At 47.8% G+C, this 553566-nt stretch overlaps 143 protein-coding genes and 4 non-coding genes across 147 annotated transcripts; 67 read left to right on the plus strand and 80 right to left on the minus strand.

The window, feature by feature from the left end:
* Positions 1–15075: 15075 nt before the first annotated feature.
* LRP88_14504 (uncharacterized protein) lies at positions 15076–16095 on the plus strand (the record flags this gene model as incomplete). The annotated part of the gene is made up of 1 exon (XM_083250846.1): positions 15076–16095. One exon carries the CDS (start codon positions 15076–15078, stop codon positions 16093–16095), a length of 1020 nt encoding a protein of 339 aa, XP_083093246.1.
* A 1002-nt stretch (positions 16096–17097) lies between these two features.
* On the minus strand, positions 17098–17806 carry LRP88_14505 (uncharacterized protein; the record flags this gene model as incomplete). Its single annotated transcript, XM_083250847.1, has 2 exons — positions 17098–17277; positions 17339–17806. 2 exons carry the CDS (start codon positions 17804–17806, stop codon positions 17098–17100), a joined length of 648 nt encoding a protein of 215 aa, XP_083093247.1.
* Positions 17807–18435: 629 nt separating this feature from the next.
* Positions 18436–18551, plus strand: LRP88_14506. Its single transcript, XR_014475210.1, has one exon. It is a non-coding gene; the product is annotated as a 5S ribosomal RNA (ribosomal RNA).
* A 1170-nt stretch (positions 18552–19721) lies between these two features.
* Positions 19722–21710, plus strand: LRP88_14507 (uncharacterized protein; the record flags this gene model as incomplete). Its single annotated transcript, XM_083250848.1, has 1 exon — positions 19722–21710. One exon carries the CDS (start codon positions 19722–19724, stop codon positions 21708–21710), a length of 1989 nt encoding a protein of 662 aa, XP_083093248.1.
* Positions 21711–22340: 630 nt separating this feature from the next.
* Positions 22341–24761, minus strand: LRP88_14508 (uncharacterized protein; the record flags this gene model as incomplete). Its single annotated transcript, XM_083250849.1, has 7 exons — positions 22341–23033; positions 23083–23239; positions 23296–23513; positions 23561–23633; positions 23682–24444; positions 24494–24692; positions 24747–24761. The coding sequence occupies 7 exons, from the start codon at positions 24759–24761 to the stop codon at positions 22341–22343; spliced, it is 2118 nt and encodes a 705-aa protein (XP_083093249.1).
* Positions 24762–25306: 545 nt separating this feature from the next.
* Positions 25307–26768, plus strand: LRP88_14509 (NAD(P)-dependent alcohol dehydrogenase; the record flags this gene model as incomplete). The annotated part of the gene is made up of 7 exons (XM_083250850.1): positions 25307–25526; positions 25582–25916; positions 25975–26070; positions 26124–26423; positions 26474–26524; positions 26573–26644; positions 26697–26768. 7 exons carry the CDS (start codon positions 25307–25309, stop codon positions 26766–26768), a joined length of 1146 nt encoding a protein of 381 aa, XP_083093250.1.
* Positions 26769–28382: 1614 nt separating this feature from the next.
* LRP88_14510 (uncharacterized protein) lies at positions 28383–29449 on the plus strand (the record flags this gene model as incomplete). The annotated part of the gene is made up of 5 exons (XM_083250851.1): positions 28383–28567; positions 28622–28711; positions 28762–28988; positions 29040–29224; positions 29282–29449. The coding sequence occupies 5 exons, from the start codon at positions 28383–28385 to the stop codon at positions 29447–29449; spliced, it is 855 nt and encodes a 284-aa protein (XP_083093251.1).
* Positions 29450–29842: 393 nt separating this feature from the next.
* On the minus strand, positions 29843–31869 carry LRP88_14511 (fungal specific transcription factor domain-containing protein; the record flags this gene model as incomplete). Its single annotated transcript, XM_083250852.1, has 5 exons — positions 29843–30079; positions 30141–31395; positions 31457–31606; positions 31671–31747; positions 31816–31869. The coding sequence occupies 5 exons, from the start codon at positions 31867–31869 to the stop codon at positions 29843–29845; spliced, it is 1773 nt and encodes a 590-aa protein (XP_083093252.1).
* Positions 31870–33461: 1592 nt separating this feature from the next.
* LRP88_14512 (heavy metal translocating P-type ATPase) lies at positions 33462–36167 on the plus strand (the record flags this gene model as incomplete). Its single annotated transcript, XM_083250853.1, has 5 exons — positions 33462–34334; positions 34383–34878; positions 34934–35508; positions 35759–36021; positions 36074–36167. 5 exons carry the CDS (start codon positions 33462–33464, stop codon positions 36165–36167), a joined length of 2301 nt encoding a protein of 766 aa, XP_083093253.1.
* A 448-nt stretch (positions 36168–36615) lies between these two features.
* LRP88_14513 (uncharacterized protein) lies at positions 36616–37086 on the minus strand (the record flags this gene model as incomplete). The annotated part of the gene is made up of 2 exons (XM_083250854.1): positions 36616–36907; positions 36959–37086. The coding sequence occupies 2 exons, from the start codon at positions 37084–37086 to the stop codon at positions 36616–36618; spliced, it is 420 nt and encodes a 139-aa protein (XP_083093254.1).
* A 3035-nt stretch (positions 37087–40121) lies between these two features.
* LRP88_14514 (carotenoid oxygenase family protein) lies at positions 40122–41756 on the plus strand (the record flags this gene model as incomplete). Its single annotated transcript, XM_083250855.1, has 1 exon — positions 40122–41756. The coding sequence occupies one exon, from the start codon at positions 40122–40124 to the stop codon at positions 41754–41756; it is 1635 nt and encodes a 544-aa protein (XP_083093255.1).
* A 276-nt stretch (positions 41757–42032) lies between these two features.
* LRP88_14515 (Six-hairpin glycosidase-like protein) lies at positions 42033–43561 on the minus strand (the record flags this gene model as incomplete). Its single annotated transcript, XM_083250856.1, has 2 exons — positions 42033–43310; positions 43361–43561. 2 exons carry the CDS (start codon positions 43559–43561, stop codon positions 42033–42035), a joined length of 1479 nt encoding a protein of 492 aa, XP_083093256.1.
* Positions 43562–44204: 643 nt separating this feature from the next.
* Positions 44205–45894, plus strand: LRP88_14516 (general substrate transporter; the record flags this gene model as incomplete). The annotated part of the gene is made up of 3 exons (XM_083250857.1): positions 44205–44391; positions 44454–45800; positions 45851–45894. 3 exons carry the CDS (start codon positions 44205–44207, stop codon positions 45892–45894), a joined length of 1578 nt encoding a protein of 525 aa, XP_083093257.1.
* A 218-nt stretch (positions 45895–46112) lies between these two features.
* LRP88_14517 (general substrate transporter) lies at positions 46113–47846 on the minus strand (the record flags this gene model as incomplete). Its single annotated transcript, XM_083250858.1, has 5 exons — positions 46113–46641; positions 46696–47069; positions 47118–47252; positions 47306–47412; positions 47465–47846. The coding sequence occupies 5 exons, from the start codon at positions 47844–47846 to the stop codon at positions 46113–46115; spliced, it is 1527 nt and encodes a 508-aa protein (XP_083093258.1).
* A 2874-nt stretch (positions 47847–50720) lies between these two features.
* Positions 50721–53403, minus strand: LRP88_14518 (glycoside hydrolase superfamily; the record flags this gene model as incomplete). Its single annotated transcript, XM_083250859.1, has 5 exons — positions 50721–50761; positions 50810–51108; positions 51162–52601; positions 52659–53265; positions 53319–53403. 5 exons carry the CDS (start codon positions 53401–53403, stop codon positions 50721–50723), a joined length of 2472 nt encoding a protein of 823 aa, XP_083093259.1.
* Positions 53404–54022: 619 nt separating this feature from the next.
* LRP88_14519 lies at positions 54023–54113 on the plus strand. The gene has a single exon. It is a non-coding gene; the product is annotated as a tRNA-Glu (tRNA).
* Positions 54114–57935: 3822 nt separating this feature from the next.
* On the minus strand, positions 57936–59021 carry LRP88_14520 (zinc-binding alcohol dehydrogenase family protein; the record flags this gene model as incomplete). Its single annotated transcript, XM_083250860.1, has 1 exon — positions 57936–59021. One exon carries the CDS (start codon positions 59019–59021, stop codon positions 57936–57938), a length of 1086 nt encoding a protein of 361 aa, XP_083093260.1.
* A 358-nt stretch (positions 59022–59379) lies between these two features.
* Positions 59380–60390, plus strand: LRP88_14521 (uncharacterized protein; the record flags this gene model as incomplete). The annotated part of the gene is made up of 3 exons (XM_083250861.1): positions 59380–59417; positions 59478–59707; positions 59765–60390. 3 exons carry the CDS (start codon positions 59380–59382, stop codon positions 60388–60390), a joined length of 894 nt encoding a protein of 297 aa, XP_083093261.1.
* Positions 60391–62220: 1830 nt separating this feature from the next.
* On the plus strand, positions 62221–62985 carry LRP88_14522 (SDR family oxidoreductase; the record flags this gene model as incomplete). The annotated part of the gene is made up of 1 exon (XM_083250862.1): positions 62221–62985. The coding sequence occupies one exon, from the start codon at positions 62221–62223 to the stop codon at positions 62983–62985; it is 765 nt and encodes a 254-aa protein (XP_083093262.1).
* A 340-nt stretch (positions 62986–63325) lies between these two features.
* Positions 63326–64783, minus strand: LRP88_14523 (uncharacterized protein; the record flags this gene model as incomplete). Its single annotated transcript, XM_083250863.1, has 1 exon — positions 63326–64783. The coding sequence occupies one exon, from the start codon at positions 64781–64783 to the stop codon at positions 63326–63328; it is 1458 nt and encodes a 485-aa protein (XP_083093263.1).
* A 424-nt stretch (positions 64784–65207) lies between these two features.
* Positions 65208–66911, minus strand: LRP88_14524 (uncharacterized protein; the record flags this gene model as incomplete). Its single annotated transcript, XM_083250864.1, has 1 exon — positions 65208–66911. The coding sequence occupies one exon, from the start codon at positions 66909–66911 to the stop codon at positions 65208–65210; it is 1704 nt and encodes a 567-aa protein (XP_083093264.1).
* Positions 66912–70945: 4034 nt separating this feature from the next.
* On the plus strand, positions 70946–71518 carry LRP88_14525 (uncharacterized protein; the record flags this gene model as incomplete). Its single annotated transcript, XM_083250865.1, has 3 exons — positions 70946–71140; positions 71197–71294; positions 71347–71518. The coding sequence occupies 3 exons, from the start codon at positions 70946–70948 to the stop codon at positions 71516–71518; spliced, it is 465 nt and encodes a 154-aa protein (XP_083093265.1).
* A 5315-nt stretch (positions 71519–76833) lies between these two features.
* Positions 76834–77532, plus strand: LRP88_14526 (uncharacterized protein; the record flags this gene model as incomplete). The annotated part of the gene is made up of 1 exon (XM_083250866.1): positions 76834–77532. The coding sequence occupies one exon, from the start codon at positions 76834–76836 to the stop codon at positions 77530–77532; it is 699 nt and encodes a 232-aa protein (XP_083093266.1).
* Positions 77533–78699: 1167 nt separating this feature from the next.
* LRP88_14527 (class I SAM-dependent methyltransferase) lies at positions 78700–80227 on the minus strand (the record flags this gene model as incomplete). Its single annotated transcript, XM_083250867.1, has 9 exons — positions 78700–78936; positions 79007–79361; positions 79412–79468; positions 79527–79684; positions 79758–79802; positions 79857–79863; positions 79917–79970; positions 80026–80054; positions 80105–80227. 9 exons carry the CDS (start codon positions 80225–80227, stop codon positions 78700–78702), a joined length of 1065 nt encoding a protein of 354 aa, XP_083093267.1.
* Positions 80228–80684: 457 nt separating this feature from the next.
* On the minus strand, positions 80685–83421 carry LRP88_14528 (beta-glucosidase; the record flags this gene model as incomplete). The annotated part of the gene is made up of 4 exons (XM_083250868.1): positions 80685–82199; positions 82254–82569; positions 82654–83260; positions 83319–83421. 4 exons carry the CDS (start codon positions 83419–83421, stop codon positions 80685–80687), a joined length of 2541 nt encoding a protein of 846 aa, XP_083093268.1.
* A 425-nt stretch (positions 83422–83846) lies between these two features.
* On the plus strand, positions 83847–85820 carry LRP88_14529 (uncharacterized protein; the record flags this gene model as incomplete). Its single annotated transcript, XM_083250869.1, has 5 exons — positions 83847–84034; positions 84123–84588; positions 84646–84989; positions 85055–85306; positions 85361–85820. 5 exons carry the CDS (start codon positions 83847–83849, stop codon positions 85818–85820), a joined length of 1710 nt encoding a protein of 569 aa, XP_083093269.1.
* A 449-nt stretch (positions 85821–86269) lies between these two features.
* LRP88_14530 (Six-hairpin glycosidase-like protein) lies at positions 86270–88750 on the plus strand (the record flags this gene model as incomplete). The annotated part of the gene is made up of 1 exon (XM_083250870.1): positions 86270–88750. The coding sequence occupies one exon, from the start codon at positions 86270–86272 to the stop codon at positions 88748–88750; it is 2481 nt and encodes an 826-aa protein (XP_083093270.1).
* Positions 88751–89681: 931 nt separating this feature from the next.
* Positions 89682–91307, plus strand: LRP88_14531 (general substrate transporter; the record flags this gene model as incomplete). The annotated part of the gene is made up of 2 exons (XM_083250871.1): positions 89682–89818; positions 89906–91307. 2 exons carry the CDS (start codon positions 89682–89684, stop codon positions 91305–91307), a joined length of 1539 nt encoding a protein of 512 aa, XP_083093271.1.
* Positions 91308–91780: 473 nt separating this feature from the next.
* LRP88_14532 (glycoside hydrolase superfamily) lies at positions 91781–92806 on the minus strand (the record flags this gene model as incomplete). The annotated part of the gene is made up of 3 exons (XM_083250872.1): positions 91781–92215; positions 92275–92531; positions 92590–92806. The coding sequence occupies 3 exons, from the start codon at positions 92804–92806 to the stop codon at positions 91781–91783; spliced, it is 909 nt and encodes a 302-aa protein (XP_083093272.1).
* A 1975-nt stretch (positions 92807–94781) lies between these two features.
* On the plus strand, positions 94782–96446 carry LRP88_14533 (uncharacterized protein; the record flags this gene model as incomplete). Its single annotated transcript, XM_083250873.1, has 1 exon — positions 94782–96446. The coding sequence occupies one exon, from the start codon at positions 94782–94784 to the stop codon at positions 96444–96446; it is 1665 nt and encodes a 554-aa protein (XP_083093273.1).
* A 636-nt stretch (positions 96447–97082) lies between these two features.
* On the minus strand, positions 97083–99938 carry LRP88_14534 (glycosyltransferase; the record flags this gene model as incomplete). Its single annotated transcript, XM_083250874.1, has 6 exons — positions 97083–97875; positions 97933–98283; positions 98345–98708; positions 98768–98925; positions 98982–99678; positions 99731–99938. 6 exons carry the CDS (start codon positions 99936–99938, stop codon positions 97083–97085), a joined length of 2571 nt encoding a protein of 856 aa, XP_083093274.1.
* A 303-nt stretch (positions 99939–100241) lies between these two features.
* Positions 100242–100943, minus strand: LRP88_14535 (uncharacterized protein; the record flags this gene model as incomplete). Its single annotated transcript, XM_083250875.1, has 1 exon — positions 100242–100943. The coding sequence occupies one exon, from the start codon at positions 100941–100943 to the stop codon at positions 100242–100244; it is 702 nt and encodes a 233-aa protein (XP_083093275.1).
* A 1544-nt stretch (positions 100944–102487) lies between these two features.
* Positions 102488–103500, minus strand: LRP88_14536 (RTA1 domain-containing protein; the record flags this gene model as incomplete). Its single annotated transcript, XM_083250876.1, has 3 exons — positions 102488–102936; positions 103000–103248; positions 103311–103500. 3 exons carry the CDS (start codon positions 103498–103500, stop codon positions 102488–102490), a joined length of 888 nt encoding a protein of 295 aa, XP_083093276.1.
* A 763-nt stretch (positions 103501–104263) lies between these two features.
* LRP88_14537 (RTA1 domain-containing protein) lies at positions 104264–105198 on the plus strand (the record flags this gene model as incomplete). The annotated part of the gene is made up of 2 exons (XM_083250877.1): positions 104264–104447; positions 104501–105198. 2 exons carry the CDS (start codon positions 104264–104266, stop codon positions 105196–105198), a joined length of 882 nt encoding a protein of 293 aa, XP_083093277.1.
* A 3987-nt stretch (positions 105199–109185) lies between these two features.
* LRP88_14538 (pectin lyase fold/virulence factor) lies at positions 109186–110459 on the plus strand (the record flags this gene model as incomplete). The annotated part of the gene is made up of 4 exons (XM_083250878.1): positions 109186–109648; positions 109702–109790; positions 109858–110005; positions 110056–110459. The coding sequence occupies 4 exons, from the start codon at positions 109186–109188 to the stop codon at positions 110457–110459; spliced, it is 1104 nt and encodes a 367-aa protein (XP_083093278.1).
* Positions 110460–110814: 355 nt separating this feature from the next.
* Positions 110815–114475, minus strand: LRP88_14539 (uncharacterized protein; the record flags this gene model as incomplete). Its single annotated transcript, XM_083250879.1, has 5 exons — positions 110815–111207; positions 111289–112451; positions 112509–113654; positions 113707–114022; positions 114074–114475. 5 exons carry the CDS (start codon positions 114473–114475, stop codon positions 110815–110817), a joined length of 3420 nt encoding a protein of 1139 aa, XP_083093279.1.
* A 1534-nt stretch (positions 114476–116009) lies between these two features.
* Positions 116010–118072, plus strand: LRP88_14540 (uncharacterized protein; the record flags this gene model as incomplete). Its single annotated transcript, XM_083250880.1, has 7 exons — positions 116010–116376; positions 116430–116540; positions 116589–116762; positions 116822–117190; positions 117394–117514; positions 117562–117910; positions 117965–118072. 7 exons carry the CDS (start codon positions 116010–116012, stop codon positions 118070–118072), a joined length of 1599 nt encoding a protein of 532 aa, XP_083093280.1.
* Positions 118073–118465: 393 nt separating this feature from the next.
* Positions 118466–118764, minus strand: LRP88_14541 (uncharacterized protein; the record flags this gene model as incomplete). Its single annotated transcript, XM_083250881.1, has 2 exons — positions 118466–118519; positions 118573–118764. The coding sequence occupies 2 exons, from the start codon at positions 118762–118764 to the stop codon at positions 118466–118468; spliced, it is 246 nt and encodes an 81-aa protein (XP_083093281.1).
* A 1825-nt stretch (positions 118765–120589) lies between these two features.
* LRP88_14542 (MBL fold metallo-hydrolase) lies at positions 120590–121558 on the plus strand (the record flags this gene model as incomplete). The annotated part of the gene is made up of 1 exon (XM_083250882.1): positions 120590–121558. The coding sequence occupies one exon, from the start codon at positions 120590–120592 to the stop codon at positions 121556–121558; it is 969 nt and encodes a 322-aa protein (XP_083093282.1).
* Positions 121559–125060: 3502 nt separating this feature from the next.
* Positions 125061–126567, minus strand: LRP88_14543 (class I SAM-dependent methyltransferase; the record flags this gene model as incomplete). The annotated part of the gene is made up of 9 exons (XM_083250883.1): positions 125061–125318; positions 125396–125738; positions 125797–125886; positions 125942–125954; positions 126016–126043; positions 126091–126160; positions 126210–126251; positions 126304–126443; positions 126499–126567. 9 exons carry the CDS (start codon positions 126565–126567, stop codon positions 125061–125063), a joined length of 1053 nt encoding a protein of 350 aa, XP_083093283.1.
* Positions 126568–130218: 3651 nt separating this feature from the next.
* On the plus strand, positions 130219–131097 carry LRP88_14544 (uncharacterized protein; the record flags this gene model as incomplete). Its single annotated transcript, XM_083250884.1, has 1 exon — positions 130219–131097. One exon carries the CDS (start codon positions 130219–130221, stop codon positions 131095–131097), a length of 879 nt encoding a protein of 292 aa, XP_083093284.1.
* Positions 131098–131733: 636 nt separating this feature from the next.
* On the plus strand, positions 131734–133134 carry LRP88_14545 (aspartate aminotransferase family protein; the record flags this gene model as incomplete). The annotated part of the gene is made up of 3 exons (XM_083250885.1): positions 131734–131736; positions 131785–132001; positions 132101–133134. The coding sequence occupies 3 exons, from the start codon at positions 131734–131736 to the stop codon at positions 133132–133134; spliced, it is 1254 nt and encodes a 417-aa protein (XP_083093285.1).
* A 370-nt stretch (positions 133135–133504) lies between these two features.
* LRP88_14546 (uncharacterized protein) lies at positions 133505–138020 on the minus strand (the record flags this gene model as incomplete). Its single annotated transcript, XM_083250886.1, has 3 exons — positions 133505–134894; positions 134949–135142; positions 135192–138020. The coding sequence occupies 3 exons, from the start codon at positions 138018–138020 to the stop codon at positions 133505–133507; spliced, it is 4413 nt and encodes a 1470-aa protein (XP_083093286.1).
* Positions 138021–142282: 4262 nt separating this feature from the next.
* LRP88_14547 (uncharacterized protein) lies at positions 142283–142753 on the minus strand (the record flags this gene model as incomplete). Its single annotated transcript, XM_083250887.1, has 1 exon — positions 142283–142753. One exon carries the CDS (start codon positions 142751–142753, stop codon positions 142283–142285), a length of 471 nt encoding a protein of 156 aa, XP_083093287.1.
* Positions 142754–148227: 5474 nt separating this feature from the next.
* LRP88_14548 (uncharacterized protein) lies at positions 148228–150239 on the plus strand (the record flags this gene model as incomplete). The annotated part of the gene is made up of 2 exons (XM_083250888.1): positions 148228–148577; positions 148754–150239. 2 exons carry the CDS (start codon positions 148228–148230, stop codon positions 150237–150239), a joined length of 1836 nt encoding a protein of 611 aa, XP_083093288.1.
* Positions 150240–153139: 2900 nt separating this feature from the next.
* On the minus strand, positions 153140–155036 carry LRP88_14549 (uncharacterized protein; the record flags this gene model as incomplete). The annotated part of the gene is made up of 6 exons (XM_083250889.1): positions 153140–153201; positions 153257–153427; positions 153476–153914; positions 153985–154410; positions 154463–154762; positions 154821–155036. The coding sequence occupies 6 exons, from the start codon at positions 155034–155036 to the stop codon at positions 153140–153142; spliced, it is 1614 nt and encodes a 537-aa protein (XP_083093289.1).
* Positions 155037–158163: 3127 nt separating this feature from the next.
* LRP88_14550 (glycoside hydrolase family 127 protein) lies at positions 158164–160101 on the plus strand (the record flags this gene model as incomplete). The annotated part of the gene is made up of 1 exon (XM_083250890.1): positions 158164–160101. One exon carries the CDS (start codon positions 158164–158166, stop codon positions 160099–160101), a length of 1938 nt encoding a protein of 645 aa, XP_083093290.1.
* A 339-nt stretch (positions 160102–160440) lies between these two features.
* On the minus strand, positions 160441–162075 carry LRP88_14551 (uncharacterized protein; the record flags this gene model as incomplete). The annotated part of the gene is made up of 1 exon (XM_083250891.1): positions 160441–162075. The coding sequence occupies one exon, from the start codon at positions 162073–162075 to the stop codon at positions 160441–160443; it is 1635 nt and encodes a 544-aa protein (XP_083093291.1).
* A 675-nt stretch (positions 162076–162750) lies between these two features.
* On the plus strand, positions 162751–164533 carry LRP88_14552 (uncharacterized protein; the record flags this gene model as incomplete). Its single annotated transcript, XM_083250892.1, has 5 exons — positions 162751–162863; positions 162915–163227; positions 163287–163479; positions 163657–163953; positions 164016–164533. 5 exons carry the CDS (start codon positions 162751–162753, stop codon positions 164531–164533), a joined length of 1434 nt encoding a protein of 477 aa, XP_083093292.1.
* A 642-nt stretch (positions 164534–165175) lies between these two features.
* LRP88_14553 (uncharacterized protein) lies at positions 165176–167533 on the plus strand (the record flags this gene model as incomplete). The annotated part of the gene is made up of 2 exons (XM_083250893.1): positions 165176–165717; positions 165769–167533. 2 exons carry the CDS (start codon positions 165176–165178, stop codon positions 167531–167533), a joined length of 2307 nt encoding a protein of 768 aa, XP_083093293.1.
* A 526-nt stretch (positions 167534–168059) lies between these two features.
* On the minus strand, positions 168060–169346 carry LRP88_14554 (uncharacterized protein; the record flags this gene model as incomplete). Its single annotated transcript, XM_083250894.1, has 1 exon — positions 168060–169346. One exon carries the CDS (start codon positions 169344–169346, stop codon positions 168060–168062), a length of 1287 nt encoding a protein of 428 aa, XP_083093294.1.
* A 918-nt stretch (positions 169347–170264) lies between these two features.
* On the plus strand, positions 170265–171297 carry LRP88_14555 (uncharacterized protein; the record flags this gene model as incomplete). Its single annotated transcript, XM_083250895.1, has 2 exons — positions 170265–170768; positions 170824–171297. 2 exons carry the CDS (start codon positions 170265–170267, stop codon positions 171295–171297), a joined length of 978 nt encoding a protein of 325 aa, XP_083093295.1.
* A 705-nt stretch (positions 171298–172002) lies between these two features.
* On the minus strand, positions 172003–173526 carry LRP88_14556 (uncharacterized protein; the record flags this gene model as incomplete). The annotated part of the gene is made up of 1 exon (XM_083250896.1): positions 172003–173526. The coding sequence occupies one exon, from the start codon at positions 173524–173526 to the stop codon at positions 172003–172005; it is 1524 nt and encodes a 507-aa protein (XP_083093296.1).
* A 212-nt stretch (positions 173527–173738) lies between these two features.
* Positions 173739–174737, minus strand: LRP88_14557 (uncharacterized protein; the record flags this gene model as incomplete). Its single annotated transcript, XM_083250897.1, has 2 exons — positions 173739–174160; positions 174218–174737. 2 exons carry the CDS (start codon positions 174735–174737, stop codon positions 173739–173741), a joined length of 942 nt encoding a protein of 313 aa, XP_083093297.1.
* A 933-nt stretch (positions 174738–175670) lies between these two features.
* Positions 175671–177118, minus strand: LRP88_14558 (aldehyde dehydrogenase domain-containing protein; the record flags this gene model as incomplete). The annotated part of the gene is made up of 4 exons (XM_083250898.1): positions 175671–176240; positions 176333–176653; positions 176710–177002; positions 177064–177118. The coding sequence occupies 4 exons, from the start codon at positions 177116–177118 to the stop codon at positions 175671–175673; spliced, it is 1239 nt and encodes a 412-aa protein (XP_083093298.1).
* Positions 177119–180036: 2918 nt separating this feature from the next.
* LRP88_14559 (RmlC-like cupin domain-containing protein) lies at positions 180037–181184 on the minus strand (the record flags this gene model as incomplete). The annotated part of the gene is made up of 3 exons (XM_083250899.1): positions 180037–180338; positions 180392–180841; positions 180893–181184. The coding sequence occupies 3 exons, from the start codon at positions 181182–181184 to the stop codon at positions 180037–180039; spliced, it is 1044 nt and encodes a 347-aa protein (XP_083093299.1).
* A 365-nt stretch (positions 181185–181549) lies between these two features.
* On the plus strand, positions 181550–183175 carry LRP88_14560 (uncharacterized protein; the record flags this gene model as incomplete). The annotated part of the gene is made up of 5 exons (XM_083250900.1): positions 181550–181585; positions 181638–181844; positions 181897–182408; positions 182463–182618; positions 182668–183175. 5 exons carry the CDS (start codon positions 181550–181552, stop codon positions 183173–183175), a joined length of 1419 nt encoding a protein of 472 aa, XP_083093300.1.
* Positions 183176–183438: 263 nt separating this feature from the next.
* LRP88_14561 (uncharacterized protein) lies at positions 183439–185034 on the minus strand (the record flags this gene model as incomplete). Its single annotated transcript, XM_083250901.1, has 5 exons — positions 183439–184114; positions 184182–184314; positions 184474–184665; positions 184729–184837; positions 184891–185034. 5 exons carry the CDS (start codon positions 185032–185034, stop codon positions 183439–183441), a joined length of 1254 nt encoding a protein of 417 aa, XP_083093301.1.
* A 2654-nt stretch (positions 185035–187688) lies between these two features.
* On the minus strand, positions 187689–189190 carry LRP88_14562 (Aldehyde/histidinol dehydrogenase; the record flags this gene model as incomplete). The annotated part of the gene is made up of 2 exons (XM_083250902.1): positions 187689–188661; positions 188709–189190. 2 exons carry the CDS (start codon positions 189188–189190, stop codon positions 187689–187691), a joined length of 1455 nt encoding a protein of 484 aa, XP_083093302.1.
* A 942-nt stretch (positions 189191–190132) lies between these two features.
* Positions 190133–191845, plus strand: LRP88_14563 (uncharacterized protein; the record flags this gene model as incomplete). Its single annotated transcript, XM_083250903.1, has 4 exons — positions 190133–190733; positions 190782–191109; positions 191179–191687; positions 191739–191845. The coding sequence occupies 4 exons, from the start codon at positions 190133–190135 to the stop codon at positions 191843–191845; spliced, it is 1545 nt and encodes a 514-aa protein (XP_083093303.1).
* A 1432-nt stretch (positions 191846–193277) lies between these two features.
* On the minus strand, positions 193278–194345 carry LRP88_14564 (fumarylacetoacetate hydrolase family protein; the record flags this gene model as incomplete). The annotated part of the gene is made up of 4 exons (XM_083250904.1): positions 193278–193384; positions 193442–193811; positions 193859–193995; positions 194069–194345. The coding sequence occupies 4 exons, from the start codon at positions 194343–194345 to the stop codon at positions 193278–193280; spliced, it is 891 nt and encodes a 296-aa protein (XP_083093304.1).
* A 3862-nt stretch (positions 194346–198207) lies between these two features.
* On the plus strand, positions 198208–199191 carry LRP88_14565 (uncharacterized protein; the record flags this gene model as incomplete). Its single annotated transcript, XM_083250905.1, has 1 exon — positions 198208–199191. The coding sequence occupies one exon, from the start codon at positions 198208–198210 to the stop codon at positions 199189–199191; it is 984 nt and encodes a 327-aa protein (XP_083093305.1).
* A 4290-nt stretch (positions 199192–203481) lies between these two features.
* LRP88_14566 (glycosyl hydrolase family 71-domain-containing protein) lies at positions 203482–205415 on the minus strand (the record flags this gene model as incomplete). The annotated part of the gene is made up of 4 exons (XM_083250906.1): positions 203482–204537; positions 204593–204645; positions 204696–205224; positions 205278–205415. The coding sequence occupies 4 exons, from the start codon at positions 205413–205415 to the stop codon at positions 203482–203484; spliced, it is 1776 nt and encodes a 591-aa protein (XP_083093306.1).
* A 2417-nt stretch (positions 205416–207832) lies between these two features.
* On the minus strand, positions 207833–208299 carry LRP88_14567 (Cerato-platanin; the record flags this gene model as incomplete). The annotated part of the gene is made up of 2 exons (XM_083250907.1): positions 207833–208191; positions 208239–208299. 2 exons carry the CDS (start codon positions 208297–208299, stop codon positions 207833–207835), a joined length of 420 nt encoding a protein of 139 aa, XP_083093307.1.
* A 943-nt stretch (positions 208300–209242) lies between these two features.
* LRP88_14568 (uncharacterized protein) lies at positions 209243–209578 on the minus strand (the record flags this gene model as incomplete). Its single annotated transcript, XM_083250908.1, has 1 exon — positions 209243–209578. One exon carries the CDS (start codon positions 209576–209578, stop codon positions 209243–209245), a length of 336 nt encoding a protein of 111 aa, XP_083093308.1.
* Positions 209579–210684: 1106 nt separating this feature from the next.
* On the plus strand, positions 210685–213161 carry LRP88_14569 (uncharacterized protein; the record flags this gene model as incomplete). The annotated part of the gene is made up of 5 exons (XM_083250909.1): positions 210685–211271; positions 211348–211698; positions 211749–212366; positions 212420–212863; positions 212918–213161. 5 exons carry the CDS (start codon positions 210685–210687, stop codon positions 213159–213161), a joined length of 2244 nt encoding a protein of 747 aa, XP_083093309.1.
* A 520-nt stretch (positions 213162–213681) lies between these two features.
* Positions 213682–213763, minus strand: LRP88_14570. Its single transcript has one exon. It is a non-coding gene; the product is annotated as a tRNA-Ser (tRNA).
* A 5449-nt stretch (positions 213764–219212) lies between these two features.
* On the minus strand, positions 219213–221527 carry LRP88_14571 (uncharacterized protein; the record flags this gene model as incomplete). The annotated part of the gene is made up of 8 exons (XM_083250910.1): positions 219213–219566; positions 219665–220296; positions 220356–220430; positions 220487–220807; positions 220885–221057; positions 221136–221236; positions 221295–221318; positions 221375–221527. The coding sequence occupies 8 exons, from the start codon at positions 221525–221527 to the stop codon at positions 219213–219215; spliced, it is 1833 nt and encodes a 610-aa protein (XP_083093310.1).
* A 2404-nt stretch (positions 221528–223931) lies between these two features.
* On the minus strand, positions 223932–225294 carry LRP88_14572 (fungal specific transcription factor domain-containing protein; the record flags this gene model as incomplete). The annotated part of the gene is made up of 5 exons (XM_083250911.1): positions 223932–223952; positions 224072–224492; positions 224546–224609; positions 224699–225212; positions 225265–225294. The coding sequence occupies 5 exons, from the start codon at positions 225292–225294 to the stop codon at positions 223932–223934; spliced, it is 1050 nt and encodes a 349-aa protein (XP_083093311.1).
* Positions 225295–226027: 733 nt separating this feature from the next.
* Positions 226028–226876, plus strand: LRP88_14573 (SDR family oxidoreductase; the record flags this gene model as incomplete). Its single annotated transcript, XM_083250912.1, has 1 exon — positions 226028–226876. One exon carries the CDS (start codon positions 226028–226030, stop codon positions 226874–226876), a length of 849 nt encoding a protein of 282 aa, XP_083093312.1.
* A 225-nt stretch (positions 226877–227101) lies between these two features.
* Positions 227102–229216, minus strand: LRP88_14574 (HET domain-containing protein; the record flags this gene model as incomplete). Its single annotated transcript, XM_083250913.1, has 1 exon — positions 227102–229216. One exon carries the CDS (start codon positions 229214–229216, stop codon positions 227102–227104), a length of 2115 nt encoding a protein of 704 aa, XP_083093313.1.
* A 2575-nt stretch (positions 229217–231791) lies between these two features.
* On the minus strand, positions 231792–233255 carry LRP88_14575 (uncharacterized protein; the record flags this gene model as incomplete). The annotated part of the gene is made up of 1 exon (XM_083250914.1): positions 231792–233255. One exon carries the CDS (start codon positions 233253–233255, stop codon positions 231792–231794), a length of 1464 nt encoding a protein of 487 aa, XP_083093314.1.
* Positions 233256–240152: 6897 nt separating this feature from the next.
* LRP88_14576 (uncharacterized protein) lies at positions 240153–240863 on the plus strand (the record flags this gene model as incomplete). The annotated part of the gene is made up of 1 exon (XM_083250915.1): positions 240153–240863. The coding sequence occupies one exon, from the start codon at positions 240153–240155 to the stop codon at positions 240861–240863; it is 711 nt and encodes a 236-aa protein (XP_083093315.1).
* A 598-nt stretch (positions 240864–241461) lies between these two features.
* On the minus strand, positions 241462–243252 carry LRP88_14577 (uncharacterized protein; the record flags this gene model as incomplete). The annotated part of the gene is made up of 1 exon (XM_083250916.1): positions 241462–243252. The coding sequence occupies one exon, from the start codon at positions 243250–243252 to the stop codon at positions 241462–241464; it is 1791 nt and encodes a 596-aa protein (XP_083093316.1).
* A 1686-nt stretch (positions 243253–244938) lies between these two features.
* On the minus strand, positions 244939–248693 carry LRP88_14578 (allophanate hydrolase subunit 2-domain-containing protein; the record flags this gene model as incomplete). Its single annotated transcript, XM_083250917.1, has 2 exons — positions 244939–248443; positions 248500–248693. The coding sequence occupies 2 exons, from the start codon at positions 248691–248693 to the stop codon at positions 244939–244941; spliced, it is 3699 nt and encodes a 1232-aa protein (XP_083093317.1).
* An 814-nt stretch (positions 248694–249507) lies between these two features.
* On the minus strand, positions 249508–251222 carry LRP88_14579 (uncharacterized protein; the record flags this gene model as incomplete). The annotated part of the gene is made up of 2 exons (XM_083250918.1): positions 249508–249704; positions 249752–251222. 2 exons carry the CDS (start codon positions 251220–251222, stop codon positions 249508–249510), a joined length of 1668 nt encoding a protein of 555 aa, XP_083093318.1.
* Positions 251223–251904: 682 nt separating this feature from the next.
* LRP88_14580 (LamB/YcsF family protein) lies at positions 251905–252748 on the minus strand (the record flags this gene model as incomplete). Its single annotated transcript, XM_083250919.1, has 2 exons — positions 251905–252618; positions 252677–252748. 2 exons carry the CDS (start codon positions 252746–252748, stop codon positions 251905–251907), a joined length of 786 nt encoding a protein of 261 aa, XP_083093319.1.
* A 1008-nt stretch (positions 252749–253756) lies between these two features.
* Positions 253757–255369, minus strand: LRP88_14581 (NADH:flavin oxidoreductase/NADH oxidase; the record flags this gene model as incomplete). Its single annotated transcript, XM_083250920.1, has 5 exons — positions 253757–253866; positions 253948–254080; positions 254135–254503; positions 254592–254978; positions 255043–255369. The coding sequence occupies 5 exons, from the start codon at positions 255367–255369 to the stop codon at positions 253757–253759; spliced, it is 1326 nt and encodes a 441-aa protein (XP_083093320.1).
* A 2900-nt stretch (positions 255370–258269) lies between these two features.
* LRP88_14582 (major facilitator superfamily domain-containing protein) lies at positions 258270–260136 on the minus strand (the record flags this gene model as incomplete). The annotated part of the gene is made up of 6 exons (XM_083250921.1): positions 258270–258453; positions 258503–259361; positions 259456–259565; positions 259625–259641; positions 259694–259901; positions 259955–260136. The coding sequence occupies 6 exons, from the start codon at positions 260134–260136 to the stop codon at positions 258270–258272; spliced, it is 1560 nt and encodes a 519-aa protein (XP_083093321.1).
* Positions 260137–260799: 663 nt separating this feature from the next.
* LRP88_14583 (uncharacterized protein) lies at positions 260800–262572 on the plus strand (the record flags this gene model as incomplete). The annotated part of the gene is made up of 1 exon (XM_083250922.1): positions 260800–262572. The coding sequence occupies one exon, from the start codon at positions 260800–260802 to the stop codon at positions 262570–262572; it is 1773 nt and encodes a 590-aa protein (XP_083093322.1).
* Positions 262573–263140: 568 nt separating this feature from the next.
* LRP88_14584 (aromatic alcohol reductase) lies at positions 263141–264083 on the minus strand (the record flags this gene model as incomplete). The annotated part of the gene is made up of 2 exons (XM_083250923.1): positions 263141–264001; positions 264051–264083. The coding sequence occupies 2 exons, from the start codon at positions 264081–264083 to the stop codon at positions 263141–263143; spliced, it is 894 nt and encodes a 297-aa protein (XP_083093323.1).
* Positions 264084–264678: 595 nt separating this feature from the next.
* Positions 264679–266267, plus strand: LRP88_14585 (fungal specific transcription factor domain-containing protein; the record flags this gene model as incomplete). The annotated part of the gene is made up of 3 exons (XM_083250924.1): positions 264679–264732; positions 264798–265752; positions 266173–266267. The coding sequence occupies 3 exons, from the start codon at positions 264679–264681 to the stop codon at positions 266265–266267; spliced, it is 1104 nt and encodes a 367-aa protein (XP_083093324.1).
* A 3744-nt stretch (positions 266268–270011) lies between these two features.
* On the plus strand, positions 270012–270776 carry LRP88_14586 (SDR family oxidoreductase; the record flags this gene model as incomplete). Its single annotated transcript, XM_083250925.1, has 1 exon — positions 270012–270776. One exon carries the CDS (start codon positions 270012–270014, stop codon positions 270774–270776), a length of 765 nt encoding a protein of 254 aa, XP_083093325.1.
* Positions 270777–272583: 1807 nt separating this feature from the next.
* Positions 272584–273805, plus strand: LRP88_14587 (uncharacterized protein; the record flags this gene model as incomplete). The annotated part of the gene is made up of 3 exons (XM_083250926.1): positions 272584–272786; positions 272845–272988; positions 273043–273805. 3 exons carry the CDS (start codon positions 272584–272586, stop codon positions 273803–273805), a joined length of 1110 nt encoding a protein of 369 aa, XP_083093326.1.
* Positions 273806–274523: 718 nt separating this feature from the next.
* On the minus strand, positions 274524–275546 carry LRP88_14588 (alpha/beta fold hydrolase; the record flags this gene model as incomplete). The annotated part of the gene is made up of 1 exon (XM_083250927.1): positions 274524–275546. The coding sequence occupies one exon, from the start codon at positions 275544–275546 to the stop codon at positions 274524–274526; it is 1023 nt and encodes a 340-aa protein (XP_083093327.1).
* Positions 275547–276228: 682 nt separating this feature from the next.
* Positions 276229–277365, plus strand: LRP88_14589 (uncharacterized protein; the record flags this gene model as incomplete). The annotated part of the gene is made up of 1 exon (XM_083250928.1): positions 276229–277365. One exon carries the CDS (start codon positions 276229–276231, stop codon positions 277363–277365), a length of 1137 nt encoding a protein of 378 aa, XP_083093328.1.
* A 1749-nt stretch (positions 277366–279114) lies between these two features.
* On the plus strand, positions 279115–280536 carry LRP88_14590 (chondroitin AC/alginate lyase; the record flags this gene model as incomplete). The annotated part of the gene is made up of 3 exons (XM_083250929.1): positions 279115–279983; positions 280051–280263; positions 280401–280536. 3 exons carry the CDS (start codon positions 279115–279117, stop codon positions 280534–280536), a joined length of 1218 nt encoding a protein of 405 aa, XP_083093329.1.
* Positions 280537–285106: 4570 nt separating this feature from the next.
* LRP88_14591 (uncharacterized protein) lies at positions 285107–286246 on the minus strand (the record flags this gene model as incomplete). Its single annotated transcript, XM_083250930.1, has 1 exon — positions 285107–286246. The coding sequence occupies one exon, from the start codon at positions 286244–286246 to the stop codon at positions 285107–285109; it is 1140 nt and encodes a 379-aa protein (XP_083093330.1).
* Positions 286247–289385: 3139 nt separating this feature from the next.
* LRP88_14592 (uncharacterized protein) lies at positions 289386–290822 on the minus strand (the record flags this gene model as incomplete). The annotated part of the gene is made up of 3 exons (XM_083250931.1): positions 289386–290245; positions 290340–290398; positions 290452–290822. The coding sequence occupies 3 exons, from the start codon at positions 290820–290822 to the stop codon at positions 289386–289388; spliced, it is 1290 nt and encodes a 429-aa protein (XP_083093331.1).
* Positions 290823–291462: 640 nt separating this feature from the next.
* On the minus strand, positions 291463–293650 carry LRP88_14593 (uncharacterized protein; the record flags this gene model as incomplete). The annotated part of the gene is made up of 3 exons (XM_083250932.1): positions 291463–292267; positions 292319–292701; positions 292787–293650. The coding sequence occupies 3 exons, from the start codon at positions 293648–293650 to the stop codon at positions 291463–291465; spliced, it is 2052 nt and encodes a 683-aa protein (XP_083093332.1).
* Positions 293651–294342: 692 nt separating this feature from the next.
* LRP88_14594 (uncharacterized protein) lies at positions 294343–295986 on the plus strand (the record flags this gene model as incomplete). The annotated part of the gene is made up of 2 exons (XM_083250933.1): positions 294343–294858; positions 294940–295986. The coding sequence occupies 2 exons, from the start codon at positions 294343–294345 to the stop codon at positions 295984–295986; spliced, it is 1563 nt and encodes a 520-aa protein (XP_083093333.1).
* A 1585-nt stretch (positions 295987–297571) lies between these two features.
* On the minus strand, positions 297572–298498 carry LRP88_14595 (uncharacterized protein; the record flags this gene model as incomplete). The annotated part of the gene is made up of 1 exon (XM_083250934.1): positions 297572–298498. One exon carries the CDS (start codon positions 298496–298498, stop codon positions 297572–297574), a length of 927 nt encoding a protein of 308 aa, XP_083093334.1.
* Positions 298499–300858: 2360 nt separating this feature from the next.
* Positions 300859–303526, minus strand: LRP88_14596 (glycoside hydrolase family 95 protein; the record flags this gene model as incomplete). Its single annotated transcript, XM_083250935.1, has 5 exons — positions 300859–301841; positions 301898–302983; positions 303058–303142; positions 303212–303294; positions 303364–303526. The coding sequence occupies 5 exons, from the start codon at positions 303524–303526 to the stop codon at positions 300859–300861; spliced, it is 2400 nt and encodes a 799-aa protein (XP_083093335.1).
* A 992-nt stretch (positions 303527–304518) lies between these two features.
* On the plus strand, positions 304519–306076 carry LRP88_14597 (uncharacterized protein; the record flags this gene model as incomplete). The annotated part of the gene is made up of 4 exons (XM_083250936.1): positions 304519–304751; positions 304805–305022; positions 305075–305299; positions 305361–306076. The coding sequence occupies 4 exons, from the start codon at positions 304519–304521 to the stop codon at positions 306074–306076; spliced, it is 1392 nt and encodes a 463-aa protein (XP_083093336.1).
* A 261-nt stretch (positions 306077–306337) lies between these two features.
* On the minus strand, positions 306338–307822 carry LRP88_14598 (aspartic peptidase domain-containing protein; the record flags this gene model as incomplete). Its single annotated transcript, XM_083250937.1, has 4 exons — positions 306338–306480; positions 306541–306741; positions 307128–307523; positions 307573–307822. 4 exons carry the CDS (start codon positions 307820–307822, stop codon positions 306338–306340), a joined length of 990 nt encoding a protein of 329 aa, XP_083093337.1.
* A 3187-nt stretch (positions 307823–311009) lies between these two features.
* LRP88_14599 (uncharacterized protein) lies at positions 311010–312656 on the plus strand (the record flags this gene model as incomplete). Its single annotated transcript, XM_083250938.1, has 1 exon — positions 311010–312656. The coding sequence occupies one exon, from the start codon at positions 311010–311012 to the stop codon at positions 312654–312656; it is 1647 nt and encodes a 548-aa protein (XP_083093338.1).
* A 1556-nt stretch (positions 312657–314212) lies between these two features.
* On the plus strand, positions 314213–314594 carry LRP88_14600 (uncharacterized protein; the record flags this gene model as incomplete). The annotated part of the gene is made up of 2 exons (XM_083250939.1): positions 314213–314420; positions 314506–314594. The coding sequence occupies 2 exons, from the start codon at positions 314213–314215 to the stop codon at positions 314592–314594; spliced, it is 297 nt and encodes a 98-aa protein (XP_083093339.1).
* Positions 314595–316289: 1695 nt separating this feature from the next.
* On the minus strand, positions 316290–317279 carry LRP88_14601 (chaperonin 10-like protein; the record flags this gene model as incomplete). Its single annotated transcript, XM_083250940.1, has 1 exon — positions 316290–317279. The coding sequence occupies one exon, from the start codon at positions 317277–317279 to the stop codon at positions 316290–316292; it is 990 nt and encodes a 329-aa protein (XP_083093340.1).
* A 704-nt stretch (positions 317280–317983) lies between these two features.
* On the plus strand, positions 317984–318850 carry LRP88_14602 (Alpha/Beta hydrolase protein; the record flags this gene model as incomplete). Its single annotated transcript, XM_083250941.1, has 1 exon — positions 317984–318850. The coding sequence occupies one exon, from the start codon at positions 317984–317986 to the stop codon at positions 318848–318850; it is 867 nt and encodes a 288-aa protein (XP_083093341.1).
* Positions 318851–322175: 3325 nt separating this feature from the next.
* Positions 322176–323582, minus strand: LRP88_14603 (uncharacterized protein; the record flags this gene model as incomplete). Its single annotated transcript, XM_083250942.1, has 1 exon — positions 322176–323582. One exon carries the CDS (start codon positions 323580–323582, stop codon positions 322176–322178), a length of 1407 nt encoding a protein of 468 aa, XP_083093342.1.
* Positions 323583–327902: 4320 nt separating this feature from the next.
* Positions 327903–329812, plus strand: LRP88_14604 (uncharacterized protein; the record flags this gene model as incomplete). The annotated part of the gene is made up of 6 exons (XM_083250943.1): positions 327903–328193; positions 328245–328367; positions 328422–328574; positions 328633–329451; positions 329528–329594; positions 329658–329812. 6 exons carry the CDS (start codon positions 327903–327905, stop codon positions 329810–329812), a joined length of 1608 nt encoding a protein of 535 aa, XP_083093343.1.
* Positions 329813–331493: 1681 nt separating this feature from the next.
* Positions 331494–332585, plus strand: LRP88_14605 (uncharacterized protein; the record flags this gene model as incomplete). Its single annotated transcript, XM_083250944.1, has 1 exon — positions 331494–332585. The coding sequence occupies one exon, from the start codon at positions 331494–331496 to the stop codon at positions 332583–332585; it is 1092 nt and encodes a 363-aa protein (XP_083093344.1).
* Positions 332586–334714: 2129 nt separating this feature from the next.
* Positions 334715–335671, minus strand: LRP88_14606 (ribokinase; the record flags this gene model as incomplete). Its single annotated transcript, XM_083250945.1, has 1 exon — positions 334715–335671. One exon carries the CDS (start codon positions 335669–335671, stop codon positions 334715–334717), a length of 957 nt encoding a protein of 318 aa, XP_083093345.1.
* Positions 335672–336091: 420 nt separating this feature from the next.
* LRP88_14607 (transcription factor domain-containing protein) lies at positions 336092–337435 on the minus strand (the record flags this gene model as incomplete). The annotated part of the gene is made up of 1 exon (XM_083250946.1): positions 336092–337435. The coding sequence occupies one exon, from the start codon at positions 337433–337435 to the stop codon at positions 336092–336094; it is 1344 nt and encodes a 447-aa protein (XP_083093346.1).
* Positions 337436–338679: 1244 nt separating this feature from the next.
* LRP88_14608 (general substrate transporter) lies at positions 338680–340407 on the minus strand (the record flags this gene model as incomplete). Its single annotated transcript, XM_083250947.1, has 3 exons — positions 338680–339249; positions 339299–339414; positions 339465–340407. 3 exons carry the CDS (start codon positions 340405–340407, stop codon positions 338680–338682), a joined length of 1629 nt encoding a protein of 542 aa, XP_083093347.1.
* A 5191-nt stretch (positions 340408–345598) lies between these two features.
* LRP88_14609 (uncharacterized protein) lies at positions 345599–348074 on the minus strand (the record flags this gene model as incomplete). The annotated part of the gene is made up of 8 exons (XM_083250948.1): positions 345599–345996; positions 346053–346341; positions 346810–346830; positions 346883–346983; positions 347072–347097; positions 347155–347244; positions 347296–347578; positions 347639–348074. The coding sequence occupies 8 exons, from the start codon at positions 348072–348074 to the stop codon at positions 345599–345601; spliced, it is 1644 nt and encodes a 547-aa protein (XP_083093348.1).
* Positions 348075–348598: 524 nt separating this feature from the next.
* On the plus strand, positions 348599–350991 carry LRP88_14610 (FAD-dependent oxidoreductase; the record flags this gene model as incomplete). The annotated part of the gene is made up of 7 exons (XM_083250949.1): positions 348599–348682; positions 348747–348873; positions 348938–349063; positions 349125–349353; positions 349418–349558; positions 349761–349862; positions 350082–350991. The coding sequence occupies 7 exons, from the start codon at positions 348599–348601 to the stop codon at positions 350989–350991; spliced, it is 1719 nt and encodes a 572-aa protein (XP_083093349.1).
* A 197-nt stretch (positions 350992–351188) lies between these two features.
* LRP88_14611 (fungal specific transcription factor domain-containing protein) lies at positions 351189–352942 on the minus strand (the record flags this gene model as incomplete). Its single annotated transcript, XM_083250950.1, has 4 exons — positions 351189–351538; positions 351682–351989; positions 352043–352474; positions 352542–352942. The coding sequence occupies 4 exons, from the start codon at positions 352940–352942 to the stop codon at positions 351189–351191; spliced, it is 1491 nt and encodes a 496-aa protein (XP_083093350.1).
* Positions 352943–354329: 1387 nt separating this feature from the next.
* LRP88_14612 (cytochrome P450) lies at positions 354330–356146 on the minus strand (the record flags this gene model as incomplete). Its single annotated transcript, XM_083250951.1, has 6 exons — positions 354330–354527; positions 354595–354844; positions 354901–355068; positions 355118–355263; positions 355355–355768; positions 355847–356146. The coding sequence occupies 6 exons, from the start codon at positions 356144–356146 to the stop codon at positions 354330–354332; spliced, it is 1476 nt and encodes a 491-aa protein (XP_083093351.1).
* A 525-nt stretch (positions 356147–356671) lies between these two features.
* LRP88_14613 (Glyoxalase/Bleomycin resistance protein/Dihydroxybiphenyl dioxygenase) lies at positions 356672–357755 on the plus strand (the record flags this gene model as incomplete). The annotated part of the gene is made up of 2 exons (XM_083250952.1): positions 356672–357146; positions 357208–357755. 2 exons carry the CDS (start codon positions 356672–356674, stop codon positions 357753–357755), a joined length of 1023 nt encoding a protein of 340 aa, XP_083093352.1.
* A 1035-nt stretch (positions 357756–358790) lies between these two features.
* LRP88_14614 (2-hydroxyhepta-2,4-diene-1,7-dioate isomerase) lies at positions 358791–359392 on the plus strand (the record flags this gene model as incomplete). The annotated part of the gene is made up of 3 exons (XM_083250953.1): positions 358791–358877; positions 358944–359272; positions 359320–359392. The coding sequence occupies 3 exons, from the start codon at positions 358791–358793 to the stop codon at positions 359390–359392; spliced, it is 489 nt and encodes a 162-aa protein (XP_083093353.1).
* A 52970-nt stretch (positions 359393–412362) lies between these two features.
* On the plus strand, positions 412363–414766 carry LRP88_14615 (sodium:solute symporter family protein; the record flags this gene model as incomplete). The annotated part of the gene is made up of 8 exons (XM_083250954.1): positions 412363–412496; positions 412545–412707; positions 412762–412873; positions 412926–413097; positions 413150–413177; positions 413233–413467; positions 413516–413849; positions 413902–414766. The coding sequence occupies 8 exons, from the start codon at positions 412363–412365 to the stop codon at positions 414764–414766; spliced, it is 2043 nt and encodes a 680-aa protein (XP_083093354.1).
* A 5077-nt stretch (positions 414767–419843) lies between these two features.
* On the minus strand, positions 419844–420608 carry LRP88_14616 (pectate lyase-domain-containing protein; the record flags this gene model as incomplete). Its single annotated transcript, XM_083250955.1, has 1 exon — positions 419844–420608. The coding sequence occupies one exon, from the start codon at positions 420606–420608 to the stop codon at positions 419844–419846; it is 765 nt and encodes a 254-aa protein (XP_083093355.1).
* Positions 420609–426978: 6370 nt separating this feature from the next.
* On the plus strand, positions 426979–427662 carry LRP88_14617 (uncharacterized protein; the record flags this gene model as incomplete). Its single annotated transcript, XM_083250956.1, has 1 exon — positions 426979–427662. One exon carries the CDS (start codon positions 426979–426981, stop codon positions 427660–427662), a length of 684 nt encoding a protein of 227 aa, XP_083093356.1.
* A 1655-nt stretch (positions 427663–429317) lies between these two features.
* LRP88_14618 (S-adenosyl-L-methionine-dependent methyltransferase) lies at positions 429318–429989 on the plus strand (the record flags this gene model as incomplete). Its single annotated transcript, XM_083250957.1, has 1 exon — positions 429318–429989. One exon carries the CDS (start codon positions 429318–429320, stop codon positions 429987–429989), a length of 672 nt encoding a protein of 223 aa, XP_083093357.1.
* Positions 429990–435674: 5685 nt separating this feature from the next.
* On the minus strand, positions 435675–435776 carry LRP88_14619. The gene has a single exon. It is a non-coding gene; the product is annotated as a tRNA-Leu (tRNA).
* Positions 435777–436974: 1198 nt separating this feature from the next.
* On the minus strand, positions 436975–437970 carry LRP88_14620 (uncharacterized protein; the record flags this gene model as incomplete). Its single annotated transcript, XM_083250958.1, has 3 exons — positions 436975–437259; positions 437330–437577; positions 437664–437970. The coding sequence occupies 3 exons, from the start codon at positions 437968–437970 to the stop codon at positions 436975–436977; spliced, it is 840 nt and encodes a 279-aa protein (XP_083093358.1).
* Positions 437971–454582: 16612 nt separating this feature from the next.
* LRP88_14621 (sugar porter family MFS transporter) lies at positions 454583–456192 on the minus strand (the record flags this gene model as incomplete). Its single annotated transcript, XM_083250959.1, has 2 exons — positions 454583–455982; positions 456033–456192. 2 exons carry the CDS (start codon positions 456190–456192, stop codon positions 454583–454585), a joined length of 1560 nt encoding a protein of 519 aa, XP_083093359.1.
* A 693-nt stretch (positions 456193–456885) lies between these two features.
* On the minus strand, positions 456886–457768 carry LRP88_14622 (uncharacterized protein; the record flags this gene model as incomplete). Its single annotated transcript, XM_083250960.1, has 2 exons — positions 456886–457545; positions 457595–457768. The coding sequence occupies 2 exons, from the start codon at positions 457766–457768 to the stop codon at positions 456886–456888; spliced, it is 834 nt and encodes a 277-aa protein (XP_083093360.1).
* A 331-nt stretch (positions 457769–458099) lies between these two features.
* LRP88_14623 (uncharacterized protein) lies at positions 458100–458783 on the minus strand (the record flags this gene model as incomplete). Its single annotated transcript, XM_083250961.1, has 1 exon — positions 458100–458783. The coding sequence occupies one exon, from the start codon at positions 458781–458783 to the stop codon at positions 458100–458102; it is 684 nt and encodes a 227-aa protein (XP_083093361.1).
* Positions 458784–459040: 257 nt separating this feature from the next.
* LRP88_14624 (NAD(P)-dependent alcohol dehydrogenase) lies at positions 459041–460187 on the plus strand (the record flags this gene model as incomplete). Its single annotated transcript, XM_083250962.1, has 2 exons — positions 459041–459052; positions 459105–460187. 2 exons carry the CDS (start codon positions 459041–459043, stop codon positions 460185–460187), a joined length of 1095 nt encoding a protein of 364 aa, XP_083093362.1.
* A 772-nt stretch (positions 460188–460959) lies between these two features.
* On the plus strand, positions 460960–461875 carry LRP88_14625 (uncharacterized protein; the record flags this gene model as incomplete). The annotated part of the gene is made up of 3 exons (XM_083250963.1): positions 460960–461577; positions 461631–461781; positions 461835–461875. 3 exons carry the CDS (start codon positions 460960–460962, stop codon positions 461873–461875), a joined length of 810 nt encoding a protein of 269 aa, XP_083093363.1.
* A 3558-nt stretch (positions 461876–465433) lies between these two features.
* LRP88_14626 (uncharacterized protein) lies at positions 465434–467140 on the minus strand (the record flags this gene model as incomplete). The annotated part of the gene is made up of 2 exons (XM_083250964.1): positions 465434–466831; positions 466895–467140. The coding sequence occupies 2 exons, from the start codon at positions 467138–467140 to the stop codon at positions 465434–465436; spliced, it is 1644 nt and encodes a 547-aa protein (XP_083093364.1).
* Positions 467141–467727: 587 nt separating this feature from the next.
* LRP88_14627 (uncharacterized protein) lies at positions 467728–469668 on the plus strand (the record flags this gene model as incomplete). The annotated part of the gene is made up of 1 exon (XM_083250965.1): positions 467728–469668. The coding sequence occupies one exon, from the start codon at positions 467728–467730 to the stop codon at positions 469666–469668; it is 1941 nt and encodes a 646-aa protein (XP_083093365.1).
* Positions 469669–470030: 362 nt separating this feature from the next.
* On the minus strand, positions 470031–471554 carry LRP88_14628 (fungal specific transcription factor domain-containing protein; the record flags this gene model as incomplete). Its single annotated transcript, XM_083250966.1, has 1 exon — positions 470031–471554. The coding sequence occupies one exon, from the start codon at positions 471552–471554 to the stop codon at positions 470031–470033; it is 1524 nt and encodes a 507-aa protein (XP_083093366.1).
* Positions 471555–473992: 2438 nt separating this feature from the next.
* Positions 473993–475579, minus strand: LRP88_14629 (uncharacterized protein; the record flags this gene model as incomplete). Its single annotated transcript, XM_083250967.1, has 5 exons — positions 473993–474088; positions 474165–474266; positions 474334–474780; positions 474852–474914; positions 474983–475579. The coding sequence occupies 5 exons, from the start codon at positions 475577–475579 to the stop codon at positions 473993–473995; spliced, it is 1305 nt and encodes a 434-aa protein (XP_083093367.1).
* Positions 475580–476718: 1139 nt separating this feature from the next.
* Positions 476719–478065, minus strand: LRP88_14630 (pectin lyase fold/virulence factor; the record flags this gene model as incomplete). The annotated part of the gene is made up of 6 exons (XM_083250968.1): positions 476719–476869; positions 476933–477081; positions 477157–477248; positions 477330–477377; positions 477435–477488; positions 477573–478065. The coding sequence occupies 6 exons, from the start codon at positions 478063–478065 to the stop codon at positions 476719–476721; spliced, it is 987 nt and encodes a 328-aa protein (XP_083093368.1).
* Positions 478066–479217: 1152 nt separating this feature from the next.
* Positions 479218–480520, plus strand: LRP88_14631 (uncharacterized protein; the record flags this gene model as incomplete). The annotated part of the gene is made up of 2 exons (XM_083250969.1): positions 479218–479632; positions 479709–480520. The coding sequence occupies 2 exons, from the start codon at positions 479218–479220 to the stop codon at positions 480518–480520; spliced, it is 1227 nt and encodes a 408-aa protein (XP_083093369.1).
* Positions 480521–481498: 978 nt separating this feature from the next.
* LRP88_14632 (uncharacterized protein) lies at positions 481499–483451 on the plus strand (the record flags this gene model as incomplete). The annotated part of the gene is made up of 4 exons (XM_083250970.1): positions 481499–481837; positions 481891–482012; positions 482293–483092; positions 483144–483451. The coding sequence occupies 4 exons, from the start codon at positions 481499–481501 to the stop codon at positions 483449–483451; spliced, it is 1569 nt and encodes a 522-aa protein (XP_083093370.1).
* Positions 483452–489781: 6330 nt separating this feature from the next.
* Positions 489782–490870, minus strand: LRP88_14633 (uncharacterized protein; the record flags this gene model as incomplete). The annotated part of the gene is made up of 3 exons (XM_083250971.1): positions 489782–490215; positions 490337–490598; positions 490649–490870. 3 exons carry the CDS (start codon positions 490868–490870, stop codon positions 489782–489784), a joined length of 918 nt encoding a protein of 305 aa, XP_083093371.1.
* Positions 490871–492362: 1492 nt separating this feature from the next.
* Positions 492363–493795, plus strand: LRP88_14634 (acyl-CoA desaturase; the record flags this gene model as incomplete). Its single annotated transcript, XM_083250972.1, has 3 exons — positions 492363–492636; positions 492687–493006; positions 493274–493795. The coding sequence occupies 3 exons, from the start codon at positions 492363–492365 to the stop codon at positions 493793–493795; spliced, it is 1116 nt and encodes a 371-aa protein (XP_083093372.1).
* Positions 493796–494753: 958 nt separating this feature from the next.
* LRP88_14635 (uncharacterized protein) lies at positions 494754–496535 on the plus strand (the record flags this gene model as incomplete). The annotated part of the gene is made up of 3 exons (XM_083250973.1): positions 494754–495277; positions 495327–496467; positions 496521–496535. The coding sequence occupies 3 exons, from the start codon at positions 494754–494756 to the stop codon at positions 496533–496535; spliced, it is 1680 nt and encodes a 559-aa protein (XP_083093373.1).
* A 122-nt stretch (positions 496536–496657) lies between these two features.
* On the minus strand, positions 496658–498455 carry LRP88_14636 (flavin-containing monooxygenase; the record flags this gene model as incomplete). The annotated part of the gene is made up of 2 exons (XM_083250974.1): positions 496658–498345; positions 498401–498455. The coding sequence occupies 2 exons, from the start codon at positions 498453–498455 to the stop codon at positions 496658–496660; spliced, it is 1743 nt and encodes a 580-aa protein (XP_083093374.1).
* A 1018-nt stretch (positions 498456–499473) lies between these two features.
* Positions 499474–500711, plus strand: LRP88_14637 (uncharacterized protein; the record flags this gene model as incomplete). Its single annotated transcript, XM_083250975.1, has 5 exons — positions 499474–499807; positions 499864–500288; positions 500347–500516; positions 500578–500632; positions 500691–500711. 5 exons carry the CDS (start codon positions 499474–499476, stop codon positions 500709–500711), a joined length of 1005 nt encoding a protein of 334 aa, XP_083093375.1.
* A 733-nt stretch (positions 500712–501444) lies between these two features.
* Positions 501445–503849, plus strand: LRP88_14638 (Zn(II)2Cys6 transcription factor; the record flags this gene model as incomplete). The annotated part of the gene is made up of 4 exons (XM_083250976.1): positions 501445–501725; positions 501776–502559; positions 502617–502868; positions 502920–503849. The coding sequence occupies 4 exons, from the start codon at positions 501445–501447 to the stop codon at positions 503847–503849; spliced, it is 2247 nt and encodes a 748-aa protein (XP_083093376.1).
* An 858-nt stretch (positions 503850–504707) lies between these two features.
* On the minus strand, positions 504708–505589 carry LRP88_14639 (uncharacterized protein; the record flags this gene model as incomplete). The annotated part of the gene is made up of 2 exons (XM_083250977.1): positions 504708–505166; positions 505215–505589. The coding sequence occupies 2 exons, from the start codon at positions 505587–505589 to the stop codon at positions 504708–504710; spliced, it is 834 nt and encodes a 277-aa protein (XP_083093377.1).
* A 374-nt stretch (positions 505590–505963) lies between these two features.
* LRP88_14640 (dienelactone hydrolase) lies at positions 505964–506801 on the plus strand (the record flags this gene model as incomplete). Its single annotated transcript, XM_083250978.1, has 4 exons — positions 505964–506013; positions 506073–506451; positions 506507–506716; positions 506778–506801. 4 exons carry the CDS (start codon positions 505964–505966, stop codon positions 506799–506801), a joined length of 663 nt encoding a protein of 220 aa, XP_083093378.1.
* Positions 506802–510646: 3845 nt separating this feature from the next.
* LRP88_14641 (LysM peptidoglycan-binding domain-containing protein) lies at positions 510647–511668 on the minus strand (the record flags this gene model as incomplete). The annotated part of the gene is made up of 2 exons (XM_083250979.1): positions 510647–510748; positions 510820–511668. 2 exons carry the CDS (start codon positions 511666–511668, stop codon positions 510647–510649), a joined length of 951 nt encoding a protein of 316 aa, XP_083093379.1.
* A 1294-nt stretch (positions 511669–512962) lies between these two features.
* Positions 512963–514132, plus strand: LRP88_14642 (uncharacterized protein; the record flags this gene model as incomplete). Its single annotated transcript, XM_083250980.1, has 3 exons — positions 512963–513182; positions 513233–513427; positions 513507–514132. The coding sequence occupies 3 exons, from the start codon at positions 512963–512965 to the stop codon at positions 514130–514132; spliced, it is 1041 nt and encodes a 346-aa protein (XP_083093380.1).
* Positions 514133–514714: 582 nt separating this feature from the next.
* Positions 514715–516286, minus strand: LRP88_14643 (uncharacterized protein; the record flags this gene model as incomplete). The annotated part of the gene is made up of 2 exons (XM_083250981.1): positions 514715–515340; positions 515713–516286. The coding sequence occupies 2 exons, from the start codon at positions 516284–516286 to the stop codon at positions 514715–514717; spliced, it is 1200 nt and encodes a 399-aa protein (XP_083093381.1).
* An 855-nt stretch (positions 516287–517141) lies between these two features.
* LRP88_14644 (uncharacterized protein) lies at positions 517142–520363 on the minus strand (the record flags this gene model as incomplete). The annotated part of the gene is made up of 4 exons (XM_083250982.1): positions 517142–518199; positions 519135–519529; positions 519583–520082; positions 520136–520363. The coding sequence occupies 4 exons, from the start codon at positions 520361–520363 to the stop codon at positions 517142–517144; spliced, it is 2181 nt and encodes a 726-aa protein (XP_083093382.1).
* An 8031-nt stretch (positions 520364–528394) lies between these two features.
* On the minus strand, positions 528395–530232 carry LRP88_14645 (uncharacterized protein; the record flags this gene model as incomplete). Its single annotated transcript, XM_083250983.1, has 6 exons — positions 528395–528710; positions 528771–528937; positions 529009–529517; positions 529616–529773; positions 529821–529942; positions 530008–530232. The coding sequence occupies 6 exons, from the start codon at positions 530230–530232 to the stop codon at positions 528395–528397; spliced, it is 1497 nt and encodes a 498-aa protein (XP_083093383.1).
* A 1223-nt stretch (positions 530233–531455) lies between these two features.
* LRP88_14646 (flavin-containing monooxygenase) lies at positions 531456–533431 on the plus strand (the record flags this gene model as incomplete). The annotated part of the gene is made up of 5 exons (XM_083250984.1): positions 531456–531578; positions 531644–531685; positions 531745–531750; positions 531801–531864; positions 531918–533431. 5 exons carry the CDS (start codon positions 531456–531458, stop codon positions 533429–533431), a joined length of 1749 nt encoding a protein of 582 aa, XP_083093384.1.
* A 716-nt stretch (positions 533432–534147) lies between these two features.
* On the plus strand, positions 534148–535998 carry LRP88_14647 (uncharacterized protein; the record flags this gene model as incomplete). The annotated part of the gene is made up of 6 exons (XM_083250985.1): positions 534148–534320; positions 534382–534494; positions 534589–534695; positions 534747–534881; positions 534946–535062; positions 535114–535998. 6 exons carry the CDS (start codon positions 534148–534150, stop codon positions 535996–535998), a joined length of 1530 nt encoding a protein of 509 aa, XP_083093385.1.
* A 1771-nt stretch (positions 535999–537769) lies between these two features.
* Positions 537770–539786, plus strand: LRP88_14648 (glycoside hydrolase family 11 protein; the record flags this gene model as incomplete). The annotated part of the gene is made up of 4 exons (XM_083250986.1): positions 537770–537891; positions 537945–538079; positions 538135–538519; positions 538710–539786. The coding sequence occupies 4 exons, from the start codon at positions 537770–537772 to the stop codon at positions 539784–539786; spliced, it is 1719 nt and encodes a 572-aa protein (XP_083093386.1).
* Positions 539787–546625: 6839 nt separating this feature from the next.
* LRP88_14649 (major facilitator superfamily domain-containing protein) lies at positions 546626–548207 on the minus strand (the record flags this gene model as incomplete). Its single annotated transcript, XM_083250987.1, has 2 exons — positions 546626–547655; positions 547711–548207. 2 exons carry the CDS (start codon positions 548205–548207, stop codon positions 546626–546628), a joined length of 1527 nt encoding a protein of 508 aa, XP_083093387.1.
* Positions 548208–550602: 2395 nt separating this feature from the next.
* On the minus strand, positions 550603–551248 carry LRP88_14650 (uncharacterized protein; the record flags this gene model as incomplete). The annotated part of the gene is made up of 2 exons (XM_083250988.1): positions 550603–550649; positions 550759–551248. The coding sequence occupies 2 exons, from the start codon at positions 551246–551248 to the stop codon at positions 550603–550605; spliced, it is 537 nt and encodes a 178-aa protein (XP_083093388.1).
* Between the last annotated feature and the right edge of the window lie 2318 nt (positions 551249–553566).

A 553566-nucleotide genomic window follows, 5' to 3' on the forward strand; every position in this document is an offset into this window, starting at 1 on the left:
ATTTTTTGTATTATTAGAGAAGAATTTCTTTATTTTTATATTATTAAGATTATTCTCTATTTCTACTTTAAATTATTTAAATTTATTTAAAGCTTCTAATTTATTCTTAATTAAATAGGCTTTTAAATATTTAATAGCTTTATCTATAAAGGTTATAAAATAAGTAAATTTATTATAAGTAAGGACCTTAAAAGGACCCCATATATCACTAATTATTTTATCTAAAAATTATATTTTTTAATATTAATTAACATATATAATAAGCGAGTGCACTAGACAAGTAAGTATATTAAAAATCTCTACCTTAAAGATAGAAATCGCTATAAAAACACTATAAACTATTTAATTAATTAAAACTACTTACTATATTTTTCCCCTAATATCTTAATTACTACCTAATAGGTCCTTATATTATGGCCGGGCTTACCGCAGATACCATAACGCCAAACACCCAATCGCGCCGACCTCCCTTAACTACTACTTCGACGATTTAGCCATTACCTACGCATTAATATCCATCTGATTAATTACTTACCTTCCTTCCTTTACTATTATTACCCCTCTTTTCTATAGTCGGGTTCTTTTTGCCCTCCGGCGCCGGCTTAGTATCTTATTTGCCTCTCAAAGGTCTTTATTCTCAGCGGTCAATAAGGCTACCCAATGCATAACTACCTTTGTCCCCTTTGCAAGAGACTATAGAGCTTCTAAAATTGACTCTGGGGAGCTGCTCTGATGCCTTCTAATTCGTCTTTCGAGGTATTTAGACTAAGATCTAGCCTTAAGCACGGTCTTTGGGGTCCTTGAGGCCCAAGGGGTCGACGGTTCAGCTGCCTCCTCAACCGGCGTTGGTATACGTAGCTGCATATTAAGCTTTGAGATCACATTTTCCGCATTAAGAGGAATAAGCCCAGCTCCTCTGAAAGCCCCCTTAATATTTCGTTCTATCATAGTGGCTTAAAATGCGGCGTAGAAGGCCGGAAAGAACTTAGTCTTTGAAACGTGGGTTATAGAGCATCTAATTAGACGCTCTATTTCTTAACTATAAGCACTCTTAAGCACGCTAAAGCACCCAATATCAAGGGGCTAAAGTAGATAAAAGGAATAAGGTAGCATATAAAGCCTAATAATCTTATTCTCCTTATAATATCTCTTAAATTCAATAGAGTAGTAACTTTCATAGCCATCAAGGATTAAGAGACAATAGATACTAATTAATCAATTAGTTATGCACCGGTTAAAGTGCTTAAGCCACTCGAGACCGGTCTCGTTATCGGTCCAGCCATTTTGGGTCGTCGCAATAGCCCAATCGCCCGGGAGGTTGCTTTCTCGGTACCAGTTAGCGAGATAATATTGGCCCGCACCGATGATAAACGGCGGGATCGGCCAGCCTTCCGCATTGATCGCCTGAATGACCGTAATCCATTCTCGGTTTCCAGGCTGCACTACTTTTGGCTTTTCACGCCTTTCTGTGCCTATGACGACCATTCCGCTTGCAATCATGCCCATAAGAAAGCCAGTCTCGTCAACGTTATAGATATTATCTGATTAGATGCCGTACTTCGCGATTATATTCGCCATAAGCTGAAACCAATCGCGGATAATGGTTAGATCTTCGCACTTAGCTCTCTAGTAGTCGTATTTGCGAAAAAACGCGTCTTAAGGTCTAGGTGTCGCTTAATAAAGTTTGAAGCCCAGCGCACGCTAACTAGTGACGCATCGCGGTCGGCAAGCAATTAATCAGCCATTTCTTTTATACTACGTAGCCAGGGGGGAAATCCTCGCGAATCTAAGTTAAGAATAAACTAAATAATGATCTATTCCTCTAGATCTAATAGTTTGCGTGATTTCGGGATAGTATCGCGTTAAGATTATATGCTATTATGCCGACGACGTAAGGCATAGTAGTTAACCTAGTAGAGCCTTATAGTTTATTGTAGTTTTAAATCTAGGTTATTTTAAAGGGCCTAAAGTGTAAGAAGTAATCTAGCTTTTTTATTTAATTAAGATATCTCTAGTTATAAGGAATTAATTAATTAAATAGTAATAATATTAGATAAGGGATTTTTAGTGCACTCGCTTGTCTAGTATACTCGCTTATTATATATATTAGCTTATTTATCTTATTAGTTAACCTAGATTTTATGCAATTTTCGCAGTTTTTTATTTTATATATATCTTCTTTATTATAAGAATATTCCTTATTTCTATATAAGAAATTTATAAGATTATTATAATTAAGATGCCTAAGCCTTAAATATAAAGAATATAAATCTATATTTTTTTTATTATTATTATTTATAGTATAATTTATAGACTCTTTTATTTTATTTTTAATAAAAATAAGTATAAAATATAAGCTATTTTCTTCTTTTCTTATACTAATTATTTCCTCTTTATTATTAAAAAGGTATAAAACCTTATTATTTATAAGAGAAGTAGTATTTTTTAAAGAAGATTAACTTAATAAATTTATACCTAGTTCTGGAATAAAATAGCAATTCTTAAGAATATAATTCTTATTATTATCTAGAAACCTAATAACTAGATCACTTATTCCTTTAATATTTATATAACTAGCTTTTCCCTAGGTTACCCTGCGGTTAACTAGCTTATAATTAATAAGAAAATTCTTATTAGATATTATATGCCTAGTATAATGATTATGTGTTTCCCAAGGGATAAACCGGTTATGCAGGGTTTATATTAGCAGAGAGTGCTAGGCATAGTCTAAGCAATAAGTTATAAGTCACGTCTAGTAATACACTTAATAGTATTAAGTATAACTAAGTTATATTAATAGCTAAGGTAGCTAGTATATAAGAAACTATAATAAGTATATTTTATATACTTATAATTAATTTTTAGACTAATATTCCCTAGGTTTAATCTATTAATAAGATTAATACTTTTAATATTTAGTCCTAAGACTAATAGGAGCGATATTTAGCTTTCTTAGTCCTACTTAGTTAGAGTATTTTCTGCTATACTTCCCGCCTAGCTTATATTATAGCTATAATATAAGGTTCTCTCCTTATTAGTTTTATCTTTAAGACTAATTTTAGCGATTAAGTAATATTAGTAGGTAATTCTAACTTATAAAAATTTCCTTTTATTAATATAATATTAGGCCGAGTTTCTAAGTATACTTCTTTGTGAAAGCTTTCTAAAGCATAAGGTCTTTCTACTTATATTAAGGCTTTTAGTTCTAAAATTATACCTTATACTTATTATTTCTATTAGGGCCTATCCTATAAGGTAATTTTTAATTATTCTAATTATTACTTTAATTATATTAATGCGAAGGTTATATACGATAGGGCTAATATAGCTTTTTTTTATAAGTAGGTATTAATATTTTTTTATAGTAGTTTTAGCTAATCTCTTATAGTTATAAAAAATATCTAAGAGTATAAATGCCTAGAGGGTAAAGAGGCTAAAGTAAAGGCTACTTTAGAGGAGGCAATAGCTAAGCTTGCCCGTATTTAGAAGCAGAAGAGGTTACTTAAAGCGCGTAGTAATAAGGCTTTTAAGCGTAGCTTATATGCCTTAGAGGAATTAGGTGAGCTCTATGAGGAGTTATCTATTATTATAGAGGCGTATTCTTTTAGGGCTATTAACTTAATTAATTAGAATGCTATTGGTCTTAATGAGCCTATGCTTAGCGTTATTAGTAGAAGTCTTTTAAAAGGTATTATATACTAGTGAGGTATTCTAAGGGTTTTTATATATTTTCTGAGTTAAGGTAATCCTTTTATTTAATGAAATATATTATTTTATTATTAATTTTATTTATATTAAAGATAGCTTTTATAATATATTTTTTTAGTTTATTAATTTTTATATTTAGTTCTTTATTTATTTTTACCTAGATAGTATTTTATATTAACTTAAGTAATAAAATATAAAAGATTAGATAGAGCTTAACCTTAGGTAGTAAGTCTAGTTTATAGTTATATTTTAAAATTTTTTACTTAATCTTATATAGTCTAATATATTTATAGTTAAGTTTTTTATTTTATTATTTTATTTTAATATTTTTTATTACGAGGTAGATTATATCTCCTCTAAGAGGATTAGTCCCTTGATTTTTTTCTTATTAGCGTATGTTATTATCTTATTTTTAATAAATTTAAGTTTTATTTTTATTTCTTTATATAGGTTTTATAGCTAATTATTAGTAAGGATTGCTTTAAGGTTAATAATAGCGTCTTAGGATTATTAGTAAATATTTAGTATAAATCTGAAATTAGTATATACTAGTATGACTTTAGTGCTTTTATTAATTGCTATGTTATAGGCTAGCTAAGCGGCTAGTAGCTTTTTAACCTAATTAGTTTATTTATAGTTAATATAATAATAAAGGTATTATTTTAGTATTTAGTTTATATATTCTATTTATCTATTTATCTCCTTATAATATATAATAGAGAGTTTATAATTAATTCCTAAGTATCCTATAAGGCTCTACTAGAATTTTAATGCGAATAATAGTCCTTAGTCTATAATAATCTCGAGTGGTAGTTTATATATTTTAGTAATATAAAAATAGAAGAGATAGGCGAATTCTTCTGCTATTATTAATTCTCTATAGGGTATAAAATAAGAAAATTTCGTGAGTTTATTTATAATAATAAGAATATTATTATAAAAGTTTCTAGTAGCTAGTTTTTCTAATAGGGGTAGTTTAGTAATGAAATCTATAGTAATTAAGTTTTATAGTTATTATATAACTAGGAGTAGTTATAGTTTTTTATATAGTTTATAGCGTTATGCCTTGGTTTTTACATAAAGGTTATATTAGTTAGTAATAGTTAAAATAATTTTCTTTATATTAAGAAAAGTAAATATTATTTTAACTTATTCTAGGGTTTTATTAATTCCTTAGTATCTATATAGTAAATAGCTATAGATTTTATATATAAGGTTATATTATAATTCCTTAGGTACTTATTATTTATTTATTTTTTTATTATTTAAGAGGTATTAATTATATTCTAGGATTTTTATAAATAGTAGATTGCCTTATTTTATTATATAGGTTATCGCGATAATTTATTATATAAGGTATTTTTCCTATGTAAACTATAAGAGTTGTTCCTTTATCTTAGTTCTCCTTATATCTAGGTCAGGGCGTCGGCTAATAGCATTAGCTCTGCTATTCTCTATTCCTTTGACATAAATAATAATATAATTAAATTCTAAGAGGTATTTAGCGTATTAGAGTTATTATTTACTAAGTTCTTATATTTTCGCGAAGTAAGTAATATTCTTATAGTCTATATATACCTTAATCTAGTATTAGCTTCTTAGGAGATAGTGCCTAAATTCTTTAAAGGTATTAATAATTGCGAGGAATTCTTTATTATAGATAGGGTAGTTTAGTTTTACTTTATATAGCTTATGGGAGTAGAATATAATTAGGTATAAGAGTCCTTTGTCGTCCCGTTGCCTAATCTGTGCGCCTAGGGCGAAGTCTAAGGCATTAGTTTTAAGTTTAATTAGTTAAGATAGGTTAAATATCTTAAGTACTAGTTCGCTTAGGATAAGTTCTTTGATTTTATTAAAGGTATTCTTAGCTTTATTTCTAAATATAAAGGTTTTATTCTTTTTATAAGTTCTATTAATAATATAGCTATTTATTTAAAGGCTTTAAGGAATTTGTGGTAGTAATTAGTAAATCTAAGGAAGGCTTATACTTCCTTAATATTTATTAGTTCTTCTTATTCCTTAACCGCTAAGACCTTCTTAGGGTCTATTTATATCTCGTTATAAGAGATAATATATCTAAGGAATTTTACTTTTAAGGTATAGAATTTGCTTTTCTTAGGTTTTATTAATAACTTAGCGTCTTATAGTATTTATAGTACCTTATAGATATATTCTATATATTCTTCCTCTATTTTAGAGAAAATAAGGATATTATCTAAGTAATATATAATAAATATATCTAGATATTCTTATAGTATATTATTAATTATTTATTAAAATATAATAGGTATATTAATAAGTCTAAAGGGCATAATAAGGTACTTAAATAATCTATACTTAGTATAAAAAGCGGTTTTCTATTTATATCCTTCTTTAATCTAAATAAGGTTATAGGCTCCTTTAAGGTTAAGTATTATAAAATACTTTATGCTAAAAAGCCAATCCTTTAATTCGCTAATGAGAGGTAGCGGTATATAATCCTTAACTATAATAGCATTAAGCATCCTAAAGTTAATATAAAGCTAGAGCTTTCCGTTTTTCTTTAGAATAAATATAATAAGGTATCTAATAAATAACTTACTTTCCCTAATATATCCTTTTTATATTATATCTTTAATATATTCCTTTAATACTAGTAGTTATACTTTATTAAGTAGGTAGAGTTTACTAAAGCTAGGTTACTTCTTATTAATAAACTTAATTTCTAGGTCATAGTATATATGCTTAGGTAGGCCTATTTTAAGTTCTTCCGCGAAGAGTTTCTTATAGGTATAATATTATTATAAAATATTCTTAAATTACTCTTTTTTTCTAAGTTATCTTATGGTTTTTTTATAGAGCTAGGTCCTTTTTAAGTTTATAAAACTATTATATAACTTATATAATTATCCTTTATTGCTATTATTTTTATCCTTTTTAATATTTATATCTTATCCCTATAGGTAGAGAGGTATCTTATATTTGCCTCTGCCTAGTTTCTTTAATTCCTTTAATAAAAGTTTAAGATCTTATATTATATTTTAAGTTATTATTTATTATAAAAGGTATCTTATTATTAAAAGAAAGCACTTAGCTAGTCTTCTAGTTAAAATATAGGTTAAATTATTATAACTATAGGTACCTAAGTATAAGATTATATTACTTATTTAATATAATATTAAATAAAATACCTTAGTTTTTTCCTTTAATAAAAACTTTAAGGTAATTAATCTCGCTATTAATAATATTATTATTATAATCAAAAGGGGTTCTTTCTAGGTTAATAACTAAGTAAGGCGTCTATTTATACCTCTATAGTAGCCTAAGTCTATTTACTATTATTAGGTTAAAGTAGTTTTACTTAGCTCTGCTATCTACTAAAGTATTTAATTATTCTCCTCTAACTTATATTTTTAGTTCTAGGCATTATCGCTTATATACTCTAGTAATAGAGTAAAGGGCCTTCTAGGGTAATATATTCTCTTATTTATTTACCCGTCGCCCTATATCAGATAGGGTATCTAGTTTTTTAATATTACTAGAGCATAGTTTATGTGGTCGAATTTATACTCGCTATTTACATAGGCGTCGTAGTTATATATATTATCCTAGCTATGTAGCTAATCCTAGTATTATTATTCTTATTTAGCTCTTAGGTCTTTTTTATTTTCTTAGCTAATTATTTTCTACTAGTCCTTAATCTTATAAGTGATTTATTTCTTCTCCTAAGTGGCGTAGTAGAGTTTTAAAGAATATCGCGTATTTATAATGCTAATAGATTTATATTAGTATATTACTTTATACCCTTCTATTTTATATTATAGATAGGGTTTATTATTTAATTAATAAAGTAGTAAGATAGGGAAGTAATTTTATTCTTATTTCTCCTCTTAATAGGTTTTATATTAATAATATTAATATAATATCTAAGAGATACTAATATGCTCTTAGTATATTAGGTATATCCTTATATTATCTCATAGATTAAAAGGTACTTCTAGATATTAAGGGTCTTTAGCTAGTTCCTAGTAGTAGGCTTAAATATAGATTTCTTACTTATTTAATATTTTTATATATTCTTATATAGTCTAGATATACCTTTCCCTTAGGCTATTTTAATACTTATTATTATTTTTATTATATAGTTAGGGGTAGTTTTTCTCTTCTTATAATTCTTTATTACTCTTTTAGGGCTTCCTAGAGTGCTCTTAGCATAGTTCTTTCTATAGTTTTTAGGCCTTATACTTAAACTTAGTTTAATTAATATTACTACTACTAGTTTTAGTAATCTAATTATTATGCGGTAATCTATTATATTAGTTTATTTTTTATTATTTATAGATTTTATTATATTCTTATAATACCTTAATCTAGTATTAAGGGCATAAGGTATAGTTATACTATATGGGGTTATCTTACTAGTAATCCCTTTAATAGACTATAGCAGGCACTAAAAGTTATTTCTTCTCTTTATATTTTATAATTTATTTCTTATAATTAAATCCTTTTGCGGCGGCTTCTTAGAAGTTAGCTTATTTATTTAAGGGTTATTATACTAAAGAGGATATTATAGGTTCCTTAGTTTTAGGTTTAGCGCGTTTAGTCATAGCGATAATATACTATAGCATTAGGTTACTTAGTTATTATCTTTCCTTATTAGGCTCTAGGAGTAGTTTTTATCCTATATGTTTTATAATATACGAGCGGTTGGTTTTTTAGGGTTTAATTAGTTTATAGAGTTATTCCTTCGTGATATTATTAATTATATAATTACCTTCTACTTATTCTTCTAAGAGGTATACTTAGCTATATAGTATATCTAGCTTATTTAATTAGATACTAGTTTTATTATATCCTTATTAAGCTATTTTAAGTATTTTAATAATATAGATAGCTATCTAGGGTTTAATATCTACCTAGGTAGATCTTACTTATTTCTTACCTTCTAGGAGGGGCTATTATAGCTTTAATTAATAGCGCCCTTCCTCTATATCTCACTGCTTCTTTTAGTATTTATTAGCCTTATAGCCCTTCTTATAGCAGTAATAGCATTTAATATCCTTACTATCTCTCTAGGCTATTCTAAGTTCTATAGGTCCCAAGTGTAGGTTCTATAAGAGGTATTACCCTTAATTTATTCTTACCTTTAAGATTAATTAGTATTATTCTTATTATCTTAAATTTATCTTTTATTAAATTTCTCTATTTATTATTTAAATTATTAGTTATTAATCTTAATAGTTATATTAATATAGTCCTAGAGGTTATTAGGTTTTTCTGCTTTATAGAGCTTATCCTTAATCTTATCTTTAAGTCCTTTATAGAAAGTAATCTAAAGGGCACTTATTCCCTAATTAAGAAATAAGGTAATTTATATAAACTTAGCTATATAGGTTAAGGCGGCCTTTATTTATTATAGGTTCTTAAGTTTCTATATAGCCTATTATTTTTTATTAATAATTCTAAAGTTATATCTAATTGCTTTTTTAAAGTTTTTATATTTAGCGAAAAGGAGTTATATTTCCTCGGTGGGTTTATTCCCGAGAAAGTCATATAGCTTAGGTTTAAACTAAGTGAGTATATTACCTATAAGGCATTTACTAGCATATAAGACCTTACTTTTAGCACTAGTTATTCTAGTGGGAAAGTACTATTAGTATACTCTAAGGGATATAAGGAATATCCTAATATATATAGCCTATTTATTAAATAGTTCTAAGTCCTTAGGTTTAATAATCTCGCTAATATCTTTATGGGTAATATTAGCGGTAGTATATTTAAACGTTAGGTTACCGAGATTATAGACCTACTATTATGCTAGGTTATTTTACTGAGCTTAGAGCGTAGTAAGTTAGTCGATCTAGTTCTATTATTTATTAATTATCTACTAGTATTACTGCTATTATTATTCTATGGCTTGGCGGAAGCGTTCCTATATATTATTCATAAATGCCTCTATGCTAGCTAATCGTTCTTAAGTGATCCTGGCGTTATTGCGTGCGCCGTCTAGGAGGTTATTATGCTAGATGCTTAGGTGGTTATACTTATTTCTGAGTTTGCGGACCTTATCCTCGTGTGAGGCCAGGACGATATGTTCTTCGCTATCGTTATTAGTATCCATTGGGATGTTAGGTTCCTCTGGTTTGGTCGCGGGCTATCCCTATTAGGGGGTAATAGGTAGCTTACTGCGAGGGGTAGAAGGAGATCCAGTATTAGGTGCTATAGTAATAGTATTACTTAGAGTATATAATATATTACTAAATAAGAGCTATTAATATATAATAATTATATGTTTCTTAAGAGATAAACTAATCATATAGGGTTTATATTAGTAGAGAGTGCTAGGCATAGTCTAAGTAATAGGTTATAAGTTATATCTAGTAATATACTTAATAGTATTAAGTATAACTAAGTTATATTAATAGCTAAGGTAGCTAGTATATAGGAAATTATAATAAGTGTGTTTTATATACTTATGATTAATCTTTAGACTAATATTCCCTGGGTTTAGTCTATTGGTAGGACCGACGCTTTTAATGTTTAATCCTAGGACCGATAGGAGCGATATTTAGCTTTCTCGGTCCTACTTAGTTAGAGTGTTTTCTGCTATACTTCCCCGCCTGGCCCACGTCATGGCCGTGACACCTAGTAGCTCCTGTATTATATATAAAGTTAGTTATATTTTTATTATTATAGTTAAAGTTATAGTTTTTTACCTCTTTTAATCCCTTTAATAGGGTTTTTAAAGCTGGTATATAACTAGTTATAGGTCCTAATATATTATTAGTCTTTTTTTTATTTAAAGAAGATATAGATAAATATAAAGGAGGGTTATATACCTTAAAAGGGGATTTTTCATTATTAGAGGGACTTTCTATATCAAGGTCTATATCAGATCCTTCCTCTAGGGTAGGAGAAAATTCAGTTTTAGTTATAAATAACTTTTCCTGTTTTTCTTCTCTTTCTTCCCTTTTAGACTTAGAATTATTATTAGGATTTTTATTAGGTTTAGTAACCTTATTATTATCCTTAATTTTAAAATTCTTAGGAGCCTTATTAGGGTAAAGGAAATAGCAGTCTTTATCTAAATGTCCCTTTATTTTGCAATAAGAGCATTTATTAGCTATTTTCTTCTTTTTCCATAGTTTTTTAGTAGCTAAATAAACCGGGTTTTCCTTATTATCTAACCTTTTAGATTCATCTATAAGGCTAGAAGATAAAGATTCTAAGTTATAAGCATTAGGGTTATTTCTTAAAGATTGAGAAATATTAGTTATATAGCTACTATAGCTTTTATCTAGATTATTTAAAATCCAAGCTATAATTACTTTTTAGGTATAGCTATTTCCCTAGCTTCTAATTCATCAGTTACTTCTTTAATTTTATTTAAATAATCCTCTATAGTAGAGTAATTAGATAAAGATAAATTAAAGAATTCCTTTATAAGTAGGAATTTAGAAGTAAATCTAGAAGAATTATATAGGTTTTTTAAGGCTTCCCAGGCCTTATAAGCAGTATTTATATACTTAATTTATAATAGTGGGCTATCTTCTAAGTAAAGACGTATTATAGCTAAAGCTTCTTGACTTTTAGCTATAGGGCTATCTTCTATAGAAATAGAAGTATATAGCTTTTCTTTAGTAAGAAGAGCTTCTAGCCTTAAAGCCCAAGTTATATAATTTTCACTCCCTTTAAGAGAGGAAATATTATACTTATTATTAGCTATTTTATATAGCTAATTTTCTAAGAATTTTCTTATTATAAGAAAAGACTTAAATTTATAGTCTTTTTAAGACTTAATAAAGAGAACCTAAAAGTGGTTTTTCTTTATTATAGCTAGTAGCTAACCTTTACTAGATTTTACTAGTTTTATTAGGTAGTTATAGCTAATATATAATCCTTATTAAGAAAGTCTCTAATAGAAGGGTATTCTTCTAAGAGGAGCTTTTCTTTATATAAGAAATTATATAAAGTCATAAAAAGAATATCCCTATTAAATAGAGAAATAAAGGGGTATAGGGTAATAGAAACCCTTGATTTTCCTTTAATAGTAGGGAGATAGATAGTTAAAGAAGAATATTCTTTAATATCTAAAGGCTTATTATAGTCAATTATACAAGCTGAGCAACCGGGCTCATAACCTGTAAAAGACTGAAAAATAGAGGAAATATAGTCTTCAAAGACTATAGGGTAGGTAATAGAGATAGGAGGTGAATAGGCAGTGGAATCAGTCCTTATATAAAGCTAATTGGCTAGGTAAGGAATCATAGAGTAATAAGAGTGGGGCAAATAGAAGATAGGGTTAAAATAGAGAAGACTAGCTTCTAATTAGTGTTCTTATTGTCTGAATTGATTGAAGATCTTAGGAGCTATTTCTAAGAGAGGGTTTATAGCTTATATAGTAAATGGCTCGGAATCTATTAGCCCGATTCGGATAGAAGTTATACCGTCGGATAGCCCTAATTCCGGGCTTTAAAACCCTATTAGTTTTGCTAGTAACGGATGACTAGAAGCCGAGTTATAGCATAATAGAAGTTAAAACCTATCGGGTTTTAAACTAGGATATTTAAAACCGGATAGGAAATACCCTATAGAAGGAGACGGGTTTAACGGCGTTATCGGGCTTATAATAAAGCCCTAAGTCTGAGATTACATGACCTTCCTAAAAGGGTAATAAAATCCTAGGCTTATATCCTATAAGCTTATTTTTCTAGAATTTTATTTATAAAAGACCTTCTTATAAATAAGGTATTTTACACTAACTAGTACTAAAAAAGTAACCTCCTAGGCGATTAGGCTATTATAATAACTTAAAATAACTAGATTAATAATAAGACTAGTCTTAAGTGGCTTAAGCGCTTTGATTAATATATAATTAATTAATTAATTAGTTTTTATTATTTCTTAATCCTTAATAGCTATAAAAGTTATTATTTTATTAAATTTAAGAGATATTATGAGGAAAAGAAAATTATCTAACTTTATATACTACCTTATTCCTCCTATCTGCTCTAGCCCCTTAATATTAAGTACTTTAGCGTGCTAAAAAAGGCTTATGGTTAAGAAATAAAGTATCTAATTAGATGCTTTATTACCTATATTTCTAAGACTAAGTTCTTTTTAGCCTTTTATGCCGCATATAAGGCTATTATAATAGAAAGAAATATTAGGAGGGCTTTTAAAGGAGCTAGGCTTATTTCTCTTAACCCTAAAAATATAATCTTAAAGCTTAATGTGTAGCTATAGACTCTAACGCCGGTTGAGGAGGTAGTTAGCCCCTTAACCCCTTGGGTCTCAAAGACCCTAAAGACTATGCTTAAGGCTAGATCTTAGTTTAAATACCTTGAGAGACGAATTAGAAGATATAAAAGTAGCTCCCTAGAGTTAATTCTAGGAGCTTTAAAGTCTCTTGCAAAGGGAATAAAGGCAATAATATATAAGAATGCCTTATTGAGATCTGAGGTCTAAGACCTTTGAGAGGCGAATAAGATACTAAGCCGGCGCTGGAGGGTAAAAAGAACCTGACTATAAAGAAGAGGGGTAATAACTATAGAAGAAGTAAGGCAGGTAATTAATTAAATGGATATAGATGCTTAGGTGGCGGCGGAATTATTAAGGAGTGGTGGTCAAGGGCGGTCAGCGCGATCGGGGGTTCAGCATTATAGTATCTGCGGTAAGCCTGGTTATAATGCAAGGACCTATTAGGTAGTGATTGAGATATCTGGGGAAGAGTATAGTAAGTAGTTTTTATTAATTAAATAGTTTATAGTGTTTTTATTGCGTTCTAAGGAAAAGAGGTTAGAATTTTTGATCTACTTGCTTGTCTGATCCACTTGCTTATCATGTACGTTACATTAAAATACTTAATAATACTTAATATAATATGCCATTCCGTATCTACCGCCAATTCTCGCTATGTTGATTGCAAGTTGTATCGGCCGCAGCTCTCACCGGCCAGTCCAATATTGGTCGCCTCACGCGCCGACCCTCTGATTCCACCCTGACCTAATTGCTTGGCTCGCGGAGTCGGCCTTCGGCTGATTGTACCGCTTGCACCACGTGAAAGGGGTGCCGTAGTATTTTAGAGTTCCAGTCGAGAAACATGAAGTGTTCCAGCCTTCCAGGACAGCTTTGTCTGACACTCTCTTTCACTCTTTCCACTAGCCGAGCTGAGGAGACAGGCCGAGACTCGAAAGTCTCGATTCGACTATGCATCAGGATCGTAAGAGCCCAGGCCTTCTGCCCATGCTTTCACAAGACATGTGACACTGGTCTCGGATTCGTGGCTGGCTGAGAAGATTTGGGAATTGAACTGGCAAGGCTGGATGTTGTTTGACAGTTCTGTCTACCACGTGTCGAGTTGATGGCGAAATACGCTATTGCCAATAGAACATGCCAGCCCGCGCTGTGACTTCTACCTACAGGTTAGTTGATTGGATGCATTGGAGTTTTCGTAGCGAGCTGAAGAAGCGGTCAACTAACAGAGGCTGAGACAAGCGACAGCGGGGAATCAATAGCGGCTACGAAAATCACGCCTCAGATTCAGCGGGCTCAGAGCACAATAGCCGCAAAAATAATCGCCTGCATCAACGACGATTGTTATCGGCTTTCAGTAGCCGGCCTGTCGATGTGCTGGTACAGGGGATATGATCATAACTTCGGGAATGGATGGAATTCTCCAGTTGGACAAGAAACAACACTTTTTGGGGCTGGCATCAGCGGATGCTACATGCCCCGCTAGTAAATATAGTTCTTTCTAAATCTCAGACATGCAGCAAACTATTGGTCGATTCTGTGTCTAGACTTATTAATCTTGTGTATTCACAGCCATAGCCTTTGCGCTTACTGGATTCAAAGCTGTAAGTATCTCAGTATCTTTATTTGTGACCAGCGATACTCTCTTCAGCCTGCGTAGTGGTCATAAGGTTATAGGTTATCCACACAAATTCACAAATGGACATCATATTCCAATGCCCTCAAAGGAGCCTAATTTTCGACCTACCCCGCTGTGGCATTCTAGTACAGGGAATGGCGCATAGGACCGGTCGAGGCTATCCTCTGAATCAACTCGCGTATGCACGCAAAAAAGTGGCAAAGACGTGGCGAGCTGAGTGAGAAATAGGCTGTCAATCGGAATGCAAAAGGATTTTATGGATTTGAGAAAGAACTCCGACAACAAGACCGCACGAGTGCCAGATGCAGGCCATTCACGGATGGGGCAGAAAGATATAAGAGGGACTGCACCGATAGCTGCTGGAAGACCATACTCACTTTCAGTATCTCACTCAGTCTTCTCAATCGCTTACCCTCTTTCTAATCGCTGTCCCAACCAGGTGACAATCTACATCAAACCACCCAACCGAACATCTGCTCATCCACATCTTCGTCATGGCTACCGCAATGGGTGCTCAGACTGCCAATGGCTCTTGGGGACGATCATACCTAGCGCAATTCCCATTCTCAATCGGTGGAAAGGAGTTCTTGTACGGCCAATGTCAATCGGACCAGTACTGGTTTATCCAGGAGCTTCTTCCTGGTGGCAAAATGGGTTCTGTAACAGATTCAGGCACCTGGGACTATTCATACGCGGTTCAGTTTCCCTTCACGATCAACAATCGGGTCTTTTTCTGCGGTCACAAGTTAAGCACTAATTACTGGTTCATTCAAGAACTTCTCACGGGCGGGAGAATGGGAGCCCAGACCGATTCCGGTCATTGGAACAACGCCTATCACGTGCTGTACTCCTTCTCAATTGGCAATCAGCACTACTTCTTTGGCCACAACCTCGACACCAAGTATTGGTTTATCCAGGAACTTCTTCCCGGAGGCGAGATGGGCAGCGAGACTGATCAAGGCCATTGGGCAACTCGATACGCGGTCCAGTTTCCGTTTAACATTGGCGGCACTCAGTACATCTATGGCCAAGATGTGGGCAACCCTTACGCAGGCGGAAGAAGCAGCCCAGGCGGGATCTTCAGTGGAATTGAGGCCGTCGGAAAAACAATAGGAGATGTGCTTGAAAAGACCACCTGGGATCCGTTGCAAACTGCCGCCAATTTATCAAAACCGGCCCATCCTTCACAACCAACACGTCGCTGGTTTATTCAAAAAGTCCTCCCTGGTGGTAAATTGGGCGACGAAACCGACAGTGGTCACTGGAATGGGACTTACCATGTGCAATTTCCCTATGCTATTGATGGCAAACAATATTTCTACGGCCAGGATCTGGGTACAAAGAAATGGATTATCAAGTGTCTCAATGATGGTGGCAAGATGGGAAGTGAGCCACAGAATGGCATATGGAATGATGCTCGGCAGGTGCAGGTCCCTTTTTCCGTGGGAGGAAAGCAATACTTCTACGGGCAAGATATGTCCTCGCGTGGCTGGTTTATCCAGCACTTGAAATAGCGACGTCTGTCTTGAATGAGGATGGCCTGATATGTCGCGCCTCAGAAACAGATAGGCTGGTTCAAATATGGGAGTTGTTTCAGAATTCAAGGTATTTTTGATTGTCAGTTGTAGTTTCCGCTCTCTTTCATGCTTCATACTACTATGGATATCTTTTCGCTCGTAATCTTCAGTAGGATATTCCAATGTCATGTTTAACTGGTATTAAGGCAACGCCTCTTCCACCGCTTGAACAAGATTGTGTACTCTCCGTGTAAGTAGAACAATGCCAGAGTCACTTGAAGAAAGTCTTAGAGGTTCTGGGCTTCCAGAGTGCGTCTCACGGTTGTTTGGTCTGTCGCGTTGGGCAGTGACCCAGAGGGGAACAAAAGTCATTGGCTGGATTTTCAAGCTTGGCGGCTGCTGTTTTTTGAAGCATCTATATTATTGGGGGGTATTTCTTTCTATTATATCTTACATTTTCGATGAACGCAAAAATGGTGTGATAGCCTCGACGTAGAAATAAACATTGTGCGCTGGATTTCCAAGCTCGTCAGCTGCTATCTAATAAAGCAGATATACTATTCAAAGCATCTGCCTCGTTGTGGGGTATTTCCCTTTATTATATTTTGCAGTTTCGATGAACGCACAAATCACTCGCCACATACATTTACCGACACTATTGCTCGGACTCAGGAAAGGATCATTGCGTGCAATAGCTGAACTGTATTCCACATCGTGCTGGCTGTACTGAGAAACCTTGAGAAGCCCTTGCGCTTTGCATACTTCTTCAGAAGATCAGGTGAGGTGATTTCAGGCCTTGACATAGAATCAATAAGCATATTCTTTAATCGGGCGCGCGTTACAATCCTGTGAAAAGCTAATCACTCAGTGAATCAATCCCATGACCTCCTTATTGTTCATTCCTCCCTCAGCCAGCTCCTGGTCAAGGAGTCAATAGCCACTGGTCATTCCGTTCGCTGGTGCAGTGGTGGTAGCGACACCAATAAAGGTACCTCAGCCTCAAATTCCCGCAGATCTATCTTGCTCCTTTTGGTACTCCAGGAAGAGTGTCTCTCCCGCATCAGCCATTGCCTTGATGAGGTTGCTGTACGACACGTTCATGGGTGGGTGGACCTTGGAGAGCCACTTCCACTTGTTCTGGAGCAATTCGAGCACGGTAAGAAAATAGGGCCAAATTTTCTAGACAAAACATGTCAGCGGTTGAAATCTATACGGCTTAGCATAGCCTTGCAGGACTCACATCTTTAAAACCACGAACCGTGGTCACTATGTTGGACGTGCCGTCGTCATTTTCGATTGGCAAGTCAGGGACGGAGACGGGCTCAATGAGGCTGCTCTCATTGTTGAACCGGCCGGTGCTAAGGAGCGAGGCGACATTAGCGTAAATTTCGTTAGAGAGACGGCCGATGCTTTGGTTGTATGCATTCAAAAAGGTCGAGAAGGCCTTCCGGATAGCTTGACCAGCCTTTTCACTCAATGATGTGTACACTCGCTGTAGTAACTTGGTGAAGACCGTGAAGATTTGCGTAACCTTGGCACCGGAGCGGTAGCAATCTCCAAGGTTGATTGTAGGATCATGTGGAAACCCCTGGCGGTCTAGCCATTGGAGCTTGTCTTTGTTGGACCAGGAAGCGTAATCCGCTGGCACGGGGTCGGAGGGGTATGTTTTCTTTTCATTGGTGACTGGGGTTGATGGATTATCAGACATGTTGGCTATTTGCGGTTCAAACACTTGAAGACACCACTAGGTCGAGGGATATCGGAGAAAGACTGATATTTATCTCGATCCCTCAGGTGTGCATGTCGCATGGTTCAGTGACGGTCTAGATTCATCGTACCCTGGTCTCATGGATCAACAATTGGCCAATCGGATCTCAGAGGCAAAGCTGATCCATTGTGCCTGGCCAGTCAAATGGAGTTTCTCGTCTTGGGTGCGTGGCCCATGGTCGAGACTGGGAACAAACGTTGCGTGGCAATCGATAATCTCAAATAGCTCCGCCTCTAGCCCATGGATAGCTGAATTTTGGCCAGAGGTTCGTATCTGGCCTCTGTGACTAAGAACATGAAAGACAGAAGACGACCATAACGAAATGGTTTTCTCTTCTGCACTGTTCTAGCTGATCCAGAATACCCCCCGAGTCCAGCATCCAAGGCCAGAACTGGCCGATTTAGTTAGTTGCCAGGTCAAAGCCGAGCCGGAAACTATTAGATAAGGCGGCACAAAGGCAGATAAGTGTCAGTAGATGGTTAACAGTCTAGTATTAGGGAACCTGACAGGCGATGTGATTCAATGCGAGAACTCAGCCCATAGGCTTGCTAGCACCACAAATCTCTCACATACGACCATACCCACCGGAGAACTCGGGATCCCGTCCGCTCTCCCATAGATAAGCCGGTGAGGGGCGGATTAGTAGTTGGGTCGGTGACGACCAGCGAATCCCCGCTGTTGTATGTTTTTTTTGGCTGTCAAGCAAGCTTGCTGGCTCCTTTTTTGTTTCTCTTTTGACGGAGCAACTTCTTCTTGGTTGTCACTGTATTAATGGTCTTTTCAGGCTCTTGCATTGTGGCGGCAATAACGAGAATTACGTTGAAAAGACTTAGCCGTCGTTACTTCGCAAGCTGATAGACGCTCTTGCAGGACTCCACTCAAAGCACTGTCACATTCTCTCCTGACTATTTTGTTTATGTACTCAACAACATCTCGAACCGAACGGAAACTTCAAGCAATAGTTACGAACCATGATGGACATAAGGAACCCACTGGGTAGGCGGTGACCTCTCTATTGTGCTTGGGCGTTTAAGCCTCATAAACATCGCGTTTCTCTTGTCCCGACACTCCACTCCACTCCTGGTTCCAACATTCTTCTCTCGGCTCTGACGGCCGCTGATGAGCGACTTGACAGAAATCGCCCACGAAGAGATTGCCCTGTCGAGAGCCGTCCTTGGACTAGAGTCTCGATGATATTCAGCGGCGTGGATGGGGAATCTGGCAAGTGGCCCGGTTGGAACCTACCAAATCCGAGGCCATCAACCACAACAACATAGAACACAGTAACTAATCATATCATGAATGAGTCCTTGTACGAGGTCGAGGACCCGGCCCATCCAAAGCCTTGATATGCACGCGAAGCATGGAGCGCACTCAGGGTCTAAAGTCTCGCCAAAGCTTCCGTGGCAGGTCTGTCTCCCCCCTTTGTCATGCACGCTTCGTCCGCATCAGCGCCATTCACCCTGGAATACCTGATTGTGGCCCAGGTAGTTTCAAATCGCCTTGGCACCCTTGAGTTCTTGCAGATACGAGGACGCCACGTGGATACGCCATTTGTTTGTTGTTGAAGGAGGCCAGACACGGTATGGCCTCAAACCACAAAAGTGAGGCGTATTGGTTGATTTGAGGCCCCCTACACCCTTCAAAACTTGCACTCGAAGCATGGCGATAAATTTGCCGTGTTGTCGCCTAGCATCGTGAAAGAGCGCTGAGACATTTCATATCAGGTGGTCGATACAAGTCAGCCCGGCCCAGACTCGACTTGCTGTTTGCTGGCGTTGTCAATTTCTTTTTCTGCAGTATTTCTTGTCACGGCATTATTCTAGTGGTTCGTGTTACTTTCAAGCTCAACATAATGCCACCAACACGGCCGCAAACCGATGCGACCCATTGGGCTGTCCTCATTGGCGTCAATTTCTACGCCAATACCCAAGACAACACACTCCAGGGCGCCGTTAACGATGTTGAGACTATGGGAGAATTCTTTACTCAGTGGCCTCACGTCAAGGTCTCAAAGCTCACAGCCTCCAAGAGACCAGCTGGACAATGCCAAGACATGCCCGCCGAGGACCCCCAAGATCAAGCAACGATAGAGAATGTCTCGGCTATCCTGAGAGAAGTCATAGATGCAGGCACTCTCAAAACGATCAAAAATGTCTACATCCACTTTTCGGGTCATGGAAAGAAGAACAGCGAGAGGGAATTGCGTCTTGGTCTTTATCGGCCAAACCCCAGTCTCAGCCCCGACTATACGACCAGCATGCTCAGGGAAGACATCGATAAGATGATCAATCAAGGTATGAAAGTCACTGTGATGCTGGATTGCTGCTTCTCTGCGGGCGTCAAGCGAACCGGCCACTTTGCCTTGGGAGAAGTCCGCTTCCTTGAGGGTGAACTGGGCACGGAGGAGGACGAAGAACCCACGTTCGACACTCTTTCTCCCCAAGATACATCGAAACAATTGCGAAGCGCAAGATTTCCAGTTGACCGTCTGCTTGATGCTCGAGGTTACACCATCATTACTGCCTGTGGCCAAGACGAACAAACAAGGGAAATCGAGGTGGGAAATGAGCGAAGAGGTGCTCTCAGTCATTTACTTCTCCGTTCCTTGCAGCTCCTAAAAAGCGAAGGCTCTCAAGTCACCCTCAATACCTGGCATGAGAACCTCCAGAATCAGTTTCGATCTCTCGGTCTTAACCACGTTCCTCGTCGTTACGGCAGCAGCAATATTTGCTTCTTCGAGAGTCTACTATCTGGGCCCGACGCCGTCTTTACTTCTGTCTTTTTTGATGACAACACGAAAGAGCACATTCTCAATGCTGGTCAGGCCCATGGGGTATGTGTTGGCGACAAGTACGAAGTGGCGGCATGGTGGACATTGGAGGATGTCAAATCTCGATCAAATGAGCAGCCCGACGAGTTTGTAGTTGAGACGACACGAAGTCTCACTTCAGTCATCAAACTCATTGGATCTTCCAAAGAAGGCGATCCAAAGTTGCGTTCTTGGAAGGCCAAGCCTGTCAGCTTCTCTTCGCATCAAAATATTACTGTGCACATAACGGATTCCTTACCCCAGGCTGACCGAGAGCAGCTACGACAAAGCCTGTCAGAGAATCCAGTCCTCGAGGTCTCCATCACAGAGAAACCTCTAGATTTGCCAACTTTCAATGTTGAGCTAGACGCTGAAAATGCATTCCGGGTGCTGGATGGCACAGCTGCACCGATACCCAACGTGCCGTGCATCGAGAGGAGCGCAGAACACTCCATGGATTCTCTGGCTCAAACCTTGGAACATCTGGCCAAGTTCAAATTTCTTCAGGGATTCAAGAATCTATCTCCAGACGCCGAGTTTGAGAGATTATTTTCCATGACTTGCGCCGATGAGCCTGGGGACGATGGCCGGTACCATATAACAGATGGCCAGACTTGGAGGCTTGATTTCGAAAACTTGGGACATGAGCCCCTCTTTGTGCACATTTTCAACATGTGTTCTTCTTGGAGCGTCAAAGATATTATCCGGGATGAAGGCGAGGACCCTGACGGGTTTGAAATCGCTCCAGGGTCTAAATTTCCCCTTTGCTTGGAGATGGAAATTCCCGAGCAGCATCTACCTCGCACTGAAGACGTGTTGAAGTTCATTGTCACGAGCAAACCAACTCGATTTCCCCTTCTCAGTCTCCCTGAAATTGGCGACAGTGGAGCCACTCGTGGATCTGATGGATTTAGCGAGTTTCACGATTTTGTCTTCTCAGATCTGGGGGCAATGAGAAATAACCCAGATGCGAAATGGTCAACCAAGACCTTTACTATTGTAATCAGCAGCCAAGAAGCCCCGGGTGCTTAAACATGAGATCAGATAGGCCTCACACATTGTTTTCTTTCTCTTCTTTCCTTCTGTACATATTATAAAGGGCAAGCCCTCTTGCAATCAGTCAAATCATTTCTCTGCGGTCAGCTGTCCCCTTGACAGTGGTTCCGGAAATATCGCACAGGAGATATTTTGCACCCTCACATTTTTCAACACAGAATGAACTTCCAGAAGGCAGGCCGGGTGCCTCGAGGACTACGGCGGCGGTGGCGAGAACATTTAGAAGAGAGCGAGAGAGCGTGTGAGTCGTCATGGTTATTGAATCACTATAATAAGTTACCAGAGGCTTTTGCATAGGAGCTCGATATGACAATTTCCAACACCTCCTCACCTCATTTGCCAATTAACAACCGCTTGACCCGAGTCTCTTCAAGGTCAGTCAATACTCACGCATCAAGTCACTGTCCAATAATTTAGCAGCCGCTTCTTCAACGCATTTTGTATTCAAGCCCAGAAACCAAGCCCTATGATAATGAGTGGCTACCACTGGAATAAATCTGTGTGCTTGCACAAGAAAAAGATGACACAAGGAAAGCTTTCTGTAGAGACTCTTCAACACTATCGTTCCAATCTATTCCGCCCTTGTCACCATAGCCATGAACCCATCTAAGCAGCAGGCTGGAGGATGATCTGAGTGCGACCGTTAATCTTGATCTCGGCCCAAGCCTTACCGGCGGAGTTGGCAGTGACAGAGCCTCCAGTGCTGAGTGAGTACTGCTTGCCAGGGACCAGTCGCTCGAAACCAAGCTTGAAAGAACCAGGCTCCTTTCCGTTGTAGAGAACAAGGTCGAGCTTCTTGCCGTCCTCGCTATAAGCCTTGGCAACGAGGACCTCAGGGAAGGGAGCATCCTCGAGAAGAGGGCCGCTCAGAGCCTCGTCAGAAGGACCGTGAAGGGTAGCATTAGCAAGATCACGCTGCTTGACGAGACGAGCCATGAGGGCAATGACCTGGCTAGTAGCAGAGAGACCCTTGTTTCGCAGAGATCCAGTCTTGGTGGCTTCAACAGGGAAGTAGACGTTGTCGAGTTGATCAAGAGCCTCCTCGCGGACCTTTTCGTCACCAAACTCGGCAGCAGTGGCAGCGATGAAAGCACGGAGGGGACCCTCGCCAGCTCGGTAGTTGCCGGGGTCCATCTTGTCAGCACCCTTGAGGTCACGGACGACAAGCTGGTCCTTCTCGTCGTACTTGATGAACTCCTTGCGGATCATGGCCCAGTTGCGGTGAGCGAGGTGAGGGAGGTAAGCAGTCAGGAGCATGGCGTTGATACAGTCGGTGAGAGTTCCACAGAGGCCAGGGAGCTTGGGACAAGTTAGCGTGGTAGTGAGCCAAGGGAAGGGTTATACTGACAGTAAGACCGGTGAACTCGCTGCGGATGGGAAGGATTCGGCCATCGCACTCGGTGAACTCCTCCTCAAGAGATCGCTCAAATCGGTTCCTGAGTCTAGCACCAAGATCACGGCCAAGGATGCGGTCAGAGATGACAAGACCAGCCATGCCAGTAAGGCTTCATACATGTTAGCCACCACTCAGATATTTCCTCACAGAAAATGGTCAACTTACTTGCACAGAGAATAAGTCCAGTTAGGCTCGCAGGGATACAGGCAGTAAGGGTTGTTGTCCATGTTCTCATGAAGAGCGTCGGCCAGACCTTCGTAGTTGGTCTTGTAGTGCTTTCCATCATCGATAACAAACTCGAGGGCGTTCTTCTGGTGGTACTGGCGATCTCCGGAAGCTTGCTCGTACAGACCGATAGCAGAGCTCAAGTAGCCGGTAACCATCTAGATGATGTCAATATTGACTCAAGAAGCAATCAGGGTTAACTCACGATGTTGTCCTTCTTGATGGGGTCCCAGTCGCTGAGGGTGAACCTGCCAAAGATGGACTCCCACTTCCAGTAACTAAATTGGTGAGCATTCGATCAAGGGTTGATGGCGCTTCGTACTCACGACATGATGCGCTTCTGCAAGCTCTTCTCAATGCAGTTCTGTGAGGCCTTGGAGAGGTAACCGTGGAATCCGGGGGCATAGTGGCACTGGTACAGGCTCAGAACATCAACGACACCATACAGCTGATATCGAACGGCACCAGTCTGGAACTGATCAATGACATCGTGGAAGCTAAAGTCGTCACGGGGACTAAGTCCGCGCTCAAGCATGTGCTGGACGTGTCGAAGAGTCTCGAGGGACAGCTCTCGTGAGCCGGGGGCGGGAGCGGGGGTGGCATTCTCCATCTGTTCCTGGACAGCCTGGACAAGATACTTGTTTCGCTCCTGAGCCTTGGAGTAGCCTGCAGCGTTGAGAGAGCGGGCGTTGCTCATGAGCCAGAAGATACCGGTGTAGCAGAGGGCGGCCCAGAGGAGAGCAGAGGGTTCGAAAAGAGTGTCGGTGGCCATGTAGCCGGCAGCGATGCTGGAGCCAACCCACAAGGCGATGGGGAAGAAGATACCGCCCATGGCGAACCAGATGAAGATGGTGACGGGAATCAGGGCCACAGTGAGCAAGAATGCAGCGGCCGAAGTGAAGGTGGCGACAGCAGTAAAGCCGGCTCCAGGGAAGAGAAAGCCGAGAGCTGCAGCACGATAGGCCGTGTTGCTGAGGTTCTTGAAGGCCCAAAGTCCAGTGAGCGACAAAGCTCCATACTGGTATAGAGTTCGTCGCTGGTGGTACTTCTTGACCAATCCTCGGCCAGCATTGGCAGGAATCAAGACATCTATCTCATCATTAGAAAGTGATTCTGCCAGGTCGTCACAAGCTCTTACCTTGGATTGTCCAAGGTCCCCAGCCAAAGTCGCCAACAGGCTCATCCTGACGGAAGGCCTTTTCGGGCTGGCTCTCGCTCTGCAAAGTGATGTGCCCATTTCCATTCATCTTATGATCCTTGATCTTTGCTGGATGAGAGGGCAGCTCTGACGCATGATCATCATGGACGCCATTGGTAGCGGGGATGATCTTGGAGAGCTGCAACCACAAAGTTAGCAAGATGCTGTCGAATTGAAGTGGGAAGTCAATTACCGTAATTGTTGACATTGTGCTTTTCCTTGTCGCTTTTCTTAGAGAGTGTTAAATGAAAAGACAAGCTTGTTGAGTTTCGAATCATCATCTTTGGCCACGAGTCGCGTCTTTTATCAATCGTTTCCTCAATCATCATCTGAGGGGCGGTCCGGTCTCCGAAACTGAACCGCCCCAGATAGCAAATGCCGGATCCTGGGAGATCAGCACATCAACTGAATCGCGGGGCAACATGCGTGCGGGGAAACCGGAGAAGCGGAGAGAAGCATCTCCCCATGGGGATAGTGATACAGTAGCTTAGCATCTGGGGAAGATGGTGCGAACCCCGTTTCCGGGGTCTAAGGGCCAAGGACGGGGAGGTCGGAAAGTTAGATGGGCGGGGGATACGGAGACGCCCGACTTGACGGCAGGCGGACCGTCACTAGCCCTGCTCCCAATTGACTTATCATGCACTTCAGTCCTTATCTCTGGCATGCAGTGCATTTTTCTGCATCTACTCTCCATCCTTTCACGTCATAGTTTTCCTCCACATTTGTTGCGTCAAAACCCCATCTCGTTTCATCATGAAGGCCAATGTCCAGACCACCCAGGCCATCGTCTCCCACGCCCCAGAGGATGGAAAGAGACGATGGATCCTTGAGGATGTTCAAGTGAGCGAGCCAGGCGAGTATGAGGCTATCGTGGAAATGGTTGCTTCCGGAGTCTGCCATACAGATCTTGGGTGTGGAACAGCTCCAGATGGAACTCCTGGTTTCCCTGTTCCCCCATACCCCCGCGTTCTAGGTCATGAAGGTATGCGACACAAACCCATAAACACATCATTCACTTACAAAATCAGGCGCTGGATTCGTTCGAGCCGTCGGTTCTAAGATTACAAAAGTCAAGCCAGGCGATGCTGTCCTCCTCTCCTTCGCCTTTTGCACCCAGTGCCACAACTGCAAGTTTGGAGCTCCCGGCTACTGCCATGAATTTTCGGCCCTGAACTTTGCCGGCACCAAAAAGGCATTCCAGTACCCAACCGGCACGGGACCGGACGTTGGAGGGTCCTTCTTTGGCCAGTCGAGCTTTTCCAAGCTCAGTCGGGTTCAGGAGACGTCGCTCGTCAACGTCAGTCAGTTGGTCCGCAACAAGAATGACTTGAAGCTTCTGGCGCCTCTTGGCTGTGGTATCCAGGTAAGCAATAATTATTCCCATTCTTAAATATGACATCACCCACTAACCTTGCGTTCAGACTGGTGCGGGTACAGTGACTGAACTGGCTGCCGCAAAGCCAAGTGACAAGGTTGCCATCATTGGTCTTGGAGGTGTAGGACTTGCGGCCATCATGGTAAGTGATATCGGTTTGGGTGCCTAGATCGATCAACTAACCTCTTGGCACAGGCCGCAAAGCTCAAAGGCTGCCGAACCATCATCGGAATCGACCGAGTCCCCGCGAGAATAGAAATGGCCAAGAAACTCGGCGCAACTCACGGAATCGACACCTCGACCATTTCCAACCTAGTAGACGAAGTTCGCAAGGTCACCGAAGGCTCGGGAAGTACAATCACAGTCGACGCTACCGGTGTACTTCCGTTGATTCAGCAGGGCTTGGAGTTTACTGCAAACCAGGGCAAGATGATTCTTCTTGGTGTTGCCCCGATGGATGCTGGGCTGGAAATTGCGGTTGTCCCCTACATGGTGGTGAGTATCAAGGTATTCTTGGGAGATGATAATAGCTGACAGCTTGGCAGACGGGCAAGCAAATTATGGGCAGTATGGAGGGTGGTGTTTACCCCGAAGATGTTAGTACTTGATTCCTTGCCCAACAGAAATCTGCTAACTTTGGCTAGTACATTCCAAAGATGATTCGATGGTACCAGAATGGGGAGTTCCCCGTTGACGAATTGATCAAGTTCTATCCTGTAAGCTCGTCCCCGTCCTGTTACAACACCTCTCTGACCAGCATTCCCTCAGGTACAAGACTATCAAAAGGCAATTAGAGACATGGAGGATGGATCCACGATCAAGCCCGTGTTGATTTGGTAGCAGCTTTGGATCAGCAAGCTTGGTTTGAATCTGGGCTGCAGGCGTTAATAGGTGCGAGGTTGAGGGCAAGCTGAGGAGCGAGAATGTGCATATGGTAGTCTTACGAGGGGAATAGAAAAGATCGTTGATAAAAGGCACGAGATGCTTAGACATGATGCCTTGCCTTGAATAGTGCTTTCAATTCTGCTATGATTATCTATGATGATTTTCTTCACAGGCTTTGATACCTAATTCGCCTAATTATTTTAACACCAATTGGATGAATAAAACTGAAATTGATTATCGAGACTCTCTCGGCTCCTAGGATTTCAACCCTCAAGAAGCTTCTCGCTCCCTCTTGCTTGGACACACCCTCCACCGCAGTGTTTCACAAGATCGCATGTAGGGTAGATTCGGTGTTTGATTACGCTGGGTTTGAATGCCGCCATCCATGTATTACTGACAATATCCACACTCCTATGAGTCAATGTCTTGTTGAACATATGCTTTTATTACAAGTAATCTCCGTGAGTCCAGGGTAGCTCAACGGACACACAAGAACAACACCAAGCTTCAAGATTCAACTCTGGTTATTCTCGACCCACGGCTTGCCATCACACTGTACATAAAAATATGAACAATAAATAAGTATCCTTACATATAGTAACTCTTAATTTCTCTTTCATGTTTAAACCTGGGTGCAAGCCATCTCACAGCCACCCTGAATATTCGATCCCAACTCTAGAAGCTGACAGTCAATCTCGGAACCAAATAAGTAACATCCCATTCAGCCTCTCCATGACTGGCTTGCACATCTCTCGAGTCAGACTGTTGCCTCAAATCACACCCTCATTTACCAACATCAAGCATCACTTCCCCCCCACGTTGCAAAGCAACTCTGCAATTAGACTAACTCTCCATGTCGCATGTAACGAGGCGTTGCCCAATCTAGAAAGGATCGCATCGCTCGGTCCGCTGGCGGCCGGCACTTGATTGGATTGGCGGCCTTCCGAGCCATGCATGAGACAGCCAAGAGTTTCTCACTTGGGGGATAGCGTCGACTGCTAGTTCCGGGCGTCGTGGGCCGCTCTCCGCGTTCTTACCCCAGGAATAGGGGATTGTCTAGATTTCGGCAGTCGAACGATATGCAGATCAGCTTGATAGGTATGCAAAGCGGTCCGAGAGGCTTCTTTGGTATCCGTATACGGGATGCGAGTGTTTCTGGTATGGGGATATACGGAAATACATGACAATGGTTCACACATTTACTCCATCGCAGGCTGGGCTGCGAACGACTCCCGTTCTCGCAACCCCTATCTACCGGTAGGTCGCCGCATCAGCTTCACGGATCACTATCGGATACCATACCGCCCCGTGCCCCGACGTGGCATCCGGGGTGCATATGCTAAAGTCCCAGTAGCTGCAACGGTCCGAATAAGGCGGGGGATTCTGGGGTAGAGCAGCGTGCATGCCTGCTCCTAAACCCTACCTGACTCGGCAGATGATAAGTCACAGTACTGAGTCAGTTAATCTGAGTCCAGTACCGACTATAAGTCCTCTCTGTCCAGCTGTACTTGCCGCGGTGATCTCAGCAATCCAATCCTGTCTTCTCTTCTTTACGAGTATCTCCTTATTATGACAACCCCCAAGTCTCAGAGCGGAAGCAGTGACGTCGATATGGGTCATGTAGAGAACCTCGAGAATGTGCGCTCTGCCGCCAGCATCTCCATGAGCCCAGAGATGTTTGAGAAGCTCTACCTTTCCCCTCCGAATGCCGTCAAGGGAGATCTTAGGAAGACATTTGGCAACCCAACTCCCATGTTCGCCTGCCCATTACCTCCACTCATGAAGATCATGATCTAATGATAAGATAGGGCACTTGCAGGGTTTCTGCTGGCTTTGATGCCTTTGACGGCTGCACTGATGGGTTGGCGTGGAGCCAGCAAGTTTGCATCGTCCAACATGTATGTTTCTCTTGCCCTGCCTCGCATAAGCACTCTAACACGTTTCTTAGTCCGGCCTACTTCTTCTTAGGAGGAGTTCTCATGCTGATCAGCGGCATCTTGGAATGGATTCTGGGAAACACTTACCCTGCCACTGTCTTCAGCAGCTTTGGCGGTTTTTATCTGACTTTTGGGGGCATCCTCAACCCATCTTTTGCTGCATTCTCTTCATATGCGCCCCCAGATGCCAAGTCTGCGGCCGAAGGCATGACTACTGAAGGGTTCAATGCCAGCCTAGGTACGAAAGAGTCCCGTCCATACATTGCACATGCTAATCACGATTCATCAGGCTTCTTCTTGTTGGCAATGGCTATCCTATCCATCATCTACCTCATCTGTTCCCTAAGAACCAACGTCGCCTTCGTCATCATCTTCTTGACACTGGTTCCAGCTCTGTTCCTGCTCGTCGGGGCATTTTGGGTTTGGGCTGAAGACTATACGGCCAACACAGCCCTCGCGCAGAAGCTTTGTCAGGTGAGTTGATCCCGTTTGCTCTAGTATTGCGTCCTTGCTAATGGTATTGCTTCATAGGCTGCTGGGGCGTTGCTTTTCGTCACCTGCTTGTCCGGCTGGTACATCCTTCTCGCCATCTTGCTCGCCGTTGTCGACTTTCCGATCCAGATTCCTGTGGGCGATTTGACGAACGTGGTCAAGAGCAAGAGTTCTAAGCCGTCCTATGGTGGCGATGGAGAGGCATAAGGGGGTTGACGAGTTTCTTCCTATGTTGGAAGTGGGATTATGCAGACAAGTTGAATCGGTCCGACGCACGGACGAGTGTGGCTTAAAATGGGGTATCTCCTACCCAGGAGGGCGATTGTCACCAGACTTATGCCCGGCAGGCTTTGTGAGGTGTTACTATGGTAGCTACAACCTCGATAGAAACCGCAAATACTTGTTCAAAATTGAATACATTATCTCAATCCTATGCTGCCCTTGTTGCCTTTCAGTAAGAAACTAGTCATGACAAAAAACTAACCTAGATGCTAACAATGCACTCTCGTAACCTTCCATAGCCTCATGCGCTGTCCCCATCTACCAGAGACACTTCATGCGGTGAACTGTACACCCGACAGTTATTCAGTGCCAGCCATGTCAAAAGTATTGCTCGCTGTGAAAATCTACGTCAAAGTTGAGAAACGACGGTGACTGCAAGTTTACAGGCAGTTGGCCTTCAGGACTTGTGGATCTCGAGCTCCCACACATGGCGCCGTAGTCTACCATGGACCATAGAAGTGCTTCCAATTCCGGCTCAATCTCGAAAGAGGCATGTGGATCAATCAGTCTTTGGAAGGCTTGGGCATGAGCGTCAAAGTTGACGAGTTGCGTGTGCTGTTTACAAGTTAGCTGCTTCAGTGCTTGTAACCACGATTCAATACTTGGTTTTGCTTACCATCTTTGAAGCATGATCCCAGAATGCACCCATATCTTTCAGAATGCTAAGACATTGCTGTCCAGGTTCAAGAAGCTCATGAGGCCCTTGCGATTTGCTCGAGGCGCCATGAATAAACAGCGAGAGCACACTGCCTGCAAGACATGTCGAATAGGCGTAGAACGACGCCTCAACATGACATCCGGCTTTCTGCGCCTGATCCAGCAGAGCCGGTATCTTGCAGGCATGCTCACTGCACGTTTGGAAACTTCGAGACAAGAAACTCGAAGGGGCCTTTGACTTAAGCTTTTGCAGTCGAAGAGCCAAGAGGAACGGGTGGTTGAGGAGGCAGTGGCATAGGTGGAAGACGACACGTGCAAATATGGCGTGACCAACTGTTTGATGATCTAGCGAGCCATCGGGTAATGTGTTATTGGCGATTATGTCGTTGACTGAGAGGTCTTCCACATGGAGGTGCTGTTCCGTCAGGAGGAGAAAGGAGTTGATTGCTGCAAACTCGGAACGCGAGTCCCATGGCAACACATCATCCGTCTCTCGCTCATGAAGCACGTAACGCGCACAACGACCCAGAGCAGAAGCCACGAGGATAGCAAGGGTGAAATGGCCACGAATTTCGCCAAGATCCGCGTTCCAGTTCAAGAGCTGGTGGAGAGTAGCAGTTTGCTTCCAAGTGCCGGTTCGAAAAACCTCTTCCTCGCAGGGTAGCTGAACATGGCAGTCCTCGTCGGCAATAGCTGGAGGTCTGGCTTTTCCGCAGGATACCAACTTGTCAAGAAGATACACGGACCAGAAAACTCGTCTCCGCTCTTCTTGTTCGACAATGGGGAGCATTGGACTGGGCTCCTTCATGAGTTGCAGATCCTGGGCAATCCTGACTGCGAGGCCGATCTTGAGCCATCCGGAGCTTGTTCGACCAGCTGTGAAGTCGACAATGGCCAGGAGGTTTGTTGTTTGCGCGACATGCAAATTTGGACAGTTTTCAACCGTCAAATGCTCATTCAAGACGCTCAACCAGGCTTGTCGTGCATAGCTCTCCATTGCCTCGTGTGTTCGTCCTTGGAAGTAGTCGTGGTTTGAGAATCTCACCGAAGATGCCAGAACTGCAAAGATGAGGCATCTTGGTAGAATCATGAGACCGAGCAACTGTCGGAAATGCTCTTCTTGGAAATACGCATACGGTTGGTTGTGGGCGTGGATGAAGTAGGTGTCGACGAGATGCTGGACGATTTCATCGGGTGGCATGGTGCTGAAGGGTCTGGATAATAGTTAGCCGGGAAAGGTGGGGTAGGTCGCGTGAAGTGCTTGTGAGGCCTTACTGTGTGTTTGAGTCAGACTGAGTCAATGGCGAGGGCATGGAAAAGGATAATCGTTGCTGGCTTTCGAAGCCATATTCTTGCGAAGGAATTGACTGTCGAGATGGGGAAGCAGCATCTTCCAGTGACGGATCGGAGAACTTGCGACTGGCGCTTCACGAGATGTCAGCGTGTGTCGACAATTGCGCGATTGCTTCACGACATTGCGCCCACTTACCTTGCTTCTTGGGCTCCTTGTTCACTCAATCGAGCCAGCTGAGCTTCAATTGTGCTGAGTCTCCTCAGTAGATCCGGCTATTATGATGCACATTAGCCACGATATCTCCCACAGCGCGCAATTGCTATCCGATCGGAGGTCATACGTCGCCAAAGCCAGGAGGGAACGCAGCAAGCGGATTGGCAGCCATGGCGGCCATGGTCGCAGAGTAGGACTCGTAATGGCACGAGCGATTGACGCGCCGACAGTTCATGCATCGTGGGCGGTCTCCAGAGCATTTCGTCTTTCGCTGTCTAGAATCAATGTCAGCATTGGCATCCACTGTTGACAGGTCATGCCGCAAATGCGCATCCTGGCGATTGAATCGCGGCGCATCGGAAAGGAACGCGGAGCTCATACCGACAGCTGGTGCACGCCTGTCGAATGCGCCGGATGCCTCCGGACCCCGAAGAAGGCGGCGCCTGGGGCCTGGTCGACTCTTGCCAGGCGGCAGAAGAAGTTGTTGTGGTGGACATGGCTCTAGATAGGACTCGCAGTCATGGGGTGGTTTGACGGTCCGGGAGAGGGAGGTCGAGATAACGTCAAAGTAACGATTTGTGGGCTTGTTGCGATTCATGGGGAAGCGTCGTCATTGCTCGGGAAGCACGAGTTTGGTGAGAGACCGGACCCAGGAGTTGACCCATGGCCGAGAGCGGGGTAACCCTCCCTTCGTCCTGGGGCAAAAGTGACAAGGGAAAGGGAAACGCAAAGACACCTTTGGTTTGCGGCCTGAGGAGCGAGTTGAGTTGATCCCCTGGGTCGAAGCTACGACGCAAGAGGGTAGCTTGCGGGGGTGGAAATCCGGGGGCATGCGGGGATGGTACGGTCCATCTTTGCTTTTTTGGGAAAGATGGGCTCACGAGCTGCCCTTGAATGTGTTTGTGGTCTCCGGTCCGACTGGGAACAGCTCAAGGTGAGGGTTGAACATCTCGGTGGTCGACCGAGACTCTCAGCTGCCGTGTTCACACTGACGGGGGGGATTGGGGCTATCGACGTGCTTGATTCAACTCATTACTCATTCTATATCATCTCTGTCCATCGCCATCTTCTGCAAGCATAAGCTCTACTGTGGCCCCGCCGCCAATGACTCGGTTAAGCGTTGCAAGGGGGACGCTTGCTCACACACCCACGTGCCGCACTTCAACCAAGCCCTGATTCAACCCGATTTTGGGTCACCTCGTGGCGTCGGTAGTTCGCTCGCTAACAGGCAAGAGTCTGCTCCTGCCTCGAAGTGTGACTTTGTCGATGTGATTGGTTGTCTTTGAACAAGTGCTCCATAGCAGTGACGGAAATTCTGGGGCTGTGTTGCCCCGCGTTATCCAAGCTCCAGAGCCCAGATCTTGACAAGATTACCGATAACTCTGCAAACAATTGTGGGAGTTGTGGGGAGAGCACGAGAGAGGCAGCTGGAACAGAGATTCCTCTGTCTCAAGCTATTCTAGACCAGATACGGCATAGCTCTCGCGCTGTGACCTCCGTCCGGATGCCGTCGGAGGTCGGACCGCTCAGTGCGGAGACTGTCCCGCAATATATCCTGGCAGCTCCCCGGCTCCTCCGCACCAATGCAAACAGCCCTGGTTGGCCTTACCAGCGACGATATTATTATTGATGATCATGACAATTTTCTTAAAAAGAAGTCATCAATCACAATAATGAAAAATACAATCTTCAACCCATGACGACATTGAAACCCAATGCCGTGAGACACCGTGTTTTTTCGACGACACTACTCGGCCCAGTACGTCCACCACCATGGCTTGCTGCTACATAGCTGCCTTTTGCATCAGCCAACTGGTCAACGTCTGCCAGTTTCTAGACCTCGACAACTCGATTCGATACAATGAGGACAAATCCGAGTTGCAGTATCCCGAGAAGCCTAGAGCAGCCAACAACCAGAAAGTCGAGAGCAACTCGATTATTCTGTCGCTTTCAGGCATGACGTGCTCTGCCTGCTCGAGTTCTGTCGAGTCCGCTCTCAATAGTCTTCCCGATGTGGATAGGGCGAGGGTATCTCTGGCGCTTCAGCAAGCCACTGTCATCGGGAAGACTCCGGATTTCGACCAAGAAGCGATCAAGAATACGGTGGTTGATCTTGGATATGGGGTAGATATTGGACCTCGATCACCGAAGGAGGTAATAGACGTTCTACGGTCAAAAGAAGAGATTGCCCGGCTCAAGTCGAGTTTCTCTCAACTTGCTCGATGCGCCACTGTTACCCAGCTGGTCAGCCTACTCCTGTCGAAATTTGGACGAGATCGACTACCCTCGTTTATTTTATTCTTTACACATCTGTTTTGCGCGTCCCTTGTCTTATTTGCACAACATCAATACATCGCATGGATACACATAGACGGCTGGAAATGGGTTCGCGGTGGACAACCGAACATGAACACGCTCATCTCCTCATCCGTCTCCCTCGGAACAGCCTTTTCATTCCTTGACCTTCTGGTTCGAGGCCCTGTCAAAGCCACACCATATTATAGTTCAGTCATTGGACTTGCTCTTGTGGTGGTTTCTGGGAGATATCTCGAAACCATGTCTCGCCGGTCTGCGGCCGAACACTTGATTAGGGTCTATCAGCCGCTTCTGGAGGACCAATATGTCAAGATGTACTCGACGGGACAGGTACCCTTGCCTTCACACTCAAAGAAGAATATCGCTAACCATTAATAGCCCGTCCCCCAAAGCTTCCTTCGACCCGGAGACGAAATCGTCATCGAATCATTTTCCACCATTCCGTGCGATTGCTACATCACTCTTGGCTCGGCTTCAATCAACCAAGCCATCGTAACCGGCGAGTCCATGCCGGTTAAGAAGGGTGTCGGTGACTTCCTTCTTGGCGGCACTCGAAATATGGGCGAACAGCTTGTCTGCGTCGTGCACAAAGAACAGGGCAGCTCGTTCTACGCTCAGCTGGTGCAGAGCGCTGTTGAAGCTTCTGGATCCAGGTCGGACGATTTCCAGTTTTTAGACCTTATGATGAATTACTTTGTCATCATTGTCATGTCTCTGGCCGTTTTGGTCCCGCTGAAAGACATTTACTGGTCTGCCAATTCGTTGAACTACACGTTTCTTCGCTTGGCCATCATGCGTTGCATGACAATATTGACCTGCGCGTGTCCATGTGCATTGGGACTGGCAATACCTTCAGCGGTCGTAGCAGCGGCTAGTAAGTGAAGTCCCCAGCGAATTCGATAAAGACTGCAAAACTGATGCGATACCAGATGTCGCGAGCCAGAAGGGCATAGTTCTTACCAAAGGGTTCGCCACGATCCAAAAGCTCCGTGACACTCAAACAGTCGTGTTCGACAAAACTGGGACCCTCACTAAAGCCACATTGGATGTCTCAAGCTTCCAGACGTCCAAGACATGGGCTCATCATACGATAGACTTTTGGACCTACATCTGTGCAGTCGAGGAGCACACCATGTCGACTCATCCCCTTGGGCGAGCCATCTTCTCCGCCGGAGTCGCACATCTCAACAATCCCTGGGTCGAGGCTAAGATGGACCTTTGCACTGAAGGTATAACGGTCGAGCCAGGCATGGGGATCTCGGGGGATGTGTCGATAGCGAGTCAAGCATGGCAGCATGTCACCATCGGGAGTCTGCGATACCTGCAATCCTGCGGCATACTCGATCTTCCAGAAACGCCCGAGGAGTCCGATCATGGAGTGATAGCTGTTCACATAGGAGTAGACTACGCGTATGCCGGAACCCTGTTAATCACTGATGCCGTGAGGGAAGACGCCAAAGCTACGATCAGACGACTCGATCTCATGGGTTGTGAGACCAAATTGGTGCGTGACTAGCGAAAAGAGGCGATGATCCTATCATGGTTACTGATGGCTGAACAGCTTACTGGAGATGTGTCTCGCTCGGCTCAGCGAGTTTCTCGAGAGCTCGAGATTCCCGTCCTGGCATCTGAAGCCAAACCTCAAGACAAACTGGACATGATCAGGCGTCTCCAAAGCGATGGGGAAATAGTAACCATGGCAAGTACACACAAGAGCAAACTGTAACTGAACTCTTCTCTAAATCACTTCCAAGGTTGGAGATGGGTTGAACGATGCCCCAAGCTTATCTGCCGCTGACGTCGGTATCGCCCTTTACCACGAAGCCGCAACGCCTACAGTAGGCGCATCCGTCGTGATTCTCAACTCACGCCTGGATTCGATCCCCCTACTCCTCAAGATTTCCAAGCACACTGTCAATCAGATCAGATACAACCTAGCTTGGGTTTTGGGTTATAACTGTCTCGCACTCAGCATGGCTGCCGGATTCATCAGTCCTTTCGGCGTTGTTTTGACACCGTGAGTGGTTTCTTCCTCCACATGCCTTGATGAAACTGACTAATCTGACCAGACCTCTTGCGGCGGCGTTCATGTCGGCTTCTTCGATATTGATTACTTTGAATGGGCTTTGGCTACGCAGCAGGTTGGCTGCTCTAGATACCTAGTGCTCATTGTTGCTTGGCATTGAAGAAACGCAGTAGAGTGAGATTTATCTCTCATCTGTACAGTTCTTGCTCGCAGGATCTAAATGATTCTAGCCTCACATGTATTCCTCACATGTCAACAAGGCTGCATTTCCACGTGTCCACCTTGTTTCCCAGAGGGCTTTTATTCGCACGCTTGACCCCAGAGCTCTGATGCACGCATGTGCACGTATCACCACCGTTCATGTCCAAAGGCGCCCTTCACGAAGCTAATAGTCTATTCATAAAGTAAGATTGTGTTTTGCGGTATGTACGTTCTCCCTCTCCCCCACGCAAAAAATGCTTCAAAAAAAAAAGAGACGGTTTATGTACAATTGTTCAGGCCAGTATGCTGCTCATCTGATGGTTTCCTGGGCTCGCCTCACTTAGAAATTAACATGCCCCAAGACCCTCGATGCGCAAAGCGCAATCAGCATCGTCTGGAACCCTCCGTGAATCCAGTGCATGGGTTGGAGACGTAGTTGAAGGTCAACTCGCCCTGGGCGACGTCGTTGCTACCAGGAAAGCCAGTGGGAACACTACCGCAGGCAAGACATCCATGCTCGGTAATGTAGTGAGTGAGCTCTTTAGCCTTCTGTCCCTGCCAGCCACCCGTGTTCTGGAAGAAGGCGCAGATGGCACCAGCATCGTTCTGCCTGGTGACACAAGCGATCTGCTGCCCATTGTTGTACCAGCGGTTTGGGTCGACGCCATTGAGGAGGCTGATGATTGTTAGCTATGAGAAAGTCAAACTGTGGTTCTATAGGGCTTACTTGACCATGTCCTTGGACACGTTGGGACCGTACAGCATACAGTTGGCGGAGCCACGGCAGTTGATTCCGAGTGCGTCGACGCCGACGGCGACAGTGGCGAGGGGAAGAAGGATGGATTCGAAACGCATTGTGAAGGTTAGAAGAAATTGGCCGAGATTTCGAGTGGATGGATCGATTGATGCTGAGGAGAGTCTGGTTGAGGTTGGAATACTGAACTCAAGAGTGGCGACAACCCCAATGCTATTTATCTTTCAGTTGATACCCATGGAAGCAAGTCAGACATGTCTGTAGAGATTAAATCTCATGCTTCGTGCCTGTTTGCAACCTCCACCCAATGATTCCACAGCTTGATCATCACAACCTTGACGGTGTACATTACATTATAGTATTCTCTCCACTCCTTAACTCGGTGAGCCCCGAGACAAGGCCACCAGTCGGAGAACTTTGTGTCTAGGCCTTGGTCAGAGACAGTCCGTTCATCACATCTCTGGCCATGCGGTGAGAGGAAGCCAGAAACTGGGCAACTTTGGCCGAAAGAGCATGAATCAACTAATACAAGGGTCGGCCGGCAGTCGCTCTCCCCACTTGTGATCCAACGCATGTGGGCATTGGCACTTGCTAATATTCAGATGTCATTTATCGCTAGGCCGTGGTTTGTTCATGTCCATTGTCTGGATAATCACAGTGCTGTGACTAAAAATGCCCCCTGGTTCTCAAGTCCGCGCCCACTCCACATGATCTGCAATTGCGTGTGGAATCAATGTCGAATGGGTCTTGTACTGGGCCATAGGGCTGGCAGACTCATTCAGATTATCACAATGATACTGGTAACACTGGGCAGTGCTGGTAGATGGAATTTGTTTCGGTCGCTTGCCGGATGGCTTACTGAAAGCTGGGAAATGCCAACTCTACTGCAGTCCCTTGTTCCCAGACGCTGAACATCCTCGTTGATGGCCTGACCCGGTAGCTTAGGTGGGCTCTCAGCCTAATGGTTGAATGCCCTCCCTGCCTTTGTATCACGCGTCTCATGTGAGATCCGATTGGCTGCCACGATATGACCTGAGACCCAAAGTCCCATATAAGCCTACTGATTTCGGCCATTTGCGCATTCAAAACAAGGAGTGTGCTTGGATCAAGGGCCTCGAGGATGAGGCTAAGGCGGCCACACCATCACTGTCACGTCCAAATCGGCGGATTACCTCGAGACTTCCGCCGATTTGGACGTGAATATCCATCTATATAACTGAGCCAATAGATATCACGTGCAAATCGTCGGAAGTCTCAAGGTACTTCGCCGATGATGGCCGATGGGGATGCCCATAATTACTGCCTTATGGTTCATTTCAGGACCTTTACCGTTGCTTCCCTTTAGAGAATACGTTGGCGATGTAACTTAGAAAGAGGAGTCCCTTGTTCCGTCTGCCGAAACACCTGCTAGACATCGTCATGCTGCCGTACGGTCCTTTATATGGCCCCGTTTGGAGAGGTCCACGAAGGAGAGGTTCTCTCTCGTCAAGTCTCAATTGTAACCCATGTAATTATATGATTATTAAACGAGAGCTGATGCATTGTAAAATCTATACCAGGAAGTGAATTTCCATCTCTAGCCCCCAGAACGCAACAGTTACTAGTCTATGGATTCACTTTACCAACCCACTACACACAGAGCCGAGATTACGCAGCGCCCCCTGCGTAAGAAGAATGGAAATGCAAAGTCCACCCAGTGAATCCATCCACACTGCCCCAATGCCAGTAGTACTGAGGATGACAGTTGCAATGGTAACAAAGCTCATGAGCCCGTCTAGACGGTGGTGCATGGCTGTTGATTTCAACAAGCTGGAACACTGATCCTTTGCGACCTTGAGTGCTTTATCATTGTCAGCACATAGCTATTATCTTTAAAGATGCGCACTTACTTCTGCGATACAGCCACTCTTTCACAACGACAGTGATAAGGGCTATCCACACCGCATGGAAATTTGTGCTGGAGGGATTAAGCGAATGCTCCGAGGTCACATCCAGAAGAGTGCCAAGGCCAAGTGACGCAGTGAAAAACTGCAGTTGAAGACTTTTCATGTTTTCCCGTGCCATCTGTAGACCCAGAGCAATGAGGGCACTTGAAGAAACGAGAGACGACGTCTCCTCCAAAAGTCTGGCTGCCGACATGTCTTTCCTGGTTGTGCGTAGATGTTGACACGCACACACAACAACGAGCGCAACAAAGTCAGTTGCCATGTCGCCAGCGCTGTGCCAGCCGTCTGCAGAGAGAGAACTGGATTGAAATGCCCACCCTCCGGTTAACTTGAGGGCTGTGAGACACACGTCGGCGATTACGCCAGCCTGTACGGCTCGGACACCAGAGTCGGCTCCGCTAGATTCCTCGTGATGGTGGTTTGTCATTGTTCCGTTTATGGCGAAAATAGATGATGAATATTTGGGCTCTATCTCTGGACTGACAGTCGAGATTTATAGAAGATGACGCGTATACAATGGTCGCACTTTATGAATACAGCGACTTGCACATAAACATCGTCATGAGCAGGGCAAATGCATACTCAGCTCGACCCCCGTGAAACAAGCCCAAGGTTATGCTGTGGTGTGAATGCGAGTGCTGAATATTAATCCAATGATCCAACTCCTACGGGATCCGTTAATGGACCAATATGACGCCTTCATCCTTCCCGCAATCTACGATCGGGTCCCGAGATCCCCAGTCCGCGCCCACAGGGCTGTGTTTCATTATTAATTGACCCTCAAAGAAATGCTGACGGGACGACGAAGAGCTGAGCCACCTGTCGATCTCTCGGCACGGGGCCCGGCAATTCCTGGTCAGCACTAATAAGACGATGCCTCATTCGTCCGAACGGAGATCCGATGGCTCCTCGGGTTACGCCACTGACTTTAGAGGATGGTCATTGGCTGAATTGATCGCACTCGCACTCGCAACTGGCAGTTGTTAGTTGAGGATAGAGGATACACAAATTGATACATGACGAGAACAGCAATTCGGTATAGTTACGCTGAATATGAGACATCACCATAGCAAGCAGAACTATATAATTCAGAGTCGGCGCATCTGAAATGAAAAAGCAACAACACCGCTTCAACTCATACACAATTCACCTTCTTCCTATAGCACAGATCACAGCACCACGGGACCATCATGCAACGCTTTTGGTATCTTCTTCCACTTGCCCTAAATGGCTTCAGAACTGCTAAAGCCTCTGAGTTGCCTGCCGCAATTGGACCACCCCCCGACGCCAACCCTTTGGCCCTAGGACTTTACGCCACACACGAGATTCAAGAGCCTACCGCACTCGAAATAGAGGGTACAATTCCGTCATGGCTCATTGGCTCTCTCTATCGTGGCGGCGCAGGTACCTGGGACGTTGGCAACTTTACAGCCGAGCACTGGTTCGACGGTTTCAGTCGTAACCACAAGTTCGAGATTGCCAATGGCGCCGTTACCTACCGAAGCCGTAACTCGACCGACGAGCTGATCCACTTTGTCCGAGAGACAGGTCTTTATCCATCGGGATCGTTCGGAACGGATCCTTGCAAGATCATATACGGTGCCATGGAGACTACGTTCAGGGATGGAAACAACACTCACGGCGACAGGGATAACAACAATGTCGGGGTAGCTTTCATTCCCAACTTTGCCGGCCTGGATCGTAATACCAGCAGCGTCGGATCGCCTTTCGACACCTTGGTCGTCACGACCGATGCGAATTCCCTACAGCAGATCGATCCCGTCACTCTAAAACCCATTGAGCTCTTCACCTACCGAGCTGCAAATCCACTGTTGAGCAACGACGGCCGAACCGCCGCTCACCCATTCTTTGGAACGGACGGGTCCATCTACAACTATCTCCTCGACATGTCTCTTAAGACTCCTACCTATCGCGTCTTCGGTATCCAACCTCCAAGTGGCGAAGCCAAGATCCTTGCCAACATCACCGACGCGCCACCCGCCTATCTCCATTCCCTTTTCGGCACGGAGAACCACCTCATCCTTATTGTCTGGCAGGCTGATCTCGTAAAGCCCGGAAGGACCGTCATGGAGAGCATTGGTTCTTGGAACCCTGAGCGAAAGTCACTTTTCTACGTCATTGATCGTGTCAACGGCGGTGTCGTCGCCAAGTACGAGTCGGAGGATGCATTCTTTGCGTTCCACCAGATCAACTCTTTCGAGAGTGAAAATGGAGACATCTACGTCGATCTGCCAACTAAGCCGGATGCGAGCTTTTTGAGCGCAGCTGAGGTGCCCAACTTGAGAGCCAACATCGGCACTTCGCATGGCTCGTCTAAGAACGATATTGCCGGTACCTTTACTAGCTACCGTCTCCCATTCCTTGGCGACAATGCTCGTGCCTCGAATGGATCCCTTATCACACACACAGCCGAGGTCGACTTCACTTTGCCCTATGCTGAGGCCAACATTGAGCTTCCGCGTATCAACGAAAAATTTTATGCACGCCCTTACAGGTATACCTACGGTGTCCATGTCAATCAAAAGGGTTACTTCAGCGACTCCATCATCAAGATCGACACTCAAACCAAGGAGGTGAAGACTTGGACCCCATCTGTCAAGCACCTCCCGTCTGAGCCAATCTTTGTGCCCACTCCTGGTGGTGAGTGTGAGGATGATGGTGTTCTACTGACGGTCGCCATGGATACCACGAAGCGAGCTAGTTCTTTGGTGGTTATCAATGCGACGACTATGGAGGAGATTGGACGAGCTCGGATGCCGGTTGTCATGGGATATGGGTTTCATGGTGTATGGGGCTCTGTTTAAGATCTTGCTCGGGATAGGGCAGCTAGGGCAATGTCACCAGGAGATGATGATATGATACATCCCATCAATGAGTCGACTTGCGGCGAGAATAGCAACGCATCATCTAAGATGGACACATTCATCATCTCAGTCTGATCATGCGATTAGCTGAGAAGAAGTTAAAATATCATCTATTGATCTTGTATACACACTATCCTGCCCTAATCCAAAAGAGTGTCAGCCGCGGAGCAAAGAACACAATTCTCAAGCCATACTGTAAGCACATATAGTCTACCTCTAAAGCAAGCCCATCCTGAGTAACCGGTTTCCAAACTCAATTAGATAATAATCCCCATAAACCAGTCCGTGGTCCCAGTAGCGCTTATGATCCTTGGCGTTGTAGTTGGCCGTCGCATTTCGAAGAATAGCGTCAAAGCGACTTCCTGCTTCCACCTCTTCAGTTGAAACAGCTCCATCAGCGTATACAGTTTTCGTCTTTTGCTGAGACAGCGAAAAGTCAAGTGTATCCTTGATGATGGTGATGGCCATGTCCTGGAACCGCTTGCTTTCCTCGAAGCGACGTAGGCCTGCCAACGCCTGAGAAAGGATGAGCATGCCATTTGCCGCAATGACACCGGCTGAAGAGTCTCGTAGCGGGTTGCTCTCATCGAGAATAGGCGCATCAAAGTCCCATAGAGGAACGTAACGGCCTCTCTTGCGATTCTCTCCAGGGACCGAAATCTCCACCACCGACGGCGACATCTCTAGACGCATGATGAAATACTCAGCCATGGCAATCGAAGTCTCCAAGAACTCGATATCCGTCGTCCAAAGGTATGTCTGAGCATACCCCATGATACCCCAAGCCTGACCACGAGCCCACGTGGAGTTTGCTTCGTATCCTTGTCCAGTGCGACGGTCCTTAATGTCTCCTGACCGGGGATCAAAGTTGATGACGTGAAAGTGACTGAGGAGTTTTTTGTTGCCACGAGGGTCCTTCTCTGGGCGCAGATGCGAGCGGATGAGAGTCTTGGCGTGTGCTGTAGCAGCCTCTGCCAGATGCGTCTCCCCAGTTTGCGCCGCTGCGTAGTAGAGGAGATCCAGGTTGCACATTGAATCGATGATGACGAGGAAATCCTCTGTTGCGCTGGAGATGTCCACGCCCTTTTGATCAAGAACATCCCAAGATCGCATAGCGTTAACAGTCTTGTTATTACGCGTATAAAGCGACCTCGCCGCCGTAAGAATCGCGTCCAATGCGCGCTGGTCATGCAAAACTTCCCATCGCACGCGCATGGACGGCTGGATCATGAAAGACATGTCATGAGTGTCGGTCCGACGAGCCATGGCGTGGATAGGCTCAGCCCAAGTATCGCCGAGAGTGAGCAGCTTCTGGAGGAGCTGTTGCTTTTGCTGACCAGGCACAGTCTGTGGGTACTTGACGAGACGTTCTACTAGAGAGTAGATGCTGCCTGGGAAGAAGCCGCATGTCCAGAAGGAGGCTTCCCGAAGGTGGTATTCGCCTGCTTCTGGGCCACTCTGGAGAACATACTCAGGGTAGGCTGCTGGGGGATTCTAATGCTAGTCAGTACGTGAAACGACATGTCCATTTGGTTGGTACCCACGTTATTGACAAGGCCATTGACCGCTGTCTTGATGATCTTTGCTGCAATATTGTCCTCGTAAAGCTCTGATAACTGACTTCTTAGAGGCAGAGTCGACTCCAAGCGCGACGGCTCAGAATCAGCGATCTGAGATTTGATGCCGTTTCTCAGCGCAGTGTCGGCCTCGACATCGCCAGAAGCTCGGTCTGCATGAGGTGCCATAATGATAATCTCGGTTGAAAGGAATGTTGTTGGTTAGTCTGGGTTGCATGAGGAGAGCCTCTTTTCTTCCTCTTCTTGTCTGGTGGAAACCGGGTGCCCGGGGTAAGTCATGCCCGACGGTTAGGCCGACGGTTATGCCGCGGTTCACAACATGCGGGGATCTCCAAGTGGTGGCATGATGATCTTCACGGGGTAAGTTGGGGTGCCCTGCCGCCGGCTCCGTCTTCCCCGAGCTCGGCTACCGGAGGAACCAGTTTAACAGGTTTATGACCTGAGCTTCACGCTGTTGGCGTGGGAGTGAATCTGGGGTAGATCCGGGGTAAGGATACAACCTCGAGTCAGGATGCATCGGGCATCGGGCTAAGAGACCCCCGGGCCTTGGTGGCGCACCAATAATACCTCGACGCTCAGACGGCAGTTCGTCCGGGCCCAAAACAAGGTTCTCCTCTTTCGTGTGCCCATGGGGAATGGGCGTCGGTCCATGTGCCGGCAGGCGGTGACCGAGTACAAGCTTCTCCAGCTTCAACCCCAGAACCTCGTAGATTTAAAGACGGTTTGATGCACCTTGTGGATCTGGATCATCACCACTTCATCAACTGGCACGACAAGCCATACCAATTGGCAAGCCAAACAATCTTTGACAATGGCAAAGTCTCCAAACGAAGAAGCTCACCTGCCTGGTGTCGACGGCGATGACTTTCAGGGCCTCGTCCTTGCTGATGTCATTCCACGCGATCGCAAGCCGTGGTACTCTGACTGGACCCTCTGGAAGCTGAACCTGCTTCTGCTCAGTGGTCTTTTGACCCAAACGGCGACAGGTTTCGATGCGAGTACGTGAACCGAGTTCTTTATTACTACGGCCATGGAACTGTCATACTAATTAACAATGCAGGTATGCTCAACGGTATGCAGTCTCTGCCTCAATGGCAAGAGTTCTTTGGCGAACCCAAGGGAACGCGTCTTGGAGCCATGACCTTTGGCCCCAATGGTGGCGTCCTCATCTCGATCCTTGTCTCGTCTCAGCTTTGCGATTGGCTCGGTCGAAGAAAGCCCATCTTTGGAGGATCCATCCTTATTATTGTTGGATCCATCATACAGACCTGGAGCCGCAACTATGGCATGTTTGTTGCTTCTCGCTTCATCATTGGCTTTGGCCTGGGAATTGTTTCCACCGCTGCTCCGCCGCTGCTCTCCGAGGTCACGTACCCGACGCATCGTGGACAGGTTGTCTCCTTCATGATGTGCTCGTGGCCTCTTGGTGCCTTGATTGCTGCTTGGGTCACGTACGGCACCTTTCAGATCCAGGGATCCTGGGCCTGGCGTCTCCCCAGCATTCTTCAGGCCACCTTCTCCGTCGCCCAAGCTTCCCTGGTACTGTTTGCCCCTGAGTCTCCCCGATGGCTGATCTACAAGGGCCGTTACAAGGAGGCTATGGATATCCTGGTCAAGTGGCATGGTTACGGCGACCCCAACTCCAGACTTGCGCGATTCGAGATGGCCGAGATCACAGCTACTCTTGAGGTCGAAAAGGTCCAGAAGAGGTCACGATGGGCTGAATGGATCTCGACCCGTGGAAACTGGCACCGTTTCTTCCTCGCCCTGTACATCCCCGCCATGCTTCAGTGGTCTGGCAACGCCCTCACCTCTTACTACCTCGCCAAGGTTCTTAACTCGATCAACATCACCGACCACAAGACTCAGCTGCTTCTCAACGCCGGTCTTCAAATTTGGGGATTCCTTTCAGCTGTTCTCTTCGCTATGCTCGTCGACAAGTTTGGTCGACGAAGGCTCTTCCTCGTCGGCATGACTGGTATGGGTTGTTCCTACGTTATTTGGACCATCTGCTCTGCCCTTAATCAGGAGACAGGCTTCAAGCACATTGGCTACGCCGGCGCGGTTCTCGCCATGATCTTTGTCTTTTCCCTCTGGTACCACGCCTGTTCTCCCATTGGTGCAACATATATCATGGAGGTCACGCCCTACTCGCTGCGTGCCAAGGCCTCCATGTTGTACCAGTTGACCGGTAACTTGGCCGGTATCTACAATGCCTTTGCCAACCCCGTCGCCATGGAAGCCATTGCATGGAAGTACTACATCGTCTGGTGTGTCGCCATCGCCGTTCACTTGACTCTTATCTATTTCTTCTTCCCCGAGACCAAGGGACGATCGCTCGAGGAGGTGGCCGAGATCTTTGACGGTCCTGATGCCGCGGTTGGCACCAACGCCATGAAGCAGATGGGTCTGGACACGAATGCTGATGGTGCTGTTGGCTTTGAGAAGGATGGTCAGGGATTGGAGTCGTCGGCCAAGGCTGCTGTTGTGCAGGTCGATAGGAAGTAAAGGTTGGGATGGAGATTTGAAGTCTTGAACAGAGGGGATATTGAGCTCACGTATGATAGGCTTTTCTTTGCAAGATCCTGGTGGGCTGTATGACGAAAGGAAACCATCACCCAGAATAATAAGAATAGCTTCTACCAATGCTTGTCCTTAGTCTAGGCGATCGTCTTCGTGGCTTGACTGTACCATTCTGCAAACGAAAGGTTTCCATGGCCTACTCCTTATGGCTCGTAACCGCCACACCAACTCCTTTCTCAGCCCCATCAGCCGAATCTGTTGCAAGTTCCTCTGCCTTGTACTTGCCAAACTTTCTCAGGCTCACGTTCTGGTTAAAGAGGCGATCAACCTGCTCGAGGGACTTGCCCTTGCACTCGGGAACGCAAAAGTACACAAAAACGATGGCCAACGCGAGAATCCCTGCAAAGACGAACCCGAGCTTGGATCCGAGCCCTGCATACTGGTCGTACAGCAGATAAGGGATGCTGAAGCTGACCACGAAATTCGTGGCGACGTTGACAATGGAGGCGGTTCGTTGTGAGGCATCTCGGAGACGCAGAGCTGGGATCTCGGTAGTGACGACGTAGTTGAGAGGGGCAAACGCAAAGGTAAACCCGGAGCCGAACAGGGTGAGCATCGCTACGATGCCTGACTTGATACCGAAGGAGGGATTGGCAACTGTCCCTAGGGCGCCCATGGTGACAATCGCCGAGAACATCCACCCTGCGCTCGTGAATAGAAGGGGACTGAAAACAGTCAGTCAAGTTCAGGCCCAGGGGTCGGTCTTCTCTGAGACTCACCGACGGCCTAGCCGATCAACGAAATACAGGCCGGTAAAGGCAACGGTAAGGTTGACGATCGAATTGATGATGCTCATGGTGAAGGGGTTGATGGTTCCGATATCGCGAATGAAGATAGTACCATAGCTGGAAGCAAATGCCTGGCCAGTGGCTTGTTGGAAGAAGTTCATGGCAACAACAATACCAGTTCGCTTGAGGTTTTTGCCCTGGAAGAGTTCAACGTATCGTCCCTGCTCAGGTTCCTTCTCCAACGCGTATTGGAGAGCTGCAAACTGTTCATCGATCTCGGCTTCGGTCTGTTTTCCCTCGCGCAGCTTTCCGAGAGCTGTTCGTGCTTCTTCGGTTCTATCCTTAGTCAGGAGCCATCGAGGGGACTGTTAAAGTGAGTTTGGTACATCTAAAGAAGTTGACAAGTGGCTCACCTCTGGGATAAAGAAGATCAAGATCATGACGATGACGGGGATGATGAAGAAGAGGCCAAAAGGGATTCTGAAAGACAAGTTTCCAGACAAGGAACTCGTGCCTCTGCAGACGCAGCTGACAATGAGGGTGCCCGTCTAATAAGGTCAGAGAACTGTGACGATGTGGCTTGAGGAAGAGGTAACTGTACCATCAAGCTGAACTGGTACGAGCCGACTGCGAAGCCTCGAATTTCTTTGGGCATGATTTCAGATTGGTAGACGGGGACGACAGAAAGCTCCATGCCAATATAGATGTCTATATTTGTTAGCGGGACCCGGGCCCAGAGGGATATGATGACAAGACCTACAGTTCAGGATTCTCGTCGCCATCATCTGATGCTTGCTAACCGAAGTAACGGCCATAATGGCTGGAACAAGCGCCCAAGCACTCATCCCAAACATGCACCATCGCCGTCCCCAGCGCTCACTGACCAAGCTACCGATGATGACTCCGGCGCCGAAGCCGATATAGTTCAAGCTGTTGAAGAGCGATAGCCAGGACGGCGAGATCTTGTATGTGTCCGCGGCCTCGTTCCAGTCTCCAAACTGCCGCTGGAAAGCGTCCATGGCCTGGGTGTTGTTGTACGCGGCGTTGTCGAAGCCATAGTTGAAGGTTGACACGGCGATGACGCTGAAGGCGAGGGCTAGATGGCGGTTGAAGTGCTGGAGGATCCTGTTGTTGGACAGCATGGTGCCGTAGATGGAAAATGTTGACTGCTTAGCTGCGCAGGCTCTACCAGGGGACCTGACGAGACGAGGTGACGATCTTCTTATAATGACAACCTTTAGAGGGGCAGCTTTGAAAGGAGTCAGCCACCAGTCTGAAGGTCGTTCGAGACTCTACAACTCCTGCTCCTCTCCCCGGTCTCAACATCCCGCAAAAGCTCGCTTCCCCATGGGCGCAGACAAAGTTGGATAATTAGCTCCGGGGAAAGCGGAGATGGGTGGGGACGATTCGGATGTCGGGCGGAGGACATGGCATCTGAGGGGTTCCGAAAGGTGACCCTGATCTTCCTCCGCCCGACTTCCTTAACTTGATCCGACCTACTCCTTTGGAGTTTTGTATTGATCACCCTGGTGTCGAGCTGCTGGAACTCCTTTGCCATGGTGGATAACTCAGGACGAGACCGATCCCGAGCGCGGATCCGGAAGACATCCGAGATTTGTGCCCAGTGCCGCAACCGCAAGGTGAGTCAAGATTTTCCCGCCAAATTCATCGCCGAGTTAAGTGTAATAACAATAGGTCCGATGCGACGGAGATCCCCGAGGGTGCTGTAACTGCAAAAGACTCCGATTCGAGTGCTCTCTGGTCGCCTCGCCCACCGACAAGGATGGTCTGCCAGAGCTACTCGAAAGGCGACGAGTTTGGAGGGCGTGCATACGTTGCCGAGATCGCAAGCTGAAGTGTTCCGGGGGATTACCAGCATGTTCGCGGTGCCTTGAGCGAGGCATTGCATGCCAATATCCCAGCTCTGCGACGGTGGTTAACATCGATGCTCAAGGTGCTATCCAACCCGCCTCTTCCAATGCACATAGTTCAACATCGCAGCAATTGCAACGTCAGGCAAGCCCACCACCAGGCCTGACGCAAACTACAGCTGATGTACAGTCGGGGGCGTCAACGTTGTCGCTGTGAGTTGCGCTCAGTCCAGCTTGTGACGTAGCTAACGTTGAGCAAGGGAGTTAGGGATTGACAGACTTGTCGTCAAGCAACATATAGATGCCTTTTTCGAATTCATCTACCCAATTCCCTGCTATGGGTTCCTTCATCGAGCGAGTCTCCTCCAAGCCTGGTCCAGGGGCCATCTCAGCCCGCTGGTCCTACGTGCCATCTTCGGCCTCACCACGCGCTTCATCCACCCGAACGACGCAAATCAAGCAAACCTTGCGCGTAAATGGATTCAAGAGACCGAGTCTGAGCTCTTATCTCGGCTTTCTCAGCCAAGAGTGTCGGACGTTGAAGCCTGGCTGCTTGTCACGTTTGGCCAGTACCTCTCGCGACAGTTCAGCAAGATGCTCGTCTCCATGTCGTTGACCTCTCGGTTGGCTTACATCCTCCGCCTCAACCACGAGAATGATCGACCATCATTCCTTTTACAAGAAAGGCGCCGGAGGTTGATGTGGTCTATCTTCACTACAGATACGCTATATTCAAGTGGCAAGACAGAATTCACATCCTGTACCACCGAGACCCTTCACATTCGGCTACCCTGCAACGAAAAGTCTTTTTCAATGGACATTGATGTTTCAACAGGGCTTTTGAACAGCGAGACTGGTGCCCCCGGGGAGTCAAACATTGGTCTCCTGGGCTATTGCCTACGCGTGCTGGACATTCGCGACCGTTGTCAGAGGTAACGAGTCCTCATTTATTAGTCTTTGTTGTTTGCTCAGATCTGACACTTACAGACTCACGCTGAAGATCAGCAATCATCGGAAACTCTCGCAAGACTCCCTCGCCGCCGTCCAGTCCATCGAGAATGAGCTTCAGCGCTTTAGCTCTTCCCTCCCTGAGCGCTACAGATTCGATGCCAAGTCCTTCTCTTTACGAGCCTTTTCCCCATCACGAACTCCGTTTCTAATGCTCCACGCTTGGTGGCATCAGACACACTGCGACCTCTTCCGCTTTGCTATTCCCGGCTTTCGAGAAGGTCTCCCCATAGCCGAAATCTCCCAACTATCGCCCGAATTCACAGCTTCTTGTCGCGATAAATGTCTTTCTCACGCCTTGTCCGTATCAAGAGTCCTGGAAACACCCAAGTTGGTTGGCGGGGCAGACTTAATCAGTGATCCGTCCCTCGCCGTGTGCGCCTTTCACTCAGCGAGGATCATCTCGAGACTGGGACAGCATCCGATGGGAAACTTGCCACAAGATGAGCTTGTTTCGAGACTATGCTCGTGCGCCGATGCGCTGGAAGATCAAGCCGCGATTTATCCCACATCTGCCATCTTGAGGAAGGGCATCATGGATCTAGTCAGTGATGCTCAAAGGGATCGGGATGGACAATTTGCGTGCCCGTCTATCTGGGAAGAGGAAGAGCGCGAGACTAATCTTCCAGGGAGCTCTTCTATACAAAGCGGGGGAGCTAGAAGGCATGAGATTTACTCAAAACACAGTGTCAGTGAGGCGGTTCAGAACCTGCATTTCGAACCTGGAGACGGTGACGAAGACAACGCAAATGCTCCAGAGACGACGGTGGGGAATGACTCAGACTCGGCGTATCTCGGAAACCACCCTGGTCTTATGAATGTCGAGCCGACTGAGGTTCAACAGCAAGCGACTATGCCGGAACTCTTTGATATGTCGATGCACGATTTTGACGGCTATCTGGGAGGTTCTTCGGGGTATACCGAGGAGTCTTCAGTTCTTGGAGCAGATCCTCGATATAACACTGGACAGCCTGATCTATTCATGGACGCGTTCTGGCCTTTGATGGAGGGAGACTGGATGCCTGGGCAGATGTAGGAGAGAATAGCGAATACCCAACTTACTGGAGCAGGCACACCAGACAGCAGTGACGAATGAAAAGGAATCCTGTTAATTTGCGCCTATATTTCTATTATTCCTCAAGGTCCGTTCCAATAAATATCCTTCTCTTCAACAAAATCTGCTTCCAAGCACCCACTAGAGTTCACAACAGAAGTCGTGTACGTACCCACTTCACGACACCAGCTGTCACTCTTGACATCCCAGACAGCCATGCTATGCTTGTCCAGAGACATGGCCACAGTCTTGCTTTCCGAAGGCTCTAGAAAAGCTTTTTGGAAGCTTGCCAGCGTCCGTAGTGGCCGTAAGAATCTCGACCTCCGGCCAGACTTTGTCGTGTTGAAGGCGACGTATAGTCTCAACACTTCAGCGCCCGTCACATCCCCAGTATTTCTAACATCTACCAGTACATTAGTGCCTTCCATTCTCATGTTGGATATCGCAAACGTAGTGTAGCTTAAGCCGTGCCTAGTGCCGATTAGCAAACCGTATACATCCGTGTAGATAGGGAGACATCTTACCCAAAAGGAAAGGCAACTCCAATGTCACGAGCCTCAAACCAGCGATGTCCAACAAATACATCCTCCCCATAGTATATCCGGCCGTTATCGCTCCCAAAGTTCATGAACGTAGGCCCATCCTCAAGTCGGTTAGGAAAGGTCATTGGCAGCTTCCCGCTGGGATTTGTCTTGCCAAAGATAACGTCGGCAACGGCGTTTCCGGCCTCATTGCCCCCATACCAGCTGTGAAGAATTGTCTTGGTCTTGTGGCGCCATGGCATAGCCACTGGATTGCCAGCCTGGGTAATCACTATGGCGTTCGGTTGAGCCTCCAGCACAGCTGAAACAAGGTCGTCGACGTGAGGTGGAAGTGCCATGGAATCTCTGTCCATGCCCTCCTTCTCCAGGTCTGAGTTGAAGCCGGCAACTACAAAGACCTGCTGACATCGCTTTGCCAGAGAAACAGCTCGGCTAATTCCCTCGAGTGGATCAAGCTTCGGACACCCGCCCAGCCGACAGGCACCTCCTGGTAGAGGTAACATTGAACCCGCACCCCCAGTCACCCTGGATGTCAGCGCACTCCCCGCTTCGACACGCAAGCGATAGGTGCGACTTGACGACATCTCAAAAGTGCCACGCTTCTCTGATGAACCGTGACCAAAAAACATGCCGCCATGAGATTGCTCTGTCTCGTTGTCAATGACGAGATGGTCGTCGATGTAAAGCCTTGAAACACCGTAGCTTGCCAGGCCGAATTCGTAGAGACCATCGACATCTGGTTTGTAGTCTGCCTGCATTGATATATAGAATACGTCTTTCTTCTCTGGATGGCTGTAGTCCATAAGCTGGTAGGTGGTATCTGGAACGTTCTGACAGTCAAATGGTTTTCTATCCAGGACCGAATCAGGCTCATTGAAGAATGCGACAGACACCCCGGGCCGCCCAAACTTGTCGACGACGTGTTCGCTTGTCAAGTAGGGGAGAAGAATATGCCCGAATACGCCAGGCTCAGAATGAACGCGTGCCGTGGAAGGTAATTGATCGCGAATACCTTGGAAGACAGAGCTCGTGTAGTATGGTCGCAAATTGGCACTTCCGCCTCCACAGGCAGCAGGAAGCTTGGCGTTCGGGCCGATAATGGCAACGTCTTGACAGTCTTTGGGTCGAAGGGGAAGAATATTCTCCGAGTTCTTGAGAAGGACAATACTCTCTTGGGCAAGACGCCGATTGAAGGCCTTATCCTCTGGCAAATCACGGGTTGTCTCTTTTGGTGAGACCCGTGCTGTCGCGGTGTTGTTGACAAACTCGAGTACTTTTCTTGCTCTTTCATCGATCGTGTCCACAGAGGCCTTGCCCGAAGTGACGGCCACGATGGCTTTATCAGCTCGGTGCCTCGATGGGCCGGGCATCTCAATGTCTACACCGGCGTTCAAGGAGCCACTGCATCCATAGGTGCCGAACCTGTTGCTATTAGTAGTGAATCAATCAAGGCATTCATCTTGACAAGCAAAGTCTCACCAATCACTCATGATGAGGCCATCAAAGCCCCACTCCCGCCTTAGTATTTGGTCTAGAAGCTTCTGACTTTCCGAAACGTGGGTACCGTTGACCTTGTTATATGACGACATTACAACCTTTGGCTTACCGTCTCTGACTGCCATCTGGAAAGGCTTCAGGTATACCTCTCGTAAGGCTCGCTCAGACATACAGATGTCAGTCGACATCTTGTCAGTCTCTTGATCATTGGCCACAAAGTGCTTCAGAGCAGCGAGCGTTCCTCGACTCTGCACTCCGCAGATGATGGCTGTAGCCAGCACACCGCTCAGGTAAGGATCCTCAGAGAAGCTCTCAAAGCCGCGTCCGTTGAGAGGACCGCGGACCAGGTTGACCGTAGGGCCTAGCCATACATGGGCTCCCTTGGCCTCACACTCTCGCGAGAGAAGCTGGCCTGCGGCGTAAAGCAGGTCGGGATTCCAGGTGGCACCCAAGCCTGTTCCACAGGGAATGCAGAGTCCGGGGACGGGGTTGAAGAAGCGACCGCCTCTGGCGCCGTTGGGCCCATCGGTGCATTTCACCGAGGGGATGTTGTGGGCTGGGAGGGCCACGGTGTGCCAGAAGTCGGTGCCTATGGGGTGTGAGTTGATACTGGGGTACCAAAAGGGGAGTCAACATACGAACCTGAAAGAAGAGAAATCTTTTCAGATAACGTCAGCAACGCGAGTGTTGCCTCAACATCTATTGGGGCACGCTGATGGATATGCATGGTTGGTACTGGTGTTGTAAGGGCAAACTGAGTAAAAGCCTGGAAAGAATACTGTCCCTGCAAACATTTAAGGCCACTCAGAGCTAAGAAGAAAAGGAGGTAAAATTTAGCTACCAGACTAACCTTGGAATAACGGAACACTGTCTCCTCGATTTCTCGACCATCTTGCCTCTCATCCAGGGGCTCGGAAGCTGTGTCGGATGTCGGGCGGAGAGGAGTGGGGCCATCACCCAAGACTTCGAAGCAATATTGGAACTACCTACTCTGCACGACCTGATCTATTAGCTAACGCATGGAAATCCTTGTAACAGCGGTCACACGGCCAAAAGACCTTTTACAAGAGGGGGCCGGGTCTGATGCGAGTTGACAGTACTATCGCCCATCACCTCTCGTTTCGCCAGACATCAATGAGTGAGTGCTTTCCAATGGTCGAGGGGGACATACAAGGGATCCAGGTATATTTTATGTTGAACAACTACCTTGTCTTAATCCCCACCCGCTGGCTAACGCCCGAGCTCGTAACTACGCTGCCTGAACTAACATGACTGTCACGGAGTCGAGAGTTGTTGGCGCTGTCGTTGCCAACATCTTGACGGACAAGAGTGTCAACCATCACCAATCCGGTATGGTGTAGTGGCTAACATTTCGCGCTCTCATAACCTGAGGGAATAAGTACCGCGGAGCCCAGGGTTCGATTCCCTGTACCGGAGAGTTTCCTCTTCCATAAAATTTTTTTTTCTGGTCGCAACCGCGACCATCTTTTTGGGGCAAGTTTGGTTCTCAGAATCTCTAACATCATCTCCATCCACATTAAGAACGGTCGGAGTGCTAAGAAATCGGCATAGCATCATAGGGAAGTCCTAGTAATATTACTCTTTGTTATTGCGGCTGATGACTCTTTCTCATCCGTTATCAGGTCAAGGGTAACTAACAATCAGTCTTGCGGGCTCGGAATATGGACAAACCGATCAAGTCTATTACCTCCTGAGCATTGTTTTAAAGAGCTCATATCATCATCCTTCTAGGGATTTCTTAGAAGAGAAAGGGCACTCCTCATTGTATTACTTAAGTTTCATACTTGCCAATTGAAAATTCTTCTGAAAGCCCACCCATCCACCTCAAACCCCCCTTGCGCCATGTCGAGCACAAGCTGAACATGTCGGCCCTTGGCACATCATACCAAATTAGTGACTCGGCCATAGCCAGCTGGCATTTGTGTCACAGCGATAACTCATTGGTTCACGACAAGTGGGCCACCGACTCTTGTGAATGGCCATAACGTCAGGTTGTAGCTTGGCATCGACAACCAAAAACGCCTAACATCCGAAACAGGCCACGCCACTACAAGCCATCTTCCTGCCTTGGCCAAACCGTGCTGCCCATCTGGTTGCCTTGTTGCATATTTTCTGGATTCACCATGCCCATCCCTTCACTTCCCCGCTGCTCTCACTTTCTTCGTCTCCTAAAGTGACATACACCACGCCCTGCCGCTCACAATGGAGAATGATCATCTCATTCAACAATGGGAACTTGAAGTCAAAGACATGAGCGACAAGTTTACGTGTCATCCCAGCCAACAGAGGTGGTCTACTGACGAGAGGTGGGAACGCCTAGAGATGCTAGGTAGAGGAGGCTTTGGAGAGGTCTGGCTTCAAAAATGCACTACAGGTCCACGAGTCGGGGATCTTCGAGCCGTCAAAGAAATTTCCAAGGACTTTGGAAAATCTTCAGAGCACGAAAATATCAAGATTCGTGATCAGGAGCTCTCAGCCCTAATCAAGTTCTCACACCAACGAGTACGATCTAGCTGGCCTGGTCCAATGCATTTGCTGATGGTTTATAGTATCGCGACCACTTTGTATCCTCTTTTGGGTGGTTTCAGACGACGAGGTCTTTGTTTATTACCATGCAATATTTTCCTCATGGTGATCTACAGTCCCATATTGCCCAACCACTCTCTGATGGAGAAGCATCTGCTATCACTCGGCAAATTCTCCAAGGCCTCTCATTTATGCATCAAAACAAGTTTGCACATCGCGACTTGAAACCAGCAGTAGGTTCTGACTTATCTATTTCCCTAAATCACATCTCCTTCCCCTTTCCCTAGCTTAGCTTCCCTCTCTCCCCTCCTACCACCTCTTCAGCACAATCCCCTCTGACGTTTTATCTAACGCCTTTGATACCAGAACATCCTCGTTCAAGAAAAGGGCCCCAACTGGTGGGTTAAGCTGTCCGATTTTGGTTGTAGCAAGGAAGCTGCAACTCTTCGAACTACTGTTGGCACGCCACCATACTGGGCACCCGAACTATGCAACATCTTTACTCATGCCGACGAAGCATCTTGTGGTTGCATAGCAGATCGGACCTACTCGTTTGAAGTTGATATCTGGGCCATTGGCGTCATCGCCTTTCGTTCAACCACGGGAGCTCTACCATTCGGAGATAGTCCATACTCCAAGCTCTATCGTTATGTTCGGCAAGGCGCCCCGTTCCCAGCCAGTCTGTTATTGACTGGTGAGTCCAAGCTGTTTATTGAGTGGCTTATGAGTCGGTCCCCGGGTGACCGCCCCACGGCGACACAGGCCTTGGCCCATTCCTGGGTTTTATCATCCCACCATAATCGTTCGACTTCAAGCGCTACGGATGGAGAGACATCTGGACCAAGAATCAGTGGCCCATCAAGAAACAGACAAGCCTCGGGGCGCTGGACAACGGCTACACCACAGTCTCCTGATCCGAAAAAGGTCCAGCCAAGTGACACTGACACGACATCCGGAGCCCAAAGCATGGGGCTACCAGGCGAGGGACAAAGATCAGCAAACTACTCGAGTGCTGATCTAGCATCTCCCACTCCTACAAAGGACCATTCCTTCGACTTGGATCATTTTGGTCACCCCAAGGTTGGGTTCTGGCGTCGCTCGCTCTCTTTCATCAACAACTTGCGCAAGCCTGCTGATGAAACAACCGACAACCAGCTTATACCAGAGGACTCTCCTGGATTGTCTGTGATTCCAGATCATAATTACATTATCTACAGCCGCACACAGAATACTCAAGGCGATTCGACACCCACAAGAGGGCCACAAACCACTCCACCACCGTCCGAGGCTCGACCCATCATCACAACCAGAGTCGAAACCGCGATAGCTGTGACAATAGACGCAGATGACAGCCCTATACAACCTGCGAAATTCAGCTACCTGGGGTCTGTTACGTGCCTTGCTTTCTCACCAGACGGAAAATGGTTTGCGTCTATTTATGGGCAAGAATACTCGACAAGACTTCAACTCTGGAGCATCGACGAACAAGGGCTTTTCCGTAAAAGCCACTGCCTTAAAACGGCATGGTCCCGCTTACCGACCTCGATCTCTTTCTCTTCTGACGGCACCCGTTTGGTACTATTCTTAGGACAGGACTGGTCAGGGGAAACGAACGAGCAATTAATTGCTGTGACTTGTACGCTTGGTGGGCGAGGCTATTTTGAACCCGTCATGAGTCATTACGTCTCTAAAAATAATACCATCAGGAGGGATAAGATAGCGAAGGATGGACGACGAATAATCATCGCTTGGGTTGAGCCAAAGTCTGGAAAGCAAAGGATCACCATCTGGGACGCCAACTCACAAGGGGGATATGAGATATTCCAAGAACACTACGATGCCAATCGCGGCCTTTTTTGGTCAGAAGATGGTGAGCAGTATGTAGGGGTTCGGTTCAGGAGGGCCAACGGCAATCATTTCTTCAAGTCCCAGGCCCCTGGCGGGATGCTGGTTCGTCACCCCTTACCGCCAGCGTACCAGCTCGCTGCTGTGGCGGGCTTTTCTTCGGATTGTCGGTGGTTTGCGGCCCAATCATTCTTCGGTTCAGGTTTTGTTGTCTTTGAAATAATGCCAGGGGGGAGTTGGAAGTTGAGTTCTTCGTTGGGTGCTCCCAGCACCGTGCGGGCTGTCGCGTTCTCGCCAGATTCCCGAACACTCGTCGCGAGCTGCAAGACGAACAGACTCATTGTATGGGATCTGGATGACTCCGGCACATTTCAATTAAGGCGGCAGTATATTCGCGACGAAGTCACGGAACTTGCCTTTTCACCAGATGGTCAACTATTGGCACTGGGAGACGGTGACGGGATTTCTGGCATGATAGAGTTCTAGTAGTTATTGTGCTATGGTAGAGAAGTCAGACGTGGATTGTTTTCTTGCCCACTGAACATGAATCACAGTATGCATTAAACGGCATGGGCGTATTCATCCCGGAGTCTGCATACGTGCGCCTTGACTCCTATCCGACAAGTTAATTTCACGACGCGGTGGAGAGCACCAATATATCCTAGCCAAGAGCACTCCCCGTCAGCCAAAACATGTTCCTCACTCGATTTTTTTTGTCGATACGGATGATTGCCTGTTTCAAAAACTAAGTAGTGATTAATCGCAGCCTAAAGTACATCAAATTACAGATTATTACATATGACCCCCTGTACTCAAGCAGAGCAGTATTCCTGAGCTCAAGAGTTGCAAGCCACGGCTACGCTTCCATCACTTCTCCCCAAATCTGACCACCAGCTTGCCTCCCGAAACCTTGCCCCCTCGGAGTTTGTCCAGACCCTCGAGTATTCCATCAAAGCCAGCCTTCTCTTCAATAGTAGGGATCGGCTTCACAATGTGCAATGATTGCGGCAGAGCAGAGTAGAAACGGACCAAGCCTTCTCTGTCTGCCGGCTGAACCTCAAACTTGGGGCCGATGGGTGGCAGCCACTGGAAAGGGTGGCCAAGAGCCGTGTATGCCATCACCAGGTCGTAGGTGACGTTTGGAAACTTGGACTTTCCGTTGGGCAGAAGGGTGATGACCTTGCCGCCCTTTTTCTTGATGACCTCGGCACAGACCGTCGTCGACTTTCCCTCAGAGAAGCAATCGACAGCTTTTGACATGTCGGGATAATCCTTGACGATCTCTTCGACCACTGTGGGTGATCTGTAGTTGTATACAGCATCAGCGCCGTACTTCTTGACCAGGTCGAAGGAATGCGGCGAGGCCGTCGTCACGACAGTACATCCAGCCGCCTTTGCGAGCTGAATGTGGTACAGGCCGGCACTGGTTGATCCGGCGTAGATAAAGATGGTTTCGTTTCTCGGAGCTGCAGCCTTTCCGTCGATGAAGGGGAGCCCGTGGCGCACGTTCAAATTGAGCATCGCTGTCACGGCTGAGACGCCATAGGTGGCTGCGTCGGTATCACTGACGTTATCTGGGACCTTCCAGGCGAGGTCGGACTCGACCTTGAGGTAGTCGGCAAATGCTCCCTTGTCGGGGAAGAGGCCGCCGTGGACTGCGCCGGCAACACGGTCTCCAACCTTCCATGTCGCCCCGGCTGCGTCGCCAACTTTGTCAACCACACCCGCGTAATCGCAGCCAATGGTCGATCCGGGAGGTGAAATAATGTCGAGATGCTTGAAGTCGGTGGGGTTCAGGGCGACGGCCTTGACCTTGACGAGGATCTCGTTGCTTGTGATGGTGGGAACAGGCACGTTGTCCTGGACCCGGCCACCCATGCCACAGTGGCTCTTGTTGGTGGCGGCATTGAGGAGTCGCGTGACAATGCTTCTGTTGGACTTTAGAGCCTTCATGATGTGTAACTTGTGTGAGAGGATAGAGAGGGTGAGAGAGATGGAACGAGGGGAGAGATGGAGCAAGGGGAAAAGATAATAAGAACCTGCTGAAGTCAATTCCACCAGATCTATATAACTGCTTTGTATGACGTCGTCACTGTCGGGGCAACTATCATTCCGACGGAGTGCTTAGACTTTTTTTTTAGCTGTCGCGCCACCAAACGGAGTTATTTGTCACGGCTAGCTTGATAACTAATTAGCCCGAGTGCCAGTGAACGGGCCTGAGACATTACAGTGAATCAGGAACTATTAAGAAGAAGCTGCCTTCCATCATGGATCATTATCAACTCGAACCACTTACTACTCTATCATTACAATGGCGAACCAACAAAAGCGATCTGTCCTCATAACTGGGTACGTACGCACTGATGCCACTCCCCTGTCTACAACCACCTAACCATCATTGATCAACAGAGCCTCCCAGGGCGGTGCTGGAAATGCACTGGCTTTGGAGTTTGCGGCCAGGGGATACCGCGTCTTTGCTACCGCTCGCTCTCAGAAGACCCTGAGCAACTTGCGGGAAAAGGGGATTGAAACTCTTGTTCTCGATGTTACAGACTCCGACAGTATTCGGGCCCTCGCCGTTGAGATTGCGAGTCGCACTCAAGGACGCCTAGACATGTTGTTTAACAACGCTGGAACACGTAATTAGCACGGTCACCTTGAACGTCACAATCCCGGTACTAATCATCAACTAACAGTGTACGAAGCGCCAGCCGTCGAAGCCGATCCGTCTCGCGTACGTCAACTCTTTGCCACGAACGTCTTTGGCCTTATGGAGATGGTTACTGCCTTCACGCCTCTCCTCCTGGCCTCCGTTACTCCAAACTACACGCCGACCATTGTCAACGTCGCCTCCATTCTGGCGCGCCTCCCAGGCCTTTTCTCGTCCGCCTACAACGCGAGCAAAGCAGCTGTCGTGTCCTACTCGGATACACTCCGACTCGAAGTCCAACCTCTCGGTCTGAGGGTGGTGACATTATACATGGGCGAGGTTTCAACGCCGTTGATGGCGACCGAAAACATCAACTTTGGCCCCGACAGCATTTACCGTGACGTGGAGGACTCTGTCAAGGCGAGAACGACGACCCATCTCGAGAAGACAATGCCCCCGGCTGAGTTTGCTCGCCAAGTCGTGGGCGCGTTGATCAATGGCAAGGATTCATTCCTATGGAAGGGTACCAATGCGTTCGTCGTGTGGCTTTTGAACGCAGTCGGTCCGAGAACCGTGTTTGATGGCATCATGAAAAAGTCGGGTGGCTTGGACAAGGCCGAGGTCAGGGGGAGCGTCTTCAAGCTGGGTCAAGAACGAGCCAAGAGTGGCTAAATGGGATAGGGCTTGGGTTCGGTAGGGAGTAAGGGGGGTCGGTATACTGATTGATTGGCGTTTCCTAGAGTTTGCAATTCTGCCTGCTTTGTGTACCTATAGAAATATTTTTAGATGATGTCTGTATCCTATTAATTACTCCAGAACACCTCTTTTGTTTAACTCGACAGTGATGGGTATTTGGTGATCCGCTTTATTGCATCGGGGGATCCACCATGCTTCTGGCAGTAGAAAAGCCAAATGCCGAAAATGGCTTCCATCCGCTCGCTCTGTGGAGAATAAACATCCAAGATCCAGTACTTTCGCGATTCCGTACGGATCTAGTTGACTAGAGACGGGCCGTCGATCAACAGTGTAGTCACCCGGTTCCCAGTTCGGTCAAACAGCACGCGATGTTCAAGCTTTGCAGTGACCAGGCTATCCTCATTTGTACCATTGCCTGTGTATCTATCGGATCTCTCGCATTGAATATCGCCTAACTACTCTAACGGGGTATGCGGCAGACATGACAAGGTCCCGCCTCAAGGGCCGTGGGGTATTTCTCTCCATAGAAGTGACGAGTCACCCAAGCGACGAACGATTACTGAGCACGTCAACAATCGTTCTTCCTTCACCGACAGTCTTTCCGGCGACGACGAAATTGACTGCAACTGTGTTTTTAGCTTTTGCTTTGTAACTGAGACTGTGTCATCACAAGAGAAGGATCTGGATCAACAGAGAAACTGCTGTGCCCTGCTCGGCCGAGCCTCGTCCGGAACTCTCAGGGTAGATCTGCTTGGGCCGGATGTGGATCGTGATTTGGCCGAGTCAAGCGGTAGTAGCGGTAGTTGTCTCCAACGCACCTGAACCAACCAACCGCCGGGGCCTGTTCAAATGACGTGCGCCCGCTTAGGAATCTAGTGTGATTGTAACCGTGTCGAATTCACGATATCTTGCACAGTCTCGGGAAGCATTGGCGGCGAGTGATGAAGCTTGGGGGCGTCTTGAGGAGACATCCCTTGAGAACGCACTATTCTATGCACTGCAGTTTCCCGATCTCTGCAGCTCCTTTGAGCCAAGTCCGTTAGTGTCGAGACATTCTTGTGGCTTCCACTGAGCGTAGGGTAGCGACCATGTCGGCAATGGATGGCTACCGCGCGCGGCCTTATAAGGACAATTACTAAGCGGCTTCTGGCCTGTTGGTGGATGAAGACTAATCCATTGTGGTGGACAAGGCATGAAGACGTCACGAATTAAAGTTTTGCTGCTTCATCCTCGTGCCAATGATGTGATAAAGAGAGTCAGTCTAGCCCCTTTCTGAACTCAATCCCTTGCTAGCGTTTTGTCCCCTGTCATTCTATACGCGTATAATTTGAAAGTGATGCCTTCCATTGGATCGGAGGAATCCGAATAGCATTCAGGGGGTGCCCTGGACCTGGCAAGTGTTTTGGTCCGGCTCCACTCGATGCCTCGGTTCAATCTGCTGGCGTGATGAGTGATCAGAATATTCACTTGTCAGGGCTCCGGACAACACTCACTTGCGTCGAGATAGCTTCATATTGCTAATCAAGACTCGGGGAGTTGGATTCGCCCGGAAAACACTCTGACTGGTCGGCTCGACCGCCAAACCCTGCTCAATATGGCGGAGAGTTGGCGGTTCACTATGCCCCTGGTTCGTCCGGCGCATCGGTGTAGTTGAACAGCGAAAGCCCGAACGTATATCGAAGAGCCCTGTTACTACCTAGGAGGAAACTCGATAAATATCGCTCAAATTCCACGCTTCAAGCTAGTACTCACACTTCAGCTCAACTCATTCTACACATATCTACCAATAACAACACTTTATCTATCATGTCTTCGACTGTCCTCATCACCGGCGCCAACCGCGGTATCGGCCGGGGTTTCGCTAAGACCTTCCTCGCTAGGCCCTCTACCACTGTTGTGGTTGCCGTGAGAGATCCAGAGCATCCCACTTCCAAGGCCCTCCAGGATCTGCCCAAGGCGGATGGATCTAAGCTGGTCACCGTCCAGCTCGACTCGACAAAGCCGGAGCAGGCTGCAACTGCTGTGGAAAAGCTTAAGAGCGAGCACGGCATTTCCTCCCTGGATATCGTCATTGCAAACGCCGGCATCGCTCAGAACGGTGGTCGTGTCCGCGAGATTAGCATCGACAACATCAACCTTCACCACCAGGTCAACGCGGTTGCCCCCGTCGCCCTCTTCCAGGCTTCCATCGACCTCCTCAAGGCCAGCAAGACTGGAAACCCCATCTTTGTCGCAATCTCCACCTTGATTGGTTCTATCGGATCCATGGAGGCCCTGACCGGGTTCCCCGCCACGCACAGTCCTTACGGCGGCAGCAAGGCCGAACTGAACTACTTCGTCCGCCGCCTTCACTTTGAAGAGGAGTGGCTGACCAGCTTCGTCTTCCACCCTGGCCTGGTCGAGACTGATCTTGCCCAGGGGGCCGTTGCAGGAGCTGGCCTCAAGCTTTCTGATATCGGCGCAATTTCTGTCGACACGAGTGTGGCTGGCATGGTTGGCACCATTGACAAGGCCACGAGGGAGACTAGCGGCACGTTCCGGAACTATGACGGAACTACACTGCCTTGGTAGAGAAGATCAAAGCCTGTATCCATAGCCAAGTATACAGTTGGTCTTGTGCGTATTGAAACTCACTGGCAATGTTTATTTTGAGCAGACAAGGGATAAATCTCTAGATTGTACAGTGAGAGGATTCCTCTGCTGCTGGGATGTTAGATGTTAGATAGACTACCTGTATTACAAAGCAATAGATGTCCATACTACTTAAGAACAAAATGCCTATTTTGGTCAGGTTGGACATGGAATATCCGAAACGGATCTATATGCTGCCGACTTCTACCACGTTTCCCTCCCATCGATGGACTTGCTTATATAACCCTAGCCCACCCAGTGTTGTGATACCCAATGTGCTTCAGTACACGTCTGGTAGCCAATATCGGTGTTCGTGCATTTCTAGCTCCAGAGGTGTACTGGCAACCAAGTCTTGGAACGCTTGACCCTTGGCGCGAACCGCTTCCTGACAGTCTCTGTATGTAGCTGTGCTACCCATTCGCCATACAGTGTGGACGATTATCTTCTTGAGTTTGGGAAACATGGAAGAAGAAGCTGAAACCAGTTCCTCCAAGTCGGGCCAAAGGCAAGAGTCGTCGTACAATCTCACGGCCAGTACCTTGAGAGTCGGTGGGATAAGATCTGTTAAACAGGTATTCGCAGTCCTGCGTGGAGCATCTGGGCCATCGATGTAATGTCGACAGAAGGCATTTTCATCCAGCCTTAGGTCCTCTAGCTTTTCAAACTTGGCCAGGCTTCTTCCAGTGATGAGACGGCCTTGGTCGTCATCCAAGTGGTCAGTGAGGTCGATGTCGATAGACTTGAGCGTGTCTGACAAGGGCCTGAGGCATTTGATTATCTCTCTAGGCGTGAGATGAGTCCCCAATCCCTCTCCAAAGTAGGGTGCTTGTGAACGATAGGAGAAATGCTCAAGTTTCGGAGCATGCCTTGTGAGCAAGTCCAGGAAAGATATCGATAGGGGGTCGTTGGAAAGAGCGCAGTGATCGAGTCGAAGGGCGCAAAGAGACTGAGTCAGTCCAGAAAACATAGCACCAAGATTACTATGCGCCACGTCCATACTCTCAAAGCCCTTGTTGTGTCGAATAATTAGTTCGTCCAGGTTCGGTGCCACCTGATGAAGCACCCCAACAGCCGGGATGGAAAAGAAGAAACCCCAGTTCTCCTCGGTGTCGAGGATGACTCGTCGGAGATGTTTCAAGGTGCCATCGGAGCCGAGCTTATTGAGTCGCCGTTGCAAGTAAGTGTATGTTGTCTGCTCGTAATTGCCTTGGTCCTCAAACATGAGATACAGTGTCTCAAGATTCGGCAGCAAAGCTATGAGAAGTTCCATGCAAAACTTACCGGCAGATAGATCTTCCTCCTCGGCACTTTCAAAGTTTGCATCATCTTCATCTCCCATGCCGAGACGATCCGCAGCAGCTTTGAGCATGTTGAAGTCCTTCTGGGTGGACCAACCACCAACCTCATAGCAGTGCTGACATAGCTCCTTTACCTGTGCAGCGAGATCAGGTCGATCAATGAGCGTTCGAGCAAACTTGACAAAGGCATTTGTGGACCAATTCGTCGGGATCTGTTGAAATCTGTGGAATGCGATGGGTTGGGCAAGACGGTGAAAGGTGCGCGATGTTTGACTCAGGGCAAGCAGCGCCCGTTGATTCTCATCGCCGTCAGCCCATCGGTCAAACTTGTTGGTATCCTCGGAACAATGGACACAGAGCTGGGTGCAAATCTGGAGCTGAATCTCACAAGGCAAACCGTCTAGGCCTCGTTTCGGCGGTGAGTGACTGGTTTCGGACATTTCGAGAAGATGTTGATCTCGAGTGTCGAGGATGATTCTTGTAAGATTGAAGTGAGAAAATGAGCATCGAGAGGCTGCTGCCTAGTTGAGCGTGCGTAGCGTGGTGGAATGGAATCCCTGTTCAGACTCGCCAGCCAAGCAAGCTCATCTTGGCCTACCCTGTACAGCCAAGGAGAACTTCGAGGCCGCCAATCTAACACATCTTTTCCCACGTTATTTACTCTTAGGATGAGTGATTCCTAAAACTAATCATTGACCTAATTTTACAGCAATTTTCGAGCTTCTGCCCGTGTTTGGGCCTTTAACCGGGCGCTGCCTACCCAGTTGAGGACAGCGGATGCAATATCCATAGAATGCATGGCTGGCAACTACAGGAACAAAATTCAAATCGAGTTGCTCTAGCCTCACAAATAAGGGTGTCTGGTTATAATTTACACACAAGGTAGAAAAGAACAAGAGGGGCAAAAATCTCTACCACACGGCGATACCGTGGCATCTCTTGTGCAAGCGTCACCACATACACATCATGACCCTCAAGGCGACCTCTGCCAATGTCAACCTCCAAGGTATAAAGTTGCTCGGATATGCCGGTCAGCGATGAAGCCTGGCCTCGCTTAAGGAGCGTGAGTGTCTGCGGGAGTTGCTCGTGTCCCCATAGTTCCTTGTGCTCCATCTCCTTCTGCTTGTGTTCCTTCCACAGATCGAGCCCTAGGGTTTCGACAGTCTTGAGATCTCCTTTTAACGCTGCATCCAACAGCTCTGCACTTTTTGATGCGTGTTGCCATGAATCAGCTCCGAGCGCAAACCATGCTGTTTGGTCTTCACCTACACCAAAAGCGAGCACAAAGCGATTATCACGCCTAGAATTATCCCAGCCAGCTCGAAAAAGGTAAAAGGCAACAAATGGTCGTCCATAGTCTCGCAGATAAGCCATCCTGTCCTGATCCCACCATGCACTGGAAGTGGTGGATAGATGCTGATAGTATCGGCTATAAAAGTCTCCTCGAAAGACGATCGCATTGTCCATAGCCGAGTCGATGGCTTGTGCCATGTTCGACGATATGTGCTTGCTGAGATACCTGCGGGAGGGGGTTCCAAACATACCCTCGGACACAACAACGAGGGTGTGTGGACGCGCCCTTGCGTAGGCTCCGTTTTTGTGCTTCTTCAGCCAGACGCCAAGGACCTCATCTGTAGTTGAGTCTTCATTGACGTGGTTGAGACTCAGTGCAAAGATACCCTGGTTATTATCTGCAATGCTAACCTTGATCTTGACGCCCTTGTTCGTCATAGTGAACTGCGGACTGTCCATGCCGGCGACCCCAGCTCTAAGGCGAGAAGCACAAGCAAACTCTGATGGCTCCTCAGCTAATATACCGCGATACTTTGGACCGGGAGCTGACCGCCATAGAAAGATGCTGAGATCGTTGTCGTTCTTCATGATCTCCTCCTGGAGCCGTATAAAGGCCTTCCGTCCTTCCCCATATATCAATGGCATGTTGACGTCGAATATCCCCATCAGGCAATAAGCCATATCCTCTGGCCGTGTTGTCTGGCGATTCGCCGCCCATGACATCCTTCGTCCAACTGGAATGATGCGTAATGACGCCCGATCTCTAAGAACAGCTTTGTGAATGTTGGTGATCTGCAGAAGCTGGTCGGCGAACTCCATCTTTGAACCGCGCAAATTCCATTCCTTGTCATAAAATCGTAGCGTACTCGATGCGATGAGCTCTTGAAGGGTCCAACCTCTTGTGAACCATCTGCACAAGGCCATGGCGTCTGACGAAGCATCGCTCTCTAGGTCGGCAAGGTAGACATAGCAGATGTCGGCTGATGCGTACCATTGAAACATGGAGTTAATGGACTCCGTCAACTCGCTGCTGCTAGTCTTGTCGATGCAGCAGGTGTCGGCCCAAGCGAAAGAGAAGCCATCTTGTCGTGCCAGCCTGCAGAAATCTCTAACCTTTCGACATCCTGCGTTTGAACTTGTTCCCAAAAGGCCGCCTTGAGCGTCTGCCAAGGTTGGCTCATCATTAGCCCATGTATGAGAGAGGATGGCATATTTAGGCAACTCAGGGCCAGGGAAACTTTCGATGTGTAGAGTTTCAGTGTTGATCAGCCGCATCTTGGTAGAGGTTGCATGTTGCAGCAAGACAAGCTGACAAATTCTCACTCAGAGCGGGGTTCGTGGGATTTGGCGTTGGCATAACTAGCCACAGGCTCTGTTCAGCTCGTTTTCAGCTGGCAGGGAACCCCTGATGATGTATTGGTCTTTTCATTGGTGGATGTTATGATGGACCCTCTCGAAGATGATAGAGGTACTCCCCAATCACGACCTGGTCTGCTCATTCATTGAGCTGTGTCTCCAGAATGAAGGGACACTTCCAGTGGCCGGCTTGTCAAAGACCCGTGTGAGGTGTCCTTCATTGTTCTCCATTATCACCTCCTCTTCTTCTTCTTCCTCCTCCTGTACGTACAGCGGGTTATCTAGACTTCGTCCCAAGTAGTAATCTTGCCACTTTTGTGATCTTCTTCGGGTTCGCTCGTAATTCGGACCCAGCCTATTGTTGGCGATCTGGTCTTGCTTATCAAGATCTTCCATTGTCGGAAAATGTGATCTTGCGTCGGGGAAAAGCCTCACGTCGTCGAAGAAAACCCAGGCTCGCTGACGATATATCTGGAGCTGCAACTCATGTATCCCGAGTAGGCGCACCCTCTGTTCCCACCTGCTCCAAGGTTCGTATCCCGACCAGTGCTGGAAAATCGGCCTGGGCATGAAGCGACGATGTGGTGAATCTGGGCTAAGGCCGCAATGTTAAATGTTGGGATCGAAGGTTGCGGCTTGTTCGTGACGCTTGGCGAAGTGCTGATTAGAGATCCAAGGACTATCGGGCCGTTCGAGATCGTTTGAAAGGGTATTGAACCACCTCCTGAGGTATCTTTTGTAGCCCTCCTGCTCGTGCAGAGACGCTAGGATATGAACCAGTAGATCCAAACCAAGGCAAGGTAGAATCCTCGACAGATTTCTACTCTGGATATTCATATCCAAGAAAAAATCACTGGCGTTGAAATAAACTGTATCTGGGTCCAGTAACCCATGCTTAGAATCAGGATATGGCTGACTGTCAGAAGAGCACGAGACCGGTCGATCTGGTAACCAAGAGTCCCCGCAGTGCGCAAAGATGGCACCGTATACGCCTTTGAAATACTCATAAGCGCAGTAGAGTTCCTTGTACTCCACGGGCCACAGCTTTTCATGCATGAACTTGACCTGGTTGGCACAGCTGTCTGCTCAATCCCAGGCCACACTCGGGGGTGATAAATCTTGCAAAGTAGCTCGTATCGAAGAAATGCTCGTAGAAGGCGGGCCTTTCCTGTACGAGCCAAAGTTATGAACTTGACGGCTTTGGCGTCGATTATCTTGCCTTTGAACCGTGGGCCAGGAGAAGTAATGCCAGGGACGGCCATGTATGCGCGTGGGGGAAACGGGTCGGTTGCTTTCGAGAGGTAGTCTTCAATAAACAAGATCAGACGTGAGAAGAGGCGATGGAGGCTCTGAATCGTTGCTTGGTCGGATTGTTGGAAGGGGTTGTTGAATTCTTGGGCTGCCCACTTTTCGATATGACGTTGGATCGAGAGTATCACATCAATGCAAGGGAAATTGAGGATTGCGAGAGCGTCTTGGACAATTCCTCCATCGCTTTCGCTAATAAGAAGTCTCGTGAGCATTCGCTGCTGGATACTTGTCTTACTCGTAAGAAATAGTGAGCCCATTGCTGGGGATGCCTGGATTAGCGGCATGATGCTTGCCACGGAGTCGACATGAACCAAAAGTTCCACCTGGACGATTGGCGGCAACTTGGAAAATGGATCCATTTTGCAGGTGTCGGTTAATGCAGCTGTCCGCGCAGGCGAGATAGAGAATGGAAATGTGCGTTTGAGATGTGAAACTGCCAGGGAAACGCGGAAGGTTAACGAAAGTGATGAACAATTGACCAAGCCCTTTTTAATAGTCAGAAGAGCTCAACAAAAGAGCTTTGTGAGCACAGCCTCAGCCTCACGGTAGATGCTCAACAATCCCGATAAAGTATGCAGAGCTGCATGACCCTAATATCACCACCCTGAGACAGACATCTGGCGACTACAACGAAGTTCTTTATGCTTCGATGGCTAGTAAGCCGAGCTACCTCCTCTCAACAATATAAATGAGCTATTTACTTGATGAACTACTCGTTTACCTATTTCTTGTTCTTATTGTTAGTCATTGTAAGGGTAGTACCTAAAATAACAAACAAGACATTGCAGAATACTTACATACCGGCCTTCAAACCTACGACCATAAAACGCCGTGACCTAAACATTACAACCTTGACGGCGAACTTTGTCTACCGTAAAGGTCAGGAAACTTCCAAAGGGCAGTTATCCGGACAGTGTTTAACATCTTGTTGTTAGTATCGTTGTTAGGGTCAATAACATCCCAGCCGTGTACAGTACCAAAGAGCACCATACTAAACACATGACAGCATCAAAAGCCAATGTAATGAAGCGTCCCAACTGAAATATCCATATCGTTAGGGTTTTTTCAGTGCCGCTACGCTCCTGGATGGATGAAATGGCTTTTGTTATTAGCCGTTGACATTGGCCCTAACACCAAAAGGCCACCGGGGGGCTTTCGTTAGGCTTGCGTGTACCAAGCGCCCCACGCACTTACAGACGACAGAAAGACTAGCTCTAGAGCCTTTCTCGAACAGTTGGGGCCTGCTTGATGGCCTGCAAGCCGAGATTGCGTTGCGTTGGCGAGTGGGTATGCCAGCCAACCCCTTGATTCCCTATTACTCCATAAAGTCGAATATTCTACGCGCTTGGTTATGCGGACAGCGGAAGCTCATGCAGGCCCCATTACTACAGTTCTTTCTGAGATTGGGTCTTGGTGATTCCAGGCGACTTCCATGGCTAGAGAAATGTTTCAGCAAAGAAGCGTTGCACGTATTACCCCGCGGAGTCAGTCCCCTTTAGCACAAGAAGCCTAGGCTTTTGAAGCGAAGAAGGCATGAAAGATACTCCTTTAATCTTGCCGAGGAAGCGAATGCCTTGTCTTGTTCGTATTTGGGTTTCTGTAACCAGCACTCATGTTTACGCGTTGGAATAATAGTGAATAAAGCGGAAACAGTGCATGCCTGGGTCAGAGGCACATCTTCTATTAATGCGCCACGGAACCGACAACGGCCTAGCGACTCCAGGCGGGTTCTATGCTTCGTAATAGTCCGCCCCATCTTTCAGCTCAGCAAGATGATAACTTGCTATTTTTAATCTTTGCAAATGCGCTATAGGATATCACTGGTTACTTTCAGGTCCCGGCTGTTTCCCACGCATATTATGCTTCCCTAGCTTCGGCAATGGCGAAATAGCATGGAACTAGGAAGAGGCTATTGATAGCTCCCGGCTGAAGCCGCAAAGTTAACTGGGCCCGTATTGATGTTACCAGGGGAGCTCGCAAAGTCAATTAGACATAATTCTCCGTTCAATAACAGGCAGATTATAGGCAAGGACATCGAAACTGGTATCGGGTGGTGGGGGAGAAGTTGGGAAGCTGTCACGGGAAGAGAGAGCAAGGGGATCAATACGAGCTTTCCGTATTAGCCCTGCATATCCCAATTTCGTCTGGACTTTGTAAACTATTCAATTTTCTAACCGTAACTAGACCGCCCGAGCCATGTGATCAGGTAATCGGCAGGGGAGCAAGTCAGCCAAAAAAAATCAGCACTAAAGAGTCTCGCCTCTCTATGCATGAAGCAATGCACGGGTGGTCGGTCAGGCGGACAACGGGCAATCGGCAGATGCCCTCGGCACACGATTGGAAAGGATCACCGCCCGTTCCGCATTCGGCATGGCAGCTTGGCCGGGGCTGATCTCTCACCCCGCAAATGGCCTGACATGATGGAGCTTCTCCAGAATACGAACCGATCATCCTCGTATAGATCATGAATAGCGCGAGTGTCGATGTCATAGTGGATCGCCGTAGAATATGGAAAAGTTCCATGCAGAGCTCGTATGCTTAAATGCAGCTGTCTCCCAACAGCATCTATCTTCTTCACCAAGCTACTCATTCACTCACTAGACCTTCTCAAGCTTAACTCATCAATAATTAAATCAGTCACCATGAAGTTCGCCATCTTCACCACTCTTACTGCCCTCCTCGGTAGCGCTGCTGCTGCCAACCAGGCCATTGTCATCAACGACTGCTCTACCGACATCTATGTCCAGTCTTACCCCTACAATGGCGGTGCTCCTGGTCCCTTGACCACTGTCAAGCCCGGAAAGCGATTCTCTGAGAACCTTCGCTCTACTGGCTCCGTACGTTGATTTCATTTACTTGTTCACACGGATTGTGACTAACTAGTATGAAATAGACCGTCAAGATTGCCAAGACCCGAACCTTGACCAGCCCCCTCTTCTTCGGTTACTCGTCCACCTCCAAGCCCGACTATGTCTACTATGAGTTCAGCACGTAAGTAAAGATTCTTACTACCTAACAGCCAACGATGCTAACTTAATACCAGTGAGTGGGGAAACCCTTTCGCCAATGAGCGCAACATCCTCAGCCCCGGTGCTGGCTGTGAGAAGTTTGACTGCGCTCCCAACGATGCCAGCTGCTACAGCACTCCTAGCATGAAGAAGGTCTATGGTTGCCCCAGCCCTGTTAATGTCTATGCCCGCGTCTGCGCCAAGTAAAGGACGAATCTTGTAATGTAATTCCATGCACGATGAGATAAGTCATCGTGTTTGTGCCACCCACGTAGGAACTACCCTGAATACCTGCATATAGCCTACGTATAATAATACAAAACGTGGAAAAAAGCTTCTTCATTTAGTTGATGTGAACGCGGTGCTAGAGCCAGAGTCTTGAGTGACAGCCACATGTGACAACAGAAAACATCGAACCAATTCACGCGTCAGATGTTGATGTAGCCAAAGTATTAACGTTGATATTTTCGCTCTGATGTGTTGAAATGTGCAAAACAGACCCTTGAATGGGGGTACCTACTTCATGATTGACACAGAGAACTTTGACTGAAGCGAACGGGATGGAATAGGGTAGAAAGGAATTGAGCAGCATAAATGAACGAATTGCCGCGGTACTTGTGTATCTTTCACTTTTGCCTTTGGTATAGTGGTCTATTGTGTTCCATATAAGCCAATAGGAGAGTATGAAGTCATGAATATATTGGAAATCTCCGTATGGAACGGGCAAAATCATTGCGAGTTGAATCATAGCTTACAAGTGGAGCATGTATTAGACGGAGGGTGAGGGGAGAGTGAGTTCTCTCTCTTTCTCTCCAAAACACGAAATACTATAATTAATCTTGGCGATTCACTTCCACCACTAGTTTCTTTGGCTAATCACGGCGGTGCGTGATATGAAGGATGCTGTTGTGGTGGTCTTTCGTTGTGTTACGGCTGTTTTATTTCTGTTGAGTTGCTCCGAGGCCTTTGACTAAATGTTGTGATAGTCTCTACTTTCGGGTGGAGTCTATTCGATCATTTTGGCTAGTACTGGAGGATGGGGCAGGCAAAGTGTGGTGTGCCAAAGGTTTACCTATGTCATCGAACAGAGGGTTGGGGGCTATTCTTTCATCCCATGAAGTCATCATTAGCTGCCTGATGTTATTCCCGAGGGAGGCCGAGATGATGACAGCCAAGCCAAGGGTGGGCCGACGAAGCGGAGCAAATGACGTTGAAAGGATCAAAGCTGATCAGGACGACTTGTAGCTCTTGTACCTTGTCAAAAATGGCTAATGACAGTTCCTGGTCAGCTGGAGCAGAGAACAGCGATGATCATTCCATATCTGCATGGGGCTGCATTCTGTCGGAAATCCAGAACATGGATTGTGGGGATCATCGGTACCGTGATGGGCTGCATATTAGGGCAGAGCCATGAGTTGAAAGCATGACTCGTTTATGTAGAGCATGCATCCCTGCTTGCAGGTGTCATTACAATTGCATTCTGCCTTACGCCCAGCATACCTGTCAGACAAATCCTTCAGGATGCTCAGACCGCCTCACAATGACAAGGCAGCATTCCCCTCGTTTACTGTCCCACAGTTCCTGGATGGCGCTTTTAACAAATCTTTGTTAACGAATGTTCGCCTACATGTGCCGAGCTGGAGGTTCCGGAGCTGGTCTGTGAATAAATCAAATAGGATGACCGATAGAATCGTCCCAATAGACGCCTATCGTTGAGTATCGACGACTCCCAAGAGAGCATCGACTACAATAGCCAAGAACATAATCATGGATATCCATGGATAGTAAAACGCGCGACGTGCATGAGTGGTGACTAATTCCCACGACTTCGCCTCAACCAACGATCTTGCTGTTGGTTGAGTGCTGACGTGCAAAAAGGACATAGGTGGATGGGAAAGATACCCCAGTTGCTGCCTACTTGGCCACCATAGTCCTATGTTTCAAAGCATTTTACCTGCCTAATGAATGCTGACATCCTCTTCATTATTAACAAGCGAATCGTCTTGATTTGTGCGACGAAACAGTCGAAAAGCCCAACCATTTTGACAATGCTCGGTTGAAATAATGAAAATCATCTGGTTCCTTGTCGTTTATATAGGGTTCTGGACCACTGGAAGTCAAGGTGCGTGATATCATCTCCAATTTGTAGATTGCTAGTGCCTCTAATACTCAGCCCTAGCTCTCCCTGGACATTTCAGTTTATTGCAAGACTACACACGGGTCGAAAGTCATGAGGTTATCCCGGAAGCAGAGAATGCACAAGTCCCGTCGGAGATGCGACTTGAGTTGAAATTGGAAGGAATCAAACACAATATCCGGCTCGTCTTGACGCCCAACGATGAACTAACTGCCTCACTCACCTCCGTCACCATTCTTGGCCCGAGGGGAGAATCACGAGTATCCAGGCCAGAGCATGGCAGTCGAGCTTTCAAAGGATCATCGCATATTTCAGAGCACGGACGTCCTGGTTGGAGAAGAACTGGATGGGCAAGGGTCATGCAGCCTGATAGGAACAGCGATATTTTCCAAGGCGCTTTCCAGGTCGATGGCGACATCTATCATATTGAGGTGGACCCTGCTCATATTGTGACACGAGACATCATGGATCCAAAAAGAGCCCGTTTGGTTGTACGAAAAAGCACCGACAGTCCTGAGCATACCAACAGCGGTGAACTATCTGGACGAGCAGCATTGTGTTCTACTGGCGGCTTGGGGTTCGGGCATTCGAATGAAAGGCAGCCTCTCTCGAGTCGACATCAACATACACAACACTATGATCCACGGGACACTGTCAACGAGGCGGAGGAAACAGAGGGCTGCCCAAAACAAAGAAAAGTTGCCATGCTTGGCATCGCTACTGACTGTTCCTACACCGCCGAGTTCAACAGCCTGGCCGGTGTCCAGTCCAACATCTTGAATCAGATCAACACAGTATCCCAAGTATACGAGGACACCTTCAATATCGCGCTCAGGGTCATGAATCTTACAATCAGCGACCGACACTGCCCCGTTGAAGCTCCTGACTCCGCCCCCTGGAATCTGGGCTGCACTTCGAAAGAGAATGTTGCTGATCGTTTGAGTCTATTCTCCAAATGGAGAGCAAGATTCAACCATGGCATCGACGATATACGGCCCGCCGTTTGGACTCTTCTGACAGCTTGCAACAGCGAATCGACTGTGGGGATGTCGTGGGAAGGCCAGGTCTGTGAGCTTCGCTACTCTAAGAACGAAGACGGGAGGATAGTGGCTGCGACTAACATCGTCGTTCGGACACAATACGAGTGGAAAGTTATAGCCCACGAGATTGCTCACAGCTTCGGTGCTGTACATGATTGTACTAGCAGCATGTGCAAGGCGGATGGATGGTACGACGATGAGCCATGCTGCCAGCTCAGCAGCAAGATGTGTGACGCCGGAGCCCAATATCTAATGAACCCATCACCCAAGTCGGACATGAAAGCTTTCTCGCCCTGCACGATAACACAGATCTGCTCAAAGATGGGTCAAGGATCCGTTGACACCGACTGTCTCCTCAGTGAGGATGATGTTCCAGCCACCTCGAATAGCACAGCACAATGTGGGAACGGGATCCTGGAAGAAGGTGAGGACTGCGATTGCGGCGGCACATCCAGCTGCGAATCTGTGGAAGACTCCTGCTGCGACCCCGAGACTTGTCGATTTGTCGAAAAGGCTGTCTGCGACCCGTTGCACCACGACTGCTGCACAGATCAATGCCAGCCTGCGTCAAGAGGCTTGGTTTGCCGGGGAAGTAATGGAGCCTGCGATCCCGAGGAGTTATGCGATGGCAACTCGACCACGTGCCCACTCGATGTCATACGACCAGACGGGGAAGCTTGTGAGGAGAATCGTGTTGCAAATTTGGCATGCGCTTCAGGGGTATGCACCTCTCGCGACCTACAATGCCAGCAACGGTTCTCCGGCGACAACGATACCATGAAACACTGCGATAGCAACAATTGCAAATTAAATTGCCGTCCTGTCGAAGAAATCAATGATCACGAGTGCCCATCAGAGATGGAGGAGCTGCTCCTGGATGGTACGTCTTGCGGGGACGGACGTCGATGTTTCAACGGCAAGTGTGAGAAGCCAAAGTCAGAGCGACAAGAGGACTCGGGCACGTGGTTCACAAAGAAGAGAATCATCATTGTTGTTTGTTCAGTTGTCGGAGGATTCCTTGTTTTTGCGGTTATGGCATGTGCCTTCAATCGTATCCGACATCAAAAGACAGGAGGGCCGATGAAACAGGTGAGAATGACATCCACGGACGATTCTCACTGAGCTACAAGTCGGCAGTGATTTATAAGTTGCGGCAACTTGCGCGAGGACTCTATAGCTATTTGGGAATTTAAGGATGGTGGCGCACGATCTAGGACTCTGGTTATGCAGTATACATGGATGACAGTGCGTGTATCTGGCCTGATATCTCGAGTTCTTACTATTATATCCCCGAGTGTCCACGGGGTGTATTATCGGGATTTTTAATCCATAGCATATCATTACCTGAGGGGGCGAGTTACGCATGAATCTTGAGGGCGGTCTTTAAATATGAAATTTGGACTATGATTGTCCGCCTCGAGAGAACTATATAAACCACACCGTAGTAGAAATCCAGCCAAATTCGAATGAAAAAGAAGTTCGTCTGGCCACAGCAATCAGTTAACCTTCCAGCCAATACTAGCTTCTGCAGAAGAAACTCAAGAGTCAACAATGGTCTTGTGGAGCAGACTCAGAAAGGACCATGTCCGCTGGGGACGTCGGTACAAGGCTACAACCTTGCTTGGGCTTGGTTGTTTGCATATTGTCCGAGGCTTACAAACCATTGTATTCCCTCCTCCCCAATGGGATGCGAGGAATAACTTGGGATATATCCGTCAACGCCCAGGCATTACAATTAACTTGCCGGGTAAACGGCTATCAAGTTCATCCTAGGATTAGTGGTTAGTGCCGAAGGAGGATGGTCAATAGCACACCGTTGTCAAATATATCCGATAGGTGTCGGATCTTGTATTGATGTGGGGTGACAAGTTCGAAGTAATTTGCCGATTGACCGTCGCTGTTCGGATCCGACGACAAGTATCGTATGACTTTAATCCCACTTGCGGTAGCTGGGTAATATAAAGACAATAAGGAGTGGAGTGATATAGCTACGAATGTGACAAATAAAAGTATGAAAGGAAAGGGACGGAAATTCTAGTCCAATAGATTATGCAAGTGTGAAATAACTCTTCCTTTTCTCCGCATCAAGGTCCACCTTTTGAGGCCTTTTTTCCGTCTCGTGCTGGTAAGCAACTTGGGCCAAGTGTGTTTATATCCGACTACCTTCGGAATTTAAGTCCATATGAAAGAATTCTGTCCCGTTGATCCGGAGTTAATGATTACTGAATAAGATGAAAAGCTAGATTTCTCTCCTGGTCAGTACTCGGGAGTCTGCCCAAAATAATCCAGCGTCGTACTTCCACCTCTTTGAAGACATTGTCCAACTCCCAAAATTTCTTTTCACAATGGTGTACCCTAAAATAACAAAGCTGCTCTTGCTTCTGCTGGCTCTGTCGTTTGGGCCAGCTCAGGCTGCAACCACCGCAAAAAACAGCCTTTCCTACCGCCATACTGTGCCTCGACGAACGATTGCTGGTATCAAAGTTGTCGACACTCCAATCGTGCGCGACGCCCATGACTACGCCCTCAAACACAGCAGTGACTTTACTTACAAGCATATCATGCGGAGTTGGCTATTTGGTGCCATTGTCATCGAACACAACGAGACCCTTCGCAACACCGTCGACTTGGAGGTGCATGCTGTGGCTGCTCTTCTTCACGACTTGGGTTGGGACCAAACTCCCGGCTCGCCATTTGTGAGCCATGATAAGAGATTCGAGGTGGATGGTGCAATTGCCGCCAGGGAATTCATCCAGAATAACAAACATGGTAAAAAGTGGGATAAGCGAAGAGTACAGCTTGTTTGGGACGCCATTGCTCTTCATACCCAACCTAGTATCTTCAACTACAAAGAACTCGAGGTTGTAACTACAGGCAACGGAATTTTGTCCGATTTCCAGGGCCCCTTTCTCGGCATCACCACGGAAGAGTATTCTGCTGTGCTCTCAGAGTTTCCCAGCAACGGCATGAGGGATGGTCTGAACAATACTATCATTTGGCTTTGTCAGTCGAAGCCAGCTACGACATACGGTGGGTTAACATGACATGAAACCAGAGAATATTTACTGACGAACTTGCAGACACGTGGATGCAGCCTTGGGGAGACAATTATGTCTCAAGCTACCAGTCTGAGGGAAACAGGCTTTTTGATGACTTGTTCTTGAATCTCCCTTAATATCAGACGAATAGGCCTGATAGGAAAACTCAGCTCTGCATAGGCCCGGATCCGTACCATAGTTCCAATCAAACCTAGATAGAGGCTTGAAACCTAGATCAATCTCAACAACCTAGATCGTCGGCTTCCAATGGCATCGTCGGTCCACGGGCTCCCGGATCAGCCGGATCCCTGGGGATAAATAGCTATCTTTCCTCCCTACTATACTTAAAGGCATTAGAAAGCACAGCGACCACAACGAACGCCATTAGGTCATATTGTTATGGAAAGTTCAAGAGAGTTATCATGCCAGAAATTCACAACATCAGTAGATCGCATTACCATCAGCTATGTAGCAGGGAAGTGGATGAAGTGGTTGAAACTTCCTCCGTCTAAAAAGCCTTGTTTTGACCAGAGCTCTGGAAACGGCGTTACTCAAGTCGCACAATCAACCAACCCTTGAACCTGCTAGTTTTACACGTAGTCCAACTCCGTGGCAGTTGCCACCTATTAATATGAAGTTTGACGAGTATATTGGCCAACTCACAGGTCAGCAGCTTGTCTGTCTACTGCTAGTACTCGAGAACCACATGATCGCAGACGGCGGATTTACGCTTCATGGATTAATCGTGGCCGACCGAAGTAGTGGAATATATGATAGGGTTGGATACTTTAACTGTTGGTGGGGAGCAGATAACATCTCTGATCTTCATTGGTATTTGGACCGCCTCGGACCGGCAAATGACCATGATGCGGGTAACTTCTACGACCTTGTTGTATTGATTTAGTTTATTCTCTGATCTCTTGGCAACCTGCCTATATGTCATATGGGCTCTGAGACTAAGCACGTCACTGGGCGTGAAGGTGACAAACGCAAGGCCGCGTACTTGAGAATGGGGAAAACAGTGAATGTCAGGTGGGCAATAGAAATCCGCTTCGTAATGTTTATATTTTCGAGGATTGGGTTTTAAGGTCGACATGTGTTGATATCTATGTCCTTCGGTATTGTGGCAGAGGCCTCTTTCAGAGACGTTATTAATGACAAGAAGGAGGCTACTCAAGCCTCCGGCTTCTTACCCCAGATCAAATAACAGGGTACATAGAGGTGGATGGCCGGGTTCTTGAGGTCGTTCTTGACCTTGGCGATGAGTACTTGGATCTCTTTCTCATCCCATCCAAGCACACGGGAAAAAATGCCAGGCGTATACGAGTCAATGACCTGCTGCTCTTGAATGAGTGCATGCCTACCGATCTCCTTGAGTTTTGTATCTTTCGCCCAACCGCCCATGGGAAACTAAGCATTGTTATTGAGTATTCAGGTTTTAGCGTAGACGCCGCTCGTGTGCGTAGATTAGGGGACCAACCTTGCGGATCTCCTGCTTGACATCGACGAATCCAGCGGCCTTCATCTTCTCCAGCCATCCGGGCGCTGAGTCGAGGGGCTTACCGAACTTGACGGCACCCTCGCAGATGTTCTTCATCCAAAACTGGGCGTCCTTTGCCTGTCCGGCCGTGCCATCATCAGATAGGAAGCGAGGGTAAACAGCTTGCATCTCAAAGTAGCCGCCGGGGGCAAGATGCTCAAAGGCTTGGCGGAAAAGCTTCTCATCATCGGCAACACACCCTCCCAGCTCACGGGCGTGGATATAGTCAAACTTGTTGTGATAGACCCAATTCTGCTCTAAATCATCGACCTCGAACGTACAGTTGGGCGGCGTCCTATTTCAAGTCAGCCTTGAACCAAGTAGCAGAGCCTAGGAACGCCATACCACCTGGGCTGGATGGGGCTCAAGTCGGTGCCGAGGACCTCTGCGGAGGGGTGCTGGCTATTCGTCAATTATCAGTAGCTATTTCACCTTCAAGGGACGTTTAAAGGGGCTCAACTCTGCAAAGTCCATGGCCCAGATGCCAGTGCCGGTGCCCAGGTCAAGGACGCGCTGCGGGTTTTTCCCGATAGGGGCGCGATAAAGTTCTCCTCCAAGGAGCAGACTATAAATGTGGTGTCCCAAGTCCATGCGGTCCTGCTCTTCATCGTCATTGGGCTATCAATTTGTACCAACTCAGGTTAGCAACCAGATGACATTTCAGGAATGCAGGCAGATTCTAAAAGCTTACCACTAGATATGCACCCTCCCTGAACGCATGATAACGACGGCCGTTCTATTATTCGTGTAAGAGTGCTGGCAGCGTCATGTTCTGTTATCTGACACAAACCTCGTACCTGTAAAAGTCACTAACCACGATTTAAAAATACTGTTGGACTGCGAGACCTACTTGTAGTGGAAAACACTCGAGTTGAGCGAGGAGAGAACGCTAGCAGATGCCTCACTTGGAAATTGGTTATACACCCACTCATCACTCAAGTATTTCGGGGCCGACTCACGAGGCAGCATAGCCGTCATCTTCAACGTCCTAGAAATGACGCGTCAGACCATAAAACTCTAATTTAAAGAGCCACTCACGTTTCCGACCTGTAGAGGCTCCTGTCCTGCAAGGTCCGGCAGCTGCGGGTCAGCCTGCGTCGAGGGTGGCTGGGGTTGGGCCTGAGCCGGCGACTCCGGAGCGGTGGTTTCTTCTTGAGCCATGTTTTCGTGGGTAGCAACGTGCAAAAAGAGGGGGAGAAGCAGATGCAAAACTCATCATGGACGATAGTCAACGTCTATTCTTATAGCAGCACCTAATCGCCGAGGACCAGTCACAACATGTGCTTCCGTTTCGACAACGTGGAGATCACGCCACTTTGCGCACTGAAAACGAGCGGGGTTGACGTGGGCGGGCGGCGCATATGCTGGGATACTGGGGGCTCAGACAGTTGTGGTTGGTTGGCAACCCCTGGTCTGTTGGTTGAAGACTTGTTGGTTCTGACAACTCAATGTTAAGTGAGGGGATTGAAGGAGAAAGCTCCGATACCCCGGACCATGTAGTACTTCAGGGGTCATTGGCCAAGTACTACCATAAAAAATGACTTGCTATGACTGGGATGATAGCAGTAGGCCGTGTTTAGACCGGGTCTCTTATCTCTTCCTTCAAGTAACATCTTCCTTACAGGCCAGACCACCAGGTTGTATCCGAAACCTCAAAATGAGCCTTCAGTTGAATGTTTGAGCTGGAATCTCCCACTAGGACATCATATGTCCCCGCCTCCTCCACCCATTGATGTCTCGTCTCGTCCCAGGTGCTCGTGGCATATTTCCTCTCGATAAAAATCTTGGCAGCCGCTGTCTCACCAGCTTTGACAAAGACCTTTGAGAATCCCTTAAGCTCCTTCACCGGACGCTTGATCGACGAGGACCGGGCGGCAACGTAGACCTGGACCACTTGGGCGCCATCGACCGGGCCGGTGTTCTTCACACCAACGTCAACAAGGAAGAGCTCACGTCCATCCCTTTGCTCTTTCTGAATGGAAAGATCCAGCAAGTCGAAAGTAGTGTATGACAGTCCAGAACCAAATGGCCACAGAGCAGGTCGCTTCGTTGTCTCGTAGAATCGGTAACCGACGTAAATATCCTCTCCGTAAAGAACCCGTCCATGCTCCGAGCGATAGTTCAAGAAAGCGGGGTTATCCTCGACATGAATGGGGAAGGACAGTGGCAGCTTCCCTGAGGGGTTGACGTCGCCAAATAGAATATCCGCAATGGCATTTCCGGTCTCGTTACCGCCATACCACGCTTGTACTACCGCGGCAACCGAGTCAGCCCAAGGCATGGTAACAGGTGATCCGGACTGAACAACCACGACTGTCTCCGGATTGACCGCTGCCACCGCCGACACGAGCTCGTCAGTACGTCCAGGGAGGTCCATGTGAGGACGGTCGTGGCCCTCTTGCTCAAAGTCAGAGTTGAGGCCGACAAACAAGACGACCTGATCAGCCGTCTTGGCTAGCTCCACGGCCTTGGCAATCTCGTCTTCCGGATCAATCACTCTGGCCCCTCCAATCCTCAGACCACCGCTTCCATACGAGACGACACCCTCGGCATCGCCAAGTTTTGACGCGGCACCGCTGGCAAAAACAACTCTGATCCTGTATGTTTGCCCAGCGGTTAGGTGTCTCACCCCGGTCTCCTCAACGGTGCCAACGTTGAAAAAGGTTCCTCCGGGGCGTTGCGTGGTCTCGTTATCGACGACAAGCTCGTCGTCGACATAGAGCCTGGCAGTTCCGAATACAGTGAGCCCAAACATGAAGTCGCCAGTCTCTTCAGCCTCAAAAACAGCCTCGATCTCTCCCCACCAGAGGTTCTCGGTGATTTCAGGGTGATAGTAGTCGGCGAAGTACATGTCTGTGGTATCCAGATGGAGGGTATCAACGGGGACTCGGTCCTTGACCGTGTCGGGGGAAGTGAAAGCTTTAAACGTGACGCCGTTTCGACCATCGTCGGTTCGAAGTTGTGACCCGAGAAGTGGTAACATCTTGTGGGAGTAACAGCCGATCGAGTATGAGAGATTGTCGGTCTTTTTGGAAATCCCCTCGAAGGGAGAGATGGCATAGTAGGGGCGTAGAGTAGCGGATCCGCCGCCACAGTAGACAGCTGTCTTGGCATTAGGGCCAATGACAACGACCTAGACAACATGTGTCAATATCCGCAATTTTGACAGGACTCATCTATGTCTCACCTTCTTATCCTTCTTGAAAGGAAGTGCGCTGTTCTCATTCTTCAGAAGGACGATAGCCTCGCTCGCAATCGTTCTCAACAGGGACGCCGTCTCTGGAGTATCTCGAGCCTGCTCAGGTGCATTTTCAGGAATACCTGTCTGCACGGCTCGGTGTACAAGCTTCAGTACCTGCCTAGCTCGCTCGTTGATGACCTCCATATCAATCTTCCTCGACATGAGTGCGTGGAGGAGCATCTGTCCACGCCAACGGGTCGGGCCTGGCATTTCGATGTCCAGTCCGGCCTCGAGTGATTCGACTGTTGAGTATGTGCCGTACCTGTCCAGTGTTAGCTTAGTTCCAACATTGCATAGCGGTTCCGGTAAATGATGAACCAGTCTTGGCTGCTTCTTCGTAACTCACCAATCGCTCGTCACCAGGCCCTGCCATCCCCATTCTTTTCGGACAATCTTCTCGATCATGTCCCGGTTCTCACTCACGTGCACTCCATTGACCTTATTATAAGATGTCATAAAGGATCCAGGATTCGAGTCCCTCACAGCGATCTGAAAGGGGAGGGCATAGATCTCTCGCAGAGCCCGTTCCGTAACAAGCGAGTCGACAGCCATACGCTCATGTTCTTGGTCATTGGCCACAAAATGCTTGATCGATGCCACCACTCCAGTACTCTGTATGCCGTTTATGATAGCTGACGCGCAGTCCCCAGACAGTACAGGGTCCTCGGAGAAGGATTCGAAAGCTCGGCCTCCAAGAGGACTTCTCTGCATATTGACTGTGGGACCTAGGAGCACGTGAGCGCCTTTTGCCCTCGCCTCAGTGCCCATTAGGTGCCCAGCTTTGCGAAGAAGGTCTGTATTCCAAGTCGCTGCAAGGCCGGTACCGCATGGGAAGCAGGCTGCGGGCACACCGTTGAAGAACCTGGTACCTCGGACCCCATTGGGGCCATCTGACATTCGGATCGAGGGAACATTGAGTCGAGGAACCGCCTTGGTGTGCCAAAAGTCGACACCTGGAGGTAGACCTGTATTAGCAAATGGAAGATTGGTATTTCCTGTGGTGGTACTTACCTGCTAGGAGATCAATCTTTTCAAGAGTTGTCAGCTCCTTCAGTACTTGTTCAACATCGAATAACGACTTATCCTCAGATAAGAAGCTAGAAATGTCTCCCATGATGACGATGTTGGGGGAATACCACGACCGTATTCCGATTGCGTGGTGGGAATGGCACTTGGTCGGCTGAATGGGAATGACCAGTACCTCCCTTGACGGGATATAAGTCACCTCATCTTGACTGCTGACTAAATGAAGCCAAGTCCCCTATTATAGCGCCGTTGCAGAGTTGATGACGTGACAGGCTCTTGGTATAGTCTCAATAGCCTCTTGTGCTAGCGCAAATCGAGCATAACTCGGTCCCTCTCCGAAAAACCTGTCCCACTTTTCCAGTGACAGGATGTATTCTTACCCGGCTTTCCGCGGACCTCACTTCAGCGCCCTTGGCCGTCCTCATCCGTCTTTCCGCTGTCTTAATCAGCCTCCAGCTCTCCCTCACTTCCTGCTCTCCGCGTCCCTTCATCTCCACTGTTCCCGCCATTGCAATGTCAACAGGGTCATCCAAGCGACCTCCACCAGACGCCAGCCGTCCAACCTATCCTCGCAAGCGCGCTGCTCAGGCTTGTGGAACCTGTCGGAGGCGGCGTGTCAAGTGTGACAACGAGCAGCCATCATGCACTTCATGCTCCAAACTAGGCGTCCAATGCGTGTATCAGGAGGGCGACAAGTCAAGGTACGCCCGGGATACCATTACCCTGAGAACAATCTACTTCGAGATCAGCCCAGCAGTGGCCCACCTCTAACAATTTCATTCTGTATAGTTTCGACCCTGCGAGCTTAGCGATCCTGCAGCGCCTCGATGAGTTAGAGAGTCTCGTTCGCGTCGCTATCCCTGAGACCACGACCCCTCAGGACGTTGACCATTCATCCTCAGGCAAAGCCTTCCGGCCCCAGGAAGGCTTCTGCCAGAGAGACTCACTGTCATCTCAAGAACCTTTTATCAATGTCGAAGCAGTTCTGGAGTGGCCAATACTACGTTCTTTCGTCGACACCCAGCCTCTTTCGCTCGCCAACATACTCCAAGCTGGATCTGCAGAGACTGATGTCGGTTGGAATCGCCTCTTGCAGGCTCCGGACTTTGACGAGGATGCTACAAGCCGGTTGTTGCAAAACTTTATCGACAACTTTCATATCTACAATCCAGTGATCGAGCTCACACATCTTCAAGAGGATATCCGAACGTCCTTGTATAATGGCCTTGGCTGGGACGCCCCGGCCTGCATCTCAGTGCGCTCTGCGATACACTGCTAAAATTACAAAGGAGCTGACGTCTTGAATCGATAGTTGCTGGTCTTTGCTCTCGGGACGATCGATTGCGATCACGATGGCTTGGTGACAACGTCCATGATGTCGCGAAACTCGAAACAATTCCAACAAGCAGAGTCCTTCTTCGTCGCAGCCCAGCGGCGCATGGGACAGCTTCTGTGCCGGAGCGGGCCAGTAGAGGCTCAAATATTCTTTCTCTCGGGTGTCTACCTAATGACGACAATGAGACCGTTTGAAGCTTGGAGAATGTTTCTTCAGGCCCTTGCCTGTTGCCAAGGATTCGTGTCTTCATCCGGCGTCGCGCAAGACAAGGCCTCCGAGCTACACGATAGCATCTACTGGACTGCGTTCAAGTCCGAGCTGTAAGTCAACATTGTCAAGCTATCTACCATCGACTAATCCAGCTGGCTGATTCTTCGTGATGCAGGGAACTGCGATTAGAGATGAGCATAACTGAAAACAGTGCTTGGAACTTGCGCTATCCTCAATTCTTCCCATCACCCCCAAGAGGTCTCCAGTCAGAAGGCGAGGCTGGCTGGTACTTTTACTTGGCCGAGATTGCTCTACGCCGTCTTAGCAACCGCATCTTGGCCCATTCGACAAACGTAGCATCGAGGGAGGCCAGTCTTGCCGAAAAATTGTCAAGTATCGTCGAGTTTGAACAGCAAGCACAGAGCTGGCAAGTTTCCTGAGCCCTTTCAAGGTTGTTTCTCACTAATGGGTTTTGTTTCAGGGTTGACTCGTTGCCTGCAAGCTTGAAGCTTGACCAACCGATCGATCACGATACTCAAAGCGCACGTTTACGTTTCATTCTGAGCGGTCATCTTATAGACTGCTACGAGATGATATACTGGCCACTGGTAGTCGACGCAGTCCATGGGAGGCTACATGAAGATGCCGAAGCCACCAGGCTAGCTCGCAAGGGGCTGGAAGTAAACGTACAGCGTATCAAGGACAATGAACCAGGCTTCCGTCGTCGTCATCACGGGACTTGGCTGATGCTACGTTCCTGCACGCGCAGTGCCTTTGTTTTGGTGGCTTCCGGTCGAGCAGGCCTTCATAGTCTACTGCCTCTTGGGTGGAAGGCTTCCATTAACAAGGTGGTGGATCTTTTGCGATTCTGGAAGGATGAAGCCAGGGATGCCAAGGTCCGCCTTGAGCTTCTTGAAGCTTTCATGTCATCTGCCTTGTAATTATGCATGATGTATTATATCTATGTAAAAAACGCTGTCTACAATCGCTCTTTGAAGAAGTTACCAGTGCCCGTGCTATGTGTAGCTGTCTTCTTGTTGAGCAGCAAGAGCTGGAAACTGGGAATTGACTCCTCTTGTGCACTGGAAGTCTTGACACTCCAGAAGAGGCACAGTGTGTCAATCTTGGGTTGTGGCAAAGCGTATGGTCAACTTTTATACTCAAACGCGTATTACCCGTGGAGAGCCTCGGAGTCACTATCACCTGCACCCATTCTATCTTTAAATAAAGCCAATATCCACTCGATTGATACCGTATTCGATGATGGGAATGTCAGCCCAGGTACGCCTACAAACAGACCCCGCACCAGGTGCTAATCTATAAATACAGGCCAGTCCCCCCGCCAAACGCCAGGGCTACCTCTCTCCAACAATTCTTCACGACAAACATTATGGATAAACCACCCATCGACTCAAAATGGACATGGCACCCAGAATGGGTCGACAGCGCAAAAGACTCAGCGGGAGGCTTTGTCCATTTTCGCAAAGAACTCACCCTCGACCGCGTCCCTAGCGAGCCTGTCATTGTCCAGATCACAGCGGACACAAAGTATCAACTTTACATCAACGGACGTCTCGCCATCTTCGGCCCTGTCAAGGGAGACGAGCACATATGGTTCTACGACGAACTTGACATTGGTCCATACCTAAAGCTGGGTCTCAATATCCTCTCCGTTCAGGTGCTCCGTCTGTACCACGGTACTCCATACGGAACAAGCTTCCCCAGGATGCCATTTCCCGGACTGCTGGTGCGAAGAGCGGGTGAAGCAGGACGTGATGAGATTCAGCTCGACACAGATGACACATGGCTTGTCGCCACTGACGCTTCTCGGAAGCTTCGTATCGACCAAAAGGAAGACGACTTTCTACACGTTTACGAAGATGCTGCGAGTATTCCTAGGCATGATCTCGATTGGGTAGCCTCCCAGGTTCTCGATCTCCCCAAGTCTCATGGTCTCGGCCCTCCTTGGATGCTGCATCCCCGGATGATTCCCTTGCCGCGTATCACTCCGGTAGGCTTCAAGAAGGTGCATAACCTGAACAGTTCACTATCCCAGCAGGAATGGGAAGAGTTGCTCTTGAATCCTCAGGCTGGCGTTCCAACTCTCCGTCTACCAGCAGGCACAACGCATCACATTGAGCTCGAGGCAGATCACCACCTGACGGCGTATATTGAGTTTTGCTTTGAACGTCCCACGTCATCCGGCAGTGAGCTTCGAATCACCTATGCTGAATGCTATGAGGACGAACCGGAGATGGTGCCCTACATCCGTCGCAAAGGCGAACGCCTTGACACGACCAAGAAGCTCTACGGGCCACAGGATCGGTACGTCTTTGCGGGCGAGCAAGGCTGCGAGTCAGCTCAGAGCCTACAGTATACCAAGAGCCCGGAAACTGAAGAGAATTTCCGGCCGTTTCACTTTCGAACTTTCCGTATCCTGACCCTGGATATCCAGGTTAATCCTGAAAGCGACCTCGTCATGGCTGAAATACACGTCAACAGAACACATTATCCACTGGATGTCACCGGAGAGGTCGAAATTCCCGGTACAGTTTATGAGCAGCTTTGGTCCACCAGCGTCCGCACCCTCACCAACTGCATGCACGATTGCTACGAGGATTGTCCCTTATACGAGCAGTTGCAGTATGCCATGGACGTACGAAGCTCGTGTCTCTTTACGTACTACATTTCTGGAGATGACCGAATGGCTCGTCAGGCCATTCTTCAACTACACAGCTCATACCGCGCTCATCTGGGATTGCTGGCAAGCCGTAGTCCGGCGTCGCAGCTCCAGATAATTCCACACTTCTCACTTTTCTGGATTCTTACCCTTGTGGATCACTTTGAACACTTTGGTGACATTGGATTTACCCGCAAGCTGATCCCTGTTTGTGATGGAATCCTCGAATCCTTTGCGAGGCGTGTCGATCCTGAGCTGGGCCTCGTATCTTCAGAGACTCCATTCTGGGACTTTGTGGACTGGACTCCCGAGTGGAAGCCGATGGGTATTCCCCCAGCAGCCGCACGAACAGGGTACCAGACCTTCACAAACTCACTCTATGCCCATACCATGCAAAGACTGGTGCCCGTAGTCAAGGCCATCGGTAGACAAGGCCTTGCTGTGGAACTCGGGACTCGGTCAGATGCCATCGTCAGGGCCCTCAGGCAACACTGCCGGCTTGATGAGGTATTTACTGATGGACTCGCCTCTTCGGCTGATGTCAGCCGAGACTTTAGTCAACACAATCAGATATGGGCCGTTTTATGCGGAGCCGCGACAGGAGACTATGCACGCAGGTTGCTAGGACAGTCTCTGCCAATGGCACAGTCCAAGTCCTCTTCCACAGAGGACTTGCAGGCCCCGGTACATGCTACCGAGTTTACCAAACCATCACAGGCCATGTCGTTCTACCTGCTTCGTGCTCTCTCAGCGGCAGGTTCCACCTTGTACGATGACGTCTTCCACGACATGTGGCAGCCATGGCTAGACCAGCTATCCCTCAACTTGACGACATGGTGCGAAGATGAGGTGACACTGCGATCCGACTGTCACGCATGGAGCTGTGTACCTCTGTACGAACTCATGGCTGAAGTTGCAGGCATCCGACCAGCCGAGCCAGGCTGGAGCTCGGTGTCGTTCCGACCGAGGATGGGGCTCTTCCCCTCCTTCAAGGCCAAGGTCCCGCTGGGTGGCAAGTTGGCGCCTGGGACGGCGCACGTTGCTTGGAAACGGTCCGAAGGTTGGGACAAGGCGTTGGTGTCGTTGCGTCTTGAGACGGGGGCTCCCGTTGATGGAGTTCCTATCCATGTGACGTATCCGGATGGACGTCAGGAGATCAAGGTTGGACTGGAGCTGACGTTTACCCTGTAAACTATTCAAAATAGTGACATAGCCAAGTCTACAGTAGCAAGTGCACATGACGGGGCCAGCAAATTGCTTCAGCTTGAACTTAGGGACTCGGTCATGGTAGTGAGACAATTAAATCCTTGAACGACTGATATTACTCTTACTAAAAACTTGCCTACATCTTAGTACATGATGGTGTTGCGCTGGATCGTGAAAGCTGGGGTAAATGTTCAAGCCCGAAATTAAGCTTCTCCAAACCACCGATCAACCACCTCGACCTTGGCGATCAGGATCGAATGGCACAGCTCTCAGGCACCGGATGCCATGAGCTAAAGAGCCTAAGCAAAAAAAAACGAGAGGCAAGACCGGAGAAGACCGAGCGAGTCATGAAGGATGGCACGGTTCTCCCTCGAAGCCGAGGCCCCGTCTTTCCGCGTATTCAACAATTAGTCTACCCGGCTTTCCGCACCTAGTCCCATCTACCATACCCGGCTTTCCGCGGGGGAGACTAGAGTCAAGTGCTAGCAACAAAGTTAGCTCTGTAAGCAACGCACCACACCTCCAACTCGTTCTTCTCCACGAACTCCCAGAACCCCAGACCCCAAACCCCAGACTTTGATCACCTTACCAAAGAGTGGTCTTACCTCCGATCGTGACAAACGTTTTTTTTTTTTGTTTTTTTTGTTTTTTTTGTTTTTTTTTGTTTTTTTTTTCAGAAGTAGGCTATTCCTTTTCTGGTCAGTAGTTCGTTCTGGACCCCAGGTCTGGGATTTGAGGGTGGTCTCATGAGTCTTGGTTCAATTTTTTCAAGGCAACTTGCGAAAGGATAAAAGAACAGTCAACTCCTCTTGAATCAGAAGTCCCATCACTTCTCGGCAGTCACATCGAAAGCTATTTACACCTTGGATCAACTTGTCTCTCGTACCCTATCACCACCATCACCACCATCACCAACATGTCGGCTCCCGTGGTAGAGGTCCGGACATTGATGCCGGAGAGCAGCGTCGACACGACGAAATGGTGGAACTCTCGGAACCTACGCACTCTCAACTTGTTGCTGATCGTTCCAATGCTCTCCATCTTTACCCAAGGGTGAGTGTCTTACCCCATGCTGTCCACCCCCCTGGACCCCCCAATTGCAACCACACAACTAACCTCGAGGTTGATAAACAAATTCAGGTTTGACGGGTCTATGATGAATGGGTTACAATCAGTCGAGAATTGGCGAGATTACTTTGGTGAACCCAAAGGCTCGACATTGGGGCTGTTCAATGCCGCATACCCCATGGGCGGCCTCTGTGCCATCCCCTTCCTATCCGTCGTCAGCGATACCTTTGGAAGACGATCAGCTATGGGCCTCGGAGCTACCGTTTGTACCATTGGAGCTACACTTCAGGCAGCCGCCCAGAACCTCCCCATGTTTGTCGTTTCCAGGGGCATCTTGGGTTTCGGCGCTGTCTTCATCGGCGCCTCGGGTGCTCCTTTGATCACCGAGTTGGCACACCCAGCGCACAGGGCTACTGCAACTGCTCTCTTTAACACGTCCTACTCTCTTGGTTCTATTGTTGCCGCGTGGGTGACCTTTGGTACCTTTCGAATCGCTTCATCCGCCTCTTGGCGTATCCCTTCTGCAATCCAGGGCTTGCCTTCAGTCATTCAGCTTCTCGGCCTATGGTTCGTTCCTGAAAGCCCACGTTGGCTCATCTCCAAGGACAGAAATGACGAAGCCCTTGAGATCCTCGCAAAATATCATGCCGAAGGGAACAAGGAAGATGCCCTCGTACAGTTCGAGTATAGCGAGATCACGAATGCTCTCGCCTACGAGAGGAGCATTGATCGCAACAACTGGATCCAGAACTACCTCGAATTCGTCCGGACGAAGGGCAACCAGAAGCGTCTCTTTATCCTTCTCTGGTGCGCCTGTATCAGCCAGATGTCTGGCAACGCGTTTATCTCATACTACCTGGCACCGGTTCTGACATCCGTTGGACTTACTACCAGTCTTGAACAGACTCTTATCAACGCGACGCAGCAGGTCCTCTCGTGGTTTTCTGCCCTCTACTTTGCAACCCTTCCTCAGAAGCTCGGCCGACGCACTCTTTTCCTTTGCTCCCTTGCAGCCATCTTTGTTTGCCTTGTTAGCATCACAGCTGGCAGCGCCGTCTTCGCCAACGACCCGAGCAACAAGGTGGCTGGTGGAGCAGTAGTTGCATTCCTGTACCTATTCTCGCCCTCGTATAACCTTGGCCTTAACGGAAACTTGGGCTTGTACATCACCGAGATCCTCCCGTTCAACCTCCGCATGAGAGGCCAAGCACTCTATCAGTTGTTCGCCACGTGCTTCACGCTCCTCTCGACGTACGCTATCCCTGTCGGACTGGACGATATCGCTTGGAAGTTGTACACCGTTTTCATTCCATGGGTTCTGATTGAGTGGCTCGTTATTTACTTCGTCTACCCTGAAACCAAGGGTCCTTCGCTGGAGGAAATTGCTATTATTTTCGATGGACCTGATACCGCGGCGTCGACCCTTAGCAAGGCGGTGGACATTGAGCGCGCCGAGGTTGAGCATAAGAACTAGGGGATTGGCAACCAAGGCGGGTGTCCAAAGGCTGGGGTATCTTCGTTTTCTTACAAGGCCGGGGTCAGTTTGGTTTGGCGCAATACCGGCTGGCCTCTCGATCAGCATGTTTCGCGTCTTTGTAGTCTCTGTATGGAGTGAAGGAGAGGCTCAATGTTTATGCACCGAGTCGATAGGGAGTGTCCTCACAGTATATATGAGAAAGCGTTCCACATACTTCTATCTCTGACTGAAGAACAATACAAGACCACTTAAGTAGTGCGAATGCCTCTCTTGCTCTTCAGCTTTACGTTCATGATGTCTGTTCACGCACCACCTGCACCCCACGCCACGCTGGCCCAATTTCCTTGCTTCTCGCCCCTGTGCTTCGACTTGAGAATAATAAATCTTGTCTTATTACTAATACTGTTCTTTAAAATATAATATGCAAGTATTCTATAAACCTCTCCAAGATGCTTTTCTGTTATCCAGGTTTAGCAAGTCAAGCCAAACTTCAACTTGCGGTTCGAGTCAGCAATACCAAAGTGCTTCTCAACCTCGGGGCTGGCCGTGGGCGAATCGAAAGCCGTGAACCAGAAGGCGCTGGCGCTGGTCTGTTTCCAGAGCCAGCAACCAACGTTGTTGTAGTAGCTCTGCAGAGCGGCGGTCGTCGCGGCGGCACCCTTGTAGTTGGCGCCCTTGGTGGGCCAGCCAGTCTCGCCCACCCAGATCTCGATCTTGGGATGGACCTGGTTGACGCGGCGCTTGACATCCCAGTACGAGTTCTGGAAGGTCTTGAGGCGGAGGGCGTCCTTGATGTTGACTCCCTGCCAGTAGGGGAAGCCGTTGGTGATGGCAATGTCGCAGGCCTTGGTGACAACATCATTGGCGCCGTCGACCCAAGCAGTCCAGGTATCAGTGTGGCCAACCTGTGATTTCAGAGTCAGATAAAAATGCCGATCTGCGATGCATGATATGAATGACATACCCTTAGGTTCTTGTTGAACTGTCTAACCATGCCACGGACGTCGTAGATCTGTTGGGCCAGCTTCTGGGGAGAAATGTCCTTTCGGTAAAGATCCTCAGAGCCGACACTGATAGCAGCAATCCAGTCGGTGCCGTGAGCCTTGATGGCACTGAGAAGAGCAGCCTTCTCTCGTCCAAAGTGGGCATCGTCAGTAGCCCAGACGCCGACAAGGATCTTGATGCCAGTAGCCTTGGCAGCGGGAACAGCCTTGCCAAGAGCTGTGACGCGAATTTGTCAGTAACAAAGAAAAAGCAGGAATAAAAAGAAACTCCTTACTGTTGCAATCACTGCAGGCGTAAAGGCGAACAGCGTTGAAGCCCTTGTTCCAACTCTTGATAGTCTGGAAGTCCTTCTTCCAGTCCGCAGTGTACTTGCAGGCTCCATCAGCTCGGTTGGCTCCAAGACTGAAGCCCTTGTACGTGAGTGCCGAGGCCTGCGCCGTGAGGAGCAGCAGGCCCGCCGCGAGTTTACCCAAAGAGCCAAGAAGCTTCATGTTGGTTCGTCTCGAATTTGTCGATTTGAGATGGTGGAGATGCCAAGATGGGAAGAGTTTTGGAGGATGCAGTTTTTTTATAGAACTGGGAAATTACGAGGCCCCCTTTTTCGTGCATGCCTGTCCCGTTCTAGAACGTATCCGCATGAGCCCGTGACACTAACGAGAGAAACCACCCCACTCTGTCATCTATTAATAGAGGCGATCATCGCAATTGCTCGTATTGAACTGTGGTTTAAAGAAACATTCCTTTGCTGCATATCAAGAGCGAAACAAGTCATCTTTATCATAGGGGACGGCGTCATATCGTTGGTTTGAGCTTATGCCGAATAAACTTTTGTTTGATTGACTTGACGGCTGTCCAGCATCTCCTCCGTTAGTGCCTGTTAGTGCTTTTCGGGACCAAGGGCAGAGTGTGGAGCGCGAGATGGAAATTTCCAATGCTGACGCGTTCACAAGTAAAAGTTGCTCAGGTTTCTTCCAATATCGAAGAGAATAATATGGCCCTGCCCTGTGGCTCGCTTCATGGGTATGTGAAATGTTGTCGATTTACTCATAGCTCTCTATTAATGGCCAATGACGACGACCTTGGAGATGACGATGCTGCTGAGTCCGAGCGAGAGGCTGCTGCGCTGGAGTATGACGTCACGCGATTGACGACGACGACGACGACGACGACGACGAAGTACAGCTTGAATAAATCATTAAGAGCTGATTGCTTAGATATTAACGAAAAAAAAAAAAACACTAGACATGAAACAGGTTCGGGAAATTCGTCACCTGCACCTACGTGCATACACGAGAAAACATCGAAAACTTGCCATGTGCTCACGTGGATGAGAACGACCCACAGGCAAAGTCTGTAGCCGAGAAAATCGCTATTGTAGGCTGCATACGGAGTAAACACATTTGAATTGAGCTAGACATAAAGTTATAATCAGATGTCACGCATGTCAAATCTGCAAGCAAGATTACCCCGGTTTCAGATCCCGACGGTCCACCAGCCTTTCTCCGGACCGGCAAAGGAAGCCGGCATCCGCTCCCGCGCCCGCCGCGGTAAGAGTGGGGCTGATTTGGTTCAAAAACACAGAGTGCTACCCTAGGCTCCGGTAGCAGTGCAAAGGAACGGATCATAACGGGCGCGGTTTGGGCAAATAGTAGCAAAGACTTATTGGCATGAGAAATGGAGAGACAAAAGACTGCCTTGGCAAGTTTGAAAGAATATTTAAGGATGTTGTTAAGTCCTGGAGTCTACGTGTGAAAGCACAGCCTGCTTTCTTTCCGGGCATCCCGGCATGAGTGGCTGCATTGAAGGGAGCTTTAAAATTAACGAAGACAAAAAACCAACAGAAAAAAAAAACCGCTCAATCACTTGCTCTTGGATGTATCAAATGCATTAAGACACGGCATCTTGATAAACCTTCCCTGTGCCAACTACCTGAGAGTGTAATGGGATGTAGAGACACGAGACACGTGACCACGCATCACCACTTTCCCGTCTTTCACCGGCTTAACCTCGGTTCAGCGATGCAACATTCCACATCGCGTAGTCCCCCCATCAACCCGCATTAGCGCGCGTTAAATAAACAGAACGCGTTGCACAGTCGCAATAAGTCAAATCGATGTTTAAATGACTTGCTTTTCTACAAGTGATTGAAATGAATTGTTTCAATTGACGAATGAGAGACCCCTATTACGGGTCAATGATTGACCAATCGGGTCCAAGCGGACAAGTTAATCCGATGTTCCTGGCCTATCAAATCGAGCTTCTGCCCCACCGCCCGTGATCACCCGGACGCGGTCACTTGTTCTCATTTCCGGGCCCTCAACCTCCAGAAGCGAATCTTCAAGGGCGTAAACACGAACTGAGCCCCTTGACCGCTCAAACACGGCACTCAGCGTCTCTCTCTTTGGTTACCGGGGAGAGACTCCATCCAAAGTCTCTAGACTATCGACGCACGTCAGGGCCAGGGAAATGGCTCAGCGAGGCGGTGAAGGTGTCGCGACGGCCGATCCGGTTGTCCGTGACGTGTCGGATTGGGAGATTTTCTCAGACGATTCTTCTGATAGCGATACTTCTGAAAACACTGTTGACTGCCTTTCACCTACCGTTCCGGCCGCACAGGCCCGACCTGCGACCGCGGGCGCAGACCCCCTTGATCCTGGGCGCACAGAAGTACGTCCTGGCAGCGACGAACGCCGGCCCACCTGGTGGCGACGCTTCACAAAAGAGCACATTGGGCAAAAACCAGAGCAAAAACCAGACGAGGGAAAGCCTCGTAAATGGAGGCCTAGCCGTCATGAGCACAGGGAGGAGACAAGGGAGGAGCGAGATGCGCGAAGGGCCGAGCGGCGCCGACGCGAACACCATGATGATCCCAGGCGTTCAGATAGGGAAGATCGCCAAAGCCGACACAAGCGACACCGACGACGTGAAGGGGAGGATGAGGATCGAGAGGCTCGACGGGCAGCACGACGACTTGCCCGACGGCTTGAGGAAGAAGAGCGACAAGCAGAGGAAGAGCGCAGGGCTCGGAGAGAACGTCGGAGTGTGCAAAAGGACCGAAAAACCAGGCACCGCGACTCGGATCACTCAGACAGAGAAAGACGCCGCACCCGAGGGGAAAGCGAGAGACGGCATCGAGGGGAGGGTGAGAGACGGGAGGGTGAGAGGCGGGAGAGGCGGGAGAGTGAGAGGCGGCAGCGAGGGGAGAGTGAAAGGCGACATCACAGGAGCAGCAGAGAGCCCTCACGAGCTTCGCGAAGGCATTCCCGTGTGTACTCTGAGGATGAAAGAAGGCTAGCAGAGGAGCGAGAAGCTCGGAGAGCATCACGGAGGTCTTCTCGTGTATACCTCTCTGAGGACGAAAGAAGGCATGCAGAGGAGCGAGAAGCTCGGAGAGCGTCACGTCGGAGTCTCCACAAGGAGCGAAGGGGTACTCCTGCTCCAGCAAAAGACTCTGTTCCTCCCCCAAAGAGCCCTGCTCCAGTCAAGAGCCCCTTTCCCAGAAAGAGCCCTCCTATTCCCACAAAGAGTCCTCCTATTCCTGTCAAGAGTCCTGTCCCCCCAAAGAGTCCTGCTCTCGCAAAGACTCCCGTTCCGGTGAAGAGTCCCGCTCCGGTGAAGATTCCCGCGCCGGTAAAGAGTCCTGCTCCTGTGAAGAGTCCTGTTCCCGTAAAGAACGGTGATTCGAAGCGTGCAGACAAGGAAAAACGCCAGAGCGCAGATAAAATCCAACTAGAAGAGGAGGCTAAGAAGCAGAAAGAGGAGAAGAAGCAACGAGAGAAAGAGGCTGCACGAGCGGCACAGAAGGCTCAGCAGGCCAAGGAAGAGAAGAAGAAACCAAACAAGCTGATGGAAGCGCTGCGAGGTGCACGAAAGACTCCTAAACCACAAGCCGAAAAGCAGGATAAGAAGGAGGAGCGTGGGCGTTCACGCAAAGAGAAAGACAACGCTACCGCTACCGCCAACCAGCCAGACGCAGCCCCCCCTACTCACACCCTCCCACCAATGCTGAGACAGCAGAGACTGGCACCAACCCTCGGAACGCATAGACTTGCGCCTACACTCGGCCAGAGACTGCCTCCAACGCCAGAGAATGACAGAATGCCACCCACAGACGAAGGTGGCGTCGACTAGAACAGTAACAACGGACTGTCTGACTTTTTGAGTTTTGCTATGGAGTTGGGGAGTTGGGAGACAAACAGAACCAATATGCCGGAACATAATCGCACTGTTTAGTACCTATTTTAGTTGACCTAGCTCGATGGGCCTTGATGGCCTGACACATCACATCTCCACTATACCAGCACGTTAATACATATACTCGTCACTCATGACTATACCAAATTTGGTTGATTGCCAAGGACACACACAACAGACGGTGACGGTGCAACATGAAGATGACGTGCCGCTGGTCTTAACGACCGGAGATTTATTATGACAGGAGCCATGGTTTTACTTTGGGTAGGGGGACTGCGGCTTTGCTTAAGCAAGTCTTTTCTTGCAGTGCTCATAGCCGGTGGAAGGATATATGGACTTCTATCACATTCTGGAAACACTTTTCTTTGGATATAAACGTCATAGTCTGGTTGAATATAGATACATCAAAACCTCATAAAATTCAAGCCCCCGTATGAGTAGTGCCATTTCACAAGAACAGATAATGTAGATAAAGCGTTAGAAAAATGGTTGTTGGCTCTCATGATAATATCTCGTTGAATATTGATCTCGCTGTTAATGTGTCCTAAAAGGTATAACTCTATAATGCTAAGGCTAAGTACTTGACATACTCTTAAACTTATTCACCAACACAATCACGTCTACCCCGTCTCTTCTCGTGTTGTTTGTCATCCACTTCCCTTCTTCATGGAGTGCCTGGGTAATAGCTTTACGTGTCGAGCTGTGCATCGCCGTCCGCAAGCTCTTGGTGATGCCGGCACTAGGATAGGCTAACACACCAAACATGCCAGCGCCGCTCTTGGTCACTAGATTCATGGCACCTTTTCCAATACCCTTGACAGCTCCCAACGCGCCCTCTTTCTTGACACCTCTGTATGGCTCCATCACGACGTCACTGATGCCGTCGATGAAGCCCCAGGCGAGTGTCTTCCCCCCTACGACCATTCCACTCTTGGCATCTGTCACGGGGCCGTGGTCACGGACATCGCTGCCGTAAAGGTGTGGCAGGGTTCTCATGCCTTCAGTGAGAGCCATGGGAATATCCACCGCCATGCCTTTCAAAGCAGTGGACCCGACTTTCCCGAAGCTCTTGGCTGAAGCTCCTGCCATTCGGCCAGCTAGCGAGCCTGAGTGCTCAGTACTTGGTCGACCTGAGTCGGCAGACGATCTTTCTGAAGGGCCAGCTTTCTCATCTTCGATGGCTGAAACCCCAGACCTAGACCTCAAAGAGCGTCGCTTGTGCTCGTCTCTGTACTCTTCAACTGGCTTGGCGACGATGCCCGCGATTGAACCGGCCATACCAGTTGCTGTCCCTATGACCGCTGAGGCACCCCCAGAGATGGGATCCCATCGTGTAGTTTGGATCAAGATGGGGTTAGTTTGATACCTGTGACGACCAAGTTAGCGTAGTGAATCACTAAGCGATCAAGAACCAGATACTTACAGTTTCAAGTGCTTGGAATCGATCGACTTGTTCGACAGGAGAATATCTGCCGCGACATTAGAAAGCTTTATGGAATGCTTCGAAGCAGTATACAGCCATACAGCTGGTTCTCTTGGAATTAGGTCGCACGGGATACTCTCCAGAGGCAAGTGCCTGTGAAATGACTGCACAGCTGTACGGACGCCCACCTCGGACGCCATCTTGGCAGCGATGGACGCGGCTGCAGCTGAAGCCTCAGGCGAGAGACAATACGTAATGGCTCCAGAAAGATTTTCCGTCGTGAGTTCTGCATGTGGTATCGGGTTGGGGCCTGCGCCTGCGTTGGCCACCATCTGGCCCCAAAAAGGCTGACTGTGAGTGAGGGTTAGTCTCTCTTCCCACGACTGATAGAACTACTGAAGTAGTAACTCACTCTCCGAAAAATGGAACGATGGTAGTGGGCTTTCCGTTCCTCAGTCCGCAAGCTGTTGTTCCCGCACCTCCATGGTGAACTACCGCAGCAACGTGCTGGAAGAGCCACTCGTGGGGGCAATCTCCTATCCAGTAAATATCCTCACTCTCTGAGCCTGCGAGGTTAGACCAGCCCTTGGAGATGATGGCGCGGGCATTGGCAACGCGGACAGCTTCGAGTATAATGCTGATCATCTTTTCTGGGTTGTCTAGCACGATGCTCCCGAAACCGATGTAGACTGGCGGCGGACCGGCCTCGAGAAACCGAACGAGATCTTCTGGTGGGGAGTATTGAGGAGCGTCGCGAAAGAAGAATCCACAAACGTCTGCATGTAGTTGTCAGTGGTAGTCAGAGGCATGAGAGTGTTGCTTGAAGTTATCTGACCGATATGTGAAGCCCAGTCAGCTGGCTTTGGCACAAGAGCTGGTGACCAGCAGTATGTAAAGGGTATTTTCAGTGTTTGGGCGAGCATGGGAGCATCAAACATGTCCACTTCTTCTAGATCTATTGATTTTCGCCACTTATTGATGAGATAACCCAGCCTTGTGGTCCAACATGTTAGTAGATGGTTCTCCAAGTGAGGAAGAGGTCGGCTTACCCTTGCCACGTCAGCCATTCCACCACGCTGTAGGAGATGTAGTTTCCAAGTTGGGGGTCGCTGCCGGCGTTCTTTAGATTGGCGAGGGGATGCGGGAAAGCTCTCGTGCTGCTCCAAGGCATGGTGAACATTAAATGAACCGGTATACCGAGAGCCTGTGCGCAGTGAATGTGTGCAAAGCTCGGGGGATTGGCAATGATGGCATTAGCTACAAAAGGCTGGCCAGTCAGAGTATTAGGTCTCAAGCATGAGTACCAAAGCTTCTCAAGCATCTCTTCGACCATGTCGCGCTTCTTCTGAATTTCACCAGCCTTGAGACTCTTCATGCTGGGGATTAGACCTGGGTTCTTGACCATATATGCCATCAACTCGGCTGGGTCGCCACCGATGGGATAAAACTCAAGGCCAGAGCCTCGCACAAAGTTTTCGAAAGTGTCATGAGTTGCCAGACGGACGCGGTGGCCGTGCCGTTGAAGCTCATTGCCGAGAGCGATAAAGGGCTGTACGTCTCCTCGACTCCCCACAACTTGAATGACAATGTTCAACTTTGTGGCCCATGTTTGAATCTTTGGTGGCGCTTCAGAGTACTCTGGAGACGGCGTCTTTGGTTCATCATGCTTTTCAGAGGACGCGTGGTAGAGGCGGGTGAGGCTGCGAACTAGCTTTGAATCGAAATCGACGTCGACTCGGGCATCGTCTTTGAAGCTAGTGAGTTAAGGGATAGAGAGAAAGGGAGGGAGAGAGCACACCTCGGATTTTGACGTCGTTGGCGCCGAAACCGCCAAATATAGAAGACGAGGCCGGTGATACAGGTTCGGAGGGCATTTCTGCGGCGTTTGCCAGATCACTTGTGCCGACTGCTTTCCTCGGGATAGAATAAGGTGGCGCAGGGCTCAGATGTGGTGTTTCATCGCCAGCGAGCTCATATCGGATAGTGTCTCGTTTCTTGTCGGCCATTGTTGTCGATATTCGTTGCCCAGTGGCTAACTGGATGTGAAGTTGATGCGATGGCGGGGATATTAAAGAGGGAGAGCAAGCATAAAGCAAGGACCCTGAACCTGGTCCGGTAGAAGCCGAGTACGTACGTGGCGGAGTCAACAATAGCTTTGAATTGACCAACTCGTACCTAGTCTCGTACCTCGTTCATGAACTGACGCCACCAAAGGGGCTTGGCTGGTACGGCTGAGTCATAGATGTGCCGAGGCACAACAGCTGGGGCTGGAAATTACCCTTCATTACTCGTGCGAAACAGTGCTTGGGTCATGCATCAATGCCTACAAAAGATCTTGGCCACGTCATCCACTGACTCCAGTATTCTCCCAGAAGCTCATCAGCCACATCTACCATGTTCCGCCCCCAACCATCCATGAACCAGTAATCGTTTAAGCTATGGAACAAAGCGCCAAGGTACGCAAAGATTAGCAAGGCAGGGGGCTGACGTTGTTGCAGCAGCTCAAAATACTCGTCTGGACTAGAGTGCAGCCAGATAAAGGGTCCAGACCAGGCCTGGTTATATCCCCATTCCGCCAAAACTTGTGGACTCAATGACTTGAACTGCTTCATATAGGCATTGCATTTCCGGAGATGGTACAATGCGTTGTCGTAGACTTCTGCGTCGTGGCTCTGAGCCCATACCTCCTGAATACTGCGAAAGTGGCTGTCTTCAGCTACTGGGAGGTCGTTTGGATCCAACTCACTCCAGTTACCGAGACCAAGCATTGGACTCAAGGGTCCATACCGCACTCGTTCATATACCGGCTTCAGTACGGCCCCGACGCCCCGGATCATGGGGATCCACTCGGCTCCTAGGATCCGGGATTTGCGGCCGGCGGCAGGGCCGTCGTAGAGCGGCCCAAACATGCCAAAGACGTGGAGAATATTCACCGAAGCGCATACGAATAGAGCATCGCTGTTATCGTCGGTCATGTGACTTATGTTCTCCTGAAACCCTTGCAGGGCCATGTTGTGATGGTGGGCGGCAATCAAGAGAAGCCGTTCTCGCTCGGCACATTGCCTATATGCGAGATGCAAGGCTGCCAAACCAAGAATGCCGTGCATAACAAAGGCATGCCTAAATGCAATCTGGGGGAATATCTTTTGCCAATACTCGTCTCCGCCAGAAGACTTGACAATATCCAGGCTTGTTGACAGGGTGTAATGGTGTAACAAGGCCAGATCATCAAGGACAAAGGTCGGCGACGATGGAAAGGGTGTCTGATCCTTCTGGGCGAGGCGGGGTACCGAAAGAGAAGATGTCAATGATGCCTCACTATCCAAAGATCGGGCAGTAGGGTGGTCGGTGGCCGGTGTGGGACAGGGGGTGGCTTGTTGTGCAGACGGGTAGACGCATGGATGATCGTGTCGAAGACAGGCCGCGCAAGCAGGTCTCTCTTCACCACACTGCAGCATGAATTAGACTGTGTAGCTAATCGAAGTAGGATGTGGCAAAGCGACACGCACCTTGATTCGTCGCCTCCGACACTCAAAGCATCCCGTTCTCGACTTCCTGTGTGGCCTTCGCTTGCCTGTCGTCTGCTGCTGCGTCATTTCCATCTCCAATGAGGACAGTATTCGCACAAAGAGGGTGAGAACTATGGGAAAGAACGAAAAGCTGAGCGGGAACCGAGTCTCTAAGAGGGAACGAAATAAGAGAAACGAGCGAGACAAGAAGAACGAGATACGAGGGGAACGAAGAACGAGACCATCAACGCACCAATCGTTGTCTAGAGTGGGCAGTTAGGTAATGCAAAGAGTGGGTAGGGCCGAGCTAAGTTTGCTTTGTGGCTTGATTAGCTCAATCAATCCTCGTCATCATGCGGCATCCCGGCCCCTTGCAGTCCCCTGCATATCATGGGTCCTGTGGTCTTGGAATGCGTGTCAATGAGGAGACGAGACACCAGCAGAAAAGCTTATCATACCCTAAAGGTAGTCTATTCTGAAATTCACTAGGATAATCCTTAACTTGCGGCATCGTGCATAAGCTTCCTTGAAACACAACGATAGAGTTGAGTAGGGAAACCATGGATCTCACTCAGTGGGGACAGGCGTTGACTTGTTTCACCCGTTGATATCTTGTACACATGACTTACGATTCTTCTATCCAGGTAGCGCATTTGAATGTGCTACAAAGTCCTATCTTCTGTTTTGTGCCCGGAGCTTGACTTGAGTATTGGCCTCTGAGTCTGGTGTTTCGGGCAAGTTGTAGTTTTCGAGCGTATAGATGTGAACAAATGACGGCATTGGAATCTGACTCGAAACTCCGTAGTCTGAAAAGTCCATCATTCTTTCGTATGGTATACTAAGAAGAGGTTTGCATCGAGGAATTGGTCAAAAAACATGGTCTCGGATGCGAATTGTTGATACAATATTCTATTATGGAAGGGAGCGCCTTGATACCCACGATTCGTCATAAACCCATCCTTCTACTCTATCTCTATTCCCGGACTCCAGACAGTGGCACTGAATACTCCATAAAACCATGTTTCCAACTCAAAAGCGGGCGAGTATTACGCCTCTTCGGTCAAGCGATGGTGACCCCCCACCGAGTCCATCTTGTAACCATATGAATTGCCCATGTTACCAAGAATAGCCGTGATCTCGGCTGGGTGAATCCAGTTGAACAAGACCATGACAAGAAACATGAGGGCAGCGTCAAAGATGTACAGATATGCCTCATGCTTCAACAGGTATCCATCGAAGCCCTGCAGATATTCGACAGCCCTGAAGACTGATCGCACCATGATCAGCATACTACCGACATACAACACCTTCATGTGCTTCTTCCAGGGGACCACATGAGAGCGGCCTGTCGGGGACTGTCGCATCGATCGGTCAAAGGCCACAGCGATGACGATGAAAACGCCAAAGCAGATGAGCTGGACAAAGAGGCCGACAATAATGACCTTGGCGCCGTCCTGCAAGGCTTCTAGTGAGCCGGCGGCTTGATATCCTCCACCTGATCTCTATTAGCACGTTTTCCAATGTCACAGAAGTACTGTAGATATTGGGAAACACTCACCACCAGCCTGAAGAAAGAAAGAAAGCACGTCTCCCGTGACAAAGATCTTGGTCATCCACTTCTTTTGGATCAAAACATGTCCCTCGCCCTCGGCCATGATGACAATCCTGCCAAGCTCCATGTAAATGCTCGCAGCGAAAAGAGCAGGTGCCACGAGCAAGAGAATCGCCTGGATGATGTATGGACCAAGAGTCCAGTTGGGACTCTCGTCGCCTGATTTGGCTCGAGCTGCGTATCCGATAACTTCAACTACAAGAGAATATTAGTTAGTTTCCTCCAAATCTTACGAGAGAAACACCGGTATCTCTTACGAATGCCTCCCGTGGCTAGTGGAATCATGAACCAGCATCTTGCACGGAACAATTGCCAGAAGTGAAGCCCTGAAGTGGCGAGATAGAGCAGCGCAAAGACGACACCGCCAGCAATTGTCGGATCGTAGTGATAGAGCGAGAATGTGGCCCCAGCATCAGCAGCTGGATCAGCTCTAAGAAAAAGAGACATGATGATTGATATCGTCTAGGTGATGGTGGTTTAGAGATGAGGAACGAATGGCGACCGTGTGAAGGAGACCAATTGTCTGGTGAAGGTTCAGGGGAACGAACGAAAAGAACAGCCAATCAAAAGACAAGAAAGCAAGAAAAGAAGGTCTATAAGCTAATGAAGCCAAAGAAATAAGATGACAAAAAGACGACCGGGGTGTTGAATGGGAGGATGGAATGGTGGTGAGAAGTGTTAGGCCAAGGAAAGGACCACGGTAGCTATATACAATGCGATGCCCCTACAAAAACGCCTTGCGGATGGAACCACCTGAATCAGCCTCAATTTTTAATTATGGAATTGTAAGAGATCTCGCTGCTCGTTACCGCGCGCTTCAATGAAACTGGTCGGTGAGTCGTGCATACCTCGTTCTTCGTTTAGTTGGTGATAAGCCCCGACACAACTCGGACGCTCCGACAGTGGTGGGCCCTCGTTCAGCCTCGTACTTCGTTCTTGCTCCGAGATTCGGCATCAATCATCTCGCTTTGCCCGCAGGAGCCAAGAAAAAAAAAGCCTTGGCCTGCCACTGTTTGGCCTGTTCCTGGGCTTGTCAACTTGTCCAACACCAGTATTTAGTCTTTGCACTCGACGAATTTCCGCTGAGTAGTCCTTTCCCATCGACGGCCCCTTTTACTTCTTGAACTCGGTCTTGGTGGGAGCCCTTCGCCACACTTCATCTCCACCGTCTTATTCCCGTCCCCTCGACACATCCACACTGGTCCACGACATGGCGAGCAACGACGGAACAGATCCGGGTGCTGCCTTTGACTTTAAACTCTATCGATACACTCCTTCACTACCTGCAGCTATCGCAAGTGTTGCTGTCTTCGCTATTCTCACGGTTCTTCACACCTGGAGGCTGCTCAGAGCCCGAGCATTCTACTTCACTGCGTTCACAATTGGTGGAGTTTGTGAGTGAACTAATTTAGACAAACTGATGGGGAATGCTGACATTATTTTGAAGTTCAAACCATCGGTTACTGCGGTCGAATATGGAGTCATTATGATACCCTCTCGATTGGCGGGTTCGTCATTCAAGCCATCCTGATTCTCGTTGCTCCCGCCCTCTACGCCGCGTCAATTTACATGATTCTGGGTCGCTTGATTCGCACCCTTCGAGCTGAACACCTGTCATTGATCCCGGTCAACTGGGTTACACGGATATTTGTCACTGGTGATGTCGTTGCCTTCTCCCTCCAAGCAGGAGGTGGAGGCATCCAATCTGCCGGGACCCTGGACCTCTATAAGATTGGTGAAAAGATCATCATCGCCGGTCTCTTCTGTCAGATTTGCATCTTTGGCTTCTTCATCGTCACGGCCATTCTTTTCCATCGTCGAATTACACACACACCGACGCGTGTAGCGGAGAGAGGTGATGTCCCTTGGAAGCGATATCTCTGGGTTCTCTACACCACCAGCCTTATTATTATGATTCGAAGTGTTTTCCGCGTGGTTGAGTATTTACAGGGAAATAAGGGATATCTGATTACCCACGAAATCTTTCTCTACATCTTCGACACGATCCTTATGGCTATTGTTATGGCGATTTTCTTGGTCTGGTATGTCGAGCAGCTTAGCCCCAAGGACAAGAGCAGCCGACGAAGCTCTGATGAAAGTGATGGTGATGTTGGCTTGGAGGCAGTGGCCCCTAGCGGAAGATAGACAAGCATGTTTTTAAGGTTGGTGGGTGGTGGATTTGTTTGGAGCCTTTGTTGTTCTTGAGACGTTGTGGATTATACATAGATGAAATGATTGCACGGGTGAAAGCGTTGAGCATTGTACATATCTGATTGCACATAAAGAGTTAGGAAGGCGTTTAGAGTAAATTGAGCATCTTCACATGACAATAGCATGATCCAAGGGCCACTGCTAGATCTCTTATATCGCGAGTATGAGTCTATAAAGAGTGTGGGACGGATATGATTCACATTGTATCACCATAAATGGCAGGTGAGAGCGATTTGATCATTTATACTTGTGCATAGCTATGTTTTGGGGGATAGGCTTTGCAATTTCAAGATGCACTCGGTCATGACATGTAACAGCCCAGAGACAAATGGGCAGCATTTATGCCAAGCATTTACCGAGCGAAATACGCATACGAAGATGGGGGTGGCTCAGAGCTCTTGACGTGGCACCGAAAAAGGGACATTGTCCGAAGTCATTTCACCAATTGGCCGAGAGGAGAAGTCATTTGCAGGTCGATTTAGGACGTCGAGGTTATAAGCTATAAGAAACAGCCAGAGAAACAACTAAGACCCATGATCTAAACGACCAGTCCCAAAAACACGACAATGCCAGACAAAAAGGTGGCCGTTTATGTGGCCTTAGACGCCGGTCCGAAGGAGGCGGTTGACGACATCACCGCCACCTCCCATCGACAGCCAGAATATCTCTTGGTCAACAGTCACACCGCCCAGGAGATGGAGTCGCTCAGTCAGAGGAAAGACTCCGCCGAAGGGTTTGCGCCTGGTCACTTGGAGGACGGCCAGCACTTGTCTCCCAACGCTTCACAATCTACAACATCCAAGGTAGCCATGGCAGTCGATTGGGTCAAGGACATGACCATCTTCAAAGCTCTGCTCATCATTTACTGTCTCAACGTGGTTGCGTGGGGAGGAATGATCTTCCTATTACTCTGCAATGCTGCCCCGGCCATGTGCCACCCAACTTGCGACGACATCAACTCTCCCCGCCGAAAATGGATCGAGACAGACTCACAGATTCTCAACGCATTATTCTGTGTGCCAGCGTTTGGACTTGCTCCACGACGATCGATGGAGGCTTGGCGACTGCTACAGCACCTGTCAGGAAGAGATCTGCTCGCGTTAAGAAGCCTGGCCGCGACATATCGGGCGTGGTTTCGACTCCCTGGCTCTCAAGTCGTACCAACCGACATTGGCCCCGGAGAAGTTGAATCCTGGCTGTCCCAGAACACGACGTTGGAGGATGTAGTACCTTATCCCTCGCGGTCCATCCCAGAGACCCCTCTTTCCGGGCGACGAGCAATGCCGACTGTATTATGGAAACTAAAGGTTATGATTGGCTTGAACTTGATGAACACTGTGTTCCAGGTGGTCTTGTCTGGCTTCATGTGGGGATATAACCGGCATACTCGGCCGAGCTGGTCGGTTGGGCTATTTCTCTGTTTGGCTTTCGCAGCTTCCATAATTGCTGGCGTGATAGGGTTTTTTGAAGGAAAACGGGTCAAGAAAATTGAAGGAATAGCTAAGTAACGGGGAATATAATGGGAGCACAAGTAAAGAGCTTACACGGCGCTGAACTCGTCAGCTGGCTGGAGGTCATGGATTGTTAAACTACCCCCCAGTACAAGAATTAGAGAAGAATATCATCTATATAATACTTGACTTAGTTAAGTAAGATCTAATGATTATTATATACCCATCCAAATTCATTCCATTTTAACCACTTGCAAGGGCCACGAAATCCAAGGTTTCCAATACGCGCCAAGGACATCCTCCACCACCCCGACAATTGACCTTCCCCATCCCTCCAAGAACCAATAGTCATCCAGCTTGTGCAAAAGAGCACCGAAGAAAGCAAATAGAACCAAGGCAGGTGGTTGCCTCTGTTGAAGAAGCGTAAAGTAAGCCTCGGGCGCGAAGTGAATGAACATGAGTGGTCCTGACCACGCTCTGTTCCATCCCCACTGGTCAATGACCTTTGGATCCATGGAAGAGAACTGTTGTGAGTATAGGTGACATTTCCTAAGAGTTTGAAGAGTTGTTTCATAGATGTCGGAACAGTTGGAGTCCTTCCATGTCTCCCGGCTTCTGCAAAAGTACTCATCAACTGGGTCAGAGCTGTTCTTTTCAGTATCTAGCTCATCCCAATTGCCGAGGCTGATGATGGCACTTATCCTCCCAAACAGCAAATGGCTATGGATGGGCTGAAGTACCGCTTCCAAACCACGGATCATGGGAATCCACTCAGCCCCGAGTATCCTGTCGATCCGTGAAGACGTTGTCGGGTAAGAGACGGTGTCTAGACTCTCCTGGAGAGGATTCGAAAGGGCAAAAACGTACAAGACGTTGCATAATGATCCCACAAACAGTGCTTCACCGTTCTCTTCAGTGATGCACCCAACGGCTTTCTGGAAGCCATCTAGCGCTCTGCTATGATGGTCGACTGCATCCATCCATCTGACCTTTCTCTCCGGCGGGTTTTGATAGGCAATATGCAAAGCTGCAAGACCCAACAAGGCGTGCAACACATATGGATGTTTGAATCCGATCTGGGGAAGGATGCCTTGCCAGATGTGTCGAGCTGGAGGACACCTGCAAATATCTTGGCTTGTATACGTGATCCAGTGATGTAACAGACGCAAGTCAATCAACGAGAATGTATCAGCGGTGACGTTGGCGAGGCTGAAGAGCGGCGTGGTGGCTGGCGTTGAGGCCGATGGTGAAGACGAAGATCTGGCAAGGTACAGTGGGACATGGGAGTCTGGTGTAATTGTTGGCGGGCTAGGCAGATGTTGGGCATTGTCTGGGTACTCGCAGTGGACATTTCTCCGCACGCATGTCCGACAGCTTGGTTGCTCCTCATCACACTAAAGGCAAACATTCAGTCAATGTCATAACGGTCCCATGCAGGCAAACTCACCTTGACTCGACGTCTTCTGCAGTCTAGACATCCCTTTCTTGATTTTCTGTGAGGTTTGCGTGCGGGCCGCCGTGTTAACGAAGCCGCCAAGTCACCATCCGACATGTTTGCAGAAGCTTCGGACCCAGTCGTCATTGCTAAGCAGGGATGGATGGGGAGCAGCGAGGATAAACGAGGTAAAGGAAGTAAAAGGACAAAAGAGCTCAAGTCCAACGGGGCAGATCGTACGTGATTAGAATTACGAACCGAAGGAGGGAGCGAAGCTGCGTACGATAAGGGAGGTCAAGACTGTTGGTTTGTTGGTATCCTTTCAGTGGCGTATCTCGTTCCGCTATTTCTAAGCCTGTCCTTGGCGTTGTGGTTTAACAAACACTGGGACTTCGTTTAGCCTCGTTTATCGTTCCCCAGGGTGGAACAAATCACATTCATGCCGAGGTGGCCCACAAGCTCACATTTGCTAGCCCACCTTGGCCTGTTAATAATAGCCCTCGCATGACGGGCTTTTCCCCCATTGGAAGCCTCCCCCCTTTTTTTGTGAACGTGGTGACGCTTCCAAAAGAAGCCATCAGCCACAGTAACAAAGAGCACAGTTATCTACACGTGCCGGCATTAAAACCCAATGCCCAAAAAAATACCATATCCTGAGGGAAACCCGCTTTACCGCATCCAAGCGTATCCCACCCAAGTGGCCAGTCCATCCCAAGGGTAGTAGTTATGGGACTTGAGTTGCGGTGACCCAAGGACCTCTTACGGAATTTCAGTGGTGGGATAACATGTCCACGGTAAATCGGCTCGACTCTTACCTACGAATTTCCGGCCACCTGAAACCAATAGTATATTAACTTTTTCACATTCGGCTATATGAACTTGCCGCTAAGGTTAATAGCCGACTTGCTATGTTGTTGCTGTTGCGTCTTGTCATTCGAGTACATATATAGGGGTAAAGGTAGCTAAATACTAGACTATTCATCTGCCAAGCCACCTCGCATCTGCAATCCCACGACAACTACTCCTCCTGCCACGATGAAGTTGGGTCTTTTCGTTAGTGCGTTTACTGCACTTCTGGCCTCCGCTGCTGCGCAGAAGGTCTCTGGTGCAGCTGAAGGTTTTGCTCAAGGTGTTACTGGAGGCGGCTCAGCAACGCCCGTCACTCCGAGGAACATCCAGGAGCTTGTCACCTACTTGACTGACAAATCCCCTCGCGTCATTGTTCTGGACAGGACCTACGACTTCACCGGCTCTGAGGGCACGGTTCGTGCGACGGGTTGCGCTCCTTGGGGAACCGGAAAGGGCTGTCAACTGGCCATCAACAGCGCCAACTTTTGTGGCACTCAGCCCGCTGCCCAAGTTACCTACGACAAGGCTGGAACAGCTGGTATCAATGTTGCTTCTGACAAGACCATCATTGGTGTCGGAAACAAGGGTATTATCAAGGGCAAGGGACTGCGCTTCGTCAACGTGAAGAACATTATCGTGCAGAACATCCGTAAGTCAGCAATTACAGACAAGACAACAGACACTCAGCTAATCGCACTTCAGATGTCACTAACCTTAACCCTCAATACGTTTGGGGCGGTGATGCATTTGCCTTCTCTGGTACCAGCAAGATCTGGGTCGATCATTGCACGGTAAGCCTAATCGTTCAAATGGTCGGATAGTTGCTGATCTTGTCAGACATCGCTTCTCGGACGTCAGCACTACGTCTTTGGTCGGGACAAGAGCACCGGCATCACTCTGTCCAACAACTTCATCGACGGCCGCACTTCTTGGTCTGCGGGATGCACTGGTTACCACTATTGGACCTTTGAGATGGTTGGCCAGGGCGATCAAATTACCCTTCAGAGTAAGTTTCTCTTCTAGTGCCTATTCACGAGTGTCTGCTCACACATCCAGACAACTACATCATTCACACCAGCGGACGTGGACCGGCTCTCTCTGCCACCACCCTTCTCCACGCGGTCAACAACGTCTGGTCTGACGTCAAGGGCCACGCCATCGAGGGAGACACAGCCGGCAAGGGTCTGTTTGAGGGCAACGTCTTCCTGAACGTCAACCAAGTCATCGTTCCCGACTTCAAGGGTCAACTGAACAGCTGCCCCGACACCGCTGCCGCAGAGGCTACCAAGTCGTATCTCGGTCGCGTGTGCCAAGGCAACATCTTCTCTGGTTCAAGTGCCTTCAGCCGTAAGGACACTGGATTCTTGTCCGAGTTCAAGGGACTGCCTATTGCTCGGTCCACTCAGGCCAAGACCGCGCAGGCCAAGGTTCCCCAGAACGCTGGCTTTGGAAAGATTTAAGCTGGGAGGCTACGTGGTGTTATAGAGCCGGGCTCTATGGCCATTATTCAAGCTCGTATTGCCAGGCTGGTTTGCCTGTTGTTCGAGTATCAGTATATGCTCTGTCTCTGTATATATTCTTTCAAGATTTCTATAGGTTTACTTTTTCATCCTTTTTCGAAAGCTCTTGGTTTTCGTAGGATAAATGAACATATTCGCATATTTGCTGGACGAGGCTTTCCATCCAAGTAGCTCCATATATGCACCGATCTTGACTCTTTCATATTTCTACAACAAAGTTCGTATGAAAGATGGCCCCGTGAGCAACTAAAGGTTGTATCACTCAAAACTACAAACTCTTCCTTCAGAATCCCTGCTATTCACGCAACAAGAGAGGCCTATCAAGAGACTTCTCCGCTGCAATATAAAAGTCGACAAACTTCATCACAACCTGTACAGTTACACACACATATCCCAAGCCCTTGGCGATGGCCTTGACCTTAATATCTTCGACAACCTCGCCCACACCGGCAAGCCACGCCTTGATCATGCCAAATGTATCCTCCGCGATGTGCCGGGCAAGAAGGCTTGGGTCGCTCGACTCCGAGTCGTTGTTGACGATGATCTTGATCATGTATGAGGGGATGGACGTGAGAACGACCCAAGTAGCCACCGCTGGTGCCGTCTCTGACCGTGGAGTGCTTGTCTTCCATGAGACAAATCGTGCCGTTGCAAGAGCAACTACATTGGTGCAGTCGAGCCCCCAGACCTGATGAAGAAGTCAGTATGCCCAGTGGTACTTGTGGCACCCCAAGGGACCTGGAGGTGGGCGGGCGGGCGTATAACTCACGATGAATCTCATTCCCATGTCCTTCTGACCAGCGACAGGCCATCCAATGATCAGCATGGCCACGCCAACAAAGATCAGACCAGTGTCTATGGTCTCGGCTGCGAGACCTTGGATCTTGTTGGTCACCCAGCTGATCAGCTGAAAATCCACTTCAAGGTGGATAGCTGTGACTGCTATAGCGAACCCAACGATCTGAATCTGCGTGCGGGTGATGCCAAAATCCGAGTCGTCGTCACCTAGGGTGCCATTCACGTAGGCTGCGAAAGTGGTCTTGTCCATGCCCTTCAGGGACGGCAGTGCTGTTCCTTTGACCACCTTGTACACAACCGTCACGGGGATGGCCATGAGCAGTGAGAAGGCGTTGAAGACGGTAAAGTCCCTGCCGCCAGCGATGGCTTTCCAGAGGACAGTGAAAATAGGAAGCTCGATGGCCTGGTTGCAGAGTTGCTGGAACTGAGTCAAGACGAGAGACAGTGCGTCGACGAGAAGATCCAGGACGTTCTGCGTCGTGTCAATGGTCGCATTGATCAGGTCAAGCTTCAGTCTGTTGTACGCGTCGGTCGAGGTGGTGGTAGGAGTGAACAGGTCGCTCACATCGCTACCAATGGCGGTGATGTAGTGGTGCAGAGTCTGAAATATGGTTGACATGTCATTCCAGAGATCTTGAAGGCTGGTGCCATCCTCGAGAGTTGGCATAGTGGACATGAGATCCGCTGCGCTGTTGATCTTGCCATTCTGAGCCATGCCTCCATACGTAACTTGGTACGACGCCCAATTGTATGCGACGCTGTTCTTAGCCGCATCCATGTCGCTTGTTTCCCGCGGATCTTTAGTCTCGGTGCCGGCAGCTACATTCTCAGGAGCCTGGCGGTTGTTCACGGAGTCCTTCAGAGTTTGCATAAACTGCTGCTCCTTGGCCTTGAGGCCCGAGACTTGGTCCTGTGCGTACCCCAGGCCGGCGTTGATGAAGGCCACGATGCTGTCAGAGGTGTTGAGGATGTCTCCCCATTGGAAGATGAAACCGACAAAGTCAATCAGCTTCTGTACCCCAACAGTGATCTTCTCAAACACCCAGCTCATGGCCTTTCCAACGGCTTCAACACCGTCGAGGATGAACTTGTACACCGTGCCGGCGATTTCTATCACCAAGTTCAGGACATTGCCTATTTCCAAGAATCAGAGTCTGCATTTTAGAACATCCGGCAACAGGAGTCACATACCAATCTTCTGAAGGGCCCAGCTCGTAGCTTGCTTGGCCTTCTCGTAACACCACGAGAAGAAACCCCAAGGGTCATACCAGCTGGTCTCGCTCAATCTATCCAAGAACCGCTCTATTTCTCTGGGTGTGTTGTCTCCAACAATGCCGGCGAGAATAGTCGGCCTCTTGCCCTTGGGGTTGTAGACCTTGGGACTGTTGTCGATCCTCTTCAGGGGTTGGCCTGGCCGCCCGAGGAATATCTGGGTTTTGTTCAACTGATTGATCATGGACGCGGCCTGCTCTGCATCCTGTTGGCTGATGGCCCCTGGAGCAACCAGCGGCTCCCCCATCTGAGTTTTGGCATTCAAGAGATCGTTTGCATGTTGAATGAAAGCAAGCTTGGTGTTCAGCTTTCCGTTGGGGTTCAAGACATCGGTCTGGATGACCACAGGAGTACCTCCAACAGCCTGGAACTGATCCACTTGGAAGGTAAAGGAGGCCATGTCTGCGGTAGAAACGATGACACTGACCACACCAAACGCGTCCGCTTGGTACCACTTCCCTTTGGTGTCGATTGTTGCGGAGGCGCCGTTGGCAAAGACTTCAACTGCACCTGAACTCACAATATGTAGCTGACAGCTCTGCACGGGCTGAGTGGGATCGTCGGAAGAAGCCTTGAACCGCAGGGTGAAGCTTGGCACATCCATGTTGTTGGCATCAGACGGTGCGTAAAACGGAACCGACTGCCATATTCCAGTGTCCGAGGCGCACTGTAGCATGGTCAAGTTCCCCGTTCCGTCGGCTGCAAGCAGGGTGTCGACCATGAGCGCGCCCTGGGCCTCTTTGGCGGCTAGAAGTGTAGACATCTGTGCCCCCTGTCCGTCATCAAGCAATGGGATTAGTTGTCCGCCCGTGATGGAGGCAAGCTGTGCTGTGTAGTAGTACACTGAGCTGGTAGCTGTTGTGTACCACATGGTTATGATGCCCTGAGACTGGGAGGCGAGAAGGTTCTCCACCCCAAGAGCACCGCTACCAGTGACGACCGGCGTGCCGACGCCTTGTCCAACGCAATACTGGCGATAGGTGAACAGGGTCACAGCGTCGCCACCAACCAGAAGCTCTGTGTATGTTGTTGTCGGATTGACATAAGAGGCGATAGACAGTGCCCCTGGTCATGTTAGAACTGAATCACCGAAAGTAGCTTGCTGCTGGGGACCAACCGTTGGGGCACGTCATCTCAGACACGAAGCCACTTCCACCAAACGTGCAGAACTGAAGGTGGTTTCCATCGCTGGCAGTGTACAAGACAAAAGCGCCGTTGCCAAGGGGACATGTTCCGAATGCAACGCTCAAGATGGAGATGGGATCTGTTGCCAGCCTCCACGAAGTGTTGAGCGAGAAGTTGAAGCCGCCACCTTCCTCCGCGGACACATCTAGATATCCCAGTTGACTGGACTTGGTAAGGGCTCCTGGTGGTGCAAGAGCTAAGAAGGTCATGGGGAAGTTTGTAGTTCCGGCCGTTTGAGTGAAGTTGCTCTAGAGCAGGTCAGAAAGGTTGCGGTGCACACATTATTGTTAGACCCTTACCAAGAAGACGTCGTACACTAGTGGGTATGAGCCACCGGCAAACAAGACACTACTAGGCTGGATAGTGAGAAGGTCAGTAGGCATGACACCCACGAGGATGTACACGTTGCTGAGGTTGTTACCAGCACTCGAAGCTATAACAATGGACAATGTACTGTCTGCGTTCTGCTGCACCCCGAATGCAAGGATCTCTCCAGAGATCTTGCAAAGAGTACCAAAATCAACGCGAGAGGGGTTACCATCCTGGTTGATGATGAGGTTGAGGACCGAATCCTCGCCTAGAGCAAATACGGCGGGATTCGCGTCTTTGTCTAGGATGGCGACAAACTGCCTGCCGGCTGGGACAGGGTTGGCGGCCAGCAAGTTGGTCATGAACTCGGAGTCTTGAGTGATGGTGATCATGTTGACGGTTTTTGGTCAAGGGGTTTGGGGGTAATGTCGTTTCTTGAATCGATGGTGATCTTGCGGAGTGCTCTCTCTTAAGTCTAGCGAATGTCATTTTGCTTCAATCACCCTCATGGAAGGAGGGAAGAGGGAGCAAGGGACATGCAAGGAAAGATGGTCGATTCCTTCACAAGCTGACCCTCCCACACATCAACAACGGAATACCAATTCCGGAAGTCTTGCATCTGCGGCCCTGCTGTGCAGTAGATATCGTCACAGTGCCTATGGATAGTGCCAATCAACTCAAAGTAAGGATACACGTGAACCGTCCAGATTCTGTAAATGCTGCCCGAAATCCATCGGCTGTAAGCCTCATGGCACGGGATCAACGGATCGTAGGCAATACTGTTGTGCAACATCGGCCAGGAAGCAGAAGCAAAATTGTTGCGGCCCTCCCACTTCTAGATAGAGCCTGTATCAACTCATTATGCTGAGAGATGCCTATCTAGGTGTCTAATTTTTACAGGTTCTATGACAGTGCTTCTGATCAACCTGGAGGCAAAAGGAAGTTCATCCATTGCCAGCATATCAGGCGTATCATAATAAGCCTATCGGGCCCACAAGATGAATTCAAAATAAATAAGCAAGAGGAAATATCAAGCAAACAAGCGGATCCCGAAATAAACTACAATCAAGACATGGATGCCCCTGTGGCCAATGTCGATGATACTTGCGTGACACAACTGTCTCATAACCCCCGCGTTTCTTTCTAATTTCCTCCTGTCTGTCTCAGTTTACTATTCTACTTCGGTCGTTCTGCCTCATTTTCCATCCGGGTACTGAGATGCCAGACCGGACCGGACCGGACCGAGCCGTTGTTCCACGACATGTTGCACTACGGAGCGGGCCAGACATAGTTGCTGCATCGAGATGCTCTGAAAGGGGTCTCGGGAAATAGGCTATCTCTCTCATCACACACACATCCTGAGGACCTGCATCATGGTCGGCTGATACACTGATCTACCCCACCCTACATATGCCACCTCCTTCCCAGATGTGCGTTCTGCGGACAGATTGAAGCCATGATCGCGTCTCTATACTGCCATATTGGTCTATGGGCATTATGTCTTGCATTCTCCACGGGGGACCGGTGTACGGCGATCGTTGGCCTGGTTCAATTAAAGATCCCCATCCACTCTCGTACGTTGCCCCTGACTCCCTGATAGGGCACACAAGTCGGGTAAGATGCATAATACGATGCGTGTGAGACAAGACCTCTTGTAGGTGCAGCGAGCGGCAAAAACTCGTCTCGTATTGAAGTCAAGTCCCGCATCGGCTATATCCAATTGCAAATTATTATCCAAGGGTCCATTCGTGTAGATCCAGCTTCTTGATGCCTCATCCCTCTCTACCTAGGATGAAGGTGTATAAATATGCCAACAGCCGACAAAAGGAACAGCTGCCTTCTTTCCCAGCTCAAAGCTTGAGCAACACTTCCATCTCACAATCATCTCTTGACAATCAGACCTTTTACTCTCAGTAAACGCCTACAATGGCTCCTAACCCCGACCCCTTCATCCAGAGCCTGGTCAACAAGACCTCGCCAAAGCCCTACAAACAGACCGTCATCCTGAGTCAGAAGACCATCAATGCGGCCTTTGCCAACATGTGGGCTCTGGCTGATCCAACTTCGCCCATGAGGAATATCAACCTCCAGACCAGGGATGGAGAGAAGCTCCAGGGAGAGCTCTTGGCGCCTACCATCATTGTCAACGTTGTCGACTTTACTTACATGCTCTACTTTCAGTGGAACTTCAAGTCGGGGACCATGACTCTGTTCACCACCGATAACCCTAGCGATCCTACGACTAAGACCTTCGACCTGACCAAATGGATCGTCGCGTTTGGAACCGCGCTGAGTATGCCTTTGAGCCTCTGATATTGAACACAATGGGCTGACCACTTGTCAAAGCCCATGATTCAATCCCCCCCACAGACCCAAGCTATGATGGCTACAAGGAGCGGATGGGGGTTCCTGCCGACAGCCAATTCTCCCTGGCCAAGCTCTACGTCAAGTCTCAAGGTATGTTGCAATCTACCCAAGAGCCTGATACACTCTAACTTCCTGAAGAGACGCCCGGATACTATCCCGACGGTTCCTTCTTTAACGGTCTTGATTGGAGCAAGGAATCTCCAATAATCCAGGCCCATTTCGAGGAGCTGCGCTATGTTTGGATGGATCAGATGGCCAATGGTGGACACACCCAAGTTGGAGTCATGTTGCAAACCGAAGAGCCCAAGAGTGGTTAGTAAGCCCGTGATGATGTTCTGTTTGATGCATGTCTAACTCAACTTATCTCGCAGTGAACCCAACGGCCCCAACATTCCCGCCAACCTCCATCGACTACGGCACATATCCATGGAAAGACCCTACGAACCCTCAAGCGCCCAATAACGACTCTGACTCAAACGCACTATGCTACCTCATCATGACCAACAATGACAGGCCACCCGTGCCCCCATCTCTGCCATACTCAGGCATCTGGGTCGACGCCGATCCCACAGAGGCAGGACGAGACGCCATCCTTTGCATGAGCAATTCTCAGTTCTGGGAGGGCTGGCTACTCCCTCTGGTCCAAGTAATCAACCGGGCTTCCCAAATCCAACCCACAACGCCGGTTCTGGAGCCATACACTGACGGTGGTGCTACCGTTGGTTTGAGATATGTACCGGGTACTTGTAACGCCCACCCAAACTCCGACGACACATACTACAACTTCACAAGAGGTAGTGATAATGTTAGTTGGACGTGGACTGCAACCGACTCCCTGCTAGCCACCAACAACGTCATGAAGAGCGGTGATAATCACTGGACCCTTGACCAGAACGGCATGTTATTCATCCGAGTGTCAAACAATTACTAACACGAGCTATAGCAACTGCCAACACGTCTTTGAAGTTCACCGCTGGTGGATCTGGCGGCATCTTCACACTGACGGGCAACAACACGGTCGGCATGCAATGCAGCTCATCGGGAGATTGGAGCTCCAACTCCACGTGGGTTTCCCCCTAAGACATATTGGATTCTACTGACGCCGCTATAGCATGAGTTTCACTATGCAGTTCACCCTGGTCTATGTAGCCCAACGAGTCGACGACGGTGGCGTTCAGATCCTACAATCTGGAACAACCGAAGTGACCAAGGGTCCTGTCAAGACGTACCATTCGGACAGTGTCAAATGGACGCCGACGTTAGATCAATACGGGGCAACCTTACAGACTGCTGCTGCTGCTGCATTCCAGGCTCAGCTTGGGGAGTATCAGAATGCCCTGCTCGAAGGCCTTGCAGGCCAGCACAAGCTCTTCCTGCCAGGGGGAGGATCTTACCTCTGCAACCAGGTCATGTTCAACGCAGCGGGCGATCTGCTGACCAACTTGGCCTTTAATGGGCAAGTTCATTTCTTCACTAGCTATCACTTGTCAATCTCATGCTGACTTGGGATACAGGGCTGCACCACCGGGACAGAATGCGGAGATCCCATCCTACCTGCTCGATGCCCCTCCGCGTCAATACGCAGAGCCGTTCATTCGTACGCCCTTGCAGGAAGTTCGTAGCTTGTTGATGAAACCAGTGCGAGTGGGAGAGCGAAAGGGGGACTAGACACTGAAGTACTCTCTCTGTGTAGGATAGATATCCAGCAAACAATGAAATGGGTCGGTGTTTATTTGAATCGCAACAGCATGGGATGCAACATGTCATAAAGTAACCAATCAAATCTCTCATCGTAGATTAGGACCTGCCAGCGTATGGCAGTCCTCTTCTTGTCGAGAATGTCCTGAAAAAAACTGCTTGAACGAGGTTGGCTTAAACTCAGGATACAAATCATTTGCCCAAATAAAACCCAAGCGTTCGACGCCTTCCGGGCTGTTGTCTCCGTCGACGAAAAATGAGTAGCAGTACTCAAGCCAGAATCGTCCGACCAGAGTGACATAGTCTGCCTGCCCGTCTTAAGTGGCCGCCTGCAGTTGCTTGATAGTCGCATCTAGCTGCTCAGCAGACCACTGTCAGGGTTGTATTAGTGCCTCTCCGATAAGCTGGTGTCGAGATTGCTTACGTATTTCCTTTCAGCCTTCTCACCAGTCAATTCTTCGACCATGTCAAAAGCCTCATTCAACGTCAAGACATCCCCATTAGCTACGACCTTTTGGTTGAGCGTCCTGTAGTCAACAATGATCTTGGCAACAAGTGGTCCCACGTCTAAATTGTCCACCAAGCAGGTCTTCATGTTACCGTCACCTGGAACCATGTTGACGATGAATTCGGGTAGTATGGCCCAATCGATGCGACCAGAGGGGAGTTTGGGCATAAAGCTAAAGTGCCACCACCCGACCTCGATGACTGTATGGTAGGTCCATGCTCTTGATCTCAGCCAAGACCTTTTCTCTCTATTACATCGGGCATGTCAGTGCACTGTCCGCTTGCTAACAATGACTCGGAGAGAAACTCAAACTAAAGTACGCTGCAACACTTACTAAATCTTGCACAGTTGCGGCACCACCAGGTGTGAGTACCATGGCGAAAGAACTGGGGACAACTCGCTTCACACCAGCCAACTTCGCAGCGCGAGCAAGTGGGGATTTGGGTTTCGAGAACGTGAGGAGGAACTGCAGCAATAATAACGTCGATGGACTCTAGGCTTTTGGCAATCACCTCCACTGCGTCATTGAGATCTATTGTGACAATTTTGACTCCGCGGCTGGCCAGAGCCTGGTACCATGGCTTGTCGCCTGACCCTCGAGCCAGGGCCGTCACGTCCTTTTTGACATGCTTAGCTGGGTATTCATGTCGATGACAGCACCCATAGTGCTGCCGAGGGCCAATCGTTCAGTGACAGAGCAGTAGTCTTACGAATTGAGCATCTTCCTACCCAAGCAAGGCATTACTGATAAGCCCTCCAGACTCGCCGGTGGCTCCATAGATGGCAACCTTGGTGCTCGGCTTGGTCATGGTGAAAGGGGCTTTGCAATTGAGTTGAAGAATGATGAAAGTGTGTGCGCAAATATTTCGAATGGGTCGTATAAGCTATTCTCCCAACGCTTGTTATTTTATCTCGTACCTATTTACGGACCGAGCACATAACGGCATCACTAAACTTCCCGGCTGGTTTCCGGGGAACATTGGCTTGACGATGACAAAGCTCGGTCCAACCTCCCACCGTTGCTGGCCCATGATTCGCTAGTCGGGGAGGTCTCCGAGAAGCCAGTCGCATAGGAATAGGCAACGCGGACTCTAATTAGACCCTGAATACCATTCCCTGGGGCCGTGAAGTGAAAATCACGCTCGAGTGCACCGCTTGTGGTTAGTCCCTCATGCCATGGAACGATGAGTACCCGATCGTCACTGAGAGCTTTAACTATTATTCCCAGCGGGGTGTTGGAACAATGCCCCCCGACTGGCCCGGCTTCTCTCTTGGCTCGCTGTCAAAAGTCGCTTAATGAGGTGGTTTTCCCCCATCTTCTCTATCAGCATTTTCATAGTTACCTGGTGGCGGGGGTTACTCAGGATTTTGTCTCACGAAGTGACTAGACTTTGGAGTATTTCCCTTGCTGTGCTCTGTCATAGAATCTTGTATAGCTAAGCTAAAATCGTTCCTAATAGTTTAATCTTACTTGAAAACCACCAGCACTCGTGTTTTCATGACCTCCTGGCCCACCCCCAGTCAAGCTGCTCACCAGACATGATGGGGCTGAGCAACACCGCTGGATCCTATGCCCAAGCAAACTCAACCACAAATAAAAATCCCAAAAAGTTTATAAATAACCCAACTGTGAAACCCAGCTGGGCATAATTCACAATCAATCATGTGGCTCAACTGAACGTGGCTGAGTTGACATCCGTCGGCGTGGCCAGTCATTTTCAACCGTGCCTGATGAGTCACCTTGCCGAAAGTGGCTCCTACATCACAGCCCACACACGCGCGCGATAAGCGATAAGCCTATAAAGACAACCTCACCCACGCACAGTTGCTTTCAATGATCAACACCATCCGCGCTGAGAAGATCGTTGCGCGCTGTCACCGAAATCTTTATCCTTCCTCTACCTGGCTCAACTACTCGCGCTCGATTTTCACCATGACAGAACTGACATTTGCGACTCCGCTCCCGCAATCAACACGCTCCGAGACGTTGGAGTGGCGGTTTCCAAAACCACATAGCCAATATGTCTTGACGGGCAAGTCTCGAGCAGCGTGGCATACCTCATTCGTCATCCCTCAAATCAACCTTCTTCTCGATGCTGGCCTCTGCGTCAACAAGGCGCGACCGAAGCACATTTTTCTCACCCACGGCCACAGCGACCACACTCTTCTATCACCCGCCTTCGTCAAACGCGAGGATCCACCCGATATCTATTGTCCAGTCGAGATGGCCAAGGTCCTCGACGACTTTCTCCTCGCCAGAACCATGCTTAATCTCGGTGGATTGATAGCCGCCGAAGATGCCGACCAACTTGCAGACACCAGTGATGAAGGCAGCAACGACCCGGACCGGAATGGATGGCTCAACACTCATATCACACATGGCGTTCAACACGGTGATACCGTCAACCTAAGAAGAACGAAGAATGTGACTGCCACAGCCTTCAACTGCGACCACACAGTCCCGTGTGTGGGCTACGTCTTTTCCATGGTCACGCATGGCCTCAAGCCAGAATTTACTTCTCGGAAAGGGCCCGAACTCAAGGCACTACGCGAATCCGGCGTGGAAATCACGGCCCCACGGTCAACTCCCATATTCGCCTTTCTGGGTGATACCACAGCGGCAACCTTGGCTGCCGACCCTGTCTGGCTACAGGAGGGTATAACGGTGGTCATAACAGAGTGCAGTTTCTTGTACGAGGAGCACAAGCCACAGGCGGTCCGGACCAAGCACACAATATGGAGCGATCTGGAACCAGTGATTCGAAAGTGGCCCAAGACGACATTTGTGCTCATGCATTTCAGTATGCGATACACGGAGGAGGCTATAAGACAATTCTTCAAGGAAATGGTGAATCCACCAGGGAATATTGTTGTCTGGATTGATGGAGAATCGGAAACGTAAGCGTACCTCGCTTAACGAGACCGACTGTATCCATCCTGGGTTTTCTGATGGGACTTGGCTTCCCTTTCATGTATGTTAGAGTCTAGACATTAGCGCCTGAAAAGCATCATGATTCCTCAATCTTTATTCTTTAGACTGCATGAGTTTTCCGCTCCTAACCTAGACATAGCCTGATGATGCTCTCTCAGTCGCGATAACAACGAATAATATCCACGGACAATCGTAGCACAAGGAGGCTTGCTGGCGACAACATTGACATGATCAGGCAGATAACCCTGGCCAGAGTCGGTTCTGGAATTGCCACAGAGCCTTTGGGGACTCTTTCTCCGCCGCGGCGCTTTCTATCAGTAACTACGGTACATTAACCCGTGCTTCTTTTCCTCATGGACACGCTTTTTGTCCCAGAAAGACTTGGCGCATTTCCAACCGTCATCACTCCGAAAGGATACAGAGTTAATGTGTAACCACGGCATCCATCCGTCACCCCCAACAATTCCTTTGCGGTGGAGGTCAACTCCACTCATCATCAGAATTACCGTATGGTGACTTAGGCTTATGCGATAGAATGTGGCAAGGGTGAAACTTGTCAAATCCTCAATGCTCATCCTCTGCAGCTCGGAAAGAATGTCCAGGCCTTGAGACAGGAGATAATGAACAAGTTTGTGCGTTTCAAGTTGAGTTGGATATCGAAACCGACACAGATGAAGTTGCCTCAGTACCCAGTCGCGGTCCTTGAAATCAGGTCTGCGTTCGAGGTAATCCGCCTCGTCGGCTTCAATGCCGTTTGGTGGTGGTATCGCCATTACACCGAGGTACTCGACGACGTTGCCTAGTAGTGACCAATGCTGATCAAAAACGTAGTATACGATCGAGTAGAAGTTGTTCACAATGTTCATGTCCTCCGTAATGCTAGCTTCTTCCTCAAAACAGACCCGACGAGAGTCTGTGTCCCATTTGAACAATGTCTCCTCGCCACGGAAGAACGCCTGACAATAGCTCTCGAACCGAAACACGACACGAGAGAATTTTTGTTTCTCTCTCAAGGACAGCTCCATGCCATCACTTAGAGAAGCCGGGTCGACGCAGAGGGGAGGCAAATCTTCTCGATTCATATGTTTGTAGTAGTTCCAAGCTTGTGGCGCGTATTGAGACGTGATCCACTCGGCTTCGGTGATGGTTGTTGAAAGCGCGTATAGATGCCCGAGTTTATTCATGAGGAATTGTTCTGTATCGGTCTCAGAGCGAGTAAGGGAGAAGATGGCGATTGACCTTACCTTTTTTTCTGCTTCTTCTCTATCCAAAGTGTCGAGTCCCTCCTTTTGTTTGGCATGAAGTAGTCGAGCTGCCAAGAGCGCTGCAGAAGGAATCGAGCCGAAGGTGGCATGGATTGCCTTGATGTGTGACTTCAGTATGGATCGCTTGTCGGCAAAGAAGCGTCGTGAAGCATTGGGGGAGGCATTGATGAGACTGTTGAGATCGATCGGCGAATCGCAAAATTTCATGAGCATAACCCAAAGCTCGGGTGGAAAACAGAGGATGCTCGCCATCGCGTTGCCCGTGAGTGGAGGTGAGTATCGTATTGGATGTATAAAAGGAGAAGATTCATCCCGCACCATTTTAGAAGAAGTAAACCTCTTTTAATGGGGGAATACGCTTGGGAAATGATTCATGATAAGAAGAATAAGCAAAAGAGTTTTTGTTAGATAGAGTTGAAGCACTCCATGGAAGCCTCAGCATGATTCTCTCATCAAACTTCGACAAAGGTTAATTCCGCAGGTGTTGACGTCACCGAAACGGCTCAGGATTTCCGACTGCTGTCCAATTGGATATTGAAACGGCAGATTATACTTGGCCGTGAATAGATGGCAAACCTGACTAAGGTGATAAAATTACCATGTCACCCATATCAGACAGCCCTCGGCGCCGGGCGGATCATGGCCCTATTGTCTTTGGTACCTAACCACAGAGAGACCAAGTACGCCGCCGTCAACTGCAAGCGAAGGCAAGGTTAAATTACGCAAACCTGTTCTCTAAAGCATACTCAAGCCATGCAAGCCCAGAGTCTCACCAAGGGGCGTGCTATCAAGCTTATCAGACGGATGCGATCTAATCTTATCATGCTGGATCTTATCTCCATCGTGTGTTCTTATCTTATCGGTTCCCTTATCTCAATCGTGTTTGTCTACCCTAAACACTTCTCGAAGACGTGGCAAAATCTTCTAAGCAGCCAGGCGATAGGTCTGGTAGGTATTAAAGCGCTTGATTGTACTTTTTAGATTGTTTTCTCTCTGGGGAACCTATGTGATCAAGTTCCCTGCCGCTGGTTGTCATCAACGCGGTGAACATCGAAGCATACCACAAATCTCGTTTTCATTGATCAATCATCATGATTCTTTTTTGGAACCGTTCCCTTTAGGAAGTACCTCGTACAGGAGTCTTCATCTCATGGTTATCACTTTAACTAGATTCTCTCCCAGAGAAGCCTCACTCTTACCAAGCACCACTCTCCGCGAGCCATCACCGCCATAGGCTCCGGCCTCGCAAGTACTCTGCTCAAGAGTAGGATAGCCGCTCTAGGCCCAATGAGGCACCAGGAGTGAGCTCCACTTGATGGCGCTGGCAGCTGTTACTCCTTAGTTAGCACTCCCTCCCCTGTCCAACCCCGTGTGCTTTCTTCTCAACCTGCGGCGTGTGTGCCACACTACGCGGGTTGAGGAAAAAACGAGACACTAGAAGAGCACTGAAGGTAAATTTCCTCTAAAGCATTAACATATATTTATATATTATGTACTAAAATAAGATAAAAGGTATCCAAAGAGCAGTTATATTTTATGTGTGTTCTATTCACATATTATCAGCTATCTTTAGGGAAGGATAAGGTAATGCCTTTCTCCTGGTGTCTTGATTTTTCGTCGACCAATGTGCACCCTTCTTTGGTCTCCTTTGGACCGAGACTTTTTCCATTGCTTCTCCACAGCATCACTCTCCTGTTGCTCTCTTCTTCTGCTCTGAAAATTGCGGTTTTGTTAAGGTCGCTATTGTGGCTTCTGCCCTGGAATTGAAGCTGCACTGGTGCATGGTCGACAGGCTTTCTCTTTCAAAGAAGCACGCATTTTTCTTCTTTTTTTTTTTTTTTTCATTTCTTTTTCCATATTCTAAAGTACTTTGAAGCTCCTCAATACTGCGTCGGGAGCATCATCGTTCTCTGATGCATTATTATTGTTGCCTCACCCTTGCATTCTTTGTTCCCAAGCCCCTCCTTTCCCGATATTTGTCCCTCTCCACCGAGACCCCCGTATTCCAAGGCACACCCCAACGATACCAAGAACTGAAACGACAAGGTCTGCTTCCCACCGATTTAAGAAGTGAATAGAGACAAATGAGTAAGGTCAAATAGCTACGTGCAAGCGAAGTAAATACATTTGTCATATGATTCATCAAGTCGTGATCCACCTCTTTCTCATCATTATAGAGTGAGCTTGCAGCCTTGCGTATCAACCCTTTAATCACTCGACTTAGGAGCTTCCTTCTTGGACGGCTTCCGACCCCAGACCACCTTCTGGCGGTAGAACGCATGCGACTTGCCTGCGCGCATCTCGCGGCGAAGATGGGAGATGTATACCTGAATCTCCTCCTTGCTCCAGCCCAGAGTGTGAGCCATGAAAAGAACGAAGCCTTCGGTATCAGTCTCGAGCCCATACTGAGTGAAGCGTCCCATCTCCTTGAGTCTGGGATCCTTCGGCCATCCACCAACAGGGCACTAGCCAATAATGTGAGCCCTGATTCAACACCATAGAAAGCCCTCTGAGAGAAAGGCCATTCAGGAGAAAGGCTTACCTTGAACTCAAACTCGTGGATGTCAACGAATCCTGCCTTTTCCATCTCCTTCTTCTGGGTATCGTCTTCCACGACCGTAAAGGTCGCACCAAGCTTTTTGCCTCCTTCGACAAAGAACTTGCCCCATTGTCCCATTGCGGAATCATCCTTGACCGTTCCATCATCACTCGTGATCGCAGATGAAGTCTCGTAGCTCTCGACCCAACCGCCAGGCTTACAGCAGCGAAAGGCTTCGCTGAAAAGAGCGCCCCAGTCTTTGATGCTGCCAACCAGCCATCTAATGTGGATGTAATCAATCGAGCCGGGCTTGAAAGTCCACTCGCGGGTGCAGTCTTCAATCTCGCTGCCATCTTATGATCAGTCTTGAGCCGACTACGGGATTGGGCATGGGTGACACGAACAATTGCAGGTTCGGAGGAACCCAGCCTGGCTGGATGGGGGACAGGTCTGTTCCTACAACACGTGCGTTGGGATACTCGTCGGCGAAGTCACTGCAAGGGTCAGCGGGCGGGCTTCTGCATGGCGTTCGTTACGGTCAAAACATACATGGCCCAGATGCCTGTATTGTCGATTCGAGTCAGTATTGAGTACACCAGGACTCAGTATTGGGCATTCCTTACCTGTTCCAGTGCCAATATCGACAACAAACTGAGGGGTTAGCAAACAAATCGATGTAAGGCTTAGGAACCGCCTACCTCGAGGTTCTCTTTTTCTAATGGCGCCAAATGGAGCTTTTCTCCGATGCCGAGAGTCAGAGTGTGATGGCTTAGAGTCTCAGTAAACATCATCCGGGTGACAGTAGTGGTAGGCATACTTGATGTCCATCACCTCATTTTGAGTTTCATCGTTTGCACCCCTGGCATTGTGCCATTAGACTATGGGATAATATTCGGTATCCAAGGACTCACCAATATTGGGCATTGCCCTGCTCACTGTGGTAAGATCGCCCATGAATAGTTCTATATTGTAGGATACTGGAGCTGATGGAAGCAGTTGACGATTCAGCGCCATCACCAAGAGCAGAATCGGCGTCGGTGTCATCTTGTCCCTGTTGCAACCATAAGCAAGGCACGAGACATTGTGGCTTGGAGTGGTGAGACAACCTGCTGTGCCCAGTGCTGGGGAGGGAGGATACCACCGGGTGGGGAATCTGCGGGTGTATCTTCACACATGTTGGGAGGGCGGTAGATGGATCAGCGGCTGGATTAGGTAGCCAACAGGTATGGAGCAGGCTGGAGTAAATGATGGGGAGGCTGTCCTGGTAATTATGAGCGATTTATTGAGGACAAAGTGTGAGCGGGGTAGTGAAGTGGCTGCAGGGATGCAGGAACAATAGAAGTCCGAGAAGGCTTCACCCCTGGTCAAGAGGATCACGGGGGCAGATTGACAAGTTGGAGCTGATGAACCACGTACGATTATTCAAGCGATGGTATGGTACCGACCTCTGATCCTAAGGTCAAAGTGTCTTTACAGTACACTCTGCATTATCCGCAACAAAGTCGTTGCCCATTGTTGTCTTCCCAAGTTCGCATTATCGAGCCAAGAAGCGGGGTCCTCCACCATCCCGGTGTCGGGTCGCGGAGCATTGACGAGTTCCGCGAGTGCCAAGGATATCATCAAGGTATGAGAGCAACACCTAACTTGCAGCTTGACAGCTGAGGGGTTTGAAATTGGCAGTTTGGCGGAAGGATTTGGCTGACATTAGATCAACCATCTCATTTTTGATGATAGATCGTAGTCACTAATAAATTTAAGAGGATTATTCAATAAGTTTATGATAAGCATATAATAGATTTATGACGAGTTTATAATGAGTTTGTAATAAGTTCATAGTCAGTTAGTGATAAACAAGAAAGTACCAGGGACACAAAGAAACTTTCACCACAGGCGGAATTGACTCAAGCAATGATTTGGCCGGCCTTGGGTATTAAACTAGAACAACTTCTTTTCCCAAGGGCTTGAAATGCTCGGCTGAGAATTTGGACTCCCTATCCGCACATCCCAATAGAACCTGACCAAGCCGCTGGTGCTCCCCAATTACCCCGTATCCAAGAATCAAGCAGTATAAGCTTCCAAATGGTCGCTGGCCGGATTGTCCCAAGATAAAAACGCTGACGGAGAACTCTCCATCTTCTTGCTGTGTCGGGTCCGTTGACCTCTGCAGCGTGACGCGGCCATCATCGACAAGACGTTCGCGCAGCGGGCAGTCAAGTATTATGTGTTTCATCTCCAGTGCTGGCGTAATCTCCTGCCTGATAAACATCTTGGGTTTTCTCTCCTGAAATCGCATAGTATAGTATATGTGTGGGCCATATAGGGTTATAATTCTTCGAGAGACAGCTCCAAACTGATTTCCCTGGTACACAGGCGTGGTACTCGCATCTACGGCCTCAAAAAGAACGTGCGTTAGAGGTAACGAAAACTCCACACCCCTTCTGTAGAAGCTGAGCGAAGCCCAGGAGAAGCTTGGCGCAGCATAGCGGTCAGAGTGCCGACCCAGTTCGCCAGCTGTATACCATTTCAACTGTTGCACGAGAGTGCGTCGCCAGAGTCCAGCAACATATGGCGTCTGTCCGTCGAGCGTGGGGAACCTGGACGCCATTTTCCTTGCCAAACTGGACAATGAAACCAACTTGTCTGTGTCTTTGGTGAAGAGCCTGTGTGAGAATTCCTCAACCAAGCTCTCCCAAGATCGTTCGTCAAGACTTGTAGGACTTGAAACCTGCCAAAGACCACGATAGGCCTGGCTAAGCTGCTGATCGCATATGCACGCGGATCCCGCATTGCACTTCCACTGAATATCATCCTTTGTAAACTTGATATATCTGGATGAGAGGACTTCCTCTTGAAATGTCCACGCGCGCGTATCAAGGGGGTCATGAGGGTGGCCCACTGACTTGTGCTTATGAAATCCAGATGTGCAGACGGAGCTCACGGTTAGTTGGAAAGGCAAGCCGAGTGATGCCCGAAGCCGACCATGATGTCTCTCAACGTCGAGGAACCCACTGTGACAAGACGTCGATGAGGCGGCGATAATGGTCACTTTGGACATGGAGTATACAGTGGCCATTTTCGTGGCCTCAACTTCCCAGTCCTGCAACGAGTCCTGAATGATGCAAAGCGAACCGGTCCAGATATGACCAATTTCCAGCTCTTTGCACACCCATAAGGCTTGCCGAATAGTAATAGATAGCTCTGAAATATCAATGCCGGAACGAAGGGCCTGGGTGGTGGAAGCCGTTGCCTTGTATGGTGGATTTGACTGTAACTCGGACGCGCTGCCCCAGCAGTAGCTGAGGGCGGCGAATTGCCCCGGCATGACATCATTGTCGAAGTCGAGGAGGATTACAGATTGATTGCGGATCTGCAAGACTCGGGCGGGCCATTGTGTGTTGTCATCTGTCAAGGGCGCGCAATCATGTGCTGGATTGGAGAGGCAGTTGTTGAGCTGGTTTCTGATAAAGGAGATATTTTCGCCTGATAGGTTGGCCTGAGTGGTTCCATCAATGGGCTGTGGAATAGGTTCTGCCATCAACATGTGAGTTAGCGAAAGGATTTATGATGTCAAGGCCACAAATGGCACGGTAGCCTAGATGCGTACATACCATCCTCGATAGATATCACACAGCCGAGTTCGGGTTTGACATCGGCCATCAAGATCATCTCGATAGAGGATCGGCTCACAAGTTCAAGCTCGACAGTTTCTTCACTGAGCTTGAATGAGCAACTGGCACGAAAGGCGAGACAGCATACCTTTCATCCCCAGATTGGACATCGGACCAGATCCCCGCCCAAACTGCGGCCTCACACAGCACACTGCAGAATCTACAACCTTTACCCCCACGTTCTCGGATCTCGTCAGGAAATTCTTCGATGTAATCACTTGGTTCCAGCTTGAAGAGCAGCTTGCGACATCGTGAGCAAAGATTCCATTCTGCTAGCAGTGCCCATGTTGCCTGACTCCGTGATGGAAATCGGGCTTCCTTCAAAGCATCAGAGTCTATAGCTTCCAAGTATGACATGGTTTGTGAAGAAGAGGAAGCTTGTTCTCAGCAGGTTCAATGTATGATGAGGTGTGATGGGTTTGAAGATAACTGCGGGGAATGTTAAGCCAAGGCTGATCAGCAGGGAAAACAATAATCCACATTTACGCGCATTGACAAATGATCTACTATTGCATCAAGGGAGGGCTGAACTGGTTGCCCGCTCTAAGTAAACAAGTGATCAAGGTTTGAGTGTTGATCAATTCGTTGTCACAGCCGTGTTTATAGAGCTAGCCTAACCGTTGACATATACGGTCTTCTGGCTCTTATCCCATCGAGGGCCGGGCTTCAACTATAATAAAGAACACATTAATTGACATATACATCACCAAGCCCCCAGCCCTGTTTCTTGACCACTCTTCTCTAAAGTGAAACTAGTTATAGACTAGCCCTAGCTGAAATATTACTCCTAGGTTTGGATCTATATCAGGAGGTCGCCTTGATAAAATACACAGTAAAGTGGAACTATGAGGCTAAATATAGACATCGGGTTTACGGAGTTGGATTTAACGTTGCGGATTTGCGGAGCTTACAGGCCTTCGGATTTACAGGTGTACGGCTTTGGAGATTTGCAGATCTACGGGTTTATTGATATGCGTCACTACCAACTCCGGACATTGCAATCAATAATGACTTCTTTATCCTTTCCCTGGCTTCTTATGCCTTATTTAAGATCACCACTCTTCGTCTCATAGCCTTTTGCTAAGGAAGATCAACAACACAATTAATATCATTCAGACCATCCTGTATCATATTGCTTACCCCAACTCCAAACTCGACATGTATGCAATCCTCGGAGCGGCCGGCAAGGTCGGCTTTGCAACATCATCGGCATTACGCAAGGCTGGTGTGCCTGTAAGAGTGATTCTTCGCGATGCGTCAAAGGCGGCGCCACTGCGTGAAATCGGCTGCGAGATCGCTGTAGCCGACCTGCAGGATTCTCGAGCCCTTGCGAAGGCGATCGGGAATGCAGACACCGTCCAAATCATCCTTCCCCCGTCTCCACAGGCAAAAGACACGGCGGAGGAAATGCGAAGGGCGATTGAGAGTCTGGTTGCCGCGCTTGAAGAGGCTCGCCCAAATCGTGTGCTCGCAATTTCTGACTACGGGGCTCATGTCACTCACGATATCGGGATGCCTACTATGTGCCGTACTTTTGAGGAGCGACTTCGCCAACTCAACTGTCAGAAGGTGTTTCTGCGGTCGGCCGAACATATGCAAGGATGGGGACGCGCCATCCCAGCGGCGATAGAGTCTGGCACTCTGTTGAGCTTTCACGATCCGGTCGATATGCAGTTTCCCACGATTTCAGCACCAGACCTAGGCTTGATAGCTGCTGAGATCTTACTGCAAAACCCCAGCGACAGGGACGTGGAGATTGTGCATGCTGAGGGTCCGCGCCGGTACAGCGCCAAAGATGTGGCGACGGCATTGGGCGAGCTGTTGGGTCGGACGTTCAAGGTGGAGGCCGTGCCTCGCTCCCAGTGGAAGGAGGCTTTTGAGAGAGTCATGAGCGTGACTCTCGCTGAGCTCTTGATTAAGGCTAATGATGCCCAAAATGAGGGTGGCCTTGTCGACGTCGAGCCTAATTCCGACAATGTTCGGTATGGCACTACAGAGTTGGTCGACGCACTTAGGCCATTGCTTCCATCTCAGTAAGACCACATAGATATCTAGTATCTCTCAATGTATGGGGATTTTTATTATCCTTCTCAAACATGACGGTGCTCTAACTGTATTCTTTATCATTGTGGCCAAGACATCTTGTGGAGACATCATTGATGACCAGAACAAGAAGTGGCACTGCAGCCACAAGCAATCTGTCTCAATGAATACATGTTCACTTTGGAACACATTGCATCCTCGTGACTGCCCCAGCTGGCTGTCTACCCAGACAATTGATCCCATACCGCTAAGTTCCATCAAGCCAACTTGGCTCTCCTATCATCGATTCTCGGAGCCGGCCAGGAACCGACCGGCACCGAATATCTACAACTTCCCCGCTTTGATGACGCAGGATTACTGGCCGGCAGATGTTGAACCAACTATCCTAGGTCTAGCGTCCCCCAACCCCATCAATCTGATGAGTCCCGTGATACCTCGTTGTTGATCAGGAACACCTTGGCGGCTTGAATTGTGGAGAAGTGTGAACGGTGTTTGTTACGCTTTGTGTCGGTTCCCAGCATCGCGTCGGTTCCGGTGCCGCCAGCGGTGATGGTACAAAAGGCTTCAAGCGACAGTCCTTCTAGCAAACTCTGTATTCATACCTTACAACCCAATAATACCGATTCCAAAATGGTAGGATCTGAGTTTACACCAACCTTGTCTTTACTCACATTTCCCTAGGCAACTCTCCCGTCTGATGCTCAGGCCCAGAAACCTGATTCGGGGTCAGGTATTCTTCCTACATACCCCCGCCCGAGCTTGATGCTCACAAAGGGCGAGGGGTCATATGTCACCGCTTCCAACAACAAAAAGTATCTTGATTTCACCTCTGGCATCGCCGTCGTGTCGCTGGGTCACTCTGATCCCGAGATCACCAAGATCATAACAGATCAGGCCAGTTGCTCCGCCCCTTAGAGGCTATTGTACTAACCAGGTCTCTGACTTCAGGCCGGCAAGCTCATGCACGCCTCGATGCTGTTTGAGAATGAATGGGCAGATGTCTTGGCCAGGAACCTCGTTTCCAAGACGAAAGCTTCCGGTACCATGTTAGATGCGCACCAAGTGTTTTTGGCCAGTTCGGGAACAGAAGCCAACGAGGCAGCTTTGAAGTTTGCCCGCAACTTTGCCAAGAAGGTCGATCCTTCTGGCAACAAGTTCGAGGTCGTTGCTTTCGCGAATGCCTTCCACGGTCGTTCGTTCGGATCCTTGTCGGCCACGTACAATCCCAAGTATCGCGAACCGTTTGCGCCTCTGGTCCCTGGCTTCAAACACGGCACTTTTAACTCAGTTGAGGGACTTGACTCTCTCATCACTGATAAGACATGTGCCGTTATTGTTGAGCCCCTACAAGGAGAGGGAGGCATCTACCCCGCCAAGGCAGAGTTTATGACTGCTCTGCGGAAACGCTGCGACGAGACCAAGGCGCTGCTGATTACCGACGAGGTTCAGAGTGGTATTGGTCGCACAGGGTCTCTCTGGGCGCATGCCCATCCTTCTTTGAGAGATCCCAAGACCAACAAGGTGTTTGCGGAGCCAGATATCCTCACCACTGCCAAGGCATTGGGCAACGGTTTCCCCGTCGGTGCTACCATTGTGACACGACGGGTTGCAGACACCATCGGCCTGGGAATTCACGGCACCACTTACGGAGGCAACCCACTCGCATGCCGAATCGCAAACAACGTCCTCGACCGCGTGTCAAAGGACGACTTCCTCAAGCAGGTCCAGGCCAAGTCTGACCATCTCATCAAGGGACTCAAGGATCTGCAGGCCAAGATGCCCGAGGTTATCAAGGATGTCCGAGGTCACGGCCTGATGCTCGGAATCGAGTTGCAGCCAGAGTTTAGTGGAAAGATACCCGAAGTGATCCAGAATGCTCGAGATCGCGGTCTTTTGGTCATCGTTGCTGGGCCGTGCATTCGTATGGTTCCTCCGCTGACAATTGAGGCGAAGGATCTGGACCAGGGACTGGACATTTTTAAGGCGGCTCTTCAGGCCGTATGTGTGAATAAGAGTGGGGGAAAGCTATAAGATGTTGGTGGGGCTTGTAAAAGCCCTACACTGAAAAACAAAATAGAGGTCATGGCAAAACGGTTCTTGTCTAAACGTGATTGTTGAGTGTTGCTAGACAAATGACACCCTCTAGGGTCTCTTTGTACCTAGACAGTAAGCCCTGCTCGATAAAGTCAACGTAGAACAAACGGACAGCTGGTACTGTCAGTCTGCATCTTTTTTCTCCCATTTTTTGAGGTCGAGATCCACCTGATGCTCAGTCCAAGTATTTCGGTTCTCGTTCTCCTCCCATTGTTTCAATATGCAGAAACTGTCACGATGGCGCTTGATTTCTAGTTACAAAACATTTATTAAATGTTTAGACTAATTATATACATTAAATTCAACTCTAATGCGTGGCACTAGATGTGGGCTGACTCCAAACCACTGGAGTGTAGAGATCCGTGACCGTGATCGTTCCAAACTTCTCCTCCGACTCTTCTACGGCCTCCTGGTACAGATCCGGGAAAGAAGGCTCATCCGGCTGCAGCATCTGAGCTGCCATGGCCATCTTGGCGTCGCCCTTGGATAGCTTCTTATCCGTAATCTCCCAGGTTGGGTGAGTGTCACACTCCAGCTTGGGTCCTCCGGCTGAAACGATGGCTCGCTCCACGCATCCCGCCTTGATAGTGAATGGTAGGTTGAAGGCCACGCTGGTGCCCCATTTCTCTGTCTCGCCGTACCAGTGCCAGCCCGTCATTGCACCGCAGCCGCCCTCTTCGTCCTTGAGCTTCGCCCCTTCGTCGTCGCTCCAGCCATCGATCCTCGTAATCTCGACGTACCAGAAGAGACCTGCAGCGTAGACATCACAGTAAGCTGTTGGTGTTGGTTCGGGCTCAGCCGTCACAGTCACCGTTTTTCGAGGAGTTGTGGACGTCGATGTCGTGGATGTTGTTGTTGGGGTTGGCGTCTCGGTGGTTGTGGGGATCAGGCGGCATACACAGGTGCCAAAGGCGTTATCGGGGTTGAAAGGCCAGTGGAAACAGGTAGGCTCTTTGCCCTCTTCGCAGTCCATCTCACACTCGTTGTTGCTCAAGCATCCCTTGCCTTCGCCAGTGTTTGTGGGCTCGGGAGCGCTACTGGTTGTCGATGAGGGATCATCGCCCTCACATTGGCAGATCTTGAATCCAGGGAGTAGGACAACGGTGGCACAAGTGGCAGTTTTCCCCTCATCACAGTTCCAATCCTTACACTCGTCATCATTGTCGCATCTGGTGAGCGGCTGTCCAGTCGAGGTAGGGTCCGACTCTGTCTCAGACCTGGAAACAACAGTCGACAGAGTAGTAGCACTCTCAGTAGTAGTCGATGCGACCTTGCAGGAAGGTCCTTCCTCAACTTCATCACGCTTCTTGGGAATGTTGCCAATGTCCCAGTCCCATGCGACATTGATGGTGGTAGTGCCCTGCCCTGCTGCCCGTCTAACCAAAGTGTTATAGCGTGAGTTCAAGACGGACCACTTCTGCCTCCAGATCCTTTCCTGAGTCGCCTTCTGTTGCGCGTTCCATTGGGTATTGCCATTGATCTTGTTCTGCATTGCCGTCTTGCAATCGTTGAGGTCCTGCTGAATTCTGCGCGGCATGTCAGCGAAGGCTTGTGCGATTGCCTGGTTGATGGAATGGGTCTCGGTGCCGGTGAATCGGTTCTCCATGAAGGTCTTGTATCGTTCCGCAAACGACCACTTGTTGTCGACGACTGCAGGATCCTGAAGACAATCCCGAGCGTTCTTGTCCATGTCAAGGCTATAGAGTAACACTGTTAGCTTTGTTGAGATGCCCTAACATCGGAAGACTTACAGCGCCTTGTAGACCCGCAGATTCTGCCGGATCATGGCCTCGTGAGAATGAGGTTTGTTGGCCAGCTCGACTCCAACGAAGAGTTTGTCGATGATCTCGATTTGTTTGTTGACTTCCCCCTCCATTTGCGCCAGACTGAGTGTCTGCCAGTTGATCACCTTGTTCACGCCCTCTCGTACCTTCTTTCGAATGTTCTGTGGTGTGGTGGCGAATCCCTGTGGCCCAATGTTAGCAGAATCTTACTCTCATACCGTCAAATTGACTTGCCTTGGCTTCATTCGTCCATGCATCCACGCCGATAAAGTCGTCGAGGAAGTGGGCATCAAGGGGCTGGATCTGCTGGTGCTCCTGACCGCCAGGGTTTTGCTTGGCTCCGGGATAGGTCTTGAAGACGTCTTTGACGAACTCCATGTCTTGCGCGTTACTTGGCTGCTTGGATCCGAAAGGTGATGACATGGCACTGCCATAGTAGATCAAGTCGTCGCAGCTAATCTGTTGGACAGCCTGGTTGGGCTTGGTGCCACGAATGCTCTGACCTCGCCCATTGCTAGGGGTGATGGCCCACCAAAAGTCCTTCAGGAAGCTCTTTTCGAAGATGTGATCAATTGACGGCGCCTTCTCCTTGTAGTTGGCGGCATTCTTGTCGGGGAGCGGCTTTCCAGCAAAGTACTGGTTGGACGGTTTAGGTCCATTGACAGTAAGATAGCAACCGCGGGCGTCAGTCCTTCGTTCCCAGAAGTACCATCTATCAATGAGTCTCAGGGGTGAGCTGCTAGACTTCTTGATGGCCTGTTCGTACAGAAAGACGTCGTTGCCTTCCGGGTACTGGGGGAACGTGATGGGGACACTTGCCGGGATGTAACAGTTGCCCAACTTGTTGTCCTTATTGATTTGGTTGGCCTCCGGAGATGACCATCTCTTCTCAACGAACGGATTTTCGTCCGCTACATCCCTGCCTAGGCTTCCGTCCATGGTGTATAGAAGTTCGTCAGAGCATTCTGCGCATTCTTCGCCTCCACCGGTGGCACTGCAGCCTTCAGCCTCTGTCGTCGTCGAGGTGACGCCAGTCACACTGCAGCCAGTGTGAGTCTTGGTGCAGGTCGTGGTACAGTCTGGCGTAATCTCGGCATCAGCAGGTCCTGTGTAGGTGGTGCAAGCAACGAGACAATCACTGGCGGTGGATGTTTCGCTGCAAGCAGTAGATGATTTGTCGTCGTCGTCGTCGTCCTTTTCGGATTTTGGTGGGTCATTGCACTTGGTGATAAATGTCTGAATGCAAGGGAATGAGAAGCCGGGGAAGCCTGGGAACTTGAACCAGACGCCAGTAATAGGGGGGAATCCAAAGAGGATAAGACCCGAGCCATCGTCATCGCACTCCTTGGAGCCGACGATGACGGGAACAACGGTCTGCTCGGTGGAGCCCTCTGAGGTAGTGGTGATCCAGGTGTTGGTTGTCCACTCAGGATGGCCAGAGGCACAGGTGGGCGACCAGTTCGCAGGAGGAACTGTGACAGTGGAGGCGTAACTTTCGCTTTGACCCGACGTGGTTGTAGTGGGAGGAAGAGTTGTCGGGACACCAGCTGAAGTAGTGGAAGGCGGAGCATCGCTTGTCACGCTTGCACTGCCAGAAGTTGCCGTGTCAGTTGCTCCGGGCTGAGTAGGTTCAGTTTCAGTGCCGGAAGCAGTATTGGTTCCAGCAGGCCCGGTCTCGGACGACGCACCCTCGGTAGTGCCGGACTGAGTGAGGTTGCTCTCAGTGGCAGAAGAGCCAGTCTCGGTACTGGATGGCTCAGTCTCGGTGGCTCCCGTCTCAGTGTTCGAGGGCTGATTAGGACCAGTCTCGGTGTCAGAAGAAGCAGTATCAGTGTTGCCAGCCTGAGTAGGAGCGGTTTCAGTTCCAGAGGAAGCTGGCTCAGTGGTTCCAGTCTCTGTACCGGGCTGAGTAACACTGCCTTCAGTTCCAGCCGAGCTGGTCTCAGTACCAGAAGGACCAGTTTCGGTAGCAGACCCAGTCTCAGTGCCTGTAGGCTCAGTGACGCTGCCTTCCGTGCCAGAAGGAGCAGTCTGGGTATTGCCGGGTTGAGTAGGGCCAGTCTCGGTACCTGAAGAGCCAGTTTCCGTACCAGTTGAGTCGCTCTGAGTGCCAACAGAGCCTGTTTCGGTGCCAGTAGGGGCCGAAGGACCAGTCTCAGTGCCACTGGGCTGAGTTGGGTTGCTTTCAGTGACAGAAGTGCCGGTCTCGGTGTTGGAAGCGCCGGTATCAGTGGTGACTCCCGTCTCCGTGTTGTCGGAGTGAGTAGGGCCAGTCTGAACTCCCGTAGAGTCGGTCTCGGTTCCGGTAAAGCCAGTTTCGGTGTTTGGCGAGCCTGTCTGCGTTCCAGCAGAGTCAGTCTCGGTGCCAGTCACTCCAGTTTCGGTGCCAACAGGACCGGTCTCGGTGCCCTGTGTTCCAGTGGTTCCAGGATGGTTAGGCTCCGTCTGAGTCCCAGCTGATCCAGTCTCGGTGCCAGTCTGAGTGCCAGCAGGGCCGGTCTCTGTACCAGAAGGGCCAGTGTCAGTTCCAGTAAGAGTCATTTCAGTGTTTCCAGACTGCGTAGAGCCTGTCTCGATTCCAGGAAGGCTGGTCTCGGAAATGCCTCCGGAAGGGATAGTGGCAGTACCAGTTTCCGTCTCGATGCTGCCAGACTGGCCAGAAGTGGCAGTTCCAGTCGGGTCAGGCATGGTGTTGGAGTCATCAGGTCCAGGAATAGTATTGGTGTTGGTGTTGCTTGGTTGATCAGTCTCAGTGTCAGTACTGTCGGACTGACCAGGGATGGTGTTGGTGTTGCCAGGCTGGTCAGGAATAGTGCCACTGACACTGCTAGTGAGCCACGATGAAAATGTGCCAGTCGAGGTATCCCCATGAGAGCCCGTAGCAGACAAACTGCTCATGGAACCAGAGGCCGATTGGGAGTCAGTATCAGTCGAAGCTGACTGATAGGGAGGCAGTGAAGAGCCAGTTGTTTGTGGGTTGGACGGCCTACAAGGCCCGCCCAGGGCACCTGAGGCCCAGAGCAAAAGAAGAATTCTCATAGAGAGAATAGGAGAGAAAAGAATGAATACGGTGGGATGAACGAATGGCTATAGAGCAAAGAAACGAATGTGAGGTGGGTTGGCATCAAGAGTTACTGGGACATTCAGTCCTTATAACACATCAACTTGTGACCCTTGCAACTAATCTTGATCAAGTTCTCTCCCGGCCAAAAAATCTGGAGAATTTTCTTGAGTTGGTTCATCCTTGCCGGCTGAAAATAGGATGCGGGCATTTCCTTGCTTGCAGATGAGCCCCGATCCGCAGCGCGGTTATCGAGCAATGATCAGTGCCGCCTGTCGTGGCCGAAAATTCGCGGCGCACAGAATGTCCCTATCTAATCTAGCACATGATGATCCAACTTACATTATGGTTCCGTTGCATCAACAAGGCTCATGAGGTCAAATGGATGACAGGGCCACCCCTGATATAACTACAATCATTGGTGGTCTGGATGCTAGCACTGAATGAACATCCAGGTCGCTGCAATCCATCGTTTGTTTCACACAAGCCTAATGCAGTGGGTGCCCCGTCAGTGACCGCCCATGCATCGCAGCTACAGCATGTTCTAGCGGCTTTCTACGGGGCACAGGCTTATACGCCTCTCACTAAGAGATTGAAGGGACTGCCATTTCATCGTCCAGTCCGAGTGGACGTGCAGGTGAAACGGCCCACAGGCGCAGCATGCAATCTCATGCAAGGCACGGAGCAAGGCACAGCACGCACATTAACGTGTTTCACAACCGCATATACGAGCTTACCAACTGCCTACGGGATGTTTCTTCCGAAAAAACGTCGATCGGAACAACTACCGGCCCACCCGCTTCGACCCACAAACGAGGCGAAGACAAGGCACTGACAAGGCGCAAGCAACAGGGCAGTGTTTGCTTCCTTCTTGTCAAACCTCCGCTTCTATCGTATACCACCATTGCAACATGGGCTGCGCGAACGAGTTCCCCCACTGCTCGATATGCGGCTACCAAATGTACGGCAGGCCTCGTTACGAGTCTGGTCCCATCGCTTGGGAACCTTCACTATGGCAAAAGACCGTTGTCGCCCTCATAGGTCCTCACGAGCAATACTGCAGACGACAACAAGACGATCCTCTCAACAAGCGGATAACAGAGCATGCTGCTAGCCCATGTGACGGCGCTATGGGAAATTTAAGGCTATATCATAGCGGCCGGAAAGTTCACCTGCAAAGGCAATTCCAGTCTGAGGATCTATTTCCCGATGGCCCGACTGGCCTTGATTGGTGCCTTGGCGTGCATGAGGCCTGTCTGACGATGGCATCTTTGGTGATGCAGACATCACCGACTTCGCAGCTGAGATCCCTTCGAGATCTTTGGGTCACTCTTGATCGGCGATGCGAAGTAACAATAAGGGTTCGGACAGGCCCTAGCTTCTTTCATTGGCTTCCCCTCATTCCACTCCCGAAGAGGCCAGATGAAGCGCACAGGCGTTGGGGCAGTTACTATATTCCTGACTACCATCCTGGATCCTATTACAACTGGGCGAGTAGAACAATCCCAGCCTTTCATTCCATTCAACTAACCCATCTCTAGTGGCTAGATGATCCCTTAGTTATTCCACATCTCACCAGTCGTCTGCTATCAAACCTGCAGCTTGTTGAGCCTCACCCAGCTCGCCCTAGCAGCCTGCAAAGAAGACTGGACAGCTTGCCCCAAGAACTCCAGGACAGGATCATATCACTCCTACTGAAGGGAAGTATAGGTCTGGACTGCACTCGTATGCTGCCACAGTCATGCTGGAAACAACTCTTTGTTCGGATCCCATTTTTCTGGGATCTCGACAAAAGTCTTGCGTCAGAGTTCCAAGACGAAGACGGCAAGGAGTGGGATTGGGAGAGGCTATTTCGGCAGGTCATGGCGCGCGTTCAACCCCCTACCTATCCCGAGGACAGCGACATCAGGGCATGGAACTACGATGAAGTAGGGTTGGACGTACCACCTGGCTTCACTAATCGGCGCCGCATTTGGCAGCTTCTTGAAGATATGGACCCTGATGAGGTGGAGAAGTATGGCCTGGAAGAGCGGGAAGATGAGACAACGGACGGGGTAGACGATACGTCATGGGAGACAACCTCGGATGTTGAGACAGGATTCGAGCAAGATTGGGGCCGGGTGTTGGACCCTTCCGAGATCCCTGGGTCAGATCTTCCGTGGTAGTATCTGAATATCAGTGGTGCCTCTGCCTCGCCACGACGCTCGTATGTAATTTATCCACCAGTTATCTTGAGCTATTCTATTTTAATAGTGGTATGTATCAAGGCATGTTCAGTGTATACCTCCTCTCCAGTCTACCTAAGATATTTTCAGTGGCCCATAACTATGCCATGGAGTCATCACTATACGAGGCCGTCCTTGAACCTGACTCGTCTTTTTCTGCTGTGGTATTTCCTAGATTGTCAGCTACATCTATCTTCACATGAAGGATAAGTTGGACAGCAGCCCTACGCCGGTGCCAAACCCGAGATAGAAAAGTGCATGTGGGACAGGCCGAGATTAGAGTCCCCTAGAAATGTGGAGAAGCCGAGGTGATGCTGGCAAGGTTGAATTTCTCCACCAGTCCAGTCCACTCTACTCCGCTGTCTCAATATATTCGAAACGGACTTGATAGCTATTGTCCCTCATCGGGAACCTTTCTCAAATTTGCGTCGCCAGATCTGGCCGGCAACTGATCCAGGTCAGGGATGTCCTGCTTGTTGGCCAAAGACAGCCTTCCTTACTAGGCGAAATATGCATGGTGTATCTGTACCCGCCCTCCGTATAATCTCGGGTTTGGCCGTGATCGTAGAGAGAAAACCCTGATAATCAATGCACGGCCTGGTCACTGGTCTGGGCTCTGGTTGGTTTGCATGACTAGTTTGGCAGAATGCTGTGACTCTTGTCGAGAAATTTCATCTGTTCGGTCACATTCGTTTCTCCCCTTTCTATACGAGCATAGCTCGAGGTTAGGAGTAGGCAAATGAGTCAGTTATCGATTTTCCTATCTGTCACTCCGCTCGAGTCTCGGCTTTCAATCACCTGCTGGGTTACCCAGTTATGGCTTAGGTATCTAGGAGAAATGATATTCGCACAAAGCAGGAGTTTTCGCTGTGAGAATCGACAAAGATCCTCAGAGATGGAAAATTAGATTCGTCTCAAAGGAATATGCCTCACGGTTCGAATGTGGAGTGTGAACTTCAAAAGGACTCTAGACCCGCCTCACAGACCACGGACAAGGATCACTGTTGCAGCCCCATGAAACGGTCATCCGGCTAACGGAGATCGGCTGTAATAAATGGGGCAGCTGAAAATCATTGCCAGGATCTGCCCGGCTTGGCCGTTGCAAATTCTTTGCTGGCCTGCGTTCTTCGTCGGCGTTAATGGTCGGTGTGTGTCGCCAACACCGGCCTCAACTTGGACGGGAAATAAATCGGAGCTGGGCGAGCCAAAGGCGTAGGTAAGTTTTTGACGATAGGGTGCCACAGTGAGCATTATTTATAATCACAGTGAGACTGTGAAAACCAACGTGCATGGCAGGTAGCTTCTAACATGAGTGTCTCATTGTAAAGCTTCCAGTTCAACGGACTCAGACTTTATTCGCCCACCAAGCTGGTTACCAAGACTCACTTTGGTGGAAGACGTCTCAAGTATACGTTAGATATTTTAACACGACGCTTATATTCTTAAACTCTACGAGAAATAATTATCCAGGGCATTTAATCCTCTCGTTTTTATTTCTACCTCTAGGGTGCGTAATGGATGTCATGATAAGTAGAGTAATAACTTTCAGAAATATGAGGAATACTATAGCCTTTTTAATAATATTTATCTAATAAACAGGGTCTCTTAAGCTGTCTAGAAAGTTGTAGGACACTGAGAGAATGCAGAGAGAAATAGTATGTTTACGTAAAACTCACCTTTGAAAATCACTCAGGGCTAGGAAGCTACGAACACGATTTCAAGGACGCAAGTTGAAAGATGGAATCTCAATAGCACAAGTATTACCATTGATAATAGGAGATTCCTCTGTGCTCTTTTACCCATCCTCGAATAGGAACGGCACTTAGGTCTTACTAATAAGAGCCCGTGACTCCTAGAGAGGATTGACAAGACTGACGACGTGGGATAAACTCACACACACCACAGGTATATGAGAAAATGGAAGCCTGAGATATTAAGTTGGATAGTCAATTAATATAGCAGTAACCCTTTAGTAAGGCGCCTCTTCTATAGAACCCCACTTGTATCGTCATAACTTATGCGTACATCCAGGCGATAACTGCCATAGCTGCACCAAAAGTTGCCGGCATTTGAGCGAGAACAGTGGTAGAAGCATCCTCTTCATCAGAGGCGGGAGTATCGTTGTCTTTCTTGGTGGAAGGATCCTTTTTCTCGGTGAGCCTGTCGGTCGACAAAGGGGCCCGTTCAGAATCTGAAGGAACGCTGGGCTCCAGACCAGGAGGGTCCGTGTCATTTCCACTATCGTCCTTCAGCTTTTGATAAGGAGTGTGTGGGGTTACCGGGCCCGAGGGGGGACGCAGGTTTGCAGGGTTAGTGTTGGGCTGTGCGGGTGGTGGTGTCTGTGGTCGTACGGGTCTATAGACGGCCAGACTAACCGCAAATGAGTTGGCATTGCCAGGCAGCGGACCAGTAGGGGCAGTAAATACAACCGCGGCACTGGACAAGCCAGCGAGGATGTATGAAAGCTGATGTGTAAGAAGCACCATGGTGGAAGGGGTGATGTAAAGAATCTGAATAGAGATGGGAAGAGAGCTGGGACTTACGGGTATATTAATAAATGGCCCTGGTAGGCTGGGAACCCGTACACGTACGTCTAGGCGTACAAATAAGGTCACGTGATATCTTATACGTTTAGGCGTATAAATAAGATCCGTTATATAAGAGGCATATATGTGCAATAGCGATATAAGTGATAACTTAGCCTATTTGACCCTATATGTAAACTCGGCCATAGTTCTATTTAATAATATAATTAGGTCACGGGAATAATACTTAGAGATTTGCGTTTTCTTTATCTTTATAATAGTATATAATTTATTTATTTCCTCCTGCTTATTTAGGTATTACTTAGGGGGGTTCTTATCGCTATATAATCTCCTTTGTACTTTAATATCTCTCTTAGCAGTATCCCATATATGCTATATGCCTCGGTGCCTTAAGAAGGGCTCTTCCTCCATCGCCATCTCTACGTTCTTCTTAACCCGCTTAGTCTTAGCCTTATCCTAATTAAGATAACTTATTATTTCCTCCTTAGTCCACTCTCTTATGCCGGTTTCTACCCTACAACGCTTACCCATTTGCTTATAGTTAAGACACTAATTATACTCTAATTACTTATATAATCAAGGCAGCTCTATAGCCTTCTGATATTATTAGTTGCTCTTAGTAGCACTCAGGGGCAATATAGCATACCAGGCCTCTCGTGCCTCTTTATACTATTAGTAAATCGCCCGGGGGTTATCAGGTCGTAGTGCGGGCATAGGCTTCGTAGTAGTTATTACTGATTTGGCCACTAGAGGAGATATTACTTAGGTTATTATGTGTATTATTATATGCGTTATTATATAGGCTATAATCTCAGATATAATAGAGCCGCCTAATAGAGAAGCCGGGGAGAGAGAGCGGGTTATAGAGTAAGTAGATATTTATGTCTCTATGTATATTACCGTGGTAGTTTAGGATAAAGCCTTTAATAGATATTCATAACGCAAGGGGCAGGCCTTTGAGTTTATCTTATGGCCATAGTTATAATATCTTAAATACTTTAGCGGCGCCCTTGGCTATAATGCCCTCTTAATAGCCTCGAACGCAGAAGGTTCACGCTGCGTGCTTAATGATAGCAGTATTGAATTAGCAGCTAGGCGATCAAATAGCTTACGAGGCTTAATAATAAGCTAGGGGGTCCCTGAGCGTTAGAGATGCTAATATAAATAGAAATGGTGTAGTTAAAAGGGCTAACTTTGCGCTAATAGAGGCTGAAGGTTATGAGCATAAGGCAGACCAAGAGTCTTTATAAAGACCCCTATGCACCCGGGAAGCACTTTTAGTAGTCGTGCCAATTAAGTATTAACCTTCCGCAGGGCTTCATATGAGACCTAGCCGCGGATATTACTATATAATACCCCGGAGATATTAAGAGGTATAGTAGTATTCTGCTTAGCTTATTTAGCCTTGAGTTTAGAAAGCTAGTTCAATAATATAAGCTTAATAATCCTCTAGGCCTCGAAGAGATTAGACTAAGAGTGGCCTATATAGCTCTTAATAAGCTGATAAATACTCTCTGCCCTCGATATAATATATTGCTCTAAGTGGAGGTATTATTAAACCTAGGCCTTAATGAATCTCTCTTTATGGGGGTCTAGCTAGGTCTCTATAATATAACCCACCTCTTTAATATACTTAAGAAGGTAACGCTTCTTTTACTTCTTAAGTCTCTTATTATATATACCCTCGGTTATTAAGGCAACGATCTTATACCATAAGCTAAAGAATTACTTTTACTCTTTATCCCCCTTAGGGTTACTTTTATCCTAAGTAAATATAGGTATATAATATGCTATGATAGCCTTATTAATATATCATATATATAGCATTAAGGCTGACTCGGGGAAGCAAGAAGAGGAGGAAAGGGCATTTATATAAGCCAGGCAGCGATCTGTGAGGATCATAGAAGGAAGAGCTATACCGTGAAGCTTATATACTTGCCGCAGCCTCCTAAGAGCTCAGACGAAGTCTTCTTCTTCCTCGCCGCCGAGGAATGCAAATGTAATACAGAAGGAGCTTTGGTAAGCATTAATACTAACTATATCAAGAAGGGGTATCTTATACTTATTGGTCTTACGCGTATAGTCTAATAAAAGCACCTTAGGATATAACTTAAGGTATCCTAATGACTCCAGATATGCAAATAAGACTACTATAACCCTACTAGTCTTATTAAGATAAATCTCGCTCTAGAAGCCCTCGCTATTAAGTTGATTAGTAAGGGCATGTATGTGGCTTTGACTCTTAGCAAGTAGCCGCTTGCCTCGTGCAATACAGTTATAGATATCCTACTATATAGCGAGCGTATTTGAGCTCGTGTATAGATAAGATCTAATCTACTTTGGTATGATGCCGGCGCCGGAGAGTCGGTGGACTATTGATTTATCTAGGTGTGATAGTTGGCGATATACTGGATGTGCTACTAGGCTGAAGCTTAGGGGGTGATTATGCTAATGGAATTGAGAGTTAGGACGATGCCTAAGGGACTATTCAGTCCCACATAGGCTTGCCTTTACTATTACAGAGAAGAGGCATCTTATACGGCGTGATGTGGTCTTTCGGATCCGTTTCTTAGGGGGTATAGAGGCGGCAGAGGCAGTAGGCCCTCCTCTATGATCATAGATAAAGGTAAATATAGCTCTTCTAGTAGAGCTCTTTGTAGACCTTTAGGAGATAAAGGCATAGCCTCGGGGCGCTGCCTAAGCGTTAATTACTATGGCCAGTTCCTCTCGTGAAGTATATTAGCCCTTAGGGGGAAGAATATTATCTTATTTGTACGCCTAGACGTACGTGTACGGGTTCCCTGGTAGGCTGTCCTTCATTGCCAACGAGACTGCCTTGGAAGCACAGCCCCACAGAATTCTGAAGGAGGTTTGAGTCTCACAACTGTAAAAAACGATTTACATTCCATCCTGGCCAGTTATGCTACGTACTGGAATGCGTGCGGGTTGATGTTGTGCTCTAGAGGCCGGAAATGGGTAATGGTGGCGCTAATGATGAGAGTGGCTGCAAGTATATATGTGAATAGTGGCTCATCCAATGACTTTGCCTGCATAGCCTGGGTAACCCAGTCTCTTCAACACCAGTAGCATCCCCAATTGTGATTCCTGTGCCTTCGGCTGTGAAGTGATGGTTCATGGTGTGCTGCCTCGCGACAGGAAAGCTACTGCCAGGGTCGCCGTATGTGATTTCGCAAACCATGCCAGCCGCCGCCCGCTTTGCTAAGCTCTTCTACCGCACCTTTGACCCCAGCATGACGAGGGCTACAAGTAAACCGAATTACCTACCAAACTATAGAGGACCTTGAGTAGAATTATCGGTGGGCGACTTGGGCAAGCGGGACCTGCATGCCCGGAGGCGGGGCGGAGGAACGGGGAGCACTCCGAAGGGGTTGACTTGCTGACGTGACTAAGTCATGTGCCGCAATAATTTAAGCAATGCGGATCGTGGATAACCTTAACCTAAAGAACCTGTTGGATTGACCCCTCGTGTGGCGGCATATGCCCCGAATTTGCATAAACCCCTGGTACACAGATATCCTAGCCTTAGTCAGGTGACTAGAAAACCCCCTCTTCTCTCGAGAGGGGCCGAGAGGAAGATCAAGCAATAACATCATCACTTTTGGCTCCACATCGTGTTATTTCATATCATTCTGATCGAATATGCCGTACGCTATCCAACAGAACCTTAAGTTGACCGTGACGTTGTGTAGGCAGCACTGAGCTGGAAACTCTGCGTAGGGGTTGAATGGCTGAATATCGAATGGATCGGAACAATCTGTCACCATTATTGGTGTGCTCTTTTATATTGTACCCGTCGGAGAAGTCATGAAGAACAAGAATATGTCACCATGTCACAGCTAGTTCTTTTCCTTTTCTCTCCCTTCCTTAGTCTTAGATATTCAATCAACCAGTTCACCTTAGCTGCATAAGCTCCGGTCCGACCCTAGCAGCCTCCTCCTCAGGCGGCATTAGAGTCCATAACTGCACATTAAGCTTTGAGACTACACTTTCTGGGTCAAGAGGAATAAGCCTGGCCCCTCTGAAGGCTAACTTAATATTCTTTTCTATCATAGTGGCCTAAAATGCGGCATAGAAGGCCAGAAAGAACTCAGTCTTTGAAACATGGGTTATAGAGCATCTAATTAGATGCTTTATTTCTTGACCATAAGCCTGCTTTAGTAGCCCAAAGCACCTGATATTAAGTGGCTAAAGTATATAAGATAAATAAGGGGGCATATAAAGCCTGATGATCTTCTTCTCCTCATAATATCTCTCGAATTCAATTGAGTGGTGACTCTCGTGGCCATTAAGGATCAGAAGACGATAGCGACTATTTGATCGCTTAGCTGTGCACCGGTCAAAGTGCTTAAGCCACTTGAGACCGGTCTCGTTATCGGTCTAGCCATTTTGGGTCATTATAATAGCCCAATCGCCCGGGAGGTTGCTATCCCGGTACCAGTTGGCGAGGTAATATTAGCCCGCACCGATGATGAACGGCGGGATTGCTTAGCCATCTGCATTGATCGCCTAAATGACCGTAATCCATTCCCGGTTTCTAGGCTGCACTAATTTTGGCTTTCCACGCCTATCTATGCCTATGACGACTATTCCGCTCTAAATTATACCCATCATAAAGCTAGTCTTATTAATATTATAGAAATCATCTAATTAGATGCTATATTGCGTGGTTATATTTGCTATAAGTATAAACTACTTCTAGATAATAGCTAGATCTTTGCACTTAGCTCTCTAGTAGTTATATTTCTAAAAAAAATGCATCTTAAGGTCTAGGTATTACCTAATAAAATTTAAAGCCTAATACGTGCCGACTAGTAGCGCATCGCGGTCGGCAAGTAATTAATTAGCTATCTCTTTTATACTACGAAGCCGGGGGGGAAATCCTTATGAATCTAGGTCGAGAATAAAGTAAATAAGGATCTCTTCCTCTAGATTAGATAGCTTATGAGATTTCTAGATAGTATCGCGTCGAGATTAGATGCCTTGCTGCCGGCGCCAGAGCCTTATATGAGCAACTTTATATATCTTTGCCGCCTGTCGGAGGCTTAATTTTAGGTTATTTTCAAGGGCCTAAAGTACAAGAAGGATTTTAGCCTCATTGTTTGAGCTTAATATCTTTAATGGCGAGGAATTAATTAATTAAATAGAGATGATATAGGTTGAGGGATTTTTATCCCGCTTGCTTGACTGTCCTACTTGCTTATCATGTACGTTATGTAATTTTCATAGAATGATAATAATTCGATGATCTGATCTGACACATTACTTACCAAGAATTACAGCCCAAAAATGCCAGGGCATTCGTGATTGGGCTACTAATGGTCCCACACGAGCCAAATCTTTTCCGCTTTGGGGGCCTACCCCGCTTACCAACTCAACCTCCTCACACCCTCAACATGGATAGCGCCACACTTGACGCCCGATGCAAGAAATGCCAGGAGTTATCCAAGGCAGTCAACCAAGAGCCATTCGGCCATGCATTCTCTCATTACAAGACCTTTACGAAGTTGGAGGCCTCAGCTGCCGCTGGATGCCCGCTATGTCGGCTACTGCGTCGCGTCCTAGTGTTCAGCGCTCGGGACATTGAGGAACTCCAGTTCGGCACTGAGATCGAGGTGACATCCCTGGAGCCCAAAGTACCAAGGCTTAAGAGATTGGCTGTCAGGATGGAGGACTCAGAGAATGGAAATTTTGCGGGATTAATCTACCAAGCAAAGTCCAACAGCATGGAGCCTATCCGGCGTAAGTTTGAATATCTACCTATTAGAGCAGATCATTGATTAAATGTATAGAGTTCAAGCCCCAAGATAGAGAAACAGACCTTGAACACCTTGTTCAAGAGCGCATTCAGCCTTGGATCAAAACATGTTGCGGAGACCATGCCTTGTGCAATCTTCCGCATGGTCAAACTAGTCCTAGCAGGCACATGGAAAAGCCTCCGCTGCCCAACAGAGTCATCGACGTGGGTGTAAAAGGAGCTTCACCTCGACTCTATGTACCGAAACTCGAGCAAGGATCAACTGTCTTCTCCGATTATCTCATCCTCAGTTATTGCTGGGGCAAAGGAAACCTCAATGCCCGCACAACAAGACACAACTTTGAGCAGAGACGAGCCAAGATAAACCTCGAAGAGCTCTCCAAGACCATAATTGATGCCATTGACGTCACTCGAGCCATGGGCCAACGCTACCTCTTTGTTGATGCCATATGCATCATCCAGCACAACCAGGGAGAAGACGCCACCGACTGGCTCGCAGAAGCCCCATTAATGGGCAGATACTACCAGAACGCCCTGTGCACCATTGCCGCTACTGCGGCGTACGATAGTAACGATGGCTTCCTCACTGAGAGACCAGGCGAGCTTTATCACGTCTCACCCGTACTACTTGCGCGATTCAATGATTCGGAGGAGGACCAGCCGGCACGAGAAATTTACGCCGACCCTTTTCACCCTCTCTGGCTGACCAACGTTACGAATACTCCTCTGTATGATCGGGGCTGGACTCTCCAAGAGCGCTCCTTGTCAAACAGAGTAATTCATTTCAGTCGTGATGCCGTCTTTTGGGAATGTGCCGAGTTACAGGCGTCCGAATGTTTCCCCAAGGGCGTACCACAGAACGAGTTCCTTGCAGCTGTCGATCGTTCTCACCAGCAACTTCTACGCTCCAAAGACACTTCGAGAGAGCAAGCGCTTGGAGAGTATTGGTTCCAGTTGGTAACCAAGTACTCAACCATGAACTTTACCTACTTTGATGATAGGTTGGTCGCGATTCAAGGAGTCGCAGATAGGACTCAGCTGTTTTTCCCTGACACATACGTTTGCGGCCACTTTTTGTCTCAGTTTATTCTCAGCCTAGCCTGGTATGGAACTAGACGCATCTGTACTGAGCTTGAGAGAAGTAAGATGGGGCCATCCTGGTCCTGGGCGTCGTCAAAGATGAGTAGGGTCGACTTTGCACTTCATTACAACCCCAGATACAAGGGAGAAGCCAAGCTATTGAGCATGCAAGAATCTCCTGGTTCACCTCCAGGATCTCTTCAACCAAAGAAAGAAGTTGTGCTGAGCACTCTTGTTCGATCTCTGCAGGTATTACTAATGCGGGACGATGGTGAGGGTCTGAATATAGCCCGCGGTGCTGCAGTGGACGATCAAGGACGTGATATTAGGGCAAGAATCTTCTTTGACGATCCTGCCAGCATTCCAGAAGATCTAGAACCGACCTTTGAGATCGCCCCGGTTACATACGAGATTCCCTACAATGGCTATATCAATCGCGGATGCTTAATCTTGTCACCAGCGATAGGAGAGGTGGGAAGGGAAGACGTCTTCGAGCGTATTGGGTGGCTGGAGCTTCTGGAGCCCTTAGGACGGCCTAAGTGGACGAGAAAGACTATCACAATTGTCTAACTCGATGTAGAACGGCCGAGCTTGTCTGACAGATGATACTACCGGATCCTAAACCTCGTCACGTCGACCTGACTCCTTCGACTCTTGGCCTTCGTCGCCAACTGCCCAAGACAAACCTCATCATGATGCAGATACGTCTCACCAATAAAGATCCAGTCACGACCCCGCGGGCGAAGGACAATAGGAAAGGATCCTCTAAACAACACCACGACGCAATCCCCTGGTTTCAAGAACTTTGGCCCCAACCCGAGAATACCAGCCATTGTTCTATAGACCTTCCTGTTGGCGCATAAACTGAAAGCTTGATTCTGGTATCTCTCCATCGGGCTCACGTGAAACTCATCTATTGGCGGTGGTCCAAGATCGGGATAAGCGTCACCGTCGACCTCGGGTCTTTCTCGAAGCCACCTGAGAATTGCCTGCGCTGCTAGCCTTCGTGACTGTTCCAAGCGGGATTGCCGAGTCTTGCTAGGGGGACTCGACGAGTTCATTAGTTGGGAATATGCCGATAGCATCCCTCCGGCGCACGACGTTTGGAGAAAAGCAACATCAGTTGCCATTTTGTTGAACTGGTATTGACGTACTTGCCCCGGCACTCTTGGGAACAATGGGTGAGGGAACAGCTGGCTACAAAGCGAGGCAGGGGAAAAGGTTCCGTCTGCCTCTTGCGTGAAGACTTCTGTTGCAGCGCATATTGTGTCGACTTGGAACCCATCTAGTTGAAGAATGTCAGGTTCTTCGATTGGGTTACTGAATGGACTTGAGGGATGGAAGGGATTGTCGTGGGTCTCGGCGATGTACACTTGGAGTTTGGTGGGCACGCCTGCATCGGACAACTCCGGAGTAAACTTGGAAACGATTCGGCACTGATCGAATCTCGGTACCCAACTGGGGAAGTCCAGAACGGTTTCTGGATCCTCGTGATGCTGGATGTGTCCGAGGACGGTGAGAAGTCGTGAGGGTTTCCAGATACAATAGCGGGTGAACTCTTGATAGACCTCTCGCATGCTCTTGTTGTAATTTGGGATCAATGCAGGGTGTCGAGTTGGCTCTAGAGCTGGAGAGATCGAATTGATTCGGCGTGAAATCCAAGAATAACCCTTTCGAGCAACATCAGCCAACCAATTGCTTTCGGTGATGCTGTAGACCGGCTCCAGACCCCCGTCGGTGATTCCAAGAATGACAAACATGCGGTCTCTGGGGTCTGTTGCTCCAAAGTCCCTGATGGAAGTCAATACAACCAACATGGTCCCGATAGAGCCCTCGGGATGTGAGTATTTGAACTGTTCGTAGATAAGGGGCATTTCGTAAACAATCCGCCACAGTGATAAAGGCGTCGGCTCAAGATCCAACCCTCGACGATCAAGCACAAAGGGGAGCAGCGACAAAAGGTCCTTCATGTCGATCTCCAGATCTGCCAACTTGACGATGCTATAGCTTGAGGCTACCACCTCCTGCATACACCTAACGTTTGGAAGCATCAGTTGAGCGAGTTTCTCAAGAAATCGTAACCACCTTGTGGGAGCATACCAGACTCGAGTAAAGTACTCCAGCCCAAACAAATTTGCTGAGGCTTCGGCCCCGTCTTGGTTGCTCTTGTAAACATTGGATAATAGTGAGAATGCATCGGACCTTCTCCCTTGCCCTATCTGGGCTGGATACCCAGCCGGAGCCCTTACTCCGTCACTTGGCAGAGCAAGATTCCCAATGAAATCAGCTTTCAAGCTGACCAGCTCTTTTGCAAATGCGATGGCTGTCTCGGTCCACTCCTGCTTTTCACCAAGCCAAACAATGACTCGAGAAGCGCGTTTGTAGACGAGTCGCATGTACTGAACCTGACGGGCTAGTTCTGCAAGATCTGTTTGACCGATGCAAATAGCATCGACCCATAGCCTTCGACTCGTACTGCTCAGCCGGAGATGTCTCAAAGCCTTGTCCAGATTCACAGTGATTTCGAGATGGCCATCATCGCAGAAGAGATGCTCAGGTGACTTTGCTTTACCTCAGACGTAGGATAGTGCCTCAAATGCAAAGGGGGGATAATTCAGGTCAATGATTTGCATTGTGCAGAATAGAGGAGCATCCATTTCGCCAGGGAATAAGGTTAAAATCCGAGTATAAAAAGGCTTTTGGCCAAGCGCGGGAAGCGGCGGCAGTGGTTGATGAACGTGTGTCGTTTGGGCCTCCATGTTGTATGAGGAAGGGAATGGCGGTAGAGGGACTCGAGGAGTAGGGGAGAGTTGGGGAACAATGAAACTTGTTCTTTATGCTCAAAGAGCAACAAGTGTCCGCTCTCGAGGAGCGGGGGTGGCTACCTTGGTGGCTACATTGGTGGCTTCATCAGAACCAGTCAGGTTGCAGGTGATATATGCCAAGACAGCACTCTTTACTCAATATTGACTCCCACCTTTGTCTCAGCAGTGGGCGTTTTTGTCTTACGAGGTCGTGTCACATGATGTTTAATTCAAATCGTCATCAATACCTGATAAAACTTTCAATGATCATAATCACATCCTCTCGTTCTTGTCTCTGGTTATTCGGCATCAGTCTTGCATCTCGAGTGTTATATGGAAAGGCGTTAAAGAGTCTTAGTGGACAACCAGACCCACGAACAGGTGGTTGGAGAGCGTATCAAGATACGAAGAAGCAAGTTTACGTGGCAACAAGTCAGAAAGGACTCTTCGTGAGTGAAACTAGTTGATCTGGCAGACAGTGTGCTAGGAAGGGTGGTAGCCACCTCGAGGCATTAATAACCACTACCGTATCTCGGATAACATAGGACGAGAGGTACTGGAGCCTGATGGCCCGCTGGAAATATCCATCGCGCACAGGGCTGAATGCCGATGTCAGATAGTAGAGGCATCCCATAGCTCCGCGTACCTCAAAGGACAAGGCCTGATTTACTCAATCTGTTCATGCTCAACCTTTTCCTGAAACACGTAGTCACTATGCTGGGCAAATTCTGAGAACAGTCAGCAATATTCTGCGGGGTGAGTGTGAATAGTCATTGAACTTACGATCGACTTTGGTGTACTTGAACTTCCTGGCGGGAACCTTGTTCTCGAACAGGATGTCGATCTCTCCAAAGGTACGGTCCTTGGTCTCTGGAAGGCGGAACCAACACCAGATAAAGCAAAGCAAGTTGGTACCGGCATAAAAGAGACCAGTCTTGGCACCCCAGCCCCATCCTGTCTTGTGTGAGTAACGCTCCTCATATCCTATACAAATTCACTAACCTGAAGCTGAGATCATTCGTGGTGTAACAGCGTTATTGAAGATCGCAGTAAGATTGTAGACAAATCTGCCAATGACGATAGTCTTGTAACGGAGTCGTCCTGAGGGTGTTTCGGCGACGATTGGATAGCAAACCGGTCCAATGGTGATCATGTTGCAAAGAGTTGAGACAACAAATAGCAGTCCAACCGCAAGGTAGGCATCCTTGCTATCGGACCATCCGAGGCCGCCAATGGCCAGAAGACAGCAAAACATGAATGCTAGCCCACTCATATAGATGGTCGCTCTGCCGAGATGCGGGAAAAGGAGCCAGCAAATCATACCGCCAATGATGTAGCATGCTGAAAGGGAGATGTTGAGGTTAAATGACTGAACTTCGGACCAGCCAGCGGCTTGGAGGAAAACGATGACGAAGCCAAGAATCGCGTTACCGCAGAGAATCTGGGCCGCCCAAACGACGCAGTTCTAAATAGTCAGCTTTGTCAATAGCATTAGAGGGGATTGTACGCACGATCTCGGTCCGGCGCAAGTTGGTACCCTTGAAGCACTCCCAGAAAGATGCACCCTGCGTCTCTGCCTTTTCCAGCTCTGTTGTGTGTCTGATGTAGGCCAAGCTGGCTTCAACAGCAGCCTCCTTATCCGCCGAAGCTGTAGCAAGTCTCATCAAGCTATGGCGAGCTTCGTCAATCTTGCCACGGCGAACAGCATTCCAAGGCGACTCTGGGGCAAAATACGCCACCAGAAACAATGGAACCGGCCAGATCCACTGGAGATAGAAAGGAAGCCTCCAAGCGAGATTGCTCTTGATATCGGAAGTTGCTCGAACGACACCAGACGACAGGAGGATACCGAATCCCCAGCACATACACACCCAAGCTGTAACGTAGGGTCGGAGAACGGTGGGGACGACTTCGGAGGCATATGTTGTAGAGAGCGTCTAACAACATCAGCAGAGTTCGAGAGCAACAGAGGATAATTAGGGGACTCACCTGGAAAACGCCCCAGGCCACTCCGCAGAGAGCCTCGCCCAAGGCTAGAATAGACAGAGAGGGGGCAAAAGCGATGATGAAGATCATGCAGGCCAGATAAGCCATGAAGACCATCATAGTCAGCCGGGTGCCGTATCGATCTTGAGAGTACGCGTTGATCAAGAGACCGGCTAGTTGGCCAACTTGAGCCGAGTTGGAGAGACCAGATTGCCAAGCAGGAGTGATGACCTTCTTGACTTCAGCTTCGCTGTACTCTCCAAAGTGTTGCTGAAATTGGGTCTGTCCATAAAAGGAGCCGATCTAGAGATGTCAGTATGCCTTGACTAGGGAGAGTGCAACAAGCGTATGGCAGACATACCATGACCAGGTCGTAGCCTTCCATGATCAAGCTGACAGACAAAAGAGATGCCCAAAAGACAGCTTTCTTGTACTTCTTGAGGGCTTCCTTAACCGTCAGCTTCTTATCAGCAGCATCTGCATCTTGGGCACGTTGAATAAGCTCGTGGATTTGAGGATCGTTCAAATCCAGACCGGCAAGTCCTTGCTCGGTCGGAATGACTTTGTCTTGAGCCATGCTGGAGTGCAGTCGGTTGCAGATTGAGATATCGATTATGCTTGATGATATTGATCAAAATGACCAGCTGTTAATCATCTATATATACTCGTCGCGACTGTAACCATCTTCCCCATGGGGATCAAAGGCTTGATTGAGTTGGTGGCATTAGCCGGGCCCAAGAGCCTGGAACGCTCGACGCGAGGTTGTGTGCCGCCAAGGCACGTGCGGGGGAATAGTAGAAGCGCTCCAATGCGAACGAGTGGCGTCTTGTTTATTCGGAGTTGTCAGTCGACTTTGACGAGCGTTTGCTGCGAGAGGAAGCTGGCCCCTGAGGGTTGGAGAGTTGGGCGTTCTGACAACCATCACCCATTTGAAAGCCGCTTCCATTGACGAGTCAGGGTCGTTTTAATCCGCCGTGGCTTTCATGGCTTGTCCGACTGACCACTCACACGTCGTTTATCCCGCCTCATGCTGGCGCATGCACGGTCTTCGGGTAGACGGCTGGGTTCCGTGTAAGCGGCTGATCGCTGTACCCCAGATTGATTCGCACCTTCATCCGACAACAACGGTTTTCTATATGCGCACTTATCATGTTGATATTTTTCTTTTTCATCTACTAACAATTGCTTCTGTTGAATGGAATACATCATGTTGGAAGCATACCATAGCAATCATAGCAGACAAGATGTTGAATTGTCGAAGAACTAGTCAATACGAGATGCCAAATCCGGGCTTGTCACCTGATGAGAACCCCGCTTTGAACTTCAGGAAGCGATCCGAGGTTAAACATCAAATCTGACGGAGCCACACCTTTCAAGATGCGCACAGTCTCGTCCTGTAGTGTCTGTCGGTAGGACATCTCCCTCGTAGCTATGACCTATAAACTCATATATAATAGGTCAAGGAAGAAGCGGTGCATCCCCAGTGCTGTGGGGTCAGCTTGCCAGTTGTGCACATCCAAGGGGCTTCAATGCAACGCACCAACAGCAGCTCGGGAGTCTCCGGATATCCCACGGCCATTGGCACGCATTGCACCATCATCTCAAAGCAGTGCTTCTACGAGTGAACGTGAAGATATAATACAGATTGTCGACAGAGATGACGCATTACGTGATGAATTGATCGAGATTTATTTCAGGGTCATTCATTACAAGCAGCATCTCCTATTTCACCACAGCTCCTTCGTGCGCGACCAAAAGCAGGGGCTGGTCGCACGATATCTGCTATTTGCTGTCTTTGCCCTGGCAGCTCGGTAGGTACAAGCTACAGCCAGTCAAAGACAAGCTTCTGACATGCACAGCTTCTCCTCAAACCCTGCCCTCGACCATGTTACACCATGGTCACGTGGGAAGCTTTTCCTGCGAGAAGCGATCAAGTCTTTCAACGAACGCACAAAGCTCATTTCTATTGAGGCTCTTCAAGGTTGCATTATACTTGCGTTTGCGGCATTTGTCGAGGGTGACGTTGATCAAGATGCTCTGCTCAACTGCCAGGCAGTACGGATGACTCAGGCTCTTCAACTCCCGATTGTGTTGAGTTCCGATAGACTAACCAGAGAGGTTGAGACTAATTGTGCGTTCAATCCTTCCATCTATCGCTGTTGCTAACAGACTAGTGTACTGGCAAGTCTGGATGATGGATTGCTGGACGTCTGTCAGATCTCAGCTACCACAACAGCTGCGCAACGACCCGACATTTCCAAGACCAATTCGGGAAGAAGTTTTCGATGGCCTTCCAGATTATGGCCTTACGGACGTTCAAATTGGCCCCGAGTCGCGCGCAACGAGCCTATGGACCTTGATCCTTCCTCTGACACAATGGCACGCACAAGCTGTCAAGTTGAACTACGACATTGTTCATGAACCATCGTTGGAGTTTAGAATCAGGAACTTGGTCCGCGACCTTGCTAGAAAGCTTGATCATTGGGTCCAGAGTTTGCCGTCAACTCTAAGAAACACTCCGGAGAACTGGAGTAGTTACTCAGACCGTGGATATGGCCGACCATTTGCAGTCATGCATATCATATACCACCACACGGGGCAGCTGCTATTCTATCAGTTTCTCAACAAATGCATCGTGCCGCATGATAATGTCACGGTGGATGAAGAAGCACTGGGGTATGCCGAGCTCTGCAAGGCCCATGCCACGGCATTGAGCAAGCTCTTCTGGGAACTCAACATCGCCCCAGATCTAGACTGTTTGTGGTCGCCAGTCAACAGCCATCTTCTCGTTATCGCATCAACCATTCACCTGCACACGATGCTGTTGGGAACTGGAAGACCAGAAGCAGCCGAGGCGAAGAAGCTCCTGGAGCAGAACTTTGTCGTTTTACAAGAGCTCCAGAAGTACTGGCCCTCTACAGAGCTTGCATTTTCGCGGCTTCAGTCATTTCACAATGCTTGTCAGATGAGCAGTATCTCAAAGACGTTCAACATGGATCAGTGGATGGTGAACTTTCTGAATAGATACGACATCTCCATCGAGGATAGGGAACTTGGTGTCGAGGTGAATGGCGGGGTGGGTGGGAGCAATACCACGGGGGATGAACTGTGGGCAATTATGTTTAGCAATAGTTAGGTCGATCAATCGAGCCTGACGGTCTCAATTGTGCGTGTGGGGATCCCATGCTGATCATTCAAGGGAAGAGGGGGGGCATTAAAGCCGACAAAGCCGACAGTTGACAGATGACTACCTCCAAGCCGCCATTTGGCTTTATGAAGGTCGTAGTGAATGACTGGCTTAAAGTATAGCTACCCCTCTACGTTGAACAGCTGATACACTCTGAATGCATGCGCTCCAATAAACAAACGCTTCGCCGTGAGATGGTCGTTCCTCGATTGTGATGTGAATCATCTCCGCACTTTGACCCCAGACGCCGCCAACATGGGGCTTGATCCGCCAACAATGGCGGCGATTTAGCGATTTCATTGGCTCGTAGCCCGACAATGCCTCCTGTAACAACGATGGATGCGACGTCCCGTAGCATTGTCCGCTTGCTTATCGGTTCCCCTCCGCTGTGGAGCGCCATCTTCCGTTGTCTGGTATAATAAGGATCCAAAATATTGCCCTTGATGCTCAATGAACATTCACCAAGATCGTGGTCCATCGTCCTCCCATCTTCTGCCGCTGTCAGTCTGTCACCGTAATGCCTTTTCAAGAGTTTCCCCTAACCAGCGTGGACGTCACGTCCTCGTTTTGGTCTCACGTCCAGGATTGCTCCAGGCTCAAAACCATCCCCGCCATCGTTGAAGCCCAAAAGACGTGGGACCATTGGACTTGTCTGACCTGGAATGAGGGCCACGACGTGAAGCCTCATCAATTCTGGGACAGCGACATTTACAAAATTATCGAGGCTGCTTGTTATTTCCTCATCAAGCATCCCGATGACAGTATGAGAGCCGTGGTGGAGGACGCCGTGGAGATGATTCGCGGCGCCCAGCATGAGGATGGCTACATCAATTCCTACTACACCGTGAGAGGCATCAAAGACCGCTGGACCAACCTGAGAGACAACCACGAGCTGTACTGCCTCGGACACCTTCTCGAAGCGACAGTTGCTTATGAGTTGCTCACAAGAAATGGACGACTACTCGAAGTGGCCATGAAGGTCTGCAAGCACCTGGATTCTGTCTTCGGCACCGAGCCCGGAAAGAAACGCGGTTACCCAGGACACCAAGAGATTGAGATTGGCCTGCTCAGGCTATACGAACTCACTCAGGACCCTCTTCCTCTCAAGCTTGCCACGTACTTCATCACTGAGCGAGGTCGACGAGATGAGAAGGATGAGACCTACTTCGACAAGGAAGCCTTTGCACGAGGTGCAGATCCTTATGGTCACATGGGAACCGAGCACAAAGCTTGGTTCAGGGATCCACGAGATTATGCCTACCAACAGGCCGACGAGCCACTTGTTGATGCTACGCAAGTCAAGGGGCACTCAGTGCGCGCTATGTACTTTTACACCGCGGCTACCGACCTTGTGCGCCTGTCGACAGATGCAGATAATGCCCGCCAGCTGAAGGCAGCTCTGGGTCGTCTATGGAGAGACATGGTCGACAAGAGGATGTACGTTACCGGCTCGCTTGGGTCAGTCCGTCAGTGGGAAGGGTTTGGGCCTGCCTATATCCTGCCTGACCTAGAGCATGAAGGATGTTACGCCGAGACTTGCGCCACTTTTGCACTCATCAACTGGTGTGCCCGCATGCTGCGTCTTGACCTCGATGCTGAATACGCCGATGTCATGGAGGTTGCACTCTACAACGGCTTTCTTGGTGCCGTCAATCAGGACGGAGACGCATTCTACTACGAAAATGTGTTACGTACCCGGAAGGGAGAGTTCAAGGAGAGGAGCAAGTGGTTTGGAGTGGCTTGCTGTCCTCCCAACGTTGCAAAGCTACTGGGCAATCTCGGCTCGTTGATCTATACTCAGGATGCCTCTACAAATTTGGTGGCGATTCATCAGTACATCGACAGTGAGCTGAAGATCTCAGACAGCGGCGTCATCATTAGACAAAAGACCGACATGCCTTGGGATGGTCAAGTCATGTTATCCATCCAAGGGTCAGCCAACCTTGCCCTTCGAATCCCCAGCTGGGCAAGCGACTGGACATGCTCTGTAAAAGGCGAGGTGAAGAAAGGTTACCTCTATGTCTCGGCCGAGAACACTGACATTCACCTCAACTTCCCGGTGGTCTTTCGCAAGACATACGCTCATCCAAATACCAACAAGGATGACATTTGTCTCATTAGAGGGCCGCTTGTGTACTGCCTTGAGGATGTTGATAACGACGGAACCGATATTGACTATGTTGGACTTGTGGATGGCCCCGTCAGCGACGGCAAGACTGTGCAGTTGTCTGGACTTGACCAGGTTGTAACAGGGCATGTCCAGGGAAAGCAGCTCATTGAGGTGCAGCCGAAGGGACTGTACAGTGGCCAGCCTTGGGTATATGAGAAAACTCCTCGGGACTTGGTAGCGATTCCCTTTTTCCTCCGGGCCAATCGTGGTGGAAACGGAGCGATGAGGGTATGGGCTCCTCGTCTCGAGGCTTCATCTAGGAACGTCACAGGATCACATCTGTAAGAGCCGCTGCTAGATATAAATTATATTATTGATAAAAGTCCACAAACAACCTTTTCCCATGTGACTCATGCATACATGTCTGGCTAGTGTAAATCTTCATGGCACTATCGAGGCTTGGTCGTGATCTCCCAGAGTGATTCACGGATGCGACGGAAGAGCACGGATAGTTCGAAATGCCTTTCTTCTCTGCTTAAACTAATATGATGGGGCTTTCCCTAATGGGAATCCCAGTACTGAATCATACCCCTGCACATCTTGATCGCAGCTCCTTGCTCTGCCTTCGCCCCCTCAACACGTCCTCCATGGCTCACTATGGCACCCCAACGGTAGACTCTCTCTCTAGCTAACCTCCCCAGAGGTCCTGGTTGAGAATGATCGAATGAGAAGACCGTTGTCGTCAAACTTTGCCTGATGAAACTTGCGGACAGGGGCACGGCTCTCAAACAACTGGTCGATCTGATAGAAGTTAAGGCCAGTGACGTCTGGGATGAAGAAGCCCCAGATAACAAAAATGACAGAGAAGCCTCCCCAAATGAAACCCATGCGAAGACCAAGGTTTCCTGCATCAGGGTTGTACATGTACGGAACGGCATAAGACAAGGCAAATCCCGTCAAATGGCTCCCGACGTGAACAAATGCATTGTTCTTTACTCTCATTCGGCTTGAGGGCACTTCAGAGGTGATTGCGTAGCCCATGTTGGCGGGTCCAATGTCGTAGAAGCCATTCCACAGGAACACCATCGCCGTGGCCACTTTGCCAGCCACCCGGGCATTCCCGTTAACAACTGGGATGTACATGAAGCCGCCGATCAGGTTTGAGCAGGCCATTCCCGTGGCGCCGAATAACCACAGTCGTCGACGGCCGACGTTCTCGATCAGCATGTACGCGATGATGCTGGTTCCAATGGCAACCGAAGTACATCCATAGTTCATAGCTTGAGCATTGGTGGCACCCGCCAGTTCAAAGTAGTACGACTGGTAGCTGGGCCAAAACGCGGTTCCCATGAGGAGAGGCCAGACGATACAGGCCGATATCATCATCCGCAGGGGGTTGCGACCTTTGAAGAGCTCACCCCAACCGATGGATTTACCAACACCAAGAGATGCCTTCTCAGCCTCATGCTCTTGGACTAAAAAGGCCACATGGCGCTTTGAATCGTAATCTGGATCGTACAGCTGGGCAATCACCTTCTCTGCTTTGTCAACATCGTCGCGGTGGATGTGAAACGAGGGTGACTCGGGGAGCCACCAGACGGTGAGCAAAAAGAGCGAGGCAAACAGGTACTGCAAAGAGAAGATGATCCGGAACGATCGTGTGTCGTTGACATTGGGGTAACGGTTGAAGAGGCCCAAGGCTGCGCCTGATCCGATCCAGTTGCCGGTCTGGATACAGAAGTTGACAGCCATACAAGCCATACCACGGACGCGCGTTGGTGCCAACTCAGCCGTGTATGATGTGACGAATGAGATGTATAGGCCAACACCCATGCCAAAGACCGTCTTTCCGGCAATGATTTGACCGATGCTGTGGGCGGTGATCTGGATGGTCGATGCAATGATGATGACAATGACGGACAGACAAAGCGTCCACTTCCGGCCGATTCGATCAGCGAGATAACCTCCCACCAAGTCTGTAAGAACTTGTCCGCCAAAGGTACCACCAGCCCAAGCAGAAACGTATTTAGCAGGGATGACGTAGTCGCCGGCTTCAGTCTGGTGGCCAAAGTAACGACGAAAAGCAGGCATGCCCAGTGTGGTGTTGGTGACCGAGTTGTCAAAGCCGACGCTGAGAACAGCAATGTAGATGATGGACATTCGAAGAATCATACGCCATCTCTTGGCAAGGTATGAAGGCCATGGGCCCTCGATGTCGGCCGGAAGAGTGATTTCGTTGGAAGCCTCCATTGAACCAGGTTTATCACCCGGAGGATCAATGTGTTGAACGTGAGGTGATTCTGGAGTTTTCGATTCCATGTTGAGACTAGATCAGATACTAATAAGGAGAGATTGAGCCGCCGTCTCTCGGCTGGATTGTGTTGTTAATGCTTCTCTCTCGTGTAAAGAGTTGTCCGTTGTCTCCAATATATAATGATTCGCAGGGAGTCAACAAGCCAAGCAATATTGACCTCCTCCCCCGCACAACTGTCAACAGCAAGCCAAAGTCAAATGCGGGGATGAAAATCCGGGGGCAAAAAACGCGAAAAACCGGCTACATGGCGCCACAGTTCCTCGAAATGACCGGTGGTCGAAGGGGACGGTTTGAGAGGAGAAGGGGGTGGTTGGGTCGGTGGAACCCTCGGGGGTATGTCCGGAAGCCTGAACTCCACGCTAAGGCTCGCTATCACGGTGCTATCACATCGCGATGGACTCTCGGTGAAAACCTCGGAGGATTTCCGGTATCTGACAATGATGCCAGAGCGGACATGCAAGACAACTCAACTTGGTTGGGTTCGATCTGATAATGACTGAATATTCGGACACGAGTCTTTGGGATTAAAAGAACCCAACCGTTGGTCTTAGAAGATTTGATCTACTCACAGTCGACATTGCCAAAATCCATCAGAGGCTATCATCCAGTGACTGCATCGATTCAACAGTTCCTTCAACACTCATTGGAAGACTATCACCACAAGAAGCAACCATAGCACCATGCCGCATAACCTCCAAGCTTCCTATAGTGACCGCTGCGTTCAGCAGTTAGCTCCTTTCTGGTCAATCGTCGCCGGAGCTGGCCGCGCCGCTGAAGGCCTCCGGAACGACTGGTAGCAGCACCTTCAATACGTCAAGACGGCTCTGGGTTACAAGTACGTCAGGTTTCACGGTCTCTTTCACGATGACATGTTTGTCTATAACGAGGTTGATGGCCGGGTCACCTTTAACTTTCAATATGTCGATGCCCTCATTGATGTCATGCTTGATATCGGCGTCAGGCCATTTGTCGAGTTCGCTTTCATGCCCTCGGCCATTGCGACCAAGCTGAACACTACATTTTGGTGGAACGGTCATGGCTCTCCCCCAACTGATCTATCTAAGTGGGAGGATATGATCCGGGCCACCATGGAGCACTGGCAGGAAAGGTATGGAACAGAAGAGTTAGAGCAGTGGTATTTCGAAGTCTGGAACGAGGTATGTACCGTCTTTCGGCTCATTCTCGATAGTGCTAATGTAAGGGGCCTTGCGTCTAGCCGAACCTTGACGGATTTTGGTCTGGTACCCGCTCCCAGTACTACGAGCTCTACGAGGCTACAGTAAAGATTGTTAAGGAGACTGGATCTAAGTTGCGTGTAGGAGGTCCTGCAACGAGTAAATTTGTTCCTGACACCCGTTTCGATGGTGAGCTCGAGGATCTTGAGGTTCAAAAGAAGCTCGCGGACGTAAGTAGAGCCCTCTATCTAGGCTTTGACAATGAGCAAGTTTGACATGAGCTAATGGGCCTACAGACCAAAGACATCGATGCCTTGAAATGGAAGCCGGTGTGAACGGAGCATTTCTTGAACTGGGCGCATTCTCGGAATCTCCCCGTGGACTTTGTGTCCTCTCACCCATACCCAACAGATTGGGCCCTGGATAGGACTGGTGACCAGTCCAGAAGAGTCCGCCACCTGGACGCGACTCCAGAGGATCTATCTCTTTTGCGAGAAATTGTTTCCAAGAGCCCTTACCCCAACGCCGAGACCCATGTGACGGAGTGGAACTCGAGCCCCTCGTCCCGAGACCACAACCACGACTATGTCCCTGTGGCAACCTACCTGGCACGCACAATGCTTGCAAGTCAAGGCAAGATTGATTCGATCGCGTACTGGACTTTCACGGACGTGTTTGAGGAAGAAGGCGCTGGTATTGAACCATTCCGTAAGTCTAGAATATCAAGGCTGTTGCATGTGGTAACCAAGCTAACGTATTGCCCACTATAGATGGCGGTTTCGGCCTCGTCAACTTGCAAGGAATTCCAAAGCCAACCTTCCACGCTTTCAGGATTCTTCAATCTCTCGGGGACCAAATCTTGGAGTACAACAAGAGCGACGGTGCCATCGTCCGCAACAGCAAGTCGGGTCTACTCTCAGCACTGCTCTTCCACTATCCACCTCAACTCAAGACTTCGCCACCTCCAGCGTACAAGAACCGATCCGTCGCGCATGAGACCGTCTCGACAGGAGAATCAGTGCGAAAGAGCATTCTGATTCGAGGCGTGCGGCCTGGGGCGGTGTTCAAGAAGGAGACACTTACTCCTGGGGGTCAAGGTGATGTGGTTTCTGCTTGGGAGAAGCTGGGGTCGCCTATGCATCTCACCCGGGAGACGACCGAGTTTCTCCGAAGTTACGCTGCGACCCTTCCGACTGAGTTGATCAAGGCTGATTCGGAGGGCAATTTGTTGGTAGAGCAGGAGCTGGCCCCTTGGACTCTGGTTGGAATCAACCAAATTATCGCCTAATGGGTTTTGTAATTACTCGTAGATAGTGGCGTGCAATCAGATATTGTGGTTTCTGAGATTCTGTTATTTGCATTAACTGATATCTCAGTGAGACAATGAAGCCAAAGGAAAAATGTATAACTAACCATTATTATCGTTCAACTTAAGAACACAAGCCATCAACCACATCAAGTAGTATTTAGATACTACTCCAAAAATCTCTAACAAAACGTCTTCAGCTTAAGTGCACATATGCCAAGGGAGAACGTTGTTGGCTAGGAGTCTTGATGCCCCTGGAACCCACCCTAGACTTTTGTGACGATGATGTCAAGCTGATTTCTCCAAGACCGACCCCTGTAGACCCAAGGCTCGATCCTTGCTTATTGGCTAGTTAAAGGGCTGGTCACCCGCTAAAGAAGTGAGAATGGCGTCTCCACCAGTTCGGGCGAATTCGATGCGAGCGTCCGACGGTCTAGAGTGCTGACGTGAACATTGGGGTACATGGGGTCCCGTCCCCACAGTTCTATTCCATTCATAACCAGTCGTGTGCCCCAAAGCGAGCTCAATCTTGCATGGCTAAGACTCCATCACGACCTACCACTTCGTTACATTCCCTCATTGTCTCAACTAAGGTCGATCCAAGTCGATCTGACATTGGTCAAAATGGATACGCGTTCAAATAAGCGACAGAGAAACAACTGCACAAACGGTCAGGCCCAGAGAACGACACCTTTGACAGCACCTCAGGACCCAGATGAGAGCCCTGGCCAGATTCCATTAGCGAACAGGCCAGCGCCTGTGCCCGCTCATGAATCTCCAGCAAACTCAAATGAGGCGCCAGCTCTGGAGATGCGCTCCTGCGAGAATTGTAGACGTGGAAAACTGAAATGCTCAAGGTCATATCCATGTGCCAAGTGCCTTGACAAAGGGCTTGACTGCGTATATGAACAAGACAAACGCAGAGGCCCAAAGCCCGGCTACATTGAGGAGATATACCGGAGAATTGATGTCTTGGAGCAGATGGTTATTGGCCAGTCTTTGCTCTTGCGACCTCAACACCAATCTTCTGAATCAAGGCCGGATTTTCGCTCCGTCGTCGATGGTACCAGGCAGATGCTGAGACAGGCTGGTCAGCATCTAGCTAGAGACGAAACGACTGACGATGCTACTCTGTCTCAAGGTCCCCAACCTTCACGTGCTCAACAGTGTGTTCACCGACGCGCCGTACAGACGAGACAGTGAGCTGATCGGCTTAGGGACACGGCAAATAACGAATCACCTGCTCTGGACATGTCAGACGCCACCATTGGCGAAATGTGTCACGTTTATCGAACCCAGATCCAACCCTGGATACCTGTACTTCAGCCTCAGTTCTTCTTCCACGCTCAGGGCTATGTAGGCCAACAGTCGACGTACCCGTGCGGCCTTCAGATGGAAGCACTCATGGCGGCAACTGGACCATTTCTGGGAGGGGGACGGGACTTTGACAGACAAGAGTATTTGTGCCGCACGCAGTCTGGAGTCTGTGAGAAGCTCCTTACCACGGCTGACATGAACACTCTTCATGCTTGCACAATAATTCAGTTCCTGCTTCTCGGCGACGGGCGTATGACAACTTACTGGGGCCTCGTCACGATGCTCCCTCAAGTGGCACTGCGCGCTGGGTTGCATCTCGAGGATCACCACCTCTCGCCGGAGCAACGAGAGTACAGGCGACTGATGAGTCTTGTTGTTGATAACAGCTCATGGAGGTCGCGAGAGTCTACCCGCCGCCTCTTCTGGGTGCTATTCCTCCTGGAGCAGTTCGCCGCCTTGCTTTCAGGCACCAAGTCAAGTTTCGACCCCAACATGGTTCGAAGACTCCTTCCTTGTGATGGCCAACTATGGCTGGAGAATCGACAGGTTCAAACTCGCGAATTCATACAGGCCAATGTTGCCGCGCAGGTCCAAATCACTCCTGATCCAAGCATTGGTGGTTTGGCCTACCTCATTGAGGCGACCGAGATCCTCACCATGGTTAACACTTTCGCTAGAACCACGACTAGGGCAAAGACGCCATTCCAGGATCCTCGAGGGTTCCTGAGAGAGTTTCTCAATCTCGACTTGGTTCTGGCCAACTGGAAGTCGAGACTTCCTGCTCGATATCAGCACGCTTCGCCCGACAAGAATGGGTATATAGACCATAACATGACTCTCGCCCACTTGACGCACAACACAAGCGGCATACTATTATATCAGGCACCTCGAGCATTCTGCAGGCCTCAACCATCAGTCGGTAGCAGCAGTCAGGACAGCAGCGGCCAATCAACGCTCATGGCTCATGTGGCACTGGTCAAGCAGGCCGCCAAAGAGATCGGCAAGATTTGTACTCGCTTTCTCCTTCACCGGAGGTACCTCGTGTCAGGGCAGTTCTCCTTTTGCCAGTTCATCGCAGCTCGTGCCTTGCTTGCTTACTCAAGCTGGTTGATGGAGCCGGTGGATGACGATTTCGAGACGATCCTCACCTCTCTAGCCGAGTCATCCAAGCGATGGAATTCATCTCAGCAGAACGATGGCTCAGAATTGCATCAAGAGCCGGCTCAGGCTGGGGATTTTGCAGCTCAGTTACTTTCTCGCCTCAAAATAGATGCCCAAAAACCAGAGGCTATTGATCTTACGGCAAGCTGGACGATGTTATCCGCTGAGATGGAAGGCATTGGACAGCCGCAAAAAGATTCCTCCACAGAACGTGGCTCTGTGGCGGAATGGAGGTATCAGCAGGGCCATGAGAACGACGCCAGGCTGTCCACCACAGCAGATGATGCCCTTCTCCCAATGTCATTGTCGACATCCACCCTGGATCTAATGACGCCCCTGGATGTTGATGGTAGTTTGTCTATGTTGGCCTCGAGCCAGATTGAGACACTGGACGACCGCATATTCAGTTGGAGGGACTATAATGAACTTCCTGTCACGGTCACAAGTGACGGTCAAGGGCAATTTTACACGAACCAACAACCACAGCATTTTCAAGGGCTGTAGGAGAAGATAACGGTCCTCTACCCTTGCTTCTAGCAAATTCCACCGACGTCGAATGTAGATTCCACGCTTCCTGACGTGGTGGATGGCCTCAAGCGGCTATCTCTACGCTCCTGGTTGTCCAGGTGATGGGAAAGCTTCGCCACTTGGTCACTTGGAAGTCCTCGGGCCATCAGCATCAGGCCATGGGCAATCCATGACCAGGGATGTTCATGAATCAGGCAATGAGTCGGCGCCGCTAACGGAGTAACCCAGGCCAAGGTCGACCCGTTTGACGGAGACGGAGGAACGTTCGGGGGTTGCTCCGGTTGCCCCCTGTCTGATGGAGTCAGAATACCTAATCCAAGCCAATCGGCTTGATGTGGGGACTTTAACACGGCATGTCCACGCAAGGAACCGAGTTAAGGCGTTCCCCTGGACCCAGAGTTATAATTTCGAACAGATTTCTCACTGTCATTGCCTACATAGCGTCTATTCTCTCACATGATTTCACTCAGGCCTCCACCCTGAGCTTACCAAGACATGACTCTCAGGATCTACCGTCTTCGTGAGATGAGTTCCTCTCTTTCCCCTGTAGCTGCAGTAGACGGTTTCCTGCCTCGAGGAAATAATAGTCGGCGTAGACAACACCGTGCTCGGCCAGGCGATGCAGAGCGTGGACGTGGTCGTTGGAAGTGCTTCTCTCTAGGAGGCAATCGCCTTTGCTTGTTGCTCGAGTTGTGACTGTATCAAGAATCCGCAAAACGCTCTCCAGATAATTGCAACGGCCTGGAGCAAGTTGCTGGAGCAGAAGAAGACCAGAAGAGGCACATGCAGCAGCAGAAACATCCCATACGCCGGGCCGAGGCGCGCCAAAATCCCAGTACACAATGGTGTCGACGCCATTGCTCTCATCCACATGAGAGAGGAAATACCTGGCAATTTCAATCGCGGCGTCCAAGAATCGCTCATCTCGTGTCCATTGGTAAACTGTTGCAAAGCCATACAGGGCCCAGGATTGGCCGCGAGCCCAGGTGCTCTCGTTGGCATAGCCTTGGTTGGTGAGGCGATATCGAACGACTCCCTGGCGGTGGGGGTCGTAGCTAACCAGATGATACGACGAATAGTCAGGCCTGATGTGGTTGGCAAGCGTCGTAGTCGCATGAGTAGTCGCAATATCGGCGAGGGACTTGTCACCGGTATGATGGGCCGCGTAGTAGAGTAGATCGAGGTTCATCATGCTGTCGATGACCACGACAAAGTCTACATCTTCATCATTGAGATTGTAGGTCTTTGTGCGAGCTCCAGCCCAGGATCTGATGGTGCCAGTGGTGGGACTGAATCGTGAGGCAAGTGATCGTGCTGCATTGACAACGACATCGAGGGATGCACGATTGCCCGTCAAGTCATAGTCCCGGGCAAAAGACGGCATGATCATGAATCCTAGATCATGGTTGTCTGTTTTGAATTGTTCTTTGGCCATTTCGATTTGCCATTTTTGTGCAGCGCGGAGAAGGTCATCGCTGGGAGCGACGGAGAGTGGTGTCATCAGACTCCGCTCGTACAGTAGCCAGACAATGCCAGGGAAGAAGCCAGACGTCCAGAAAGTCGAATCATTCCAGATGTAGTAACCGAGGCCGGGGAATGTGAAGTGAGGAAAAAGATCAGGTGCGTCATGGCGAGTTAAGACTTTGCTGGCTAGCTTCCACGCTCGCTCGACATAAAGGTTGGATAGGACGGTCTCAGCAACGTCCTTGAGTGGCTTACGAGCGGTTCCATCGACATTCTTTGCGTCGACAAGTGATGCAATGCTCACAGTTGTGGCTGAGGGAGTCATTTCGACAGTCTTGGGTTGCGAATAAAATGAGTTAGGGGTGATGAAGAAGATTGTTGTTCCTTTGCATGGGTTACATATAGCAGGTCGGGCTTCAACAGAACTGAACGACATTACAAATTCCTATCTTCTTTGGCCACTTGCGCCTGCCCCATCAGCTGATGCCGTAATCCTATCGATCCTCCTGTGTTTTCCGTTCCTCGGAGCTGTCGGACATGATCACCGACTTGGTCTGTCGGAGAAGCCTCCGGACATTCCTCCGACCCAGGGGGTGGAGATCACGGACATTCGTCATCCGCCAGCTTCATACCTACGCCATCAACCCATTATGCATCAAGGGTTCATTCGGAGCTAGACCTCCTGCAATCTACCCCGTGGGGAACTTACGAAACCGGAAGAAAGGGTGTGCCATGAGCCATCCTTTAATCTGACGATGGTACACATCAAGTGGAGGATTGGTGAAAGATCACAATTTCCGCCTGTTAGAGTGAAGTACATGTCACATCTAGAGAGACTGAAGACGGAAGAACCGGCGGAGAATGAATGAATGGACGAACTCTGGCCCTTGGTGAAATCTTGTAGTTAAAAATGACTTAATGGCGCTGAGAAGGATCACTTGCGGATGTCTGTAGGGCATCGTTCTTTGTTCCAAAACTACATTACCTCTCATCATCACAAAACTTTCCTATAATGCTTCATTCTCCACTATTAGTCGTTGCCACTGCTATCGCAGCAGAGGCAAAGCTTCCTTCATGTGCCGCTTCCCAATCCGGCGCGTTGAAGCATCCTGGCATCTAACACGACTGCAAGTCCTTGGATAGAATTCAGGACAACTACCAACAAGGAAAATCGGCATATGTTGACTCCTTGGATGATGCTGTTAGCCGGCTTCCTGCTCTGCAGCCGGACAGCACCTGGACCATGGCCGGCCCTTTTGAAACTGTCTCCTGGGCTGGAGGAGATGGTCACAACATCCCTCTTCAGCAAGATGGAAAGAATGCCTACTCTTTGACCTTGGCGTGGTATGCTACAGGTAAAGGTATCTGGCTCACCCGCGCCAAAAACACCATTCTTGCGTGGGGATCAACTCTGAAGGATCTCAATGAGCACATCGAAGGCGGAGAAGGCCTTGCCTATATGACTGCGGCTGCCGAAATCCTTCGCGCTTCAGCCAGCGCCTCAGGGTGGTCTTCTGAGAACACCAAGACCTACCTTGGTATGATTGACAGGATTTCTGCTGGCTGGAACGAAACGAGAGGTTTGGTACGCACAGACTTCTTCATGAACCAGGGCGCGTATGGCAACAGCGGTGCCATGAATGTGGCCGTTTTCAGTGATAACCGCGATCTCTACGAGGATATGGTTTACCATGCGACAGTCGGGGCCAACCCGGATCCTTCCATTGACTATGCTATCCCAATTCAGGTATGAGGTCTGTCATGATACCGCTTGAGTGTATCCGTGCTAACAAAAAGATTAGATCTCTGGGGACAAGGATTTCTATGGCCAAGTTACCAAGATGGGTCGTGATCAGGGGCATCCCATGGGTACACTCCGTGCTGTCAGCTACATGGGCATCACAGCAAGAATTCAGGGAACTTCCGGGGTCGACTTCTTTACTCAGAACTCCTCGCGTCTCCTTGCCGGCTGGGAGTACTGGTCTCGCTACAACAGCGGTGATGACGATGTACCGTGGGAACCGAAAGCTATCCGCCCAGCGACTAGTGACGAGGTGTATGACAAGCTCAACGATATCTCTCGTGGTAGGGACTATGCCAACGACACAGCGCTCCACCCGCTTGAGACAACTGGTGTTGCTTATCATGAGTACCATCGCAGAGGGGATGCTAGTGAGATGACTCATTACCTGGCCTACATGAAGTGGCAAGGCCTGGGCTGGGATGCGTTTGAGTGGGGTGACGATGGAAGTCTCAAGGCCATCGGGCTTCTATGATGGGGCCAGGAATTATGGCCTGGGGATGTTGTAACTCAATTTCTCTTCTCTAAGCTGTAGTGCAGGTCGCTTTATCACTCATTTCAGCAAGTTTCTATATAGTACCGCCCCGAAAACTACTGGTCTGATATCGGCAACTAAGTTGCAGTAAACATGGCAGACTAGAACGTCTAGGTTGACACGTGCGATTCTATTCCTGAGGTGCGTTGATCCTTGTGTCCTTGCCCTTGGAATGTGGTTGGTTTGGTAGACTCTCTGCCGCTCTATACCTAGTAGGGGGCCATTCATGACCTCAACACACAAAGAAACACGGTAATAAAGGAACTCAGGAAGGCTTGCACCACATACCTCCCCCCCTTTCTTCAGATTGAGTGGTCTTCTGATTGCTGAACTAATTCATGACGGAGGCGTAGGGATACAGGAGTTTCGACTCATTTTAGGCTTTCCATGGGTTCTTTACTCCCTGATTCTCACATCGCTGTTCAGATATTGATAGGCTTCTCTACTATCGTTGGGTTACACAGGTAGACAAGATGGAATGGTAGATGATCTCTGGGCTCGTCGTATATGTTTGGGTTTAATCAAGTTTTAATGTCTTTTCTAGCAATACCACAGGTAGAACCTCGTTTTACAGGGCCTGGAGTCAAGCTGCTAGCAACAACGCTTCAATGGACCACTGACCTCTCCTCATTGCCAGGGACTAGCTCAATCGCGGAACGCTGTCCGCAGAGGTTTTGGTGGCCATTCTCCCTCTGGGACATAATCACTCTCAAACGAGTACACGCCTGAGCCAACATTGATCTGAGTTCCATCCGTCAACACAACCTCGGCGGTCGAGTTTCCAGGTACTTTGAGCCGCAATCGGAACTTCTCCGCACCTTCTTGGGAACTCAGCTCCCATGAGCAGCGGATCTGCCCGCAGCTGCCAAGGTAGCCAATCTTGGCACTTCGGACATCACCTCTAGGCCGAGGGTGAACCTTGAAGTGCTTCCACCCAGGCTCGAGGGGAGAGAGGCCACCAACAACGACATGTAGCCATGCGGCCACTGAGCCCAAGGCATAGTGATTAAAGGAAGTCATTTCCCCGGGATTGATGGTTCCATCCTCCAGCATGCTGTCCCAGCGCTCCCAAATGCTGGTTGCCCCCATGCGCACAGGATAGAGCCAAGATGGGCATTGCTCCTCCAACAGCATTCTATATGCCAGCTGAAGATTGCCGTTCTCCGACAAGGCAAAGAGAATTTGGGGTGTACCAGCAAATCCTGTCGAGACCCGGAACTGGGCATACCGAACAAGCTCAGCAAAGCGACGGGCAGCCGCTTGCCGCTTCTCTGGCTCATCTTGTGGGTGCAGAAAAAAGGCCAGAGTAAGAGCAAGTGCTGTTTGGGTGTCACCGACCAAAAGGCCTGATGGCGCCATGTATTTCGCTTGAAAGACTCGTTCCAGCGTATCAAGTTGCTTCTCGTAGCTGGCAGCATCCTCAGTCCTCTCGATGACCCGTGAGATCTTGCACATCAACCTAGTGACACACACCAGATATCCATCTGCCACAAGTGTTCCTTTGGTTCTAGACAGACCTGGGTCGTGCGGTGATGCGTCTGGATCAAGCCAGTCGCCAAGCTGCCAGAGACTGGGGTCCCAGAGCCCGTCTGGTCCGCGACGGAGGGTCTTATCAAGGTACTCTTGCATACCTGCGTAGTTATCCTCGAGAATAGACTTGTCTCCATACCAAGTGTATATCGTCCATGGCAGTATCACGACAACGTCATCCCAGATCGCTTGTGGGACTGAAGGCCACGGAAGCTTGACCTCAGGAACAACGAGCGGGACGATTCCACCATCAGCCATCTGATCCGTTACCAGGTCTCGCATCCAGTTGCTGAGTAGGCCGTTGACATCAAAGATAAAGGCTGCGGTAGGGCAGAATACCTGGATATCGCCAGTCCAGCCAAGGCGTTCATCGCGTTGGGGGCAATCCGTAGGAATGGAGAACATGTTTCCACGGGTACTCCATACCACATTCTGATGCAACTGATTGATTGAATCGTTGCTGCACTCAAAATGGCCGGTACGGAGTAAGTCAGAATGCATCACCAGAGCCGAGATGGCGTCTAGAGTCAGTGGCTCGGTATCATCGTCGATGGTCCAGCCTTCAATCTCCACGTATCGGAATCCATGATACGTGAAGTGCGGGGACCAGTTCTCCAAGCACCTGTTGCCTCCAAACATGATTTTATCGGTTGCTTGAGCGGTTCGGAGTGGTCGGGTGCCAAGTTCGCCTCTTTCAAGAACCTCGGCATGCCGGATTCGCAGGATGTGACCATTTGGACGGCTGAGTTTTGGGATGTGGACAGTGCCAACCAGATTTTGGCCAAAGTCAACCAGGGTCTTGCCTTTGGGACTGGTGAATATGCGCGTTGGGCGAATTGTTTGTGTGATCTTCACAGGGCAAATGAATCGGCAACGAGTTTCGTCTCCGGTAGAGGCAACACCTCAACTGGTCGCCAGGCGGTTGACTGGCTCCGTCCATCTGCCCATTGATCTTCTTCCAAATCGAGGGACAGTTCTTCGCCATCATAGATGCTACTGGAGAGGATGGGAGATAAGCTGCTCTCCCAGGTGTCATCAGTTGCCAACACGAAATCTGGCATTGGTTGGTCCTCGGTGCGGATCTCCAGCTGCGCAAAAGCTGCGATTCTGTCACCATAGAATGCAAACTTGTATTCGTCGTTCCATAGTAAGCGCCCAGCATATTGACCTGAAGCAACTTCGATTGCAATTGTGTTCTCCTGGCCATTGTCTCGCAACAGATGCGTCACATCGTGCACTTGATACTGCAGGCGGTGGTGGAAACTCGTCCATCCTGGGGCAAAATGTTCCTCTCCAATGCGATGCCCGTTCAAGTAGGCTTCTTAGATACCCAGAGCAGAGGTGTAGAGCCGTCCGTGTAGTTGTTTGCCGAGTTGTGGGACGCGAAAGACTTTGCGCAGGCGGATTGGCCGAATCTTTGCCCTATCGCTGCGCTCAGGAAAGGTAATGGGAGCTGCGATCCAATCTTGAGAGGAGAGCAAAGCAGCTTCAATATCTTTCCAGGGGGTCCATTCCGTGGGTTCAGGGGGGTGGTCTTCAGAAGCTGTCGCTCCGAAGGCGCGGACGCGAACAGAAACTCTCTCTCGTGGCTTGAGAGGAGCATCGGGCCATGGCACAAAGGCATTGCTTTTGCTTTGAACTTTGTAGTTGCCTGCCCTTTCAGTCTTGTCAAGTCGCTTGATCTCGATTTCGTAGGCGCCCTGATACCAGCCCTGGTTGGTGGAAGCTTGGCCATCTCCGCGGGCTGAAAACCTCCAAGACAGACGGGGAGATGGTGCGGAAACTCCCAGCCCAGTAGGGTGGTGTTCAAATCTGAGATCTTGCAGCGAAACTGAGGTTTTAGCCGCCATGGTTGGAGCTTGGGATGATTGAGTCTGGAGAATGAACCGATTACGTTCAACGCATTGCCAGGGCAATAAGAACACGAACTTCACTCAATTCAAATATTGCACCTCGCTAACATCAATGATGAGTATCGCCTACATCAATGCTCGGATATTGATCTCCAATGAGATCAGTCATGCCATGGCTCGGCATAACCTTCGGGCCCATGTCCGGGCGACGGACTTCCGCAACTCATGTCCGGAGTCATGTGGGGGGCGGCTCAAGGCTGTCTGTACCCGCAGTGAAAGCCGCATTAGAACGAAATAGATGGAAACAGGGTCTGGCTCAAGTCTGCGTATCAGCTTCCCCAGAATTGATCATCCCCAGATGGGGAATAAGCGGTGCGGGGAAAGCTTGGGAGCTACAGTAAGTCACTCGTGTAGTTATTGCTCCAGTAGGAGGGCAGCCGTCGGAAACGTTGGTTTTCATATTTGTAAAGATGTCGGTTATAAAAGAGCAGTTATTCACCAAGAGGTCTACTATTCACCAGCACGACATACCTGATTCTCATCGTCCCATCAAGTAGCACCTCTCATGACTCGCAATCATGCGGCTCCAACTGTTGGCCAGCTTCATCTTCTACACTCTCGTTTCAAGCCAGAAGTGGCAGCTGGTCGCGAAGCCCGTCTGTAATGAGACCATTGTCGGCGGCTTCACTCATCCAGGCATCTTTCACTCTTGTGAGGACTTGACTCGGGCTCAGACTAAGGTCTGGAATCGCGAGGAGCCATGGTTTACTGCATTCGGCCGCATGTTTAACGAGTCTCTCGTTGGTCTCAGCGTTGGTGGCGTCAACGCCTACAACATCCGAGGCCCATTGCCTGCCCTTCCGTACGGGCAGATATACGAAGTGTTCATCAACCAGTCAACGGATAAGTATATTTACAAGCCCATTGAACCTATGGATTAATGATAACAGTCTGCGTCTCAACAAACTCCGCAAGTCCCCATTCTGCCCCGAACCGCCCAAACCCGCTACACTTGGTCCCTCCATGTGGGAGTGTAGCCTCATCATGGACAGTAAGAGAGTTTATGTGAACAGCTCCAACCTGAAGCTTTCGCGCCAGCTCCAACGCTTTGTAATGATCCTTCGTCCAGATCGCGGCAGACAGTCCATAATCGCTGCTGTTGGCAACCTTGATCGCATCGTTCTCGTCAGCAACGACTACTATACCAAGGCAAGGCCCAAAGGATTCCGCCCTAAAGAAGTCCATAGATGGATCGATATCCTCCAGAATGGTCACGGGGACCGTCTTCGTGTCCGGGGTTTGGGTGGAGGATCTGGACTTGGCCCCCTTTGCCTCCGCATCTGCTACCAACGCACGGGTTCTGGCTGCACCTTTTGACCCTACCAGCTGGAAGGTTTCTCCAGCTCTTTCGGCTAGAAGCTGCCGAAGCTTTGCTTTAAAGTCTTCTGCAACACCTTGGACAACCACCGCAAGGTCTGTTGACATGCAGATCTGGCCTCCCTACAATACTGTTAGTATCCTGCCACCACATTGAAGAGCGAGAATCCTAGAATCGCTTAAAAGAAGAAGAAAAAAAGAAGAAAAAAACTCACATTCAAAGTGGCACTCAGAAGGACGGCCTCTGCTGCTCGGGACACATCACCATCGTTCAGAACGATTGAGCAATTCTTCCCTCCCAGCTCTAACAAGACCGGTTTAAGGACCTTGCTAGCCTCCTGAGCAATGATTCGCCCAACCTCAGTTGAGCCTGTGAAGTTGATCTTTCTGACTGCGGGATGTTTGATGAGTGTCGTGACCACCTCAGATGCATCTTCGGGTCGATGAAGAATGAAGTTGACGACACCAGGGGGAAACCCAGCAGCCACGAATAGCTCGGCGATGAAATGGTGAGTCCATGGACTGAGTTCGGAGCCCTGCGAAATGTGTTCAGTCTCGATCCCCATATTTGAAGTGACGTTCAGCATTATACCTTCAAAATGGCAGTATTGCCGGCCGCGACGGGAGCAACAACCGCGCGAAAGCCAAGAATCAAAGGGGCATTCCAAGGAGCGATCCCAAGAACGACGCCCAGTGGACGGGGGAAAACGAAGCCATATGAGCCTTCGGCTTCAGTGTGAGGAATTGTGCCATTCATACTCCTCGAGGTAAGAAGGTATGCACTCTCCTGGATCAACTTGATGCTGCTGCTGACATTTTCTGCAGCCCAATCGTCGCCGCAGTGAATCTCTGCCTTGATGATGCTCTTGGCTTCATCCTGACGCTCTTTCAAAATCTGCAACAATCTTCAGCCGTGATTCGCAACATGCATATGATGGTTACATACCTCTGCTAGGCGAATGAGTAAAGCTCGCCGGGTTGTTGGAGGCGTTGTCGACCATTGAAGGAAGGCCTGGTTGCTACTAGACAAGGCCTCGGCGCAGTCGGCAAGACTCGTTCCTTGGAAATGCCCATTCGAAGTGGGTGAGTGTTTGTCGGTGTTTAACTCGTTAAAGACGGAAACTCCATTAATCAACAATGGAATTCGGATAGCCTTGGACCCATTTTGGGAAACGAGGTCATGAGTCGGTTGCGTCATTGCAGATCGAGATAAAAGGAATGCAATCAGACGATACTATGGTATTAATGATAGAAGATGAAGCAGACTCAAATCATAAGAGACCACCGGCATCTAATAAGAATTTCAACATAGGAAATGTGAAGCCATAGTAAAGGCTACCATCGAGTCTCAAACCGGCCATCGGGGCAATATCGGGCGATCACCCGAGTACCCGAGGAGAGTATGAACTTAGCCTAGGTAATGAGAATCCAGACCAAATGGTTGGTGGAATCTGCGGGGAACTGTGTAAAGGTTATTCTAAACATACAAGGGAATGTCTCAAATACTGTACCTTGGCCTAGAATGAGCCGAGTGGAACCCGGCTGGTTGACAAACACGACAACCCAAGTCTTGTGCCAACAGTAGAGCAGAATCACAAACATGGCATGCACGCAATACGTTGTTGGAGCTCGTGCAATATCCATATCCTAGGTGTCTTGAACACTACCTGCATGTGATGGGCCAAGTATTGTATGAGTTCATCATGACCTAACGTGTGACCAGGGAAGTCCGTGCACCCCCCATCTCCGCACACGTGAATGTCTCAATTGCATCACCACAACATCATGTAATATGGCTCTCACTGGCGCAATTTTGCTTCAATTAATATCAAATTTTCAATATGACTTCTCAAAGCACCGATAGAGAGGTAACTCTCTCTATGGCCATCAAGGATGCAAAAAGCATCGGAATTCGCGGCTCGGCGCGCAAGCACGGCCTAGGGCCCTCGACATTGAAAGACCGGATCGAAGGAGCCACCGATATTCACACCGCTAAGGAAAAGACTCAAAAGTTGAGTCTTTTGCAAGAGAAGGATATCACCAAATGGATACTTCAAAGAGAGGCTTTTCATATGCCTGCCAATAAGTCTGAGATACGAGCTTTTGCCTCGGCCATAGCGAAGGAGGGCGGCGATGATAAACCCGTCGGCAAGCATTGGGTTGACCGCTTTTTTACTCGCCACGAGGAGGTCAAAATGAAGCCATCTCGACTTATCAATGCCGCTCGCAAGAAGGCTGTCACAGAAGAAGGACTTAGGGAGCATTGGCGCGGCCTTGGCGACCTTTTTGACGACTGTGACATCGAGGAGGATCGTCTATATAATGTCGACGAGACTGGTGTCAAAGAAGGGGAAACCCAAGCCGGGAAAGTAGCCGGAACATCATTGATGACAGCGGCAGAAGCCATGGAGAGCGATTTAACTGCTTGGATCACGATTCTCGAGTGTGGGAGCGCTGATGGTCGCCGCCTGACGCCGTGCGTTGTCTTTACGGGTCATAACCTTCAAGGACAGTGGTTTCCTAAGGAGATTCCGGACTGGAAGTATGACTGTAGCCCTTCCGGCTGGTCAACTGCAGATATCTTCCTCAAGTGGTTCGAACTCGTCTTTCTTCCTGAGACAAAGCCAAAAAAGCCAGCCCAGTGGCGTATCTTGGTCCTTGATCAACATAAGACACATATAACAGGAGACCTTATGAAGACAGCTTGGAAGAATAAGGTCTGGCTTAGTTGGCTCCCGTCACACTCTTCACACCTTACGCAGCCGCTTGACGTTGCGGTTTTTGGACCGTTGAAGGTCTTTTATCATGAGGAGACTCGTGGGTGGGCCGTCTATAGTATCACATCGCCACACCAAAAACAACTCTTCGTATCAGCATATAAAAGGGCTTCAATGAAAGCTATGATCGAGAAGAATATCCGAGCTGGTTTTCGGGCTTCTGGAATATATCCTCTTGACGTGACGAAGGCTCTTGCCGGCGTCAAGAAACTAAAGGTCTCCAAAGCACAAAAGGCGGGGCCCTCAACACCAAAGAACCAGATCGACGATGCCCCCGGGCTGTGGAATACGCCTCATTGCGGCCGCGATATTAAACGACAAGTTGAACAGCTTAATCTGGGCGAAAATAAGTCGACTCGAGGCATAAGGAGGGTCCTTAAAAAGGCACAAGACTGCGCAGATCGTGATAATTACGAAATTATCTATCTGAGGCAAGAGGTCGCTCTCCTAAAGGCGAAAGCAGCGGCTAAGAAGCCTTCAGGAAGAAAACCCGTCCAGTTTAACCCCAATAAGGCGTTCCCTCAGATCCATAAAATAATAGATGCTCGTGATGAGGCTGAAAATCAGGTTAAGAAAAGGAAGGTAACTAACACACGCAAACCGGCGAGAAAAAAGCGCAAAAAGAGCTAGATTGCTGATAATGATTTCTTTAGTTAATTTGCTATTTAATTAATAATTTGAAGTTTTATTGGCCGAGGAATCAATGACTGTCACTGACCACTTCTTCCGACCGTGAGGGCATCACGATGTGCGGAGATGGGGGGTGCACGGACTTCCCGGGTCACACGTTAGAGCAAGGAACGATCAATAGATGCAGCAACTTTCGTGATGAACACTTCGTGATGAACATCGAAGATGTAATATCCCACACTTTGCTTTCGACATTCACTACTAAAGTATGTGCTACGCATTACAAAATCGCCATATCGCTGGTATATGGGGGATAGCCACACGTTGCATGGTTAATATGTTCTTTACTGTCTTTACTAGTAATATGCATTTATGACATAAGCATAACATATCAATCAGGCTACTTAAAGTCTAAGACATCTGGAGAGCAATTGAGAACAAGTGAGCTAAATGGTTGAACAAGGTGTGGTCTAAGAGGAGACCCGAGGACCTCGTAAAATCCCAACCACATACTAGTCAGACACGTATGTCTCGACATCCACACCCTCAACACGATAGAAGCCAAGCGCTCTAAGCATAGGCTTGTCATCAAATCTGTACAGATACACTTTCTGCTCACCCGCCTGGTGCTGGTACGCATGCCAAGTGGGAATGCAGAATGTGTCCCCCTGTTTCCAGTTAAGGACTGTGTCTCCAATCTTAGTTGAGCCAGAGCCTTCAATGACGTGATACACAGCCGAAGATGTCTCACAAATTTCTGGAGAGGAGGCACCCGGATCAAGTCTCTCGGCTGAGGCACCGATGATCTTGCCAACTACACAAGGAGCGGTTAGCAGACGATTACTGAGTTTGCCATTCTTGACTCACTTTCAGCTCCATTGGGCTTGAGGTACGCTTCAGATGTCCACTTCTCAGGGCTGGCATCCAGCCTTGCTTGCATTTTGTCCCACGGGTAAACAATTTCAGAATCATCGACATCCTCCGCGGGATAACGCGCAGCAGAGTAGTGCTCCACAAAGTGCAGAGGAAAGTGGATGAAGTTGGGGAGGTCGAGCCCATCCAACCAAATGACAGGTTGATCATCTCCACCCTCCTCATCTGCTCCCTTCTTGCCATGGTCGTGCCAGTTCCATGTTGGGGTGACGATCACGTCGCGAGGACGCATCGGGACTCGCTTGCCGTGAACTGCTGTGAAGCCACCAGTACCCTCGATGATGAATCTACAGGCAAAGGCCGTGTGTCTATGCGCAGGGGCCGTCTCTTTAGGCTGGACAAGTTGAAGACCAGCGTACAAGGTATCCGTCGTGTAGGGCGCAGCTACACCTCAGGCATTAGAACATAGTTCAAGGCACGGAGAAAGCCACTCACATCGGGCAGGGTTGGCAAGCATTAAGACACGCCTTTCAGCTTGCTTCTCGGTAATCAGCTGACCAGCTCTAAGAAGATAGGGCTTGATCTTGTCGTAGGCCCAAAGATGTGGGACAGTCTGGGGGTTGGGAGCTGGTGGGTTCAGACGTTGCATCTGGGCCCACAGAGGTGCCGTGTTGGTGGCTTGAAGGGCAGCCACCAGCTCTTCAGAGGTCTGAAGTGCCTTTGCTGCGGTGACATTGTCAAGGTGAAGGCCATTTCCATTTGCTGGAACAGTGTTGGCGGAGGGCATCTTGTTGATTGTTTGGTGACTTGGTGGTTTTGCGATTATGTGTTGAAGCTGAACTGCTGCTGCTGATCTGATCGAACTAAGTCATGAACCAGGCCGTTTCAAGCATAATAAATCCTCGATTGTTTTACCATGTGTCGTCACTTTGCGGGATCTTCGGTTCGTGGACCGGAAAGGAGTCCCCGTCTTTGCCGGGATTGGGGAGTCAGGCCGGGGAACCATCGGAAGCGCTACCCGCCACTGGTCTCTGTTTACCACCTATAGAAAAGGAAAAGCGCACGACAACAACTGAAGGGTAGCAACCACTCCGTTTGATGAGTAAGCTTGTAAACGACATCTTCACCCTCACCAGTGAACCATCCGTCACTATGGCAGCAACAAACGGAAAGACGGTTCCAAAGCAGGTAAGATGGCTCCTCTGTCCATACCTGGTGTTGTCGCTCATCTCAGAACCAGACCGCAGAGTATCCATCTCGATCTACCGCACTTCTTGAGAGGCTGCAAGGTTTTGATCAGTGTCAAAACGGGATCAGTCATGGCAACCAAGTCGCCCTACGCATCCTGGTCGTCGGAGCTGGGCTTGGAGGTCTATCTACCGCGGTTGCTTTGGCTCGTCGTGGACATCGAGTAGTTGTGTTGGAACAAGCAGCTGTCCTGGGGGAGGTAAGCATCATGTCCACAGCTCAAAGAAAGTCCAATAACTAACAAACTCCAGGTCGGCGCTGGGATTCAAATCCCTCCAAATTCTGCCAGGCTCCTCCTCAGCTGGGGTATTGGCCCATATTTCAAAGATCGTGCCATCAAGCCAGAGAGCATGACTTTCCGCAGGTGGGAGAACGGAACTCCTCTTGGCTACACCAAGCTCGCAAACAACTTTGAGGAGTCTTACGGAGCTCCCTACTTTGTTATCCATCGGGCTGATTTCCACTCCTCTCTCTGCCGCCTCGCGGCCGATCTTGGAGTGCAAATTATTACCGATAGCAAAGTGGTGGATTACAATGAATCTACACCCTCAGTATCGACTCTGGATGGCCGCGAGTACAGTGCCGATCTCATCGTTGCGGCTGATGGTGTCAAATCTCGTGCCCGGTCAGTTATCCTTGGCGGACCAGACTTGCCTCCTCAAAGAACAGGTTTTGCGGCATACCGTGCCACGGTCGATACCGAGGAGATGAAGAGGGACCCTGACACGTCGTGGCTCTTGGAGAGACCAGGCATCAACATCTGGTAAGTGGTTAACCCGTCGTTTGGAGCACACCTGGTTAATTACACTGCTTCCAGGATCGGCGAAGATCGACATGTCATGACTTACTGCATCGCTGGAGGAAACTCGTTCAACATGGTTTTGTCTCATGTTGACCACTCGTCACCCAGCACCTGGGACGCAGAGAATGCAATCGCTGACATGAGAAAGTCGTTTGGGAACTGGGATCCAAAGTAAGTCACCTCACGCCTCAAGCGAGCTTTTCTAACTCCTTGACAACAGATTATCGAAAGTCATCAGAATGATCAAGCATACGATCAAGTGGCCTTTGATGAGTGGCTGTCAGTTGCCAACTTGGATCTCGCGGAGCCAAAAGGTCGTGATCCTCGGCGACGCCGCACATGCCATGGTGCCTTACATGTCCCAAGGGGCGGCGATGGCAGTGGAAGACGGCGCAGCACTAGCAGAAGCACTCTCCAACATCAACTCCAAGCAGCAGGTGCCTGAAGCTCTTCACTTGTTTGAAAAGGAAAGGATGAACCGCAGCTACGGCATGCAGGCTGCCAGTTTGGTGAATGGCAAGCTGTGGCACTTTCCAGATGGTCCACAGCAGCAGGCGAGGGATCTTGGCATGAGGGCTGAAGTTGAGGGAAGGCCTTTTGTGGAGAGCACGAACCAGTGGAGTGATCCAACGACGCAGATCTGGGCATATGGCTATGACGCAGAGAAGGCCGTGAGGGAGCAGTGGCAGAGGGCTGAGAAGCAACAGTCTATAGAAAGCGCGTTATAGTTATTGATAACTATTTTATAAGGAGAATATCAACATAGCGCATCGCCGCTTTTATCGAGGGTGGCTTAGGCTTTATTTTATTTTATTAATAAAATAATTAATTACTTAGCTTAATTACTTAAAGTTACAACTAAAAAAAGTGCTCTTTTGTTTAATTCTGAGAGGAAGTTAAAAAAGACAGTGGATTAGTAGTCATTTGAGACACTCAGCTTCTTTGTTATGGCACCGGCACAACTAGCTACCCGACTCGTATCGTCCAGACCTTACATGCTCGGGCGAATGCCTCTCATTGGCGGACCAGTGTTGATCTCGTCGTATTCTCCAACCTCCTCTAAGGCCTCCTTCAAGATGGCCAAACCTTTGCGGAACTCCCGTTCCGTAATGTTGAGTGCAACACCCAACCTGATGCGGTTTCCATCAGGATAGCAGAGTAATCCCTTGTGATAGCACAACATCCCAAACTTCCGCCCCGTAATCCTCCCGTCTTCCGTCTCATTGAGGAATATGCCCATATCGGCGCCCCTGTTGGTGATGTACTCGACCCACGGGTAGTTCCACGACTTGGTCTCTTCCTTCCAGACCGCATCGATCCAGTGAGCTCTCTCGACAAGCTTCTCGCTGTTCATGACGCTCAGAGCAGCACGAGTCGCAGCGATTGCCTGCGGCGCCATGCCAAAGGTTGCTACAGCCTCGTAGCCACCAATCAGGTCCATCACCTCGGCCTTGCCCATGATGTATGAAGCTGGATATGCGCCGGCCGTGATCGACTTTCCCATCACGACAATGTCGGGCTTGTTTTCAGGGCCCATCCAGTCGGAGCAGAGGAACTTGCCCGTCTTCCCGCAGCCCATCCGAACCTCGTCGGCGACGAAGAGGATGTTGTACTTTTTGCAAAGCTTCCTCACCCCGATAGCGAAGCTCAGTTCCTCCTCAAATGTTCTAGGCCGTTAGTTTTAGTAGAGATCGGGGATTCTAGGGGACGCACGGTTTCTTGCCATGGATGCACTCCATAATGACGGCGGCGATCCTGCCGTGATGAGCATCAAGCACTTCTTCAAAGTCCTGGACGGAGCCGTAGCGTAGTAGCTTGCCCGTGTCAGGGTGGGTGTTTCTAAGGTTCTCGCTGGTAATACCGTAGTCTAGAGATTACTGTTAGAAATTGTCCAACTACACTTGCGCCCAGATCTCTTTGAGAGAAAAATACAGAGGGGAGAGGTCCGACATGCCTGACGCTTGTCCCATATCGTTCATGATGGGCCAGACCCCTGATGCAACGCCGTGATAGTTGTCAGAAACACCCAGAACGAGTACTTCGGCAGGTCTGATCCCCTTGACCTTGATGCCCCATTTGCGGACAAACTTGATGGCTGAATCTGCACCCTCAGTGCCGGAGACCATTCCAACCATCTTGTCGTATCCGAGCCTCTGGCACATTTCTTTGCAGAACTCAGGCCATTCAGCTACCTTTGTGGCAATATTTGCGAGAGTTACTATCGGGTTGGCCATGTTAGCCATCGATCGAGTCAACAAACAGGGTCCAAACCTGAACTTACTCTCTTGCACTGCTCGCTGCATGGCCTCAACAACCACTGGCTGACTCTGCCCCAAGTTTGTCGCACTCATCATGCAGACAAAGTCCAAGATCTCTCTGCCGTCGACATCCTGGTCGGAATGATTCAGCGACGTGAATAGCTCTAACATCAGAAGAGATATACCTTGAGGGTAGAGCCTTGCCCGCTCTTGATGAATGCTGGAAGTGGAAATATACCACCAGCAGAATATTGCTCCTCGAGATCAAGCAGTTCCTTGACTCTCGGAGAGAACTCAGGGACAGTCTTCTTCGTCGCTGAAGGAGACATGGTTGCAAGAGCTTTAGCCGTGATGTTTGTGTCAGATTGTTGTTAATCTCGGGAGGATGAACAGATATCAACAGACGCTGTACCAACGCGTCTGATATATGGTATCGACGTTAATCATATGAATTGTGTACATTGAGGCCTGCGGCAGTATTTCCAGATTAGAGCAAGGCTTTAGACAGAACAGATGCTTCTAGAGCCACTGCGGCAGTATTTCCTGATCAGGGGAGAAGGTTGCTGAGTAGGTAAATCTCTAGAGCAGGTCAGGTCTGTCGCCAAACTATCCTGAATGTTGAGGCAAAAGCATCCCGGTGGCCGAAATACCGGTAGTCCGAAAGACCGAGGCTCAGGTTGAGCAGTCTTGGACCCTTCCGAGGAGGACCACCTCCGTTGCCCCACAGGGGTGTCATCGCGCCGCTAGCAGTGAGCTAGCTCCATCAAGTAATTCTACCGCAGGCGCGACAGGATGCTCGTCAGTCGCACCAGACGGTCTAACCTTGTCATGATTTGGGGTGACGACGTCCGCGGCAACCACGGTTCCCGACGTAGCTAGAAGCCATCTCCAGGCTTGGCTATATTTGAAACCCAAACAGGTTAGTTGGCCGGAATCCCTAGCCGCTGACCAACGTCAGTGTTGTTTACGTAGGAAACCCCGCAGATAACGAAACCTGCCCCTTTCATCTGCTATTACCATCTACTTTTGTTTCTTTTGACATGTCGAAAACTGGCTGGATCCATCCTCTTCACATGTCATCACGTAATCCTCAACGGAATCAAGGCGCTTGCCTATCGTGCATGAGGAGCAAACGCAAGGTAGTGCCACCAGTACCCCAGTAAATGGTCAACCGCTCAGACCTCTTAGTGCGATCAGAGGAAGCCTGCCTGCTCTCAATGCGAAAAACGAAACAAGGTGTGTGAGTTGCGCACATTCAAGCAATGGAAGCGACAAGGTAGGCATTGGCCATTACTGCGCGAACTCTTGAATAACACTGTCTCAGGCGGTACAAAGGAACAATGGTCAAGCTCCTGCCTTAAACTACCCTCTCCAGATCCGGGGTTGAGCCTTGATTCCAGAGATGCGTTTGGTTTGGATGAGGTGGCTGAGTTCTCACCCCTGCCCAACACCGACTGCTCATTGTTGGAGCCTTTAAGCCTCGGCCTACCGATGGACTTCCCGGTGGCTTCCGCCCCTGAGCTACAATCGGCCTGTATAGAAGTGGATTATCATCGCTTCACCAACCTTGACTCAGAGGATGTCCTGTCAACGGAACATCAAGATTGTTCAAGCCAAGACGCCACAACAATAAATACTCTCTCTCGGTATCGAGATCACCCGCCACATTCGATCGCTGCTTCGCTCATACCACTCCCATCCGAGCTATCACAGTCTCCCCTTGATAGGTTCCTGTGGTCCTACTTTGTTGAGCGCGGGAGTCAAATGTTCCAATGCTGGGAACCCACAACCACGGGACCTCTGGGAACATCTGAGAATCCCTATAAGACCATCTTAGCATCAATGGCGGCCTACTCTGTGCCACTTAGGCTTGCTGTTCTAGGGTTGTCGGCCTTTCTGTATAGCAAGCATTCCGAACGGCCTGTCTTTGCTGCCCGGGCGTCGAAGCTCGTGCAGCAATCCTCAGAAGCTCTGTGTGTCAGTCGATTGGGTGACAATGGAAAACCCCAAAGCCTCATCGAGACGATTGCCACTGCGACTCTGCTAACACTCTTGGATACTCAGACAGAGACTAATCTGCTCGCACTGGCTCGGAGTGCGGCTGCCTTCATGGCTGAATCCCAAGCACAAGGCCAGCCTGACGCCAACTATGAGGTTGTCTTGCATCTACTTCGCTGGTCTTACATCTGTACACACTGCTCTCCAACTTCCATCGACCTCCCAGCCAGCCTTGGGGACCATGTCATAGAGTTCCATGGAGGAGAGCTGGAGACAGATTTCAGCAAGCAATTCGGTTCTTGGGTTATTCATCCCTTGTATACCTTTTCACATAGGTTGATCAACCCCCTACTCGAAATAGGAAGACTAATACGAGAGCGCAAGCGGCACAAAGCCGCGCTCGGGCTGGGATCCGAGGACGCTTGGGATCAGCAGGCCAGCAAGCTGGAAAAGGATTTGCTAACCGCGAGGGAAATAGACCTCGCTGCTTGGGAGAAGGGAGTATGGGAACACGCAGACCTCGTGAACCTCAACGAAGCGATATACTCGGCAGCATTTCTCCTCTACTATACTCGAGTGAGAGACCTGCCCTGGACCACACAGATTGTTCGCCGCCATGTGAACAACATCTGCGAACGACTCAGCAACATCGACAGGCATTCTCGCACATTAAACAACGTCGTCTTTCCACTCTACACCGCTGGATGCGAGGCAGTTGACATGTCAGCGCGAGAGCGACTGGAGTCCCTGATGGGTCGGCTGCATTCGACTGGGTACTGGTTCAACCAGCACTCGAAGCTCATTGGGAGTCTGCACCACGTTTGGGAAATCAGGGATAATGATCCGGGCGCCCCTTGGCTCGAGTGGAGTGAGAAAGGTACGTGAGTGCTTCACTTTTCGAGACATTTACTTACGATCTACATCAGTGACGGGGAGCATTGTCAACTGTATTCCGGTGTGAGTGCTATATACCTAGGCTGTGTACTTAGAGATCATACGTGATATTCTTAGTCCTCAGCCACTCCGACAACCCAGCATTGAATCTTCCAAAACCGCTCGCCTTGGCTCCTCCATGTGGCAAGACAGCCTCATCCTGGACTGTCATGCGGTTAATGTGCACGGCGCCCGTCTCAATCTTCTTGGCCAGACGCAAGGCCCTTCTCAGGTCCCGCGTGAAGATGGCCGAGCTGAGCCCATAGTCTGTATCATTTGCGATGCGCAGGGCCTCTTCCTCGGTGCCAAACGCGATCAAAGACACGGTGGGCCCGAATGACTCCTTTTCGTACATCTCCATGCCTGGCTTGACGTTGCCGACGATGATTGGCCTCAACCATGTCCCTTCAGCCTCGCCTGTTGCCTGGCCACAAACAAGTTCCGCTCCCTTTGAAACTGCGTCTGCTACGAGACTCTTGTTCCTGGCCGCAGCATTGCTAGTGATGAGAATTGGCGCGGCACCAGAGGAAGGGAACATCCGGGTCACCCACTCTTTCAGCCTCTCCCCAAACTCTTGTTTGACCCTCTCTTGAACCAGGATGCGCTCGGTGCTCATGCAAATCTGGCCAGAGTGCAGAAAGGCACCCAACACGCACTCCTTGGCTGCAACGTCGAGATCAGCGTCTTCACAGACAATCGCAGGAGCCTTTCCACCGAGCTCCAGCAGAATAGGCTTCAGGTTGGACGCTGCCATCTGTGCAATGATGCGACCCACGGCGGTGCTACCGGTGAAGTTTATCTTTTTAACCTCGGGGCTATCTATGATGGCCCTGGTGACACTCGGGGCGTTGACTGGGGAGCAAGTGATGTAGTTCAGGACATTGCTGGGAAGACCAGCCTCTTCGAGGACCGAGCAGACTGCCCAGTAGCAACGAGGGCTAAGCTCCGAGCCTTTCAAGACCACAGTATTGCCAGCGGCGATGGCCCAAATGACAGCTCTGAAACCTAGCGCATACGGTGCGTTCCTGTTGATGTCAGTGGAAGCCAGGGATCTTGAGTCTCTGAAACTCACCATGGTGCCATGGCCAAGATAACTCCGTACGGCTCCTTGACGATAAGAGCTCCAACATTGGCGCCATCAAGAGTCGGGATGCTTCCCTCCACGGCCGCGATCCTTCCTGCGCAATCGAGGACGTGCCCCTTGGCGGCATGCACGTTGAAGTTGGCCCATGCCTCGCCACAACCCGTCTCGACCTTCATGTAAGTTTTGAGCTCCGACGCCCTCTGATCGATAATTCTGACCGCGTTCAAAAAGACTTGCCGGCGCTCCCCAGGAGGAGTCAAGCTCCACGAGTCAAACGCAGTAGCTGCAGCGCGAACAGCGGAGAGGGCCTGAGCAACACCGGCATTGCTAGATTTATGAGCAATCTTTCCGGTATCTGGACGAATGACATCGAAAGTTTCATCCAGATGGACTTGCTTGCCATCCAATATGAGGGGGACAGGGCCACTGGTGCTGAGGGTGTCTTCGACTGGGGTTGTAGAGGCGGGCATATTGCTGTAGACTTCAAGGCTGAGAGGGGATACATTCAAGTAGAGTACGAGTAGTTTGTGAAGTAGGCGGGCGGAGATACGACAGAGATGCCAGATCAATTGTCTTATTTAACGATTGACACGGCCAACGTCGTTTTTCATTATTTGTAAAATTTAAATGGTCGTAAAGTAACTCATCCACAAAGTCCAGCCGTAAAAACCATATCCGACTCACCGGCGTCCACCCTCCCCGCATTCTATCTCTTGCAACATCATCTGTATGAGGTGTTTGGCTAAGAATGATCACTCCGCTCCTGTCTCCAGCAGCCCGCAGCATGGATCATCAAGCGGCTTGGCCTTCGGCAGTGACATTCGGCATCGAGACATGAAAAGCTGGGCATCCCCCCTGATGTTTGCAAGCGGGGTGAACTAACAGAATGGCTACCTGTTACCCCAGGATTCACCCCAGACTTGCCCCTCGGAGAAGCCGGGACATGGAGCATATCGGTCACGGCAAGTTGCATCAGCATCTAGTTTTCGGGAGGGTATGGCCGAGTGTCGGATGCTGCCCTATCAACGGCGTCAACAGACATGGTCCCATCGACTAACTTAGACTGGTAATTCTACCGCAACCTCGGAGGGCCAATCAAGCAATTCTGCCTCGATAGCCTCCCCCTTGCCGCTCCCTTGAGAAAGCTAATCATCCCCGTGAAGCCTCTGCTGATAGATAGAGTAATTCTTCCGCATTCTATCGCTGTCGACTCTGTTATCGGCTCCCTAGGTTCAACAAGGCAAGCCATCAGAACATGCGCGAGATAAGGTTTCGTCGTGATACACCTCGCCAGTAAGGACGGCGTCCGTCGACGACGGGACGCGTCTGGTAAAAAGTACTTATATTACTGTTCGTACGCTATTGTCAATGGCAGCCGTCAAGTGACCTGAAGACTTATCTTCCTCCCCATCATGGCCTCTCCCGTCACGGACAAATTCTCCCCCAAAAGCTCCCAGGAGCGTCGACCCTCTACCCAGATCGGCACCTCTGGGGAGACAACAGTCGCCCCGTACGGAACCACGGGCCACATCAAACGCGACATTAGCGGGCTGAGCATGGTCTCGCTGGCCTTCAACATCTGCAACAGCTGGGCCGCTCTCGCCTCGAGCTTTGCCGTCGCAATTTCGGCCGGTGGAACATTCACCGTCATCTATGGAATCATGGTTGTTGCTGCCGTGTACTTTGCCGTTGCTCTCACGCTTGCAGAGTTGGCCAGTGTGTATCCCACAGCCGGAGGGCAGTATCATTTCTCCTCCATCCTCGCGCCGAAAAGGCTGAGCAGGGGCATCTCGTATGTCTGTGGCTTTGCTGGAACATGCTCATGGGTTTTCCTCGCCGGCGCGGTTACCATTCTTGCAAGCCAAATATTGCTATCCTTCCCGGCCTACTACTCCAATGACTACACCCCCAAGAACTGGCACTACTTTCTCGTTTTCCAAGCTCTCAACATCGCCATACATATTTACAACTTGCTGCTTCTTAAAAAGACGATCTGGATCCACGAGGTTGGATGTAAGTGTCAGTACTCCGTTGCAGAGACAAGCTGGCTGACCAAAGCAGTCTTTCTTAGCCTCTTTGCCTTTCTCACTATATCCGTCACATGCCTGGTTCGTGCTGATAAGCAGCCATCGTCCTTCGTTTGGGACAATTTCGAGAACAATGCTGGCTGGCCTGACGGAGTCACATTCTTGACTGGCTTGGTGACACCCGCCGTCATGTTTCTCGGGTTAGATGGCGCGATGCACCTTGCTGAAGAGTGCTTCAACCCCGAGAAGACTGTCCCTCAAGCCTTGATCTCCACAAGCATCATGGGGTCCGTGACTGGAGTGGCATTCAGCATCGCCATGTGCTATGGCATCACTGACCTGGACGAGCTGGTTCATACGAAGTAAGGAAACTAGGCCACAAACCAGACCTCCAACTTTAACCTCTATACTAACGATGTGGTAATGATCAGCATACCAATCTATGCCCTTTGGCGCCAAGCAACCCGGAGCACGACAGCCGCCACCATCTTCCTCGCAGCACTGTTCATCCTCACCTTGTTCGCCATCAATGCCATCGTCCAGACAGCATCTCGCATGACGTGGGCCTTTGCCCAAGACGGCGGCCTGCTTGGCGGAAGGCATCTCGCTGTTATCCACCCGAAACTCCAGGTACCTGTATGGGGCCTTGTAGCGAACGCGTTCATCGTCTTCATTCTTGGGTGTATCTACCTTGGTTCTTCCGTGGCCTTCAACGCCGTCGCAGGATCCAGCATCATCCTTCAGATGCTCTCATTCTCCATCCCGGCCCTACTTCTGATGCTTCGGAAACGGTCTGCGGATGTTTTGCCCCCCGGTCGTTCCATCCAGCTTCCCAACTGGGTGGGGTGGACTGCAAACATGACGGTGGTAATCTTTTCGGTCATCGAGATCATCTTCTTCAACTTCCCGCCGACTTTTCCGACGACGGGCTCAAGCATGAGTAAATTCTCACTACCGGCTATTTTGATTGGGACACGCTGACAAAATAAAGATTATGCTAGTGTTGTTCTGTTTGTGACATTTGTACTGGCAGTTCTGAACTGGATTGTCTACGCACGGAAGCACTATGAGGGACCAACTATCTCGCACCACGCCTAAGTTCATATTGAACATACAGGAGAGAGCCGGCGCGAACTACTTGCCAGGTGCTTGAATGTATCTGGTCGCTTTTACTTTTTGTACGGAATCGTGAAGTTGTGTATTTCCTTGCTTTGAGAATGCTGCGTACAAGAAAAAGGAGCACATCATGACCTCATGAGACCCAATACCACACAACATCGGATTCTCGTCGAAAATATTTAGTGAATAAGAGACTCGAGTGTTGTCGCTTTTCACTTGCTGCCATAACACTACAATATCTCGACTAGATGATAGGGCCAGACCACTTCGCCTTGTCAGACACCATTAGCCTTTGCAACCCTCTACTACTTGATCAGCCTCCAGCAATGAATGTCTATCTCATGGCCGAAGCCTTAATATGAAACTTTTTGGATTTGTTAAGATCAGCGGTGTTGCTAGAGCTGATTGCGTATGACAAGCGTTTTGTAAAAGCCGTTCGATATTAACCTTGACTCAAGTCCCATCACAGGAATGCCGCCACCGCTGTGATAACCTGGGCTCCCCACAGAGCCATAAGCGGTATGTACATGCTGATATCGTAATACGTGTAGCCTGCCCATAATCCAGCAACAAGATTCACTGCGACGACAAGCTTGTCTTCCATCAAGCTCGGAGCACCATACTTGGCCCATTTATAATTAAGAAGCCCTATCGCCATTAGTCAAATTGAATGGGACATGGGAGCTCACGTACCGAGCATGATAAGAGTGCCATTGGCGTAGTCCCGGGGGAGCAGGCACTGGAATCGGTGCTTCGCTACCCTGTAGCACGTGTGATTGGCGGTTGGAGGAGACTTTTGGGTAGGTAATTCATGATACGGGGAACATTTCTCGCCCAATCCAGCATAATTAATCAGCAATGCAATAAAGGCTTAATGTTGGTCTTGACTAGGCGAGCTGGTGACGGTTTGGTGGAAGTGACGACTCGCATTGCGAAGGGATGTCTTGATTTGGAAATTCTGCAGGGTGCGATCGCTGCGCCACCTGCCCAGGTTTAGCTTATCTATGATTTGAGATATGAGGTAAGTACCGCTGGACTTCAACTGAGAAAGTGGGAGCTAAAGTAGCATCCTCCTCTGATTAGGTACACGGTGCAGTTAACAAGATCTTAAAAGTCGGAATGGTCCTGCACAGTTGGATACTGTGGCTGTGCATGTAGCTAAGGGATGCCGCTTAACCTATTCCCTATAGATATTAAAAACAACCACAATTTCTCAATTCTGTAAAACATCTCATAGCTTTCCTAGAGCATTACAACCCGCAACTAATAAGAACGTCCGAGGCCTTAGGCCTAACAAGATCAGCGTAGAATGCTCTTGAGAACAAGAGCAGGGCGGTCAAACAGTTCTTCTATTCACGACCATTCTATCAGGTATCCTCTAACTAATCCATATCTCCAGAAGCTGCCGGTTCTAGACAAACTCAACGCCATTCTTCAGAGTGCCGATCTTGCTAATCTGGACCTCCATCCTAGTGCCTGGAACAAGATACTTAGGAGGATCTTGTCCGGCCCCGACTCCTTGATTGCCCATTTCGTCAGCATGTCCTCTCATCTTCGACGGGGGAAAGAACTTACCGCCAGGAGTTCCGGTCATGATGACACTACCCTTCTGAAGTGTAGTGCCAGAAGAAAGATGCGCGATTAATGCCGGAATGGAAAACACAAGGTCATCAACTCCTGCTGACTGTCGCACTTCCCCATCCACAATTGTCTTTAGGTGAAGCGCTTTCGGCTCTGGGATCAAGGCGGATGAGACGAGCACAGGACCCAAGGGGGCAAACGTGTCGAAACCCTTTGAGAAGCCCCATTGTGGGACGCCGCCGGCACGGTTTGGATCTCGCTGCCATTTACGTGACGAAATGTCGTTTCCTGCGGTGTAAGCGGCGACATAGTCCAAGGCTTCGCTTTCTTTGACGTCCTTGGCATCTTTTCCGATGACAATGACCTGGAAATGTCAGTGGTCGAAAGCTACATGGACGCAAGGTGACTTACCAGTTCTCCTTCATAATCAGCTTGATCATCCTGTGCAATCTTTGGGATCACGACATCGACTCCATGATCCGTCACTGTCGTTGGGGGCTTGAAAAAGATTGATGGAAAGGGCGGTACTTTGCGCCCAGCTTCACGGACTATTGTCGAGTTAGGGCTTTCAAACATTTCGCTAAACTCCCCTGTTACAGCTTCCGGCAAGAGCAGACTTACTGTGGGTAGCATAGTTCAGCCCAACGCAGCGAAGGATGGGTACCTCGGTCGGGGCAAGCGGTCCAAGCAGTGTCTTGACAGTAACGACTTCATCCGCGACTCGAGTTTTACCTGTCTCATCGTAGATGTCATCTCCTTCAATGACTCTAGCCTTGAGATTTGTTTCTTCTGTTGTGTTTCCAACGTCAAAGTCGGGTCCGGGGAAAATCGGTTCTCCACGGAGGATGCGTCCGTCCGTTGAGATAAAGCGTATTAATCGTTGCCAAGTAACCTTCATGTTGAAAAATGTCTACAATTGAAATATTGTCGACTATGAAGAACACAATTCGAATGCATCGTTCTTTGATATAATGCGTTGATGGTGGAGTTGGATCCTCGGGAAGGCCGGAACAAGTCCCGATGGTTCCCCGGGGATGACAGCGCCACAGTATTGCCAGGCCTCTCTGATTGGCATGTCGCAAACGCTTGTGTCGAGCTAGTTACCCCGCGAGCTGGGAACAAGCCTTGGCGCACCCTGGTTTCGAAGGAAATTTCGGCAGTTGACTTCGTAGGAAACATGGGCCCATAAGAACCGGCTTCGTCCCAATGTTCCCCCGGCGTCCTCTCCTGACCCTCCGTGCCTCTTGCTGCACCTGATACCATGACACCCCGCGACGACCCTTCACCCGGATTCGCCAATACGGCCACTTCTCAGAATGGGGCCAACAATCCCGAACCAGCTCCGAAGAGGCGGCGAGTGGCCCTAGCCTGCTCTGCTTGCCGCATTCGGAAATCGCGAGTAAGCAGCCTCATCCGCCTATCTCGAAGAGACACCCTTCTTAACCAAGCTTACAGTGTAATGGCGGGCGACCCAGATGCGATGCATGTGACCGGCTAGGATTTGAATGTTTATATGAGCAGCAAGAGGCCTCGGCCAATCTCCTAGTTCCAAAAGAGTGAGCGCGATAAGTCGGTGGATTCCCATGTGCTAACACAATTCTTGCAGTCTCTTCGCTGCATTAGAGACCAGAGTCAAGCTCTTAGAAACAAAGCTTGAACTACAGAATGGCCGGCTGGCAGCCGTCGAGAGCGATGCCCGGAGAAGAACTGGGGGGGTTCGCCAGGGCTCACTTGACCTGAGGACTGACCGGCTTTCGACTGAGGATGGCCACGCCCAAAGTGGGAGCGACGAAGCCCACCAGGATTCGCTCGCTTGTCGGTCCAGTGATGTAATAGTGAACATCGAAGGGTGTCATGACAGCTCTATAGACCAGAGCATGACTGATGGTATGGCGGTTTCGTTCGTCGATGAGCAAGACTGTGGCTTCTTTGGTGAGACCAAGTATCTGCATTCGCAACACTTATCACTGACATCATGTGTTTAGGTCCATCCTCAAATATCGCCTTCATGCGTCACATACTACGGGCCATAAAAAAGAGACAGTCAGCTCACCGCAGACTATCCTCTCAAGCCTCGGCGTCCGAATTCAGCACTTACGAAGGTGGTATCGTAAACACTTTCAACACATTTACTTCAAAATCACCAGGCGCTGCTCTGAGCCATATCCATAACATTAGCGCAAACATTCTTCCCCCGGATCACGAGATGCAAAGGCTCATTCGCGCCTACTTTTCCAACACCGGCCTTTTGTTTCCCTACATCCATGAGGAGGCATTTCTTGACACCTATGAGCGTTTTCGAGCAAGTGGTTTCAGAGCTAATGTTCGCCGTACCTGGCTAGGACTTCTGAATATGATCTTTGCCATGGCTACTTGCACCTCGTGTTGGGAGGAATCAGGAAGCGACTATCGGTTTGAGCAATCTGACGTGTACTACCGTCGTGCTCGTGAGCTTTGCCAAACACAGATGTTTCGGGGTACTACCCTTGAAATCGGTAAGGCAAGCACTTTGGGTCCATTGTTCTCTGATGACTGACGGGGAAAGTTCAATACCTGTTGCTCATGAGCCAGTATCTTCAAGGTACGCAGAGGTCAGTCCGTACATGGACGATACATGGCCTTGCTATCAAGGCTGCCATGTCTATTGGGCTTCACTCGAGAGATATTGCATCAAAGTTCACGCCAGTGGAGCAAGAGATGAGAAAACGTACTTGGTTTGGATGTATCTTAGTTGACAGGTCGGTTGGACCCATCATCAAGCTGAATCAATTGCAGGGATTTAGTACTGACTGGTCTGATAGGAACTTGAGCATGACTTTCGGCCGTCCATGCGCAATCCCTGAAGAGTACATACGTCTAGATCTTCCCAAACCATTGCCTCCATGCGCTTCTGTACCCAAGGAGATACAGAGCCTAAGTACAGGCTTCTTCAACGCATCGATGCAAGTCCTTCCATTTTACTCATATGTGAATGACTCATTGACCCGAGATAGAAACTTGTATAGAATCATGGGGAGAATTATCACGACATTATATGGCAGTAACCTCGGATGCGATGAGCAGCCAACGGAAACCGTCACGGTGACCTCAATAATCCAGTTTGGACAAGAGCTCACAGATTGGCAAACCAACTTGCCTCCACAGTTATCCCTCCGCAGCTCAGCTGACCTCCCACGAGAGGGGGAGATCCAGGACCTTACAACTGAGCGAGTACGCTTGATATTAACCCTGAGATATCTCAACGTCCAGCTTCTCCTTCATCGACCTACTTTCATCCGGTCATTGGGTGCCCTGCTAAGAGACCCTATGATCCCGACTCGCAACCCAGCTCCGGTCAACCATATGCAGTCCAACTTTGACAGAACTTTCGTTCAGGTAGCAGAGAACATCATTGAGATCATTTACACAGTACTGACGAGACCGGATCTTGGTCGCCACTTGATTGGTGCATGGTGGTTTTCTCTGTACTACGGTAGGTTCCACAACGATATCCTAGACCCGGACCATGTTGAGCTCACGGTACACAGCGTTCAGTGCAGCACTGGCGATATTTGGAAGCCTCGTCATCTTCCAAGACAGCGATGTAGAGGGTGTGCACAACACCGACCGCCTTGAGCGTGCCAAACGGTCTCTTACGCAAGCTTCAGAAGCCTTGTTGCGAATGGGAACTGAAAACATGATCATATCACGCTGCGTCGACTTTTTACAGCAGTTTCTACGAGCAGTAAACGCTTGGGGTGGGTCAATCACTGTGCTTCAGGCAATCCGTATCTCACCATCTTGCTAGATTCAATGTCACCCCAGACTCTCAGCTCATTTGGCCAGTCTACTGCACCTGAAGCTATTTCCAGGAGCGAGAATGGAAACTTTGACCTCGAGTCCGATCTGTTTTCCACGATGCCAGAGTTTGACGCTTCAGCGGTTGGGTTGGGAGACGATATTGAACTGGGGCATTTCTTTGCCGTTGACTTTCAGAGGTGGTTTGAACGGAACCATTGGTGAATTTGTAACCATGGTAGTTCTTGTAGAGTTTTCTATGGATTACACGAAGCAGGGAAGGCCAGTGACAATATCATTTCAAGGACAAGCAAGTCCTGCCACACAAGCTTGACAATAAAGATCCTGCCTTTTGACAACTTGGTTCTCTTTCTCCCTCCTGCCTACATGTCATCAAAATCGCTCTTATGCTCGCACATGAAATACATGTTACACCACAGTATTACAAGTCAACCCCAGAGTCGGCTCTCTTTCAAATTGCGCGTTTCAACAGGGTGAACTCTCATGATCTAACCTTCAGCAGTAATAGCCGGTAGCACTGCCGTCACGCAACCTCTCACCCCTGTATCCAGGATACTGCTTGTCAGGTGTTGGGAGATATGCGGGGTACAGATGGCCGGCCCGAGTTAATCTGTAGGAGCTTTTCCATTTAAAGATTAAATACAGGGAAGCCCTTCCCTCTTTGTGCATTGGCGGGGTAAATATGGGTCTGTAGATATGACGAGAGGCATTGTTTTGCAAATATCAAGGCTCAGAGTACCCCATACAAGTCTCCATAAGATGCCTAAGCGGCCCTTCAACCCTCCAGAAACACCGTGGCGGGGCACTATCGGCATCATCCCGAGACACAGGCGGCTCGGTTCAAAGATGCGACTAGAACACTCGCTATAAAGGCCAAATGAATATACATTTGAAGTTCGAGCCCCAAGCAAAACCTCATTCCATCATCATTCATCGCCTGTTTCTTTACCATTCCAGCAACCATGCATCGTCAAGTTACCCCAGGAGGGTACCACTGGATCTCCAACACCATCGAGAGCCTTGACCCTGAGAAAGACTATGAGCTCATGTGGCGCCTAATGTCCTGCTACCGTCTCTCGGATTTTATGAATAACCTCGTTTACTCTCTCACCTTTCCCAACTTCGTCATCACGCCTCACGGAGCTCAGACAGTATGGCGCTCAGACGGCGGAAAAGTTGTCAAGCGAGGAACACAACGTGTCGAGGATACGGAAAATTTCAACATGACGTGGTGGCACTACGGGCCAAGTGATGCTCGCTGTCGCGAGGCGGTGCGCCAGGTCAACAACATACACGCGGCTCTTGCTCGACAATTCCCAGGCAACTTCTCTGATAATGATGACTTTGTGTACGTCATGACTTTCAGTGCCGTCTTGATGCATCGATTACGTCTCCGGCTGGGCTTGTCTGGATTCTCGGAGAAAGAAAAGATCGCAGCTCATCATTTCTGGCGGGACATGACACCTCTCTTCTTCATGGAGGACGGATCAACTGTGTCAGGCTATCCTGATGACTTTGACGGTTGTCTCGAGTTTTGCGAAACCTACGAAAACACTCCTCGAGAATTCGATGAGAGGGCGCAATACGTTGGCTTGGCGATTATGAATCAGTTTGCCTTCCGCTACTTTCCACCGGGACTGCGTTGGTTAGGCGCATCATTCCCCAAAGCGCTCTCGCTACCAACAACGCTCGAGGCTATGCGAATAAAGCCTGTGAATCCGTTGTTGAAGTGGCTGATTGTTTTTCTGGTTCGAACCTTGATGTGGTTCGCGGAGGTGTTTCTTCCAGACCCGCGAGAATCATTCTGGACTACTATTGAGACCCTGGACGAGGAGGGGGCAAAGTCGCGCAAAGACAGCATTAGGTCTACTGACCGGGTCTACTCCAAGTATATTCAGAAGAAGATGAGCGCCCCTGGATGTCCTTTCCACAAGAAGGCACAGTAAGAAACTGGGCTTGGTGTGTGGGTTGGAGGAATGGTTGCAGCTCCAATAGGCCCGTTTCCAGGTGGAGAATGAAAACTTCGGAGATTGAACAAGTGGACCTCTCTCAAGAGATCTCCCGGATGTTCAAAGAGGTGCAGGGGAATAGATGCTAGCGGTGGACTTCGGGGCTTGGCAGTAGAAGGTGGTGGTGAGAGCGCAGTCCCTTGGCTCGAGGAAGGTGTAAAACAAAATCATGAGAAAGTAAAGCGTGTGTGAATTACATCAGCGAGACCAGTGGTCGACTTCAAGTGAATTGACCAACCTCTCCCGTATGGTGGTCTCCCCATTCTGTTAAGGCGCCATCACACGCAGGCTTGATCGGCTCGGCCTATGCAAAACTCAGGGCATGCAATGTGCTAACTTGTGATCGGGCAAGATGGATTGTATAACCGCATGCATAAACACGGAGCAAGCCGTTGTGTCAAAGTGGGTCGCAGGGCACAAATCTTTTTCTCCCCGGCATCCGTAATCTCCGACTCCGACTAGCGTCGGCGAGTCTGAGGAACATACCGATCGGTGCTGTCACGTGTGCTACCTTAGCCACTACCCAACCCCAGCCACACCCATCATGGCTTCGACTTCTAACACGAAGCACCATGGTATCAATGCAAGACGGTTAATTTCAACTTAGAAAGGCGATAAATCCTTGTTCTGCCTGTTTCTGTACCTTTTGATTAGTGCGATAATTGGGAATGAGCGCGTACCAGTCTGTGTCAATTCATTTGCGATCCTCAAGCGCCTGAAAATGGTTGAATATTAAAGCCTCCGCGCAGGTGAGCAACCATTCGTGGTTTCGGAGCAGCAAGGAGTTGATGTTACACGTGATCCTTTCTTGCACTTGGAACTGACTTTAGAAAACTAAATGACCAAATGAATTAAGTCAATGAGGGATAATTGACCTGATATATTACCACCCATTCAGCCAGTAAACCAGACAAGCTCAACCACCCTAGAGTTCTTGTTGAAACTGTGCTGACTAAGCGATGTGGACTCGCAGTCTGGCATATCACGTGAGGGGAGGAGCTCTTAGATAAGATAAGTGATTAGATTAAGGCAACCACTATTTACCCGTATCTTATTATTCTCAAAGGTTTAGTAAAAACGCGTTACTTACTATAAGGTATTGTCTTATAACTGTTAACCTCACTGAGGAATTAACATAGCCTACCATGGAGAGAGAGCAGTTGGGAATTACAGGCCATAACTGTTATTTTATTGATTACCTCCATTCACCATCTTTGTCTGGCTACTTTGGCCGTGGTGGAACCACGTCGTAAGACTCCAGGAAATGAAGTGTTGCCACGAAGACAGCTGAACACTGCATGGATCAATCAGAACACCCCTGATCAGCCTTGCCGCTCTCTAGCATCCAGGCAGACACAGGCTACCCATTCAAGTAAACGCGATGACAATTATTGTTCCAGCTTGGGCTGACGATATCTGGAAAGTCACCCGTGTGGCGTTTTCAGCTTTCAGCTGTTTATGAAATGATTTCTCCCTTCCACTAATCATACCACTCCATTCAAGGGTAGCAAGAAACCTACAAATGGTGGAATTCTCTGGTAGTTTGGGAGCATTGCTGAGAGAAAAGTCAAACGTGGAGCACTTCTTCACATTGCATTGCTTCTTAAGTTTCAATAACTCCCACCTCGCCGCCTATAATGGATGACGGCTTTGTCACCTCACCCAACTTGGCTGACTTCTTACACTCAGAAGATGAGTCAGTTTTCTATGAAGAAGATCTACATCCATTACGCGATGATGCAGCCTTCCGCGAGAGGCTCCAAGAGTTGGGGCAACCGGGTGATGATCGCAGCAGCGCTTCGTTCGAAGCCTGGATCATAAGGAGCACAATCAAGGATGAGATATCCAGGTCTGGAGAGATGGCAACACATGATGGCAGTGACCAGCCAACAGGTATTGCGCTGCCAGCAGGTACTATTGCGGTCGCTCCCGACGGGACAGTAACCCAGGGTCACAGGCCTGAACACATGTCGTTGACGCAGTTGATGCTCAGGGATCTTGTTGGCCTGAAAAATCTCAGACTGTCCGAGAGCCGAGGAGCAGATGCACACTCTTTCCTTCTTCCACCCTCATCGCATGGCGTCTCCAGCACAAAACCCGCTACGTGCCCAACATGTGCATGTCTCCAAGATGTATACGGTAAGACTACTCTGCAGGAGCTCCGACAATCCCAAGATACATGCAAATGTTGCCGGCTTGTTGTTCAGATTATCGAGTTCTACAAGTCTGGTCTCGACGGAGAGAACAGGGTCCGGATATTTGCACCTCTCACTAAAAACGACACACTTCGTATATGTTGTCAGGGCGGCATTGCGAGGGAATCCGAGATACCTTTCATGATCGAGGCTTTTGACTTGCCTGGCCATCGTCCCTTATACCCGTCCATCAAGCCCGTAGCGGACATCTCCGGCGACACATCCTCCCCAGAGGCGTTTGCCAAAGCTCGTTACTGGCTTCAACACTGCGTCGACGACCACAAGGGCTGCGCGTCCAATACCAACGTCCGCCTCCCGACCCGCCTGGTTAGGATAGTGCGTGACCCTTTCACGCATTTGACTACCATCAAACTCGTCGAGACCAACAACTCTTTTGGTCGATATGCTTGTCTCAGTCACTGCTGGGGCCCTCAAGGCTCATCAGGCCTCCTCCGTACGACATCTGTCAACTACGAGGCCCATCTCAATGCAATCCCGATACAATCCTTACCGCGGACGTTTCAACATGCCCTCATTACAACTCGTCGTCTTGGACTGGACTTTCTCTGGATCGACTCACTATGTATTATTCAGGGCGATAAGGCCGATTGGGCTCAAGAAGCCGCGCGAATGGGGTCATACTACTCCAACGGTTACATTACCATTTCCGCATCTTGGTCTCCCCGTCCTTCGGGAGGATGTTTCAGCCTCTCTGAGCCAGAGTTCATTGGACGACGACTTCATATCCCTGACAGTCTGAGTTCTCTCTCTGTCCGTCGAGTGTTGGAGCATGGGAGTCGCTGGCCACTACTACACAGGGGATGGGTTTTCCAAGAAAGAATATTGTCACCTCGAGTTCTTCATTTCGGTCTGAGAGAAATGGTCTGGGAGTGCCTCACCTGCACCGCATGCGAGTGTGGCATGAGCGACGCCCTGCAGGCAGAATTGTCGAATAAGGGTGAATATACACGAGCGATGGGTAACACTCAGAGACACAGGCTGAAAGATGTGTGGAGAGACATGGTGCAACAATACAGCAAACTCGATCTCACGTTTGCAAGCGATAGGTTTGCAGCTATCACTGGCGTCGCAAAGCAGATGCAGGGGTACCGACATGCCAACTATTTTGCAGGACTGTGGGAAGATTCCATGATGGGAGACATGCTGTGGAGGACCTTCCAATCGCCGAGTGACCAAATGAAGCCGAGGAACGAAGGAAACAAAGCTCCGACGTGGTCATGGGCCTCAGTGGAGGCGCCATGGATCACCTATGAGCATTTGGGGACCCGCCTCGGAGCGAGAGGAAAGACTGTATCGTTTGAAAGGATCGAGGATACGTATGCGAAGATTTTGAGTATTTCAGGTGAACCACTTGCGGATGGAAACTTTGGAGACAGCGAACTCGGTGCCATTATCATTCAAGGAAGTTGCATTAGGGGACGAGTAATTCATCGCCCTTTACATCAACCTCTTGATTCAGGCATGCTAGCCCGGGGCACTAGTTTTCCTGAGTGGTACGAGACAAGGAAGCACGAATTGAAAGCTGAGATTGTTCTGGATGATGGCTCCGAACCAAAGTTTTACGCCGACTACGGGTTCTGTTCTGCAGGAAGATATTATATCAGTTCGGGGGATGAGGTTGTGGTTCTGAAGATGGCACTTGTTGGTGAGGGTGATGATGTCTTCTCTAAACCATCAGTGTTTGGACTTGTATTGCGTCAGGTTGATTGGCCAAAGACATATGAGAGAGTGAGATTGGTTGAGTTTTCAGCAAGGGATGGTGCTGAGGCGTTTCAAGGGTCGCAAAGGGTCGTTTTACAGATTGTATGAAAGTACGTAGTAATAGTTTATTAACTACTATCTAGACGATGACTCTAATATTTGCCTGGATGATGATGAGGGTAAAAGATTAGAAGATTTGACTTGGATTCGCTGGAAGTGGTGTTACGATTCTACTCTGGATGAACATCACAGTGTTTGCTAGGCTGAATTCTTAAATCGCCAATTGTAAACTGCCACTACGCTATTCAACTTAACAGTATCTGCAGGCAGTATCGGGACAGTATCCATGGTTGCAGGTGTAGCTGCAAAGTCCCTTGTAGCTGTCATCAAGGCCACTGGCAGGGCAACCTTCACGGCCATTGGTGGCAGGAGGTGATACGGCTGAACCGTATTCAGTACACTTGCACTGAGCGGAAGGGCAGTAGTTGTAGTGGCAAGTGTACTCGCAAAGGCCAAGGTAGTTTCCGCTCTGTCCGTCAGCGACGGTGCCCTTGATGCAAGCCTGACCAGGGTTGGCAGTGGTCACAACTGGGGGGTTGGGCTGAGTGGGCGAAGCCGGGTTGGTACCAAGAGATGGCTTGGCCTGGCAAGTCGTAACGTGCAGTCCGACAGTCAGAGACGCCAAGCCGGCGCTGTCAAGAGGGTCGGAGAAACCAGCTGCCACAGTGCCCACGTAAGCGTTGTAGTTGTACAGGCCGCAAGCACAGACATTGGTAATGTCCATGAGAGATGTGTCAGACAGGACGGTGGAGCTTCCGCGCTTCAGAGTGAACGTTTGCTTTCCAACTCCGGCATTGACCTTGACTAGAGTAGCGCCGGCGCCGACGTCCTTGGTGACGGAATTGCCTCCGGATGTGATAACCACAGTGCCAGCCGACTTGAGCAGACTGACAACATAGACAACGTCTTCCATTGTGTCCCATCCGTCGGGACGGCCCATGAAGTAGTTCTCATTGGGGTTGGGAGGGGGGTTGTTGGATGTCGTATCAGTGGAGTCGCAGTTGAGCGACTTGAGGTTGCGCCTGTACCAGTAGACGAGCTGATCCTTCTCAATATACTTGGCAACGTTGGTATCCTTGTTCTTGTAGGCTGCGATGTAGGGCTTGGAGAGGTCGAGCCAGCCGTTGTGCGGCATGTCATTGACCCACTTGGACGAGCCGTCGTCGTTGTGCTTGGACTTGAGAGGGCCAATGTAGTGGGACTCGCCATAGTCGTTCCAGGTAAGGATCTCGACCATGGGGAAGCCCTTCTGCAAGACTTCGTTCCAGCGGTCGAAGATGAGGGAGCCGCCAGGGAAAACCCAGTTCTGATCATCAAGTTAGCTCCGTCTGTTGATAAGGCGCAAATTGGGGTTTGGCTACCTTGGACCAATCAACCTCGGGTCCGAAGTGTGTGAAGAACCAGGGAGAAACAGCTGAGCTCGCGTTAGTCACTCCGAGTAGTATCAGATTAGGGGAAACTTACGAGCCATGTACTTCTTGCCGCCAAGCCAGTTCAGATAGTTGTTGTCACCGTCGGCGACGCTCACACTCTTCCCGTTCTTGGGGGCCTTGTTGTTTCCATCGTTGGGCCAACCCATCCAGTTCAAAGCACCGTCAATGCCGTTGGTCGAACCTCCCCAGGGGGTGAAGTTGGGGACGAAATAGATGTTGGAGCCAGAAGCACTTCGCACGGCGTTGGCATCTAGTCCATCGCCTGCGAAACTTGAGACGAATACCCTGTTGTCAACCATGAGTTGAGCAGGCCGACTGGCATACTGCTTAACCTTTTGGCCAACGGCTGCTGCGTTGTTCTTGTCCCAGTAGTGAAAGTCGAACGAGATAAAGACCTTCATGCCATTGCGGTTGGCAGAATCATAGGCATATCCGAGCTGCGCGTCATTGTAGGTATCGGTGCCAATGTTGAGGGCAAAGGCGTCAATTCCAGCAGCCTTGGCAAGCTTCATGTCTTCATCATAGTCCGCAGAGCTTTGTCTGTTGCTGACGATGCCGATCTGAAATCTGTTAGCTTGACTGGGTAGTTTTTCATACTCTCAGGACGGTATACCATAAAGTGCGCAAATACCAAACGGTCGTTGGAAGAGGCACGTTCGGAAAGGGATTGGCCAACGGCAGCAGCTTGGCAAGTCACTGCAGCGAGGGCCGCAAGGCCGACGCCTCGAAGGAAGCGTGACACAGACACCATTGTGACGGTGTCTACTAAGGTGTAATTGATCAACACGAGGCGTTGAGGACCTACACAAGAGTACAAGAGGGTAAAAGATTGAGGCCTGTCGCCTTATATGCTTCTAGTTTACAACATACCGCGTTTTCAACTGGGCCCCAGCTGCATACCGACCTGCCCGGATAGGTTCGTATGAGACGGGTCATGTACCCACGAAAGGAGTGGGCTAATGGGGCCAAGCGTTTATGCGACGCTGCATCCACTCGCAAACGGATCATGTTCTTTGAATAACTGCTTTGTGATTGGAAAAGGTACGCATACGGCGGGAATTAATTTCACCGATCAGCCATACCACCTGCACTGTCCGGGGTTCCCACACTGACAGACCCTCATTCGCCAGAGACAACGTTGCATCACTATTCACCTCATGTGGGATGAAAAACGGTTCATGGCATGCAACAAGCCAAGTTCCGGAACGTGCTCTAATCAGGTAGTTAGAGAGGGGTGATTACAGGCTGTACGTCGTCAAGTCCAAATGGCTATACCTCCAAAATGACAAGTGACCGCTTTACCCCGATGGTACTTTTGTTATGATTGTCAGCGAATACGAGGTGACAAAGGATCAAAACCACCCCACACCTGTTTCAACAGGGATACTATAGGTTGATGAATAGGGCGATGCAGCCAGCCCCCTGACATACGATCGAACTTCGGGACCATCCGAGCTGCCTGCTGAAGTCTGTGCTGCCTCGTAGTTTATCGAATGAAGATCGACTTATCACGGCTGTTGCCGTCGAACCGGTCCTTGCGTTTGCCTGAACCATGCAACCCAGGGTTGGCCACAGGGCCGAGTTGACTCGCCAGGGCCCGAACAATTTACCCGTGAATGCGATAGATGCTTGGCCCAATCGCATAACTCCAGAAGCGACGGTAATGCCGGCATTGGTGACCAGAAGGCTGAGAACCTTGCAAACACCACGTAACTCAAAGACGGTGTGATTATAACAAGATTGAGTAATTGTTGAACCAGAATGAGATTAAACAGCCCTACCAGGCCGTCGCCAGCGATCAGCCTACCAGGGTTCTTGTTTTCCGACCCTACCGATACCTTGAAAGTCTGGACACCAAAACTCACACCGGAAACCCCGGAGGGTGCATGGGCCAGTGAGCTTGTCAGTACCTTTCAGCTATAGAGATCCAGGCAGTCTCGTGATTTCAATCCTGTATCACGAGGAAATCATGAGCGGTTGTATCCATGCTGGGATATACCTGCGCAACTTGCGTGAGATTGAGAAGAATGGGACAGTGCCACCAAAAGCTTGTCAAACAGCTTCATATGTTTCGTTATGGCCTGGTTGAGATGACTTTGTTGAATTGGGCACTGATGGAGCAATGGATTAATACGTCAGAAAACGATTACGGATGTACTCCTTCTAAGTTATTTAACACTGATCTCATGTGGCATATATCGTTGAGGTGGCACTATCAGCTCATATGACTCTATATCCCTCACTCAAGCCGAATCATCTGAGTCTGGCTAACCAATAGTCCAACATCATGCCAAGGAAGAAACCCATGGCGACATCTTCACACATGTGTCGATTTAATAAATATTTTAGTGTAGCCTTAATTCTCTACTTTTCTAAAATATCTACTTATCTAAAACTACAAATCGATACAACATTTTACACATAATAATGAGCCGTATAACGGTTTAGATGCACAGGTTCAGCAGGCTTGGTAGTTTCATCAATCTTAACGTGCTCCTAAATAACGTTTGGGTAGATTAGAACCCAGGGTCGTCTGACCATATACATATTCAACACCTCCCTTGTGTGCACCAAACAAACCCCCACACCTTACTATCTATTCAATCACCCATGATCGTAGGTCAGCGAGTGGAGGATGTGTACTATGCCTATAAAATTCATCTTACCCACAATGATGCCTCGAGATCAGAACAAAGAGTTATAGATCCGTGATGACAATTGAAACTAATGCCGCACAACATAGTACTGGTTTGATGAGATGGAAATCTGATACGGTCTCCCTTTTAATGACAGTGGGATTATATGTTGACGGCCCCTTTCAGCGATGTAATGAAGATGAACAGCAATGACATCTTTCTCTAACAGGTGCAGCCACTATTCTCAAAGCCAAAAACATGAAGCCTCAAAGATGGAAGCTGTGATAGAGTTGGGAATTGTTTATGGCCGCAGCGAAAAGCACAACGCTAATATCGTTTCACGAGGATCAATATAAAAGAAGCAAAGGTCTCCATTAGCAAATACAAGGTGGTTTGCGATGAGCTCAGCTACTAATATCAATCTCAAAAAACGGAACACTCCTCCAGTTCGACATCAAAAGCTCCTGTCATTCTTGCTTTCATAATCATTATGCGTTCATTCTTGGCCAAAAAATGTGCCCTTCACAACACATTATTTCACTCCGCAGTTGCTGACCGCAACTTGGGTGGCTGTAGCATCGACACGACCAAGCTTGACAGCCTGGCCGTTAGTGAGAGTGTTCATGGCGGTGAGCGCAATGTTGAAACCCGCGGCAGTATGGTCAATGGCCAGAATGTTGATGCTCTTGCCCTTGTACGTGAGCTTCCAGCAAGTACCGCAGGAGGCCGAGTTCCATCCCGCAATGGCCTGGGCGCCGCCGATGTTTGGGAACTTGGGGATGTTGCCCTGCGTCTGCCAGCCATACCTCGTGATTAGGCCATTCTTGCCATCGGAGCAGGCCACAGCAGTGAGAGACCGGGACGACTGATCATAGCCGGGGTCATAAGAGACTATTTGGTGTGAGGAAAGATCATGAAGAAGGGAAGAGAAAACGGACCGGTGACGGCAGATGCTGCCGCGAGGAGAGTAGTAAGGCTGAAAAGGCTGGGGACATGCATTTTACGCGGTGGATTGTTTGAGGAGAGTCGAAAGGGATGGTAGTTCAAATAGAAAAAACTAGAAGCTTCCCACGAGTGTATGATGCCCAACGAGATGATGGAACAGTACACGATTGCTTTGAGGATTAATGCTCTCTTTATGTTCATACACTCGTCCTTACACCCACCCACCCTTATGAGTAAATACGAGCCCGTTAATTCTGTCACGGGCTTACATGACAATATGATTTGCGGATAACTTCCCCGCGTGACTTTCCATGCGCTGCAACCTCGTATTTACCTAGGACCTCCTCACTCCAGCCCTTTCGCTTTTGAGTCTCGTATGAAGGCTGGTCATTCAGCCATCGCTTGATCCCATCTCGAGCAAGTTAATGACCTAAGTGGCGCACAATCTCGATGGCCCGAGATTCCCGAGGTGCCCGACAGCGTTGGGATTTTTGGAGGAAGAAAATATGGCTTCCGTAAGTTCAAGCATTGAGTTTGGGGCTGAGCGGCACTGGCTGGAGCTGAAAAAACTGTCATCCATTATCGGAAGACCAGCTGCCATCAGACTTCAAGGCGTCGGGAGCATAAAGTAAATTTATATAGACTCCGCGGGGACAGATGTCATTAAGTCCGCATAGCCGTCATGTCTTACGTCGGAAGGGCTCTTGGAAGCGTTTTGCTATTAGAACAATAGGTGGGCTGAAGACCATGGGCGGTCGGCCTGTGTAAAGGAAGGGATATATGTACAACGATAATGTTAGACTGTATGCCTGGCAATTACTCAAGCTGAACAGAACTCGAATTCACATGCGAGGTTCTGTCTAGCTCAATGCTCATTGGTTCACAGGACTAAACCGTGCCAATTCTGACCAAGTTTTATATCCCTTATAGCCGTCTTTCGTTTCAGACATGTACTTGGATGGTCTCAGCTTCCACCGATCCTTGGCGTACAAGGCCATCATGCCAAACCCTCATCATCTTCTGACAGATCTGTGGTACCATGAAGCTGGTCCACTTCAAAGGTAGTAAAATGGCGCGCCTTAACTTCGGGCGTGAAAAGCATGTCAAGAGTTTCGATAGCAAGGCTCGTCTCTGGGACGAAGAAGAAGGCCCAGATGGTGTAGGCCAGGCTGCTGGCTCCGGCGATGAATCCGATGTAGCCCTGAAGATGCCCAGAGTCGGGATTCAGCAGATAGGGATAGATGGTCAGAACAAGAACCAACATAACAACTTGCACTGCTGATGCAAGTGCCACCGTCTTGGGCCTGAGAGCGTTGCTTGGCACCTCACCCATGATGACGGTGGAAACGGGACTGAGAACTGCTTCGTAAAAGATGTTCCAGATCACCATGAGAGCACCTTGAGCAAACACACCTGACCGGTGGGGTCGGTAGTATTGTTAGTCCCTCACAGACCAAAAGCCATCTAAATGAAAACCATGTGAACATCGTGGCCATGGGAGTCCTATGTGACATTGACCTACCCGATACCAACGAGGACCTTTTTGGCCGATGCAAGCTTTCTACCTTCTCGAGTCCCTTCTACGGAATGAGCGCCTCCATCTTGCGATCTCTGGCCCAAATCAAATATCTAACGTCTACCAAGGATCAACAATCTGAGGAAGATCTGGATGCCTTCGAGGCCTGGTTATATCTAGACTTCCCTGCAGATCACCCTCACCCTTACTCCCAACCCACAGATGCAGTGGTTGTCTACCACATGGCAAAGGCTTTCTACTACGCTCGATTGGTTCTCTTCCAGCGAGCTGTGCGTCAAAGGCCGCTCAATATGGTCCAAGATCTTGTCCAAGCCGGTGTTTGTGAGCTGGAAGCTATCAAATCCATCACTTCAGGGTCGACCGGCTGTGGCATACTTTGGCCTTCGTTGGTTCTAGCGCGGGACCCGTGAACTTCAGAATCGAATGCGGTGTTGGTTTGAATGCAAACAACGGCTGGGCCTTCGAAGTATTAATTTCTTGCATGACAGGGTGAATATGCTCTGGGCATATTGTGCCTCTGCTGCTGAGTGGGTTAATGTTACCTGGCATGGTTTTGAAGAAGGAGTTGAATTTGATGTTTTTCCAGTGTAGTAGAAGTCTAGAAAGGAAAATAACAATATTTTAGTTATTATTACTTTTTATTAATCAAGTTAAATATGAAGTAAAGATTATCTATTTTATTTATTCCTTGAAAAAGCATTATTAAAGCCAAAGCCAGCGCAGCCAATTAGATCCAAGCGGCGTTCCTTAGCCCTGTGGATCGGAGTGCACTTTTTCCGTCAGATCCTTGTTTGTCATTGTCCCCACCACCGCCACGTCAGGCATCATGTCGGTGAGTCTTTCAAACTGAGCCCGACCTGATCTGACTCGGGGAGACGTAAAAAAGACACCATCTCGATTCAATGTTGCGTGGCGATCGTGGAGATACGGCCAGCACTTCTTCCAGAAGCCATGGAGGCCATGGCACTTCAGAGCCGCGGCTCTTTGAGTTCGGTGACCGGGGCCGGATCCTTTCACCGAGATGCGTCGAGATCTCAAAGCAACACCCCGAAGAGTTCCTCAACTATCTCCAGCAGGCATGGAAGCGCGACAAGATCTATGCCAAGGCGAACCCGGATTCCATGTTAGATCTGAAGGCTTTGAAGGTCCTCTGCCAAGACGGGAAATACCGACCTCTTGGGAGCTGTTACATCCCCCTGCCCAAGCTAGTCTACCTCCAGAGCCGTTATATGCTCGAAGGGGAGACGTTCCCCTTTCTCAGGCTTAACCCACCACTCAAGCCAGACGGGGGCTTTGGACCGTGGAGGTGCCTACGGGCCTTTGCCAGGTACCGCGACAATCTCGACTTCTTCTTGGAGATGTTGATCCGAATACGACGACAGAAGAGCCCCACTGTCGAGTTTCCCCGCCGAATTTTGGAGTTGTATCTTCGTATCCAGGCAGAATGTGAAGACTCAAGGGACCTGGAGGAGTGCCAACAAAGAGTCAGGTATGTCAACCAGAGAGCAGTACCAACACTGCCTTTGCATCGTGTTAGACCGGTGACTGACAGCTCATGGCCACAGGGATGTATTCGAAAAAGAACAGCTGCTCTACATTCATCCCATATGGAGACCTCCCAGCGAGTGCTTGATGGACGACTTGTGTGATATGTCTAGCACACTTTCCAAGTCTGCCCTTTTCCCGGTGGCTGAAGATTGGGACGCGAGCAAATCCGAGCTTGCATCATTGAGAGACTTCTATTCACACACGCTAGAGGTCCAGAGTGCCTCATTCCGAACCATCCTGGGCGTATTGGAAAGGCGGGAATTCGACGCACCACTTGATCCCTCAGATCTGTGGCTGACAGACGACTTCTACCGCGCCTTGGACAAGTTGAGGCGTAAGCTCTCACCTCAAGAGGCTGCTGAGCTCAGGTAAGTTACCTTGCCGCACATGGTGCCCTTGACTAACACGTTGATGGTAGGACGGCTTTTGCAGAGAATATGATTATTGCCGTGGCCCCTGGTGAGAGCGTGATATGGCTCAACTCAAGCGACTGCACCTGGGCCCCCAAACTAGACAGTCCAGAAGTTAACGATTTGAGCAAGCACTACCCCGAGCTCAAGGACTTCTTCACCAAGTTCCTCGGCATAAAAAAGAACGATGCTGGTCTCGTCTTTGACAGCTTGGTGAATGTGGCGTCGTTGAGCCCAGGGAATACACGCGACGACACAGCCAGGGGGCTTTTGGTTGCAGTCAGTCAAAAGATCCCAGAATATGGTCACGTCTTGGACAAGGAAAAGTTCCTTCGCAGCCCCGTCTTTCCTGTTCTTACTCCCGATGGCGATGTTCTTCTCTGTGCTGCTACCATGGAGTTTTCCATCGCCGACCGCAAGTATCTGAAGGACGCATTCATTGGGAAACTCAACCTGCTAGACTTTGACCCAAAGACCGTTTGGATGCTCGACAATCTTCTGGTCTGGGCAGGTCTCGAGGAGCGGTATCTATCACGCAAGGTTGAGGAGATGGGCCCGGCCGAGGAGGATTTCAAATCTATCGAGCTGAGTGGCGAGATTTCGTCCAAGGCCAGTCAACTGCTTCGGTAAGTTGTTGCCACTACTCTCTTTTCTCGATATTTCTAACATCCCATCCTAGAATTGCTGTTCACTTCCGAAGCCCCCGAACAAGCAACCCAAAGGCAACGTCATGGCTGCTGGAAGTATTGGAACATGCCCAAGTGCGCCTCGTGTCCAGCTTTCCATCCCGACTCATATACCGCTCGGGGAATGCTGAAATTGTTGTCGAGAATACTTTGGGTGGCCTCGATATCAAAGACACTGTCGGCCTTGTCATCTACGTCGACGACGAGAACTGGGAGCTTCTGAAACAAACCATGCTCCCACGTCGCCTGTTGGAATGGATGATGACTGACCCCGACTCCGGGGATACCGAAGAGGTGACTGAGCTGGGAGTGAGCCTAGTCAGAAGTATTCTGAACGTTGCTCCCGGGCGAGATCACATCATCCCGAAGATGCTTGACGCCGAAGGCATAGTGGATGTAGAGGCACTGAACGCATCGCCGTACTGGCGACTGAACAGGTAAGCAGGACAAACCCTACAACGAAGTACTCTGCTAATTGTAATTTCTTACAGCGAACCTACTCCCGAACCAACGCCACCTGCAAAGACCATTGATGAGCCGGAGGAAACACTGATTCCCGTTGAAGAGGCGCCGACACGACACAGGCAGCCAGCTTCAAAAGGCGGTGCAGAGAGACATGACTTTGATGAAGACGAGGATGAGGAGGATGAGCAGAGTTGGGAGCGTGAGTTTGTCGCCGATGAGGCCACGTTGCTTAACTTTTCTGTTGTGAAGGAGGAGGTTTACAAATTGTAGTACTGCTTTTCATTGACCAGGGTTGCGCAGTTCGCCACTCTATATAACAAGGTCTCTTTTAACTAAAGGATAGACGAGAATGAAGAATATGAGACGAAAACGGCAAAATTTATTCACCTTCTAATGATTGTGCAATTCTCAGTCTTACCTGGAGTTAGCTGGGCAAGTGGAGGGTTAACGCAGGAAGGGATTCAGATCGCACCTTTGTTACGCAAGGAGAGAAGTTGGAGCATTAGAAGAGCACTTTGAACGGATAGATATTAAAGATGGAGGAAGAGGCTGGGACTGTTGCTGCAGTCAAATGCGCCGTATTGTTTTTATCCATGTTGAACGACAGCTGGAGCAAACAGTTAAAACAAGCTGTGGTTAGATGTCGCAAAGGACAACAGACACATGGTGTCCCCGCTGGTTTCAATGCTATGAACGAGAGCCGGGCTACAGAAGCTGTCATGGGTGCAAAAAGAGGTATAGCCATGAAACCACACATTCAATAAGGCAAATGAACAAAAAAAGAACCAATCGACGTGGGCCTGATTCGAACAGACGCCTCCGAAGAGAATAGATTTCTAGTCTATCGCATTAGACCACTCTGCCACCACGCCTTTCCTAATTGGTGATTTGTCGGAGCCAAACTTGGTCTGATGGAGCCTGCATCACTGGCTTGACGATACTCATGGAACATTTTCTCAGGGCGAGATTCTCTTGCTTGACGGAACAAGTACTAGAAGCGCGATGGCCCAAGTACCGTCAGCCAGGGTGCCGGGTACTGTCTGTATCGGATACTCGCTGTGTCATGGGAACCCATGTTGGCATCGAAATTTTAATAGCGTAAAGCATCGTGGTTTAACATTATATCAGAAGATAGTTATGTTCTCCAGTCTTCCAGGAGTATGCTCTCCACCAAAGAAGGTCTCTGGCCATTCATAAAAGCAAATCGAACTGTACTCAAGTTTCGGCGCGGTAGTGGCCAATGTGATCTCGTCTTGATTGACAATCCGACTGCAGACTTTCAGCCTTTGAAAAAGCCGAAAGTAGGGGCTATCCCTGAGCCATCCTCTTAAACCTTCCACTGTAGCCACCATACTGACCCTGTGCGATTGGATCCAGGAACTGGCTGTTTCCCGGCGTACTCCGACCATTGATGTCCAACCAGAAAGCACGTGAGTTGCAGATTCGGTCCCTGTCTTCGGAATATCCAGGTCCTCGCAGGAAAAACAGTTTGAGGAGTTGGATGTTTGTGCCCAATACCAAGGCCCAACATCATCAGTTGTTGACCCCGTCGGGAATAAAGGAAAAACCTTCTCATACCAAGAGCTATGGAGAGATTCTTGGATCATTAACCAGTTGTTTGGGTCCATGGACACATGTACCCAAGCCTCAACCCTGCCCTGTCGTATCTCCACGTAGCACTCAGGGCTGCAATGCCGAAGGAAATTGAAATAGAGGTCAACGAAGGATTCTTGGGGTTTAGAAAACAGTTGATAGAATAGGCCTGTGATATGGGCAGTGATGCTGCCCCGACAAAAGGAACTGGCTCTTGGTCGCATCCATTGTAACCTTGCCCAGCTTTGGTTGCAAAGGCTCGCAGCCTCGGAAACCACATCATAGACTGTCTCATACAAAATCGGTGTAAGTTCCTGGCCAAGAGGGACAGGCCTAGAATGAGGCATGTCATCACTCTTAAGGACAGAAAATGTGGCAGGAGGGGGTGGGAAGTTTGACTCGGAAGGCGGCTTTCTTGACAGGAAAAGGCCAAAACAAGGGCAGCATTTTAGCAGCCGGTAATTTGAATCAGGAAGAAGTCGTCGCATAAAAAGGAGAAGAGGAGGATTCCTCTTGTCTTTCAATAGAAAAACGCGTGTGGGCCCCAACTCAATGGCGTTGTCGAGTGAAGTGTCCGAGGTGCATATGTACAATGTACAATTTGCGGCCGTCATCATAAAAACATTGCTCAGAGCTGTGTCTCGATGAATCTGAACTGGCTTCGAGGAGGATTGCCAAAGGTAAATGAGGGGGAGCGAAAGCGCGGACGTCGACGGGTGGATCGACGGTTCCCTTGGAGCTGGTAGCGATGTCTCCAGAACTCCACAGGCTTGATTGGGGTGACCAATATCATCCTGGATTCCATCAGACTTGGCAAGCAATAGGGTCTCCCAGTCTGGATTCAGCCTGAGTACTGCTGCCCAAAATAGCGTCCACGATGAGAATTGCATCTGGAAACCGGCCCGTGAGGTCAGCCTTGGCAAGGAGTGTGGTGAGACTTTTCGGAGGAGTCCTCCAATGTTGAGCAGATTTCCGTCTGGAAGCCATGAAGGAATCATTGGGGGGGCTTGGTAGCCAGCTGCTTCTGTGAGAAGATGGGAGTGGCCCTCGTTAAGCAGTAAGTGAGCCATGGTACCAATATATATATGCCGTGATGATAGCAAGTAATTCGGTCTCAATCCTTTCCTTGTAGGGACTCCAGGCAGGAAGCCAAGTAACCCAAACACTTTGTCTCGTGGATCCGTCGACTGGGAGCTCCGCGTGTGTTCCAGAATCTTTCGCAGAGATGTATCAGACTATTCAGCGCAGAGGTATCTCATCCAGGGGGCGTCACTCTCATGCCAAGCCGCCTCCTCGCGAGAAGCTGTAGGCCGTCTAGCAGTTAGCTCCACACCATATACTGGTATGACAACCATGGGCGCTAGGATAAGCTCTTGGATGACCCAAACGCGCTGAAAATATCTCATCTTGAGCAACTGATGCAGGCCGATGGCCGAAACTGATTCTGTGTCCAGGTCACGTCGCGCGGGATACGCTCTGTTGTCGGTGCTTTTGGGGTGAACCACGTCTTGCCCAAGATAGACCGTTACCCTCAAACACCGTTGATAGATGCCACCCATTATGGCAACCTGGCTCTCGCGTTCCTGGTGATCCTTCTGATTGATACAGATGGCGTCTACCCAGACGACACGGACTCCGATTCGGGGACGAAGGTAGCGAAGCATCGACCAGCAATTATTGGTTTGCAGGAGAATGTCCCAATAATAACCAAGAAATACGGGTTTGCAGAGCGTTGTATCGTCATTTTCGCCTCCCCAGCAGTATGACACCGTTTCGTATTCAGGGCAATCATTGGTCTGATAAGCCTCAAGACTGGCATGGATAGGGCAGCTCTCATCATCAACAGCGGGAAGATAAAGGAGTCGGAACTGACCGTCTTGGAGCTTCTTGTCGTAGACGGGGGACTGTTCATCCTGCCGTCCCAGGCCATCAGCCTTATTGGCTTCTCTGGTATCCGTCATTGCAGTATCTTGGGTCTGGGGACCATACAAAACCGATTCCGGCCAAGATAGATTCATCTCGCCAAACTTCTCATTGGGAGGGACACTCCAAGGCGGGCTGAGGCCTGCTTGTTCCGAGACGAGTTTCTGGATGTTTGGGCTACTATCACAAGATTGACAGTGTGCCAGTCCGTCTTCAACAGACACTCTCGGCCTGTGGCACGACGACGTATGCCAGCGAGACATAATGGAGGTTCCGAGGGCTGGTCCGGTTCGAAGAAAGATGTCGTCTGAGCTTGAGTGGTCGGTCCCTGCCCAGAACAAAGTGATAGGAAGGATCTTGAACTGCGTGGTTGTTCTCCAGCATCGACACAAATTTGTGAGGATGAAGGCAGAGAGAAACTCCAGCCAGTCGAGATGAGGGTTTTTCAAGATGAGGCTGCACAAGCGGGGTAAGGTAGACTGATGCAAGTACTTCCTGAGGCGCAATGCAGCCTGACGTGCCAAGCCGGCTGACTTATTGGGCCACACAAAACAGTATCCCTATTATTTCTTTGCTTTTGTTTCGCTTTTGAGACACGACCTGATAGCGAGCCAGTAGCACCCCAGCAGTTCTGGCTAAGGCTGGGTAACTTCAAAGCAAGTGAGCTTTCACTGCATATATCCAACCAGGCTTGATGTCGATTGCTTTGTTGTTTCGCTTCTAAAACGTGGTTCAGAATGCCCTATTGTGAGACACAAAACCGCGGGACACAAGCGCCATAACAATGCACGCAAAAGCAAAACATCATGCATAACAAAATCTCCATGCAATCTTCCAAGGTATCGGATTTTGATATGGTCATGTATTGATAACTGTGTCGTTTGCTGTGTAGCTGGTGACCTCTCTTGGAGCCGTCACTCATTGGTGATAACAAGTGACGGTTAAGGAGTTCGCATCTTCATAACCCCTGAGGCATAACTATCCCCCGGATCTCAATATTGGTTCTGCCATGATTTACCGCCTGAGGGCTCCCCGCACCTTTCCACGACATCAATAACTACATGGGTCAGTAATCCTTTCATTCCTGAGATAAATACACGTTTTATAAGCATACACCTATCAACATGTCCGCGCGAGACGCCCTAACGCCTCATGTGTTTCTTGTTAGACATGGTGAGTTCTGGACCGCAAACACCGAGCTGGGTTGCTTGCAATCAGTCAGTCTCTAACAACAGGGTTTCGATAAACAGGAGAGACGGAGTGGGCAAAATCAGGTAGATATACGGGCATCACAGACATCGAGCTCACTTCAGTGGGGATCCAGCAAGTCTCCTCCGTAGCAACGACGCTCGTGGGTCCCGGCAAACTCGTCGACCCTTCTCGTATCACGCACGTTTTCGTCAGCCCGAGGAAGAGGGCGAAAAAGACTTTTGAACTACTGCAGATACCTCCACCTCCTACAGCTGATGGAGAACGGGAGGTTACCTATACTGAAGATATTGCAGAGTGGGATTATGGCGACTACGAAGGGCTGAAGGCTGCGGAGATCAAGGAATTGAGAAAGGCCAGGGGGCTGGACCAGGAGAAGGAGTGGAATATTTGGAGGGATGGGTGTGAAGGCGGGGAGTATTGCATCCTTTTACTTATCTGCTCGCTTATTCTCGATTGGTAATTGCTAACTTTGTGCCTTCTTTTCACTCGCGGCGGGACGATGCAGCAAGTCACGAAGCGTCTGGACAGACTTGTATCGGAAATCCGAAACATCCAGATGCCTAACATGAATGGCGAAAAGCCTGCCAATGTCCTCCTTGTACGGTCACATCCGCCCCTCTTCCACCTATTTCTTTGAACCTCGGCTGCTCCTCTCATCTTTCTAGCTTTGTTTTCATGGCTGACGGACGGGAACCACAGGTTGCCCATGGCCTCATTCTACGCTGTTTCATCAAGCGCTGGCTCGGCTGGCCAATCGATTTCTCTTTTCCAATGATACTGGACCCAGGGGCAGTTACGGTTCTGAGGTACGCGATTTTGGATCTTATGCCGTCTTTTTTTGTCGCAGAACCCTTCATAGGCTGAAGACATCTGCCAAACCCAGCCCATTGTGAAGCTAACTTTCCCAAGTTATAAGAACAACAACGTTGATGAACCGGCCCTTCATGTTGGCATGGCGCTTCCGCCTCTAGAGGGTACCCATCAGAACGAGTCGTAACACTGAGAATGGCCCTCCTAGTTGGGTTTGCTCCATGTTTTGTCCACGAGATCAAAACTACCGCTTGTGATGTGAAATCGATATGGGAGAGGCCCAGTCATTAATACTATTTAATTGTATATATACCTGTGCCTGCAGCTCCCGAGCACGTTTGGAATTGCCCATCTTGTTAACAAACAAGCTCCAACCTTCATCACAACCCAGACTTTAATGACGCGTCAGGTTGCTGCAGGAGTTCAACGGTAGGACATGTACACGGGATTGAAAAATCGTGATCATTGGTTGGACGGTAGTGTAAATTCAACCTCGGGGCATGTAGCCATGTATTTTCTGCTCTAATGCTGCTAAACTCATATCTGGAACATCAAACAAGATTACTGTGCTATGCCGTCAATCCACTCTTCCAAGCACAAAGGCATGCGAATAAAGCAAGAAAGAAAAATATGAAAAAAGGGGAAAACGACCGAATTAAATCCATTCTTGAAGTGTGGTCGAGTTCCCGGATTCCAGTCAACTACCTCCCTCTTCAACTTGGTGGTGCCGCCCAGACAGCTTTCAGAAGCTGTTTGTTTCACTATCAAGGGGTACAAACGCCCTTAATCGTGGTACGGCGAGCTTCGAGCAGTGTCGCTCGGCTTGTTGTGCTCGCCCATCTCCATCTGGCTGCTGTGAGACGTCTTCAAGCCGCCAGGGGTCGGCAGGTGGCTTCCGATGAGGGCGATGAGATAGACAAGGGCGATGATGGGGAGCGTCCAAGGCTTTTCCATCATGTTTTCCGTTATCTTATCGTTGGTGGAGATAAGCGCAACGAGGCAGAGGGCGACGCCGGCGACGGTGAGAAGGCCAAGGCGGATAAAGTGGAAGACGGACCAGCCCTTGGGCTTCTGCATGAGGTGCATGACAGACAGGAGCAACAGGGCGGCGCCGCCAGCGACGAAGACGTAAGCGAGCTAACGAGTCGAGGTCAGCTTCAGTTTCGATATGGGTGTTTGGTTTGGTCAGGGATGGGGACTAGGGCTGGACTGGAGGGGACAGGGTCACTACTTACAATCATTCTAAGGCGTTCGAGCACGGCGTGTAAGGCAATGGCCTCGCCCCTAAGCTTATCAGTCTCGCCCTCAGCCTCAGCCTGGGCCTTGACTTTTGACGAAGTGGTAAGCCCATAGGTGCTGAAGACGGCGTTCATCAGTGAGGACGTGAGGGTCGAAAGGATGTTATCGACGGCCGTGTCATTAGCGGTAGGGTTATTCAAAAGCCGGTCGGAGTCGAACGACTCCCAGTACGAGTCGGGAATCACCTGAAGCTTTGCAAGTTCGTCGACCATGGTGATGACGGTCTTGGCGCTGAACGTGTACGTCTCGTAGGTCTTGTCCAACGCTTCGACCACCCCATCATATACGCCCTGTGCGCCCTTGCCGCTGCTCAGGCCTTGGGCGAAGCCAGTATCCAGGGCGAGGATGGCTTCGCCGATAGCCTCGTAGGTGCGTCGCCACGTGATCCACTGGCCGCTACCTTCGACAGTGAGAACAATGGCAATGTGGTAGGGGAGGTGGAGGATCGTCCAAAGGGCCGTTTTGATCGGAGACATGTGGCTGTGGTGGTCCATCCAGTCAAAGTAGAGCTGGAAGGTAAAGTAAAGGATGGCAGCACCACAGGCGATGAGGCCAAAGAGGGCAGAGGCTTTGGCAAGCGTCAGCGCTGGGCTGGAAGTGATTCGGGTGATAGGGAGAGAAACTTACACCAACTCGTGGTGGGGTCTTTAAGATATGTGTACTGCACAATCTTGGTGATGGTCTTGGCGAGGATGATGATACCTGGGTAGGCGAGTTAGCTTCACGGAGACGGCAAACAAATAGTTGATGAACCATACCCTCTCCGATGACAATCAGGGTGAGGAGGTTGAGACGCTCCGTCAGGTGCGTGCCGCTGAAGCTGACCGTCTTGGACAGAGTAGCATGCGCCATGATGGCAGCCAGCTCGGCCAGAGCAACGGCCCACCACAGGTAGTCGATCTCGGCGTTGCTGCCCCTCGCCATGGCAATGGTAGCTCCCATATAGATAAAGGCTGGCACAAGGTGCAGCAGCACGGCGAGAGCGAGGTTGTTTCGGCTTCGGCGGTTGTGGCGGGCGGAGAACAGGACGACGCCGTACTGGATGGCGAGGACGAATCGTGAGCACATCAGGCAGAGGGCTGCGAGAGAGAACAAGCTGGTTAGCAATCCAATCTACCTTGGCTTCCAAGCTCTGTTTGACAGTTCATTCACTCACACATGACTTTGAAGATGGGCTGCAGCTGCTTGGTCTGGCTGAAGGAGACGCCGCCGGCCGAGAAACCAAGCATGACTGTGAGGTGAGCAGCGCGGGCGACGCGCTCAAAGACGCCATCTTGGCCGAAGCGGACATCGAAGACGGTAGTGGCGAGCCAGGTAATCCAGAGCAGTCTAGGGTGCAACAGTCAGCGAGCTGCCGGGGAGCCATCACAAGGCCATGGTGATTGCTAGGTAGCCGCAGGGTCTTACAGAAAGTATTTGATAAAGGAACCCAGGTTGGTGACGTCGGTGATGGGGTGCAGCGTCGTGAAGACGTTGAGGTTGGCGACGAACCAGAGGTCGTAGAAGAGCTGTTGACAAAGTCAGCCAAGACTCGACTCTGGCAAGTCAAGTAGTATTAATCTATACCTCTACCGGAGCAGCTGACTCGCGCTGGTATACACTGTTAGCCCATGGACAAAGGTTCAAGCATGCCCTGTTTAATATACCTTGGGAAACTGGATCACAGGCTCCTCCTCGTCCTGGGAATGGGCCGGCTGGTAGTCGGCGTCGGGGCCTGCAACAAGCTTGAGACCGGACCCATCACCCTGAACCGAAGTTGTGTTGGCAGAAACGATGCCAGCGCCTCCAGGATGACCCATTGTGTCGTCGGAGTAAGAAGGTTGTAAAACACGGAAAAAGAATATACAGAGATGGGTATTATGAAATCGAAGAAGGAAAGGGCGCAGCCAAGTGTGCTCGAGTGAAGTGAGTGCTGGGAAGGGACAAGACTCGACAAGATGAACGGGAAGCGCGAGGATATAAAATAATCTCGTCTCGTCCAGGTCAAGAGTCAACTCGAGGTTGAGTCTAGCTCATCTTCTCGACCTGGTCACAACCGCGATTTCCTAATTAGGCCGGATTTTGCGCTCTCCCAAGCCCAACCCGAGGTCTCTCCAATGGCAGATTCGGCTCCACAGCCTAGACCCCGGCAATGCTTATTATTGCTGCTGCGTTGTGGTGTTTACCAGGCCCCCCCGGTAGGGCTGACAGGGCTGGGTTTTGTGGCGTTTGCAGGACAAGTACAACGGCGTCTGTACTATGCCAATCTCATTCCCTGGTCGTACGAGGGCTGGTGATGCCAGAAAGTGCTGTCGTCGAGTGGCTGAGTGGCGTTGCAAATCATGTCCAAGAGGGATCAGGGGCTCATCTCGCCTGCGGGCGCCAGGGCCAGCGGGGGAGGATTGTTTGGTTCATGGTCTTGTCCATGTTCTCGCTCGCCGTTTCAGCGTGGGATCTCCCGCCAACATCTTGTCTCTTCAACTATCTCTTGGCTCAGTTATCCCATCAAGGGCCGGGCTTTAGCTATAACAAAGAACACAATATCAACACTTCGTAGCATCATACCCCAATGCTAACAGAGTGACCTCTCCTTTTTTTAGCCTTTTTTTTTCTGCCTGCAGTAGCTGTCTCTTCAACGTTGGCCCCGGTCAACCATTTTCAGCTGGGAGCTGACTGCAGCCAAGAGGCGTCCATCGGTGCTTCATGTGAAACCCCCACCAGCCCGGCCGCTCTCTGCATATGTGCATGGTACGTGTCTGTACTCTTGGACAATCATGTGCTGTTTATTAACCATAGATCGGCGCACGAGCGGATTCCACATCACGTCAGGGCGCAGTACAGCAAATTGTACTTTGGTGAGATGCATCGGCAGCATGATTGGACATGGAACATCTTGCATGATGAGGGCTGCGTCGGGCCCGAACCCGGCAAGGGCAGTCCCTAAATCTCAGTGTTGACTCAGTGACTCTACACTTGCACGTGTGACTGTCTCCGTAGATGCGCATGTAGATGCGGGTAATCACTCTGTAGATCTGCGCCGGGTCTCTGACTCTCACTCGGTAGAAACAGCGACAAGAGGCAGCCGCCAAAGAGTCGATCCTTGGCAGGCAACGGGTAGCTTGTCCCACCCGCATGGACCAGGCATGATGTGGCGGTAAATGGGGCCCATCTCGGCAGAAAAAAATAACCATATTTGGCGGCGGTGAATCTGACATGCAGGTAACGGAGGCCTGGGTGCCAAAGTACCCAACCAGTGCTGACAACAACCAACAACGCGAAACTCAAGGACCCTGGCCAACGCAAAATAAGTCTTGATGAAGAATAGCTTAGAGAAGCGCCACCAGCCCATCTGCCTGGGCCGGGTCCGACTCTGCTCTCGGCTCCTAAATATAGCAAAAACAGAGTCAAAGTGCCGCCTTGGCTCTCTCTGTACACCCGGCTCAACACACACTTCATAAAACCCAGGAGTCTCTGCCCCGCAATCGGCATAGCCGTTATTGATGCCAAGCAAGGTATCCGTACGAATAGGGAGCTTGGTTTTCTGACTCAGTTATCCCATTGAGGGCCGGGCTTCAACAATAATAAAGAACACATTAGAGTAGGGAGCTAACTATATGGCTGAAACAATAGATTCCTGACTTAATTTCCCCTCAGGTATACTTTTGTACTACCCATCTGTCGAATTAACCTTACTGCTAGCAGTATCGCAGAGCTACGGGAGCGCCCGCAGCCACGTCCGCCCGCCCGCCCGTTACCCACTTCAAGGCAGACAGACCATCCCTCTGTATCTGCTGGGACCTTTGACGCGCCTTTTTACCCGGAATACTCACCCTATACCACTGATAACTGAAAGCATACCAGCTCTTTTCACGCTATAGGTTAAACTCATTCGACAGACTTTGCCAGTCCCAGACTCCATCCAAGACTCCTAGATCAAGGCTTCCCTCAGTACTTCCACCAAAAAAGACGTTTTTGTCCTGCCGTTGGCTCAAGGGGGCGGTAACTCCCTCACTTGACAGCACTTGGCCCCTGGGCATTGACTCTAATTCTCCTTCATCCAAGTTGTGAACTCTCACCAAATTTCCCAGCGCCTCATTCTCACCCGGCGCTAGTTGGAGTCGTGAGACCAAGGCGTTGAGTATGGTCCACGTCGACTCGCCCATCTTGGTATAGTCTCGTAGTCGGAAGGATATCAAAAGCGCAGAACCAACCGCATTCACCATTTCAACTCTCCTCGGCGATGTCCTGTTTCTATCTTTGAGCAGTAGCGAGCATAGGAACGCCGCAACATCAAACGGACAGAACGAGACCATGAAATACTTGGCCTGCTGCGGAAAGCAGAGATCGAAGAATTCTTGGCAAACACATATAGCCAATAGGCCTATATCCGTAGCTTTCTCAATGTAGTTTTGCTGCTGGGGCTCAACTCCCAATGCCGCCTTCATGAGCGCCAACTGGGTCATGTATCCGACACAATGCAACTGCAGCCGCTGGAACCGCAGCCAGGGAGCATCTTCATCCCATCGTTTTTCAGGGGCAAAGAAGCTGAACACCGGTGGGAGGGCAGACATCCAGTTTTCTGTTGTCGCAAGGCTCTCTTCCAGAGAGCGATTTCCTGGCTTGGTTCCCGACAGAACCCTTCCGAGCTGGTTCTCGAGAACCTTGGCGAGTGCTGCTGAAGGGGCATCCGAGCTAACGCCCGAGAGGCTAAGAGTAGTGCTAGGATATGGCACAGAGCTATTGGAGCCTATGATGCGAGGTCGGCTGAAGACAGCTGTCATAAATCTAACAAGTCAATATGACTCGGTCTGGGTGTGTCAGACAAGTGGTATTCTTACCTATCCCAGGTGTCCAGAGCACACCACAACCGCCTTCGTGAATCTAGCTCATATCCCGTCATATCTGGGGTTGATTTATCAGTATCGATGCCTAGGTGTCTTATCGTTACCACTTTCTCACTGCTCAGCCAGGGATACCAAACTTGAACTCACCAATCTCTTGTGCCTGTCTTACTGACCCTGCCAGCATGTGCCACGACTCAACAAAATTTGCCTCGGCCTTTAACCAAGTTGCCCCAAGAAAGAGCTGCTGAGCATTGACAAGCCCTGCCACGCCCGGAGGAAGAAGATCGCTCAATGAATTTGCAGCCTCATGGTAGAGCTGGCTGAGGTCGGTTGCGGAGTCTCCAAGCTCGGACTCTAGCCTATCTTGTCCATCTTTCGGTAGAAACTGGATTGCATTGGAGCAGACACGCAGGATCAAGCTGGTTAAAGCAATAGTAGTCATGGCGCAGAGATATGAGACATCCCGACGGCGAGACCACCAGGTTTCGTAAGAGGCCTGAAAGGATGGCTGATAGAGGATGCAGTAATGGTGGTTGACGCTATCAAAGAAGCTCTGCACGAGCATATCGGCATATGGACGTGGAGGAACGGCACGAGATGCTTGAAGTACTGGACCTGACAGCTTCAGCGGTTTTGCTGTATCGCTTGACTGAGCCATGGTCTTGACTCGAGTGTTAGCTATTTCGCTGGCTGGGACTCAGACGGGTACATACTGAAATCATGTTGAGCACCGGGTCGTCCATGTACCCGAGGGATATAACGGCAGCGGAAGCCTCTGCAGAGCCACCGACAGAAACAGGCCCTTGTGTGGAACTATGCGTGAGTTGGTCTGCAGCAGGCTTGTTCGGCCCCGGAGCTACCTTGCTCTCATATTTGCATTCATGGGCTGACTGTCGTCTCCGGCAGTGGTTGCATGGCCACCGATGGTCACATTTCTTCTTCCTCTTCCGACACTCGATGCACGCCGTGACTCTCCGACCACGCTTGTGTCCGACACCGACTTGGGATTGGTCGCTCATGTTGAGAATTTGAGACTAAGGTTAGCCGCCTTACGAAATGAGCTGCGTCTTTGCCCGACACAGGACGGCGGAAGATAAGGCGTGTCGGGAATTTTGGACAGGTTGGTAAGCAAGTGCTGACGCAGCCTTGGCGTCGGCCGAGTGAGGGCGGGAAAATGCTGGCCAGGGCGGAGTTGGTTGATTTGGGGTGTGGCTTGGCATGCATCTCTTTAGTAACTCGCCAATCATCTACAAGAACCGGAGATATGGACAAGATATGCCCCGGATGCAGTTGTAATGTTGTTAGAGCGGACTTAGGAGCGTGGCAGATACTCAATGCTAAAGTTTTTGTTTATAGGCCACGAATCCTGTCTATAAAGAGCGTCTGCCCAACTGTTTCAAGGAACGATAACCTCCACATCATCCACAAAACCAACAGTCACAACAAGAATAACAATCACCTTCACTCATCTTTACGATGTCGTCCAAGAATCTCGTCTGGTTCATCACCGGAGCCAATTCAGGCTTTGGCCTCCTCCTGTCCCAGCTGGCTATCTCAAAAGGTCACACAGTCATCGCCACAGCCCGGAGTCTTTCAAAGTTTCCCCAGTCTCTTCGTGACTCTCCAAACGCAGACCTCATCCAAGTCGAGGTGACAAGTTCTTCCCCCGAGATCGAAGCTATCATCAACTCGGCCGTATCCAAACATGGTCGCATCGATGTCCTTGTCAACAATGCCGGCTTCGGTCACATGGGTGCAGTCGAAGAGGTTACCGAAAAAGAGGTCCGCTATCAATTTGACGTCAACTTTTTTGGACTCTTCAACTTCACAAAGGCCGTCATTCCGCACATGAGGACTCAGGGCTCCGGTGTCATCTTGCAAATCTCGAGTGGTGTTGGCATTCTCGCAGGCCAAGGCGCTCCCATCTACGCAGCCTCCAAGTTTGCCGTAGAAGGCTTGAGCGAAAGCATGTATGAGGAGCTAAAGCCCCTGGGAATTAGAGTTCACATCATCGAGCCGGGGATCTTCAGAACCGACTTTCTCAAGCCTACTTCAGAGGGGAAGAATGTTAGCACGAACCGGGAAGGATACCTCGACATTGGGAGCATGCTCAAGGGTATGCACGGAAATCAGCCTGGCGATCCTCAGAAGGGAGTTGAACGTATCTATGAGGTTGTTACGGGAACAGGAATGGCAGTTGGTTTGGAAGATCAGTTGCGAGTTCCGTTGGGATCCGACTGTCACGGTATGCTCCAGGCCAAGATTCAGAAGTTGTCTGAGACTGCGGAGAAGACAGAGGCTATCTCGTTTAGCACAGACTTTTAATTTGGATAGTGGCCATGTTGTATCTCTCAATACCCAGCCCTTGATGGGTTAACTGAGCCAGAAGATCGTGTTTCTAAATACAATCCTCCGGTCCATAGATCATTGTTGCACTATCTATCTACAGGCTCTGCGAACCCAAAATAATTATTATACTGTTGGTTATCCCCCTCCTCCCCCATGATGCAGAAAGTGTGTCAGATAAAGTAGCGTCGAATGCAGTCTGAGCTAAGTAATACATACATCTTCCCACTTGGCGTTCTTGACTGCTTCGCCATGCATAATTCCGTGCACATAACTATCTCCTATCAACTGGTACGAACCATCCTCCCGAGGTCTTAGAACCAAAGGCACAGGGCAGGATGAAACAACCCACACACTGTCATTCTCCTCCACTGCGAGACCGCCCATCCCCATGTGACCCTCTTCTGTCAGGAAGAAACGCCGGAAATGCCCAAAGGCATTCACTAGAGAGCCGAAGGCATCGCCCAGCCGTTTAATCTTGCGGTTTTCTTCATCCGGTAAATCTACCACCAGCTTCCCTTCTGCGTTTCTAATAAGGCCCAGTCGGCGTAATGTGTCTCGTACCCGGTCAAAATCGGGTAGCATGTCACCCGCAACAGGTGCGTCCCGGTCGGCGAGAGCTTTGTAGTGCTTCATGCAGCGAATGGTCGCTTCACAGCCGTATCCTGGAAGATCGGAGTGTTCCACATAATAGAATATTGTCTGAAGGACCCAGCATCCAAAGGCACTGCCCAGTTCCGGGCTCGCTGGGTGTGCGCCGTGCGTCTCTGTGTCGAAAATGAGAGTGCGCCAAAAGGCCTCGATAGCCAGCTCGCCTGTAAGAGTGTAACGCTGGGCGCATTTCAGGAGAAGCCCAGCGAAAGGCTCAAATTCCCAGGTACGCATGAGAGCCTCAGCAACGGAAGTCGAAACAACTGACAACGTCCCTATTCGAACGGCTTTGACATGAAGCTCGGCACCATAGATGCGCAGGCCGAGGGATCCAAGCTCACGGTACCAGGAAGCGTCAAATTCAAAGTGCTTTGAGTAACAGAGTAGGGGCATGGTGGTTGCATGCTGGGCTGAAGTCGAGAAGTCGGGGACCCAAGACGGCAAATCCGGCGTTAGCTCGAGGTTCTCACCATCCTTGCATATAATTAGACTTGCAAGGGAGATGAAAGCCAAATGATTGCATTCCTCGAGAATGAAGGCTGTTGCCTTTGTGAAAACCGTCGCCGGCGTAGAGGAATCTGTGTAGTCAACCTCTATGCAGGTTGGGGGAGCCCCCTTGACGGCGGCTGCAAACTTGGCTATACCCAAAAGCGAGTACACCTTGTCTCGCTGATCAGAAGCGTGAGCCCGCCGGCATCTCGTCAGGAGGAACGCCAGCATCGGGGCCGTGCCTCTTCTCCATGAGTCGGAGCCGGTGAGAATCTCGATTTGAGGTAACAGAAATTGGTACTCGGGTTCGTTGAAATCTCGGGATTTGCACAAGACATTGGCCATGATCATCTCGGCGGGATAACCGATTGCGGGCAACATCCATTCATCTCCCAGTCCCTGCTGCATCTCGGTTAAGCCACCTGGGTAGAATCCAAGTCGGTTCATGATGCCATTTGCATCCGTCAGGTCCTTCCAAGTGATATAACCCTTGTTGCCCATGACAAGATGGACATTTCTCGCCAGCGCCACTTCCTGGATAACCCACGATCGCTTGAACCAATTTTGAAAGTAGAATTTCACCAATGGTAGCCAATTCTCCGTGGTCAAGGATGGGAGTCCCAGCTGTTTTACTTTCCTCTCGAGCAGGGGATCCAAGTCTCCCTCGATGGCATACACATTGTTGATATACATTGCCAGGTTCCTGATCAGAGCCATTACCATGGGTGTGTCTTCGTTGCTTCTTCCAACCCAGACATTAACTTGGGCGGCCGAGAAATAGATATGAGCCATCATGGATACCTGAGCTGCTTTTTCGCTTTCGTCTTCCTGGTTGATGCAAATGGCATCAATCCAGTGATACTCGGTGACGAGAGAATTTTGAAGCTGGACAAGAGCATCGTGCAAGTTGGGGTAGACGTGAAATTTCCTGCCGTTGAGTAGGATTGGGCGCATGTCGGAAGAGGTGTAACAACCGTCCCCTTCGGATGGCCCCCAGGTATATGAGAGTGCGTGATAACCAGGCTTGTCAGAATCTTGGAGCTGCCAGATGCTTAGCTCAAGACTCAGCTCCGCTGTTCGCTGTGTCAGTCCTGGCTTGCGAAATCGCACAAGCCGAATGCTATCGTTGTCCAGTTGTGAGGCATATTTGAACTTGGCCTTGCGAAGAAAGAAGCTCATAGCGATGATGTAGAGTCTTTCAAAGGAGGGTTGGTGATGCACTTGACGGGCGTATGCTGATTTCGAGAAAAAGGCCCAAAATATCTAAGGATGGTTTGAAACCAAGTCCCCAACTGGATCCCCCTTTCAGCTGCATAAGCCCTAGGGATCTACATGCGTTTTACAAGAGTTTATTGGCTGACAATCAACGCATCTGGGGTAGCTTCTTGGCAAATAAAAGTTCACCCAACGAGACGTCAGAAGTCATCCACCCGCCATCCACTACCCCCGTTCTATTACTCGGCCATCATGCTTGGTCGTTAGCAGTGATCATTGATAAGATTTCGTGCTAGTTACATGCAAAGATATTGCGATTTGTCTCTATGGGACAAATAGAATGTGGTCACATAACATGTATGGGCGTTGTCTTCGCCGCTCATCATAGTGGTCGCATCGTTGGGGATCTTTGTTGTATATAATGCCGGGCCTAAGGACGGCGTCGGTCACAATAGCAAAGAACACGGTTGTCAATACCTGCCGATACTGAAACCCAATACCGTGAATGGCCATAAACGAAGGAGAATGAGCTCAAACCATGACTGCTTTGATAGAGACGGATGGTTTTCCCTGTGTCTTAAGTGTTCCAAACCGAATAGCATTCACGTACTGACCCATCAGCAACGCGGCAATGGTGGGTTGTTGGTTTGGTATATCGGCCGTATTCTTTTTCGCATCGCCTAGTCCTTGAGCAAGCGTTTTTAGGCCTGTCGCTCGACATTAAACGCAACGTAGATCCGGTTATTCAGTACTAGAAAACTGTGAGGGCAATGACATCAACCTTTTTCATTCTCCATGTCGACAGTCTTGGGAAACACATTTGTCAACTCAACTCACCTAGCCACTTGTCTAGAAGCTGTGCTATCTCAGTGCCAAGAACTGAGCATACCGTCTTGTGTTATCACCACAAGGCGGATGTCAGTGTATTGATTATCAATACAAGTGCAATCACGCCCAAAGTTCAAGAAATACGCTGTTTCAGCAGGAATATTAGGTAGACCACAGTCACTTCCAAGCTTCAAGTTATTTACATCGAGAAAGAAAGAAGCCCCATCTCTCACAGCACCCACTCCGTCAAGTCCGGCCATCTCCTCAGCCTCCATTAGATCCCCAGATTGAGCGTTAACCTTCACACTGTCCAGAAACACATGGGCAAAGAACGGGGAATATGATACACCGCCCGAGATTCCTGCAGTCCTGTGCCGACGCGCACTCGGGGGGTGGTGTCGTACAAACTCCGTTCTCACAGATCTGGCCCGGAGAGCAGTCAGAGTCAACCGAGCAGCTCTCGATGTTCTGAGGAACGCAAACGTCGTTGACACATTCACACAGGCCGAGGACACAAAGAGGGTCCGTAGAGAGGAGACAGTCGGTCGAGTCGGTGCAGCTGCCGGCTGGTGGGTTGTCGACCGGGGCGGAGGTGGTAGTAGCAGCCGATGTGGTGGTGGAGCTGGTAGCCTCAGCAGTGGAGGTGGTGGTGATTACGATATCTGTGGTACTGGCCTCAGTGCTTGTGGTATCACTCGAGGCCCCAGTCTCGGTCGTGATAGCGCTCTCGCTCGTGGAGGTAGTCTCAATGCTGGACGAGCTGGTTGCAACGGTAGTTGAAAGCGTACTGATAGACGGGTAGCACACTCTAGCGTTGACGACGCTGGCGGCTAGTAGGGCGAGGGCCCCAGTCAGAAGACGAGACGAAATCATAGTAACGAGCGGAAGAGTTTTGTGGAAAACGAGCGACAGAAGGTCAATGACGAAAGAGACTACAAGTTCAAGTGGAAAAATGAAAAGCAGACAGATGCTCCTCTTGTGTACCCCTTTCCTCTCTCTGTCTCTTCTTTCTTTGTTGGACTGGGTGTTGGCTTGGCCGCTCTGCATTGAACTAGTGAAAGACTATTGATTTTAGTGGCCACAAGCCACCCGGCGGGCCATGAGCCGTCAAAAATGAAAAGGGGTCGCTCCCCATCCCCAAACTTTACTGTCATCTACTGCGCATCTCAAATGGAGATCTCTGCGATCATTATCGTTTGGACCTTGTCTTCGCAACACTCAAGACAACCCTTGCCAGTTGATACGCGAGCACAGTGCTGCTAGAGACGGGGACGGTGTTGGTTCGTGCCGAGTACCGTGTGCAAGGGGCCCCTGTTGGCTCGAAATTAGCGACGTAAGCGAGCAGCCAATCTTAACTGTGCAGATCTGCCGCCTGTGGACTCTTTTCAATACGAATCTAATTTTAGGCAGTTTGTTTTTCCACCTTCAGGGTAACTGTTTGTTTATCCTGGGCTGTCTCTCATCACCATTAAACACAACAATTGTATCCCCTTGTGGCATCACTGAACTTGACCCAAAAGCGATAAGAGATAAGAAAAAACTAGAAAATCGCATAGAGCAATATGTCAGTGAATATAGTGATATTGTAAGTGTTGCAACGGAGACAGGACAAGACTCGATGTGTTAAATGTTGATGGAGGCCATCACGCTCCAAGCAAAGGCCAACACCCTAATCCGCCTAGACTCGACACGAGCGACGAAACTAAATGTGTCATTCTCCAAACCGTCTCTTTCTGTTCACCGAAGGATGGTCAGCCATACAGGAATAGGCAAAACTACCACGGTCTCTCTGCCCTTGGCCCTGCCAACGGCCCATCTCCGATTTTTGAACCCTCTCCTGCAAAAACTGCGTAAATGTACCATAAGCAACGCTCTCAGTATCGTGCTGGTCCATCGCGACCCACTCGAGCTTCTCAAACGCCTCCCAGCTCCCATACTTGGAAGCAATGAGTTTGCGAGTGTGCTGCTTTACAGCATCCGGTGTTTCGGGACTCTCTAGACTCTCCTTGTAGGCCTCGATAGCTCTCTTGGTGTCGTGTGGTGGTATGAACTGAGCCTGAAGGACATCCTCGCTTCCGAGTTCAATTGGCCTTCCGTAGGTTGGCCATTCTCTTCCACCCGGGAGGTCGAGATCCAGGTTTCCGGTTGGACTCTCATGTAGCTCCATTGGAAGAATATCACCATAAAATTCTGCCCACTCAACGTCGTCGACTCCGTGGAGAGGCGGTTCGAGGTAGTAACCGTTCCACGTGCCACCAAACCCGTTACTGATCTTGAAAAACTCCTTGTAGTCATCTGGAAGCACGATATCGAGTCTGCGCTCGAGAGATGATATCTGCTCATCCGTTGCAGGCGGTAGAACGAAGAGAGATTCTGGCACCTCCTCCCCCATCGCCTCGTACTGGCTTGTACCGTTGGCTCTTGTGTTGCGGTCCAACTCGTCAAGAAGTTCCCGGATTGACTTCTTTTCCCTCGGATGCGCATGACGTCCATTCTTCAGGCGCTCAGTAAAAGTGGCGATAACTTCTTGGCCAAGCGCCTCAACTTTGGTCATGTCGACCGGAATTTTTCGAGCCAAGGCACCGGTAGAGAGAAGACGCCAGTTCGTGCGGTGCTCAGTGAGACGATTGATGGCCTGGTTCCCGTGCATTCTCACAGCGATATACCCAAGAGCTTTTTGGACCTTTGGGTCTGCCTCGATCTCTTCAATGGAGGATGTATGCTGAGATGCTAACCGAATGGCCATGGCTAAAGCGGTAGCAAGCGCGTTGCTCCGCTCCATGGCTGCGCCTCCTGAGGAAGCATCACTGTCTTTAGCAGTCTCTAGGAGCACACCCAACTCGGCCGGGTCGTCCTCTTCGGCGTCGCTCTCATTCCCAAAATCCGGGGTGATGTTGGTGGCCACATCGTCTAACGCTTCTTCCGTCCTCTCTTCTTGAGGGATTTGGTCAGGCCATTCATCTACTTCCGCAAAGGCAAACTTGAGGGACTTGATTTGCCGGAGCTGCCAGTCGGAGGAATATTGCGAGAGGAGGAGTGATATCAATGACTTTGCTGTTTTGATCTGGCCTAGGACGGCGAATTCCTTGGCCAATCCCTGGATTGACTGATACAAAGCCGGAACATCTCTGCTCGTTAGCACGAAATCGGCGTCGAACTTCTTGAACTGGGCCATGGTCGCTGGCAGTGGATGATTTACAGTCCAGAAGGTGATGAAGAAGATCGTGAACTTTTCGCCCGCGATGTCCAGGTTTTCTTCACGAGACTGATGCTGAGGTGAGATGCAAGGATGAGAATCCTCTATGACGTAATGTGTAGGATTACAATGTGGCGGGGTTGCAGCGAAAAGAAGCTGATTGTGGGCTTTCGGTGCTGCGGCTGAGGCCTATCATCATGCCAATATTGTATTAAACCTGTGTTCTATGCCGGTGTGGTGAGAGAATTAAGTTGACAAGCAGTTATCGAGCTCTTTAAGCTGAACGCGTATTGTTCAAGCTGCACCTCATACTCTTCGTGAGTATAATGACTTTGGCCTCCCCTTAGTAGTACCCATGACATATGAACGTTAGGATCAGTGATAGGTGCCTTGCCCATATACCCATTGCAAGCTTTCACGCTCAGTCGCGAAGTTACTGTATAAGCTCCGGGGTGCCGGCTGGTTTTGCAACTTTACTAAGCCGAATGATAGCGATATCAGAAGGGAGGAAGATGATCTAGAATATGGCTTCCATTTCCCCACCCTTGAAAGTTAGTTCCTCTCTCTTTTGTCCTGCATTGGGAGTACCGTAGTGGAATAACCTGGTGTTTTTCTGTGGTATGATATGTACGTACCTACGGATCCAGTACAGGAGGTTATTTTCAGTCTGTTTGCTTAATTACAAAGAAATACGTCATACTTTTCACCACTACTTTGAGGTACTTGACGGCATCATTCCGTCCTCACCTATCCCCTCGCCACCGCTGCGTCAAAACGCCCATTCGGAGAGATTGCATCTCAGTCCATCCTTCTTCTCAATTCTTCGGCTCCTTCACTGCTCCCACTCCGCTTCGTTTCTTCTTCATTTTCCCCTTCCCCTTTGTTGACTGGCGAAGGCCCGCCACCATGTCTTGCTTGCTAGCAGTGCTTTCTTCTCCGTGACGATCTTCACCTCTTTTTTGACTCTTCTTTTTCTTTGCTTTCTTTTTCCCCTTCCTGACTGGCTTTGGTTCAATTTGCTCATTGTTCGGAACGGGCGATTTGGCTGTTGGCACAATGCTTGGTTCACTCGACGTCAGCTGTTTATCAATCAGCTTTTCTTACCGGCTTTTTACCTTTGAGACTTGGGCGATTTGCTGGACTTTTCTCCCTTGACTGGTCGCCAATGAATGACGATATTCCGTATCCCAAACTTTTTGGTCCACATCGAAACCTCATCCTTTGGCCACATTTCATATTTGGAGTCCTCGGCTTTCCCTCCAACAGTTGGATGAACGACGACAATTTTCTCAACAGGTTTGTTGCCCATCTTGCCTTCGACGATCGGTTCCTTGACTTTTTGGTAGTAGGTCTTTCCAGAAGGATGGAACCGTTGTGGCGGAGGCTGCGATAGAACCGTTACAAAGTCACCTTGGGAAATGTACCAGGCAAATACGACTGAGGCCCCGTGAATGTACCTAACCCGCGCGGAACGTGATTTTGAATGATATGGACAATTTGGATTTGAAGAATCGAGGAGGGGTCCCAATGCGGTTGTCAATGTCTGCAGATTCCGCCTATCCGCCCAGCTTTGAGCTTGTGCACGTTGTATCCCGCTCCATAGAACCTGAGAGTTTCTGATACAGGATTTTTGGAACTGCTGATAGATATCCTTAGCTTCCTGATCTGTCAACCAGGGGCGAACAGAGTCCTGAACCGCAGGTGATGGTTTGAAGTCGAGACTGCCGGCCTGAGAGTGTTGTGAGTTCGCTTCTGGATGTTGGGCCATATGTGAGGCTCATGTTGTTTTCATGGGTTGGGCGGTTTGGATATTGCCCTTCTCCCCTCCCCAGAATTTATTTGAGTATTTATGTCACAAGTTCGTCATTGAACTTGGAGACCAGCACATGAGGGGCCCGGTTGAAGCTTGGTTTCTGTCCTCAGAAATCTCCTGACTGTGGCGATATCTTGCACCCACTAAACACTATTGGCCACTGATTCATACTGTGAATACCTTCTGCTTCGAATCAGAGATGAAGGATCGCTACTGTAGGGAGTTTTGGTGGTTGGCCGGCCGTACTGTGTCGCAAGGAGCAGCATTAGAGCCGCAGCATGCTACTGGGAAATCCTTGTAACGGGTCAAGATGGTAACAACATTACAGTACCAGTCATTACAACTGAGCCTATCTGCTCAGCGGCCCTATCTGTTTGATCTAATCGACTCGTTAGGCTGATGCAGTAATCAACGAGCCACGGAGTTGCGAAAATGATCCTATGCCTGGACGATAACAACAGCACAAGCATGATCTGCTCTCAAGCTTATTACACCAGCTCTTTACCAGGTTAGTACTGATTGATGACGGAATCAACAAACGAACAGAGACTCAGACAGGTAGATTAAAGTCGGCCAACATACAGCTATCACGAGGTGATTTGCCCAGTCTCTTCACAAAGACCTACTTAGCATTCCCCAAGCTAGCAAAGACGCCCTGGCACCTGCTCAACAGCTGATCAACCAGACTCGCTAAGAAAGCTATGGAATTTGAAGCACAGCAGGCGACAGGGCCTACATTGCTATAAAAACTGCGGCCTCAGGATCTGTGATGCTGTGTTTTCCAAGCTCCACGGAATGCTTAATCCCTGTAAATATCCGAAATTGGCTCCACTGCATCCCGCTCTCAGCCACTCTGGTGTTTGTCTATTCTCAATTAGCAGGCCTTTCAGCTGCCGCAGCGGATAGTGGCGTCAATAGTGCATGTTAGCAGAGTCAATAGTGTCTGTTAGCGTCAACGGTGGCCAGATGCGAGGTGACCCCGAAATTTATGCCTAGATGACTTCCGTGAGCCACTTCGTCTCCTCTGTCTCTCTTTTCTCCAAGTGTCTTTCTTTTCTCCCTCACCACGAAAAACATGGCGCCGCCCAAGTCACTTAGCGCCTTTGTACTGGCGTTGGGTTGCTCCTTGGGAGCCAACGCTGGCCCGTGTAAGCCAAATGCATCTTCGACACTGACATCCCAGTCATTCGAGACCACGAGCACAGCTGTAGTCGAAACCACATTTTCCTCGACTTCTGACACAACCGATCTTACCTGGACAACTTCATCTGAGAAGTCCCTCACTTCAACTGCCGCGGAATCAGATGTCTCAGATACAACTACTCTTCAGTCCTGGTCCTCTTCCTCTAGCGAGGATGGAGGACAACTCACCAGCACCGTGACAACTGAAACTGGTTTTGTTTCAACGTCTGATGAAGCAAGTAGCTCCTGGAGCACTGCATCGGATCTTACCTTGACTTCTTCTACGATCATCAGCGAAACCGAAACCTCGACTACGGAAGATGCCAGTAGTTCCACTAGTACTTTCTCTGAGTCCTCCTCGATATCTGATTCCGAACTTCCGACGACAACTACCTCTCAAGCAGCCGAATCTTCTACGACGACTACCAGCGAAGCCCCGGCCACGACTACTCAGGTAGGACCTCGCCTTGGGTTCTTCAATGGCGGTTTCGAAGATCAAACTGTAGATGGGTTGCCCTGGATTATAGGAAGAAGTACTGAGATCGAGACCGATCCTGCAAACGCGCATGGGGGAGAGCGCTATGCGTAAGTTGTCCTATCACATTGACTCCTTCGTCACATTGACCAAAGGTCTAGTCTGGTACGGTTCCCCATTACTGGCACAGGCCGTCCCATAGACCCTCTGAGACAGACGGTTACTGGTATTGACGGAACCAAGAAATATCTCCTCACTTTCTACTGGACATTTACAGACGCTGGATCGATCGAGGGTATAACTTGCACTTTTTACACATATGTACAGACCTTACTAGAGGCCAAAACCTTGCGGAATCCTACGCAGCCCGTGAACCAATATGTCAAAAGACAGCTGGTTGCCAGTTTCCCCGCCATCACCACTACCGCGGATATACTCTTCTATTGGAAGTGCTATTCAACTCAAACGACGTGGGCTGGCGCCGAGGTGCGCATAGACGACATCAGCTTTGTTGAATACGATCCTCCATGCACTCTACGCAACGCACCATCTGATGGGTTGTTATGTGGTGGTGTTGGGCTATTCAACAACCCTGCGGCCGAGTCATATCGGATTGACTTCTCTTCAGAGTTGATCCACTTCGACTTTTGTGCGCAAGCCTGCGCAGGCACACAAGGATGCAAGGCCTTCGTCCACTCAGGGATGCCTATAGCCATCTGTAAGCTATACTCGGCGACACCTCAGGAACTGGGCTTCCAAGAGTTTGCCTCCGGTAATCGTGTAAACCAGCCAGAGTGCTATCAGTGCCGGCCATTGGAAAGTGATGGATGAGGTCACGCTCAAAGTGTTCGGCCGATTGGAGATTCGTTTCCTGCCGTTGCCTGTATGGTCGGCGTAATATAGTTTTGAGAGAAGAGGCCGGCTAGCTTCTTGGTCTGTGTTCGTATATTTCACGCAGCAATGGTATTAACAAAGTGGGAATCTGATCAATCAAACCTCCTGGCCGGTTGCTAGAATTGACATAGGGCGAAGTTGACCTTCCTGACATGGCAAAACCATTTACTATTGTCTGACCACTGACAATGAAGATTGGCCTAAACTCGTTCTCGTGGGATACTCACTTGTGCTTTTATGTGAAATACACAATCTCAGACCTTATACTCGTTCATAACCCGGGAGTCATGCAGTAGTCTATAAGCCAGGCGTGGCGGGGAGATCTAACGGAAGCCTACGGACGAAATGGTCACTCACGATGCACGAGCATCCAGCAAGAAGTTGTACGATAAAACGGTTTACGACACATTCTAGAAATATCCATCGACTGCCATTCACTCCTTGAAGTAGCGCTTAGTATTCTGCTCCCTTCCCAAGTTGATATTAGATATAAAGCTGTGAGTGTTCTCAACATGTTGTAACTGTTTGTCACACCATCGTGCTCCCCTGTTGGCTTTGGAGAGCCTTAAATCCCATTTGCGATTCGAACATCACCCAATACGCATCTGTCACAAGACGGGATGCGAGATGAGCCTGTCAAGTCCAGCAGTTCGGGCAGGTTGGTCATCGGCAGGCGATCGTTCTTAATTCCATGTCTTCCGCTACCTTGGCGGCTCGCATGTGTCAATGGCTATTTTCTTAGATATTGTGGCTAATGGCCTCTTGTAGAGCCATGGTAAATTTCACACTGTCTTGCTAAGCGTTGTGTAGCTGTCTCTTACGTTCATCATCGCCAGCTGAGTACTCACTGACCCGGGTGTACGAATAGTGATCATTCTAAGAAATGACGTGATGACTAGACCTGCAAAACGGAGCCGGTAGAAGGATTCAGAGATCATAAAATCCCGAGGCCCGAGATGGCGCAGCCTCTCTTTCCACCACAGCCTGATTTCCTAAGCGAAGTCAAGTGCTCTTAGTTACGGAAGTCTGCTTCATTATGTGTGTCATGTTATTTCAAGACCGGGGCTGGCAAAGAGTACTGTGTTTAGAAAGGGAAAATTGTGGCGAGCTGAAGCTGAAGCGGCGTTGGCCAAGTAAAGGTAATCAAGTATAGCGTACGTGCATGTGAGAGAGAGATGACCATGCAGCAAGCGGTGATGGAAAGAAGAGAGCAAGTTTTGCTAGTATCTGAGTCTATTTCAACTGCCGCCCTTGGATCCTGTGCGACGCAATGAAACTGGGCAGTCGGCTTTCCACTCCGAGGGCCGTCTTACCAGGTTGCTGGCCTGCGCCTAGATGCCAAGATAAACTTTACTTCCCAAGTCCCGGATGACTTTGGCTACATCGATCTGCCTTGCCTAGACTTCCGTGGAGAAAGTGGGTAATGACTTTAGGTAAAGTGATGATATGGCTTGCATCAATAGCTCCTCAACTAGGTCAAGTCGCTCATGTTGGCCAGTAAGATCCAGCCCATAACTTGGCCAAGACTTTGCATGATAGCCGAGCCTTCTCTTGGATCCCAACTCTTACACTTTCCTTCATTACAGCTCCGGCTGGGCGGAACTGCTTGTTCTGTCTTTCTTGCTGCCCCACAAGCGGTGAAGTACATTCACTCACCCACATGTTGGCCAGGCCATTCTGCTGCGCCCACCTGGGACTTCTCCATGAAGAAGCTGACATTTGACTCCTAGTACAGTAGGCTTTTCCTGGTAAATGGGAATTCCTCGTTCGTTATTCACGCTATCAATTGCTGGTTGACCTAGTTCAGACACTGACTACGTGTGATACACATACCAACGCTGGCGAGTTGCCTACGGTGATTCCGAAACAGTCTCGGGTATAGCCTCTACGAGGGCTGTGGGCCGTAGATCGTACGTTGTAACCGGGCGAGTAGTCTCGGCACTTTGAGAGCTGAGCTGGACGGTTTGTCGAGGTGGCACCGCCAATTCAACTAGGTAGACGACCTGTCTCTGCTTCGCCCCCTCAGTGGTGGTTTGGAGCCAAGGCAGACCCTTCATCAACAACAAAAATGTTCAAGCCTCGTTGTTTGGTCGGCGATGGCGTTCATCGGTGGGGAATGACACCACTCTCAACGGATCTGGTCTCTAGGTTTGAGCTGAGGCGCCACTTGACTGTTCGGAACCGTTTGGGAATAAGACTTTGGAGTAGTGCAGCATCAGGCGCCTTTGGGAGTCTAGGGCTGACAAGATGAAGCGCCACCGGTAGTAATGTCTCGGCAATCACATGAAACTCAAACACCAAGACATTCTTGCTTCGCATGCTATTGACCTGTTGACTTGTTCTATCGACAAGAGCTTAAAATAAGCATAAAGAGAGGAATTCCGGAATATGCCGAGGTTAGTAGTCCTCGACTATATATTCGCTCGTCCTGGCCCTTGTCAAGTTCGCTCATCTTCTTCAACCCAACAACATCTACACCATCATCACCTCTGCTTAACACTCAATCCCAACAATGAAGACCTTCTTTGCCCTCCTCCCTCTTCTCAGCTGCCTCTGGGCTTCCCCTGCTGCGGCGGATGGCCTGTCAATCTTTGATGACGATTCAATCCCTGTCGTTGACCGGCCCGACCTGGATTCCTTCACCATTTCGCGACGTGACGAAGACACAGGTCTTGAGAAACGAGCACTCAACCTGGAATACGTTCTCTTGGATGTGACCTTTGATGGTTACAATCAAGGCAACTGGCAGTCTTGGCGAATTAGAGGCGAGCTTCTCGTCGTTCGACAAATCCCATCACCGGGAACCCGCAATGGCGCGAACCCGGTTGATGTGGTCATCGCAATCGGCAGCCCAATTGTCAGCCCGGTTGCCGGAAGCATTCGATACACCACCAACAGATACCTCAACGGCTTCATCGGTGGCAGCAGGGACATAACTCGCACCGACTTTGCGCGAGTGTCTACCACGGCCAACTCAGTGACGGTTTCGGTCGACACCTCCATTGCCGCCGCAAATCATCTTTCAGTCTTTAACGCCAGAAGCGGGGCTACTGCTAACGTTTATAACCCGGCTAGCGGAGGCTTCAATCTTGCTTTCTGGAAGAATGGGAAGGTGGCGGGTAATATCGGGTTGGTAGGGCGATCACCCATCTCTGGAGGGCAAGCTCCATACAAGGCCACCATCAGTGGTCTGGTAAAGCAGAAGGGAAAGATATGGCTTTGATATAGCATCAGGCTTTGAGATCGCGGGGATGCTAGTGTGTTGGTCAGGGCCCATTCGATTGAAATGATTGGGAGATATAGGTGTGTATTGTGGATGTGTCTGAAGCTGCTGCTGCCATGGCTCAGGTCTTTCATACAATGCGGTATGCTCGTTACATCAGTTGTTCTTTCCTCCAGGTATACTTTATCATAAAGTATTTATCAGGCGGTCCTATGTGCCTTGTACTTGAGCAAGCTTGTCCCGCACGAGTCTCAACCTCAACCTCACTCTCTAGTCCAATACGGTTGCATCACATGTTAGCTAGCTGTTACTGCTGCAAGGCCGAAGTCGACATTCTAGAGACGGCATTAGTGGGCATTCAAACATGAATAAGCCGTACGTTTGGGGAATCGTTCTGGGCTCTGGGCTCTGGGCTGATCCTTCTTGACCCCGAGCCCCAGCCGACGAACAACATGGACCCCTTTTTCTTGTGGCAGAGTTCTTTGTGGCGAAGTTCGCAGGGACAACCAAATGCAGGGTGTCTAGAGAGAACTGGTGGAGGTGGTATATAGTTACTTTTGGCGATGAAGTTGAACTTGATTAAATCTACATTTTTGCTTCAAAGACGACTCTCCAATAACTCTGCGACCAGAGAAAGTGTTTCGCCCATAATATGAACTAGCTCATACACCTGAATACCCTGACACGTTTCAGCCCAAAGCTTCACCGCGGCGATGGCCAGTCGTCGTATCCGGTTTGGGTAGCAGTCCTTTGGCCCAAGGCCATCATGTAGATGTGTCTCTTCAATAAGTCGTTCAATCATGGAGAGTAGACGCCTCTCCTCTTGCCTCAGACCGTCGAGTCCGTTTGAAGAGACCAGGTTGAAGATATTCTCGAGCCAGTGCGTAAGTAGCAGCGCGCACGCAAAGTTGCTAATAGCATGCTGGACACTCCAATGCCCCGTTCGGCCTCGAGCCACAAACGCTATCCCAACCCTCACAGGGATCCTCAATGCGTAGATGGCATGGAGAACGGCTTTGTCCAGGTGTGCGGAGCCAAGTAAAATGGGATTTCGATGCGGCTCAAAGGCTTGAGCAACCACCCGGGGATCCCGCGAGTTGAGAGCGCACTGACTGAACAAGTCAGCCCCGAGATGCACATGAGCCAGTCGGAGAATGGCGGTTGAGTTGAAGGCCAATGGTCCGTGGACGGATGAGGGATCCAACGCAGACTCAATGGCGGAATCCCAGCATGTTGACCACGCAGCAAGAGCACCGTCGTAGAGCTGGATCGTAGAAGGCGAAAGGCTCGACGAAGAGCTCAAGAGAACTGAGGCAGCTTGTCTCTCAAAGTAAATCTGTACCAACAGGGCTTGGACGAGCATGTAGTTCCCGAATTCAGCTGCCGAGACTTCCTTGGCGAGTGACTTTCCAGACAGCAACTGCTTGAGACATTTTTGAAAGTCCATGTCATGGACATTACGCTTCCGGTGGAGGCGGTGCCAGGCAGCCGGACTGGGCGCTTTGAACTCTGCTTCAGAACACGGAAGCATGAGGTTGATCTCGGAGGTGGTGATTTGGGGTGGTACGTTGAAGCATATGGTCTGGATATTGAGCACGAAGTAAGCAGATAATAGTGTACGTCGCTTTGCTTCTTCAAGGGACCAGTCCTTCCAAGTCTCGTGCCCATCTTCCATAGGTGGATGACTCAAGCCCTCGCGAGTAACCGCAGCAAGTTGGCTGCTCATGGCCAGCGCATCCTCGGCAAATGGTCCATCAAGCCAAGACATGGTCATCTGGAGGATCACCAGAGCTTGTACCAATTCCAGATCGAACACGGTGGGAGGTACGGCTTGTGGCGTCACCCTTGACCGTGTGGATGTGTCGTGCTCTCCAGAAGAACTATTAGGCAGCTCGGCATAGCGTGGAAAACTTCGAACAAGACGCGAAGTAGACTCTCGGCGGCGTTGCTCAAGTTTCTCAGCGATGATTGACTTGGCCAAAAGGATCATTGCATACCCGTGCGTATGCTCGAAACCATAGAAAGACCCAGTAGCAGCGAGGCTAAGCAGCAAAACAGGGGCCATAGTCTCCACACAAGATGTTGGAATATGTATGAAAGGGAGATGGGGATGGAACCCACGAATGTAGCTGGCGACATATCGCGACAAGGTCTGTCGGCATGGGAGGGTGAAGGGTTCCGGTAATACATGCTCATGCCTTCCAACCTCGGCAGTTAGTTTACTGAAAGCAGCCGTCGACACTGCCCACGGATTGGATCCTATAACGTCGTCAATAGCGTCCAATGTTCCGCCTACTTCGCCTTCGTTCCGACTCGTCTGATCCATTGGATTTGCACGGTTGAAAACGCGTGGCTCGGGCGTAGAGTCTTGGGCTTCTTCTGTTGCCATGGCGATTTGTATCGAAGCTGATGGTTCCCGATAATCAGCGCCCAGAACACTTGGAACTGATGCGACCAACCCCCTGTCCATCCCACTGTACCCATCGGATACATTGTCGATCATTGGTGTCCGGTAGTCTAGTGGAGAAAATACACCCATGAGGTAATCATTGATCATGCCTGTTTCATGGGAGAAGAAGTCGGAGTCAAAGCCCACCAGTTGGGTGAAGTCGGCGGCTGTCTCGACGGCCACATCCATCTGGTCATCACCTGACGTTGAAGGGCCACCGTTACTTGAAAGGGCATCAGGGTTGTTATTTGAGAGTTCGTAAACAGGATCGTGTATCGAGAATTTTCCCATTAGTTGTTCTTGAGGAGTCTGAGCCGCAACGTTGGAGATGATGTCTCCGGACACAGAAGGTTGATGCTCAACATTAAATGAATTGGTTCTCCCGTGATTGGTACTGACAACTGGGGGAGAAATTGCAGTAGGCTCGACTGAAAACATTCGAAGCGCGGACTGAGGTGGTCGGCTGGTGGTAGAGCCTCTTCTGTTGTCACACGTGTTGATAGTAGGGTCTGAACATTGAGATAGTCGGTAGTGACGGCTCAAAAGGTCCCTAAGCACGCACGCATTTGTCAACATCACACTCTTCAACCTGTATCATTGCGCAAAGGCATGGGGAATGACGGACTGTCTAGAGAATGTGCGGCCACAAGAACATCCAAATGGCCTCTCTCGAGTGTCTGTAAACTCAGCATTTAGATATACAATTAGAGGATGCATAATACTTGCGGGTACGGATATGACGGTCTAAGTGTTCTTGCCGCTTAAACTCCTTATTGCAGTATTTGCACGGAGCCACACGGAGTCGCGGTCGACCTTTCATGGCGCAAAGGAGGCCGTCGCGTTGAGACGGCGACGTGATTAACGCGTGGGGGCGGTGCTGTAAGCCATACCCTTGAGAAAAAGGGCGGTAATGTGCATGAGAGCTGTCGTATGCAGGCAAAGAGGATGAGCGGCACGGAGTAGCGAATTGGTCAGGAGGTGGAGAGGCGACGACAAACATGATCCGTTCCGGTGGACCGGGCTTTGCGGGGAGAGTTGAGATAAGACCCGGCCCGGTTATCGCAGGACAGGGGTAAGGGATAAGAATCAGCGAATGAATCAATGAGAAAAGGTGGGCTTGCTGATCTTTGCCCAGAGCGGTTGACACATCCCGGCGCCACGAGACGACTGGTGTGCCAAACTCGACCTGACCTAATGACCTTGTTCTCAGAGATGTGGTTCAACGTAGCTACAACAAGACTCTCCTAAGGGCATGGATTCTCATGGTATTAAAAAATTCGGTCACAACTATGGCCCTCGCATCTGTATGCATCTGATGAAATCCCCTTTTCGACGTAAGTGAGAATAGGGTAGGCCACATGCACGACGCGTTTCTCCCGAAAACGCAACGCTGGTTGCGGTAGCAGCCGATGTGCAAGGCCATGGGTCAAGAAAGCAATGCCTGTGGTGCTTTGAGTCAGTATGCGATGACTGAAGGTCATTGAAACGGTGTACAAGAAGCGGCATCGTGATTATTATCCCAGCCCGCAACATTAGCCTCCTAGCTAACGATGCACTACCAAGTAATGATCCTTTCGAGGACGAGAAGCAGGAAGAAACTTGAACAATGTTTTGAATAAACCTATCTCAATCCTGTCTCCGGGCTGTCACCACTGTCGTCCCTGGACTCACAACGTTTCCAGGTCGCTGCTTAATCTTGACAACTACCGCACCAGCCTCATTCTCACCAGCCACCAAGTTGATCTCCATCTTCATTGCTTCAAGCACTGCCACCGTTTGTCCCTTCTCCAGCACATCACCAGGCTCCACCAAAACCTTCCAAACACTGGCGTCTACAGGGGACTCAATCTTGACCGTCTTGCTGGGATCATCATCATCTTCATCACTTGCGTTGTTGTTGGCAGACGCCTTTGCCGCAGTCCATTCCTCAAAGAGCTTCTGCTCCAGCTCCCCCATTTCCTTTGCCGCTGCAGACTGACGGCTTCGCCAGGCTTGATAATCCGGATCATGGTTTGCTGCATCAAACTTGGCGATGTACTCGTCCATTTCGAGTGTCGTTTCGGTCACGTCAAAGACGTATCGACCAAACTCAAAGTCGCGCTCTATTTGATCGTACTCCTCCTCAGAGACCTCGTAAAATTTTACCAAGTCGAGGTGATTGAATAGCCATGGTCGCGTAGCCGAGAATCCTGGGCGATTTCCAGCCGTGTCCCATGCGCCCAATGTGCGACCCATGAGTTGATACCCTCCGGGGGCCGCAACAGGGTATATGGCCAGCAACGAGCCACCCAGACCAACGGAGCCGCTTGGCGTGTAGGCCCGGCTGGGGTTGTACTTCTGGCCCGTAAACATGTATCGAGGATCAAGAGGGAACAGAATCGGTGTTCCAACATAGAAGCCAACGGCCACTGTCAGCCATGGGGTGTTGAGCAGCGAATCGAAGACGTTGCTACGACTTTCGAGAGCGTTGCTCTTGCGAATATAATCAACATTGTCTGGCAAATACGCAGCCGTAGGTCTGATGTTGGCCATGTATCGCTGGGCAGATTCCTCCAGTGACGAATGATCGAGACAGATGGGAAGTCGGACTTGTCGAGTAGTAAGCTTGATGCCCGTTGTTTCTCCAATGCTGCCATCAAGATCGATGAGCTGCTGGAGGAGCTTGGTCCGATCCGTTTGAGACGGATCAAAGCGTACCGTGAGGGTGGCAAAGTTGGTATCACTGCGGACACTCAGAAGGTTTGCAGCCACCAGCTGTTTGGCGAGAAGCTGGACGCATGCTGTATTCCGTAGGTCTGCAACTTGCTCGCCGTATTCAACGATGATGCTTGTGTCACCTCCTTGACGATATGTCACCCGAGGATGAGATCCTGAAGGTGACACTTGATGTAGGATCGAAGACGTGGCTTCGTCACCAAACTCAATGTCCAGAGAGGGCATCTGACTGATATCTCCACCTCCTCGTGCAAGGTCCAGCAGAGCCTGGAGATACGCATTCTTCCTCTGTGTTATCTCTAGTGACTTGTCATAAGTCGTCTGCCGGAATCGGATCGTGTCGCCCGGTTTCAGCTGGCCAACCTTCCACATCTCACCTGAGCAGAGGGTCGTGGGACAGGCAAAACCTCCCAAGTCCGGACGGTCATGGGCAAAGATGATGGGGGATTCACCAGTGAAGTTGACTCCCCCGTTTGGATAGCCGTAATCGAAGACGTTTGATGGATGAGATCCGCCACCCCCTCCCGACGTCCTAGCCCACTTCAAACGTGGACCTTCTAATCGAATGCCACTGCGACCGCTGTTGTGGCTGACGATCCAATCAGTTTCGTACAATGTTTTGCGGCCTTCAGGAGTAAGAATGTCGTCAGAACCGTAAGGACCGTCGAGACAATAGACGCTCTGGTTGTTGAAGGTGGGTATAGCTTCGGGTGGCAGAGAGAAAGATGTAGCTTCAGCTGCCCAAGCTCTTGATTCTTTAGGGAGAGCGAGGATGTCGTTGACCTGAAGCTTTCGCCCCTGAAGGCCACCAAATGCAAGCTCAGGGGCGGTGGCCTTTGAGCCAAGAAATTCGGGTATCTCCGGAAATCCGCCCTTGACAGCCAGATATGTCCTGAGGCCAGGCCCAGAGACTTTGCCAAGCTTGATTCTCTGGCCCTGCCTGACGATAATTCTGGACCACATTGCTTCAGGTTTGCCATCAAGGGTGAGGGGAAGCTCGGCACCACAGACAGCGACGGTGGCTGCCTCGTGAAACAAGAGCTCTGGACCGGACAAGGTAATCTCGAGAAGCTCAACTCCAGGATCGTTTCCAACCAGGATGTTGGCGGCTCGGGCACTAAGATCGTCCATGGGGCCTCCGGGAGGGACTCCGTGTCCAACCGTAATCCGGCCTGGGTAATCCTGGATTGTCGTAAACACACCAGGATCAATGACTTGCACCGAGCAGGTCTTGAACTTGAAGGTCGCAAGAGAGTTGGTCAAGGTGCTGCCGCTGATAAACATGTCCGACTCGATGACCCGTGAGAGGTATTCCAAGTTGGACTGTGTCCCTTGGAGAGCTGTACCAGCTAGCGCCGCGAGCATCAATTTCTGAGAACCCTTTCGTCCATCCGGGCTATGGACCATGACTTTGCCGATCAGAGGGTCATAAAGAGGCGTAATCCGCTGGCCACTTCGGACCCATGTATCAACTCGCACGCCCTTGCCCTTAGGCCACTGAACGTGTTGAAAGACGCCAGGACTAGGAGCAAAGTCGTGAAGCGGTACCTCCGCGTAAACTCTGGCTTCGATTGCAGAACCCAGTGGCTGTGGCCTTCCAAGCCCCTTCAGAACGTCAGACGGAATTCCGAGCTCACCACCATGTTCGTAGTCGGCTTGTTGCAACATCAGGTGAACCAGATCAACTCCGTAGCACAGTTCCGTAATTCCGTGTTCGACCTGAAGGCGTGTATTCATCTCGAGAAAGAAGAACTTGGCCGTTTCATCGTCCACGAGAAACTCGACGGTCCCTACACTCTTGTAGTTGAGTTGGGATGCATAGTCGATGGCCGCTTGAAGCATCTTCTCGCGTAGTCCGGGATGTCGCTCGACAAAAGGACTGGGGCACTCCTCAATCACCTTCTGATGACGCCGCTGGAGGGAACACTCTCGTTCTCCGAAGGCGACTACAACTTCACCGTTGCCCGCCACCTGAACTTCGACGTGTCGTGAGCGGGGGTAATACTTTTCCAGGAACACGCCACTGTTCTTGAAAAGAGTGCTGGCACGGCTCTCAACCATTGAGAAGGCTTTCTCAACTTCCTGCTCGGTATGGCAAATCTGCAGTCCCATACCGCCTCCTCCTCCAGTAGCCTTGAGCATGATTGGGAAACCCAGGCGTCGTGCAGCGTCTATGGCCTCTTCAGATGACGCTAGGAGTGTGGTACCCGGGATAACTGGAACATTTGCCGCTTCGGCAATGGCTCTGGCCTCGTGTTTGAGGCCCATAGCTTTGATGGACGCCGAAGAGGGACCAGCGAATGTGATGCCCGCAGCAGCCACCATGTCGGCAAACTCGACATTTTCGCTCAAGAAGCCATATCCGGGTATAATTGCATCAGCACCCATGCGTTTGCAAATGTCCAAGATGGCTTCACTATTCAGGCCTTATTTAGCAAACCCTGTTATAAACTCGGTATGCCATGAACTTACCCATTGGTATATGCAGTGCTGTCATCCCCTGGCAACAGTACTGCCTCGTCCGCCAATGTGGCATGTAAAGACGTTGCGTCTGCGTTTGTAATGATGGCCACGCTTTGGACCGCTAGCTCCCGGCAAGCCTTGATGCATCTCACAGCAATCTCGCCTCGGTTGGCCACCAAGACCTTGCGGATGTTGCGCAGCATGCCTGAATCGGTGGATCCCATGATGTCTGATAATGAACCATAAAAATCAAGGATTGTGCCTAAAGCTAGTGTGGCAAGCCGGAGATATATGATTAGACATGGCAGAGGAGAGTCTGCATGTCATGTCTTCAAATGTCGCCTATCGTTGCCCCAGCGGGTGCTATCAAAAATGGGGTACGTGTCTGCGCCCGCAGCTAACCCTAGCCATACTTTCTACCCCAATTCTTGATCGGCGCGGGGTAGACGAAAAAGGAAATTGTCCCGGATCCTGGGAGTCTCTGGACACACTAGCTGTTCCTAGTAATTCCATGGGGTAAAAAGTATTGTAAGTGCCGTGTCTCTGGCCGTGTGTCGGCTGACGGATTCTAGCGTGCTGATGGCTGGGTTACAGTCAAGTCGCATGCCAAACTCGTGCAAGCCGACTGAAAGTGAAGCAGTTCGAGACTTGATCGCGTCGTCATGTGAGCACCTGGTCGTAAGTCATGTTTTCGGCGCCGACTCATAACTCGGCGATTGGCTTGTGTTCGCTGTGACGTCATGGTCTCTGGAAATCTCAACGAGTTCACAAAGTGCTAATATACAGCCATATCATTTGTTGCAGTAGGGGATAACCTTTTCTAAAACGGCATTGAGAACAAGAAAGACAAGGGAGTTTTGTGTCTTCCTTCTCCTCGTCACCGGTGTAGTTGGACTAATAAAGCGAAGCCGAAGGTATTATTATGATAGTGACTGTAGATACTCGACTAAATACGCAATAGTTCTCCCCCACCACTCACGCCACACATGGTTACAGAACAAAACAATACCACTGTGCTTAATGGGCCGTGGCACCATATCGCTCAACAAGATTCCAGTATGACTGGGCAGTCGAGCGTCGAAGAGTCTTCCCAACATAGATCATCACAATCGCGCTGCACCACAAGGCTAAGCCCAAGATGGCGATCAACACAAAGGCATACCGAAGGCCAAGATTCTCAATCATGGGGACAACAGCGTAACCGAAAGCAAAACCTAGAATCGTCAGTGAACTGCTTTAGAACCACAGGCTGGAGACTTACCCATCATGTTGCGGATGAGGATAGCTGAGACAAGGCCCTCGCCGGCAACCTCCTTGTAACTGTCGAGAATGTAGGTAAAGGCTAGGTTAGAGCCCATTGGGAGAGTGATAGAGATAAGGCCTAGACCAAATACAATTCCGAACCAATGGATCTGATATGATGCACCAACTCCGTAGAGGAGACAGCCGGCAGGATGCGCCACGAGGGCAATGAGACAGGTCCAGAGACGCTGCTCAGGTTCCATGACGCCTCCATTTCGTCGCGCAAGGCGGAGGGCGAGAGCATCCGACATCCAACCTGAGATGAAACAGCCGATAGTGACGCCAACGACACAAGCGAGATAGCAAAGGCCGATGTTGTTTGCGCTAAAGTTGTACGGAGGGTTGCCCAGGATCAGGGCCAGCGAGCCACCAACAACGTTGTACCAGGAGAGGATTCCGCCGACGAGGAGGCCACCAAAGAACATTCCTGGAAACATGAGGAGTAGCTGGATGGGCAAGAAGAAGAGCTTGAAGGTGTTGGGTTGTCGTGAATCGCGGAAGCCCCAAAACTTGAGCTTGTCAAGGTAGGTCCTAGTGCTTTCTGTTGACTCGAATGAGGATGTCTGGATAGACCTCGAGGCGGAATCTTCGTCTCGGTTGACTGCCCGTATCTTGGCCTCTTCGTCTGCACCGGACTTGGCGTCAGCAACCACTTCGGTGACATTGCCCGTGTGGTCTGGGTCAAGACCCGAGATGCCACGAAAGTCTCCAACGTTGTTATGGCGGTAGAACATTGTCTCTTCAAAGAAAAAGAACGTTACAACTGCAACGCCAGCTCCAATGAAGGTCAAGACATATTGGATCCATCGCCAACCAAGATCCTGCGCGACGTAGCCAGATGCCACCGGCGCCAGAAACGCACCGCACCACAGGGTCCAACTGTAAGCACCCATGTAGAAGCCTCGGTCGTGCGTAAAGAAGATATCTCCGATGATAACCTCGATGAGTGTCTCCTGTGGAGAAGACACAATGCCGAGGAGGATTCTGTTGGCGAAGAACTCCCCTCTCGTCTGAACGTATGCGGTCCATAGGGTTACGCCAGTGGTGCAGATGATAGATACCATGAGGGTCAAGCGACGGCCGTAGTTCAGTGCAAGACACTGTGTGATCATTGTACCCCAACCGAGAAACAGAAAGAGAAGACCATTTCCCGTGCTAAGATCCGCAACAGAAATACCAGTATCGCGCTCGATGAGAAGGTACGCCGGCGAAAGGCCCGAGATCATGGCAGCAACAAAGAAGCACCATGTCATAGCGCAGATGATGTTTCTCGTCTTTCGAGGGACACTCCATCGTAAGGGGTCATCGGGGTTGTCGGTGGGTTGGGGGACAAGAACAATGTCTCGGGCTTGTTGGCCATGCTTGACGTTGAAGATGCCCTGGGCATCAACGAGCTGAACCGTACCAGGGATGGGTACTTGAGACGTCATCGTGATTGCTTGACGATGACAGTGAAGACGAATGGGTTTGCTTCGTTATTTTGCAAGCTTGACTTAAGTAACTGAGCCAAAGAGCATCAAGGCTTTAAGTGGTTTCGGCCTTGGGGATGATCGGCATGCATCCAAGGGCCAGAGGAATGATCAACAAGAATGTTAGATGATGGTGTGCTGGGGTGTTTGTGAGGTAGGCCGGGATATCCTTTTGTACTCGGCCTCGACCATTCTAGCAACGAGCCCTTGTTTGAGAGCCCATGATACTAGGGTATTACTACCCCGATTCTTTGCTCCCAGATGCCCGGGTCCTTATCTCTTAGGATTAGCGGCGAGACCTGATACAGTAAGGCGATATTCCCCCGCCTTGATAAATTGGCTTGGTTGGTAGGGGCGTGTGGGCCGCTTGCGGTAGCCATGGTAGCAATCTTGTCCAATGTAGATAAGGACCGGTACAAGGGCTTAGTTGACATGAATTGTGGCCTGTTGACAGATACAAGCGTGGATGACTTGCCGAGACGCTGCCATTGCTTGGCAGTAAGACATGGAGCCTCGACCAACTGACGCCACAGTCACGAATACGGTCAATGAACAGGAAACATCGCGTGTCGCGTTATTGATGTAAATTGATTTATTGAGATAATGAGTATGACTCTCAAGGTCTAACATGTGTGACATCCGGTCATAGGTGAGGCCCCGTGGAAACAAACTTGTCTCTGTTGGCTTCATCAATTGCCTTTCGCACTGCCCGGGCATTTTCCAAGACTGTAGGTGCATCCGAATGAAGGCAGATGCTGAACGGCTTGTTTCCAAAGCCAAAACTGAACTGGGTTCCGTTGATGTCTTTTCCCGTATCCGTCCTCGTCGCCGAAAAGGCACGTTCAGAACACAGCTCTGGTGTCGCAGCTCGGGACTTTGCAAACGGTAAGAGCTTCCCCTCAGGTGAGTAGTCGATGTCAACGTATACCTCGCCTTGGAAGGGAATGCCCAGCTCGTTGCACATGGCTTCTTGTTCGGCATTTTGAGAGGCGTAGACAGGGACTTTGAAGGTAGCGCAGGCCTCTAGAACTGCTCTCATAATGGCCGTATCTCTTTGCATGTAAAAGAAGAGTTCGCCATGAGGCTTGATATGAGAGAGCTCCACGCCTTCGGCATCAAGCATGGCTTTAAGGGAGCCGACTTGGTAGAGTATCATGGCGTACATATCTCCAGTATCAACTTCAATCTTTCTTCGGCCGAAGCCAAACAAGTCTTGCAGTCCAGGATGAGCGCCCGCTCTGACACCGTGCTTTTTACACAGACGAATCGTCTTGAGCATGATCGAAGGGTCACCAGCATGAAACCCACATGCGATGTTGGCAGCATCGATCAACGGCATCAGCTCTTCATCCGGTCCCTAGAGAATGTCGGTCAGTGACAAAAGCCCAGTCGACTTGAGAATTTGCAAGACTCACCATCTTCCACCGACCAAAGCCTTCGCCCATATCGGCGTTGATTTCATATTTTCGAGCCAGACCTGGAGCCATGTTGGCGGTCGAGATAACGGCAGCGCACCTAGTGATGAAAGGTGTGACGGTTTTGGTGGCCATTGTGGCGAGGGAAAAGATGGCTTCAGTGTCTGTCGACCTCTTGTGGAAAGTCTTTGAAAAATACAATGTTCTGTGATACGTGATACATGTTGCCTGGTAGACTCAGACTAGCTCTCCCTCCAACAAGACGGGATGACGGCGTGGCGAATGTGGGTAAGGGGGTAATTGGGGTATTTCCTATTTCGGAACCACCATATCAGTCTCCCCCTTGGCCCTTGGGGAGAGGAGCATCGAAAGAGGAAATAATGGGGTAGAAAATGAATGAGTCGACAAGGGTCCGTAACCTTGACGCCCACCATCCCGGCAGCAGCGTCGGGGCCGGATACGCACACAAGATGCAACCTCGGATCAAGGAATTCTCGTGGGCGCCAATCGCTGTTCGGCGATTGTCGTCCTTGGAGTGTATCATCAGGTGGTACCAGCCCATGATGCATTACGAACAGATTTCATCATGGCATAGTTTACATGCGGCCAAGATCAGATAACAGAAGTCAAACAGAGAGTTACATTTATGGTGAGTTATGAGTACATCTACAGGCGATTACACCTGGTCCACCACCAAACGCCAGTGCAAGACACGCATCTCTCACATACCGAGTCGGGATGACAGCATTTATTCGTCATTGCCGGGCATTGAAGTATATCAGTATGGTCGAGGATGTACTACTGACATGAACATGTCAGTTCCTCTAACTACTATCATGCGCTTTTCCCATCGAACTGACCAGTCGAGTAGGGCCCGGCTCGACAAGCAAGGCCCTACACTGTTGACACAGTCTAGATCCCCCAGGTCGACACTCTAGGAACTGATGCCGCACGCCTGAGGTAGCATCATCGTGAAGAATTATGCACTTCTGCTCTTTTGTCCATTCCAGCCCAACCAATTACTCAAAGTCTAACCCCATCTACAACCAAACCGCGACGATGTGCAACTCCAACAAAATTCTAAGAGTCCATCTTGTTCGAAGCTTGGTTTTCATGTGTCTGCGTGACATTATCCAAGGCCTTTCGATCCGTAGTTATCGTGGTGGTTGACTCGACATACTTTTTGTTCACTGATAGCTTGTTAGAGACTAGGTTCTTTTCCAGCGCTTCGATTTTCTTCAAAGTAAGCATAGAATGACTTAGTCACTTACTTGGCGCGCGGTGATATTGGTCAACCCAAGTGACCTCTGTCTTGGTGGAGAGCGCAACCTTCTGAACAAAGTTGGGATCTCGCAAGAACTCGCGGGCGACATGGACAACGTCTGCTTTTTCATTGCTCAGAATCTAGCGTAGGATTATCAGCTGGTAAGTCATCGAAATGTCTGTGTGACAGCTTACATCATGAACTGTTTCTCCGTCTCGGATCCAACCCACGGCGCCGACAAATACGTTGGGTAGTTTCAGGTCCATCACGGCTTTCGCAAAGGGAACCTGATACTGCTGTCCCAGCTGCACTTTCTGGTGTCTGTCAGTTCCTCCGCTGGAAATATCAAACAGGTCGACGCCCTCGCTGGCAAGGATTGGCACATATCGGAGAGTGTCTTCCAGTTCCCAACCCTTCCCAGCAGGTAGCCAGTCTACAGCCGAGATCTTCCAGAAGAGTGGCATATCTTCTGGGATATTACGTCGAACAGCTCTGACGACCTCGATACCAAATCGAGTGCGGCCTTCGAAGCTTCCACCCCATCTATCGGTCCTCTTGTTGGTCTGCAGGCTGAGTGTTAATTTGCGCCCTATTTATCCCCCAGTGGGTCTTCTTTGACAACCTAGGAGAAGTTTCAGATGCGTTACTCACAGCAGGAGAAGCAAAGGAATGGATAAGATATCCGTGGGCCCCGTGAATTGCGATGACATCAATACCTGCCCTGACAGCTCGGGCAGCAGCTTTACCGTAAGCCTCAATAGTCTCAAGAATCTCTTCCTCGGTCATCTCGCTGGGCATAGCATAGTTTTCGTTCCAAGGCTCGGCAGTTGGGCCTTGCACGTCTTTGGCAAATCCGCCATAGGCATCGGGAACAAGGCGAAGTCCAAGCCATGGGGGACATACGCTACACTTTCGCCCCGCGTGTTGCAGCTGGATAGCAACCTTTTGCGACTGAGAGTGGATCACGTTGATAACCCGCTTGAGAGGTGGGATATGGTCATCAGACCAGAGGCCTGCGTCCTGTGGAGTGTTCCGCCCCTGCGGGTGTCAGCTAGGTCCTCTTTGATGAAGGAATGCCACACGAAACGGTGATAAGATTTACCCTCTGTGTGACAGCAGTTGCCTCCAATGTGATTAGGGCACTACCCCTCATAGCCCATTGCCCATAATGCATAACATGAAAGTCGCTGAACATGCCATCCTGGCAACTATACATGCACATAGGGGCAACCCAAATGCGATTCTGGAAAGTCTTGCTGCGGATTGTAATGGGACGGAAAGCTGGAGTGATAGTATCCTCAGTCATGCCGTCATCAGGCGCCAAAATTGCCGTGCCCACGGGCATACGCTGTTTGGGAGTGAAGAAGGGAAGTCCATCAACGGCGATGCTCCTGAAGTCGGTGTATTGGTCAACTGGGATGGAACCCATCTTGATTCGAGATATTGTCGTAGTGGTGATGTTAGATAAAGTTGTCTGGATGAACACTAAGTTGTCAGTGTCCAGCAGAGTAGAACGGGGCGGAACATGGCTCCTTTTAGCTACCAACCAGGGGTGTTGTCACTTTGACAATATCCAAGCTGCTTTTCCACCCCAACTTCGGTTGACTTTTTACCCCACATTACCAATCACACCTGACTAATAGGCAGCAAGAGATGAGCACAGTTCACAGACACCCTACACGGATTCAAGTAGTATGATAAGCGGGCACTAACATGCTGCATGTCACAGCCGGACATGTTCGGTAACGGGTCTTACCCTGTATTTCACCTTGGGGGCAAAGGAGGAAAAAGAGAGTGCGAGCTTTGTCTGCGCTTTAAGAGGATAAAAATTCGCCAAAATTACGATCGTGAATAATTGTGTTGAGAGCCTGGTGAGCAAACCACCTCAGTTCCATCCCGAGCAGCCCAGATAGCCTCCAAATCCCGTTCGAAGCGAGTGACCATTGCCGTCTTTGTACACTCCCATCGTCTCTGAAGCTCCGATCGCACCAGTTGCTTGTGCTCAGTAGACGACATGAACAACCCGAGGGAATAGATGGGCCAGTCGCCGAGATAACATTTTGTCCACACCTGATCATTTTGATGACTCTTGAGAACCTGAACCGCCATTTGAATCTGCCAGGTATCCTTGGGAACAGCGAGCGGGAGTCCCGCGCTCACCTGGCCCTGCAATATCTGTTCCAACAAAAGAGAAGCAAGTGTTGCGTAGAGATAGCTCCCGTCCCTAAAACATGTTTCCTGAGGCGTTAGTTTTGCAGTCTCATTAAAGCGTGATCGGAGGTCCTCCTCGTAGGGTAATCGTTCTTCCCAGCTGGCCACCTCGTTTCTCAGTTGCTCCAGAGTGGTCGGGCCAAGTGAGAAGCCAACTCGATAGCATTGTCTCAGCAACATGACTAGTCGGAAAAGTGACGCAGGCACACCAAGCACCGGGCTGTTGAGGGCCCTCTGGCTTCCTGGAAAGAGGGTCGAGCGTTCCAATAGCTTCTCTGCTCCATCCCAGAAGTCAGGATTAAAATCATAACTAAGTTCACTGCTGTCAGACCAAAGACCCGTTGAAACAAGGAAGGTCTGGTAGACGACGCTCTCGATAGCAAGTCTATCAAAAAGCCGCGGTGTGCTGTCGGGCCGGTTTAGGAGGCGGAGTGTGACGATGCGGGTTGCTGCACTGACATGCCGTGGTATATCATTGGTGGTGCCCCATCCTAGACACTTTGCTCGTTAACTTTGGAATCCCTCCTCGAAGAACTGCAGAACTTACCCCGTGCAGATACAATAGCATCACCGACATCAATAGGCCATTGTGGTTCTCGTGACTCGAAACCGTTGCAAGAAGAGTAGATAGTTCCTTGAGCGCCTTGGAATAGTACATGAGCGCAAGGTCCTGCCTGTACCAGGATTCATCATTCATATAATGAGCCGCAGAGCAAGCCAAGACGGAGTAATAGAGGCTCTTGTGCGTCACCATGAGGTGCTGGATGTCTATTAGCCAGCCATCATGAAATCCACGATGGCAGCTGGGCAGCAGGAGAAGAGAAAAGTATCTGTCGGCAAAATGTCGAGAGAGCAGGAGCTCTAGGTCATGGGAGATGACGCCATGGACAGCGCCAGCCTCCAAGACAAGATCCAGGGGGTGCATCCCTTCGGAGTCGCCGTGAAAAGCGACAGGAACAGCATCATGCTGGATTTCCTGCACCGGCCCCTCCCAGACCTGGCCATCTTCTATTGGTGTCGTTATGTGCTCGGGTTTCGGTTTGGCGATGGGCTCTCGATGTCGAGAGTCGGAGTGGGACGCATAGCGACGATCAAGGAGGTCTGAAGACGAGGGCCATTGGCAATTCCTACTGGACAAGCTGCAGGCGTCGCAGACAGGGAACTTTTCGTTGCATTTCTTACGGCGCTGTCTGCCTAGTTATCAGTTAGCGCATGTTCGGATGGCTGCTGGTACGCAAGCATACAGGTCAGACAGCCAGTTTTTGTACGGAGTTTCGGCCGAGTAGCACCACTCATAGTGCTTGTCGTTTGTGTGTCATTCTGGTATGCCACACTCCTTGGGAAGGCTGACGAGAACGTGTCAGAGATAATTGAAAGAATGGGGGGATACTTGGAGAGAGCTTCAACGGGGTTCAACATGGCGGACCTGGGGGAGGTGGTGATCTTAATATGTGCAGGGTACGTATCTCATCGACACGATGGCATGAATCTAAGCGAATAATGGTTAGTCTCTTCTGTTGTCTATCGGGGATGCGATAAGGTTTTAACACATTCATACAGTCGTTCCTAGTATTTAGGATAGTGACCTAGTAGTGGAGATTACGACACGCTGGTAGCCCCGGCGCAGCCAAGGAGATAACGTTACCGGCTTCTAATTCCGTTATCTGGGGGCTTGGTCTAGGATCAATGATTGGACCGTATCCTTGGTGGAGGGTTAGTTTGCGGGGTAAGAGTCCACCTTGACCAGGATCTTGGCTTGAATCCACGGGCGCTGTATCTGTCTAGGGTGGCCATGTTGATGATAACAAAGAACGGAATCAACACCAAGAACGAGCCAAGAGACTGTCTAGTTTACACGAGTCATGTATCTCCAAAGTGCCCCGGCATTGCTCTGGAAGATGGATCAAAGTTAAAGATTGATGTCACGGAGTAGGGCAACTGTGAAATGCGGTTTCGGATACCAGATTTCGGAATGCTCGGAATGCCTTCTTTTTGAACAACGTAGCAGCTGCTAGCGTATGTCTCGAACCGATTTTAATCACAATTAGTACTTTATGCGTACTTGATATTCGATGTATTCTGTCCAGAGTGGCACTCAACACCATCCAGCAACCCCCTTTATCGGTGCTCCCACTGGGCCTGATCCCGCTTGACCAGTTCCTCATACTTGGCCGCACTCTTGATCCTGAGCGACTTTCCATACTTGATCATGACAAGGAACACTAAAGAAGCCGTCATTCCAACAAACGCAGCCGAGATGAAACAGTTTTGGTACCCAAGGTCTGTCAACCACGGAGTAATGCTGGCAAACTTGTGAGTGTAGGTTCCCGCGCGAAGAGAGAAAAGCTTACCCGTAGCTGATGGCAAATGACATTGTGTTGCGGACAAGAATGACGGTGACAATGGCATCGCCACTGATGTCGTGATAGCTGTCAATCAAGTAGTTGACACTGAGAGTGACACCAACCGCGCTGGTAAAGGCAAGACAGCCCATGGCGAAGATGAGGCCAAACCAATGAACGCCATGCTGAGCGCCAACGCCCCAGAGGATCAAAGAACCAGGAACCATGACGACACAGATGGCAAAAGGCCACAGCCGGTGCTCCGCTTCCATGATTCCATTGTTGCGACGGGCGAGCTTGATGGTTAGCCAGTCGCTGAAGTTACCCGAAACGAGAGCTCCAACGATGACGCCAATGCAACAAGATATGTAGCTCAACCCAACCATGGATGACTTGAAGTTGTAAGGCTCGCCAGAGAGGATGATGGAAGATGTTGCGTTGAGCACGTTGAACCAGATGAGGTACGAGCCGTAGGAGAAGCCAGCGTAGAAGATGACGGGCCAGCTGAGGAACGAGAGAGAGCGAACCGCACGTTTGAGCATGTTTTGGCCTGGTGATGGCTGCCAAAGAGACATCTTCTGGATAAACGTCTTTGGCGCGGCGTAGACTTCGCCTGTCTCAGCCATAGAGGTTCTGGCAGCCTCTTCCACAGGGTGGCTCTTGTCGTCAATGGCATGTTCCGAAGTAGAGGGACTGACGGGCGAAGTGAATTCAGGGACTACCACTCGGTTGTAGTTGGTCTCTTCCATGAAGAGGAACAGAAAGACAAAGACAAAGGCGAGGAAGATGGCGGGCCAGTAAAAGACCCATCGCCAGCCCTGGTACTCGGCGATGAAGCCGCAGATTATGGGCGCAAAGTAGTTGCTGCCTGCGAGAGCGAAGGAATAAATTCCCATGTAGGTCCCGCGTTCGTGAGTAAAGTACTGGTGAGATGTCAGAAGTGTCCTTTCCTTGGTAGAAACCACTTACGATGTCGGTGACAGAGATTTCAGGAAGGGCTTCTATGGGCGCGATGAAGAAGCCTTGGATGATGCACCGGGCAAGCCACTCGCCGTTGCTCTTGACGTACGCACTGTAAGAATGTCAGCCGGATTTCGAAGCAGATAAGGAAGTGTGGTTCCGGTGAAATACCTCCAGATGCAGGTGCCCTGAGCCATTGGTTAGCCTTAGATATGATTCACGATGTGAAGGTCTGCTTACAATGGCACCGAGGATGGAAATGAGATATGTCAATCTCTTGCCATACCGCAACGAGAAAGGCTGCCAGAACAAGAGACCCCAGCCCAAGAGTAAAAACATGTAACCGGTGCCCTCATTGAGGGTCGAGATGGACACGCCGGATGCCTGTGAAAGGGGCACAAGGACGGAATAAACAGTAGACACGGAGATTCCACAGAACCAAGTATAACTTGACTATAGTTAGCCACAATACCACTCCAGTAACTGATGACGTTGACCTACAGGTTCTGGCAGATCAGGGCGAGCAGCTTGCGACGAGGGGTCCAGTTGAGAGGATCGTTGGGATCATTGGAAGGCACCGGGTTCAGAACAATATCGCTAGCACCACCTGCATGGCGAGCGTGCATGTCCTGGTTCAAGTCCACGAGGTGGACAGTGCCGGGTGGAGTTCGTGGTTCAGCCATGTTGGAAGAAACGTAAGGATTACAATGTTAAGCCAGATGGATGATTGACTTGGAGATTCGGATCGTGTCGATCATGGAAGAGCGTTCACCTACTTTATAGTGATCCAACCTTTGATCCTACAATACAAGGACACAATAGTTCAGATTGAAGCGAGACACAACCTCACCTGCTGATGGCGCCGGAAACCCTGACCTCACCGGCACACCCACCCAGCTGCCGTGGCGCACACCTTATCCAAAGCCGTGTGAAGGTGGGTCGCGCAAATACACGTCAATGGTCAGATCCACAGCATGTAGGGATTGTCAACCCGTATCAGCGACTAAGACAAACGTGGCGAAAACGCGTTTTGGCGGGCGGATGTGAGGAACGCACTGGGGCCGGAGCTGAGCCAATAGGACGTATTTGCGCATGAGGGGAACCTTGATACGGGCGGTTTCACGGCCGGAAATTGATGAGCGAGTTGAGGTTGTAGATAGTCGTGGCGTACTCGAGTGTATGTACTACGTTGCCAGGCTGGAGTTGGCCACAAGAGTAACATGATATCTAAGCATCCGAATTCACTGATAAATGGCAGAGCGTCAACCCGGTAATCTTGTCCCTCCGCACTTCAAGTTGTTGCCTTCTTATCTCTCCCTTGATAGCAGTCACCGCACATCCTTATCATGAGTGTCGTTACTTCTTCACCCATCTTTCACCTGGAGGCTACCTCCAAAGACCTGTCGGTCGTCGAGGCCAAACACCAGGCAGAGACTTCTGTAAGGGAGGCCACGCTTCTGCCAGTGGTCCAGCCAAAGCCCATTCCGCGTGGAACTCCCGCTTTCGAGGCGAGGAGGGAAGCGTTGCTGCGAGACCTCAAGGCCAAAGTCCCCTTTGACTATTACCTCCCCTCAGAGCTCATCAGCAACCCTCCAACTGATGTCTCTGGCATACCGTCAAGCTGCGGGATCTTGACGGATGAGGAGATCCACATCACCGAGGACTATGATGCTGTCAGCCTTGCTGCGGCTATCGCTAGTCGCAAGTTCACTGCAGTCGCTGTGGCCACTGCCTTCTCCAAGCGTGCAATCATTGCGCACCAGCTCACCTGCTGCTTGACGCAGTGGTTCATGGACGAGGCCATTGCCCAAGCTAGGCAGTTGGATCAGTACCTGGCCGAGCATGGAAAGCCTATTGGACCCCTCCACGGTCTTCCCATCAGCATCAAAGAGCACATGCCCATTGCTGGCACTCTTTCTTCCCAGGGTTGCCTCCAAAGCCTTGTCTTGGACGACAAGGACAGTGACATGGTTGCTATTCTGCGGAAGCTCGGGGCTGTGTTTTACTGTAAGACAAACCAGCCCCAGACCATCATGCATCTTGAGAGCGACTCCCTCTGGGGCCGGACGCTGAACCCCTTCAACATTCACCTCTCTGCTGGCGGATCAACCGGTGGTGAGGCGGCCCTGATCGCCATGAAGGGCTCCGTTCTCGGTGTCGGCACAGACATTGGTGGCAGTATCCGTGGACCTTCGGCCTTTTGTGGCATCTATGGATTCAAGACTACGTCGTATACCTTGCCAATGAGGGGTTTCGATGCAAGCCCTTTCCCAGCTGAGCTGACAATCTTGGCATCCACGGGACCCATGTGCCGCAGCCTGACGGACATGGACTTTTTCATGAAGTGTGTCCTCTCCGCTAGACCTCATCTTAAGGATCCAAGGCTCGTTCCACTTCCATGGACAGGCCTGCAGACGCCTCTCGGTCGGCCACTGAAGATTGGTTTCATCAGCAATGACGGTTTCGTGGACCCTCAACCACCAGTCAAGAAAGCCCTGTCCTGGGCAAGGGGTCTTCTTTCCGACCCAAAGCACAAGGGAGTCCTCGAGATGAAAGACTTCAAGGTCTTTGGTTCAGCAGACGCCTGGTCAAAGGTCAGGAGAATGTACTGGCCTGAGGGTGGAAAGCTTGCCAAAGACGCCATTCTTGCTACAGGGGAACCAATCCATCCGTTGACAGAGTGGATCTGGAAAGATGCAGAAGCGCAAGGTATGCAGACAGCTGCGGACCTCAGTAAGATGCGCCGAGAAAGAGATGAGTTCCGCTGGGCGTTCGCAGAGAGCTGGAACCAGCAGGACGTTGACGTGGTTCTCGGACCGGCTTTTGTTGGTCCTGCTTCTGCCCACGATACGGCATTCTACTGGAACTATACTTCGCTCTACAACCTTGTTGACTACCCTGGCGTGGTAGTTCCGACCCCGATCAAGTCGGAGGCTGGGGATAAGTATGAGGCGGACTACGTGCCGTTGAGTGACGCTTGCCGACATGTCAAGGAGTTGTGGGAGAGCTCAAACTTTGGCGGAGCGCCGATCAATCTGCAGATAGTTGCGCGCAAGTATCATGACAATGAGCTATTTGGTGCTCTCCAGGTGCTCAAGGAAGTTCTAGGATTGCCATGAGGCCGGTTCGGTAGGATTTCCTAGTCAAGATAGCCAAGTTCCAATTTTATCAGGCCGAACTGGAGTGGCCAATTTTGATGTGTCGGCATTCGTTACCAAACAATGCAGTTGTTCTATGAGTATTTGCCTTCCAACATCTGAGGGCGTGCGTACTTTATGACCAATGTAGTTGACTATAGCACTGTGTTAGCATTGGGATATGACACTATGGTGTGTTGACATTGTGTTTTTTTTATATAGTTGAAGCCCGGCCCTTGATGGGTTAACTGAGCCAGAAGATCGATCGAGCCAGAAGGCCGTAGATGACTATAGCCATGGCGATTCAGCTTGTAGGCCCAGACGGAGGAGGCGCCTTAGAAAAGAGAACGAAAAAAGAGAGGGAGGAACTGGCCCGTGGGGTATGTGCATGAAAAGACATCCGTGAAAGCAACCTCGAAGGGAGTAGTTGTTATATTCATAGCAGTTGACAGGACCCAATGTGTATGGCATTGGGCCTGGACGTCAGCCCGTCTGACGCTATGGGAGTCTAATCAAAGTTGGATAGAATGTAAGAATACTTGCCCCTATCTCAGGAGCCATAAGCCTTGGCGAATGTAGCCTCCAGATCCTCCTCAGTCAGCACCGGCACACCAGCAAGGTCATTGTCCACGTTCTTGTACCAGGCCTGGTACTTGCCACTCACGAGGGAGGCCTTGATAAGGGCAAAGATGGTTGGAATTTCGGACTGCTTGTTGGCAAGAGCTTCAAGCCTGTCGAATTCAGCCTCAGGGTCCTCAACAGTGGTGATGGTCCATTCAACCCCCGGCGAGTACTTCTTTGCGAGGCTCAGTAGCTGTGCCTGTGTGACGACGTGCTCATGAATGAAGAGGTTCTTGCTCTTGGTCGGTTCCGGGTTCTTGAGGGCGCCGACAATAGCTCGTGCCGCGCCGCCCAGGCTCGTAGTGCTGATAGGGCTTGTCCCATCTCCCCAGACCTCAGCTGTCTTGCCCGGCCAATCAAAGACGGCGCCGTAATTGACGAGGAATTCGGTGAAGGCACCGATGCTGAAAATAGTGTACTCAATCTCATCCGATTTGGACTTTAGGTATTTCTGGATCTCGACGAAGTTGACGTGGTGGGGGAAGTGACTCGCAGCAGGATTCGTCGTAAGGCTGCCAAAGTCGGAAGGGATGAAACGTTTGACACCGGCCTGAATTGCAGCGTCGATGATCAACTTCTGGCCAAGAGCTGCCTCGGCGGCGACCGTGGAGACGACGGCATCCTGACCGCTCAAGACCTTGGCCAAGCTGTCTACATCGCTGTAGTCTGTAACGACACGGCGAACGCCGTGTGGGAGGACTTCATCGGGCTTTTCTGAGCGGCTGAGAAGGGCCACTTCGAATCCTGCGCTCGCAAGTTCAGAAAGGACGACAGAACCGAATAGGCCTTTCTGCGGATTGTCAGTCACGTCCCCCTCTGGGGCTGGGTTGGTTCCTTACGCCAATAAGTGTGATCTTCTGGAAGGTGGTCATGGTGGGTAGTTGATGGAGTGATGCTTTGATGTGTGTTCTGCGATTGATGGGATGATTTATTCTTTTGGATACTGGCTAATTTGCAATTGATATTTATACTCGACAGTCACGACTTGTGTCAGTTGATTGTGTTTCGTAATGAGCATTCAACGGCGGATGCAAATGTCTCCGACCATGACCAATCTGTCTAGCACCGCGCTTGGCAATCCCACATCGCTCACGTGGAGTCGTGGACACATCTGTGCTTTGTCAGAAGAGCGGATGTAAAATAATGCCGCCACCGCGGATGCTTTTGTAGCACAAGAAAGTCCGCCGCGATTCTGCTTCCGCTCCCCCATTTTCTTGCCAACCTACGTTACTTCATATCTCGCTTCGAATGTCGGCCGCGCCAGTAAGGCCCAATCCCGATATTGTGAATTGCCAATGGCCGAGAAGCCCGCCGGGGTTCGGACCAGCCGTGTAAGTGCCAACTTACGAATATGCCCTGGTCACAAGAAAGCAGAAACACTCATGCATGGTCCTAGGCCTGCAATGAATGCCATAGGCGAAAGAAACGATGCGATGGAGGGAAGCCGTCGTGCTGTAATTGCGCAAGATGGGCCGTCTCTTGCCACTACACCGAACGAAGACCCAGAGGTCCTGGGAAGAAGTGAGCATAGCCCTGGGAGGGATCAGCTGGTAACTAATGCCTGAAATCTAACCTGAACCAGGAAGAAATATATCGAGCGCCTTGAAACGCGGCTGGCGAATTTGGAGTCTGCTCTGGGGCGGCTCCATGACCCTGTTTCAGATTCCCTATCGAGGGAGGACTTGGCGGAAGATGACGGTCTTGACTGGGATTCCTTGACTGACACTGGTGACCCTGGGAGTAGCGACAACTCGATTTCGAATAAGAAAGAACCCCACCAAGGGTCTATTGTGACAAGCAGCGACGAGGACGCCGAGTCCCATGACGACGATGAGACGGAAACCATACAAGATCTTCCACCCCTGACAGAGTACACCCAAGAAGAAGAGTGTCCACCACTTGCGAACATCATCACATCGAAGCTCGGAGAGTTCGCCCGGAACGTTGGGGCGGGAGCTCAGTGGATGCGTCAGCACGAAGACCGAGGCCCCTACCGCAGCAGAATGTTTGCTAAACTGCCTACGCGTCTGCTATTGGCTAGCCTTGTAGAGCCCATTATTGAAGAGCTTCAACAGCACGGCATCATCATCACTCGCGAATCGTTCCTGCAGCGGCTAGACCAGCAATACCTGGCAGGCACCGACAGCTGTGCCGATGATCCAGCTCGATGGACTATTCTGAACTCACTCTTCGCCACTGCGATGCTGCACAGGACGACTAACGAATCCCTCGCACAGGCATCTCGGACTGCATGGAGTTACTTCAAGAACGCATTTTCAAATTTCCCCGAGCTCATCACGCGAGGCAGAGACGTGTCGGCATGCGAAGCACTGCTTGCCATGACTGCCTTCATGCAATGCACTGCCGATACACAGATAACCTTGCAGCTGTCGGCCGCGGCAAGTCGTCTGGTTCAAACTTTTGGTCTGCATCGTAGGGACTTTTACAACTCTCTCGACGTCCCTACTGCCCAGAGACATCAACGCGTGTTCTGGGCCACCTACGTCCTTGAGATCGAGATGATGGACAAGTACGGATGTCGTTCCGGCCTCGCATGCGGAGAAACACCTTTGGAATTGCCTCTGAGGTGCTCGTCATCCTCTTGCGCGGTGCTAGAGGCCTGCAAATGTTCGCCTCTGCTTCGGTGGAGATCCGAGCTTGCCATCATCCAGAGAAGGATCCATGACCAGCTTCATCCGGAAGCACCTGTCTTCCTTGGCAGCGACGAGCTTATAAGGGCTGTTTTGTCGATAAATGGACAGCTTATAGCGTGGAAAGGAGGTTTACCAGAGGACATGTTGACAGAAACCCACCACCTTGGGCCAAACTTTAACATCGCCATGGCCGTTTTGCTATATAGCTTTCATAACTCTGTGAGCAGACTGCACATGGTGCTCGTCCATCCCAGGGCTGCTGATGAGCCGAATTGGGCTTCCAGAGCACCTCAAACAGAGCCTATAGCACGAATGGGCCGGGATGCGTGCACTGCCTCTGCCCGCGCCATGATTACCATTGCACGCAACTTGGCGTCAGAGCCCTTCTACCAGCAGTGGTGAGTTCCGCTACAATGCTCGCCAACAAAACGTCTGGAGTTTTACTAACGTTCGGCTTCACACAGGGGAACTTTATGCTATCCCCTCTCGGCCATATTCGTGCTATTGCTGGCTGTACTTGAGGATCCCGGTTCTGTTACGGCACAGGATGATGTTGACAGAATAGGAGACTTTGTCGGCTTTTTAGAGCGTCTTGGTAGCGACGGCTGTGATGTGAACAGGCTCCTGGGTGGATGTCGCAAACTCCATGACATTGTGTCCTTTGCTCGCAGTGCTGTTCAGGAGGCAGACCATTCGCAAGACGCTGAGACAACAGTGAGACGAGGCGTCATATTGGCGCGGCTTGAGGTAAGAAGTGTCAACCTGGTCCACTATCAAGCCGGGCGAATTTGGTTGACACATAGGTTTCGTGCAGGCCATCCGGCAGAAGCTCTCCGGCGTTAAAGACTGGCTGCAGCTCGCACTTGGTTTCTTGAGCAACCTTCCTATGCTCCGGGAGGAGGCCGAGGCAACGTTTTCTGCTATTTTTGGGGGTAGTGTACCGGAAGGAGTGTATGGACGGTTTGTTCCTGATTTGTTCAAGTCACATGCCAACAATTTCGCATTTAATGTCTGACGGGCCCAAGAATTGAGTATCTAACACGTCCTACACGCTCTAGATGCCCCCTGTCCGTTGATCAACAGGCCTGGCTGCTGCTGTCCGTGTATAGGGGTCTATTCTACCACTATTTATTGGCGTATGCTTTCTCACACGCCTAGGTTGTTCATTCATGGTGTCGTTGTCAAAACAGGGGGAATGGTGATGAAATTATGTTTTAAGACACCTGTATCAAGTGTGTTCCTTCGATAGTGGCAGTAGTTCTACCAATAACCTAAACTGAGCAGCTACCAGGCAATACGGAATCCCATATCGCCCTCTTAACATCTGCTCCCAGGAAGGCCGGGCCAGAACCAAAGCAAATGGCACTTCTTGAAATATTATGCAACAGCCCTAGCTTTGAAACCCGAATAATCACCGTAGCGTCCGAGTTTGAGTAGTTGATGTTCTTCGATTGCATCGCAGAGGGGTACACCGAATTGCTCGTCGCTGACATGCCATTATCTACGATAACATCTAGGCAGTCGCCTCCCACAAGCTCACGAGTTCTTTGCCGTAGAACCCTAGCAATTTGATCAGCGTTGTAGAGTTGTTTGTCCTCTAGCTGTATATCTGGGTTGACGAACGTGGGCTGTGTAAAGTTTGCGGTAGCGAGACCATCCAGTTGTGAGTAACCGGGCCCAAGATGCCACCGCAAATTTAGAAGGATATCTTGCCTCGTGTGAATTTGCAGGCGAGAGCCGAAAACCCGATATAGTACATCACTTGCCGGGTTTGTGGCGGTTGACAAGATATGACACGCATACTGAATTGCCAGATATGCAATCTGTAGGCTGAATGGGCTGTCCAATCGGTATTGGCCCGTGGATGGAGGTTGAAAGTTGATGGAAGCCGACAGGCCAATGTCCTGTCTAACATGCTGCCTCAATTCACCAGCCTGAACCCCTGAATTATGGCGCTCGGAAGACGGGGTGGTGGAGAGAGATGGCTGTCGTTGGGCATGTAAATCCTGTGATGTTGAAACCCCGTCTGGCGTAGTTTTGTTGTTCTTGAGAGCAGTTGAATCATGATTGCTCTGCAATGAGTTCTTGAACGCCATGTCAGGACTATCATCAGTCAGAGACAATGCATCCTTCACTGAACTCCGCAACGCTTTCATCAGGGACGCGTCTTGATTAGCCCACTCTGAGCGAACGACCTGATCGGTGAAAGATAGGAACATGGAGAGAAGATGATCGAATTTGTGCTCCAGTTCGACTTTCTCCTGCCTCTGGGACTGTTCATTTGCCTGGTGGCGCAGACGAAATGACTTCTGAGCCGCGCGATTTCTTTCCCTACGCGCCTGGGGAGAAGTTAGTTGGGCGCTCTGGTCGCGCCTCATGCAGGGTAGTAGTCAGACGATTGTGACGCACGTTCATCGTGTGGTCGTCAGAAGGATGCTTCCGCGGTCGACCACGAGGTTTGCAGCCGTTCTTAGAGATAGCCGTGTCAACATTCATAATAAGGAGCGCCGAGCGAGAACAATGTTGAGGTTTGGTGTAACTAACCTCCATGGGGAATTTATCCATTATAAACAGCAAAACGATAAATTTCTAAGAGGCGGGTAGATCAGTAATCGATTAATAGCACTCACGTAATTTTTTGGGGTCCTGCAAAAGGGAGAGCTACGCCTGCACCCTCCGAGTATTAGCTGTCGCAGCATGCTCAAAAGGGAGAGGAAAATCAGCACCCACTGGGTCCAGCGCCAATCTTTCCTGTTGGCGATGAAGGAGCCGATTACAGGGCTTTACAGGATCAGCATGTCTGCAACAAGACAATGAGCCAGTTCATGGATACTCACCCTAATGCAGGCCCTAGAAATGGCATCAAGACAAAAAAAAAAAGCTGATACCGGCCCTCGAGTCTTAGGTCGGAACGTCTCAGCCAAGGTGCCTGTTGCGACAGACAGAATTAGGGCCCAGCACAGTCCAGCCATAAATCTGAGAAAATAGAGGGCACCAATGTTATGAGCAAACCCTACGCCAAGCGTGAAAAGGCTTCCGAGTGGTACGCTCACGACGTATATCGGACAACGACCTATGGTTTCAGAGAGCGGGCCGCCGATGAGAGGACCAAAGCCAAGGGCAAAGACGTAGAGCGCAACGGGTATCAGAGCTTTGGTGCTGCTAACGTTGAAGTCTTGCATGAGTTGAAGTCTTGCTGGGCTGACGATAGAAGTTCCGATGGAGCTGACTTTGTTAACAAGACTGGCTAGGATAGAGTCGTCCCATACTCACGCCAAGAACCCAGATGATGAAATCATCGCTACTTGCAAGGTTTTCTTCCATAACGGCCAATTCAAAGGATTGTATGGATCATCTTCCCGCCGTGAAATCTGTGCGTTGTTAGAGGTTTCGCTCTCCTGAGTGGTTCCTTCGCCAGCTTCGATGGGTTTGTCTTGCAGCTCAGAATCCTCCATTTCACATTCATTACGCAACATTGTGGCATTTGGGACACTGCCTGCTGTTAAAATCGCCATCTTGGTTAGATATGAGCCAAGAAGAAAAGTGAGCGGTAGAGAGATTGGTGTCTTGCTGCCCCCCTCCAGCGCAAGTAACCATTAAAGATATCACTCATTTGAAGGGCCGTTAATAATTATTGATCAAGCCGAATATACGAGATTCGGCTTAAAGGATCATTTGTAATGTCACTCTTTGGTGAGTGCGAGTGCCAAGCCGACCTCCGATATGCTTCCGCAAAACCCGCCTTACGCCCGGCGGGTTGCGCAACAGGACGCATTATTAATTGTATTATATAAAATTCCGAGCACTTGCTCATGGTATTCTCCGTGTGCAGTATTCTCAAAGGCATTTGGGTTCGGTGATTAATAATAATACACCACTCAGTCTCGGAATAGTGACAACTCGTAGGAGACTGTCCGCGTCTCCGCTCTCGCGTCATGTTTGTAATCAAGAGTTTCGGTGGCGCGTTGGGAGGACGTGATATCTGTCCTAAACACTGAGTTCACGATAGAAAAATACATCAGACCCTCTAGTATTTAATCCGGACTTCAGGACCAAGCGGAATGTTTCGATAACATCATAAGCTCTCTGGCCAGTCAAACATATCCTCAAACATATCCTCAAACAACATCCTCCTATCACTTCAACATGTCACTTCCAAAGACCTACCTGATCACAGGTGCCAACCGCGGCATTGGCAGAGCACTAGTCTCCAAACTTCTTCTTCGAACCGGCGTCACAGTCGTGGCCACTGCTAGAGACGTCTCAAAGGCGTCCTCTCTGAACGACCTACCCAAAGGCGAGGGCAGCAGGCTGATCTTGGCCAAACTGGACTCGCAGGTGGATACGGACGCCACAGATCTTGTCTCACAGCTTCAGGGCAAGTACGGCGTCTTATCTCTGGATGTAGTCATTGCCAATGCTGGTATCGCGCACTCCGGAAGCACGGTTTTCAATACGACTCCCGAAGCAATTCGAGACCATGTCAACACAAATACTATCGGCCCCGTCACTCTTTTCCAAGCCACTTATCCTTTCCTTAAGGCCAGCAGCACCGGAAACCCCATTTTCCTTGGCATATCCACTCTCTTCGGTAGCATCAATGGTCAAGACTATCTTACTAGTTTCCCACCGATCATGAGCCCTTATGGCGCGAGCAAGACAGCTCTCAACTGGCTCATACATCGCATCCATCGAGAAGAACCATGGCTTACCGCCTTTGTTGTACACCCCGGCCTGGTTTTGACCGACATGGCAAGCGGACTGCTTCCTCCAGACACCAACCTGGCCGCCTCTGGGGCCATCGACGTTGACACGAGCGTGGCCGGGCTGCTGAAGCTGGTCGATTCTGCGAGTCGAAATGAGCACGGAGGGACTTTCCAGAACGTGGATGGGACAGTGCTACCGTGGTGAGACCGACATGCTGCCCTCGTGGTGGCAAACTAGGATTTCAAGGGGAGAAATGATCAATTTGTAGTAGGTGTAGCTATGATAGAAAGGAGAATGAGCTAGGGTTGAGTCTTCTCAATACGATGTGTCTGTGTTTTGGAAATCGAGAGCTGTTACCAGCACAGAATCTAGATGTGACCCACGGTTCTGTAACCCGTGACGAGCCAACATACCCTAAAGGGCTGAAGCGGGACACCCAATGAGTGTCTATACTACATTTCAGAGTCGTTCCTGGGCCAAAACTTTTTGGGTGGTCAGATGATGCTTGAAACTCACCGTCATCGCCAACCATGGGTTTTGTATGTAACAAGACCCCACTCGCTTCGCGCCAGAGGGCTAACGAGTGAAACAGTACCAGTATATCTATTGGGGGAAAAGGATCGCTTCTAAGTTGATCCAAGGGGAATCCACGCTGGGGTGAAGCCAAGGACCTTGCGAAGGGGGAATCAGCTGTGAGATAGCACGAACCAAGGGGAGGCATAAGGCAGAGGATTATTGCCCAGCATAAGCCTTTCCCACACATCTCTGTAATTTACAATCATTTACACCTGTTTTCTTAGATCCACTGGGCGGAGATCGGGATCCATACGATTCTTCCGCCCCAAGGCTCATTCCAGGATCCGAGACTCGGCGGACCAAGGCAACGTTGCTCTATGCTTGACCATCACACTCAAATAAAGTGCTCAATCAGGTCCTCAGGCACCTTAGTCACGTTTTATTAGCCAAGGCTGATTTGAAATCAGTCTCTGGCACCCAGTTCGTTGTCCTTTAGCGGAGACGTGGTGATTACTCAACAAGGGTGAGGTGCCATGCGCTAAGCTTCCTAGTAAGTAATCTGATCAAGACAATAGAGCACGCCATACGGCTGATTATGTTTCTGTGGCGTGATTAAAAACCTTCCAGAATGGAAATGCCAGATACCGGCCGCGTGCCTAAGCCTGATGGATCGGAGGATTGCCAGGCCGGGGGATGGATTTACAATTAGAATTATAATTAGCCCGCGGCCAACTGTCATACCTTTATGACTCAGCTTGCGGCGGAGTCGCCTAGATGCACGGCTCAAACAAAGTTAGGCTTCTTACAAATCTGCTGTTTCTGTTGAACCTTGCCAGAAGAAGCAGTACGGGAGTTGCAGTATCTAAATAACTGACAGGCAAGTTTTTGGCTCCTGGGGTTTGCTAACTCGCTATTCTACTTTTTCAATGACGCACTTGTCAGACACATGATCAAAAAACACAGAGACACACGGCAACATCAAAACCCAATGCTGCAAAACACCGTAAAACTCGCCATTCATTGGAAGTCTCAACTCCTGAGGCCAATATGTCGCAGCACCGAGGTACTGTGAGCGACGGGGAGAAGGTAACCCTTACCAATAAATGGCGCACCTCTTTGACTTCAGTCTGTATCATTCTCTGCCAGTTCGTGCAGGTAAGTCCTTACTATCCAACTACCCGAAAGCCCAATCTAATACCGTTAGATGATACCAGTGGGAGCCGGAATCAATGGTAGCCTACATATTGTAAAAGGGCTCGGAGCCCCCCTGAACAAGCCCTCTGGATCGTGGCCTCGTATCCGTGAGTGGCTGCAGCTTGAGAATTCATGGTTATAACTAACATGAACAAGCTTAACTCAAGGAACATTTGTCATCATTGGAGGACGTATTGGCGCCGTGCATGGGTACAAAATCACCGCTGTGGTGGCAGGTGCTGCTTGGGTCATATTCCATCTCATAGCAGGCTTCATGCGCCATGTCATCTCTGTTTGCATCATGCGCGCCCTCAGCGGTATCGGCGCAGCATTTGTTATGCCCAATGCTATTGCTCTGATCACGATCAACTTCCCGCCCGGAAAGACGCGTAATCTGACGGTTGGATTGTTTGGAGCAATGGCGCCTATCGGGGCGGCTGGGGGGAGTGTCTTTCCAGGGCTGTTTGGTCAGTTGCTGCCGTGGTGGTGGCTGTTTTTCTTCCTGTGAGCGCTCCTTTGTCCACTGACAATATGGTATGCGTACTAAAAGAGCCCCTTCAAGAGCAATCCTAGGGGCGGTTGTATATGGTCTCTTCTTTCTTGTTGTCGAGGGCGAAGAGCAGCCCATGGATCGAAATGGGAAAATCGACTACGCTGGCGCTTATTTTGGTGTCGCTGGGTTATTCCTTTTCAACTTTTCTTGGACGTAAGTAGCATGCTGAACCCCCTGCACATCACTAATAACTGATTATACTCATAGACAAGCAAGCTTGGTTGGTTGGGACCATCCCTATGTCTATTCCATCTTGCTAGTCTCTCTGCTACACCTAGTTGTCTTCGCCTTCCTCGAGATCAAAGTTGTCGACCAGCCCATCATGCCTATAAGTATCTGGTCCTCCCCGTCTTTTAGCATGATGATTGTGTCGGCTTTTATCTCTTTCATGAGCTTCGGCATGTTACTCTGGTACGTTACTGTCTGGAATCTGGAGGTCAGGGGCTACAGCATATTGCTCAATGCAGCGGCGTTTGTTCCCCTTACCATAGGCGGCGCTGGTGCAGCTATACTCAGCGCCCACATCGTGCGGTATGTAGCAGCACAGTACATCTTCGCCATCGGATCACTTGCGACTCTAGTGTCCTTGATTCTCGTGGCTATGATGCCTGAGCAACAGTCATACTGGGCCCAAGTATTTCCGGCACTCTTGTTGGCATCTCTGGGGCCAGACTTCCTGTTCACGGCCTCCCAGCTCATTGCGAGCGGGACGGTGAAGCGGCCTCAACAGGGAGTCGCCGGGTCGCTCATTGGGACCGTCTTGGCTTATGGCCTAGCTACGGGGTTGGGTTTTGCGGGGACCGTGGAATACTACACCAACAACCAGGGGAAGGATTTGGTGAAAGGATATCGAAACGGCCTTTATCTTGGGATCGGAATGGCCGGGGCGGCCATCATTCTACCTTTGTTGTCGGTTAGAATACCAAAGGACACGAGAGAGGGATGGGATGAAGAGACAATTGCCGACTAACTTGACACAATGGACTGGCTCGGGCCTCATAGAACTTTAAAATCAGGTTGATAATCATGATTAACGCCTGTATAGAGCCAGCCACTTGGCTTGACGGGGGTTTGATAGGGATCACATTATTTATGTAATCGAAGATGACGAGGCTGTGTGATGGGCTTGTAGTCGACAAGAAATGGCCCTTACTAGCGGGGAATTCGTGATTAGGGGTGTAGGGGGTGGCTTGTCGCCTGTCTTTTTAACGATATGTGACCTTGGGTGAGTCTCAAATACATAATCCATATATTGCAAGGTGTTGTCTTACTGATGTGTTTTCTTCTGGGTCAGGGTACAGGAAGAAAAAAAATTGAGACCTCAGATAATGTAAGCATCTGCGATGGGCTGAATCAACTTGCTGCGATATCGTTGTCAGTTCTTTTGTAATACCAACAAAGCGCAGAATCGATCAGTAGCCCTTGAATCAACGCTCAAGTAGTCAATTCGCTTGCTAAGATGAGGCATGGCCTGTTTTGGAGGGCACTTAAATAGCATCTGTTCGGAGCAAGATTGTGAGGAAATGTGTTCAGCTTTAGTCAGGCGGCGAACTAGCCAAAGTGAAAATGTACGATAATATACAAGAAGGAGAAATTTTGTCTGCCACGAAGCTGTCAGCGCCCCAAGATTGCAGGATAACGTGGATTCTGATGGGGAAACTTGACTGGTATCCAAGCCTCATTTCCTTTCAACGTCCTGAAGATGGGCGCAAAAGGTTCTTGGATTCCAGCCAGTCGCTGATAATCTTGGCCATTTCCTGAGGTTTCTCAAGAGGTATGAAATGGCCCGATTCAACTTCGGCAGTGGTCAAATCTTTGATAGCAGTCCTGGACTCTTGTGTTTCATACAATATACCTGGTCCCAGCGCATCCTTTGACCCTGATATGTGTAATAGAGGCTTTCCGACTCTGTCTGCACTTTCCGGAAGATGCTTTTCGACTTCATAGTGTGTGCCGTTGACAAAGGCTTGATACCACTTCAGAGGCGAAATAAAACCAGTGCCTCTAAACTGAGCCTCGACGTCCTCCAAGAAGCCAGGTTCGGCGGCGAATCCTTCAAGCTGCATTCGTTTGTCTGCCATCAACCAGTTGCGAAGACCGTCCTTGTACCCAAACGTCTTCTTCATTGTGTCATTCTCCGTGCCTCCAGCCGAGAAGAAGCTCTGCAGGTTGCCTGACAAAAGGGACGCAGCTTCAGGACTGGAAAAGAACTCGTAGTAATAACCAAGAGGAAACCCTATTAGATTCTCCCGTTCCTCCACAAGTTCGGTAATATTGATAGGATTCCGGATCGGGGCTTGATAGTAGGAGCTTGATACAACGATGGCTTCCACTTGTTCTGGGTAGTAGAGGTAGTAGCGATGAGCAAGGAACGACCCCCAGTCATGCCCGATTGGGATGACGCTGGTGATATTTTCCGCAGCTAGGATCTCAGCGAGATCGCTTGCCATGGCATCCGAGGCGAAATAGGAAACGTCCCAGGGCTTGGATGTGCCACCGTATCCCAGTAGATCGGGCACCAAGATTCGAAGTCCAAGAGTCAGCAGCCAAGGGATGACGGACGCCCAGAGTTGGGCCGTGTGTGGGAAGCCATGGAGCAGTAGCAGGGCCGGGCCATCAGCAGTACTGGTTGCGTTGCTGGCCGGACCGGCGTAGTAGGTGTACTGAAGGGATCGAGAGTTGATAAGCTGTTTTTCCATAAAAAGATCCATGCTAGAAATGGAAAGAAAAGAGCCGATGGTGAAGAATACTCGCCTTGGTAGTCGACTAGATGGCTTGCTTGGTGGCGTGACTCCCGTATTTCTTATAAGGGCTCAGAAATATCAATTGAAGCTCAACGATCGCATCAATAGGTTTAGCGACTAATGGTTTGCAATTACAGTTCAGTTTCCTGACTCATCTCGGCATTCTTCCCAATTCGGAGGAAAGGGTAGTCTGAGAAATTGATTATATATTTTATTATAATATCGCCGACTATTTGTCAGACTCCACAGCCGAGTTCCACCAACAATCACAACCCAACTGCGAATTATTAAGCCTCGGAAACAAAGAAACTACGGTGCACTAAATGGATGACCATAATTATACACAATAATAACTAAAATGGCTAAGTTGGGGAACTTGGCGTACTTTCAGACGGCCTCCGGCCGAGTATGAGTAAAACTGTTCTCGGATGTGGCAACACAATTATTATCATCACATAAAGCGTAAATCACTAATCAACCACGGTTACTACTCCTCATATATTACTAATTAATACTCAAACGGCTGCTCATGGGCGGAGGAAATATTTATTAAAAGATCAAACTTCTGCCACTTAACTTTCCAACACACTTACCTAATACTCAAACGCGTACTCATATCAGTCCTCAATTATCTTTTCAAACAGCAATCATGTCATCTCTCAAGAAAATTTTTATTGTGGGCGGCACTGGCGCTCAGGGCATTCCCGTTGTTCGCGACTTGGCACCCGTTTTTGCCTTGCGCATTCTCACTCGAGACCCATCTTCGGCCCGCGCCCAACAGCTCCTCACTTATTCCCCATCACCTGGACAGATAGAGTTGTTTCAGGGAACCTTCGAGTCTATGTCAGATCTGCGTCAGGGCCTGGAGGGTTGCTGGGGAGCATTCATCAACCTGGATGGTTTCACTGTCGGTGAAAAGAGCGAGACCTTCTGGACTATACGCTCATACGAACTGGCAATTGAGCTTGGTCTCAAATCATTTGTCTTTGGCAACTTGGATTATTACTACAAGAAGGCTGGGTATAAGGACGAGTTTCGTGTTGGACATGCAGACGGAAAGGGACGATTGGGAGAGTGGATGATCGACCAGCACCGGCGAAACCAGAAATCCCTTGCGGGCTACGACATGAAGGTATCCCTGTTCACGACGGGTGTGTATCTCGACATGGCGATTTCTTCTGCTGGGCCAGCCGTACCGAAAATTGAAGTTGACGAAGTCACGGGTGAGGATATCCTTACCTGGCGGGTCCCCCTTACCCACGATGGAGCAGTCGTGCATGTTGCGCTGGACGATTGTGGCTTCTACGTCCGATGGTTGTTTGAAAATCCTCAAGAGGCGGATGGCCGAGACTTGGAAGTGGCTATCGAACACGTGCATTACGACGATCTTGCCAAGGCATTTGAACGAGTCACTGGACGAAAGGCACGTTTTATCGATGTGGATTTCGAGACATACTGGAGGGAAGGATCCCTCGCCGAAATTGCGGACAGACCGGTTGGCGTCGCGGCCGATGTAAGTGACAGCGCCAGTATGACCATCAAACAGAACTTTACCGGATGGTGGAACACTTGGAGGGCATCTGGTTATAACAAAGGTGTCATTCAGAGGGACTACGCTTTACTGGATAGAATCTTTCCCGGGAGAATTCGCACCGCGGAGCAGTTCTTGAGGCGGGTTGACCAAGAGGAGCGGAAGAGGGGAAGTACGCTGTGGGACAAGATGGTCGCTAACAAGCCGATTCTGAAGGTTCAAGAGGATGGGTTCACCAGTGTCAGGGACCTGTAGTTCCTACATCAAGAGGAGCCTCCTTCCATACAAGTATCTGTAGCATCATTATTCAATACGTTTCATACCTGCTTTCGACATGGCCTAGCAAAAGGGCTGTTATGCCCTGATAGTTGATGCTTCGGGAAAACAGAATAGAGTTTATCAAAAGTCATATGAGACGACGGAAAATCTTGCGTTTATGCGCGTGAGCCCGACCGGAATAAAGATTATACGGACCATAGGAGAGCAAGCCACGGATGTAGGGTAGGCTGCCATGCCCACGGACCACCCACACCACAAGAAGGAATCCCTAGACAGCCCCTGCGTGGGCCTGACAATGCCATTACCAACCGCGGACCTAGCTTAGCTTCCTTGTCTAACGTACCTTCGAAGCCAGCGACGGCAGTTTCCCCGTGGTTTAATTTAACACCTGGAAATTCTCTCCGAGATGAGGTCCGTGCTCTTATGTTAGTTTGGATCGTGATGAAACTGATCCCTGTCTACGGACAAACCCTCGGGGACATGTCCGGTAGCTATCCGCGTCATGAATGGCCTTAGAAACATTGAAAGAGCTAAGAATTTCCACTAACAATGAGAATCACGATAAAATTTTGGTCTGCACACAAAATCGCAACACCTAAATCGCTTCAGACCATCGGTGCTAGATCAAGAGAAATGGCAGTTCTGGTAACAAGAGCTTTCGACTGTTGGAGGGCATTCACCGTCTCTGCAAAATCCCCACCCCTGGTTTCGTCTGGAGAATGACATATCCACCCTTGGTAGTTGCAGTAGACTCCGGTGGGATGGTGCGGCTTGTGTTGTGATCTTTGATAATCAATCTTCTATCGGAACAGCCCATGCCTGTCGTGGCATGACTTTTTAGATCATCAAGGCTCTAGTTCTGCCCGTGGGAAACGGAAAGAAATTACGGAGCGTCATGAGTAGCGCTTGATCCTTGATTATCGATGATAGACTGGATTCGGGTTGTTGGTTGTGTTCTGATGTCTCCACCACACCCAGTCTACGATGTCTCGCTGCCACCACCCGTGAGCGGTCAACTCACCCATACGTCGACATAGATAACTCCTGGGAACAAGGCGTTTATAATATCTGATGCTGACAAAGAGAAGGCTTGCATCTGCCGCCCGCTTAGCAATCTCGAGCCAAATCTCCCCGCAGTCAAGGGGTGGGGGGTTGCAGAAGATCAACTCTGCATATAGTCATTGGATCTCACTGCCGCAAACCCCCCTTTCGTCACTGTAGTACAAGCAATAGCAAGTGTTGCGCAATGACCGTAGCCTACAATGCTACAAGGCGCCGGCGCCGAGTCTCGCCTTCAATAATGCTGTCCTTGATACCTCACACTGGCCACCGTCCGTGAAGCATCAAACGATCGGCGTCAGTGTGGGTCTGAACGAAGCTGTCATCTTTCACTGAAACGCCCGGCTGGGTCGGCATTCTAAGAGCTCGGAGTCTGGATTCTTTGATCACATCACTTTAGCTTTTTACCCTCGCATGTTTGATCGCTAGCTTTGTCGCAGGTTGTATTACAGGATTAACAAGGGGTAGATGACAGGGCCCCCCCACACTGGCCGCAGATCGATGGACCACGGCGGCTAGGCGGCTCGGTTCAGGTTTTAAAAGGACGTGAAGGCCGATAATTCTGCTACTGTTGTTTCTTTGGACAAGCATTTCGCCAGCCATTCCTTTATTCGACCTCTGAAGCCAAGTCTTCTAGCCACTCATTTTGAATCTTCTTCTTTCATCATGGCGAACGCCTACGCTTTTTTATTTCTTTGCTTCTTTTCTCTAACTTTCGCCTTTACTCACCCCGGCCTGCTCGTAACCGAGTCCGACATTGACCGCGTCAAAACCAAGCTTGCTGCCAAGAAAGAGCCCTGGGTTAGCTCTTGGGACAAATTGACAAGCATTCCTTTCTCCGCCGCCGACTACAAAGACCACGCTACCGCTGAAATCTATCGCAGCGAGAATGGCGAAGCCTTGTGGCACGATGCGGCAGCTGCCTTCAATCTCGCCTTGCGCTGGAAGATCACCGGAGATGAGCAATTTGCCAAAACTGGAGCGGATGTCCTTGTTGCATGGGCAGACAAACTACGGACTTTGAAAGGCGGTGGAGATGATGCGTATCTCACTGCTGGATTGCAAGGCTACGAGCTGGCCAACGCTGCTGAGTTGCTGCGGGATTACAAACCATTCGCTGACAATGGACTTGATCGTGTCATCTCGATGATGAACGATATCTTCTTGCCGATGAACGTCGACTTCTTGAACCATGTCCTTGGATCCCAACACAATGTCAAGCACTTCTTTGCCAACTGGGAGCTCTGCAACATTGCCTCTACGCTCGCTATTGGTGTTCTTACGGACAACCAGACTGCATGGGACTTTGCCATCAACTACTTCAAGCATGGCGAGGGCAACGGAGCCATCAACAATGCCATCACCGACCTTGTTCGTGAGCCGGGCACCGGTACAGTTCTTGGCCAGGGGCAAGAGGCTGGTCGTGATCAAGGCCATTCATCCCTCGTCTTTCAACTATTGGGAGTCATTGGCCAGCAGGCTTGGAACCAGGGCGAGGATCTCTTTGCCTACAACAACAGCCGAATCCTCCTTGGGTACGTATTATCTTTGTGCTTGTTCACCTTGAACATTGTTAGACTCACAAGCTAACCAACTCAAAAGTGCCGAGTACTTTGCCAGGTATAATCTTGGAAACGATGTCCCCTTCGAGCCCTATACGAATGGCATTGTCTCATTCACGGAGATCAGCGACCAGTCTCGTGGCGCTGTACGACCTACGTGGGAGTTGCTCCACACCCATTACGTCCAGATCAAAGGACTTGATGCGCCTTGGACGACTGCCTATCTGAACAAGTCTTTGGAGTTCTTTGGCGGGTATGAAGGAGGGGCCGGATCATGGGGTGAAGGCTCGGGGCATTACGATGGACTGGGATGGGGATCGCTGCTTCATCACCTGGACGAGGCTGATGTCAACCTTCCAAAGCCATCAACTGAGACTTCGATCCCCACAGCTACCGCTTCTGTGTCGACTGCTGGAAACTCCCAGCCATTGTCAACCACCTTTTCTACCGTCCACACTTCACCAAGTTCTACACTCCAGGCGACGGTCACCAAGGAAACAAGTACGTCTTCACCATACGTGACTGAGTCGACAGTTACGGTCAGTCCCCTACTATCGACCACCACAAGCATTCCCGCCATTACCAACCGGCCCGCGATTGGCCCTAAAAAGGGATGCATTGCGAAGAGGTTTCATGTTTAAGCTGTTGAGTCTGACGGCAACGGCCCACCAGCGATCCATTTATGCTAGAGGGTAACTTGCTGAAGCAATCACTTTGAATGTTGTTCTAAATGAAGGTGTGTGTCTCGCAGCTGGTCTGAGAGGAGGGCAGGAAACACCATGGATTTAGGTAGGCTTTTATGTAGCATTAAATTACAACGTCAAGGGCAGCACCTATATGCATCCAGAGGGAATACACGGGACTTGATGAACATCTCTCGCTTCAATACACAGCCAAGTCGGAAAAAAGAGGGAGAACAATTACCGATCTACCAGTACAGCCCATGTTGCCAAGAACTTCAGGTTCCAACTGCATTAGCTTTATGTGCTGGCCTTTGGAGCAGATGACCCGTAAGCCATTAACGAATACCATGTAAGAAACCACTTCGAGTCTCGCCCCAGCGGGATTCATACTTGGGAAACCGCCCGGAAGCTGTCCCGGACAAAATACTCCGAATTCCGATCCTTCCAATGCTTGATAAGGCTCTGAGAGGCCCTGGAAGGGGTCAGCCAGTACATCGACCTTGCCAATTCGACCGCTGGCCAAGTCAGCAAGGAGCGTCTGTCAATCAGCATCTGTTTCGGTCTCGTCAATAACACCCAGGCTGCCGGGAGGGATCTCACAGGCCTATTGTGCAGCCAGAGAATCAACCAAGTTCCGGTAACGATCAACTACCAAGGCGATCCGGCCCTCGGAGCAATCAGTATCCTTCAGGTGCGAGGCCAGCCCCAAGCTCTCAAAAACAAGACCAGCGGCTCCCATACCCTCGGCTATAAACTCAAAAATTCATAGGCTCAACGTTCCTCAATTTCGCAAGAAACGAGCCAGAGTACCAATACGACCCCCTTTTCAACCAACTGGTGAAGCGCTCCAATGGATATTTGCAAGAAAACCTCCTAGGGCCCAACAATGCCGACAAGTTGATTAGAGCCGTTGCGAGGGACTACGGCGAGTACATGAGGCACATCATCGACCGCAATCTCCGAGCAAGCAACACAGCCTCTCGAACCAACTTTTTGAGTGCTACAGATGGGAATTCGACAACATCATCTCACAGCAATGACGACTGGCTCGTACTCTGCGGATGTGACGCACCTTGTCATCGATGGTACCTCGAAACTTATCCTTCAGGTTCTCTTTGCCACCATGTCCGGGCTTAGTCTTTTAGGCTTTCTTCTAGTCAAGATACGCGGAACTCTCCCAAGGGATCCATGTAGTATTGGAAACACAATGGCTTTACTAGCCGACTCGCAATTATGTGACCGGGAACTCGGGGTTATCCCTCAGAATGTAGAGCATATGAGCGAAAGACTGCTGAGGCAAGCATTTAATGGATGGGTGTTTAGCCTAGGATGGTGGCATCACGATTTACAAGGTGGAAATACAGCTTCAGCGGAGGTATATCAGTCAAGTTCTTTGGGGAATACTTTGAGCAGCGCGAGTTTGAAAGCAAGGCAAAACGAGAAACGATTTGACATAGACATTGGGAGGGCCAGCCCCTGAAGCTGGCGATCTGGGGGTAGACTGCAAGGTGTGGTCTAGATTAACGAATGCGAAAAATCTTACCATCCACCCTTGACTCCTTCTGCAAAGCGTTCATCATTTCCCCATACATAATACCCTCAACGTAGCACTCCCCTATTAGTCCGTAATGATTTCCACATTCGCAGAGTCGGAGCACATGTGGGACGTCGCCCCCAGATAGCAACACAATTACATCTCCCGCTTTCATATCATCAGGCCCAATACCGATCCACCCGCCCGGGGTCGAGAACGCCGATCGCCGATACAGCACCGTGTCCATCCTTCGCTGAAACCTGGAGAATAGAGCCATCTCCTTGTCGAGTGTAGTATCGGCACCATCTGGAACCTTGTAGTGCCCGGTCTGTCCTAGGACCGCGTCTATATATCCGTCAAAAAGTCTAGAACAATAGTCTGGAGCTCGTTTAGCGATCTGGAATATCTCATCTCCGATGACGGTTCTCCAGATTGCCTCCTTCATTGTCTTGGAAGCTCCATATTTTGGATTGTAAGGGAGATCCCACTCTGGATCGTTGCTCGCCCGAAATTCTCTTTTGGGTTGCACCTCGGTTTCCCCCTCTGAATTGGAAGTTTTAGGGCGAGAAGCTCTAAAGAAGATGGGAAGGATTGCATCCCAGTCCTTCAAATATGCCACGCTACCAGGAAGCATGTACCAAGCCCTGTGGCACTCCTCTACAATGTCCACCTCCATTCCGCATATTCCCAGCTCTCCAGGCTGACGATTGGGAGTCTCAACCGGAGCTGACTTCAGCGAGGCGTCGTAGCCTACAGCACGAGGCAGCCAGTCTGGTAGAAACGGTGTGGGTCGGTACGAGGGCTGAACGTGGCTATAGTCCCGGATCCAGCTCGAAGCCACGTTCTTCGTGTTTCGTTGCCACTTGAAAACTGGAAGTCCAGGGGGAGCAGATTTCCCGTTGCTTTGGTCCCACTGCGGTATGATATCCGGCGCTTGCCCGGACAGGATATTGAGTTTTCCTTCTGCGAAGATGAGATATCGGGTGACTTCTTCATAAACATCCTGAACTGACTTGTTGTAGTCTATCGTGAGACTCGATTTGGCGTCGTCGTTGGTGAGTCCTAGGACACCATAGATCTTGTCTCTTGGGTCCGTGGCGAGGGACTTCTTACTTGACTCAATCAGTACCGAGAGTGGAAGTCCTTTCTTCAGAACCTCTTCGTGTGAGCATATGTCTCTCAGTGTGCTCAAGCCTTCTAGTGGATGGGAAGAGATGAGTTCGTGGAGCTTCTGCCAACCAGGGCTTTCTCGGTTCAACTCAGCGTGATTGGTTACTTTTCTGTTACATTCCTTTAGATCATGCCACCATCGTTTTAGATGTGGCCATGGAATGTGGTGTTCACCACACAAGAAGACCGGATCTTGACGAGGTAAAGCAAATTCTTGGATGATCCATGTGCGATGGAACCATGCCAGCTCGGAAAACTCGGTGAATGCTACAATGGCTAGTTAGAACTCTAAAGTGGTTATGGCTAATAACTAGTCTTTACCTGATGAAATTTCCTCCGGGGAAACTACCAACTCGTGTGCGATGTGCTCCAGCTTATCTAGATGGAAGTCTTGGTCTTGGGACGCGATAAACCGAACGCATGAGACGATCAAGTCCAGGCCAGTCGTTGTTTCGCCCAGCCACACAAACTCTTCCCTTGCCGCCTTGTAGATGTCTCGCATCAGCGGAACCTGTGTATTCTTTTCCTCGTTCGAAGACTGGTTGATGCAGATGGCGTCGATCCAGATGACAAGCGGGGTTGTGTCAGATCTCAGGTTCAGAAGGCACTGGTGGAGGTTCCGAGTGATCATCACGGTCATGCTCTGGACGGTTATAGGGACCTTGTCGCTTTCCGGCCCCCAAGAGTATGAAAGAACGCTGAAATCCGGACTGTTGTCGAGGGATTCTCGGAAGAGGTCAGCCTTGAGTGGGCCATCACCGCTACCAGGTAGGAGTCGCAACAGACGAATCTCTCTCTCTTTCGGCTCAAGAGTAATCAAGCTGTATAAGCTTGGGTGAGATTCCTGGGCATCCATGGTTTTAAGTAAACCATGTATGGATATGAGAGAGAGAGAGAGAGAGAGAGAGAGAGTTACAGTTGAGGAGGAATCTGAAAGACCGTGAAGCGCTGACGTCGATGAGGCTGTGCTGTATGACAAGGTAGTATCACGACACCCCTGCACAGGCACCGGCTGATTTTGTAACCACGTAAGCATCCAATTAGCCCGAAAACTCGGCAAAGTCTGAGCCGTGTATGCCACCATTATAGAAACCAACAACCGCTAGGGCCTGCCACTTCAAGCCAAGTTATAGGGCAAAATTCAACTCCATCGCATCACAAATCCATTCTGGTTCATCTCCATTCAACCACTCAGAGCCTCACCAGGTAAGCTCAATTACCCAAACGTGAGACTACTGTTTGGGAAACGTTGACGCTAAAGGAACCCGGTCACTAGGTGCTTCGTCATTCTGTTAAAGTAGCATTTTATAGACAATGGCATGAGATCCAGCGTACAGGGAAGCAATGCCACATCTGCTCGGGACGCTCTCTGACCCATTTACAATTCGATCATTATTATTGCGTGGTTCATTTCATTACTTAGCAAGTAATCCCAATATTTGTCTTGTTATTTTCTACCATACCGCCCACATGAGTTGAACGAGCCCTCGCTGTAGACTTTCGTACAAAGGCTAGATCAAAGAATGCGCTAACTACCTTGGTCTACCGACCTCACAGCGTTTCCACTCATGTTGTATCAGGGCAACTGCAGCATAGCAGAGCCCAACAACCCCAATGGGAAGACCAGCATCAGACCTTGACGTCACCGTATTCGCCCAAGTACAGCTCATCCCTTCCATTACCCCCAACGATGGCAAGGCATTATTCATTCAATCATCCTGGCTCAAACCTTCATACTGTTTCGGTCCCAGAGAATGCGTCTCATGCACGACTTGATCTGAGCCTAGACCCTGCGCCGGTTCGATTTCCGTCCTCTTTGCCAGACAACTCATTTCGTAGCTCAACACAGCCCGAGTAAGTATAGCCGCGAATACAAAACTGTAGATTACTGGAAGAGAGTCACCCAAGGGTATGAGAACGATGCTGCCAATGAGGACAGTGCCCAGGATGATATGAAGGCCGGCAATGAGTCGAGTGAGGGCTCCAAGAAGGCGCTGCAGAGTTTCTCGGGTCCCCCGTTGTTGAAGCCTGAGGCTCGGGCCTTGGCCACATGGAGTCAGTTCAGCAATGATAAACTCGACCCAGCGGTTTCTCCTTTTGTATCCCGATTGAGGCGTAGCTCGGTGGAAGGCCAGGGCGAAGACGACAAAACTGAGTAGGTACAGCGGCAAGTTCAAAAATGCCCATCCAAATAGCGTGGCCGCTTCCGGTATGCCGGGGACATAGACAACTAACGGAGCCAGGGATATGGCGTGGTATGTAAACCGGTAGAGTTGGTAGAAGTAGTTCGCCGTTGACCCCATGGCGATGACATACTCGACAAGAGAGACGAGAACTTTGGCAATGAAATATCTCCCGTCTAGAGCCCTTATCGGCGCGAGCGGCGCAGAACCCTTGCCTGCTTTCTGCAGAATGCCTTCGAAATCGAACTCGGCTGGGTTCGGTGACATCAGTCCAAAACCCAGAAACGTCGCGAGAACTGGTCTTCGGGTGCTCAGAATACTAATCTCGGCCATGCTGGGTCCGAACTGAACAAGTCCCGCCGGGAGAAGTGCCAGCAGGATAGCTGTCACTGCCATGTTTGCCTTGTTGAGCTCTCCCCATTCCTCTAGGATACATTCCATCAACTCGCCCGAGTATTTGTGCCCCAAGCCTGGATCAGGGAGGCTCTCATTGAAGTAATTTGCAAACTGCTCGGGGCACGCCTTATGGAAGCGCCATTTGGCGTATTGCTCCACAGTCGGAAAGAAGTGTTTGAACTGGGAACGAGAGCGGTCGAGAGCCGCAGTCGCCGGAGATATGTATAGACTGTGGGCTACCAGGAGGTAGAGTGTGTTCGAGGGACGCATTTTGGCGATGGTGATCCGATACTTGCGAAGTGTTGAGATATCGGCCCAAGAAAATGAGAGAAAGGACGGACACCTAGGAGCAGAGGAGACTTGGGTAGAAAAGAAGAAATAGGTCAGAGAACTAGCCCCATGCACAACCCTAGCATGACAAGGCCAACATCACGCAGCCCAAAGTCCACTCTTAAACGTTCGCTGGAGAAAGTACGAAATGGGGGCTGAAAACCAGCCTGGGTTATCTGAGTCCAATGAGGGCTTTTGCGCTCATCCATCATTTGTGGAGAAATGCATCTCGGCGGCACGGAGTGGAGAAGAGTAAGCAAAGTTGCTGCTTATGGACAGCTGACGCGGACTTGTTACTCTTCTAGACGCAGCCTTGTGAGGGGTTTAGACTCATCATTTAAAAATTCGCGCGTGCCTTGTTTTGTGGTGTCCAGTCACGGTTGCCAAGGGCCTGTACGCCTGCAAGCATTACCGTTCTGCGGCCCCCAACGGTTCAGGGCTAGTTTCGTCAGTGTCACGTTGTCTGTGGGAGTAAAACACGCATGGATCCGGGTTTGCCTACGATCTCTTGGATCAAGTTGAGTGCTGCCGGTGACACCTAGCAACGGGTGACTCTATCAACGTTGTTCTCACCCGACCTGAGGACTAGGAGCAGCCATGCGATGCGCGCTGTGCTATTTTTAGCCATGCCTGAATGTTCTGAAGGTGCCTTCTTGGTCTCGACGGTGGTTACTTGGGTTATTATAAGTAGGTGAAGAGGGCTTCACCTAACAAGCCTCTATCCTGAGAAGGGCGCGGATCTTTTCGACTTTGACTAGTTTACGGTCTTTTGTAGCTCTGTAGAGTCTATGTGCGTATTAGTTGCTATTCTCTTATCAGCCCTGGCTTCACAAAGGGGTAGACGAGCCTGGTAAGTGGTGTTGCAGATCTTCAACCGATCCGCCATTTGCTTCGCCGGGATATTATGCTGGGTGAATGGGTTGACTGGCTTGCGCAGACCTACCTAATAAAAGAGATAAACGCGGTAAAGAATGAACTTAGAAAAGTAAAAGGCCGAAGTATAGGCCAATCTTACACTCACGATGACTTTTTGCACTCGCGCCACGCCTTCGTCAAGTACGGGTGCCTTGTAGCAACCACGAAGCAGATGGTCTCAATTGCCATGTTAAGATGAAGACGGCCAAAAATTTTGACAATTCCTACAATTGACCTCGTGTTCTGCGAGATGGTGTAGGCCGGCGCCACCACGCTATTGGCTCTCTTGGAAACGCGACCTACTCCCTGCTGACGGGCGGCATCAAAGACGACCTTGCCTCCCAGAAGCGTCTGCTAGTAGACCTCTAACGCCACTTTTATGCCAATTTCGAGATTGGTATTCTCTCCTTTGGCGAATTTCCGGGCGGGTTTGAATCCTTCTCCGACCTGCTCCTATCTTTCGCCGGATCGCTCCAACTTGTTCCTGGGAATGCCGTTGGAAAAATATTGATATGATTATATAAGTGGTCACACATTTGCTTGGGACTAAGTGCCCTCGCCATGTCCACGCGTCCTCATCTTCATTCTGAGACATGGCAATGAAGTCGGCGTTCGACCCTTGACTTGAGACCATTACCAAGGACCGCAAAAACGAGGGGCGTCACCTGGACACCTACAACGAGTTGGCAATGTGCAAATTTGAGAGAGCCAAGACAAACATGATACAGGGTGCCGCATAGGCACGTGCAGCCCAGTCCACTTCCTGGATGGCCTCGTTATCTCGTACCCAGACCGGGGCTGAACGGGCTCGAGCGCGTTAGATAACCAGATGAACCTCCCAGGCCGCTCTACTGTTTTTAATACGAGCTCCCTCGTGACTTGTAATACTGTCCAAAATCGTAGACCATCCACTTGTTGTTGCAACCTGTCCGCCCATGATCTTGGTGGTGAGGTAGTCCATGAAGCTCGCTTAACCACCTGAGCTCGGCTCGGCAACACGGGTCTTGCAATCCTTACCCCAGGCAGCTCGCTTACAAGGGAGCATGACGCAGCACCTGGTCTACCCCTGGCTCCTGGAGGGGCTGTGAAAGCAAAGACACGGCATCCAAAGTTGGGGGCCAAGAATGCGTCCAATGGTTTTCACCTTGACATGTCGTGTGACGGGCCGCTAAGGTGTAATAAATAGCCGAGGATTGGTTTGAAAGTGTCCTGATTGATCATCACTACCTTTTGCACCTGGCAAGCAGAACAATTGAGTATGTTGAGCCGGTTTGAAGAACGGTTGCAAAGAGCCATAGTTTGGGATGAAGTTTATGGAGTTAGCCTATTGAGATGCTGCATAGTCCGACCGTCTCCTTGTTTTGGTTTGTAACACTAGCGCTCTTCTTAAAGATTAATGCTGTGTTAGCTGAGGCTCTTTCGTTGGGGTGGCTGGTTGATTGATCTCATTAAGGCCGCATCAAGCTGCCGTCAGCATGGAGCGTCACAGTCCCACAGGCGTGTATACGGCTCTTCTGGTTGGACAACAGTAGCGAGTGAGCCAGTTGGAAATGCTAGGGCTGCATTTGATGTCTCATCCCCCGTGAGAATGCTTCAGGGGGGGTTGTAGAGGAGAAGATCACACCACACTTTTAGCCACAGAAGGGCGAGGAATAAAGGCAGCCTTCAACTCAACATGATAACACTAAGAACACAATTTTCAACATAGCCATCATAACTGAAACATTGTCACGCAATAGACGGTTTGTTCTGGCATAGAGCTCTAGGGCGCGGTAATAGCATGTGGGATCCCTCCGATGGCGAGGCCACCAATGACCGTCAGCCATAACAGCGCAAGACATACCTAGTTATCAATACATGACGGCATTAAAACCTGATACCGCAAAACAAAAAAAGCTATTGATTTTAACTTCCTATGGAGGTAGCCGTATCAGCATTACTATCTCATATTCGAAGGCATAACCAAGCACAGCCAAGGAGCTTCTGTCAAGAAGTGTAAAATGCCGAAAAAGTTAACTCCCGAACATATAGATACTGACATTTCGCTTAAAATAGAAATCCCAATCTATAGGCGAAGCTATCTACGCAGCCCAACACGTAAATACAGCAGTCTTTCCAGCGTTGAGTCAAGAAGCTCAGCAAGTCTCATCCGCCCGCGAGCTTTTCATAGCTTCCATCGCAAAAGAGTGAAGCTCAACCGCTCAAATTGAAATGGTTCTCCCGAAGTCCACGTTGTGTCGCGGATACCGATACTTTCGTCATCCGCAGAATTGACGTCAGAGGCACGGTACCTCTCTCCGCCAACGGTGAAGACTTGAACTTCCGTGCCAACCTTGATGCCATCAAGTTTTGTTGATAGGTTCTTCTCCTCATCCGAGTTGACAACTGCAACATTCATCCACCCGTTCTCGTCAACGGCCGCGCTCGCATCAAGCTTGGGCACTACGCAAGTGCTCTGAATCCACTCGGGCCATGTTGGCCCGTCATAGGTTCCTGACCGAACATGAACTGCAACAGACTTGCCACGCATGTATCTGGAGAATAGCAGAAGAGGGAAGTATGTTGTCTGCTTCCACACTCCCTTGGGGGTTGTCATGAGTGGCGCAATGACGTTGACACTCTGGGCAATAGTGGCCATCCCAAGTTCTTTACAGTTGCGGATAAAGACGTTGAGCCAGATGGCCACTGCCAAGCCATCACTCAAATCGTACTGCTCCTCAGCTCCCTTGTTCCCAGGCGCTCGCTCAAGATCCCAAACGTTCCACTCGTCGAAGCATATGGTGGGTCTTTTCTTCCCCAGAGGCTTGCTGTTGATGCGGTCGACTTCTGGGTATGGAGACATGTCAAATTCGCATCTCGCGAGGTCGATGAGTGATGAGCAGACTTGGATGGCTCGCTCAGCGCCGTACACCGACGAGATGTTGGTATAGTGCCCCTTGCCCATGGAATAGTAATGGATGGAGTGCATGTCTACCCATCGGACACACTGCTGGAGGGTATATCGATCCCAGTCAGAGTATCCATCTTTTCCGCAAAGAATCAATTGAATGGAGGGGTCGAGTAGTTTCAGAGCTAGTTGTCGTTAGTGAATAGACTGAAATATGAGATTCACTCATACCTCGAGCCCATTGGACAGCCTTCTTGGCGTAGTCTTCCTTCGTATGTTGCTCAACTTGCCTGTGTCTGGTCAATAAAGTAATTCAAACTGCCATGTTGCTTGTGAAACCAACCATGGACCCCACATCTCATTACCAAGGGCCCAGTACTTGACACGGTAGGGCTCCTCGTGACCGTTTTGCCGTCTCAGGTTGGCGAAGTAGGTATCCTTGTTACTGTTGCAGTACTCAACCCACGCAAGAGCATCTTCGAGAGTCCCCGTCCCCATGTTCAAGCACAGATAGGGCTCCGCTCCGACTTCCTTACACCAAGCCATGAATTCGTCGGTGCCGAATGTGTTGGGTTCCGTTCCCTCCCAGGCAAGCTCTGGTCTCTTCGGACGCTTATCCCTGGGACCGATGCCGTCTTGCCAGCGATAGGTGGCGCAAAAATTGCCCCCAGGGTAACGCACAACAGGAACCTGAAGTTCCTTGATGCATTCCATGACGTCAGTCCGTAATCCGTTCTTGTCCGAAAGGCCGTGACTATTGTCTGGCTCATAAATTCCACCGTATATACAACGGCCCATATGTCTAAAGAGTCAATTCGGAACCTCCAGGGGGTGCAAGATGCTCACTCAGTGAAGCCGCCATAAATGAGCGGGTTGATATCTGCTATTGTGTGTTCTGGATTGAAAGAAATCGATGGCGAGGCCTCATGGCCTTTGAGGAGTGGCGTAAAAGTCGTCATGGTACCATTCCCTTGGTCTGGATTGTCAAGTCTCAAATGGGCTGGCTGGTAGTGGAAGTGACAGAGAGGGTGACAGAGTTCATATATGGCTTTCAGACAAGCCTGAGAGATTCACAAAATGGGAATTGATGATGAATCTTGGAGCAAGTCTGAGGCCCTTGCCTGAACAATATCCTTGACACCAATATCACCATTTCGTAGTGCTCGTGACCTTGGGAAATCGTCTCATCGGGGAATATCGCTGTCGGGGAGTATCACGGTCCCCCCTGTTCCCCACTACACTATCCCCTGTCCCCGATCCATCAATATTCCCGAAAGGACCAAAATTTGACGAGCAGTTCGCGGGTCACGAGTCATTCAGCCGATGGGTCAATCCGTCAAAGCAGTCAAAAAAATCAGGTACGTAATGTCTGTGGTTCAACCCCAGCCCTGACGGCTAGTTCTCTGAAGCGCTCCAGTAAGATACCCAGGTCTGGACTCTCGTCCTGCCAATACTCAATGAGCGCAATAACCCTCCCCACTGACGCCCTCCATCCACTCGGGAGAAGATCTTCCAAGCCACTTATCTGCTGAGCTCGAAGTGCCGTGGCAAGCAGCAGCAGCGTGCTACGGGAGCATGTCCTAATCATCAGCCAGGTTCCCTGATGGCGGTGCCAGAAGCCCTCCTCGCAGATGGCAATACGATACGTAGCAGTCTGTAGAGCTGCCTGTGCCGTGGCCAAAACATAGGGATTGAGCTCACCGACGTCCTTACAAACAGCTGCCTGGACAGCCGGGAAGTATAGAACGTCAAGGATGTCGATGAAGTGACCTCTAAGGATCCCACGCAGCGCATCCCCGGTATTCTCCAGTGGGTCATGGGGGAAACGCATCACTGCGGGCAACATTTCTTGCCATGTATTCAGCTTGGCCCTGAACTCATCCACGTGGCCCCTGAACGCATCCACCCCGGACGTGACCCACCAGTTAGTGGTGTAGTACCAAGAGCCGACCCTGTAGCGAGCAGATAGGGCCACGTTCATGATGCGACGCAGGGCGATCTCGGCCAGGTAGAAAAACCAGCCTTTCTCCAGATGTTCAGATTCGGGCCCCATTCTGTCCGCTACCAGCTGGCTGGGGCCCGGAGGAGATGGGTAGAGGTGTGAGTATTGCATATCATTGAGGATGGACCCGGGAAGGCCAAGCTCGGTTCGCAATTCCCTGCAGATGCCCAAGTTAGAACATCAACTGGAGCGGCTGTGCGAAACGTACAGTTCACTCTTGAGACAACTCCAGTAAAGGCTCTCCTCCATTTGTTGGTCGCTGGCACTCATTCTCTCAGTCTCTGGCGACTTGGCCCGCCCTTCTTCATCGAGGCTCCCTCCAGCGACCAATAACCCCACGCACTGGGACCCAGCTTGGGAAAAGGCCTTCCAAGCAGCCATGATTCGGAATGTTGTCATTAAATAGACAGCCGTCAAGAAGCTGCACTGAGCAGCCATGAGGCAATTGCTGTGGTAAAGCATCCCAATCCGCCGTTGAGCCATTTGAAAGTACAACTCTGCACGGTTGAGGCGACTTGGGTGTTTCGAGTATCCAGGGTGAAACTCTTCGGAAATCTTTGCCGACAAGACGCTAATGGCGCAGATAAGAAGCTGCAATAGTCAGTATGAAATGTCTAGAGAACTACAACGGCAATATTTGCAAATGTCACGAGTTGAGCAGAGGTGTAGTCCATACCACAAGACACGTTTCTCCATCCCATCGAAGCCCGGTCTCGGCAACATTTCTCACAGAGGCCCAGAGTTCGTTGATGTTGAAGATAGGGTTCTTGACATGGTTAGTAACCAAAAAGTTCTCGACGAGGTTTCGAATGACCTCTGGGTCGAGGTCAAACAGGCTTTCACTCCCCACGACTCGGGGAATAGTGTCCACGCGGCCGAGGCTAGAAGCGAGAGACGGGTGATTCACCGAGAAGATGTGCCATTGGAGAATCTTTTCGACTCGCATCTCGGAGCTTCTCGTCACAATGTCGCCCGAGGGTGGACGGTCATAACTAGTCTCTTCCACTCGGCCAGGAGTATCCACACCGACATCCCATCCCGGGGTGGCTGTTGGTGGCTCAGTGTGTTCCGCTGTGCAGCTACGGGCCAGGTCCCGATTGGGACTCGACACGTGGTGTTGGCGATCGAGCAAGGTGGTCAGTCTCTGCTCCATCTCCCCAAGCCGCTGCAGAATGGCCAGACTCCCTCTGTCAAGCTTTGATGGGTCTGAGGGGGCGTCCTCCGGGTACACGCAAGCGCCACCTGTGGCCTTGCAAAACCCACAGATGGGACGTTGGTTATCACACTTTGTCTTTCGGCTTCGGCAGACTGTGCACGCTGTTCCCGCCCGACGACGAGAATATGATGCGGCTTCCCTCGAGACAGGTGCGTCCGCCGAGCTAGGCTGAGAGCGCTGCTGTGGGACTGGCAGCATGGCAGGAACCGGAGGTAAGGCTGCTTGCGAAGGAATCCAGGTTCTCTTGGATGATGGTGGCATTCCAGTACCAGGAAGTGTACCCGATGAGTCGAGCGAGAGGATGTTGGCGAGCAGGGGCTCCATTGCAGTTTGCCTTTTTGCCTCCAATCTTGTATTTCGCGCCTGGCCTGGAGGAGTTGCTTGAACTTCTTCAGCTGATCCAGTCGAACGATGGGTTTACCCGTGGTTTCTCCTCGCCCCAGGACGACTGAACAAGGTTCAACTCTTCCAAGTCAGTGCCGACCCAATGACGGCTCAGTCGGCGACGGTGCAGCAAACTACTGTGGCTAGAGAACCGGCTAGGGGATTCTCCACCCCGATACTCCCCGGCCCACTTAGTCTTGAACCTGCTTCGATTATCTGATTGGCCCAAGGCCGAGTCTGTTCCAGGAGCAACCGTGCCACTGTTGGATGTCTCCTCTGACGGCAACCACCGGACCGCCTCCATGGACTAACAGCGGATTCAGTCGCTGCAGACGGTGGAGCCTTGGCCACCTGTAATAACCCCGGATCGTCATCGGGTGACTCTCTTGTCTTTCTGGGGACCCCAGATTCATGCTTTGTCGGGTCACGGTTGACAGACCATGAGACCAAAGCTCGAGACTTGGTGCAAGTCTCCAGCAATACTTCAACTCCTCAGTCTCGATACATAAGTAGCCTGTCCGCCCCGTGAGCTCACCGGGTCGCCTTCCAACCAAGCGACTGGCATCCAGTTCTGACAATTATCTTTATTCGTTCCTACACCAGAATTGCCCGGCCACGTCATTTCGTCTACCATGGACTCGTCTAAGAACGACGAGGCCAAGTGTGCCGAGCACATCCACGATGCTTCAGAAGACCTCGCTCGAGTTGCCAACCATGAGGCGCACGAGCTCGGTCCCATTGCAGCCATGCGGAAGCATCCCCTCGACACGGCATGGGCCTTCTTCGCTGTCATCTCATGTCTGCTAGTCTCTTTCGAGAACCAAGCCTCTGGCATGGTTCTGAGCATTCCACAATTCCGCAAGGACTTTGGGAACGAGTTTGAGGGATCCTATGTCCTTGACGCTGATTGGCAGTCTGCTTTTTATGGCGGACCTGTTGCTAGCTCAGTCATTGGAACCTTCTCTGCTGGCTATCTTGCTGACAAGTTTGGACGAAAGCCAATCCTCCTTGTCTCTATCGCCCTGTCGTTCGTCGCAATCGCTATCGAGTTCATTGCTACTACCCCGGCTACATTCTTCGGTGGAAAGTTCCTCAACGGGTTCCTGGCTGGTGTAATCCTGTCTGTTGCTGTCACTTACGTTGGCGAGGTACGCTTCCGAATCATACCCATAAGAGGCATATCTCCCATCACACATGCCGTCATTTACTGATACTTGGCTATCAATCAGGTAACCCCCATGGCCATTCGTGGCTTATTCACATGTCTCACGGCGCTGATGATGACTATCGGCCCCTTGACAGCAGCCATCATCGTTGACAACACTGGAGCTACGGAGTCACCCTGGGCATATCGAGCCATCTTCTGTTCCCAATTCGGATTCGCTGGAATCTGCATCATCCCCGCCCCTTTCATGCCTGAGTCCCCTGTCTGGCTATTGAGTGTCGGCAAGGTAGACAAGGCAACGCAAGCCCTGCGCCGGCTCGGATATTCTGGAACCAGACTGGACATGCAAATCTCCCAGATCCAGACAACGCTTGACAAGGCTAGAGAGGAAGCAGCCGGGGCTACCTATCTTGACTGTTTCCGCCGTTCAAACCTACGCCGTACCATCATCTCCATCATGCCCCTGGCTATTCAAGCACTGGGTGGTGTATACTTCGTCGCTTCCTATGGAACCTATTACATCCAGCTCGCGGGGTATAGCACGGCAGCCAGCTTCAAGCTTCAGATAGCTCAGCATGGACTTTCCATGGCCGGGAATATCTGCTCTTGGTTCCTGGTAGATCGCGTCGGCCGTCGACCATTGACCTTCTGGGGCACGTTTTCGGTCACACTCATCCTACTTGTTGCTGCTGGTCTGGCCACTGAGGGCAGTCCAGGCGCCATCAAGGGCTCTGTCGCCTTGATCGTCGCCTACAACTTCTTCTACAACATATCCATTGGTGCGACTGCTTATACCCTTCTGTGTGAAGTCGCCACCTCGCGCCTCCGTGTCAAGACCATCTCGATCGGCATTGCTCTTCAATACACCATCTACTGCGTATGGGCCTTTGTCATCCCCTACATGTTCAACCCCGATCAGGCCAACCTCGGTGCTAAGACTGCGTTTTTGTTTGGTGGTCTTGGAGTGCTTTGTCTAGTCTATCTCTGGTTCTATCAGCCCGAAACTGCCCATCGCAGCTATGAAGAGCTTGATGAGCTCTTTATGAAGAAAGTCAGCGTCCGCCAGTTTGCCAACTACAAGACGGATGCTGAGACAAAGGAGGTCAACTAGCATGATACGTTGAGGAAGCGATACTTACTGGAGAAGGCTTTGGCCGCTCTCGGGGACATCAATGACCCCGGGTGAGTAGTCCAGGACATGAGATGAATCCTAGAAGTCTAGATTACTATGTAGCCCAAACCTGAGGTAGAACACTGCCGCCGCATTGTGATCATTCCTCTTGACAAAAGTGAAAATTTTGTTCCGAAAAGCTATTGAAAGCGTGCTCAGCGCTATTTTTTGCTCTTGATTGCAATCTCTGGGCCCTTTCTGTGATGTAGGTGTTTCTTTAGCTTCATTCCTTAATCATTCACTCTCATTTTCCTACAACACCCGCAGCGTCTTGGTTTCACATTTCTGAACTTGATGGACACTGGGCCTGAGAACAATTGACGGCAATTTACAAAGGAAAGGCGACTGGTTTTGGAATTGATGCTTTACCGGATCTATTCATTCCATCAAATGGTGCAAGTCACGTCAAACCTCGTAAGGAAGATAGAGATTGACTCAGTTCATGCGCAGTCAGCAAAGTAACAACAGAACAGGAGGATGAAAGCTTCAACATGATGAAGCTTGAGAGAGAAGCAATCATCTCAATAACGCATACGGACTGCTCTCAGAGCTACACACCCCGATATTGACTCTTGTCAAGCGATGGTCTCTCTTGGGGCTGATGATGGTGACGATGATAATGGAGGCCATTGAATGGACGCGTCTTATCAATCCGTCCATCGCGTCGCGTGTCGAAGCGAAGTGGAACGTGTCGCGTTTATGACGCGTCGTGTCCCATACTCCATGCCAAAGTCAACGGATCCGGTATGAACTGCGGGTCCTCAAACATCGATTCTTGTTTGTATTGGCTGACTGAAAGAGAAGCCAGCCTAGAGCGGGTAGCTCATAACGCAGAGCCAGTCAAGAGGCGCAGAGTAGGCTTTGAGGGATCCACAGTTCCGACCAGATTTGCTTCATTGATATGGGAACTGTCCAAGCTTTCAAGTTCCTCACTACAGGGTAACCACGGCAGGCTTTGCTTGGTTGGTGAATTTATACATGAAGAATAGGAAACCATTCAAGTCAAACATAGAATTCTTGATAGTGAGTAAAACTCCTTGGAAAAAGAAGAAGAAGAAAGCGGTATTAAACTGTTAACAATGGATGATTTTCGTGGTAATATTAAGGACGTAAAGTACCATCCTGTCAAGCGGACAGTTGCCCCTTATGAAACTTGCTTGCTGACAACACCCCGCCGAATCTCATCATACCTGGTGACATAAAGAGGGGAGGAATCAGAAAAGGGCACGATAAATTTTCGCGAAATGAATCAACAATTAATCGTTGGTATTGGCGGCTAATGGTCAGGAGGAATATGGCTCTTGTCAATCAACGACGAGGCGCAATAAGATGGACTAAAGTGCTTTTGGTCGTCTGAAGGCTTTGCGATTGCAGCATCACATAAGCACAGCATAAGTTGGGAAATTTGCATGCAAGGTCGCGTTTCATCTCCAGTTGTATTGCTATCTGGCCTATCCATGCCATGGCCTTTCATCAATGAAAGTCATTCCAATCTGTCGTGGCCTTCGTGGAGAAAGCATTACTCTTACTGTTTGGCTGGCAAACATTCCAACAAACGAACCTTGTCCCTCTGCACTGATGCTTGAAGTGGCGTAAAGGGAATGCCGTACTCTTCCTGGACCTTCTTAGCATGGGCGGGCGTCCAGCTCAGATCCTTGATGTTTGAGAAAAGCTGGAATTTCTGGCCAAAGACGCTGGCACCCAGCTTCTCCAATTCCTGCGTGGTACGTTTGACCACACGGACCTCTCTGCCACTGACGTTTGCAAGGACATCCCTTACTTCTTCGAATGTAAGGAGCTCATTGCCAAGGTCAATCTCGTGTCCCGCAAATCTTGCAGGATCTTGCAGAGCGGCCGCTGCGTATTTTCCGAGGTCGTACGCATCCGTGTAAGGCACCCTCGCACCCTGGACGAGAAGGTCATCCAACTCTCCGTGAGTCGGGAGCCGAGGAAAGTTTCCCAGAGCACCTGGCATGAAAAAGTCGTGATGAAGAACTGCAGGTCGAAGGATGGTATACGCCTTGAATTTGCCGGAGCGTACAATGTCCTCGACCTCTGCTTTGGACGAAAAGTACCCATCCAGCTGGATTTTCTTGGTTTCGTCGTTGTCCCACACGTCTTTGTTTCCCGTGCAAAATGTGGTTGCTGCAACAATGTTCTCAACCCCGGCCTTTTCGCAGGCTTGGACGATAGTTTTGGCTTGGAGAGCCTCCAGGCCGGGGAAGGGGACAGTGTTGAGGAAAGCTCCCTGACAACCTTGGGCTGCTGCCAGTATCTCGTCCAAGTTCTTGCTCTCTCCTTGGAAGAGAGTAATACTTGGCTCTTTCAGGACTGATGGGACCTTTTGCAGATCGCGTACGACGGCATGGATCTTGGCGCCAGCTTCGAGGAGATGCCTGATGACCCACTGGCTTTGCTGGCCGGTTGCTTGCGTGATGAGGTAGGTAGTCATGGTGGATAGGGTTTGCGGATGAGAGAATGAGTTGATGGGAACTGTTAGGAAGAGAGAAGAATTGATGATGCAGTGGGGACTGTGTTTGATATCGTATACTCAGGTTGGCAGATAGGTTAGTTTATATACATGTTAAGGCAGCACGCAACTACGACTTGACTCAGATCAGTCATTGATTTATAATTCAATCTAAGCAAAGCCGCGTAGTCCGATCTCACAGCGATGCCAGAGAGACGGATCTCCTGGGAAGGCATGACGACGCAGTCCGTGAGCGAGTGAATCTCATTGCGTGAAGAGGCTCAAGTTGAGGCTTGGCCTCGGTCAAAGTTGTTTCCTGTGGGTCAAATGATGGAAGGCCAATCAAAGTTAGCCACTCATCGACCGTTGACTTCATATCTGTCCTCAAACGGGTTAGTGCTTACTCCAGGTTCCATGTTGCATTTATACACTCATCTCACCTCTCCCTCTCCACCAAGAGCAACTTTGACCGGTTGGGACTCATCAGTTGATCTCCGGTATTCCGACGCCTCCATTCTGGCTCCAAAATAATCACTTGACCGTCGCTACTATGAAACCTCGAAAGGGCTGCTGGAATTGCGCAGGTCAGTAGCAGCCATGCTGAAGACGTTTTTGCTCTAACCAGACTGCATTAGCGCGTAAGATTAGGTGCGATGGAGGCTTGCCCACGTGTGGCAAGTGTGCTCAATCCCAGATGCATTGTCAAGGATATGAGCCACGCCTTTCGTGGCCCAGGGACGATGACAATAGACGTGCAATGGTTGCAAACCCACTGGGCATACCGACAAATGAGTTGAGGGAAAGACCAAACACTCTCTTCTTGATCAACACGACCTTCAACGACATGGAACTATATGGTCATTGGACCTCGCGCATGTATCTCGATCGCTTGGTTAATTTCTCTCCAATTTTGCCGAACCGGCCTCAAATACAAGCAGAACATACGTGTCTGTTGCAATACTGTAAGTGGGATTATTTTAACCGATCCTGTTACGGCTGACTCTTGTTACAGTTCAAGACACAGCCTATCGCTCCCTCGTCACCTTTGGTGTAACGACTGGGCAGATCCGAGATGCCCTTATGACCATGACGATGGCACCAGACACCTCATCAGGCCTCGCCCTTCTTTACGCACTACTGGCCTACTCTTCGCTCCACAGTCAAGGGCCCAACAAGGAGGCCATGAAACTCAAAATACAGGCCCTTCAATTTTTGTCAGTCTCCCTAAACGAGGGACCGATGACGATGGCGAGAGCTGCCCAACACGTGGCTGCCTCTATGCTTCTTGGGGCTTTCGAGGTATTGACACTCCAAGAAAAAGTTAGCAGCAACCCCTAACTCGCGTTTATAGACCCTCCTCCCATCAGAAAGCTCGGGTGAGTGGCTGTGGCATATATGGGGAGCCATGGACACAATCCGTGCCGCTCAACTCGAGGATGTTTCACATGAAAGCGACACCCGGCATCTGCTTGACTGGGTCTACTACCATGGGGTACTTTCCAGATTCGCTGTGCATCATTGGCGCCATCAATCATTAATCCAGAGTCGTTCAAACACAAGAGGTGGCCCCCCTGATGATCAGTATTTACAACTATCGCCATACAGACCGGTATGTATACGTAAACGCATCTCTCTTTATAGTTCCCTCACTGAAGTCTCTACCAACAGACACTTCCTTCTCCCAACCCTACCTATGCCATATTAAGCCTGCTTTCCGAGGTATGCGAGACACTAGTTGATCCGCGAGACCCTCGAAGCCGCCATGAGGACTATATCCGCCGCCTCAAGGAACTAGAGAGCAGAATAGATACTGTCTCCATCACATCAACATCTGCGAAACTAAGTCATGACGCCACTTTTGCTGTTGAGTTATACCAAGTGGCAACGCGAATATATCTCGCGAGGGCTTCGCAAAGCCCTTGGGAACCACCGGCGAATCTGGATGCTCTGATAGAAGCGGGGTTCTCTGGGCCCAGCAAGATATGTACTTCTGGTTGTGAGCACTTCTTTCCTCTGTTGATTCTTGCCTGCGAAGCGCGGAGAGATGATCAAAGAGTAGCAATCCTCAACCTAGTGGAAAGGACTCAGAGGGATTCCCGTATCAGGACTGTCCGAGGGGTTATGGACGCCATCCAGTCTATTTGGGTGCAGCAGGACCTGCACGCTGACGGTGATATCTTGGTCAATTATCTCGATGTTATGAGCGCTGGTATCAGCTCAACTAGTACTATCCCGTCGTTTGCATAGGAGCAAATCATGTTCTCTTGTTCCATTCTTAATGAGGGAAGCTATAACAACCTGATGAACAACTCGAATTCAAATGGATACCAACCAAGTGCTCACTACTCATTTAACTCTTCACCAAGCACATTGACCAACTTGACATGCTTTCCAGTTTCATGCAAGGTTGCGTGGGTGACCTTTCCATCAGAGTCCCATTCGAAATCAACTGCACATCCGCCTCGCAACCTCAAGTTCTTAACATTGCCACCACCCCATCTGGGTGGAATGGCAGGGCCCAAGACTACCGTGCGTGTCTTGTCCTCGTTGACGTAGGAATTTGGGAGGTCAACCACGAGCATGCTCAACACTGCTCCACCCAAACCGAAATTCGCATCGATTTGAAAAGGCACTTTTTGGCCCTGGTACATATCAAGGCCATTGGGTGCGATGTTATTGTCGATGAGTAGTCGAAGTTCGTTGTATGCTTGGCTCGTGCTGTTGAGACGGGCCCAGCACGCAACGCGCCAGGCTTTGCCCCAACCAGTATCCTGGTCCTGCACTCCATTTCCACGGGCCTTGAGTGTGGCTTCTACAGCTGCCTGAACTGTTGAATTCCAGTAGCCACCCTGGAAAGACGAGATAGAATAACCTGGGTACCAGCCGACGAGGTGGGATAGATGCCGATGGGTGTTCTTTGTGTCCTGGCCAGCAGAATCCGGTAACTTCCATTCCTTGATGCCGCCCCACGACGTGTAATGAAGGCCCTTGTCGAGCTTTTTCAGCACAGCTTTCAGCTCTGATGTAAAATGCTGGTCACTCTCGCCGATATATGTGATTGAGTTCAAGGTAGCTTCAAGAACTTGATGGACCAGCTGCTGATAGTGGGCGCACCCGAATGATGTTGGACCATGTTCTGGGCTGTTGCAGGGATTCACGACCAATGTGCCGTCATGGTTGAAATTATCTTCTTGAAGCTGGGACATCCAGAATTGAGCGACTGATTTGAGGAAAGGGTAGCCTTCCTGGCGTAGCCAAGTGAGTGATCGGCCATACTCAAAGTTGTCCCACACATGTTGCATCATCCACGCCGCAGCGACTGGATCTAGAGGCTTGAAATCAATCATCAGTGTCAGATGGAATAGATCTGGCGCAACTCACAATTGGCCCATCCTGCTTCATTCTTCATACCTGTATGACCAAAGATGTTCATTTCATTGTGGACGACCCACCCAGGCGCATTGTAGAGAAGCTTGGCGGTCTCGGTTCCCCGAGGTACCCAAGTGTTTTTCATATAATTCCAAAGAGCAACCGAAGTCTTTCCAAGGCCGGTCTGGTCCGCTGCCCAGTAGTTCATTTGGATGTTGATGTTTGCATGGTAATCAGAGCTCCAGCTAGGGTTCATTTGCTCTGTCCATTTGCCCTGCAGGTTCGCCGGTAGCGAATTCTCGCGCGATGAGGCAATGAGCAGATATCGTGAATAGTCGAAAAGGAGACTCTCCAGATAAGGATCCCCTATGCCACTGCTGGAATAGCTCGAGATCAACACTGCTGTCTCCTGACCTGCTGACCTTTGAGCATCTGGAAGGGTCAAGGTGAAGGTTCCGAAAAGCGATTGGTAGTCTTCGATGTGCGCTTTCAGTAACTTGTCATAGCCCTGTTGTGCGCCTGAAGAAGTCAATCGCTGTACTTCTGCAGCTGGGTCATCTCCTTTGAAGCTATAACCATTTTCAGCATTGCCTTTGGTAGCGTCATAGTTGGTCCCTGCACTTATGATAACGTCTACCGTTTTGAAGCCGGGGGATCGGGCGATAGTCAAAGAGCCATTGGCTCCACACGAGACTCCGTCACCATCGCGATTGTCGACAAGTCTTGCAATGGCATCGTATATCATTCCTTCTGGGTCTTTCAGCCGAGTGATCCCCCTGAATCGAGTGTACGGATAGCGACAGCTCGAATTGGCCAGGCTGGATGAAACGGCCAAGTTTTCGAACTGAATGTTGATGCTTGGCAGGTCTTGCTTAGATGTTACACGGTAGACGCATGCACCGGCCGGATTGGAGCAAAACAGGGTTGTCGTATAATTGACGCTATTCACAAGGTACGTGGTGGTATGAACGCCGGTGGATAGGTCCAGAGATCGCGTGTAGTTCGTATAATCAGTAGCGTGGCCGATGGTTATACTGAGGTTGCCCAAGACACGATATGAGCCGTAGTTGCTGTTGCTGCCAAGGAGAGCCGAGACATCTGGAACATCTTGGTCAGAAAGAGGTTTTCACAACATCGGGGAGTGGGGAAATTGAGGTGGGAGCATGACTTACTCCCAGTTCCATGATCAAAAATATACTCGCGAATTCCGGGAAGAGCAGTTGACTTGTTGCTTGTTGGATTGCCTCCAGCGTAGGCCTAATGGTCCATCTGTCAGTATCTCAGACATTTCGAAGCTTTCGCCACCATGCAGCCATGTTACCATACCGAGTTTTCAAATGGGCCGCCAGACCATAAAGAGTCAACATTGAAAACAATCTTTTCGTGACCAGGCTCTCCGAAGTGCGTGCCTGCCCGAGGTCACGTTAGTCAGTTTTCAGAGTTTTGGAAGCAATCACTTGTCGAACGAGGGAGTATACCTGCGAGGATCCCATTACCAACTGGATAGCCGGACTTGAGGATGTAATTGTCGTCGACCCCATAAGTTCCCGGTGATGAAGACCAAATGGACCTCGCATCAACCCCCCAAAAAAGAGGGACTAAGCTCACGGCTCCCCAGAACGAGGATGCTAGATTCTTCATGGTTGTGACAAAGTAATGACGAAAGAAGTTAATGTGATCAGTCATGGAGTCTACAGGTCCTCCTAGCTCAAGGAGCTTTATACGAAAACATGTTTGTTAATCGTTTCCTAACCAAGTCAATGCCTCTTGAGACCCATCCCATCGCGCCACGGATAAATTAAGAGGAAGATGGTGTGCGGAGATACGAGGGGAATCTCGTCGATCAATCCAATTGATTCTCCCGTGTCGGCTTCGTTAATTTAAAAATGTCCTATTAGCCGACGCCTCTTTCTTTAATTTTAGTGAGACTTCGATACAAACGCTCGCAGAAATGCTCGAGCTCAGGATTGTAAATCTCATCTAATCTCTTATACTATTTCTCTTTATGCTGACATTCTTGAAAAGACCAATGCCATGCAGACAAGAAAATAAAAAGTTGACTCGAGGCTATTAGATACAAAACTTAAATATTAGATATCTTGCTTCAGAGGTATTATTTCTCCCCTCCGTTAACTTGTCTCTCAAAGTATTCCTTCCCAGCGCGTCATCGCGAAGTAGATGAGATTATGCAGGGGACGGTTGATTAGAATCGGCCGATTTTCCCCAGACTACCCGCCCCCGTCCCCAAAAGCCAAGGAGAGAAACGCGGGGTAAGCCAAGCTATTGTCTTCTGGGTAAGGTCGTGTCAGGTAAGAGCGTCATGAAAACAACCCACCCCGAGTCAGCCACTTCCAAGTTGTCCCGTGCAGGGGTAAATAAACCGTCGGGTGTTTTCACTCTGAATTTCTCCAAGGGGGGGAAATTGCCCTGTTGGACAGAATATCCCGTTCTTCCCCATGGGTTTCCCCATGGGGTCTGTATCCCCCCTAATCGATGTGTGGAGGGCAACACGACAAGGTCAACTATAAGAACACCAGATCTCTGATCTCAGGTCATGCTACTCATTCCAAGCATCCGTCATTACCATACAATTTGTTCCAACAACGCAAAAAAGTCATCTCTGCCTGAACAACATGGGCGTAAAGGCCTTTCTCAAGAGGCGCTCTCTCAAGGTCTCTGATGACCGCGTTACCAAGGCGGCAGATCTCACCACGCGCCAGTCAATCTGGCCCATCGCACTCGTCACGACGCTTTTCTTTCTCTGGGGCTTTAGCTATGGCCTCTTGGATACATTGAACAAGCATTTTCAAGTCACTCTCAATATTACTCGAGCACGATCCGCTGGTCTACAGGCCGCTTACTTCGGGTGAGTTGAGCTGCATTTCTGTATACTTTACATGTTCTTACCATAATACAAAGTGCCTACCCACTGGCGTCACTCGGACACGCGGCGTGGATCTTGCGACACTACTCATACAAGGCCGTGTTTATCTGGGGACTCTGCCTTTACGCCGTCGGTGCTTTGATCGCGATTCCTTGCATCAAGGCAAAATCCTTCGCCGGTTTTTGTATGGCAATCTTTATCATCGGTAATGGCTTGGGCTCTCTCGAAACCGCGGCCAATCCCTACATCACTGGTAAGACCAAGTCACCAATGCATGCGGCTCTTTATGTCCTGACTGGCCATAGTTTGCGGCCCCCCAAAGTTCGCAGAAGTACGGATCAACTTGTCTCAGGCGTTCAACGGCATTGGCACAGTCGTTGCACCCGTCCTAGGCTCCTACGTCCTGTTCAACTTTGATGACCAGGCGGCCCTGGCTAACGTGCAATGGGTTTACCTATCCATTGCCGCCTTTGTGCTCCTGCTTGCCATCTTGTTTCTCTTCTCGAATATTCCTGAGATCACTGATGCCGGTGAGTGACAAGTGCCTGTCCTTCGACTCGGAATGGAGGCTAAAACTGCTTTGTATTCAAGATATGGCGCATCAAGCACAAGAGACACATTCCAGCGCACATGAGAAGCCTTTTGTGAAACAGTACAGACTGTTCCACGCCGCCTTCGCACAGTTCTGCTACTGCGGTGCCCAGGTGGCTATTGCAAGCATGTTCATCAACTACGCAACCGAGACGCGAAGCAACACAAGCGACTCTACAGGTTCGAAGTTTTTCGCCGGGGCGCAAGCCGCATTCACCGTGGGCCGTTTCCTTGGCGTTTTGCTTATGAAATATGTAAAGCCGCGGCAGGTATTCCTTGCATTTTTAACCATGTGCATTGTGTTTCTTGCACCTGCTGTTGCGGAGCATGGCAATGTTGGCATCTCGTTGCTCTACTGTGTGCTATTCTTCGAATCAATCTGCTTCCCGACCATTGTTGCCCTTGGTATGAGGGGTCTAGGTCGACACACAAAGCGCGGCAGTGGCTTTATTGTGGGAGCAGTCATTGGCGGAGCTTGCGTTCCTCCACTGACAGGCGTGGCGGCGGATCATCTTGGCACGGGTAAGAGCATGGTCGTTCCCTTGGCTTTCTTCGTGGTTGCTTGGTCCTACCCACTCTGTGTCAACTTTGTGGATAGGTATAGAAAGGTAGCCGATTCTTTCGAAACTACACCTCATGAGTCTCATATGCAGGTCGACATGGAGAAGATCAAGGAGCAAGAGCACGAAGAGACGGTTGAGAAGTCTGAGGTCTGATGGGAAGTTGCAATACTGGCCTACTCTTTTACTATTGGTGCCTTGACTTGGCAGAGGAAAGAGGAGCTTTGAATTTCCGAGTCATTCGCGCTTGCAAACTCCATACTTATTCGATTTTGCTAGCAAATACACTAGGATGCTGATATCTAAAGTGACAACGTGCTTGCTTGTGTGGGTAGGACCGGCATTTCTTGCGCGCGTGTTCTTGTTCTCACCAGCTTAATTGGTTGAAACATTGGCCAACATCCACACCTTTACCGTCTAGCAGCCGTATAGATCGGAAGGTATGGCATTGCGCCCTTTACCAAACGCCACGAGGTGCTCAGGACACTTGGCTGGCTGAGCCAAGGCAACAACTTTGTTATCATAATCAAAAGCAAGATACGCACTCCGAATAAAAGGTACTGACAGTTTTACAAGTTAGCAAAGTAGCAATACTCTGAGGCCAAGTTTGAGCTACTTACGACCCAAGACGAGCTGTCCCTTCCATGTCACTAATACTCCTACCCAGCACATACCACTGTCATCTTTGATTTCAGTGATGATCTCGTGGTAAGGAACCTTGATAGTGACATCTCCAAAGGTAAAGTCCCAACTTCCAGGTTCCCGGCGCTTAGAACAGGGAACAAAGTACGCATCGTTGCCGTCGTTGACGGCACCCATATCTTTCAAAAGCGGGTCCACGAATGAATGTCGAAGCCTCAAGTATTGGTTTCCTGTGTCTAGAAGAAAAACGGAGTCGTTTCTCTGGATCTTGTAAGAATGTTTGCCTTGAGAAGACTTCTGGGCCAAGCCTGTTAGGGCGATCGAGGGCCTTCAAGCTTAAGTGAGCATGCCGTCCTGATCAAGTTTTGAGAGTGTGCAGGATTCAAAGGGGATAGACTTACCCAAATGTGCCAAGCTCGTCCTTCACAAGTGGGCGTTTGACGAGCCTGCCTCGAAAGCCTCCGGTGTTTGCACCACCCCAAATTAAAACGCCTGGTTCTCAATGTTAACACCAGTTGCGTCGAATTTATTCCCTGTGATTAAGATAGAAGAGGAAAAATCGTACCGTGATCATCATCATAGCCTCCTGTGTGAAGAGTAAAAGTGCGGCTTGCAATTGCTCCTTTAGCCGCTAAGCTGTCAAGAACTGTGTTATACGGCTTGCCAGCACGGTAGCCGAACCTTAGATTAGGTCCCAGACCTATCAAACCCGCAGCATCAGCAGGTCCGACATCTGGAGAGCTGAGGCCGAAGTGTTGGTGAGGAATAGTGACCCCAGCGATGCTAAACACATCTTGATGAATTGCAAGGGCAATGGTGTCGTTGCTGGGAGGAATTGTCGTTGGGTCACCGTAGCTGACTTTGGCGGTGCCGAGCGCACGACTGAGTGTCTTTGATTGCTTGGTTTTGAAGTACAAGTCCTTGCATGACGGGTCTTCGTTGGGGCAGCCAGTTGTAAACCCTAAACAAGTGAGTGATCCTTTCGTTCATCCTGAGAGTGGATGACCTACAGGTATCTGACTGAGACAAGTCCAATGCTAGGGTGAGATCTTGGGGTGGAGTGCCGACTCTGGCCCAGAGGGTGTAGCTTTGCGAGGAAGGATCATCATTATGGTTCGTGATAACCTGCTTTATGGGACGAACACCTCTTGGCTCAAGCGGGGCATGGTTGTAGGAGTGTAGTGATTTCCCAACACTAGGAACTGCGAGGATGGTCACGAAGATGGTAGACAGAGCTAGAATGATAGCAATTGCTCTCATCTTGTTTAGCAAAAAGAGAAAGTGGATGAGTTACAGCCTTGCGTGCCATCTTCTGAAGAGTGGCTTTAAGGACATGATATAGGACTGATTGCTAGGGAGGTATGGGGCATAGCCTGCAAGGCATGGACTAGACCATTCAAGCCTCTGCTAACAACAAAGCCCTTCCTCGAATGTGCCGAACGCCAACCAGGGTTTTTAAAATTACATGCTCGTATAGACTGACCTGTCCTCGGAAGTCTTATTAACCTACCGAGCTAGATTAAACTCTAATCAAGAGCTCCATGCGAGCATACCCGCGGACTCCGTATTCCGGACGATCCCGAACTTACCTTGTCTAACTTTTATGGCCCCTTCAAACCATAAAAGAAAGCCACATCAACTGCCGTAGAGATTACGAGGCCTTTGCTACCCTTGGATGATAACACTGCCGAACCTGTGGCCCAAGCGTCAAGGAAGAATGGGTACGCGGATCCTTCCAAATGAGACACTGAACAGAACGGAATTCCCATCGTTGTGGCCGGTTAAGTTCCGATTAACGTACTCCCCTATTACTATCTGGTTCAAGCAATATGCTTTCTTACACCAGCCTAAGACTTTCATGCCTTAGCATCTTTCTTAAAAATTAATGTCGGTAGAAGATAGTGCACCCCCTCCTGTAGATAGGTGCCGCTGGGTCGAGAAGCTGCGGAGCATTGGGCTCTCCATAGCCCCCCAAGATCAGAACATGGCCTCGTCTAATCACCATATTATCGCTTCGATCATCCTGGTTCAAAAAGCTAACGTCATACGCCTAATGAGTAAAGTTTAGTCTAGAGTCATTAGGAGCTCGTACTCACTTCTTGAAATAAAGATTGGGCGCAGATGTCGAACTAGTCTCCATACACACGGGTGCTCTAGAGCCAATGCTGATGCCGATGCCTGCTTGTAGATGGATTGACGAGAGAGGCAGTAGAACTACTAGAGCATGTAGTGGCGGTTCAGGAGAAGACATTGACTGAGAATCACCTATTAGCACTGGCGTCACAGAACAACCTTGCAAGGGCATACCAAGCCAACACTCAGATCGACGAAGCAGTAGAAATACTCGAGCATGACCGTTCGAGGATGCGAATGAAATAAAGATAGAATAACAGGTAGGGTATATCCTTCTCGTTGGCAGGCCGCTATATTTCTTAATACCAAATATCTACTTCTCATGCTAGTCATATGCTATTTGGCAATCGTAGCAGTACAAAAGCCTCGACCGGGGTCGCTCTTGTTAAGCCTCGTCAGAAGGATGAATTCAAGACCTCTGAATGGACCATACTTGAAACCTCAACCTAAGACAGGGGACATGACATGCCAAGAAGGAGTTGCATGATGTTGTCATGCTGAGCCAAGTATAGATATACCTCTTGACCGACCAATATGCGGGATTGAGAGACAGCCACCTCATAAATGCAGCTCGTATTCAGCTCAAATCACGCGTTGGCAGTAGCAACAAAAGTTCCTGTTGGCTGCGAGTCGTATGTATGCGAGAAGACTCAATCCTCAGAACTGGTTCAATCCTGTGCAGAGGTTCTGAGAGGGAATAAATAAGCCCTCGTCTCACAGCATCATCCCTATTCTTGCAAAGCATCTCCAAGCCAGTTTCAACCATGACCAAAAGCGAAGCTACTTTAGCTTACTTCCCGAGTCACAGTCGTCCTTCTTGGACTCATCGCTAGAAGCAGCGCCAGGGCAATTGACACCCGATCGTCTAGTATCTGCTCTACTGAAATACCGTCTTCGGCTGTTGTGATCTCTGACTGGGGCCCGCTTTATAAAGAAGGCGTCAAGTTTCCGGACGCCGCTCTTATCTACAAGTAGGGAGACTGGATCATCGAGGTTGACAACATGATCGTTCTTGCCTTTGAAGGCTCGCTGGCTTATGAAATCACAGACATGGACCCAAAGGCTGCCGAAGAAGACCTAGACTGCGGTCTGGGTTGAGGAGGAAGATAGCAGGGGAAGCTTGTGAAGCGATGCAGTGATTCTCGCTGCTTCGCCTCGTCTCTATGCCGAACGTACACTGGGTGCCACGTCTGCAGGATCTATAACGACACCACTGGATTTGGATACTGTATCTAGCGGACAATGGAGGAGACACTCGATCCATCCAGGAGAAACTTCCTTTCTTACAGTTATGATTTTCGTTGGACCTTGGTTATTATGGTGCTCACCTATATTGTGGCCGATAATTTTTCTTGAAGACGTCATTGATACCAACAATAAACTACATCCATCAGGATCAATAAACCAGTGGGTATCGGCCGGCATCCAGTGTCAGTACATGGATGGGCATGATGGTGCCAGTAGCGGCTGAGGAGTGTGTTATTTACAGCTGCTCGTCTCTTTATGTGGTCAGTGCAGAAACTTGGTGCAACTGACTATCGATCATGCCATGCCACCCTCAAGGCCCAGCCCGCCCTGTTCTACCACAAATGGTATTGGGAGTACGTTGGTTGAGCCAAGCGTTGAGCACATCCCAAGCCTTGCCGTCTCTTTGGTTACGGTCCAAACCGATCTTGGATCTTGGGGTTTCGCTTGCAAGCTCCATGGCAATCCCCTCCTGTACTGCGTTTGGTTAGTTCTTCTGAACTAACGATGAAAATGGGGACTAGCTCGCAATTCCAGCACCGACCGACAGCAGCGACAATTGGCCGACCAAGTTCCACGAATGGTGGCTAGACCTTCCTGGGTAATTGCCCGGGTCCACTCCATCGTTGGGCTCTGATACCCTGGACATGATTGGTTCCTCGTCGGCCCGAGTACACTTAGCTACATAGGGTAAATAGCCGTTGAGGTGAAGAATGAAGCTCCTGACCAACCTACCATGGTCTCTTTGGGTTCGACAAAACATGGGGTTGCGGGGATAGAGTTGGCGGAACCCCAGCTTGCAGCTATACTGTTGAGTACTTAGATGATCGAATGATGGGGCTCAAGTTTTGGACTGGGCGGATTCACGCCACATTCCGGCTAGTTACCCCTTCCATCTAACAAGAAAGTGGGTTGTTGTGATGCCTTCCCCGGTAGTCCGTTGGCGCACTATTAAAGAGGGCTTTCCCAGCCAAGTCAGGGCGACTCCAACCCGGCATCCTCGCATCAATCCCCTTTCTATACATGCTCCTACCTCTTTATAGCTACGTTCAACTCATTTCTGTCAACCATGACCTCCTCTCTTGAACCAGTCACCTCGGCAAAAGCGGACGTCGACACCGTGGAATCCCTTGCCGTGGATCCAGTCGATCAAAACAACTTTGTTCAGACGATCCAAGATGCCCAGGTTGCCACCAGCAAGGAACACTCCATGTCCGTCTGGAGAGGCATCAAGCTATATCCAAAGGCAATTGGGTGGTCTGTTTTGCTGTCAACGGCCATTATCATGGAAGGCTACGATGTTGTTCTGATGAGCTCTTTCTATGCTATGGAGCCCTTCAACAAAAAATATGGTCAACTACAACCGGACGGATCTTACTCGCTCACAGCTGCTTGGCAGGCTGGCCTGTCTAATGCTATGAACGTCGGTCAGATCCTGGGCTTATTCATGACGGGGTTTATATCCGAGCGCCTCGGTTATCGAAAGACAATGATGTCGGCCCTTGCTGCGGTGACAAGCTTCATTTTTGTTCTCTTCTTTGCTCCCAACCTCCCTGCTCTTTGCGCCGGCGAGATCCTGATGGGAATCCCGCTGGGTGTCTTTCAGACCTTGACTGTCACGTACGCCTCAGAAGTCTGCCCTGTGGTGCTGCGTTGCTATCTCACCACCTACGTCAATCTCTGCTGGGTCATGGGCCAGCTCATCGCTTCCGGAGTTCTTCGCGGCCTCGTCAGCAGGTCGGATGAATGGGCCTATCGCATCCCATTTGCCATTCAATGGATGTGGCCAGTTCCCATTATGGTTGGCGTTTTCTTCGCTCCCGAAAGCCCCTGGTGGCTTGTCCGGCAAGGGCGTGAGAAAGATGCCGTGGCTGCTCTGAAACGCTTGACGAGCAAGGCCGACATCGACTTTAACCCTGACGAGACTGTGGCCATGATGATTCATACGAACGAACTCGAGAAGGAAATTGAACAAGGCACCACCTATTTCGACTGCTTCAAAGGCGTCGACCTTCGTCGTACTGAGGTGGTCTGTTTCACTTGGGCTGCCCAGAACCTCTGCGGTGCAGGTATCATGGGATACTCAACCTACTTCTATACCCAAGCCGGCTTGGCCACAGAGAACGCCTTCAACATGTCTCTAGGCCAGTATGCTCTAGGCTTCTTCGGTACCCTATTCTCTTGGTACCTTATGACCCATCTCGGACGACGTACCCTCTATGTTGGAGGCTTGGCTATTCTGTTCGTCATCCTCTTGGCTATCGGGTTCACTTCGCTGGCCGGGAACCACAGCATCGCTGCTTCATGGGCTACAGGTTCATTGTTGCTCGTATATACCTTCTTCTACGATTCGACTGTAGGACCTGTGTGCTACTCACTTGTCTCGGAGCTCTCATCAACCCGTTTGCGAGCCAAGACTATTGTCCTGGCTCGAAACCTTTACAACATTTTCAGCATTGTCAACGGAGTCATCATTCCGTACATGCTTAATCCCACAGCGTGGAACTGGCGTGGGAAGGCTGGTTTCTTTTGGGCGGGCCTGTGCTTCCTCTGCGTTGCCTGGGCCTATTTTCGCCTCCCAGAGCCCAAGGACCGTACTTATGGAGAACTCGACATTTTGTTCCAACAGGGCGTCAGCGCTAGGAAGTTCAAGGAAACATCAGTGGACCCCTTTGAACATGGCACGCACGAGAAGAAGGAAAGATCCGATGAGTGAGCGCAAGTGTTGAGAAGCCAGGAGGGGGGCCTATTGACGAACCTGGGAGCGATGGATTGTGTGAATTAAATGACCATCATATCATAACTCGAACTGTCAATTGAAATTTTTGTGCATGATCTTTGCTGCAGCAGATGGAGACGGTGATCACCTCATGTAGACGGAAAGGGGGCGGAATGACTCCGGGGATCTGCCTCAGCAGCTGGTGCATACCACGGATACAGCCGGGCGGTCTGAATCCGCTTAAAAGTAACATGCACTTAGTCAAAGGGCTGGGAGAGGCCAGGGGGCGGGGTGCAACACGCACAGCACCAACTCGTTCGGCCCATCTTACCCCACAAGTCGAAGAAGCGGGGGACGGCCATTTACCGAATCGAGCATAGTCACCAGTGTGAACCAGGATATAACACCAGGTCCAAAGCCATCTCATTTGTCACGAGATTGCGGGGGAAGTATAGCCCAGTTCTAGACTCATGGTCGGACCGACTCAGCTGTTCAGCTGCCCTTGGTCTAGGTCTGAAAACCTGCCACTGCAAAAACCTCTCGAGTCTATCTTCCAAACTTTGCGATATCGCTCGTGCTGTGGACAAAGCCAAGTGTCCCGCTTCTTGACCCATTGCACGACCTCGCAACATCTCGAGCAGCCTTCATTTGCCGCGAATCGACGGTTAGGTTAAAGGCGGAGAAGACGTGTTCTTGGCCACCACGACGCGAACACGAACTTTATGATCTCCCTCAAGCTGTACCATCCAAGACTTGGCTCCTCGCTGCAGCCAGCCCCCGGTGCAGCATGTGACCAATGTCGACGCAAGAAAGCAAGGTGTAACCGCAAACAGCCCTGCGAAGCCTGCAGGAGGAGTCTGGAAACCTGTTCGTACTCAGTCCCCAAGACGAGAGGACGAAGGCCAAGGGCTCGCCCCAACTACGACAAAGATGAGCCAGCAAAGACAACAGTTCCTGGACCAATCAATCTACCTGGAAACTCTCAACAGGGTGGTGACGACTCGGACGCGAGATCCACAACAACAAGTCCCAGTCCACCTCAGCAGAGCGATACATCGCAAAGTCCTTGCGAGACTGATCTGTTGTGGAGTGCACCCAGCCCTGCCAGTCCGAGGCGGCAGTACACTCCGAAGGGATATATGAATGACGAGATCTTTGTCGAAAAGAATCCTCAATTTAATGAACCAGATGCAGGACTTTGGACAAGTCACGCTGCTACGTCCACTGGTCATGAGCCTTCACCATTCGTCCTTCAATATCCAAATTTCGTTCCCTACGTACGCATCTACCTCGAACGATTATATTCAGTCTTTCCCGTTGTCGATCGGGAATTCTTGTTGTCTCTGTTCAACCCGGAGAGGCAAGACGCTCACATACCTGTATGGCTATACGCGTTCCTTTCGGCACTCTCAGCTGCAGTCATCGTCCAGCTTAATGTCACAGATCTCAAGGCTTCAAACATGGGAATGCCGATCGAAAATGGCCATGACCATAGGACTTTTGCCCGTGAGTCGATACCGGGTTTTTCGCCACAGCTCTTCATCTCCCAATGTATGCAAGCCCGGCAGCAGCACGCCTTTATTGAAGAAGCCGACGAATGGACCATTCTCACTTCATTCTTCTTGTTTGTGGCGCACGACAACCTGATTCAGCCCAAGTCAGCTTCGTATTACCTTCGAGAGGCTATTGGATTTGTGGAGGCTCTGCGGCTAGGGGAGCCGGAGTCATACATGGGCCTTGATGCAGACACGGAACAGCGACGTAAGCGGCTCTTCTGGATCCTCTTTGTCACTGAGAGGTAGGTCAGACACTTGAGTGACCCGTGGAATGACTTGACAGTTTGCAGAGCATATGCTGTCCAACACCGACGAAGAGCCATCCTCAGGCCGACGATCGATCCTCCTCGCATATTCGAATGTCGAGATCCAAGACTAGCATACGGTTTTGCGTCCCTGGTAAAGGTGTTTGCTACGATTGATGAACCTTTTATCAAGGCAAGGATGAACGAACAGGACAGCGGCGATGTCGATCTATCGCCGCTTGCCAACCAGTCCATTGCAAGGCTTCTCGATCACAGTACAATAGGAGAAGTACTCTCGATGTCGGAGATAGACGAGACACAGCGCCTGGATATCACGGTAACCCAGCATTGGATTCGTATACTTGCTTGCCAAATGCGAATGACATCTTCTCTGCGACCTGATTCTTCCAAAACTCAACATGCTGGTAGTCTTGGATCATATATCCAACCGGTCCTCGAAACATCGAAAAGCTTGCTTAGGCTCATTTCTACCGCCACGCCGGCATCACTGGAATGTCACGGTCTTGGAATGGTATGCAGTGCATAATCAGCACCCCAGAGTCTCTCCCCGTTAAAGACACTTGCTGATTGCATTTCAATCCTGCAGGAGCGTAAAATAGCCGATACTGCGAACTGTCTTTGTGACGTAATCGCAAATGCCGATGTTGAAGACTTTGCCGGATTCTTCACTGCACCGGAGTATCTCCATAGTTTCATGATGTTTTTATCTGATTTCCGTAACCGCGAGTCGCAATGTCTTCAGCCTCTGGCCCAAAGGGCGACCATCATCTTGGCTGCTAGGCTTGACCCTATGAACTCTCTAGGGGCCTGGGGGGAGGAGGCGGACCCGCCACGACGCAGAGGCTCAGGTGTTTGTCGGGTCATAGGTGAAGTAAGAGATACTATTTCGGACGCATGATATTGTTGAGATAGTGCATTAGTTTTCTTGGAGGGTCACCGCAATACAAAGCTGTGAGAGAACTCTCAGTCAGACCTGAAGACGCAACCAACAGAAAAGACAGCTGACTTATGACTGTAAGCCTCCACTACTTCTACAATGAGTTCATCTGTGTCTGTGTCTAAGGAGGTGTATTTGGAAGTATTGCTTCATCTTGGCTTCGCTTGGGGAAGAATAGCTTGATGTTGTTTATAGTTCCCCCTTAGGTTAATGCCCATCATTTGTGGTCTGTAGTGTACCTTGGAGGCTATAGTTGATCAGAAGAGAACGCATACCTAGCAGTGAAGCATCCCGCTTAGTTATTGCTAAAGAGATACTATGAGCTGTCACGATACGCATTATTCCGTGCTCATGCTTTAGTGAGTTGGGATTCCAATCGTAGAGACTAAGCTTCAGCCAGTAATATGCGCAAACGTGAGCCACGGTTGAGCTGATCCTCCTCTGCTATTGACCTATGGGAGCATTGGATCGAACTACCGCCTCTAGGGCTGAAAGTCGTTCACTCCATGTCAGCATGTGTCAGTCATAGGCCTTAACCCTAGCCTTACAAAAGGTAAGTTTGTCTACATGTAATCAGTCTCGCCCCGACTGCCCCGTTCCAAGACTCCCAATACTCATGGCCCATTCACAATATAGCCCCCACCGCCACAAACGTGCCACGGCCGAGAACTATGTACCAGGACGATACTGCATTTAGTCAATCTGCATGCGGCAGGAGTCGGGGGTAACAAATGGCAAGAAGATAATGTAACAAGTATAAAGTACTATTCATCATCTGGTCCCCTTCTTAGTCCAAAAAATGTCCAAAGCCGCTCCTTGTAGCCCGGCTCATGTTAAACTAATACACCTCACCTTCTTAAGCACCCCTCCACTATTGCCCCATCTCATTAAGCTTAGACGGATCAGTGTATAGACGTCCGACCACGTTGCCCTGCGTGAGGCGCTGTATGCCCTCCGGCAGCTTATCGAATGGGATCTCCTCCATAAGCGGCGTAAACTGCTTCTCCGCAATCATTTGAAGCGTCTCGGCAACCTCCTTGGCGGAAGAACCAACCGACCCGACGAGTCGAACGCCGAAACCTACCAGCTGATGGGCATCGATGGTAGACTCCTTGCTTGATAGACCGACAAGGACAACTTTGCCTTCAGGCTTGACGGCCTTTATGGCGGCAGCCGTTGTGCTTCCCGTGCCCACAAAGTCGAACACAACGTCAAACTTGACGCCCTGAAGGTCATCAAAGGTTCTCCCACAGACAACTGCGCCCGACTGCAGGGCCGTAGCAAACTTCCGTCGGTCAATGTCGAACCCGTGCACCTTGGCACCAAGCCGGGCTGCGATCTGGATGGCGGACATACCCAGGCCGCCGAGACCGACCACCGCAACCTTGGATGACGCGGAAACCTGGCCCTCAGTAACCACAGCGTGGTAGGCCGTCGCTATCGCGTCCGTGGCCACGGCGGCCTCAGCGAACGTGACAGCGTCGGGGATAAGAAGCGTCTTCTCCTCACGGAGCGCTGCAAACTGCGCGAACCCGCCGTCGCAGCCAAGGCCGGCCGCGTTGATCACGTCACCGATGGCGATGGGATGCTTGTTTGTGATGACGGCCACGACGCGGTCTCCAGTCTTGAACTTGGTGACCTTGGACCCTGTAGAGACAACCACGCCCGCGATCTCGTGGCCCAGGGTGATGGGTCGCTTCCAGAAAAAGGTCTCGTCCAAGCCGGTGATGATGTTGAGGTCGGTATGGCAGAGGCCGCTGGCCTTGACCTCGACCAGGACTTGATCTGGCTCGGGAACAGGTACAGGGACTTTGGTATACTCTAAGCCCTTAGACGGCTTGGAGAAGCGATACGCATTCATGAGTTGGGTCATCTCGCCGTGATAAAAGTGGTTTATTTGCGTGGTAATGGGATAACTGGATGGAAGACAGAGACAATGCCAGAGACTTGAGAAAAGGAGAGGTGCGACGGCTGCACATGAGAGGGGGCAAGGAAGGGGGCGCGATCAACATCATTTGTAGTCTATCTATCCCGACGGCCTTCTTCATCTCCAACTACGAAGCAAACAACATCACCACCCGTTCATAACGCCTGCCTCGGCTGCCTCGGCAGAGTGCTAGGCGTGACGCCATCGGGACAACTTCATCCGCTTCGGGCTCCGTATGTTTGCGGGGTATCGGAGAAATTTCTAAAAACCCCATACTGGTCTATCTACTAACGAGGATTAGCTACCCCATGTTCCTAGCCTGGGGCCCGGGGCAACCAGGGTAGTACCATATACTGCCGAACAACGAGGGGAAACCATCATGTAACTACTCCTGATCACAAATGAGTCGGTGGGGATATTATCAAGCATTCCGCTTGTCTTCCCGACACTGGGTTGAGAATACTAATCATCTAGACGACTGGCGTGGCCCGTGGCAGATGCTAGCAGTGAGTCTAAACTAACCCGTCTATAAAGCGCAAGGACACAAACCACCAACCTGTGTTTTTTCCCAAGACTCCTTCTCCCAGACCAACTTCGTCTTCTATCCTTCAGAACCACCATCTTTGTCCATCATCAACATGTCTACCATCCAGACAGTCAAGACCCAGTACACGTCCGTCGAGGGCATCAAGGTCGCCTATCGCCACTTCGGAAAGCCAAGTGCTGTTCCGCTGCTCTTCGCGAACCACCTGCGTGGATCCATGGACACGCTGGACCCCCTCCTCTTCAATAATATTGCCAAGAATCGAGAAGTCCTCATCTTCGATAACTTTGGTATCGGCCACAGCGATGGCGAAGTCCCCCAGACTATTGCCCGCATGGCCGAGATTGCCGCCAAGTTCCTGGCTGCCATCAAGGTCGACAAAGCCGACGTCATGGGCTTCTCAATGGGAGGCGGTGTGGCCCAGGTCCTCGCCTGGGACTATCCGCACCTGGTTCGCAAGCTGATCCTCGCCGGTACCCAGTCTGCTATCGGTGAAGGTGTCGTCCTACCACCGCGGGACGTGCTAGAGAGTGCGGGAGCCGACAGTGACCAGCCCCCTACTAAGAAGGATATGCTTTACCTCTTCTTCTACCCCTCCGATACTAGTTTGGCGCTTGGCCAGAAATGGTGGGACCGGATTCACGAGCGCAATGTTGAAGGAGAAGAGCGCAGAGGGTACCTTACCGGGCAGGGAGCGCAGTCGCAACTGTCGGCCATCTTCTCCCAAACCATCGACGAGAAGAACTTTGAGCGCCTCAAGGATATCAAGGCGCCAACGTTGGTAACCAACGGGCACGACGATATCATGTCCCCGACGCCTAATAGCTTTGTCCTCCAGCAACAGATTGCCAACGCCCACCTGATTATATATCCCGACGCAGGCCATGGCCATCTGTTCCAGGTGCCTGAGCTATATGCCCAGCACCTTGAGCTATTCCTCGGAGATCCCCAGGCGGCCTGAGTTACTAAGGAAGAGTGGGGCTTATAGAAAGTAGTTAGGAAGAGTTATTAAAATGCGACTTATTAATACTAGATGCATTTGAGTGGCGGCTCGAGCCAGTACAATTTGATGCACCCAACTGCCCCAACTGCCTGGGGGTTATCTTTTGGCGTATTTTAGCTCAAACTTGGCTAGGTGCCAAAAACCGTAGAACTCGTTCCATGCTTCGTCCTCTACCCGGCCGCTTGTCTGGCTACTTTTTAGCACAAATTTAGGTTAATAATATTGCAGAACTACGTTGTTAATATGTCAGAGGCAAAGCAGTGTGTTGGAAGAAGGGAACTGTTGAATAAGAGGAGCAATTGCGATGTATTCTCGAAAACGAGCTTCTGCCTCCCTTTGCACCCAACATCATCAACCTCGGATAGCACGCGCCATGTACACCAAGCTTCGTAACGACCGCCAGATTCGGCTCATAACTTTGAAAGCTGGCCAAGCTAGTGATTCGATCAGTTGCAGTTTGCGGCGCGTGAATCTCAGCATGTCGCTCAAATTCGAAGCTCTCTCTTACGAGTGGAAACAAGCCCATGGCTTGACCAGTATCACATGTAACGGTAGTCCTCGGCCCGTCACAGCTAATCTCGAATTGGCACTGCGGGCCTTGCGACTCTCCTCGAGCCCTAGAGTCCTCTGGGTGGATGCGGTGTGCATCAATCAGGAAGACCCAGAGGAGAAAGCGAAGCAAATTCCAATTATGCGCGAGATTTATGCGTCGGCCACTGCTGTTCTAACATGGCTTGGCCCTGACTTTCCTGGGGCTAAAGAAGCGTTTGATATTCTTCCATATCTTAGCTTGGTGGGGTTCGAACGCCACCCAACCGGAAAACCAGACACGGAGAAACTCGAGGACATTATGGCGACCAACCTCACTAAGCGTCCGAAGCATGGGTCTATCATTCAAGGGCAAGGAGATTACCTGTTCTTCACTCATGACAGAGATTCCGTCATGTGGCGCACTATCCGACGGCATCCGGAGCTTGATGACGACGTCCTTTTTAGATTCCATGATGAAAAGGCTTGGAACGCTATTGACCAACTATTTTTCAACACTTACTTCGAGCGTTCTTGGATCATTCAGGAAGTCGCTGTCGCCGAGATGGTTTACGTTTTGTGTGGATCATACGTTCTTCCTTGGGATATTTTCCGGATGGCCTACGAAGGCAGGTCAAAGTTGTTATTTCAACGCTTCAGAAGCCCTCTTGCAGACGAATTCCCGTGTCTCGTTCCCTGCGTTAGAGATGCTCGATTGCGATACCGAAACAGCGATGAGACTAGATGTCAGGATTTGGCTACCGTCTTAACCAGTTTCAGTTATTCGAAGCAAACGGATCCTCGGGACATGGTCTATGCCGCGCTGGGACTCATTACACTCCAGTCGCCATGTGCAGACATCGTGCCGGACTACAACAAGTCGACAGAAGACGTTTTCTACGAAGCAAGTTGCCAAATCATCCGATCACGGAAGGATCTTTACTTGTGGTCATGCAAGACCTTGATGAATCGAAGGTCTATGCCCCCTTTTTCCTCTTGGGTATTGGAATGGACGATGAAGCCTTGCGAAGAAGCTCTTGAATTTGCTAGCCCCCCTTTCAGCCAATCTCTACCTGGAAATCCCTTCTTGCATGATCGCAGCTTATTCGTCGACGGTCATTTGTTTGATGTGGTCGACGCAACCTTCTCCTTCGATCATGATCTCGGGGAGTTTAAGCTTGTCTGGGAACTTGATCAGTGGCTTAGAAAACACGGGAAAAGTATTTTTGGAGCATACTCCGCTGGCTTATTGGACAGCTCTATGACTCCTACTCCTTCGCAAGGTACCACGGTCGAAGCGAGTCAACTTTTGCGAGACAATGCAGATATCCCAGTTTGTGTTGCGGAAGTTTTCCGTAACATAAAACCTGACAATCAATATCCTCTTCCCTACAGGATGTTGAATATCGAAGCAATGTGGTCGACCCTTACGGCTATATTCAAAAGGCGTATTAAGCGGCCCAAGCCGCCTGGATATCGACTTTCCTCGCCTTATTATACATCTACCCTCAGCTTGTACGGGCACGAGACCCCATAGGCCATCGACTGCCTCATTCTTTCAATTCCTGGATCGTGGCAGCCATTCTACTCCTGGCCCAAGGGGCGCAAACCAAGCTACTCCAAGAGATCTTTTCCAACCACTTTAAGATGAATGACTCGTTTCACGGCATACGAGACAGCTTTTTCGTGACAAACAAGGGGTATTTTGGTCGTGCTCCGGCTGAGACTGTCAAGCGCGGCCAGGTTGTGGCTGTACTTGGAGGGGCGTATGTCCCTTACTTGTTGCAGAAACAGAACGACCACTATCATCTGATCAGTCATGCGTACGTGGAAGGAATTATGACGCTGAGTAGCTTACCTGTGAGCTGGAAAGTGGAGAGGATTAAGATTCGCTAGTTGAGACCCTCCCATTGTTCGCACTGATGTTTAGGAAAGTGATATCTTTCTTGGCCTCTTGATATCGCTTCAGTGACATGACAAGCAATCGTGGAAAGTGATTTCCCAAGATTCTCATCACCAGGGTTTTCTGATCTGGCCCCCTCCCCTAAAATCATCAGTCGGGCTGTGAATTGTATTGTACGTGTCTTCAGCATTCCGGACACATGGGTCCCGCATGTCACTCATCGCACCTATGTTTACTATCTGAGAGGGTTTGACTTTTGCCGTGGTGGTCAATGGATTCGCCCACATGTCTGCCATCATTTCTCGCAGCATAGTTTGCCAATGCTCTATCGCGGATCATGGACTGAAAGAAATGAACCAGACAGCCCGACCACCATTACTCCAATCCAACTGTTATCGACAATACATACTTCGAGCACGTTTACGCCTATGGATTCGGGGTCAGCACACTTATTCCATTCAATCTCGCCTTGCTCTCTGTTCAGGCCTTGATAGCAGTTGTTCGTTTGATGCTCATTTTGTTCAGTCGAAACTCATGGAACTGCTCTGCGTGGGGAGATTTTTGGCCAGTTGTTGGCGCTCGCTTTGCGGTCCAAGGCCCTGGAAGGTCTGAAAAATGTTGGAGCGGGGGTCAAGAGCTAGTATACTTAGAGATCCATGACTGTAGTAGAGTGGTTAGAATTAAAAACCAGTTAGAGATTGTAGTGGATGCATCTACGGCAATGTCACATGGGGTCAAGCCAATGCACTGAGATGATAATCCCTCAGGTTGGGGTAAAGTTGCCACGGATAAGGGGCTTTATGTTCTGGTCAATTTGAGCTGTAGTGTATCTTCTTCTCTTTATAATTCCAATCAGGCCTTAGAACTTCGTTTACGGTCACTCCGTCGATGCTTTTTGCTGCTTGTTGCCTTGGCCTCTTGTTGGACGTCGACTGGCCCTTTGGCTTCCTTAGCCTGATCATTCTTGGGCCTGGCCTTCTCGCCCTTGCTCTTAACCGGATCCTCCTTGCTGCTTTCCTCTTTGAGATCTTCTTTGAGATCCTCCTGCTCACTGACCACAGACTCCTCTTTGCCGGTCTCAACCTCCGGTACCGCAGGTTCCTTGGGCGGCGCCTCGATACCCCCAAGCACCCGAGGGATCTCTCTGCTCAGGCCTTTGTTCACCTGTGTTGTGGCAATGGTGCTGCATGCGCCACCTGCAGACAATGCCCCAACGAGTGCTAGGGGGGTGAGAAGAGGGAAAGCTACGCTGAGGGCGAAGGTACCGGCCAACGAGGCTGATATACCCCCGACAGCTGTTCCGACCGTAGCAGCCGTCTTCCATTCGCTCTCTTCGCGAGTGACGTTCTCCACATCTTTCAAGAGCAAGTTCCCCGGGTAGTCCTCAAGCGTCGGTAGGTTGAACCAGACGAAGTTGTGAGAACTGTGAGTCTCGCCGTGGATGGTGAGGGTTCCCAGGTCAGGAAACTCGAGTGCATTATCAATGAACATGGGTCGCCAGGTGGGTATCAGCAGGTGGAACATGGTTGTGTCTGAGCGTCTCCCCAAGTTTTGCCGGATAAACACCATCCAGGCGACGAGAGCATCCAGGTTATCAGAGAAGCCGAGGAAGTTGTCTGGAAGAGGCTTATCTTGAGCAAAGTCGCAGAAATCTGGATGCCACTCCGCATCAGGGTGGTAGAGGAAGTAGAGATGCCTCATGTCGTCTGAGAAAGCGGTTCTGCTCTGGCGGCACAGAAACTTGTGGACATGAGCTGAGAACTTGGCTGGGTTGCTCAAGCTTGTGCGTGCCTTGAGCTCTTCGGGAAGCTTGACGCCTGACTTTTCAATGTCTGCATCGTAGATGACATGGACGCCGTTTGTGTCGAGCTGGAGGGCCGTTATGAATTGTTGTAGGGGCTTTGACCAGTCGGCATTGCGAAAGACTCTGTTGACGGCCTTGACAGGAGTCTGCACAGTTAGAGGAGACTGGGTGGAAGACTCTTGGTTGGCGTTGAGCTCCTGCTCCTGCTCCTGCTCCTGGGAGCTGTTGCTGACTGAGGTGTCTCCCAACTCGGCCTCGCCGGGGTTGCTGACGGCCGCTGTGTCTTCCTCGGGGGTGGCAGAGTCGAACTGGGCTTCCTTTGCCTGTAAGAATGCGTTGAGATCGAGAGGAATCTCGATCAGCTGCCGCGATGTGTCGACACCTCTTTTCTGTCCCTCGCCACCACGCCTCTTGGCATTCGGGCTGCGGGGCTGTTTGCTCTCGACTGCGCCCATGGTGAGATGTGTGCGGCCGCTTGAACGACGCTCATAGACTGATGGATTTCCGCACTGGCAAGATGTACACCAGGGTGTGATTTGGTATCGGATGTGATGTACTTGACGTGCTATTGCCGGTAGAGGTATGATGAAAATCCATGGTCGCCGTCCCGAGCTCATGACAAAGAGTCATCGACCAAACTGTGGGTCACCGTTTGACGCTAGTTACTGGAGCCAACGCATCCGGCGTTTTAGATGGTCCTCACCGCCTTTCGGTCTCGAGCCGTTGGGCCGGGATTTTGCCTCCTCTCTCGATTGATTGCTACCTAATCAAGTCCGTTGAGTATTCTCAGAGTGGTCATAGACTGAGTGACCGTTTAAAAATTTGATATCGCTCAATTCTAGCATAATTTGACCTCAACGAGCGATGGGGTCCGGTGATAGGGTCCGGTGATAGGGTCCTTGGTCAACTGAGCCATCTCAAGGGTGTGAGCACGGTTCTCCAGATGTTCAGATTACGGTGCTATAATAAACTTTGCTGACTGTACTTGCAATCCAATCGTATGCTGTAATGATTACCAAGGATGGAGCAGGTGACAGGCGGCAGAGGTCAAGGAGCATTCGCATTGGTATTGCTCTGGAGTTGGTACCTTTGCGCAAATTGTGGGACACCCATACTTCGTATTTCGCTCGTGAATGATTACGACATATGTCTATTTATTGTATCAGTGTGTAGGTCGCGCTGGCGAGCAAAATCTCCCCTATTGGTTGCTGAAGTGATGGGTAGGCTGTGTCTAGGAGGAATAGCTGAGGAAGAAGGCATCCTCTTCCCAGTGCCATCAGTGAAACGATTGCAAACCCAGTGGGAAATGGAAAGAACACTTGACTCCCGTGCTGCGACTGCTGCTTCCAAGCTCTAGTGGACATTTGAATAGACTCCCGCTGATCCTTTTTAAGCAACAGGTCGAACTAGCCTGAAGACTCGTTGAGGACTCCTAGAACCGTAAGATCATATAGCTAGAGCACTGAGGTTGAACCCTGTGTTCCCTACGCTGGCGGTTACGGTTAATATTGTGAAAGAAAAATGGGAAAGAAAAAAAAAACATATGCCTAACGAACGATGCCCCGTTTCTATTCTTGACCATCCTCTCTACCTCCGTAACCTATTGGCTTATCGCTCAGTAACCCCCAGGAAGCAGATAATGACCATTTGTGTTCTGACTGCCGGCTTACCCTACACGAAAATAAGTATGTCAGATTATCATCACCCCAACACTCTAGAAAGCGTTTTCGGCGGGTTTTGAGTAAGCCGGAACCAAAAGTGTCGATTGTGCATCTTGGACGTATCGCGATTGCTACACAACGGCATTCGGGCCTTGCTGATTCGTATCCACAGAATGTAGCCAAATCCTCTAATAAGGGAATAATTAACGAGGATATCACATATCTAGGATTGTGTAGGTAAATGATGTGCCGAAGCCATTAATATTTTGATCGAGGATACCAGTCTCCCCGGAATGCTGGCAGCTCAAGTGTGGGAAACCCAAGGCCACCCAACAAGGAGGGACGGGGACTGGAAACTTGCTGTCAGGCCACGTTAGAATTCTATCCTCAGCACAAATATCAGGGCAAGCGTTCAACCCAGATGCGAAGAAGGACATACCCCTCCCGCCTTATCAAGGGTCTAGCGGAGCCCGGTTGTCAGAACGAACAGGGGGAATTCCTGAACCTCATCTCTCCTTTCAGGGCTATAGGTAATCTCTTCGAGCTAGAGCCAGTGATAGAGCAGGCACAAATGAATGTGGTAGTCTCAGAGAGATCATGAACGAGATCAAATGACCAATCGCTCCTCTTCGGAGCCATGATGTCCATCGGAACGAGCCAACATCTACATTAGACCTACCGCGAGACTAATGGCATTCCAAGCCAGATTGAAGCGCACCTGTTGAAAGAGGTGTGCCTGAGGCCCAAACTACCCTCACATCATCCAGCCAGCCCGTAGCCAAGTTCATCATCATTCCTTACACTCAGGTGCCCAACAGCTCCCCAGTGAAGGAATTTGCTCCCCGCCGTGATAACTTGAGGGAGTACGGTTACAGGTGGAAATATGGTCAGAGCGGGCATAGTCGAAGCTGAGTAGAAATTGTAGGGACAAAAGATTCCAAGCGATTCCCTTCAACTCGTGTTCCATGGGTTTCTCACTCTTCATGGGGGTATGGATGGAAATGAAGCAACCTCCACTCAAAGCTTTAACTATATCAACTCTCAAGACGCTATTTTGATTTCGCCAATGGCCTAGGAAACAGTTACCTGTAGAACGTATTCGGGTAGGGAAGGCGTTCGTGACCGCACAGTAGTGCCCGAAACTTCGACCAGTGGCCGTCGCTTTGGTATGCCTGCCTAGTCACCATGCCAGACCGTCCCTATTAACCACGGAACCAATATGAGAAGCATGAGGGGAATTTTAAGCTAATAACCAGAAGGCACGTTGTTGATGATAAAAAGGATATCCACATTGAGCAGCCATAGGCGGATGAAAAGGCAGGGGCTAAAGCGAACTAAGGTCTCGCTCTATTTTAAAATGGGCCGGGAGCTGAGTATATAGAGATGTATGCCTTATTTATTCAACCACCTGTTGATGGTGATAGAGAGAATATGATATCCTGTCCTTTGTTGATCGACCTGTGGATTGTTGAATAGTGACATATACTGAAGCCTATGCTTAGGATGTTTCAGCGCTGAGATACGATCGTGGAACGAGCTTCCAGGCGATATTGGTGATACAATTGAAACTGTCTATCATTTGCGTGTCGAATTAGTGACATCACCAAATCCGCCTAAACTCAGCGTTTGGAAGAGACGGGACTTACAGGCACGGACAGGAGCTAGGTGTGCGTTTTGTGCTCCTTTGCGGATCCCACTGATCAGTGATAGTCCAGGAAGGCTCTTTCTATTTTAGTATATCGATGGGCTTTTTCGAGAAGCTCGCTTAATTAGAGTTGCCTGTAGTCATCAAAACTAAACCTGAACCCTGCGGCAAAATTCTAGTTACGGGGTACGGAAACACGTTGCGTCCCGAGATCAGCGTTGACGGCTCAGCCTCCCCAGCGCGCTCCACTCTAGGGGGCCGATCTTGCCTAAAAATGAGATTGAATACTGGTTATCAGCCGATTACCTCGATGGGGGCTATTGGCGCCATACTTACTGCTCATTCGCTCCTTGCCGCCGGTGATATCATTGAGACTTCCAGGGGACTTAATTCGGTCCGAGTCTAAGCCACCAAGCAGATGCGGGCTACACTGCCCTTTCTGTTTTTGATACATCCAAGGATGGCTCTCGTCGCCCCAGGTGATACATAATAATTGACATTGCTCTTAGTATTAACTGAGTGAGCTGTCAAAGACTCTTGAGCATCACTCTCAGCATTGACCCAAATCTCTGGCTTTTCTCAAGCCCTTCATGGATGTTTGTCCTTGTGTTAACCCTCATTTGGCTGTCTTTCCTTTTTCTTTTTCTTTTCCCGCTGAGTACCCGGTTCAGCTGTTGAGACTTCAACCTATGCGTTGATGCTATGGTTCAACGGACCGAATTTGTCACTCACTGCCACTCGTTGACGGCGCCGTTGCAAAGCGAGATCTCTGGAGGAACTGGACTGCAGCATAATGCTTTATAATATAATTCCTTCTATTAGAAATCAATATTCTCCCGAGCGGCCCCCCTGCTCTTGGGCCCTCCCTGAAGAGTAACTTTTAGGGCCTCATCAGCCAAGCCGGAACAGCAAACGGGTAGCCATCTTGCATCCGTCCGGGGTCTTACTAAAATGCGGGGTACGGTTGAGTGACAAATCAGACGCAAGTATCCTTGGTTCCTCGGAACTAGTTACGACGCGGAAGCGGAACTCGACCAGCTGATACTCACTCATGCCAAGCCATTAAGTGTTGCCTGGAAAATTTCCTAAAATGGATATGAGAGGGTATCCCGGTTACAATGCTAGGTAAGCGAGAGGACAGATGGGGTAAGAAGATTGGCAACCCCTGAACCCACTGTCCTATGTGCGCAGTTTGGCATTGACTCGGCCACCTCCATGGACAAGGCCGTCCAGACCTACCGAGGTATCATGAGTCAGAAGGCTAGTGAACCAGAATAGAGAGTAGAGCTAAGCCGCTAGATTCTCGGTAGTTCCACATGGTAAATGATAAGAGTAGCTTGCAATAAAAACGTCTTGGTTGACGAGTATATATTGAGATCTACCATCACACTACATCTCCCTCTGCTCCCCACCTCCTCCAGTAACCCTTTCACTGGCAATCTTGCCTCTCAACGTTTAACCCATCAATAATGTCGAAACCTGACTGGCAAGCACTCATTCGCGCGAAGCGTGCCGAGCGTGACTCGCGCATACCCGCAGAATGGCGTTTGGACAGCAGCATCACCAGCCAGGCCCGCCGTGACAACCCAATCAGCGCCTTCGACCTCCTCAATCAGACCAACCTCCTGACCAAGCGCGAGCGCGGAATTACCGAGAAGTACGATGCTACGTCTCTCCTCGCTCAGCTGGCCTCTGGCGCGTTGTCTTCCTTCGAAGTGACCATGGCCTTCTGCAAGCGCGCTGCAATCGCCCAGCAGTTGGTAAGTCGCATGTGCCTGCGTTGATTACCTGGCAGGCTGACATTGAAACAGATCAACCCCCTGACAGAGATTTTCTTTGACAAGGCGCTCGAGAGAGCAAAGGAGCTAGATGCCTACCTTGCGCGAGAGGGCAAACCCAAGGGTCCGTTTCATGGATTGCCCATCAGTCTCAAGGTTTGTTGTCCCCCTGGTTCCCTCAAGCAACGCAGCCGCTAACATGGGATCAAGGACATGTGGATGGTAAAAGGTGAAGCAGCTACTCTGGGCTTCGTCGCATATCTGCCCAAGCCAGTTGCGGAGGAGAACTCGCCTATTGTCGATATTCTTCTCGACGGCGGCGCCGTCCTGTACTGCAAGACAAACGTTCCTCAGGGCTTATTTGTATGTCTCCTACCCCGATCATGATATTGGCGACCTTGTTGTTAACATGTATGCCCAGTCCATGGAGGGTGAAAACAACGTATTTGGCGTAACTCTGAACCCCCACAAGCTCACACTGGGCGCTGCTGGCAGCAGCACCGGAGAGGGAGCTTTGGTCGGGTTCCGTGGCTCACCCCTTGGTCTAGGCACCGATATTGGAGGCTCTATCCGTTCACCGTCTCTCGTCAGCGGCGCGTACGGATTCAAGCCAACCGCAAACCGGATCCCGTTCTCCGGTCAACAGTTTCACTTCCCCAAGGGATGGCCTGGCATCCTTCCTTCAGCTGGACCACACGCCAATAGTGCCCAAGACCTTACCTACTTTTGCAAGGCCATCATTGGAAGTGACTCCTGGAGGAGAGATTATTCGGCACTAGCAGTCCCGTGGGTAGATGTCCCGAGAAGGAAGCTCAAAATCGGGTACTGGGAGGGCTCGCCTCAGACTCCTGTATTCCCTCCTATCCTCCGGGCCCTCCGGAAGGCTGCAGAGGCGTTGAAGGCTGCTGGCCATGAGATCATCCCACTGTCCACGCCCGAGGGAGGCGGCACACTCGACTGTGCCGGTATCTATATTCACTCTCTCGGCTTTGACACAAATGCGACCCTTATGCAGTTCCTTGACGATGCCGAGGAGGAGATCCTGCCCGGGATGAAGGATCTTAAGGAGGGAATGGCGAGTGCACCCAAGAGCACTCTTGAAGACGTCTGGCAGTTTCATGGAAATCGCGGCGATTATCGCCAGGCGTGGCATACCAAGTGGGCCGAAACCGGCATGGATGTCTTGCTCTGCCCTGCGCACCAGGGGACCGGCATGCCTCACAATGCCTACGGTCTCCCAGTGTATACCATGATCTGGAATCTTTTGGATGTATGTGCTGTTTATCTGTGTTCTGGACGTGGCTAACATCGTGTAGTGCCCTGCAAGTGTCATTCCCTTTCTCAAGGCGAATAAGATGATTGACACAGACAAGGTTGAAGGATGTAAGTTTCCATCGCAGGCATTATGAGTCCGTCAATGTGTATGTGAAACTAATGGGAATATAGATGACGCGGATGCTCTTGATGGTGCGCCGGCCCATGTGCAAGTTGTTGGATGGGCCCTCCGCGACGAGGAGGTACTGATGGCTACGGAGGTTATTGATGAGGTCTTGAGGAATATCCCCGAAGCGGATTTCCCCACTTTGCACTCCTCGCTATAGGTAGTAAACAACTTTAACTAGTAGCTATGTATGAGACTATAAGGAGATAAGTGGTGCCTTCCGGGTCTCATTTGCCTTCGATGAATATTCACCAAACGATTCAGATTATGGTTGTTTCCTTGTGGAACCCACTTCATCGTCGCCTTTCATGTTTACCTTTTCGGCATATTCGTTAGTATTTTATAGTTGGCGTAGATTTAGCTCGATATATCTGGGAACCTTTATTGATGGGTGAGTCAATAAGATGCATGTGTCCTCCACACATCCGTGGCTGAGCTAGTCACGCTTGCCGGCTGAGTCATTGTCCGTCATCACCTTTGCTCATTTCTCAAATACTCGTTGGGTATTTTAAGGAGTCTTTCGCTTAAATCACTCCTATCTCAGCATCTACGCTTTTTCCAGCTTGGTATTTTGTCAACGTGCCACCAACCATGAACCTCTCTGCATCAGTACCACCAAAGTGTCGAACAGCGATGATCAGCGGCCATATCGACATCTCACACTCTGAGTTCGCCACACATTATCATGGCCCTATAAGCGAAGCCATAGCCAGAGGTGATCGGTTCATCCTCGGCGATGCGAGAGGCACGGATGAGTTTGCACTCGAGTACATCTTACGACATGAGCCGACAGCTCGCATCACCGTCTATGCATCAAGGACTGAGAGATGCAAAGCCCTTAAAGATAGAAGTATTGACGCCATTCTTGTCAAGCCTATGAAGAAAAGGGCCCGGGGACGCCAACACCACCTAGAGAGGGACGGAGAGATGACGAATTCCAGCGACTACGACATATTGTGGGTTCGAGATGAGGAGGAGTGTCGAAAGCTCTATGGAGAGAAATACCGCCCCAGAATTTCAGCTACCGAGCTCAATCGAAGGAGAAGGATAGATACTATACAAAACGCCAATGCCAACTTAACAGCCTAGTTGCTGGCGAAGAACAAGCTGGGGATTTGCCAACGAGCATCATGATTAATGGCGAATAGCGACACCAACTTCATTCATTATCCTTTGATAACGACGTTGATCTTACAGGGGTCATTCCCTCTCGGTACCGACAGTTATGTTAAGTAATGGCTTTTGGAGCATGGTAAGTTCAACTCACCTGTGTTCATCCGTGTGTTCAGAAGAATTCATCCAAGCTCGGCGTTGTCAACTGATGAAGACGCTATTAATAAGCTAAGTTTCCACTGGGAATCAAATATGTCTATTCGTCAAATTTGAGGCTTTTCATGGGAGGCAGGGGCAAAAGAGAATGGACGAGATTCAACGGATTGGAGCAACGCTATTACGGCCTTCCCTGTAAACAGCCTGTTAGCCGAGCTGTAATGTAAGCTTGCTGCCTAGAAAAAACCTGCCGTACGGGCATGATTCGTCAAACCGCTATGACGTGAGCAGATCAGCAATATAAATCATTGGGCAGCGTACTCCGTCCATAATTCTCACTGCGTTCTTCCCCGCCCAAAAACATCCCCATCTCCTCGTGTCTTCATTTTACGATGCGTCGCGGGTGTCACGATGAACCATCTACCTCCCCGAATACGACGAATATAGAACGATGGATGCTCGTCGCCCCAAGCAAGGAACAACGCATGACGTTGCCAACCGGTCACTCCAATTTGAGGTCGTTAAAGCCCTCGTACTTCTGCACTTATTACCTCACCTTCGACGCCTTCAAAATGCTATGTAACTCGCTCAGCAGCGTTCTCGTTGTATCAAATGAAGCCACCAGTCAGGAACTGAGTCAGATCACTCCCCAGCAGGCAATGGTTCATTCGCGACTGGAGATACTCCCTCCCGAGCTTATCGCCGCAATATTTGCTTTCCTTGACGCCAGCGACTTTATTTCTCTTGGCCTCTGCTCGCAGACTTTATGGACCCAGGCCATTACCTGGGCGCAAAGCGGTTACCTCCGGTGGAGAAGTGCATATTCGTGGGCTGGCACTCCAATGATTTGCGCAGGTTCAAAGCTCGAGGTTCTTCCGCAGTCTATCTACGAGATGTTTCCCGGAACAAGACCCGAGGTGATGCCGGAAGATCATGAAGCTGGCGAGGGTGGGCCGCGAACCCACAACCAACCGCGCCTTTGGTTCGACGAGGCCACTGAGCAATTTGAGAAGAGGCCCATACCATACGATGACCACCATCGAGAGGAGTTCTGGAAGCAGATCAGGTCATCTGGTATCCCCAAAAAGTTCCACGAACTGATGGCGGCATCCTTTCCTACCTTTAGAGTCAAGCCCGGAACCAGGTGGTACCTCCGCAACCTGACGCAGAAGGAGTATATCTGTATGGAGGCTATCGTTACAGCCGACGGGGAGGTCACTGTTTCTTTCCTAGAAACTCATTGGCTGACGCTAGACATCCTACTCCTATGGCTGATTAGCTGGAGGGGAAATGGTGACACCGACACTTGGTCTTGGGAACAGCTCAAACAGTTTGAGGGTGTTACGGATGAAGGTCTTGGGGATATAATGATAGACCCAACCTACGGACCTCTCGATGATGATTTCTGGCCAATTTGGGCGGGTAATTGGGCCGGTCATAGCCTGGACGTTGTTGATGATGAGGTCCTCGATGGATGGGTTGACCGAAGCAACATGGTCAACTTGCTCCTGGGTAAAGTGCTACGGACTCTATATGGACTTGCGATGGCGGAAGTGGGAGGCGAGGAAAGCGAATATTGGGCTCAGGTGTTTGAACAGAGTGGAGGGGTTGTGGATTTGCAATTGATGGAGTACAGCCCTGGATCATCAGATGGAGACAGCTAAGACGCCTTATCAGTATAGAACACCCTTTGAAAGACCGGCTCATGATGAAATAAATGAACCGAGACCATGACATCTGCTCAACTGCCTTTCTGACGTCTGAAATGCATTGGGCTGTTGGGGGACGGTCCAGGTTAGTGTGGCATCACGTGACGTATTGGGTCAGTAGTGCAGACGCTAAAATTTGATTAGTGAAGCCACCTACCGAATAAAAACAACCCTGGATCCCCGCCCAGGTTTGCCTTTTTCTCCTTCTCGTGACGCTCTTTGCTCCACACAGACGTCTCAGCGATTCTTAGCACTGAAGCCGTCCATCTCTTAGCCACCTTCAATAATGCCGGTAATACGGAATATCCCTGATAGCAAAAGACGGTCCCGTACAGGATGTCTGCCGTGCAGGAAACGCCGAAGAAAATGTACGCCCCAAACCTCCCGAGCGAGTCGTAACATTCTTCCTTGTCTTGGAACGATTTCTAACAGAATCAAAAGGCGATGAGAAGAGACCTAGATGCGGAAGTTGCCAAGAGAGAGGTGTAGCTTGCGAATACAAGCAATGGGCGTTTGTTGCTGAAGTGGCTTCAGTGCCAGGCGACATTGACAAAACACCAGGCCGGCATCAGGACGTGGCACAATCCCCGGTTGTCAGTCGATTCTAATTCCACTCCAGGCTCTCAAATAACAAAAGCTTTAGTTTGCGCAGGATGACTTACTCTCCTTACCAAAGGCAGCCTCGCCCATCCCACCTCCGAACGACTCGCCACGTAGCGCCGGCTATCCAGCAAAAGACAATGGCACTGTGAACACGCCATTCGACACATCGCCAGCAGCCAGCCTCGCTCACACCCACGAGTCAGCCGGAAACCAAATTCTCACACCGTCAACATGGGATGACAAGGCTGGCCAGTGTAAACAACGAGCGATGCACTGCTTCCGGTACCAGCTCGTGCCGTGGATAGAGTCCAACGCCCCAAAACCCTCATTCGGTTCCAACATGATGACTTTGGCGCAGGACAAGGCTGTCATTATGGACGCGGCTATTTACCTTGCCAGACATCGCACCAGCCGTGGTGAGACTTCTATTGAGGAGCTACAAGAGCTACATCATCGGCTTTTATTAGAAAACACCTTTGTTGCAGATGTTGGACGATCATTACTCGCTCTTGGAGACTTGTTCAATGATGGGCCTTCGCAGTGGCCCAAGTTTCGATTCTATCATCCACACTCAGACACCCCTAGTCAACCGCTGGAAGACATGGATGAGCCTCTCAGATCTCTGCTACGATTCCACCTCAAGATTGGTATGTTACTTTTATAGCTTCTCGTGCGATATGCTGACATTCATAGACCTTGCAGCCTCGATTATGACCAACAAGCCACCATCAATGAAGATCCCACTCTCTTCAGGCAGATCTCTCTTCAATACCCCTCTGTCTCCCATAGAGACCTACGATTCATGTTTGCTCTGCCTCTCTGAATGTCTCCGGTTGATTCACTACGAGCTCATCCCTCTCTTTACCGGCCAGTCCAACATGCAATCAGCCGCCCCCGAGTCGTATTCTCTCAAGTGGGCCGCATGGTCTAGGCTGTGGACAAGCTGCATGCAGTGGTTCCAGGATAGGCCTCCTGGCATGGAACCGGTGCTGGAAAGCTCTGATGCTGATTTAAACGGGCACAAGATGCAAGAGTCTCCTTTCCCGGCCGATGTCTATACCAGCGCCCTGTCTCTGCAGGCCAACCTGACCATGCATCTATCCTCCCTCCTCCTTCTCGCCTATAAACCGCGACTTGTGAAGCTATCGAGGTTTCCGCACCATCTGATTTCGAGAAGCTGGCATACACAAAAGATCGCTAGGCTAGCAGTCTGGAATAGCTTTCCAGAGCAGTGGGATCCTCTCGTAGTGGCTGCCCTGCTTCGGGCCGCAAGAGAGATGACCCATGCCTCGCAGCAGGAAGCGCTGCTTACTTGCTTTCAACGAATCACGGATGTGACGAAATTGCCATTAGATGAGGAAATCTCAAATCTACGGCTGTATTGGCGCTCATCTAGTCACAGCACACCGCCAACCATGTCCCATCGATGAGTTAAAGATTTGAGAGATAAGACTACAAACCGCAGCATTCTTCAACCTAGGCTACAACTCATCCTTCCAGGGTATAGATACTTGGGCTCCCTTTTTGGAGACCGTTTTCGACGATGCCCTGATGCTCTGCCTGACAGCCTCATCGATATCAAATCTCTCCGACCTTGCGATAGCATGGACCGCGTGTATGGCATACATTCCGATAAAAGTGTCGCCTGCCGCAGTCGTATCAACAACATCGACCTTGAGAGCTGGAACAAAAGCCCCATCTGTCTCGTTGGCGTAATAGGCGCCTCTTCCACCAAGGGTGATGACGACGTTCTTAACACCCCGGGCTAGGAATTGACTTGCGATTTGCTCCACCAATTTCAAGTCATCCAGGTCCGACTCTTTGACATCTGACAGCAGGGCTGCCTCGCTCTCATTCAGAACCAAATGTGCTAGGCCCTGGTACGCCTCTTCCGGGAGCTTTTGAGCCGGGGCCGGGTTGAGAAGAACAGGTGTTCCTGTCTTTTTCGCGGCCTCCAACGCCTGAATGACAGTCTCGATTGGAATTTCCAGTTGCATGATGAGCAGAGTGGGTGATGGGCCGGGCAGGTGGGTGAACTGGGCAGGCTTGAGTGAAGCATTTGCTCCAGGGGAAAGGATGATGCGGTTTTGGCCTGAGGGCTCATCAACTACAATCATGGCGATCCCAGTCTTGGACTCGGCATCGACTTTGATAGCCGCTATTTCCACACCATACGACTTGAGGCTTTCCAGGAGGATAGGACCGTATGCGTCTACACCCACCGCGCCCATCATGGCGACATCGACGCTGGGTTCCTTGAGATCCGAGGTCCGAGACAGCTTTGCGCAGGCAACAGCTTGGTTCGCGCCTTTACCACCGGGGAAAACATTGAATTGGCTAGCGGTTATTGTTTCTCCCGGGAGTGGGTGATGCGGTACATAGGAAACGAGATCGATATTGAGAGATCCGAGGACGCTGATGACTGGTCTGGACGACATTGTAAGAGTTTCAGATAGGAAGCAGGACAAAAGCAGGGGCAGATCGAGCGTCAGACGTCTCTATTAGAAGGAAACTGAAGCGATGAACAAGAAGTAATGAAAACGACCAGGGTCTATGCTGTTTGGAAAGGGCTCGGGGCGGGGGACCTGGTCTAATATTCCCACATATTTAAATAGCTGTGGTTAAGGTCCTTGTGGGGGGAGACGATAAGAGGAACGCTTTCCCAAAGAAGCCAGCCACTAGACATTGAGTGGTGGAGAGGGCGTGTGGGATGCCAACGGCGTCACCACCCATCGGGCTTCGTAGCCTACAGGTGGATCACCGCCGCGTTCTCAGCTAATGTACAATGCCGCATCGTGTCACGGCAAGACTCTTTAGGCTTTCTCCTCTTTGAGTATGCTCTTAAAACATCTAATGAATTACTTTCCCGAATCATCAAACACATGGCCAGCCTCATATCCCCATTCCGCCTCCAGATCCCTCAACCTCCACAATGCTCCCCAGCCAGTTGTTCTATCAATCGACTTAAGTAGCTGGGCTATCTGCCTCCGTTCACTCACATGCGAGAACAACCTTCCCGCAACAAACAACGGCTGGATAGAGTTGACCATGCTCCCAGGGTGGGGGTTGGCGCATGATATACCGACCACGCTGCGAGCATGCCAAAGAGCTAAGCAGTGGGAGTCCAAATTCTGCTCTGGTGGCTGCATCTCCAGCATCAAGATGCATGCGGCGTGATAGACCTGGTTGCTTGAGATCGCGGCCCAGTGAGGAAACATTATCAGTGGGAAGACTTGCTTCTCACTCGCTTCGACCACACGGATGGGCTTCATCGACGGAGGTCTTTCATCTAACCAGAATTGCAATTCTGACCAGAGTCTCTGCCACTGTTCTGCAAACGGCCTGCTATCCTGCCAGTCTGCTCTTCCGAGCTCCAGATATTGTGTCCTTCTGAAGCGCAGATGACAGACTTTGGTGCAGAGGTAGATAGCCCAGTTGGCATGTGTATCTGGAGATGTGCGGCTCTTCTGATGGAAAAGGCTCTGGATAAACCTCTCTGATTCCTCAGGCGATGATGGCTGCTCTCGCATGGCTGGAACCCACTGATCGAGAGGCAACACGGTCGTCTCAGCACCGTCAGATATTATCGCCCCACACAGTTCCATCCTCGCATAGCACCAGAATACCGCCTGCGGGAGCCCTCCAGAGAATCCATTAACGCCAAAATACTCAAAGAGCGAAGCACAACCCTCGACGTGACGCCTCCAATTTCTCGCACCACCTGACATGAGCTCAAAGACAGCGAGGATACACGCTGTGACGAGCATGTTGGGGTCTTTGGCTTGCAAGCCAGGTGTGAGGAGTCTGATACTCTCTTGATACAGCTCCAGACTGTCGCAGCCTTTCTGCGTCAGCCCCCTCCTCTCCATCTGCCTCGATGAAAACGCAAGCATGGCATAGAGCAACGCCGGCGACTTGCGCGCCATCAGAGGTACCTGGATTTGAAAGTGTTGGTTCTCATCGAACTTGTCAAGATGAGGTGCACATTCCGTGATCCAATTCTGCAGGTAGCGTAAGAGTCTCGCGTGTGGGACTGCGACTGTTACATGTGAAAAGTTGAGGGTCTCTGCGGCCTCGTCTTCGGGTGTGGAGGGTCTGCTGGGCGACAAGCTCGAGAGGCCGGCGAAGAGCACAGACCGGAGCTCCTCCTGGAGCTCAAAGAAGCGTGGGTCAAGTGACAAGTCCTCTGAGAAGAATGACATGATTGACCTTGAATGTCGTTTCGCTTGAGTGTGAAGTAGACTCGATCCTCGACTCCTCTATCAGCTGCAGTTCCAACATCTGATGGTTCATGCGATGTGGATCGAGAAGTTGGAGGCGAGTTGAACTATACCAGAAACAGGGTGTGTAGCCACATCATTATGTACTCCGTATTACCAGCTCCACTTGGTCGGGTCTGACCGAGTCTTGCCAAACTCTGTTGACCTCGTGCTGTTCCTTTGCCGACGCTTTTCCATTTACGGGGGTCGTAGGCACACGTTGGTGCCACACCCGTGTTTTGGGGTTTCAAGGGGGATCAGGAAATCCCCGACTTATCCTCGCCGTACGTGCCTCTCCAAGTGTGGGGATTCACCCTAGAGTCATATCAAGACAACACAAATTTGGCCGAGAAGGACTTCCCCAGCTCATATTCTGGCTCACGGTAAGACTAGCATTAAGCTTAAGTCGATCCGGGGTAAATACTCCACGTTGATGATGCGAACTCGAGCGTCCATGGGCTGATATTTTGGTGGGAACCTTGGGCGCCTCACCAAGTTGAAACATCCCCTTGGGCCGTATTGATGGCTACACAAATTTGATCAGTTCTCTGGAGAGAAATCCGGATTTGCTACATTAATTGCAATCAGTCTATCGTACTTGTACTAGTCACCTCAGTTTTTGCTTGCATCTTTTAAAAGGGCACAACATATACTCAGACATTTGCTCGCTCATGGCACCTGCCTATATCTGAGCAACATGTGCTGCATCAGCAAGAGTATCATCTCTAGGAGTGCAGTCACCCCTGGAAGGATCAACCATACTCAGTGCACCACCACAATGGGGTGTTCATCATGGGCGCCTTGATCAACCATTTTAGACCTGTTGTCGGCCGATGCCCCGAAGATCGCTGCAACGTTACAACGTCTTAGTCAAGGGCCGTGCAGTTGCAGGGGCGACTTAGAGCCTGCCTCAGGAATTGAGGACGTTGCCGATTTTCCCAGCTTGTCCATTTGGGTATCGTCTTACTTTGTAGTTTCAAGGTTTTAGAGGGTTGAGAAAGGATAGCTTAACACAAACTCCATTGACGTCCACCGGTTCTGTCTTGCGGGCACATCATGGTCTCAACAGAGCATCAGGGGCAACATAAACCTGCGAATTGAAATTGAATCTCGGTAAATTGTATAATTTTAAACCTTCCATATGTGCATCCCTTCACAAGACTCGCCAAATATTTCCAGTGTCCCAATTACAACTCCTCGACATGCTTCTCAACCTCCTTGTCATGAGACAGCTTACGCTCATGAGCAAAGCTAAGCAGACCAACCTCGGCCTGAGCCTCCCTCATAAGCACACCGTCCATCTCACCCGTGCGGCTCTTGAAGACTCGGTCCATGTCCTCAAGAGTGGCATTCTTGGTCTCCGGGAGATAGATCCAGACCCAAACGATACCAGCAGCCAAGAAAACAGCAAAGAAGATGTAGGTTCCCCATGCCCAGGCTTCCAGCATAGGAGGCACAAAGAAGGCGATGGCAAAGTTATTGACCCAGTTGCTGGATGCACCGATGGATGCTCCCTTGGCTCGGATGGACAGAGGGAAGATCTCAGACACAAGCGTCCAAGAAACGGGGCCCCATGTAGCACCGAATCCAGCAATATAGACCCAGATTAGGGCCACGGCTGACCAGCCGGCTGCAACGTGAGAAGGCCAGTCATGTCGGAACTTGGCTACAATGACGCCGACAGTGACCATGCTGGCGCCCATGACGACGGAACCGATCTGCAGGAGAGGCTTGCGACCAACCCGATCAATGATCAACTGTTCAGATGTTAGTCTTGTGACAACCTAGGCTTCGTGATTGACTGACCATAGCAGGAATAGTGCTGATGAGGAAGACGACGCCAGTGACTCCAGTTGCCAGCAGGGCAATGGTTCCACCAGTGAGTCCCAGGCTGATAAAGACATTCGAGGCGTAGTAGATAACTGAAAACATTAGCTTCCACATATTTCTAATATCGTAGAAGAACACCTACTGGCGTCAATTCCAGACCACTGCTGGAAGAACATGACCAGCCAAGCCGTGCAGACACGCTTCAAGTTATCAATACTCCTGAAGCAAGTCACGTACTGCGCTACCTGCTGCATGAAGCGGCTCTTGCCCTTCTCCGCAAGATGAGGAAAGTCGCGCGCAAAAACCTTTTGCTCAAAGACAGCTTCGGCCTTGATCTCGAGGAATTCGACCCGGATGTCGTCGTGGTCCTCTGGCAGCTTGCGCATCCATGCCAGGGTGGACCTAGCCTCCTCATCACGGCCGACCTTGACAAGCCAGCGTGGGGAGAAAGGCATAAACCAGATGCCGACAGCGAGGGCGGCGGCGGGAATGCCTTGGATGATCGAGGGGAGGCGCCAGGCAAGATCCGACTGGCCTTCTCCGGTTCCGCCAATGTAGTTACTGCCGTAGCCTACCCAGAAAGAGAGCATGATGCCCAGGATAGTCGCCAGTTGGTAGAAGGAAACGAGGAGACCTCGCATCTCGGGAGCAGAGAGCTCAGCGTTGTAAAGAGGACCGACGCCGCTGAAGAGGCCGACTCCGACACCGGTAAAGAATCGTCCAGCATAGAGAAGAGATGGGGCACCAGCAGTTGCACCGACGTAGAGGTAACTGCCAAGGATAACCCAGCAACAGGCGATAAACATGGTGTACTTTCTGGAGATGAGCTCGCCTAGAACACCAGCCGAGAGAGACCCAAGAATGCCTCCTAGCTGGAGGATAGAAGTAAGCCAGCCAGTTGCTGAGGAGGACTTGACGACAGAAGGAAAGTTCTCAGTGAACCGGGTCATGACCAGAGACTGGCCAAGAACACCCTGCTGGTAACCATACTCAAAACCTCCCAGGGATGCAAAGAAGGCAATGAACAGGACCTTGGGGTTGTCCCGAAGGGACTGCCACATGTTCTTCTTGGTCGACGGCTCCATGGTATGCTCGGGTGAAGATGACATTGAATCGATGAAACGCCTGGGCTGAACAAGAGAATGTCGACTATCTCTCCCCGGATCCAGCCCGCCTTTAAATTCTTCCTCGTCGGTAACTCAATCTCGTGCTTCTCCACGGTGCCTGGGAGTCGGCAACGACAAGGGGTTAACAAGTGGGGAGGCCGTAGGCTATGACCCACGAATCTGGCTTAGTACGCCCGCACGACTCAGACGACGCCACTTGACATTACGTGGGGAAAAGCTACGTAAAATGGTCAAAGACGTCTGGGGTCGTGCTTCTTGGTGGGTTCTGGTCTGGTCTGTGGGTGCCGGACTGCCGGTCATACCACCAAGCGGTTTTAACCAACGGGTGATGAAATCTATCAAGCTTTGCGTGTCCCCTACAACTCCCACTCAGTCGAGCGATCCCGGTCGTCGCCTATTTGGTATTTTTCCGCAGTGTTCAGCTGATGATGAATTTGCAATGCACCACTCCATGGCGATTTTAAGTCGACATCTCAGCCCAACAACGCTGTTCCCTCGCCTAAAGCCCACCGATTAGGCGAGGCAGATTATGTGAAGGGTTGAGTCTAGGATGGATATGCAATCGCCGTATTGGAACTGTGAGTGATCATGAAAGGGGAAAGGGGACCTCAAGTTTTGGTGTAATTATGACATTCAATCTGATACATTATGAAAGCAAGCCATCTCAACCAGAACTGTCGGTTCATGCATTTGATTTATGACACAACGTACTAACTTGGGAATAGTCTGCTAGTGAGTCATTGAAGGGAACCATGATGTGAGCCGTTTGTGTCTGACAAGGTATCTATCAGAATATGAGATAGAATAAGAGACGTAAGACCCTCAACTGAAGACCAGTATTATGCTTGAGCGGGCGCGAGAGCACTATAGAGCCATTACTCACCCCACAGGCCCGTACAACTCTAACAGGAGGCACGGATGTCTCTGGTCGTATAACTGCCTATTCTTCGTCGCTATAGTCACCGCAGTCACTATCAAAGTCTGCTATTCAAAACTCTGCACCAGCACACTGCAACGTGTGATCCCACTTGGCAATGGAATTGAAATGAAAAGAAAATCGCCGTTTTGCGAAAATATCCAGCTGGAGGAAAGCTTGATGGAGATGCCGAAGCCGACAGAGAGGATGCTACTCGGACTGCCAGTATCATCACAAAGCTACACCAGCTTATCGACCTCGTCTTTCCGGAAATAGCGATGGTAGAAGAGACCACATTGCTCTCTCATACTGACCTATTCCGAAGCAATGTCCTCGTCGACAATGCTGGAAATCTCACTGGCGTTGTCGATTGGGAATGTGTCTCAGCTCTGCCTCTGTGGAAGGCTTGTTCTTACCCTTCGTTTCTGGAAGGCCGACCTCGACGCGATAAGCCTGACGTAGCACGATACGCACATGACCTGGACCAAGTTCCCTCTCGCCTCTACATGGAGCACTTGTTGGAGTACGAGCTTACTCTCTTGAGGGTCTTGTTCTTGGAAGAGATGGAAAGGGTGGAGCCGAGATGGATAACAGTTTTCAATGCAAGCCAACTCCAGAGGGATTTTGATCTTGCCGTCGAGAACTGCGATAGTGAGTTTCTAGCACAGGACATCTTGAGATGGGTAGACAGTATTGCAGGAGGTATTGGGAGTTTGGTTAGTTTGAGAGAGATGATAGATGGTGCGTAATTATACTGTATTGATGTATGCCACGGCGGCGGATAGGCATTCTTATTGGCTTGGGAATCGCCTTTGAGCGATAACATAATATTACTTTGGACTTTTCTCGACCGATACTAGCGTAGGCGCAAGTCACAATGTCCGTTAGTTCTCGTCTCCCCTGCATACTTCGTCACAAAGCTTGATATCGCCAGGGGCATTTATAAGTCTGGCAGTGTGAGTAGCGAATGGCGAGGTGGATGCAGAAACAGGCCGTTAGCATTCATATCCAAAGACCTCTCGGGGAGCCTTCTTTCCACGCCACACCACACCACGAATCAACAGTGATTCTCGCAGTCGGAATGAGCTACAGCCTAGAATCGCCTCAGAAAAGAACTGACCTGGCTGCGACAAATGCACTCATAACGTGACCTGTTTGCGGATTGGGGTGCTGAATTAGAGTTGTAGGTTCTCGTCAAGTCACTGAGAAAATTGGTTAGTATTATCTTACACATAGCTGCAAACGAGGAGCCAGGCCAGCATAGGGATTTTCGAGGTCGACTGTTACTAATGAGGCAGTCTTCGCGACGTATTGCAATGAATCGGCCTGGTCAAGCGGACCTTTCATCAGTGGGTCCCCCGTGATGCGACTATCAACACGGAAGTTCTCATACGAGCTGTTCGGGAGAGTCAAGTGGGAACTTCAGAAGATAAACCTCAAGAACGTCGGTCATAATCCCAAGCAGCGAAACAATGCACCTGCTTCACTCCCTTTATCTCAGCCCGAGAAGGTACAGTATGCCTGGGTCACAAAAGAGAAGTACACAAAGACAGGCAGTGCCTAAAACTGAGAGGATAATTGTTTCGTCAAGGGCTTTCTTATACCGTCCTGTCTTTGGGAGTCGTTGCAGAACCAGCCGCACTACCTCCTCACTATCGGGACGAGCAATATCTCTGAGCCAAGTCGTTTCTTAGGCACCTTGTAGGGATAAGAAAGTTTTATTTAGGCCATTGGCTTCAGAATAAAGACAAGAAGGTCATACACGGGCCAAGTGCCGATGGGTATCAATTCCGCCCTTCTTGGTAAGTGTGCCCCCAAAATATTAAGGTTCAACCCGCATTTCCTTGCACAACCGCGCACACAGCCTCGAGACAGTTCGATATGGATACAAGAGCCATCGTTAAATAACTCCGCTTGTGTACACAGTTGTCATCTATTTGTGCTGTTAGAATACCTCATTTCCATCAGCTTGGGCAAATAGTTGCTCAGCGGTGGGAGCATGGGTTACTGTGTATTGGACTACTCTAACCTTGCCCCCCCTTTTGCGATGCATTAGCATGCAGTTTAGCGTTCAACGAACAAGTTTATGATACCTGACATTCCAAGAGGTTTTAAGTCAGGATCAGCGCCTGTTTAGATCTTTGCTTGATCCCTGGCAAGCAATTTCACCAATCCAGGATGCAATTCGTCGATAGAATCGCATCCTATTAGGCGCATGTTCCTCTCTAGCTCATCCTTGAAAATTCGCATGGCTTTCTCAACACCCTTCTGACCATGCCCTGCCATCGCATAGAGAAATGGACGACCAATCCCAACTCCACGAGCACCAAGACAGAGAGCTTTAAGAACGTCCGTCCCTCGGCGAACGCCACCATCCATGTATACCTCGATTTTCTGGTCAAGTCCACGTTCTCGCAAGATGGGCATGAGCTCGGTGAGCACTTCGATGGGAGCTTCGGCGTACTCAAGCTGACGGCCGCCGTGGTTGGAGAGAATTACCCCGTTGACGCCATATCTTACCGCTGTAAGGACATCCTCAACCCGCTGTACACCCTTGATGATGATAGGCATCTTCGTAATGCTCTGAAACCAAGGGATATCTTCCCAAGCGAGGCTTGCGTTTGTGGTGAGCGAAGGATCTAGCTCGGTGGCTGGCACATCCTCAAACTCGTCGGTGTCGCTTGTCTCACCTTCCTGGTGCGACCGCAAAACTCTTTCGCGACTACCCAAGTGAGGGTTATCAACGGTGATGCAAAGAGCCTTGCAACCAAGTCTCTCAGCCTTTTTAACAGCATTACGGGTGGCGGTGCGGTCCTTTTTTACATATATCTGAAACCACTGAGTGGCATCCGGGGCCCTGGCATCAGTAATCTCCTCAATAGGGCATGATGAGTACAACGGTATCATTTGCACAATGCCGTGATTGTTGCTTGCTCTTGTTAGGACCACTTCGCCCTCCGGATGGCCCAATTTGGCACTAGCTGTAGCTGAGACATAGATGGGGATAGTCGTCTTTGTCCCCAGAAGAGTTGTCGATATATCGACATGCTCGACATTAACGAGAACTTTGGGACGGAAGCGAATCCTTTGGAAGGCAGTCATGTTTTCCTTGAGGGTCTGATGGCACATGTGAGTTATGGGGCCTACCCAGATAACCAATGGAATGCAACCTACGAACTCGTCTTCTGCTCCTGTTGAATAGTACTCCCATGACTCTTTTCTCATAGTCTGTTGGGCCACGGCTTCGAAATCTCTCACAGTAAGGCATTGCGACAGCGGTGGTTTCTTGTTGAGGGCAATTTGGCGTTCCTTCTCCTCTTGTAGGGTGGCGGATTCCACGACCTCACTGGAATTAACAGCACCCAACTTCTGGGAAGGGTCAAGCCATTTATCGAGTATATCCTTTGAATGAACAAGGTTGAATCTTTGAGTAGCGTCTCTGCCCTAGAGTGGTGGAAATGTGAGTCTTCGTTGCCTAGATCAAAAGCATCGTCAACCTGACATACCGCATGCATCAAAATGACTCTGCGGCCTCCAGGGTGGTCTATTTCAAGAAACCATCAAATTCAGCGTTAGTAGGAATGCTCTTATGCCATCATCGAGTCTGATGACTTGATCTCAGTCTGTCACTCACGTGGAAGGAACTTGGTTAGATCGTAGACTTCGTTCTGCGGTTATTTGTAAGTTTAAGCTCCATCAGTTGTGGTGATGACCTACATGAATGATAAGCCAACAAGACTTGGCGGTGTTATGCTTAGCAACTTCGGAGGGGTGTAAAGCCATATTGGATGAGAAGATGGCATGCCTATACGGATAGTAAGACAAAACTCGTACGTAGTGAACTCATAAGAAAGCGAGAGTCACGATATAGACGTATTCTGCAAGAAAACCATAGTGCTACGTGATGCGTGTTTCGTGATTTTATACTTTGGCAAGAAATAGGGGTTGGGGCAGATTTAGACATGATGTGCGAGTGGGGATGGATGGTGCAATGATAAGGAGTTGACGATAGCGAAATGTCCAATTAACAGGGTATTTCTATGGGGGCTTTAAAGAGGGTAACGCAAGGCTTGTTTTATGTGTTATCCACTTTCTCCCCTTTAGTGAGGTAATTAAGACTGAGCATAATAATAAGCATACAGTCTCTAAAATAGGGTATCATTCTCTATACCCTCTATAAAGAATTCTTTGAATCTATATACGTAATTCAATCGCGAACTATAAACTCTAATTCTACAGCTTGGCGGCCCATTTTATATCTGGCAGGCTGGCATACTTCTCGTATTCCTTTAAACACTCCGCGTTGCTTATAGCGCCAGCGTTCTGCACTCTCTCCCCTGTCACGACGCTCTTGACGGCCTTCTCAACCTTCTTACCGCTCATGGTGTACGGGATGTCCCTGACGTGAAGGATATACGCTGGGACATGCCTCGGGCTCAGCAACGTCTTGATGGCATCGCGGATCTTTGACTCCAGCGCCTTATCGAAAGTTACGCCGTCCCTCGTCTTGACGAATAGTAGAACCTGCTCCTCTTGATCCTGGGGCCGCCGCTGGCCTACCGCGATGCTGTCATCCACCTCGGCGAATCTGCTGACCACGTCGTATATCTCGGCAGTGCCGAACCGAACTCCTTGAAAGCGGTTAGTTTTCTCGCGTCAAAATATAAACATGGGGAGGCATTCTCACCTCCAGGATTGAGGACACCGTCGCTGCGACCATGGACTACGTAGCCCTTGGTCTTGATATCCCTGCTGACAAAGTCTCCATGACACCAGACATTAGAGAAGGTGTCAAAGTATGCTTTTCGGTACTTTTCGTCTCCTCCTTCGCCCCAGAACGTCACCGGCATGCTCGGGAACGGTTTCGTGATTACTAACTCCCCTTTCTGTCCGGACTCATCGATATTGTTGCCGTTCTCGTCCCAGATCTCTACCTTCATGCCCAGAGTGGCAGCCGCAAGTTCGTTACCATGTATCTGTATTAGATTATTGGCGCCAATAACTGCCAAAGACTGATCAGCTTGATGCAACCCCACCGCTTCGACTCATGTCAGGACCGCTTACTGCCTCCAAGCATGTCCGTCCCTCCCGAACCATTATGGAGACCGACTTCTTTCGGAAAGACTGTGTAGAACCAGTCACAGAGTTCCTGGGAGAGAGCCGAGCCAGATACGAGCACTGTCTGTAAGGCTGCCAGCGACGGTAGCGGACCGTTAAGGTCTCTCATGAGCGTCCCGAGGAATTTTGGACTCGTGCCCCAATGCGTGACGCTGATGTCGACACCACAGTTAGCCTCTGGTAGCAAGAGTGAACCTTGATCCATCATATGAGACAACTTACCCTTGTTCTTCTAGAAATCTCAATTGGTAAGACGGTCTCGGATGGAGCGGGCTCCCGTCATAAAGAATGATCTTGCAACCAACGCTGAGAGCTCCCACAAGCACATTCCACATCATCCATCCAGTCTATGAGATCTCGTCAGCGATTGCACAGTTAGAGACGAGTCGGGCAACTCACGCTTGTGTACTGATAATATATTGAGTCGATGCCAAGGTCCATCGCCAACGCCATATCCATCTTATGCTTTAGAAGCGCACCACCTCCGGAGTGACAGATACCTAAGCCACAGTTAGTCAAAGACCTCCGTCTCCAGAGCTCAGAGATATGTGCTATGAGTTGGTGGATAAAGGAATCGTTGCTTCGTACACTTTGGCTGGCCAGTTGTCCCGGATCTGCTGACCAGTTAGCTCTTCTTTGGGTCACCAAGGAGCCTCCTGGAAGATACTGACGAATACAAGATGTAGACGGGATGGTCAAACGGGACCTGCAGGAACTTCAGGGGTTCTAGTGGGACGTCGAGGAACTTGTTAAGGGAGATTCTGACTATAATCAGCAACCTGCGGTGGGCTCCTCGGGAAGCCAGCACTCACACAGTGTCATTTTCCCAAGTTGGGCCGCTGACGATGACCTGCTGGAGCCCAGTGACTTGATGCTTCAGCTTTTCAACGACAGTGGCCAGCTTCTTGCGGAGGTCTCGCGACTTGCCCCCGTAGAGGACACGAGACTCGAGGAACAGGACCTTGGGCTGAGACTGGAGATACCTCTCGACAATCCCATTCACCCCCATCTCGGGCGAAGTGGAAGAGAAGATGGCGCCGATGCTGGCACAGGCGAGCAGAATCAACACCGCCTCAAGAGAGTTTGTCATGACGGCTAAGTAAAAGTCAGTAACACTAACGTCAAGATATCGCACAAGAAGGGGTGCTCTCATACCTGCCACACGATCCATCTCCTTGACATGGGCAATTCTCAGCGCGCTCGCGTACCGAGCTACCTCACGCTCTAGTTGCTTCCACGTCAGATGCTTCCACTGCGTGCCGGCCTCGCGACACGCCGACACGGCGATCTTGTCGGGATGCGCTGCCAGGCCCACGGCGAGCACGTTCTCGGTGAAGTTCAGCCGGGCTCCGGGGTACCATTCTGGTCGCGGCCACATGCTGGAGCTATCACTGACAGCTCGACTGGGAGGCGCTGAGTACACGACGCCACAGAAGTCCCAAATTTCCCGGTAGAATAACTCGGTCTTGTCCACCGACCACTTGTGCAGTTGCTCATAGTCGGCGAGGGTCAGATCGTACTTCAGGTTGACATATCTTCTGAAGGCATCCAGCTTTGTCAGTTGGGGGCTTGGATGAGCCCAGGTTGCCATCTTGGTTGATAGTCAAGATCTGCAAGAAAAGAATCAAGGTGTTTGCAATTTCAAGGTGGATCGAACACTGGACCATCTCCAGCGTTTCATACCCACTCTCTTATAACACAGAACTTTGATTGATTGATCATTGACACGGCTAACAGAGTCTCAGCTTCGCTACCCCATTCCATACCTCGGCAATGAACGGAGGCTTAAGACGGTGACACTAGACAGGGGAGTTCCTCCGGGCGGTGCGGGGCTCCTCAAGTGAATCTCGCAGAAATTGCTTCTCAGGTTCCTCCGAGAGCATCATTTATGGGTACTGTACCCTATACGACCGGCGCATACTAGTCTCTCCGTTCGGAGGAATCCCGCCCACTATCACCCATGAATCTCGGTAATGCAAGAGTAGGAGTTGTAGTGTCGTGTCTCATGGCTTCTCATTGATACTTGATACAAGAAGGAACTCTAGACAGGCGCTGGCACGACACAGGCTGTCTGATCATCTTTGGCAGCTTGCTTTGATCATCAGAGAATCCAAAATGGAGAATACCGACGTCATCATTGTTGGAGCAGGTCCATCTGGTCTTGCCCTGGCCATCGCCTTGGCCGCTCGCAAGGTCAAAGTAAGCTCTACTCTTTATCTTCTGATGTCACATCACTGCCCGCTGTCATGCTAAAGGAAGCAAGTCTATCGTGCTGGAGAAGAACTATGAGATATGTACCGACCCACGAGCGATCGCCATGGGTGGTGACCCCCCGCGCATCGTCAACCTGCTTGGCGTCAACCGATCTATATTGGAAGAGATAGGGCAGGGTTAGTCAAAACCAGGTACATCTTCCCCGCCAGACATCCTGCTAAGTCGTGTGTGGGACTGCAGTCATGTCCTGTGTCCACTTCCACCAGAATACTTTCACGTCCAAGCCCTTTGCCAGCATCGAGCATGAACGCGACTGGCTTGAGCAGGCACTGCCGCCGGGGTTCGTCTTATTGCAGCCCGAACTAGGTGAGAATGGGATATCTGCCCCCTGGATGATGGGCTACGTGATCGTTGACCTCGGCTCCAGAGAAGATATTCCGCAGCTCGATACAGGCGTCCGAGTACGCCGAGCTGAGGCTGAACTGTACTGTGACAGGGATTCGTGAAGTAGATGGTGGCGTCCAGGCCATCTACCAACGAGAAGATGGTGAGACGATGGAAATTCAAGGCAAGCATCTTGTTGGCGCGGATGGCAAGCGTGGATACGTCCGCAAGGGATATCTCGAGGCCAAGGGGATACAGCAGCTTCCGGGACTGTATGATGACTTCCAAACCTCATCTCCGCGATAGGAACCGTTCCGAGACCTGACAGTGCTCCAGATACAAGTACGAGGCGACCTGGATCGCAGCCAACCTGCGCATCACTCTCCCAACACCATCTTCGCACCCTTCCTTTCCGCTGTGGAAGCTCGGATACCAGCCCGAACAGTTGTGGGATGTCTTCTGGCCTGGGGGATTCCAGTAAGTTATAGGCTTTTCTACCGTTTCTCCTCCCTTGGCTGCGCTTGATGACTGACCCTGATCTGATTAGTTTTTGTACCCACCCTACGATGCCTATCGCAACGGGTCGATTCGGACCGAGACAGCAGAAATACTGGAGGTATTAACTCGAATGCCATGCGATCTTGGCGAGAATCTAGCAGTTCTCACCGTCCATTTATAGGTTCGAATACGAGCTGCCACCGAATTACCTGCCCGATGACCCCGAGAAGCATCTAAAAGAGCAGATGGTGGCGCATATAACCATTCCGGGGCACCTGCTCAGGTATGTATCCCGCACATAGAGATGACAGTTAGCTAATAAGTCAAAACAAGTCGCAAAGGCATGAAACTAGACGAGCCGGTCTCCTTCCCATGGGACTGCGTGGAAATCTTGCGTTGTGCGCCAGCCAGGTAAGCCCCAATGCTATTCCATACCCTGTTATTTTGCGTCTCGTCGCTTCAATTCAGTTGACCCTTGCTAATTGCTGCTATTCGGGTTTAGCTTCTCGCAAAAGGTTGTGAATCGGTGGTTTCACGGCAACGTCTCCCTTATAGGTGACGCGGCCCATGTGTTCCCCCCCTTCGGCGCCCAGGGGATAGCGAGCGGCATACGGGACGCGCTGGGCTTGTCGTGGAGGCTCGCGCTTCTCTGTGACCCCCGTTCATGTTTCTCTACACCAGAGCATCGCGACGTCCTGCTCGAGGGATGGTCGCGAGAGCGGCGTAAGGGAGTGGACGTCTCCAGCATCCTCACGGCGAGGAGCGGCAACATACTCCTAAGCAAGTCGGCTTCCCTCGTGGGCCTCTTCAAAGTCATCAGCGGAGTGCTGGAGCTTTTGCCCTCAGTCCGGGACAGACTGCTGCGATTGAACTTTGACGAAAGTGATGGTCACCGTGGAGTGGACGGCGGCTTCTTTTTAGAGAAGGAAGGGGGAGGTGTCAAGACGGCCCAGGTGTGCCTCAAGACCATCAGTGGCCTCACCCAGCTATCTGATGAGGTCTTCTGGGAGCGAAGTGGCGTGCTTACTCTTCTCCTTCTGTGTCACCCTGACGAAGAGGAGGCTGTGGGCATCAAGGAAGCACTCGATGAAGCAAACCTGCCGCCGTACTTCCTCTCGGGGGAGGTTCTTGAACTATGCGAGGGTACTCCTAACGATGGCACTGAGTTGTTGTCGTATTTGAAGACCAACAGATTCTTTCTGGGTACAGAGGAAGACACCGTGAGGATCATGGCCCAGCCACTGATACCGCACTACAACCCTTCTGCTTTCCGGGATCGGTTCCAACCTGCGACCCGCTATGCGCTGATCCGTCCGGATTTCATTGTCTTCTCGCAAGCCAGAAGCCCGAAGCAGCTGGGGTTGCAACTGCACGCTGCTCAGAAGATGATGACACAAGCGGTGAAGGAGTAGATAGGTTGCTAGAAAGAGAACTAATTCATGGTATTCTCTCAGGATATAAGTTTTAGCTCAATAAATGGTTGGAAACTCCATGTTCACATGACTCTGGCCTCAAAGTTACCTATTCAGGGGTAAGGCTCGTTTGAAAATGATTAGTTCGCTCGATATGGGTGGACTATGATGAGTTGAGAGTTAAACTAGTACCTTACTCAAAACTGCTCTAAACATATCTGCGAATCCATTCCCGCAGTAACATCGTCCAAGCTCGCAAGATCAAACTCGTCGAGCCATTGATAGTTCTGAAGTTGGGGGTCAACATTATCTGACAACTCTCCATTGGAATGCGTGGTCGAGTCCCCTGAGATAGCCAAGGCACTGACGGCTGGGAAGCGGAATGATGAGGCTTCCTCTGCAAGCGGCGATTGCGTATCGACATCATTCTTGTCAGGGCGCATGAGGGTTCCGTTGAGGGGGCTGGTGAGGTGGATGAGGTAATTCAGGGCGTCTTCGTGTACCGGCTTCCGCCTCGACAATTTGGCCCGCAACAACTTCAAGGTATCTGTTCATAGCCATGTTAACTTTTCAATTTTTCTTTTATGTATGTATGCATTTGAATATGACATACTTGCCAGACGGCATGCTGCAGCAGAATTTGGAGGTTAGCCGTCAAAAGTTGGCATGTCTGCGAGCACTGTCACTCACCTACTGGCCAGTTGATTCCCATCTGATCCAGGAACAACTGGAGAAGGTCAAGGTGCTCACTCGACTGAGATGGCGTCGACGCGTTCGTAGCGCCGAGCTCGCCATCGAAAGCGAGGACGGATGCGGCGAGCAGTATCAGGTACGAGCACATGGGATCTATGGCTTTGAAATAGCCAGGCTTCCAGTTCTGGACTATCCGGACCATCTCGTTCGCCTTTGATAAAATTGTGAGCCATAGGACTTGGGGCTCCGAGCAAGCACTCTGGGTGCTGATCTTTGCTGCACAGATGGACAGCAATACGTTTGCCCTGTTAAAATGAGTGCTGTGTCATGTGTGCAGGCGGGCAACCGCTTGACTCACCCTGACCAAACAAGAAGCACGTCTAGCCGACGCTGATGTTCCTCGTCTGTCTCGGCAATGCCCAAGTTACGTGTTGCATTGAAAAACCACGGAGGGAGTGCAAAAGAAGTTGCCGTGCAGTCGCTCTCGAGCTCGTGCAGCCGCTTCTGTATGTCACGGCCACGGCTCCGTATCGTTAGAGATCGGAGGTCGGTAACTGCTCGCATCAGTGAACATGCACCGAAATATAGGTTCCGATTACTGCACGAAGCCTTGGAGAATATCATGCTCATGGTCTCCCAGTGCTTCGTACCGGCTGAAGGCATGATAAACTTCGACCCATCTTCAGACGATTCTCGGTCACAGAGCGATGAATTCGTGAACTCGGAAACCGACATTGCCGGTAGTGTCATCTTTGCTTGTAGGTTGTCGGTAATGGGATTGGAGAATGATCTGTTGCCTTGGGACTTAGCATCGAAGTCTTGAATACGGCGGGATCGGATCCCTGGGTTGTACCTACGCAACAGCACTGCAGCTCGTGTCAAGCGAGTAGATGCACCACCATACGCTGCTCCATTCCTCAGCAGCATGACCTGAGCTGATGTCCCTTTCTTGGCTCCGCAGGTGCATCCCATCATCGAAGGTACTGGCCTTACTCGGCTCGCCGGGTCTGCTATCGAAGTGTAGAGCATAGTAGAGTTCTGCCATGCGAGTGATCCTCGCAATTTCCGCCACTGTATCCCATCTCATAGTCTCGGACATTTCGTAAACATAGAGCAGGAGAGATGCCTTGAGTTCATCCATGGTGAGATCAGAGCCTTTATTGAGGTTCATGGCAAACTGAGCAAATGGTTTGGACGACGCCGGGCCTCCGAGGACTTCCGGGCTTGCAAACCGAGCCGAGACGGCATAGATGGCCATTTTGAGGCGTGGTGAGAGATCTGGGATTTTGCGGCTTGACAGGCAAGGATAGGGATGGCGGAATAAGGGATAAATCGGCTGGAGGTGTGTAAAATACAGATCTAACCTATGCCCAGGAGCGTCAGACAACTCTTGAACGTTTCAATTGCGATAGAATCTGGGCCACACACAAATATGCTTCAAGCTCAGGGCTGAGTCCTAGGCAGTCCTTGGGAAAGGATTGGCCTAGCGGATAGTGTGGCGAGACGTCGCCGACTAGATTGTCGCGCCATGGCCACTCTACGACGGCATCATGATCCATCAGCATCCACCCCGCCGAATCGGCAGTGTCGATTGAGTTAGCGATGGCCTCGTCATGCCTACCACGCTCCTCTGCAAGTGATGAGGACAAGGACGGGGCGCCTCGACGTGCCCGAATCCCGGATGAAACGGTTGAGCTGGCATCGGACAAGGATCTGCTCCCCTTCTGGCAGCCCTTGGGAGGTCCTGCGCAGTGACAAAGATCAGCTACTGTCATACCCAGCAATCCCACTCTGAGTGTCGAGGAATACCAGGTTTTCTTCTTCGCCTGCTGTAGGTGCAAACGGCATGGCGGGACCGGCAGCTTCCACAGGCCGGGCGGACCATGTCACCTGGAGAGAAATCAGCAAGCGAACACGTTCACGCATCTGACGCGCTTGAAGCTCACATTTTGTCTTTTTTCTGTGTCTCGGCGTGCTGTGTCAGCAAGAAATGTCTCAAAGCAACAACAAGCAGCCGATTGGACAAGCGACGCACATTCTGCAATGATCACAGACCCGGAACTTGACTGCTTCCTGCTGGGCATCGGTCGGGTCCAGTCTTGGTGAGGTAGGCTGAGCAGAGGGAGTGCTAGAAGTTTGAGAGAGCATGATGGAATTTCGTCACAAGTGTGCTATCGAGTCCGTAGCAAGGCTTTCGGCGAATGTTGCACGGTGGCTCGAGGATACAGAGAAGAGGAAAGGAAAAGACAGCACAGCACAGCGAGAGGTGGAGGATGCAGTGGATGCATGCATCAGGAGGAGTGGGCTTCCCCGCAATCCGAGTTCCGCTAAAGTCATCTCGTCGATTATGCTAAGGCTCCATCAGGCATAACGCCACGTACCTTGACTCTATTTCGTAAGTCAATACAAGTACCGAGGTGTTTGATTATACAGGTTCAAGATCGTGAGGACTTTCATCACAGGCTAATATAGGTGGGAAATGATGTACCCAATAACCCTTGCGAATCCCTGTTTGACGAGGGCCTCCCCGCAATTTCAAACGAGGCTTGTCACCCGGCTGTTCCGACCTGCGAATGGTATTGAGGCCTGACATTGAGCTGCGGAGGACGCCTTGCTCCTTACGGTATCGGTATCTTGGACGGCAGTTATGTACAGATCTTGTCCCGCCGGTGGAATCGCACCAATAACCCCGTCTGCTTAGCAAACCAATACGTCTTCACCTTCCACCCTGGCTCGCTCGACGCCCACTCTAGGTCGAACTGCCTCAACACCTGCGGTACGAACTTGGACATCTCCATGATGGAGATGTTCTTGCCGATGCAGGTCCGCGCGCCCGCGCCAAACTACATGTCGTGTGGTCAGCCTCTTCTTGTCCGTCAAAATATCCCATTCATCCATCCGGCTACTCACCGCCAGGTTGTGCCTGTCCATCAACTTGATGTGTTCCTCGCTACTGTGTAGCCACCGCTCAGGCCGAAAAGTATCTGCATCTTGTCCAAATATGTCACGTTCGCGGTGGATGACGGCCGCGTTGACGCCGACTATGGTGCCACCTGGCAGATACTCCCCACACAAGCGGACCCCGTCTGGAGGGACCACTCTCTCCAGCGGGTACGACACGGCAGGGTGCATGCGCAGAGCTTCCTTGATGCATGCTTGGCTATGGGTGTCGTCAAAAAAAGCACTCTGTTGAGGATACAGGAGAAAGAGGCTTACAGATATTCCAGTTCAAGGCTCTCGGAAAAGGTGATGGTGGGAGAGAGCTTGCCCGCCCTATCTGCCTCGTCAATCTCGTTTTGCAAAGTCTTGTATGCGGACTTGTCGTGGAGCAGGTAGTAAAAGATGGATCTGAGGGAAATCCCAGTGGTATCGCTGCCTGCCAATCTGTAGGCCAGTGTCAGGAGGTTTCTGAGAGTCTCGGTTCCAAACATACAGATTGTTCATCAAATGATTCATCAAGTCTCGTTGGCTCATTTGCTGGCCCGTCGACTTTTGTTCCTGCCGAAAGTAGGCCAGGAAGTCTGCTCGTTCGCTCGAAGATGGCTGCGAGTCGTACTCTCTGATGCAATCTGAAACCATCTACCACGTCCTGTCTGTCAGCCGCTGATCCATTACGCATGGTAACTATCTCTGTACTTGCCTCTGTTGTTATGGCTATCGGATCTGGAACCCCGAGTCTGCCGAGGATCCTTCTCAAGGTGAGATTGCCCAGAAGATATCGGTGCAGCGATGGCACCTGTCCAATGATTCCCGCATATGCGAGCCCTAACTCGATGCCCGAGATGATATTCTTGACGTCCTTGCGATTTTCCATAAACCCAAAACGTCGGGAGAATGTGATGGCCCCAATGACGTCAAAGGCATACCACTGAGCCCACTCGCCTAGATCAACCACTTGTCCTTGCAAATCGAGCATGGCCTTTGTGAATATGTCGCTGCAGGGGTCGACAAGATATTCCAGCGTCCGCAGCGAAGACATTGAGAACTTCTGGGCCACCGGTCGCTTGAGAGCCTTGTGCTCTTGGGGATCGGTGGTTGTGAACATGCTATCCATCACTTCGTTCTGGTACAAGACTGCCAAGGTCTGATAAAAGGGCGACTATCTCGGGGCCTCATGTCAGTTTTTCTTCCACGTGCCATCCGTCCGTCGGGTCTTGCATACCTTGAGAAACTTGGAGCTGATGCCATAGATGGTTGCTATTGAGGTCGGGTCGGATATGTCAACCACGTTGGGCGCGGTCCGAACTATCGGGCCATACTTGTCATGAAGCAATTTATACTCCTCATGGGCATTGCCTTTCCACACGAGTCCGATGCGCCAGGCTTGGGTGAACTTTGCCACCCAAGGGCCGGGAATTTTACCAAGCCCGGGGCGCAAGATCGTGCGGACGAGACTGACAAGCCAGCCGACCAGAAGGACGGTAGAGATGATGATGATATTGTCCCCGATGATTAGTGACATTGTATTTGATAGATAATGATCTTGACGCCTCTTTTCTTGTTATGTCGTGAGTCATCAGGTAGGTAGTGTGACGAAATTCAAACACCCAAGAGCCATAGTCAAGGGAACGACATCTTTAAGTCTTGAGAGTCTGGACTTATTGGCACCAAACCAAGATCCCCTTCTGCCTCTGTCCTGACATACTGAAACCAAACTGGATGTTTCATCGCCGCTAGGTGCCAAGTGATCACGCGGGAGCAATGTTCCTCCACTGCTACATGCTGCCGGAAGATCTTCACTTCACAATAGTCCGAGAAATCCCTCCGACGTTGCCAATCAACCCAAGGCGGACATGTAATTGTGCAACTGTATCATTCTGAGTCAATATCCCTTGGACCACTGTAGCCCGTTCCCAACTGAACCCTTTAAGTGGTAGTTGGCGCCCCTCACATGGAGCCACCCGACCGACCACCTCCCCAAAGTTATCCTCTCACAATAACAAGTATTAAGATCCACCCTCCATCATCCTTGAACCAACTCAACGCCATGGCTGCCGTGCTTCCTGAAATTAATAACGACCCTTCCAAGATCCAGCTCGAACGGATTACCCACGTCTACTTTGAGCATCCGGATCTGGAAAAGTTCGACGCGTTTGCCAAGGACTTTGGGCTTATCCCAGCCTACCAGGATACGGACTTGATCCTCTACCGTGGCTACGGAAAGGATCCCTACTGCTATGTCGCTCGCAAATCATCCACGGGAGCTCAGGCCTTCGGTGGTGCGGCCTTCGTTGCTCAGACAGAAGCCGACTTCGATAAGGCCGCGGCTCTCGACGGTGCCGTGGTCTCAGAGCTGTCTCCGTTTCCAGGCGGTGGGCGCCGAGTAACGTTGAAGAGCCCCTCGGGGTTTCTTTTCCATGTCGTGCATGGGCAAGAGGAGAGAAGTCCCAACGAGTCCGCGTCATCTTCGCTTGCCGAAAGCCAAGGTCCTTTCAACGGTAGTCTTGTTAAGAAAAGATTTGGTGAGTCTTGTTCTCGGTTGTTAGCTAGCCAGAGGTTAGTAGCTAATAGTGTCACCTACAGGCCAGTTCCAGAGATTTCGCCATGGCCCTGCCACGGTCCATAAACTGGGCCACTACGGCTTCATCGTCGGAGACTGGGCCAAGGAAGTCACATGGTATACAGACAATTTCAATTTCGTTCCTTCAGATGTGCAATATGAAGGAGAAAACGGAGATCTGGATGTCATCACCTTCTTGCATCTGGATTTGGGGGAGCGCTTCTCCGACCATCACTCGCTGTTCCTCTCACGTGCGCCCCCGGGAGAGCATGACCGCATGCATCACACATCCTATGAGGTGGAGGACTTTGACACGCAGCTCCTGGGTCACGACTGGCTGGCCAGCAAGGGTTATTACTCTGTCTGGGGTGTGGGCAGACACATTTTGGGCTCTCAGATATTCGACTACTGGAGAGACCCCAGTGGATTTACCATAGAGCACTACGCCGATGGCGATCTTGTCAACGTCAAGACGGGCACCAAGCGGAGCAAGGCCGGGCCGCTATCTGTATGGGGACCAGAATTTCCTGCAGATATGACCGCTGATGGGACAAGGGCCACGGCAGCTTGAGATACCCTATCTCGCTTAACTAGATGTAGTGTACCAATATAAAGAGAATTGTGTTGAACATTATGAATATATTGAAGCACTCGTAAACTGAGGTACTTTGGCATACTGATGAACTCTATTGGCCATTTCCATATGAGCGTTCCAAGATGATCGCATTCGGCGTTCTCGCCTGCCTTTGCAATATCCAACACATGGTTAGCCAGAAAGTCATGTCATCAGGCATATCCTAGGCTCTCTCACACTAGAATCCAGGTTCCTCCGGCACCAACATGTTTTGTGGGCTAGCCGTGAAGATCCGGAGGAACTTATGGTGGGTCGACCAAGTCCCTCCGGTCCGTCCCCTCTTCTCTCCACATCAGATGCAACACTATGGAGGAGACGGGTTCAGGATTATTATTTTCTTACAAACGATGTGAAGTTGCTCCGGGTGGATTGATAGAAAGACTAAGGCTATCACGCAGATCTATATCTCTGGCAATGATCCAGACACGCTTTGATTCCCGTTGAAGAGCTATAATAGATGCTAAGGTGACTGGATACCTGATTAAAGCCCAATAATCGTTTTGGATTTCCTTGCGGCGCAAATATTCCACATCGAGAAAATGTCTACTTGGAAGCATTTGATACGGTTCCTAGATGACGAGGGTCAGACCTACCTCGCTTCTCTGCCAGCCCCCCAAACTACCTCCGAGATAGTAAGCTCAACCGTGACGGGGTATGCTTCTTTTGCAGATCTGCTTGAGCAAAAGGGTACGTCTGTCAAGGTCGTCAAGGTACAGTTCAAACAAACCCGACAGAAATTCACGGGAAGCATTTTATCGAGTTCATGCAGAACACTGACTTAGTGACACAGATCCTCTCCCCACTACCGTTTGAAGGAGACATCATCTGTATTGGGACAAACTACAGGGAACATGCAAAGGAAGCGAATGTGAGGACGACCTACCTGAGCCGATGTTATCGTCGCCCAAGCCTTTACGGTTGACTAATCTACCGACCCCTCATATACAGCTCCCTGTTCCTTTAGATCCCGTTATGTGGTACAAACCGAGAAGGGCTTTAGCAGGACCGGGGGAAGTGCCAATCCCTCCTATCGCGGCCAACGGCTTTCTCGACTACGAGGTACGGATTGTCTCTTTCCACCGCCGCGAGGAAGTTCTCTAATTAAGCTAATGCTTGCTGCCACAGGGAGAGCTCTGTATCGTGCTGTCGCGTGATGCGCGAGACGTCAAGGTCGAAGAAGCCTCAGACTACATCCTCGGGTACACCATTGGCAATGACTTGACTGCGCGATCTTACCAAGACCCAAAGCGTGGCGGCGGTCAATTCACGCGATGCAAAGCCTATGACGGGTTTGCGCCTCTGGGACCGATCCTCACAAACGCCAAGACGTTCGGCGGCGTGGGGGATAAGAAGATCACCACAAAGGTGAACGGCACTGTGTTCCAGAATAGTCTCTGCGACTTGATACACGGCCCGGAGACCCTGGTCAGCTTCCTTTCCCAAGGTGAGTTAAAGTGCAAGAAATTGCTCTTCTCTTCTCATGAACTGACCCGCGCCCCAGGAACAACTCTGCCAGCAGGCACGGTGATTATGACAGGCTCGCCGCCAGGGATTGGCTATTTCCAGAACCCTAAGCTTAACTTGAAGGATGGGGACATAGTAGAAGTTGAGATATCTAATATTGGGACTCTGACAAATAAAATCGTCTTTCAATAAGAGCGACGACGGGGTGGAGACAGATGGTCGAGCGGTACACGTAGAACTTGGACTCTGGTAGACGATTAGATGATAATAAAGTGTGACTAACAGCTATTGCTGCACCGACCGAGCATACGAAAGAGGAGTAATAAAGAGCCTTGATTTCTATAAAGGGGAAGCGGCACAAAGCCGTTTATAAGCATGACCGCGCGGACCACAGGCAGGTCTGTGCGCGACCAATCAGCGGGAGGGGCTTACGTAACATAAAGAGATTTCCACTCAAGAACTGCAAGCCCATACAAGTACCCAACAAACTCGTTGGGGACCGCAGAGGTCGCGTGCCTCGTAGGCCGCCCGGACGCCGCAAACACAATAGGGTCGGTTAGAAATGTTTGATGCATGTTCTGTGTGGGCTCCAGTCGGTATCAACCAATGTACATGGCTTGATTAGTCCAGGGAGCTTTGCGCAGGTTCTCCCAAATCTCGCGTCACAGGCGCGTCGAAACCCACTACTATTTCAGCTCTCAGCTCACGTCTGTCATGCAGGTCGCCTTAGCTGTAAGTTCGATCAGAGAACATCGGAGTCCAAACGGATCAAACAGTGACTTCTCACCATTAAAAACTACGTGCGCGAATTGATTTCCCGACCACATACTAGGTAGATAAGAGTGAGAACCCTGGGCTCATCTGGAACCCAAAACTTCAGACGCGTGTATGTATGTATGTATGTATGTATATTTTTCATCCGGGGGGCCGTGAGGCCCCAGAAGTCTCCTAGGGGAGCATAGGACGTGCTGAGCTATGGGAGTCTACCTATGATTTAACCATATAGTATCCCATATCTAGCATATTATCGGCATAGATGGCATATTATATTAAGCCTATTACCCGTTAGCGGGTGATCTAGGCGCGGCTAGTAAATAGTAACCGTGGGGCAGTTTATAATAATTATAGTTATAGTAGAGGGGTATGGCTAAGGATAGCTATGGCCCGATAGAGAGCATTATGGCTCCCTATTTGACTAAGCCTATATAAAAGAAAGAGATAATAAAAGAAGAGAAGAGGGAGTTAAAGAGGGAGTAGATATAACTATATCTTAGGCTAACCCTATTTAGTAGCGAGGGTAGATCTTATTAAAAAAGGCACTTATCTTAGTTAACTTAATAAACTTATTAGAGTTTTTTCTTAGAGCTAGATTTATTATTATATTTAGCGAGGGAATAAGCCTTACTTATTTTTATAATAATACCTTTTTATAATAAAAGATATAATTAGGTATTTTATATTAATTATATAACGTACATAATAAGCGAGTAGAACAGACAAGCGAGTGGAACAAAAATCCCTCAACCTATATCATCTCTATTTAATCAATTAATTCCTAACTACCCAGTATGTCACAGTCAAATAAAGAAGCTAATATCTTTCTTGCTCTTTAAGCCCTTTAAAATGACCCAAAATTATCTCTCTGATGCGCCGCAAAGATCTATAAAGTTGGTCCTATGATGCTATAGCGCCGGCAGCAGGGCATTCTTTCTCCACGCGATACTATACCAAAGTCACGGAAACTATCTGATCTAGAGGAATAGATTATTATTTAGTTTATTCTCGACTTAGATTCACGAGGATTTCCCCCGCGACTGCGTGGTATTAAAGAAATAGCTAATTAATTGCTCGCCGACCGCGACGCGCCACCCGTCGGCAAGCGCTGGGCTTCTAACTTCGTTAAGCGACACTAAGAGCTTAAGACGCGTTTTTTTCGTAAATACGACTATCAGAGAGCTAAATGCGAAGATCCGGCTATTATTCGCGATTAGTTTAGGCTCGTGGAGAATACAATCGCGAAATATAGTATTACCCTAGGTGATATCTATAACTTTGATGAGACTGGCTTTATGATAGGCCTGATTCAGAGCGGAATAGTCGTCATAGGCGCAGAAAGGCGTGGAAGACCGAAATTAGTATAGCCTGGAGACCGGGAATGGGTTATAGTCATTCAGGCGATCAATGCGGAAGGCCAGGCTATCCAGCTGTTCATCGTGGTTACGGGCCAATATCACCTCGCTAATTAGTACTAAGAAAGTAACCTCCCGGGCGATTAGGCTATTGCGACGTCTTAAAATGGCTAGACTAATAACGAGATAGGTCTCGAGTGGCTAAAGCACTTTAATCGGCATATAACCAACCGATCAACTAGTCCCTATCGTCTTTTGATCCTCGATGGGCATGAAAGCCACCACTCGGCCGACTTTGAGATATATTGCGAGGAGAACAACATCATCACGCTTTATATGCCGCCTTATTTATCTCATCTGCTTCAGCCTCTTAACGTCGGGTGCTTTAGGCCACTCAAAAAGGCTTATAGTTGAGAAATAGAGCATCTAATCAGATGCTCTATAACCCACGTTTCAAAGACTAAGTTCTTTCTAGCCTTTTATGCTATATATTAAGCCACTATAATAAAAAGAAATATTAAGGGAGGTTTTAAAGGAGCCAGGCTTATTCCTTTTAACCCGGAAAGTATGCTCTTAAAGCTTAATATATAGCTATGGACTCTAACGCTGGTTAAGGAGGGGGCTAAACCCTCTACCTATTGGGTCTTAAGGACCCCAAAGACTATGCTTAAGGCTAGATCTTAGTCTAAATATCTTAAAAGACGAATTAGAAGGCATCAAAGTAGCTCCCTAGAGTTAATCCTTGAAGCCCTAAGGTCTCTTAAGAAGGGGATAAAGGCAGTTATGCATCGGGTTGCCTTACTAGCTGCTAAGAATAAAGACCTTCGGGAGGCAAATGAGATACTTAGTTAGCGCCGGAGGGCAAAAAGAACCCGGCTATAGAAAAGAGGGGTTATGACGGTAGAGGAAGGAAGGCAGGTAATTAATTAAATGGATATTAATGCGCAGGTAGTGGCCGAATTATCGCGGAGTGGTGGTTAAGGGAGGTCGGCGCGACTAGGGGTTCGGCATTATAGTATCTATGGTAAGCCCGGCTATAATGCAAGGACCTATTAGGTAGTGATTGAGATATCTAGGGAAGAGTATAGCGATAAGTTTTAATTAATTAGATAGTTTATTATATTTTTATAGCGATTTTTATTTTAAAGGTTAAGGAAAGTGTTTTACTCGCTTATTTATTTTACTCGCTTATTATGTATGTTAAGTAAACTATTTATACTTCTTTATAATTAAATCTCTTATAATATATAATAAAATCCCTATAAAGGGACCTTATAGTAAGTAAGTAATATAAGACTATACGCAAGAGCGATAGCTCTAGAGGGCAGGCTAATATTACCTTAAGATTTAATCTCTTATATTACTTAGGGGAGGCAAAAAACTACTAGGCCTTAAATACTTCTTTTAGTTTTTACCTCGCGATTTTTTATAGATAGGCTAATATAAGTTATATACCCTTAGGCTTAGGCAGCGAGGATATTACTTTTACTAATTTATTAGCTTATTTATTACTAGGGATTTTAGTATAGCTAGGTACTTAGCGCACTTAAGTGGCCCTATGGGATACTACTAGGGACTAAAACTTAAGAAAGACTTCCTAAGAGGAGTCTAATAGTATGCCTCGCAGGCATATAGCAGTAGCGAGGTTATTTAGGCAAATAAAGATATCTTAGGTTATTAACTCTTGTAGGCTTAGGGCGGCCTTGAAGCCCTCTAATGCCCCCGCCGCTTTAGCGTCGAAGACCTCGGCCGGTCTAAGTTAACTAGATCCATCGAGGATGGGGATGCTATCCTAGTAGATGGTGAAGCCGTAGCTCATAGCCCCTTCTAGGGATAGAGAGCTATCCGAGTATATAACTAAGGCGAGCGAGTTAAGTGACTTAACCTAGTAGGTGAAAGCGTTAGCTAATTCCTCTTTTAATGCTATCTATAGCGGCGCCACCTATTCTTAATAGAAGTAATACTAGATAAGCTTTGGCCGCGCATAGAGTATAAGGAGTCTATCTACGCGTAGAAGATATATCTTAAAGCTATTCTCTATCTATGCTTAATATTTTAATTTAATAAGGTTATAATAAGTAAGCTAGCTAGGCGGGCGCGTTTATCTCGCTAGAGGGTAAGCCTTATTAAGCGACTTAAGCCGCGCTGAGAATCTAAGTTGCCTTGCTTTAAGTAGCTAATTAACTAATAGTATCTCGCTTTCTTAATAAAGAGTAGCGATTAATATAGTCCTCTAGACGAGAAGTATAGCTCTTATGGCCTAGTTTATAGCTTTTATTATTTTTTATATAAAATATTAATTACTTAATAGTATATCCTTAGCAGGCTAGCTCCACCGCGGCCTAGTCTAGCCTAGGTACTATGCCTCAGAGCCGTGGAGTAGCACTAGCTCGACGTATGCTCTGACGGCACCTCGCATAGCGCTCGGGAGAGGACTATGTGTTATATCGGCTAGTCCTCGTAGGTAATAGGCGATAGACTATGCCTTCGCCGCCTATTTTTTAACATAAATCTAGAATAATAGCCTATTATTAAGCTAGATGCTAAGCCAGCGCAGAGCTAGCTTAGGGTATTTCTTAATATCGCCGTGATATACTGCCGGTATAGTCCTAAGTTTACTGCGGGAGAAGTATATAACTTTAGTCTTCTTTAGGTTAAAGGATATGCTATTTTCCGCACCCTAGCGCACTATCTCTGCGATAGCGCTAGATGCCATAGCAGAACTCTCGTCTACTATATTACCTATAGATAAGATAGCTATATTATCTATATAGCTAAAGCGGCCTTAGGGGTTACCTAGTCGGTAAATTAGTTTAATATAGAGTAGAAAGAGAATTAGTAATATTAATAAACCTTAGGGAAGGCCGCACTAAAGAGAAGTAAGGGGAATAAGGGTATCTTAATATCTAACACGGGCTAATTAGTCCCTCATAAAGGACTCAGCCTATCTAGCTAAATAGTCGGGCTAGCCTTATTCGCGAAGACGCAGAACTAGTCTATTACGCATAATAGTATCAAAAGCGCCTTGGATGTCTATTATGACTAGGGTAGCTACTTTCTTACGTATAAATGCCTCTTTGATATTATAGATCAGGGCGGTTACTAGGTCTATCGCTGACCTTTTGGGGAGGGCCCTTGCTTGCTATAGGTAAAGGATGCTATAGTAGATAGCTGCCCACGATAGGCAGCGTGCGATTAGACATTCTAGCCCCTTGCCGAGGCAGCAAAGCAAAGAGATAAATCGCTAGGCCCTTAGCGACATAAGGTCACAGCGTCTAGGCTTAGCAATTATAATTACTTTTACCTCTTTAAATAGCCTTAGGTAGTAACTTATTACTAGGTATCCTTTAAATAAGCGGTAGATATATATCCTAATAATATACTATATAGCTTTAAGGAGTTTTATTATAATATAGTTTAATCCTAGGGATATATTACTTATATAAAGAGTTATATATTAAACCTTATTTAATAAGATTTCCCGCGGGAATAAGATAAATCTAGGAAGAGAGACTAATATCTAAGGGTTTATAATATTATCTTTTATAATCTAATATTTTAATATAACTTATTAAAATATATTAGCTTTATTTATTTAAGACTTATATATAATATTATTAACTTATAATATAATAATTATATATTTCTTAAGAAATAAACTAGTTATACTAGGTTTATATTAGTAAAAAGTACTAAGTATAATCTAAGTAATAAGTTATAAGTTATATCTAGTAATATACTTAAAGGTATTAAGTATAACTAAGTTATATTAATAACTAAGGTAGCTTATATATAAAAAAGTATAATAAGTATATTTTATATACTTAGTCTAGCTTATAATTTATAAGTTAAGGCTTATAGTAAATTATAATTTAGATTATAAGTCCTATCTTAAGGCTTATAATATATACTATTTGCGATATAAGTTATAAGGTAATTAGTAGTTATAATAAGTTATATATAATCCTAGTAGTTATTATAACTAGTACTATAATATAATATCCCCTCTTTATTAGTTTTATTCTTAAGACTACTTTTTATAACTATATCCTAAGGTGTATAACTTAGTCTTATAATTATTTTTTCTTCCCTACTAATATTATATTAGATTCTAAGGCCACGCGCAACTAAAAGGCCTAAGCCCTTTTTATTAAAAATACTAGTTTTTTAATTATACCTTATAGTTATTATAAACCGCGATAGCTAAAATACTAGGCAAAAGAGGGCTATAAGTATTATGCCTAGTATACTTAATATAATTAGAAGTATAATAACTATAATATTACTTTTCTTTCTAGTATATTTTTTTATTCTTCCTTATAGTATTTTCTAACTTTTAAGATAGCTAATTACTTAGTATAAGAAAAATATTATTTAGAGTAAAAAGAAGAGATAGCAGAGTTAGAGTTAATTTCTTTATAATAATAAGTAAATAAGCGGCTTAATTATTTAATATATCTTTATCGTTAGAAATATTAGCTAGTTAAGCATAGGGCAGAGATATTTTATTAGGATATTAAGATACTAGATAAGTTAGAGGCTATAGAAAATATAAAATCCTTTATAGTAGCTAAGGCATAGCTAGCTAGTATTATAGATATTATTAACTAGGATAACCTCTTTATGCCTATTATTACTAATAAAAATCCTTTAATAGTCGCTATGCACTAGTAAGGTATTTTAAGGGTTTTTATATATTTTCTAAGTTAGGGTAATTTTTTTATTTAATAAAATATATTATTTTATTATTAATTTTACTTATATTAAGAATAATTTTAATAATATACTCTTTTAATTTCTTAACTTTTATATTTAATTTTTTACTTATTTTTACTTAGATAATATTTTATATTAATTTAAGTAATAAAATATAAAAAATTAAATAAAGCTTAACCTTAGGTAATAAGTCTAATTTATAATTATATTTTAAAATTTTTTATTTAATTTTATATAATTTAATATAATATATATAATAAGTAAGTATATTAAATAAGTAAGTATATTAAAAATCTCTACCTTAAAGATAGAAATTACTATAAAAATACTATAAATTATTTAATTAATTAAAACTACTTATTATACTCTTCCCTTAATATCTTAATCACTACCTAATAAGTCCTTGCATTATAGCCGGGCTTACCGCAGATACTATAACGCCGAACACCTAGTCGCGCCGACCTCCCTTGACCACTACTTCTCGACGATTCGGCCATTACCTACGCATTAATATCCATCTGATTAATTGCTTGCCTTCCTTCCTCTACCGTTATTACCCCTCTTTTCTATAGTCGGGTTCTTTTTGCCCTCCGGCGCCGGCTTAGTATCTTATTTGCCTCTCGAAGGTCTTTATTCTTAGCGGTCAATAAGGCTACCCGATGCATAACTGCCTTTGTCCCCTTTGTAAGAGACTATAGAGCTTCTAAAATTGACTCTGGGGAGCTGCTCTGATGCCTTTTAATTCGTCTTTCGAGGTATTTAGACTAAGATCTAGCCTTAAGCACGGTCTTTAGGGTCCTTGAGGCCCAAGGGGTCGACGGTTTAGCTGCCTTCTTAACCGGCGTTAGCGTACATAGCTGCATATTAAGCTTTGAGATCACATTTTCCGCATTAAGAGGAATAAGCCTAGCTCCTCTAAAAGCCCCCTTGATATTTCGTTCTATCATAGTGGCTTAAAATGCGGCGTAGAAGGCTAGAAAGAACTCGGTCTTTGAAACGTGGGTTATAGAGCATTTAATTAGATGCTTTATTTCTTAACTATAAGCACTCTTAAGCACGCTAAAATACCTAATATTAAGGGGCTAAAATAGATAAGAGGAATAAGGTAGTATATAAAGCCTAATGATCTTATTCTCCTTATAATATCTCTTAAATTCGATAGAGTAATGACTTTCGTGGCTATTAAGGATTAAGAGATAATAGATACTAATTAATCGATTAGTTATGCACCGGTTAAAGTGCTTAAGCCACTCGAGACCGGTCTCATTATCGGTCTAGCCATTTTGGGTCGTCGCAATAGCCTAATCGCCCGGGAGGTTGCTTTCTCGGTATTAGTTAGCGAGATGATATTGGCCCGCACCGATGATAAACGGCGGGATCGGCCAGCCTTCCGCATTGATCGCCTGAATGACCGTAATCCATTCTCGGTTTCTAGGCTGCACTGCTTTTGGCTTTTTACGCCTTTCTGTGCCTATGATGACTATTCCGCTTATAATTATGCCCATAAGAAAGCTAGTCTCGTTAATATTATAGATATTATCTAATTAGATGCCATACTTCGCGATTATATTCGCTATAAGCTGAAACTAATCGCGGATAATAGTTAGATCTTCGTACTTAGCTCTCTAGTAGTCGTATTTATGAAAAAAACGCGTCTTAAGGTCTAGGTATTACTTAATAAAGTTTAAAGCCTAGCGTATGCTAACTAGTAATATATCGCAGTCAGTAAGTAATTAATTAGCTATTTCTTTTATATTATATAGCTAGGGGGGAAATCCTTATAAATCTAGGTTAAGAATAAATTAAATAATAATCTATTCCTTTAGATCTAATAGTTTATATAATTTTAGGATAGTATTACGTTGAGATTATATGCTATTATGCTAATAATATAAGGCATAGTAGTTAACCTAGTAGAGCCTTATAGTTTATTATAGTTTTAAATCTAGGTTATTTTAAAGGGCCTAAAGTATAAGAAGTAATCTAGCTTCTTTATTTAATTAAGATATCTCTAGTTATAAGAAATTAATTAATTAAATAATAATAATATTAGATAAGGGATTTTTAGTATACTTGCTTATTTAATGCACTTGCTTATTATATATATTATTTATAATTAAGTTTTTTATTTTATTATTTTATTTTAATATTTTTTATTATAAGGTAAATTATATCTCTCTCTAAGAAAATTAATCCCTTAATTTTTTTCTTATTAATATATATTATTATTTTATTTTTAATAAATTTAAGTTTTATTTTTATTTTTTATATAGGTTTTATAATTAATTATTAATAAGGATCGCCTTAGGGTTAATAATAGCGTCTTAGGATTATTAATAAATATCTAATATAAATCTAAAATTAATATATACTAGTATAACCTTAGTGCTTTTATTAATTACTATATTATAAGCTAGCTAGGTAACTAGTAGCTTTTTAACCTAATTGGTTTATTTATAGTTAATATAGTAATAAAGGTATTATTTTAGTATTTAATTTATTTATTTAATCTATTTATTAATCTCCTTATAGTATATAATAGAGAGTTTATAATTAATTCCTAAGTATCTTATAAGGCTTTACTAGAATTTTAATATAAATAATAGTCCTTAGTCTATAATAATCTTAAGTAGTAGTTTATATATCTTAGTAATATAAAAATAAAAAAGATAAGTAAATTCTTTAGCTATTATTAATTCTCTATAAGCTATAAAGTAAGAAAATTTTATAAATTTATTTATAATAATAAGAATAACATATATAATAAGCGAGCGCCGCAGACAAGCGAGCGCCGCACTTTTCTTAACCCTCTTTAGTAAGATCATAATAAAAACATAATAAATTAATTAATTAATTAAAACTACTTACTATACTCTTCCCCGGAGGTCTTAATTACTACTTAATACGTTCTAGTATTATAACTAGGCTTACTATATACTCTATAGTGCTGAACTCTTAGTCGCGCTGACCTTCCTTAACTACTACTTCTCGACGATTTAGCTATTACCTGCGCATTAATATCCATCTAATTAATTACTTGCCTTCCTTCCTCTACCGTTATTACCCCTCTCTTTTATAGCCGGGTTCTTTTTGCCCTCCGGCGCCGGCTTAATATCTCATTTGCCTATTAAAGATCTTATATCTCAGCCCTTAATAATATCATCTCATATATAACTGCCTTTATTCCCTTAGAAAGATACTTTAATGCCTTAAGAATTAACTCTAGGGAGCTACTTTAATATCTTTTGATTCGTCTTTTAAGGTATTTAGACTAAGATTTAGCCTTAAGCACTATTCTTAGGGTCTTTGAAGCCTAAGGGGTTAAGGGCCTGGCCTCCTCCTCAACCGGCGTTAGAGTCTATAGCTGCATATTAAGCTTTGAGACCATACTTTCTAGGTCAAGAGGGATAAGTCTAGCCCCTCTAAAAGCAGACCTAATATTTTATTTTATTATAATAGCTTAATAAGCGGCATAGAAGGCCAGGAAGAACTCAGTCTTAGAAACATGGGTAATAGAGTATCTAATTAGATGCTCTATTTCTCGACTATAAGCCTTTTTAAGTAGGCTAAAGTACCCGACGTTAAGAGGCTGAAGTAGATGAGACGAATAAGGCGGCATACAAAGTATAATAATCTTATTCTCCTCGTAATATCTCTTAAAGTCAACGGAGTAGTGACTTTCATGGCCATCGAGGACCAGAAGATAATAGCGACTATTTAATCGCTTAATTATATACCGGTCAAAGTGCTTTAGCCACTCGAGACCGGTCTTATTATTAGTCTAGCCATTTTAGGAGGTTATAATAGTCTAATCGCCCGGGAGGTTGCTTTCTCTGTACTAGTTAGCGAGGTGATATTGGCCCGCACCTATGATGAACGGCTGAATCGCTTGGCCCTCCGCATTGATCGCCTGAATCACTGTAATCCATTCCCGGCTTCCAGGCTATATTGATTTTGGTCGACCACGCCTTTCTGCGCTAGTAATAACCATTCTGCTTATAATTATACCCATAAGGAAGCTAATCTCATTAAAGTTCTAGATATTATTTAATTAGATGCTATACTTCGCGATTATATTCGCCACGAGCCGAAACTACTTCTAGATTTCCTCTAGATCTTTGCACTTAGCCCTCTAGTAATTATATTTATGAAAAAAACGCATCTTTAGCTTTTCTTATCATCTAATAAAGTTAAAAGCCTAGCGCTTGCCGATGGGTAGCGCATCGCGGTCGGCAAGCAATTAATTAGCTATTGCTTTAATAGCACGCAGTCGCGGGGGAAAACCTCGCGCATCTAGGTCGAGAATGAATTAAACTATGATCTATTCCTCTAGATTAGATAGTCGGCGTGAATTTGGGATAATATCGCGTCAGGATTAAATGCCTTGCTAGCGGCGATGTAGCCGCCGCTTATTAATCTTATATATCCCTATAGCGCTTTAGATGCTTAGTTTTAGGTTATTTTAAAGGGCTTAAAGGGCAAGAAGCATTTTAGCCTTAGTATTTAGGTCTAATATATTTAGTGGTTAATAATTAATTAATTAAATAAAAAGTTAGGTATAGGAGGGAAAAGTGCGGCGCTCGCTTGTCTGCGGCGCTTGCTTATTATATATGTTAACATATATAATAAGCATATGCACCAAACAAGTATATGCACTAAAAATCCCTTAATTATTACTAATGCTATTTAATTAATTAATTATTAACTAAAAATCATACCTTAACTCTATTCTAAATATTAAGTCCTTCTTACGCTTTAAGCTCTCTAAAATAACCTAAATTTAAATCTCCGAGGCGCTACTAAGCTATACTAAGTTAACTATTAGGCCTTACGTCGCCGGCATAATAGCATTTAATCTCGACGCGATTAAATTCCTAAATCACGCAAACTATCTAATCTAGAGGAATAGATTATTATTTAGTTTATTCTTAACTTAGATTTGCGAGGATTTCCCCTGCGACTATATAATATTAAAGAAATAGCTAATTAATTGCTTGCTAACCGCGACGCGCTACCTATCGGCAAGCGCTAGGCTTATAACTTTATTAGACGATACCTAGAGCTTAAGACGCGTTTTTTTTAGAAATATAACTACTAGAGAGCTAAGTATAAAGATCTAATTATTATTCATAACTAGTTTATAGTTATAGCGAACGCAATCGCGAAGTATAATATCCGATTAAAAGATATCTATAACTTTAATAAGACTAGCTTTATAATAGGTATAATTCAAAGCGGAATAGTTATTATAGGCATAGATAGGCATGGAAAGCCAAAATTAGTATAGCCTAGAAACCAGGAATAGATTATAGTCATTCAAGCGATTAATGCGGAAGGCTGGGCGATCCCGCCGTTCATCATCGGCGCGGGCCAATATCACCTCGCTAACTAGTACCGAGAAAGCAACCTCCCGGGCGATTGGGCTATTGCGACGACCTAAAATAGCTAGACCGATAATAAGACTAGTCTAGAGTGGCTAAAGCACTTTAACCGGTATATAAGCAATCAATCAATTAGTTCCTATCGTCTCTTAATCCTTAATAGCCATAAAAGTCATCATTCTATCAATTTTAAGAGGTTTTACTAGGATAATAATATTATTACGCTTTATATGCCACCTCATTCATCTCATCTGCTTCAGCCCCTTAACGTCAGGTGCTTTAGCGTGCTTAAGAATACTTATAGTTAAGAAATTAAGCATCTGATCAGATGCTCTATAACCCACGTTTCAAAGACTAAGTTCTTTCTAGCCTTCCACGCCGCATTTTAGGCCACTATAACATAAAAAAATATCAGATTAGCCTTTAGAGGGGCCAGGCTTATTCCTCTTGACGCGGAAAGTGTGGTCTCGAAGCTTAATATGCAGCTACGGACTCCAACACCGCCTGAGGAGGTGGCTAAACCATTAACCCCTTGGGTTTCAAAGACCCCAAAGACCGTGCTTAAGGCTCAATCTCAGTCAGATTACCTCGAGAGACGAGTTAGAACGCATAAAAGTAGCTCCCTAGAGTCAATTCTAGAAGCTATACGGTCTTCTTCTAAGGGAACAAAGATAGTTATGCATAAGGTTGCCTTACTCGAGGCTCAGGTTAAAGACCTTAAATAGGCGAATAAGATACTAAGCCGGCGCCGGAGGGCAAAAAGGACCTGACTATAGAAAAGAGGGGTAATAACGGTAGAGGAAAGACGGCAAGCAATTAATCAAATGGATATTAATACGCAGGTAGTAGCGGAATCGTCGAGAAGTAGTGGTTAAGGAAGGTCGGCGCGACCGGGTATTCGGCGTTGTGGTGTCTGCGGCAAGCCCGGCCATAATGCAAGGACCTATCAGGTAGTAATTGAGACATCTAGGGAAGAGTATAGTGAGTAGTTTTAATTAATTAAATGGTTTGTGATGTTTTTATTATGGCTTCTATCTTATGGGTATAGGAAAAGTAGTGCACATACTTATTTGGTGTATATACTTATTATATATATTACTATTATAAAAGTTTCTAATAGCTAGTTCTTCTAATAGGGGTAGTTTAATAATAAAATTTATAGTAATTAAGTCTTATAGTTATTATAAAACTAGGAGTAGTTATAGTTTTTTATATAATTTATAGTATTATACCTTGGTTTTTATATAAAGGTTATATTAATTAGTAATTATTAAAATAGTCTTTTTTATATTAAGAAATATAAATATTATTTTAACTTATTTTAAGGTTTTATTAATTCCTTAATATCTATATAGCAAGTAATTATAGATTTTATATATAAGGTTATATTATAATTCCTTAGGTACTTATTATTTATTTATTTTTTTATTATTTAAGAGGTATTTATTATATTCTAAGATCTTTATAAATAATAAATTAACATATATAATAAGCATATATCACATGCAAATATGCGTCGCACTTTTCTTATACCTTTAAGATAGAAATCGCAATAAAAACACTATAAACCATTTTATTAATTAAAATTACTCGCTATATTCTTCCCTAGATATCTTAATTACTACCTAATATATTCTTATATTATGACTAGGCTTGCCGCAGATACCATAATGCTAAACTCTTAGTCACGCTGACCTCCCTTGACTACTACTCTTTAATAATTTAGCTATTATCTATGTATTAATATTTATTTAATTAATTACTTACCTTCCTTCCTCTATTATTATTACCCCTCTTTTCTATAATTAGGTCCTTTTTGCCCTCTAGCGCCGGCTTAGTATCTTATTTGCCTATTTAAGTTCTTTAACCCTAGCCTTAAGTAAGGCAACCTTATGCATAACTATCTTTGTTCCCTTAGAAGAAGACTATATAGCTTCTAGAATAGACTCTAGGGAGCTACTTTTATGCCTTCTTACTCGCCTCTCAAGGTAATCTAACTAAGATTAAGCCTTAAGCATGGTCTTTAGGGTCTTTAAGACCCAAGGGGTCAACGGTTTAGCCACCTCCTCAGGCGGCGTTGGAGTCTATAGCTACACATTAAGCTTCGAGACCACACTTTCCGGGTCAAGAGGAACAAGCCTGGCTCCTTTGAAGGCTAACTTAATATTTTTTTCTATCATAGTGGCCTAAAATGCGGCGTAAAAAGCCAGAAAGAACTTAGTCTTTGAAATATGGGTTATAGAGCATCTAATTAGAAGCTCTATTTCTTAACCATAAGTATTCTTAAGCATGCTAAAGCACCTGACGTTAAGTGGCTAAAGCAGATAAGACGAATGAGGTGGCATATAAAGCCTAATAATCTTGTTCTCCTCGTAATATCTCTTGAATTCGATGGAGTGGTGACTTTCATGGCCATCGAGGATTAGAAAACGATAGCGACTATTTAATCGCTTAGCTATGCACCGATCAAAGTGCTTGAGCCACTCGAGCCCGGTCTCGTTATCGGTCTAGCCATTTTGGGTCGTCGTAATAGCCTAATCGCCCGGGAGGTTACTTTCTCGGTACCAGTTGGCGAGGTGATATTGGCCCGCACCGATGATGAACGGCGGGATCGCTTGGCTATCCGCATTTGTCAAATGTAACGATGTGTTCAATTGTTGTTCTTCTTGTGTTCCTCGGCGAAGCCTCGCTAAGGGGAAGGAGCGATTTCTGCGCCTTCCTAATTGAGCCTAGTGTCATCACGTGACACCCTTCAAGGCATGTGGCAGGCTGTCACATTTGACACACCCCCTTTGGTCTGCCCTTCAGGCTGACCTAACCCTATGATGCCTTCGATGGGCTCTCTGATACATGATTCAATTGATCCCACGGATCTTCCTTCATCAATAGCTTCTCTAGTCGCTGCTTGTTATCGGCGAGCTCTCGGCGACGATTCTCCTCAAGTAATTCCTTCTTATCCACCATATTCAACTGTTTTCTGAAGATTCTAAAGGGCCCCTTGGCTAGGCTCTTCGTTAATCCATCGGCCATCATCTGAGCAGATGGTGTATAGTCAATTGAGACCTTTCCTTCGGCGACTGCTTGCCGAAGCCAGTGATTATGCATATCTACGTGCCGGAGCTTCGTCTGTAGCTGCACGAGCTCTGTGGTGACGAGTCGAACGGTCTGAGTGTTATCGCATTGGATTCGAATAGTTGGAATGCTTCGGCGAGCGCTCGCGTAGTGTACGGCGGATGTGCGCTCATCGGGAAGGGAGATCTGGAGCAAAGAGATAAGTCGGCTCGCAAATATAGCTTCTTTTGCTGCGCTTGAGAGGGCCAGGAGCTCTACTTCTGTCGTTGAGGTCGTTACTGTTGTCTGCTTATTGGCTCTCCACGCGATCATCCCTCCAAATAGCTTCATAGCAAAGGCTTAGGAGCTCCGACGGTCCAGCGAGTTATCGGCGAAGCTTGCATCTAAGGCGACTTCAAGGGTATCATCTGGTCCTCTAGGGATCGCGCCGAACTCTAAGCAAAGGTGCTTTGAGCTATCGAGGTATCTAAGTGTGCGATTCGCGGCCTTGTGATGTAAGGGACCTGGATTCTGGTTGAATCTCGCTAGCCGGCTCGATGCAAAGGCGATATCCGGTCGAGTCATCACCGCGGCATAGAGGATCTTGCCGATCTTGACCTGATAGTCATGAACTTCGTGTGTTGATGCCGTTCCTTCGTACGGGAGAAGCTCTTCCTTCGTCATTGGGGTCGGCGGCCCTTCGCTGGGCTCTCGGCTCGACCTCTCGATTCCTCGGGCTGCCTTCTCACAGTAAACTGCTTGTGAGAGCCAGATCTTGTGTTGGCTGCGATCTCTTATGACTTCGATGCCTAGGAACCATTGAAGGTCCTGACCGCCTTTGAGATGATATCGTTGCTGTAGTGCTTGGATAGCTGTCATCGCAGCTTCGCGGAGCTCTCGGCGAAATGCTAATACACAGTCATCAACATAGAAGAAGAATGTAATGCTTCCCTTCTGCCAACAGCAGTTCTCGCCGGCGACCCTTTGGAAGCCAATCGCCTTCAATCCGATCTCTAGGTGCCGTTGCCAAAGTAAGGGTGACCTTCTTAGGCCGTATAGTGCTTTCCTCAATCGTAGGACCTCGCCGTGCTCTTGGTGACCCGGCGGCATCTACATATAGATGACTTCGTCAATGCTAGCGTGCACGAATGCGTTCACAGCGTCGTATTGGAGCAGCTCTAGGTCGAAGCGCGCTGCGGCAGCTATGAGTATCTTGAATGACATTCCTGCGAGCGTTGCTGCGTAGGTCTCTCGGGGATCCCTCGCTTGCTAGTCGCCGCGGATAACTAATCGTGCCTTGAACTTGGTTAACCTTCCGTGCTTGTCAAGTTTATAGGTGTAAACCCAATGGCATCCTAGGATCTAATGCCCTGCGGCGTGCGCTCGGGGAACCTTCTCCCAGGAGCCAGCCACCTTATGGCCCTATAAATGACTCTTTTCTGCTTCTTTGAACTCATCCCTATAAGGGTGTTGTGCTAGCTGACCGTTAGATAGGAGAGGACAGAGGTTCCTCCAGTGAGTACCGATTAGGCTGGCTTTCTTCTTTTTCGGCGAGCTCTCGGGGGCGCTTCTAGCTGCTCTCTCAGCAAGAGTGCCCAGTGCCCTCATCTAGAGTCTTATCTCATCTCGGCTTTTATCTTCACCGGCGTGCCTTCGCTGTTGGAGCGGCGGCATATCGCCCTTATGGGCCAATGTACTCCTATTGAAGTTTCTAAGGCGCCCACCCTGCGTGGCTGCTACTGGGTGATCAGGCCAATGCGCTCTACGCGGGTTATCCTCGAGTCTCTTGCGTGGTCTTATGCCTGCTAGAAAAGCGGCTTTCCATGATATTCGATGTGTAGTCCGCTCCCTCGGCGACTCTTCCCCGAAGGGGCTGCCTTCATCTTCATCACCACCCCCCACGCCGACGGCTGTAAAGAAAGCTGCTGGCGGAGACTGCGGCGGAGTCGGCATAGGTTTAAATCTTGCCTTTGTGTAGGAGTTATCGCTCGAGGTTCGCTGTGCATTCGCAGAGGCGTCGGCGTGCTCTTCTATGTCATCTCCTTCTTCGTTAGCATCCTGTGTAACTCTCATATTCTTGCTTGCCTTGATTAATTAATCAATTCGTTGCTGTATGTCATGTAAGTCCATTTCTCTGATCTCTTCAGCGAGCTTCGGCAAGCTGCCGTCGAAGTGTCGGTGCTCATCGAAGACGACATCTCGTGTTATAAATACTTCATCTCTCAATGGATTCCAGATCCTATATGAATTGCTCGACGTGTAACCAACGAGGAACCCTAGCCAAGCCCTCGGCGCGAGCTTCCTCTTCCGCTGGCGGCCCAATTATGCGTCACTAGTCATAGCGTACGCCCTACATCCATAGGATCGTAGGTGTGAGAGGTCAGGCCGAGCGAGAGGCGAGCACTCGCCGAGGCGAAAGCGTGAATGGAATAGCTCGTATGGTGACTTCCACCCCCTAGAGGCAGCTGGCGTTCGATTGTAAAGGTATGTTGCACAGGTCGTTATTTCAGGCCATAGGACTTCCGGAAAGTTGGCTCTAATTCTTATGCATTGAGCTTTGGTCTTAATGACTCTTGCTATACGCTCCGCACCCCCGTTCTGGGCCTGAGTGTTTGAGGCCGAAGGCTCGACGATAATCCCGCGGGCACTCAGCGATTGAGTGATATCCGGGTGCCTTAGTAGCTCGTTGTTAGTCTCAATCCTCTTCACCCGGATCCCATACTGGGTCAGCAGCATCGCTAGGAAGTCATCTAACGTCGGCGATAGTGCGTCGGATGTTCGCTCTGTAAGGTAGAAGTCCCAGGTGTAGCCCGTTGCCCGGCACGTAATCATCATCGCGGAGGAGAACCCTGCGTAACCCGGCTCAAAGTCGTGGAAGTCGATAGCCAGCCGATCACCCGGCGAGGCAAGCGCAAGAGACTCCCTTGGCGCTCTTCGCACTTGTCTCTTCATCTTGCCTTGAGCACATGAACTGCACTTGTGCATCGGGATACGCTCGGCGAAGGTTAGGCGAGCTCCTCGCGCGGCGTTCGGTAGCCGTGAAATGACGTCGGGGCCTGGATGACCGAGGCGTTGATGCCAACGGTCTGCATTTCCTTGAATAGGTCGTCTCTTCGTGTATGTGGTGTATCTGTTCCTCTGTGGAGGAACAGGTGCTGGGTTGTTCTTCGGTAGCTCTGTGGTTACGGTCATCGCCGCGTCCTCGGCGAGCCGTCGGTGCTCGAGGACCTGCTGGTTATATATCTCCTCAAGGTGACACAGGAAGCTATGATCTGATCGTCTTAGGCAGTTGTTCCCGGGGCTTGTATCCCACCATAGGCCGCGCTTCCTTAGCCTCGTGAAGGAGACCAAGTTGCTTGCGAACTTCTTGCAATACACCACGTCGTGTAGCCGCAGCTTCTTCGGCGAGCTATCGGCTCCTTTCACAGTGATATCAACTGATCCATAGCCATCAATAGCTACAGGGATAGTCCCTGCCCAAAGGAAATCCCCCGGCGCGGCGGCGGTTAGCCGAGTGAAGCGCGAGAGATCGTTGAAGATATGCACTGTGGCTCCTGAGTCAAGGATAGCTGAGTTCTTTAGCGCATACGTTGACCGTTATGAGGAGTAGAAGGCAGCTTGAGCCTTTCCTCGACATCTGCCTGATAGTCAGTCTGAAGACTTTGATCTCTTTACCTTTCTAATCCGATCCGCAAGCGACTCATCGGCGAGCACTCGGCTCTTCACGAGCTCAGTGATCCTGCCGTCAGCCTTCCACCAGTCAGGCCTTATCTCTTCGATCGCATAATAGCAAGCTGAGAGCGGGTGGAAGCCATAGCAGGCCTCACACTTGCCGGACCTCTCTTCTCCTTCGCTCCATTCGCGCTTGATAGGGCGACTGCTGCTTCGGCTGTCTCTCGGCGTGCCCTCGCGGACTGATGGGCTACGCGGGTTCCGTCCCCTTTGCGCTCCTCGATGGCCTCTTCCGCGCCTTCCTCTTCCGCGGAAGTTATTCCTTTCTTGGTTATCATTCGTATCTTCAATGCTCTCAGTTGTATTAGTCGGCGAGCCTTCGGCGGTCGTCGGGCCAAAAGCTCCCGGCTTGGCCTTTCCACGGGGCATCATATGATCATTTGCAATACTATTCAGGAAGAATCGCGTGTCTTACAGCACCTTTACTGGTGTAAGGGTGTTCTTCCTCATCTCTTCTAGGTGTGAAGAGTGATAGGAGTAGATCTAGGTCTCGTAACAGCTTCGGCCAAGGGCCTGCGTGTATTCGGCGAACCATAGGCTTGCTTCCTTTAGGTCCTCAAATCCTGCTTTAAGGAGCTCGTGATACGCTTGATCCCACTTATTCAGCCAGTCTTCCACTTCTTTCTTCGTCGATAGTCTCTTTCAGTGAGGGATCGCGAGGGTTTCAGCGTATTCTTAGCGGGCTCGTGTCTTGCGGTCGAGTAGGTCAATGCCTAGGTGTAGCTTTAACGAGGCGTACCACTCGTCGATCTCCTTATCTGCGGTGCAGTGTCGGCGAAGGTGCTCCGAGCTCACGGTCTCACGCATCCATTCTTATAGATTGTTAATCTTCTTCATAAGGAGCTCGTGATCCTTCCTTTCAGACGTGTATTCCGCGTTCAACGCGGTCCAAAGAGGCATGTCATCGATATGTAGCTCCGTGACGTCTGTTGCGCGCACACTCGCCGAGCGGTTGCCGTCAGCGTTCCTCTTGTAGAATCGCTTTATCTGTGGCCTCGATGGGGCGACTATAGCTTCATTGAGGCTTAGGCCAAGTCTCTGTGATGCCTCGGGGTCGATATAGTCCCAAAGCTGGGCGCGTTTTGCCTTCGATTTGAACTGATCAGCCCAGAGGGTCCAGTCTTCGGTGGTGCGTAGGCAAATCCTCGCGGAGGATTCGGCGTTCAAAGACATCTTGAGTAATTGATCAATTGATTGATTGGTTGATTGCGCAAGTGGCTAGTATTCTGACTGTTAATTGTCAAATGTAACGATGTGTTCAATTGTTGTTCTTCTTGTGTTCCTCGGCGAAGCCTCGCTAAGGGGAAGGAGCGATTTCTGCGCCTTCCTAATTGAGCCTAGTGTCATCACGTGACACCCTTCAAGGCATGTGGCAGGCTGTCACATTTGACAGCATTAATCGCCTGGATGGCCGTAATCTATTCTCGGTTTCTAGGCTGCACCGATTTTGGCTTTCTACGCCTTTCTATGCCTATGATAACTATTCCGCTCTGAATTATGCCTATCATAAAGCTAGTCTCGTTAATATTATAGAAATTATCTAATCAGATGCTATACTTCGCGATTATATTCGCTATAAGTATAAACTAATTACGGATAATAGCTAGATCTTTGCACTTGGCTCTCTGGTAGTTATATTTCTGAAAAAAACGCGTCTTAAGCTCTAGGTATTATCTAACGAAGTTATAAGCCCAACGCGTGCCGACTAGTGGCGCGTCGCGGTCGGCAAGCAATTGATTAGCCATTTCTTTCATACCACGCAGTCGGGGGGGGGAAATCCTCGTGAGTCTAGGTCGAGAATGAAGTGAATAATGATCTGTTCCTCAAGATCAGATAGTCGACGTGATTGGGGGATCTAATCGTGTCGCGATTGAATGCCATTCTGCCGGCGACGTAGCCTATGCTCGGAGATCCTATAGAGGTTTGCAGCGCGTCGGATGCTTAGTTTTGGGTTATTCTGAAGTGCTTGAAGAGTAAGAAGAGTTTTAGCCTTAGTATTTAGGTCTGATATATTTAATAGTTAAAGAATTAATTAATTAAATGAAAAGTTAGGTATAGGAGGGAAAAGTGCGACGCATACTTGCATGCGACGCATGCTTATTATATATATTACCTTATTTTACTATATAAGCTATTATAATAATTTATTATATAAGGTATCTTTCTTATATAAATTATAAGAATTATTTCTTTATCTTAGTTTTTTTTATATCTAGGTCGGGGCATTAGCTAATAATATTAGCTTTATTATTTTTATTCCTTTAATATAAATAATAATATAATTAAATTCTAAGAGGTATTTAATATATTAGAGTTATTATTTACTAAGTTCTTATATTTTTATAAAATAGGTAATATTCTTATAGTTTATATATACCTTAATCTAATATTAGCTTCTTAGGAGATAATACTTAAATTCTTTAAAGGCATTAATAATTATAAGGAATTTTTTTATTATAAATAAAGTAGTTTAATTCCGCTTTATATAGCTTATAGGAGTAAAATGCGATTAAGTATAAAAGTCCTTTATTATCTTATTATTTAATCTATGCGCCTAGGGCAAAGTCTAAGGTATTAGTTTTAAGTTTAATTAGTTAAGATAGGTTAAATATCTTAAGTACTAGTTCGCTTAGGATAAGTTCCTTAATTTTATTAAAGGCATCTTTAGCTTTATTCCTAAATATAAAGGTTTTATTTTTCTTTATGAGTTTTATTAATAATATAGTTATTTATCTAAAAGCTTTAAGGAATTTGCGGTAATAATTAGTAAATTTAAGAAAGGCTTATACTTCCTTAATATTAATTAGTTCCTTTTAGTCCCTAACTACTAAAACCTTCTTAGGGTCTATTTATATCTTATTATAAGAGATAATATATCTAAGGAATTCTACTTCTAAGGCATAAAATTTACTTTTCTTAAGTTTTATTAATAACTTAGCGTTTTATAATATTTATAATATCTTATAAATATATTTTATATATTTTTTTTTATTTTAGAGAAAATAAAGATATTATCTAGGTAATATATAATAAATATATCTAAATATTTTTATAATATATTATTAATTATTTATTAAAATATAATAGGTATATTAATAAGTCTAAAGGGTATAATAAGATACTTAAATAATTTATACTTAGTATAAAAAGTGGTTTTCTATTTATATCTTTCTTTAATTTACATAAGGTTATAAGCTCTTTTAAGGTTAAGTATTATAAAATACTTTATACTAAAAAGTTAATCCTTTAACTCGCTAATAAGAGGTAGCAGTATATAATCCTTAATTATAATAATATTAAGTATTTTAAAGTTAATATAGAGTTAGAGCTTTTTATTTTTTTTTAAAATAAATATAATAAGGTATTTAATAAATAACTTATTTTCCCTAATATATCTTTTTTATATTATATCTTTAATATATCCTTTTAATACTAGTAGCTATGCTTTATTAAGTAAGTAGAGTTTATTAAAGCTAAGTTACTTTTTATTAATAAACTTAATTTCTAGGTTATAATATATATACTTAGGTAGGCCTATTTTAAGTTCTTCCGTAAAGAGTTTCTTATAAATATAATATTACTATAAGATATTTTTAAGTTGCTTTTTTTCTCTTAGGTTATCTTATAGTTTTTTTTATAGAGCTAGGTCCTTTTTAAGTTTATAAAACTATTATATAACTTATATAATTATTTTTTATTGCTATTATTTTTATCCTTTTTAATATTTATATCTTATCCCTATAGGTAAAGAGGTATCTTATATTTATCTTTACCTAATTTCTTTAATTTCTTTAATAAAAGTCTAAGATCTTATATTATATTTTAAGTTATTATTTATTATAGAAGGTATCTTATTATTAAAAAAAAGTACTTAGCTAATTTTTTAATTAAAATATAGGTTAAATTATTATAACTATAGGTACCTAAGTATAAGATTATATTACTTATTTAGTATAATATTAAATAAAATACCTTAGTTTTTTCTTTTAATAAAAACTTTAAGGTAATTAATCTTATTATTAATAATACTATTATTATAATTAAAAGAGATTCCTTTTAGATTAATAACTAAGTAAGGCATCTATTTATACCTCTATAATAGCTTAAGTTTATTTATTATTATTAGGTTAAAATAGTTTTACTTAGCTCTATTATTTACTAAAGTATTTAATTATTTTCTTTTAATTTATACTTTTAGTTTTAGGCATTATTACTTATATACTCCAGTGGTAAAGTAGAGGGCCTTCTAAGGTAATATATTCCCTTATTTATTTACCTATTGCCTTATATTAGATAGGGTGTCTAGTTTTTTAATATTACTAGAGCATAGTTAGTATAATTAAATTTATACTTGCTATTTGCGTAGGCATTATAGTTATATATATCATTCTAGCTATATAGTTAGTCCTAGTATTACTGTTTTTATTTAGCTCTTAGGTCTTTTTTATTTTCCTAGCTAATTATTTTTTACTAGTCCTTAATCTTATAAGTGATTTATTTCTTCTCTTAAGTAGCATAATAGAGTTTTAAAGAATATTATATATTTGCAACGCTAATAAATTCATACTAATATATTACTTTATACCCTTTTATTTTATATTATAGATAAGGTTTATTATTTAATTAATATAATAGTAAGATAAGAAAATAATCTTACCCTTATTTTTCCTTTTAGTAGGTTTTATATTAATAATATTAATATAATATCTAAGAGATATTAATATACTCTTAGTATATTAGGTATATCCTTATATTATCTTATAGATTAAAAGGTATTTCTAAATATTAGGAGTTTTTAATTAATTCTTAATAATAGGCTTAAATATAAATTTCTTACTTATTTAATATTTTTATATATTCTTATGCGGTCTAGATATATCTTTCCCTTAGGCTATTTTAATACCTATTATTATTTTTATTATATAATTAGGGGTAATTTTCCTCCTCTTATAGTTTTTTATTACTCTTTTAGGGCTTCTTAAAGCATTCTTAGCGTAATTCTCTTTATAGTTTTTAAGCCTTATATTTAAACTTAGTTTAATTAATATTATTATTACTAGTTTTAATAATCTAATTATTATATAATAGTCTATTATATCGGTTTATTTTTTATTATTTATAGATTTTATTATATTCTTATAATACCTTAATCTAATATTAAGGGCATAAGGTATAATTATACCGAGCGGGGTTACCTTATTAGTAGTCCCTTTAGTAAATTATAGCAGGCATTAAAAGTTATTTTTTCTCTTTATATCTTATAATCTATTTCTTATAATTAAATCCTTCTATAGCGGCTTCTTAGAAGTTAGCTTATTTATTTAAGGGTTATTATACTAAAGGGGATATTATAGGTTTTTTAGTTTTAGGTTTAGTATATCTAGTTATAGTAATAATATACTATAGTATTAGGTTACTTAATTATTATCCTCCCTTATTAGGCTCTAAAAATAGTTTTTATTTTATATATTTTATAATATATAAGTAGTTATTCTTTTAGGGTTTAATTAATTTATAGAGTTATTCCTTTATAATATTATTAATTATATAATTACTTTTTATTTATTTTTCTAAGAGGTATACTTAGCTATATAGTATATCTAGCTTATCTAGTTAAATGCTAGTTTTATTATATCCTTATTAAGCTATTCTAAGTATTTTAATAGTATAAATAGCTATCTAGGGTTTAATATCTACCTAGGTGGATCTTACTTATTTCTTACCTTCTAGGAGGGGTTATTATAGCTTTAATTAATAGCGCCCTTCTTTTATATCTCGCTGCTTCCTTTGGCATTTATTAGCCTTATATCCCTTCTTATAGTAATAATAATATTTAATATCCTTATTATCTTTCTAGGCTACTCTAAGCTCTATAGGTCCCGCGTGGGTTTTATAAGAGGTATTACCCTTAGTTTATTCTTGCCTTTAAGATTAATTAGTATTATTTTTATTACTTTAAATCTGCCTTTTATTAAATTTCTTTATATATTATTTAAACTATTAGTTATTAATCTTAATAATTATATTAATATAGTCTTAGAGGTTATTAGGTTTTTTTATTTTATAGAGTTTATTTTTAATCTTATCTTTAAGTCTTTTATAAAAAGTAATTTAAAAGGTATTTATTTCTTAATTAAGAAATAAGGTAATTTATATAAACTTAGCTAACGTACTTGATAAGTATGTGCACCAGACAAGTAAGTGCACCACTTGAATTTCTACCTTAAAAGGCAATTTTAAATAAATTCTTAAAAATTCAAACTAGGCTTAAAATAGCTAGGTTTAAAAAGTCAGGCTTATTGCATAATATATAACCTATGGTAATTTTTTTAGATTTTTATAAAAATTCTTACTAAGCTAGTATAATAATAACCTATTTACACTATGTAATTCGCTATTTCTATATAAAAGAAAATTTTTAAAAATCTATAAAAATTATTTCTAAGCATTATATATAGTTAAATAGCTAGAAATATTTTTTTAATAATTTTAATAATTAAATCGCTAGTTTTAGAAATATAAGATTTCCGTATTTTTAGTTACACAGTATGCTAGTGCATATACTTGTTTGGTGCACATGCTTATCATATACGTTATATAAGTTAAGGTAGCTTTTATTTATTATAAGTTCTTAAGTTTTTATATAACTTATTATTCTTTATTAATAGTCTTAAAGTTATATTTAATTACTTCTTTAAAGTTTTTATATTTAATAAAAAAAAATTATATTTCCTTAATAAGTTTATATAAGGATGGGGGGGGTTTGGGGGCCCCTTTTTTTTTTTGGGGGGGGGGGGGGGGGGTTTGGTTGGGGTCTCGGGGGGGTTTGTTGTTTTTGTGGTTTTTGTTTGCCCTCCCCCCCCCCCTTTCTTTTTGTTTTGTGTGTGGTTTTTTTTTTTGGTTGGGGGGGGGTGGGGGGGCCCGCCGGGGGCGGGGGGTGTTTGTTTTTTTGTTTTGGTTTTGTTTTTCTTTGGGGTTGGGGGGGGGGGTTTGGGCTGCGTTGGGGTTTTGGGTTTTTTTTGGGTTTGTTGGGTTGTGTGGGGGGGGGTGGGGGGGTTGTTGTTGTTTTTTTTTTGTTTTTTTTTTTTTTTTTTTTTTGTTGTGGTGGGGTGGGGGGTTTGGGGGGGGGGGGGGGGGGGGGGGGTGGGGTGGGGGGGGGGGGGGGGGGGGGGGATAACGACCCGGGACGTGTCGCTGTTAGAAGGGGGGCAATTGTAAGGATGCGAAGTGCCTGAGGGCCTCCTTATATACTGATGTGGCAGGCAGTGCCAGCACGTTGTGCTGACACTGGCGGATCTTTTGGTCTATTGGATTAGTTTTGCACCTGCCCGATACTCTTATAGTTTATTTTTAAGAAAGTTATATAGCTTAGGTTTAAACTAAGTAAGTATATTACCTATAAGGTATTTATTAATATATAAGACCTTACTTTTAATACTAGCTATCCTAGTAAGGAAGTATTATTAATATACTCTAAGGAATATAAGAAATATCTTAATATAAGTAGGCTACCTATTAAATAGCTCTAAGTCCCTAGGTTTAATAATCTTACTAATATCTTTATAAGTAATATTAATAATAATATACTTAAATATTAAGTTACTAAGATTATAAACTTATTATTATACTAGGTTATTTTATTAAGCTTAGAGTATAGTAAGTTAGTTAATTTAGTTTTATTATTTATTAATTATTTATTAGTATTATTATTATTATTATTTTATAGCTTAGTAGAAATATTTTTATATATTATTTATTAATAATATATATAATAAGCAAGTATACTAAATAAGCGAGTATACTAAAAATCCCTTATTTAATATTATTACTATTTAATTAATTAATTCCTTATAACTAGAGATATCTTAATTAAATAAAGAAGCTAGATTACTTCTTGCACTTTAGGCCCTTTAAAATAACCTAGATTTAAAACTATAATAAACTATAAGGCTCTACTAGGTTAACTACTATGCCTTATATCATCGGCATAATAGCATATAATCTTAATATAATATTATCCTAAAATTATATAAACTATTAGATCTAGAGGAATAGATTATTATTTAGTTTATTCTTAACCTAGATTCGCGAGGATTTCCCCCCTGGCTATATGGTGTAAAAGAAATAGCTAATTAATTACTTGCTGACCGCGATGCGTCACTAGTTAGCGTGCACTGGGCTTTAAACTTCGTTAAGCGATACCTAGACCTTAAGACGCGTTTTTTTCGCAAATATAACTACTAGAGAGCTAAGTGCGAAGATCTAATTATTATCTGCGATTAGTTTTAGCTTATAGTAAATATAATCGCGAAGTATGGTATCTAATTAGATGATATTTATAATATTAATAAGACTAGCTTTCTTATAGGTATGATTATAAGCGGAATGGTTATTATAGGCATAGAAAGGCATAAAAAGCTAAAAGCAATATAGCCTAGAAACCGAGAATGGATTATGGTTATTTAGGCGATTAATGCGGAAGGCTGGCTGATCCCGCTATTTATCATCGGTGCGGGCTAATATTATCTCGCTAATTGGTATTGAGAAAGTAACCTCCCGGGCGATTAGGCTATTGCGATGACCTAAAATGGCTAGACTAATAATAAGACTAGTCTTAAGTAGCTTAAGCACTTTAACTAGTGCATAACTAATCGATTAATTAGTATCTATTATCTCTTAATCCTTAATAGCTATAAAAGTTACTACTTTATTAAATTCGAGAGATATTATAAGGAGAATAAGATTATTAGGCTTTATATACTACCTTATTCCTCTTATCTACTTTAGCCCCTTAATATTAAGTGCTTTAGTATGCTTAAGAGTGCTTATAGTTAAGAAATAGAGCGTCTAATTAGATGCTTTATAACCTATGTTTTAAAGACTAAGTTCTTTCTAGCCTTTTACGTTGCATTTTAAGCTATTATGATAAAATGAAATATTAAGGGGGCTTTTAGAAGAGCTGGGCTTATTCCTCTTAATGCGGAAAATATAATCTTAAAGCTTAATGTGCAGCTATGTACGCTAACGCCGGTTAAGGAGGCAGCTGAACCGTTGACCCCTTGGGCCTTAAGGACCCTAAAGACTATGCTTAAGGCTAGATCTTAGTCTGAATACCTTGAAAGATGAATTAGAAGGCATTAGAGTAGCTCCCTAGAGTTAATTTTAGAAGCTCTATAGTCTCTTGCAAAGGGGATAAAGGCAGTTATGCATCGGGTAGCCTTATTAACCGCTGAGAATAAAGACCTTTGAGAGGTAAATGAGATATTAAGCCGGCGCTGGAGGGCAAAAAGAACCTAACTATAGAAAAGAGGGGTAATAATGGTAGAGGAAGGAAGGTAAGTAATTAATTAGATGGATATTAATGCGTAGGTAGTGGCTAAATCGTCGAGAAGTAGTGGTTAAGGGAGGTCAGCGCGACTAGGTGTTCGGCGTTATAGTGTCTGCGGTAAGCCTAGCTATAATGCAAGGACCTATTAGGTAGTAATTGAGATATTAGGGGAAGAGTATAGCGAGTAGTTTTAATTAATTAAATAGTTTATGGTGTTTTTATAGCGATTTCTATCTTTAAGGTAGAGATTTTTAGTATACTTACTTATCTAATATACTTGCTTATTATATATATTACTTTTATATTAGCTAATTATTCTTAAGTAATCTTAGTATTATTATATGCTCTATCTAGGAGGTTATTATACTAGGTGCTTAGGTAGTTATACCTATTTCTAAGCTTATGGACCTTATCCTCGTGTGAGGCCGAGATAATATGTTTTTTGCTATTATTATTAGTATCTATTGGGATATTAGGTTCCTCTGGTTTAGTCGCGGGCTATCCCTATTGGGGGGTAATAGGTAGCTTGCTGCGAGGGGTAGAAGGAGATCCAGTGTTGGGTGCCATGGTAATAGTATTGCTTAGAGTATATAGTGCACTGCTGAATAAGAGCTATTAATGTGTGATGATCGTGTGTTCTATATACTTGGTCTGGCTCACGATTCGTGAGTCGAGGCTCACGGTGAGTCGTGATCTAGATCGTGAGTCCTGTCTTAAGGCTTACGGTACGTACCGTTTGCGACGTGAGTCGCAGGGTGATCGGCGGTTATAGTGGGTCACACGTGATCCCGGCGGTTGTCATAACTGGTGCCGTGACATATAGCGGCAGGGGCTAAAAGGGTCTTAGAGATTTAAGCTAGTAAATAGCTTTAAAGATAGCACTGCTATTAGAGAAGCTATTAATAAGGTTTTGCCAATACTGTCTTTTAGCCCGGCGGACTATGCGATAGAAGTCCCTCTTAGCGATTTATATATCCTAGGTAAAGCCACGAGGGTAAAGTCTTCTAATAGCACGGAAAGCAGCAGCAGCCTCAGCATACTCCTTGGTCCACCACGGAGCGGAACACGTGCTCTTCCGTGAAGGCCGTCTGGCCGCCTTCGCGGCCGACGTCAGGAGGTTCACTAGTGCGGAGGCTAGGTCATCTAGGTCCGCTGGAGTCAAACCCGCGAGGGGGACTCCTGCGCTACTAAGCTCTATGATCTCTGTAAATCGCTTGAGCTCGTCGTCTATTATTACCCGTACCTTGCCCAGTTGGGTCAGAGCTGGTCTAGCGTCGGGCAGTGTCAGGCTAAGCGTGAAGTGGTTAGAGCTAGTGACGAGATGGTCCTCGACGGTAGCCTCGGCTGATAGTAAATTTATAAAGGCGAGATCAATTATATTTCCGTATGGGTTTATTAGAATGTCTAGAGGGTTAAGTAGGCTTAGATCGTTCTCTGATGACCAGGCTGCGATTACTTAGCCGCGGTTGATAGTGGGGCCTATCTGCTAGCTATGATATCTAGCATTAAAGTCCCTAGCGATAAGGCAGCGCCCTAGGATAGGCCACCGCAGTAGAGTCTCTAAGGCGTCGTGCTTATTTTGTTAGAGGAACAGAACACACCAACCACAGCCAGTTTGTATGGTCGTGTAACTTTTCTCAAAGACTTCTGAAGAAGGATCCCACATACTTCTCGGTGAGGCAAACACAATATAAAATAGTAAGGGCAATTAATCAATTGATAGCAACGGAGATTTGGTTAGAGAAAGAGCCTAAAAGCTGCTCCTTTCTCATTAACCATAATGACAGTGATGATGATCCTCATGGCCGAAGGCAACTAGTCTCTAACCTTTTTCTATATATAGGAAATTGCTCAATAGCCCAAAATGGCTTAGCACCTTTTTCCCCTAACTTACAGCTCCCCACGAGGCTTCAATGCCTATCCTCACGGCTCCCAAGAAGCCTCATAAAGAAAACCCTCCGGTTATACCCTATATCGCTTCTCACCTAGCTCCCCATCGTTCTCATAACTCCTACCTGTCTCGAATTAATTAATCAACCGTCTCTACTCTTCTGTCGCTTCTTCATTCTCTCATCCCGGCCCTCCTTTGCTGCCGTAGCGGGCATCTATAGCTAGGCGGCAGTGGCCAAGATCTTATCCCATTGCGAGGGTCTCACTAGGCCGGCGGGAATATAAGTAGAGTAGTTGCTAGTCAGCAACCATTGCGTTAATCGGCCACGTACCTGGCCGAGCCAGTCCTTTTCTCCTGGCTTAGCCGATATGATCTACGTAGCTGGCCTAGTTAGCCTCCTTTTCAATACTAATTCCTTATCGCTCTCGTAGTCCAAGCAGATAAAGTTCTTAGCCCCGCGGATACTAGGTCCTTCTTCGATGATATAAGGCCGCCTGTCTCTAGCCTTGCCTTAGCTATATTTATCTATTATTTAATCAGACGCTTTTAATAAATCTTACTCCCTAGTCGGGTCATTCGCGCCCTCTAAAGAGGAAGGGCTTTAGGACTATTAATATTTAGACCCGCTATTTAATAAAGGCCATAGTCGCTTTAGAGTTCCTAGGGATAGCTTCTTAAGAGGCCTACTTAGGGTCTAAGGTTAACTTATCTTATTAGGGGGCGCCGGGGTAAAAGACTTAACCCCTTTAATTACTAGCTTCTTCTTCTTCTTATTAGAATTATTAGAGTTAGATAAGATAATTTCTTCCCCTTAGAAGATAGGCGTATTATTTTTAATTTCTACCCCTCGGTTATTATATTATTTAATTAATTAGGTAGGTAAGTTAGAGAAGGCTACCCTAGAGATTAAGACTATAAAAGGCCTAGGGCCTAAAGGGAGCCTTTCTTTATTAGCAGGGGTAATCTAAGGAATTAAAATTAGGCAATAAGTTCTCTAATTACTAATATAGCTAATATCCCTTATGTCTACTAACGTGTGACCCGGGAAGTCCGTGCACCCCCCATCTCTGCACACGTGAATATCTCAATTGCATCACCATAATATCATATAATATAACTCTCACGGGCGCAATTTTGCTTTAATTAATACTAAATTTTCAATATGACTTCTCAAAGCACTGATAGAGAGGTAACTCTCTCTATGGCCATCGAGGATGCGAAAAACATCGGAATTCGCGGCTCGGCGCGCAAGCACGGCCTAGGGCCCTCGATATTAAAAGACCAGATAGAAGGAGCCACTAATATTTATACCGCTAAGGAAAAGACTCAAAAGTTGAGTCTTTTATAAGAGAAGGATATCATTAAATGGATAAATCAAAGAGAGGCTTTTTATATGCCTGCTAATAAGTCTGAGATACGAGCTTTTGCCTCGGCGATTGCGAAGGAGGGCGGCGATAATAAACCCATCGGTAAGCATTGGGTTGACCGCTTTTTTACTCGCCATGAGGAGGTTAAAATAAAGCCATCTCGACTTATTGATGCCGCTCGCAAGAAGGCTATCACAGAAGAAGGACTTAGGGAGCATTAGCGCGGCCTTGGCGACCTTTTTAATGACTATGACATCGAGGAGGATCGTCTATATAATATCGACGAGACTAGTGTCAAAGAAGGGGAAACTGTTGAACCCGATCTTGAGTGAATTGCTTGATTGATTGTCTCTGACTGACTCTTGCCCCTCTTTTGGGCTGATGCTATGCGCTATTCCTATTTGAGATGTGTCTTGTCACGTGACTTTGCTTCAACTGGTTCCGAGGCTCGTCTGGTCAAAACCCATTGCGGGATCCCCTGCACATTCTCGTATGAATAGGACCGCTTCGGTTCAACAGAAACCTAAGCCGGGAAAGTGGCCGGAACATCATTAACGACGGCGGCCGAAGCTATAGAGAGCGATTTAACTACTTGGATCACGATTCTCGAGTGTGGGAGCGCTGATGGTCGCCGCCTGACGCCGTGCGTTGTCTTTACGGGTCATAACCTTTAAGGATAGTGGTTTCCTAAGGAGATTCCGGACTGGAAGTATGACTATAGCCCTTCCGGCTGGTTAACTGCAGATATCTTCCTTAAGTGGTTCGAACTCGTCTTTCTTCCTGAGATAAAGCTAAAAAAGCTAGACCAGTGGCGTATCTTAGTCCTCGATTAATATAAGACGCATATAACAGGAGACCTTATGAAGATAGCTTAGAAGAATAAGGTCTAGCTTAGCTGGCTCCCGTCATACTCTTTATACCTTACGCAGCCGCTTAACGTTGCGGTTTTTAGACCATTGAAGGTCTTTTATTATGAGGAGACTCGTGGGTGGGCCGTCTATAGTATCATATTGCTACACCAAAAACAACTCTTTGTATTAGCTTATAAAAGAGCTTTAATAAAAGCTATGACCGAGAAGAATATCCGAGCTGGTTTTCGGGCTTCTAGAATATATCCTCTTAACGTGATAAAGGCTCTTACCGGCGTTAAGAAACTAAAGGTCTTCAAAGCACAAAAGGCGGGGCCCTCAACACCAAAGAACCAGATCGATGATGCCCCCGGGCTATGGAATACGCCTCATTGCGGCCGCGATATTGAATAACAAGTTGAATAGCTTAATCTAGGCGAAAATAAGTCGACTCGAGGCATAAAGAGGGTCCTTAAAAAGGCATAAGACTACGCAGATCATAATAATTATGAAATTATCTATCTAAGGCAAGAAGTCGCTCTCCTAAAGGCGAAAGCAGCGGCTAAGAAGCCTTTAGGAAGAAAACCCGTCTAATTTAACCCCAATAAGGCGTTCCCTTAGATCTATAAAATAATAGATGCTCGTGATAAGGCTAAAAATTAGGTTAAGAAAAGGAAGGCAACTGGCATACGCAAATCGGCGAGAAAAAGGCATAAAAAGAGCTAGCTTATTAATAGTGCTTTCTTTAGTTAATTCGCTAACGTATATATATAGCAAGCCGGACAGTAAGCGAACTAGATACTTTTTTTAACCTTTAAGATAGAAATTACTATAAAAACATAATAAACTATTTAATTAATTAAAATTACTCGCTATACTCTTCCCTAGATATCTTAATTACTACCTAATATATTCTTATATTATAACCGGGCTTATTATAGATACTATAATGCCGAACCCCCGGTCGCGCTAACCTCCCTTAATTACCACTTCTCGATAATTCTACTACTACCTATATATTTATATCTATCTAATTAATTACTTACCTTCCTTCTTCTATTATTATTACCCCTCTTTTCTATAGTTAGGTCCTTTTTACCCTTTGGCGCTGGCTTAGTATCTTATTTGCCTATTTAAGTTCTTTAACCCTAGCCTTAAGTAAGGCAACCTTATATATAACTATCTTTATTCTCTTAGAAGAAAACCATATAGCTTCTAGAATTAACTCTAGGGAGCTACTTTTATACCTTATAACTTATCTCTCGAGGTAATCTAACTAAGATTAAGCCTTAAGCACGGTCTTTGGGGTCTTTAAAACCCAAGGGGTCGATGGTTTAGCTACCTCCTTAGCCGGTATTAGAGTCCATAGCTACATATTAAGCTTCGAGATAATACTTTCCGGGTTAAGAGGAATAAGCCCGGCCCCTCTAAAGGCTAACTTAATATTCTTTTCTATTATAATGGCCTAAAATACGGCATAGAAGGCTAAAAAGAACTTAGTCTTTAAAATATAAGTTATAGAGCATCTAATTAAATGCTTTATTTCTTAGCTATAAGTATTCTTAAGTACGCTAAAGTACCTAATATTAAGGGGCTAAAGTATATAAGATAAATAAGGTAATATATAAAGCCTAATAATCTTTTTCTCCTTATAATATCTCTTAAATTTAATTAAGTAGTGACTTTTATAGCTATTAAGAATTAAAAGATAATAGCGACTATTTAATCGCTTAGCTATGCACTGGTTAAAGTGCTTAAGCCACTTAAGACTAGTCTTATTATCGGTCTAGCCATTTTGGGTCATTGCAATAGCCTAATCGCCCGGGAGGTTACTATCCTAGTACTAGTTAGCGAGGTGATATTAGCCGGCACTGATGATGAACGGCGCGATCGCTTGGCTATCCGCATTGATTGCCTAAATAACTATAATCCATTCCTGGTTTCTGGGCTATATTAATTTTAGCTTTCTATGCCTATCTATGCCTATAATAACTATTTCGCTCTGAATTATGCCTATTATAAAGCTAGTCTTATTAATATTATAGAAATTATTTAATTAGATGCTATACTTTGTGATTATATTTACTATAAGCATAAACTAATTATAGATAATAGCTAGATCTTCGCATTTAGCTTTTTAGTAGTTATATTTCTAAAAAAAAACGCGTCTTAAGGTCTAGGTATTGCCTAATAAAGTTTAAAGCCTAACGCGCGCTAATTAGTGGCGCGTCATAGTTAGTAAGTAATTAATTAGCTATTTCTTTTATACCACGAAGCCGGGGGGGAAATCCTCGCGAATCTAGGTCGAGAATAAAGTAAATAAGGATCTATTCCTTTAGATTAGATAGTCGGCGTAAATTAGGAATAGTATTGACTCGGGCTTAGATGCTATTATATCGGTTAAATAGTATTGAATGCTTGACTTAGTAGAGCTTTACGGCACCTCTAAGACTTAGTTTTAGTGTATTTTGATGGGCTTGAAGTGCAAGAAGGATTCTAGCCTCTTTATTAGACTGTGATATACTGGGTGGTTAAGAATTAATTAATTAAATAGAGATAATATAGGTTGAGGGATTTTTTATCCGGTTTGCTTGCTGTCCGGCTCGCTATATATGTATGTTATTTAATTAATAATTTAAAGTTATATTAGCCGAGAAATTAATAACTGTCGCTAACCGCTTCTTCTGACCGTGAGGGCATTATGATATGCGGAGATAGGGGGTGCACGGACTTCCCGGGTCACATGTTAGTATATATTTACCTTAGTTAGTATAAAGCTAGTCCTTAGGTATCTCTTAAGATATTTTAGTTAGCTTATAACTAATTATATCTATATAGAGGGATTAGCATTTTGGGATAAGCTTATTATTCTTACTCCTACGCTAAAAAAACCTATTTTTAATTTTAATCTTATTTATAATTATAGTCTAGTAAATGCCTTAAACCCTATCTAGATTATTATTATATATAATATCTCTAGGCCTTCCTCTCTTAGTCTAAGAGTCTAGCAACTAGTCTTAAACTAATAAATTAAATAATTCTAAGGGCGCCTTCTTATTCCTATTAATACTTAAGGTTATTAGAGGGTAAATTATAATAAGCTCGCTATTAGTTACTCCTACTAATCCTTAGAGAGTTTAGAAGAGGCAAAGTATACTAAGGAGATTATACTCCTAGGTTCCTTGCTATAGGGTTAAAGGGATAAAGTAGATATTAAAGTAGTATAGCTAACTAGCTAGAGAGAGATACTCCCGCTAAGCTAGGGATATATTCTTTGCCTAGACCTTTTAATTATATAATAAGGTATTAAAATAATATAAGTCGCCCTTAATTTTATCTTATATAAAGGTAATAAAGTATTTATTATATATATATCTAAAAAAGCTTATAAAGAATCTCTTTTTATAGTAGGCTTTATACTACTTTTAAGCCCCTCTAAATCCCATATTAGCATAGGTTTAGATTCTCTTATAGCTATTAGGAAGGAATAATATAGGCTACTCTTAGTTAGAGTTATGCTTTAGAGTCTTCCCCTTAATTTTAATCTTAAAGTAAGTAATAATTATAACCTTCTTAAGTCTATTCCTAAGTATCTATAGTATAACTAAGATTAAGTTATTAAGAAGCATTATATTATCTTTTTCTAGGCCCTAGTATATATATTAAAGGCAATATATATACTTTATTTATATTACTTTATAGATAAGGTTATTAAAGTAATACCTCTAGAGCTTATCCTTTCTAAGCTTAAATTTAATTAAAAGGTTATTATTTAAATTATTAAGGTATTTAAAGGTTATTAGATCTTAGTAATTTTATTTATCTCGCGGCTAAAAGAAGAGCAGCTATTTAGAATTATATAGCTTCTTAATTATATTTAAGAAGCTTTTATATTTCTTAAGGAAACTTCTTACTCTTTTAAAGTAATTAACTTAGGCTACTAGGTAGGCTATTTTCCCTTTTTTTATAAACCTTATATAATTAATAAGAGTAAAGAAAATAATTAGCTATAAAAGTAAAGGTATTTTAAGGGTTTAAGATATACTTAAATATATAGGGTTATTATTATTTAAAGAGTCTCTTATTATTTAATATTTAATATTATAGTATATAGCTATAATATTATATTATTTTATTTAATTAAATAAAGAGGGATTAATTATTTTTTATACTTATTAGCTTAAGAGAGGAAAAGGTTAATATATATAATAAGCGAGCGCCGTAGACAAGCGAGCGCCGCACTTTTCTTAACCCTCTTTAATAAGATTATAATAAAAATATAATAAATTAATTAATTAATTAAAACTACTCGCTATACTCTTCCCCGGAGGTCTTAATCACTACTTAATATATTCTAGTATTATAACCGGGCTTGCCATATACTCTATAGTGCTAAACTCCCGGTCGCGCTGACCTTTCTTAACTACTACTTCTCGATGATTTAGCTATTACCTACGCATTAATATCTATCTAATTAATTACTTACCTTTCTTCCTCTATTATTATTACCCCTCTCTTTTATAGCCGGGTTCTTTTTGCCCTCTAGCGCCGGCTTAGTATCTCATTTGCTTATTAAAGATCCTATACCTTAGCCCTTAATAATATTATCTTATATATAACTACCTTTATTCTCTTAGAAAGATACTTTAATGCCTTAAGAATTAACTCTAGGGAGCTACTTTAATGTCTTTTGATTCGTCTTTTAAGGTATTTAGACTGAGATTCGGCCTTAAGCACTATCCTTGGGGTCTTTAAAGCCTAAGGGGTTAAGGGCCTGGCCTCCTCCTTAACCAGCGTTAGAGTCCGTAGCTGCATATTAAGCTTTAAGACTATACTTTCCGGGTTAAGAGGGATAAGTCTAGCCCCTCTAAAAATAGACCTAATATTTTGTTTTATTATAATAGCTTAATAAGCGGCATAGAAGGCTAGGAAGAACTCGGTCTTAGAAATATAGGTAATAGAGTATCTAATTAGATGCTTTATTTCTTAATTATAAGCCTTTTTAAGTAGGCTAAAGTACCTGATATTAAGAGGCTAAAGTAGATAAGACAAATGAGGCGGCATATAAAGCGTAATAATCTTATTCTCCTTATAATATCTCTCGAAGTCGATGGAGTAGTGACTTTCGTGGCTATCGAGGACTAAAAGACGATAGCGACTATTTGATCGCTTAATTATATACCGGTCAAAGTGCTTTAGCTACTCAAGACCAGTCTCGTTATTAGTCTAGCCATTTTAGGAGGTTATAATAGTCTAATCGCCCGGGAGGTTGCTTTCTCTATACCAGTTGGCGAGGTAATATTAGCCCGCACCTATGATAAACAGCTGAATCGCTTGGCCCTCCGTATTGATCGCCTGAATCACTGTAATCCATTCCCGGCTTCCAGGCTGTATTGATTTTAGTTGACCACGCCTTTCTGCGCCAGTAATAACTATTCCGCTTATAATTATACCCATAAGGAAGCCAGTCTTATTAAAGTTCTAGATATTATCTAATTAGATGCTATACTTCGCGATTATATTCGCCACGAGTTAAAACTACTTCTGGATTTCCTCTAGATCTTCGCACTTAGCCCTCTAGTAGTTATATTTATAAAAAAAACGCGTCTTTAGCTTTTCTTATCGCCTAATAAAGTTAGAAGCCTAGCGCTTACTAATAGGTAGTGCGTCGCGGTCGGCAAGTAGTTAATTAGCTATTACTTTAATAGCACGTAGTCGCGGGGGAAAACCTCGCGTATCTAGGTCGAGAATGAATTGAACTATGATCTGTTCCTCTAGATCAGATAGTCGGCGTAAATTTGGGATAGTATCGCGTCGGGATTAAATGCCTTACTGGCGGCGACGTAGCCGCCGCTCATCAATCTTATACATCCCTGCAGCGCTTCGGATGCTTAGTTTTGGGTTATTTTGAAGGGCTTGAAGGGCAAGAAGCGTTCTAGCCTTAGTATTTGGGTCTAATATATTTGGTAGTTAATAATCAATTGATCAAATGAAAAGTTAGGTATAGGAGGGAAAAGTGCGGCGCTCGCTTGTCTGCGGCGCTCGCTTATCATGTACGTTAGTTTTAAAAGTAATTACTAGTTTGCGCTAATTAGGCTATTATTAGATAAAGGCTTTTATTTAATTAAGAAAAAAAGGTATATGCTTTATAAGTAAGTAAAAAAGAGGCTTTATATTTTAATTAAATAATTAGTATAAGTAGTTATAAATAATAAGGGCTTATATCTTTATATCTTAGGGAAATAAGTAAAGAGTTAGGTTATATATAAGGTATAAAAAAGGGTAAGTCTCTTATATAGAGGTTACTTAAATACGCTGCTCTTCCCTTCTTATATATTTTCGCCTTATATATATATAACTTCTATATACTCTCTATTTTTTTATCCTCCTTTCTTTAATTTTATCTCTCTTTTCTATACTTTTTAATTAATTAATTTATTATATTTATATAAATTCCCCTTAAGATTCTTACTAATAAGTAATAAAATATCCTCCCTAATATCTAAGATATCTCTTAATCTTAGATTTCTTATATTAACTTCTAAAAGGGTACCTCTTCTTAGTAAAATAACTACGGCGGGTTTAAGGTAACTCCTATAGATACCTAGACTATTAATCTCCCTAAGGCTTATTCTTATATCCTTTTTGCCCTCAAGTCTCTCTCTAATTAAATAATCAAATAGGTCTATAAGTGCCTTAAGGTCTAGATCTACTCCCGCTTCACTCTTAATTAAGATAGCTTCCCGCTATATATTAAGCTCGCCTTTAATAATACTAGCTAAGAGAACCTAAAGGCTATTATAAAGCGCTTTTTTAAGTATTATAGCGCTTTTAATGCGGTTATAAGAGAGCTTATTTTGCTAATCCTAAGTTATTTCTTTTAGACTATTTATATCCCTATTAATTTTATTTACCCTCGTGGGTAGTTCTTTAAGTAATTAATTATTTGCCTAGAATATTAAAAAGCCCTTAAGATTACCCTTTTAGGTTTCTATAACCCTATCTTTTACTAATATTACTATTAGTCTTACTTAACTAATATTAGCTAAAATAAGAAATATATCCTTTACCCCTTTTTAACTTATGTCTTAATTAAGGGTTTTATAGGTAAAAAGTGCGCTAACTATATCTAGTATTAAAAGCCTTATAAGTAGGAGTTTTTACTAGGGTATTAGCTAAAGTCTACTAATAAGGGTCCTCTAGACTAGCCTCTGTAGGGGAAGAATACCTTAAAGGATTTACTAGGTGAGGTTAGAATTAATTAATTAAACCTGGTGGCTTATCCTTATATTTCTTACCTATACCCTTCTATAAATAGTAATTAAGAGTGGGACTATGAGTTCCTTTAAGAGATATATAAGCTAGCTCTTAAAGAGAAGGCTAATTTAAATAAGTTCTAAGAGGGATTAAGTTTTAATTAAGGGCTCTCTTTAGATAAGTTATAGATTTATATATAATAAAGTATTTTTATTATTTTTACTTAACTAATAATAAGGTCTAGTTTTATATCTATAATTGCTTTTAATTAATTATTTACTTCTTATTTATTATTAATCCTCTTATTTACTTATTATATCTCCTTTATTTAATTCTTTCTTAGCTCTAAGTTTCTTATATTTTTACTAATTAGTTAACGTATATGATAAGCATGCGACGCATCCAAGTATGCGACGCACCTATACTGTGCACTAAATCTTAATATTCTTAAGCTTAATAAAAGCCGCAATAAAATAACTATAGGCTTAAAAAAGTATTTTAATAAACTTAACTCTTAAATAAACTATAGATAATTTTTTAGAATTTCTAAAAAAAGTCTCTTAATAGAAAAAAAAGCTACTTATACAGTGCGAATAATTCTTTTTCTAAACTACCTTATAAGGGATTTTTTTAAAAAGTTTTAAAAAATTATAATAGGTTTTTTATAGCTTAGTTAGTCTAACTCTAAGTTATTAGCTAGTTAAACCTTAAGCTAAATTTCTTAGAATTTTTAAGGCTATTTTAAAATTTGGTATAAATCCCACTATAGGGTAAAATGCGTCGCATACTTGGATGCGTTGCATGCTTATTATGTATGTTATCTCTTAGTAAGTTATTAAAAATATTATAAATAGTATTATAGTTATTTTTTATTATATCTTATTTATCTAAGATAGCATCCTTAGTATTTTAGATAGGGTCCTTAATATTTAATTAAATAATTTATATATCCTCTATAAAATAAATATCTATATTTATTAAAAATTCTAGTAGTTATATTATAATATAAAAAACTTTCCTTTATTTCTTTCTCCCTTACTAGAAACCTAAGGCTTTTTATAGGTTTTTAATATTACTCCTTTAATCTATCTCGCTTAAAAGCTTTTATACTAAGTAGCTTACTTAGTAGTTAAGCCAGGGAGCTATACTTTTATACGCACTAGGGTTCTTCTTTTTAAGTATAATATCTTACTCTTCTTACTAAGATCCTCCTCCTTATTATCCTCTTCTTTACTTTCCTTATTACTTTTTTAATTAATTATTTAATTAGCTATTACCTTTATACTCCTTATAACTTATATACTTTCTTACTCTTTCTTACTCTTAAGAGCTTTATTTCTTATTCTTAGTCTCTTAAGCATTTTCTCTTTATTTAATTCTCCTTCTTATTAGCTATTTTTATCTTTTATAAACTTCTTTAAGTAATCCCTATAAATAAACTTTATAATTTTATAACTATTAAGTATTTTAAGCTTATAATAATTTACCTTATTATAATACTTAAAGATATAAAATAAATTATATTATTTATGCGCTATTTTTATCTTTATAGATATATTATTTAATTATAATATATTAAACCTTAATACTAAGTCTCTAATCTTTAGAGGGATTCTCCTTAACTTATAGATATTCTTCTTGTTTTACTTTTTTATTACCTTTACTTTAAATACTTTGATTTTTTCTTATATTACTATTATATCTATATTTTTCCTTTTAAGGATCTTAACCCTTATAAGGATAAAGTCCTCTTATATTAATACTTTATCTTAATTAATTAATTACTAAGTAGGGATATTAACCTCTAAAGGATATATTAGATCTTACTTATAGATAAAATAAAAGGGAGAGTGCCTATATAGCGCCTTTATAGCTATTTTATCTATAAATAAGGCTCTTTCTAAGTTATTATACTACCTTGGCTTCCCTTCTTTCTCTATCTTCCTTAAGGCCATAGAGATTAAGTAATATCCTCCCTCGTTAATGCCATTAGCCTTAGGGTTATATAGGGACATAATAATACATAGTACCCCTAGTTCTTTAAGTAGGGGCAGAAATTCCTTCTTAAATTGGGGGCCCTTTTTTTTTATATTTATAAAATATTTTTAAAAAAAATAAAAAGGGAGAAAAAGAGCGCGGTGGGGTTTTTGTTATATTTTTTTTTAAGGGAGTTTTTTTTTTTTTTTCTATTATATTATATCTTACCTCTATGAGATACTTAAATCCTTAGTCTATTAATATATATTAGTAGTTAAAATAGACCTTAACTATTAGATTAAATAGTTTAGTATATTAGATAGCCTTTAATAGTCTCTAGGGGGCATAGGCTTAATAAGTAAGATAATATCATACTACTTTAAAGATCTAGTTTTATATATTATTCTAGAAGTATCTTTTTTTTATAAGGTTATAAGTAACTTCCTTGCCCTTATAGCTATTATTAAAGTAATATAACTTAATTAGCTTTTTTTATATCTTAGGATTATTTACTATAAGCAAAGGTATATTATAATCTCGCTTTAGTTATTTCTAGAGGTATTATTCTTAAATAAAGAAAAAAAATACTTTCTTTTTAAACTATTATTATTATAAATAAGTTAGCCCTCTAGGCTCCTTAAAGGTATATAAATACTTAGTGATATTCTTATATTCTTAAGAGTAAATATTATCTAAGATATTAGGCTTTTTATTAATATAAATTATATTAAGGTAAAGGTTAATAAAGTCTTTAATATCCCCTTTAACTTATATATCTAATTAATTAAATAGTCTTATATATTTTTATAATAATTTATTTACTATATAGTTCTTTTTTCTTAGTATATATTTAATTATAAAGTTAAAGAAAAGAAGGTAGCTAATCTACCTTAAAATAAGAGATCTAAGTATATTATTTACTTTATTATTAATTTAATAGACTAATACTTATAAATCAGTCTTAAGGATAAAAGGAATACTATAAATTATGCCTCTAAGGCGGCGAAATACATAGAGGACCGCCTTATATTCTCTTTTTATCGCATTATACTTAGTTTTAGCTAGGTTTTATAGATTAGATTTAAATTAAATTAGTTTTTATTTCCTATTAATAACTTATATTAAAATATATCCCTAACCTAAGAGGCTTATATTAACTATTAAAATTACCTCCCTAGTCTCTTTAGAGTAGTTAAGAGTAATAAAGATTAGTAGAGCTATAACCTTTTTCTTTAATATCTCTATAGCCTCCTTCTAACTCAGTCCCTAGATAAACTTAGCGTTTTTCTTTAGTAGGTCTATTAAGGCCTTCGCGATTTATATAAATTATTTAATCTATTAGTAATAGTATCTTATAACGCCGAGGAAGGACCTTACCTCCCCTATATTAAGGTAAACTTCTTACTCTAAAATCTTTATAACTTTCTTCTCCTTTAGCTTCTTTCTATAAGTCCTATAGAGATACCTAGTTATTATAGCTATCTTTCTATAAAATTAAGACTTCTAGCTTATAACTATATATCTTAATAGCTTAATATTTACTAATACCTTATTAAGGTTAATTAAATGCTTTAAAACAAAGCGGCGTATCCCTAGGGCTACTTCCTCCTTATTATAGTTTATTATAGGTTCTCTAACGCAGATATTATCTAAGAATAACTAATATATATCCGGGATTAAGTCCCTTAGGATTTAAAGGATATTTTAGGTAAACTAAGCAATAGAATTTATAGCTCCTTATAGTAGTATATATATCCTTAGTAGCCTAATTAGCATTATAAAGCTTATTAAATCCTTATTAACTTCTATAAGCTCTATCTAGTTATATCTTAAGAAGAAGTCTAAAAGTAATAATATTTTATATATTATAAAGTCTATAGAGAACTTATTATAACTAAGAGGGATAAGGCTATCTTAGATTATATATTTATTTATTAATATTATTAAATTAATTAATTAAAACTAATTATCCTTTTTTTAAATAAGAAAGAATAAGTTCCTATAAGAGCTATAACCCTTTTCTAAGATTCCTCTCTCTATCTAGGTTCTTAAGAGATTAATAACTTCTTTCTCGTACCCCTTAGGAATAGGTATATTTTTTATTTACTAAGCCTTATGCTTTATTACCTTAATAACCTATAGAGGCGCTACTAATAGGTTAAGCTTCCTATACTTTAAAAATTCCTATATAAGTATTACTTCCCTATTATATATAATTTTAAGAAATATATTAAGCTCTTCCTTAGTAAAGGTACTTTTTACTTAATTAATTAGTCCCTAGAGTTATTCCTTATAAATCTAAGTCCCTCGCTTAATTTCTAAGAATTTTAAGGTAATTTAGTTATAATACTTTAAATCTTCTTATAATTTCTTTTTTATTCTCTCTTACTTCTTTACTTTTTACTTAGGGTTACCTTCTAGGGTAGACCTATCTAATAAGATATTATCTTATAGGTAGATCTTAATTCCTTTTTTTTTTATAAAGAGTATTAATTAATATCTCTTTTAATTTACTATGGTTAAGTAAGTCCTTATCTCTTTATATTTTATACTTCTTTATTACTTACTTTTTAATTAATTAATTTATATCTTTTAAAGCTAACATATATGATAAGCGAGTGGAATAGATAAGCAAGTAGAACAAAAATCCCTTAACTAACATCATCTCTATTTAATTAATTAATTCCTAACTACCTAGTATGTCATAGTTAAATAAAGAAGCTAATATCCTTCTTGCTCTTTAAGCCCTTCAAAATAACCCAAAATTATCTCTCCAACGCGCCGCAAAGATCTATAAAGTTAGTCCTACGATGCTATGGCGCCGGCAGCAGGGCATTCTTTCTCCACGCGATACTATACCAAAGTCACGGAAACTATCTGATCTAGAGGAACAGATCATTATTCAGTTCATTCTCGACCTAGATTCGCGAGGATTTCCCCCGCGACTACGTGGTATTGAAGAAATGGCTAATCGATTACTCGCCGACCGCGACGCGCCACCCGTCGGCAAGCGCTAGGCTTCTAACTTTGTTAAGCGACACTAAGAGCTTAAGACGCGTTTTTTTCGTAAATATAACTATCAGAGAGCTAAATGCGAAGATCTGGCTATTATTCGCGATTAGTTTAGGCTCGTGGAGAATATAATCGCGAAATATGGTATTACCCTGGGTGATATCTATAACTTTGATGAGACTGGCTTTATGATAGGCCTGATTCAGAGCGGAATGGTCGTCATAGGCGCAGAAAGGCGTGGAAGACCGAAATTAGTGCAGCCTGGAGACCGGGAATGGGTTACAGTCATTCAGGCGATCAATGCGGAAGGCCAGGCTATCCAGCCGTTCATCGTGGTTACGGGCCAATATCACCTCGCCAATTGGTACTAAGAAAGCAACCTCCCGGGCGATTAGGCTATTGCGACGTCTCAAAATGGCTGGACCGATAACGAGATAGGTCTCGAGTAGCTAAAGCACTTCAATCGGCACACAACCAACCGATCAACTGGTCCCTATCGTCTTCTGATCCTCGATGGGCATGAAAGCCACCACTCGGCCGACTTTGAGATATATTGCGAGGAGAACAACATCATCACGCTTTGTATGCCGCCTCATTCATCTCATCTGCTTCAGCCTCTTGACGTCGGGTGCTTTGGGCTACTCAAAAAGGCTTACGGTCGAGAAATAGAGCATCTAATTAGATGCTTTATAACCCACGTTTCAAAGACTAAGTTCTTTCTGGCCTTTTATGCCGCATATTAAGCCACTATGACAAAAAGAAATATTAAGGGAGGTTTTAAAGGAGCCGGGCTTATTCCTCTTGACCCGGAAAGTATGCTCTCAAAGCTTAATATGCAGCTACGGACTCCAACGCCGGTTGAGGAGGGGGCTAAACCCTCTACCTATTGGGTCTCAAGGACCCCAAAGACCGTGCTTAAGGCCGGATCTCAGTCTGAATATCTTAAAAGACGAATTAGAAGGCATCAAAGCAGCTCCCCAGAGTCAATCCTTAAAGCCCTAAGGTCTCTTGAGAAGGGGACAAAGGCAGTTATGCATCGGGTTGCCTTACTAGCTGCTGAGAATAAAGACCTTCGGGAGGCAAATGAGATACTTAGTCGGCGCCGGAGGGCAAAAAGAACCCGGCTATAGAAAAGAGGGGTTATGACGGTAGAGGAAGGAAGGCAGGCAATTGATCAAATGGATATTGATGCGCAGGTAGTGGCCGAATCATCGCGGAGTGGTGGTCAAGGGAGGTCGGCGCGACTAGGGGTTCGGCATTGTGGTGTCTGCGGCAAGCCCGGCCATAATGCAAGGACCTGTCAGGTAGTGATTAAGACGTCTGGGGAAGAGTATAGCGATAAGTTTTAATTAATTAGATAATTTATTATATTTTTATAGCGATTTTTATTTTAAAGGTTAAGGAAAGTGTTCCACTCGCTTATCTGTTCCACTCGCTTATTATGTACGTTATATAGTATTACTTAATTATCTTTACTTTAATAATTTTTATTATTTTTTTCCTTAACTCCTAATTTAATTATTATAATAATATTAAGATATTATTTAGTTTTAAACTACTCTTTTAATTAACCTTAGGTTTAAATAAAAGGTTAATATTTATTTTAATAATATATTATTATTTATATTATAGATTAGGGCCTTTTATTTAATAAATCTAGCTGCTAGAGTAATAATATAGGTATTACCTAGTTAATATTAAAGAAATATAAAATTATCTCTTATTAAATAATTAAATAATACTCTCGCTAAGTAAATAAATAGCATATTAAGGATAAAGGGAATTAAGATTCTATTAGAGGGCGCTATATATATCCTCTATTAGATCTATATATTACTAAGGTATAGTTAAATAATAGTCTACCCTAGCATAGTAATTCAGTCCTAAGAGAAAGACATAGTTAAGGCATAAGCTAGGGCGATCTTAAGGCTATAGGCTTTTATAAGTTCTTATAAGATAATATTTCCTTTAGAACCTATATTTACTATAGCTTTAATAACCCTGCCTTCTAGGTTATTAAGTCTTATAAGAATATAAGATAGTTCCTAGGACTAGGTAATTACCTTCCCTTAGTTCTTAATTATTAGTTTAATATTATTAACCTTCTAATTAACTAATTCTCCCTCCTTTACTATAGATATAACCTTTTTTGCGGTTTTAGCCCTATCCTAGTAAACTTCTATAATTCTTATTTCCTTATCTAAAGTACTTATATTAGTTATAATAATATAATTACTAGGCTAAAGGTCTTTTATATTATTATTAGTTTAGTTAGTTATAGCTTTTTTATTAATAAGGATTATATTCATATTAGCTTTTTTACTAATTACTACCTAATAGGCCTCCCCTTAGTCCTACTTGCTAACTTAGACCGCATTAGTGCTATGGGCCTTTTAATTAAATAATCCCCGCTCTTTTTTAGTAATATATAGCGCGGGTTTAATATAAGTAATCTACTCTATATTATTAGTAATATCTTAGTAATTCTTTATTACCTCTTTACTTAGCTAGGGTAATAATATAAATAATTTATTTATTAAAATTAAAATCTTTTTTACTTAATATTTATCTCTTAACTCTTAGATAATTAAAGCCTACTTCTCCTCTAATATTTAAAACCTCTAGCTCTTTTTTTTACTAGCGATAGGTATTCTCTTTATTAGGGTTAACTTCCTAATTAGCTAAGTAGCTTTTTATTCCTTAGTAATATCTTTTATATAAACCCTCTTCCTCGCGTTAATATTAATAGTAACTATTATAATAATAAGCGTTTAAGGCGCTTTTACTTAATTAAATAGTACAAAGTCCTTATTAACTAAGATTATATTAGTAAAGGTCCTAAGTAGTAGGTTTTAATTATCTAAAATATCTTAGTTCCTTTGCGTAATTTCCTTAAGTAATTAATTAAATCTTTCTAGGGACTTATACTTTAGTTAATAAAGGTTTAATACCTTAGGGTTTTTTTAAATAAAATTATTAATAATATTATTCTTAGGCTAAATTAATATAAGCCTAAGCCTAGCTTTGTTATATTATTTAAGCTACCTTGCTAATAGGTATAAATCTAATTCTAGAAAGCGTATTAATTAGTTATAAATAAACTTCTAGATTTTAAACTTTTTAAATTAATATATAAGATTTAGCGATAATATTATATTACCCCTTCTAAGGAGAGTAGCTCTACCTTAGGGGTTATAGCTTATAATGCTAGTGCTTTTATTATAAGCTAAGTTAATATAAATATTAAGGAAGTAGTTCTTCCCTATATAATACTAGTATACTAGGTAATTCTAATAATTACCTCGCCTTAATTTATAGGCTATATTTATATAGAAATTCTTATAGTCCCTAGGTTAATTAAATAATATAATATTTATTCTAAAGGGTTAAGCTATCCCCGCGGCTACCTGCCTATTATTTTCTCTTTAGATAATTTATATAAGTTATAACTAGGTCTCTTATCTCTTTGCTAGGTTAATTAAGAGCTAAGTAAGCTATGCGGTAAAGTTATTAATCCTTGAATTAATTATCTTATTAGGCTCCTTCTTAAGGACCTTAAGGGTCTTAGTAGTTTTTATAAAGAAACTAAAGCTTCTTAGAGGGGTTAAGGCCTAAATAACCTTATAAGTATTATCCTTAGTTCTAAGGTAATAAGTTTTTTAAATTTTAATCTTATTTTTATAATATTATTTAATTATTTAAGTAAGATTATTATAATTTATAATAATAATCTCCTTAATACTCTTATTATGCCTTTTATATATACCCTTAATAACTTCCTTAAGTAATATTTTATAAATAGCTTAAGATTAGCTCTAGGAGTTTCTTTATTTCTTATTAATTTACCTAAAAAGGTATTAATACTTATTTAATTACTTAATAATAGCATAGAAATTAGCCTTTAGCCGCGCTTTATTAAGCATCTTAAGTTTCTCCTTAGCTATTTCTAACTAATTAAAATCCTTACTTATAAAGGACTCCTTTAGTTTCTCTTAGGCTTCTTCCTAATTAAATCCTTCTATAACTTATTAGACCTCTCTTTTAACCTTGGGATTAATATATAACTCAAAAAGTGCTACTTTCTTCTCCTTAGAGATATTTATAAGCTCTGCCTACTAGTTAAAGTTCTATAGGTACTTAGTTATATCCTTCCCTTTAAAGAGAGGAAGGGGGTAAAGCGGGACAGCAAATAAGGGACTAGTTAATCCTTTAGCTAGGACCTTCTAGAATAAGTCGACGAGGGCTATATTAGCTATGGTCTTATTACTGCTCTTAGCCTCTATGCCCTAGCTAGTATTATTTTTTAATATTAGGTTAAGTCCTTTATTATTTTAAGCTATTATTGCGGTATCTATAGTAATTATTATCTAATTAATTAATTCTAAGTGGTTCTAGTCTATATTATTTATACTTATGCCTTAGGGAGCGCGAAAAAGACTAGCTATAGGTATTACCTTAAATATTATAAGGATTAAGATAAGGGCGATAAGGGTTTTACTCTTTGTGACTATCTAGATAAGTATTCTAATAGCTAAAATCTTTTATTACCGCTTTATTAAACCTCTTTTTAATAACTTAAGTAAGGCTAAACCCTTAGTTTTATTAAGAAAAGGTATTTCTTATAAGAGCTATAAGTTAATAATATCTTTTTTTTTTATATCTATAATTAGTAAATTTCTTTTTCTCTTAGTATTTACCTTTTATAAGGTATAAAAAGGGTTTATTTTAATCTTAAAGTTTAAGGAGGAATTTAATTAAATAGTTTTATATACTTAGGGGTTAAAGAAGAGTAGAATTCATCCATAGCTAGTCTCCCTTGCGGCTAGGCAGCTTTTAGGGTCTCCCTAATCGCCCACTTCCTATCTCTTATAATAATTCTTAATATCTTATATTATTTAGCTTAGTAGTAATTATATTTATAGTTTATTAATTAGTAATATAAGAGTGCACTCTCTTATCTAATTAATTAGATCTACCTTTAATAATATATTTTAATTATAATTAAAGTAAGAGCATTAAAATTCCTATATAGGGGCACTAGATTTATTAGAGAAATAAAATATACTAATTATAGCTAGTTTATATAATTATATAACTTTTCTCAAAGACTTCTAAAGAAAGATCCCATATACTTCTTAGTAAGGTAAATATAATATAAAATAATAAGGGTAATTAATTAATTAATAGCAATGGAGATTTAATTAGAGAAAGAGCCTAAAAGCTGCTCCTTTCTTATTGACCATAATAATAGTGATAATAATCCTTATGGCCGAAGGCAACTAGTCTCTGACCTTTTTCTACGTACAGGAAATTGCTCAATAGCCTAAAATGGCTTAGCACCTTTTTCCTCCAACTTATTATTATTCTAATAATAGAAGTTAACTATTATTATGCTATTAACCGCTAGCTAGAGAATATCTCAGGTCTAGAAAGGTCTAATCTAATTAGCCTAGAGCCTTAAGTCTCTCCGGATATATATTATAACTCTTAGCCGAGTTTTATTATTATCCCACGTCTCGATAGGTATAAATATATTATATGCTAGATAGGTTTTAGTTAAGAAGCGGCTATCTATGTGGGCCATCTATGGTTCTTATAGAAGGACAATATCATATTATTTAAAGTCAGCTAGCGCTAGGGCGTAGTCGTGGGCTAGAGGGATCTTGCCGACGTTGGCCTAGAAGATCCTAAGCGGCTTCCTATTATTCTTTTAGGTCTATGAGTACTTATTCCTAGTCATAAGTATAAGTAATAAGTATTATTTGCTATTTCCTTAGTGAGCCTAGTCTAGGTTACTCAGGCTCCTCCTCTACTACGTCGCTAGGCTAGGGGGTTATGGCTACTATAATACACGAGGGTATCCCCGATGCCGCTAGGCTTAGAGAATAAATACTTAGCTACTTATATAATATACTAGTATTTATTTATAGAGTAGTTATATTATTTTATTAAGATTCTTATTATAACTCTATATAGTATTATTAGTATGACTATGCGCTTACTACCTAGATATATTCTCATTACTCTCTAGTAAGCCAGCGGAAGACGCTATATACTTTCTTCGGTTAAGCAGGGCACTCTTAGAAGCTAGCTAGGTGAGGTTCTAAGCAGTTAATGCACTACTCTGATGCGGCATAGTCGTCTGCGCTGTGTCTAGTCTTACCATAGCGTTAGCAGACTAGCTGCCTATAGCAATTACGGGAGAAATAATAGCCCTAGTATATTTTATATTATCTAAGGCGGTTAGTCTTATTAAGAAGTCTGGCTGCATGGCTGCTAAAGACTAACTAGTATCTCTTTATAGGCTTTAGGAAGGACATAAGTAAGGTCTTAGTTAAGAGGTTATCTAATACTTATCGCATAGGACGCATATTAATAGGCTTAAGTCTGGTCTAGATTTTAATCTCGTCGTTAATAATACTATCGCTATCTACCTTATTACTACGAAAGTTAGTTAGTTTTATGGGAAGGTCTAAGACCATATAGGTAAACTATTCCTTATTCGTTTCCACTGTCATAGCCCTAAGTTTAGCCACCCACTTGGCCTACTTTTCTATAAGAAAATCGCGGGTCTTAGGATCGGCAGTCTAGATGGCCCATCCTAACCTGACTTAGAATACTTATCGGATCTTATCTGATACGGCACCGAGTTTCTCCCGGATAAGGGTCCAGATCACGTAGCTGCTCTAAGCCCGAGCCGGAGCTTTGGCCTCTAGATGGATGAAGACACGGAGATCTTATCGGGGTGGGGCGGCGGTTAACGGTTGCCCCTGATGATGAGGTGGGTGTATTTATTGGCGCTATTGTTGCTGACGATATTGCTAAGGCTAGAGGGTTTAATAGTCGTCTATAACCGGAGGCGAGGCGGCAGCGATGCTGCTATATATGGGCTTAGAAGTAGATCTATTGCTAGAGAGCTCCCGCTTCTAGGAGTTAAAAAAGCTATTAGTAAATTATTAAGTAAGACGCCACTATGATCTAGTAGTAAATTACTAGGCGGCTTCTTTAATCTTAGCGCAAAAGGCCTAGAAGACTATTAACTTAGCGTCGTATTCTTTAGCGTGTTTACGCGCGAGGTTATTGGCCGACTCGATGATAGAGATTAGTCGTTGCCCGAGGATCGATGAGGCGTGTTCTCGTGTAGCCCCTTCCGTAGCTGTAGTAGTAGTGACGGCGATGAGTGGTGAAGATGGTATCTGAGCCGTCCGCCCGGGTCTAGGTAAAATACTAACGGGGGCGTTAATGGCTGCTGGGCTGTTCTGCAAGAGGGCTGCACGGGCTCCTCGATTAAGATTAGCGGGAGTGTGGATCCCTAGATCGAAGGGGTCCGGGATAGCAGGCGGCGGGCTTATCATCGACGAAGCCATCGCCGCGGCTTGTGGCTGCGCAAAGCGCAGATTGGGACGTTTGTTGTGCACTTATTAGGGATTTTGGTGTAGGTAGTGCCACTTTCTTAACACTTGTATGCCAAGAAAGTGTGATGTCGGAGGAAGGTGACTTCAGACGCGTGCACCCCTGCCACTACGCTCTTTAGGGTAGCGTTTCGCACGACCGACGATCACCAGAATCGGCTATGATCTCGCCTGAATGGTACTATAAACCAGTTATGCGCTGAGAGCCCAATAGCTTCAGTGTATGGATTTGAGGAGATGTGTTGAAGCCTCTTCAATTAATGCGAGGTGGGAGCCTTTGAGTCCCCTTGTCAGCTGTGTGGACTGTTGGGTCAAAGAGTTTTCCGTAACCTCAAAAAATTTCCAGAAACGCCACGGGAGGAGGCGAGATGCATACCTAGATGATACGTACGTAAAGAATGTGGAAGCATTGACTACTTGTCAATCAAATCAGCTTGATACGTGTGGCCGCCGGTGAGGCTTTAAACCCCAGATACTGTCAATCGGAACATTATTCAAACTGCACGGTCAACATCCCCGCATCTTGGCAGCCAATTACATCGGTATCTGGGTCGAGAGCTTGCTGATGGGAGCGAGATAGCGGGCCGGCGGCCAGGAGAGAACGACGATCACTGGCAGATAAGAAGATAACGCCCACAATCAGACAAATCATGGCGTTGAAAAGGCGCTTATCGTGATTTAGATCAGCCTTATCTGCGCCATCCAAGCCATTTTTACTGACATCTCCGCGCGGATTGCAACCTTAGTTTTTACCCCACGCCTTTGGTCCGACCATGTCAAGCTGGCATTGTCCAATCAGGATGAGTCTACTTATCACCAAGAGCATGAACATGTACGATCACCTTGTGAAACATGCGTTCAAGACTCCAATATAAAGTGTGAACCTTGGCAGTTGGGTCAAGTTCTTGGCTAGACGAGCTTGGTCGCTGTAATTGTCTTGTCAAAGAGGTACTCCTTTGTTTCACAAGAATTCGCAATCATGGCAGGTGGCGGTGGTCCATCTTCCGGCACTGTTGAGCCTCCCTTGAGTCAAGCCTACGGATACGGCATCATTGTCGGTCTTGGCTTTCTCTTTTCATTGGGCATGATCTTGACGACATGGATCCTGAAGAGGTATTGGCGTCTTGTCCTGCATCCATACGCTCTTGGCTAACCTAATAGATACAACAATGAGCAGCAAACCTCGGAAATGTTCAACACGGCTGGCAGGACAGTCAAGTCTGGTCTGGTCGCCTCTGCTGTTGTTTCTAGCTGGACCTGGGCGGCAACACTACTGCAATCATCTGGAGTTGCTTACAGATATGGTGTTTCGGGACCATTCTGGGTATGTGAGAGAGTGGCCTTGAGTCGTCTCATTAATATTGACGTGTGATGTCAGTACGCTTCGGGCGCAACAGTCCAGATCATCCTGTTCGCCACCATTGCAATTGAGTTGAAGAGAAGAGCACCAAACGCCCATACCTTTTTGGAAGTCATCCGTGCTCGCTATGGTGAGTTGAGATTTCGTGATGGATATGCCCTGGACTTCACTAACCGTACCAGGACGCCTCACACATTGCGTCTATATCTGCTTCGGATTGTTCACCAATATTCTAGTGACTGCCATGCTGTTGACCGGAGGTTCCGCCGTCGTGACATCTCTCACTGGCATGCACACCGCTGCCGCTTGCTTTCTGCTGCCTCTGGGTGTCGTTCTGTACACAATGTTTGGAGGGTATGTGATTCAACTACTTTTCTGCCATGAAATGTCCTAACCAACGATATAGTATCAAGGCGACGTTTCTTACTGATTACGTGAGTAACGCTCTCAAATATCTGAGAGCTTATCGTTCTGACTGTCGTGTTCTAGGTTCATACGGTTGTCATTCTCGTCATTATTCTCATCTTCGCCCTCACGGCGTATGCTGGTGGCTCTGAGCTTGGTTCCCCATCAGAAGTCTATAAACTTCTTGTCGAGGCTGCGGCGTCTCATCCGGTAGAAGGAAATGCTGAAGGCTCCTACCTAACCATGAGATCAAGAGAGGGCATAATCTTCTTTGTCATCAACATTGTTGGCAACTTTGGAACCGTCTTCATGGACAATGGTATGTATGATTCTCGGTCAACAGGATATATCTCTAACTCAGCATCAGGTTACTACAACAAGGCTATTGCGGCTCATCCGGTGTCTGCACTGCCTGGATATATCATTGGCGGCTTGTCCTGGTTTGCTATTCCTTGGCTATGCGCCACGACCATGGGTCTCAGTGCCCTGGCCCTAGAGACAAACCCAGCCTTCCCAACATATCCGAACCGCATGGATCCGGCAGACGTGACGGCAGGCTTGGTGCTCCCGTATGCTGCTGTCGGCTTGTTAGGAAAGTCGGGTGCCATCTGCACCCTCATCATGATCTTCATGGCCGTGACATCAGCGACGTCGGCCCAGCTGATTGCTGTATCTTCCATTTTCACCTATGATGTTTACCAGTAAGGCTTCTGTCATTTGTCATTCCTTTGGTCCTGCTAACGCACTTTGTAGAACCTATATCAACCCTCGTGCCTCTGGCAATCGTCTGATTGCCGTGTCCCACTCCAGTGTCGTCGCATACGGTACTATCATGGCAGGCTTTAGCGTAGGACTTCACTATGCCGGTATTAGCATGGGGTGGCTCTATTTGTGGATGGGCGTCATGATCTCTGCGGCCGTCATCCCTGCCACTTTGACCTTGCTTTGGACTCGACAGAACTGGATCGCTGCGGCGTGCTCACCGGTTCTTGGACTCTGCTGCGCTCTCATTGCCTGGACAGTCACCTGCGCGAAAGAATTCGACGGGGTCTTGAGTGTCGACAACCTCGGCACCAACAATCCTATGCTCGCGGGCAACGTCGTTGCGCTACTCAGTCCCGTCATCTTTGTTCCCTTCTTCACCTTCGTGTTTGGGCCAGACCGTTATGACTGGTCGTCCATGGCAGCCATCAAGCAGATTGAGGACTCTAATTCGTCTGATCTTATGGAGGATTCCGAAAATGCTTCCCCACCGGCAACGTTTACTGTCGTTGCCCCCGAAGAAGACAAGGCCAAGTTGAACAAGGCTTCCAAGACGGCCAAGATCATGACAGTTTGTATGACTCTGGCGCTCCTTATACTTTGGCCTATGCCGATGTATGGCTCATCCTATGTTTTCTCCAAGGAGTTCTTCACTGGATGGGTCGTTGTGGGAATTATCTGGCTGTTTGGCAGTTCCATTGCGGTTGGTCTTTTCCCACTTTGGGAAGGCCGTCACAGCATGGTTCGAGTGGTCAAGGGAATGCTAGGAAAGTCTAGCAAATTTGAGGTTGATCCTGCGATTGAGGGAAAAGTGGTTGATGAGGAAACGATCAAAGACTTGGACCAGAAGGATTGAACGCGCCGTAGGTGCGTCTGTTATGATTAGCAACAGAAGTTTTGGGGATACCCAAGTTCGCGTAGATCAATCAAAGCACGAAATCTTGTCTTATCTCGACCTTTAAACCATCCCATTCGGCTTGTTTACCCGCCGTAGAGTCAGGGGTGATGTTCCACCAGCGCAATAGAGTGTGATGATAAGGAGTATGGATACCACAGGTCAAATTGTCCCAAGGGCCCACCTTTTAGGCTTCATAAGCGACATGAAAGTTGACCATTCTCATTGATTCCCGATGATGGGTTGGGATTAGGGTTGGCAAAGATATGGCCAATTCCCACACCAGATACCCTATAAACGCAACGTAGCAGGCCTCGCTATTACTTTGGTTGAGTAGTTTATCTTCTCATCGCGAAAAAGGAGACTATGTTGTCCGGCCGGCCTTCCATAGCCGATATCTGTGTATATAGTCTATCGAATGGTGTGTGGCACCCTGGGATGTTGTTGTTGTCTATCGAAGTGGCCCGTAGCAATGAGAAGACGACCATGAGAGAAGATCGAGTTAGAACTAGAATGGCAAAGTCAAGTATGCAGAGCTGGCCAATCAGAAGATTTATCCCCCGCAGAAGGGAGAGGCTATTTTCTCAACCTCGCTCTAACACACAATAGCGATCATCATCGTCACTCCCCGGTCCACATAGCACAGGCTCACGTTGGTAAGACACCCAGCTCCTGCAGAATCTCTCTCTCTAACCTCCAACGCAGCTATCATCTCCAGCATGACCTCTAGTTCAGATCCGTTCTCCATAGCCGAAGATGGGACCATCCAGGTCGCAGGGACCTCGGGCGAGACAAACGTCGCCGTCTGGAACCCGAGCCTCCCCACGGCCTTCCAAAACGCTCAAGATGCCACCTATTTCACCCGTCTCCAAACTCGACACTCATACCAAGAGCTGAAAGCGGCGTTCGACCTGACTCCAGATGTGGATCAGACGTTTTGCCTGTCGGTCAACAATGTAATCCTCGTCTTCTCTAAGGGTACTTCTGAAGAGCACCATCAGCAAGTCCGCAAAGTTCTCGAAATGATGCAGACCCATTCAATGCGTGCAGATGCGAAAGGCTGTGTTTTTGATGCGAGAACAAGCGCTGATGCGGGGATTGTGTTGGATCGAGTTGGGCAGCACAAGGTTTTTATGGTTATCAATCAAGGGCCACCAAGGCGATGAGTAGGAGCTCTGAAGGTATCTGTATATGAAACGGTATTACGCTACATTGCTCACGAGCAAAGTAAGAATTCGGGTCCATTGCCAAATCAAGGAACCCAGTGGTGGTGACCCATCCCCCAAATTAACACGACTGGCCAAATCGTCAGACTGCTATAACGCCACGATCAAGGCGGCTGGATGAGCCTCTGTGTAATCGTGATATCCTGTCTGGGGTCCCAATTAGCGACCCGAGCCGAGAAGAGTCGGTATCTGGCAACACATAGAGCCTAGCCAGCGGCTCAGAGAGCGAGGACATAACTGTGCGGGACGACAACGATGCTTTCTCCAAATTAGACCAAGATTGAAACCCCGAAATGACTACTATCACGCACGACCGGGTTAGATTTTCCACACTTCGTGTGCCCAACCACGTGTAATAACCAACCACCTTCACTTGCGTTCTCGTCCTAACTCTTTAGACCGGTTCTCGCACCTCTCTGCATTAGATTTCGCGTGCCTATGTCGTCCCATGTCTATTTCCGTTCATTCTTTTTCACACTGAATATTAGCTAACGGCCTCGGTTGCAGCACTATATGAGAATACCGTGTGCAAAGACTTGTGAGACAAACCCGATACATGCATCAATGTCCTCTGTTTCATCCAGATTGCAGATACTTTGACACAATTTGTAGAAACGCAGAGAGAACTCATATCACGAACAAACGACAAAAAGAGTAACCCGTTGGAACATGACTCAAAGAACCGTCATTTAATACAATGCCATCTTGGCTTCTCTTCCAGAGATTACAGAGAAGTGTAACAGTCAAAGCCGGGGGCGAACCAGGAGGTGGTGTCTTAACAACTTGAACCAATGTGGAAGTAGTGTCAGCGCGTCCAGACCTAAAAAATTTCTCTGTCTAAAAGTAAGAAACAAAGATCGTAACAAAAGCAACTAGACACAAAAGCGTTGTTTGTTGAAACATCGACCTCTCCGAAGCCGAGCTTTTCTCCTGGTTCTTTTCCCCTCCTGCCAGCTCAAGATCTAACTCCTTATGGATGAGCGCCACTGCTGGAACCCTGGTCGCGACAACGCCACGTTCAGCCTCTCCAGGTTCGAGGACCCGGGTAAGGGTTATCAAGCTCATCGTTTCCCACAGAGTGATGGTTGAGTTGTGAACTGTCTGAGTTCCAATGGGCGTTGGCTCGCTATGACCGTAATATCCACACAGTTCTGTGAAGCCATAGGAAGATATTAGACCTAGAACTGAGTAGCAATCGCCGTTGTTGTCGCCTTCGAAGCCGCTACAAACCGCATCAGTATGAGGAACACAAGCGGAAGAATTGCTCAAATACCTCGGGCAACACATCTTGAGAGTCTCGGAGGGCAATAGGACTTGCTTCCAAACCTCATCTGGATCTGAAGGCTGTGCTCTGCCGGGCTCCCAGTGACCGAGCCAGCGAGAGTAACTCTGCGTCAAGTATCCCGAGATCTCTGTGAAGGATCCACCTTCGTTAACGAGGGCAGCGGCGGTGGTCCAGCCTTGGGGGCAGTGAAGACCGGGAGAATAATAATGATAGAATCCAGGGTCAAGGATCTTCGCATATACATCAGTCATGAGCTTATCGAAGGCGTCTCCAGATGGTATACAGTCGCCAAATGTTTGGACACCGGTACAGGTTGGGTAAGCCCAAAGTATGCCGGGTTCTTGTGTCACGCCCAAGTAAAGATGGTCTGTTTCTGTGGCGCATGATGTTGGTGCCGAATAGACCGTTGTTAGCGGTCCGAAGTTAGTAATGGTGGCTTTATGACCAGTCACAGCTGTTGCAGTGGGCATCTTGGGATGAGGGTCGAAGAAGTCTCCCGAGTGTCTTTACTCCGTTGTTTGGAAAATAATCTCACCATTCTAGGGCTTTAAAGTGGACAAGAACCAAGTATATGCACCTATTCTTTGAACACTTCAAGCAAGCTTAAAAGCTTGCTGTGACAGCACGATGGAGTGGCGCAGTTTCTCCTGGCAGTTCAAGCACCTCAGGGAGGCCTCTCTATCTCCTGCAATGGCTAATAAATGCGATCGAGGGTATCTCGGCTACTTCTAGAATCGGCCTAGTTGGAAGAGGCACAGCAGTCGAGTAGCTCTCCTTGGCATTGCATTGTAGGCGGGGTGGGCTGCTTGAGGCTATACTCACTTGCATGTGATTACAGTGCATAGCCGAGGACATGCAGAGTCTCTCCGCATTCTACATTCTTCGTATGCCCTTATGATTGCTTTTATAACTCTGAATTCAGCAGCGGAGCGGGATGCCTGCTGATCTAATACCACTACGAGCTGTATTGTGCCCGTTTGTCAAGGCAGCAACAGATGCCAATCTTGGTTATTTGCCGTAGGTTTCCTTAGTGATAGACCGGTTATCTGAGTACTACGATCGTAGCCGTCCAATTCGATTTGAGCTAGAGCCAGCCTGCCCAATGATAACCAGGGCACTCTTTCAGGGCTATCTTCGTGATGACCCATGCATGACCGGGCAGCCTGGGCCCCAAATGTTTCAGTGAGCTCTTGCGCTCAAGGATGCTAGAATTTGACACCTATCTGGAGAGTCATTGGGTAGGTAGGGAGAATTACCAAAGTATAGTGAAAGACTCAAGAACCTGAAGATCTGTCCAAGCTCCTCCCATGAATCTCAATCAGAGGCTGTTGTCCCACTCCCGTCCGTCTGATGATCTGGATGGTGGGTGTGAGCCGATGTGTCCGTCAGCTCAAACCGTATTGATCTTTGGCTTCAAGGAAATTTGGTAAATCTTACGCCGCTGTACATATGTACTTTTGCCTACAGAAGCCGCATTTCAGATGGGCTTCCGGGCTGGGGTATACGAGTAAATCTGGATCGTTTTTCGCTAAAAATATCAGTGAGCCGAATTATAGTGACCACTAACAGATAACAATCTATTCCTTCATTACAAAGCAAATAGGCGAAATTCATCATTCCGGAAAGGGCGGACTCCTGAAGCTGGCCCTGAGGCAGAGATCATTTGGTCAGCCAGACAACCCCGATCAGAAGAATAGTCCAACTGCCGTGTCTTCGTTTCTTAATCCCCAAGAACCATAATAGGTGTCCGAATGAGTTCAAAGCATCAGTCTGGCTGAAGCTTGTTGCCGTCTTCTGTGAAGGATGGATGAACTGCAAAGCCCTACAGAACTTGACCACCTGAGCTTTACAGCCCACATTGAAAGCTAGATGAGTGAATCTGTCCCTGGGCGGGTCATTAGAATATGTACCCTCTGGGTCACACTGACCCTTCATCACAACATCAGAATCGCAGGTATAGATAAATTGGGCTTCACCTTGCACGTTGATTCGTATTCTGTCCTGAAGGTACTTGCTTAGGCTACGGTACACAAGAGGGTCTTCACCTTGAGGCTCTGTACGCCACCAAGGGAAGGGCCGCTTGCTTGAAGTGAGGATATTGGTGGAAGATACGAAGACTCTGTTCCATCGACATGCACTGCCATCTTAAAGGGCAAATGGGGCAGCGGCCGAGCTTTTACGGCCATGAGTGGAAGTTAGTCTTGAGACGTCTTCTGGCTGTACTTGAACTTGGGTAAATGGAGGAAGGCCAAGGGCCGTTCCAAGACAATCTGAATCTAACCGAATCGGCTCACAGTTCGATGCTCGAAATGTTTGGATAACATATCCTCGATTATTTATGGTAAAGCTAGTATGTACAGAATGATACAGTAATAGTTTGGGGAGCCCTCGTGGGTTCTTTTCTTCTATTACAATTAAGCCCTTCCGGCACGCTCCCTTACATCAATTACCTCCTCTCCTCCAGATGCTTTCGCCCCCGATGCGCCCATCGAAGCTGAGCAACTGTTGTTGTTGTTGTTGTATGCGCTTAGCACGACTTGACGGAAGTGTACTTGCAGGCGGCGCTAACACCGGAACGGAGCTCCTTGGGCTCCTTGCCGGGGACGGTACCCTCATACTCAGTGCAGATCTTCTTGACAGAGGTAGCGCAAGTGCCAGTGATGGTAGACTTGTCACCCTTGTTGGAGTTGATGCCAGTGAGGAGCTTGCCGTTGTAGGCCTTGACGTTCTTGACGACAACATTGCGGGTGCCCATCTTCTTGCAGTTACCGCAAGATCGGTAAAGCTTTCCGAAGTCAACGACAGTGAAGCCGTCGATGGTAACCGTACCAAGACCGTTGTGCTGGATAACCTTGTCGTCGGCTCCAGTAGCACCACCTCCCTTGATGAGAGCGTTACCGTCACCCTTGAGGGTAAGGGCATCCTCGCAGACCTTCTTCCACCAGACGTTCTCGATGGTGCAAGAGCCCTTGCAGTGAACACCCTCAATCTGATCGGTGCCGATGATGACGTTCTTGAGGGTGGCTCCGTTCTCAAGGATGAAGACGGCATCCTTGTCGCCGCCCTCCTTCTGACCAGTGCACTTCACACCACGGCCGTAGGTCTTGAAGCCACCGTCAAAGGTTCCCTTGATGATCTGAGGCGACTTGTAGGTGACGGAACCCTTGGAGGCGGGGATGGGGAAAGAGGCACGCTTCTCGAGGGCTCCCATAGTGTTGGGGGTGACGTTGCCCTGAGGAGTGGCAATAGCGGCAGAGGCAAAGAGCCCGGCGATGACCATGGAGAACTTCATTTTGATAGTGAGTTGAGGGTTGGTTGAGAAGTGTTGAGTTTAGAAGTTGTGGAAGGTAAATATGAATCAGTGAATGAATGAGTGTATAACCACCAGGGTCAATGAGTGTAAGAAGTCGAAACGTTTGAAAAGAGAGACAAAAGATTGCAATGAGGAATGAGTGAAAAAAAAAAACTTTTACAGCAAACGGATGAGATTGGAGCTTTATATGGAGGAAATGAATCTCTTGCTGAGCCTTTGATATCACAGCTCGTTCATCTCCTGTCTACCCTGGCTTTGCAATACGAGCTTTCTGGCCTCGGTAGCCCCGGCCAGGAGTTTCAGATCGGCCTCATTGATACAGGCATGCCTGGCCATTGGCGGAAATACTAAAACAAAGTGAGGGTCTCTCCATCGACTCTTCCAGAGCCTGTCACCTGTCAGTGTGGGGCCGATCCTTTGGGATATTGACCAGGGATCGGTCATCGATGCAGCCCTGACCTTTCAGCAGTTACTACCTGCGTATCTGACTCCGTAGTTCACCCCATACTGTCAGATTATTCTTCAACTGCTAAGAAAGGTATAATTATGATATTCGAATAAGGCTCAAACTGCGGAACACTACCTCTTGCAGATAAACAACGACTTCTTTCTGCGTAAAATCTGAGACGACAGTAGTCGGTCCGGAAACATGCCCCGTAAGGCGTAGCCCTGTTTAGTTAGCGCCCCAGTTGCGGAAATGAGATGGGTTCACCCGCCCACCCAAACATCCTGGGCCCCCTCGGGTCATTAGTGTTAAAAAGAAGCTTCAATGAGCTTGATTTGGCGGGAAAATGTGAGCGCCCGAGTGACATGCTAGTGACATGCTGGTGACATGCTCGCGTAAAATGACAAGTCCAACTCAAGTGTCAAACCATCCACTGCCAAACCGTCACCGTTTTTTCAAGATGCCATGGAATCGAAGCCAGGGGTAAGACCCATGCCAAGCCCCTCGACTGGGTTTATCGGAAGTCTCGGCGATCTCGAGTTCACCCTTCAAAGTTCCGAATCGCTGACCAAATCTGACCATTTCCGGAAACCACTTCGCGCTCCTCATGTAGGGTAAGCCTGTTCCCTGACCATTTCCTTTCAATGTTGTCTTTGCAGAGTTTTAAGATAGGAGCGAGATGGAAATTTCTATTCAATACGTGAGTAGAGAGAAAGTTTTATCTATTTTCACATTTAATATGTGTTTATGTAAATTACTAAATGTCTCGTCTCAGTGTTTCACATTTCACTGAACCGACGTCTGCCTTTGAAACGGTCTTTAGACTGGATACCTCGCCACTGAACAGGTGGTCTATCACCAACTTGGACGATTTCCAATATCTGTAATAGAGCTACATGCCCCCTTTACATTTTTCATGGGCATAAATTGTTAGATGAATAGATCTCAGTTTTTGTCAAGCAAGCAAGTATATGTGCAATGAAACATTGGCGAGATTGGTTGGGATGGTCCATTCCGAGCAGCCGTCTCGGCCACATGATGCAGTCACCTGTACTCGCCCATTTGCGGCTTTCAGATATAATCATATTGTTATGATGCCAAAATGCTAAGTGCGATTCATCATCGGTGACCTCGACACGCTTAATGAGCAGCCAGATCTCTGGTTGGTTGGACAGCTGCAAGACTTCTCCGACTGTCCGGCGCACATTCGATTAAGAAAGAGGAGCATATTAGGTGAGCGCTTTTCCAAGCCCCCCCTGATTCCAAGGACCTGCCTGATGGCGGGTCGTGAATACTTGCACCAGCGGTGTAGTGTGCGACATCCACTTTTTCATTTATTTTACTTTGGACAACCAACACAACCTTCTCCTGGAGCCTAGGCCAAGGATTGAGACGATCCACAAACAGAACGATCGTAACAATACAACAGCGTTATCATAATTGCCTTCTTGTGGCTCGGTCAGTGGGTAGTATATCCTACGTCACTTCGCTGAAAGTCTTCCATATGATGGACATGGTCGGAAGCCGTTCACCGCTTGTTCCCCATTTTGCTTTCCCATATTGCTTTGCGCCCTAACACTATTCCACTCGGTGTGGAAGTCCCGCAGTTCGATACCTAATCATTTATGGACTCGTGCTTCGCTGTTTCGAACTAATGATATCATCCATCTCCACTCAGCATTATCAATTCCTCCTCATGCAAGGCGTTTGAAACGCCATCTCACCTGTATAACCGATATTTTTGTCCCAGGCATACGGATGCTAATCTCGTCGACAGGCGGAGTTCCTGCTTTTTTTCCGTTTGCGGATTATTCTCTGGAGGATGTGTTTACCCTTTACGATCTTAGCAACGCATCTTTCACTGCTCACTGAAAATATGTTTATGATAGGGGTAAATTCTCTTAATATGCCATTGACGGCTTGCTCAAGTGATCTGACATTTCATATATGATGATAGTGAAAGCCGGGCATTCTCCAGGGCCCTTGAAGTCTCTTCTGATCTGTTGATATATGAAAAGAGGTTTGTGACAGCCGGCGAAAGAGCCCAGAGCGATATCAATGACTTTCTCGACTTTTCTTTTTTCACCAACGGGAACCCGGATCCCAGCAAAACGCCAGCACCTCTTGCGTTGTATGGATACCGAGATATCCATACAATTTACGTAGAGGCCGGCAAGGTCCCTGGTCTTTCACTCATCAGTGGCGGTTCTGCAAACAACCAAGTTCTGTGTGTCGGATGGGACTACCTCGCTGTTTCTAAGCTGGCAAGCACTATCGGCAAGACTAATCAAACGGACAAGAATCCACAACAAGAGAATGGCCGCGAGAACAATACGTACTATCAACACTATGACGCCGCATTAGGCCAGAACTTGGCCAATGTCTCCCAGCCCCTGGACTTGGAGCGGCTGTTCGGCTCGTATGTCATCCAATTTGAGGGTATATCTGAGAACTGGCATATGGCAGACGTTTTTACTCTAGACATTGGTGAGCTCAACGACGGAGTGTTGATGGCGGCATACGATTTCGGAGACGTTTGGGGAACAATGATTCTGAGTCAGTCTGATGAGAAATTGGAACTCTGGGCTATGTTAAACGATCGCCCCCGGCGGACTCTAGCCCAAGCCCGCTCTCGCCTCACAAGACATTATCAAACATCGCCGCCAGCCCCTGGGCGCCTCTTCTATTTAATCCGCGGCCGTGCGAGGGGAGAAGATGCCATCTTCTTTACTCCCGAGAGAGGCCACCTCGACATCCTCGATCATGAATGCGCCAAACTTTCAGGCATGGCTAAAACGCTAGCGGATATGGGATCAGACCTTAACTTCTGGGCGCATAAGGTGGCAGACGAGCCAAACAAGCATATCCAGGCTTGGGGAGAGTTTTCGGAGAAGGCGTATGAGTTTGAGCGGAGGGACAGATGGCGACGGCGCTGAAAGGATGTGCTAGTCATATTGGGCGCATTTGAAGTTCCCGTGTTGTTTGATGGTTGTAATTCTTAACCCTTCTTCTTGCTATCATTGCCAACTATCCGACTGAGTACCACAAGCGATGTAGTGTTTGGGGAGAAGGAGACCATAGCCGTGCTTCATCGAGGTTCCTCGTGTGCTAGTCCACATTGATCCAGTGACTTGACCACGCAAGTTCTACATCACAAAGTCGCTTCAAGCCTTCCAGGGCTAGCTTTTCCAGTCAAAGCCGGCTTTCACAGGACGATGTAGCAGGTCCATCGTTATGATTCGGATCATAATAGATTTGTGTTCGGTGAACCATAGAGAGGTGACGTTTATCTCAGCGATGGTAGAGCCATTCTCCTCAGCCACTGGGATCGCCTCAATTACCCAGAGAAGTGGTGTAGAGTGCTCAAAATGTTTAAAAAGCGTAAGCCTCAAATCTCGGTTTAGTGTTCGAGAGCCCGAGTCACGTATCCAAGCCGCTTGCCCATCATCGCCGATGCTGGTTTCGGAGCGGCTTGAGTCAGCCAAATGACAGGTAGCTTCTGAACACACCAAGATCATGTTTGCCCAACAATTATCTCGTCAAAGCCGTGCGATAGATTAGACCATCTCGGAAATACAATGAGTCCACCCGGTCGCTGGAATGCAATGTTGGGTGATTCATCATTCCCGTATCGCATTCCTGTAAAGATCCCGAATTCGGCCCATGAGGGCAACCATCGACTCGCCCTGTGAGACAGCCCTTGCCTCGTCCCCAGGGAGAATCATTGTCCGTGGCGGGCTGACCAACTGACAGCAATGTGCCTCGTCTTGGCGGGCGAGATCGAGATCAGTCCAAAACGACCCTTGCGTTGGCCCAAATAACCAACTGTCAGACCATGCTCTGAGACAAAGGCTTCTTCTTTTGGAAAATTGCATTGAATCTGGCGAGCTGACTAGAAACGACAGCCATGTGTCTCCTCGTAGAGGGTTCGAGATTCTTTAAAAGCTGCCCTTGCGTTCCCAGTTGTGTCCTTATATGGGTTTTCCACCACCAACAGCTGAAACTTGGAAGATCTGTCGCGCGACCGGAACATGGCTGGCTGTTTCGGATCATGTTGCGAGGGAATATTATGCTCTGCGATGCGTTTGCTCCCTAAGGGGTTTGCTTGGACGACTGATAAAAAAACAGGCACCATAGCTCACATTGTTAACAACTACGCCATGCCAATACGCTCGTGCACCCACTCTAGTCGGCTCTTATATCAACTTCATCTACGAGGCTCATATCCGGGCCGACAAGATGCAGAGCAGCCTGTCTATTCTCGTGGTGCTTATTGCCAGCAACATCGCCGGGGCTGCCGACTTTGCCCCTTCTTCTCTGTGTTTTACGTACATCTCGACCTTTTTGGAACCAGTAACCACCGCTGCTATCCGTCCAGAGGCTCTAAATCCTTCAAGCTCCCCATCAGAGGAGATCTCATCCTTCACTGCCTGCCTATCACTGCCTTGCATCTCGGTTCAGCCGCCAGCTTCTACTCAATCGTTCTTTGACCACGATGAATCATCTGGTACCGAAGAAGTCTCCCGAGCGACCGCTGGTAGCTCACTCGTACAAGTTGATTTTGCTTCCTCCAGCGAAATCAGATGGCCCGAGCCCAGCGCCGATTCCACAACCCCGACGGGCTTCATCGCCACGAGCTCCACATCCAGCCCAGCTTCAATTGACACCGAAATCCAAACCTCTAACTTGAGTGTTCAGTCTAGAGCCTCGAGGGACTCTACCGGCACTAGATCAACATCTAATTTAGCGTCAATCGACACTGACACTCCTGAGCCTGATCGATTGGTCGTTTTCTCCATCACCCAGAGTGTGGAAGAGGACGACGATGCTACAGACGGTTCCAGGAAAAGAGACTTTGGAGGTTTTGTCGGCAATGGAAGCCTTCATAATCCTGACAGCTGCATCGATGCCAGGTCATTTGTTTTTTCTCGGGGTCGACTCTTTGACGACGATGGGCCCATATACTACCAGCCTGGAGATAGTCACAAACCGTTTCGTGGCCAAGGACCGCTCCCTCAAGGGGCCGTTGACACGGGTTTCTTGACTGGAGGAGATTACCTTCGTTGGACTCATGTTAGACTTCCCAATGGCAGAGCGAGCTTCTGTCTGGAGCCTGTGAGTGGGCAAGTCTACATTGCATTCACCTCCCAGCCACCAGGATGCTTGCCTGCTTCTTTGTCCATTTTATTAGGTATGTTGGTGACTACATACATACTTCCTTCCCTATTAACATGGAAGTCAATAGTTTCTGATTGTCAAGATGACCAATTGGCCTCTGGCACCTCACAGAGTACCCTGGATGCCTCGACCACCTCGGACGCTACCCCCCCAAATGTTGCCTCCACACATACCACCGTCTCGAAACAAGGCCTATCAACAACTCCACATCCCTCGTTTATCTTTACCCCGCCGACAAACGATCCTCTATCATCAGAAAGCACAACCAGGGCGGTCCCCACGAGGTTTATATTCACAAACTCCTCTAGCCCATTAGCTTCCTTCTTCATGACTTCGACTCCCCTTGAAGGTGAGAGCGCTAAAGCACGGCTTGAACAAAGTTCTTTTTCTGATAACACTTTATCAGTTGACCTGACAACATCGAATGGCCCTGAGTCTGAAGAAGTTCCATTTGTGACACGTTCAGTCGCCCCCGGCTCTATGATATTGGGCTCTACGCAGGCTCCTGGACTCGCCAGCCCCGAATCCAGGTACATGGATACTTCTTCCTCTTCTCTCCCCACTTCTTCGGTTAACCTCTTTTCATCTCCCAGCCTCGAGTTAGAGGGGCCTTTCTTTACGTCAGATTCAGCCGCGACTCCATCTCCTCATATTGCGACTACTCTTCGTACATTGTCGACACCAGTCTTCGTGGAAGACTATCCAACAAGTCTAGAGTCCACCATTATGCTCCTCGAAACGACTAGCTCCATGGCCACCGAGTGGATAACCTCCGAAACAACCAGCTCAGAGCCAACTTCCGACATGACTAGCTCCGAGCCAACCAGTATTACAAACCTGACGACTGACTCAACGGCAAGCTTGACAATACTCCCCACAACTGATGACACAACCGAGTCCACTACTGGCACCGCCATGGACTCAACAACCTCCGACTCGACTTCAGACTTCATAACGACCGACCCTACGACCTTCACTACAGATTCTACCACCGACTCTACCACAGATTTTACTACCGATTCCACTACCCAGGATGAGACGGCTACGACCACAATGACCCCTACTACCAGCGACTGTATACCTTTTGGCGCCACTCCTTCTCTCAGTAACCCTACTGTACTTGTAAGCGACAGCCAAAGCGTCGACGATGATTCCTACTCCGTGTCTCTACCGTTCGCTATCGGCGCCTTTGATGTCTATGATACAACTGTCTTCGTCAGCACAAACGCCATGGTCACACTGGGATCCGGGACTCGCGTTTGGTCTTCCCGCCCATTGCCGGCAGACACAGTCCCGGAAGTCGCGGTGTTTGCGTATTGGTTCGATCTTGTATACCGGGGCTTCCCAGGACACGGAGTCAGGTACGAGATCTTCAATGGACCTCAAGCACCTTTGAGTGGAGGGGGTTAAACTATGCGACACAGACTCTCCGCTTCCATATCCAACTCAGTTTCTATGAGGACTTCCCTGGCCGGCTCAATGCCTCATTTATTACTACGGCGAATAAGGGGGAAGGTGCTACGATAGGAGCCCAGAACCGGAGAATTCCAACCTTCTTACAGTGGTCGTATAATACTCCAGGTTCAGTTCCGGACGGGACGTATGTTCTGTTCGAAACTGGTGGAGGGAAGCCTCAGTCTATGACGACTGGCCTGTTACCACGCTGGGGCTGTTCTGACTAACCAAGTCCCTGATTTCTCTTTTGTGTATGAGACTCGTGCGGGACAAGCTTGCTCAAGTACAAGGCACATAGGACCGCCTGATAAATACTTTATGATAAAGTATACCTGGAGGAAAGAACAACTGATATAACGAGCATACCGCATTATATGAAAGACCTAAGCCATGGCAGCAGCAGCTTCAGACACATCCACAATACACACCTATATCTCCCAATCATTTCAATCGAATGGGCCCTGACCAACACACTAGCATCCCCGCGATCTCAAAGCCTGATGCTATATCAAAGCCATATCTTTCCCTTCTGCTTTACCAGACCACTGATGGTGGCCTTGTATGGAGCTTGCCCTCCAGAGATAGGTGATCGCCCTACCAACCCGATATTACCCGTCACCTTCCCATTCTTCCAGAAAGCAAGATTAAAGCCTCCGCTAGCCGGGTTATAAACGTTAGCAGTAGCCCCGCTTCTGGCGTTAAAGACTGAAAGATGATTTGCGGCGGCAATGGAGGTGTCGACCGAAACCGTCACTGAGTTGGCCGTGGTAGACACTCGCGCAAAGTCGGTGCGAGTTATGTCCCTGCTGCCACCGATGAAGCCGTTGAGGTATCTGTTGGTGGTGTATCGAATGCTTCCGGCAACCGGGCTGACAATTGGGCTGCCGATTGCGATGACCACATCAACCGGGTTCGCGCCATTGCGGGTTCCCGGTGATGTGATTTACCTATTTAGAAAGGCCTCGGCATGACGATAGTAGGATTGGCTAGCAGAAGTGGGAGTGTCAGATGTTGAAACCAATACGTGATCTTCAAGAAGAGTATTCTGGAACAAGGGCTTATAGCGCTAATGCAAGTGGATGCTTGAACTCGCTTTGAATTTTGTAAAGGATGAGAATGGACCTAACTCATGGGATTATTGCATCAGGCACTCTGATTCACTTGTTGCGACTGATTGCTCTCGAGATCCAGTAGTGAAAAGGGGTGTCAACTTTAGCAGGAGCCCCTGTTCCGAACCTACATCTACTGGATCAGCCACGAAACTGGCTGCGCCGCGTATGTTCTTTGTATGAGTGATGTTGGGACTGTGCTGTGGTTGGAGAACGAGATGGAATAGCAACTCTTCGGATAACCAGGGAGCCGTCTCGTTACGGTTTGTCGATCATCATGACTAATACTGGTTACCGGTATTTTGCTTGATGGTCGATGTGACGTGGGGTTCTCACACAAATGAGTCATACCGAACTCTAATCTGGCTGAACGGGAGAATAGACTTGACTCCAACCTGTTTGAGAGGTGAAATAGCTGGTACATCTCCTTTCGGTCAATCGTCTTTCATTGTATATCACCAGCGAAATAACATTAACTCGATATATTAACGGTTTCGAATCATGGAAGCACCCAGCGATGTCAAGGATCGCCTTCGCGCATCTTACAATGCCATGGCCTCGCAATACAATGCCTGGACCGAACGTCATCATCACCTGCGTCAAAAGTACCTCAATGAACTTGTCGCCCATTGTCCAGAGCTTATCTCTATCGGTGATGGCAAGAAACACGAAGTCCTTGAGCTGGGGTGTGGTTCTGGGGATCCCTTCCTCTCCACCTTACTCTCGCGGGCCCCTGCTATACATGCACATGCCAATGACCTATCGGATGTGCAACTTGACCTCGCACGCAAGAACCTCGCAGCTCATGAAGGTCGCACTACTTTCTATCCTGGCGACATGATGAAACTGGAGTTTGCACCCGAGTCTCTCACCGCCGTCGTGGCGCTGTACAGCATCATCCACCTCCAGCAGGAGGAGCAGAAGGAAGTTTTTCGTCGCATTGGAAGCTGGCTTGTGCCTGGGGGTGTTTTTCTCTCTACATTTGACACGAACAAGGAGTCTGGCATTGTGATTGACAAATGGCTCGACGACAAGGGGTGGATGTTCTGGAGTGGCCTTGGGAAGGATGAGACAGTTGCGGCTTTGCAGGTGAGCGGACTGAAAGTTGAGAAAGCTGCGTTGGAGGGAGATGAAGAGGAAAAGTTCCTCTGGGTTATTGCTAGAAAGGCGTGAGGTAAACTAACGAGGTAGTACATCCATTTTGATTATTAACATATCACTCCTGGTCGCTCTATTTCCACTCAAGCCTACATGACAGCACAACAGAATCGCGGTTTTAGATTCCCAGATTGCCTGATGTTAACGGAAATGAGTGAGATTAGAGGGTTCCATTCGCTTTAGTACTGCCTAAGAAGATTGCCAACAACAGAAACAATAAAAACAACGGACGTGGCGAAGAAGCTGACAGCCAAGCGTGGGCCTTTGAAGGATAGTGGTCTCCTATCTCAACCACCCACGACATGTACCAAGATTCTCATCATTCCTAATACCATGGCGTTGACAAGATATAATGGTTGAGGCAATGTTCCATCTTTCCCTACTTATTCTAAGTCCAAGGATCAACCGAGGATAAATAAATCCCACAGCACAAAGATGAGCCCGACAGCCAACACCTCTGCCTGCGCAGAAGCCCCTAAGTCAAAGGCTCGCAACAATGGTAGAGACCGGCGATACGATAATGCTAGGAAACCCCTAAGAATAGCCGAGATCAAAGTCTTGTCTAACCAGGACAATAAGCCTTGGGCATGAGTATCAAGCCGCCAAAGGGAGGATAAAGGCTCGGCTGGGAGCGGAAAATGCGCCCTGGCTTTGCTTCTAGTTAAGTCAGCCACCATCCAGACCGATTGCTTACGATCAGTGGGATGATGCGCGTAGATACCTTGCAAAAGTTATTCAGCCGGGATGAAGCCTCAATTGAGAGCAGAACGTGACGCGAACATCAAAAGCTGCCTGGTGTGGCTGATGCAGTTTGGCTGTGCCCAGCCGACCACAAACAGATGAAGGATTGTTCTTGGGCAATCAAGAGAGCCCCTAACTAACCCAAGGCGCAGCCCCTAACCAACACCACTAACTAGCCAACCGAGGACACCTACCTTGCAGCAGTCGAGTCGACACGAGCGAGGCGCCAAAACAGCTCCCTCCTGGGCGCGTGACGGTGACAAGTTCAAAAGTACCTGTCGCCGCCACAGAAACAATAATCATCAGGCCGAGGCCCGGTGGCTTCGCGTAATCTCCACAAAGGGCAACCAAAACACACCCCGCCCCCAACGTGCCGGGGGCGTTCCTTAGCGTGGGGGCGAGTCTTGCTTATCCACAGCCTGAGGATGAGGCAGAGGGTTGTCACCTGAGTTTTGACTTGGAACAGATACCGTGGTCTGTTGTTTTAATCTTGGGATACTCCCCAAAGCTGTCAATGTAGCTGGCATTTCGGGTTCCTGGTTGAATCATTGCCTGGCTCATACGATAATATTCGTGCAAGCGAAGCGATGTGGGAATCCCCACCGCTTTTCCCTTCTCACAACAGTCTTACTGGGTGTTGAATCCCTGTCGTCTATATCCTAGTTACCCACAGCGCTAGGTAGGAATAGGAATCTCCGCCACAGGCGCGCTCTCTGTTCTCTGTTCCGCACTCTCGGGTAGGGAGAAGAACACCATGATCGAGATGAGGTTGGTGTCAAGTTCATCACCCCTACAATGAAAGAAAGCAAACACGACAGAGATAAGTCCATGCAACGTCAACGACCCAGGCCAAGTAGTGCTTCATCTGCGGAGCTATTGGCTAGTTAAAGGGTATGGAAAATAAACAACCGAGAAAATCAACCATAGGAGATGGGAGAATATGTACAACACCACACCACGCATCTCTAACAACGAAATCACAAGGCGACCAGAAACCGCTCCCTTGGTGTCACATGGGGGTTTTAGATACTGGCGCACACAATGCTGCGAAGGGTTTGTCTACTTTTAGGGGATTATCAGTCAATAAAAAGTAGGCCCTCTCACATCTCAGTCCTGCCACACATGCTTAGGGTTATTCATGTCCCAGTTTCCCCTCGCTCATCTAATTCATCAATCTCATTGGGCGTCATCTGAGTTGGGGTACTTCATCGTCTGGTGATAATTGGTACATTCATGTCCCATTCATAAGCGAGTAGGGAATTTAACTTGAAAGAGCTGGATCCGAAAGACACCATCAACCACGAAGGCAACAGACACACTTATTGATTGATGATGGCATTAGAACCCGATGTTTGAAAGATATAACGTGGTTATTTCCACTTCCTATGGCAGGAGCCGTACAAGTAAGTTAGGCTTTGCGTGGTGAGGTTATCTGCAGCACTGTTGTCGCTCTTGTCCAGCTCAGAGCGATCAACCCAAAAGCAAAGACAAGAATACACCTGAAAACTAAGGGTTGGAGATTCTTCATTCTTTGGGTCGGTATTGTTTCTTTTGGTTTCTTCTGTACTGGGTCTATCTCGGTTCCCATCAACTCCCAGCGTCATACTTTTTATCTATCGTGGTGGTTTTCAAAGAATTCTATTGTTTTGGGGAGCCGTTTTGGGGAGTCGTTTCAGTGAGTTTTCAAACTTCTGTACAGCTAGATAGATATTTCGTTCACCAGAAATGTCTGGCTTTTACTGACAAGGCTTTCGAGCATATTGCGAGAATCTCCTTTAACCCCTCCTTAAGCTTTGGTTCGTCGGCAGTACCAGTGTATAATAGTCCAGTTGGTGGGTCCTGCAAGATATCCATAAGAGCTTGCTGGTCATCATCTTCCCCTGTATTGGTATCCCTGGCGTCGTTCACTCTGTCATTCCCCTCTTTTTCATCGATTGAAGCTGTTTCGTGGTCGGGCCTCGCGTCCTGTTGAGTTGGCAAGTCTGACTGACTTTGCGTTCTCGCGGCCAGTATCATTGCTCGTTCGAGCATCTCTGTTGTCTCTTTGGACCGGGGAGAACTGGCAATCAGTATCCACAGAACCTGGGGGAGCTTCATGAAGGTCGCCCATTCGATGGCACTCCAAACATCTGACTCGACCGGTCTGGGCTTCTCCATACTATTGTGTATCTTGACCATTATCAGCTTGGCAATGTCGTGTCTAACTGGGCTCACCGCTGCCCAGCTCAGAGCATCGCGCTGCCGCTGATCTGAGCCAAAATCGGCTGTCTCCAACCTGGCAGAGCTTAAGAGTGCCCTCATGGCGCTCTCGCGCCCCGACTCGAAAGCGATAGATAGTACAGTCTGGCCGTTATAATTCTTAAGTAATGCGTCGACATGGCGCATACGTTCCAGAATAAGGTCAATGGTGGCAGCGTTACCCGATGCCGTTGCGGAATGAAATACCGTCCCCTGGTGCTCTGATATTGCGTCCACATCAGCCCCTCGTGCCAGCAAGAGACTCAATATAGCCTCGTGTCTCCTAGGCTGGAACTCAGGATTGCTTCTCTCCTCCTCGTTCAGGTCATCAGGGCCCCATATGTTTGAGTCCGACGTGATGCATCCAAGTGGGTTACAAGCATTATGCAACGGTGTTCTGTCCCAGTATGTTTTGTAGTTCACTGAGACTCTCCCTTTCGGGCCCAGCATCGGCTTGACCACACTCTCACAGCCAGCGTCGATCGCTTGGAATAATGCCCGGGATATCGTATCTTGTGATAACCCGATCGCTTCTCGATGGTCCAGCAGCAGTTCCACAATCTTGGTATGACCACGTGCAGTCGCCATGTTCAACGCATTCCGGCCATTGTTAGCTTGGCAGTTTCCATCAATTCGAGTTTTGGATCTTGTAATCATGTCTAAAGCAATTTCTCGATGACGGTAGCCGCAGGCGAGTGCGAAAATCGGTACTGGTCTGTCGAGTATCCGGGCTGTACAGTCTGCGCTGGCGTGGATTAGGAGACGGGCGCCAGCCGCGAAACCCCGCACACACGCAGTACCGAGTGGCGTGGCTTTGTTATCAGATGGCGTCTCCAGCTGAAGGTCTTCATTCTCTGACCGGCGGACAAGTAGCATTTTCACCATGCCTTCATGTTGGTTTTGGATTGCTGTCATCAGAGGGGTGCTTCCATCCTTGGCACGCATATCAAGCCTCGATCCTGCTTTAAGTAGCATACTGACAATCTCGTCATGACCTTTGTAGATTGCCACGTGAAGGGCTGTCCAGGTGTTCGTAGATTCAACTTTGTCAAGGGATGACAGGTCCTTTTCGAGAATATGTTTGACTGTGCCTACATGACCGTGGAGGACTGCTGCAAAGAGAGGGGCCCTCCCACTGCAATTAAAGACTTGCGTGCTTGCGTCATGGTTGAGAAGCAGTTCAACCACATCTGCATGTCCGCGTCGACAAGCCAGACCGAGTGGTGTCTCGCCGTCTTCTCCCTTGGCCTCGATATCTGCATTGTTTGCCAGAAGCTTCTTTGCAAGCTGCGGATTGCCTAAATAACAAGCAATGTGAAGGGGATGGTCATTTGTGTTGTCTGCCACCGTGGTCTGCGCACCAGCGTTGAGTAACTCGATGGCAGCCTTTTTCAGATCTCGTTCGACGGCAATGTAAAGTGCCGTCTGGCCTTTTTCGTCTTTGGCGTTGATCCTCGACTTACTCGCTCCATCCAGCATGGCCCTGAGTTTCTCGATTTTTGCGTCGCTGGAAGGGCGGTTGTCTTCATGCATGTCTCTAAAGAAGTCATGCCAAGCGGTCGGAGTGTCATTGCTGCCCTCGAGGGTTTGACTCTCAAGTTCAGCGGGGTGCTCTGTTGGTGGACCAGGAATATGTTGATCAACAATCGTCTCGCTCTCTTTTGGGGAAGTTGGCACTGCAGTAGCCCCGTTCTTGGCCTCTAACCCATCCTTTGCTGTGGTGGTGGGCTGATGATGAATGGCTTCTTCTGACTCCATGGTATTCAGGGCTAAAAGAAGAGGAGAAGCGAAAGTACGGTCAAAATAAAGCGCGAGAGTGAGAACAAACTTGGGCAATATAAGGATTTTTTGGAATGCCTACCAAGCAGCAAGAAAATATTGGGGTTGAAGTGATCTCAGGGGTTAGAAGTACTGCGGCGTTCTTTCTAGACTAACTCACCGACTGTTGCTCCAAGTTCGATTAGGACTTTCTAGTCCCGCATCAGCAAGAGGCGAGTGTCAGATCTGGCTTCATTTTTCATGGCGCAACTCATCGTCTCACCTCCCTGTGGTGCCCCGCTTCCAGGCAACAGGTGACAATGATGACTGCATATACTGAGCTTACTGGTGAAATGCTGCCCCAATAAACTTCCGGGTTCTCCCAAACCAACCTGCCGATGTTGTCGCCGAGTAACACTGAGAAATTTGTCTGTTGGTTAGTTATGCTTGGCATTCTCTTTCTCTAACGCTCGTTAATTTTCAGTCTCAGTAAGCTAGATCCTTGGAATTCACCCCCTGTCTCTCATATTTGTATCATGTGTCACAACTGATTTTGCTTTGAGTTCGTCACTTATGTATCTATGTCGCGACTTCTCTATAGGTGGAAAGGCTGGCAACAATCTTCCTCCTCGGTTTCGCCCGCTAGCACATTATTCGCGTATGTCTCGCTCATGACCTTGGCCATTCCATATAATTGATCTGTGTTCAAGATGCAATATTTCAGTTATCACGGTGCCACTCTCGCAGATGATAACAATGTTCCCTTCGCGGAATGAGGACATCAGCTACGGTAAGTCATCGAGAATCACAGCCTTTCATACAACGCTGCAATTGCGAGACCATAGTCATCTATTTACATTCAAGAGTACTGTTATTTAAAAAGAAAGTAATTGCTTTTCTTCGTCATAAATGACTTCCATGCCAACAATAATAACACAAGGCCCCCAGCTAGCAAAAAGAATTTGATGAGACTGGGACTCGAACCCAGGAGGATTGCTCCATCAGGAATCTTAGGTTGTTAAGGTGACCTTAACCTGACGCCATAACCAACTCGGCCATCTCACCGGAAGGTCTTTGGGGACCCGCTTGATGGGGTCAGGCAAAGCCCAACCGCACCATAATGGTTGAGGATGCTGCATTAGGTACTTGGCCTCCCTAGGCAGTTGACCAAGACCTCGTTTTGCCCCTCGCCTAGTACTCCTCCATAAATCCGTGGAGGCTCAGATAAACATACAGACAGGAACCTCTGTCAAGTCTACCGGTTCTCATGTTTGAGAGTTAATGGCTCGAGCAAATGTTTACTTCATCAATCGTAATCCGTCCCTCACTGTTGGTAAAACTCTCGGAAGATGCACTGGACTACAAAAACATAGCGATGAGCGCGCGGTGATTTAGTGAACTAGGATTGGGCGTCCTCTGGTGGCTTCTTTGATGCACTAACGACCGAATTGCTATCGTCATCCGGCCCAACTGTCTATCTCAAGACTCCTGCTTCCCTAGACCGGCATGTTCGCAAAGCTGTATTCCCTAGGCATCGACGATGACACAGTCGTCAATGTTCTTAAGCAGGACAAGTTTGGACTCAGACACCTGATATCGGAGCACCAGCAACTTTGCTGGATTCTGAAAGAAGGCCCCAACCTCTTTCCCTTTTGGAGGATGACAGCAATCCTGCCCTCGTCCACCGTTGTCTGGAGGTTGGGCCAATCTTCACTGAGGGGACTGTGTACACTCTTGAATACTTAGTAGATCGGCTGCTGGATGATTCAGGAAACCTGGATGCCATTCTTGGAGGAGTTGAGGAATATGAGGCTCCACGGCTGCTGGGCATGAATCGTGTACTCGTTCGGCATTGTGGGGCCAAAAGAACACTGCCACTATTGATTCAAGTAAATATCATCTTTTATTTTAGCCTTACTTAATATAACGCGCAAAAGCTAGCTATTAACTATAGATAAATACTGATAACATAGTTCTCTCATTCTCTCCAGCTAGCCACAAGACAAAGCCTAAGGTAGGGAAAACCGCGCAACGATGAAAAACCCTCCTTATTTGCAGAAAAGGGAAAAACTCCCCAAGGGCTGGGCTTTAACTATATCAAAAAACGCAATAGTTTGAGAAGTGACATAAGAGCACTTGTCATGACTCAAGGTCCGCCTGGAGTGTTGGGGGAAGTATCAAGCCAACGATCGCCCATGGCGCGAACATAGTTGCGACCGTAGACGCAATAGTAGAAGCCACTACGGTTGTTTGCGTTGGGAGACTACACGATGATATGGCCACCAACCGACAGCCAAGAGTTGGTGCAGGAGTTGTAGACACCGTTTTGAACCGTGTATGCCGTCTGGCCCTGGTTCTTCCACACAGCAAAGAAGTCATTGGGGTTGCCGTTACACACGTAGCTGTTGCCAGTTTCGGTGGCGGTGACAACATCAAAGCCAGCGCTGATCCAGGACGTAGCCGCGTTGGCAGTCCAGCCGATAGAGTAGGACCTTGATGTCGTATGATATGTTGAGCAGCCAATGTGTCCAGGGCACTGCATGGGCTCCTAGGTTTATACGTAAGCTCCTGTGATTTTCCAAACACCCTATGGGAAATATGGGAATAACGGGACTTACACTGAGCTGGATGTTCAGGGGGTTTTGGTGCGGGTTTCCGTTTCCAACTCTGCGAGTCTGTGAAGTCCAGATACCACAAGGGGTCTGTCGCTTATCGAGGTGATTTTTCTTGACGATCTCATCTACCTCGGCCTGGCTCAGCTCCGCCGGGGCCACCTCTGGAGGTGACTCCGACTCGACCTTTCCCTCGAAGACGTCCATTGCCTGAGTAACCTCAAGGGGCCCATCAGGGAAGCATGTCTTGAGTCCTCGCTTGCCCAAAGGCTTCAACTCGGCACTCCCAGGGGGGGCACAATACAGTTGGCGGCCAATTCTGTCTCTCTTGCGGTACGACCACATTCGATGGCGTCATCATCGCCGCCAATTAAGTAAGACTCATCACCAACAGTGAGGTTGCCGCTACCGTTCTCATCGACCTTGAAAACAATGGTGTGGTTCTCAAAGGGACCCGAAGCAAGAGATTCGGAGCAAGAGTTGGCAATCGTTTCCGGCTGATCTTTGTTCCACACCGTGGCAGCGGCCTGGGATGCTTCCTTACTGAGTTCCAAGACAATGTGGACGTCTTGAGTCTTCTCAGACCGGAGGATTGGATTCGCAAGAACCACCGGCACGAGAGCCAGGAAGAGCTCGTTGACCCTCATGACGATGAGGTGGAGGAGGATCAGATTGTGTTGGGGAAAAGAAGGACATGGAACTTGCTGCAGGGCTATTTGGCTCGATGCTAGAAGCCTGAGAAGAAACCAAAATCTATGCAAGGCGGGATAGAGTCTATATATTTATAGTTATTTTTGTGGAAGCCTCTGGCCTCCCTTTACACACTCAGTGGTGGAAGCTATCAGCCACAATCTGTTGAGCAAGGATTTCATCCTTCTATCTCCAAGCGTTCACTGGGACGTACTACCTTCCTCTTCTAGAGTTCAACTTCGTCAGACTGGGGAGATAATCATGAGGCCTATTGAAAAAAGAGTCCGTATTGGGGCCTGGAAATGTCCATGTTGATTCGCTGCGCCGTGGTCCGACGGAGTTGACACAAAGAGTCAAGGCAACCGCCACACCGCTTATTATAGTTACATTCGCCAATGATATTAAGATGAGGATTATCTTTACAAATAATAGGTGGGTAAGACGAGAATTATTGACAGGTAGCATGCCGCAACTGCGCCACAGTACCAGGGGTAGCTGGAAATCACATAGAAAAATAACAACGCCAGAGGATAGCGAAGGGTTTGATAAGACATATGTTCACTCTTGCCCTTCTGCTTTCTTGACTTTCAGATCTTGTTCTACCTCTTTTCAACCCCTCGCCACAGCTCACCCTCTGTTGTAACCCCTCCAATCATTCTCCTTTGCCAAGACTAACCTGCTGCGCCGCTTCTTCGCAACCATTTTAGCCGAGTAGACACAAACATCAAAAATCAACTATTGTGTCTTCGGCTACTAGACTCGTACCTAAGAACCTATTATGAGATATGCCTGATGTACACAATAGCCACGACTTGCTCCGTGATACAACTCTTTCCATCAGATCCAGTCCGCCTACCACCATCATCAGGATTAATGGACATGTGACAAGCAAGTATCATTCCAACTCTCTCAAACAAAGCCGGCCTATTATTTACAGAAGAATCCTGCGCAAACTTCCTAAGGAACAGTGCAAATGCACCTCCCTCGGAATTTTCCAAGGGCATAGTAAATTGAACCCCGTTCCAACATTGGTCCCCTTCTCCGGGTTTTCAAGAGTCCACTCGTCGGAAAGAAACAGATCCATAAACTACACAGCTTGGATGAGGAGGTCAATGGGATTATAGCTTCGTTAAGAGTAAGCAGCTAGAGAACCTATATCTAGAAAGAAATAAGTACCTAAGAATTAAAAGCCATAAAGTAAGTTTAAATACTACTAGTAGTATGATATACTAGGTTATTTTTATTATTAAAGTCCTTAATATAAGTTATTACTGGTATGCTATATTTTATGATGTTAAACAATTCAACTGCGCCAAAAAACAGGGCGCGCCACTAGTTTTTTCAGCACGATCGCAATTGCTCCTCTTATTCAACACGCCCCTTCAGGGTAGCTGCCTTTCCAGGGAGTTACGCTGGCCATAGCACTTATGCGATACTTTTTGCTCACACTGGGGATCGAACGCTGGGTCTTTAAGGTGGCGAGTCTAGCCCTTTTCGGCAGTTTCAGGCTTCAACACAGAGTGCGGTTACCTCTGAGACTCTTAATTGTTGAACAATTCAACTGCGCTAAAAAAACAAGGCGCGCTATTAGTTTTCGGCACAATCGCAATTGCTCCTCTTATTCAATATAAGAGGCCTCTATCTGCTTATCCTAGGTCACAAGTAATAGGTGCCTTATTAGAGCTGTCACAACTATAACATAGACCAGGCGGAGAAACATAGTAGAATAATTACTAAGGTAGGACTAAAGGAAGGATACCTAGTTTTATAACTTAAGACTAATAAGACTAAAGTTTAGTCTTTATAATCTTACCTTAGATTAACTATTTTAAGGCTTAGTCCTAGGAAGAAATAGTAAATATATAAAATAATATATATAATAAGTGAGTGGGATAAATAAGCGAGTGGGATAAAAATCCCTCAACCTATATCATCTCTATTTAATTAATTAATTTATCACTAAAAAAGATATCTAGCTTAAATACTAAGGCTAGAATCCTTCTTACCCTTTAAGCCCTTCAAAATAACCCAAAACTAAGCCTCCGGCGCGCTATAGAGATATATAATATTCGTCATATAAAGCTTTAGCGCCGGCAGCAAGGTATCTAGTCTCAACGTGATACTATCCCTAAATTATGTAAACTATTAGATCTAGAAGAATAGATCCTTATTTATTTTATTCTTAATTTAGATTCGCGAGGATTCCCCCCTTAGCTTCATAGTATAAAAGAAATAGCTAATTAATTACTTATTAACTGCGATGTATTACTAGTTAGCACTTGCTAGGCTTTAAACTTTATTAAGTAATACCTAGCCCTTAAGATGCGTTTTTTTTATAAATATAACTACTAGAGAGCTAAATGCAAAGACTTAATAATTATTTATAATTAGTTTTAATTTATAGTAAATATAATTATAAAGTATAATATTTAATTAAATAATCTCTATAACTTTAATAAGATTAGCTTTCTTATAGGTATAATTATAAGTAAAATAGTTATTATAGGTTTAAAAAAGTATTTAAAGCTAAAATTAATATAGCCTAGAAATTAAGAATAGATTATAATTATTTAAGTAATTAATATAAAAGGCTAAGCGATTTAGCTATTTATTATTAGCGCGGGCTAATATTACCTCGCTAATTAGTATTAAAATAATAACCTCTTAGGCGATTAAGCTATTATAATAACTTAAAATAGCTAGATTAATAATAAAACTAATCTAAAGTAGCTAAAGCACTTTAACTAATATATAACTAAATAATTAAATAGTTTTTATTATCTTTTAATACTTAATAGCTATAAAAGTTACTATTTTATTAAATTTAAGAGATATTATAAGAAGAAGAAAATTATCTAATTTTATATATTACCTTATTTCTCTTATTTACTCTAGCTACTTAATATTAAGTGCTTTAGGCTACTTAAGAAGGCTTATAATTAAGAAATAAAACATTTAATTAGATGCTCTATAACTTATATTTTAAAGACTAAGTTCTTTCTAGCCTTCTATATGGCACACGAGGCCACTATAACGGAAAGAAATATTAGGGGGGCTTTCAAAGGAGCCAGCCTTATTCCCCTTAACCCAGAAACTATAGTCTTAAAGCTTAATATACAGCTATAAATGCCAACGCCGGTTAAGGAGGTAGCTAAACTATTAACCCCTTGGGCTTTAAGGACCCTAAAGATTATACTTAAGGCCTAATCTTAGTTTAAATACCTTAAAAGATAGATTAAAAGGTATTAAAATAGCTCTCTAGAGTTAATTCTTAAAGTATTAAAGTCTTTTATAAAGGGAATAAAGGTAATTATATTTAAGATAGCTCTTATAAGGGCAGAGATTTAAGACCTTTAATAGGTAAATAAGATACTAAGTTAGCGCTAAAGGGTAAAAAAGACTAAATTATAAAAAAAAGGGGTAATAATAGTAAAGGAAGGAAGGTAAGTAATTAATTAAATAGATATAAATATATAAGTAGTAGCTAAATTATTAAGGAGTAATAGTTAAAGGAGGTTAATTAGACTAGGTATTTAGTAATATAATATCTATAATAAGCCTAGGTATAATTTAAGGACTTATTAGATAGTAATTAAGATATCTAAGGAAAAATATAATAAATAGTTTTAATTAATTAAATTATTTATAGTATTTTTATAATAGTTTTTAATCTTAGAAGTAAAAAAAAATATTTTATTTATTTATTTATTTTACTTAATATACTTAATAAGTATATAAATTAAATAAGTATATAAATTAAAAATCTCTTATCTTATAATATTTTTATTTAATTAATTAATTCTTAATTACCTAATATGCTATAATTAAATAAAGAGGCTAATATCCTTCTTATGCTCTAGGCCTATTAAAATAACCTAAAATTAAGTCTCTAATACGCCGCAAAGGTTTATAAAATCTCTTATATTACTCTCTATCGCTAATAGTATAGCATATCTGTATATTATAATTAGATCCCTAAATTATATAAATTATCTAATCTAGAGGAATAAATTATTATCTAATTTATTCTTAACCTAGATTTATAAGGATTTCCCCTATAACTATATAGTATTAAAGAAATAGCTAATTAATTATTTGCCGACTGCAATACGCTACCTATTAGTAAGCGCTAGGCTAGAAACTTTATTAAGTAATACCTAGAGCTTAAGATGCGTTTTTTTTATAAATATAATTATTAGAGGGCTAAATGCGAAGATCTAATTATTATTTGCAATTAGTTTAGGCTTATTAAGAATATAATCGCGAAATATAGCATCTAATTAGAAGATATCTATAACTTTAATAAGACTAGCTTTATAATAGGCCTAATTTAGAGCGGGATAGTTATTATAGGCGCAGAAAGGCGTAAAAGACTAAAATTAGTATAGCCTAGAGACTAGGAATGGGTTATAGTTATTTAGGCGATTAATGCGGAAGGCTAGGCTATCTAGCTGTTTATCGTGGTTATAGGCTAATATTACCTCGCTAATTAGTACTAAGAAAGTAACCTCCTAGGTAATTAAGCTATTATAACGTCTTAAAATAGCTAGACTAATAATAAGATAAGTCTTAAGTAGCTAAAGTACTTTAATTAATATATAACTAATTAATTAATTAGTCTTTATTATTTTTTAATTCTTAATAGCTATAAAAGTTATTACTTAGCTAACTTTAAGATATATTATAAAAAGAATAATATTATTATACTTTATATACCGCCTTATTTATCTTATTTACTTTAGCCCCTTAATATTAATTATTTTAAGCTACTTAAGAAGGCTTATAGTTAAGAAATAAAGTATTTAATTAAATACTTTATAACTTATATTTTAAAGACTAAATTCTTCTTAGCCTTTTATATCGCATTTTAAGCTATTATAATAAAAAAAAATATTAAGGTAGTCTTTAAAGGGGCTAGGCTTATTCCTTTTAACCTAGAAAGTATAGTCTTAAAGCTTAATATATAGCTATAGACTTTAATGCCTGCCGAGAAAGAGGCTAGCCCCTTTAACCCTTAGGTCTTAAAGACCTTAAAGATTATCCTTAAGGCCTAATCTTAGTCTAAATACCTTAAAAGAAGAATTAAAAGATATAAAAGTAGCTCTTTTAAATTAATTTTAGAAGTATTAAAGTCTCTTTCTAAGGGAATAAAGGCAATTATATATAAGATAGCATTAATAAGGGCTAAGATCTAAGACCTTTAATAGGTAAATAAGGCATTAAGCTAGCAATAGAGAGTAAAAAGGACCTACTTATAAAAATAAGGGAAGATAACTTTAAATAAAGGAAGGTAAGTAATTAATTAGATAGATATTAATGCATAGGTAGTAGCTAAATTATTAAGAAGTAGTAATTAAGGAAGGTTAGCGCGACTAAGGGTTTAGCGCTATAGTATATATAGTAAGCCTAGTTATAATATAAGAATATATTAGGTAATAATTAAGATATCTAAGGAAGAATATAATAAGTAGTTTTAATTAATTAAATAATTTATTATATTTTTATTATAATTTATATCTTAGAGGTTAAGATTTTTAATTTATATACTTATTTAATTTATATACTTATTAAGTATATTACTTATTATATATATTAGCTATTAATATAACTTAGTTATATTTAATACCTTTAAGTATATTATTAAAAATAATTTATATTTTATTTAAGGTAATATATATAATAAGTAAGTAAGATAAATAAATAAATAAAATAAAAATCTCTTAACTTATATTATCTCTATTTAATTAATTAATTTATTACTAAAAAAGATATTTAGCTTAAATACTAAGGCTAAAATCCTTCTTGCCCTTTAAGCCCTTTAAAATAACTTAAAACTAAGTCTTTAGCGCACTATAAAGATATATAATATTTATTATATAAAGCTTTAGCGCTAGCAGCAAGGCATCTAGTCTTAATATAATATTATCCTTAAATTATATAAACTATTAGATCTAAAAGAATAAATCCTTATTTACCTTATTTTTAACCTAGATTTATAAGGATTTCCCCCCTAGCTTTATAGTATTAAAGAAATAGCTAATTAATTACTTATTAACCGCGATATATTACTAGTTAGCACGCATTAGGCTTATAACTTTATTAAGCGGCACTTAGACCTTAAGACTTATTTCTTTTAGAAATATAACTACTAGAGAGCTAAATATAAAGATCTTATTATTATTTATAATTAGTTTTAGCTTATAGCGAATATAATCGCAAAGTATAGCATCTAATTAGATAATATCTATAACTTTAACGAGACTAGCTTCCTTATAGGCATGATTATAAGCGGAATGGTTATCACAGGTGCAAAAAGGCATTTAAAGCTAAAATCAATGCAGCCTAGAAATTAGGAATAGATTATAATTATCTAAGCGATTAATGCGGAAGGCTAGGCGATCTAGCTATTTATTATTAGCGCGGGCTAATATTACCTCGCTAACTAGTATTAAGATAGTAACCTCCCGGGCGATTAAGCTATTATAATAATCTAAAATAGCTAGACTAATAATAAGACTAGTCTAGAGTAGCTAAAGCACTTTGACTAATATATAGCTAAGTGATTAAGTAATTACTATTATCTCTTAATCCTTAATAGCTATAAAAGTTATTACTTTATTAAATTTAAGAGATATTATAAGGAGAAAAAGATTATTTAGCTTTATATACTACCTTATTCCTCTTACCTACTTTAGCTACTTAATATTAAGTGCTTTAAGCTACTTAAGAAGGCTTATAGTTAAGAAATAAAACATTTAATTAGATACTCTATAACTTATATTTTAAAGACTAAGTTCTTTCTAGCCTTCTATACGGCACACGAGGCCATTATAACGGAAAGAAATATCAGGGGGGCTTTCAAAGGAGCCAGCCTTATTCCCCTTAACCCAGAAACTATAGTCTCAAAGCTTAATATGCAGCTATAAATGCCAACGCCGGTTAAGGAGGTAGCTAAACTATTAACCCCTTGGGCTTTAAGGACCCTAAAGATTATACTTAAGGCCTAATCTTAGTCTAAATACCTTAAAAGATAGATTAAAAGGCACTAAAGTAGCTCTCTAAAGTTAATTCTTAAAGTATTAAAGTCTCTTATAAAGGAAATAAAGGCAGTTTAACTGTGGAGGAACAACAACACAACACACAGACCACCCACAGCCAATTGAGGCTGCGAGGGCTGCTTAATAAGCAGTTGAAAAAGAGGTAAATTAGAAGGTAAAGATGAAAAGGATGGCTAGCTAAGAGCTGCGGCGGAAGATGCCTCTTTTGATCAAGTGGTCACGTGTTCAAGCACGTGACTAACAGGCTCGCCCGAGCCCCAATTCAGTATTTATTTATACCTCTATAATAACTTAAGTCTATTTACTATTATTAGGTTAAAGTAATTTTACTTAGCTCTATTATTCACTAGAGTATTTAATTATTTTCCCTTAACTTATACTTTTAGTCCTAGGTATTACTATTATTATACTTTATTAATAGAGTAAAGGGCCTTCTAGGGTAATATATTCCTATATTCGTCTACCCATTGCCCTATATCAGATAGGGTATCTAGTTTTTTAATATTGCTAGGGCGTGGCCGAGGTGATTAAATTTATACTCGCTATCCGCGCAGGCGTTATAGTTATGGTTGTCTTTTAAGCTATCCTGCCATTGCTAGTAGCTTTCTTTTATTGCTTTATCTTCCGTATATTTAGCGTCGCTTAGTTCTTTAGGTTCTTTATCCTTATTATAGGCGCGTTCCTGCTCTTATAGCTCGGGGTAGACCTTATTAAGGTCTCCCCTTTAAATATAATTTATATATTCTTATAGGACCTTATTAGTAGGTCTATAATCCCTTCTAAGATATAATTAGATTCCTTTATACTATTCTCTATCTATATTATTACCTTAGTGGGTAAAGAAGTTAAATCCTTTTATAGCTATATATTTAATATATTTATGCATAGTTTAGACTTATTACCTATATTATAAGTATATCTCTTTATAGCATAGGGTTATTTTTATATTAAAGTAGCTCTTATTTAGTCCTTCTTCCTACTTAGTTATAGCTTACTATATAGTAATAATAAACTATTATTTAAGGCTAATAATCCCTTCTTTTATTAAGTAAAATCGCAGGGTTATAATATTAATCCCTTTATATTATTTTTTTATATAATACTAAAAGGTTTTATAGGCTAAGTAGGGCCTAATATTTAATTACTATAACGTATATAATAAGCATGTGCACCAAACAAGTATATGCACTAGTATACTATGTAACTAAAAATATAGAAATCTTATATTTCTAAAACTAGCGATTTAATTATTAAAATTATTAAAAAAATATTTCTAGCTATTTAACTATATATAATGCTTAGAAATAATTTTTATAAATTTTTAAAAATTTTCTTTTATATAGAAATAGCGAATTACATAGTGTAAATAGGTTATTATTATACTAGCTTAGTAAGAATTTTTATAAAAATCTAAAAAAATTACTATAGGTTATATATTATGCAATAAGCTTGACTTTTTAAACCTAGCTATTTTAAGCCTAGTTTGAATTTTTAAGAATTTATTTAAAATTGCCTTTTAAGGTAGAAATTCAAGTGGTGCACTTACTTATCTAGTACACATACTTATTAAGTATGTTAATTAAATTAAAAAATAATTATTTTTCTTTTTATTTATAATATATATATTATAATAATAGTCTTTATATAATACCTATAAGATTTCTTTATATTATAAGTATATTAATATAATATAATATATATATATAGCGAGCTAGATAATAAGTAAACCAAATACTTTTTTTAACCTTTAAGATAGAAATTATTATAAAAACATAATAAACTATTTAATTAATTAAAATTACTTACTATACTCTTCCCTAGATATCTTAATTACTACCTAATATATTCTTATATTATAACTAGGCTTACTATAGATACTATAATGCTAAACCCTTGGTCGCGCTAACCTCCCTTAATTACCACTTCTTAATAATTTTGCCACTACCTATGCATCTATATTTATTTAATTAATTACTTGCCTTTTTTCCTTTATTATTATTACCTCTCTTTTTTATAATTAGGTCCTTTTTGCCCTCTAGCGCTAGCTTAGTATCTTATTTACCTATTTAAGTTCTTTAATCCTAGCCTTAAGTAAGATAACCTTATATATAACTATCTTTATTCCCTTAAAAAAAGATTATATAGCTTTTAAAATTAACTCTAGGGAGCTATTTTTATGCCTTATAACTTATCTCTCGAGGTAATTTAACTAAGATTAAGCCTTAAGTATAGTCTTTAAGGTCTTTAAGACCTAAGGGGTTAATGGTTTAGCTACCTCCTTAGGCGGCGTTAAAGTTTATAGCTATATATTAAGCTTCGAGACTATACTTTCTAAGTTAAGAGAAATAAGCCTAGCTCCTCTAAAGGCTAACTTAATATTTTTTTTTATTATAATAGCTTAAAATATAGCATAAAAGGCTAGAAAGAACTTAGTCTTTAAAATATAAGTTATAAAGTATTTAATTAAATACTTTATTTCTTAGTTATAAGTGTTCTTAAGTATATTAAAGTACTTAATATTAAGGGGCTAAAGTATATAAAATAAATAAAGTAATATATAAAGCTTAATAATCTTTTTCTCTTTATAATATCTTTTAAATTTAATTAAGTAGTAACTTTTATAGCTATTAAGGATTAAAAGATAATAGCGACTATTTAATTACTTAGCTATATATTAGTTAAAGTGCTTAAGCTACTTAAGACTAGTCTTATTATTAATCTAGCTATTTTAGGTTATTATAATAGCCTAATCGCCTAGGAGGTTACTATCCTGGTATTAATTAGCGAGGTAATATTAGCTAGCACTAATAATAAATAGCGCGATCGCTTAGCTATCTGCATTAATCGCCTAAATAATTATAATCCATTCCTAGTTTCTAGGCTATATTAATTTTAGCTTTCTATACCTATCTATACCTATAATAACTATTCTGCTCTAAATTATACCTATTATAAAGCTAGTCTTATTAATATTATAAAAATTATTTAATTAGATATTATATTTCGCGATTATATTTGCTATAAATATAAACTAATTATAGATAATAGCTAGATCTTTATACTTAGCTCTCTAGTAATTATACTTCTAAAAAAAACACATCTTAAGGTCTAGGTATCGCCTAACGAAGTTTAAAGCCTAATGCGCGCTAACTAGTAGCGCATCGCGGTCGGTAAGTAATTAATTAGCTATTTCCTTTATACTATGAAGCTAAGAGGGAAATCCTCGCGAATCTAGGTTAAGAATAAAGTAAATAAGGATCTATTCCTCTAGATTAGATAGTCAGCGTAAATTAGGAATAGTATTAACTCGGGCTTAGATGCTATTATATCGGTTAAATAGTATTAAATACTTAACTTAGTAAAGCTTTATGGCACCTCTAAGACTTAGTTTTAATATATTTTAATGGGCTTAAAGTGCAAGAAGGATTCTAGCCTCTTTATTAGACTATAATATACTAGGTGGTTAAGAATTAATTAATTAAATAAAGATAATATAGGTTAAGGGATTTTTTATCTGGTTTGCTTGCTGTCTGGCTCGCTATATATATATATTAAGGGTTATCTTATATATTAAGTTATAGTTTTAATTACTAGGGGTTTAAGGTAACTTTTATATAATAAGTATAAATACTAATATCTTTTATATTATTTATATTTTATTATTTTTTAGCTAGTTAGATATATTATTATATCTTATTTAGTTATTAGCGCTAATTAATCTCAGGGTTAATAAGGATCTTATAGTCCTCTTCTTATAATATAGCATAAAGATTATATTAATAGCATTAAGCTTATATAGCTTTAAGTTCTAATTATACTTATACTCCTAAGGAGTATTAGCTCTAATTAATTAGTTTATAATATTTATTTAATTAAGTAATAATAATAGTTTTCTAGTCTTTAAGGAAAGTCTTAGCCTTATTACTTAGTTTTAGCAAGGGACTTTATATATTAGGGTTAGTAAGGTATAACTACTTAGCTTTTAGGATTTTTAATAATTTATAACGTATATGATAAGCATGTGCACCAAACAAGTATATGCACCAGCATACTATGTAACTAAAAATACGGAAATCTTATATTTCTAAAACTAGCGATTTAATTATTAAAATTATTAAAAAAATATTTCTAGCTATTTAACTATATATAATGCTTAGAAATAATTTTTATAGATTTTTAAAAATTTTCTTTTATATAGAAATAGCGAATTACATAGTGTAAATAAGTTATTATTATACTAGCTTAGTAAGAATTTTTATAAAAATCTAAAAAAATTATCATAGGTTATATATTATGCAATAAGCCTGACTTTTTAAACCTAGCTATTTTAAGCCTAGTTTGAATTTTTAAGAATTTATTTAAAATTGCCTTTTAAGGTAGAAATTTAAGTGGTGCACTTACTTGTCTGGTGCACATACTTATCAAGTACGTTAGCAGTGTTTCTTTATTATATTATTAATTATATAGTTGCTTTTTACTTTCTTCTTTATTAGGTAAATAGCAGCATAGGGCATAGTAGCTTCTTTTAGCTTAAGTCTACTTTTATTATAATCTTATTATGCTATTCTTAAAGTCCTAATAATATAGATAGCTATTTAAGGTCTATTATCTTAGTTAGTAGCGCTTAGTTATTTCTTACCTTTAAGAAGTTATTAATTATTTCTTAGTTTATAATATCCTTCTTAAATATCTTATTACTTCTTCTTATATTTATTAGCCTTATAGCCCCTTTTATAATAATAATAATATTTAATATCTTTATTATTAATTTTAGCTATTTTAAGTTTTATAGGTCCCGCGTAGGTTTTATAAAAAGTATTACCCTTAGTTTATTCTTATCTTTAAGATTAATTAATATTATTCTAATTACCTTAGATTTATCTTTTATTAGATTTCTCTATATATTATTTAAACTATTAATTATTAATCTTAATAGCTATATTAATATAATCCTAGAGGTTATTAAGTTTTTTTATTTTATAAAATTTATTCTTAACCTTATCTTTAAGTCTTTTATAAAAAGTAATTTAAAAGATACTTATTTCCTAATTAAGAAATAAAGTAATTTATATAAACTTAGCTATATAAGTTAAGGCAGCCTTTATTTATTATAAGTTCTTAAGTTTTTATATAACTTATTATTTTTTATTAATAATTCTAAAATTATATTTAATTATAATATACATATATAGCGAGCTAAATAATAAGCAAACTAGATACTTTTTTTAACCTTTAAAATAAAAATTATTATAAAAATATAATAAACTATTTAATTAATTAAAATTACTTACTATACTCTTCCCTAGATATTTTAATTACTACCTAATATATTCTTATATTATAATTAGGCTTATTATAGATACTATAATGCTAAACCCCTGGTCACGCTAACCTCCCTTAATTATTACTTCTTAATAATTTTACCACTACCTATATATCTATATCTATTTAATTAATTACTTGCCTTTCTTTCTCTATTATTATTACCCCTCTTTTCTATAATTAGGTCCTTTTTACCCTTTAGCGCTAGCTTAGTATCTTATTTATTTATTTAAGTTCTTTAACCCTAGCCTTAAGTAAAGCAACCTTATATATAACTATCTTTATTCCCTTAGAAGAAGACTATATAGCTTCTAAAATTAACTCTAGGGAGCTACTTTTATGCCTTATAACTTATCTCTTAAGGTAATCTAACTAAGATTAAGCCTTAAGTATAGTTTTTAAGGTCTTTAAGACCTAAGGGGTTAATGGTTTAGCTACCTCCTTAGGCAGCGTTAAAGTTTATAGCTATATATTAAGCTTTAAGACCATACTTTCTAAGTTAAGAGAAATAAGCCTAGCTCCTCTAAAGGCTAACTTAATATTCTTTTTTATTATAATAGCCTAAAATGCGGCATAAAAGGCTAGAAAGAACTTAGTCTTTAAAATATAAGTTATAAAGCATTTAATTAAATACTTTATTTCTTAGCTATAAGTATTCTTAAGCATACTAAAGCACCTAATATTAAGGGGCTAAAGTATATAAGATAAATAAGGTAGTATATAAAGCCTAATAATCTTTTTCTTCTTATAATATCTTTTAAATTTAATTAAGTAATAACTTTTAACATATATAATAAGCATGTGCACTAAACAAGTATATGCACTAGCATATTATATAACTAAAAATATGGAAATCTTATATTTCTAAAACTAGCGATTTAATTATTAAAATTATTAAAAAAATATTTCTAGCTATTTAACTATATATAATGCTTAGAAATAATTTTTATAGATTTTTAAAAATTTTCTTTTATATAGAAATAGCGAATTACACAGTGTAAATAAGTTATTATTATACTAGCTTAGTAAGAATTTTTATAAAAATCTAAAAAAATTACCATAGGTTATATATTATGCAATAAGCCTGACTTTTTAAACCTAGCTATTTTAAGCCTAGTTTGAATTTTTAAGAATTTATTTAAAATTGCCTTTTAAGGTAGAAATTCAAGTAGTGCACTTACTTGTCTGGTGCACATACTTATCAAGTACGTTATAGCTATTAAGGATTTAAAAATAATAGTAATTATTTAATTACTTAGCTATATACCGGTTAAAGTGCTTAAGCCACTCGAGACTAGTCTTATTATTAGTCTAGCTATTTTAGGTTATTATAATAGCCTAATCGCCTAGGAGGTTATTATCCCGGTACTAGTTAGCGAGGTGATATTAGCCGGCACTAATGATAAACGGCGCGATCGCTTAGCTATCTGCATTAATCGCCTAAATAACTATAATCTATTCCCGGTTTCCGGGCTATACTAATTTTAGCTTTCTATGCCTATCTATGCCTATAATAACTATTCCGCTCTAAATTATACCTATTATAAAGCTAGTCTTATTAATATTATCAAAATTATCTAATTAGATGCTATACTTCGCGATTATATTTGCTATAAGCATAAACTAATTATAGATAATAGCTAGATCTTCGCACTTAGCTCTCTAGTAGTTATACTTCTAAAAAAAACATATCTTAAGGTCTAGGTATCGCCTAATAAAGTTTAAAGCCTAATGCGTGTTAATTAGTAGCGCGTCGCGGTCGGTAAGTAATTAATTAGCTATTTCCTTTATACTATAAAGCTAGGGGGGAAATCCTCGTAAATCTAGGTTAAGAATAAAGTAAATAAAGATTTATTTTTCTAGATTAAATAGTCAGCGTAAATTAGGAATAGTATTAACTCGGGCTTAGATGCTATTATATTAGTTAAATAATATTAAATACTTAACTTAATAGAGCTTTATAGTACCTCTAAGACTTAGTTTTAGTATATTTTAATAGGCTTAAAGTATAAGAAGGATTCTAGCCTCTTTATTAGACTATAACATACTAGGTAGTTAAGAATTAATTAATTAAATAGAGATAATATAAGTTAAGGGATTTTTTATCTAGTTTGCTTACTATCTAGCTTGCTATATATATATATTATCTTTAAAGTTTTTATATTTAGTAAAAAAGAGTTATATCTCTTTAGTAGGTTTATTTCTAAGAAAGTTATATAGCTTAGGTTTAAACTAAGTAAATATATTACTTATAAGGTATTTATTAGTATATAAGACCTTACTTTTAGTATTAGCTATCTTAGTAAGAAAGTATTATTAATATACTCTAAGGGATATAAGAAATATCTTAATATAAGTAGCTTATTTATTAAATAGCTCTAAGTCCTTAGGTTTAATAATCTCACTAATATCCTTATAGGTAATATTAGTAATAATATACTTAAATATTAGGTTACTAAGATTATAAACTTACTATTATATTAAGTTATTTTACTAAGCTTAGAGCATAGTAAGTTAATTAATCTAGTTTTATTATTTATTAATTATTTACTAATATTATTATTATTATTATTTTATAGCTTAATAGAAATATTTTTATATATTATTTATAACGTATATGTATAGCGAGCCGGACAGCAAGCGAACCGGACAGCAATACTGTGCACTTAAAAATAGCTAACCTTAAATTTCTAAAAACTATTATAAAATAGCTAAGAGCTTAAAAAGAGTATTTTCTTAAATCTAATTAAAAGAGTTATAAGTTTATAATTTTTTTATATTTTTAAAAAATTCCTTTAATTTAAAAAAAATAAAAAACTAATATAAATAGTGCGAATAAGAAATTCTTAAATAACTTACTTATTAATTTTTTTAAAAATCTAAAAAAAATTACTAATAAGTTTTAGATTTTTTTTAAATTTTATCTAAGCTTGCTAGCTTATAAAGCCTAAAATGGGATTTTTAAGCATTTTTTTAATTATTTTTATAATTAGGTGAGATTTATACTATAAAGTAAAAGTGTCCGGTTCGCTTGCTGTCCGGCTCGCTATACATGTACGTTAGATATTTTTATACTTATTAATTATTCTTAAGTAATCTTAGTATTATTATATACGCCGTCTAGGAGGTTATTATACTAGGTGCTTAAGTAATTATACTTATTTCTAAGCTTATAGACCTCATCCTCGTATGAGGCCGGGACGATATATTCTTTATTATCGTCATCTATATCTATCAGGATATTAGGCTCTTCTGGCTTAGTCGCGGGCTACCCCTGTTGAGGGGTAATAGGTAGCTTGCTGCGAGGGGTAGAAGGTGATCCAGTATTGGGTGCTATGGTAACGGTATTGCTCAGAGTATATAGTGCATTACTGAATAAGAGCTATTAATATGTGATAATCGTGTATTTCCTAAGGGATAAACTAGTTATATTAGGTTTATATTAGTAGGGAGTATTAGGCATAGTCTAAGCAATAAGGTATAAGTCACGTCTAGTAATATGCTTAAAGGTATTAAGTATAACTAAGTTATATTAATAGCTAGGGTAGCTAATATATAAGAAAGTGCTAATGAGTATATGCTATATACTTCGGGGCGTCCTTAGTGATCACCGTGTCCGTAGAGGCAGTCATAGTGATTATAGTAGCGATCACTTATGATCATGGGGTAATCACGGTGATCATTCATAGTGTCGTGAGTGATCGCTTTCTAATTAGAGGGTTTAGTAGGTATTTCTTCTGCTCACGTGACAGTGCTTTGTCAGGTCGTGACACACATGCTTATTATATACGTTACGTTATAAAATATACTTATGATTCTTTCTTATATACTAGCTACCTCAGCTATTAATATAACTTAGTTATACTTAATACCCTTAAGCATATTACTAGACGTAACTTACTTACTCCTCCTTAGAGTATACAACCTGGTTCACTGCTAATATAAACCCGTATAACCGGTTTATCCTATTAAGGACCTATACGATCGTTATAATAAGGGAAAAGAAAATAGCTAAAGCTAAGTAATTTACTTAGGAAGTGCATTAATAAGGAACTAGTAAAACTAAGATGCATTATTGATAAGTTATTAGTAGGCCTCCACCGGCTTATGAGTCGAGACCCTCGGTCCAGCAGATTCATATCGCCCCATTTATGATTCTGACTACCTATGCAAGGAAACAATCCTAGGGCTACACCTGTTCCATATGAGCCGCTCCCTCGGAAGATTTCTTGCCAAGTTTGTAGGTCTCCCGAGGAGCATGCTCTACGATGTCGGCCTGGTCACCGTCAAAAATGCAGGCAATCTCTTCCAAACTATACCCCTTTGTCTCCGGGAACAAGAAATACGTAATCAAGAAGAACATGACCAGCAGAACGCAGAAGACGATGTAGTACTTCCAACCGATGTTCTCCAGACCAATTGGGTTTGCGAATGCGGCGATGATCAATGAGCCGTAGATGGCGAACAGCTCAACAGCAATGCCCTTGGATCGTAGCGAGTAGGGGAAGATCTCGGTCGGGTAACCAAAGAGAAGAGGGGTCCACGCAATATCATAGTGAAAAAAGTAAGTAAAAAGGCAAACAACAACAACAATACCGGCCGATTTACTGCCTGTGTCAGAGTTGACAGCTGAGCAAGCTGTCCAAACAATGTATGAGACGAGCATGCCTACGCCAGACCACAGGAATAGTACTCGGCGACCAAGCCTGTCGACAAGGAACGCTGCGCTCAAAGCAGCTCCAAAGTTGAAAATTTGAAGCAAACCATTAATCAAGGTCTGGTCAAATGTGTCGGTGATACCCACAGTGTCAAGAACAAGCGTCAGGTAATATGACACGACTCCAATTCCATTCCACTGTGCCATCAGACCGGTGCAAACCGCGATAAAAGTTCTCTTTCGGTTCCCGGGGGTACTGACCAGAGCGGACCATCCTGTGGTTTCGGCTGACTTCTCCCTCTGGATAGTCTCGGCAATTTCCGAAAGCTCCAGGCTGATCAAGGGACTGTCGTCGGTGCAAGGATCATGATACTTCGTGAGAATGGCCGAGGCCTCCTGAGTTCGCTCTTGAGCTACAAGCCATCGGGGTGATTCTGGAAGCCACCAGAAGAAGACCAACTGGACCAACGGGAAACAAGCCTGAAGAGCGGAAGGTAGCCTCCAGGACACTGCGCCCTCATAGACTTGGGTGCCGAAGGTGGTCCACGAGGCCAGGATGGCACCGAGGTAGTATAATGTCCAGAACGCGGATGTGTACTTTCCACGATGCGTCGGGTATGCGAGCTCGGCAATAAGCATTGGACTCGGCTGAACGACAAACATTCCACCAAATCCCACAACGACCCGTGACACGACGAACATTGCGTAGTTTACCGACGCGGCTTGCAGCGCCGAAGCGATACATATCATTATAATACCGCTCAGGAGAACGGGCTTTCGGCCGAATTTGTCGGATAAAGTGCCCACAAAGGGGAGAGCGAGGACAGATCCGATGGACTGAGCGGCATTGACGAGTCCAAGAACCTCTCCTTCGGGATGGTCGAAGTATTCGCGCCATTGATGCAGGGATTGGAGACCGTTCATCAGGGAGCCTAAGGGGCAAACGTGAGCCAGGTTCAAGTTTTGGCAACGAAAAACAAACCATCATATCCTGAAACAGAACTTGAAAGCAGCGGGATAAGAAGTAGCAAGTTCAGGCGGAGGAGGTGTGGTTGTTGAAACCAGTACTTGTCTGAGCAAGGAAGCACTTCGGCAACAGCTGTGCCAACGATTTTGGCATCACGTTCTACTTGGGACGCCATGACTATGACAGCGTCAAAGGCTAGTGAAAGAAACAGCTCAGAGAAGATGGATGAAGTGATGGCTTCAGTGCATGCGTTGCAAGAGTTGAGATCGACAATGGGGAGACCTGTTTCATTTATGCAAGCTGCAACTAATGCTTCTCCGCAGCAAACTGACTCTCCTAACCCCACATGCTGTCCAAAACCTGGGGTATTACTATGGAGACACAGAGGCAGGCTAACTACGGAGCGGGTCGTCCGTGGCCAAGGGTGACTGTCAGCCGACCGGGAGATGATTACCGATCAGAGCTCAGCGACCGCCGTTTACAAGGATTGACGGTGGCGATACGACGGAAATCGAACGTTTTCCAGCAGACGAACGTGCAAATAGTAGGAACCCAGTCGTGGGGTGGTGCAGGCGATTGACACGCGTTGACTGTGAACTTTGAGCGTGCCTCGTCTCCATTCTCGTGCAAGCACCTGTAGGTTGAGTAGAATATTACCAATTGAACCTTTGGGATCTTGACCTGGAGACCATAATAAACCAACGCATGTCACACTGGGCTTATGGTGCATTTTCCAGAAAAACAAGGATGTGAATAACATCGTGAGCAGCAGTTAAGGAGAGGTTTGGTAAAAGCTTCAATTGAGCCAAAGGTTGCTTAGCAAATGGATATCTACCCTAGCTACCTTCATATCGTCTTTCAACTCTGTCTATCGAGCAGTATATCCACCGTCGATGACAAAGTCGGCCCCTGTCGTATAAGAACTTGCATCACTAGCGAGATAGAGGTAAATACCCTTGAGCTCTCTCGGATCCGCGTCACGCTTCAGAGGAGTGAGGCTGTACCATTCCTCCTTCATCTCAAAAGGGCAGTCACCAGAAATAGCCGTGTCGATGTATCCTGGGCTCACCGAGTTGATGCGTCCTCCCCATTTCGCCCACTCAACCGACAAGCTCTTTGCAAGGTGAATGCACCCAGCTTTGCAGGCATTGTAACAGGTCTGTTCCTGTGGAACATTGGCAGCATGGCCGCTCATACTGGCCGTAATGATGCCCACACCTCGCTTCTGCTCGCGGAAGACTCGACCAGCAGCGCGTACAGAGTAGTAAGCGCCATCAAAGTCGATTGCACGAACATTGTTCCAATCCTCAATGGTATCATCCAAGCCACCGGCCTTTGTAGGAATTCCAGCATTGGCAATCATGACATCCAGTCGGCCAAAGTCCTGCACCACCTTGTCGACGGTAGCCTCCACCTGGGTGTTGTCTCGCACATCCACCTGGTACGTCTTGACGGTGACTGAAAAGTCGCTAGCAATCTTTGCTGAGAGCTTGGCGGCATTCTGAGATGAGTGGTACCACAAAGCCAACTGTTGTTTGTAAGTACATGCTGAAAACTGTGGTGGGGAGGAGACCAACATTGGCGCCAGCTTCGGCAAGGCCACGAGCAACCTCGTAACCGATACCACCACAGCCCCCGGTGATGATCACAGTACGCCCATCAAGTCTCAGTGACTTGAATACGCTATCCTCGATAAGAGGATTTGGGTTACGGATGGACTGGCGTCCATTACCATTGCTGATTTGCGACATAGTGTAAAGATGAGTGAGCAGTGGCTAAGAAGAGGAAGCGAAGAAGGTATTTCAAATGCAGAGGACTCTGAGCAAGCTCACGGTAGTAGGTAAGTGGTTCGCGATACTCATATACACCACCCCATCATTATGCATACAGCTGCAACTGAACTGGCACCGGATTACCCACCCCGTTCATAGGAGATAGAGACACTAGGAGAAGCGTCGGACAAGTCTCCCGGGGGAATTGACCCCATACTGTTGATGAAGTACACTTTCTTACAAGGTGTTCAGTCACCCTTGGTTACGCAGGGTGGGAAACAGGGACACAAAGAGAGAGAGGTCAATTCGACTAAGCTTCCTCAACGCTTTCGATCAACAGGTCGTAACGTCCCCGACTTCGGCTCTCCACGTATTCCCCGTTCACCATGTCGTTTTCTTCTGCTCGCTTGAAAGCCTTCTCTAGGGTAGTTTCAATGCCCGCCTCTCTATGTCGCAGGGCGACTCTCTTCTGAGCCAGTCCCGACTCGACATGCACATACCAACGGTCGTCAACCAGACCAGCGATAACTTTCCAAGGCGCCTCGTCACTGAGCAGGTAGTTTCCCTCCAAAATGCAAACTTGAATGCTCGGCTGAACCATGACTCCATCATCGACGGGGTCCTTGACGGCATGATCAAACGTTGGGAACACGCTTGTTTCGTCCCTGCGACGGAGTTTGTGGACCATGGCCACCAGACCATGTCCGTCAAAGGTCCAGGGAGCTCCGCGGCGGGCGAGAGCTTCCGTTGCGTTAGGCCATAAACGGAGCGTGGAGAGGGGAAAGTGGAAGCCATCGGCGGACAGGGCAATGATCGACGGCCCATCAGGTAATGCGGAGACGATCTTGGCGACGTGGTAAGCAATCGTCGATTTCCCGGACCCCGGCGCTCCGGCGAGGGCCACAAGAAGCCGGACATTGTCACCCTCTGCCGATTGTTTTCTGGCCCATTGCTGCTGGATGCGTTCGGCCAGAGATTGATAGGTGGCTTCCATTATGCGGAGCACGAATTGAATGAGGATGAACAAAGTGAATCTGTCTGCACTGCACATTAACTGCGTCCTTGTGACACATGAGTTGGAGACAGCGTTATATGTGGCTCGACGGCAGCCTGTCACCCTAGTTCCAATTATCAGCCTTGGCCCGGAATCCGTCAAAAGGACATCCTTCTTCCCTTGCCCAACTACCGAGACGACCTTGCGTAGCTAGCTACCTAGGGTGTACACTTACTTCCCTGCCAAAAATCGTCATCATGTCCGAGATTGTGAGTTGCGCTACCATTGCATTGCTGCCCGAACTGCGACTAACAATAGCAGAACCACGCCTTCGTTCTCCAGGCAATCAAAGACGTCAAGTTTGAAGAGCGGTCATTGCCCAAGCTGCGTGATGAACACGATGTCAGAGTTCACATTGAACAAACGGGCATCTGCGGCAGCGATGTTCACTACTGGCAACGAGGTCGCATCGGCGATTTTATCCTAGAGAGCCCAATTGTTCTCGGCCACGAAAGCGCCGGCACAGTCGTCGAGGTCGGGGCCAAGGTCAAGAACGTCAAGGTTGGCGACCGTGTTGCCATTGAACCTGGCGTGCCCTGTCGACGATGCGATTACTGTCGCTCAGGCGCATACAATCTTTGTGCCGACACCGTCTTTGCTGCCACGCCACCCCATGACGGTACCTTGCAAAAGTACTACATTGTGGCATCAGACTATGTGTACCCTATCCCAGACCACATGTCATCAGAAGATGGCGCTCTTGTGGAGCCCGTTGCGGTAGCAGTTCAGATTGTCAAGGTCGCTGACCTCAGAGCTGGTCAGTCGGTTCTCGTCTTTGGCTGTGGCCCAATTGGTGTCCTCTGCCAAGCCGTCGCCAAAGCATCAGGCGCAAGCAGAGTCATTGGAGTCGACATTTCAGAGTCGAGAGCCAAGTTTGCCCGAGACTTTGCTGCCGATGATGTCTACGTCTCCAGCACCAGCCGCCCTGAGGGAGTTGACCCCGTCGATGCGGCTCGGGCCGTGGGTGAGGAGATTGTCAAAAAGTTTGGACTCGGCGAGGGCGCAGATGTTGTGCTCGAGTGCACTGGCGCGGAAGCCTGCGTTCAAGCTGGCATTTTTGCTGCAAAGAAGGGTGGAACATATGTGCAAGCCGGCATGGGACGCGAGAATGTTGTCTTTCCCATCACGACGGCGTGTATTCGTGCTTTGACTGTCAAGGGCTCGATCCGCTACTCTACCGGATGTTATCCCCAAGCAGTGCAGTTAATTGCCAGCGGAAAGATCCAACCCAGGAAGCTCATCACGCATCGTTTCAAGTTTACAGAAGCTGAAGATGCGTTTGAGCTGGTAAAGAGGGCAGAAGAGAAGACACTAAAGGTGGTCATTGAAGGTGTTCCCAAATAGACCGCTAGCTTACTTGTTCAATGAAAGCACCTATCTGGATGTGTTCAGCTTGTATTTCAACCATCTCCTACATGAGCATGAAGTAGGCTGGAAGACAAAGGGTCTCTCGTGGGCGCTATGATTGACACCACCCCGCAACTCCATTCTCTACCTGTAGTTTAACCATGTCCTCACACTCCAGCATCAAAGGTGGAATCATAGTCTTGAACAAATGTTGTGGTACACAAATGTGTTCTTTGTTATAGTTGAAGCCGAGATAACTCAGCCAGAAGATCGTTGTGGTACACGATTCCCACCCTCTGCTGCGAAATCTTCGCAACGACCAGCGCACCACCACATGCCCCGAGGCTCCTTGATGTCACTCATAACTTTAGGGTCTAGGCAGAGTGGAAATGGAAGAGGGCCTAAAATCCAGCTGAGGACGAAGTCGTTACATATCCTGGGTCTGAGTCATGGTGGCAATGCTGCAGCTAATCATCTCCTTCGGCCGAGAGCTGTCCGTTCCTACGCATAATGGGGGCTTACCTCCGGTTTGTGGGGAGGTCGGGATCGGTGAGGATGCTTGGTCGGTCACCTGAGCCAGGGTGACAGTCACCCGGTTCTCCATCCTATGCCCCGCCCCGCCCCGAGCTCAATACATGATCCTTGATCACAGTTGTATCATTAATAGCCCTGGGTTGACAGATTCCTTGTTCGACACAAGGCCAGCATTCATCCTTTCTCCTCAACTACACTACCCTTGCACATACTCACTACCGCCAGTACCGCCAACATGGTCCTAGCATCTCATCCCAATCCCTCGGCCCCCGTCCTCTCGCACTTTTCCCTAGAGGGCAAGACGGCGCTCGTGACTGGCGCTTCACGAGGAATTGGCTTGGAAGTGGCCAGGGGGCTGCTTGAAGCTGGTGCATCTGTCGCCATCACCTACTCAAGCACTCCGGAAGATGAAGTGGCCAAGCTTGCTCAAAGTCTGGCCTCAGCCAATGGCAACAGGACGGTCAAGACGTACAAGTGCAACGTGACTGATCGAGCTCAAGTCAACCAAGTCATTCAGACAGCTTCTCAAGAACTTCGCGGTCTAGATATTGTGGTAGCCAACGCAGGCATCGCGGACCACATCCCTGCTGAAGACTACCCCGAAGACAAGTTCCGGAATATTCTGGATGTCAACTTCAATGGAGCTTTCTGGACAGCACAAGCAGCTGCAAACGTTATGAAAGGGTCCAAGAAAAGGGGTAGTATCATTTTCACAGCCAGCGTCAGCGCAATTCTCGTCAATGTTCCTCAAAAACAGGCTGCGTACAATGCAAGCAAAGCAGCAGTTGTCCACCTGGCAAAGAGTCTCGCGGTGGAGTGGACTGACTTTGCACGGGTTAACTGCGTGTCTCCAGTTAGTCACAAGCCCCAGCTTAATCTCGCGACGGATACTGACTGAATGGCGAGGGTTTTATTGCTACTGATATGCTGGACGTCCACCCCAAAGAGTGGAGAGACAAGTGGTTTACCATGATCCCAGGAACGAGACTCTGTGATCCACAGGAACTAAAAGGGTCGTATGTCTACCTGGCGAGTGATGCTAGTAGCTACATGACGGGTTAGTTGTCGCTGTGTACTGAGGGTGGAGTAACTCCAGCTAACTTACAATAGGCGCCAATCTGGTAATTGATGGCGGCTACACACTCCCATGAGGCATACGCTACTTCCAGATGCTGTGTTAGCATTGGGATATGATGCTATGATGTATTGGAAATGTGTTCTTTGTTATAGTTGAAGCCGGGATAACCGAGTTAGAAGATCGCTACTTCCAGAATACTAATTGATTGTTTCCCAACCCTACTGGCGCTAGCTGCTCTAGTGATAGCATTGTTCCTTAATATGAAGCGAAATGTGTACAAATGGCAAACTTCAATCGCAATGATACCCTGAAAACTGATGCTCCTTTTGCAACCAACCCCTCGGTACCGCTCCAGAATCTAGACTTGTGGGGAATATCCTGCTCCTATTGGCTGACTGCTGGGCGGCCAGGGTAGAAGCCATCGTCCCACTTCCCCGCCTTTATAATACCATACCCCGACCCGTCCATCCATTTCCATCATTGTCATGTCATACTCACCATGAACCCCGATTCGGCCTCAACCCGACCACCCACCAAACAATTATACCTCAGGCGGCCAATACAATGTCAAACTTCAACACCGCCCTAGTTGGATCTTCGGAGCAAGCTTGCAAAGAGTGTCGGCGCCGCAAGGCACGCTGTGATAAAGGTCTTCCGACCTGCGGCTTATGCATCCGATATCGCCGCCACTGCTTATACGAGAAACATTCTCGAACACCCTTGACCCGCAAGTCAGTTATACGTTCCTGGTCGGCTCGTCTCGTGATGCATAGTCCTAATCCTAAGCAGATATCTTACCGAGGTGGAGGAGCGTCTTGAGCGGGCTGAAGCAGTGATCCAGCAGATGCGCACATTGATACCACCCAACTTGAGAACTTGGGAACCCCAGGAACCTCGCTCCCCAGTTGAAACATCGCCCAATGCCGCAACTTTCAATTTTTCGACGCCCGTTGTTGTTGAGGCAGAGATGAGCGGAGGTGATGCGAACCTGACAGAAGTGGATGTGGATTCGGGAACTGCTCTCACGGATCGCCCTGTCGATCGAGAAGCCTCCAGCGAGGATGTTGAGAATGAGAATGGCAATCAAAGTCAAGAACCTGTGCGCCAGAGAATGTTAGAAAGTCCACCTCTGTATGACTTTGAATGGTGTGAAAAGGAGGCGGGGCCAATTCGACGTCTCTCGCCGAAAACCAACCCTGAGGGAAACGATGAAGAAAGCCCCATGTCGGACGGTATGGCCTCTTTAACAGTTAACGAGCGTGGAGGTGGCTATCTCGGCGTGGCATCCGGAGCCGCCATGCTACGTCTGATCGAGCCTGTATCCCGACGTCGAACATCCTCGCGACCACAACCAGTCGACTCGCTGACTTATCCCATGCCTCAACAACCAAGTCCCAATCGTCATATTACCGAAACCATGATCGACGCTTACTTTCGACTTTACCATGTTAGCTATCCGATCGTTCATGAACCAACATTCAGGGCGCAATACAGCGAACTGATACCACGACCGAACGGATCATGCTGGACAATCCTTGCCTATGTTGTTGCTGCAATCGGTGTTTGGACATCCTCAGCCGCTTCGAGCCCAGCACTCGACATGGACCTTTTCTACCGAGCCCGATCAATGTTGAATTTCGATTATTTAGAATTCGGAAACTTGACCTTGGTTCAAGCCTTGACACTGATCTCTAACTACCAACAGAAACGTGACAAGCCCAACTCAGGATACAACTATCTTGGGTTGGCCGTAAGAATGGCCATGGGTTTAGGCTTACATAAAGAATTTGAAGGGTGGAAGATTTCTCCGCTCAACATGGAAATCCGTCGAAGAGTCTGGTGGTCTCTTTGCGTTTTTGATGTTGGTGCTACCATCACTTTTAGTCGACCCGACGTCTGGCCCTACAAGGGAGTCGATGTATCGTTTCCTCTCAATGTAGATGACAAGGTCAGCCAAAATCGGAGTATAGCAAGTTCCACGTGCTAACTTGACAAGGACCTCACTGCCGCCTCTCAATCCTACCCCCCAGAGAGCAACGCCATCACTCCTTACACAGCTGTTTCAACACAAGCACGCTTTCACGTAGCTGCGCATTTGTGTTATGAAAAGATCATCTCTCGACCGTTTCCCACTGCAGAAGAGCTTCTTCGCCTTGATTCTGAGCATATCGAACCATGGCGGGTATCTATACCAGCCTACTTTTCCGAGCAAGTTGAGGTGCCTCCTCGCTATGCTCTTAGCCAGGCTGTCATGTCTTGGAGGCTACGCAATTTGCGTGTTGTCATGTACCGGCCTTTCGTGATACGGCGCGCCTTGAAAGGGCGCGCTGGATCCGATGAGGCAAGCAACAAGGCGTACTGCCGATGTCTGAGTGACGCCAAGTCTTCGATTGAGATGATTGCCGAGTATTGGCGTGGGCAGGAACACAACAGACTGGCGGCTTGGTATAGTCTGTAAGCACATTAATCCCCCCACCCCCCACCAACCCATCCAGTGGCTCACACTATATATCCTGCAGTTATTTCCTGTTTCAGGCAGCTCTTGTTCCTTGCATATGTCTGCGGAACAATCCCAGCGCCCCAGAAGCAAAAGACTGGCGAGCTCAGATTGTATCCACTCTCCATGTCATCACAGCTCTATCTTCATTCAACACCAGCTCTGAGCGTTGCCATCAAATCATTCTAGATTTGTGCGGCAAATATCTGGACTACCGCCGCGTTGAACATCATCAGGATGCCTCGGATGCAGTCAGCGCTCAGCATGAACCTCCAGGCGCCATCAGCAATACCCTTGATATACAGACTGAGCCCTTGCTTGAGACACAGCCAGTTGGGGAAAGTCCTCAAACGCAGATCAATAGTATTATCAACATGATGTGGCCGAATGTACACCCCATAGAGGCCGCGGACGTAGTTATGGGCGACCAGGCTGGGTGGATGGAATTCTTAAACTCAGAAGCTGCTGGAATTTAAGTCAATGTGTTGAAGGGAACTCAAAAGTACACTAATATAGCTCCTTACGTACTATCTCCAACCTCTAAAGGTTTCATCTTCACCAAAGCTGCCGGCAGATGGCTGTCACGTGCCAAAATGGCCGGATTGCCGAAAGCGGCAAGAGAGCCGTTTGTCAGCAGGCCAGACGCAGCCGATGCGGGGTTTACCAACTTTATAAGGGAAACCCCATAGAAAGGAAGTAGAGCAGGAATCAAGACCGTCACACCCCTAGACCTATGTTTGATATAGCGGAAAAATTACCTGAGTGCCGATGAGGGGTCATCAAATTTCTTCCGCCTCTTGTATCATGCATCACGACGTTGGGTAACAAAGCCGGCATCGTAACGAACTTCGGCAAGGGGCCCACGGAGCAATCGGGAGCGTTCCAGACGTCTCGGCCGAGTGAATAAACTCCACGGCATTATGCCATCTCCCCGGCTTGGATCACAATAAATAAATGACTAAAGTATTTTTCGCCGTGAAACCAGGCAGGCAATATCTGCTCCGTATAGGCATATAATACTTTTCCCCATCTTGTATAGGTTCACAGTTGACTTGGTCAGGTTACATAGGAGGCAACGCTCCACCTAAGTATTATTATGCTTCCGAGATAAGCAAGACCTCAATTGTCCTGAAGTCACACATCAAACTTGTCCAGAGGCTCGTCGAATAGCTTCGCCTCAGTCATCGCAAACCGGCGGGCCGGAACCTTCTCGCGGAAGAGGACCTGCAACTCTCCATACGTGCGGCCCTTCGCTTCAGGAAGCCTGAAGAACATCCACACGACGCAGATCAGGCTGATGCCTGCATAGAAGAAGCCGGCCTTGGGGCCCCAGTGCCAGGCGGTGGGGTTGATCATACGCGGAGTCAGGATATTGCAAACAATACCCGACATGTTGTAGACTGCGCGGGCGAGGACGACGGTCTTGGCGCGCAGACGGGTCGAGGGCATCTCCGAGATGATGCAGAAGCAGACAGGACCGACGGAAATGTTGTACAGGCACGCGAAGACGAGCAGCAACGAGCCCGTCGCCCATCCCGTGGCCGCTGACTGCGCAGGAATGCCACACACGCCCATGCCGACGAGGACAAGGAGTCCGGCGCTGACGCCGAGCAAGTACAGGGTACGGCGGCCGAAGAGGCCCATGAGCCACCAGCTGCAGACGGTTCCGACAAAGCCGATTCCAAACTGGCCGATGGTCAGGTTTAGTGCGTCTGTGGTCTCGAGCCCGGCCTGCTGGAAGAAGTAGACCGAGTAGCCCATTAGTGAGGATCCGCAGATCATCTGGGTGGCGTAGGAGACGCATGCAATCTCTGTGCGGCGGAGGTTGACGCCGCGGAAGCATTCAAAGTACGTCGCGCCCTGCTGCTCCTTGCGCTCCATGGCGTTAGTGTGCATCATCATGGCCACCGTCGCGTTGGCCTGCTGCACGACCTCGTCGGTGCTTGATGGGGCCAGCCGTATGAGGACCTTCTGGGCGTCGTCGATGCGGTCGTGGCGAATGAGCCACCAGGGGGATTCTGGGGTGAAGAAGATACCGATTATGATGGGGATGGGCCACATCCACTGCAGGGCAAAGGGGATTCTGAACGCCCATTCATCGTCGCGCTGGATCGTCGCGCGAAGCACACCCGTCGACAAGAGCTGGCCCATGACGAAGCAGAGGTTGACGTAGGTCGTGAGATATGCGCGGAGGGCGACAGGGCAGAGGTCGGCGGCGTAGGCCGTGGCGATGCCCTGGAACACTCCCCAGGGCATGCCGCATAGGATCTGGCCAACAAGGAGCACCTCGATGCGAGGCGCGAAGAAGGGAATAAAGATGAAAGCGGCCATGACACCAAGCGCAATCTGCATCGTGTGCCTATAGCCGAGCCTCTTAGTCATCCAGCCGGCGAACATGAGGCCGAGGATCTGTCCGCACAGCGAGCCGTTGGTGAGGCCCGACTGCCACTCGGACGGGACCTGATAGCTGCCGTCGGGCTGCTGCTCGCCGAACTTATTGGTAAACTGGGGAAAGGCGAAGAAGGAACCGATCTGGGAACTGTCATGTCAGGAATCTCGTGCTGGACCAAGGTCAGGGTCGGGGTGTGCACTCACCAAGCCGAGGTCGAACCCTTCCATGACGATTGACGTCGACAGCAGGGCCGAGAACATGATGGCCTTGGGATACTCGCGGACGGCCTGGCGGAACGACATTGCCTTCTGCCTGTCCGTGGCCTCAGCAGCGGCCTCGATGAGATCTTTGTTCTCCATGTGCCGGGCCGAGGCGAAGGCTGGCGTCGTAGTCGCCGCCGCCATGATGCCGTTGTCGTCCTTGTTCTTTTCAGTAGCAGGGACGCTCATCTTGTCGTTTTGATCCATGTCAGATGCTAGAAAATGTAGTTGATCTGCGAGCGAGTGAAGATGTTTCTATTTTGATCTGTCCTGCAGACAGGCCCGATCATGTCTTCTTATACCTTCTCGCGATGATGCCTTTCTCCAATGGCGCTCCATGTGGCATGACTCGCTGGAGAAGATTCTGCCCCACGGTATAGTTGATGCTTGCTCCGTCCGGGGTCCCCAATGCGGGGGGGACCCGCTACATTTCGTCGTTGGCGGGATGGGGATGTAGGACATGAGTCTCGTGGACGGCCGGAGAAAGGGGGCGGCGCGGAGAATCTGGCGATTTCGGGGAAACCTGTGCGTTCCGGCCCCGAACCCCCGGAATCGCCGTCCGTCCCTCGGGGCATCTATCGCAAGGGCTTAGCGGAGCCCGAATCACTGGGACCTGTTTACTTTCTTCATTTTGTCTGGTCCCTTGCACTGCCTGGGATAACTCCAGCCGTTGCCTCCTTTCCTTAAAATTCAATAGTGCTGACCAAGTCTGTCGAGTGCTGGGCAACAACTTGCACAAAACCCCAACAACCGTCAACAAGCCTCAAGCAATCATCATGCTGACCAAGGCCCGCCTCCCAGCCATCGCCATCGGCAATGGCCGCCTTCTCGTTACGACAGACGCCGACGGGGAGGTCCTGAGCTGTTGCTGGCCCAACATCGACTCGCCGAACAACATCTCCGTCTTCTCGGTGCACCCCATCCCGGCGAGTGCTCAGCCAACGTCACTGACAGAGCCCGCAAGGTACGTCGGCAACACGAACGTCGCTCATGGCCGCAGCGAAAGCGGTATCACGTACACGGACGTCGTCGTCGACGCGGCCGGGGGTGCCTCCCTCGAGACGGACGTCTACGCGCGTAAGATAACTGGTCCGCACCCAGACCTGGGCATCTACGTCGTTCCTGAGACCGATGGCCGCCCCGGCGCACAAACGATATACTGGGATGAGAAGTCTAAGGTTCTGCTCGCCTTCTGTCGCCACGTGTGGATGGCAATCGGCTGCGGCCGCGGCGCCATCACAGACTTCCACTGCGGCCGTCAGGGTTCTGATAGCTCTGCGATACACTTCAAGAACAGCTCCAGCCTCCCGGGCGAGCGTATCGCCTTCCGCCAAGTTGATGGCGCGCTGCGTATCCGTGGATCGGAAGAGGACACCATCATCCACACTGTCTTCGGCTCGACGAGGGAGGACGTCCTCGCAGCAGTCAAGGCCCAACGGGCTACTTCCTGGACCTCGACGGAGACAGCCTCACACGATCATGCTGCCAAGGTGCTAACTGAGTCGACACTCCGCGGCTGGTCCAACAAGATCGATTCGGTCCTCCACCGGTCCTGCCTCGTATGGGACGTGCTCACCAACCGCGGCACGGGAGGCATGGTTGCTGGACCGGACGTCAAGTCAGGTATCGAGTCCGCCCCCGGCTACGCTGCAAACTGGGGCCGTGACGCCGCCTGGACACTCCTCGGCGCGCTGGCCACCGGCCAAGTCTCCCTCTGCCGGCGGATGATCGAGTTTGCCTTTGCGACACAGTCGCCCGAAGGCCTATGGCTGCACCGCCACCACACCGACCATGCCATCGCCTCGAGCTGGGGCCTGCACCAGATCGACGAGACGGGCATCTTGCTGTTCGCCATCGAGGCGTACGTTGGCAAGACGGGTGACAAGTCTGTCCTCGAAGGTCGCTGGGACGCCGTATGTCGGGCCGCCGAATTCCTAGTCGCCAGCCGTGATCAAAAGCGCGGCCTGCCTCTGCCGTCCGTCGATCTCTGGGAGGAGCGCGAGGGATACCACCTGTACACGGCTGCGAGCTCCATCGCCGGCCTCCGTGCCGCGGTTGAGCTGGCTAAGACGCTGGGCATCGAGGCTTCCTGTGCCACCGAATGGGCCGAGGTCGCTGACAGCATGCTGAGGTGCACGGAAGAGACCTTCTGGGACGGCGAGCGGAACCGCTTCATCTGCTCGCTTGAGAATAGTGCTGCCTTACCTATGGTGGACTCTGAGCGCCCCGAGCTCTCGGCGACGGTTCAGACAGGCGGTGCGAGGCCCAAAACTGCGATCCCGCAGTATCCAAACTGGCGTGATGGGCATGTAGATTCCATCTCGTACGGGCACGACATCTCGACGCTGGCGCTCGCCATTCCGTTTGGCATCTTGCGCCCTGATGACCCGCGCGTCGCTGCCACCACCGACAGCATCTATGCAATACTCTGGAACCAACGCGTCGGCGGTTTGAGCCGTTACGAGGGCGACTCGTATGGAGGTGGCAATCCGTGGCCGTTGGCAACGTTGTGGCTTGCCATGTATGAGGCTGGCCGTGGCCGTGGGGACAAAGCGCGCGAGATGGTCGACTGGGTCGAGAGCCACACGACGCCCGCCGGCCTCGTGCCGGAGCAGGTCCACAGGACCGAGGGGACTCCTGTCGCTGCCGTACCGTTGTCCTGGTCGCACGGCATGATTGCCCTCGCTGTCGCTGCCGTCCTTGGCAACAACTCCTGATGATGGCTTGCTGTTCGGTGACGAGATGATGGCTTGACGACTGTGAAGATGATCAAGATGGGGCTTCGCGGACAGATGGACCTGTAAATAGAGGTTTCAATACATTTGCGCGAGAAATACACGCGATAGATGAATAACGCCACATTCAATGAAGGCTTCATATCTGTCAAGTCAGCAAACCATCCTGAGCCCCCGTAAACGCCAAGCCCCGCCGGACACAGAACGGGCTGCCAGTCCCTCGGCTCGTGTTGTGGTATGATTGTCTTGCGACAGTGCATCTATTGTGTCTTTATACATGGTTGGTGGTCAGCAAGCAGATTTAGTGCAAACCCCCAGCCGGAACAAATGGCTCTACAGTGTTGTCATGGTTGATCGAGATCTCCGAAAGAACAATTGCTATGATGCGGTTCGCTCAACTCGTTAAGGCTGCCAGGGCCAACAGTGTTACGAGTGCTCATCTCGACGTACCAATCGTCAAAGAGGCTGAACAAATCGCCAGATGTGGGTTGCATCCCGGGAACGGAGTTGTCGACGAGCATTTCCTGCCCGGTTTCAAAGACGGATGAACTCTGGAACTGCTGAATCTCGAGTGCCTTGGCGAAGAGGTCGTTGAGCAGCGCCTTATTCCCGTTCGAGAAGGATGACAGGCGCTGGTGGATTTGCTTCAGCATGAGGACAGCGCGGGCCCCAAAGGTGTCTGGAGAGTAGAACGGCGTATGGTGTATCTCGCGGATATTTTCGATAAGTATCGAAGCAATCTGGAATATCTTCTGCTCCATACCGAAACCATGAGCCTCTAGGTCGGCCAGCGAGTAGCGGTGGAGGGTCACGATGAGCTCTTCCGCCACGTCCAGGAGATGAAATAAAGGGTTAAGCTCGGCGTCAGAGACGAGCATGTCGAATCCGTTCTTGTGCAGCACGTTCCACAAAAGAACTCGCAGCCAGCCGGTCGTCACGTCGATGTCGGCCATGTTGCACTTGGTCATACCCATGATATCGCGGACGCGGTCACGTAGAGAGCGCTCCAGGCGCTCCAGGCGCTCGATGTCTTCGAAGAAGGCCTGACCATACCGTCCCAAGATGTTGATCATGCCGGACCGCTCGACCTCGGCGAACAGATCGGCTAGACAGGTCAAGGCCGTCGAGTCACAGGTTGCCGCGGATAGCCCGTGGGATAGGGCAGTCTGGATTGGCAGAGGGGGGAGAACTGGCGGAAGTCGGTGGAATACGGAGTTACCCCTCTCCGTGACAAAGAGCAGCATGTACACCTTGAGACGTAGCTGCGCTTCCGGGAGAGGCATGTCGGGCGTAGCGACCTGGTCCGGACCAAGTTTCATGATCTGGGCGAGCGAGATAGCCTCACGCAGGTGCAGAAGGGAACTGGTGCTTCCGGCATTAATATTCTCGTGGTAAGCGTGCAGAAAGAAAGCCGTGGAAAGGCGGGCTAGGCTGAGACGGTCACCGGAGATGCTCGAGTCGTTCCGCAGGCGTTGGCATTCTGAGGCGCAAAGTGCAGCTGAGGGAAACTGGCCGGATAGCGCGTCAGCGACGTGCAGGCGGCCAATCGTAGCTGCAGCGACGGCCAGGGCGAGCGCGTAGTCGTCAACGTCGTCCCCCTTGGTGATCCTCGTGAGCAGATCGTCAACGTCAACGATTGGCCAGACGGCGTAGAAGCGCGACCAGAAGAGGTCTAGAATGCGGCTGAGAATGCTGGTCGCGACGGGACGTCTCTTGGAACGTAATCGTCGTATGGGGCCATGGTCACAAGGGACTGGGGATGAAGATGATGGTCCTGACGCGGGCGTCTGCGTCTCCGTCCGGATCAGCGACTGACATCGAGCCGCGTCAACCACAGCGTCATCCGGATTTCGCGGACGGTGACCCATGCGCCGTTGGAGCCCTCGGGGCGGGCCGCGCATGCGTTGGATATCGAGATAAGAGCATTGGACCCCCGTGGTGGTGCATCGCTGACAGGGTCTGGATCCGCTGCACTTGACCTTGCGGATCCTGCAGCGATCACAGGCCTTGGACACAAGCTGACGCTGCGGCGAGGACATATGTTTTTGGTTTTCCCAGAGCACGTGTGATTTCCGACAGGGGTAGTGCATGTACAAGCTGGGGATGAGAGCGTGATGATGTTGAGGTCTGATCTGGCTTGACTTGAATTCCTGCTCGGTTGTGGCCGCTAGTCTATGTTATTAGCTGCTATGCTCGGAAGCGGGGTTTGGCCGACAGCCGACGCGCGTCCCCTGTCGAGGTGAGGCGATTGATCGGTGAGAAGCTGAAGATATGTGGTCCGAAGCCACAACTGACAGGGGACAGGGTAGAATGGCTAGAGTGAAGCGCAATAACCGAATGTGCGGAGTACACTGCGCCAGATGGTTTGAGTGAACTCTCCATTGGAACCATGAGGCCTTGGGGTTGGCAACCAATAGATACAACTGCGTTCTCATGACCACAACAACGGAGCGCAAGCCCCTGAGACATTTGTTCAGTCAAGGTTGCCGAAGATGATAGCTTGTCAGTTGCGCTGCAGAACTTGAGATATCGATGCGTGCCGATGGATATGATTCCTCGTTGTACATACAAACAACCATGTCACTTGTTTTGAGATTGGAAGCAAATGATCACCCATTTACCGCTCAGGAACGCTACCCAAACCATCCACCTCAATAGTTTTCAACATGTGTACCTTTCCGTACTTAGCGAGGGCTTGAGCAAAGGGAACCCCTGCAGACTCTTCCAAGAGCCGCCAAGGCTACTCCGTGACTACTCCTCGGCAAAAGAGGCCCTGGGAGAGCGGCGTTTCTGGCCACACAGGGCAGTTTTTGAATCTGCTTGGCAAGCCCATCTGCATGTATCCAAGCGATGTTGCGCTGGGCCTTGAATTTGACCAAGTTTCCCAGCCGTCCGCACCTTGTGTGTTTGTGGCGTACCAAATGCTTGCAGCGCATGGCAAGCTGGGTTGCAGTGCACACGCAATCTCGTGTTCCCTGCGATCAGGTTCAGGCTGGCGCTGGAAAACGGATTCACTTGTCTCCCTCAATCTCCAAATGCTCTGCCGACGGAATCCTGCTCCTAGTCTCTGGCTAGCATAATGCAGCGGCAGTGACCAGGAGCAAACACCCTCCGACACTGCATCTACAGACGGGCACTGTGCGCATAGACTGAGTTGGGGACAAGGCATTCATTGTGCAACCTCCTGCATATCCAAAGTCGTCTTCGCAAGGCTTTTACAGCCCATCCATGCTCGTTCCCGCCAACATGGCGTCCGCTTCTTCAGCGGCAAAGGCGATGCCTGCTAGGTAGATAGCAAACGAGTTCTGTTTCTAATCGACAATCATGTTCGTCAGAGACATCTTAAGCAAGGTTATATAGCCAGTACCAAGTCTATGTGAACTCCCATCAGACCAATGACATCTCCAAGTTATGCTCGTGATAGAAATCAGCCACCACAGGCCCCGTATTCAGTGCTGCCTCTTCATGCCACGCTTACATGTCAGCCTATATGATTTCAATAATCGGGGACTTGGCGTTATTCAACCACTGAGTAAGTGTTGTCGTCGCACTCCGTGGTTAGGTGGTGACACAAGGTCCCCACAGCTTCTACAACTCTGACAACGATGATAGCAAAGGTTCCCATCGGTAAGACAAGGTACCCTCCGTTGTTGACCGGAAGAGTCTTTTCAGGCGAATCGTCGGACCATTTTGGCTTGGAGATCACGGCGTCGGTTGGATAGCACTCGACGCGTCAGACAGTACAGCGGTAAACCTTAGACTGTCTATGTTCTTGTCCCTCCCCATGTCGTTTGTTCCTTGCTTATACCTGCTAACAGTCCGCGCTTATTGGACGTCCTTGGTCCTCCATGGGGCATCCCTTCGTCAAGTTCCAAGGGGAAGCACTTAGCAAGCCGCACAGCGCCCTGTCCGTCACTGCCTTGTGATTACGTCCCCTCTTCCTTTCTTGACAGGGACATACAATGTCATCATGAATATTTTTATTCGTACTTGTGACGGCGATATTCCCCTTCTCACAATCAAGGCGGGTGGTAGGCAGAAGAGAAAAGGGGGAGTTCATTCGCCTTAAGGTAATCTTGGACTCATGCAAGCTCAATCAACACGAGAAATGCGGATGAAAATACAAGAGATGGATACAGCAAAAATAATCACCTAGTTACCTGTTACTTATCAACACCATGACCCACTCAGTCGTAAAGAACAAAATGCTTCCCTCTCCACCCTGATGCAACCCCCGCGCCTGTCTCTGGGTTACTCCGGCGGCAATCATGAATCCGTTCTAATGGGCAATTTTGGCCTCGGCATCTTAGATGCAGTTGATGTCCAGAAGAGAGTTGTCCAGATTGGTACAGACCCAAGTGGCCGTCTTTCCGCTCGGGGGAGACACGTTGATGTTGTGTGCCTGAATATTGTGGCATTTCTAAATATCTCAAGGTTAACCTCCCCGCCTATATGGAAGGGGGCAAGCGGAAACGTACCGAGGTATCACTGCAGACTAGGGTTCCCACCTTCGGGTCGTACTTCTTAGAGGTTGTCCCATACACATTCTTGAAAAGGATGTCCGAAATAATCATGCTAGACTTGGATTCAATGTTAGTAACTTATGTGTTTAGGGACAAAGGGGGTGGCGGGGATGGCTCGACTTACAGGATATTCGTTGCAGAGAGTCAGGTTCTTTTGACCGTAGCATTGGGTAAGTTCGATAGCCCAGTCATTATTGGTGTTGAAGACTCCATCATATGTTACGTTTTTGACGTAGCCAGAGCCACCACCGCCGGATAGCGAGGACTGGAAGTTCGTGAACGCACCAGGCCAGACCTTGATGCGGGCACCGTCCGATGCATTAGACAGGGAAACATTGTAGACATAGATGTTTTCGACAATGTCAAACTCGTCAGGGTACTGCCCCAGTGACCCAACAGAGATTCCGTGTGAGCCGTTGCAATTGAGGCCTTGGACGACTATGTTGGTACTGTTGGGTTTAAACGATACACAGTCGTCGTCGTTGTTGATGATAGAGTTCTGGATCACCACCGAATCAGAGCGATAAGTGTCCCACCCGTCCGAATTCTTGGCAAGATTCGCGCTTGTGCTCTGTGGCCGCCATTAGTCAGTTTGATGTCCCCATGGATGTCCATGTTTGTTTCCGAGAACGCTTAACCTACCACAGCCTGCAAGTTAAGATCGCTAACAACAATGTTGGAACTGTTAGCGATGAGATTGAACCACTATTCAGCTGTCAGCAAAAGATCAATTGCCACTGTTCAAATTTGTCTTGTTGACAATGAAGACTTACGCTTGGTGGGTTGTCCATGCGCAAACCAGTCACCGAGCCTCCGTGAAGCCCGTCGACCAAGAAAAGAACCGGACGCTGAAGTAAAGGATCAACAGCCAAACCATCGTACCACGGCTGGCCATTCCCATTGATGCGGCCAACTCCCTTGCCAAAGATATTGACATCTCTGCCGCCAAATTTCCACATGGCCGAAGCATTCTGGTAGGCATACTTGAATGAGTGCTCCTTCCAGTAGTCAACGTCTCCGCTAAAGTTGATGGTACCCAAGATAGCAACATCAACCTGATTGAGGAAAGTCAAGTCCAGAGGGGATGCAATGGTGTAGTTCTTGTCCAAGACTACTGTCCCACCATAGTTGCACTGGCGGAAGGCGCTGAGGATCTTGCCAGCATCATCGCCTCCATGATGACTTGGTTCGACAAAGCAGTATCTGCCATGATGGCGAGGAGGCGAGACGGGATAATGACCTCCAGGGGCGTGCGGCCAAGGCTTAATCCCGGGGCGGGCCAATGAGGAATATCCATGGAATGGACCGGCAACAGCACCTGCGATGCTGGCCAGATAGGTAAGGGCGACAACACTCGCGTAGAGAACCATGGTAGAAGTTTGTCGATGTCTTTTGTGGTCGGCTTGAACTTGGGCCATAATAGATCTTGTTGTGTTCTCATCTGTCTATTTATGGTAGTTGGTTGATCCTGGAAGCAGTCACGTTATGGCCGCGTGCTCTGCCTCCACAAGGAGAGGGGAACTACTATCCCCGTTTGTGTGACAGCCATTGACGTAGGTGAGATTATCAAATTTCGAGTTCCATACAGCCACTAAAAGACTTTGTGGGGGCTTGACCGGGAGAGAGTCATGGCCAGACAGGGATCTAGAGGGGAATCATCAACTCCAGCTTGTTTGGGGGTTTGCAAAAACTGGCCGGTTTTGAATTGGTTTCACTCCCTTTGGCCAATCTTGGGCTTGGAGGAATACCTTAAACCAAATACGAGCTGCTTGACATAGACTAAACTAATCGCCAGCTCTCTTTGGTGGAACAACCTCAATCCGTTCGTTTTCTCGGCATCTCACATCCGTTCTTTAATTTAGTGTGCACTAGCCTTAATCTTCTCTCTGAATCGAGACTATGAAAGGGGCACGTTACCCTTGTCATTGATTGAGGAACGGCTAGCCGCGTAAGGGCCCAACTTCCCCGCAATGTATCCCCACGGCATGATGGGGTTACTCACCATAGATGTATCCCAGTCTTGGGTAGTAAACGAGAGTTCATAGGCTAGTCGCGATACGATTGCTCATCGACTTGGCCACCCAGAACACAATTCCTGCCTTGAAAAGTTGTGTCCTTGGTCTAATTATGTTCACACTTTCCTGTCTAGATCATAGGCTATATACCCGCTGGGTTTTGGTAGCGAATACTGACAATGTAGCGCGACTTGAGTTAAGAGTGTCCTGGCCACAAGGGTTAGAACCTGAGAATAAACCTGCAGCAGTCTTTCGCTGGCGTAATTCTTCTTAAAAGATGTTTGGTGAATCAGACTCCAAAATGACTTTGACTAGCACATTGAGACACAATGGTGACCATCATTTTCGCTGATAAATGTGACCACAAGAGGCAAACAGCTTCATTTTCAAGCTTAGGTTGGATCGCTATGTACTTCTATGCTATGAATCGATTAGGAGGGTCGAATGAGGTCTTGTCTTGGTGCATTCCCCCCGTAAAGCTATCCAAATGCTCTTCAGTACGTGTGATCAATCCAAGCTGAACCTGCAGGGAAAAGATCAGACAGGCCAACAGCAGCTGTTGCTTCAGTTTCAAACTGGCGGGCCGTAGTCGTGGCACCAGCTCCGCTGTTGCTGTACTCCATGAAAGTTCTTGACAACGGAATCCTGCTTGTTAGCATCAAAGACCTTTCAGGTTGGATAATTGGAAGTGGATGGCATCGAACATACGGTGTGGCAGATGGGGCCATTGTGTTCCAGCCATGGCTATTGATGATATTGGACAAAGAGCAGTATTGGTAGATAACGCGGGCATCAACACCCCAGGGTCGGCCAAGATAGACGCCGCCAGTAGCAGTGTATCCGGCAGCGGCTTCGATCTGACCAGGGCAGTTAGTACTTGTAACTCTTGATAGATCGGATGTGAATTTGCAAAGGGAAGGGGAAAGACTTACCGTCGAGTTGTTAATGACGTACCAGGTTGTTTCTGAAGTGGTGGCGCGATGCATGGCCGTGATGGCACCTCCTGAAGTGGACCTGATCGTACCTGAATCACAGGAGACAGATATTAGCTCCTTTTGATGGTCTCTTCAAATTTTGATTCACTGGGAAGGAGACGGCGGTATACATTGTTCAAACCAAGCCGAGGCATCACCAAAGATGTAATCGACAGCCCCTAGGAGGATGTCAGGATACCCAGCTGTGAGAGAAAGGGGGAATTGTCAAGTTATACCTTGAATCAAGCACTTCTTGTAGTATTGGTTTCCAGAGTGAGCAAATAGCGTATCTGAGAGAAACGTGAGTATCTGCGGAGCATGCACATACGAGTCATCGCCACTGAGACGAGATCGACGGCCACAAGCAAACTTACCTTGGTACCCGTAGAACCCGCACCCGTAGAAGCTCTGCTGATCGCCACGACTGGTAAATGCAATTGCTTGGCTTCCAACAAATGAGTTTTCAACATCGATATTGTACATTTTGAAGTTGGTGCCCCTGGCGTCGACAGTGGAGCTGGCCTCATCGCTTCCCGCAACTGTGGAATTCTCAGAATGCTTGATGGTGACCTGGTTTCCAGCGTAGGAAGAGGTGTCAGTCGAATAGCCGTAGAGCGTCAAAGCACCCTTGTAAGCATTGATGACGACTTGCTCCTCGTAGGTGCCGGGGTACATGAAAATGCAGGCTGTTGACGAGGTGCTTCCAGTCCCAAGAGCGGCGACGGCCGCTCCTAGTGACGCGTACTCGCCTGAGGACGCCCCAGAGGCCCTGACACTCAGGCACCCACTAGGCGTAGAGGTCCTCGGGCTGCAAGAGACGCCTAGGACGGCGAAAGACAGGATCATAGATGTAAGAGAAAACTGCATTGTGGACAGTTGGAATAGTGTTTGGAGTTAGGGTTTAATCAAGCTGGGCTAAGTTGTTCAAGATTCTGTGTAAGATAAAGTTGCCAAAGATGAGATTGATTACTTATGGAACATATGGAGGACGAAAGACAGAGGCAGCGAGCTCTAGCGTTGATGATTGTGACTTGGCCGGCTAAACACAAAGATCTCTCTATTGGTTGGATAGGTATTGATGCTAACGCTTTGAACTAATTCCATCTGCACCAGAGAAGTGGCGAAGAAACACACGACACATCCAAACATTTTAGTCTTTTTCTTTTATCTATTTCCACCTGTTAGCTGAGGCCATGGTATCCGTCTTATCCGAAGGACATGGAAGTTGGTATGGTCGAATCTATCGAAAGGCCTATAGTTGGTGGGTGTTCAGATGGGAAGCAGGGGATAGAGAGGATGCCAAAAAGTAGTGTCGTTCTACTGGTCAGACAGGTTCCCCGTAAAAACCAAATTTTAGAAGAGCATGGAGAACTCACATGGGTTCAGGCTAAATGTGGCGGGTATTTACTGCCATGATATCCTGACACGCTTCATCGGGCAGCTAAAATAGAGGACCATTCTCTAGCTAAGCCAACCCCCGCGGGGCCCCGGAAAATGAGGGGCGTTGTTGTGGGGGTGCTTAACCAAAGAAATTGTGTTGGCTGAAACAGGACCAGAGCCCTATTTACTCGGCTCTTTCAGGGGTAAGACAGGGACGGCCGGCTTCCCCTCGCACCGTTGGGGTCCGTGACGTTGGCTACCAAAACCACAGGAAACTCATACGAGTGATCATTGACTCTTGGGGGATCGGCGTTTTAGTGCAATCTAGACGTGCCGAACTCCGAATTTATAGTACGAGGGCCCGGAGGAAACCTGGTTTACCACCATACTGTCATGTGCCTTGTTTGTGACACCTGGGACCGAGAAAATCCACCAATATGGAGACAGACATTCAAAGCTATGTTTCTGGTTCGGGTGATGCTAGGTACGGGAACGGGTTTGTAGATGCTCACAGCAGTATCGAAATCATCAAGTCAACTTTTGATATAAAGTACCTTGGGAGGTCATCCATACAACTGCATGCTGCATCGATTAGAACACGGACTTCTACACTAAAATCTCCTTCACAAACTGTTCATCATGGCACCCAAGTCTTTTCTTCTCGTGTCGGTTGCTACTGCATGCCTCTTCAGTCTTGCAACCGCCGAGCCCATCCCCGTCGTCCCGGACCGTGTCCAGCTGCAACCTCGAGGGACCACTTGCACACCTCAGGCGGGTGGCTCTCCCTCTGTGGATGACGTCCCAGCAATCGAGTCCGCTATCAACGCATGCCCTAGTGGTACCATCGTCATCCCCAGCGGACAGACGTATCATATCAACAGCCAGCTCTCCTTTTCAGGCTGCAGCGGATGCACTCTCCAGCTCAACGGAGAGCTTTCTGTATCCACTGACTTCACCTATTGGGACGGAAAGGGACAGATCATCCATATACAGAACATCAATGGTGCAACTATCACCGGTTCTGGGACCATCAACGGCAATGGCCAGGCAAGCTGTACGTATTGTGAAGCGTTTGCGCTGCCCATGATTTTTCGCTTGCAAGAAAAGTTAACGTCTAACCCCAATCGCAGGGGATCACATCATCACAAACACCTCTTACAGACGTCCCTACTTGATCCGCGTAGATGGTTCCACAAACATCAAGATGAGCGGCATCACTATCAAGGCTGCACCCAGTTTCCATGTTGTCACCGGTGGCAACTCAAAAAACATCCACTATTCCGACTTGACGCTGTACTCTGTGAGCACCTCGGCCAATGTGGCCCATAACACAGATGGCTTCGACATTGGCCCAGCTTCGTTCGTGACAGTTGAGAACACCAGTGTCACCAATGACGATGACTGCGTCGTTCTCAAGCCCGGCGCCAGCTATGTAACCACTACTGGCGTAACCTGTGTTGGTTCTCACGGCCTGTCAGTTGGCAGCCTGGCCGGAAGCTCAGGCTCGAACGACATAGTGACAAACAGCATCTTCAAGAACTGCACTATGAGTGGTGGGATGAAGGCAGCGGGCATCAAGTACTATCCAGGCGGTTCGACCCATGGCACTGGGAGCGTCTCCAATGTCACTTGGGAGGATATCATTTGTGACTCATGCACCTACGCCATTCAGATCTCAACCTGCTATTCTTCCACGGCAGCTGATTGCTCAACTAATCCATCGACGGGCAAGATTAGCGACGTTGTCTTCTCCGGGTTTTCTGGCACCACTTCTGGACACTACAAGGATGTTGTGGCTGACATGGACTGTTCTGTAGCCGGCACATGTGGGATCCAGATACAGGACTTCACTGTCAAAGCGCCTAGCGGAGCGAACAAAGTTCTCTGTGCTAATACTCCTGCCAATCTGGGTGTCACCTGCACTTCGGGTGCTTCGGGATAGGGTCTAGGGGTTCACATGGGTTTCTAGTATTAAATGTTAAGAATAGCAACAAGCGGTTATTATTCTTATAGGTGCCAAGATGTCAAGTTTTAAGTGCCGGCACGAGAGGGAGGGGCTTGAGGCAAACAACGGCCGCGTACCTTGGCAACCTCTCACCGCATCCATCTTCCCGATTGCTGCATATTATAGTGAGAATGTCTTGGCAGCTGGTTGAGATTAGCAACGTTGCATCTCCCGAATTTAGGGCGCATTGTCTCATCGCCCAACAACAGCTCCAAGGAGATTTAATTCGTCCAATACCGCCAAGAACTTGGCAGCCCATTCATATCTGTCGTGTAACTGGTGCTGATAATCTCGATGGCGAATGCCATTTCGATTTGTAACAGTTAAGTAACCCACCTTTAAAGCGCTTCCCTGAGAATTGCCATGCATGCCGTAATCACAAGTCATCCGCGTGCAGGTATGTACTGTTGGTGTGTATCGCGACTATCGCCCAAACAAGTAGTTCCAAGCCTTGGCATTGGAATCTGACAAATGCAATTTCAGCTTGTACCTCTTGATCAAGCACCATCGTCTTTCCCATTTCTCTTCTCAACGACAATACACAGCTGACATTGACTCCTTGACTCCGATGAAAATGCCGCGCCAGTTCCAATTCGTCGCTGTATCGAATCCGACGGGACCTGTTCCTTCGGAGTCGCGAAAGCTGAGCCATTCGCACGTAACTCGTGAAGCCCATGCCAAAGAAAGGCGTCTGCGGGTACAAAGATACCGAAAAGAAATGATGCAGTCTCTCACCGAAGGCCTGACGGGTGTCGAAACACCAAGCCCTCTGGTCCGGGTTCCTGAGCATTGCAAGAGCCTCTTTTCAGCATCGGCACCTTCTCTATCCTCCCAGGAGCACTTTTTACTGGATCATTGTACGTTCTTATATACCTAAATCTATCTAGCCTAGAACTATTACGCAAACTTCCCTAGATGATCTCTGACCACCCCGTAGATATCCGAATTGTCGTGCCCTACTCGGCCGTGCACTGCGGCTTATTCGACTACCCCGGTGATCATGGTCCCGACGAGCACACGAGGGAGATCCTACAAGACTGGGTGGGTCTTGCCATGACAGACAAGGATCTTCTAGACACGGCTCTCCTTCTCAGAGCGTGCCGGAGTATTCTACGTAGCAAACCTGGCGATCCTGCCATGACGCAGATGGCCCTCCAGTATAGGCATAAAGGTCTCCAATCATTACGGCAGGCACTTGTCAAGCCTGTCGGTATTGTAACAGTCGCCATGGCCTTTGCCCTAGTGTTTGATGAGGTGAGAGGTTGAATGGTACATGGGGCTAAGTAACTGATGTTTTTTTTCCCCAGGAAGTGTTTGGTGAGATCAAAATAGCCAGACAGCATCTACGAGGCGTATTTTACATGGCTGAACTTAGCGGAGGCTTGCAAGGTCTTGGTCTCTCAGGGTTGCTGGAGCGTATATACTGGAGGTTTGTAACCAGAAGGGAACTCGGTGACGTGGATTTGTTATCGTTGTGCCACATCAAACCAATGGGCCCTAAAGCGATAGAAACGATCGGCTGAGAGCCCGGATTTGCCGACGCTGCAGGTAAGTTATTCGCCAAGCGTTGGTATTTCCTACTTGGGCAAGGTAGTCGGACACCATGGAGACTCTCGATAAGCTTTCGATTGGTCCAGGGATTTCTTTCGGTTGTTCAAGAAGTTATATAAATTGCAACTCCTTACCCGTCAGTTCTTTCCTCTTCATAGACTCAACAGCACGACATCATACGTTCATGATTCACCCATCACCCATTCAATTCAAGCTCTCCTCAACCCTGTTATGCCTTCCGTTGAAGCAACTATTCCCTCCGGCTCCATGGTCCTCGTGACCGGCGCCACAGGATTCGTCGCCTCCCACGTCACCCGCCAATTCTTAGAGCGCGGCTACAAAGTCCGAGGCACCGTTCGCGACCTAGCTCAAGCATCATGGCTCATTGATAATCATTTCAAGTCGTATGCAGAGAGTGGCCATCTTGAACTCGTCGTCGTCCCTGATCTCGTAGCCAATGGCGCTTTCGATGAAGCAGTCAAGGGAGTATCGGCCATTGCCCACATTGCAACCATCTCCAATCTAGACCCCAACCCACACAACATCATTCCTCAAACAGTCACTGGCGCGACAGGTATTTTGAAGTCTGCCATCAAAGAACCCTCAGTTCGGCGAGTCGTGTTTACCAGCTCCATCATGGCTGCCGTCCTGCCAGTCGCTGGCAACGACACCCGGGTTGACGATGACACTTGGAATGAGGCGGCCGTTGAAGCTGCTTGGGCCCCGCCTCCGTATGAACCGTCCCGTACCTTGATCACTTATGCGGCCAGCAAAGTCGCTGCCGAGAGGGAAGTTTGGAGGTTTGTCGAGCAAGAAAAGCCTCACTACATGCTCAACGTCATCTGTCCCTCGGGTATAATCGGCGAGCCCCTTCACAGGAAGCATGCCGAGGCACCCACCAACTGGATAGCCACGCACTTCAGGAGGGACAAGACATCTCTGGATGCATTTCCTGCTGGTAGGACTTTGGACACCACAGCTTATGGGCCTGTTGACTAACCTTATATAGCATTTTTTGTAGATGTCAAGGACATTGCACTCCTCCATGTCGCAGCTATCCTGGATCCTCAGATCAAGAACGCACGTCTACACAGCTGGGGACACAGCTCTAACTGGAACGAATTTCTTGCTGTCCTCCGCGAGCTCCGTCCCCAGAGGGAGTTTATTGCCGACTACCCCGACCCTCACTACGTCACAATCTCCACTGACCAATCTGACTCTGTGGCCCTCTTAAAGAGGTGGGCCGGCCAGGAGGGTTGGAGGCCGCTGAAGGATAGTATCTCTGAGAGCATCGAGAATCCATACTTCCAGTTATAGTAAGAGATTCTTGGCTTGGAGGCTTGCTATACTTAAAGGAAGGGTAATCACCAAAACATAAACGAGAGACTGAACATAGGAAGACTGAATCAAAGTGTAAAGAAGCCAGGAAAGAAAGGACGGCATTAGCTACAGAACGACATGAGAATGACATGAGGAGCTTTGGTGTAAGCAAGTTCGGTGGCTGCTCAGCTTCGAACAGCAGCAGATCAGCTCTAAAACAGAAACGCCTTTTGATGAACTTGTGTGTTGCCTCTTAAGATGGTGATGCTTTCTCCAAATCTTGAATCCTGATTTGTGTCTTATGCTCTTATGAGGAATCTTGCAGAGAGTGTGAAACTTGATTTATTCGAGTCGTTGCAGATTTGATTCATAAACGAGCAACAGGACCTTATTGTTGAGACTTGTCTTTCTGACGCGGTAATGCTACTTGGATGGGGGTGGCTAGCCCCACACCAATGAGAATGGAAAACACATTTGTGTTGTTCGCCTGGTGTGCTGAGACAGCTCTCACACTGCTCGTCTAGCATCTCCAACTAATCATAATGAGCGTACACCTTACTAAGGGCGATACGACATCGTACTAGGTAGAGGGGGGTTGGCTAGAAAAAGATCCAGTCACGCTCTGTGGTCGCTGTCGTTTTCTGTTCTCTCGGCTCATATGCGTTTTTGCGTCTTTTAGCAGTTAATCGTCCCTTTTAAGGCCCCGTATCATTCTGAGCTACTGTTATCGTCATCTTCGCCATGGCGGATGATCTCTGGGCCCTTGATGGCATTGGTACGCAATGGTCAACTGATACTATAGGATTACAAGAGGAGCAACCTGATCTATCAGAGTACATGTTCGACTTACAACATCAGTTTCGAGATGGAACTGCGGGCTCTGCGAGTACAGAGAAATTCCCCTTGGACGGGGTGGTGGTTAAGGAAAATCTCGGTTCCGTGGAGCTGTCTGCCAGCGCATCGAGTGCCATGGAGACGGGATTCTACCACTGTGGCTCGTGCGACAGGACTTTTTGGAGTAAGGCTCATTTAAAGTACGTCTCATGGCTCCCGTGTCGCATTTCAGGTAATGCCTTGCTAACTGTTCGGAGGGAACATAACCTGACGCACACGAGGCACTACAACTGCGAAGTTCGGGGATGTGTCAAGTCCTTCACTACCAAGAGTGATCTTGATAGCCACAAGCGTGATTCCATTGCGCTCCAATCATCACTCGCGCTGTTGCGTGTCCCTTCGATTCCTGCGCTGAGAAGTCGCTGAGAGCAGATAATCTCCGTCGTCATCAGCAAGAGGTTCACATATACCCGCCTATAAAGATAGAGAACCCAACGCCGCCATCAACAGCCGCAAATACGCTGCCCTCGTCATTGGACGCAGGCTTCAGCGCCATTCATTTATCCAAACTAGGCTCCGCTAGCGTAGGAAGCAGTACGCGGGAACTGGCTCCGGATCTTCCCATGCCCCAACCACAGCAATCTTCATCGCCGCGACCACAGGAGTTCCTGGAAGCTGGCATCGCGCCAACTGATTCCGGATACGCATCGCTTTCACACTCGGGACATAGGATGGAGCTGGAATCTACAGGCGTGCCAAAACAGTCTTGGAAGCTAGCAAGGTCAATCAGAGAAGGCGAGTCTTGCGAGGATGCCCAAACCCTATATTCCGAGGCAACCACGGCGAATACTGCCTCCTCGCGAACTTATGTATCCGAGCTTTGTCAAGACATTCACGACGAGATTCGACGAAAGACGTCTTTGACACCCCTGCTGGGGCTGTTCAGAGAATTGCCTCGTCTCATCAAGGCACTCGCGGTCAAGATAGGCCAGGAGAGCGACTGTCAGGTCAATCGAGATATTATGTACTTTCTACATAAGAACCACGGGTGAGTCTTATTCTTTAATCGTATCCGTTCAAGACCTCATAAGGGAACACAGGACGATTGCTAGTCTACTCGAACAGTTGTTTCTTCATGGCGATGAACCAGATATCAAGGCGGCCGATCGAGGCCCAGAACTCATGTCCGTGCTAGAGAAGATGAAACTATGGGTCACAATGGACGACGCGGAAGTAAACAACGGGGAGCTTTCCGAAGGGGTACTAAAGGAGGACAGTCTAGAGAACGACATCACGGCCCAAGTCGAGCTTGCGTGTTACCACAAAGTCATTCGCTCAAGTTCTGCATACCGGTGGTTTATTACCAGTCTTTACCGAGAGTTCACGCTTCAACCGAACGGCACCCCGATGAAAGAAGTCAGTTCAACGATACTACAATGTCTACCACCAGGAAAGATTAGCAAATCGCGGGTGCCGCAGGCACACTGCGCAACTTTTGAGTTCATATTACCGCGAGCGTTTGAGCCAGGTATCAGATGTGCCGAGATGATCGTTGCGACAGGCTTGCCTGATTCGGCACAGGTAACAACAGTTGAGGAGTATGTCAGGTATATGTGGCCCCTTGACGGGCTGCACTTGCTTACTGCTTTCTAACAGGTGATTGACTGTCGGCATTCCAGTAAGTACGTGGTTCGCAACCTTCGCCTCCGTGCTAACGGAATATCTCCTTAGGCACCTTTCGGGACAGCATCTCTAGACTCACGCTACATGATAAAACAAAGGTCGCAGTCGGTTTGATCCATGGGAAACTCCTAGTGACGGTTGAGGGCCCCCCTTTCTCCATTGTCGAGTGTGGTGATCAGCTGGCCTGGCTTGTTACTGCTCTCAGCCCACAGAGTGAGGGATGGGTTATCCCAATTAGGCCTCTCTGTATAAGAAGGAACACCCCACCGATAGACCTATTGAGGGATCGTTATCCAAATAGAGACACTCATGGCGGAGGCCATCTTCGACAGCCCCAGATGTCATGGCAGAGCTCACCATATCACGACGACCGCCAGTTGATAAATCTACACCTTCCTATTTCTGATCACACGGCAAGACCTATAAAACAAGCAACCGAACCTGACCATGGCAATGCTTCTGGCACCGCAACGATTTCATTCCTTCTTCTCGGCGGATCAAGTCTATCTAGTCAGCCGTGGCCGCACGAAAAGTACTGGGCAAGGTCCTTTGAAAAGGTCGTTCCGGGAACAGCCTTTGGCTACCCCACTATTCGCTGAGTAGAATCCTGTTCTGGAGTTGAGTTCTCTTGCCAAGTTCTGTTAAGATTGTTCGGTCGGCCTTCGACTGATCCGAGCATCTCAGGGGTTCGCCTTACTTCTTCTGGGGTCTCTCTGGAGTTGGTCCACCGAGCCAGAGATGTTTTCTACTGGCATGAATGCGATTCTTTAACTGGACCTCGTTTTTGTAGTGTCCACCCTGGCAACCATCGTCTTGACGGGCTGGCTTTGGGGTATGTCAGTCATTCTCAACTTTCCATGGGGCGGCACATCATTTGTGATTGCTATGAGGTGCCCACCAACACAGACAGAAGTATGTTCATTCCTGTATTTCATGCTTTTTCCTCCTTCCACTGACTCTGTTCAAGATATCAACAATGCCATGGTGACAGCTTCTTCGACGTCGTCAACCACTGGATCTTTTGAAAGTGATGCTTTGTCAGTTTCAAGTGATTCGGAAAGGGCTGGGTTCGTGGACAAAGGAAGCCGAGCTTTCCAACTGTTCAACCGAGTGTTTTCACGATTAGTTTTGCTCTGTCAACAGGACACCGGGGATGGACAACCACTTGGCAACGACAGAAAGACGCAACAAAATCAAAGTGGTCCAGACCATGCTTCATCTACCGTCGGTCGGGCGGCATCAACTCATGGAAGAAAGCGCCTCCTTCCTCGAGACAACGAAGATGGAGATGAAAGCAGCAAGCAACCCCCGAAGAAAGGAAAGGGGCGTCAACCAGGGTGCCAAGCAAGATCAAGATTTCTCGCATGTCCATTCTGGAAGTTGGATCCAGAGAAACACTGGGAATGCTTCCTGAAGAAGAATGACACCATCGACCACTTGAAGCAACACTTGAACAGACGGCATACTCCCAAGTTTTACTGCCCCCGGTGCTACGCCATTTTCCCGGATCACGCGAATTACGACACCCATGTGCTGGGTGCATCTTGCATCAGAGGTCCAACATCAAAACTCCAAGGTATCTCACATATGCAAAGAGACGAGCTATCTCGCAAGTCCAAAGGTAGCGTGCAAGAGCAATGGTATGCTGTGTGGGCCATCTTGTTTCCTGAGGATCATCCACCCGCCTCGATATACATCGAGTCTACTCAGTCCGAGGACTTTTGCCGCATACGAGAGTTTTGTCAGCGAGACGGCGTGGCTATTCTATGTGAAGAGCTTCAGTCTAGTGAGTTATTTCCAAGTCCTGAAGTGTCTGAGGAAGCCTTGCGAACGACGGTGCGACGAGCGATGGAGTCGATGTTCAACATTTACTGGCTCAGGCGGTCATCAGCCCAGGCAGAAACACATGGCTCCAACTCCTCAAACGCAAGCCGCTCATCGTCGATTAGTAGGTCACCCCAGCCCGAGACAGTCGTGGAATCCAGCACCGACAGCGGTGTTGATATGCTCCCTCTTTCTCACCCCAGTCACGCTCGACTTGGAGGTACTGTTGCCTCGTCATCTGCAAACAGTCGTGCTGCAGGAGTATTTCGATATACGGGAGACGACTGGCTACGAAACGGCATGGGGTTCCCGACGGACCAGTCGGGGTCGACCATCGACTTTGGCGGAACTCAGCTGAACATGCGGACTGCCTTGGACTCGAGTTCAGCGCTTTCTGATCCTAGATTCTCTGACATACAGTTCTCGTTTGGCGACGGCGGTTTACAACACGGTGTGATTGGCTTGGAGACTGAACCTGATATTGGGAACAAGCAAGAGTGGGCAGGACATTCCACCGCCAGATCAAGTGCCATCGATTCCATTCAAGATCTTACTCAACGGCGCTCAAACCAAACCCATCAGTTTTTCTCGGAAACTAGTAGGTCGTTGGAGCCCTTGGACTATGAACACCTTCTAGGAGACGTTATTGATGGATGGTGATATGGCGGCATATGAGGAGAGAAAAGAAGATAGTTGGTTGGTCTGAAGAAATGATCAGATATACTTCCGAGTGAAAACCGCGCCGTGATTCTCAATCTTAGCTCAGCAAGGAACGAATACTCAGATGATAGCGTTCCTATATTTATTTGTACATTCTTTAATCTTATATATAATAGAGACATTATAAAAGGAAAAAAAAGAATTCTGCCTGCTATTTCACCACGCAATTAGCAAGAACAACCTTCCATCATTGCCTCCTTCGCCTTAAATTTGCGTAATTCCCAGTTGACATCGGCCAAAAACCCAATCATTGTATCATATGTCCCCTCGCCTTGGACATGATCAGGCAACCCATTGTTCTTGCCTGTCACGCTCTGACGTCGTTTCTCGTCCAGTTCATTGGCTCGCCTCCGTTTCCTGCCTCGCTCGATATCGGTGTAGGGAGATAGAGGCTCTTGCAAGCCATCTCGCTGCTCATCTCGTTCGGTGGTGAAATCCTGGTCTGGCCTTGCTCTCTTAGACGGATCGCCCCCTCGACTAACCACATTGCTCATCCTACTTTTTCAATGGCGTATCTGTCATACACTAGGTAGATCAAATAACACATAAAGAGACACACAGCAACACCAAAGCCCAGTGCTGCAAAACACCGTAAACCTAAGATAAATTTAAGCTTCTATAGCCGTAGAAACTTAAAGAAGGTAAACATTCTACCCATGGACTCGAATGGGAGGCGTGACGGCCGCGTTTGACATAATGCGTAGGCTATTAAGCTGTCGACCTTAGGATCGAGATATTGACAACAAGAGGTGATATGAAGGTTAAATTGACCCAGCAACCAGCGACAAGAGGCATGTCAAATGGGTTCAGTTCATTCTCTGCCTCACTTGGCTTCTCACCTTATCCCAACCATGGGCCCAGCCGGATGGGCTATGCTGGCTGAGTTCTTATCCACGCGACTGAGATCTAAGACGGTGGCCTTGGCTCTAACAGCATATTACATAGCTCAAATTGCCACCAATATCGCTCAGCCATACATGATGAACCCTGTGGTTTGGAATTGGAAAGGTGAGTTCTTGATGCAGCCCTTGCTGTGCGCCCCGTGCCTGACAACGTCATAGGGAAAACCGGGTTTTGTTGGTTTGCTTTTGCCTTCCTCACGGTGAGACGTAAACATACGGAAAGCTCATACAATACCTAGAGACGCTTAAGCGAGTTGTCACATCCTCGCCATAGGGACTGAATAACCCAATCAGAAAGTGTTCTAACTTCAATATCCATACCTAACCGCTATCGTAGTCGCGGTAGTGCTTAATTACCTCCAGTTCACGCAAGGGCAGCATTCTCTCCACCATCAAACAAGTTCTTGGCTTCGTCAAGAGCATGAAAGCGTGCCGCAATTGTCATGCCTTTTCTTCTTTGGGCTTCGATACGACGCCAGTCCCATTCCTGGTCGATCGTAAGGTCTATGTCGCTCAAGTCAACAGACATATCACCGAGCTGCTCCTCACCACCCTCGATCCAACCGCCAGGTCTCTCAGGCAGCAGCCCGGAATTATCCAGAATACGCGCAGGATGCACCGTGAATCGTCTAATCTTTAAAACATACTTGCTAATTGCCGTAGCCTGAATTTTTCTCTCCCAACCGCCGGCAGGGTCTGAGCCAGCTCTGACCTCAGACTTGCCAAACCCAGGGTTGAGCCATGACGTCGGTTTGGCGGTGCCCGCGGGCAGGAAGTGCGTCAGGATATATAAACACTCTCTATCCCAGCAAAGCACCCTGCTCCAAATCTCATACCTCTTATATAAGACCAATCTCTTTGTGAAATGAGCACTGCACTGATCCAAGTAGGATGCAGAGAGCCCCTTTCATAGGCTCACCTGTCTTGGGATCCAGGATAAAGCGGCTGGAGGTATTGTGCGCCAGGTTCGTCATAGCGGGGCGCAGCAGATAAGAGACTAGGTGTGCGCGGGAGACATCGAGGTCGGTAAAGAAGCTGCTGTTTGACTTGTGCAAGTTGTAGTCGATCTCAAAGACGGAGGTGTATGTTGTGGAAATAATGGGTTTGAAGAGCGCCCTCGGTCCGAGGCTAGGGCTCTTGCGAATGTATATATGGTGGATAATGGTATAGAAGACGCGGAACTGATAAGTCTTAGTTTTGTCGTATGTGCAGTGCGGAGTTGTGAGCTTACCGTCCATGCCAATGGCATGTCCTTCCAGTTGAGCAAAACAAACATGGTGATCATGATGCGTTTCAGGATCCCAGGGCCCATTAACATGTCCCGCAAGGATTCTTTACAGTTCAGCATCCACGCCGTAGACACAGCCACGGAGATGACTAGCAGTGCCATAACAGGCCTAAACATGGCAAAAGCATCTAGTCGAGCGGTCGGTGTCATGCTCAAAGAACTCATGATCTGATGTTCGGTCGTGGTGTGACGCCGCGTTATCGCAGCGGAGCGAAAGAGCGATGACCGTCAACACTTAGACGAGACAAGGGCAACGAAAACTAAAGGTTTATACGTGTTACAGGCGGTTGCTATCATGAAAGTGGGAAAGATGAATTGAGGCAAGGGAGACAAAACGGGTATCAAAGATCGAGGCAAGAGACGAAATGCCGAGTCTGACTCTCGAGGCCCCATCAGTCGCACGACGGCGGATTTTTATGCGTACAGTTTCAATGTCGCTTCGCCAGACCACACAGCACATACGTGGCAGTGCACCAGTTTCCGTCGGAGATTCGCCTAGAGAACCCCTGAGGACCACAACCGTGTTAGGTCTCGCAAAGATTACGGAGAAAGTTCAGACTGGATCAAGATAAGCGATAGCGAAACAGAATAAGAAAAGAAAACATGGCCTGGATTGGTCGCGAAAAACAGTGTAATCTACGACGCAATTTGATCAACCTCCGATCTCAGCTGACTGGGTCCATCATCAACACCATCGCAGGCCTGTGCTCGCACGTGGCTTGCGGCGGCTTGTCCACGCTAGATCTGACAGCCCTATCAGATGCTGGTACCTTCATCTTGCGCGTTGCGAGGCTGACAGCTAAGGTAGATGTTGGTACCTCATCTACAGATGCTACCCGAGAGCCCGGCTGATGGGGTTCACTCTCCAAAGTCGGGGATGGGGAATATCTCAATCAGGATAACGAATTGCGATCTACTAACCAAAGTCAGCTCATTCCCCGGGCACAGAACAACCAGCTCGATGGGTCTGCCACGTCTGTTAGACACTACTTGCTCGACAGTCTCAATCAGGATAACAAGTTGCGATGGCTTGATGGACAAGTGTAACGATGCATTTCGAAACTGCGAAAGTGGGTGTCGATCTCGACAGCCTTATAATAATGCATATACGTGTATCATAGTGCGATAATCTCACCGCAGCACAAGAGCCGATGGCCGAGCGGAACAGGTCCGTTTTGGGACAGTTCAGGTATTGGCTCACGTCTTGTACGTACGCATCTTACCGTCATGAAGGGAATATTTGCCATATTTTCTCCATATCACAAGCGGTTAAGGGAAAACGCGAGCGGAATCAGGTCCCAAAGCCTTGCGTAGCAGGGATGAGTAGTTCCATGCTTCCACCCCATGCGTACGAGATTTATCATGTATCTCTATGCCCGAATAAAATTAGCAACAGTGAGAAATCTGTTCCCGGGCTTCGAGACTTGAGGACACAAGTCCCCGACCCCCTTCATTTAACATCTCTCTACGGGCTCACTGCGCTCGACGCTTTGTACAGATGAAGCCACTCTCATTTTGACCCAGCAACTCTTGCATTTATTATCAACCTAGTCTTACTACCCGCCTTGCTTCCTTACTCTTCTTTTATGCCAGCCTTTCCATCATTCCTATTTCACAAGCCTTGTTGATTTGGTTACTTCAACAGGTGGCGATATCCATGTCCGTAGCCGGCAAGGCACAGGTGTGCACTGATGGCACAACTGACTACAAGCCACTACATAGTCAGGCTAGAGACATCAACAGGACGCATATTCAAGACGTTCCTCTTACTTGGGGCAACTGGCACAAGAAAGTTGACTGGCTCAACACCACCTTTATCATCTTCATCCCTGCCATTGGACTCATGTCGTCGTACTGGGTGTCCCTTCATCCATATACTGCAATCTTTTCCGCCGTTTACTACTTCAACACCGGCCTTGGCATCGCAGCAGGTACGTTCCGTGACTTTTCACGCCCAACAGTCGATCTGACTTGTAGAAAGGCTATCATCGTCTGTGGTCCCACCATTCATTCAAGGCCACCCTACCTCTGCAGATCTACCTGGCCGCAATGGGCGCTGGTGCCGTGGAAGGGTCCATCCGATGGTGGGTAAAGGGCCACCGTGCGCATCACCGGTATACCGACACAGACCAGGACCCTTATTCTGTCAACAAAGGCTTCCTGTACTCACATCTTGGCTGGATGGTGATGAAACAGAATCCCAAGCGACTTGGCCGTACGGATATCTCGGATCTCAATGAGGACCCTGTCGTCATCTGGCAGCATTGCCATTTCCTGTCCTGTGTGCTCGTCATGGCCATTGTATATCCCATGCTCGTCTGTGGCCTGGGCTGGGGCGATTGGAGTGGCGGGTTCGTCTATGCAGGCATCCTCCGTATTTTTACGGTGCAGCAAGCTACTTTCTGTGTCAATTCACTGGCACACTGGCTTGGGGACCAGCCCTTTGATGATCGCAGGTCTCCTCGGGACCATTTCATCACGGCTCTCATCACGCTAGGTGAGGGATATCACAACTTCCACCATGAATTCCCGTCTGACTATCGCAATACCATTGAATGGTGGCAATAGGATCCTACAAAGTGGGCTATTATGGTCTGGGAGTTCCTTGGTCTCGCCTATGACCTCAAGCACCTACGATCTAACGAGATTGAAATGGGCCGTATCCAACAGTTGCAGAAGAAGTTGGACCACAAACGAGCCGTCATTGACTGGGGAACGCCTCTAGGAAAACTCCCTGTCATTAGTTCGGACGAATTTATCAGACGGAGTAAGGAAGGCGAGGCCCTAGTAGTCATCCCCGGCATTGCTCATAACGTGGCAGATTTTATCAAAGACCACCCTGGAGGCAAGGCCTTGATTAGCTCTGGTATCGACAAAGATGTTACTGCCATCTTCAACGGCGGCATATACAACCATTCCAACGCAGTTCACAACTTCCTGTGCTCCATGAGAGTCAGTCTCTTGCGAGGGGGCTGCGAGGTCGAAGTCTGGAAGCATCACAAGAATGACTTGGCTGGTCATGGCATTTTGCGTGCAGGGGGGCAAGTCACCAAGATTGTCCAGCCCTGTCAGAGTGCTGTAACAGCCTAACCGAATAGAGGATCTTCCATTTAAAAACTTGTCAAAAATCGAATAGAATTTGCCTTCAACTGTCTGGTTTCAAAGGTGCCGCTTAACTTGACTGCTGCCGCCTCGTTGCCTCGATTCCTCAACGTGTTATCAAACATGCGTGAAAATTGGACTAGAATGTGAATCGGATTACAACAACATAGCATTTCATCCATGAACAGATCATAGTTGGCAGGGATTAAGATGCGGCTTTTACAAAAGATCTCTGGAGTAAAAGAGAAGTTAGACTGTTGACTGTTGTCGTAAATGACAGCCACCACTCCTCCATCTCTGACCGTTAATTCCACTTGCTGCGAATCCTGGCCCACAACTGACGCCTTCTCGGCGCTTTGCACACAGGTCAACTCGCCAAGGGAGTGGGTTCGCAGGTCTTCAGTCTGACTTCCCAGTTTCTGGCAAGTGTTTTGCGAGAGGTGCCGCCCATGCAAGATTGTGGCACCGGCAACCGAGCCTTATAAAATGTCGGAAAAAAGCAATCCTTCTGATCCTTCCGATCCTTTTCGGGTTAATCAACCAATGCAATTACATTTGCTTGGCTAGCCGGTGCCGTGTCCCGTCTGTCCCTCCAAGGAATAGCCCTGCGACGGCCTGGTCCGACCATCATCTTCAAACACGAGTGCTTGTATTACCCTTGACGATGGGCAGTGACTGGGTGGAAGATATCGGCTGACGGGCACGTTTGCCAGTGGCCCCGTGTTGAAGCTAAATATATCGCCATTCCCCGCCATTGCCATGATTCCAGGGATGCTTGACATCCCTCGAGGTTTAAAGTCCATTATCTCCCCTCAGTCAAACGCATAGAGAAAACCCGTTCCAGTCTCGGCTGGTCTTTGCTTCTCTCTATCATCTACCTAACATCGGCTTTGAATTATATCACACATCCCCGATTAGCCAACATTCCATTGTTCAGCACCCCATCATGTCCGACCGCGCATCGGCTCAAGACGAAACACAGAAGGGCTACAGCCTAGAGGAACTCAGCATCATCGACCAGACGACACAAAAGGATGCATGCAGAAATGAAGGACCTGGTGGCTTGCCGGAATGGAAATGGAAGGCGGCCGTTCTCATCTTCATTATCACAGGCTTTTGCAGTGGTCAGTCTCAGGCCGTCCAATACCGGGACACCAGCGGAACTAACACAAACTCATTCTTTCTAGGATACGACGTCAGTAACGTTGCCAACATTCAGCCTCGCCTCTACGAGGCCTTTGGCAACATCGAGCTCCTCCCCTGGATCGGCCTCTCTTACTCGCTCGCCAACTTCGCCGTCTTGTCCTTCGCTCGCAAGATCGCCCACTGCTTTGACCTGAAATGGGTCTACCTTGTCCACCTGGCCATCTTCATGGTCGGCACAGCTATTGGTGGTGCCTCCAACGACATCCGGACCATGATTGTTGCCCGTGTCATCATGGGCTGGGGTGGATCTGTCTGTCAACAGATGTGCATCAACATGTCCCCGTGGTCTGACACATAGCTAAGCATATCATAGAAACTTCTCCTACGTGGCCATTCTAGCCAAGCCTGCCGAAACAGCAGGCTTATTTGGCATTCTCAGCGCCATGTGGGCAGTTGGCCTCGTCGTTGGCGGCCCCATCGGCAGTGCCTTTGCTGAGAACAGCAACAGTACTTGGCGATGGGCGTTTTATATCAAGCTGCCAATTGTTGGCCTTTGCCTCGCTCTTGCTGTCATTTGCCTCCCCTCGCAGTCCCTCACCACAGGTGATGTCCCTGTCTGGAGACGTCTGGCTAGCATCGACCCTATCGGCGTCGTCTTTAACATGGTCGTGCCTGTCCTATTCGCCCTCGCGACGACCTTCTCGGGGCCCATCTGGGACTGGGACTCCGCGGCATCTATCGCTGTGTGGGCAATTTTTGCCGTGGCCCTTGTTGCTTGGGTCTCGCAGCAGTACCTTTGTATCTTTACAACGCCCGAGGAGCGTGCAATCCCGATGCACATGTTCTCCAAGCTCAGACTGCTCCCCATATGGGTCGCAACAGGTTGCGCAGGCGCCGCTTATGCTGTGACCCTATACTACACGCCCCTCTTCTACGCCTTTGCCCGCGGCCATGGCGCCATTCAGCAGACGGTTCGCATGCTACCTTTCATCATCGTCTTCATCCTTGCTGTGCTCTTTACCGGTGTTCTCCTCACTGTCATCGGCCGGTACAAGATCATCTATCTTTGTGCTGCCACCATTACACTCGCTGCCTCTATCGCAATGGCTACGACTATGGACGACAAGGTCCCCGAGGTGCAGGTAATGGGCATTGAGGCCTTCATTGGCATCGGCCTTGGGATGCAGTTCCAGCACGGCCTAGGTATCTCCAACTTAATCAACAAGACCGAACGTGACCGCGTGGACAGCACTGTGATATGCAACATGGTTCAGATGGGATCCATAGCTATCACTCTCTCCATCGCAGGGTGCATTTTCCAAAATGTGGGTTTCAACCTGCTATCCTCCGCAGTGGGACGGAAGCAGTACTCGGAGGAGGATATCCGTGAAGCCCTGGCTGGTGTGTCTTCAGTTGTCTGGCAGACCAAAGACCGTCAGGTTGTTGCACGAGGCATCGCAGCTGTGACAGAGGTCCTTTCTCGAGAGTTCTACATCGTCATCGCCAGCTCAGCGGTATGTTTGGTATGTGCTATTTGCATGAGCTCAGAGAAGTTGGACTATGGCAGGAAGAAAAGTACTGAAGCAACAACCCTGGAGTCGTCGTAGTTAAACTCTGGGATTATTTGGAAGGCCTATGAGTACATAGCTAAGGGAAACAAAGCAGTAGTAGCAGACTAATCGTACTGAATGAGGACTCTACTCTTTACACCTTCTTCACAGAAGCTTGAAGTTCCGGCTCTACACCAACAGCCTCAATAACACCGCCATCTTTCGCCTTCCACTCATCCATCAATCCCTTAAAGTCGGCTGGAAGATACGGGGAAACAAGCTCCTGGAATGTGCTGGACTTTCGGTGCGTCTTGAGGCCCATGTCGTGCATCAACATATTCACATAGGGCAGACCCTCAAAGACCATGTCGGGCAGGTCAGCGCCGTAGCCACAGGGGAATCGCCACTTGCCCCATTGGGTATGTAGCATAATCTCGTTGATGATCTCCTCTTCAGTTCCGAGAGTATGGTCTAGCTTGCCAGCCATGAAAGCAGCAATCCAGTGACCCTGGATAGTTGCACAAACAGCAGTGCTAACTGTGGAGATCATACCTGCGAAGGCAAGGTCTTGGGAGCTTACATAGGTGGAGGGGACCATGAAGCGGTAATATCGGAGAGGGTTAGCCTCCTTGGGCTTGCCGCTGATCTTGGGTTGCTTTTTCAGTCCGGGGTAAAGAGAGAGAACCTTCGCGTCTGCGGCTTGAGCCAGAGCCCGTTTCTCGTCAGTCGAGTAGGGCAGACCGAGCTGTTCCTGTCCGAGGTTGGCGAACTTGATGGTCGACTCTTTCTTCCAACCAGTTGAACAGATTATGGCGTCCGTGTCGATTTGCTCTCCTGAGGCAAGGATAGCTCGGTGAGGTTCCAGCCGCTCAATGTCATCAAGGTGCACGCGGATCTTGCCCTGCTTGACAAGATCGAAGAGAGGGCTGTCGTAATTAAGGATGCTGAGGCCACTGCCGATCCAGTAGGCGGAGTGCCAGGGCTTGAGCTTCTTGAGCTCGGGGTGTGAGTCGTACTCGTTAGCAGTGATGATATCGCTGCTCAGGGCCGACCAGAAGCGCTCCACAACAAACCGGCCGACAGCCGTTTCATGGAGGAATTTTCGGATTCCACGGTAACCGTCTGCGTCTCCCCATGGGCAAGGGCTGAACCAGGTCATCCATCGAATATTGAGAAGCTGATCGATCCTCTTCTTGAACGGGGTGACAAATGGGGGTGCGATCCAGACAGGTCCGTTGCCGGTAGGTCGCACAATCAGATCAACTGTAGCACCATCTTGAACCAGTGCATAAGCGACGTCGAAGGCAGACTTAGCACCACCGACTACAATTGCCTTCTTGACGTCCAAGCTGGGAGCATTCTTGCAAAAGTCCTTTGCGTGGAAGAGTGGCGCCCCAAACTTGTCAGCATCCTTGTAAGCAGGCATGTTTGGGGTTGATGTCAGGCCAGTGGCCAAGACCAGCTTCGTAGTGTCGATAGATCGGTTTCCATCGGGGGACTTGACGGACAAACGCCAGCCACCGCTTCCTTGCCGCTCGACTAGGTCGACAGCAGTGTTGAACTGGATTCGGTTGTAGACGTCGAAGTGCTTGGAGAAGTCGGTGAGGTAGCGGTGGAGGACAGGGCCAGGGATGTGAGAGTTTGGCTTGACACCATACTTCTTCTCCTCCATGGGAAAGTCAGGGAACTCGTATGTGCCTCTCATGTTGTTTGACTTCAAGCCGGGGTAGAGTCGATTCTTGGACCAAGTGCCACCGCATGATTCGGCCGATTCAAGGACCGCCAACTTGGCTTCGGGGGAAATTTGTCGGATTGCCTTTGCAGCTGCCAGACCGAACCATCCTATTGCCAAGGTTCAGATTGCGAAAGATGCCGAGGCACAATGTCAGTCACTTACCGGCACCCACTACCACAATATCATATGATTCCCTCATGGCTCTTGTCGTTGCCATCCCTCGAGTAGTAATAATATAGTTGGGTATAATGATTGGAGGTTTCCTGATTTGCAACCTTCTTTGGAACACAGATCGGCTTGATGAACCAACTGACCGAAAACAGACGGAGAAAGACATCTTTAACTTTAGAGAATACGGAAAGACAACCAGGAATATTTCTTAGCTTATCAATGGCGCTCCAATGACAATAACTTTCCTCTCAATAGGGCTGCTAATAACAAGGTGGCGCATCCGGAACTGTTTGGCCAAGGCCGCTCTCCCTACCAGCATCCCGCAAATCATAGTACACTGTTCTGATACACCGCAGTCAACAAGGACGTGTGGTGGTTTCAGCTTGCCAGTTCCGCCGGCCAACGCATTTCGCAACTTCCGACGTAGTTCATACCATCTTTCCTAAATGGCAATGTGTGTGTTACATCCTATGACTAGGAACGGAAAAGCCGCCAAAGAATCTCAGCAAACAAGGGCGTTTCCAATCTCACAGAGTGACCCCAACTCCCCACAAAGTAGCTTATCGCCATCAGGAATCGTCAATCTATCATCTGTTGAGGTGTACGTAAACAGATCTAGATTGGTCGTGTGATAACAAGTCGGAACGCTACTGTCCGTCGCTTCGTATCTGGGCTTCAGGGGGGCCGGGGACACGTTCCAAAGTCATCTGGGGTAGCATGGTATGGCGTCTGCAACTTAGATTCATTGCCTATCTTGACTCTCCCTGTCTCCAAAGCTTCCAGGGGCATCGTAAAGAACGCTACGGAACTTCCGATCGGAACTTCCGACCGGAACGAGACAGGTATCCACCCTTATCTCTCGAGCCGTGACTGGGCCATCAATCTCCCCACTATACCGAGCAAGGAGACAGACTATGCCACAATCAGTATAAGTCTGAGTGCATGGCCCAAACTAGTGGCCCAGGGGAAGCTACTATTCATTTTCAATACAATTACAGGGCAAGAACCAAGAGAGAGACAAGGCAGGCGAAGGCCAAGATTCCAGCTCGCAACTTCAAACCACCATGCCCGTGTACGCAGACATCACCAAACCTCCAGCTCCACTACCTCAGCCCAAGCCCCAATCTCTCGGTGAGGGCATCACCCTGCTCCCGCCGCTTTCAAGGCTAGGTCATGGTCCAGGCCTTATTATTCTAACAGAGGAGTCGGAGAAGCATCTTCAAGTTATTGAGGGTGTCCCCTCTGCACTCATCAAGTGGGCTGAGGAGGGCTATGCGGTGGTTGAGATCCAGGGTAAGGCTTTCGGTAGAGGTGCCAAAGAGGTTGTTGGTGTTGCTCTGAAGGCCTTGAGCGATTGTGATAAACTGGAGCCAAAGAATAGCAAGATTGGTGTCGTTGGTAAGTCCTCTCTGTCTTGGAAGCAAACACTGTCATGCAGATCTAAACAACCATAGCGTACGACCCCAGATTGTGGAGTCAGGCGGCCGGAGTCCTCCTCAGTTTACCGAATGTGGTAGGCGGCGTTGTATATGCAAGTGCCACTGATGAAGATCAATTTGAGGCCTCCAAAGTCCCTGTGCTCCGTCACGTAGCTGGCAGTTCAGCTATCACCAAGAAGGAGGATGGGGTGACGACATATTCATATGCCAATGGAAAATCCTTCCGCATGGCTACGCCGTTTGACAAAGACTTTGACTACTGGGCCGAGTCTCTATCTCACACAAGAAACCTGACATTTCTCAAGTCACTGATGGGCGGTCCTTATTTCGATCTCGAACGAATCTGGGACGAGCATACCTATTACGAATTTGCGGACAGGTCCGTTGAGCACACGATGAGCACCATGGTTGATCAACCATATGTCAACCACGTACCCACTGTAAGTGAAGAGATGTTGAGAGGACTATTAAAATCTTGACGCTCATTCATGTCTATAGCTTACTGGTGGCATCGGCCGCGGACCATTGACCGAGTTCTATCGAGGACACTTTATATTCCAAAACTCAGTAGATACCGAGCTGGAACTTATCAGCCGAACAATAGGGATCGACCGTGTAGTTGACGAATTCATCTACAAGTTTACACACGATGCTACAGTGGATTGGCTGTAAGTGACCTCATCAACATCGCTTTCCCGCAGGGTCACAGCCTCTGACATGTAACGACAGGCTTCCCGGGGTTCCGCCTACCTTCAAGAAGCTGGAAATGCCATTCACAGCAGTGGTAAATATTCGAGGTGATCGACTCTATCACGAGCATATTAGCTGGGACCAGGGTACAGTGCTTGCCCAGCTGGGATTGATGCCACAGTATCTCCCATTTCCATATCCCGTTCAGGGTCAGAAGGAAGGGTCCCATTTAGAATTCCGGGTGCCGGTCTTGGGAATTGAGACGGCCAGCAAGATGAGGGATCGGAATTCAGTGCCTTCGAACGAGATGTTCAGCTACAAAGTCCGTAAGGTAGAATAGCTGAGATGGCAGTGGATGAATTGTTTATCGTAAATAAAGTTTCTAATGCAAGTCTTGGGTTCTCTATAATTATGTGAAGCGTTGCGAGGTCTATTTCTGGTCGTGACTTGAAGAATGAAGAAGAAGTAAACGATTTGAGGATTGTGCCCTTGCAGATGGTCGGCCCCGTGCCCCTGGTCCAGGTGTGTCGTCACCATCTCCTGGACTGGGATAAGGCCCCAGTTATGATAGGGACTGTGATCGATCATTCGTCCGCCATTGATCAAGTAATTCGCCACCTGCCGGTACATGACGACCAAGAAGATCCATGGGACATCAAGCCAAAGTCTGGGGTACCTACTTGCACCTCACAGTCCTGGCTTAGCGTCGTTTTACCCCGCATTTTAACCCTGTAAACGAGGTGGGAATTGGAGCGCCGCTGATACGGTAGATACCCGACCAGCACATGCTTATCTCCCTGCGCCAAAACCAGCCCCTGGACCCTGGGTTCTTATCCGAACTCGATTTCCCCTTCTCCAACCACCCGCCCATTGCTTGTTGGACTTCAATTGATCAATCCCTCGACAATGGCTACCACCGCGACACAGTCTCGAGAGACGGCCCGGGTTCTGAAGCGGTCAGGCAACACTAGCGGCGATGCAGGCAAACGCAGAGCACCCTACGTATTGCGCGCGTGCGGTGCTTGCCGACGTCGGAAGGGCAAATGCGATGGGCGACAGCCGTGTCGGTATTGCATGGATCGCGGCCAGAGCTGTAGCTACAGCACCAGTTTCGAGTCTGATGGTTGGAATATCGACACGGTTCAGGCAAGGCCAAGACAAGATCCTGGAAGAGCCAATTCTTCATCGTCCAGGTAAGACTGCGTCTTCCCACGTCGCATCATTGACGCTGAAGTAGCAGCAGCAGCAATCAAGAGTCCATGGTCGAGTTACTGTCTTCGCTGCAAGACCAGTTAGATAACCTGGCATCTCAAGTTCACATGGCCAACCGCGACCGATCGAACTCGCCATCCCCCATCTCCAGTGCCGGTGCTACCAAGCTTCACGATTTCGCGACAGGGTTCAACAACGAGGCCAGCGCTCACGATGTCCGCAACACTACCGACAAACGCCTTCGAGCAGCTGGCTCCCCCGGCTTCTACGGACCGACCAGCCCAGATTACACCTTGAACGTAGGGCAGTTGAAACTGCGGAGGAACAGCTGTCCCGGTCCACCGCTACAAGAACAGCAGCTCCAGCTCGCCAGTATCGACGAAGATGCCGCGTCGGACACGGTTGACGACGAGGCCGCTCAGGACGACCGACCTTCAGTATCGCCTCGGACAGTGGGCAGACAAGACGCGACGCCACTATTAACCTTTCGATCCATCATGGGCTTGCAAGAGGCTATCCAGCTTGTGCACATTTATCAGGAGGTCGTCGGAGACCTTCATCCTGTCGTTGACATAGACGCACTCATCAAGCAAGCTCAATCCTGGTATGCAGACTCTGACTCTGGGGCTACTTCTTGTGAGCTCCTGATGATATTCAACCTCGTTCTTGTTATTGCTCTCCGAGCCGACCCCAGGCCAAACCACTGCCATAAGGAGAGCCTTCTTCGGGACAGTTTTGAAGACGCGGTCAATGCAAAACTGGCCGCCCCGGCTTACAGCATAAAACACGTCACCATTATATTCCTAAAGGTACAGAACCAATCGTCTTTGCCAATGACTTGACCTTAGCTGACTCAAGGGCGATAGGGATGGTATGACTTCTTCCAAGAGATGCCGCGCTCCGCCTGGCGCATGTGTGGAATTGCCGGCCGTACATTGATGGAACTCGGGTTTCATAATGGCCAGGTGTTCAATCACACACTGACATCGGATGCCCAGCGCACAGAGGCTTGCATCTTGATAAGCAGCATCGTGATTCTCGACCGCCAGTGGAGCTATGCCACTGGACTGCCACTACACTTTCATGAAAACAGTTTCAGCTCTATTTCAACGTCTTCCGTGAGTAGAAGAATTCGTTTCTATGCATCTTCATAAACTAATATGTATAAGGTTCAACATCCGTATTTAAAGGCCATGCTCTCGTTTATACTCATTAGTGACCGGTTCGGCGAGCCCATCTCTAGGGCTGCCAAAGGGGAGCGATATAACGATGATGATGCCTTTGAATTGTTGAACTTCCAGATTGACCAGTGGAGGAAAAAGGCTGTTGGGAGTTACACTCTATCTGAATGCCGTACTTGGCACACAAATCCATCGACCAGGCCACCTACGTGGGCCATTTTGTTGAACCTCCGCGCAGAATCTGTGCGCAGTCAACTACTTAAACCCTTCTTCTTCTCAGAATCCGATATCGAAACAACAAAGAACCACCTCAGAGCCGCGACAGAGCTCGTCTACGATATCTGCCACGTTCTCTACATGCTCGACACCTACACCGACATCTACCGCAAGCAACACCCCTATTTCCAACACATATTAGCTTGTACATCTGGACTTGCCTTTTTGGTTATAGCATTCCTCAAGCAAAACAAAGCCACTGTTTTGTCCAATCTAGCGCTAGATCTAGTTGATTCGCTCGGCGGAAGTTTTCTCATGGCAGAATGCGTCACGTTGAATCATGCTAAACGGTCACGGTCTGCGCGGAGACTGGCAAAGAGGCTAGTGGAGATGAGACGGATTCTCCTAAGTCTGGGCCTTCTCAAAGGCCCAAGTACGGGAGCTAGTGAAGAGGAGACACTGGCTAATACTTCAAAATCGATTCCGAGGGAGGGCCTCATCCCTCAGCCGGAGATGCTGGACCTTCAGTCCCAGTCGGGCTATACGCCACCGCTCTATGATGGAAATATTTCTGATGGATTTGGGTTTAATATGCCGTCCGCTCTTTCCGACACAGATGTGATTATGGGATGGGCGGATTCACTTCGTTTCCAGTGGCCCATTGGCGATGTAAGCCACATGTTTTCAGAGAGCAGCTTTTAGGATGTATCAACATCGAGCGTTGTAATCTAGGCGTTGCCTATGGCACTCTATGAACCTGTCCTGCAGCCTTTCTATACCATGGTACGCGCGATTTGGGGTCATGGATGAGCACGGCACATGCCCGAGTTCTTTCTGAGACAGATTTGTGTGTGTGATGAACCTTGCCTTGGAGATGCTTGTCCCCCGCGCCAACCCCAAATTCACATACGCCCTTGGTGTTTCATGAAAGATAAGGGATCTTGCAGCGGTACAGTTGGCACTTGTTCCTGTGACATGAAGCAGTGCCTCTATCTTTGTCATGTCCGATTGAACGGCTGAGCTTAGTGTAGTCGGGTGCTCTATCCGCGTTGCGGGCCGGTTCCAACCCCTGCAATCGTACATAGCCGACCCCGGCCCGCAACTGATGCTAGTTGTAACCGCCAAGCTATCAGCTCTGACATCATATAACATGGATATCATTTCTTGGGCAGCTGATAAGAAAAGGAGGGTGAGTTTATTCCTGTCTTCTTTAAGGTTATCGTACCTCTAGTGACGCTTCCAAAAGAAGCCATCAGCCATAATAACAAAAGACACAGTTATTGACACATGCCGGTATTAAAACCCGAAACCGAAAAAAACCATAGCGTAGAGAGTTCTTTGTTGTCATGGAAGCGAGATCCCATAGGGAGGAACCAGCAAATAGGAAGGATAACCTTGAGAAATTGAGGCTGTCAGCATTAGGACGATATATTTTTGAACTGCATTAGATGAGCAACATTGTTGATGATGATGATGATGATGAGCAACATTGTTGATGATAATGATGATGATGATGAGCAACATATATATATCAATTTTAATTCGCTTGAAACATAACGCCTACTGATTGTCGTAGCTAATCAACCCATCTATCGTTCCAGCATGAAGACCGCCAGTGATCGGAATGTCAGCTGCGGTGGTGTGTCGAGCAGCATCGCTCAGCAAGTAAACCACCGCCCCTGTGAGATCGTTCTGAGTGCTGAGTCGCTGATTAGGCGGCGCGAGCCACATCTGTTCACCCTCCCGCTTGCTCTTCATCTCACGAACCTTTCTCGTCATCTCCGAGTCGACAAAGCCAGGCGAGATGGTGTTGACACGAATATTTTTCGGTGCCAACTCAACTGCCAATGCTTTAGAAAGCATAAGCACACCACCCTTAGAAGCGTTGTATGCGGCCATTCGATATCCCGGAAGGCCGATGTGGGCGGACTGAGAGGCTAGCAGGACCATGCTACCGCCTGTACCTTGCTTGATCATCTGACGGGCTGCCATCTGAGCAACGAAGAATGTTCCTCGGACCTGGTGTCCTGTCAGTACCCTTTCAGTTGGCGAAAGACGAATACAAACGTTAATGTCCTGAATGCGGGTGAACTCGTCCCACGTCTGGTCCAAGAAGGGCTTGTCAATGGCAATGCCAGCAGCGGGCACGCAACCATCAATGGTTCCAAACTCTTGTAGCACCTTGGCAAAGGCCGCCTTGATGCTGTCCTCGGAAGTAACGTCAGTCTGGATGTAGATGGCCTTTGCAGAGAACTTGTCGCTTAGTGTGTGAAACTCGTCCACGGGGTTCTGCTGAATATCCAACACGGCAACATTGCCTCCCATCTCACAGATGGCGCGGGTGCACGCAAAGCCGATGCCCTGGGCTCCGCCTGTGACTACATAGTTGCGGCCGCGAAGCTCGAACATGGGCCGCACATTGTGGAGGACATCGGACGACATGATGGAAAGAGGTTGGCGGTTGAATGGGTTGGGATGAGTGAGCGGGAACAGTGCCAGTCATGACAGCAGAAGAATGATAAATATGTCATGTATTTGTCTTGTCTTCCTTGTTGATGATCATGCGGAGGTGAGATGAATCGCCGGCCTCCGGAAAGTGGATCTAGATCCACCTTCCGTCGCTCGGAACGGATCCCTGCCGAAACTTTCGGAAGCGTAAAGGCCGTCCACCGATTTTTGCTTGGATCAATGACACAGACGATTCTCGGCCAAGAGCTACTGGCTATATCACAAGAATTGTACGTATTAATGTAAATTCCATCCAAGATCACCTTTATCAGAGTTTTCCAGATATTCAAGCTTAACCCAGACGAATCATGTCCTCCCATCCGCCCGCGACATGCTGTGCCACTGGCACCCTTCACCAGTAAGACCTTGCTTGTTTTGTTAAACCCAATCTTTTGAACACAAAGCTCATGTATCAAGGGGTACTCCAAGGGGGATCATGGTGAAGATCGATGGCAAGATCGACGCTTATCTAGCCAAGCCTTCCACCCAGACTCGCACAGCCATCTTGTACATCCCAGACATTGTCGGAATCTGGCAGAATAGCAAGCTTATGGCGGATGCATTCACTGAGCAGGGCTATGCCTGCCTCATTGTTGATATATTCAATCGCGATCCGGCGCCCTTGAACATGCCCGATGGCTTCGACATAATGGGGTGGCTGAATAATGGATCTCAGGGAAATAACCCTCACACTCAGGAAGCCATCGATCCTATAGTGGTTTCGGGAATTGATTATCTCAAGGGCCTCGAGGGAATTACTCAGATTGGCGCAGTAGGATACTGCCTAGGGGCAAAGGTTAGTTGGATCACTGAGTCAAAGTCAGGTGTAGCATACTAACACCGCAATATAGTATGTCATCCGCCATTTCAAGGACGGCATTGGTTGCGGTTTCATCGCTCATCCTTCTTTCGTGGAGGAACAAGAACTCTCTGCTGTTGTTGGCCCACTGTCAATTGCTGCCGCCGAGCATGATGATATTTTCACTGTGGAAAAACGTCATGACAGTGAAGCTATTTTGTCCAAGTCCAAGAACGAGTGGCAGATCAACCTGTTTTCCGGAGTACATCACGGCTTCGCTGTTAGAGGGGATATGAGTGATAGGAAGCAACGTTTTGCTAAAGACCAAGCTTTCAATCAAGCAGTAGCATGGTTCAAGAGTCATCTCGACTGTAGTTGAACAATTCCTGCTGGCGAGCAAAGCATTAGTAGAGAGCCCTGAATTATTACTTTTCTTTTACTACTGTCTTCAGTGACCAGTCCGCGAGAAAGTCTGCGGGAGACCACCAGCAAAATACGAAGTTCTCAATACTCGACAGCATCGAAACCTAATACCGTGAACTGTTACTTTGAGGTGTCCGATGTATGTGCCTGACAGCTAGGAAGACGGGCCCATTTTTGATCAATGGGAATATCAAATCAGGGCGCCATTATGGAAAAGCGAGAAAGAAGTGAAGCGTGTCTCTTGACCCCCGTCTTTGGTTCGCATCCAAGAGGTGTCGCGCCGCCTTGTTTGTTTATTTGTGAAGCGAATCGTAGATCACTGTAGGGTAAGTAATGCGAATCAGATGCGAATTTATCAATTGTGGGGCATCAATCCAGGGTCGGTTATTTTCCAACCAGTCGACATGTTCTAGGCACCCAGGATCTTTCCCACAGGACCATATTCCACCCTCCTCATTTTTCACGTTATACGCACACCTAGATTCCTCTCACTCACTCAATCACTTCAATCGTGTAGATTCCCTGCGTTCTTTGTTCTTGAGTCTACCGCGACCTTCCTTTTCGGGCAGTCAAGGGGCCTTCCCAATTGGGACTAGACTATCCGAGGCTTCTCCGGCCGATTTCATCCCCTCACGTGACCACCCTTGAAGCTGTATAAAGGGTCCAATCTGGCAGTTGACCCTGACCCCTGAAGTCATCACTGGCTTTTCAGCGACTTTAGATGCGAGCTTCCTTCGAGACTGTGAATACCCCCATCGCGCTCAGTTTCACCACGCCGGGATCGAATTTCTCTGGGAAGATGATCTCAGCCATAATATCGGTGTACTCCCTTGTAGGTACATTTATGCATTTAACGTCTCTCTCTATCCCGCTCTTCTCTCTCTTTCACCTTTCCTTCCCGCCCTGATTCTCTTTGAATCTGCCGATGAGTCAAGTCATACAGCCTCATAGCAAGACTCAACCCTCATTCCCCCAGTCCATCGGCGTATATGTAGGAGCTGAGCCAGTCAATGTTACCCGGCCGTCCTTATTTACCTTGCTTGGCCATGGATTTAACGCAGGCAGTGAGCCGGAGGCTTCGTTGTTATCTACAGCTGACGTAATCTGTTGGAAATGAAAATCATCCAAGGCCTCACATTGGATTTTTGGCCCACCAGCCGAGACGATGGCTCGCTCCACGCAGCCCGACTTCATAAAGAATGGGAGACGGAAAGAGGCCTGATGGCCTTGGTCATTGTTGCTCCCATCGAGCCACTTCCAGTTTGTTAGTGCCCCGCAGCCGCTCTCCTCCTCCTTCAACTTTTTGCCTCCGTCGTCAGCCCAGTCAAAGATCCCAGATATGAGAAATTCCCAATAGACAGTTCCGTCCGCGAAGTCACATTCGGCTTTAGGTGTGGGCTCGGGTTTTGCTGTTACCGTCACGGTGCTGCGAGGTTTTGTGGACGTGGCAAGCGTCGTTTTTGGCTGTGTCGTGGTGGTGGCAGCCATGTTGTCAGCTTCACTGAGCCACTCATCGTAGTCATCCTGAAGCTCATCCCAGATAGACTGGTCGGTGTTATCTTCGCCATCAAAGTTATAGAACCCTGATGGCGTGGCTTCTGGCTCCGGATCCTCGGTCCCCGTGATTGTAGTTGTTGCGGTTGAGTCTCTCACGTCACATTCCGTTACCGTTCGACATGACGTCTTTGTCGTTGTCGACCAGCTCGTCGTCGGTGATGTCTCAATGGCGGTGCTGCTGATGGTCTCGATGCAGACCTCGGCTGTCGTCTTACTGGTACAGTCCTCGTCTCCCTCCTCATCGCACTGTTTCCCAGTACATTTGCCTGGGGGGCAGTCTCCTAGGATCTTCTGCGAGCAAGGCCCGCCTTGATGGCACGAAGGGCCAACGCAGACACCTCCCGCAACACAACCGATTCCAAAGCAGCCTCCCCCCACCACGCATCCAATGCCCTCGCAGCCGCCACCGTGCTCACACTTGTCTCCTCGACATTGTCCACCACGTGTGCACTTTGGCCCAATGCAAGCACCCCCTTTGGTGCAGTCTGGACCCAAACAATCACCACCTCGAGTACATTCTGGGCCATCACAATCTTCTCCCACTTCGCAATCTTGTCCTTTGCAGTCTGGGGGCGTACCAGTCTCTGCGGGGGGGTCGTCTGAGAAAGTGGGCAATGGTATGTCATCGAAGCCTCCCTTCGTGGTTGAAGATTTGGAGCTTGGCCCTTTGGTTATGGGCTCAGTTGCCGTCGACCCGTCTGTGTTGATAGGGAGCAACGTACCGAAGGCTGATGTGAAATCTATAGTGGGCAAGGGTGGTAGGGTAAAATCAATGCCCGTGTCTGTTGATGCCTCTCCAGCCTCGCTACCTGTGGGTGACAGAACATCTGAAAGCTCCTCGGCACTGCTAGAGACCTCAGTGTTGATGGAAGACCCAGAGCCGGCGGGGACTTCATCGTTTGTGGTCGGACCTTCAGTACTGCTGCTAACGGGAGTGTTTCTTGTCACAATGCCGTCAGCCTCGGATTTGGCGGTCGTTGTCCATGTGTCAGCTTTGCTCTTGTCTGAAGCAGTGGTTACCCCAGGCTGGGACTGTGTAGTCGAAACTCCAGACTCAGTAGTGGGAAGGGCAGTCTCTGATGGAGCCAGGTTGCCTTTTGATGAAGCAAAAAAACTCTCCGTTGAAGCATGGCCAGTCTCTGTATGAGAAGCAGGGCTACTTTCCGTGGAAGGAAGGTCACTCTCTGTGGACCCAAGATCACTCCTTGTGGAAGATGGCTTAGCCTCGGTGGCAGTAGACCCGGCCCGAGTAGAAGTTTGGTAAGTTGTGATCCTAGGCTGGGCTGTCTCCATGATTGTACTCTCTGCCGCCTCCTTGGTCTCCGTCTTGGCTGTTGAAAAGCCAGAGTCGGCTGTGGTTTGGCCGTCACTGTGTGTTAAAGGCTCAGTGGCAATCCCTGTCCCGGTAATGGAAAGACTGGGCTTGCTTGAGGCCTGAGTCTCTTCACCAGTTGGCTGTATGCCAGTCTCGGGAGTTGTAAAGCTAGACTCGACTGTCGATTGGTCCCTGACGATAGTGCCTGGTTCAGTCGTAAGAGCACCAGTTTCTGTGGCAAACGGATCTGTTTCTGTGTTTTCTTGGCCAGTACTAGCAGACTCTTGTAAGCCGTCAGTTATGCTTGATGCACTTTGACCTGTCGTGAATGTGGTACCAGGGGAGGAGGTAACTGTGCTTTGACCATGAGACAAAGTAAAATCTGAGCCAGTGGGCTGAGTCGCAGATGCAGTCCCTTCTTCATCAGGACTGGTTTCTGTCTCTTGTTGGCTACCTGTTTTGGTTGAGGCATCAGGCGACGCTGCTGGATCCGAGTTTTCGGTCTCCGTGGTGACTTGGCTGATACTCGCAGTAAGGTCGGGTGCACCGCTTGGATGGCCGATAGTACTCTCGCCAGTTTGGGAAACCATATTGACGGTCGTAGTAAGCCCGTATGTAGCAGAGGGCGGTGTAAGGGCACTAGATAGTTCCGGCCTTCCGGAAGGCAGCCATTTTTCTGAAGTGGATGGGTTGTTTGTCCCACTGTTGGACTTTGAATGAGTGCCAATCGATGTTTCCGACGTTGTGATTGATCCCAGAGCGGCTGATACGGTTCTTGCGTCTTCGGATGAAGCAAAATAGCTGCCAATGGAGCTTTGAGTGGTGCTAGAAATTGGCGTCTTGGTCTCACATGGAATGCGTGTGCCAGTGGGAGACATGGCCACTGAACCCTCTGTGTCAGAAAGCCCAGTACTTCGCCCGGATGCTGCGGGCGTAGATGAGTTCCAGAACCTGGAAGAATAGAAGGTTGTAAAGGTGACGGAGAACTGTGGACTTGTTCTACCGATCTCAGTCACGATAGTGGGTTGTTTCAAAGGTTGGGACTCGGGCCGCTGTGAGGATGCCTCAACCTGGCTACTCCTGGAACTGATGTCGATGCGGTTGGTCTCAGATGGGCGGCCAGTGGTTTCATTTTCCGTATGGTGGGTAGGCATGTCTGACGGACAGGTGATTACGGTGGATACAATGGTAACCACCACTGTGGCGATATTCTTTTCGGCGAATAGCTGCTCCAGGATTGAAGGGCGATCTGGCCCTAGTTCATTGGCAGTGTTCTTTCGAACCGTCTCCGTTGAGAATGTCCTCAGTGGTCGTTTGTTCCCGTCTGCGCTGACATGTGGCTCAGAAACGGGAGGCCCTCCAGGGAGGGGGCGATCCTCCCCATTGAGAATAGTGAGTGATTTAGTGGCAGAAGAGGCTTGCAGCCCATCCGAATATTGCGTGATGGCCTTTAAATGACCCGCGGTAGTGGTGAAGAAGATGGTGGTGACTGAAGGCTTGTGCGGCGCTGCATCATCGTTCGCATGGCCCTTGGTATGGTCTCCAGATGACGGACCAATGTGTGAACTCTTCCCAGTCTGCTCAGCGTCAGTAGCTGGCAGTGGCTTACTGGTAGCGTTTCGATGCGCTTTGGAAGGATGGACAGTGACCAGCGGCTTATAAATAGTGGCCTCTGATGCCTTGGGAGATGAGCATGACACCTTCTGACCAGGACGCAGACTCCAACACCAGCTGCTGTCTCCGCCGTTAAGGCTGACGAGCTCCTGGACAGTGATGCCGCAGTCATGGGATAACGACAGGCAGGTATCTCCCTTGGCCACGGTCCGTTCGATGCCCAGCTTTGTCATACTACCAGCGTCGACAACTGCAAAGAGCCAAAGGCCTCCCCAGATTCTCTTCCAGGGAGTTATCAGCTGCATTCTGGAAGCGACAATAAGGTATCTAGAAGAAAACAAAGGGATTTGCAACCGAGAATTAGGGGAAAAGGAACGAGAGATGATGAATGAATGTGTGGTGAAGTACAAAGGATACTGATGTGAGGAAGCCGATGAGTCTATATTGAGCATCTGATAAAGAGGCAAGCCACTCCAAACCTAACGTGATAATATTAGCAACTTCAAAGCGAGGCTGACTCCCGTCTAAGCGCGGATGATATGGCAACACCTCAATTTCCAAGAGTCTCCAGTCCTGATGTCACTGAAACATGGCGATACCCTGAGCACTGCCAGCTTCGATGCACCAACAAGTTTGAGTAAAGCTCACGAGTGTTATCAAAGCCTCTTTCCAGCCTCTGTTGGCCCAAGGGTCCTGCAGTTTTCGAACCAACGGACACTTCTATAGGACCGATAGGCCCAACCAACCGCATATCGAACGTTTCGCATATACTTGACCGCCGAACCATCAAACAAGGTTATTTGGCTAGCGCCAACATATTCAGAGAATTCTGATGTAACTGCAACAATCGTCAAGGCCCAGTCGGCCCACAAGCAGAATATTTGAAACTCGTGTTGGTTGTAGCCTGCGCTGCGCCTCTCAAGCTGCGGCCGCTGACAGGCCAAGAACTCAGCGAGATTACAACCGCATGTTGCAACCCTCGCTTAAAGAAAATTCCGCTTATGTAATTGGCCTTACTCCCGATATACGCCCGGACTCTATCCTAAGCGCCGGGGCGTCCGCCATCCTGGGGGATGGGGATCTACCTGTGGTGCCATTGAGTCCACTCGGGTGTGGCAAGGCAGATCTCAAAGAACTCATATTGGGGAATATCGGTCGTTGGCTGTTTAATGGGAAATTGACAAGAGGAGCTGTCGCGTGAATAGATAGCAGGTGTCCCCAGCTTCACAAAAAGTAGCAGATGTTTTGGTAACCATTCTGCCTCCCATTCAAATCACTCAACACGTTTTTTAACATGTCTTTACGCTGTTTGACAGTTGACTCCATTCTATTCTGTCTTCTACTGTGTTCCGGGTTTGTCTTCTCGGCCCCTACGGAGGCTTTTGGTTTTCTTCAAGATGAGCCCACAATGCCCAACACAACTCTCGACCTGCAAAGCCGGTCGTTAGACAAGCGACAAATCTTCAGTCGTTGCGGAAACTCGGCTATGAGTCCTCTGCTAGCTCAAACTATCCAGGATGCCAAGGACATTGTACTATGAGCCGCCCCTCCATTTCCCCAAGAAGCCCTTCATCTGACTCGCTCTTGTAGATGTCCAATATGGTGGACCATCTCGATCTGGCAATCGGCCTCTATCGAAATGACGGGTCTGGAGAGCTCAGACTAGATAAGCTTACTTCTAGTCAACGGACGTTTGATGAGCACAATGCATTTGCTAGTTACCGTGCCTTTATTTCGACCCACTACACTGGCGCAAACGCTCCTGGCAATCTTGAGGGCTTTGAGACTCTAAGAGGCACACGAAGTAGGACTACCCCAGGTGACACATGTATGCCCTTAGTCTGAATTACTAACAACGTTCACAAACAGAGCTAGCACAAACCATCACGGATCAGCTTGAAAAATACCTCAACGGCGAGCCTGTAAGATGGATACGTGGTGGTTTTCCCTACATCAACCTTTACTGCGACGACAACAAGGTTCTTTCAAGGACCAACAGCAACGGAGAAACATACGAACAAGGCAAGTTCATCATCCGTCCTCAAGAGGAACAAGGATTGACATGTACTACACAGCGACCGGGAACGATGACAGTAAGATTCGCTTGGCCACGTTCAAATTATGCCTGCTAACTCTTGTGTAGCTGTCATTACTGAGTCAGGCGATTATCTGTACTGGGTTCTGCAGAAATCTGCCACTCTGGATGGCAAGGAAAGTTGGGTGCAGCGCAAGCTGGTGTGCGATGTGGATCCAGATGATCCTGATTACGATTCAGATGAGGATCCAGACAGCGACTCAGACGATGATACGGATGATGAAGAAGACAGCGGATCGGACGATAGCCCTGATGATGGCCCGGATAATGGCCCGGTTGCCAAGACCAAAACACGCTTTGGCGTCCCTGTCGGGGACGGACTCAACGCATACACTTACAAGGCACTGTACGATACTGTCGAAGAGATTATGGTCCTTTGCCCATCCTACCATGCCCAGTGGCTTCGAGTCGATTCTGAGCGCTCAGTTGCAGGCATGCACTATCGCAATCTGCACGTCGACGTAGGCCAAGAGCCGACAGACGCCCAAAAACAAGCAGCACACGATCTCCTGGCTAAACCTGACTTCCATGGCGAAGAAAAACGCGGTATCAAGTGGCTGGGCGACTTCCTAGTTCAGGTCTTCATCCATGAGTCCACGCACGCTGAGGCCTTCACCGGAGGCGGAAATACACTTGGTCAGGCTGTTCTCGTCGTGGCCATAGTTCAAGGCTAACCTTGTTGCAGTGGACTTGACCTGTATACTCCCTCGAAGTTCTACTGACCCAACACTCGTGGACAAGAGAACGACAAGCGTGGATTGTATGCGTGAGGTTGTGAGGGGAAGACAATGTCTCATAAATGGCAGAGGACAAGGTCACAGGGATGCAGGTGTGTCTTCCAACAGACTAATTCGAGTGTCGAATTTCAGGCTGACAGACAATGAAGAGGGCTTTTCCATGTACGCCATGGGTAAGTCATCTCTCTTGGGTATCGTGAAGTTGCGGCTAATGATCACAGCATGCTGGGTGAATGTTGTCTCCTGGTATAGTGGATACAACCCTAAAGAGCGGGTAAACCCATAGAGTATTGCTGATCTTGCCATCGGCGCAGGTCTGAGTTAGCTTGTACAGGTTCAACCAGTAGTAAGCAATGTCGAAATTTTCATATAAGAGAGGGGTCATGTCGGAGATGTACACTGGGATTCATGGATTCAATAGATCACGAGATATATAGAAGTTGAGGGTGAACACAAATATGTCTCGTGAACAGTAACGTTGCTCCTCTCCCGCCTAGCCTCCGTGACTACCTTTTCCCTTCAAAGATCATCGTCCGAGTCCCAGTTCGGAAAAACAAGAATTGAACTAGCATTTGGGCCGTTCAGATAAGGCTTGATTTTACTTAGAGACCGGACCTGGGCGTTGAAGTTGACGCCCACGGCTTGGAACAGCGACGCCAAAGTGGAAGACTTGCTTTTCGGCCGACAGGCAACCCAGTTAAGATTGGGAAACTCGCCTGGGTTTTGACTTTTCCAGTATGCCAAGTCAAACAACGCTTCCTTGACAAAGTTGCGATAGTGGTTCTTCTCGATAGTAAGAGAAGCAATTGAAGGAGGAAGAAGTCGGATCAGGACCCGAGAGTCGGCGTTCTGCTCACGCTTTTGAATAAAGCCGAATAACGGCATCGAGTTGATAAAGATGTGTTTCAACGCCGAGAATTCTTTGAGGCTCGAATCCGGTGGGATCTTCCTCATCTGGACGTCTCGCTTGCTGAGGTCAAGATGCAGCACCTGCAAAGTGCTTTTGTGTTTGTCGAGATACTCGATGGCGTCTGATGCCTGAAAATGGCCGCCCCGAAGACCTTGCGTTTCGTCCTTGGCAGCCTCGTATTCGAAGGCCACCAAGCCTCCGGTGCAAGCATCCAAAAGCTTCCGCAGCGTTACAGCTAACATCAGGGAATCTGTCACCCTCAAGGTTCTCAGGCTTGGCATGTTGGGAATTGAATGTCCGAAATGCAACGTATATTGGTGGAGGTTCAGTGTCTCCAGGCCCGGAGCCAACTCGATGATAGGGTATCCACCAATGCCGAGGTCAAGCGTTTTCAGAGGCAAGTTGGAAACCCCCAGAGCCGAAAGAGAAGACTTGGCAAGCCCACATGATGGCCACCGGTTGTCCCCCTGGAGGCTAAGATACTCGAGATGCGGAGTTTGGGCAATCAGTATCGCCACTAGCTCCGCATTCATCCAGCGCCGACCAGGAAATGAGCCGTCGGTCATTGCCCGATGAAGGTGCCGCCTCTGTCTCTCAGTTAACTCACATTTGTCGTCAAGGTAGCAGCCTAAAAAGACTTGGTAGACTTCTGGCCAGTCGCAACTCTCGGCATCTGTCACCCTAGACATGCGTTGTCTCCAGGCCTCTGGAAGGTCTATTCCAAGAGCGTGTGCCGCCTCTAGAATGACAAGTCGATTGGCTGTCCGACTTTCGTCCGTATTGCGTCCAAATAGAGATGTATGGATATACATGACCTTGACGCGATGAGCAAGATCCGACCGCCGAGACAGGGTGCGAATAAACGACACAAGCCGGCCTTCCCAAGTGTATGACTCCGAGAGCCACGAATCGCCATATCCCAAGACAAACTCATGGTATAGAATGGGCTGCGCAAGATCGCGGAACCGTTTTGAGGTCAATGATAGTGAGAAGAGCGCATGCCTATCGATAGAGTACCAGGACTTGGCATCGGGTTGTTGTTTTCCTCGCGAAGAGTCTTGAGAGCGAAATGGCCGGTCGTCCCAGGACTGGTTGTATTCATGTTGACAGTGTAGACAAAAGTAGCCGAAAATGCTCAAAAGTATCTCGTTGGAAAGATTGAGGATCGACTTGGAAGCCATCGTGTTGTTGTGCTGATGTATTGCGTGAAAGGAGAGGCATCTTCTATGCGGCACGAGTCTCATGACATGGTAAGGGCCAGATCACGTGCCAGATTACCCTCAACCAATCGCAGGACAGTGACTTGATAGATATGCTCGGTAACAGTCGCAGGATTGTGGCATGCATAACAAAATACTCTTTTACTATTAAAACCACATGTGCTCCGTATGCCACGTAGGTTAATAGACACAAAGAGACTTTGGTTCTTGGTATCTTATTACTTCTTTGTTATAATATCCTTGAGACATATTGCTTATACCATGGCCAATACATATCAACCGTCCACTTCTGTAACCGTCGAACTCCTGCTATAGCTTGGAACGTATCTAGTGGCGAGAGTGTCTTGCCAAAACCCTCGCTCGCCCAGATTATCTGATTGTTTGTTAGTAACAGATTCACGTGAAGTAACGAGCGGATCTCACAGTTCTGCCTTTCTCATGTGTACTAGCCACAAAGCTCCACTCATGCCCTTCAATCACAGCCCCTGCAAGCTCTGAGAGCTTCTTCCAATGCGACACCCGCCAGATGCCGATCTGGAGGGCGGACCAGGGATTCCTTTGCTAAAATGCTTCACAGGGCTACTTGCCTGTGTTAATGGAGAAGATCGACTTGGGAGCGATTAACTTTTTCCTCACCACTAACCTGCTCCTCCTAGGCAAGCATGTTTTCGATCCGAATATGCCGGAGGGTCTTTACTTTCCAAAGGACCTTATGATGCAAGGGTATATGCAGGTATCTTGACTACGACGGCTATACTTTAGTATATATACTAACCCGGGCCTAAAACGTACCACTGATTTACTATTAACTTATGACTATTGACTTGCGCCAAGGGTCTCACTAATCCGGTATACAAATTTGACAGCATGCGCCTTCCCTTCAAGCAGCCTTGTCAAGCCCTCCGCAAGACCATCAAGTCCACCAGGCACAACTTCGTATGGATGAGACCTAAGCCAACCCTCCTGAAACCCGAGGCTAAAGTAACGAAAATAGATGTAACCAAATTCTTTGTAAGTCCCATGTATGGAAACCACTGCAGTCCAAAAGACTTGAGTATCCTCGGCCAAACCTTCCAATGCTGGCGCCACGAATCCCGCGGGCCACTGGACACCAGGAGTCTTAGGAATTCTAGCCTTGTCCCTTGGTAGAACCATGGAAAGCTTCGAATTAGGCTCGAGAACAGCCCCAAGAATCTTGTCGCTTCCGTGCTCGCCGATTGAGTCGAATGCGTGACGCAAAGGCGCCCCCTTAAGAGCCTTCCTGATCTCAGCCGCAGTCGCGTCAGGGCCAAGCCGATAGTCAATAATTGTATCGCCTTTGTTGCGATCAATGAGCGTTTCAACGTGGTCTTTTGACTGCCCCGCCACTGCGATGATGGGATGCACGCCGCTCTTGCAGGCCAGTTGAACGGCAAACGCACCAACCGCAGCACCAGCGCCGTAGACAACAAGCGGGCCAGTCTCAAGGCGATCCTCGTCCGTTGACCAGGGCGGTGGAAGCCCCAAGTCTCGGTATAGCCCGATCGCAGCCGTCATGGCTGTCAATGGGACAGTGGCAGCCTCTTCGAACGATACATTCTCGGGAATGTGAAACGTCGATCTTGCCCAGGCGATCGAGTACTCAGCAAAAGCACCGTGAGGCGTGAACATCTCATGGAAAGCGGCGACGCGGTCACCCTTGCGAAACTCAGTCACGCCCTCTCCAACATCTTCGATAATGCCAGCAATATCATCTCCGAAATTTTGTGGCGGGAGATAAAGGGCACTTTTGACATCTTTCGGGTTTGATCCGCAGACGATGACGCGGATGAGAACCTGGTCTGCCCTGGGAGTTGGGACGGGTGCATCCCTCACATCGACGAGCGGCCTTTGATCTGCTCAGTATGGTTAATCCTGATACTGTAAACGCCATGAGCTGCGGAAACCCACTAAAGGAGACAATTGCTTCCTTCATTATGTCTGGACAATAGGAGAACTCTTCGTCTTTATTGATCAAGCTTATGAAGATATTGAATGGCGAATGAGTGACATATCGACGAAGTATTTCTCAAGGGTCTTATATTCTTCAAAAGTCTCCGGCGGGATAGTTTCGGCTTTATGGTTATGCCGTGTCGGGCATCTCAACCCCCCGGAGCTCCACGCCTTATCGCAAGTCCGCTCGGTCCGGCGGGAATATTCAGCGGAGCGTGATGCTCTGTCTCCTGTTGAGGAGAACCACACAGACCGAGTCGGAGCGGACCCTGTGAGACTCCTAGTGGATCACGGTGGGAGGAGGGGATTGGCTTTGATTCTCCGCAGGGTGCCGTGGCGGCGAGTCAGTGGTCTCGAGAACAACAGGTGTGGTAGACTGCCGATCTACGAGGATGGTCATCTTAGGCATCGTCGTTGATGGGATGCTGCAGCCAGATGTGAAGGAGAATGATGACGATCGTTCAGAGACCGGATTTAGGCGTTAGTGATTATTTCTTGCATGTTCTAGGTTCCAACAAGGATTCCATAGCGAAGATGCATATATAAGACGTGCCTCGAGCTTTCTCTGTCTCTATGTGATCATATATGCTTGACGTGTCCTGTCATCAAGGGAGGGAGCCAGACCGGCAGTGGGTCAATCATAGGTAACGTGTTGTATGATAAACCCTTTTTTTTTTCTAGAATTTTTTAGAATTTTTTTTAAAGCTCATTTCTTAAAGTAAGGGAAATTTTACCAAGACCCGCAGCCGCACCTAAACAGATGTGCTAACGCGAGTCTGAAACGCACCACTGAAATCTCGAGCGCCATTCACCGCGGAGCCTGAACGTCAAACCGAACCTCTACGGAACAAGCATGCCAGGTCACCCCTCTCAAACCAAGCAGCGTCCTTCTTCCAGGCATGTACAATGACATCCCTCCCCACACGAGCAACCTCTTGAACCTGTTCAGGTGTTCCCCATCCCGGAAACGTCGTGGTAGTGCACAGCAGATGCGCACCCGTCTGTATGGCAGTGCGGAAGGCAAAGTCTTGGCTGACATCGCCATACGCTTCGATGAAGCCCTCCATCATCCATAGCCCCGCCGTGATGGACTTGTACAGCCATAAAGCGTACATCTCCGCAATCATTTGTCCAAAGTCGACACTGGGCAAGCCGAGTTGGGTACATTCCCAGTCGATGACCAACATGTGCACCTCGGTGCCTTGCTGGATTGGAACATTGGGTAAAATAATACTGAGAAGCAAGTGTCAACCTTTGAAGTTCGATTCAATAGTCAGTGAGCTTACTTTCCGGTCCAAAAGTCACCATGGATGACCTGGTGCTTGCTCACCTCCTTTCTCTCCGCAGCGGCCATTTGCTCAACTTGTCCAAGAATGTCCTTTACAGGGTCGAGAATATCCAGAAAGTCTTTGATGCGTTCGTGCAGCCATGAAAAGTTGACCATGTGCTTGATGTCCTGGGCGAAGTCGTTCTGGGCCACGACATGTCGGTGTTTGACCTGTCGTGTAGTCCAATCGATAAAGCCTCTAAGCCATTTACCCAATGCCTTGCCCAAATGGCGGCATTGTGGTTCAAAGGACTTGGGAGTTGGAGGGGGGTAATGCTGTAGAATATAGTCCTTTAAATTGATCCCATCGGGTAGGAATTCTTGGATCTGGTTGGTAGCATTGTCGTCAAAGTGGAAGAAGTTTGGTGTTCGAGCGACAAAGTTGTAGGTATCCGTGGAAGCAGATCTTCCAAAGGAGGAACAACCAGACAGACTCCTCAGGCTTTCCACTTCAATGCTCTATGGCGAGTTAGTTGGTATGGCACAATGGGTTAGACTCCAGTGGACAGTACGCAGCGAAGCATGGCTAGTGGAAACTCGGGCTTGGAGGCCATCCACGGCTCTCCGTGCTTGACCAGAACCTCTGTTGTCCCATCGTCTAATGGTGTCGATAGCTTGGCGAGATAGATCCAGTTGACGGAGCCTCCTGAGAGTTTCGTCAAGGATGAGGGCTCGAATTTGGTGCCCACGAGGGCTCTCTGAACTTTGGCGTCTACATCGATGGAGGCTGTTGATGCCATGGTGAGGGACTTTGGAGTAACTAGCAGTGCCAACGATAGAATGATGATAGCCTAAATCAGTTGCAAGGTTCTTTAAATATACTCAGATATGTGATCGACGGTCAGCAAGACGCCTAGTACGCTTTGACGTCATCTGACGATATCTATTCACCAGAACGCCAATAAGGAGACTTTGCGCAACAGGTGACAATAAGACGCCAAGCAGCCAAAGGACAGAAGAGGTATCATGTAGCGCTCCTCCAAGATAAAAAACAAGCCCAGCATCTCCAAACGCCATCATCACTCGTCACTGATTGGCAGTCATGCTTGGCCCGTCTCACCACTAGCAACTTGGGCTTCCAAATTCAAGATATCCGCCTGAAAAGCTGGCCAGCACTGACCCCGCACCCATTGACACAATGTCAGCAGCGCCATAGACAGCTTTTAGATGCCCAGTATCGACTCTGTGCTTCCCAGCTGTATTCGCTCAAAAGTGCAAGCCTTGCCAAATCTGTCAAGATCGGTTGCCACAAGGTACCAGCCATGTTTAATGACAATGATCCCGGGCAGAAACTCGATGGCGTCGATAGGGTCACGTCGGCCCCAACATAGACCGCGCCATTGTGAAGAGTGCCATGTTGCCACCTGCAACAGAGCGGTATCGTAAGACTATTCGGGCCCCTTTGTTTCGATTGAAATGGCAATGGGATTCTTGGTCAAGTCGACCCAGTCAGTGTGGTTAATCGACATGCCTGGTCAGTTAAGGTATCGGGATTGGATGGCTTCGTGGTGCGGCGAGGCCGTCCCTGGCTGAACGCAGATGCAGAAGTCGACCATCTTGCTCGGTGCGTGTCCCGGTCGGTAAGCCTTAATGATCCCAGCAGTCAGGCTGTGTCCATGTTAGTATTATTCGAGACTTGGAGAGGGATCAATACGCGAGGCTCTCCTTGAAGCATCTTCGGGTTAGACGGTGTATCTTGCGGACGGTCCGCACACCGGGAAGGTCTGAGGCTTCAAACTGGGGTTTGTCCCCAAACATCCACGGCCGTACACGTTCGCCAGCGAGCTGGGTATGATTCGTATAAATAACCTAGATAGCTTCCTCACACATACATCACCTTGAAGGTCTCTTGGCAAGATGCCGTAGCCTTCCTGGATATTCCTCGGTAATTGAGTTAAAAGCTCCAACGACGCCGGCTGCTCGTCGTCTTCGAAGGATGCCCTAGCAAATCCTGTCTGCTGAAGCTCTGCATTACGGAGATGTTTCGCAGGAGTAGTTGCGCGAGATCTTGGAGGCCTTTGAGATGCCCTGTACGAGGAAAGACGCGAAGAGGATGTGGCTGAAGGTACTTGGGGAGGAGTATCGGCGTCGAAAGCTTCGGGGATAATGAATTCACAAGGAGGTCAGGGGGTTAAATCATTATGGAACTGGTCGTGGTCTCTTGCTTCCCCTTTGTGGTCTTTGTCGTTCTCAAGTATTTCTTCGTCTTGGGCCTAGTCGTCCTTGTCAACAATGTCTTATCGGAAATCGCTAGCAGCTTCACCCATGTTGACCAGTCTACATCTTGATGGTTGATGCGCCACCGGTTTATCCATGGGCCTCCATTGATGACCTTCCATCACCCCATCTCCAAAGGCGAACCTGAAAGATTAGTCAATTTTCTAGAAAGACTCACCGAGCTTGTTGCGATATGTAAGCTCGAGTCACATCACTTGCAAAGCCGACTTTGATCGTGCCAATACCATGGTCGACAAGCCGAGGAAGCTAGACTAGGACTTGATCGTGTAGCTGCGGGCACACGTATCTAGAGACCAATGTGTTCTTTATTATAGTTGAAGCTCGGCCCTTGGTGAGTTAACTGAGCAAGAAGATCGTACTGGAAGGGATGTCGAAGAGATAGCCTGCGATGTTGTGACCCAAGTTGAAAGGGGAGTGTTATAATCGTATCTACATATGCGCGGAGCCAGCAATGCATAGATGAGCTGCGCTATGCAAAAGTACTAAGTTAAATAAAATATTAACAATACAACCTTCTTAATTTAAGTTTGTTCTTTAAAAATCTTATATCACTTTCAACTAACGTACATGTATAGCGAGCCAGACAGCAAGCGAACCAGACAAAAAATCCCTCAACCTATATTATCTCTATTTGATCAATTGATTCTTAACCACCCAGCATATCACAGTCTAATAAAGAGGCTAGAATCCTTCTTACACTTCAAGCCCATTAAAATACACTAAAACTAAGTCTTAGAGGTGCCGCAAAGCTCTACCAAATCAAGCATTCAACACTGTTTAACCGATATAATGGCATCTAAGCCCGAGTCAATACTATTCCTAATTCACGCCGACTATCTAATCTAGAGGAATAGATCCTTATTTACTTTATTCTCGACCTAGATTCGCGAGGATTTCCCCCCTGGCTTCGTAGTATAAAGGAAATAGCTAATTAATTACTTGCCGACCGCGATGCGCTACTAGTTGGCACGTATTAGGCTTTAAACTTTATTAGGCGATACCTAGACCTTAAGATATATTTTTTTTAAAAGTATAATTATTAGAGAGCTAAATATAAAGATCTAGCTATTATTTATAATTAGTTTATACTTATAATAAATATAATTATAAAGTATAATATCTAATTAGATAATTTTTATAATATTAATAAGACTAGCTTTATAATAGATATAATTTAGAGTAGAATAATTATTATAGGTATAAATAGATATAAAAAGCTAAAATTAGTATAGCCTAGAAACTAGGAATAGATTATAGTTATTTAGGCGATTAATATAAATAGCTAAGCAATCTTGTTATTTATTATTAATACTAGCTAATATTACCTTATTAATTAATACTAGGATAATAACCTCCCGGGCGATTAGGCTATTATAATAACCTAAAATAGCTAGACTAATAATAAGACTAGTCTTAAGTAGCTTAAGTACTTTAATTAATATATAGCTAAGTAATTAAATAATTATTATTATCTTTTAATTCTTAATAGCTATAAAAGTTATTACTTAATTAAATTTAAGAGATATTATAAAAAAAAGAAAATTATTAGGCTTTATATATTATCTTATTTATCTTATATATTTTAGCCCCTTAATATTAGGTACTTTAATATATTTAAAAATACTTATAATTAAAAAATAAAATATTTAATTAAATAATATATATAATAAGTATACGACGCATCCAAGTATGCGACGCACTTTTCTTAAACCTTACTACTATAAACTAAGATAAAAACATAAAAAATCAATTAATTAATTAAAACTACTTACTATACTCTTCCCTAGACGTCTTAATTACTACCTAATAGGTCCTTGTATTATAACTAGGCTTACCGCAGATACCACAATGCCGAACCCCCGGTCGCGCCGACCTTCCTTGACCACCACTTCTCGATGATTCCGCCACTACTTGCGCATTAATATCCATCTGATCAATTACTTGCCTTCCCTCCTCTACTATTATTACCCCTCTTTTCTATAGTCTAGTCCTTTTTGCCCTCCGGCGCTGGCTTAGTATCTTATTTGCCTCTCGAAGGTCTTTATTCTTAGACCTTAATAAGGCATTCTTATGCATCATTGCCTTAGTCCCCTTAGCAAGCGACTTAAGAGCTCCTAAAATTGACTCTGGGGAGCTACTTTAATGCCTTCTGATTCGTCTATCGAGGTATTCAGACTGAGATTAGGCCTCAAGGACGGTCTTTAGAGTCTTTAACGCCCAAGGGGTCATAGGGCTAGCTACCTCCTCGGCAGGCGTTGGAGTCCATAGCTACATATTAAGCTTCAAGACCACACTTTCCGGGTCAAGAGGAACAAGCCCGGCTCCTCTAAAAGCCGCCTTGATATTTCTTTCCGTCATAGTGGCCTAATATGCGGCGTAGAAGGCCAGAAAGAACTTAGTCTTTGAAACGTGGGTTATAGAGCATCTAATTAGATGCTCTATTTCTCGACCATAAGCCTGCTTGAGTAGGTTAAAGTACCTGATATTAAGAGGCTAAAGTAGATGAGACGAATAAGGTGGCATATAAAGCGTGATGATCTTATTTTCCTCGCAATATCTCTCAAAGTCAACGGAGTAGTGACTTTCGTGGCCATCTAGGATCAGAAGATAATAGGAACTAATTAATCGATTACTTATACACCGGTCAAAGTGTTTTAGCCACTCGAGACCGATCTCATTATTAGTCCAGCCATTTTAGGTCGTCGCAATAGCCCAATCGCCCGGGAGGTTACTTTCTCGGTACTAGTTAGCGAGGTAATATTAGCCCGCACCGATAATAAACGGCGGGATCACCCAGCCTTCCGCATTAATCGCTTAGATCACTATAATCCATTCCCGGTTTCTAGGCTATACTAATTTTAGCTTTCTACGCCTATCTATGCCTATGACGACTATTCCGCTTATAATTAGACCTATCATAAAGCTAGTCTCATCAAAGTTATAGATATCAGCGAGGTTAATACTATATTTCGCGATTATGCTCTCTACGAGCCTAAACTAATCGCGAATAATAGTTAGATCTTTGCATTTGGCTCTCTGGTAGTCGTATTTACGAAAAAAATGCGTCTTAACCTCTTCGTGTCGCCTGACGAAGTTATGAGCCTAGCGCTTGCCGACGGGTGATGCGTCGCGGTCGGCGAGCAATCGGTTGGCCATTTCTTCAACAGCACGCAGTCGGGGGGGGAATCCTCGCGAATCTAGGTCGAGAATGAACTGAACTATGATCTGTTCCTCTAGATCAGATAGTCGGCGTGATTTTGGAATCTAATCGCATCGCGATTGGATTCCCTGTCTGCGACGACGCAGCCTTGGCTCGGAGACCTTATAGATCTTTGCAGCGCGTCAGACGCTTAGTTTTAGGTCATTTTGAAGGGCTTAAAGGGCAAGAAGGGTTTTAGCCTTAGTATTTAGGTCTAATATATTTAGTGGTAGAAAAATCAATTAATTAATTAAAAAGTTAGGTGTAGGAGGGAAAAGTGCGTCGTATACTTAGATGCGTCGCATGCTTATTATATATATTACTTTATAACTTATATTTTAAAGACTAAGTTCTTTTTAGCCTTTTATATTATATTTTAGGCTAACATATATGATAAGCATGCGACGCATCTAAGTATGCGACGCACCTATACTGTGCACTAAATCTTAATATTCTTAAGCTTAATAAAAGCCGCAATAAAATAGCTATAGGCTTAAAAAAGTATTTTAATAAACTTAACTCTTAAATAAACTATAGATAATTTTTTAGAATTTCTAAAAAAAGTCTCTTAATAGAAAAAAAAGCTACTTATACAGTGCGAATAATTCTTTTTCTAAACTACCTTATAAGGGATTTTTTTAAAAAGTTTTAAAAAATTATAATAGGTTTTTTATAGCTTAGTTAGTCTAACTCTAAGTTATTAGCTAGTTAAACCTTAAGCTAAATTTCTTAGAATTTTTAAGGCTATTTTAAAATTTGGTATAAATCCCACTATAGGGTAAAATGCGTCGCATACTTGGATGCGTCGCATGCTTATTATGTATGTTACTATAATAAAAAAAAAATATTAAGTTAGTCTTTAAAGGGGCTAGGCTTATTTCTTTTAACCTAAAAAGTATTATCTTAAAGCTTAATATATAGCTATAGACTTTAATACTAGCTAAGGAGGTAACTAAACTATTAACCCCTTAGGTTTTAAAGACCTTAAAGATTATACTTAAGGCTTAATCTTAGTTAGATTACCTTAAGAGATAAGTTATAAGACATAAAAATAGCTCCCTAGAATTAATTCTAAAAGCTATATAGTTTTCTTCTAAGGGAATAAAGATAATTATATAACGTATATAATAAGCATGTGCACCAAACAAGTATATGCACTAGCATACTATATAACTAAAAATATGGAAATCTTATATTTCTAAAACTAGCGATTTAATTATTAAAATTATTAAAAAAATATTTCTAGCTATTTAACTATATATAATGCTTAGAAATAATTTTTATAGATTTTTAAAAATTTTCTTTTATATAGAAATAGCGAATTACACAGTGTAAATAGGTTATTATTATACTAGCTTAGTAAGAATTTTTATAAAAATCTAAACAAATTACCATAGGTTATATATTATGCAATAAGCCTGACTTTTTAAACCTAGCTATTTTAAGCCTAGTTTGAATTTTTAAGAATTTATTTAAAATTGCCTTTTAAGGTAGAAATTCAAGTGGTGCACTTACTTGTCTGGTGCACATACTTATCAAGTACGTTATAAGGTTATCTTACTTAAGGCTAGGGTTAAAGAACTTAAATAGGCAAATAAGATACTAAGCTAGCGCTAGAGGGTAAAAAGGACCTAACTATAAAAAAGAGGGGTAATAATAATAGAGGAAGGAAAGTAAGTAATTAATTAGATAGATATAAATATATAGGTAATAGCAAAATCATTGAGAAGTGGTAATTAAGGGAGGTTAGCGCGACCGGGGGTTTGGCATTATAGTATTTATAGTAAGCCCGGTTATATTAGGTAGTAATTAAGATATCTAGGGAAGAGTATAGTAAGTAATTTTAATTAATTAAATGGTTTATTATGTTTTTATAGTAATTTCTATCTTAAAGGTTAAAAAAAGTGTCTGGTTCGCTTGCTGTCCGGCTCGCTATACATGTACGTTATAGCTGAATAATTGCCAAATTAAATAACGAATGTCGTGCGGGAATAACCGGGCCGAGCTCGCCGGTCGTTGCTCAAAACCCCAGCTCACCACCCTTTATTCTCTTTCGTTTTTCGCCCTCTATCCTATCTCTACGCTTTCATCCATGTCTTGCCATGACTTCTCCCTTGATCCCACGAGCTGTCTTCATCCGGTCGCTACGCGAATCTAGCTATTCGTTACCAGTGCGGCCCGAGTTTCTCGCTTCGTCGTCTGCCAAGTTGGTCAATCCCCGTGGCCATATCCTGAACACCGATGCTGTCACCCAGACCTTTTCAGCGTCAGTGGTCACAGGACTGAGCGATGAGAAAGTGCTTTCGCTCTTTACTAGCGGCTTCTTTGGCGGGTTTGTCTTTGGCTTTGAGCGCTTCATCTTGCGTATTGGGGGCTACAAGTTTCTCCCAGCTAGATACACAGGCATGTTGAACTCAACTTAGACAGGACTACAATGTTCACAGTCTGCAGCTTTTGAAATCCCCTCGGACGCGGTAACGATCTGGAACAAGGCCAACGTGCCCAACACCCATCTGCTTCCTGTCGGAAGCTGCTTTTTCGGCTCGTTACGCTTGCTAACCAAGCACATCGCCGCTGTTCCCTCTGTAGAAGAGCCCAGCTACGTCGACTACGGCTTTGGCTCGGACGAGTTCATCTTTGGCGGCTGTCACCGTTTCCAGATCACCCACTTGCCCGTCGCAGAAAAGGAAGAAGCGCAGATCCAGATAGAGCTGCAACATCTCCGCTGCAATCCACAGAAGAACCAACCATCTTTGGCTGAGTGTATTGAGCGCTTTCACTACGTCTACGCCAAGATGTTATTTGCCAACGGAATACAGGCATTAATGTTAAGATAGACGGTGATAGATATTAGGATTATTAGACATCTACACTTACCTCTCTACGGTTTCTAAAGCACCTTTAAGTCCCTAAGCATTGAAGTGTGCGCCTGAGGGATAGGTCTCATGATACATCTTGGAATGGTATTCATTCTAGTAAGCCCGAGGGCTTGAAGAGAAAAGGTCATGTCTCTAGAGAGAGAAATATATCTTTCTGTTTCATCTAGCCACGGCAATAGAGGAGACCACTACCTATATTTGAGGTATGCTTCGATCTAGGCAAGCGTGGCATTCTCGGTTGGTGGGTGCTTGCGTTTTAGGCCTCGGCTAAGTAGAGTCAAGGCGCTCACAAGCCCACTCGGTTTCGTTAGTGCATATCCAGGACATAGTGTATCGCTGCGCATGAAAAGGGAGTGCCGACTAAGTTGTAGCTTGGTTACAAGGTGTTGAGCCACATAATATTGTAAATATAGCTGTAACCCTTGAAGCGACTTTCCATAAGTCCCTTGTTTCCCTCAAGGGTTACCTTTAAGCTCTTGTTGCTTCTTCTTCTGCCTTTTCTCGCGGCTAGAAAACCACACCACCATAATAGTCCAAGTCAGGTAGGTAATTTGCAACACTGCCTCCATAACGTATCCTTTAAAGAATCTGGGGGCCTCTACAGTTGGGAACGATAGGATACTAACCCATGATCCAAAAGCAGTAGACATTGCAAGCATAGAGCTAATGACAAAGGCACGCTCTTCAGCATCTGCTGCGCAGACGATGTTTGCTAAGCTGTAATTGATAGGCGAGAGCGACACCTCAATGTAGTTGACGACAATAGCAAACCTTGGAAGGACAATATTAGTAACATGAATTTTCGGAATGAGAAGTTTTTGGACTGCTTACCATTTAAACCCAAAGCTTGTCCGATCAAACAGGAGCCAGGCAAATTTAGAGATGAAGTGAATGCCACAGGCAAAGGCAATGGTTGGAATAATAGCTTTGCGGCCGAATTTATCTACCACCCAAGCGAACGACATAATCCAAACTATGCCGAGGCTGGGAGAGATTGCCTACGAGGCGATTAGCCCCATGAAACAACGGGAACAAAGTTTTGATACAGGACGAAGGGAAATAAACTCACAGTAAAGTTGTTCACTTGCGCCGTGGTATACTGTGTCTGTGCGCTCAACCACAGAGCGCCGGAACTCATGCCCAAGAAACCAAGAGTCCATTGGACGTTCCATGGAACCAGCACCCAGAAGTGCCACCGACCGAGGAACCGTTTCAAGGATTCCTTGGAAAGAGTCAGTCCCTTAGGGTCCAGACGGCCCTGCAAGGCCATGCGCTCTTTGGCCAAGCCGAACTCGTGTTCAGTCATGAACCAACGCTTGCCATCTCTGGGAGTACCGGGGAGAGAGGTCAGTCCCCAGATGGCGACCGGGAAGGTGAGGAATGAGGCGACGAGATACATCCATCGCCATCCTGCGTGGTCAAGGTGCCCATTGAGGTTGGTGTATACGCGAGCGGCAAGAAGACCAGTGGTCATGGTGCCCACGCCAGAGGAGACATAGAATATACCAGCTCGACGAATGATTTCATTGGTGCGGTACCAACTACCCAGAATATAATGAATTGAACAGAAGTAAGGACCTTGATCTGACGTTAGCGTGCTGCTTTGGGTGTAGAGTGACGGCGTGGTGATGAGGACATTCTCATCAGCCAACGTTCGTATGGTATGCTCAACTCACCCTGTGACAAGGCCATTAAAAAGCGGTAGGCAATCAGCTCTCGGAAACTCTTAGCCTGGAAGCAGCAGATACTCCATATACCCCACATGAACATGCAAGCGGGAATAACCAACTGTGCTTTGTATTTCGTGATGAGGAGTGTGGCTGGTATCATGGAGCTTTTGGAGGTCAGCCCGCCATCATTTCCAAGGACAAAGGTACTTACATGCAGTATCCAGCACTGTATACGGCATTAAGCTGGATATATTGGTTCCCAAAAAGCTCGAGGTCTTCTCTCATACCGCTAACATAGGCGTTGGCAAGAACACCGCGGTCAATGTACAGAACCTGTATGCTTGTTAGAGTCGAGATTGGCCTCGACCCTTCGGGACATGGACTTGGCCTGAACATACCCAGAAGCCGACAAAAGCATATGTCAGGATGAAGAAGTCGAGCTTCTGTACTAGGCGGCGCTCTGCCGGGCTGTCATTGGGGTCGAACCACGAGAAAAAGGACTTGTTGGATGATATATCCCTGTTGGCGCCATATTGATAGCTCTCAGGCGAGGAGTTCTGATCCGAGGGGCTACCGAACTTGGGGAGCTCCTCAGTGACGATGACCTGTTTTTCGGTCGCCATCTTTTCAAGGTGGGTTAGAATGGGAAGAGGAAGCTCAGAGGGCCCAGAGGTAGGGGATGGTGGCTTTCCTCGGCCTCTACACATAAGACTCACGAGGAATGTTTATATAGTATTTGGAGACCAAGTGTGTTTAATGGCGACCACCGTCCCTTCTGCTATCCTCAATCCGATGCCTGTGCCCTTGCCTCCTAGTTCTCCCCGTGGGCGGTGTAATGCGCCGGATATGCCAGACTAAGCTCCGTTGGATCCTGCAGTGGTCGCTTATTCGTCTTGGCGACAACATGCAACTCACTGGGGGATATGGCGTCAGATAGCGTCAGCGTCTTTCTACAGGGAGAGCGAACTAAGGAACCAGGGGATTGGGTCGCTAAGGAAAACTGGAAAAGAGCGATCGCGACCTGGGCAAACCACAGCGTCATTCCATCACATCACTCGATGGGGAAGACCAACTGTGGAGAAGTTCAGTTAGGTTGCGTCCATCTAATATCCGGCGAAGTTGTAATCTGTGCTCGTACTTTTTTCTGACTGCATACTCCGTATATGTCCTTTGATTTCGTTGTAGAATAGCCATGGTTCACGTATCACCTGTCTACCAACTCTTTCCCTACCAACTCCATCTTGAGATAATTCAGACCTACCTCGACGTACTCTGATCTAGATACAAATATCATATCTGCTATCACGTCTTTGAACCATCTATTGCACTGAATGCTCAACAGGTACGCCCTAACATTGGCCAGAGGTCCCACCACATTTCCTATGCGTGATTAAACGGTCGTGTTAGGTGGTGCCGTCCTTTGTGAAGAGCAAGACTCTCAGTCACGGTTTTCAATACTTGATTTGGCTAACCTAAGCGCTCTGTAACGTTATGATACCAATCGATTATCCATGGGTAGCTAGCTCACTATTGGTAGTCAACAACAACACCGTTGCGGGGAATCCTCGAAGCGAGCATTCCCATGCCCACAGCGACGCTCCTTATCTTGTTCGTCTCTTCAGGGATCATGGGATCATCACTTGGCGTCGCGATCATGCACCCGAACCTGGCCCTCGTAGCGATATCGGTCCTGACAAATTGAATGACGGGAGATTTGTCTAGATCACGACATGTGCTCTGATGTCGAGAATGCTCCCTACTAGACGTAGTCTTTAAGTTACCCGGTCTACTATGGAGCGCTTGTGACATTGCTAGACAGATGAAGATCTTCAGTTCAGTGGCAAGCATGGGCTTAATTGTAGACGACTTTCCGATCCTCAACAAGTCGGTTGAGACTGGTGAGGGAAAACGCGCCGAGTCGCGATACTATCCAAAAGACGAGCCATGGAATCCGCATAGACCGGTCAAGGTTTGTTGTTCTTCCCTCTGCAAGCAAATGTCAACCCAATCCATGACTGACCTTCTATCTCCAAGATCATCATCGTCGGCGCTGGTATTGGTGGGGTTGCGCAGGCTGTTCTCCTCTCCCACAAAGTTCCCAACGCGACCATCGTGGTGTATGATCGTCTAGAAAGGATTGTGTGTGAGCCCGGGGTATCTGTCATTTAATGATGTTGACTTGAAATAATAGGGGGGAACCTGGGCTGCGAACGTGTATCCAGGGGTTCGTTGCGATGTGCCATCTCATGCGTATCGTCAGTAGACTCTCTTCTCACACAAGATTGACCTAAGCTGATGTGAGTTGCAGAGCTTACACTCGAGCCAAACACGCAATGGTCCGAGTATTACCCAAAAGGCAGTGAAATTCAGCAGTATTACGAAGGCATCGTCAGGAACCATGGGCTTGAGGAGAACTTCAAACTCCAGCATGAGGTCGTACGAGCGACGTGGCTGACGAGCGCTTCCCAGTGGGCAGTCGAGGTTCGTAACCTCCGAACTGGCGACGTTTCGGTCGATACAGCTGAGTTCCTTGTGAACTGCCAGGGCCGTATCAGCAAGCCCAAGGTTCCTAACATTCCGCATCTCGACGCCTACAAAGGCCCTGTGGTTCATACTGCCCGTTGGCCTGCGGATTTGGATCTAACCGACAAGACGGTTGCTGTTGTCGGTGCAGGCGCGTCAGCCGCCCAGCTCATCCCAAACATTGCCCCCAGGGTCAGAAAGATTGTCAACTTTGTCCGAAGCAAGACGTGGGTGTCGCCTACTTTCATCCAAGGTATTCACGAAGCGACTGGTGACGCGCCAGGCGGCCCTACCTATTCCCCTGAACAGCGGGCCACGTTCCAAGAGGATCCAGTTGCATACGTCGAACACCGCAGAGAGTTTGAGATGAGGTTCCAGACGCGCACCATCAAGGGCGCTGACAAGCTGGGGAGCAAGGAGAATGCAGCCCTCCGAGAGCGTATCATCGAAACCATGCGTGAGCGTCTTGGCGGCGATGAGGAATGGCTTCAGCGTCTACTGCCGGACTACGCGCCTGGCTGTAAACGACTCACGCCAGCCCCAGGGTATCTCGAAACACTGCACAGCCCGAAAGTGGACTACATCACTGAGGGTATCACACAGCTCACGCCGACAGGCGTCCAGACAGCTGATGGAGCTCACCATGAGGTTGATGTCGTAATCTTGGCTACAGGCTTCGAGCCGAGCTTTACGACACTATTTCCTGTCATTGGAAAAGCTGGAATCGACCTCCGAGAGAAGTGGTCCCCTGATGGTGAAATCGGCTACCCGGAAACCTATCTTGGCATCATGGCCGCTGGGTGTCCGAACTATTTCTTTGTACTGCAGGCTCAAGGGAACGCACGTGGAGGCTCCGTGCCTCTACACATTGAGACCTCGGCTGTGTTCATCGCCAAGGCGGTTCGAAAAATCCAGTCACAGTCTTACGCGGCACTAGATGCGAAAGAGGAGGCGGCCCAAGAGTTTAATGACGTGGTTGGGGGGTTCTTCGAGAATTCTGTGACAGGCGACTCATGCAAGAGTTGGTTCAAAAGTGAAACTGGGCCATCAAGGCTTCTCATCGCTTGGCCTGGGTCATATCACCATCGCGCTGGCATACTACGAGATCCTCGATGGGAGGACTTTACGTTTGAAGCCAGACCGGGGGCAACTCGGAACAGATTCGAGTATTTTGGTGACGGGACAGTGGAGAAAGAATCTGGGCCAGATAGAGATCCGCTGAGGTTGACTAGCTATCTGACAGAGATTGGGAAGATAGATCTCGCCACATTTCAGGAATCATGGACTCTAGACCTATGAGAAGAGGCAATCATTCACCTGTACATTCAATAGAATCATGTTTGTGTTGAAATACCCAGACCAAGACCGACATGGCAGTATGTGTGTAGTCATTGACACGTAGAATACGGTGTATTGTCCAGCGTATTGTCTAGTCCAGCCTTTTCGGCCTTGACAGCCATCCCAGCTAGCCCACTCCAAGCCGAGACCATCGGAAAAGGGTACCCGACAAAACCGTGATGCTCTAGACAGACCCAGCGGGTTGAGCCCAGAATAAGGTAACTAGACCACCTAATCTACTGCTATTGGACCCCTCGAAGGAGGCCCAGGTCGAACATTTCCGAACAAAACCCGTTTCTGTCCGTTAAATCCATGATGGCGTGACACGAAATGTGACAACTCGCGCAAGACATCAAGTAGCATTGCCAGCTTTTCTTCCGTCAAAACGCTTAGCTCTCGCGTGGCATAGATAGATAAGAGCGGGGTCGCTAAAGCAGCAGGGGATGGGGGTTAAGCATATGCCATCACAGGCCGGATCACGACATCAACACCAAATGGTGTGGCACAATGTTTCTGGATGTAAGTCGAGCGATATCGGACTTTTCTGATCATTACATCCGTATTCACACTTTTAAATGTGATAAAAGCATCCCTTCCATGGATAGAGAGGCCTTGAGGTGGAAAAAAGATTCTAGAGCACCGTCACATCCTTTATTCTGCCTTTTTTGCCGCTCACCATGGCCAGCAAGCTCCCTCACAACTTCATCCAAGGAGGGCCAGCGGAGCCACTCTCAAAGGACCTGTTGGAGGGCAAGGTTCAACTGGAGCGTAAGTATGGATATACACTCGAAGGAAAGCAGAAGCGTATCTTGCTCAACGCTTTCGATATGAACGGCGTCGGTCACATTAGGTTTACCTCCCATCCTTAGCCCTAGTTCAGATCATGTCGCTCACCACCTTGCCGAGCGTAGTATTGGACAATGGCAGAATCCTGAGGATAAGAGTTCTCAGAAGAACCGCCTCCCATACTGGATTGAGCTAGCCAAGCTCTTGGAAAGGGGAAAGTTCAACGCTCTCTTCCTCGGTAAGTGTGAGCGCTCTGTAGAACCACAAGGAGTACTCTCCTAGCCCAGCATTCAGTTATCCCTGAGCCCTGGCACCCTCATCCAGATGTATAGAGCTGACCATGATCCAGCCGACAACTACGGCTCGCACGACATTTGCAAGGGAAGCCATGCCCCAGCCATCAGGGCGGCATCCCAATGGCCGTTATACGATCCATTCAGCGTAATCTACCAGTCAAGTTGGGCGAATATTAGTGGCTGACTCTCCCCAGGTCATCTCTGCCATGGCCGCAGTGACAGACACCCTGGCCTTTGGAGTAACTGCTTCTACTACGTTTGAGCCCCCTTTCAGCTTGGCGAAACGCTTTTCGACGCTGGACCACCTGACCAACGGAAGAATTGCTTGGGTATGCCGACAATACTTGATTACAAAATTTCAATTGCATACACGTACTAACACTCCCGCCCCAGAACATCGTCACCTCATGGAGCGACACTGCGGCTCGGGCACACGGCCTGGACCAACTACCTGAGCACGACACTCGGTACGAAATGGCCGAGGAATATCTCAGCTTGGTATACAAGTACGTTTTTCTCCTCCTCGAAGTGGCCGATTCTAACAGTCCCAGACTCTGGGAGGGTTCCTGGGCAGACGGCGCTGTGGTCAAGGATCCATCCACGCACACCTACACTGACCCAACCAAAGTACGCAAGATCGAGCATCAAGGCAAATTCTACAAGTCTTCAAGTGCACACCAGGTGGACCCGAGCCCGCAGCGCACACCTGTGCTCTTCCAGGCCGGTATGTCACCCGCTGGCTCTTCCTTCGCCGCGAAGCACGCCGAGTGTATCTTTTGTGGTGGCGCAAGTCCGGCCTTGGTTGCCAAGAGTATCGAGCAAACTCGCCAAAAGGCTCGAGAGAACAGCCGCAATCCATACGACCTGAAGTTCTTTGTGCAATTTACGCCCATTCTGGGTGCCACCGACCAAGAGGCCCAGGAGAAGTACGAGCGGTACCGCCAGTATGCTTTAGGCGAAGGTGGCCTCGCTCTGCTTGGTAGCACCTCGGGCATCGACGTCTCCAAGTTCCCCTGGGATGAAGAGTTCCCTACCGACCCCGAGCATCCACTCATGAAAGAGTTGACAGTGAAGCAACGCAATAGACTCCTAGCGCGTCCAGCTGGCTTTGACCGCTGGACCCCGCGTATCCTGGCAGAATATCAATCCCTGGGTGGCAGTGGCCCTTACAAGATCGGGAGTGGTGCCACCGTTGCGGATGAGATGGAGCGATGGATCACTGAGGCTGATGTCGATGGTTTCAACATCGGTCACATCGTCGTACCTGGTGCCTGGGAAGATGTCATCGAGTATTTGGTTCCGGAGTTGGAAAAGCGTGGGTGGCTTGGCAAGGACTATCCCGTCCCTCAAGGTACAGCAAAGGAGAACCTGTATGGGAGTCCAGGAGACTCACATGTACGCAAAACGCACCCCGGATATCAGTACAAGTTCAAGGAAGATATCTAGATGCTTAATAATAGGGAGAGTGTTATATCGTATACAAGACAAACTTGCTACGCTTCTTATACTTAAACGCCCTCATCACGCATCAGGTGTCTTGTTGATATATGGAAATTTCATCAAGACCCATATCGACCACGTCTAACGCGGCTGCCCAGTGAATTGGTATCCGACCAGCGAGGTTTCGAGTTTCGAGTCTTAGACCAGCCTGTAGCCCCTCTTCGCTTGGAAGGTACATGTCAACTTCGCATGAGGCTCACGAGCCATTGACTGGATTCGATGAGCGTCGAAGAATTCAGTCAATATGTATTGGACGAGATATCTCTCTAATCTCTGAAGCTTTAAATACTCTCCTTAGTGGAACGACTCTCAAGAAATCGACCAGGGTAGATGCCTACCTGCCCATTTACCAACATGGAACGTTGTCAACCTGTGAACAGTTTCAAGGCTGCCACCGCGAACTCCAGCAGAATGAAACGTCTCGATGAGCTGCATAGCCTCGGAAAAATCAGTCAACTTAAGATTTAAGGCTCGCCGGATGGTTCGATACCGCCTCGAAGAAGTGTTCCGAGCAATACGGTTTCAACAAGCACATGTCGCTAACCTAGAATGAACTGAATTTCCTCTATTTACTTTCTCGGTAGTTTGATGCAAATCCAGGCGAACAGCCAAACAGGTTTCAAGAGAGCAGATGTGAGCACGAAGAGTTGCATCTGGCTGAGGTAGGTGGTTACAACGATGAGCCCGGGGCACTGACAGCAGATTACTAATATCTTCGTTACGAGTCAAAGCCCAAATTCATTCATTAATCACCGTAGTGCTCGCTTCATCAGCCTAGATTCTCTTCCAGGCTCCTCGGCAACTAGATGTGCTGCCCATTCCGCTATGGGCTGCCTTGGATTGAAGGACCTCGACATCAGGAACTGGGCAATGCCATTTATTTGATCATCTGTGTAAAAGAGGTTCTCCCTTATGGCAGCATTGTCACGCCACGTGTCATGTCTCCCTCTTTTGCACAATCTGAGTTGAACTGCCTGATGATGGTCATCTGGTGATCATGCCACCACTGATTCCAGGCTGGGTGCGTTATGGCTTCAGTCTCCCATTTTCGTGACTGAGGGTCAAAACTCAAACTTGACCTGGTAAATGCATAGGGGTTTGAGAGTTTGCTGGAGCTGAAACAAGAAGGGAGAGTTGTCGGCCAATCTCTATCGCCTCGTGCTTGGGTTGCTTGATGGCGAGCACATTCTACCGATTTCTCGTATATCAATCATAAGATTTTTTCCCGAATCGCATGCTCCTCCATGGCCTTTATCCAGGCGAGACTGTTTTCTTCCGACTCAGCCTCACCAGCTCATCGGCCCATTACTCGCCTGAGCCACCGCAATTACCAGCCATTAATTCAATCATTAATTCCCCATGCAAACAGCATTGGCTTTTCGGGAACGAAAAGGACGTCGGTTTACGGGCGGAAAATTAGTGGAATCGATCCTTACTTGGTAGTGGCCCGATCCAAAGCCACGGGCATAAACATGTGGTTGTTGTTTCAGGCTTGTTTCCTCTCCCCTAGTCTGATCGCTGCTGTCGATGGACCCAATGCTTAGTCAAGAGAGTTATCTCAATAGGGTTGACTCTTTTGTTAAACGAATTTATGTTCTTTGGTTAGTATGTAAAGGGATCTTCGTCCTGTTGCAAGCTTTTGACAACAATCATTCATTCCTCTCCTTTTTCAGTATCATCATTCGTTTCTTCAGTTGTCGCTCCTTTCTTTTTTATCATGGTTTCTTTCTTTTCTCTCTTCACAGGGTTGAGCCTTGTGGCCGGAGCTCTGTCGGCTCCGGTTGGAGTGCTGAAATCTCCGAGATCCGCAACTCCAAGCAGCACCGCCACTCAAGAGAAGTAGGCCACTCCAGTGAAGCTATAATGCAGCAAGCTTGCTAACGGGTCTATAGATCCTACCACTATTGGTGGACTGATAGTGGACGGGATGTCAACTTCACTAGTTTTGATGGAGGCTCATACTCGATTGAATGGTCAAACGGAGCCAACTTTATTGGTGGCAAGGGATGGAACCCTGGCGGTCGCAAGTAAGTTATTGGTCTCTTTTCCCTTTCTTTGTTCAACTGTAACTAAGAGGAGTAGAAATGTGAAATACTCGGGCACCTATAGCCCTAACGGCAATAGTTATCTTGCCCTTTATGGATGGACTACCTCGCCCCTCGTTGAGTACTACGTGGTGGAGTCTTTTGGCAACAATGATCCCTCTACCGACAAGGAAAAGAAGGGCGAAGTTACCAGCGATAACGGCACATACGACATCTATGTCAGTAGCCGGAATAACGTGTCGTCTTCGGAGCAGACCGTCAAGCAGTACTGGTCTGTCCGACGTGAAAAGCACGTCAATGGAACAATCACCACGGGAAACCATTTTGATGCTTGGGCTCGTGCCGGCCTGGAGCTTGGCTCGTTTGAGTACATGATTATGGCCACCGAGGGACACCTCAGCAGCGGCTCTGCGTCGATTACAGTCGGGATTGATGAGTCTTCCTCTTCTGATAGTGACGAGAGCGTCAGCAAGAGAGATGGATTATACGCCCGCTGTGGCTCTGGTTTTTGGCCTGGTTGTGACTCAGGATCAAACACCGAATGTGGTGCAGGCTCGGATTGTGGCTCCGGCTCTGGTGAAGGTTCAGGTTCTGGAGTAGGATCCGGCTCAGGTTCTGGCCAAGGTTCGGGCTCTGGTCAAGGATCAGGATCAGGATCAGGATCTGGGTCTGGGTATGGTGAAGGCTCAGGATCTGGTTCCGGTCAGGGTTCAGGTTCAGGATCTGGATCTGGTGAAGGTTCTGGTTCCGGAACTGGTTCTGGCTCCGGTCAAGGTTCCGGCTCAGGTTCAGGATCTGGCTCGGGCTCTGGCTCTGGTCAGGGCTCCGGTTCAGGTGAAGGGTCAGGATCTGGTGAAGGCTCTGGCTCAGGATCTGACGGCTCTGGATCAAGCCCTGAGTGTGGCTCAGGCTCTGACTGTGAGTCGAGATCTGGCCCAGTCCCAGTCCCAGATTCTGACTCTGGTGAAGGTGAAGGTGAAGGTGGAGGTGGAGGTTCTGGCTCGAGCCCCGCCCCAGTGCCAGGATCAGGTACCGGATGCGGCGCAGGCTCAGACTGTGACTCGGGCTCCTCCCCAGTCCCAGTCCCGGACACAGGCTCTGGAGAAGGATCTGATTCCGGCGCAGGCTCTGGCGAAGGCTCGGGCTCCGGTGAAGGATCTAACTCAGGTCCTACCCCCGGCTCGGGATCAGATACTGAGTGCGGGTCGGGCTCAGATTGTGATTCAGGATCTGTTCCAGTCCCAGTTCCAGACACAGGCTCTGGCTCTGGTGAGGGCTCTGGTGGAGGGTCAGGATCTGGCGAGGGCTCAGCACCTGATTCTGGCTCCAGCCCTACCCCAGGTTCGGGATCAGATACTGAATGTGGCTCGGGCTCGGATTGTAACTCAGGCTCAGGTGAAGCACCCGGTTCTGGTTCAGGCTCCGGGGAGGGCTCTGGAGAAGGTTCTGGAGAAGGCTCTGGAGCAGGCTCTGGTGGAGGGTCGGGCTCAGTCCCAGTCCCAGTCCCAGTCCCAGACACAAGATCTGGCACGAGCCCTACTCCAGGATCAGGATCAGACACCGAATGTGGTTCAGGGTCGGACTGCAACTCAGGCTCTGGGGGAGGCTCCGGAACAGGATCCGGTGAAGGTTCTGGAGCAGGCTCCGGTGGAGGCTTTGGTTCAGTCCCAGTCCCAGACTTTGGAGTAGGCGCTGGATGCCCCTCTGGCTGTGAGTGTGGTTTTGACTTTGACTTTGGCTTTGGATCAGGTACAGTCGTAGTACCTGGAGCCGGGTCTGGGTCAGGAGGATGTGAGTCTGGCTCAGACTGTGGCTCAGGGTCAGGGAATATCCCAATCGCACCCCCCGATTTTGGTTCGGGTGCCGGATGTGGCTCTGGCTCTGACTGTGGCTTCAATTTCGACTTTGGATCAGGCCCAGTCGTAGCACCAGGTGCAGGAACAGGAGCGGGATCGGGATCAGGATGTGGCTCTGGTTCTGACTGCGGCTCTGCGGGCTCTGGCTCGGGCGGTTGTGAATCAGGATCTGGCTGCGGATCACCAGTAAGTTCTTCACGTGCCAAAGAAGATTCTAAACAATGAGCTGACACATTTGCCAGTGCGAGGCCGGCTGCGGAAGCTAGGCGGGCTCGTGGTGCTGCCAGTCAAGTGCAGCGGTTCTCAGATCATGCGTGAAGCGTGATATTAGGAGGAAAATGTGGTAAAGGTCGACAACGGATGGCTCATGGTAGACCCATGCTGGCAGCATCAATGTGTAAATATAGACTATAGGCGATCACTCTGTGAGTGAACTTGATTTTGTTACTGCTGTCCTAGAACCTCGCTGCAAAGTTCCTTTACCATTATTCCCATCCGACTGCTTCCGCCTTGTCTTCACACAGCTTTCATGTCAGCATTGCCTCTCTTCGACTCTTTCCGGTAGCTCCAAGTCAGATGTCGGGGTTGTCGATCTGACGAGGGTTCGCTAGTTGTTTCGTCCACGATGACTGCCACCTCAGAACTTCCCACTAGCTCGGCTGGAGAGGAATGGACTTAGGTTGAATCTTCGGCCGTGGAATTATCCGAGATAAGCATAGATTGTCAGACTACTCGGACACAGTATAGAACTCTTACCTTGCGCCTGGGGCCTCCGTGGCACACATCCGGGCTCAGTGTGCAATAGCAGAGCCATCCATTCATTCTCCATGGGACCAGCCATATAAGAGGTGTTTAAAGCTGTACAGTATTGCGTTATGGACTGCACTCAATTCTAGTCATTGATCGGGCCGAACGAGAAACAGTGACGTAGCTGAAAGTATGTTGTTTATCCGAGCTGGAAGGACAGCATCAAGACCTCGGGAACTTCATCACCGTAACCTCAACCTCAGATCGAGTCTTCTAGTAGTTCCTTAAACTATGACAGCTATTTTCACTTATATTCATACCAAGCCGCCTACAATTAAATGCCATACAGCACACTGCTTAGCTGTTGTGGCACACTTACAATAATTTGGAGCTCCATCGTCTGCTCACAGCCGGTCATGCAGTTTCCTAGGTGAAGGAAGACATCTCGACAACTTCAAATAGCTGATAATTGTTATTTTCTCACCTACACCAGTTTCCCTGCCCTGAGAATTGAAGAATAGACACACTGGTGGGTGGGGAATGAAGTCCAATCTTACTCTCACTACGGCCCATCTCCATATCTTCAACGTTGATTACAATCTGACTCGCTCCGAATCCATAACCTTCATCTCATGCTCTACGAAGTCAATGTACTCATCATTAATCTAAAGGTAAAGATAGCAACGGCCTCAAGAAGAGTTTCTTTTTCCTCTCAACAGTCGGACATTCACTCTGGGAGGGGGGATACACTCCGGCGCATTTTGCGTCATGGCGTTTCCACGGCCTACAGCACTTCTATCAGTCATACTATTTCCATAGGCTACTGTACTTCTATGAACCATTGTATCTCTCTAAGTTGTTCTATAAGTCATGGTAATTCCATAGGTCATGTTGTTTCCATGAGTCATGGTATTTCTATGATCCATAGTATTTCAAAAAAACCACGATGCTTCCGTAAGCCATGAAAGAATACCCAGTGATCATGGCATAGATCTTGAGTAACAAGCAAAGATAAGCAATGGGCGGAACACAGCAGTAAGCGAATGTTGCCAGCAGCCGGCGAATGTCTCCGCCGCAAGCGACGAGGGACATGACTGAGAACAGATATCAACTAGACTTGCCATGTCATGTGAATCAAAATACGCCTGCAAAGATGCCAAGGGAGGCATCCTAAATGAATCAAGATAGTATCTACCATATACAGGGTCTGTCTGAGTGTCTCGTTTTTCTCTGCAGTCACCAGGGTCAAGGTAGTAACAGACCTGGCTTGCTCCCCTTTCTCTCAATGGTCTTCCACACTAATGGGCGGATCGAGATATCGACTCTCAATTCGAGACCAGACTCGAATACTGTTTGGACACTCTTTTGGAATTGTCGGGAGTGGCTTATGGCAACCGGCCCGACTCTATCAGCTCTCTTGGGTGTTACTGTTGGCCTACGCCGACGACGTTACATATACACGTCTGACAGCAAATATTTGGACCGGATGGCAACTTCGGATGTTGGCAACTACGTTTCAACCACTTAAGACACGAGGTTGGCCTTGGATATACCATCCTCGTCACGGTTCTCCCATCGAGTGTCTCCCAGCACCCTCACTGGGCTATAGAACCAACAATATCCACTCCGCCCGTCACCATCACCATCCTCTGGCCGGCCGGTTTGTTGAGGGTAGGGCAATAAGCTTGAAGGCTTAGTCATTACGGTAATCCCCGATGCCCCGACGTGTGGATTGCCTTGTTGGTAGAACTACAGTCGTTACGGCCCATTGACACGAGTCAAGAGGGAAGAGATGCAGGGTTCAAATGTCTTCTTGACCCAAATTGCGAGTGCTGACATGGCGGCCTGCAGCTGGTAGATGCCAACAATCGTACTAGTATCGCCAATTCGAAAGTCGCCATCCAGGAGGTGCTATTTCCAGTTAGATACCAGCGTCAACAAGAGCACTAGGCATCACTTACAATCTCTGGGCCGGCATCTGTCACAAACAGGAGAGTCCAGACACTGCCCACCACCTAAATCACAGGCACAGTAATAATCCTCTCTGTCCCGCCTCCGAGGTCAATGATGCTGCGTAGTCGCTAGTGCCATGCAGCCACTCAGACACCCAGCTAAGCGTTAGCTATGTCCATATTTCCAGATGCGGTTTTCGTCTCGATAAAGATAGGGGCTAGGCGTGTGCAGAGAGGCTCATATGAGGTTTGGTTAATAGTTGACGTTTTGCTTGACTGCTTCGATAAGAAAGTCTGGATCAGGTTTTGGAGCTCACTCCCCGGACGAAGGACCAGTGCAAAGTCAACCATGTTATGGACTGACGATGGACTTGTCCGTGCTGTACCCATGCTGTGCTCAGAGACACTGCCCATGTCGGATACACTGGCGTTGGAGCGCTGTGGCGGAATCTCATCGCCGGTATCTGACAAGGGACGAAAGGCGGGCTTGATATGGGCTGAAGTGATCGATTCAACCTCGAGGAAGGGAAACGTGAGAGTTGCTTGACGAAGAAGAGGGTATGCACCAGACAGTTCCAGGCAGCTTCAGATCTATGGAGATTCAAACAAGATATTGAATCATCAACGATGGTTCGAAGGCGATCATGAGTCTCGGGTGCTGCCCTGTCGTCCACACTTGGGTCCGCATTGGGGTTACACATAAGCGGCTGAATTCGCGTGCCCTGGAAATCCGAATGTCGTCTAAGAGCAGCTGGTAGGATCTCTTCTTTCGCCTCGACAGCGGAAAGCGCCTCAAGCAGTGCTCGAGCGTCATCCGGAAGAGCACTTCCGAAGTTGGGTCTTCACGAAACGGACCGGGCGAACCAAGTTGGGCAGACTGGCTGTCTTCTGGAATCGTTTCGAGGGAGATAAGCCGCGAGATTGCGTCGCCGAGTGTGACATCGTCTCCGTTTGAGCCAGGGGAGGTATGGCTGGAGAAGAAAATGCAGCTCTGGTTGCGAGGATGGCAGTAAAGAAGGCTGACTCTGGCGAGACGACAGCCTCGGAGGCTGGAACATGAAACACGTCTCCGTCGGTATCATGTCGCGATAACAGCAGGCGAGGTCTTCGAGGCGTTCGATCGGGATCGGGGTATAAATCGGACGAATCGTCGCCGGTTCGCTGACGTTTGGATGGGCTCGACATGTCGCAAGAGTATCTACGTTGTCGAGTGTTGATAGGTGTTGGTCTTACGAGGGAATGTTTCACGTCGTCAACCCACGCCTGGATAATAACAGAGTTCATATCCGAAGATTGAATTTCCCATCGATAACATCTCTCGTCGTACAGTGGCCGCTTGCTCGACAGAACTGGTTGAATACGGCTGTCGCGATGACGTTGTTGAGGTTGGTGTTGGGTGGTTTATTTTAGGCTGTTGCCAGAGCACCCAGCCGGAAAATTGAGGGACCGACTAATGCGCGCGACCAACGTGGCTGGAACTCAGCCACTCCCGCCACGTTACCTACCCTGTAGTCCAACATTTTCGGAGCCTCTTTGGCCAAAATCAAGAGCGTAGCAGCTCAAAATACGGCAAAGAGATAGTTGATGCCAAACATGAAGTGTTTTTTTTTTAGAGCGCTGAATCTATTCTGTGTGTCTCCGTGTCAGTTGAGGTGGATGATCAAACAATCGTGGAATGAGGCACCAAGCAATAACAACGACAACTCAGACATGTCTTAGGGGAGCGTTGCCTGCACAGCCAGCTGTGCAGATAAGATCTGATTGCGAGGCTCTTATCAGAATCCCACACAGCCAATCAGAAGCCAGCTACAATCAGCCACCAGAGGCACACTTAGCCACAGTACGTATTGCACGCTACCTTTGTCGAACGCCGTTGCAAGCTGCCTGAAGTGCTTCAGCGCAATTGAGGTTGGGGCTTAGGAATCGGATCTTATCTGCAGCCGGCTGTGCGCCGATCACGTGGTTTTATTTACATAGTCGGCTGTGCATGTAACGTTCGCCATGTCTCCATTACTCTGTTGACCCTTTGCCTGCGCTTTGCAGACGCCACAGTACGGCCGACTATAAACCCTTGCAATGGCAGTCAGCGCCAAGGCTTGCTTTTCTGTCGCTCCTCTCATTGCGAGATGTACCATTTTAGGGTTCCCTAACAAAGGAATGCCTAGCCTGATCAAATGCCGAGAGAGTTGTCCCAGCCACAGATGTTTCCTCTTGTGCAAGGCCGCCGATTTGTGAACACGGACAAGCATATGCTTCCCGCGACGACCTTGTGGAAACCCGTTTACTCCAGACTTTCTCGTGCACACACGTTCCAGGCCCAGGGCGGACCTCACCATGCACGCTCAGGCGCTGCAATTCACTCCGCTGTCCATGATTGTGGGCGCCTACTGTGCACACATGAATCCGCAGCTGTGCCAGCAAGGCAGACGTGGCGTGGATGTGAATTTTGCGAAAGGTGATTAACGTGTCCTGACCGTGGCTTTCAAGCTTGAGTGGTGACGCTCCCTCCCAGAGCGCTTGGTGTTGAGGCAGGGTTTGCCTCACCTCCACGTAGGCGGCAGGTTGGGAGGAATGAACGCCAGCTCAGGATTAGACAGGAGAGATATTCCATTCACTCAGGTGATTACTTTCCATATTGAGCATGATGCGAATGGTTTTGCCTAGCCGCTTGCCCCCCTTTTCCACACAACAGCAGCGACGCTCAGAGGGTGCCTTCAGTGCTTAGGCGGCTAGCTCCACCCAGTACAACAGAGTCATGTTCATTAGATCACCGTCTCATCAATACATAGCCATGTCCGTTGTTTATGGGCCTTTTCTTAAGTGCAATGAGGGAAAATAAGCAGACAATTACGGCACATCTATCGATTCCTGCTACAACAAGACACATTGGCATATTGTCAAGACCTGAACCGTCCTCGGATGTCCTGGCAATTGTCTCGATCAGCGATTATGCTCAACGCTGGCCAGGAAAGCATCATACACCTTCGAAGTGATGAATATTCATGGACAAACCGATGCACTTGCTTGACATGGCGCTCGGTTAGATGGTGTTTGCATCAATCAAGGGCTTATGGAAACATCAGTTCCATACCATGTCCGTGGGGCTTTGTCCCTGGTGCCGGTTGCAAGGGCAATGAGATGAAAGCCCAGGAGAGCCTAGGAATTGGGGCTCGCTGCATCAGCTGAAGGATCTTGGTTCTTGTTATCTTCTGGTCGCTTGATCTCGTCCATGTACTCTGTAGTTATTAAGACGACAAGAGGTGGCTTTTACCCTGTGTTAGAGCCGTGCTAAAGTCGTTGTGGGCTGCCGTCCTCCGGAGCCCACCCGGAGGCATGCTGATAGGATCCTACCCAACAGGCCACGACCAGGGATGACTGATTTTGATTGATGAAAAGCTTTAAAAGTAGTAGCTAGTTCTCATCAACCCTTTTCCCTTCCGCCCGCAAGGGAGGGGCCGGTATATCATGGTCCAGATGTGCGCGGTGAGATGTGACAGGCCCGAGTAAGGATGATCGGTTGATTGAAGTGCAAAGATCAACTCACGAGCGGCTCTCTTCACTGCATGACTGAGAAAGAAGCGCTCCAAGTTGGGAGTATCTAGCTCTAACAGGGGAGCCATAGTCGTTGATACAATATCACCAAGTGAGTTCTCCGCATGTTCAATACGGCTCGCGACGTGACGTGCGCTGACGCAATGATCCAAGCTTAAGTAGGCCCGTGGAATGGAGACTTCCCAAGGAACATTTTTGTAAGATTAAAGTGCCGGCTTTGGCATTAGAACCTCTCCTTCGACCCAGTCCTCAGCCTGACATCACGTTCAAACAGGCCATCAGTAGAGACGAAAAAGGCAGAAATGCCAATCTGTCTTCATTTCAAGGCCGAACAAAGACAGCAAGAGCGCAAGGCTCGTAAAGAATGGGCTAGAAGCTGGCGGTGGAAACCTCGGGATGTTGCTCAGGCATTCTAAAAGCATCATCCTTGTTCCCTTTGCAAACCGAGTTGGTCTTCACGTTCTCGCCTCCATTTCTCGCCCCATTTCCATTCCACCCAGACGAGAGGGGTACACGCAAGAACTATACCCGTGACGATAAAGAAGGCTTTCATTATCTTGACAGCATCAATCATTGGCTGGATGGCGCTGACCCCAGCCGCACCAAGGAGGCAGCGACACAAGTTGTTGAGTGCTGTCGCACTGGCTGGTCGGTCCGGGAAGCAGTCAATGAGCAGCGTAGAATTGATGTTAAAGATTGCAGTGGCGGTAAAGGCAATGAGAAACTGCAAACCCAGCGGCGCTGCCAGGTTGGCGCTGAACTGGCGTCGCAAGTCGTTGAACTCAAAGCTGGGACCATATAGGGCCAGAGAGAACAGGAGGGCGAGGCTGAAGTAAGGTATTAACCGTAGACGCGCGCGCACAAGAGGAAATCCACGCTTCTTGGACACGTCTTGTTCGTCGTATATACCCTGCTCAACTCTATATCGTGCCTCAGCGCTCTTGAAGCTCTTGTCCAACAGCCAGCCGGTGCAAAGCGAACCAGCCACACATCCCAAGCCATTAGGCAAGAAACAAAGACCGATCTGCCACTCATTAAGATATGGGAATCCTTTGAGCAATGCTGTCGTAGTTGAAGATGTGACCATGCTCCATGCCGTGTAGGCCACGGCGCCCCAGGCCAAGAGTATAGCTATGCCTTTCTCGAGGATGCAGGCAAGCGGGCTAAAGGCCTTTTTGAAAGAAGTCGACTCTCGAAGTTTTGGCAAGGGTTTCTCAGTGCTTTCTTCCCATGCCTTGGGAGGCTTGACCACGTAGATGAAGGGCTTGTGGAAACCTGAGAGAGGAATGCTGCCATTGCCCGCGACCTTGCGTTGTGTCTCTGGGAGGAAGATCAACAGTGCCATGAGGACAAGCATGCCAAAGACAAACAGCAACCAGAAGATGCTTCTAAATCCCCATGCACTATTGAGAAGCCCTCCAATGACAGGCCCAACTGCTTGGCCAGTCATGCTGCAAAATGTTAGCCAAGCCACTTCCCTAGTACGCACACGCATGCCCTACTCACCGGATGCCAGCATTAGTCCCCATGAAGCCCCCGCGCTCTCGAGGGTCGGCAATGTCCGCGATGACACCGGCACTGATACTGATGGTCGCTGCAGATCCGGCTGCTTGGACGCCACGCATGACCAGCAGCATCGGGAAGCTCGACGTGAAAGCAAGGGCCAAGTTTGCAGCTGTGTAGATGACCAAGCTGGCAGTGAAGGTGAGACGCCGGCCATACGTGTCTGAGAAGGCGCCGAAAAGTGAAGGCGCGATACCCTGAACGACCATGTAGACGGTGATTGTGAGGGCGACAAGGGACAGGCTCACGCCAAGATCCGATGATATACTGTCAATGGCCGGGAAGTAGATGTTTGATGAAAGAGGCGAGAAACAGCCTGCCAAGGAAGCCAAAACGACGAGCCCCCATTTCTTGCGCCTGGATAGGATGTGGTAGAGTGGCTCAGACTCAATCGAGGTCGCCGGCTGGGCTGACGAACTCTTTGGGTCGGTATCAGACATGACGGTTGGCTTCTGCGAAGATTTAGTTGATGACTGAGCTGATGAATAGAATGGCAGGTCATTCTGATAGGCACCAGCTGCCAAGATGCTCTCAGCTTCGCCATTTTTATATAATGGTCAAGAGCCAGGGTCGAGATGCCTTCTGTATAGCTTCATTCTTTGCCATGGCCACATGCTAAAAATACCCGAAACATGAAGCGGATACTTACTAGCATCGACTATCTTCTCGCACTACAGATCACAAATGGTAGATCGTTATCCGGCAGTTGGGCGGTTGCAGGGACCAAGCACCATGTTTCATTCTCCGTGGGGACGCGTAATGCTGGCCCATGACGCGGGTGATGGAAGCATTCCGTATCTGCCCCTTGCGTATCATCAACACTGTATATCCAATGATCAATACCACCTTCTTCAGCTCTAGGGGATTGATTTGTTCCTTCGTAGGAAGCAATTCAGCCTGCAAGAACATTCTCAAACGGTTCCACAGATTCCGTGTCGCGCCACGTGTTGCGGCTCAGCGTCGCGTTTCCCAAGGTCTGAGGTTGAAGGCAATCATCCTCCAAAACGAGCTAGGCCTGGTGAGATTTTACATTAGCCATCAGTTTATGCTCTAGCTACAGAAGACTTTATCCCATGAGCCAAAATCTCAAGGTTATTGCTCAATATTCGGCCCTTTGTCTGAGCCACTGCCTTGCAATGTCGGATCAACAGCCGCGTGGTGGTTGGCTTTGAAGTTTACAAGACAAGGTCCATGACACTCACGATTCAGATCCGCTATAAAGCGAATATTCTTGTGCCATTGGATTTTCTGTCCCTCGCGAGTCCACATCCCTCTTCTGCCTCTGCTGGGATACCCTTCCTTTTTGGGCGGGCCAAACACGAGACTGTTACCAAATGAGAACGAACAGAAGGTCAAGCGATGAAATAAAAACACGTTCTAGCATCAACAATCGATACTGAAGTGACTAGGATCTACTACAGATGCTGTCAATGCCGATGCCAAGGCGCCTCCTCGGATGACATCCGATCACCAGCCTAACACTTCCTGTCTCAACTCTTATCTGGATCTTCATGAACAAGCCTTAGCCCAGAATAGGCTTGAACAAAAGTCCCGCTTCATCGTTGATCGTGTCTGTGCTTGCGTGGGTGAGTAACGCCGGAGTAAAATTGGGTGGTACCAGCAATACGGAGCCACGCGGCCTGGTGATGAGCCACGCTGCCTATCATGCTGTCTCAAAGGATCATCACTGCACCAGACTCGTTCAATGTCTCACTCAAATGGTAGAATACGATTCAGATCTCTGGTAGATGTGAATGCATTCTCCCTTTTGAGGCTACTTGACCCCGACCCGTGCTGGTACATAATTGACTCGGCCATGGAAAGAACGCGTCATCGGCTAACACTTCATTCAGCGGCAACCACGATACGGTAATAAGCTGGGTTTTGCTGGCCGTAGGTTGCTCTGTCAGTGGGAGCTCTTGGGGCCATGTGCTGCACATCCTTCAACTGATCTTGGCATGTCAATGGAAGGCAGGTTGACCTCGATTTGGGCAAGCATCTAGGTAGTCATTCACGACTGGTATACTTATCAAGTAGATGGTCCACCTGACAAATAAGACGTTTGCAAATTATCCTATAATAGTAATGTTTACCATTGTGTTCAAAGTTGATGTGTGCCAACCAAAGTTTGGCAATTCACCGAGATGCTCCATTCAAGCTCTAACCGATATGTTCCTCCCCGTACTCCTCCTCCACAACCCTCATGATGCAGCTAGGTATGAGTCTTTGACTGCAGGCAGCAGAAAGGTAAAAAAAACAAAGGCCGCTGTGTTAGCATTGGGATATGATGCTATGATGTGTTGACAATGTGTTCCTTAATATAGTTGAAGCCCGGCCCTTGATGGGTTAACTGAGCTGGAAGATCGTGAAGTGCCTGATTGCTGGAAGGAGAGCCCACGTTTAAAATCCACAGGAAATTGACAATAAATGTCCAGGACATTACACTAACCTAAAGGTAAGCAAGATACTAATATTAGCACTATAGTAGCGCTTTTGACGTTTGCTTCGGCCTCAAGACAGATTGCTAGGTCATGTTCGCAATCAGTTTTCCCTCCTGGTTCCAAACCCGTGCCTCAGAATACGTCCTCCCATTACCTCCAGAGATAGTCCTTAACTCCCTAAGGTTCCAGTCATTAAGGTTCAAGTCAACTGCAAACAGTCTCAAAGCAAAATCCAAGCTTGAGCACGCCGCTGCATCGTCCAGAAACATTTTGCTGTGTGCTAGTGGCAGAAAAGAGAGGAACCCATCCATCATGAAGATGAAGCCTGCGTGTTGATCCTGCTGCCCGAGCGCCGGTTGACGAGAGCGAAACCAATCCGCAGATGTCTTTGAAGTTAAGTGGAGTTGGTCTTGATTCGATTGCCGGTGCTTCGCGACTCCGCTGAGGTTGTGGGCCGCAATCCCTTCGGGAGCTTGGCGGAACTCGAAGAAGCGATTCATGAGGCCGAATAGGGATTTATACAGCATCAAAGATTCCTTTGGTAACTGACCCTTTTCGACCATATTCTCGCCGGCTTCAAAAGAGGACTCGCATTCATCTGGCGGGGAGTATTCTCTCGTGGGGGGTGTAGAGTAGGCCAGAAGGGACTCTTCTGCCTCTCTTTGGAAGTCTGCGAGAATAATCATGCATAACCGGGTAGTGTTGTCCTTCTGCTTCTGCGTGATTTCGACCTGTCTGGTCGCAAACGTTCTTGTATCACGAAGCCGGCGGACAGAACACTGCAGGTGGAAACTGGTTGAGACAGGTGCCAGAAAGCTTCCGGTAGCTGAGTACAGGACATATTGTGGCGGAACTGTCTGGCAGGCAGATCTAAGGCCAACACCAAGTGCGCAGCCGCCATAAGCGATATCGGCCGCGTTGCCCATGCGAGAGGGGTAATAACGGGACTGGAACTGGTCCGGGCCAGCCTCCTCTATCGAGACTTGATCAGATAGAGTGGGCGCAAAGGCAGGGTTGGTATCTTGGGACATGGAGCCCATCTTGACAAGCGAGCAAGGAAAAGCGAAGGAATAGAACAATGACAAATTTGTCAACTGCTTTGGAAAGATACTCACATATTAAACAAAACTCTCCATTCGCCTAAGTGGAGAATTGAGCAGATTGTATTATGGACCTCGGCTGCGAGCTCGCGCCAATTTTAGCGACGTCATTTTTGCCGTGGGTGCGCAAAAATTGGGGGAGTGCATGGGGTTTAGTTACGGCTGTGTTATATTTCTGCTGAGTTGTTCCGAGGCCCCTGCCCCCTGGCCTTGTGAAGCCTTTTTTGACCAAGCATGGGGTTCAGAGGCTCACCCGGTACGCCCCACTTAATACCGAGCATAAGATATAGATCGGGTCGTGTTCCTGAACGTTTCTCATCGGTTGCCGAGGATCTTTTGCCAATCCAGCGAGGTTGTCAAATTTGAGCTCTCGCTGACGGACGATGAGTTTTGGAGTCTGCTTGCTTGTAATCCTGCCTAACCATCCGACCCTATGTCTTGGCCGCTTCGCCTCATTGGACCAGCTATCTTGGTCAGGGGGCGATTGGTCAGAACGAAAACACCCCGGCTATGTCGTAGATGGTATGCTCAACTCTGTTCCATTATACCTCGGTCTTTGAGTTGCAAGCTTAACCTAGACGAGCGAGGAGTAAGGGCTACATGACAGACGGTTATCTTTACAGAGCACGCGCCAGGACGAGTAACTCTATTTAAGTGCCTTCTCCACCATACTCTTCTAGTGGTCAGCACCTCCTCGTTCCTGCAAAAGATATTAATATATCCACGAGTTTACGACCCAGCCTTTGTATGCTACTGTCTCAATAAATGATGTCTTCGTAATATTCGTTTCAATATCTCCTTCGGAACTCTCGAGTTCTAACCTACCATGCTACACCCGGATTGAATTCAGACGTCTCTCACCGAGCTCTTAGGTGTTAGGCATCCCGTGCTCTTGGCCGGAATGAACGTGGCAGCCAGACCGAAGCTAGCAGCCACAGTGACGAACGCAGGGAGACTGGGGGTTATTAGAGGAATCAACTACACGCCCGAAATGCTCCACGATTAGATTTCAGAGCTAAAGTTGTCTCTTTTAGATAAAAAAGCACCTTTTAGCATAGGCTTACTTATCCCTTAAATTAGAGGTAGCGCATATAAGATAAAGTAAAAGTCTAAATAAACTACCCTTATTTACTTATATTTAACTAATATTAATTTTAATTAAAAATAAAAAAAATATAAAAAAGAAATTAAATAAGCTTATTAATATTAATATATATATATATAATATACTTAATAAATAAGTAAGCTAAATAAGTAAGTGAGCTAGTATACTATGCACCTAGAATTAACCTATGCTAAATAACTTAACTTTATCTATAAAATAATAAAAAATTTATAAAAGGTATTTTTATAAAGTAAAATCTATAAATAACTTAAAAATATTTTTTTTTAATTTTTAAAAAAATCCCTTTATAAAAAAATAACTAAGTATATAATATAAATATACTTTTTTATATAATAACATATATAATAAGCATGTAATATATCTAAGTATACGACGCACTTTTCTTAAACCTTACTATTATAAACTAAAATAAAAATATAAAAAATCAATTAATTAATTAAAACTACTTATTATACTCTTCCCTAGATATCTCAATTATTACCTAATAGGTCCTTGCATTATAACCAGGCTTACCGCAGATACCATAATGCTAAACCCCCGGTCGCGCTAACCTTCCTTAACTACTACTTCTCGATAATTCCGCCACTACCTACGCATTAATATCTATCTAATTAATTACTTGCCTTCCCTCCTTTACTATTATTACCCCTCTTTTCTATAGTCTAGTCCTTTTTGCCCTCTAGCGCCGGCTTAGTATCTTATTTGCCTCTCAAAGGTCTTTATTCTTAGACCTTAATAAGGCATTCTTATGTATTATTGCCTTAGTCCCCTTAGTAAGTGACTTAAGAGCTCTTAAAATTAACTCTAGGGAGCTATTTTAATGCCTTCTAATTTATCTATTAAGGTATTTAGACTAAGATTAGGCCTTAAGGATAGTCTTTAGAGTCTTTGACGCCCAAGGGGTTATAGGGCTAGCTACCTCCTCAGTAGGCATTGGAGTCTATAGCTGCATATTAAGCTTTGAGACTATACTTTCCGGGTCAAGAGGAATAAGCCCGGCTCCTCTAAAAGCCACCTTAATATTTCTTTCCGTTATAGTGGCCTAATATGCGGCATAGAAGGCTAGAAAGAACTTAGTCTTTAAAACGTGGGTTATAGAGCATCTAATTAGATGCTCTATTTCTCGACTATA

Source organism: Fusarium phalaenopsidis, assembly GCF_050370095.1.
Source record: "Fusarium phalaenopsidis strain FUZ10S chromosome Unknown contig_32372, whole genome shotgun sequence".
Classification (NCBI taxonomy): domain Eukaryota; kingdom Fungi; phylum Ascomycota; class Sordariomycetes; order Hypocreales; family Nectriaceae; genus Fusarium; species Fusarium phalaenopsidis.